We start from the raw sequence: 500,882 nt of genomic DNA, 5'->3' as shown, positions 1-500,882 counted from the left end.
AACCGACTAAAATCAACAGATGATTTTGCTGGTAGTCTGATTCACAGATTTTTCTCTAATAACATATTAGAAAATATCCTTAATTGCTCTACAGTGAATTTCATCATACATACTTTCTCTTGAGAGCGATTTGGATGGTAGTCTCGTCTGAAATAATACAAAGAGATTGATTTTATTACTTATGGTTAATCATTTATGTAAGTTTCCTCCAAATTCCTAATCATTGAATCAAATTACCTGTTTTGTGCTTGGGAGTTTTATTTTCTCCCCAGCAATTCACAAAGAAGAATAAGTTTTATTTTTTTTTTTATCTAATCCCCCAATTTATCCTCTTATTTAGATATTGGCCCGAGCATAGGACATGCTCTACTACCCAGAAGAATTATAATGCAGAATAATTGCGGCATAAACAGTAGAATAATAGGTGCTGTATAAACTAACACTTGATATTGCCACTCTTGATCCACCTTAGCCATGCTTGTTCCTAGTGAGTTGAGAAGAGCATGGGGTTGGAAAGACAGGGGATGGGCTAGTTCTTTCCACCTGCCCTGCTTGATCAGAGCTTTCTGATAATTCACTTTCTACTCACCCCCTCAAAATTCCTAATCTCCTCTCCTCACCCCACAGTAGCAAATCTATGTATGATTACTGACAATGACATTAAAATAATCGGTTTCAGATGACATGCAAAGCCAAATTAGATGGAGCCCCTTTTTAGGTATCACAATATTCTCTTCTATGTTCTAATCAGGATTATTTATTCTGATCTACTACATGGAACCAAAATTATATTTTATTAAATTGTAGCAAGAGAACAACAAAATCATGTAGATTATAGAATAACAACAAAAAGTTTAAAAAAAAACAAAAGCCTAAGTCTGATTTACTTTCATATTTTACTGCCTCCATGGACCCCTTGCCATAACCTCTTGACCCTCTCAAAGGAAACATGGTGCTCTATTTTCATTTTTACTTGGCCTGCCCTTATGTTATCAAATTTACTCTTTTCTACCAAGGCCTAACAATCCAATTTTGAGACATACAGTCAGACTGTGAAATGACAACTTTAACACTAGTAGGAAAAGGTCTCAGCTAGGGTTAGGCAGCAACAGCCCATCCTAGGATTAATACCTTTTTGCAGTATGGAACCTAGAACATGAATGCTCACCATCAGTGACATAGTTCCTATCCTTTGGCTTCATTAATTTTTCTGAGACCCAGTTTCCAAGGCCATCTCCAGCACAATTTCCTTTTTGTAGATCCTCTGCAATCTAACGCACCCAGATTCTTTTTTGTTTCCTGCTCTCCCTAACCTCATACCATAGGCAGCAAGTGGAGTCCTATGTATGTTTCTACCTGTCTTCACAGACTTTCTGTCCCAAAGGCATACTTGAGATAAAAGGAAACAGCACAGACCTAAGAACAAAACTAACCATATAGATTAAAAAAAAAAAAAACACCTTATATAAGACCACTAGAAATTAGTTGTAATATTGGATACAAATCTGGAGTTTGCCACAAATCATCAGTTTCTCATTGGAGTCAACTGAGCAGAAACATGCAAATAAACTCATTGTTAGGTGGGAAAGTTCCACCACAAGTCTAGGAGTGCCATGATATTACATCCACTTTTCTCTAGTCTTCAGTGGTTTTCCCTGATAGGTTGATACTACTAAAGTGTCAAAGGTTTAGGTTCGTTTGTACTGCCAACTTTTTACTTCTTAAAGAGGGCAGTGATATTAATGACAATTAGTTTAGAAGCCCCAAAGATAAGGCCCAGTTTTTCACAGTTTAATTTGCCATATTATAAAACTATAAACATAACCTTTCTGTTCCTAACCTTTTCCTCCATACCACCTTACTTTAGTCCAGAAAATAACTGGCCAATCACCCCTTGAAGATTAATGTAACAAGACTACATTTTAGTCCGTCTGCCTAATCCTTCTGAATATCTAAGTTTTAATCTAATTGGTGATCCTCTATTGGTACCTCAGGCCCCTAGCTTGGGGTGATGCCTGATACCTCCTTATCATACATACATGTGGTCCATTCTATCACCAAATCTGTTTAATTATTACTAGTGTTTACCCCATCACTATCTTATCACATTGGCATCCTCTTGTCCTGATTATTTTGGTTCCTAATTCTATTTTATTAAGCTCACCTGACCTGCCTCTTGAGAAACCTGTATGCAGGTCAGGAAGCAACAGTTAGAACTGGACATGGAACAACAGATTGGTTCCAAATAGGAAAAGGAGTATGTCAAGGCTGTATATTGTCACCCTGCTTATTTAACTTATATGCAGAATACATCATGCAAAATGCCAGGCTGGGTGAAGCACAAGCTGAAATCAAGATTGCCGGGAGAAACATCAATAACCTCAGATATGCAGATGACACCACCCTTATGGCAGAAAGTGAAGAGCCTCTTGATGAAAGTGAAAGAGGAGAGTGAAAAAGTTGGCTTAAAGCTCAACATTCAGAAAATGAAGATCATAGCATCCGGTCCCATCACTTCATGGGAAATAGATGGGGAAAACAGTGGAAACAATGACAGACTTTATTTTGGGGGGCTCCAAAATCACTGAGATGGTGGCTGCAGCCATGAAATTAAAAGACACTTGCTCCTTGGGAGGGAAAGTTATGACCAACCTAGACAGCATATTAAAAAGCAGAGATACTACTTTTTCAACAAAGGTCCATCTAGTCAAGGCTATGGTTTTTCCAGTGGTCATGTATGGATGTGAGAGTTGGACTGTGAAGAAAGCTGAGCACCGAAGAATTGATGCTTTTGAACTGTGGTGTTGGAGAAGACTCTTGAGAGTCCCTTGGACTGCAAGGAGATCCAACCAGTCCATCCTAAAGGAGATTAGTCCTGGCTGTTCACTGGAAGGACTGATGTTGAAGCTGAAACTCCAATACTTTGGCCACCTGATGCGAGGAGCTGACTCATTTGAAAAGACCCTGATGTTGGGAAAGACTGAGGGCAGGAGGAGAAGGGGATGACAGAGGAGAGATGGTTGGATGGCATCACCGACTTGATGGACATGGGTTTGGGTGGACTCTGGGAGTTGGTGGTGGACAGGGAGGCCTGGCGTGCTGCGGTCCATGGGGTTGCAAAGAGTTGGACACGACTGAGTGACTGAACTGAACTGAACTGAAGTTTACAGTGTATGTCTTTTATGCTAGCATTAGAAAAAACAGAGAACTAAGGAGGTGGAGGAAGAGAAGAGAGAGGAGGTAAGTGATGGAATAGACATAATGCACCCACACTTGAGTCTCAGGGAGCAAGGAGCTGCATCAGATCAAGAGGACTAAGCCAAAAGCCTTGAACCTGTGTTCTTTCCTGTAAGGTAAAGAGGTGTGGCATGGGTGCAATGGGCAGAGCCATACCAGATGGTATTCTAGCTGTGTTTTCTTGTGTTCTGGCTTGGAATTGTCCTAGGCTCAGCTAAAGGTATCTTAACTTGTGTATTTGTGAGGAATGAGAGAGCAGCTCTGGGTCATGTGCATAGCTCTTCATCTTAGCTGATTTTAATAATAAAGGGCTATCCAGAACATTTGCTGTTGAAAAGACTCAAGTGATTCTGTAGTTCTGTAGTCTAGGATGATAGTGGGGAGAGGAAGAAGAGGCAGGCAGGAATTAACACTCTATAATGCACACATTCTTCACCTTTCTTTTTTTTTTGCATCTCAATTATCTTTTATTTTCACACCTTTATTTCTTGAAACTACCTTGATACTGAGCTAGTCAGTTTCCTCCCTTCAGCATCCTTGTACCCCATGAGCTCTCCATAAATCAAACTGACTGCAATTACTCCTACCTCAGAATCCTTTTCTAAGAAGCCTGGTCTGAACATCAACACCATTTACCACCATACACTACTTCCCTTTACCTAACCAATTCATCAGAGTTTGGGATTTATAAAAATTATCCTGAACCTAATTTGGTTTGTTGAGGGTTTATAAAAGATGATAGTATTAGGTATGCATGTTCCATCAGGTATGTATGTAAACATCAGTTTATATGCATGAACTATTATTCAAGTTTGAGGGGAATAGGACATCAGCAGAATGGGTGGCCACCAATGTTTGAGAGCTGAAAGGCCCCAGGCCAAAAGAAAACTTCTCCACTGACCTTTATTTTAGATCATGAGAGATTGATTTACTTTGGATGAAAATGCAGATATCCTCAGGGAGTAACAGATTACATCATTAATACTATATGGTAAACTAATTTAGCATCATTTGAAAACCAATAACCTCAAATGGTACAAGTAATGCATTTTTGAGTGGGGACAGGGGAAAAGAACAGATCCACATCCCAGAAGTAGTAGTGCTACGTGAACGGGGAGTCAAAGTATTGCCTATGAGGAGAGCCCAGGACTAAAGTGAGATCAGAGAAGGAACTGGAAGAGCATGAATGATTAACTTTGCCTACTTTACAGTTTTAGCTTAGTCCTGAGAGGTTGCAAAAGGTGAGAGTTTTACTACAGACAAGTAAAACTACAAGAGTAGAGGATTCAAGCAGCACTCTTGTGTAATTATTTAAATATTAATTTAAAATAACACATTCCTTTATTAGCTTTCTTAGATACTTACCTAATTGGTGAGTCGTGAATAAAGGAGACTCCAGGAGCTGCAGATGAATTTTCAGAGAGAAAAAGAAAATTATTATTCGTTGGTATCCTTCACAGGCTACTTGTAAAATTATAATTAACATATCATAATAGGTCTTCTTTTAAAAAAATACTTTTATTTATTTATTTGGCTGTGCTGGGTCTTAGTTGCAGCCTCAGGATCATCCATCTTTGTTGTGGCATATGGGACTTTTTTGTTACAGCATGTGGGATCTCATTCCCTGATCAGGGATTGAACCTGGACCTCCTGTATTAGGAGCTCAGAGTTTTACCCACTAGACCACCAGGGAAGTCCCTTAATAGGTCTTTCATTCCCTGCTGTCAACACGCTTTAAATCCTCCAGGGACTACCAGACAGGCATCAAATACCTTAAGATCTGGGGTGACTGCCTACCTCATCAGCCTCATCTATGGTCACCATTCTACATATATTCTCTGCTCCAGAAGTACTGAACAACACACAGTTCCTCTGCCTTCACTATTTCCCTTGTAACTCGTGTCCCTTTTTAAAACTTCTCATCCTTTAGGATTTATTCAGCTTGTGTCACCTTCTTCAGAGAGCCTTCCTTTATATCTGCCCAGACAGACAGGCGTTCTCTCTCAAGCTCTTGAAGAGCCCTATACATCCCTCTGTTATAGGACTTACTATGAACTGAACCAAACTGATGCTGTATTGTACTAGTTTACAGTGCCTGGCATATAGTAAGCACTCAAGAACATTTATTTGTTCAATTAATTCTTTAACATATGTGTTGGCTCAGTGTTTGTTCATTAGTCTTCCTGTCATTAATCTCTTCCCACTTAAATACTAACATGCTTTGTATGCCATCTAGCAAAGTTCCATAAGTGGATTTTAGTAACTATTTCTGGATAATGATACTAAAGCAAGTCTTCACGTAGAATATGTCCATAGGAATACTGGGATGGTATATGTCAGTTATGCATGTGTGTGCCTGCTAAGTTGCTTCGGTCGTGTCCAACTCTGTGCAACCCCATGGACTGTAGCCCACCAGGCTCCTCTGTCCATGGGATTCTCCAGGCAAGAATACTGGAGTGGGTTGCCATGCCCTTCTCCAGGGGATCTTCCCAATTCAAGGATTGAACCTGTGTCCCCTGCATTACAGGCTGATTCTTTACCTCTGAGCCATTGAGGAAGGCCATCAGTCATGCACATACATGACTAAACAGTCTTAGACAAACAGAATACTTTGAATAATAAAAAGTAATGTTACCAATTAAGTCAGTTCAAAGTCAAGGTGAATAGCTATTGTTCTCCCAATAAATATAACATGTATTTTGAATATTCAATGAATTCCAATGATCTGCATCAAAGTTAACTTCAATTCTGTGTACTTTCTTAAGTTTCTTTGTGTGTGAGTGTATGTTTGAGTGTGTACAGTTTTGAAAGGATGGAGCTGGAATTAATAGTGCACATACTTGAAAAAATAAGTGTGAAGATAATACTGTTGTGGTGTACGTCTACAAATTCTTTGATAATACTCTCTCCAAGTGGTGGGGGTTAATTCTTTTCCCCCTTGAGTGTGGGTTGTACTTAGGGATTTGATTCCAATGAATAGAGTGGAAGTGAGAGTGTGCTGAGACTAGGTTATAAAATATAGCGTGGCTTCAGCCCCTCTCTCTTGGACCACCCACTCTGGGAGAAGCCAGATGCCATATCATGAGGATACTCAGAGATGTATGCAGATGCCCACATGGTGAGGAACTGAGACCTCCTGCCAACAGCCATGTGAGTAAGCCACCTTGGAAGTGACTTCTTCAGTCCCAGTCAAGACTTTAGATGACTGAAGCAGCCCTGGGTGACATCTTGACTGTAACCTCATGAGAGCCCCTGAATCAGAACCATCCAGCTAAGTTGTTTCTGTATCCCTAACCACAGAAACTGTGAGATAATGTTTTTTTAAGCTGCCAGGTTTTAGGGTGATTTGTTATTCAGCAAATAGTAGACTAAAAAATCAGTAAAGACATATAACATTTGAATAATATAATCAATAAATAGAATTTAAAATTCATTTAGAGCCTTACAGCCTTTAAATAGAGAATATATATTTTTTGTATGTCTATGAACACTTTCAAAATATCAATCACATATTTGGCCACAAAGAAAATGTCAACAACTTCAATGTGTCAAATATTTACAGGCTACATTCTCTGAATCAACTTTAAAAATGTGACTGAAAATATGAATTTCTTGATAATTTAGAAACATACTTAAGGATAACTCTTAGATCAAAGATGGAATAAAGAGGAGAAAGTATAACCTACCTTAAAAAGAACATTTATATCAAACCTATGGGAACAGCTTTTATTATTTCCCATAGGGTTTGACATAAGGCGTTCCTTTCATTTCTTCTCCCATGCATCCCAGACAAATACCTATAACTGCCCCCTTGACTGCTCCACTTAGATGTCCCACTTAGATGCCCTCAGGCAACTCAAACTCAATATATTCAAAGCTGAACTAAATATCTGTCTTCCAAACTTGTTCATCTTTCTGTATTGCCTATCTATTGAATGGCACCACAATCCATTAAGTTGCCTGTACTAGAAATATGGGCGTTGTCTTCAATTCATTCTTCTCCCATATTCAATCAGTAGCCAGATCTTATCCATTTGCCTTTCTTAGTCTGAGTCAAATCTGTGCCCAGCTCTTCATCTTTACTGCCACTGACTTTGTTCAGGACTCATTTCTGGCTTTGACTCTTATAATAGCCTCTTAATTGTAATAAGGGGCAGTGTGGTATTGTGGTTAGGATTGGTTGAGTAAGATAGACCTGGCTTTGCCACATGTTATGTGAAATCTTGGGCATGATAATTTACAATTCTGAGACTTAGTTTATTCACATGTAAAATGGTAGGTAAAATAGTTTTGTTGTTCAGAGGGTTAAATGAGAGAATACAGTTTAGCATCGTACCTGGTACATAGTAAGTGTTCAATATGCTATTATTTTTATTGTCTCATTGTCTCAAGTCTCCTCACCTCTAATCCTGCTTTCCTTTTTTAGAAAAGGCAAATTCTTTCTTTTTTGGGTCATTTTTTGAAGTATAATTAATTTACAATGTTGTGTTTATCTCAGGTGTACAACAAAATAATTCAGTTATATATACATCCCTTTTCAGATTCTTTTCCATTATAGGTTATTACAAGATATTGAATACAGTTCCCCATGCTATGCAGTAGGTCCTTGTTGTATATCTACTTCATATATAGTAGTGCATACCTGTTAATTCCAAACTCCTAATTTATTCATCCCCCCAACCTACTTTCCCCGTTGGTAACCAGAAGTTCATTTTCTATCTCTGTGGGTAGAAAAGGCAAATTCTGACCATATTAGGTTCCTGTCAATATTCTTCGATAGTTGTACTTTGATAATAGGATAAAAGGTAGATCTCCTGGCACAGCTTACCAGAATCTTAATGATCAACAGATATCCACCAGTCAAGTTTCATCTTCTGTAATTCTCTGCCTTGAACTTTTAGCTAAAACAATTCTGAAAAAAAATCTGCATTTCCACAAGCCCACAGGCTCTAATGTATATATCTTGGTAAATGTATTCCTTTCTCCTGGAAGTTCTCTTTCCATTTGTCTGCTTAGAAAATTCTTTCTCATCCTTCATGTCTGAGCTCAATTGTGGCATCTTCTGTAAAAGCTTCCTTGTCTCCCCTATGCTTCCAGCAGACTTTGTATTTACCTCCTTTATTACACTTATTATATTGTGTTGTGATTACTGGCATGACTGTTCTATACTACACTGTAAAATCCAGGGTAGGAACCATGGCTTTTCTACTTTGTTCAATAATTAGTATAGTGCATGGTGTGTAGCAAAAGCTTAGTAAATGTTAGTTGAATGTATTAATGGATTGCAGGATTTCCTTAATAGCTGTTGATAATGTTTACCTGGCTCATAGTTTAAGCTTGATTTCTTGGCCTTTTCCCCATTCAAATCAGCACATGTCACCTATACGTGCCACAAGAAAAATGAAAACAAAAAAAAATCCTTAAAGAAGTTTTCAAACAATTTGAACATCACCTATGTCTCACAGAAATGTAATAAAGTGATTTTAAAAGTCTATTTATCATAAATATACATGTTTTATTTGGTTTCCATTACTTACATGATTCAAAGGCTTACAGAATTCCTAATATGCTAAAATTAGTTAACTGAAGAGTGCTCTGACCAGCATGGAAGGTAATCAGTTGAATAGCTAAAAAGAATATGTGTGGGTTTTAAAGAAAGTTAAGTACAGGGGGAATGCTGTGAGGGAGCTGGAAGGCAGAGAGAAGCTTTTCTGCATACGTGGGATATGGATCTCTCAGTTGGCCAAGAGCTCTACCTGCTTAGGTAATCATACAGGAAGAGAAATCCAACAGAGTAGACTTTGTTTTTTCCTAGGCTTGAGAACTGAACACAAGCTACCAGAAGTACATTTCTTGACACTGATGGGATGGCTGAAATAAGCTGGAAAATAGCATTGGATTTTGTTGTGATAAAAGTGGTCATCCTATTTCTCAAACCGAATTAGGTATTTGTGATAATTTGACTTACTCATATTGTCCAATGCATTTTAAAGCCTTAAAAAACAGATGGTCTAAATTTGTTTATTGCTTATTTTGGGGATAACATATGTACTGATAGTATTAAGTTTGCCATCTATACTACACTCAGAAAATACTTTTTTTTCTGACTCTATAGTGAGGCATGGAGAAGGAAGTGGCAACCCACTCCAGTATTCTTGCCCAGAGAATCCTGTATACAGAGGAGCCTGGTGGGCTGCTGTCCATAGGGTTGCATAGAGTTGGACACGACTGAAGCGACTTAGCATACGTGCATAGTGAGGCAAGTGAAAAAAGTTATTAACTCCTGATGTGCAACTAATATACTGTCTTAAGGTAGTTACGATTCTTTCTTCAGATACTGAGAATACAGATTATGGATGTTAATACAGTAGCATAGCACCCTGGACATAGCAGGTGTTTCATAAATATTTGTTTATATAGAAAAGCATATTGTGGCTAACATGTTACATTTGAATAGTTATATATAATTGAGTCTGTCACTTACTATGCATTTAACATAGGATATAGGAAAATGTGTTAACTTTTTAGAACAGGTGAGTCATTTAATACAGTGCTAACGGAGCCAAGGGTGTGGGTTTGAGTCTGAAAGTGAATCACCAATTGGTGACCCACAGAGATGACAGATGCTGTGACCAGAGGCTGTGCCCTAAATGTTTGTTGTCAATTTCCCACCATTGACTGAGTGATCATTGACCACAAAGGGGAGAGGGTGAGGCCGTATGGCTGTTACTGTACAACCCATCAGCATGAGAAGAGAAACGATTCACCAAAGTCCAATATGTTGCTTCCTGTGTGAATGGACTTGAAGCTCATCTTTTAAGAAGCCTACATACCTAAGAGCTAAGTGAGAACACTCACATTGTTTCTGGTAATTTCTATTAAGAATTGAGACAAGTATTCAAATTTTGGATCTATTTAACACATTTAAAATATCAGGCTCACCAGTTTTCTTTGTTAGCTTACTAGTTGTTATTGATATGTCCCTACACTTAGAGTATGGCAACACTAACACAACAGATAGCCATAAGCACTGGAAGTCTGAAGTGACAGGATTATTACGGTGGATTCGCATTTCAATTTTTTAAAATAAAATCTTACTATAGGATGGTTAATTTCAGGGAAGAAGACTGTTCTGAATTGTCATTTAATGAATGAAATTGTGTTATGTCAATCTTGATCCTCATTTTATACATCATTGTTTCTGTGTGTATCTGGGACAAAAGAAAAGTTACTTACCTGTTGTTTTGAAGTATCCTGTAGAGAGTATCTACAGATACTTGGTGTTTTCACAGAAACACCAGGACTCTGAAGTATAGTAATTTCTAGGGAAAAGAAGAGGTAACTTTAAATATGAAAAAATCATACAGTTCTCCTTGCTGGGCTGCCATAAAGTCTAAAATTACCATAATCAAGAATGTATTTATTTATGGAAGTTAAGGCAGTATCTCCAAGTATAAGATGCCTTTTTGTGAAGTCCCCTGCTTACCAGCTTCCAGGGGCCCACTGCTGCCATTAGGGACAAGCCTGCTTTGGCTCTAATTTACTTTGCCAGCTAAACTTCCCACCACTCCCCTGCCCTAGAACAAACTGTTCTGCACTTCATTCAGTAAGCAAAGGGGAACCACAGAGGACTTTGGGTAGAGGAATTATATGTCCAAAGCTGTATTTCAGGAAGGTTACATTCACAGCAAAATGTAGGACAGATCAACAAGAATAAGAGATTGGAGACTAATTATTACAGTGCTTAATGCCACAGGAAGCATGAATGGAAAGGAAGGGAAAGTTACGAGAATTTAAGGAGGCAGACTGGACTGGAGCAAATAGCAAAGAGTCAAAAATGACTCAGGTTTTGTGCCTGAGTAAAGTTAGGAGGAACAGAACGGTGGTTTGGGGATGAATTTGGTTTTGCACATATTGGATCTGAGGTACTCATGGGCCGCCCAGGTGAAGATGTCCCAGCGCTTTTAATAAGTGTGGAGGTTATGCGTGGGAATCTTTTACAGAGACGAACAGAGACTTAGCTAATCTCTAGTCCAGCCCTGGGAGATAGGAAACAGGATGGATTTTTATGTCTGGGGAGAAAAGATGGTAAAAGAGACCTTCCTGAGGAGAATTCTCTTCACTGGGACTCTCTAATGGCCGCATTGTCAGGAACTTACAGAGGCAGTCACAGCAGAGACTCTAACTTCCTCACACCTTGTCGATTCCACAAGGCCTATTTTCCCACCAATCACTTAAAAATGTGATGCTTATATTTACAACCATGAATAATTCTTCTATCTTCCTTTATAAAATTAATTATGCATTTTATAATCAGAAGAAAAAGCATAACTTGGAAGACTATATGACAAAATGAATTATTTAACCAAAATATATCAGAGCAATTATAAATATTGTGCATTTTCTTACCTCCATCATTTGAAGGACATGATGTCCTAATTGTTTCTCTATCTTTCTGTATGGTTTAACATTCAAGAAAAAAATTAATTAGTAATTATTCTTCTAAAAGACACTTTTGCTGATTCTAAAGCAATCAGAATAATACAGTATCTTATCTCCCCCTTCCCCTCATCTCTACCTCTCTACTAGGTGCTGGTCTCAATGCTAATACATATTATTAACCTCTTACTGGATATCTTTTACAGGTACCTCATTTTAACTAGTTTAAAATGAAGCTTATATTGTACCCAGGTATGCTATCTTTTCCTATCTTTTCAAACTTACTACTTGTCTGTCTTCCACATTTTGGTTATAGGTATAATAATCCTATAACCAATAATAATAATCCAGTGCTCCATTCCAAAAAGCATAGAATTGTTCTGTTTATTTCAGATAAGGCTAGTTTAATCTAGTCTAATGTTTATTGAGTACACTGCCTGGAACTAAGATACGTAATTCCTGACCTCAAGAAGTTTATCACCCAGTAGAAAAGACAGACAAATATGATGGAGGATAATGAGTTCTGAGATAGAAGTAGGCCTCAGCACTATGAGAGCATACAAAACCTGCACACAAAAATTAAATCATCACCATCGTTGTCATCTCCTTTTCTCTGGGTCCACACATCTGTTGAGTCACCAAATCCTGACATACTCTGACTCTGAAATATCTTAAATCTGTGGCCTCTGGTTCACCCTCATTGTCACAGCCTTAGTTCAGGCCTTTATCATTTTTATCTGGACTATCCCAGTAGACTCAAAAACGATCTTGCCTCTAATCTCCAGTATCTTTTAAAACCCTAATCATTCTTATCTCACATCCTACTCAAAAACCAGCAATGGCTTTCTACTACTGAGAGAATGAATTCCTACTTCAGCAAGGGATGCAAAGTTCTGGCTTCAGCAGCCATGTCAGTCTCTTCTGTTCCACTGCTCTGGTTTTGCTGGCTTGAACTTTCATGCTTTCACTTAACACTGTAAGCCGGTCTGCAATACTGCCTCACTACATCCTCACATCTACTCATCTGAAAACTTCCCACTCAGGTTTCAAGACCTAATTCAATGAAGCCCTCCTTTTATAAAGCTTTTTTAGATTTCTCTAGGCAGGGTTATTTCTCCACACTTTCTGTGCTTCATATTTTATACAAAGCAAAAGTCTCCTCTCATTTGACTGTAAGGACTTTTGTTTATGGGTCTGATCCCTGGACAGCGCATCCCCAAGAGCAGTGATGTCTTTTCTATCTTTGTATCCTATGTCACCTACTTTCCCCCTTTTCCCTTCCTTCTACCTTTCCCTACCTTCTACTAGGACCTGGCCCACAGCAGGTTGTCAATAAACATTAGCTATCGTCATCATCATCATCAAATATTTGTTAGTTTCTGCTCAACTACATGGTACATTTAGCATGAAGCTGACTCAGAACCTTCTCTACCAGGAAGAGGGTTCAGATCTGTGTAGAACTCCATTATTTCTAGCCAATCAGTACCATGCCCAGTGAATGGGGATATCCCCTAGAAAGAAAAATTAACCAGATAAATGAGTGGCCAATACAAAGCACCTGAGACATATAGCTTTCTACCTTTTGTTCTGTTGTGTTACTCTGTACATCATGTGGAGAATGCAATAAGGTTGCTCTTCTTTCAGGAGTCTTTACAGAACTATACAAATGCTGGGATGGTCCTATAGGCAAATGAAAGAGAAATCATTTAATTTTTAAACTTGATTGAACTATAACTGAAGTAAAATAAACTGAACATATTTAAAATGTACCATTTGGCTTTGGCATATATATATGTGTGTGTGTGTGTGTGTGTATATATATACCCTTGAAACCATCACCACAATCAAGGTAAACATTTACATCTTCCCTAAAAGTTTCCTTGTGCCCCCTTATAGTTCATCCCTCTCTCTTCTCCTATCTCCCAGGCAATCACTGATCTGCTTTATTATAAATTAGTTTGCATTCTCTAGAGTTTGCTATAAATGGAATCAAACAGGGGTTATACTACCCTTTTTTTTATCGGGGGGAGGGTGGTGATCTGGCTTCCTTCATTCAGCATATTTTGATATTCATCAATATTGTTGCCTGTATTAATGCTTTATTCCTTTTTATTCTGAGTAGTATCCCATGGTATGGATACACTAGTTTATCCATTTGCCTGCTGAAGGGCATTTAGGTTGTTTCCAATTTGACTATAATGTGCTATGGACATTGATGTACAAGTCTTTATCTGAACATATATTTTCATATCTTGTGGGCACCTAACTAGGAGTGAAATGACTGAATCACATGGCAGATGTAGTTTAACTTGAGCTGCCAAAATGTTTTCCACAGTGGTTGTACCATTTTACATTCCACCTGCAATGTCAGACTGTTCTAGTTGCTTCAAGTCCTTGCAAATACTTAGTATGGTCAGTTACTTAAATTCTACTAGACATTCTACTGGGTGTGTAGTGGTATCTCATTGTGGTTTGATTTGTATTTCCCTAAGGAATAATGATATTAAACAGTGTTTTGTGTGCTTATTTGTCATCTGTGTATCTTCAGTAAAATGTTTGTTCATGCCTTTTGCCCGAGTTTATTACATTGTCACATTACATATATTACATATTTTTCTATATTTTACACTTTTTTTACGGTGATCATGCCTTCTAGATGTAGGTCTGGAGACCACCTGTTGTTGTCCTCACTTTTGGGGCTTGAGAAATGAGAAACAGCCATTATGTAACAGGGCTATTATTAAAATTTTATATTACTTTTTCATTTTTGACTAAGTACAAGATCTCTACCCTCATCTTTCATAGGCTTTCACTTACCTGGGGGTAGAGCTAGGGAAGGAAGGAGAGGTTAGAATTTTTAACAGGACAAATGCCATGATGAACACCCAGGTAGTATTCAGTATCTGTCATCCCCCCAAATGATGACACAACCAAGACATTATGCCTTGCAAGCTATGCAGTTGTCTCAAGAATTTCCTTAAATTTTATCTTCCTTTTTGTGTAGAAACATCCTAGAATACTCAGTTGAGGAAATTCTTCATAGTGTCCTGGAGATACCCTTAGCTTACCAAATAAGAGTTATCTGGGCTCAGGAAGAAAAAGGATATGACTTTAGGAAAGTTAGGGGAGAAATGTCCACTCCTTTAGCAGCTCAGAGATGGTGGGAAATGGGAAGGTGGTGAGAGTGACTGGAGACCAAAGAAATCAGACAGGGCTTCACATTTTGCTTACTTTGGGCCTTGGTGCTTCAGATAACTGAGGTTAATGGAGAGAAAAGAAGAACTATTGCTCAGCTCTCTGTTTAAGACTCTAGAAAGAGATTTCCTTGGCTACCCCTACTCTCACTCTTCCTCCTCACCAGGGTCATGGACCCCAAACTTTGTAATACAGTGTGGTCAGGCAGAGCAAGCCTCTCGCTGAGGTTTTGCTTTCTTTTTCTTTCAGTTTTAAAACATTTCAGCTTTACTGACATTATATATAATGGACACATAAAATTGTAAGATAGCTAAAGTGTACATTGTGGTGATTTGATACATATGTATACTGTGAAAGGATTTCTCCCCCCTCACCCATTTAGTTAATGAACACATCCATCACCTCACATATTTATCATGTTGTTGTTCTTAGTAAATTTCAATTATACAATACAGTGTTTTCAACTATAGTCACCATGCTATACATCAGATCCTCAGATCTTATTCATCTTACAGCTGAAAATGTGTACCATTTGACCAACCTCTCCCTATTTCCCCTTGAGGTTTTGCTTTCTTAAGCCACTCTTGGTTCCCATGTGGTATACACATGGCCCAGAAAGGGCTGAGGGTCTAGCTGGGACGCTCCTCAAGGGGAGTCACTAGGCTGGGGGTAAGAGGGCTCCTCCCAGAGTGTTATGGAGCAGGCTGTCAGGACTCAGGTAGAGTGGGAAATCCAGAGGGTTCTACTAAGCCCAGCGAGACCAGACAATGAGTCATTGCAGGGATGGCCAATTTAACTAAGAATGATGACAGGCCAAGCACTATCTCAGTGAAGATAAGGGCATATCTCTGAAGACCAGAGGAGGCAGAGGACAAATAGTCATCCAAGCACCCTTACTTTATTCTGCCTCCACAGGGCTATGGAAGCCAGTGTTCCCCAAAAGTCAATGTGCGTGCCATGCACTGGGGTCTTGTGAAAATGCAGGTTCTGATTCAGTAGTGGGGCAGTGCCTGAGACTGTGCTTTTATAATAAGTGCCTCAGTGATGCCCATACTGCTGACACTTAGAGGAGTAAGAACTTAAGCCACACCTCTTGCCCCAGACAACACCTTTGTGAAAGAAGCACAAACGACTATTTTAGTATTTCTAATTATTTCAATTACTTTTTTGTCCTTGGTGTGACTTCTGGTGACCGGCAGTGACACTCACTTTCTTGATCTTTGGATAAGAAGCTTAAAATAAAAAAAAAAATTTAATAGTGATGATGACAAAGTTATTCAAGATAGATTCTATTTATCCTTTTATGCTCTCTAGGGGGAGAACCATATCCTAATCTGTATATGGGGAGAAACTGGAGAGGGTATGTAGTAGGTCTCAATGGGAGGCAAATTTGTATCCCAGAGAACAATGGAACTGGGACATGTCTGGAGACATTTTTGGTTGTTACAAATCAGGGAGAGGGATTTCTCCTGGCATCTAGTGGACAGGGGCCACGTATGATGCTACACATACAATGCACGTGATAGTCCCCATAATAATTATCCAGTGCAACATGCCAATAGTGGCAAGGTTAAGAAACCTTAGGATAGATGTGATGGGGAGGCAGGACAATCACTTTTATAATATTATCTTGTATAGTTAAAGCTCTACTGGGTGGGGGGCAGAACTGTCTTCTGGCAAAAGGGGAAAAACTCTGTTCCTCTGTCCTGCTCAAGAAGACCATGGCTTTTTCTTTGTGTGGGGATGCAGACCAGCATAATACCTGTGCTAGAGATCCCGGAGGCCATGTGCTGGAGACCCCACAATGTATAGTTAAAGCTCTACTGGGCGGGGGGCAGAACTGTCTTCTGGCAAAAGGGGAAAAACTCTGTTCCTCTGTCCTGCTCAAGAAGACCATGGCTTTTTCTTTGTGTGGGGATGCAGACCAGCATCATACCTGTGCTAGAGACCCTGCAGGCCATGTGCTGGAGACCCCACAATGTATAGTTAAAGCTCTACTGGGTGGGGGGCAGAACTGTCTTCTGGCAAAAGGGGAAAAACTCTGTTCCTCTGTCCTGCTCAAGAAGACCATGGCTTTTTCTTTGTGTGGGGATGCAGACCAGCATCATACCTGTGCTAGAGACCCTGCAGGCCATGTGCTGGAGACCCCACAATGTATAGTTAAAGCTCTACTGGGCGGGGGGCAGAACTGTCTTCTGGCAAAAGGGGAAAAACTCTGTTCCTCTGTCCTGCTCAAGAAGACCATGGCTTTTTCTTTGTGTGGGGATGCAGACCAGCATCATACCTGTGCTAGAGACCCCGGAGGCCATGTGCTGGAGACCCCACAATGTATAGTTAAAGCTCTACTGGGCGGGGGGCAGAACTGTCTTCTGGCAAAAGGGGAAAAACTCTGTTCCTCTGTCCTGCTCAAGAAGACCATGGCTTTTTGTTTGTGTGGGGATGCAGACCAGCATCATACCTGTGCTAGAGACCCCGGAGGCCATGTGCTGGAGACCCCACAATGTATAGTTAAAGCTCTACTGGGCGGGGGGCAGAACTGTCTTCTGGCAAAAGGGGAAAAACTCTGTCCCTCTGTCCTGCTCAAGAAGACCATGGCTTTTTGTTTGTGTGGGGATGCAGACCAGCATCATACCTGTGCTAGAGACCCCGGAGGCCATGTGCTGGAGACCCCACAATGGCCATGACAATTCTTGGTTGTGCCTCAAAAATCTGGCTGAGGCAACCATACATATATAGACCTGATTTGTGAAAAAGGTGACTGCCGTTCCTGTTTCTAATCATTTAGAAATAGACAAAAGGATTCTAAACTATATGTGTGCTAACTGGGTTTTCATTAGAGTTACGTGTATTCCTTGGTGTCGACATGGTAGAACATGATGTCTTTGTTACAATGATAAGTCAGTTTCATATGTGAAATGGACATCTTCATTCTCTCACCTCTGAAATACTGTGAACATCAAGTTCTTTTATGTTTTCTTTTTCAAAAAGCATTTGAGGTGGGCACTGTTTAAGATGCCTACCTGAAACTTTCCTCCTACTGGAAGAGGAAGTTAACAGTTGAAGATGGAGGGAGAAAGCTGGCTGCTAAAGTGATGTACTGTCTCAGAGGCAGAAGGTTACACCCTCATCTCACTGAACTGAACCGTGAGCTTTTGTTACTGACTTCCTTCACAAACTTCCTCCCTCTCACATTGTGTTGACTGACTGGTCCTTTTTAAAAGTTCTCTTGAACCCATTCTCTGCTCATTTCTTTAAAAGTGAAGTCTTTTCTGCTTTCCCTTAAAACTTCTTATCTGGTTCTTTTCCCTTCTCTTTTGTCCCCCCCTCATACATCTTGTCTCCTGTCCTCTCTTTTCTCTTTCTTTTTACTATTTAGCGATCCACAAAAAGTTTTTCATTTCTTCTCAACTCTCTACCTTTCACATACTGACTTTTCACTGGTTTCTTTTCCAAATCAGTTCTATGTGTGTATGTATGTCTGCATGGATGTATGTACGTATGTTTCTACCTATCATCTGTCTACCTATCTGCCGTACCTACCTGTCCCTCTACCTACCTAGCCATCTAGCCATCTATATTGTATTCTCTTTTTTTAAAAACTGACTTCTACTTTTTAAACCCATAAATAAAATAAATTTTTATTTATTTTTGGTTGCGCTGGATCTTTGTTTCTGCTTGCAGGTTTTCTCTAGTTGCAGCAAACAGGGCAATTGTACTTGTTTTTTTTTGTTCTCCCCCTCATTCTCACATTGTCTTTTTCTGCTATTTCTCAGTTTCCCCTACTGACTCATCATTTATAAACCTCTTTTCTTTATTCATTATTTCTTACTTCTGTTCCATCATCCTTGCTTCCTATCTTCCTTCCTTCTTTATCTTTACCCTTCCCACCCTCCTGTCTTCCTTCCTCCTATCCTCCTTTTACTCTCTTTCTGCTGACTCCCCTTTTATTTTTTCCTTCCTGCTCTAACTCTCTCATTCTCTTTTTCATGCATTCCTCCTTACTGGCTTCCACTTTTAAAAGTATATACCTACTTAACTATCATCTGTATAACTGCCTACCTACCTATTCAGCTTTCAACCATTTTCTTTATTTTTGTTTTTGCTTTCCTGACTCCTACTTTTACAATCTGTCCCCCACCACACAACTGTTTTAGGTTTTTTGTAGGAAAATGGTTCCTACATTTTCACTCTTAGATTCTCTTCCCTTCTTTAGCTGTCTTCCCTACTGACTCATCCTTTATTTTAAAATTTTATTTATTTTTGGTTGTGCTGGATCTTTGTTTCTGCTTGCAGGTTTTCTCTAGTTGCAGCAAACAGGGCCTACTCTCTAGTTGCGGTGGGCAGGCTTCTCACTGCAGAGCCAGACTCTAGGGCATGAGAGCTTCAATAATTGCAGCTCACAGGCTCTAGAGTGTGGGCTCAGTAGTTGTGGCACATGAGCTTGGTTGCTCCACGGCATGTGGGATCTTCCTGGACCAGGGATCGAACCTGTGTCCCCTGCATTGGCAGGTGGATTCTTATCCACTGAGCCACCATGCAAGTCCCACCCTTTGTAAACTTACTGCCTGCCTGTCTTCCTCCTTCCCTCCCTATCTCCCCTACTTCCTGCCTTCCTGACCTCCTTCTTCCTTTCCTTCCTTCTCCTTTACTTCCTTCCCCCTCTCTTCCTCTTATATCCATTTTTTGGGTTTCCTCTTTTAAACCTGTTTGTCTTCTTCACTTATCTTTTTAATATTGACTTTTAAAAACTAGATCTTCCACATGAAAAGCCCGTCTACTTACCCATCTGTCCATCAACCTACCAAACTACCTAGCTGTTCTCCATTCATCTTTGTTTTTAGCTGAGTTCCTTTTTTGGAGCTTTCTCTCCTCGCTCCCTACACCCTCCCTTTCTTCTTCCCTCCTTCCTGCCTCCTCTGTCTCCTCTTTCTTTGTCTTCTCCTCACTCCATTTCTTTCATGGCCTCTCTCTCTTCTTTCCCCGCCTGCATGCATGTCTTCCCCCTCCCCTCCCTCGCTTCATCCCTTCTTCCCCTCTTACTGTCCACTGCCCCTTCACCCTTTCCTCATGTCTTTCTTCCTTGCCCCCGCCTCCTCCTTTCCTTTCTCCATCCATTCACCCATGCTTGCTCGCTCATCCTCTTTTGTTTGCTTCTCTCTTCTTCTGTCCATTCCTGTCTCCTTCCTCTCCCCCCTCTCTCCCATTTCCTTCTTTCTTCCCTTCCTCCTTCCTTCCATTCTTCTTTTGCTTTGTTTATACTACTCCTTTTGCAAAACATTTTATTTGTTTCCTTCTCCCTTTCTTTATACATTTTGCTATTATCTTTACTACTGGTTTCTCCTTTAAAAATCTGTTCTACCTATCTACCTACCTAGCTGGCTGGCTCTATATCCAGCTGTCAATCACTCTTAAATTGGCTCCTACTTTTAAAACTTTTCGGCCAGTGAGACATTCTTCCTTTCTTTCTGTCTCTGACTCTCCTTTTTTCTTTCCTTTCTGTCTCTCATTCTCAGATTTTTCTCTATTTTACATTTTCTTGTAATTTATTCCATTTGAAGCCTCTCCTCTTTTTTGCTTTCATATATCTTCCTTTCTTCCTTCATTCTTTCCTTCTGTTATTTGATTTCTGTTCATCATTTTCTTGTTCCCTTTCTGTATTTCTTTCTTCTCTGTGCCTGTCCGCATGCAGCCTCCCTGCCTTCCTGTTTCCCTTTCCTACTTTACCCTATCCTATCCTGTCCTGTCCATCTTCCCTTTTTCTTTTATTCTCTGTGTACTGGCCCCTTTGAAAATATTTTTAAACTTCTTTCCTTTTCTCTTTTTCTATCTTTTATGTACTGACTTTTTTTAAATATAAATTTATTTTCAGTTCAGTTCAGTCACTCAGTCGTGTCCAACTCTTTGCGACCCCATGAATCGCAGCACACCAGGCCTCCCTGTCCATCACCAACTCCCGGAGTTCACTCAGATTCACGTCCATTGAGTCAGTGATGCCATCCAGCCATCTTTAATTGGAGGCTAATTACTTTACAATATTGTATTGGTTTTGCCATACATCAACATGAATCTGCCACAGGTATACACGTGTTCCCCATCCTGCACCCCCCTCCCACCTCCCTCCTCGTACCATCCCTCTGGGTCATCCCAGTGCACCAGCCCCGAGAGCATCCTGTATCATGCATGGAACCTGGACTGACGATTCATTTCACATATGATAATATACATGTTTCAATGCCATTCTCCCAAATCATCCTACCCTCTCCCTCTCCCACAGAGTCCAAAAGACTGTTCTATACATCTGTGTCTCTTTTGATGTTTCGCATACAGAGTTATCATTACCATCTTTCTAAATTCCATATATATGCGTTAGTATACTGTATTGGTGTTTTTCTTTCTGGCTTACTTCACTCTGTATAACAATACTGACTTTTAGAAACTGGGTTCTCTTTTTTAAAAATAAGACCTATCTATCCATCCAACCATCCATCATCTATCAATCACCTATCTATGGTTCTATCTATTTATATTTTATATACTTTCCTACTTACCAACCTACCCTCCTGTCAATTCATCCATGAATCTTACTGAAATATTTTAACTGGCTTCTTTTTAGATTTCTTTCCCCACTGTCCATAATTGTGCTTGGTTTTCTTATTAATGCATCCTTTTCAAGCCTTTCACACTGTTTCATTTCTTTTATATTTTACACTTTCTACAGGCTTATCATTTTAAACTTCTCTTTTCTCCGACTTCCTTTTGATCTTGCCTCTTCTTTTTGTCCTTCTTTAAAAGCTTTTTTCTGTCCCTTCTAGCTCTGCTTCATTCATTGTCCTTTTCTCTTTGTCTTTCTTCCTCTATTTTTATCTCTCCCTTCTGTCATCCCTTTTCTCTCCTCTTTCCTTCTGTTCCTTCCCTATTTCCCTCTTTCCACTCTTCTTCCATTCTTTTTCCATTGTTTCCTATTTTTAAATGTTTTTCTTTTCATCACTATTTCTCTTTAAAGTTAAATTAATTTTATTATTATTATTATTAAAATATTTGTGTATTTGGTTAGGTCTTAGTTATGGTATGTGGAATCTAGTTCCCTGACCAGGGATCAAACCCAGGCCCCCTGCCATTGGCAGTGCAGAGTCTTCACCATTGGACCATCAGGGAGTCCCTCTTCTTCCTTCTTAAGCTTTTATACTGGCTTCTTTTGAAAGTTCTCTTTCTCCCCGCCCCCAGAACCCCCATTCTTCTCTCCTTTCTTTACACTGTCTTAACTGGATTGTCCTTTTAAAGTTCTACCTACCTAGAGGGATGGAACCCAGGCCCCCTGCATTGGGAGCTCAGAGTCTTAGCCACTGGACCACTAGGGAAGCCCCTCCTCTCTCTTTCCTTCCTGTCCCTCCTCCCTTTCCTCGTGTCTTATTTCTTCCTCCTACCTCCTTTCATCATCCACGCTACCACCCTTCCCCCCTTTTGTCCTCCTTCATTTGTTTTCCCTCCTTCCCCTTTCCTTCCTCCCCACTCCCTTCTTCTATTACTACTCTTAAAACTTTTTTCTTTCCTTTCCTTTCTCTTTCTTTATACATTCTTGTCCTTACAACTGCCTTCTCCTATAAAAACTTTTTTCTACCTAAATTTCCTACCTATCTAGCTGGCTATCTACATAGGTATCAGTCATTTAGCTTTATGTTACGTTTATTGCCTTCTACTTTTAACTATTCACACCTCACACAGTTGTACTTGGTTTTCCTACTGATCCTCTGTCACACTCTTACATCCCTTCTCCTTCTGTATGCCATTCTTTCCCCTGACTCATCCTTTACAGAATTTGATTCTTCCTTTCTTCTTCTACTGTCTTCTTTGAAAAAAACTTTTTCTTCTCTCATTTTCTGTATTATTTGTCCTGTCTTACTACTACTGGTTTCTCCTTTATGAATATCTGTCAACCTGTCATCTGATTGTCATCAATGTATCAGTATTTTACCATTTTAAACTGATTTCTTTCAGATCTCTTTCTCTCCATGCCTTCAATTATACTTAATTTTATCAATATATCTTTTTCATCTCCTCAGCATCTCTCACTCACATTTTGTTTTTTATTTCATATTTTTTCCTAGCCTCATCCCTTTTAAAAAGATTTTATGTATTGGAATAGGGTTGATTTACAATGTTGTGTTAGTGTCAACTGTACAGCAAAGTGAATCAGTTATACATATATCCACTCTTTTTTTGTGTGTGAAATTTGAACAAAGTCTATATTTAATAACTGTATCACATGTTAATTTTCTGGGTTTTTTTTCTTTTACAATGTAGTATTTCTTTATATTCTCAGAACTGGACTAGAAGTTTCAAGCCTCATTCAGTTTTTTTTAAAAAATCACTAAGGTGATAAACTTTCTAGACTTTTAGCAGGAATACCAGATGCAAAATACATGGAAATATATCAAACTTCTGAGTGAATGTATAAATTAGAAATCTAGCATTCTATTCATACTAAGTCAAACAAGTGGAATGCCATAAATGTCATAAATTTTTTAGCTAGGCAAAAATTCATAAGCCTTCTAAAATATATATATATATATTATCCATTATATATATCTATTATATATATATAAGCTTTCCTACTATACTTGATAAAGGCTTGAGAAAGAACATCAAAAAATAAGAGAAATTGGAAAACATAAACTAAATGACATGGGCGCACTAAACATGAAACAAAAAGTGAAACAAATTAGATAAAAGTAAAAGATCATCATATAGTCCAGTTGCTTTCAAAAATAGCTGCTCATTAGAAACACATCTGGAGCTCTGGAGAAAAAAAGCAATACCTGGGCATTTGTATTTTTCAAAAAATTCCAAGATAATTCTGATATGCATCTGGATTTTAAAAAGTGATTACAGGTTTTTCTATTAAATGGTATTTTTAGTGATGTAGAACTTTATTATTTTCTGTTGACCAATCATGATACATTGGTATTAAGTGAATAACAGTTAGGTAACCAAGAAGCACAAGCTGGAATCAAGATTGCCGGGAGAAATATCAATAACCTCAGATATGCAGATGACACCACCCTTACGGCAGAAAGTGAAGAGGAACTAAAAAGCCTCTTGATCAAAGTGAAAGAGGAGAGTGAAAAAGTTGGCTTAAAGCTCAACATTCAGAAAACGAAGATCATGGCATCTGGTCCCATCACTTCATGGGAAGTAGAAGGGGAAACAGTGGAAACAGTGTCAGACTTTCTTTTGGGGGGCTCCAAAATCACTGTAGATGGTGACTGCAGCCATGAAATTAAAAGACACTTACTCCTTGGAAGAAAAGTTATGACCAACCTAGATAGCATATTAAAAAGCAGAGATATTACTTTGCCAACAAAGGTTCATCTAGTCAAGGCTATGGTTTTTCCAGTGGTCATGTATGGATGTGAGAGTTGGACTGTGAAGAAAGCTGAGCGCTGAAGAATTTATGCTTTTGAATTGTGGTGCTGGAGAAGACTCTTGAGAGTCCCCTGGACTGCAAGCAGATCCAACCAGACCATCCTAAAGGAGACCAGTCCTGGGTGTTCACTGGAAGGACTGATGCTGAGGCTGAAACTCCAATACTTTGGCCACCTCATGCAAAGAGTTGACTCATTGGGAAATACCCTGACGCTGGGAGGGATTGGGGGCAGGAGGAGAAGGGGATGACAGAGGAGAGATGGCTGGATGGCATCACCAACTCGATGCACGTGAGTTTGGGTGAACTCTGGGAGTTGGTGATGGACAGGGATTCATGGGGTTGCAAAGAGTTGGACACAACTCAGCGACTAAACTGAACCACAATAGTAAAAGATGTTCATCAGTTTCCACAATCAATAGACAAAAAATAAAAGATAATTACAATTGCAAGCCATAATGGAAACATGATTGTCTTAGCAATATAAAATAATTACATACAATTTGGGGGGTTAAGTAGAGTGATATGGTAAGTAGAAGTGTATATATGCATATGTTCTCATCCACCCAGCCAGTCTATGTCTTTTGTTTGGTGTACTTAATCCATTTACATTTAAAGTAATTATCAGTATATATGATACTATTGCCATTTCCTTAATTGTTTGGGGTTTATTTCATGTAGGTCTTTTCCTTCTTGTGTGTTTCCTGCCTAGAGAAGTTCCTTTAGCATTTCTTGTAAAGCTGGTTTGGTGGTGCTGAATTCTCTTAACTTTGCTTGTCTGGACAGCTTTTGATTTCTCCATCAAATCTGAAGGAGAGTCTTGCTGGGTAGAGTTTTGGTTGTAGGTTCTTCCCTTTCATCACTTTAACATCATGCTGTTCCCTTCTGGCTTGTAGAGTTTCTGCTGAGAAATCAGTTGATAATGTTATGGGAGTTCCCTTGTTTATTTGTCGTTTTTCCCTTGTTACTTTTAATATTTTATCTGTCTTTAATTTTTGTCAGTTTCATTATTATGTCTTGGTGTGTTCCTCTTTGTGTTTATCCTCCCTGGGACTCTGTGTGCTTCCTGGACTTGGTTGACTATTTCCTTTCCCACGTTTGAGGAGCTTTCAGCTATTATCTCTTCAAATATTTTCTCAGGTCCTTTCCATCTGTCTTCTTCTGGGACCCCTACAATGTGAATGTTGGTGTGTTTAATGTTGTTCCAGAGGTCTCTTAGGCTGGTTTTTTTTTTTCATTCTTTTTTTCTATATTCTGTTTTGTGGCAGTGATTTCTACCATTCTGTCTTCCAGGTTACTTATCCATTCTGCCTCAATTATTCTGTTACTGATTGCTTCTACTGTATTGTTCATCTGTTTTTGTTGTTGTTGTTGTTCTTTAGTTCTTCTATGTCTTTGATAAACATTTCTTGCATCTTCTCCATTCTTTTTCTGAATTCCTGGATCATCTTCACTATCATTAGTCTGAATCCTTTATGTGGGAGGTTGCCTATCTCCACTTCAGCTTTTATCTTGTCCCTTCATCTGGGACATAACTCTCTGCATTTTTATTTTGATTAACTTCTGTGATGTGGTTTTCATTCTGACAGCTGCAGGATTGTTCTCTTCTTACTTCTTCTGTCTTCTGGTGGATGAGGCTAGGGGAGTTGTGTAAGTTTCCTGATGGGAGGGACTGGCAGTGGGAAAAACGGTCTTGCTCTGGTGGGCCATGTTCAGTAAAGCTTTAATCCAATTATCTGCCGATGGATGGAGTTGCACTCCCTCCCTCCCTAGGGGTTCCCAGGTGGCCCTAGTGGTAAAGATCCTGCCTGCCAATGCAGCAGACATAAGAGATACAGGTTCAGTCCCTGGGTCAGGAAGAGCCCCTAGAGGAGAGCATGGCAACCCACTTAGGTATTCTTGCCTAGAGAATCTCATGGACAGAGGAGTCTGCTAGGCTACAATCCATAGGGTCTCAAAGAGTTGGACACGACTGAAGTGACTTAGCATGCAAGACCCAGCCCTGGGGTCTACAGGCTCTATGGCAGGGTTAATGGCGACCTGCAAGAAGACTTACGCCAAGGGGCACCTTCCAGGACTGCTGCTGCTAGTACAGCAGTGAACCACTGCTGGCCCATGCCTCCACAGGAGACTCTCAATACTAGCAGGCAGGTCTGGTTCAGTCTCCTGTGGGATCACTGTTCCTTTCTCCTGGGTCTTGGCGTGTGCAAGATTTTGTTCATGTCCTCCTAGAGTGGAGTCTCTGTTTCCCCCAGTCCTGTGGAAGTACTGTAATCAAATCCCACTGGCCTTCAAGGTTAGATTCCCTGGGGAGTCTCAGTCCCTTTGAGGGATCCCCAGGCTAGGAAGCCTTATATGCGGCTCAGAACCTTCACAACAGTGGGAGAACTTCTTTGGTATTATTGTTCTCCAGTCTGTGGGCTGCCCACTTGGCGGGTATGGGATTTGATTTTATCATGATTGCGCCCCTCCTACCATGTCATTGCAGTTTCTTCTTGTCTTTGGAAGTAGGGTATCTTTTTCTGATGGGTTCCAGCATCCTCCTGTCAATGGTTGTTCAACAGCTAGTTGTAATTTTGGTGCTCTTGCAGGAGGAGATGAGCGCATGTCCTCTACTCTGCCATCTTGAACTGGAAGCTCCCTCATCCTTTCAAAAGTCTTAATTTTCTTTTCTCCCTCTTTCCCTCCATTCTCTTTACTTCCATTATATTTTATTCTGTCATTCTTGTTCTATGCATTCTTTATTGGTTCCTCCTTTTAGAACTTATTTTATTTTCTCTCTCTTAAATTTTTTGTAATGATATTTCTTATTTTCCTTTTTAAACAACTTCTTTCTCTCTCTTCCCTTCTTTTCTTCTCTCTCTTCAAAAAAAATTTATGTATTTATTTTTGGTTGTGCTGGGTCTTCACTGCTGTGTGGGCTTTTCTCTAGTTGTGGCAAGTGAAGGCTACCATCTAGTTGTGGTGTACAGGCTTCTCATTGTGGTGGCTTCTCTTATTGTAGAGCACGAGCTCTTGGGCATGCGGGCTTCAGCAGCTGCAGCTCGTGGGCTCTAGATCACAGGCTCAGTAGTTGTGGCAAACAGGCTTAGTTGCTCCACAGCATGTGGGATCCTCCCAGATCAGGCGTTGAACCCATGAATCACTCTCATCTCACACTCACATTTTTTCTCTTTTGATTTTACTCTTTTCCCTAGGGACTCCATAACCTCTGTTTCTTTCCTGCCTCGGTCTTCTTTTTATCTGCCCCCTTCCCTTCTTTTGGAGAAGGCAATGGCACCCCACTCCAGTACTCTTGCCTGGAGAATTCCATGGATGGAGGAGCCTGGTAGGCGGCAGTCCATGGGGTCACTAAGTTGGACATGACTGAGTGACTTCACTTTCACCTTTCACTTTCATGCACTGGGGAAGGAAATGGCAACCCACTCCAGTGTTCTTGCCTGGAGAGTCCCAGGGATGGGGTTGGGGGGGGGGCGCCTAATAGGCTGCCGTCTATGGGGTCACACAGAGTCAGACATGACTGAAGTGACTTAGCAACTTCCCTTCTTTGATTCTTTCTTCCCTCCCCACTCTCTTGCGCCCTTCATATTTCCTTTCTTCTCTCATTTCTTTCTTATTCAATAACGTTCTTTTCCCATCCTCTCCGTTCGTGCTTCACCCTCTACCTTCCTTAATTCCTTCTTTACTCTTTCCTCCTTCTTTCCTTTCCTCCTCTGTCTCTAACTTTTCCCCTTCCATTCTCCTTTTATTCTCTTTTAGTATCCTCTTTTTAAATCATTCTTTCCATCCATTTCTAAGTTTTTCTTTTTTTTATTGGCTTCTGCCTATTAATGTCCTTTCTATATGTGTGCATGTTTAGATGAATCTATCTGTCTTTTCTATCAATCATATATTTATCTTCCTTTGTACATACCTACATACCTAGCTGTCCATCTAGCTATCAATCATCTATGTATGTTTACTGTCTCTTTACTGACTTGTACTTATAAGGTCTCTCCCATACCACACACAATTGTACTTGATATTCTTACTCACACAGTCTCTTTTTTAAGACTTTGCATATATTATGACAGTCATTAGTGATACAAGTTGTAAAATATTTTTCCATACTTTTGAGCTTTGCATGTGATGATTCTTCATCAGTCACTGTGGATAAATTACATGAGCTTTGTTTTTTTTTTTAACATGCATTCAACTAGATATGCTTCAGAAGAGATTAATACTCCCTTTGTTTAATTACAGATAGCTAAAAAATTGCCTGATAGCCCACCAAACAGGATTTGCTTTAAGACCAACCCACAGAGTCAGTTGGAGACTGAGTGCGCTGGGACCTGCTGGGTCAGCCATAGTAGTGTTTAGCTAATTGTCTAGAGCATTAACCCCTGGAGAAGCGAATGGCAACCCACTCCAGTATTCTTACTTGGAGAATCCCATGGACAGAGGAGCCTGGTCGGCTACAGTCCATGGGGCTGCAAAGAGTCGGACACGACTGAGTGACTAAGCATACACTAGCGCATAAAGAACAAAGTCCTGGTTGGAGACACGAGGCCTGCAGCACCAGCTGTGGAACCTCCATGATGTGACTACACAGCTCTATCTGCAAATGTTTGTGGGGTGACCACTGAGGGGGCACATAGCTGTAGGCAGGCATTCTTGGGGCTGCATACATTGGCACAGTGGTGGGTTGGGGGGGTGACAGGAGTTGGGGAGTGGGCAGTTAGCAGGGTACCTGTTTGGAAGGTAAGATGTGCTTCCAGGATATATGTTGAGGGAAAAGGCTGGAGCTGCTGCTGTATAGCCCATGGGGAACCAGCTAGATAACCAATTCCTTTGTAATTTGCATAGGGAACCCCAGAAGAACCCAGGCTATAAAGAGGATTGGTGACTTCAGGCCCCTGAGCTGGCACTTGGGCTTGGTAAGGTCCTGCCATGGAGGCCTGCTCCCATGAGAGGCTGAGTCACAAGGCCTATGCCCTGCCTTGCCTGGGCTCCCCGCCCACTCTCTCTCTTTCACTTTTTCTTGCAGTCTCATCTCTAAACCTTTGCTTTTATCCCTCCTCTCCCTCCCTCCCCTCTTATACTTTTTAATTTTTATTTATTTATGCTTTATTGCATATAGTTGTTAAGAATGTTAATAATGTTGTATTAGTTTTAGGTGTACAGTAAAGTGATTCAGTTTCTATGAATCACACTTTTCAGATTCTTTTCCCTTATATGTTACCACAAAATATTGAGTATAGTTCTCTGTGCTATACAGTAGGTCCTTGTTGGTTATCTATTTTAATTTCTTATACTTTTTAAGTGACTCCTCTTAAAATTTCTTCTTCTGTTTTCTGCACCTCTTTTATACTGCCATTCTTATTGGCTTCTATTTTTAAAATCTGTTTCTTATCTATCTATCCAATCTTCCTATCTATTTTAATGTATTTTTAGATCTCTCTGTCCATGACTTTATTTTCTCACTTGTTTCTCCTTTTCAGCATTCTCTTGCTGCCTCTCAGGATCACACTCTTTATGTTAGCCCTTTTCCCAGAGATTCTTCCCTTATAAACTTTCTTTCCTGCCCCTTTCTTCCTTTTATTCATCCCTCCCTCCTTCCATTCCTACCTCTTCCCCTTTCTTCTCTCTTTTTATATCCATACACCTACCTACATACATAAATACCTACTTACCTAGCTATCTATCCAGCTATTAATGATCTATGTTCATTGTACTCTTTCTGTATTGACTTCTACCTTTTAGAACTCTCCCCCACCCTGCACAGTTATACTTAATTTTTTTTACTGTATCCTCCTCTCATTCTCTCTACTTATTCATGTAATTATCTTCTGAAACATCCTTTCTAAACTGATTTCCTTCCTCCCTCCCTGCTTCCCCTCCCTGCCTTCCTTATTTCCTTCCCTGCTTCTCTCCCTTCTTCCATTTTTTAAAATAATGTTTTGACTTATTTATTTGGCTGCACTGGATCCTAGTTGTGGCATGTGGGATCTAGTTCCTTGACCAGGGATCAAACCCAGGAGTGCAGAGTCTTAGCCCCTGGACCACCAGGAAAGTCCCTTTTCTTCCTTCTTCAAGTTTTTACTGGCTCCTTTTTAAACTTCTCTTTCTCCCCTACCCCGCCGCCTTCTCTCCTTCCTTTATGCTGTCTTTACTGGATTGTCCTTTTAAAGTTCCAGCTACCTAAACCTGTGCACTTATCTTCCTTGCTATGTACCTATCAATCATCCTCATTTTACTGTATTTTTATTGACTTAAAAAATGTCATTCTCCCCTTTCCCAACTGTACCTGAGTCTCTTCCTTTTAAACCTCTTCTTTCCTAATTCCTTTCCTTCTTCTATTCCTGGCTGTGTCTCTCTAGCTCTCCCTTTCACTGTGTCTCTATTCTTTGTCTGCTGGCTGCCTGCATCCCTCCTTTCCTTTTTGTCTCCCTCCCTGACCATACATCCCTCCCTTACCCCTTCTTCTCTCCTTCCTCCCTCCCTCTCTCCTTCCTTCTGCTTTTCCTGTTTTCTGACTTGCTTTTTTAATTTTAAAAATGTCTATAATAATCTCTGTATATACATGTTTACTTAATTTTCTTTTGTGACTGACTTCTTTTTAAATTCCCCTTCCCCACCTAGTGTGCTAATTTTCTCACTGGGTCCTCTTTTTCAATCTCCTCTCCCTATTTCAATCATTCTTTTGTTCTCTTTGTCTCCTTTATTTTCTTCTTCTTTTCTAACTCACTCCTAGCATCTTAACTTCTTTCTTTTCTTTTGTCCCCTCCCTTCTTTCTTTCTTTTATTTCCCATGTCTCTTTCTCATTCCCTTCCTTTCACACTCTGTATTTGTTTCCTTTGCCTCTGTGTATGGATGCATTCTTTTCTTTTCTTTTTGCTTGATCTTACTGTATTTTCACAGGGACCTGTTTTTACACTTTTTTGTTTTCTTCTCATCTTTCTCTTTTCAATACTATCTTTCTTTATTATCTTTCTTACTTGGCTTCTTTTAAAATTATACTCTATTTTCTATCTGTTTATCTTCTTTTACTGTCTTCTTCAACAACTTCTCTTTAAATCTCTCATCCCTATAGTCCTACTTGAGTTTCTTACTGACTCCATCTTTTCAAGCTTCTCTCACTTTCAAACTTTTTCTCCTTTTACTTTCTCCTACGAACTCATTCTATTTCAAGTTGCCTGCCTGCTCTCCTTCCCTCCATCCCTTCTTCTCACCTTCTTTTACTCCATTTTTCTTCCTGCCTGCTGCTTTTCATTTTTTGCTCAGTTTTTCTTTTTTTTATACCTTTTTTTTTTTTTTAAAACTGGTACTTCCTATTTATACTCTGTTCTGTCCATCTGACTGTCTGCTACCATACTATAAATCATCTATTTTTCCATCTATATATTAGGGTCTTTAAAAAATTATTCCTTCTCGTCTTTGAATCTCTTTCACTTGTACAGACCGTTATACTTGATTTTTTTTTTCCTACTGGCTACTCCTTTTCAAACATTTTCATGCTCATCTTTAATCTCTTACCTTTTCCTTTTTGAATGACTTGTCCTTTTCTTATTTTTCCTCACATTCATCCTCTTCTCCTTCCATTTTCCATCCTTTCCTCCCCCTCCCTTTCCTTCCTTCCTTTCCTCCTCTCTCTCTCCATTCATTCTTTCCTTTCTGTGTATCTATTGCTCCCTTTTTTCACTGTATCTTTCTTCTCTTTTCCTGTCTTCATTCCCTCCCCACCCCCCTTCTCTATGTCTCTTGATGACTTTCTCTCACTCTCTCTGGCTTTTCTGTCTTCTTTGCCTGCTGGCCTGCAAGCCTCTTTTCTCCCTCCTTCCTGCTCCTTCCTCTTTGCTTTTCCCACTGCTTCTCTCCTCCTCTTTCTTCCTATATTCTTCTCACTTTCCCACCACCCTCTTTTCCTTTGTCCTTCATTACTTTTCTCCTTCTTATCTTTCTCCCATAACAGTCTGTTCCCTCTGTCATAGCAGCCTTCTGAAAGTGAAGTCACTCAGTCATGTCTGACTCTTTGCGACCGCATGGACTGTAGCCCACCAGGCTCCTCTGTCCATGGGATTCTCCAGGCAAGAATACTGGAGTGGGTTGCCATTTCCTTCTCCAGGGGATCTTCCCAACCCAGGGATCAAACCTGGGTCTCCTGCATGGCAGGCAGACGCTTTATCCTCTGAGCCACCAGGGAAGCCCTCTACTCCTTCTCTTTCTTCCTTCTCTCAGTGTCTCCAGTGTTTAAACACTCTTCTTTACTTCTTCTCTCTTTTCTTTTCTGTATTGTCTTTTTTTATTGGCTTCTTTTTAAAGTCCTACCTATACCTATGTGTTTATCTAGGTATCAAATCATCTATCTTCATTTTACTGTATTTTTTATTGGTTTTTATATTTTAGCTGTACCTCAGCAACACACCACATAGAATTTTACTTGATTTTCTTACTGCTTCATTTAAAAAACTGTTCTCTCTTCTCTTCCGCCCCCCCCCCCCCCCGCCCAAACATTCCTTCTATTCTTTTTGCACTGTGGCTCAGATCATGAACTCCTTATTGCCAAATTCAGACTTAAATTGAAGATACTAGAGAAAACCACTAGACCATTCAGGTATAACCTAAATCAAATCACTTACGATTATACAGTGGAAGTGAGAAATAGATTTAAAGGACTAGATCTGATAGACAGAGTGCCTGATGAACTATGGAATGAGGTTCGTGACATTGTACAGGAGGCAGTGATCAAGACCATCTCCAAGAAAAAGTGCCAAAAAGCAAAATGGCTGTCTGAGGAGGCCTTACAAATAGCTATGAAAAGAAGAGAAGCCAAAAGAAAAGGAGGAAAGGAAAGATAAACCCATTTGAATACAGAGTTCCAAAGAATAGCAAGGAGAGATAAGAAAGCCTTCCTCAGTGATCAATGCAAAGAAATAGAGGAAAACAATAGAATGGGAAAGACTAGAGATCTCAAGAAAATTAGAGATGCCAAGGGAACATTTCATGCAAAGATGGGCTCAAAAAAGGACAGAAATGGTATGGACCTAACAGAAGCAGAAGATATTAAGAAGAGGTGGCAAGACAGAACTATACAAAAAAGATCTTCATGACCCAGATAACCACAATGGTGTGATTGCACACCTAGAGCCAGACACCCTGGAATGTGAAGTCAAGCGGGCCTTAGGAAGCATCACTATGAACAAGCTAGTGGAGGTGATGGAATTCCAGCTGAGCTATTTCAAATTCTACAAGATGCTGCTGTGAAAGTGCTGCATTCAATATGCCAGCAAATTTGGAAAACTCAGCAGTGGCCACAGGACTGGAAAAGGTCAGTTTTCATTCCAATCCCAAAGAAAGGCAATGCCAAAGAATGCCCAAACTGCTGCACAGTTGCACTCATCTCACACACTAGTAAAGTAATGCTCAAAATTCTCCAAGCCAGGCTTCAACAGTACATGAACCGTGAACTTCCAGATGTTCAAGCTGGATTTAGAAAAGGCAGAGGAACCAGAGATCAAATTGACAACATGTGCTGGATCATCGAAAAAGCGAAAGAGTTCCAGAAAAACATCTATTTCTGCTTTATTGACTATGCCAAAGCCTTTGACTGTGTGGATCACAACAAAATGTGGAACATTCTTAATGAGATGGGAATACCAGACCAGCTGACCTGCATCTTGAGAAACCTGTATGCAGGTCAGGAAGCAACAGTTAGAACTGGACATGGAACAACAGACTGGTTCCAAATAGGAAAAGGAGTACATTAATGCTGTATACTGTCATCCTGCTTATTTAACTTAAATGCAGAGTACATCATGAGAAACGCTGGGCTGGAAAAACACAAGCTGGAATCAAGACTGCTGGGAGAAATATCAATAACCTCAGATATTCAGATGACACCACCCTTATGGCAGAAAGTGAAGAAGAACTAAAGAGCCTCTTGATGAAAGTGAAAGAGGACTGTGAACAGTTGCCTTAATGCTCAACATTCAAAAAACTAAGATCAAGGCATCTGGTCCCATCACTTCATGGCAAATAGATGGGGAAACAGTGGAAACAGTGGCTGACTTTATTTTTCTGGGCTCCAAAATCACTGCAGATGGTGACTGCAGCCATGAAATTAAAAGACGCTTACTCCTTGGAAGAAAAGTTATGACCAACATAGACAGCACATTAAAAAGCAGAGACATCACTTTGTCAATAAAGGTGTGTCTAGTCAAGACTATGGTTTTTCCAGTGGTCATGTATGGATGTGAGAGTTGGACTATAAAGAAAGCTGAGAACCCAAGAGTTGATGCTTTTGAACTGCGGTGTTGGAAAAGACTCTTGAGAGTCCCTTGGACTGCAAGGAGATCCAACCAGTCCATCCTAAAGGAAATCAGTCCTGAGTTGAGTGTTCATTGGAAGGACTGATGTTGAAAATGAAACTCCAATACTTTGGCCACCTGATGGGAAGAACTGACTCATTTCAAAAGATCCTGATGCTGGGAAAGATTGAAGGCAGGTGGAAAAGGGGACAACAGAGGATGAGATGGTTAGATGACATCACTGACTCAATGGAGATGAGTTTGAGTAGACTCCAGGAGTTGGTGATAGACAGGGAGGCCTGGCATGCTGTGGTTCATGGGGTTACGAAGTCAGACATGACTGAGTGACTGAACTGAACTGACTGTCATTTTTAGTCCATGTCTATCTATCAATCATCTACCTTTTTTTTTAATTTTATTTTATTTTATTTATTTATTTATTTTTTTAATTTTAAAATCTTTAATTCTTACATGCGTTCCCAAACATGACCCCCCCTCCCACCTCCCTCCCCACAACATCTCTCTGGGTCATCCCCATGCACCAGCCCCAAGCATGCTGCACCCTACGTCAGACATGGACTGGCGATTCAATTCTTACATGATAGTATACATGTTAGAATTCCCATTCTCCCAAATCATCCCACCCTCTCCCTCTCCCTCTGAGACCAAAAGTCCGTTATACACATCTGTGTCTTTTTTCCTGACTTGCATACAGGGTCGTCATTGCCATCTTCCTAAATTCCATATATATGTGTTAGTATACTGTATTGGTGTTTTTCTTTCTGACTTACTTCACTCTGTATAATTGGCTCCAGTTTCATCCATCTTATCAGAACTGATTCAAATGAATTCTTTTTAACGGCTGAGTAATACTCCATTGTGTATATGTACCACAGCTTTCTTATCCATTCATCTGCTGATGGACATCTAGGTTGTTTCCATGTCCTGGCTATTATAAACAGTGCTGCGATGAACATTGGGGTACATGTGTCTCTTTCAATTCTGGTTTCCTCGGTGTGTATGCCCAGAAGTGGGATTGCTGGGTCATAAGGGAGTTCTATTTGCAATTTTTTAAGGAATCTCCACACTGTTCTCCATAGTGGCTGTACTAGTTTGCATTCCCACCAACAGTGTAGGAGGGTTCCCTTTTCTCCACACCCTCTCCAGCATTTATTGCTTGCAGATTTTTTCAATCATCTACCTTTATTTTACTATATTTTTAAACTGATTTGCATGTGTTACCCTCTTCCCCATTTATACTTTGATTACTTACTCTCTAAGCTTTTTTCTCTCTTCTTCCATCTCTCTTTTCTGTCCTAACTTTTTCACTGGCTTTTCCTCTTTAGAGTCTTATCTGTATATCTACTATCTAGATTTCAGTCATCCTCATCTCTCGTTTTCAGTGACATTTCAAAACTTCCCCCACCCACATTGCACTTGATTTTCTTACTTGCTCCTTTTTCAATTCTTTCTCTTCTTATTTTACTTTTTCTGTCCCATTTACTCTTTTACTGTCCTATTCATTTTAAACTTGTTTTTTTTCCTTCTCCTTCTTTTTGTTTTCATTCCTTTTGTCTGTTTTTACTTGCTCATTCACTGTGTCTCTGTTTTGTTGCCTTCCATCCCTCCCACCCCTCTCTCTAGCTTCTCTTCCTCACTTCCTTTGTCTCTCCTTCCTCCCTCCTGCCTTCTTTTTTTTTAACTTTCTTTTAATGGACACTTCTTAAACTTTTGTCTTTTACCTCTCACCCATCCTGTTTAGTCAACAGTCTTTTTCCCCTCCGAGTGCTAAATCACTTCAGTGGTATCTGACTCTTTATGACCCCATGAACTATAGGCTGCCAGGCTCCTCTGTATGTGAGATTCTCCAGGCCAGAATACTGGATGAGTTGCCATGCCCTTCTCCAGGGTATCTTCCCCACCCAGGGATTGAACTCAAGTCTCCTATGGATCTGGCATTGCAAGCAGATTCTTTATTGCTAAAACAAAGCAAACCAAAAACAATACCCAGTTGTGGATGTGACTGGTGATGGAAGTAAAGTCCGGTGTTGTAAAGAGCAGTATTGCATAGCAACACGGAATGTTAGGTTCATGAATCAAGGCAAATTATAAGTGTCAAATGGGAAATGGCAAGAGTGAACATCAACATTTTAGGAATCACCAAACTAAAATGGACTGGAATGGGTGAATTTAACTCAGATGACCATTATATCTACTGCTGCAGGCAAGAATCCCTTAAAAGAAATGGAGTAGCCATCAGAGACAACAAGAGAGCCTGAAATGCAGTACTTGGATGCAATCTCAAAAACGACAGAATGATCTCTGTTCGTTTCCAAGGCAAACCATTCAAACACAATAATCCAAGTCTATGCCCCAACCAGTAGTGCTGAAGAAGCTGAAGTTGAACGGTTCTATGAAGACCTACAAGACCTTCTAGAACTAACACCCCCAAAAGATGTCCATCTCACTATAGCGGACTGGGATTCAAAAGTAGGAAGTCAAGAAACACCTGGAGTAACAGGCAAATTTGACCTTGGAGTACAAAATTAAACAGGGCAAAGGCTAATAGAGTTTTGCCAAGAGAACGCACTGGTCATAGCAAACACCCTCTTCCAACAACACAAGAGAAGACTCTACACGTGGACATCACCAGATGGTCAATACTGAAATCAGATTGATTATATTCTTTGCAGCCAAAGATGGAGAAGCTCTATACAGTCAGCAAAAACGAGACTGGGAGCTGACTGTAGCTCAGATCATGAACTCATTATTGCCAAATTCAGACTTAAATTGAAGAAAGTAGGGAAAATCACTAGAGAAGGCAATGGCATCCCACTCCAGTACTCTTGCCTGGCAAATCCCATGGACGGAGGAGCCTGGTAGGCTGCAGTCCATGGGGTCACTAGGAGTCGGACATGACTGAGTGACTTCACTTTGACTTTTCACTTTCATGCATTGGAGAAGGAAATGGCAACCCACCCCAGTGTTCTTGCCTGGAGAATCCCAGGGACGGGGGAGCCTGGTGGGCTGCCGTCTCTGGGGTCATACACAGTCGGACACGACTGAAGCGACTTAACAGCAGCAGCAGCAGGGAAAACCACTAGACCATTCAAGTATGACCTAAATCAAATCCCTACAAGTGAGAAATAGCTTCAAGGGATTAGGTCTGATAGAGTGCCTGAAGAACTATGGACAGAAGTTCGTGACATTGTACAGGAGACAAGGATCAAGACCATCACCAAGAAAAAGAAATGCAAAAAGGAAAAATGGTTGTCTGAGCAGGCCTTACAAATAGCTATGAAAAGAAGAGAAGTGAAAGGCAAAGGAAAAATGAAAAGATATACCCATTTGAATGCAGAGTTCCAAAGAATAGCAAAGAGAGAGAAGAAAGCCTTCTTCAGTGATCAATGCAAAGAGGAAAACAATAGAATGGGAAAGACTAGAGATCTCTTCAAGAAAATAAGAGATACCAAGGGAACATTTCATGCAAAGATGGGCTCAAAAAAGGACAGAAATGGTATGGACCTAACAGAAGCAGAAGATATTAAGATGAAGTGGTAAGAATACACAGAACTATATAAAAAAGGTCTTCATGACCCAGATAACAATGGTAGTGTGACTGCTCACCTAGAGCCAGACACCCTGGAGTGCGAAGTCAAGTGGGCCTTAGGATGCATTACTACGAACAAAGCTAGTGGAGGTGATGGAATTCCAGTTGAGCTATTTCAAATCCTACAAGATGCTGCTGTGAAAGTGCTGCATTCAATATGCCAGCAAATTTGGAAAACTCAGCAGTGGCCACAGGACTGGAAAAGGTCAGTTTTCATTCCAATCCCAAAGAAAGGCAATGCCAAAGAATGCCCAAACTGCTGCACAATTGCACTCATCTCACATGCTAGCAAAGTAATGCTCAAAATTCTCCAAGCCAGGCTTCAACATACGTGAACTGTGAACTTCCAGATGTTCAAGGTGAATTTAGAAAAGGCAGAGGAACCAGAGACTAAATTGCCAACATGCACTGGATTATTGAAAAAGCAAGAGAGTTCCAGAAAAACATCTATTTCTGCTTTATTGACTATGCCAAAGCCTTTGACTGTGTGGATCACAACAAACTGCGGAACATCCTTAAAGAGATGCTAATACCAGACCACCTTACCTGCCTCCTGAGAAACCTGTATGCAGGTCAGGAAGGAACAGTTAGAACTGGACATGGAACAACAGACTGGTTCCAAATAGGAAAAGGAGTACGTTAAGGCTGTATATTGTCACCCTGCTTATTTAACTCATATGCAGAATACATCATGAGAAACACTGGACTGGATGAAGCACAAGCTAGAATTAAGATTGCTGGGAGAAATATCAATAACCTCAGATATTCAGATGACACCACCCTTATGGCAGAAAGTGAAGAAGAACTAAAGAGCCTCTTGATGGAAAGTGAAAGAGGAGAGTGAAAAAGTTGGCTTACAAGTCAACATTCAGAAAACTAAGATCATGGCATCTGGTCCTATCACTACATGGCTAATAGATGGCGAAACAGTTGAAACAGTGACAGACTTTATTTTTCTGGGCTCCAAAATCACTGCAGATGTTGAGTGTAGCCATGAAATTAAAAGACACTTGCTTCTTGGAAGAAAAGTTATGACCAACCTAGATAGCATATTAAAAAGCAGACATTACTTCGCCAACAAAGGTCTGTCTAATCAAAACTATGGTTTTTCCAGTAGTCATGTATGGATGTGAGAGCTGGACTCTAAAGAAAGATGAGTGCTGAAGAATTGTTCCTTTTGAACTGTGGTGTTGCAAAAGATTCTTGAGAGTCCTTTGGACTGCAAAGAGATCCAACCAGTCCATCCTAAAGGAAATCAGTCCTGTATTCATTGGATGGACTGAATTTGAAGCTGAAACTCCAATACTTTGGACACCTGATGCGAGGAACTGACTCATTGGAAAAAACCCTGATGCTGGGAAAGATTGAAGGCAGGAGAAGAAGGGGACGACAAATGATAAGATGGTTGGATGGCATCCCCCACTCAATGGACATGAGTTTGAGTAAACTCTGGGAGTCAGTGATGGACAGTGAGGCCTGGTGTGCTGCATTCCATGGGGTCCCAAAGAGCTGGACACGACTGAGCAACTGAACTGAACTGAAGCCACCAGGGAAGCCCCCTCGGAAGTCTCCTTTTTAAACAGCCCTCTTCCCCAAATAGTACTTGAATTTTTTTACTTACTCTTTCTTTTCAAGCTTCTTATACAATCACATTCCCTCTTTTTATTTTACTGTTTCCTACTGTTCCATCCTTTAAACATTTACCTTCTTTTTCTTTCTTTGTTTCCTGATTTAATTCTCTGTCTTTTACTTGCTGCCTTTCATCCTTTTGCTTTACATTTTTTGTCTTCCCTCCTCCCTCCTTCACCCTCCCCTGGCACTTTCCCCATCCCTCTCGCTCCTTTTAAACCCACTTTTAAGGGCTCCTCTTCTGAAACGTTTCTTTCTCTCATCTGCTATCTTGTTTTGTACTTTCATTTGTTTCTGGGTTACTCTTTTTAAAACTATTTATTTATTTGGCTGTAGCAGATCTTGGTTGTAGCATGTGGCATCTTTGGTCTTTGTTGCGGCGTGTGAGATCTTTAGTTGTGGTATGCAAACTCTTAGTTGTGGCACGTACATCTACTTCCCTGACCAGGGATTGAACCGGGCCCCTTGTATTTGAAGCACAGAGTTCTAACCATTGGACCACCAGGAAAGCCCTCTGGGTTATTCTTTTAAAAGTTGGTTCTACCTATCTATTACCTATCATGTTTTACAGGTTTTTTTTTAAATTCCTCTGACTCCTTTTGAAGTCTCTCTCTCACACAGTCACATTCTCTCTTCATTTTATTTTTTCCTATAACTTATTCATTAATTTTTTTTCTTTCCTTCCTTCCTTTTCTCCTTTATTCCCGTTTTTAATAGCTCCTTCTCATGCCTTTTCTTTTGCTTTCTCTTTTCTTTATCTGCCTGCATGCCTGCCTTCTTCCCTTTCTTTCTTCCTATTTTATTCTCTTTTTACAGGCTTCTCTTTTCAAACTGCTTTCCTTCTCCCTTTCTCTCTTCCTTCCTTTTATTTATTTATTTTTTGTCCTGCCTTTTTTACTGGCTCCTATTTTATAAACTCACCCTATTTACCTCTTTTCTGTATTTCTTTCCTCTCTCTTTCTCTATCCCTTCTCTCTTTCTTCCATGGATTCTCTATGTTCCTGTACTGCTTTTCTTACTGGCTACTGGCTCTTCCTTTTTGAAGTATGTTCATATTTTCTGCCTTCCATCTATCCATCTTCCCTCCCCTTCCATCTTCCCCTCCCCCCTTATTTAATGCTAGTCTTCTGTAACTTTTGAAATCCTTCTCTTTCCTTATTGTACTATACTTTTTCTCTCCCTTTTGTTCTGTGTCTCTGTTTCTACTCTGCATTTCATTCTTTGCCTTTTTTATCTTTTCATTTTTTGTTTTATTTTCTTTTACTGACTTTTTAACTTCCTCCTTCTTAATATTAATATTTTCCTTTTCTCCTATTCTCCCTCTCCTACTGGATCCTTTTATTCCATTCAGTCTATCTTCAATGAACTGCTTTTTCATATTGGCATCTCTTTTTTAAGTCTCTCTCTTTTTCTTTTACTAACTTCTCATTTTTTCCCCTATTACTCCCTTCCCAAATTGTATAGATTTTCCTACTGGCTTCTTTTCAAATTTCTCACTCTCACATTCTGCTTTTATTTTAAAGAACTTCTTTATTCTCTCTCTTCCTCCTACTCCTTTGTTTCTCTATTTGTGTCTGTATGTCTTTCTTGCTCCCTTTCTTTCATTCTCTGTTTTCTTTGTTTGCTTTTCTTCCTCATACTCCTTCTTTTTCTCTTGTTTCTTTGCCTTTGTCTCCTTCCACTCCCTCATGGAGTGTGTGTGTGTGTGTGTGTGTGTGCGCGTGCATGCATGCATGTTTATTTTCTTACTAGCTTCTTCTGCTCAATATTCTTCTTATTCATTCATTCACTTTCCTCCTCTTTATATCTCCATTTCATTCTTTCTTTTCGTATCATATTTTCTCCTTTTTAACCTTCTTGTTCTTTCTATTTCTATTTCTTGCTTAGGATATTTTAAATGTCTCTTCTTCTTTTCTACTTAAATTTTTTTTCTCTTTCTCTTTCTAGCTTACTGTTTTGTATAATCTCTTCTTAGTGGACCTCAGTTAAAATTTTCCTTCATTGTCTCCCTCTTTGTTCCAGTCTGTTTTGGGCTTAATGTTTTGTCTTACTGGCTCATTTTCTCTATCTATATATAACTGTCTCTTTCCCTTTTTGTTGTTGTTCTGTCTCCTCTACTGGCTCCTTTCTAAACTCCTGGTAAAGGCAGTCTTGTCTGCTGAGCCACTTTACAGAAGTGTGTAATTTGTTATAATGTCTGTAACATAACAATATTGTGTGAATGTGTGTGGGTGTCTGTACATTTTCTACAACTTGACCTGTGCCTGTAAGTGTAAGCTTCCAGAATTTCTCTTTGCAAGGGCTTTGTCACCTCACTATATTAGCACATAGAGGGGTTTTTACAAAGCCACTTATAATTAATAAATATTTATGCATATTCTACTTACCTTTGTCTTTTATTGTTTCTCTCTCACCTTCTGTTTCATCTTGACTTTTGTTTTCAAATACATTTTCTTCTGATCCTTCTCTCTGAAGGTCATTCCTTTGCATTTTTTGTAAATAATAAGTTATTTTTTTCTCGAGTTGTGCTTTTTTCTAAATATTAAAAAATATATATATATTCAATGTTTAAAATTTAATATCAACTTGCCACTGGAAATGCATAACAGATACTTCAAATATGATGGTACACTTGAAGGAAGCCCTCATTCTTGAGATTTCTAAAATCAGAGTACAGAGCTAGGAAGGTAATAAAGGTAAGCCTCCTTCTGCTGTCCAGTTTGAAGAACGTATTTTAATAACTAGGTCCAACTGAACTCATTGCCTACTTTCTGGACACTGGTCCCATTTTAGACCAGCCCTTAAAGTCCAGGTTCAGACCAGACTGGCTCTTTCCATCAATAGCTATCCTTGTGAATTTGAGTCACTTCTGAAAATCCACACTTTAAAATATCAAAATTAGCAAAATCCTTTCCTCAAAACAGCCCAAGTTATTGTTCAAAGTCACTCTACCTTATGGTGAGCATCTTCTTTGACTTTTTTATGTTGTTTTTCAAATCGTGCTTCCCTTTTTACTTCTTCTCCAATCTTTGACAGAAGTAAGATTTCTTTTGTTTTCCATTTCTAAGGAGCACAATGTCATGGTAGTCAGCAGAGTTTCTCTTTTATAATCTTGTTTGTTTGTTTGTTTGTTTGTTTGGTGAATAAGCAAATTAGGTCAAATTAAGGCCCTTATAGGAACTTGGACAACCATAATGAAAATCTTACATTGGCTTTAGAATGGGCTTATACTTCAAAGGTAGATCTAAAAAGATTCTGGAAAGGTGATTTTCTCTTATAGATTTGAGGAATTATCATATGCAATATGTTGCCCTTAAATGTATTCTGACAGAGCCTGAACAAATAGCCTTGTCTGAGCGTTGAGGAGTGAGAATACAGACATGATTATTTTTCACTAGAGTTAAATTCTAAAACTTTAAGAGCAGATGAAGTGTGTCTATACTATTATGGGTATGTAATTTGTGGTATCAGTCTCACTATGTTAAGTAAAAGCTTGTCTGTTATAATGGTGATACAAGATTAATAGCAGTTTATTATTTTAAAATAATTATGATTTTTTAAGCAGTGGTTTATTTCTTAGACCTGAAATAACTTCAGGTAATATGGTGGGATTGCTAAAAATGTTTATAAATAAAATAATCACACATAATTTCCCCATCAATATTTATAATTTGGTGTTTCTCACCTCTTCAATTTGTCTCCAGAGACCAAGTTTTCCTCTAATGTGATCCCGATGTCGTCTTTCTTCTTCCTTTATCCAGAGTACATTCTGCTTTTCTGCCATGTGTTCAAGCTTGTTTAATTCCAAGCTAATCATATCTAAATATCTAAGTAAAAGTGAAAATTTAAGGGAAGATAAACTGGGTGTTTCCCTTATGATGGTATTATCTACTCTGATATTCCCAAACCACTTTCTGGGTTGCTTTTTATTTCTTAAACTACAGGAATGTAGAGTTCTTTAAGCTAGCCTGATCCACCAACTCACCATGATGTACTCATCAGACTGTTACTGTGGTTGGGGCAATGGCAAAATGTAGAACAGACTGATTTAAAGCATTTTATACAGAGATTAGTCATAATTCAGGAGCTCTGTAACATGAGTTTCCAAGGACGGCTAAAGTCAACTTAAGGACTAACTTCCAAAAACAAGTATATTTGAATCTTCTTTAAAAAAAAAAGTGGCTATTGGCCTCTCTGTCATTGTCAAGTCCTTGAACAATCTCTCATGTATAGACAGGTCTGCAGACTACCAGTCTGCCACTTTGGTGAACCAGTATATATTCTGGCATATCATGACATGAATCCATGGAATATAAGAGCTAGGTGATGGGGAACTGGCCCTCACCTCTGATAAAGAAAAAAGAGAAGGAACTATAACTCATCCCTTTACCTCCTGGGGCATGGGCTCAGCTGCTGAATGATAAGATTGACTGTGTGTGAATAATAGCTAAATGGTTGGTTGGGGGGTAACACCTGTTTATATTAGCATCAGATGAAGTTATAGCAACTCCCTCTGTTTTATCTGGCAGTAATTTCCTTAAACTTAAGTTTGAAATGTGCTAATGACACCTTTCCCTCTACTACTATGAACTTGGGTTTCCCAAGCTCAGGGAGCTGTACCTCGGAATTGTTCTTCAAATATCAGTTTGTCTTACCTCTTGGGTTTCTCATGACTCCACTTTCTCAGGTAGAAACTCTTTCCTAGCTATGGTATCAAAGTTTCCAATCCTTGCTATCTCTTAATCTCCTTTCTTTTCAGTCCACATTGAAGACTATAGGAAGTTAAATTGTGTCTAATACTTTTTAAATTCTGCTTTCAATTATTTCTAGTATTTTTGCAGTTTTCTGGAGTCCACAATATGTCCACCAAAATATGCATTAACTTTAGCCATACCTTTGCTTTATCAACAGTTCTTGGTCTGGAGTTGTTTGTTTATTTTCTTGTAACAGCCATTCTTGGAACTGTGTATTGCCATGACTGTCACAGGCTCTCTTGGTTTCATACAATTTATTTACTTGTTTTTCAATCATTTTCTGGGAGGGGGAAAAAAAGAATTACAGTGTTTGTATTGGCCAGAAATAACCTTGTCCTTTGATATGACTTCTCATGTTTTGGGCTTGGTAAACGTCCTGTAAACGTCCTGTAGTTTACAAATGGTTAATTAACCTGAATTTAAGTCTTTCTTCCACAACCTACATAAAAACTTTCTTACAGGCCTCAAATAAAACAAATTCAAGTATTTAACTTACTTGTTCTCTTACATAGTTTCTTTCAAAGTCTAATTTCAAACTGGTGAGATACTGCCTGTACTTATTCAATTCCTTCAAGGTGCATACAACTTATAAAAACAAATATACAGGGGGAGTGGCTAAGATGGCCAGAGGAATAGGATGGGGAGACCACTTTCTCCCCAACAAATTCATCAAAAGAACATTTAAATGCTGAGTAAATGCCACAAAACAACTTCTGAATGCCAGCAGAGGACATCAGGCACCAAGAAAAGCAGTCCGTTGTCTTTGAAAAGAGGTAGGAAAAAATATAAACGACTAAAAAGGGGACAAAAGAGGTAGGGATGGAGCTCTGTCCCGGGAAGGGAGTCCTAAAAAGAAATAAGTTTCCAAACACCAGTAAACACTCTCATGGCTGAGTCTGTGGTGAGCCTTGGAAGCACAGAGGACAACATAACAGGGAGGAAAAATAAATAAATTATTAAAACCCACAGAGTACGAGCCCAATGGTAACTCCCCAAGAGGAGAAGCAGTGCAGACTCCTGCATCCGCCACTAGCAAGCGGGGGCTGGGCAGAGAGGCACGGGCTGCATTGCTTAGAGTAAGGACCGGGCCCGAATGCCCCGAGTGTAATCACAGCAAACTAACTTGGGCTAGCAAACCAGACTGTGGGATAGCTACCATGCAAAAAGCTCTAACACAAGACACCGCCAAGACAGCGCACAGAACAAAGGACGAAACAGAATTAGCCGGCTGCAGACCATCCCCCTCGGTGACAGGCAGCCAGAGTCGGAAGGGCCTGAAGGGAGCAATCGCAACCCCAGAGAAGCATTATCTACCAAACGGAAAGCAGGCTCCTTTGCTAACTAAGACTTCTTGGGGTTCTGGACAGTCATCATCTGCCTGAGAAGGTGCGCCAGTTGTATACCCAGAAAACTGAGCAGCAGAGACGGGAGAGGCGATAAGTTGCAGCGTGCGCGCTCGCCAAACACCTGAGCTACCTGGACCTGGGAAGGGCACAAAATGCAGGCCCAACTGAGTCTGCGCCTCTGAGGACTACCTGAATGCCTAAACCTGAGTGGCTTAAACATGGGAGGTGCATGCAGCCCAGGGCCGGCCTTGGATGGTTCCTGGTAGAGCAACCTAGAGCCTGAGCACAGTGGACAGGGAGGGTACACGTGCAGTGAGCGGGGGCAGGGCCAGTGAGGCTAAGACACTGTGAGCACACGCCAGTGTTAGTTGTTTGCAGCGTCCCTCCCTCCCCACAGCACGACTGAACAAGTGAGCCTAAAAAGAGTGTCCACCACTGCCCCCCTTGTGTCAGGGCGGAAATCAGACACTGAAGAGACTAGCAAACAGAAGAAGCTAAAACAGAAGTAACCACCTTGGAAGTGACAGGTGCAATAGATGAAAACCCTGTCATTGGTACGGACTACATAGGAAGGGGCCTGTAGATCTTGAGAAATATAAGGCGGGCCAAGGAACTATCCAAAAATGAACTGACCCCACACTGCCCACAACAACACCAGAGAAATTCCTAGATATACCTTTACTATTTTTACAATCATTTTTTTCTTCTTTTTCTTAACTTAAAAAATTTTTAAGTCCTCTATTGCTCCTTTAATTTTCATTTTTATAACCTATTACTTTTCAAAAAAAGACACTATTTTTAAAGCAAACTTCATATATATATATTTTAATAATTTTTGTGACTTTTTTTTCTTCTTCTTTTCTTTAATATTGTATTTTTGAAAATCCAACCTCTTCAAGATTTTTAATCTTTGCTTTTTGGTAGTTATCAATTTTGTACCTTTAAAAACCCAATCTTCATTACCCATTTTTACTTGGGAGCGAGATTACTGGCTTGACTCCTCTCTCCTCCTTTGGACTCTCCTTTTTCTCCACCAGGTAGCCTCTGTCTCCTCCCTCCCCCTTCTCTTCTCTACCTAACTCTGTGAGTCTCTGTGTGTTCCAGATGGTGGAGAACATTTAGGGAACTGATTACTGGCTGGATCTGTCTCTCTCCTTTTCATTTCCCCCTTTTATCCTCCTGGCCTCCTCTGTCTCCTTCTTCCCTCTTCTCTTCTAACTCTGTGAACATCTCTGAGTGGTCCAAACTGTGGAGTGCACATAAGGAAATGATTACTGGCTAGCTTGCCCTCTCCTCTTTTGATTCCACCTCATTTCATTTGGGTCACCTCTAACTCCCTCCTCCCTCTTCTCTTCTCCATGTAATTCTGTGAACCTCTCTGGGTGTCCCTCACTGTGGAGAAACTTTTTATCTTTAACCTAGATGTTTTATCAACAGTGCTGTATAGAAGGAGAAGTCTTGAGACTACTGTAAAAATAAGACTGAAAACCAGAAGCAGGAGGCTTAAGTCCAAATCTTGAGAACATCAGAGAACTCCTGACTCCAGGGAACACTAATCAATAGGAGCTCATCAAACGCCTCCATACCTACACTGAAACCAAGCACCACCCAAGGGCTAACAAGTTCCAGAGCAAGACATACCACACAAATTCTCCAGCCAAACAGAAACACAGCCCTGAGCTTTAATACACAGGCTGCCCAAAGTTACCCCAAACCACTGGCATCTCATAACTCATTACTGGATACTTCACTGGACTCCAGAGAAAAGAAATCCAGCTCCACCCACCAGAACACTGACACAAGCTTCCCTAACCAAGAAACCTTGACAAGCCACTGATACAACCCCACCCACAGCAAGGAAATCCACAATAAAGAGAACTCCACAAACTGCCAGAATACAGAAAGGCCACCCCAAATGCAGCAATATAAACAAGATGAAGAGACAGAGGAATACCCAACAGGTAAAGGAACAGGATAAATGCACACCAAACCAGACAAACGAGGAAGAGATAAGGAATCTACCTGATAAAAGAATTCCAAATAATGATAGTGAAAATGATCCAAAATCTTAAAATCAAAATGGAATCAGAGATAAATAGCCTGGAGACAAGGATTGAGAAGATGCAAGAAAGATTTAACAAGGATCTAGAAGAAATAAAAAAGAGTCAATATATAATGAATAATGCAATAAATGAGATCAAAAACACTCTGGAGGCAACGAATAGTAGAATAACGGAGGCAGAAGATAGGATTAGTGAAGTAGAAGATAAAATGGTAGAAATAAATGAATCACAGAGGAAAAAAGAAAAACGAATTAAAAGAAATGAGAATCTCAGAGACCTCCAGGACAATATTAAACACTGCAATATTCAAATCATAGGAGTCCCAGAAGAAGACAAAAAGAAAGACCGTGAGAAAATACTTGAGGAGATAATAGTTGAAAACTTCCCTAAAATGGGGAAGGAAATTATCACCCAAGTCCAAGAAACCGAGAGAGTCCCAAACAGGATAAACCCAAGGCGAAACACCCCAAGACACATATTAATCAAGTTAACAAAGATCAAACACAAAGAACAAATATTAAAAGCAGCAAGGGAAAAACAACAAATAACACACAAGGGGATTCCCATAAGGATAACAGATGATCTTTCAACAGAAACTCTTCAGGCCAGGAGGGAATGGCAAGACATACTTAAAGTGATGAAAGATAATAACCTACAGCCCAGATTACTGTACCCAGCAAGGATCTCATTCAAATATGAAAGTGAAAGTGAAGTTGCTCAGTCCTGTCCAACTCTTTGCGACCCCATGGACTGTAGCTCTCCAGGCTCCTCTGTCCATGGGATTCTCCAGGCAAGAATACTGGAGTGGGTTGCCATTTCCTTCTCCAAGGGAATCTTCCCAACCCAGGGATCTAACCCAGGTCTCTTGCATTGCAGGCAGACGCTTGAACCTCTGTCAAAAGCTTTAGAGACAAGCAAAAGCTGAGAGAATTCAGCACCACCAAACCAGCTCTCCAACAAATGCTAAAGGATACTCTCTAGACAGGAAACACAAAAAGGATGTATAAACTCAAACCCAAAACAATAAAGTAAATGGCAACAGGATCGTACGTATTAATAATTACCTTAAATGTAAATGGGTTGAATGCCCCAAGCAAAAGACAAAGACTGGCTGAATGGATAAAAAACAAGACCCCTTTATATGTTGTCTACAAGAGACCCACCTCAAAACAAGGGTCACATACAGACTGAAAGTGAAGGGCTGGAAAAAGATATTCCATGCAAATAGAGACAAAAAGAAAGCAGGAGTAGCAATACTCGTATCAGATAAAATAGACTTTAAAACAAAGGCTGTGAAAAGAGACAAAGAAGGACACTACATAATGATGAAAAGATCAATCCAAGAAGAAGATATAACAATTATAAATATATATGCACCCAACATAGGAGCACCACAATATGTAAGACAAATGCTAACAAGTATGAAAGGGAAAATTAACAATAACACAATAATAGCAGGAGACTTTAATACCCCACTCACACCTATGGGTAGATCAACTAAACAGAAAATTAACAAAGAAACACAAACTTTAAATGATACAATAGACCAGTTAGACCTAATTGATATCAATAGGACATTTCACCCCAAAACAATGAATTTCACCTTTTTCTCAAGTGCACACGGAACCTTCTCCAGGATAGATCACATCCTTGGCCATAAATCTAGCCTTGGTAAATTCAAAAAAATTTAAATCATTCCAAGCATCTTTTCTGACCATAATGCAGTAAGATTAGATCTCAATTACAGAAGAAAAACTATTAAAAATTCCAACATATGGAGGCTGAACAACATGCTTCTGAATAACCAACAAATCACATAAGAAATCAAAAAAGAAATAAAAATATGCATAGAAATGAATGAAAATGAAAACACAAAACCGGTGGAACACTGTAAAAGCAGTGCTAAGAGGAAAGTTCATAGCATACAGGCATACCTCAAGAAACAAGAAAAAAGTCAAATAAATAACCTAACTCTACACCTAAAGCAACAGAAAAGGAAGAAATGAAGAACCCCAGAGTTAGTAGAAGGAAAGAAATCTTAAAAATGAGGGCAGAAATCAATGCAAAAGAAACAAAAGAGACCATAGCAAAAATCAACAAAACCAACAACTGGTTCTTTGAAAGGATAAATAAAATTGACAAACCATTAGCCAGACTCATCAAGAAACAAAGGGAGAAAAATCAAATCAATAAAATTACAAATGAAAATGGAGAGATCCCAACAGACAACACAGAAATACAAAGGATCATAAGAGACTACTACCAGCAATTATATGTCAATAAAATGGACAACGTGGAAGAAATGGACAAATTCTTAGAAAAGTACAACTTTCCAAAACTGAACCAGGAAGAAATAGAAAATCTTAACAGACCTATCACAAGCACGGAAATTGAAACTGTAATCAGAAATCTTCCAGCAAACAAAAGCCCATGTCCAGACGGCTTCACAGCTGAATTCTACAAAAAATTTAGAGAAGAGCTAACACCTATCCTACTCAAACTCGTCCAGAAAATTGTAGAGGAAGGTAAACTTCCAAACTCATTCTATGAGGCCACCTTCACCCTAATACCAAAACCTGACAAAGATGCCACAAAAAAAGAAAACTACAGGCCAATATCACTGATCAACATAGATGCAAAAATCCTTAACAAAATTCTAGCAATCAGAATCCAACAGCACATTAAAAAGATCATACACCATGACCAAGTGGGTTTTATCCCAGGGATGCAAGGATTCTTCAATATCCACAAATCAATCAATGTAATACACCACATTAACAAATTGAAAAATAAAAGCCATATGATTATCTCAATAGATGCAGAGAAAGCCTTTGACAAGTTTCAACATCCATTTATGATAAAAAAAAAAACTCTCCAGAAAGCAGGAATAGAAGGAACATACCTCAACATAATAAAAGCTATATATGACAAACCCACAGCAAACATTATCCTCAGTGGTGAAAAATTGAAAGCATTTCCCCTAAAGTCAGGAACAAGACAAGGCTGCCATTCTCACCACTACTATTCAACATAGTTCTGGAAGTTTTGGCCACAGCAATCAGAGCAGAAAAAGAAATCCAGATTGGAAAAGAAGAAGTAAAACTCTCATGGTTTGCAGATGACGTGATCCTCTACATAGAAAACCCTAAAGACTCCACCAGAAAATTACTAGAGCTAATCAATGAATATAGTAAAGTTGCAGGATATAAAATCAACACACAGAAATCCCTTGCATTCCTATACACTAATAATGAGAAAATAGAAAAAGAAATTAAGGAAATAATTCTATTCACCATTGCAATGAAAAGAATAAAATACTTAGGAATATACCTACCTAAAGAAACTAAAGACCTATATATAGAAAACTATAAAACACTGGTGAAAGAAATCAAAGAGGACACTAATAGATGGAGAAATATACCATGTTCATGGATGGGAAGAATCAGTATAGTGAAAATGAGTATACTACCCAAAGCAATCTATAGATTCAATGCAATGCCTGTCAAGCTACCAACGGTATTTTTCACAGAGCTAGAACAAATAATTTCACAATTTGTATGGAAATACAGAAAACCTCGAATAGCCAAAGCAATCTTGAGAAAGAAGAATGGAACTGGAGGAATCAACCTGCCTGACTTCAGGCTCTACTACAAAGCCACAGTCATCAAGACAGTATGGTAGTGGCACAAAGACAGAAATATAGATCAATGGAACAAAATAGAAAGCCCAGAGATAAATCCACACACCTATGGACACCTTATCTTTGATAAAGGAGGCAAGAATATACAATGGAGAAAAGACAATCTTTTTAACAAGTGGTGCTGGGAAAACTGGTCAACCACTTGTAAAAGAATGAAACTAGAACACTTTCTAACACCATACACAAAAATAAACTCAAAATAGATTAAAGATCTCAATGTAAGACCAGAAACTATAAAACTCCTAGAGGAAAACAGTCAAAACACTCTCTGACATAAATCACAGGAGTATCCTCTATGACCTACCTCTCAGAATAATGGAAATAAAAGCAAAAATAAACAAATGGGACCTAATTAAACTTAAAAGCTTTTGCACAATGAAGGAAACTGTAAGCAAGGTGAAAAGCCAGCCTTCAGAATGGGAGAAAATAATAGCAAACCAAACAACTGACAAAGAATTAATGTCAAAAATATACAAGCAATTCCTGCAGCTCAATTCCAGAAAAAGAAACGACCTGATCAAAAAAATATGCCAAAGAACTAAGCAGACATTTCTCCAAAGAAGACATACAGATGGCTGACAAACACATGAAAAGATGTTCAACATCACTCATTATCAGAGAAATGCAAATCAAAACCACAGTGAGGTACCATTTCACGCTGATCAGAATGGCTACTGTCAAAAAGTCTACAAGCAATAAATGCTGGAGAGGGTGCAGAGAAAAAGGAACCCTCTTACACTGTTGGTGGGAATGCACACTAGTACAGCCACTATGGAGAACAGTGTGGAGATTCCTTAAAACACTGGAAATAGAACTGCCTTATGACCCAGCAATCCCACTACTGGCCATACACACCGAGGAAACCAGAACTGAAAGAGACACATGTACCCCAATGTTCATCGCAGCACTGTTTATAATAGCCAAGACATGGAAGCAACCTAGATGTCCATCAGCAGATGAATGGATAAGAAAGCTGTGGTACATATACACAGTGGAGTATTACTCAGCCATTAAAAAGAATGCATTTGAATCAGTTCTAGTGAGGTGGATGAAACTGGAGCCAATTATACAGAGTGAAGTGAGTCAGAATGAAAAACACCGCTTTAACCTCTGAGCCACCAGGGAAGCCCCAATATATTATACTAATGCATATATATGGAATTTAGAAAGATGGTAACAATAACCCTGTATGCGAGACACAAAGGAGACACAGATGTATAGAACAGTCTTTTGGACTCTGTGGGAGAGGGAGAGGGTGGGATGATTTAGGAGAATGGCATTGAGACATGTATATTATGTAAGAAACGAATCGCCAGTCTAGGTTTGATGCAGGGTGCAGGATGCTTGGGGCTGGTGCACTGGGATGACCCGGAGGGATGGTGTGTGGGGGGCGAGGTGGGGGTGGGGTTTCGGGATTGGGAACATGTGTACACCCGTGGCGGATTCATGTTGATGTGTGGCAAAACCGATACAATATTGTAAAGTAAAATAATAATAATAATAAATTAAAAAAAAAACAAATATATAAATAGAAAGTTGTAAGAATCATGAAACTTTCCAGAGAAAAGGGTCAAAAGAACATTATTTTAGTAACAATTTTGGGATCAAGGGTAGTGATAGCACATTTTGGTAATAATTTAGAAGGCAGTATCTCTCTACAGTGGCTGTATCATCAGGAAATGTCTACCTAAATAATATTATTTCAATAATATGGTTCACACAAAATAAATATTAAAATATCAGTATAATAATTATGTTTAACTTTCAGAAGAATTTATTCTATCAAGCTGTATTCTGTTATGTTTCCATTTTGTTTCTAGTCTTCTCAAAGGGTACTGGAAATATCCCTTAATGGGTATACAGTGCCATTAATATTTTTAGAGCCAAAGGAAAGGCACTAATAATACAGCTGAGAGAAAATGCATAAATAAATGTGTATGCATATGTCTTTACATATTCAAATCATTTGGTGTTTATCTTTTGCTTTTATTAAAGAAAAATGATCAAGTGGGAACAATTTTATTTAGAAATAGCCACCTGATTTCTCTTTACTCAAATATTGAGTAATTCATTGAGTTTTCTGTCTGCTGCTGCTACTGCTAAGTCGCTTCAGTCATGTCCGACTTTGTGAGACCCCCGTAGATGGCAGCCCACTGGGCTCCCCCATCCCTAGGATTCCCCAGGCAAGAACACTGGAGTGGGTTGCCATTTCCTTCTCCAGTGCATGAAAATGAAAAGTGAAAGAGAAGTCACTCAGTCATGTCCGACTCTTCGAGACCCCATGGACTGCAGCCTACCAGGCTCCTCCGTCCATGGGATTTTCCAGGCAAGAGTACTGGAGTGGGGTGTCATTGCCTTCTCCGGAGTTTTCTGTCAGGTATTCTTTATTGCTCAATTAAAAGTTGACACAGGTTTCCAGTGAAGTACAGAAGCAAGCTTCTATCAAGACCATGGGTTTATGCTGGTAAACTGGAAGCAAGCTTCAACCCACCTTATTATTGCTGGTGACATAGCCATCTTTCTTTAATCTCCTCAGGACATCTTTTCGCCTACAGTATGATTTTAAATGTGGATTGTGCAGGCTTTTATAGCTGGTTTGCAAAAGCCAACAATAAGGATCAGACAGGTTAAAGTCATAAGAAGGTTGATAAAGCTGCAAACATATAGATTAAAAGGTGTTATATATGTAAAATGAATGAAATCACACTTTTAAACTTCAATTTGTTAAGGTGATTAGGCTGTTCACTGAAAATAAAACATGCAAGAACAATCTGAAGTGAGAGAATACTGACAATGAGCTGATCTGAAAAGAAGACAGTAGAATACTGTAATTTTCCTTCCACTTGCATTTAAATCAATATGAAAGACCTTTAAATTCCATTTCCGTGGTATTCTGCTAGTGATTTGTAGTTCACAAAGCAGCAAGGTCAGGTGAAGAAGCATGACCTAAGAAATTGGGAGACTGTGGTTCTAGTCTAAACTCTGCTACCATCATCTACCTGTCATGGCTTCTCCTTACAAGGTGGTCAAGGGTGCTGCTACTGCTGCTAAGTCACTTCAGTCGTGTCTGACTCTGTGCGACCCCATAGACAGCAGCCCACCAGGCTCCCCTGTCCCTGGGATTCTCCAGGCAAGAACACTGGAGTGGGTTGCCATTTCCTTCTCCAATGCATGAAAGTGAAAAGTGACAGTGAAGTCGCTCAGTCATGTCCTACTCTTAGCGACCCCATGGACTGCAGCCTACTAGGCTCCTCCATCCATGGGATTTTCCAGGCAAGAGTACTGGAGTGGGGTGCCATTGCCTTCTCCAGGTTAAGGGTAGAGTTAAAAAAAAAAAAAAACAACTAAATGTGCAAAATATAGTGTTACTTCCTTGAGGAAATATTGCTAAAAGATAAAGAAGGATCCCACTAAGTTAGTGTTTAGGGTAGTTGAATATAGTACCTGATCATAATTAAATACATGTGTTTGAGGGGAATCAATATAATAAAGTATAGACCAAATCAGTATAAGTATGGGGAAAAAAATCAGGAAATAAGTAGCTAACAAGTGAATAAAAGGGTAATACAATGTAAATATGGGAAATAGAAGATAGTGGAGCAAGAAACCAATGAAGAGGGCTACATTTACAAACTGAAGAGGAGTGTTATCACTTGTAGTCAAATAGGCTTTGAGTATGTTTTAGGAATGCTAATTTGTGGGGAAGGGGTAGAATGTACTGGTTTTGAAAAGAGAAATTATATTGCTTTCCAGCAATAAAACTTAAAAAAAATCATATGCAAAGCCCCCTATGCATCCTTGATGACACCCTAGAGAGGATGGTAAGGAAATAAGCAAAATCAGGAAATAAGTAGAAATAATGTGATGAAAGCACACACTCAGAGAGTTCCGAACCTCCTTCAGGCTTGGCCTAAAGCTAAGGACAGGGTGGGGAGTGTTAGGCAGAGGACATAAACAGTGCCTGCGGCACTCTGAACCAGAAACAGTACTTTGGTGCTGAGTGAGAGGATGCAGACCAAGGGCAATGTAAATTCTAAGGAAAGATGAAACCGTTGGGGTTTGGGACACTGGGGAAAGGCTTCATATAGTAGCTCTTGAAAGATGGCTCAAATTGAAGGTCAGGAAGGAGAGGAGAGCATGCCAGGTTTCAGGACCCAGATAGACAAAGGCACAGAAGTAGAAATTATCATACTATGTGTGGACAGGGAGAAAAGACCTGGACCTTTCGGAGCTGAGGTCTGGGTCGGAGATAAGGCTGAATTGGGTGGTGGAGGCCTATCACGAGGCCTTCTATCTTTAAAGTGAGGTTCAGACACTGAATACTTGAACTCATTTTAACTCACTTGGTGTGTGAAACTGAAGGTGACTCAAAGCAAAATAGCAGTGTTTCAAGTTTAATAGCAAGCAGAAAACAGTCAAGAAAATCACTTAAACACTATTAAAAGTTAGTTTACCTTTTCACTTAAATTTGTAGTATAGAATACATTATTACTTTCTGGAACAACTGGAAGCTTGTCGGCAAGAGGAAGATCCAATAGATTAGCGGCTCCGACCTCTGGGATGGGGTCTTTTTGTGAGCTCTGTCAGATATAAGTAGAAACCTTGTTTTTCGTTTCTAGTACTATTATTTTAGTTTAGACCAATCTACTAAAACTTCAATGGGCTAATAGGCTAATACCTCCAAATAAACCAAAGACACACACTCAGGGTTGAAAGAAACCGCCCTGTTGATAACCTGAAGGCCTCCCAGTTTACCCCTGTTACCAACCCAATCTCTGAGCTCCATCCAAAGCTAATCTCGGCCAGAGGGAGCTCTAATCACTGCAGAGGGTCTGGGAGCCGACCCTCCCAAGACCCAGCCCTGGAGCCAGAAAGAGGAGGAAGATGACCGACTGGCCCCAACTCACGGAGTCATACTGCTCCCTGTTGGCAATTAGGCTGCTGGCGGCCGCCTTAGAGCTGGCAGCCCGAGCAGCCTTGTAGCAGTTATTGAGGTACCGGTCCATGGCCACCCATCAGCCCCCGCTGGAGGCTGGGGTGCCACAAGCCGTCTCGGTTTCTTCTCTTCGCGCACACCTTTCCCTCTCTATGCCCACAGGTAGTCTGGGCAACCCAGACAGTGGTCACGAGGGTAACGGCTCCTCCAGGCCACGCCCCTCACAATGCTGGGTTCCAGGCTGCCAGGCTGACGTCCTAAAAGGGCGCCTCCCCAAAAGGCGTCGCCCTGAAGTGAGGGAATGGGGCGTTGTGACCACACTTGCTGCCACCTGGGGCCTCTGGTGCATGCGCAGAGCCCAAGCCTCAAGGGCCAAGCGAGATGGGGAAGCGGTCCAAAAGATTTGGTGTAGCAGGACCACAGTTGACATTACCTTTCAACCTGAAACCAATAGCCCTAATTTAAATTAAACCTGAAATGTATCAGTTTTTTTTCAGTGTACTGTTCTTGTTTATTCATTAAATCGTGTCTGACTCTTTTGACCGTAGCCCACCAGGGTCCTCTGTCTGTGGGATTTCCCAGGCAGGAATACTGGCGTGGGTTGCCATTTCCTTCTCCAGGGGATCTTTCCGACTCAGGGATCGAACTCACATCTCCTGCATTGGCAGGCGGATTCTTTACCACTGAGCCACTAGGAAAGCCCTTGTCTCTGGATAGCTGCCTGTAATTCTTCTAATTCTTCCTGACCCCCAAAGAGCTATGATTCTGTTCAACACATGCCTCTGAGTAATTGTGTAGTTTGCACTAAGACCAGAGGACTGGCTTAGAAACCCAGCTTCCAGGCCCCACCCCACTCTGCTGAGTCCTCCCCCATAGTCTTTCGTCTGCCCACTCTCCTACCCTCCCAAGACCCAGCCCTGGAGCCAGAAAGAGGAGGAAGATGACCGACTGGCCCCAACTCACGGAGTCATACTGCTCCCTGTTGGCAGTTAGGCTGCTGGCGGCCGCCTTAGAGCTGGCAGCCCGAGCAGCCTTGTAGCAGTTATTGAGGTACCAGTCCATAGCCACCCATCAGCCCCCGCTGGGGGCTGGGGGCTGGGGGCTGGGGTGCCACAAGCCGTCTCGGTTTCTTCTCTTCGCGCACACCTTTCCCTCTCTATGCCCACAGCTAGTCTGGGCAACCCAGACAGCGGTCACGAGGGTAACGGCTCCTCCAGGCCACGCCCCTCACAATGCTGGGTTACAGGCTGCCGGGCTGACGTCCTAAAAGGGCGCCTCCCCAAAGGGCGTCGCCCTGAAGTGAGGGGATGGGGCGTTGTGACCACACTTGCTGCCACCTGGGGCCTCTGGCGCATGCGCAGAGCCCAAGCCTCAAGGGCCAAGCGAGATGGGGAAGCGGTCCAAAAGATTTGGTGTAGGAGGACCACAGTTGACATTACCTTTCAACCTGAAACCAATAGCCCTAATTTAAATTAAACCTGAAATGTATCAGTTTTTTTCAGTGTATTGTTCTTGTTTATTCGTTAAATTGTGTCTGACTCTTTTGACCGTAGCCCACCAGGGTCCTCTGTCTGTGGGATTTCCCAGGCAGGAATACTGGCGTGGGTTGCCATTTCCTTCTCCAGGGGATCTTTCCGACTCAGGGATCGAACTCACATCTCCTGCATTGGCAGGCGGATTCTTTACCACTGAGCCACTAGGAAAGCCCTTGTCTCTGGATAGCTGCCTGTAATTCTTCTAATTCTTCCTGACCCCCAAAGAGCTATGATTCTGTTCAACACATGCCTCTGAGTAATTGTGTAGTTTGCACTAAGACCAGAGGACTGGCTTAGAAACCCAGCTTCCAGGCCCCACCCCACTCTGCTGAGTCCTCCCCCATAGTCTTTCGTCTGCCCACTCTCCTACCCTCCCAAGACCCAGCCCTGGAGCCAGAAAGAGGAGGAAGATGACCGACTGGCCCCAACTCACGGAGTCATACTGCTCCCTGTTGGCAGTTAGGCTGCTGGCGGCCGCCTTAGAGCTGGCAGCCCGAGCAGCCTTGTAGCAGTTATTGAGGTACCAGTCCATAGCCACCCATCAGCCCCCGCTGGGGGCTGGGGGCTGGGGGCTGGGGTGCCACAAGCCGTCTCGGTTTCTTCTCTTCGCGCACACCTTTCCCTCTCTATGCCCACAGCTAGTCTGGGCAACCCAGACAGCGGTCACGAGGGTAACGGCTCCTCCAGGCCACGCCCCCCACAATGCTGGGTTACAGGCTGCCGGGCTGACGTCCTAAAAGGGCGCCTCCCCAAAGGGTGTCGCCCTGAAGTGAGGGGATGGGGCGTTGTGACCACACTCGCTGCCACCTGGGGCCTCTGGTGCATGCGCAGAGCCCAAGCCTCAAGGGCCAAGCGAGATGGGGAAGCGGTCCAAAAGATTTGGTGTAGCAGGACCACAGTTGACATTACCTTTCAACCTGAAACCAATAGCCCTAATTTAAACCAGAAATGTATCAGTTTTTGTCAGTGTATTGTTCTTATTTATTCGTTAAATTGTGTCTGACTCTTGACCGTAGCCCACCAGGGTCCTCTGTCCGTGGGATTTCCCAGGCAGGAATACTGGCGTGGGTTGCCATTTCCTTCTCCAGGGGATCTTTCCGACTCAGGGATCGAACTCACATCTCCTGCATTGGCAGGCAGATTCTTTACCACTGAGCCACTAGGAAAGCCCTTGTCTCTGGATAGCTGCCTGTAATTTTTCTAATTCTTCCTGACCCCCAAAGAGCTATGATTCTGTTCAACACATGCCTCTGAGTAATTGTGTAGTTTGCACTAAGACCAGAGGACTGGCTTTATACATCTGCCCACTTTATAGATCCTGTGACCGACCACTTCCGCTAGGCTTATCCTTCCCCTAGTCTTCTCATTTAGAACATACTGGTTTTTCCAGGACTCAATGCTTTCTTTCCTGTCTTGGGCTCTTGTTCTCTCTACACTCCTTGTCCTCCCTTTCTCGCTCTTCTATTTCTTTCTATCTTATGGTTTCTACTTTATCAGTGCTTCCCAGGTGCCGCTAGTGGTAAAGAACCCACCTGCCAATACAGGATACATACCCCAGGTGGCGCTAGTGGTATAGAACCCACCTGCCAATACAGGATATATACTGCAGGTGGCACTAGTGGTAAAGAACCCGCCTGCCAATGTAGGAGACAGGAGGCGTGGGTTCGATCCTGGGTGGGGAAGATGCCCTGGAGGAGGGAATGGCAACCCATTCCAGTATTCTTGCCTGGAAAATCCCATGGACAGGGGAGCCTGGCAGGCTATACAGTCCATGGGGTCGCAAAGAGTCAGACAGGACTGATGCGACTTAGCACATAGGCACCTTACATTAGATTAGCCAACACTTATTGAGTACCTGTGAAAAACTGACGCTTTTGAACTGTGTGTTGGAGAAGACTCTTGAGAGTCCCTTGGACTGCAAGGAGATCCAACCAGTGCATTCTGAAGAAGATCAGCCCTGGGATTTCTTTGGAAGGAATGATGCTAAAGCTGAAACTCCAATACTTTGGCCACTTCGGGTGAAGTGTTGACTCACTGGAAAAGACTCTGATGCTGGGAGGGATTGGGGGCAGGAGGAGAAGGGGACGACCGAGGATGAGATGGCTGGATGGCATCACTGACTCGATGGACATGAGTCTGAGTGAACTCTGGGAGTTGGTGATGGACAGGGAGGCCTGGTGTGCTGCAATTCATGGGGTCGCAAAGAGTCAGACACGACTGAGCGACTGAACTGAACTGAACTGATTGAGTGCCTGCTCTGCCAGACACTGTGCTGGGTGCTGAGGATACAACAGTGAGTAGAGCATAGTTCTTGCTGCCGAGGAACTCACTAGACGGTAAATATATTAATACCTGAGACAGCACTTGGTTTGTCGGGAATCTGTACTTTTGTCTCCATGTTCTTTCATGAATCTTTCTATTGTGCTAAAAAATGTATAACATAAAATTTACCACCTTAACCATTTTTAAGTGTACAGTTCAATAATGTTACATATATTCAAGTTGTTATGTAACAGATCTCCAGAAATTTTTCATTTTGCAAAACTCTGTACCCATTAAATAATTCTCCTTTCTTCCCTTGTCCCAGTTCCTGGTGAACTACCATTTTGCTTTCTGTTTCTAGGAATTGGACTACTTCAGATACCTTATATAAGTGATATAAGTGAAATCAAGGAATATTTGTTTTTTGTGATTGGCTTAATTCACTTAGCATGATAACTTCAAAGTTCATATGTGTAGAAGCATGTGGTATGATTTCTTCCCTTTTAAAGGGTGAATAACAGTCTGTTAAATGTATCTATCTCTATCACATTCTCTTTATCCATTCAATCATTAGTGGACATTTAGGTTGCTTCCACTTCTTCAGTTCAGTTCAGTCCCTCTGTCATGTCTGACTCTTTGTGACCCCATGGACTGCAGCACACCAGGCTTCGCTGTCCATCACCAACTCCCAGAGCTTGCTCAAACTCATGTCCATCGAATCGGTGATGCCATCCAACCATCTCAAGTTCTGTCGTCCCCTTCTGCTGCTGCTGCTGCTGCTAAGTCGCTTCAGTCGTGTCCGACTCTGTGCGACCCCATAGATGGCAGCCCACCAGGCTCCCCCGTCCCTGGGATTCTCCAGGCAAGAACACTGGAGTGGGTTGCCATTTCCTTCTCCAATACATGAAAGTGAAGTCGGTCAGTTGTGTCTGACTCTGCGACCCGGTGGACTGCAGCCTACCAGGCTCCTCTGTCCATGGGATTTTCCAGGCAAGCGTACTGGAGTGGGGTGCCATTGTTTTCTCCACTTCTCCTGCCTTCAATCTTTTCCCAGCATCAGGGTCTTTTCAAATGAGTCAGCTCTTTGCATCAGGTGTTTCAGATTCAGCATCAGTCTTTCCAGGACATCAATTCTCCAGCACACAGCTTTCTTTATAGTCCAGCTCTCATATCCATACATGACTACTGGAGAAACCATAGCTTTGACTAGATGGACCTTTGTTAGCAAAGTAATGTCTCTGCTTTTGAATATGCTATCTAAGTTGGTCATAACTTTCCTTCCAAGGAGTAAGCGTCTTAATTTCATGGCTGCAGTCAACATCTGCAGTGATTTTGGAGCCCCCCAAAAATAAAGTCTGACACTGTTTCCACTGTTTCCCCATCTATTTCCCATGAAGTGATGCCAAAACTAAGACCAGATGCCATGATCTTCGTTTTCTGAATGTTGAGCTTTAAGCCAACTTTTTCACTCTCCTCTTTCCCTTTCATCAAGAGGCTTTTTAGTTCCTCTTCACTTTCTGCCATAAGGGTGATGTCATCTGCATATCTGAGGTTATTGATATTTCTTCTGGCAATCTTGATTCCAACTTGTGCTTCTTCCAGTCCAGCATTTCTCATGATGTACTCTGCATAGAAGTTAAATAAGCAGGGTGACAATATACAGCCTTGATGTACTTCTTTTCCTATTTGGAACCAGTCTGTTATTCCATGTCCAGTTCTAACTGTTGCTTCCTGACCTGCATATAGGTTTCTCAAGAGGCAAGTCAGGTGGTCTGGTATTCCCATCTCTTTCAGAATTTCCACAGTTTATTGTGATCCACACAGTCAAAGGCTTTGTCATAGTCAATAAAGCAGAAAATAGATGTTTTTCTGGAACTCTCTTGCTTTTACAATGATCCAGCAAATGTTGGCAATTTGATCTCTGGTTCCTCTGCCTTTTCTAAATCCAGCTTGAACATCTGGAAGTTCATGGTTCATGTACTGTTGAAGCCTGGCTTGGAGAATTTTGAGCATTACTTTACTAGCGTGTGAGATGAGTGCAATTGTGCAGTAGTTTGAGCATTCTTTTGCATTGCCTTTCTTTGGGATTGGAATGAAAACTGACCTTTTCTAGTCCTGTGGCCACTGCTGAGTTTTCCAAATGTGCTGGCATATTGAGTGCAGCACTTTCACAGCATCATCTTTCAGGATTTGAAATAGCTCAACTGGAATTCCAGCACCTCCACTAGCTTTGTTCTTAGTGGGCTTTCTAAGGCCCACTTGACTTCACATTCCAGGATGTCTGGCTCTAGGTGAGTGATTACACCATCATGATTATCTGGGTCGTGAAGATCTTTTTTGTACAGTTCTTCTGTGTATTCTTGCCACCTCTTGTTAATATCTTCTGCTTCTGTTAGGTCCATACCATTTCTGTCCTTTATCGAGCCCATCTTTGCATGAAATATCCCCTTGGTATCTCTAATTTTCTTGAAGAGATCTCTGGTCTTTCCCTTCTGTTGTTATTTTAACTAATTATATCCAGAATGACTCTATTTCCATATAAGGTCACATCCTGAGACACTGGGGGTGAAGACTTCAATATATCCTTTCCTGGGGACACAGTCCAACCAATAACAATCTGCCCTTTGCCTTCCCCCCAAATTCATGTCTTCTCCACATGAAAAATACATTTATCACATTCTGCTGCTGCTGCTGCTGCTGCTAGGTCGCTTCAGTCGTGTCTGACTCTGTGCGACCCCATAGACGGCAGCCCACCAGGCTCTGCCATCCCTGGGATTCTCCAGGCAGAACTCTGGAGTGGGTTGCCATTTCCTTCTCCAATGCATGAAAATTAAAAGTGAAAGTGAAGTCTCTCAGTCATGTCCGACTCTTTGTGACCCCATGGACTGCAGCCCACCAGGCTCCTCCATCCGTGGGATTTTCCAGGCAAATCGGCTCCAAAGTCTTAACGCATTTTATGATCAACTCAAGTCCAAAATCACATCTAAATATCATCTAAATGAGGTATGGGTCGATCCTGGGGTAAAGTTTCTCTCCAGCTGTGAATCTGTGAAACCTAGAAAACAGTTACCTGCTTTCAAGATATAACAATGGGACAGGCATAGGACAAACATTTCCATTCCAAAATGGGGAAACTGGAAGGAAAAAAAAGCTGTCGCTGCTTTAAAACAGTTTGTAACACAACAGGGCAAATTCCACTAGGAATAACGGGTTTAGAATAATTCTCTGTGGTTCTATCCACTGGCCCACCTCAGCTCTAGGTGGCAGCCCACCATCTGGAAAGAAGAGGTGGCCAGGCCCCCTGGCTCTCGGTGGTGTCCCCAAGCCCTGCGTGGAGGTTCTGCCGCTCAGACCTGAGCAGCTATGCTGCCCTCTGCTGCTGAGGACTTAGCCTCACCCTCTGTAACTGGGAGGAGGCCCTGCCCTCAGGAAAGGAGGAAGTCTGAACCTCCTAGCCCTGTGCAGAGACTCCAACTGCTGGACCCAGGAGGGAGCCCCACTCTCTGGAACCCAGAACATGGACAGTCCCCGGTGGTTACCTGCCTCCATCATGGGCAGGAGCCCTGCCCTCTGCAACTGAGGGAGCAGCTCTGCCTTCAGAGAAACAGGAGGCAGCCTGGCCCTCTGCACCCTGGGTGGTAACTTTGCCCTCTGATTTTTGTGCAGTGACCCCCCCACTGTCTGATCTCTGGGCAGTGACACATCCTCTGATCTTTAGACAGAGATCCCACAATATCAGGCCTGGACAGTGACCCCACCCTCTGATCATTAGGCAGTGACCTCACCCTCTGTTCTCTTTGGAGTGACCACACTCTCAGGCCTGGAATGTGGCCTCACCTTTTGATCTCTGGGCAATGACCCTACCTTCTGATCTTTGGGCAGTGACTCTACCCTCTCAGGCCTGGGCAGTGACCCCAACTCTGATTATTGGGTGGTGGCACCACACTTCAGGCCTGGGGAGTGACACTACCCTGTTATCTCTGGACAGTGACCTCACCTTCTGATCTCTGGGCAGTGACCCTGCCCTCTGTTCTCTTTGGAGTGACCACACTCTCAGGCCTGGACTGTAACCATACCCTCTGATCTCTGGGCACAGACCCCACCCTCTGATCTCTGGACATTGACCGCATCCTTTCAGGCCTGGACCAGCCCCACTATCTGATCTTTCAGGAGTGACCCAAACTCTCAGGCTTGGACCGTGAACCCACTCTCTGATCTGTGTGCGGTGACCCCACCTTCTCAGGCCTGCCCAGTGACCTCACCCTCTCTCTCTGGTTAGTAACACGTCCCCTTTGGCCTGGAGACTGACCACACCCTCTGATCTTTGGGAAGTGACCTTACCCTCTCATATCAAGGTACTGACCTTACCCTGTTGTCTCTGGGCAGTGACCCCACCCTCTGATCTCAGGGCAATGACCTCACCCTCTGATCTCTGGGCAGAGATCCCATTCTCTGATCTCTGGATAGTGACATCATCCTCTGATCTCTGGGCAGTGACTTCACCCAATGATTTCTGGGCAGAGACTGATCTCTGGGCAGATATCACACCCTCTGATCCCTGGATATTGACAACACCGTCTGATCTCTGGCAGTGACCTCACCATCTGAGGCCTGAAAATGACCCACGTACTTGGGCCAGAGCAGTGACCCCATCTCTTATCTCTGGTTAGTGACGGTACCCTCTCAGGACTGGAGAGTGACCACACCCTCTGATCTCTGGGTACTGACCTCACGTTCTGATCTCTGGACAGTGACCAACCCTCTATTCTCTGGTCAATGATCCCATCCTCTGATGTCTGGATGGTGACCCCACCCTCCGATCTCTGGGCAATGACCTCACCCTCTGATCATTGGGCAGTTTCCTCACCCTCTCAAGGCACACCCTCTCAAGGCTGGACATGACCTACCCTGTGATCTCTGGGCACTGACCTCAGTCTCTCAGTCCTGGAAGTGACCCCACTGCCTCAGACCTGTGAAGATGACCTCACCTTCTGATCTGTGTGCAGAGAACCCACCCTGTGATCTCTGTACAGTGATGCTGCCCTCTCAGACCTGGACACTGACCCCACCTTCTGATCTCTGGGCAGAGATCCCACCCTCTAATCTCTGGACAGTGACCCCACCCTCTCAGACCTGGACAGTGACCTCATACTCTGATCTCTGGACAGTGACCCTCCCTCTGATCTCTGGGGAAAGATCCCACCCTCTGATCTCTGGGCAGTAACCCCACCCTCTCAGGTCTGTGCAGTGACCTTACCCTCTGACTTTGGTTAGCAACTCCTGCACTGCATGCCTGGAGAGTGACCACATCCTCTAATATCAAGGCACTGACCCCACCCTCTGATCTCTGGGCAATGACCTCACCCTCTGGTCTCTGTGCACTGACCCCCCCAACGCTGATCTCTGGGCAGAGATCCCACCCTCTGATCTCTGGGTATTGACATCACCATCTGATCTCCGGGTAGTGACTCCACAATTTCAGGCCTGGACAATGACCCCACCTACTCAGGCCAGAGCATTGACCCCATCTCTGATTCTCATTAGTGACCCCACCCTCTCAGTCCTGTGCAGTGATCACACCCTCTGATTTCTGGGTAGTAATCCCACCCTCTGGTCTCTGGGCAGTGACCCCACCCTCTGATCTCTGGTCAGTGATCCCACCCACTAATCTCTGGACAATGATGACTCTCTGATCTCTGGGCAGAGATCCTAACCTCTGATCTGTAGACAGTGACCCCACCCTCTCAGGCCTGGCCAGGGACCGGACCCTCTCAGGCCACGACAGTGACCCCATGTCTGATCTCTGGGGAGTAACCCCACCCTCTCAGGCCTGTATAGTGACAACACCCTCTGATTTCTGGGCAGGAATCCCACCCTCTGCTCTCTGGGCAGTGACACTACACTCTGAACTCTGGGCAGTGACCCCACTTTCTGATCTCTGGGCAGTGACCTTAGACTCTGATCTCTGGGCTCTGACCCTAGCCTCTGATCTATGGACAGTGACATTACCAGCTGATCTCTGGACAGTAACTCTACCCTCGGATCTCCGGGCAGATTCCACCTCTGATCTCTGGGCAGTGACCTCACTCTATGATATCTGCACAGTGACCCCACCCTCTGGTTGCAGGGCAGTGATACCCCCCTCTGATCTCTGGACAGTGACCTCATATTCAGAACTCTGAGTAGTGACCCCACCCTCTCATCTTTGGCTAGTGACCTCACCCTCAGACATGAACAATGGCCTTACTCTCCACTGTTTTAACAGTGATCCCACACTCTTGGGACAAGACAGTGATGCAACCCTCTGATCCCTGGATAGTGACATCATGCTCTGAACTCTGTGCAGTGACCCCGCCCTCTAAGACATGGACAGTGATCCCACAATCCTAGGCCTGGACAGTGACCCCAGCAGTGACCTCACCCTTTTTTTCTGGTTAGTGACCCCTCCCCTCTGGCTTGGAGAGTGACCACACCCTCTGATCTTTGGGAAGTGACTTCACCCTCTCATATCAAGGCACTGACCTTACCCAGTGGTCTCTGGGCAGTGACCCCACCCTCTGATCTCTGGGCAATGACCTTAGCCTCTGATCTGAGCATTGACCCCACCCTCTCATCTAAGGATAGTGACCTCACCCTCTGATCTTTGGATAGTGACATAACCCTCTGATCTCTTGATATTGACCCAACCATCTGATCTCTGGGCAATGAACTCACCCTCTGATCTCTGGGCAGCTACCTCACCCTCTCAAGGCTGGACATGACTTCACCCTGTAATTTCTGGGCACTGACCTCAGTCTCTCAGTCCTGGAAGTGACCCCACCCCCTCAGGCCTGTGTAGTGACCTCACCATCTGATCTGTGTGCATAGATGCCACCCTCTGATCTCTGGCAGTGACCCTACCATCTGAACTCTGGGCAGTGACCCTAGCCTCTGATCTCTGGGCAGATCCCACCTCTGTACTCTGGAGAGTGAACCTATGCTCTGATCTCTGGATACTGACATCACCCTGTGATCTCTGGGCAGTGACCTCACCCTATGATTTCTGGGCAGTCAATCCCCCTCCGGTCTCTGGGCAATGACCCCCACTCTGATCTCTGGGCAGAGATCCCACCCTTTGATCTCTGGATATTGACATCACTGTCTGATTTGCAGGTAGTGACTCCACCATCTCATGCCTAGACAGCAACCCCACCTACTCAGGCCAGGGCAGTGACCCCATCTCTGATCACTCATTAGTGACCGCACCCTCTCAGGACTAGAGAGTGACCATACCTTCTGATCACTGGACAGTGACCCTACCCTCTGATCTCTGGTCAGTGATCCCACCCTCTAATCTCGGGCCAGTGATGACCCTCTGATCTCTGAGCAGAGATCCCACCCTCTGATCTCTGGTCAGTGATCCCAGCCTCTCAGGACTGGACAGTGTCCTCACCCTCTGATGTTTTAGCAGTGACCCATACTCTCAGGACTAGACTGTGACCCCACCCTCTGATCTTTGGGCAGACACCTTACCCTCTGATCTCTAGACGGTGACCCCGCACTCTGAACTCTGAACAGTGACCCCCGCCTCTGATCTCTGGGCACAGATCCCACCCTCTGATCTATGGACAGTGACTCCACCCTCTTAGGCCAGGACAGTGACCCCAGCAGTGACCTTACCCTTTGTCTCTGCTTAGTGACCTCTCCTCTGGCTTGGAGAGTGACCACACACTGTGATCTTTGGGAAGTGACCTCACCCTCTCACATCAAGGCACTGACCTTACCCTGTGGTCTGGGGCAGTGACACCACCCTCTGATCTCTGGGCAATGACCTCAGCCTCTGATCTCTGGGCAGTTACCTCACCCTCTCCCGGCTGGACTTGACTTGACCCTCTGGTCTCTTATCAGTGACCTCAGTCACTCAGGTCTGGCAATGACCCCACCCTCTGATCTCTTGACAGTGACATCACCCTTTGATCTCTTGATAGTGACATCACCTTCTGATCTCTTGATAGTGACATCACCCTCCGATCTCTGAACAGTGACATTGCCCGATGATTTCTGGGCAGAGACAGATCTCTGGGCAGATATCCAGCCCTCTGATCTCTGGATAATGACACATCATCTGATTTCAAGGCAGTGACTTCACCAACTCAGGCCTGGACAATAAGCCACCTACTTGGTCCAGGGAGGTGACCCAATCTCTGATCTGTGGGCAATGACCCTACTCTGTTATCTTTGGGCACTGACCCACCCTCTGATCTGTGAACAGTGACATCACCTTCTGATCTCTGGACAGTGACTCTACCCTCTGATCTCTGGGCAGATCCCACCTCTGATCTCTGGGCAGTGACCCCACCCTCTGAACTCTGGGAAATGACCTCATCCTCTGATCTCTGAGTATTGACCCCACCCAGAGATCAGAGGGTGACAGTGACTTCACCCGATGATTTCTGGGCAGAGACACATCTTTGGGCAGATATCCTGCCGTCTGATCTCTGGATAATGACACACCATCTGATCTCAAGGCAGTGACCTCACCAATTCAGGCCTGGACAATAAGCTACCTACTCGGGCCAGGGAGGTGACCCGGTCTCTGATCTCTGGGCAGTAACCCCACCCTCTCAGGCCAGGACAGTGACCCTACCTCTTATCTCTGGTTAGTGAATGCACCCTCTCAGGACTGGAGAGTGACCACACCCTCTGATCTCTGGGCACTGACCTCACCTTCTCATCTCTGGCCAGTGACCCCATACTCTGATCTCTGGGCGCTGACCTCAGTCTCTCAGTCCTGGAAGTGACCTCACCCCCTCAGGCCTGTGCAGTGACCTCACCTTCTGATCTGTATGCAGAGATCCCACGCTCTGATCTCTGGACAGTGACCCTGCCCTCTCAGACCTGGACAGTGACCCCACCTTCTCATCTCTGGGCAGAGATCCCACCCTCTCACGGCTGGACGTGACTTCACCCTCACTCTCTCAGATCTGGCCATGATCCCACCCCCTTAGGCCTGTGCAGTAACCTCACTCTCTGATCTCTGGGGAAAAATCCCACCCTCTGATCTCTGGACAGTGACTGCATCCTCTCAGGCCTGGACTAAGCCCCCACACTCTGATCTTTCCGACATGACCCTGAACTCTCAGGCTTGAACTGTGACCCCACCCTCTGATCTCTGGGCAGAGATCATACCCTCTGTTCTCTGGATAGTTACCCTGCCCTCTAGGCCTGGGCTATGACTCCACCCTCTGATCTTTGGGCAGAGACTGATTTCTGGGCAGTGACCCCTCCCTCTCAGACCTGGACAGCGACCCCAGCCTCTGATCTCTGGGGAGTCACCTCAGTCTCTGATCTCTGGGCACAGATCCCACCCTCTGATCTCTGCACAGTGACCCCACACTCTCAGGCCAGGGCAGTGACCCCATCTCTGATCTCTGGGCAGTAACCCCACACTCTCCGGCCTGTGCAGTGACCTCACCCTCTGACTTTGGTTAGCAACCCCCCACCCCATGCGTGGAGAGTACCACACCCTCTAGTCTTTGGGAAGTGACCTCACCCTCTGATATCTAGGCACTGACCTTACCCTCTGATCTCTGGGCAGAGATCCCATCCTCTGATCTCTGGATATTGACATCATGGTCTGTTCTCTGGGCAGTGACTCCACCATCTCAGGCCTGGACAATGACCCCACCTACTTGGGCCAGGGCAGTGACCCCAATCTCTGATCTCTCATTAGTGACTGCACTCTCTTAGGACTGGATAGTGACCCTACCCTCTGATCTCTAGGCAATGACCTCACCCTCTGATCTCTGGGCAGTTACCTCACCCTCTAAAGGCTGGACATGACTTCACCCTGTGATCTCTGGGCACTGACCTCAGTCTCTCAGTCCTGGAAGTGACCTATCCCCTCAGGCCTGTGCAGTGACCTCACCCTCTGATCTCTGGGGAAAGATCCCACCCTCTGGTATCTGGACAGTGACCACATCCTCTCAGGCCTGGACTATGCCCCCACACTCTGGTCTTTTGGAAGTCACCCTGAACTCTCAGGCTTGAACAGTGATCCCACCCTCTGATATCTGTGCAGGTATCTCACCCACTGATATCCAGATAGTGACATCATTCTGTGATCTGGGCTCTGACCTCACCCTCTCAGGCCTGGAGAGTGACCTCACTCTCTGATATCTAGGCACTGACCTTAGCCTCTGATCTCTGGGCAGTGACCTCACCCAGTGATCTCTGGGTAGAGATCCCACGCTCTCAGGCCTGGGAAGTGACCCTGTTCTGAATGCCTGATGCCTGCCCCAGTCTCATGGACTCTGGTGGTGGCCCCATCCACTAGCCCTGACTAGCAGCCCCATACCCTCCTTCACTAACCTCGAGCCCCCTGCTCGTGCCTGGTCAGTGGCACCGCCCACTGAGACCACGTCTTTGGCTCTGGTGTCTGCATCCATGGCTCTTCCAGTTATTCTTCCTTCATGTGGTCCTCTCTATTCCTTCGAGGCCAGACTGAGTCGTAAAATTCTCAAAAACTCTGTCAGCCTCTCTGCAATTCACAGAAGTCCATGCCATCGGTAAAGAGGTTTATCCACAGAGCGCAACTGGATAACTACATCTCTATTCCTAGCTTCTGCTGGTGTGGTTGATTGGATCCTAAAGTCGTACTCATAACCTCTTATGAAAGATTGTCCAGCCACACCTTTGTTGTTCTCTTCAGAGTGACCTTTCTCATTTTTCGCAATGTGGTTAGACTGAGAATATTTCAAATCTTCAAATTCTGATTCCTTTTTGCTTAACAGTTTGTTCCTTAATTTATCTCTTTCCTCTCTTTTTATAAGCATTAAGGAGAAACTATACACCTTTTACACGTTGTGAGGAAATTTTCTTAGCTAACTAAATTTCATCACTTACAAGTTCTACTTACCAACAGCATAAGATAATTCAGCCAAGTACTTTGCTATGTTTTAATAAGGATCATCTTTCTTGTAGTGTCCAACAATTTGTTTCTCATTTCCATCTGTTAGTTACTTTAATCAGAGAAGGCAATGGCACCCCACTCCAGTACTCTTGCCTGGAAAATCCCATGGATGGAGGAGCCTGGTAGGCTGCAGTCCATGGGGTTGCGAAGAGTTGGACATGACTGAGTGACTTCCCTTTCACTTTTCACTTTCATGCATTGGAGAAGGAAATGGCAACCCACTCCAGTGTTCTTGCCTGGAGAATCCCAGGGACGGGGGAGCCTGGTGGGCTGCGTCTATGGAGTCACACAGAGTTGGACACGACTGAAGCAACTTAGCAGCTGCAGCAGCAGCAGTCACTTTAGTGACTCTTGGTGACCCTGTGGACTGTAGCCCGCCAGGCTCCTTTGTCCACGGGATTCTCCAGGAAAGAATACTGGAGTGGGTTGCCATCCCCTTCTGCAGGGGATCTTCCTGATCCAGGGATTGAACTTGGGTATCTTATATTGCAGATTGTTTACCATCTGAGCCACCAGGGAAGAACCTCTCAAAAAGCACCTTTAATATTAATATTTCAAGCAAAATTCTCTTTGAGGCAATCTAGGCTTCTTCTACCACGAACCTCAAAATTCTTCTAGCATCTACCGATTGGTGTTTGTGGTCAGTCGCTAAGTGATGTCCAACTCTTTGTGACCCCATGAATTGCAGTCTACCAGGCTCCTCTGTCCGTAGAGTTTTCCAGGCAATAATACTGGATAAGTTTGTGCCATTTCTTCTTCCAGGGGATAAAGGAATGGCAAACCACTTCAGTATTCTTGCCTTGAGAACCCTATGAACAGTATGAAAAGGCAAAAAGATAGGACACTGAAAGATGAACTCCCCAAGTTGGTAGGTGCCCAATATATAACAGGAGATCAGTGGAGAAAGAAATCCAGAAAGAATGAAGAGATGGAGCCAAAGCAAAAACAACAGCCAGATGTGGATGTGACTGGTGATGGAAGTAAAGTCCGATGCTGTAAAGAGCAATATTGCATAGGAACCTGGAATGTTAGGTCCATGAATCAAGGAAAATTGGAAGTGATCAAACAGGAGATGGCATGAGTGAACATTGACATTTTAGGAATCAGCAAACTAAAATGGACCGGAATGGGTGAATTTAACTCAGATGACCATTATATCTACTACTGCAGGCAGGAATCCCTTAGAAGAAATGGAGTAGCCATCATGGTCAACAAAGAGTCTGAAATGCAGTACTTGGATGCAATCTCAAAAACGACAGAATGATCTCTGTTCGTTTCCAAGGCAAACCATTCAATATCACAGTAATCCAAGTCTATGCCCCAACCAATAATGCTGAAGAAGTTGAAGTTGAATGATTCTATGAAGATCTATAAGAACTTCCAGAACTAATACCGAAAAAAGATGTCCATTTCATTATAGGGGACTGGAATGCAAAAGTAGGAAGTCAAGAAACACCTGGAGTAACAGGCAAATTTGGCCTTGGAGTCCAGAATGAAGCAGGGCAAAAGCTAATTGAGTTTTGCCAAGAGAACGCACTGGTCATAGCAAACACCCTCTTCCAACAACACAAAAGAAGACTCTACACATGGACATCACCAGATGGTCAATACCAAAATCAGATTGATTATATTCTTTGCAGCCAAAGATGGAGAAGCTCAATACAGTCAGAAAAAACAAGACTGGGAGCTGACTGTGGCTCAGATCATGAACTCTTTGTTGCCACATTCAGACTTAAATTGAAGAAAGTAGGGAAAACCACCAGAACATTCAGTTATGACCTAAATCAAATCCCTTATGATTATACAGTGGAAGTGACAAATAGATTCAAGGGACTAGATCTGATAGACAGAGTGCCTGATGAACTATGGACAGAGGTTCATGACATTGTACAGGGTGCAGTGATCAAGCCCATCACCGAGGAAAAGAAATGCAAAAAGGAAAAATGGCTGTCTGAGGAGGCCTTACAAGTAGCTGTGAAAAGAAGAGAAGTGAAAGACAAAGGAGAAAAGGAAGGATGCATCCATTTGAATGCAGAGTTCTAAAGAATAGCAAAGAGAGATAAGAAAGTATTCCTCATTGATCAGTGCAAAGAAATAGAGGAAAACAACAGAATGGGAAAGACTAAAGATCTCTTCAAGGAAATCAGAGATACCAAGGGGACATTTCTTGAATAGATGGGCACAATAAAGGACAAATATGGTATGGACCTAATAGAAGCAGAAGATTTTAAGAAGACATGGCAAGAATACACAGAAGAAGTATACAAAAAAATCTTATGACCCAGATAACCACGATGGTGTGATCACTCACCTAGTGCCAGACATCCTGGAATGTGAAGTCAAGTAGGCCTTAGAAAGCACCACTACGAACAAAGCTAGTGGAGGTGATGGAATTCCAGTTGAGCTATTTCAAATCCTGAAAGATGATGCTGTGAAAGTGCTGCACTCAATATGCCAGCACATTTGGAAAACTCAGCAGTGGCCACAGGACTGGAAAAGGTCAGTTTTCATTCCAGTCCCAAAGAAAGGCAATGCCAAAGAATGTTCAAACTGCTGCACAATTGCACTCATCTCACACGCTAGTAAAGTAATGCTCAAAATTCTCCAAGCCAGGCTTCAGCAATATGTGAACCATGAACTTCCAGATGTTCAAGCTGGTTTTAGAAAAGGCAGAGGAACCAGAGATCAAATTGCCAACATCTGCTGGATCACGGAAAAAGCAAGAGAGTTCCAGAAAAACATCTATTTCTGCTTTATTGACTATGTCAAAGCCTTTGACTGTGTAGATCATAATAAACTGTGGAAAATTCTGAAAGAGATGGGAATACCAGAGCACCTGACCTGCCTCTTGAGAAATCTATATGCAGGTCAGGAAGCAACAGTTAGAACTGGACATGGAACAACAGACTGGTTCCAAATAGGAAAAGGAGTACGTCAAGGCTCTATATTGTCACCCTGCTTATTTAACTTCTATGCAGAATACATCATGAGAAACACTGGGCTGGAAGAAGCACAAGCTGGAATCAAGATTGCCAGGAGAAATATCAATAACCTCAGATATGCAGATGACATCACCCTTATGGCAGAAAGTGAAGAGGAACTAAAAAGCCTCTTGATGAAAGTGAAAGAGGAGAGTGAAAAAGTTGGCTTAAAGCTCAACATTCAGAAAACGAAGATCATGGCATCTGGTCCCATCACTTCATGGGAGATAGATGGGGAAACAGTGGAAACAGTGTCAGACTTTATTTTGGGGGGGCTCCAAAAGCACTGCAGATGTTGATAGCAGCCATGAAATTAAAAGACACTTACTCCTTGGAAGGAAAGTTATGACCAACCTAGATAGCATATTCAAAAGCAGAGACATTACTTTGCCCACAAAGGTCCGTCTAGTCAAGGCTATGGTTTTTCCAGTGGTCATGTATGGATGTGAGAGTTGGACTGTGAAGAAAGCTGAGCGCCAAAGAATTGATGCTTTTGAACTGTGTTGTTGGAGAAGACTCTTGAGAGTCCCTGGGACTGCAAGGAGATCCAACCAGTCCGTTCTAACGGAGATAAGCCCTGGCTGTTCTTTGGAGGGAATGATGCTAAAGCTGAAACTCCAGTACTTTGGCCACTTCGTGTGAGGAGTTGACTCATTGGAAAAGACTGATGCTGGGAGGGATTGGGGGCAGGAGGAGAAGGGGACGACAGAGGATGAGATGGCTGGATGGCATCACCGACTCGATGGACGTCAGTCTGAGTGAATTCTGGGAGTTGGTAATGGACAGGGAGGCCTGGCGTACTGCAATTCATGGGGTCGCAAAGAGTCGGACACGACTGAGCGACTGAACTGAACTGAGCTGAACTAGGTGCCTTTTCACTTGCACGTCATTGCTGCAGTCACTAGAGGGCGCACTCCTACCAAAGACCACAAAGCTCTGAAAACAATATTGTCACATTTTCTGAAATCTTAAAATAAAATCAAATATATTTTCAACCATTTTTAAACACCACCATGATATCCTGGTATCGTTTTCATTTATCTTATGTCTGCCTACTTTACTTTTAGAATTAGAAGATGTCTCTGTCATGACTGTCAAAATAATGGCTTTTTAATTTACGACTAATTTTGCCTCTTTGCCCTAGGTAGTAGTGTGAACCCTCTGAGGGTCTGTAGTTTCTCACTACAATTTTCTCACACTTCCACCGAGGTGAGATTGTCACAACTACCTTGTCAGTGGTCCTGTCATGCTCTCTTTGGAGTTTTGAGACCTGCTTTTGTTTTTATAGATTAAAAATTTTGTGAGTTTGATGGCTTTGAGAGAAAAGCAAAGGATTTTTTCCCCTTGTTTGAAGGCCAAATAAATCCTGATATTGGAGTGTTTGGGGAGCAGGAACTGGGTTTATTTGAGGAGGCGTTTGGAGGTGGCAGTACTTGCTAGGGGAACTTTTGTCATGAAGCAAGCCCATTGCCAAACTCAAGACCGTGTCGGTTCACTGTTGCTATGAGGCATACAACACTGAGACACAGAGTATTAGTGTGAGAGAGACCTAAACAAACAACGTCATTTCCTGACTGCATTTGGTGAAATCCTAGGGCTGTACAAATGTGTGATGTGAAGTCTGTTAAGAAGTTTTAAAGCCCAAATTTGTACTAAAGGAAAGTTTGTCCACTCAAATACCAGGCTACCTTCTGGGTTATACCTCAAAATAATTACTCTCGGAATCTCAGTACTTAAACTTCTTTTACACTTCATTGATTAATAATAATAATGTCTGATATTTACTAAATGCTTGCTATGTAGCAAGCACCTTGCACGCATCATATGATTCAGTAACGTGGTTGATATGGTTATTTTCACACTTTGCAGATGAGAAAACAGAGGCCTGGGCAGGGGATGAAGAGTGATTTTTTAAAATCAGATTGGTCATTTTTCTTTCTTTACCTTTAAGTGGTTCGATCACTTAACTTAGGTCTTTCGGACTCTGATAAGTCTTATTCACGTAACCATAAATTATATGGCCTTCCCATATAGGTAGTCTGTGACACTATGCTTCCCTCCCCCCCTTTTTAAAATATAAACAGTTTGTATGCATCTGTTTGTATAAAGTGGTATAAACAAGTAAACCAAAAGGCACATATGAGCCACCCTCAGCGTAAAGCCATGGAAGGTTTTGGGAACTTGCACTGGGTGTGAGCTCTCAACGCAATAGAGAACACTGAGTGAAAACACTTGATGGAGGCCTATATGGAAGTTTGAGTGGCAGCAAAGTAGGGCCCATGTGGCTTAAGTCAGTGCATGAAAGTGAAAGTGAAAGTGAAAATGAAGTCGCTCAGTTGTGTCTGACTCTTTGCGACCCCGTGGACTGTAGCCTACCAGGCTCCTCTGTCCATGAGATTCTCCAGGCAAGAATACTGGGGACCAGATTAATAGAAGGGGGCCAGATTTTAAAGGGACTTGCAGACCTTTTACTTACAGGCTTTTACCCTGAATTAAAAGTGCAGCCATTGCAGAGTTCTGAGACATGATCTGACTCCCAGGTTTAGCAGGATTGTTATAGCTGCCAGGTTGAAATTAGACAGCTGCTAGTTTTATGCTGAGTGTGGCCCATATGCGCCTCTCTTTTTAATATAAATTTATTTGTTTTAATTGGAGGCTAATTACTTTACAATATTGTAGTGATTTTGCCATACATTGACATGAATCCGCCACAGTGTACACGTGTTCCCCATCCTGAACCCCGCTCCCACCTCCCTCCCCATCCCATCCCTCTGGGTCATCCCAGTGCACCAGCCCTGAGCACCTTGTCTCATGCATCGAACCTGAACTAGCGATCTGTTTCACATATGATAATATACATGTTTCAATGCCATTCTCCCAAATCACCCCACCCTCACCCTCTCCCACAGAGTCCAAATGACTGTTCTATACATCTGTGTCTCTTTTGTTGTCTTGCATATAGGGTCATCATTACCATCATTCTAAATTCCATATATATATGTTAGTATACTGTATTGGTGTTTTTTTTTTTTTTCTGGCTTACTTAACTCTGTATAATAGGCTCCAGTTTCATCCGCCTCATTAGAACTGATACAAATGTATTCTTTTTAACAGCTGAGTAATTTTCCATTATGTATATGTACCACAGCTTTCTTATCCATTCATCTGCTGATGGACATCTAGGTTGCTTCCATGTCCTGGCTATTATAAACAGTGTTGCGATGAACGTTGGGGTATATGTGTCTCTTTCAATTCTGGTTTCTTCTGTGTGTATGCCCAGCAGTAGGCAGTTCTATTTCCAGTGTTTTAAGGAATCTCCACACTGTTCTCCATAGTGGCTGTACTAGTGTGCATTCCCATCAACAGTGTAAGAGGGTTCCTTTTTCTCCATACCCTCTCCAGCATTTATTGCTTGTAGACTTTTTGACAGCAGCCATTCTGATCAGCGTGAAATGGTACCTCATTGTGGTTTTGATTTGCATTTCTCTGATAATGAGTGATGTTGAGCATCTTTTCATGTGTTTGTTAGCCATCTGTATGTCTTCTTTGGAGAAATGTCTGTCTAGTTCTTTGGCATATTTTTTTGATCGGGTCGTTTGTTTTTCTGGAATTGAGCTGCAGGAGTTGCTTGTATATTTTTGAGATTAAGTCTTTGTCAGTTGTTTGGTTTGCTATTATTTTCTCCCATTCTGAAGGCTGGCTTTTCACCTTGCTTATAGTTTCCTTCATTGTGCAAAAGCTTTTAAGTTTAATTAGGTCCCATTTGTTTATTTTTGCTTTTATTTCCATTATTCTGGGAGGTAGGTCATAAAGGATACTCCTGTGATTTATGTCAGAGAGTGTTTTGCCTGTTTTCCTCTAGGAGTTTTATAGTTTCTGGTCTTACATTTAGATCTTTAATCTATTTTGAGTTTATTTTTGTGTATGGTGTTAGAAAGTGTTCTACTTTCATTTTTTTACACGTGGTTGACCAGTTTTCCCAGCACTACTTGTTAAAGAGATTGTCTTTACTCCATTGTATATTCTTGCCTCCTTTATCAAAGATAAGGTGTTCATAGGTGCGTGGATTTATCTCTGGGCTTTCTATTTTGTTCCATTGATCTATATTTCTGTCTTTGTGCCAGTACCATACTATCTTGATGACAGTGGCTTTGCAGTAGAGCCTGAAGTCAGGCAGATTGGTTCTTCCAGGTCCATTTTTCTTTCTCACGATTGCTTTGGCTATTCGAGGTTTTTTGTATTTCCATACAAATTGTGAAGTTATTTGTTCTAGTTCTGTGAAAAATACTGTTGGTAGCTTGATAGGCATTGCATTGAATCTGTAGATTGCTTTGGGTAGTATACTCATTTTCACTATATTGACTCTTTTAATCCATGAACATGGTATATTTCTCCATCTATTAGTGTCCTCTTTGATTTCTTTCAAAATCAAAGTGTTTTATAGTTTTCTCTATATAGGCCTTTTGTTTCTTTAGGTAGATATATTCCTAAGCATTTTATTATTTTCGTTGCTATGGTGAATGGAATTCTTTCCTTAATTTCTCTTTCTGTTTTCTCATTGTTAGTGTATAGGAATGCAAGGGATTTCTATATATTAATTTTATATCCTGCAACTTGACTATATTCATTGATTAGCTCTAGTAATTTTCTGGTGGAGCCTTTAGGGTTTTCTATGTAGATGATGGGGCATGTCATCTGCAAAGAGTGAGAGTTTTACTTGTTTTTTTCCAATCTGGATTCCTTTTATTTCTTTTTCTTCTCTGATTGCTGTAGCCAAAACTTCCAAAACTATGTTGAATAGTAGTGGTGAGAGTCGGCACCCTTGTCTTGTTCCTGACTTTAGGGGAAATGCTTTCAATTTTTCACCATTGAGGATAATGCTTGCTGTGGGTTTGTCATATATGGCTTTTATTATGTTGAAGTATGTTCCTTCTATTCCTGCTTTCTGGAAAGTTTTATCATAAATGGATGTTGAATTTTGCCAAAGGCTTTCTCTGTATCTGTTTAGATAATCATATGGTTTTTAATCTTTCAATTTGTTAATGTGGTGAATTACATTGATTGATTTGTGGATATTGAAGAATCCTTGCATCCCTGAGATAAAACCCACTTGGTCATGATGTATGATCTTTTTAATGTGCTGTTGGATTCTGATTGCTAGAATTTTGTTAAGGATTTTTGCATCTGTGTTCATCAGTGATATCGGCCTCTAGTTTTCTTTTTTTGTGGCATCTTTGTCAGGTTTTGGTATTAGGATGATGGTAGCCTCATAGAATGAGTTTGGAAGTTTACCTTGCTCTGCAATTTTCTGGAAGAATTTGAGTAGGATAGATGTTAGCTCTTCTCGAAATTTTTGGTAGAATTCAGCTGTGAAGCTATCTGGTCCTGGGTTTTTGTTTGCTGGAAGATTTCTGATTACAGTTACAATTTCTGTGCTTGTGATGGGTCTGTTAAGATTTTCTATTTCTTCCTGGTTCAGTTTTGGAAAATTGTACTTTTCTAAGAATTTGTCCATTTATTCCACATTGTCCATTTTATTGATATATAGTTGCCGATAGTAGTCTCTTATGATCCTTCGTATTTCTGTATTGTCTGTTGTGAGCTCTCTATTTTCATTTCTAATTTTGTTGATTTTATTCTTCTCCCTTTGTTTCTTGATGAGTCTGGCTAATGGTTTGTCAATTTTATTTATCTTCTCAAAGAACCAGCTTTTGGCTTTGTTGTTTTTGCTATGGTCTCTTTTTTTCTTTTATATTTATTTCTGCCCTAATTTTTAATGTTTCTTTCCTTCTATTAACCCTGGGGTTCTTCATTTCTTCCTTTTCTAGTTGCTTTAGGTGTAGAGTTAGGTTATTTGACTTTATTCTTGTTTCCTGAGGTAAGCCTGTATTGCTATGAACCTTCCCCTTAGCACTGCTTTTACAGTGTCCCACAGGTTTTGGGTTGTTGTGTTTTCATTTTCATTCATTTTTATGCATATTTTGCTTTCTTTTTTTATTTCTTCTGTGATTTGTTGGTTATTCAGCAGTGTGTTGTTCAGCCTCCATATGTTGGGATTTTTAACAGTTTTTCTCCTGTAATTGAGATCTAATCTTGCTGCATTGAGTTCAGAAAGATGCATGGAATGATTTCAGTTTTTTGAATTTACCAAGGCTAGATTTATGCCTCCATTATTCTACTGTTGGTTCCCTCCAGAGTGTTTTTTATCTCATTTATTGCATTATTCATTATATATTGACTCTTTTTAAATTTCTTCTTGGTCCTTGTTAAACCTTTCTTGCATCTTCTCAATGCTTGTCTCCAGGCTATTTATCTGTAACTCCATTTTGTTTTCAAGATTTTGGATCATTTTCACTATCATTATTCAGAATTCTTTATCAGGTAGATTCCCTATCTCTTCCTCTTTGGTTTGGTTTGGTGGGCATTTATCCTGTTCCTTTACCTGCTGAGTATTTCTCTGCCTTTTCATCTTGTTTATATTGCTGTGTTTGGGGTGGCCTTTCTGTATTCTGGCAGTTTGTGGTTCCTCTTTATTGTGGAGGTTCCTTCCTTGGGTGGTGTTGGATGGGTGGCTTGCCATGGTTTCATGGCTAGGGAAGCTGTGTCTGTGTTCTGGTGGGTGGAACTGGATTTTTTCTCTCTGGAGTGCAATGAAGTGTCCAGTGGTGAATTTTGAGATGTCAGTGGGTTTGGTGTGACTTTGGGCAGTCTGTATGTTGAAGCTCAGGGCTATGTTCCTGTGTTGCTAGAGAATCTGCATGGTATGTCTTGCTCTGGAACTTGTTGGCCCTTGGGTGGTGCTTGGTTTCAGTGTTAGGTATGGAGCCTTTTGATGAGCTCCTATCAATTAATGTTCCCTGGAGTCAGGAGTTCTCTGGTGTTCTCAGGTTTTAGATTAAGCCTCCTGCCTCTGGTTTTCAGTCTTATTCTTACAGTAGCCTCAAAACTTCTCCATCTATAGAGCACTGATGATAAAACATCTAGGTTAATGATGAAAAGCTTCTCCACAGTGAGGGACTCCTGGGGAGGTTCATAGAGTTATATGGAGAAGAGAAGAGGGAGGAGGGAGATAGAGGTCATCAAGAGGAGAAGAGGGTGAATCAAAAGGGGAGACAGCAAGCTAGCCAGTAATCACTTCCCTATGTGCTTTCCACAGTTTGGACCCCTCAGAGATATTCACGGAGATACACAGAGAAGAGAAGAGGGAGGAAGGAGATAGAGGTGGCCAGGAGGATAAAAGGCGGAATCAAAAGGAGAGAGACAGATCCAGCCAGTAATCTGTTCCCTAAGTGTACTCCACAGCCCGGAACACACAAAGAGATTCACAGAGTTGGGTAGAGAAGAGATGGGGGAGGGAGGAGATAGAGGTGACCTGGTGGGGAAAAAGGAGAGTCAAAAGGGATAGAGAGCAATCAAGCCAGTTATCTCACTCCCAAGTAAAAATTGGTACTGAAGACTGTGTTCTCAAAATTGATAACAAATACCAAAAAGCAAAAATTAAAAATCTAGAGTAGAGGTTAGATTCTCAAAAACGTAATATTAAACAAACAAAACAAAGTCACAAAAATTATAAAATATATTAAGTTTGCTTTAAAAGTAGGGTCTTTTTTGGCAAGGTTATCAGTGCAGTTCAGTCACTCAGTTGTGTCCGACTCTTTGCAACCCCATGAATCGCAGCACACCAGGCCTCCCTGTCCATCACCAACTCCTGGAGTTCACTCAGACTCACGTCCATCAAGTCGGTGATGCCATCCAGCCATCTCATCCTCTGTTGTCCCCTTCTCCTCCTGCCCCCAATCCCTCCCAGCATCAGAGTCTTTTCCAATGAGTCAACTCCTCACACGAAGTGGCCAAAGTACTGGAGTTTCAACTTCAGCATCATTCCTTCCATAGAAATCCCAGGGCTGATCTCCTTCAGAATGGACTCATTGGATCTCCTAGCAGTCCAAGGGACCCTCAAGAGTCTTGTCCAACACCACAGTTCAAAAGCATCAATTCTTCGGCGCTTAGCTTTCTTCACAGTCCAACTCTCACATCCATATATGACTATTGGAAAAACCATAGCCTTGACTAGACAGACCTTTGTGGGCAAAGTAATGTCTCTGTTTTTCAATATGCTATCTAGGTTGGTCATAACTTTCCTTCCAAGGAGTAAGTGTCTTTTAATTTCATGGCTGCAGTCACCATCTGCAGTGATTTTGGAGCCAAAAAAAATGAAGTCTGACACTGTTTCTGCTGTTTCCCCATCTATTTCCCATGGAGTGATGAGACTGGATGCCATGATCTTGGTTTTCTGAATGTGGAGTTTTAAGCCAACTTTTTCACTCTCCTCTTTCACTTTCATCAAGAGGCTTTTTAGTTCCTCTTCACTTTCTGCCATAAGAGTGGTGTCATCTGCATATCTGAGGTTATTGATATTTCTCCCGGCAATCTTGATTTCAGCTTGTGCTTCTTCCAGCCCAGTGTTTCTCATGATGTGCTCTGCATAGAAGTTAAATAAGCAATACTCCTTTTCCTATTTGGAACCAGTCTGTTGTTCCATGTCCAGTTCTAACTGTTGCTTCCTGACCTGCATATAGGTTTCTCAAGAGGCAGGTCAGGTGCTCTGGTATTTCCATCTCTTTCAGAATTTTCCACAGTTTATTGTGATCCTCACAGTCAAAGGCTTTGGCATAGTCAAGAAAGCAGAAATAGACATTTTTTCTGGCACTCTTTTGCTTTTTCCATGATCCAGCAGATGTTGGCAATTTGATCTCTGGTTCCTCTGCCTTTTCTAAAACCAGCTTAAACATCTGGAAGTTCACAGTTCACATATTGCTGAAGCCTGGCTTGGAGAATTTTGAGCATTACTTTACCAGTGTGTGAGATGAGGTGGCAAGAACACAGAAGAACTGTACAAAAAAAGATCTTCACGACCAAGATAATCATGATGGTGTGATCACTCACCTAGATCCAGGCATCCTGGAATGTGAAGTCAACTGGGCCTTAGAAAGCATCTCTACGAACAAAGTTAGTGGAGGTGATGGAATTCCAGTTGAGGTCTTTCAAATCCTGAAAGATGATGCTGTGAAATTGCTACACTAAATATGCCAGCAAATTTGGAAAACTCAGTAGTGGCCCCAGGACTGGAAAAGTTCAGTTTTCATTCCAATCCCTAAGAAAGGCAATGCCAAAGAATGCTCAAACTACTGCACAGTTGCACTCATCTCACACGCTAGTAAAGTAATGCTCAAAATTCTCCAAGCCAGGCAAGGTAATAGTAGGTTATAAAAATGAGAATTAAAGGAGTGATAAAGGACTCAAATTTTTTTTTAATTTAAAAAATAAAAAAATGATAATAGTAAAACTATATCTAGGACTTTCTCTGAAGCTGTTGCAGACAGTGTGGGGTCAGTTCATTTTCAGATAGTTCCTTGATTAAGCTTATACTTCTCAAGATCTTTGTGGTCAGTGCTAACTACAGGGTTTTAATCTGTTGCACCTGTCACTTCCAAAGCAGTTCCCTCTGTTTAGCTGCTTCTGTTTGCTGGTCTCTTCAGTGTCTAATTTCTGCCCTGACACAAGGGGGCGATGGTGGTCACTTTTTTAGGCTCACTTGTTCACTCGTGCTGTGGGGAGGGAGGAACACTGCAAACAAATATCACTGGCATGTGTGGAGAGTGCTTGCAGTGTTTCAGCCGCAATGGGTTTGCCCCTGCTCACGGTGTGTGTGCTGTCCCTGTCTACACTGCTCAGGCTCTAGGCTGCTCTGCCGGGGAACTGTCTGAGGCAGGCCCTGGGTTGCATGCAATTCCCAGGTCTAAGCCACTGAGGTTCAGGTTCTCAGGTACTCCACAAAGGTGCAGATTCAGTTGGGCCTGTGCTTTGTGCCCTTCCCAGGTCCAAGCAGCTCAGGTGCTCGGCGAGCGCAGTCACCCCCAGTTGGAGGCTGTGTCTTATCACCTCCCCTGTCCCAGTCACTCGGTTTTCTGGGTGTACAATGGGTGCACCTTCTCAGGTGTGCCATGTGTTTCTTCTGGGGAGCTGATCTCTGGCTGCAACCCTCCGTGCGGATGTCAACTGTCCAGAATTGTAAGAAGTCTTGGTTAGCAACGAAGCTTGCTTGCAGTTTGGTAGAGGATGCCTCTCTGGGCCGTAATTGCCCTCTTCCAGTTCTGGCTGCCCCTGCCTGCCTGTCTCTGGTGGGGGATGTGCAGGTCCACAGCCAGCTAGCTCTGCTCAGCACTTTGTTCTGTGAGCAGGCCTGGTGGTGTCTTAGGTTAGGGCTTTTCACGGGATAGTTCTCTCTTTCTCTCTCTCCCTGGCTATCCCACAGTCTGGGTTGCTATCTCAAGTTAGTTCCCTCAGATTGCCCTCAGGGCATTCAGGCCTGGTCCTTACCCTAAGCAATACAGCCCGCGCCTCCCTGTTCAGCCCCTGCTTGCTAGTGGTGGATGCAAGGGTCTGGGCTGCTTCTCCACTGGGAGTTGCCCTTGGGCACGTGATCTGTGGGTTTTAATTAATTAATTATTTATTTTTCCTCCCGGTTCTGCTGCCCGCTGAGATCCCAAGACTTGCCACAGACCCACTGGGGAGAGTGTTTCCTGGCGTTTGGAAATTCTCTCTTTTTTAAGACTCCCTTCCCGGGATGGATCTCTGTCCCTACCTCTTTTGTCTCTCTTTTTATCATTTATATTTTTTCCTATCTCCTTCTGAAGACAATGGGCTGTCTTTCTGGGTGTCTGTGTCCTCTGCCAGCATTCAGAAATTGTTTTGTGGAATTTGCTCAGCATTCAAATGTTCTTTCAATGAATTTGTGGGGGAGAAAGTGGTCACCTCGTCCTATTCCTCTGCCATCTTAGGAGCGCCCCTCCCAATATGTGCCTTTTGGCTTACTTGTTTATACCACTTTATACAAACAGGTGCATACAGGTTGTTTATATAAAACAAAAGAGGGGGAGGGAAGCATAGTATTGCATACTACCTATATGGGAAGGCCATGTAATTTATGGTTAAGTGTATAAGACTTATTAGAGTCTGACAGACCTAAGTTAAGTGATCTCTTAACTGAAAGAGGAGAGTGGGCATAGGTGGCTGACCGACCTACCAATATAGGAGACGTAAGAGATGCAGGTTCGATCCCTGGGTCAGGAAGACCCCCTGGAGAAGGAAATGGCAACCCATTCCATATTCTTGCCTGGGTATTCCCATGGACAGAGGAGCCTGGTAGGCTACAGTCCATAGCATTGCAAAGATTTGGATATGACTGAAGCAACTTAGCACACATCGGTGGCTGGGACTGATAAGAGGACAAGATCTTTGAGCAGAAGTCAAGCAAGTAAGGGGCCAGAGTATTACATGGATTATTTATAATGTAGAAAATATATGCATATAGACTCCACATAGATATTGAAATCTCCAAGAATGATGACATGAGTGGTTGTCAGAAAGACAGTGAATCATGAGCTAAAATCAACAATGAATAAGGCGACTTGAATGGGAGGAGGGTCAGTTCAGTTCAGTTACTCAGTCGTATCTGACTCTTTGTGACTCCATGGACTGCAGCATACCAGGCTTCCCTGTCCATCACCAACTCCTGGAGCTTATTCATACTCATGTCCATACAGTTGGTGATGCCATCCACCCATCTCTTCCTCTGTCATCCCCGTCTCCTCCTGCCTTCAATCTTTCCCAGCATCAGGATCTTTTCAAATGAGTCAGCTCTTCACATCAGGTGGCCAAAGTACTGGAATTTCAGCTTCAACATCAGTCCTTCCAATGAACACTCAGGATTGATCTCCTTTAGGATGGACTGGTTGGATTGCCTTGCAGTCCAAGGGACTCCCACGAGTCTTCTTCAACACCACGGTCCAAAAGCATCAATTTTCAGCACTCAGCTTTCTTTATAGTCCAACTCTCACATCCATACATGACTACTGGAAAAACCATAGCTTTGACTAGATGGACCTTTGTTGACAAAGTAATGTCTCTTCTTTTTAATATGCTATGTAGGTTGGTCATAGTTTTTCTTCCAAGGAGCAAGTGTCTTTTAATTTCATGGCTACAGTCACCATCTGCAGTGATTTTGGAGCCCCCAAAATAAAGCCTGTCACTGTTTCCATTGCTTCCCCATCTATTTGCCATGGAGTGATGAGACTGGATGCCATGATCTTCGTTTTCTGAATGTGGAGTTTTAAGCCAACTTTTTCACTCTCCTCTTTCACTTTCATCAAGAGGCTTTTTAGTTCCTCTTCACTTTCTGCCATAAGGGTGGTGTCATCTGCATATCTGAGGTTATTGATATTTTTCCCGGCAATCTTGATTTCAGCTTGTGCTTCTTCCAGCCCAGTGTTTCTCATTATGTACTCTGCATAGAAGTTAAATAAGCAGGGTGACAATATAGAGCCTTGACGTACTCCTTTTCCTATTTGGAACCAGTCTGTTGTTCCATGTCCAGTTCTAACTGTTGCTTCCTGACCTGCATACAGATTTCTCAGGAGGCAGCTGGTGGTCTGGGATTCCCATCTCTTTAAGAATGTTCCACAGTTTGTTGTGATCCACAAAGTCAGAGGCTTTGGCATAGTCAACAAAGTAGATGTTTTTCTGGAACTCTCTCGCTTTTTCAATGATCCAGCGGATGTTGGCAATATGATCTCTGGTTCCTCTGCCTTTTCTAAAACCAGCTTAACCATCTGGAAGTTCATGGGTGAAGCCTGACTTGGAGAATTTTGAGCATTACTTTGCTAGCATGTGAGATGAATACAATTGTGCGGTAGTTTGAGCATTTTTTGGTATTGCCTTTCTTAGGGATTGAAGTGAAAACTGACCTTTTCCAGTCCTGCAGCCACTGCTAAGTTTTCCAAATTTTCTGGCAGATAACTGCAATAAGGAGGTGTGGTAGGCAATATAGTCTGATAGCAAACTGATTGAAAGGAGCTAGGCCAGGGGGTTTAGGGGGGAAACCACGGACAGAAAGTGCCAAGGTAGAGCAAGGATACATACCCTACCTGTGTGTTCAGTGGTCTGTTGGACATGAGAAAAAATGGCCACCACTTGAGAAGACTTTACAGGAAGCAAGATCCACAGAGGCGAGCCAAGTTTTTGATACAGCAGAAAGTTCAAGCGAGGTTTTGAAGAAGTTGAAGGTTTTGGGGATTTTGCAAAGAGCAGGAGAAAAGGGTTTGGGAGTGTGGGGAGGGGTGGTAGATGGAGCCAGATTAGGAAGTGTAGGGATTCATTTCCATGTGAGAAAGAACGTTAGGGATCAGGTATAGTGAACAGACTTGTGGTTGCCAAGGGGGAAGGGGGTGGGGGAGGGATGGATTGGGAGTTGGGATTAGCAGATACAAAGTATTATATATAGGATGGATAAACCACAAGGTCCTATTGTATAACACAGGGCACATTCAATATTGTGTGCTAAGCCATAACAGAGAAGACTATATATATATGTGTGTATTATACATGTATATACATACATATATATTCATGCATATTCATATATACACATATATATGTATGTATATATGTGTATATATGAATATATATGTACACACTTCTTTTTCATATTACATTGTATTATATATACACACACTTTGCTGTACAGCAGAAACTATCACAACCTTGTAAATCAACTATGCTTCAATAGAAGAAATTTTAAAATATTTTAAAAAGAATGTGAGTAATAATGGATGATGTAGGTGGTTAGAACTTTTTGTGGTGATTGATGTGGATAGGCATTTAGAGCATGATATGTCCCTCTGAGCTCTTAGCTAGGGACAAATGGGCAGATTTTAAATGTAGTCTCTTCTTGAGAATGGTCTTATGTAGTGCATAGTGGTTGATAATGGAGAGGATAGGGGGAGGTGGAGTGGTGGTCTCACCAGGAGCATGGAGAACACTTTGATCTTTTCCAGACAGGTGCCAAGTCTGGAGGAGGCTTGTTCTTACCATGAGGGATTGTAACCGTCGGGGTCTCCCTTTTTATCCTGTTTGGCTAATTTCAATGCTTCATTTACTTATTTATTTATTTTATCACTTTAAAATAGCACAGTGATGTTTGCTTTTATAAAAACTATACATGATTATTATAAAATGTTCAAGTAATTGAGGAAAATGAAGCAAAAAAATTCTCCGTAAGTAACCATCATTAACACTAGGTGTACATCATCTCAGACAACTGTATGAATTTTTACATTTGTAATTATTTTACATCTTCTTGGATTTCTTTTAAATAATATGGGATCATTGTTATAAACAATTTGAATACTATAAGTTGACCCTAATCCTCTTGCTTTACAAATGAGGACTTTGAGTCCTAGAGAGAGGAAAAGACCTGTCCAAAGTCAGTTAGATCTAATTGTCAATTAGATCCAGCTCCCTTGGCTCCCCAGTACAATTTTTTCCACTTTTAAACCATATTCGTCTTTTCTTCTCTTACCATCTACATGGCATAATCCCTGCTCTTTCACCATATAGATCTCTGAAGGGCTCCCTTTGTCTTTTGATTGAAACATTTATTCATCTAGTCATTCAGCAAATATTCATTGAATACCTACTATAGGCCAGGCAAAAGTGATAGCTGTTGGGGATGTGGTGGTGAACAAAACAGACAAGGTCTTTGACCTTGTGATGGTTATATTTTACAAAATGCACAGAAAGTTTATGCTTCCCTTCTCAATTTTCTCCAATCAAACAGAGACCTGTAATTATGATTAATTTATATCCCCAGATCCTTCAATGATGATGGGAAAACAAAATGGAAGTTAGTATGATATAAAGAGTGAAAGCTCCTCAATTGTCACCTTTTATCCCAGTCTTAGTGGGTAACCATTAACATATTAATGTACATTTGCTGTGCATATTTTCAGATCTTTTTCTATGCACTTAGAAACAAATGTGTGTATACATATGTGTATGCACGCACACGCACACACACACACACACACACACGCAGATAAGAAGGACCCTTAAAGTTTTTTATTTTAAGCCAGCAGTGGTTCTTAAAGTTCACTAGTTGAGAGTGCATTTCTGTGTTTTCATTTTCTACAAGTAGAACAATGCAGCCGTATGCCAGTCCGTCTCTGGATTTAGTACTTGATGCTTGGAATTTGAGCAGATGCTGAAAGCTATTAATGAAGCCGTTGAAGGGAAGCCCATTCGTGTATGTTGTAGACATAGGCCAAAGTTGAATGTAGTAGCCAACTGAGCAGCTGGCAAGGGGGTAGGAAAATGAAGAACATGCCAACATTGGTTGCAATTTGATGGGCCATGGGAGCCACATCATCTGGTCTGTGTCCCATAATTCCTATAATTTTGGAAATGGAAGCAGTACTTAGAGCCTCATGGTCTTTTAACCTCGATTGTTAAATAAGTGAGTGTTTTGCAAAACAAACAAACAAAAATACCCTGATGTGGTCTGAATAAGACTGATTTGTATCATGCCTAAAATCGAAAAATTCTTTAAGATTTTCAGCTTTTAAATTTCTTAGATGTAAAGAAGAAGCCTCAGTAATGTATGTTTGATTAATATCAGCCAGCTCTTTAAATTATTTACTGTTAACTCACTACTCTTCTTTGCCTAACACCACATGTGCTCTTCTTTCAGTTTAGGCATACTGACCCAGCTGCAGAAGACACAGAGGTGGTCTCTGTCATGCCAACCATCAGATATTTGCCTTCTAATCAGATTTCACAAGAAGCCTCAATGAAGTCGTTATAACCAGACATGAACTAATTAACCTTTTCTAATTTAAAAAGCCTAACAGGTAACGGTCTCTGTGACAGGTGTAAAATTCCATTCCTTCCAGAAAATTACTTGTCCAACAGATGTTCCTTCTGACTGAAAAAGAAATTTCATTTTAAGAAAAGTTTCACCATTTATCGTGAATATTCCACAGGCACAATGTATGACGGCAGGTTTTCCATGTAGCAGTTCATGACCTTGGTATTCTGGTGACTAATATGCTTTGTTCACATACTGATTAGAAATATCCACTTGTTTCCATGCTCCATCAGTGTGCTTGAATCCTAGTGCTTAGAATCTCTGGAAGGCTTATCACGTATCATAGTATCACTTTCTCAGAGAGAAGTAAAGTAGGTTAGTGCATCAAAGACTTGAACTGAAAATAGAGATTGTCTGGGGAAAATAATTCTATTTCTGCTGTCACAGAGAAGAATTAAGAACAAAGAGAAACTATGTTTATACCATAGTACAAATATAAGAAACCTCTGACCCATCACTTGGGTGTGACCTCGGGCTTTATTTTTTAACACAACCTGAAGCAATTTACTGAGTTCTTACCTTTCTCCTCCTACACTGAGCCATACACACATACCGACAACTTCTTCAAGTCGAGTTCAACATGAATGTTGCATGAATTCAAAAGAGACCTCAGGGGAGTTGAAAGGCCAGCCTCAGGGCCCTGAGATAGCCTTTGAGAGGGAGAGAGGCTTTGTGCAGACACTTAATCTCCAGGAGGAGGAGTTGGGAGGATGAGAGCAATGGGAGAAGGGATGGAGTCTATACCACCTTTGAATTGATTGAGATTAAGTTTGAGAGGAAGTTAGTGAAGCAAGTTGCTGATCTTCATGTGTCTGGCTTGCTGAGTGCCAACTGGAGATGACGGGAAGGTGGTGAAGCTGGAGAGGGTATAGTGGTAAAGGCTTCTGAAAACAGCAGCTGAGAAGTGGTCAGGCAGAGCACGCTGGCTGTTTTCATTTGTTTCTCTTTCTTCTCAGTTTCTCTCCTCTCTCTGGCTTGATTTTGTTCTTTCTCCCTCTTCTTCCCAAGGTAAGAGTGCCAAGGATGGGCTTCAGAGAGGCTATGAGCTCAATGAAATTTCGCTGAAGGGAAGGATGGATAGGGCTCTACAGGGCTCTGCATCTGTAGAACCCTCTTCTTTGAAAGTTCCCATTTCCTTGAGTCTACTTTCTCTTAGTTCTTCTATCATTTGTGTTGGCATAAAATGCTAGCAAAGTTTTCTTTATTCACGTTTATTTATTGAACAGAGTTTTACCTTTTATTGTGAAAGCAAGTCAATTGGATTTCTTATATTTCTTTCCCATAAAACCTCACCTATTTAGTGGGGCTCCCTTGGTGGCTCAGTAGTAAAGAATCCACCTGCAATGCTGAGACATAAGAGATGCCAGTTCGATCCCTGGGTCAGGAAGATCCTATGGAGAACGGAATGGCAACCCACTCTAATATTCTTGCCTGGAGAATCACCATCAACAGAGGAGCCTGGTGGGCTACAGTCCATGAGGTCGCACAGAGTTGGACACGATTGAAGGGACTGAGCATGCATGCATGCATTGGGATAGTTACTCTTAATATAAACAAGATTGCCCATCCCTTCTGTGAGTGCTTTGCATTCTGCAGACCTACTGAGAAGTAATATTCAGAGTAAGAACCAGCAGTTATTGAGCTTACTCTGTGCCAGGGACTTAACATTCATTATCTTATTGAATAATAGTACCCACACCACAGAGTCATTATAAAGATTAAATAAGCTCATGCATATGAAGTGTTTAGTGCAATGCCTGATGCATAGCAAGCCATCAATAAAAGTGAGCTATTATTTCTGTTATTGTCACTACTACTACTACTATTGAGTTACTAGGATAAGACACAACCAGCGGCCTTGAAAAAGCAAAGTTCAGGGTCTACTAACCAAAATTCTTGCTAGATTCATCAAGACAGCTAGGAATAGAATAGTTTTCTTGAGAGATATGGCAGAGGAACAATGGTCTGGAAGCAAAGGATAGTCTGCGAACTGCCCCAGTTTCCAGCCCTGGGGATGGGTGTGCCAACTTTTGGAGATGGTTTCTAGCAAGGCTGACTGTTGTAGTGAATAAGATAACATCCTGATTTGAATTTCAGTCCTAGCTGTGTCATCCATTAGTGGTATGATTTTGGGTAAATCACTTAACCATTCAGAGCCCCAGTTTCCTCATCTGCAAAATGGGGGAGCTAGTAGCACTTAGTTCAGAGGGTTGTGTGATAACACAGGTGAGATAATAATATATGTGAGGTAAGCTTATAGTGCCCGCCTCCTAGTAAATGCTGTTCTTATTATCCTTTGCCTTCAAACCACCCTGCTAATTAGGTATGATGACCCCTGTTTTACAATTGAGAAGACTGAGACTCACAGGACTTATTAGCTTGTCCAAGGTACAGTTAGTAAGCACAAGGCTAGAATTTGAACTGAAATTGATCTGCCCCAAAGCCTGTGATCTTTCTACAGCTCCATGATGTTTCCCAGAAGCACTGTTCCCATTCCAGAAATGAGAGGCACACGGTCAGCTATCACCTTAAAATAATAACAGTAGCAAACCCCAAACATGCTCCTTTGCCCTTGAGGTACCCTAGCTACTTATTTCGCTCGCTTTCAACTCTAGGGAAAAGGAGCTGTTTGTTATCTACGTTTTGGTGGAGCAATTTTTTTTTTCTTCTCTAAAGCCTGCTTCCCCTTTTCACTAAATTAGTGTTATTTCCACGAAACAAAGGTGTTTCTGATGTTTCAGCCTTTTCATCTCCTGCTAAACAGCCACTTACTGGCAGTTTTTTATTTTTCAGGTAGATTACTGCTGCCCCAAATACAAGGGCCTCAGATCTAAGGATTTTTCTAGATCCTCAGTATCTTTGTGAGGATGATGCTAGCGCCAGGCTTCTACATAGGGGATTCTAGGTACATTTTCAGAAGATCCACATGCTTTCCTCATCCCCTAAACCATACTGCACTCGCACCTTTGCCTTCAGTGTTTGGCACATGGCATTGCTGGCATCTGATCATCTCTGCAGCTTTGGTGTTGGTACTTTTTTTTTTTTAAATAACATGCCCTTTTAAGGTATCACTCACATATGTCTTGTTTAGTATTGCTAGCATATAGCGTTTCTAATGCCTCACTATTCTTACCCCGTAGAGGGGTGAATAGGAGCACATTTGTCTTGCTGAATCTGGGGAGAGCAAGGATTCAGTAGGATTAATGTCTCAGAGAAATTATTGGAATTGTGAGTGGGAATCATTATTAATTGCATGGCCTGAATTTATTTGACAGAAAATTATTGAAAGTGTATTCTGAAGATGTACTGTGCTGAGATACTGCAGGATTACGAAGACATGGTCTCTGTCCTTACAGAGCATATGGGTTAACTGTGGGTTAAAACAATCTTTCAGGTCTTTGTAGAGTGTGAATTTCTACAAGGAAAACACAGAAAAGGAAAAAAAAATTCTGTGGGGATTCACTGTCTGTACGACCAGATAAAACTTCACAAAGGAAGTGATGTTTGATCTAGCTCTGGCACAAAACAGGCGCTCAAGAAACATTTATTAAATTGTGGTTAGAGAGACATAATGTGAGAAAGGGCATTATAAATGGAGGGGATTGTATGAGCAATGTTGTGCAGTCAAAAATAGTCATGACTATTATAGAAAAAAAAACCACCAAAAGGCACAACCAGTGTTGGTGAGAATGTGGAGAAAAGGGACCACTCGTGCACTGTTGGTGGGAATGCAAAATGGTACAGCCATTGTGGAAAACAGTATGGAGGTTCCTCAGAAAGTTAAAAATAGAACTGCCATATGATCCAGCAAGCTCACCTCTGTGTGTTGATCTAAAAGAATGGTAATCAAGATCTCAAAGAGATATCTGCACCCACATGTTCATTGCAGCATTAGTCACCATAGCCAAGAAATTGAAACAACTTAAATGTCTATTAACAGATAAAGAAAATGTGATACATACATGAATGAAATACTATTCAGTCCTTGAAAAGAAAATTTCACAATGTGACAACATGGATGAACCTTAAAGACATTATGCTGAGTGTAATAAGCCAATCACAGAAGACAAATAGTGCATGATGAGGTATCTAAAGTCATAGAATCAAAGAATGGAAGGGTGGTTGTCAGGGCTCGGGGGAAGGGGAATGGAAAGATGATGGTTAAAGGGTACAAACATTTTTATGCAAGATAAATAAGTCCTGGAGATCTGTACAAGATTGCATCTAGAGTAAAAAACGTGTATGCTGTGTGCTGTCACTTCAGTCATGTCCAACTATCTGTGACCCTACAGAGTATAGCCTGCCAGGCTCCTCTGTCCATAGGATTCTCCAGGATATTGGAGTGGATTGCCATGCCCTCCTCCAAACACACTGTATATACACTTAAAAGTTGTTAAGAGTGTAGATCTCATGTTAAGTGTTCTTATCAAAATAAGATAGGATGGTCACAATGTGTCCTAGAAACAGGAAGTGGTTTAGGCTAGAGTAAAAGATATATGCCAGGGAGGAGTGGGGAGTGAGGGATGGGAAAGAAGATTATGGGCTGAAATGCCAGACTAAGGAATTTGCTCTTTATTCAGTATGCATTATGGAGACACTGAAGATTGAGATGCACCAGAATAATAACATAGATTTATTTCCTTAGATAGCTCTGATGATCAAATTGGTAGCCAATTTTTTTTTTGTCTCCTCCACTCTCTTTTTTAAAATGTATTTTTTAATTGAAGGATAACTGCTTTACAATGTTGTGTTAGTTTCTGCTGTTCGACGACGTGAATCAGCTATATGTATACATATATTCCCTCCCTCTTGAGCCTTTCTCCCATTCCCCCTTTCCGCCCCTCTAAGTCATCAGCCCCAAGCTGAGCTCCCTGTGCTATAAAGCTGCTTCCCACTAGCTAGCTATTTTACACATGGCGGTGTATATATGTCAATGGGTGGCCAATTCTTTTAAACAATTGGAGAAAGGTCAAGTGAATAAGCATGAAGAAAATATCCATTATATTGTTGATTTTGATGCATTCAATACCTCCCTACATAATACTTTTGGTAAAATGGTGGGAGCAAAAGCTGGATCTCAAAGATACACAAGGGTGAGTGTGGCAATGGAGGGAAGATGAATGAGCCTCAGCAACTAGAGGGCCCAGGGGCCTGAAGGGTGGATTCTGGAGGCAGCATCTTTGAAGCCAGAGAGGAAGGGGCCTGTGGAGAGGGAAACTCTGGAAATGTGGGAGAGACTGGCTAATTCATACAAAGAATTCACAGAGGAAGAGGGTTGCGATGGGAATTGGTGGAAGAGTTTTCCTTGGAAAGGAGCATTTTCTTTTTCAGATGTGGGATGAAAGGAAGAGCGCTTGAAAGGAAATATTTTGAGGAAGAGCCATGAGTAAAGGAAAGAGTAACAGAAGTTTGTTCAGGCCTGCATACAGAGCCTACTCTCCTGGCAGAATCCTCAGAACACATTTCTCAAAGCCTGTCCATCATCCAGGCTTCTTTCAAAAGATTTATGGCCTGACTGACTCTCTTCAGCTTCAGTCAGAGACAACTTGGCAGCGGCGGTCGGCTCAGCCCCTCTTGTGGTGCGTTGACACCATTTCTGGTGGGCTTCAAAGACAATATAAATGGCTTTCCCCTGAGAGAAGGCTACACTCGGTGCCTAGGCAGCCTCATCACACAGCCAATTAAACTGCCATCACTTGAAAGGAATGGATGGCAGTTCAAGGTCTGCTTGAGTAGACTTTGCATTTCCACGTTCACGATTATTGCAATCTTACAGTCGAGGCGCCCCCAACCACTGCAAGGGGAAGATGTAAACATGACCTTAGAAACAGTAGATTCTCCCACTTTCTCTAAGGGGAAAGATCTTACTCATTACCTGGTAAGCAGGATCCCTTTAATCTTTCTGAAGAGGAAGGAGTCCAGGCTGTTCTTTACACCGTGGGAAACTCACGCTTTTTGCTCTGCTGCACCACCTGGGGGACACAGGTGTGTCTGTTCCAGCCTCTGGCTGTCTTGGGGATTCTTAAGTGAGGTCCTTGGGTGTTGAGCTCAGTAAGCCAAAGTCTGGGTTTTCCCCATAGAAAGACTACCACCCTCTTGAAAATATATCTTTCAGAAACCAGTTTAGCTGGTTCCATTGAGATGAATGGGGAAACAACCCAATGGAAGGACTGAAGTGGGGGCAGAGGGGTGTGTGACAGTTATATTACTGCATCAGGAGCGGCTACACTGGACTTTTTGCTTTTCACAGGAGAATGTTGACTTACTGAATGCAACACACTTTCCCATCTACTTAACTGTGCTATTTAAATAAATTGCTTTGCTCTTGAGGGACCTTGTACTCTTTGGCTCAGTGATAAGCTGGTAGATTGGAGTCAGAAGGAGCTGTCAATGTAGAATCTAATAGAGTTTCAGTGTGGGAATATTAGGGGTCAGGCACAAGCTCAGATTAGTTATCGCATCTTGTCATTAGATGACATGGATATGACTATAAAGAGTGAATCTGTGTGGAGCATGAAGATGAAAGCGATAAATTGGCTAGAAGTAGGAGCTTTCAGTATGAAAGCAAGTACTTCTATTCAAGATGTGAACACCAAACCACTCTGCGGACTGCTCAGACTTCCAGCTTTGCTCTGACCTCATATCACTTTTTTACTCTTTGAGATCCTGTTAAGTTTGGATTAGTCATTGGTTCTTTTAAAACAAGGTCAGGCCTTCTTCTGTAGTGGCCCCAGCAGACATGAGTTCAGCACTAGCAGAGTCGTTTTAATGCCGATCTAAACAAACTTAATTAGGGAGGCTGTTCTGCTGCCAAAAATCATGAACTGCCTTCCAAAGCCAAACCTAAAGGGCTTGGAGAGTTTTTGTTATTTTGCATCATCTGTACTACTGCTTTCCTTCTTTCTTGCAGGGCAAGGCATACAGGAGCTTATTACTATCGTGACTCCCCCACTGACTGGCTGTGTGACCTTGGTTGAATTATTCCTCTGAACCTTAGTGTCTCCTGTGTAAGATGGAGAAGATCATGGGACTTACCTCTGAGAACTGTTGAGAGTGTTCAGTGAGGTCACGCATTTGGAATCATTGACACAGTGCCTGACACACAGTACGCACTAAGTAGGTTATAGTCTAATGAAAGCAATAACAGTCATTTAAAGCAAATATGCAATGAATTGGGTGTGTGTGTGCTTTGGGGGTTGATTCATTTCGTTTGATCAGATTAAAGGTGTTTTGAAAAGGACAAAAAATTGTGAGGACAGATGAATAAGTAATATATACTCATGTGTCTGTTTTCTTTGTATCTGAGGGTTTCATAATTAATATTTTAAACTAAGTTAAGTGAGAAAGTAAAAGTTACTCAGTTGTGTCCAACTCTTTGCGACCCCATAGACTGTAGCCCACCAGGCTCTTCTATCCATGGGATTCTCTGGGCAAGAATACTGGAGTGGATTGCCCTGCCCCCCTCCAGGGGATCTCCCCCACCCAGGGATTGAACCCAGGTCCCCCGTATTGCAGGCAGACTCTTTACCATCTGAGCCCCCAGGGAAGGTGCCAGGGAAGCCACCAGGCAATTTGCCCTTGCTAGGATTTGCAAAACTCAAGAGAAGTCTGCAAAAAACTTCTGTTTTGTCACCCATAACTTATAATATCACTCTAACTATTGGTAACAATATATATGTTTTTAAAATATATCAAGTGATGGGACCTAGGGGTCCATACTTTGTGTTAGCTGAGCTATGCAGCATCTCATTGCTCTCTGATCCATCATTTTTTTAGTGGGCACATGAGAAGAACTGGCACTTGCACATCCTGTCCAAATTCAGTCTCTTGGGCCTCCATCCTTAGAGGCTGAGGCTCAGAAGGATTGGAATGGGGCCCAGGAATCAGAAGCACCACGGGTGGTTGAGATGCCAGGTTCCAGAAGTCAGACTTTGGAAACCATGGGCAAGTGGGTTCTCTTCTTTCCCTACCTCCCATGGCACCCCTGGCCATTCCATGCTGCCATCTGAGATCCTCTTGTATTCTTTAATTTGCATGACTTTAGAATTCCATTTCACCGCTCGGGTCTCCTGTAGAGTAGACATGAGTCCTTGAGCGAGGTTTGCCCTCTTCTCCTGATATGAGCTCCCTCCTCCACCCCACATCATTACCATAATCGTCTCCCGACTTCTGATTAGATATAAACATGACACTAGCAATCATGTTTCATCTTCAACTTGTAATTGGATGCAATATGGTGATTATGCATCCTGATCGAAGGTCATTTCCATAGGATAATAAGTGCTCACAATAACAGTCTCCTTGGGATGTTTTTGCTTTTGCCTTATAGCTGCATGTCCTATTTCAACTTCCCTTCCCGCAAAGGGAGAGCATGACTTCAGCATCTGCTGCTGATTTTGTCTTGATTTTCCCATCTCATTCTCCCTCTCTCTCTCTCTCTCTCTCTCTCTCTCTCACACACACACACACACACACAGACACACACACACGCACACACACACACACAATCTCATTTGGTGCATCTGTTGTTAATTGGCAGATTCTCATGGCTAGTTCTCCTTCTTGGGCCCACTCCTTCCTCCGATAATCCCTCTAATCCTCGTGGTCACTTAGAATAGGATTGATAAAAATGATCTGTGAATCACTTCAATAGAAGATGGGTTTGTTTTCCTGTGTTAGTACATAGCATCTCTTTCCCTTCATTTTGTCCTTCTCATTGTCTCTTCTACAGAGAAGAATTAACAGAATCAGGTCCGTGATGTTCCTCTCTCTTTTTGTCTCTCCCTCTCACCCCGTCTCTTCTCATCTGTAAATAGGGAATTAGCATGGTACAGTTACAGGGAGACTAGGCTTAGATGTCACATAGTCCAGTTCTGCCATTTATTGTGTGAAGCTGAGCAAATTATCTCACTTCTCTGAACCTAAAGTTCTTTGTCTATAAGAAGAGAATTGTTGCACTTACAGCATTTTGTACTTTGCAGTACTGTTTGCAGGAATAAATTATGCATATGAAAGTACCAGGCTCAGATGAGCTCATGATAAATGCTGGATATTGTTTTAATACCTACCACACAAGGTTTTTTAAAAAATGAGATAATGTGTATAAACAGCTTAGAACAGAGAGCCTAGGTAGTTGTAAAATAATTAATTGCTCCCTTGTCAGTTGATTTTTTGGAAAATAGGATCCAGAATGGAGAGGAAGAAGAAATGTCATTGGATCCCAAACCAAAGATTTAAGGATTCTTCATAGTCAGGGCATGTTGTACTAATGTGATCAAATGGTCAAATGTTTCCACTGTTACCTGACCTAACCAGTGCAATAGACCTCATTTCCCCTTACTTCTTAGAATGCTCTCTGTCTTCCTCACCATGTGGCATAGGCCTTCTTCTGGGAACACTTATATTGTATTCTGCATCACCATCTGTGTGGGCAGATACAAAGGTTATCTTTAGAAATCATTTTAAAATGTATTTATTGAGGTATAGTTGAGTTGCAATGTTGCATTATTTTCAGATGTACAACATAGTGATTAAAAATTTTTATAGATTATACTCCAAAGTTATAAAATATTGGCTCTATTCCCTGTGCTGAACAATATATTCTTGTAGCTTACTTATTTCACACATAGTAGTCCATGCCTCTTAATCCCCTATCCCTATCTTGCCTCTTCCTGCTCCCCTCTTCTCACTGGCAAGCAGCAGTTTGTGCTCTATGAGTCCATTTATTTTAAAATTATATTACCTGTTTTTTTTTATATTTTAAAATTCCACATATAGGTGATAACATACAGTATTTATCTTTCTCTGACATCTCACTAAGCATAATCCTTTTCAAATCCATCAGTGTTGCTGCAAGTGCCAAAATTTCATTCTTTTTTATGGCTGAGTAGTATTCCATTGTAGTAGAAGGCAATGGCACCCCTCTCCAGTACCCTTGCCTGGAAAATCTCATGGACGGAGGAGCCTGGTGGGCTGTAGTCCATGGGGTCGCTAAGAGTCGGACACGACTGAGTGACTTCACTTTCACTTTTCACTTTCATGCATTGGAGAAGGAAATGGCAACCCACTCCAGTGTTCTTGCCTGGAGAATCCCAGGGACGGGGGAGCCTGGTGGGCTGCCATCTCTGGGGTCACATAGAGTCGGACACGACTGAAGCGACTTAGCAGCAGCAGCAGCAGCAGTAGCAGTATTCCATTGTATGGATATACCACTTCTTTAACCATTCATCTGTTGATGGACTCTTAGGTTGCCTCCATATCTTGGCTGTTCTAAATAATTCTAACTTTTAATACTCTTGATGGTGTTTTCCCAAGGCTGTGTTTGTAGTGCTGTGGAGACTTAGATGGTTACTAGTGTGCTGTGAAGACTGTACTGAGGTCAAGGAGATGAAAGAGGGGTTATCTATACTTGACTAAAATAATCAATGATGAGAATTCATATAACTGTACAGAGGGCATTAATAATAGAGTAGTCTGAGGCAGAATGATAACAGCAAGGACTTTGGCATCACCCAGTCTTAGGTTTGAATTCTGCATGATTTTGAAAATATGACCTAAATTTACTGAGTCTCAGATTTCTAAAAAGTACAAAAAAACTCAAAACATAAAACATTCCAAAGGTAAAAAAGAATAAAATAGCAAATGTAAATGCACTCATCACCAAGTTTTAATATATAGAACAATTTTATTTACAAATACAATTGTAGACTCATGTATATCATTCCCCAAGCACATTCCCCTCCCTGCTCTCCAACCCTGCCATTCTCCGGAATCCCACCACACACACACACTAAAAGAAATTAATGCTAAAAAACTCAAAAAGACTCTGACATATAGAAAGGAAAATTACTTCTGAAATGGCAGGGGTTGGTAGAGATTCTCTTATTGAAGAGTTAATTAATATATTAAGCAAAAGATTAGCAAAAGGGTTTTCATAGGGAGGTTATGGATAGCATTTCTACTTTAAAAATGTTCATTGGACTCTGCCAGGGAAATATTAGATTTCTAATAGGCAGCATGGTTTTCTGAACATGAACGGATTAGTTAGTCCCTATAATGAGTTCTCAAATATATGTTACCAAATACACATTGGCTCTATGTGGGTAATGGATAAGTTTCTCTATCAGCTTGATTGGGTCACAATGCCAAGATACTTGGTCAAGCATTCTGGATGTTTCTGTGAAGGCGTTTTTGGATGAGGTTAGCATTTAAATTGGTGGGCCTTGAGTAAAGCAGATTACTCTCCATAATGTGGGTGGGCCTCATCTGATCAGTTGAAGGCCTTATGAAAACAAAGATTTGGCTCCCCTGAAAAAGAAGAAAGTCTGCCTTCAGGCTGCCCTTGTACTAGAGCTGCAACATCAACTCTTTCTGGATCTCCAGCTTTCTAGTTTACCCTGCAGATTTTGGACTTAAACCAAACTTCTGGAATCACTTAAGCCAATTCCTTATAATCTCTCTCTTTCTCTCCCTACACACACACACACACACACACACACACACACACACACACACACACACACACTTTTGATTCTGTTTCTCTGGAGAATCCTGAGTAATGCAGTTGGTTAGGCAGCCCATCTTTTGTTTCCCAAAGGGTAAAATCGTGGTGCTTTCTAATCATCCTATTTATTGGTTCCTGTTTCAAATATATATACACAGCTGTACATGCATTATATATCATGTCACTCCTTAGTGCAAAAACTCTCCATGACTACCTCTGTTTACCAGGTTAAGTAAAAAATGCCTCAGCTTAGCATCCCAAGCTGTCCACAGTTTCCCTGTTCACTATACCTTTATGCTCCTATACTCCAAAGAAACTGTATCAAATACTTATGTTATGTGACTCTTGCTAAACTTGGGTAATATTCATTCTATACCCTGCATATCTTAAACCCAAGTTCAAACATATCCTACCATGTTTCAGATTTTCTTTTAGAAGCTGAAGATTTGTGGGAACAAGATAGATTTGATCCCTTTTCTCATGGAGTTGGAAAGAGGCAGAAAAGGTATCCTGGAAAAAGTGACATTTGGGTTGAGAGCTGGAGCACAGGTAGGAGTTAGACAAAAAAATGGGGGTGCACAAGGAGAGAACATTCTAGGGAGAAGGAGTGGTTTGTATGAACATTCAGAGGCCAAAAAGGGGAGATAGGGCAAGACTTTTTGGGAAATGAAAAGAGCTCATTAAATTGAAAGTTAAATATGAGCATGGAAAGATAAATGATGAAACTGGAGAATTAAATCAGGTCAGATCATAAAGGACTTTGTAAGTTCTACTACTAAGGTTGTAGTGATGAGATGGGCTTTGTTATCATTATCTTCCTTCCACGTGTAAGGAGACTGAGTCTCAGAGGAGGTAAATAATTTGCTCACTAATATTGCTTGTGTTTTTCCTTCTGCTCACAGAGGAGAATTATACTATTTTCCTCTCTTGAAGTTAGATGTGGCCATATGAGCTATGTTGCTTCTAAGTAGAAGCATTTAATCGTTGGTTCTCCACTCTCCAGTGCTATTTTCCTCTGCATTGTCAAACAGGGAAGCACCCATTGATAACAGAAATGCAATACTGAGCCATCAAGTAGAGGACAGCTACCCTAAAAAGTCACCCCGACCAGCAGTGGACTGTTTAGGAGAGAAAGAAACTCATGCTGTTTTAACCTACTGAGATCTTTAAATTGTTTACTATTGCGGCATAACATGACCTACCTTGATTTATATGCCCCAGAAAGTAAAATCAAAGTGTCCCTTAATTTAATGCCTAGTAGTATCTTTGAGGACACAGTGTGAAAAGTGAAGATAAAGTTAATGTGACTGATTTTTAACAACTTTCCAGAATTTACAGTCCTCCAAATTAATGTTCTTGCCTTCAAAGTAGTCACTGTGGGATTATATAATAACTTAAATGATGTTAAAAACAGTTATGAAATTACTTTTACAACTCAGCCTCAAAATTGATTAATTTAGTCATTTACTATGTGCTGGGCACTGGGGAGACAAAGATGAAAAGACATGTTCTTTCCCCTTCAGGAGCTCATAGTGTTGTAGCAGGAAATATGTTCTAAACTGTTCTAAAGTGTTGCAATGCATGGTGGGGCCATAGATGAAGAAATGATCAGTTATACCAGAGAAATTCAGGGAAGGCTTCATAAATTAGAGATGAATAAGTTTTCATTAGATGGATACACTGGGGTGGGGACAAGGCTATTTCAGGAAGAGGGACAATGGGAGCAAAGGCACAAAGGTTTGAAGTAACTCAGCACATTTTGGTAAGTGCAAATGCTTCTGTATATCTGGAGCCTAGTGCAAGAAAGGGATGCTGGAAGGCATGAGTCTGGAGAACAGATAGGGGGCAGATATGGGGGGCCATCCATTGTGCTAGCAAGGATTGTAGCACAGGCAGAGTGGTTCTGAAGCCAGTGGTTCAAAATTCTCTTCTGCAGAAACAAAGAGAATGGCACCAGTGCTGGTTTAGCAGAATATTGATGATGGCTTCCAAATGCATCTAGGTTTCTGAAAAACATTACCTTGATATTTGTCTCCTTAGGTTTCTGATAAGTAAGTACAAGTCTCACTACTTCCTTAATGGCCTCTGTTCTGCTTTCATGTTTTAGTCCTCCCCTTTTTTTGCATTATGTTTAATCTTAAAACCCATTTCAAATTATTCGAGAAGTAGGTATAAATCCCAAATCAGGATATCATAGAAACATTGATGTCTAGAGGTACATGAGGCTTTGGCATTTAACTGAGGGCAACGTGTATGGACATCAGTAGAGCCCACTTGTACAGATGGGACTTTGTCTTCAGGTTCTCCTGAATATTCTCTTGTGCTTAATGTATGTGAGAAGATGAGGTAAGGGAAGCCTTGGAAGTAGAATGGGTGAGCAAAAATTTTACAATGTCTGTTGCTGGTACATGCTGTTTATAAATCAGTGTCTAAAAGTTCAAGAGTCATGTGGTGGGAAAAGGACAATACCCTATTAAATGCCTCACTGTGGTCCAGTGGTTAAGACTCAACATTCCCAATACATGGGGCCTGGTTCAATCCCTGGTCAGGGAACTAGACCTTGCATGCTGCAACTAAGAGCTCACAGGCAGCAACAAAGACTTGGCCCAGCTAAATAAATTAAAAAGAAAACCTCATTGCAAAGATGAAATGTTAAAAGTAAATTCTTATCTTCAGAATTAGACTGAATTAATAAATAAACTATAAAACTTTAAATAAGGAATATGCTGTTCTCAGTGATGTCAGTGCAGTATTCTTTATAATTTAAAAAAATTTGGAATGAAGCTAAATGACATACCATAGGAGATTTAAGTAATGCCTAGTGTAATGATAGAATGAAATATTATATAGCTATGGTTGGGATCTTTGGGAGGTGATTAGGTCATGAATGGAATTAGTGCCCTTATAAAAGGAACTGCAGAGAGCTCTCTCACTTCTGCTATGTGGGACCACAGAAAGAAGACAGTCATCTGAACAGGAGGCGGATCTTCACCAGACACAGAATCTGCCAGCACTTTGATCTTAGACTGCTCAGCCTCCAGACTTGTGAGAAATGGATGTTCATTATTGAGGCCTACGGTATTTTTGTTATAGCAGCCTGAATGGACTAAGACAGAAGTTGATACTGAGAAGTGCTGTGCTGCTGTAATAAATACCTAAAAATGTGGAAGCAGTTTTGGAATTGGGTAATGGGTAGAGGCTGAAAGGGTTTTGAGATGCATGTGAGGGAAAAGCCTACAATTTTGTGAACAGAATTTTAAAGGCAATTCTGGTGAGAGTTTAGCACCCATATCTGATTTAGGTGGTACTTAGATGAGACCTTGAACTTAGACTTTAGAGTTAACTCTGGATCCAGTTAAGACTTCTGGAGCTATTGGGATGAAATGAATGTATTTTGTGTGTGAGAAGGACATGAAGTTTCAGGGGCCAAAATGTTATTAACGGAATGTTTGTGTCCCCTACCAAATTCATATGTTGAAATCTTAACCCCAATGTGATGTTATGAGGAGATGGGGCCTTTGGGAGGTGATGAGGTCATGAGAGTGGAGCCCTCATGAATGGGATTAGAGCGCTTGTAAAAGTGACCCCAGAGAGCTCTCTAGCCCCTTCCACTGTGTAAGGAGACAGTGAGAAGAAAACTGTGTATGAACCAGGAAGCAGGTTCTCTCCAGACACCAAATCTGCCAGCACCTTGATCTTGGACTTTCCAGCCTCCTGACTGTGAGAAATAAATATTTGTATTCTAAGTCACCCAAGATATGGTATTTTTTTTAACAGTAGTCTGATTGGGCTAATATAGTCACTTGATGTGGAGAAGGCAATGGCACCCCACTCCAGTACTCTTGCCTGGAAAATCCCATGGACGGAGGAGCCTGGTAGGCTGGAATCCATGGGGTCGCGAAGAGTCAGGCACGACTGGGAGACTTCACTTTCACTTTTCACTTTCATGCATTGGAGAAGGAAATGGCAACCCACTCCAGTGTTTTTGCCTGGAGAATCCCAGGGACGGGGGAGCCTGGTGGGCTGCCATCTCTGGGGTCGCACAGAGTCAGACACGACTGAAGCGACTTAGCAGCAGCAGCAGCAGCAGTCACTTTATGTGATGTAATATGAAGTACACAATACTACCAGTGAAGTTTCCTTGCCCAAAATGTTTAACCTGAATTTACTCAAGCTTCTACCAATGTTGTCCAAAAGAGATATGACGCAAGCCACAAGTGTCATATTAAATTTCTAGTAACTACATTAAAAGTACAAATAGATGATACTAATATTAATAATATATTTCACTTAACCAAATATAGCAAAAGTATTATTTCAGCATGGAATCAATATAAAATTATTAATAAGATAGTTTACATTCTTTTTAAACAATGTCTTCAAATTCTATTGTATATCTTATACTTACAGTGCATTTCATTTTAATTTTAGTCTAACCACATTGCAAACATATGGCTAGTTACTAATGTATTGGACAGCATAGCTCTATCTCTAACTTTGAGTTTATAAGAAATTTAGGGGATAGAGGGATAAGTTAAAACCACCAGAAGAAAACAATCAGTTAAATCCAGAATGTGGGACATTCTGTAAGAAAATGGGCCTGGATTCCACCAAACACAAATGTTATGGAGAAAAAGGTAAAGGACGTGTTCTTGGTTAAAAGAAACTAAAGAGGTACAAATTACTATGTATAAAATAAATAATCTACAAGGATATATTCCAATATTTTATAATAACTATAAATGGAATACAACTTTTAAAGTTGTGATTGCTATGTTGTTCACCTGAAACTTACCTAATATTGTACCTCAACTATACTCAACAAAAAAGAAAGAGACAAAAGAGACATCAAAACCAAATGTATGGAATCTCCTTGGCACTCCAGTGGTTCAGACTCTGTGCTTCCAATGCAGCGGCATGAGAGCAATCCCTAATCTGAGAACTAAGATCCCACATGCCATGTGGCCAAAAACCAAGATTCATTTCACAAACTTTGATTGTACTATGTTTTTATAAAAACTATAAATATTTTGGGGACACAGGGAAATTTTAGTATGAATCAAATATTAGATGTTACTAGGGAATTATTGTTAATTGTCTTGGGTATGATAATATTGTGGTTCTGTAGAATGTCTTTATTCTTAGGAGATGCATGCTAAAAAATTCACGGGTAAACTCTCATGACCCCTGCAATTTTCAAATGGTTCAGCAAAAAATAAAAGGTGTTCATCTACTATTTATCTACATAAATCAAATAAGGCAAAATACTAAAAAAAATAGAGGGTATATAGCTATACACTTTCCAATTCTGTCAACCTTTTGAATTCTTCTTAACTGTGGAAAAATTGTTCTACAGAAAAACTTCTGGACTAGATGGCTCCACTAGGGTTCTACCACATATTCAAAGAACCTAATTGTTTATGTAGAGCAAATCATCTTCCAAGTAACCTTTGAACATAGTATTTTGTAAATATTCAGTGAGACATATTCTGAGAAAAAATAACTTGAGACATCTTAGTTTTCTTCTTTAGGTTCATTGTTAATACTACTTGAATTCTGAAACAATTGAATGTGTATCACAAGATAAAGCAAATAAGTATGCTAATGTTTTAGGGGCTGAGATTTTCACTGTGAAGGAATCAGAAATATGTAATATTGATGGGAGCTACCCAGTGGTTCTTGAGGTTCACAGAGATTTCTAGGTGAGCTCTTATCACTTGCGTTGGTGCTGCAGGCTGAAAACTCTGCCAGCACCTTCCCTGAACTTTGTTCCCCTAGCCTTTCCAACAGAAATGTAAGTCTCTGTTTCCTTGTATTAAAAATCTTACACAACTTTGTAAATCAACACTACTACTGTAGAAATCTTAAAAAAAACAAAAAGCTCCTCGTACTTGGTACACAGGGTGACTTCTGTTTTCCTGACCGAGTCCTGATTGATATAGGGGAGCTACTTTTATTTATTTATTCATTTTAACTTAACATCTTTTCCCTCTTTTATTTTTTAAACTTTTTATTTTATATTGCAGTATAGTGCATTAACAATGCTGTGATGGTTTTGAGTAAATAGCGAAGAGACTCAGCCATACATATACATGTATCCTTCTTAGGGGAGCTCTTTTAGTTGTGGTTTGTCTGTACCCTGACTTAGAGCCCTTTAGAGTATCAGGTTCACATGTGTTGGATCTCCTTTAAGACTCCTTACCTTACTTAGGTCTGATAGACAGAGTGCCTGATGAATTATGGACGGAGGTTTGTGACATCGTACAGGAGACAGGGATCAAGACCATCCCCAAGAAAAAGAAACCCAAAAAAGCAAAATGGCTGACTGAGGAGGTCTTACAAATAGCTTGGAAAAGAAGAGGAGTGAAAAGCAAAGGAGAAAAGGAAAGATGCACCCATTTGAAAGCAGAGTTCCAAAGAATAGCAAGGAGAGATAAGAAAGCCTTCCTCAGTGATCAATGCAAAGAAATAGAGGAAAATAATAGAATGGGAAAGACTAGAGATTTCTAGTCTTTCTTCCACTGGGCTGGAAGCAGCACAAGCTGGAATCAAGATTGCCAGGAGAAATATCAATAACCTCAGATAGGCAGATGACACCACCCTTATGGCAGAAAGTGAAGAAGAACTAAAGAGCCTCTTGATGAAAGTGAAAGAAGAGAGTGAAAAAGTTGGCTTAAAGCTCAACATTCAGAAAACTAAGATCATGGCATCTGGTCCCATCAGTTCATGGGAAATAGATGGGGAAACAGTAGAAACAGTGGCTGAGTTTATTTTCTTAGGCTCCAAAATCACTGCAGATGGTGACTGCAGTCGTGAAATTAAAAGACGCTTGCTCCCTGGAAGGAAAGTTATGACTAACCTGGACAACATATTCAAAAGCAGAGACATTACTTTGCCGACTAAGATCCGTCTAGTCAAGGCTATGGTTTTTCCAGTAGTCATGTATGGATGTGAGAGTTGGACTATAAAGAAAGCTGAGTGCCAAAGAATTATGCTTTTGAAGTGTGGTGTTGGAGAAGACTCTTGAGAGTCCCTTGGACTGCAAGGAGATCCAACCAGTCCATTCTAAAGGAGATCAGTCCTGGGTGTTCATTGGAAGGACTAATGTTCAAACTGAAACTCCAATACTTTGGCCACCTGATGTGAAGAGCTGACTCCTTTGAAAAGACCCTGATGCTGAGAAAGATTGAAGGCGGGAGAAGAAGGGGATGACAGAGGATGAGATGGTTGGATGGCATCACAGACTCAAGGGACATGAGTCTGAGTAAACTCCTGGAGTTGGTGATGGGTAGGGAGGCCTGGTGTGCTGCAATTCATGGGGTCGCAAATAGTCGGACATGACTGAGTGACTGAACTGAACTGAACTGAACCTTACTTAGTTCGACCCTGGGCCTTGCCACCTCTGTACTTAGCCCCTTGAGACAGCGGAACTGATGCTCAAAGTGTTTATATCAGCAAATGCTCTCTCAGGGTAAAGTGATTTTGATGTGTTCTGATACCCAGTTTACTTCTCAGGGATCAGGCTTTCTTCTGAAAACATGACCTGACAGCTCTCACACTATCTTTTAATCATGTAAATATTTTTAAGGAAATGCTTTTGTATATTATGCAGCATTTCTCTTGTTCTTGGCAAGAGGAAACTAAAGTCTCTAAAAGCTTTTGAATGTCATCAAAGGAGATCCCAGGGCTTTGTTGATGGAAAGAATTTTGGGCACCCTGGTAAACCAATGGAAAGGATGTATTTAAGGCAAATGGCCTTTCAGTCTCACCACTTAAACTATTTATTCAATCCAGGTTGCTGGTCCTCTTCATTAGGCCTTTAAAAATCCAGTAAGGTTTCAGTTTTTTGTACTTAAAAACTGTATCAATGGTAGATGTAAAATCACATCTTTGAGAGAAGTGTCTGCCTTTGGGTATGGTGTCTTTTAGAAATCTGGGGAAAGCACAAACACACAAAACTGACCATACAGTTTTAGTGGGTTCATGGAATTCCTGAGGCCCACCAGAAGGTCCTGGGTCAAAAGTCACTACATAGGAAGTATCTAGGCCACTCAACTCTGGAAAGCATCCAGCCTATGGAAAGGGGACTGAAAGAAACCAGCTTTGGTGTTTTATAAACGCGTTAGGCCACTAGGAGCATTGAAGCACATGCTGCTCAGGTTCTTGCAGTGTTGGATTGAATAAAGGGGCCTCTCCCTGCTGCATCAACACTTGAAAAACACCAAGTAAACTGACGTGCTGCTGCTACTGCTGCTGCTAAGTCGCTTCAGTCGTGTCTGACTCAGTGCGACCCCATAGACAGCAGCCCACCAGGCTCCTCTGTCCACAGGATTCTCTGGGCAAGAATACTGGAGTGGGTTGCCATGTGGCACTAGCCTAAAAGACCTGTTTCCCGTTGAATTTGTTTTCTTGGATATTGAAGATGAGAAGAACAGTGTGAATTGAGCTTGTTCACATGAACAGTTCCTAAAATTCCAAGTGGGTTGGGAGTTAATTCTCCAGGTGGAGAATTCTCTCTTTGTATCCTTCCTATTTCCTTTAACAAGGTGATGAGTACATCATGAGAAGCGCTGGGCTGGAAGAAGCACAAGCTGGAATCAAGATTGCCGGGAGAAATATCAATAACCTCAGATATGCAGGTGATACCACCCTTTTGGCAGAAAGTATAGAGGAACTAAAAAGCCTCTTGATGAAAGTGAAAGAGGAGAGTGAAAAAGTTGGCTTAAAGCTCAACATTCAGAAAACGAAGATCATAGCATCTGGTCCCATCACTTCATGGGAAATAGATGGGGAAACAGTGGAAACAGTGTCAGACTTCATTTTCTGGGGCTCCAAAATCACTGCGATCACTGATTGCAGCCATGAAATTAAAAGACGCTTACTCCTTGGAAGGAAAGTTATGACCAACCTAGATAGCATATTGAATAGCAGAGATAGTACTTTGCCCACAAAGGTCCGTCTAGTCAAGGCTATGGTTTTTCCAGTGGTCATGGATGGATGTGAGAGTTGGACTATAAGGAAAGCCGAGCACTGAAGAATTGATGCTTTTGAATTGTGGTGTTGGAGAAGACTCTTGAGAGTCCCTTGGACTGCAAGGAGATCAGTCCTGGGTGTTCATTGGAAGGACTGATGCTGAAGCTGAATCTCCAATACTTTGGCCACTTGATGCGAAGAGTTGACTCATTGGAAAAGACCCTGATACTGGGAGGGATTGGGGGCAGGAGGAGAAGGGGATGACAGAGGATGAGATGGCTGGATGGACATGAGTCTGAGTGAACTCTGGGAGTTGGTGATGGACAGGGAGGCCTGGCTTGCTGTGATTCATGCGGTCGCAAAGAGTCGGACACCGCTGAGCGACTGAACTGAACTGAACTGAACTGATCATTCCTATTTCTTTTAAAAAGCGGATGAGTTGAAATTCAGAAATTTTATTTCTGAATAAGATGAATGAGTTCAGTTCAGTTCAGTCTCTCAGTTGTGTCCAACTCTTTGCTACCCCATGAATCGCAGCACGCCAGGCCTCCCTGTCCATCACCAACTCCCGGAGTTCACTCAGACTCATGTCCATCGAGTCAGTGATGCCATCCAGCCATCTCATCCTCTGTCGTCCCCTTCTCCTCCTGCCCCCAATACCTCCCAGTATCAGAGTCTTTTCCAATGAGTCAACTCTTTGCATGAGGTGGCCAAAGTACTGGAGTTTCAGCTTTAGCATCATTCCTTCCAAAGAAATCCCAGGGCTGATCTCCTTCAGAATGGATTGGGTGGACCTCCTTGCAGTCCCAGGGACTCTCAAGAGTCTTCTCCAACACCACAGTTCAAAAGCATCAATTCTTCGGCGCTCAGCCTTCTTCACAGTCCAACTCTCACATCCATACATGACCACTGGAAAAACCATAGCCTTGACTAGACGGACCTTTGTTGGCAAAGTAATGTCTCTGCTTTTGAATATGCTATCTAGGTTGGTCATAACTTTTCTTCCAAGGAGTAAGCATCTTTTAATTTCATGACTGCAGTCACCATCTGCAGTGATTTTGGAGCCCAGAAAAATGAAGTCTGACACTGTTTCCACTGTTTTCCCATCTATTTCCCATGAAGTGATGGGACCAGATGCTATGATCTTCGTTTTCTGAATGTTGAGCTTTAAGCCAACCTTTTCACTCTCCACTTTCACTTTCATCAAGAGGCTTTTTAGTTCCTCTCCACTTTCTGCCATAAAGGTGGTGTCATCTGCATATCTGAGGTTATTGATATTTCTCCTGGCAATCTTGATTTCAGCTTGTGCTTCTTCCAGCCCAGCGTTTCTCATGATGTACCCTGCATAGAAGTTAAAAGAGCAGGGTGACAATATACAGCCTTGACAGACTCCTTTTCCTATTTGGAACCAGTCTGTTGTTCCATGTCCAGTTCTAACTGTTGTTTCCTGACCTGCATATAGGTTTCTCAAGAGCCAGGTTAGGTGGTCTGGTATTCCCATCTCTTTCAGAATTTTCCACAGTTTATTGTGATCCACACAGTCAAAGGCTTTGGCATAGTCAATAAAGCACTTACTGTGTCCTTATACACTGTCTCTTTTAATCCTCAAAACAACCTGAGATTATATAGGGCAATAATTATGATATTGTATTGCTGGGCTTAAAATATACAGAGATGTAATACATATGTCAGTAATAGCACAATGGTGGGAGAAGTAAATTGAATTATATCAGAGCAAAGTTTATTTTATCAGAATTTAGTATTAATTTGAAATATGATAAATTAGTAGATTATGATAAATATTGTAATCCCTAGAGTACCCAGGCATAAAACATCAAAAACTGTAGTAACAAAAATTAGTAGAGAGATTAAATGGTACACTTAAAATATTTAACACAATAGAAGGAAGTAAATGAAAAAGCAATGATAGGAGTCATATAGAAAACAAATTGAGAATGGCAAATGAAATTAAACTATAATAAGAATTAAATCTGAATAGTGTAAATACCCTAAATAAATGGTAGAGATCAGTCAGACAGGATTTTTAAAAAAAATGATTCCACCTCATGCTATATTTAAAAACACAAATATGTTGAAAGTAAAAGAATGGAAAAAATATATTCCATTATAACAGTAACCATAGGAGAGCTAGAGCGGCTATATTAATATCATAAGATCATGGCATCTGGTCCCATCACTTCATAGCATATAGATAGGGAAGCAATGGAAACAGCGACAGCTTTTATTTTGGGGGGCTCCAAAATCACTGCAGGTGGTGACTGCAGCCACGAAATTAAAAGATGCTTGCTCCTTGAAAGAAATTTATGATCAACTTAGACAGCATATTAAAAAACAGAGACATTACTTTGCCAATAAAGATCTGTCTAGTCAAAGCTATGGTTTTTCCAGTAGTCATGTATGGATGTGAGAGTTGGACTATAAAGAAAGCTGAGCACTGAAGAATTGATGCTTTTGAAGTGTGGTGTTGGAGAAGACTCTTGAGAGTCCCTGGGACTGCAAGGAGATCCACCCAATCCATTCTGAAGGAGATCAGCCCTGGGATTTCTTTGGAAGGAATGATGCTGAAGCTGAAACTCCAGTACTTTGGCCATCTCATGCAAAGAGTTGACTCATTGGAAAAGACTCTGATGCTGGGAGGGATTGGGAGCAAGAGGAGAAGGGGACGACAGAGGATGAGATGGCTGGATGGCATCACTGACTTAATGAACGTGAATCTGAGTGAACTCTGGGAGTTGGTGATGGACAGCGAGGCCTGGCGTGCTTTGATTCATGGGGTCACAAAGAGTCAGACTCGACTGAGCAACTGAACCGAATTGAACTGAAGCAGAAGTAAATAATATGATTATGAGGGAAACCATGAAAGAGAAAACAAAAAATAAATGAATTAATTAAAATTGTTAAAGACAGAAGTTATTCCTTGAAAAGATTATCATTAACAAACTTTTAACTAGACTGACTAACAACAGAAAAATAGGAAAGACAGAAATTATCGAAGTCAGGAATGAAAAAGAAAACTCTACTGACCCTGCAAAACTTAAAAGGACTTTAAGGAAGTGTGTTCATTTCCTTAGGACTGCTGTAACAAATTACCACAAACTTGGTAGTTTAAAACAACACAAATTTATTCTCTCACAATTCTGGAGACTAGAAGTCTGAAATTAAGGTGTTGGTAGAGCCACACTCCCTCCAAAAGCTTTAGGAGAGAACTTTCCCTTGCCTCTTCCAGCCTTTGGTGGTTGCTGGCAATCCTTGGCATTCCAGAGGTTGTGGCTTCATATGTGTGTGTCTACTCTGCGTCTTCAGGTAACCATAAGAGGACACATATTTAGAGTCCACTTTAATCCAGGATGCTACTGCTGCAAAGTCACTTCAGTCGTGTCCGACTCTGTGAGACGCCATAGATGGCAGCCCACCAGGCTCCCCCGTCCCTGGGATTCTCCAGGCAAGAACACTGGAGTGGGTTACCATTTCCTTCTCCAATGCATGAAAGTGAAAAGTGAAAGTGAAGTCTCTCAGTTGTGTCCGACTCTTCGCTACCCCATGGACTCCAGCCTACCAGGCTCCTCTGTCCATGGGATTTTCCAGGCAAGAGTACTGGAGTGGGGTGTCATTGCCTTCTCCTTAATCCAGGATGATCTCATCCTAACTAATTGCGTCTGCAAAGACCCTATTTCCAAACAAGGTCACATTCTGAGGTTCTGGGTGGACATGAATTTTGCAAGGAGACAATATTGTTGTACATGGGGTGTATTATGAACAACTTTTGTGTCAATGAATTGAAAAACTTATATGAAATTGACAAACTTCTAGGATGAGACAAATTAATGAAACTGATGCTGGAAGAAATAGAAAATCTGAACTGAGCTATAACAAGCAAAGAAAATGAAATAATAAAAATTTTAAAAGTCCACGCTCAGAGTGTTACCTGATACCAAAGTTAGATCCAAATATCCCAGTGAAAGACAAGTACAAACCAATATCCCTCATGAACATAGATGCAAATGCCCTTAAGAAAATATTAGTGTGATAGAATTCAGTCTTGTGAGACATTGAGCAGATAACTCAGTCATGACATGCTAAACCTCTGACCTACAGGACTGTGAGCTAATAAGTGGGTGTTGTTTTAAGCTGCCGAGTTTGTGATCATTTGTTACGCAGTAAAGAAAACTAATAAAATTAGCAAATCGAATTCAGCAACATATAAAAAGGATTATACACCATGACACAAATGAGATTTAGTGTAGTAATGCTAAATTGGTTTAATATCTGAAAATCAATTAATGTAATCTATCAATATTATATTAATAGAATAAAGGGAGAAAAAAACATGATCATCTCAAGAGAAACACAAACAGAATGTGACAAAAGCTAGCAGTCATGATGCAACAAACCAGAAATAAAAGAGAATTTCCTCAACCTAATAAACAGTGCTTACCAAAAAAATCCACAATTTACATCATACTTTTGGTGAAAACTGTATGCTTCCCATAAGTTCAGGAACGGGGCAAGGATTTCTGCTTTCACCACTTCCTTCAGCACTGCACTGAAATAAGGCAAAAACAAATATAAATAAATGATGAATAAATATATAATACACATCAAGTTTGGAATGAAAGATTTAAAACTGCTATTATTTGCAGATTGCATGATGTAGAAGAAGAATCCACAAAACACTTACTAGAACTAATAAATGACTCTAGTAAGGTTGCATGATACAAGATCAATGTACAAAATTCAATTGTATTGTTTCATACTAGCAATAAACCATCAAATCTTGATATTAATAAAACAATTCCATTCATAATAGCATCAAAAAGAATAAAATGCTTAGGAGTACATTTACCAAAATATGTAAAAGATTTGTATAATAACAACTGCAAACATTGTGTGAGAAATTAAAGAGGATCTAAATAAATGGAAAGACATTTCATTTTCATGGATTGGAGTATTCAATATTGTAAAGATGGCCATTTTCACAAAATTGATCTATAAATCATTGCAATCCCTATTAAAATCCTAGCATCCTTTTCTTGGTAGAAACTAATAAATAGACCCTCAATGTATATGGACATGCAAAGACCTAGAAGAACCAAAAAAAAAAAAGATAAAATTTGAGGCAATATGTTACTAGATTTCAAAATTTACTATAAAGCCACAGTTAACAAGCCAGTATAGTGATGGCACAAGGATAGACATATAGATCAATAGAACAGAATTGAGGGTCCAGAAATAAGTCTTCACACTTATGATCAACTGATTTTCCACAAAGGTGTCAGAGAAATTCAATTATAATATAGTCTTTTTAACAAATGATGCAGGGATGATTGGATATCTACTTGCAAAATGAATGAATTCGGGGATATATATATATAAATACACTCAAAATAGGTAATCAAGCTAAATGTAAGAGCTACAACTGTAAAACTGATAGAAGAAAACATAGGAGAAAATCTTCATGACCCTGGGAACTCATGACCTTGAGTTCTTACATACAGCATCAAAAGTACAATCCATGAAAAGCTGATAAGTGGACTTAAAATTAAAAGCACTTGTATTTCATAGGACATTCTTAAGAAATTGCACTCTTGGTCATTTTCCCCAAAGAAATAAAAATTTATGTTCATACAAAAACCTACACACAAATGTTCATAGCAGCTTTATTTTTAATGGCCACAAAATGTAACAACCCAGATATTCTTCAATAGATGGGTGGTTAAACAAACGTACATGCATCCACATCATGGAATACTACTCGGGAATGAAAAGTAATGAACTATTACTTTATGCATCTATATGGATGAGTCTGCAAGGAATTATATTGAGTGAAAAAACTCAGTACAAGAAGATTCCAGACCAAGATGGTAACATAAGAGGATCCTGAATTTCCCTCCTCTCATGGACACACTGAATGTACAGCTACACATGGAGCAATTTCCTCTGAGAGAAATCCAGAAACTAGCTGAGTGACTCTTAAACATCAAGTGACTGAGGAAATACCATCATTGAACAGATAGGAAAGACTGAGACACTAGCCATAAACCCCACCCCTAGCACAGTACCATACAAATAGGAATGAATTTCAAACTCCTAGCTTCTCCCTGAGGAAGAAAAGATTTGGACCACACATCTACTGCGCCAAGTTTTAAGACTCTCCCTGAGAGATGGGCCCCCAAAACACCTAGCTCTGAAAGCCAATGGGGCTTGCATTCCTGAGTCCCACAGGACTATGGCAAACAAAGAACCAGCTCAGTAACAGGCATGCAAGCACTCAACTGTGGCTGGCCTCCAGGGCTCAGTGCAGAGGGAACACACAAACATGCTCATCTCCCAATCTTTCCCATAAAAGAGTTTGACTGCATATTTTACAACTGCTGCCTGAGGGTCAAGGTTTTAATTAGCATGCAGCTGATTACTGCGTTCCTTCCTGGAGCCCCCAAATCTGGTGGGCACTTTCCTCAATTTCCCCCTTTTGTTCTCTCCAACAATAAAACCAATTTGCCAGTACTTCCCTTGAAGGAGCTTATCCACATATCTAGTGCCTTAACTTTTATGGCTGCCACCTGAGTATCAGGCTCCCAAATCACCTAGCTCTGGAAGCCAACATAGCTAGCATTCATGAGTTCCATAGGACTAAAGCAAACAATGACATGCAGTGGGAGCAGGCAAAAACCATGCATCTCCCAGTTTCTCCCTGGTAGGAGTTTGACTACTTCCCAGCTGCTGCTAGAGGGTACAGGTTCTAATCAGCCTGTATAACTCTGATACCAAAGCCAGTCAAGGACAGTGCAAGAAAAGAAAATTACAGGCCAATATCCCTGATGAATACAGATTCAAAAATTCTCAACAAACTGAGTTCAGCAATACATTAAAAGGATCATACACCATGATCAAATGGGATTTATTTCTGGGATACAAGGACAGTTCAGTATATGCAAATCAATCAGTGTGATAGTCCACATTAACAAAATAAAAAATAAAAGTCATATATCATTTCAACAGACGCAAAAAAATCATTTTATAAATGTCAACATCCATTCATGATAAAAACTGTCAACAGATTGAGTATAGAAGGAATGTACACCAACATAAAAAAGCCATATATGACAAGCCCACAGCTAACATCATACTTAATAATGGGGGGGGGAACACTTTTCTTCTAAAATAAAGAAGAAGACAAGAATACCCATTCTCACTACTTTTATTTGATACTACTCTAAGTCAAGCCAGAGCAATTAGACAAGAAACAGAAATAAAAGGCATCCAAGTTGGAAAGGAAGAAGTAAAATTGTCTGTTTTCAGATGACATTGTATTATATTGATATTTAGAAAACTCTAAAAAATCCACCAAATAACTGTTAGAACCAGTAAATTCAACAAAGTTGCATGATTCAAAATCAGTTGTGTTTCTATACACCAAAAATGAACTATCAGAAAGAGAAAGTAAAAAAAAATGCCATGTACAATAACTTCAAAATAATAAAATACTTAGGAATAAATTTAACCAAGGAGGTAAAAGACCTGTACACTGAAAACTATAAGACATCAATAAAAGAAATTGAAGATGATACAAACAAACAGAAATATTTGCCACACTCATGGATTGGAAGAATATTGTTAAAATGTCCTTAATATCCAAAGAATTCTGCAGATTTAATGTAAACCCTATCAAAGTTTCAAAGGCATTTTCACAGAAATAGAAAAAACAATTCTAAAATTCATATGCAACCATGAAAGACCTTGGATAGGTAAGCAATCTTGAGAAAGAACAACAAAGTTGGAAGCATCACACTTCCTCATTTCAAACTATATTGTAAAACTATATATAGTCATCAAGCTGTATGGTATTGACATGCAAACTGACACATATAGCAGTGAAACATAATCGATAGCCCAGAAATAAACCCATATATAAAAAGGCCAATTAATTTTTGACAAACTAGCTAAGAATATGCAATGAAGAAAGAATAATTTCTCAAAAAAAATAGTGCTGGGAAAACTAGATATCCACATGGAAAAAAATGAAACTAAACCCCTAACCTACACAAACACAAAATAACCTCAAAATGAATTAAAGACTTGAATTTGAGATCCGCTAAAAACAAAACAAAACATACAGGTTATGCTCCTTGACATTGGCCTTGGCATTGTTTTTTTTGTAATTTATACCAAAACCAAAGGCAACAAAATAAAATATAAACAAATGAGACTATTTCAAATTAAAAAGATTATGCACAGTAAAGAAAACCATAAACAAAATGAAGAAGAGACAACATATGGAATGGGAGAAAATATTTGCAAACCACATATCTAACAAGAGGTTAATATCTAACATACACAAAGAACCACACATCTCCAAAGCAAAAAATGGACAATTCAAAGATGGACAAAGGACATGAACAGACATCTTGTAAGAAGATACACAAATTGCCAATGGGTACATGAAAAGGTGTTCAACATCGCTAATCATCAGAGAAATGCAAATCAAAACCACAGGGAGATGTCACCTAACACCTGGTAAGATGTCTATTATCAAAAAAACAATAAATAAATGCTGGTGAGGTTGCAGAGAAAAGAATCCTTGTACACTGTTGGCAAGAATGTAATCTGGTGTAGCCATTATGAAAAACAGTATGAAGATTCCAAAATAATTTGAAAATGGAAATACCATAGTGTGATATAAAATAACTATCTTGAGGAGATAGCTGTTGGAGAAGGCAATGGCACCCCACTTTAGTACTCTTGCCTAGAAAATCCCATGGACAGAGGAGCCTGGTGGGCTGCAGTCCATGGGATTGCTAAGAGTCAGACACGACTGAGCGACTTCACTTTCACTTTTCACTTTCATGCATTGGAGAAGGAAATGGCAACCCACTCCAGTGTTCTTGCCTGGAGAATCCCAGGGATGGGGGAGCCTGGTGGGCTGCCGTCTATGGGGTCGCACAGAGTCAGACATGACTGCAGCGACTTAGCAGCAGCAGCAGAGATAGCTATATATTCATTGTATCGTTATTCACAACAGCCAAGGTATGAAAACAACCTAAGTATCCGTTGACAGATGAATGGATAAGAATAATGTGTTATATACACACAAAGGAATATTATTTAGCCTTTAAAAGGAAGGAAATACTGCTATTTGCAATACTGCTATTTTCAACATGTATGAACCTGGAGAGTATTTTACTAAATAAAGTAAACCAACAGAGGAAAACAAATACAGCATGGTATCACTTATATGTGGAACTTTAAAAAGCGTTAAACTCATAGAAATAGAGTACAGAATGGTATTGGCCAGAACTGGGGTGTAGGGGAAATAGAGTAATAGGGTACAAACCTTCAGTTATAAGATGAATAAGATCTGAGGATCTAATGTATAACATGGTGGCTATAGTAGATCCCCTGGAGAAGGGAAATGCTACCCACTCCAGTATTCTGGCGTAGAGAATTCCATGACTGTATAGTCCATGGGGTCACAAAGAGATGGACATGACTGAGTGACTTTCACACACACACACACATTTGAAAATTTGTATTGGATAATGGACATTTGCCAAGAGAATAGAACTTAAGTTCTCACCAAAAAAACCCAAAAAAGGTAAATATGCGAGTGATGTGTTAATTAACTTGATGACAGTAATCTTTTTACAATGTATATGTATAACAAATCATCACATTGTGCCCTTTAAATATATTATAATTTTAATTTGTTAACTATTAATATACTGCCAATAAAGTTGAGAAAAAGAAAACAATCTGCCCCAAGAGACTATACTGTATGACTCAATTTATATAACATTCTTAAAGGGAAAAACTTGACATGGAGAACAGATTAGCATTTGCCAGAGTTAAGGATGAGGGAGGGGATTGGGAGGGAATTGGGTATAGTTACAAAAGAGCAACATGAAAGATCTTTATGGAGAAGGAACTGTTCTGTATCTTGGTCATATCAATGTCAATACCCCAGTTATGATACTCTATAGTTTTGCAAGGTGCTACCAGTGGGAGAAAGTGATTGAAGGGTACATAGTATCTCTGTATTCTTCCTTACAACATCATGTGAGCATACATTTATCTCAAAATTAAAAGTTTAATTTAAAAAGATACCATTAAATAAATGAAAAATATAAGCCATAGGCTGGGAGATTTTTGCAAATAATATATTTGATAAAGAGTTTATATTAAAAAATTTAAAGAACACTTACAACTCAATAATAAGAGACAAGTAACTCAAATTTTTGGAGAAGGCAATGACACCCCACTCCAGTACTCTTGCCTGGAAAATCCCATGGACGGAGGAGCCTAGTAGGCTGCAGTCCATGGGGTCACTAAGAGTCGGACACGACTGAATGACTTCACTTTCCCTTTTCACTTTCATGCATCGGAGAAGGAAATGGCAACCCACTCCAGTGTTCTTGCCTGGAGAATCCCAGGGACGGGGAAGCCTAGTGGGCTGCCATCTATGGGGTTGCACAGAGTGGGACACGACTGAAGCAACCTAGCAGCAGCAGCAGCAGCAACTCAAATTTTAAAAATTGTCGTTTGTTAAGAGACATTGCTCCAATGAAGATACATGAATGGGTAATAAGCACATAAAAATATACTGAACATCATTAATCATTAGGAAAATGCAAATTAAAACTTCAGTGAGATGCCGCAACACCCACTAGATTGCCTGTAATAAAAAAGGCAGACACTGCTACATAGGAAACTGGAGCTAGTGGGAATATAAAATAGTACAGTTACTGAGAATTTCTTAAAAAGTTAAACACAAATACTAAATGACTCAGCAGACCCAAGAGAAATGCAAATATTTGTTCATATATGTAAACAGGCACTTACATATATGAATGCCCATGACGTTAATCACAATAGTGAAAAACAGAATCCAAATTGCACATTAACCAGAAAATGGAGATAAAAAGTTCTTCCATATAATGAAATACCATTAAGCCATTCAGTTCAGTCACTCAGTCTTGTCCGACTCTTTGCGACCCCATGAATCACAGCACACCAGGCCTCCCTGTCCATGACCAACTCCCAGAGTTCACTCAGATTCACGTCCATCGAGTCAGTGATGCCATCCAGCCATCTCATCCTCTGTCGTCCCCTTCTCCTCCTGCCCCCAATCCCTCCCAGCATCAAAGTCTTTTCCAATGAGTCAACTCTTCGCATGAGGTAGCCAAAGTACTGGAGTTTCAGCTTCAGCATCATTCCTTCCAAAGAAATCCCAGGGCTGATCTTCAGAATGGACTGGTTGGATCTCCTTGCAGTCCCAGGGACTCTCAAGAGTCTTCTCCAACACCACACTTCAAAAGCATCAATTCTTCGGTGCTCAGCTTTCTTTATAGTCCAACTCTCACATCCATACATGACTACTGGAAAAACCATAGCCTTGACTAGACGGACCTTAGTTGGCAAAGTAATGTCTCTGCTTTTCAATATGCTATCTAGGTTGATCATAGCTTTCCTTCCAAGGAGTAAGCGTCTTTTAATTTCATGGCTGCAATCACCATCTGCAGTGATTTTGGAGCCCCCCAAAATAGTCTGCCACTGTTTCCACTGTTTCCCCATCTATTTCCCATGAAGTGATGGGACCGGATGCCATGATCTTCGTTTTCCGAATGTTGAGCTTTAAGCGTCCGAAGTCAGGGGCTGCAGCCAATAGGAGCTACCCTGTGTCCGAGGCCAGGGACGGTGGCCATTAAAGGGGACAAATTGTAGATACAGGTTATGCCATGAATGAACCTCAACATTTTATACTAAATGAAAGGAGATGGACACAAAAAACTGCATATTAAGTGAGTCCATTTATATGAAATTTCCAGATAAGGCAAGTTTACAGAGACAGAATTAAACAAAGCTTTTTTTAGCATTGGATATCTCTATTTATTACCTCCATAGATATTCTTTACTTTTCATCCAAGCTTCTCCAGAGAACTGCCTACATTCACCCTATTCATTTTCTTACTTCCCACTTACTCTTTAATCCACAATCACCAAGCTTCTTCTTTCCTGACCCTCACTGCTCTGAGTTAAGGTCATGCATGCGTGCGGGATCAGTCGCTTCAGTCATGTCTGACTCTTTGTGACCCTATGGACTGTAGTCCGTCACAACTCTGTAAATGTTTACAATATTTACTACTATGATTTTAGAACATTTTTATCACCTATTCTGCAAACTGAAACATCTTAGCCAACACTCCCCAGCCATCACTATCACCACCACTTGTTGTTGTTCAGTTGCTCAGTAGTGTCTGACTCTTGTGACCCCATGGACTGCAGCACGCCAGGCTTCCCTGTCCTTCGCCATCTCCCGGAGCTTGCTCAAACTCATGTCCATTGAGTCAGTGATGACATCCAACCATCTCATCTTCTGTCATCCCCTTTGCCTCTTGCCTTCAACGTTTCCCAGCATCAGGGTTTTTTCTAATGAGTCGGCTCTTCACATCAGATGGCTGAAGTATTGGAGTTTCAGCTTCAGCATCAGTCCTTCCAGTGAATATTGAGGACTGACTTCCTTTAGGATTAAGTTGTTTGATCTCCTTGCAGTCCAAGGGACTCTCAAGAGTCTTCTCCAGCACCACAGTTCAAAGGCATCAATTCTTCGGCAGTCTTTTTTATTGTCCAACTGTCACATCCATACATGACTACTGGAAAAACCATAGCTTTGACTATATCACCACCACCTAGGCAACCACAACTCTGTCTGTGGATTTGTCTACTCTGGACATCCCATATGAGTGAAATCATATGAATGGGATGTGACCTTTTGTATGTCTTCTTTCACCAGCTCCATCCATGTTGTACATATATCAATACTTTGTTTTTTTATTGTTAAATAATGCTCCAATGTATGCATATGACAGATTTATTTATCCATTCATCATTTTATGGACATGTCGGTTGTTTTTACCTTTTGTTATTACAAATAATGCTGACATGAATGTTTGTGTGAACATATGCTTTCAACTGTCTTGGGTATACACCTAGGAATGGAATTGCTGAGTCCTATGGTAGCTCTTTTCATACTGTTCATGGGGTTCTCAAGGCAAGAATACTGAAGTAGTTTGCCATTCCCTTCTCAAGTGGACCACATTCTGTCAGACCTCTCCACCATGACCCGTCTGTCCTGGGTGACCCCACATGGCATGGCTTAGTTTCACTGAGTTAGACAGACTGTGGTCCGTGTGATCAGATTGGCTAGTTTTATGTGATTATGGTTTCAGTGTGTCTGCCCTCTGATGCCCTCTTGCAACACCTATCCTCTTACTTGGGTTTCTCTTACCTTGGTTGTGGGATATCTCTTCACGGCTGCTCCAGCAAAGCGCAGCCGCTGCTCCATACCTTGGACGAGGGGTATCTCCTCAGGGCCACTCCTCCTGACCTTAAACGTGGAGTAGCTCCTCTCGGCCCTCCTGCACCCACGCAGCCGCCGCTCCTTGGACGTGGCATTGCTCCTTGGACGTGGCATTGCTCCTCTTGCTGCCTCCCCTGACCTTGGGCGTGGGGTAGCTGGTCTCAGCCGCTGCCCCTGACTTTGGATGTGGGGTTGCTCCTCTTGGCTGCTCCTGCACCGTCACAGCCTGGCGCTCTCAGTTGCCGCCCCTGACCTTGGGCGAGGGGTAGCTCCTCTCCGCCACGCTTCTGCGTAGTCTGTCACAGCCAGTGTGCTTCTGCACGGTCCAAAGAGGTGGCAAGAATACACAGAACTGTACAAAAAAGATCTTCATGACCCAGATAATCACGATGGTGTGATCACTCACCTAGAGCCAGGCATCCTGGAATGTGAAGTCAAGTGGGCCTTAGAAAGCATCACTATGAACAAAGCTAGTGGAGGTGATGGAATTCCAGTTGAGCTATTTCAAATCCTGAAAGATGATGCTGTGAAAGTGCTGCACTCAATATGTCAGCAAATTTGGAAAACTCAGCAGTGGCTACAGGACTGGAAAAGGTCAGTTTTCATTCCAATCCCAAAGAAAGGCAATGCCAAAGAGTGCTCAAACTACCACACAACTGTACTCATCTCACACGCTAGTAAAGTAATGCTCAAAATTCTCCAAGCCAGGTTTCAGCAATATGTGAACTGTGAACTTCCAGATATTCAAGCTGGTTTTAGAAAAGGCAGAGGAACCAGAGATCAAATTGCCAACATCTGCTGGATCATTGAAAAAGCAAGAGAGTTCTAGAACAACATCTATTTCTGTTTTATTGACTATGCCAAAGCCTTTGACTCTGTGAATCACAATAAACTGTGGAAAATTCTGAAAGAGATGGGAATACAGGACCACCTGACCTGCCTCTTGAGAAACCTATATGCAGGTCAGGAAGCAACAGTTAGAAGTGGACATGGAACAACAGACTGGTTCCAAATAGGAAAAGGAGTATGTCAAGGCTGTATATTGTCACCCTGCTTATTTAACTTGTATGCAATTGCACCCCACTCTAGTACTCTTGCCTGGAAAATCCCATGGACAGAGGAGCCTGGTAGGCTGCAGTCCATGGGGTTGCTGAGGGTTGGACACGACTGAGCGACTTCACTTTCACTTTTCACTTTCATGCATTGGAGAAGGAAATGGCAACCCACTCCAGTGTTCTTGCCTGGAGAATCCCAGGGACGGGGGAGCCTGGTAGGCTGGCATCTATGGGGTCGCACAGATTTAGACACGACTGAAGTGACTTAGCAGCAGCAGCAGAGTACATAGCACACGGGCTTAGTTGTTCTGTAGCATGTGAGATATTCTCAGACCAGGGATTGAACCTGTGTCCCTTGCATTGGCAGGCAGAGTCTTAACCACAGGACCACCCAGAAATTTCTTATTCTTCACTCATGTGGCAGTTAACATTTACTGTCAAGTGTTGTTAGTAATTTTTGGAGGGAGGAATAATTTATTTTCTTAACTAGACAGGGAACTCTGATGTAAGGGGCTGTGTCTCATACCTACTTTTTCCCCCGCACTATGACTAGTGGTTAAAATGCCACTACTACTTAGATCTACCATTTATTAAATGCTTGATATGTGCTCTGTGCTGTGCCAAGCACTTTACATGTATTATCTGCTCAATACAACAACTCTATGGGATTGTTAAGATCTCCATTCTATAGATGAGGAAATTGAGTCAGAGGGAGGTTGAGTCATCTGTTAAAGATCATACAGTCAGTGATTGGCAGAGAGGGGACTCAAAGCTAAGTCTAAGTCCTTAGCATGTTCTTTTAACCATTAAAACTCACAATAAATATTTCTGAGTCATTAGCCTATAAATATGGGTAAATCCTGCTTTTTTTTAATAAAACGTTCCCTGTGGGAATTCTTGAAAAATCCCAAGTGTGTGATATTTTTGTAACCTTTGCTTAAGGGTTGTGCAAATGAGTGAACATGAAGGTGGGAATGCTGACATCCTCAAGTTGACAGTCTCATAACGCTATCTCCAAGTACCATATGGAAAGATTTTAACCTTTCTTAAAGAATACACTTTTCTTGGAACAATAAAATCTGGAGTTGAGTTCTACAGAAGTTAGCCTCAATGTTGACCGTTATGCTACCTTGATGAAAAGAGCCTAAGATTCTTCTACAAGTTATTGGCGGCTTTTCCCCCACTTGTAAAACTTCTATCAACAATATCCCTCTCATCTCCACTTCCCTACCTTTTCCCAAGTGCAGCTCAGCCTACCTGACATCTAACCATGCTAATAGCCTTTCAGTTGCCATGGGGTTCTTTGGAACAAGTCAAGCTGTTGGAAGATTTCTCTGGGCAAGGTGTGTAGCTGACATCTAAAGGAACTATTCCCTGAGCCCGGGCACTCATCCCAACAGAAAAAGAGGAGCTGCCAAGCCTGGAGGCCGTGCTCAGCGACATGTTTTCATAGTTTGCTGAATCTCGAATAGAAAATGTGACCATGTGCACAAAGAAAGGTGATTTAGTGTTCTGATTACTTCTCCCCCTCCCCTAATGCCATCTGCAACAAAAATGCAGTAGATCTCCCCCTTTCTATTAAAAAGAAGATTATTGTCTCACTCTGGAGCCTCATGTTTGATCCCAGGATGCTGTGTGTTCCCCACCCAAGGCAAGTACAGGAAAGAGTAGAAGCAAGGTACAAAATGCTTAGCAAGCACGTTTATATTCAGGAAAATGTGCCGAGACAGAAGAGAGCTGTAAGTGAATCTGCTAGGGGTAGATAAGAGCTGCACATCACCAGCACCACATGTGACCTGCTTGTGATAGAAGCCTTGTGCTTTCTGCCATAATTCTTGTTTAACAAGGAAATAAAGTGGGGATGGGGGTGGTGGTAGACAAAAAAGTCCTTCTCCGTGAGTGTATTTTGGTCACGTCCTCTATACTTTTGTCTTCATAAATCTGGCACGACTGGGTTAGTTGACTGGAAGTTTCGTGCATTGTTTGACTTATGCGTGCACAGGGCCCAGGCTCTGTCTCATGCTCATGTTAGCACAAATGACTGCATGTGAAGTTCTGTCACACAGAGAGGGACGAAGGAAAGAGAATATGTCCCAGGGAAGGGAAAATGAAGCTAAGTGTCTACACCTTTTTCCCACCTCATGAAATAGTATAAACCTTGATGAAAAATTGTCTTGCATTAAAACATTTAAAAAAGACTTTTCTTGTGTATAAGCCTCTGGAGTCAGATAATCTTAAATTCATGTTTCAGCTCTGCCACTTACCACCTCTGTGACCTTGGGCAAGTTACTTAACCTCTCTGAGCACTGGTTTCTTCTGTAAAATGTTAGTCTGACTCATAAACCTACACTAAATATTGACAACAGAGTATTGGATTTTGTGGTTAGCATTAAATTTAAAATGTTGTATGAAAAACAGCAAAGTGCTTGGCACATTCTAAGTATTTTTTGAAAAGCTTTGGTTGTTGTTCCTGTGGATGCCAATACCTTGAGAGAGTATATGGACTGTGTTGGGGGTAATTTGGTGGATAGGGAAGGGGCACTACAGTTGAGAGGTAAATACCATTATTATTTTTTAATTTTAATTTTTACTTTATTTTGCTTTACAACACTGTATTGGTTTTGCCATACATTGACATGAATCCGCCATGGGTGTGCATGAGTTCCCAATCCTGAACCCCCCTCCCACCTCCCACCCCATATCATCTCTCTGGATCATCCCCATGCACCAGCCCCAAGCATCCTGTATTCTGTATCGAACATAGACTGTGATACCTTCATCTCTTACTAGCTGTGTGATTTTGGGTAGTCACAACCTCAGTTTTGAGCCTCGATTTTCTCATCAATAAAATGGAGCTAAAATAATACCAATTTCACAGTGTTGTCATGAGGACTAAATGACATATAAAATTAAAAAATCCACTGAGTACAGTGCTTAACATAGACCAAATCCCTGGTAAATACTAGCTGCTGTTTTTTAAAAATTATTTCTCCTTTTGAAATTTGATGTTCCAAGTAGAAGCACAATGACTAGCTTAATGGCAGGATATTGAGTTGTAGAATATAGTATCTACCCTGTTCTGTTAGGGCTCTGCAGATTTTGATGAGCTTGGAGAGGAAGGGGCCTAACTGAGATTCACTGGCCCCAGCTCATCAGTGCCTATATTCAACATGTTTTGTAGGACATCAAAATAACTTTTGATGACTGTGGGACCTATGATCGATGCATGCCATATTGGATAGCATTTGGCAGGTCTGAGCCTATTTACAACCACTGTTTATTCATAAAATCCAGCCATTTGGAAAGCCTCTCGAATCACAGAAAATCAAACCCAAGGCCTTTGTAAAACAGGCAGAGGCTTAATCATTTTTCTTGATTTACCAGGCCAACCATTTTACTAAGAGCTCTAAATATGTTGGGCCATGGGCTGATGAAAGCCATGGGCCTTCCTCTCAAAACAATGTGCATGAGCTCTAATCTGCCACACCCACACACACAAATTTAGTATACAATTTTGGGGAGTGCAAAGACTTCCAGAAATCTGCTATGAACCTTGTAGAGGTTCATATAGACCCCAGGATAGGAATCCCTGGAACAGGACTTTTTATTTAAAGGCAATATTTATTGTTTCTATCCTTGATTACAGAAGCAATATAGTTATTGCAGAAAATTTAGGAAAGCATACAGAAAAATCAGTTATAATCTCTCCATGCAGACAATGATTGTTGTTAATACTTTATATTAATATGAATATAAACAAGACCCTTGGAGGAGGGCACAGCAACCCACTCCGCATGGACAGAGGAGTCTGGCAGGCTACAATCCATAGGGTTGCAAAGAGCTGGACACAGCTGAAGTGACTTAGCACACACAGACTTGATTTAGCTAACAAGATCTTGGTCTTCAAACCTGAACTTGATGTCAAAATGGACTGAGATTTCTGGAGGCCTTGGGAGGGAGTGGGTATATTTTGCATGAATGAGAAATTTAAATAATTTATGGTTAGAGGGAGAAATGTGGTAGGTTTCAAATGGCTGCAAATTAGCTGTCACTTCTCCCATTCAATCTGAGCAGTCTTCAGGGACTTGCTTGACTAATGGTATACAATGTGACATTCTAAGATTCTACTAACAAGATCAGAAGAAACCTTGATCTTCTGCCTGAGACTTTTTGAAATTCATCTACCATGCTGTGAGAAAATCTGAGCAGCCACATGGAGAGTAACATGTAGAGAAGAACTGAGGTCCCCAGCCAACAGTGCTGTCTGAGTGCCCACCTGAAAACCCAACACCAATTTGCCGAGAATGAGAAGGATCTATTTTGCAAGTGAATGCTCCAGGTTCAGTAGAGCCATTCAGGTGATACTGTGTGGAGTAGAGATGAGCCATTGCCACCCAAATTGCAGATTCACAAGCAAAAGTACATGATAGTTACTGTTTTACATAGTTACTGTTTTAAACCACTAACTTTTAAGGTGATTTGTTATGTAGCATAAATAATCAAACATTCTTCTCTTCAGCAAGTCCACATCTATGTGTCTACCCTGATAAACTCTTGTGTGTGTTAGTCACTCAGTCATGCCCAGCTCTTTGAGATCTTGTGGACTGTAACCCACCAGGCTTCTCTGTCCATGAAATTCTCCAAGCAAGAACAGTGGAGTGGGTTTCCATTTCCTTCTCCAGGTGATCTTCTCCACCCAGGGATTGAACCCAGGTATCTTGCATTGCAGGCGGATTCTTTACTGTCTGAGCCACCAGGGAAGCCCATGTACATAAACTCCTGTACATGTGAGTAAAAAACATATATGGGGATGTTTATTGAATTACTCTATATAAAAGTGGAAAATTTGAAATAATGTACCATTCCTCAGTTGGAGAACCACTAAATAAACTATGCCTTTTTTCACACAGAGGTTAAAATAAATGAACTATATCTATCTGTATCCATGTGCATAATCTAAAAATTAATGTTGAAGATGGCAGAGGAGTTGGGTGGGGAGACCACTTTCTCCCCCACAAATTCATCGAAAAAAACATTTGAATGCTGAGCAAATTCCACAAAACAACTTCTGAATGCTGGCAGAGGACATCAGGCACCCAGAAAGGCAGCCCATTGTCTTCAAAAGGAGGTAGGACAAAATATAAAAGATAAAAGAGAGAAAACAGGTAGGGATGGAGATCTGTCCAGGGAAGGGAGTCTTAAAAAAGAGAGAATTTACCAAACACCAGGAAACACTCTCACCAGTGGGTCTGTAGCGAGCCTTGGAATCTCAGAGGGCAACATAACTGGGAAGAAAAATAATTAATTAATTTAAACCCACAGATTACATGCCTAAAGGCAACTCCTAGTGGAGAAGCATCCCAGACCCTTGCATCCGCCACTAGCAAGCAGGGGCTGGACAGGGAGGCTCGGGCTGCATTGCTTAGGGTAAGGACCAGGCTTGAATGACCTGAGGGCAATCTGAGGGAACTAACTTGAGATAGCAAACCAGACTATGGGATAGTTATCCCGCAAAAAGCCCTAACCTAAGACACCACCAGGCCCTCTCACAGAACAAAGGACAGAGCAGAGCTAGCCAGCTGCAGACTGGCACATCCCCTGCCAGAGACAGGCAGGCGAGGACAGCCAGAGCCAGAAGGGGGCAATTGCGGCCCCAGAGAGGGACCCTCTACCAAACCGCAAGCAGGCTTCATTGCTAACCAAGACTTGTTGGGATTCTGGACAGTTGACATCCGCCGGGAGGGTTGCAGCCAGAGATCAGCTCCCCGGAAGAGACACACGGCACACCTGAGAAGGCGCGCCCATTGTACACCCAGAAAACCGAGCAGTTGGGACGGGGGAGGCGATAAGATGCAGCCTCCAACTGGGGGTGACTGTGCTCGCCAAGCACCTGGTCACCTGAGCTGCTTGGACCTGGGAAGGGCACAAAACGCAGGCCCAACCAAGTCTGCGCCTTTGTGGACTACCCGAGAAGCTGAACCAGAGCGGCTTAGACCTGGGAAGTACACACAACCCAGGGTCTGCCTCAGACAGTTCCCAGCAGAGCAACCTAGAGCCTGAACAGTGTAGACTGGGAAAGCTCACACACCGTGAGCGGGGGCAAACCCAATGTGGCTGAGACACTGCGAGCACTCCCCACACATGCGAGTGATATTTGTTTGCAGTGTTCCTCCCTCCCCACAGAACGACTGAACAAGTGAGCCTAAATAAATGACCACCTTTGCCCGCTTGTGTCACAGCGGAAATTAAACACTGAAGAGACCAGCAAACAGAAGAAGCTAAAATAAACAGAGGGAACTGCTTTGGAAGTGACAGGTGCAACAGATTAAAACCCTGTACTTAGCACCGACTACATAGGAAGGGCGGAGAAGGCAAAGGCCCCCCACTCCAGTACTCTTGCCTGGAGAATCCCAGGGATGGGGGAGCCTGGTGGGCTGCCGTCTATGGGGTCACACAGAGTCAGCAGCAGCAGCACATAGGAAGGGGCCTGTAGATCTTGAGAAGTATAAGCTGGATCAAGGAACTATCTGAAAATGAATTGACCCCACACTGTCCACAACAGCTCAAGAGAAAGTCCTAGATATATTTTTACTATTATCATTTTTTAAATTAAAATTTTTTTATTTTCACATCCTTTATTACTCCTTTAATTTTCATTTTTATAACCTATTACCTTGCAAAAAAGACTCTATTTTAAAAGCAAACTTAATATATATATATATTATAATTTTTATGACTTTTTTTAATGAATAAATGTCTGAAGGAAGACTGATATGCAGACATACTTCTTTGTAGAACATCTGGATAACTTAAGTGTGCACAGGATTTGTTTTTATATTACACTCTTTTAAAAAATTTTTTATTTTTACTCTATTTTACTTTACAATACTGTATTGGTTTTGCCATACATTGACATGAATCCACCATGGGTGTACATGAGTTCCCAAACATGAACCCCCCTCCCACCTCCCACCCCATATCATCTCTCTGGATCATCCCCGTGCACCAGCCCCAAGCATCCTGTATCCTGCATCGAACATAGACTGGCGATTCGTTTCTTATATTGTGTTTTTGAGAATCTAACCTCTACTCTAGATTTTTAATCTTTGCTTTTTGGTATTTGTTATCAATTTTGTACCTTTAAGAACTCAATCTTTAGTACCTATTTTTACTTGGGAGCGAGATTACTGGCCTGATTGCTCTCTCCCCCTTTTGACTCTCCTTTTTCTCCACCAGGTCACCTCTATCTCCTCCCTCTCCCTTCTCTTCTCTACCCAACTCTATGAATCTCTTTGTGTGTTCCGGGCTGTGGAGAACACTTAGGGAACAGATTACTGGCTGGATCTGTCTCTCTCCTTTTGATTCCGCCTTTTATCCTCCTGGCCACCTCTGTCTCCTTCCTCCCTCTTCTCTTCTCTGTGTATCTCCGTGAATATCTCTGAGGGGTCCAAACTGTGGAAAGCACATAGGGAAGTGATTACTGGCTAGCTGGCTCTCTCTTCTTTTGATTCCCCCTCTTCTCCTCTTGATGACCTCTATCTCCCTCCTGACCTCTTCTTTTCTCCATGTAACTCTGTGAACCTCTCCAGGAGTCCCTCACTGTGGAGAAACTTTTCATCTTTAACCTAGATGTTTTATTATCGGTGCTCTATAGATGGAGAAGTCTTGAGGCTACTGTAAGAATAAGACTGAAAACCAGAGGCAGGAGGCTTAAGTCCAAATTCTGAGAACACCAGAGAACTCCTGACTCCAGGGAACATTAATTGATAAGAGCTCATCAAAAGCCTCCATACCTAACACTGAAACCAAGCACCACCCAAGGGCCAACATGTTCCAGAGCAAGACATACCATGCAAATTCTCCAGCAACACAGGAACATAGCCCTGAGCTTCAACATACAGACTGCCCAAAGTCACACCAAACCCACTGACATCTCAAAATTCACTACTGGACACTTCATTGCACTCCAGAGAGAAGAAATCCAGCTGCACCCACCAGAACACCGACACAAGCTTCCCTAACCAGGAAACCTTGACAAGCCATCCGTCCAACCCCACGCACAGCGAGGAACCTCCACAATAAAGAGGAACCACAAACTGCCAGAATACAGAAAGGCCACCCCAAACACAGCAATATAAACAAGATGAAAAGGCAGAAAAATACTCAGCAGGTAAAGGAATGGGATAAATGCCCACCAAACCAAACAAAAGAGGAAGAGATAGGGAATCTACCTGATAAAGAATTCTGAATAATGATAGTGAAAATGATCCAAAATCTTGAAAACAAAATGGAGTTACAGATAAATAGCCTGGAGACAAAGATTGAGAAGATGCAAGAAAGGTTTAACAAGGACCTAGAAGAAATAAAAGAGTCAATACATAATGAATAATTCAATAAATGAGATAAAAAAACACTCTGGAGGGAACCAACAGTAGAATAATGGAGGTAGAAGATAGGATAAGTGAGGTAGAAGATAGAATGGTAGAAATAAATGAAGCAGAGAGGAAAAAAGTAAAAAGAATTAAAAGAAATGAGGACAACCTCAAAGACCTCTGGGACAATGTTAAATGCCCCAACATTCGAATCATAGGAGTCCCAGAAGAAGAAGACAAAAAGAAAGACCATGAGAAAATACTTGAAAACTTCCCTAAAATGGGGAAGGAAATAGTCACCCAAGTCCAAGAAACCCAGAGAGCCCCAAACAAGATAAATCCGGGGAAACACCCCAAGACACATATTAATCAAATTAACAAAGATTAAACACAAAGAACACATATTAAAAGCAGCTAGGGAAAAGCAACAAATAACACATAAGGGGATTCCCATAAGGATAACAGCTGATCTTTCAATAGAAACTCTTTAGGCCAGAAGGGAATGGTAGGACATACTTAAAGTGATGAAAGAGAAAAACCTATAGCCCAGATTAATGTACCCAGCAAGGATCTCATTCAAATATGAAGGAGAAATCAAACGGTTTAGAGACAAGCAAAAGCTGAGAGAATTCAGCACCACCAAACCAGCTCTCCAACAAATGCTAAAGGATCTTTAGACAGGAAACACAGAAAGGGTGTATAAACTTGAACTTAAAACAGCAAAGTAAATGGCAATGGAACCACACTTATCGATAATTACCTTAAATGTAAATGGGTTGAATGCCCCAACCAAAATACAAAGACTGGCTGAATGGATGCAAAAACAAGACCCCTTTATATGTTGTCTACAAGAGACCCACCTCAAAACAAGGGACACATACAGACTGAAAGTGAAGGGCTCGAAAAAGATATTCCACACAAATAGCGATCAAAAGAAAGCAGGAGTAGCAATACTCATATCAGATAAAATAGACTTTAAAATAAAGGCTGTGAGAAGAGACAAAGAAGGCCACTACATAATGATCAAAGGATCAATCCAAGAAGAAGATATAACAATTATAAATATATATGCACCCAACATAGGAGCACCACAGTATGTAAGACAAATGCTAACAAGTATGAAAAGGGAAATTAACAATAACACAATAATAGTAGGAGACTTTAATACCCCACTCACACCTATGGATAGATCAACTAAACAGAAAATTAATAAGGAAACACAAACTTTAAATGATACAATAGACCAGTTAGACCTAATTGATATCTATAGGACATTTCACCACAAAACAATGAATTTCACCTTTTTCTCACGTGCACATGGAACCTTCTCCAGGATAGAGGACATTCTGGGCCATAAATCTAGCCTTGGTAAATTCAAAAAAATTGAAATCATCCCAAGCATCTTTTCTGACACAATTCAGTAAGATTAGCTCTCAGTTACAGGAGAAAAACTATTAAAAATCCCAACATATGGAGGCTGAACAACACGCTGCTGAATAACCAACAAATCACAGAAGAAATCACAGAAGAAATTAAAAAAATGCATAAAAATGAATGAAAATGAAACAACAACCCAAAACCTATGTGACACTATAAAAGCAGTGCTAAGGGAAAAGTTCATAGCAATACAGTCATACCTCAAGAAACAAGAAAAAAGTTAAATAAATAACCTAACTCTACACCTAAAGCAACTAGAAAGGGAAGAACTGAAGAACCCCAGGGTTAGTAGAAGGAAAGAAATCTTAAAAATGAGGGCAGATAGGGTCGTTTATTTTTTTTTTATGTCTGACGCAGGATGCAGCATGCTTGGGGCTGGTGCATGGGGATGACCCAGAAAGATGTTATGGGGAGGGAGGTGGGAGGGGGGTTCATGTTTGGGAATGTATGTAAGAATTAAAGATTTTAAAATTTAAAAAATAAAAAACTAAAAAAAAAAAAAATGAGGGCAGAAATCAATGCAAAAGAAACAAAAGGGACCATAGCAAAAATCAACAAAGCCAAAAGCTGTCTCCATAAGACAAACTATTTACATCTTTTTTAAAATCTTAGTGGCAGGCATGAAGGTGTCTGTTACATTATTTTCTGTAATTTGTAGGCTTGAATTTGTTCATATTTTATAATTTTTTAAGAAGAAGGGAGGAAAGTATTAGATATGTGTTCATTATCACTATGACATACTATATCCACATGGGGGAGAATTATCAACAATACAGATTTAAACATTTTTACAAACAATAAAATGCACCCTTTTGAACTGTACAATTTTTACACAAGCACGCACATACACACACCTATGACACCATCACCACAATCAAAATGTAGAACATGTCTGTCATTTCAAAAGATCGGTCATGTACCTTTGAGGTCAATCCCACCATCTCTGGCCCCAGGCAACTACTGATCTGCCTTATGACCTATGGATTAGTTTTACCTTTTATAGTAATTGATATAAGTGAAATCATATAGTAGGTTTGCTTTTGTGGCTGGCTTCTTTGGTTTGGCATGAGGATTTTGAGATTCATACATGTAGTAACTGTATCAGTAGTATGTCCCTTTATATTGCTGACTAGTATTTTATTGTATGAATACACACTGTTGATTTATTCTTCTGATGTTCAACATTTAAACTGTTTCCTGCTTCTTGCCATTATAAATAAAGCTACTATGAACATTCATGTGTAAAATCTCTTTTTGTGAACATAGGTTTCCATTTCTCTTGGGTAAATAGCCGTGAGTGGGACTTCTGAGACATATGGTAAGTGTATGCTTAACTTTACAAGATGCTAACAAACTGTTTTTCAAAGTGCTTGTACCATTTTTTTAAGCTAGAGATGATTTTATTCCCAGCAGCAACGTATGAGAGTTTCAGTTGATTTACATTCTCATGAACACTTTGTATTATGGATCTTTTAAAATTTAGCCATTCAAATGGGTGTGTAGTGGTATCTCATTGAGGTCTAGTTTGCACTTTGCAGATGACTAATGTTACTGAGCATCTTTTACATGCCTATCAACCATTCTTATAGATTATTTGTGTGAAATATTTGTTTAAATCCATTGTCCATTTAAAAATTAGATTTTTTGCTTTCTTATTATTGCATTTCAAGAGTTCTTTATTTCTGTACAGAAGTCCTATGTCAGGTACTTGGGTTGTAGATATCATTTGAGTTACTTCTTTTGTATATGGCATGAAGTATAGGTTTAGGTTCACTTTACATCATTGATAGCCAGTTGTTCCAGAACTTTATTGGACTGTGCTTGGAATCTGCTCTACTTCTGGACTTCCTATTATGTGAAGTAATAAATAATCAATGTCATTAATTTAAGCCAAAAAAGTATCTATGTATTAATTCCTTTGACCACCTCCTGTTTTCCCTCTAACATTTACACTCAGAATAGCAGAAGGCATAGGGGAGATTACCTAAGTGTGTAATATACACACACAGAAGAGAGAGAGAGAGATGCATTCCTGTTTACTGCAGAACAATGACATACAGCATCATCATAGTTACACAACATCAGTGACAAAATTAGCTCAAATTGAAATTGTTTAGCCTTTCTCCCTTCATCTTTTGGGCTTCCCAGGTGGCGCTAATTATAAGGAAACTGCCCACCAATGCAGGAGACACACGTGACTTGGGTTTGATCCCTGGGTGGGGAAGATTCTCTGGAGAAGGGAATGGCAACCCACTCCAATATTCTTCTCTGGAGAATCCCATGGACAAAGGAGCCCGGTGGGCTACAGTCCATGGGGTCACAAAGAGTCAGACATGACTGAAGCGACTTAGCATGCACGACCTTCTTTTAGCTCTGGCCCATTTGACCCTGCTAACTCCAGATCTCTTTCCAATTCTGTAACCTAAGCCCTCATTATCTTCTGCTGGGTACTCTATAACCACCTCCTTTCTGGCTGTTTCTCTACTGAGTCCATCCTACCTGACTACCTTTTTTTGGTAGTGCTGCTTTCCCTAAATTATTCCTAAAGTCAGACCTTCACAGTGCCCTGTTCTCTTAGCTCCATCAGGTCCCTACTCTTCTGTTGGTCTCCTTGCCTTTGCATGGACAGCCTCTATTAACCCCCTACTTGACTTTTTGTCCCCGCAGTTCTCTTCATCTTTCCTCATGTGCTACCCATTGATTTATTAATCACTTCTTTATATTGTGAATTCCTATCATGACACGCTCCACTCAGCCTCTGTATTTTCTTATATTGTTTCTATTACTGAATGTGTGTCTTGTCTCCTTGGCTGGAATAGTGGCTGTGTGAGCATGAAAATGATCTCCTTCTGCTCTCACAATGCAAAGCACATAGATGATTCCTTCCCTTATTTTACCATTTTTCACTCATTAGAGTGTCAATTTAAAGTTGCAAAGATACTTTTTACTTTTAGAATTGCCTTTTTTCTGTTGCCTTTGTTCTCCTCCACAGAGGAAGGACATCTATGGAAAGACTGCTATGGCAACTCCACCCAAATGTTTGATTCTCTCCACAGATTGGAGGCCAATAGGAAGCCAGTATTCTCTAATTCCAGGCCAAAAGTGATCCGAAAAGTAAGAGTCAGGGAAAGGCAAGAAACGAGCCCCCTAATTTAATCTTGGGTTATCCTGACAGAGACAAAGACCACTTTCTTGAAATGATTTTCTCCTAGTTTCAGTGGCTGCTGTTTCCTAACTTTAACAAAGTGAGGAGAGAAACTTAATTGGGAAAATGCTTTTTAAAATTATTATGCTTAAAATGCATGTAGAGAATACATGAGGGAAAAGGCATGCAAGGAAGCACACTACTACTTCACTTTTTCTATCTGCATCGTCAACGCAAGAGGCTGTCAGTGCTCCCTCAGCTCCCAGTGGAGCTTAGTGATTGCACACTTCAGGGGGCCCACGCCTCCCTGTGGAACTGGTGAAAAAGTGGTATTTAGTTCCACACACTTGGCCCCGTACATACGCACACAGAATCAGTCTCCTTAGCCCTGTCTTTCCCTGTCCTTGTTCATACAAATTCCTATCTGATGTCATCAGTGATTATTTGCCAGGTCCATCTCAGAGGACTGACCCTTGGGTTCCAGCCTTGCTGGTGAGGTATTGTAGTTGTTTACTGGCATAACAGGTATGCTGGAGGGACCACGAATCACCTGTAATTTTCCACACTCATTACACCAAACTTTCAATGGCATTAAATTAAGTTTTTACATAGGTGGAGTCTCTCCCTGTGAAGAAAAAAAAAAAGGCGGTGAATGCAATGCTTTCAAACGAAAGTAGTGATTAGTATTTGACTGTCATCCACTTTGTTTTGCTGCCTGGATTACTTCAGCTAGAATTTCTGGTACTGTAGAAAACCAGTTGAGAAAATAACAATCCTTTACGAGCAATTTTCGGTTTTCTAACCTTTTTGCAATCCTCTGCTTTAATTTGTTTTCCATTAGTATACGCTCAAATGTAGTGAAAAGAAAGAGTACTGAGCTGTGAGTGGGAGACGGAGATTATTCCAGTTCTGGATTCTCCCACATTGAGATCATGGTCAGGCCGTTTTCCCTCTGTGCGCCTCAGTTTCCTCACTTGTCAAAAGACAGACTTGGATGAGATCATCTTTAAGGGTCCCTCCAGCTTTGATATGTTGCAATTCCAATCAAATATGGTATTTTCATGGATTTTTTTTAGATTCAAAACCAAATTCCTAACACTGGCATTAGCAGGTTTTTTTTCCCTCAATAATAAGCCTCAGAGGTGGGATTTCAAAATTAGAATTTCCCACGGATTGCAGCCATAATGACAGAACCATCACAGGAGTAGTATTAGAGTTAATATTCTTATCTGTAGATGTCTGGAGAAGCAAATAATGTTTGAAGATCGTTTTGCTCTTTCTTTGTGTGTTCTTATCCAGATGTGACTGTATAATGAGTGGATCTTAGTGCTAAGAAAAGTGGCAATGTAATGAGCAAAGGAAAATAAAGCCCTCTCCTTTTATCTTTGCCCCAACCTGTCTTTGTGATTGTGTTTTCAGTGAAATCACCGGTTTTGCTGCCTGGAGAGATCAGGTATGTTCCAGCGCTCATTCACTGCTAATAGGGGCTGCTAATAGTGTTCCCGTCTCCTGTCAGGGCTGTCACGGTTGATTTTTTTTACATTTCTGTGAGTTCCATCAAGTTTAACAGCTGAAAATCAAGCTCATTAAGAAACTCCCTAAGTATTTCAGAGGGAGCTGATTTTCCAAGGCTGGACTTGGGCACAGAATCTGGTGAAAAGGAATCTAGGTATGAATCCAGTAAGAACCAGGGACTTTATTCTCAGAACTTTGAGGGGAAAGAGGGATCTGATGCCCCTCAGCGGGATGCTCCAAATGATGGCTTTTGTGTTTAATTTGGCAAAATTGCCCAATGACCTCGAGTATTCCAGCAACATCCATGTAGCTACTGAATACATTTGCATGTGCCTGAAAGCAGCTCTATCACTTGGTGCACTTGTGTCCTAGGGGCCCTGTCATGAATCACCACAAACAGTAGCTTACAGCAGCATAAACTTATGGTCACGGGGCTGTAAGCCAGAAGGCTGAAATGGAGGTATCAACAGGGGTGATCCCTTTTGGAGGCTCCAAGGTAGAATCCATCCCTTGCTCCCAGTGACTGTGGGTGCTGCGTGGTATCCTTGGCTTGTGGCTTGCAGGACTTGAATCCCTGCCTCTGTCTTTTTTGTTTGTTTGTTTTTAAATTATTTATTTTGGGGGTTATTTATATGTCCATTTTATTGGGCCACAGAGTGCCCAGATATTTGGTTAAACATTAATTCTGGATGTGTCTGTGAGAGTGTTTCTGAATGAGATTAACATTTGAATTAGCAGACTGAGTCAAGCAGATTACCCTCCCTAACATGAATGGGGCCCATCTAATCAGTTAAAGGTTTGAACAGAAAAAAAGGCTGACTCTCCTGCAAGTAAGAGACAATTGATCCTGCCTGACTGCCTTTGAACTGGGACATTGGATTTTTCCTCCTGACTTTGGACTCAGATGGAAGCATTAGCTCTTTCTGGGTCTTAAGCCTGTTAGTTTTCAGACTGGAACTACACTACCAGCTCCCTTGGCTCTCCAGCTTGCTGACCACAGACTGTGGGACTTCTCAGCCTCCATGGTTACATGAACTAATTCCTTATAATAAATCTCTTTATATCTCCTCTTAGTTCTGCTTCTCTGGAGACCCCTGAATAATATTTTGTATGTATTCTTATAATGACTGTGCAATCCCTCATTCTCTCTACGTTTCTCAACATTCTTTCATAACCAATGGGACAAGATATGGAAGAAATTATCAAGTGTGAGAGGCTAGGTATGCAATTCTTGGTAATTTTCAAAGTATATATTTTCATTCTTGTTTACTTGAGACTAATGACACAACAGCCAATGTTAAACTTTGTTTAAATCTATATTATCTAGTATTTCTCCTTTCTTTCAGCTCTGATGAACTTTTAGATTAGTAATCACCTTCTCATTTTTGAAACATTCTCTTGCACTTTTCTTTTAGAACACTAAGTTATACTGAAAAGCATAACTAAGTTATACTTCTGAGACCACTTTTTCATTTACTGTTTTTGTGGACTATCTCTCAAATCTTTCTCTTTTTCTCAGTCCTGTTTCTATAACTCTATCCCAAGCCCTGATCTCCTTATGCCTGGCAAACTTTAATAGCCTGCTTGACTCCATGGCTCCCAGCTGGTCTTTCTCTGTGATTCTGTGATGCATTGGCATTCTAATGATCTTGCATCTTGGCAAGACTGTGATTTTAGAATTTTGGGGGCTCAAGCAAGTAACAGAGACTGCCTAAGTTAGGGAGGTCAGGAAAGGAGTGCAGAACACACATCAACTTCAGTTGGGTGGAAATAGCCATCAGTCCTCAGGTGGATTGTCTGGCTGAAATGTAGTGGCTTAGGATATGAGTGGGGGTCCAGTAGCCAGGCTGCAACTTATCAAGGATGTGACTAGCATGCAGGCCTCCTGGCGACTCCCTATAATGGGAGGTTCATTGCTTCTAACACCCAGGTTGCAGTGTTTATCAGAGAACCCTCTGCTTATTAGTAGAATCTGCATGGGGAATCCTCATATGTTCCCTGTGCTCACCTTTCTTTGATGGTAGCATTAAGGGGAAATATGGGGAGAGGAGGGTATGGCAATTATTGCTCTAACTGACTAGCACTTTCCTTTTCCATATTCTCCAGTTTCTCTCCCTTCACCAGCTCTCCAGCCACCTTCAATTCTCTTTGGCACTGAGCAAGATTCCAATCCATTTTCATGGTTCCCTGAGGAGTGTCCGTTTTATTACATGACTCTAGTCCCATGGCTGCCTGGTCTGGGCACTTGAATCAAGTTGGCCATTGAGTCCTTTCTACAGAGTTTCTGTATTTAAGATCAGAGAGTAGTTCAGTTATCCCTCTTCTGGGTAGCTGGCTTTGTTAAAATGTGATGCTCTGGCGTCACTGGGGATAGTAGTGAGAGGAAAGAATGAAGTCATGCTGCAGATAGGAGTAGAGAGAGGGGACATGCAGATGAAAGGCTAATCCTATGGCTCAAGTTCAGTTGTTTCTAATGCCCAGGGGGATTCCTGGCCTTTATTCCCTGAGAGAGTGATGATGATAGTTCACATGTACATCATGCTCCAAGCACTAGAAGTAATTTATTTGAGCCTTATAAAAACCCTGTGAGGAAGATGAGGAAGATCCCCATTTTACAGATGAAGAAATTAAGGCATGGGGAAATTGGATAGATTTTTAAAATTTTTTATTGGAGTACAGTTGCTTTGCAAGGTTGTGTTAGTTTCTGCTGTACAGCAGTGAATCAGCCATACGTATAACTATGCAGATAGTTTTCAGATTTCCTTCCCATTCACATCACCACAGAGCACTAAGTAGAGTTCCCTGAGCTATATAGTTTTTCATTAGTTATCTATTTTGTATATAGTATCAATAATGTATATATGCCCATCTCAGTCTCCCAATTCATCCCATCCTCCCTTCCCTCCCTTGGTGTCCATACGTTTGTTCTCTACGTCTATTTCTGCTTTGCAAGTAAAATCATCTATACAGTTTTTCTAGATTCCACATATATCTGTTAATATTTGTTTTTAGTAGATTCAATAGCTTGCCCAAGGTCACGAAGTTAGGACTTGTACCCTTGCAGTCAGATTCCATGCTCTTGATATTATAACATAAATCCTTGTAGCATTTCTCTAAATCTCCTTTGCCTAAGCCAGTTCAAGTGCCCTACAGTCACCCCCAAGCAAGATAAAGAGGCTGATGGACACGATTACCTTTTTCTACAACCAACTTTAAAAGTTTAATTCTCTCTGGCTCTCACTTTTGCTGCCTCCCTTCTCCTTTTCTCTTTTCATTTCTTCCTTCCTTCTCTCTAGTTTACCTTGTACCTTTTGCAAGCTCATTTATTGACCATTCCCCTATCTTCTTGATTATTCTCAGCAGCAGCAGGCAATAGTATTGTCAGCTTTCTATCTTTAAAAATCCTCTCTTGACTTGAATTTTCCCTTCAGTTTCAGCCCCATCTTTTCATTCTTTCCTAAACCCCCTTCAGTCAGGCTTTTGTACCCATGCCTATTGAAACTGCAAGGTCACTGGTGCCCTTCCCATTGCTAGATCCAATGGTCAGTTCTCATATTACTTGACTCCTCAGCAGTGTTTTGAAGCATTCACTCTTTCTTCATTCATATGCTTTCTTCACTTGGCTTCTAGGGTGCTACACTCTCTTGGTTTTCAATGCTCCTTTTCAGTATCACTTGCTGACTTTTTTTTTAATATTCCTGACCTTTTAACCTTAGAGTTCTCTTGGGCTTGGTCATTTCATTGGTGATCTCATTTAATTTCAAGACTTTAAATGCCATCTAAAAGCTGGTGACAATTTCGATTGTATATCCTCATCTTGAACTTCTTCTGACCTTCAGGTTCCTTTGTCCAGCTGCCTTCTTGAGATCTCTACCTTAAAGAGAGAAAGGCATCTCAAAGTAAACACATCCAAATCTGATCTTCCTTCTCAAATCTACTCCTCCACAATCTCCCTCGTTGCAGTAAATTCCAGTTGCTTACCCCAAGAAGCTTAATTCCTTATTCCTCTCTTTCCATTATGTCCTATATTCATTTATTTTATATCTTTAAAATATACCTGGAATCTTTCCATTTCACATTACTTCCAGTTCTACTACATGGTTCAAAACTACCTTTGTTTGTTTCTCACCAGGATAACTGCAATAGCCTCCACCTGGTCTCCCTATTTCCTCCCTTACTACTTACACTGTACTCTCCACTTAGCATCCAGAGTGAGTCTTTGAAAATGTTAGTTATGTTTCTCCTCTGCTCAAAATCCTGTGATGGTTCCATTTTTCACTCAGAATGAACTATATTGGCCTACAGGTTCTGGGCCCTGTTATCTTTCTCAGCTCATCTTTCCTCTCACCTTCACTCCTGATATAGTGTGTTCCTTGCTGCTCCTTGACTACTTCAGGTAAGCTCTTGCCTCAGGATCCTTGCACTTGCATAAAAAAGTTATCAGATTATACAGTAACACAAGTTCTAAGTCTAAATTGTAGGATTTCCATCATCAACATAGTAGCAGTCATCCACATAACTCATTTCCTTATCTTTAAGAGAAGTCTTTGCTTGAATGATGTTTTCTCAAGTGTTCATTCTATTTAAAGTTTAATACCCCCACCAATATTCCCTATTCTCTTTCCCTTCTTTACCTTTCCCCCTAGCACTTAGTACCTTCTTGTATACTATATAATTTACTTACTTCCTGCTATGGGCTTAATTGTATCTGTGAAAATACATATGTTGAAGCCCTAACCCCCACGTGATAGTATTTGGCAATGAGAACTTTGGGAAGTGATTAGGCTTAGCTGAGGTCATGAGGGTGGGGTCCTCGTGATGGATTAGTCTCCTTACAAGAATAGACACCAAAGAGTCTGATTCTCCCCACCTCCTCTCCTGTTCTCCCGTGTGGGGACACAGTCAGATGGTTGATATCTGCAAGCCAGGAAGAAACTCCTCACTGGGGAAATGAATCAATCAGCACCTAGATCTTGCACTTTCCAACCTTCAGAACTGTGAGAAATATATTTCTATTGGTTAAGCCACCCAGTCTATGGTATCTTATCAATATTATGGCAACCTGAACTGCCCAACTAGGGCTGACCTGACCAACCTGGGCTTCCCTGATAGCTCAGTTGGTAAAGAATCTGCTTGCAATGCAGGAGACCCCAGTTTGATTCCTGGGTTGGGAATATCCACTGGAAAAGGGATAGGCTACCCACTCCAGTATTCTTGGGCTTCCCTTGTGGCTCAGCTGGTAAGGAATCCACCTGCAATGTGGGAGACCTGGGTTGGGAAGATCCCTTGGAGAAGGGAAAGGCTATCCACTCCAGTATTCTGGCCTGGAAGATTCCATGGACTGTATAATCCATGGGGTCACAAAGAGTCAGACACAAGTGAGTGACTTTCACTCACGACCTGACTAAGAGAAACCCCCTCACTAAAAAAACAAACTCAATAAGGTCAAGGAATATTCTCTGATTGTTTACTCTTGCATCATCCATGCCTGGGATAGTTGTGAGCATGTAGTAGTGGCTCCATAAATATTTGCTGAGTGAATGGGTGAATGAATCAGATGTGGTCCTCATACAGAGGATGAGAGGTACATGGTCATACTACAAGGTCAGTTCAGTTCAGTCACTCAGTCGTGTCTGACTCTTTGCGACCCCATGAATCTCAGAATGCCAGGCCTTGCTGTCCATCACCAACTCTTGGAGTTCACTCAGACTCAAATCCATCAAGTCGGTGATGCCATCCAGCTGTCTCATCCTCTGTCGTCCCCTTCTCCTCCTGCCCCCAATCCTTCCCAGCATCAGAGTCTTTTCCAATGAGTCAACTCTTCATATGAGGTGGCAAGAGTACTGGAGTTTCAGCTTTAGCATCATTCCTTCCAAAGAACACCCAGGACTGATCTCCTTTAGAATAGACTGGTTGGATCTCCTTGCAGTCCAAGGGACTCTCAAGACTCTTCTCCAACACCACAGTTCAAAAGAATCAATTCTCCAGCACTCGCTTTCTTCACAATCCAACTCTCACATCCATCCATGACCACTGGAAAAACCATAGCCTTGACTAGACAGACATTTGTTGGCAAAGTAATGTCTCTGCTTTTGAATATGCTATCTAGGTTGGTCATAACTTTTCTTCCAAGGAGTAAGCGTCTTTTAATTTCATGGCTGCAGTCACCATCTGCAGTGATTTTGGAGCCCCCAAAAGTAAAGTCTGACACTGTTTCCATTGCTTCCCTATCTATATGCTATGAAGTGATGGGACCAGATGCCATGATCTTTGTTTTCTGAATGTTGAGCTTTAAGCCAACTTTTTCACTCTCCTCTTTCACTTTTGTAAAGAGGCTTTTTAGTTCATCTTCACGTTCTGCCATAAGGGTGGTGTCATCTGCATATCTGAGGTTATTGATATTTCTCCCAGCAATCTTGATTCCAGCCTGTGCTTCTTCCAGCCCAGCATTTCTCATGATGTACTCTGCATAGAAGTTAAAAGAGCAGGGTGACAATATAGAGCCTTGACGTACTCCTTTTCCTATTTGGAACCAGTCTTTTGTTCCATGTCCAGTTCTAACTGTTGCTTCCTGACCTGCATACAGATTTCTCAAGAGGCTGGTCAGGTGGTCTGGTATTCCCATTTCTTTCAGTACTTTCTACAGTTTATTGTGATCCACATAGTCAAAGGCTTTGGCATAGTCAAGAAAGCAGAAATAGATGTTTTTCTGGAACTCTCTTGCTCTTTCCATGATCCAGCAGATGTTGGCAATTTGATCTTTGGTTCCTCTGCCTTTTCTAAAACCAGCTTGAACATTTGGAATTTCACGGTTCATGAATTGCTGAAGCCTGGCTTGGAGAATTTTGAGCATTACTTTACTAGCATGTGAGATGAGTGCAATTGTGTGGTAGTTTGAGCATTCTTTGGCATTGCCTTTCTTTGGGATTGGAATGAAAACTGACCTTTTCCAGTCCTGTAGCCACTGCTGAGTTTTCCAAATTTGCTGACATATTGAGTGCAGCACTTTCACAGCTTCATCTTTCAGGATTTGAAACAACTCAACTGGAATTCCATCACCTCCACTAGCTTTGTTTATAGTGATGCTTTCTAAGGCCCACTTGACTTCACATTCCAGCATGTCTGGCTCTAGGTGAGTGATCACACCATCGTGATTATCTGGGTCTTGAAGATCTTTTTGTACAGTTCTTCTGTGTATTCCTGCCACCTCTTCTTAATATCTTCTGCTTCTGTTAGGTCCATACCATTTCTGTCCATTATCGAGCCCGTCTTTGCATGAAATGTTCCCTTGGTAGCTCTAATTTTCTTGAAGAGATCTCTAGTCTTTCCCATTCTATTGTTTTCCTCTATTTCTTTGCATTGATTGCTGAGGAAGGCTTTCTTATCTCTTCTTGCTATTCTTTGGAACTCTGCATTCAGATGCATATATCTTTCCTTTTCTCCTTTGCTTTTCACTTTTCTTCTTTTCAAAGCTATTTGTAAGGCCTCCCCAGACAGCCATTTTGCTTTTTTGCATTTCTTTTCCATGGGGATGATCTTGATCCCTGTCTGCTGTACAATGTCACAAACCTCCGTCCATAGTTCATCAGGCACTCTGTCTATCAGATCTAGTCCCTTAAATCTATTTCTCACTTCCACTGTATAGTCATAAGGGATTTGATTTAGGTCATACCTGAATGGTCTAGTGGTTTTCCCTACTTTCTTCAATTTAAGTCTGAATTTGGCAATAAGGAGTTCATGATCTGAGCCACAGTCATCTCCCGGTCTTGTTTTTGCTGACTGTATAGCGCTTCTCCATCTTTGGCTGCAAAGAATATAATCAATCTGATTTTGGTGTTGACAATCTGGTGATGTCCATGTGTAGAGTCTTCTCTTGTGTTGTTGGAAGAGGGTGTTTTCTATGACCAGTGTATTTTCTTGGCGAAACTCTATTAGTCTTTGCCCTGCTTCATTCTGTATTCCAAGGCCAAATTTGCCTGTTACTCCAGGTGTTTCTTGACTTCCTACTTTTGCATTCCAGCCCCCTATAATGAAAAGGACATCTTTTGGGTGTTAGTTGTAAAAGGTCTTGTAGGTCTTCACAGAACCGTTCAACTTCAGCTTCTTCAATATTACCGGTTGGGGGATAGACTTGGATAACTGTGATATTGAATGGTTTGCCTTGGAAATGAACAGAGACCATTCTGTCATTTTGTAGACAGTGCTTAAGTCTCACTTTGGAGGTGAAGATAAAGGGTTATTGGGAGCTCAAAGAAGGGAGAGGTTATTCACCTGTGGGAAGGGAGTGAGAGCAATCCAGGAGGGATTAGTGGAGGAGATAGCATTTTAGCCAGGACTTGAAGAATGGGTAGTATTTGGGTTTATGGATGTAGAAGGAAGCACATGGAGTTCAGTTAGGCTTACGTAGGGTGTGTGACGTGTGGTGGAAGTGAGAAAGATTAGAAATGAGGTCTTTGGCTAAAATATGAAGATCTCTGAATGCCAGGTTAAAGTTTTTGCCTTTTTTTAAGGTATGATATGAAATTGAGTGGATATGAAGGTTACAGAATTGGGTGTAAAAATTTGAGTCATAAATCAGTGATTTTCTCTGATTTAACTTTCAGGTCTTACTCAATTGTTTCTTATTTTACGTTGTTTATAGGCTTAATGATATCGTTCCTAACCTACCACAGATAAGAAGAAAACAGGAAAAAGAGGGAGGAGACGTTTAATCTGAAAACAGGTACATCCAGGGAGAGAAGGGCTAGATGGTTGCTACAAGGTTGAAGATGGAAACCCTACAATTTAGACTTAGAACCTGTTATACTGTACAATCTGATAACTTTTTTTGCTTCCATATTTAAATATTCTTTTAATAACTTCTTTCTGATTACAGAAGTAATGCATATTCAACATAAGACATTTGGAAAACAGAACACCGCAGAAAAATTCCCTCTGTGTCTACCATCTGGAAACAGCCATTGCTAACAGTGTGGCATCAGTCCTTTCTTTGCATGTGTTCACAGATGTATATATATATTAACATATTTTAAACAAAACTTATAGTATGCTGTGCAGATATGAAGCAGACTACTTTCCTCACTTATCAATAAACATATCATGAATACTTCCCATATTGACATAGGTTTTCATTGCTATATGGTATTCTCTTAGCCCTAATTTTGCCCATCTGGATTGTTTCTAATTATTTGTTTTTAAATATCCTTGTGACATTCATCTTAGCACTTTTCTCTGCTATTTTTAAGGGATAGATTTCTAGAAGTGAAATAGAGTAATATATGATTGCAGTTATAAAGGCTTCTCCCTTCTGAAAGGTTTTACTGTCCACACTTGCACCAGAAGAGAGGGTGTGCCTATTCCTTTATGCTCAGGATAGCATGAAGAATTTTTTTTAATTTTAATTTTTACTTTATTTTGCTTTACAATACTGTATTGGTTTTGCCATACATTGACTTGACTACCACGGGTGTACATGCGTTCCTAATCCTGAAACCCCTCCCACCTCCTACCCCATATCATCTCTCTGGATTATCCCCGTGCACCAGCCCCAAGCATCCTGTATCCTGTATTGAACATAGACTGGCGATTTGTTTCTTACCTGACAATATGCATGTTTCAATGCCATTCTCCCAAATCATCCCACTCTCTCCCTCTCCCACAGAGTCTAAAAGTCCATTCTATACATCTGTGTCTCTTTTGCTGTCTCGCATACACGGTTATCATTACCATCTTTCTAAATTCCATATATATGGGTTAGTATACTGTATTGGTGTTTTTCTTTCTGGCGTACTTCACTCTGTATAAGAGGCTCCAGTTTCATCCACCTCATTAGAACTGATTCAAATGTATTCTTTTTAACGGCTGAGTAATACTCCATTGTGTATATGTACCACAGCTTTCTTATCCATTCATCTGCTGATGGACATCTAGGTTGCTTCCATGTCCTGGCTATTATAAACAGTGCTGCAATGAACATTGGGGTACACGTGTCTCTTTCAGTTCTGGTTTCCTTGGTGTGTATGCCCAGAAGTGGGATTGCTGGGTCATAAGGCAGTTCTATTTGCAATTTTTTAAGGAATCTCCACACTGTTCTCCATAGTGGCTGTACTAGTTTGCATTCCCACCAACAGTGTAAGAGGGTTCCCTTTTCTCCATACCCACTCCAGCATTTATTGCTTGTAGACTTTTGGATCACTGCCATTCTGACTGGTGTCAACTGGTACCTCATTGTGGTTTTGATTTGCATTTCTCTGATAATGAGTGATGTTGAGCATCTTTTCATGTGTTTGTTAGCCATCTGTATGTCTTCTCTGGAGAAATGTCTGTTTAGTTCTTTGGCCCATTTTTTGATTGGGTCATATATTTTTCTGGACTTGAGCTGCATAAGTTGCTTGTATATTTTTGAGATTAGTTGTTTGTCAGTTGCTTCATTTGCTATTATTTTCTCCCATTCAGAAGGCTGTCTTTTCACCTTGCTTATAGTTTCCTTTGTTGTGCAGAAGCTTTTAATTTTAATTAGATCCCATTTGTTTATTTTTCCTTTTATTTCCAGTATTCTGGGAGGTGGATCATAGAGGATCCTGCTGTGATTTATGTCTGAGAGTGTTTTGCCTATGTTCTCCTCTAGGAGTTTTATAGTTTCTGGTCTTACATTGAGATCTTTAATCCATTTTGAGTTTTTTTTTTTTTTTTGGTATGGTGTTAGAAAGTGATCTAGTTTCATTCTTTTACAAGTGGTTGACCAGTTTTCCCAGCACCATTTGTTAAAGAGATTGTCTTTAATCCATTGTATATTCTTGCCTCCTTTGTCAAAGATAAGGTGTCCATAGGTGTGCGGATTTATCTCTGGGCTTTCTATTTTGTTCCATTGATCTATATGTCTGTCTTTGTGCCACTACCATACTGTCTTGATGACTGTGGCTTTGTAGTAGAGCCTGAAGTCAGGCAGATTGATTCCTCCAGTTCCATTCTTCTTTCTCAAGATTGCTTTGGCTATTCGAGGTTTTTTGTTTTTCCATACAAATTGTGAAATTATTTGTTCTAGTTCTGTGAAAAATACCATTGGTAGCTTGATAGGGCTTGCATTGAATCTGTAGATTGCTTTTGGTAGTATACTCATTTTTACTATATTGATTCTTCCAATCCATGAACATGGTATATTTCTCCATCTATTTGTGTCCTCTTTGATTTCTTTCATCAGAGTTTTATAGTTTTCTATATATAGGTCTTTAGTTTCTTTAGGTAGGTATATTCCTAAGTATTTTATTGTTTTTGTTGCAATGGTGAATGGAATTGTTTCCTTAATTTCTTTTTCTACTTTCTCATTATTCGTGTATAGGAATGCAAGGGATTTCTGTGTGTTGATTTTATATCCTGCAACTTTACTATATTCATTGATTAGCTCTAGTAATTTTCTGGTGGAGTCTTTAGGGTTTTCTATGTAGAGGATCATGTCATCTGCAAACAGTAAGAGTTTTGCTTCTTCTTTTCCAATTTGGATTCCTTTTATTTCTTTTTCTGCTCTGATTGCTGTGGCTAAAACTTCCACACTATGTTGAATAGTAGCAGTGAAAGTGGGCACCCTTGTCTTGTTCCTGACTTTAGGGGAAATGTTTTCAATTTCTCACCATTGAGGATAATGTTTGCTGTGGGTTTGCATATATAGCTTTTATTATGTTGAGGTATGTTCCTTCTATTCCTGCTTTCTGGAGAGTTTTTATCATAAATGGATGTTGAATTTTGTCAAAGGACTTCTCTGCATCTATTGAGATAATCATATGGCTTTTATTTTTCAATTTGTTAATGTGGTGTATTACATTGATTGATTTGTGGATATTGAAGAATCCTTGCATCCCTGGGATAAAGCCCGCTTGGTCATGGTGTATGATCTTTTTAATGTGTTGTTGGATTCTGATTGCTAGGATTTTGTTAAGGATTTTTGCATCTATGTTCATCAGTGATATTGGCCTGTAGTTTTCTTTTTTGTGGCATCTTTGTCAGGTTTTGGTATTAGGGTGATGGTGGCCTCATAGAATGAGTTTGGAAGTTTACCTTCCTCTGCAATTTTCTGGAAGAGTTTGAGTAGGATAGGTGTTAGCTCTTCTCGAAATTTTTGGTAGAATTCAGCTGTGAAGCCATCTGGACATGGGCTTTTGTTTGCTGGAAGACTTCTGATTACATTTTCAAGTTCCATGCTTGTGATTGGTCTGTTAAGATTTTCTATTTCTTCTTGCTTCAGTTTTGGAAAGTTGTACTTTTCTAAGAATTTGTCCATTTCTTCCACGTTGTCCATTTTATTGGCATATAATTGCTGATAGTAGTCTCTTATGATCCTTTCTATTTCTGTGTTGTCTGTTGTGATCTCTCCATTTACATTTCTAATTTTATTGATTTGATTTTTCTCCCTTTGTTTCTTGATGAGTCTGGCTAATGGTTTGTCAATTTTATTTATCCTTTCAAAAAACCAGCTTTTGGCTTTGTTGATTTTTGCTATGGTCTCTTTTGTTTCTTTTGCATTTATTTCTGCCCTAATTTTTAAGATTTCTTTCCTTCTACTAACCCTGGGGTTCTCCATTTCTTCCTTTTCTAGTTGCTTTAGGTGTAGAGTTAGGTTATTTATTTGACTTTTTTCTTGTTTCTTGAGGTATGCCTGTATTGCTATGAACTTTCCTCTTAGCACTGCTTTTATAGTGTCCCACAGGTTTTGGGTAGTTGTGTTTTCATTTTCATTCGATTCTATGCATATTTTGATTTCTTTTTTGATTTCTTCTGTGATTTGTTGGTTATTCAGCAGCATGTTGTTCAGCCTCCATATGTTGGAATTTTTAATAGTTTTTCTCCTGTAATTGAGATCTAATCTTACTGAATTGTGGTCATATAAGATGCTTGGAATGATTTCAAGTTTTTTGAATTTACCAAGGCTAGATTTATGGCCCAGGATGTTATCTATCCTGGAGAAAGTTCCGTGAGCACTTGAGAAAAAGGTGAAATTCATTGTTTTGTGGTGAAATGTCCTATAGATATCAATTAGGTCTAACTGGTCTATTGTATCATTTAAAGTTTGCATTTCTTTGTTAATTTTCTGTTTAGTTGATCTGTTGATAGGTGTGAGTGGGGTATTAAAGTCTTCCACTATTATTGTGTTATTGTTAATTTTCCCTTTCATACTTGTTAGCATTTGTCTTACATATTGTGGTGCTCCTATGTTGGGTGCATATATATTTATAATTGTTATATCTTCTTCTTGGATTGATCCTTTGATCATTATGTAGTGGCCTTGTCTCATTTCACAGCTTTTGTTTTAAAGTCTAGTTTATCTGATATGAGTATTGCTACTCCTGCTTTCTTTTGGTCTCTATTTGAGTGGAATATCTTTTTTGAGCCCTTCACTTTCAGTCTGTATGTGTCCCTTGTTTTGAGGTGGGTCTCTTGTAGGCAGCATATATAGGGGTCTTGTTTTTGCATCCATTCAGCCAGTCTTTGTCTTTTGCTTGGGGCATTCAACCCATTTACATTTAAGGTAATTATTGATAAGTATGATCCTGTTGCCATTTACTTTATTGTTTTGGGTTTGGGTTTATACACCCTTTTTGTGTTTCCTGTCTAGAGAATATCCTTTAGTATTTGTTGGAGAGCTGGTTTGGTGGTGCTGAATTCTCTCAGCTTTGCTTGTCTGTAAAGCTTTTGATTTATCCTTCATATTTGAATGAGATCCTTGCTGGGTACAGTAATCTGGGCTGTAGGTTATTTTCTTTCATCACTTTAAGTATGTCTTTCCATTCCCTCCTGGCCTGAAGTGTTTCTATTGAAAGATCTGCAGTTATCCTTATGGGAATCCCCTTGTGTGTTATTTGTTGTTTTTCCCTTGCTGCTTTTAATATTTGTTCTTTGTGTTTGATCTTTGTTAATTTGATTAATACGTATCTTGGGGTGTTTTGCCTTGGGTTTATCCTGTTTGGAACTCTCTGGGGTTCTTGGACTTGGGTGATAATTTCTTTCTCTATTTTAGGGAAAATTTCAACTATTATCTCCTCAAGGATTTTCTCATGGTCTTTCTTTTTGTCTTCTTCTGGGACTCCTATAATTCGAATGTTGGAGCGTTTCATATTGTCCTGGAGGTCTCTGAGATTGTGCTCATTTCTTTTAATTCGTTTTTCTTTTTTCCTCTCTGATTCATTTATTTCTACCATTCTATCTTCTATTTCACTAATCCTATCTTCTGCCCCCAATATTCTTCTATTTGTTGCCTCCAAATTGTTTCTGATCTTATTTATTGCATTATTCATTATATATTAAGTCTTTTTTATTTCTTCTAGGTCCTTGTTAAACCTTTCTTTCATCTTCTCAATCCTTGTCTCCAGGCTATTTATGTGTGATTCCATTTTGATTTCAAGATTTTGGATCATTTTCACTATCATTATTTGGAATCCTTTATCAGATAGACTCCCTGCTTCTTCCTGTTTTGTTTGGTTTGCTGGGCATTTCTCCTATTCCTTTACCTGCTGGGTATTCCTCTGTCTCTTCAACTTGGTTATATTGCTGCGTTTGGGGTGGCCTTTCTATATTCTGGGAATTTGTGGAGTTCTCTTTATTATGGAGTTTCCTCACTGTGGGTGGGGTTGTATCAGTGGCTTGTCAAGGTTTCTTGGTTAGGGAAGCTTGTGTCGGAGTTCTGGTGGGTAGAGCTGGATTTCTTCTCTCTGGAGTGCAATAAAGTGTCCAGTAATGGGTTATGAGACGTCTATGGTTTTGGAGTAACTTGAGCTGCCTGTATATTGAAGCTCAGGGGTGTGTGTTCCTGTGTTGCTGGAGAATTTGCATGGTATGTCTTGCTCTGGAACTTGCTGTCCCTTGGGTGGTGCTTGGTTTCAGTATAGGTATGGAAGCTTTTGATGAGCTCCTATCAATTAATGTTCCCTGGAGTCAGAAGTTCTCTGATGTTCTCAGGATTTGGACTTAAGCCTCCTGCTTCTGGTTTTCAATTTTATTTTTACAGTAGCCTCAAGACTTCTCTATCTATACAGCACTGATGATAAAACATCTAGGTTAATGATGAAAAGTTTGTCCACATTGAGAGACACCCAGAGAGGTTCACTGAGTTACAAGGAGAAGAGAAGAGGGAGGGGGTAGTTAGAGGTGACTGGAATGAGATGAGGTGGTATCAAAAGAGGAGAGAGCAAGCTAGCCAGTAATCACTTCCTTATGTGCGCTCCTCAGTCTGGACCGCTCAGAGATGTTCATGGAGTTATACAGGGAAGAGGAGAGGGAGGAAGTAGACAGAGGTGGCCAGGAGGATAAAAGAGGGAAATGAAAAGGAGAGAGACAGATCCAGCCAGTAACCAGTTCTCTAAGTATTCTCCATCGTCTGGAACACACAGAGATTCACAGAGTTGGGTAGAGAAGAGAAGGGGGAGTGAGGAGACAGAGAAAACCTGGTGGAGAAAAAGGAGAGTCCAAAGGAGGAGAGAGTGGTCAAGCCAGTAATCTCAGTCTCAGGTAAAATTGGGTACTGAAGATTGGGTTTTTAAACGTACAAAATTGACAACAAATACCAAAAAGCAAAGATTAAAAATCTAAAGTAGAGGTTGGATTTTCAAAAATACAATATAAAGAAAAGAAGAAGAACAAGAAGAAAAAAAACCAAAGTCACGAGAATTATTAAAAAACAACAAACACACACACACACACACACACACATATATATATATATATATATATATATATATATATATGGCATTTGCTTTATTTTATTTTTTTTAAGTTTATTTATTTATTTATTTTTTTAAAATCTTTAATTCTTACATGCATTCCCAAACATGAACCCCCCTCCCACCTCCCTCCCCATAACATCTTTCTGGGTCATCCCCATGCACCAGCCCCAAGCATGCTGCATCCTGCGTCAGACATAGACTGGCGATTCAATTCACATGATAGTATACATGTTAGAATGTCATTCTCCCAAATCATCCCACCCTCTCCCTCTCCCTCTGAGTCCAAAAGTCCGTTATACACATCTGTGTCTCTTTCCCTGTCTTGCATACAGGGTCGTCATTGCCATCTTCCTAAATTCCATATATATGTGTTAGTATACTGTATTGGTGTTTTTCTTTCTGGCTTACTCCACTCTGTATAATCGGCTCCAGTTTCATCCATCTCATCAGAACTGATTCAAATGAATTCTTTTTAACGGCTGAGTAATACTCCATTGTGTATATGTACCACAGCTTTCTTATCCATTCATCTGCTGATGGACATCTAGGTTGTTTCCATGTCCTGGCTATTATAAACAGTGCTGCGATGAACATTGGGGTACATGTGTCTCTTTCAATTCTGGTTTCCTCGGTGTGTATGCCCAGAAGTGGGATTGCTGGGTCATAAGGTAGTTCTATTTGCAATTTTTTAAGGAATCTCCACACCGTTCTCCATAGTGGCTGTACTAGTTTGCATTCCCACCAACAGTGTAGGAGGGTTCCCTTTTCTCCACACCCTCTCCAGCATTTATTGCTTGCAGATTTTTGGATCGCAGCCATTCTGACTGGTGTGAAGTGGTACCTCATTGTGGTTTTGATTTGCATTTCTCTAATAATGAGTGATGTTGAGCATCTTTTCATGTGTTTGTTAGCCATCCGTATGTCTTCTTTGGAGAAATGTCTATTTAGTTCTTTGGCCCATTTTCTGATAGGGTCGTTTATTTTTCTGGAGTTGAGCTGCATACGTTGCTTGTATATTTTTGAGATTAGTTGTTTGTCAGTTGCTTCATTTGCTATTATTTTCTCCCATTCAGAAGGCTGTCTTTTCACCTTGCTTATATTTTCCTTTGTTGTGCAGAAGCTTTTAATTTTAATTAGATCCCATTTGTTTATTTTTGCTTTTATTTCCAGCATTCTGGGAGGTGGATCATAGAGGATCCTGCTGTGATTTATGTCTGAGAGTGTTTTGCCTATGTTCTCCTCTAGGAGTTTTATAGTTTCTGATCTTACATTTAGATCTTTAATCCATTTTGAGTTTATTTTTGTGTGCGGTGTTAGAAAGTGATCTAGTTTCATTCTTTTACAAGTGGTTGACCAGTTTTCCCAGCACCACTTGTTAAAGAGATTGTCTTTACTCCATTGTATATTCTTGCCTCCTTTGTCAAAGATAAGGTGTCCATATGTGTGTGGATTTATCTCTGGGCTTTCTATTTTGTTCCATTGATCTATATGTCTGTCTTTGTGCCAGTACCATACTGTCTTGATGACTGTGGCTTTGTAGTAGAGCCTGAAGTCAGGCAAGTTGATTCCTCCAGTTCCATTCTTCTTTCTCAAGATTGCTTTGGCTATTCGAGGTTTTTTGTATTTCCATACAAATCTTGAAATGATTTGTTCTAGTTCTGTGAAAAAATGTGGCTGGTAGCTTGATAGGGATTGCATTGAATTTGTAAATTGCTTTGGGTAGTATACTCATTTTCACTATATTGATTCTTCCAATCCATGAACATGGTATATTTCTCCATCTATTAGTGTCCTCTTTGATTTCTTTCATCAGTGTTTTATAGTTTTCTATATATAGGTCTTTAGTTTCTTTAGGTAGATATATTCCTAAGTATTTTATTCTTTTCGTTGCAATGGTGAATGGGATTTTTTCCTTAATTTCTTTTTCTACTTTCTCATTATTCGTGTATAGGAATGCAAGGGATTTCTGTGTGTTGATTTTATACCCTGCAACTTTACTATATTCATTGATTAGCTCTAGTAATTTTCTGGTGGAGTCTTTAGGGTTTTCCATGTAGAGGATTATGTCATCTGCAAACAGTGAGAGTTTTACTTCTTCTTTTCCAATTTGGATTCCTTTTATTTCTTTTTCTGCTCTGATTGCTGTGGCCAAAACTTCCAGAACTATGTTGAAGAGTAGCGGTGAAAGTGGACACCCTTGTCTTGTTCCTGACTTTAGGGGAAATGCTTTCAATTTTTCACCATTGAGGATAATGTTTGCTGTGGGTTTGTCATAGATAGCTTTTATTATGTTGAGGTATGTTCCTTCTATTCCTGCTTTCTGGAGAGTTGTTATCATAAATGGATGTTGAATTTTGTCAAAGGCCTTCTCTGCATCTATTGAGATAATCATATGGCTTTTATTTTTCAATTTGTTAATGTGGTGAATTACATTGATTGATTTGCGGATATTGAAGAATCCTTGCATCCCTGGGATAAAGCCCACTTGGTCATGGTGTATGATCTTTTTAATGTGTTGTTGGATTCTGATTGCTAGAATTTTGTTGAGGATTTTTGCATCTATGTTCATCAGAGATATTGGCCTGTAGTTTTCTTTTTTTGTGACATCTTTGTCAGGTTTTGGTATTAGGGTGATGGTGGCCTCATAGAATGAGTTTGGAAGTTTACCTTCCTCTGCAATTTTCTGGAAGAGTTTGAGTAGGATAGGTGTTAGCTCTTCTCGAAATTTTTGGTAGAATTCAGCTGTGAAGCCATCTGGACCTGGGCTTTTGTTTGCTGGAAGATTTCTGATTACAGTATCAATTTCCGTGCTTGTGATGGGTCTGTTAAGATTTTCTATTTCTTCCTGGTTCAGTTTTGGAAAATCGTACTTTTCTAAGAATTTGTCCATTTCTTCCACGTTGTCCATTTTATTGGCATACAACTGCTGATAGTAGTCTCTTATGATCCTTTGTATTTCTGTGTTGTCTGTTGTGATCTCTCCATTTACATTTCTAATTTTATTGATTTGTTTTTTCTCTCTTTGCTTCTTGATGAGTCTGGCTAATGGTTTGTCAATTTTATTTATCCTTTCAAAGAACCAGCTTTTGGCTTTGTTGATTTTTGCTATGGTCTCTTTTGTTTCTTTTGCATTTATTTCTGCCCTAATTTTTAAGATTTCTTTCCTTCTACTAACTCTGGGGTTCTCCAACTCTTCCTTTTCTAGTTGCTTTAGTTGTAGAGTTAGGTTGTTTATTTGACTTTTTTCTTGTTTCTTGAGGTATGCCTGTATTGCTATGAACTTTCCTCTTAGCACTGCTTTTATAGTGTCCCACAGGTTTTGGGTTGTTGTGTTTTCATTTTCATTCGTTTCTATGCATATTTTGATTTCTTTTTTGATTTCTTCTGTGATTTGTTGGTTATTCAGAAGTGTGTTGTTCAACCTCCATATGTTGGAATTTTTAATAGTTTTTCTCCTTTAATTGAGATCTAATCTTAATGCATTATGGTCAGAAAAGATGCTTGGAATGATTTCGATTTTTTTGAATTTATCAAGTTTAGATTTATGGCCCAGGATGTGATCTATCCTGGAGAAGGTTCCATGAGCACTTGAAAAAAAGGTGAAATTCGTTGTTTTGGGGTGAAATGTCCTATAGATATCAATTAGGTCTAACTGATCTAATGTATCATTTAAAGTTTGCGTTTCTTTGTTAATTTTCTGTTTAGTTGATCTGTCCATAGGTGTGAGTGGGGTATTAAAGTCTCCCACTATTATTGTGTTATTGTTGATTTCCCCTTTCATACTTGTTAGCATTTGTCTTACATATTGTGGTGCTCCTATATTGGGTGCATATATATTTATAATTGTTATATCTTCTTCTTGGATTGTTCCTTTGATCATTATGTAGTGGCCTTCTTTGTCTCTTTTCACAGCCTTTGTTTTAAAGTCTATTTTATCGGATATGAGTATTGCCACTCCTGCTTTCTTTTGGTCTCTATTCGCGTGGTATATCTTTTTCCAGCCCTTCACTTTCAGTCTGTATGTGTCCCTTGTTTTGAGGTGGGTCTCTTGTAAGCAGCATATAGAGGGGTCTTGTTTTTGTATCCATTCGGCCAGTCTTTGTCTTTTGGTTGGGGCGTTCAACCCATTTACGTTTAAGGTAATTATTGATAAGTATGTTCCCGTTGCCATTTACTTTATTGTTTTGGGTTCAGGTTTATACACCCTTTTCGTGTTTCCTGTCTAGAGGATATCCTTTAGAATTTGTTGGAGAGCTGGTTTGGTGGTGCTGAATTCTCTCAGCTTTTGCTTGTCTGTAAAGCTTTTGATTTCTCCTTCGTATTTGAATGAGATCCTTGCTGGGTACAGTAATCTGGGCTGTAGGTTATTGTCTTTCATCACTTTAAGTATGTCTTGCCATTCCCTCCTGGCCTGAAGAGTTTCTATTGACAGATCAGCTGTTATCCTTATGGGAATCCCCTTGTGTGTTATTTGTTGTTTTTCCCTTGCTGCTTTTAATATTTGTTCTTTGTGTTTGATCTTTGTTAATTTGATTAATATGTGTCTTGGGGTGTTTCGCCTTGGGTTTATCTTATTTGGGACTCTCTGTGTTTCTTGGACTTGAGTGATTATTTCCTTCCCCATTTTAGGGAAGTTTTCAACTATTATCTCCTCAAGGATTTTCTCATGATCTTTCTTTCTGTCTTCTTCTTCTGGGACTCCTATAATTCGAATGTTGGAGCGTTTCATATCGTCCTGGAGGTCTCTGAGATTGTCCTCGTTTATTTTAATTCGTTTTTCTTGTTTCCTCTCTGATTCATTTATTTCTACCATTCTATCTTCTATTTCACTAATCCTATCTTCTGCCTCCGTTATTCTACTATTTGTTGCCTCCAGAGTGTTTCTGATCTCATTTATTGTGTTATTCATTATATTTTGACTCTTTTTTATTTCCTCTAGGTCCTTGTTAAACCTTTCTTGCATCTTCTCAATCCTTGTCTCTAGGCTATTTATCTGTGTTTCCATTTTGATTTCAAGATTTTGGATCATTTTCACTATCAATATTCGGAATTCCTTCTCCGGTAGATTCCCTACTTCTTCCTCTTTTGTTTGGTTTGGTGGGCAACTCTCCTGTTCCTTTACCTGCTGCGTATTCCTCTGTCTCTTCATCTTGGTTATATTGCTGCGTTTGGGGTGGCCTTTTTATATTCTGATAATTTGTGGAGTTCTCTTTATTATGGAGCTTCCTCACTTTGGGTGGGGTTCTATCAGTGGCTTGTCAAGGTTTCCTGGTTAGGGAGGCTTGTGTTGGAGTTTTGGTGGGTGGAGCTGGGTTTCTTCTCTCTGGAGTGCAGTGGAGTGACCCGTAATGGGGTATGAGACATCAAAGGTTTTGGGATAATTTTGAGCTGCCTGTATATTGAGGCTCAGGGGAGTGTTCCTGTGTTGCTGGAGAATTTGGGTGGTATGTCTTGTTTTGCAACTTGTTGGCCCTTGGGTGGAGCTTGGTTTCAGTGTAGGTATGAAGGCATTTGATGAGCTCCTATTGCTTAATGTTCCCTGAATTCAAGAGTTCTCTAATGTTTTCAGGCTTTGGGTTTAAGCTTCCTGCTTTTGGTTTTCAGTTTTATTTTTACAGTAGCCTCTAGACTTCTCCATCTATACAGCACCGATGATAAAACATCTAGGTTAAAGATGAAAAGTTTCTCCACCTTGAGGGACACTCAGAGAGGTTCACTGAGTTACAAGGAGAAGAGAAGATGGAGGGGGTAGTTAGAGGTAACTGGAATGAGATGCGGTGAGATCAAGAGAGGAGAGAGCAAGCTAGCCAGTAGTCACTTCCTTATGTGCGCTCCATAGTCTGGACCGCTCAGAGGTATTTACAGAGTTATACAGGGGAAGAGGAGAGGGAGGAAGTAGACAGAGGTGACCAGGAGGATAAGAGAGAGGAATGAGTAGGAGAGAGACAAATCCTGCCAGTAACCAGTTCCTTAGGTGTTCTCTACCGTCTGGAACATACAGAGATTCACAGAGTTGGATAGAGAAGAGATGGGGGAGAAAAGAGACAGAGGCCACCTGGTGGAGAAAAAGGAGAGGCCAGAGGAGGAGAGAGTGGACAAGCCAGTAATCTCGCTCTCAGGTAAACTTGGGTAGTGAAGTTTGGGTTTTTAAATGTACAAAATTGACAACGAAGATTAAAAATCTGGAGTAGAGGTTGGATTTTCAAAGATACAATATTAAAGAAAAGCAGAAGGAAAAAGGAAGAAAGAAAAAAAAAGAATTATTAAAAAACAAACAAACAAAAAAAACAAAACACCAACAACCATCCAAAGAGTATATATGGTGTTTGCCTTAAAAAAAAAAAAAGTCTTTTTTTTAAAAAAAAAAATAGTAATACTAGGTTATAGAAATAAAAATTAGAGGAGAAATAGAAGACTTAACAATTAAAAAAAAGCTCGGAAAAAAAAGAAAAAAAAAGCAAAAGGCAAAAAAAAAAAAGAATGATTTTAAAAATATTAAAAAATTAAAAATATATCTGGCTCTTCTCTGATGTTATGGGCCGTGTGGGCTCACTTCCAAGGTGGTTCCCTCTGTTTAACTTCTTCTGTTTGCTGGTTTTTAGGCTCACTAGTTCAGTCGCGCTGTGGGGAGGGGGGATGCTGCAAACAAATAGCACTGTCGTGTGTACACAGTATCTCTGCCCCGCTTGACCTGTCCTTTCTCGCAGCGCACAAACCGCTCCGGCTCTACGATGCTCAGCCGGGAACCGTCTGGGGCCGGCCCTAGACTGCGTGCACTTCCCCGGTCCAAGCCGCTCAGGTTCGGCCCTCAGGCAGCCCTCAGAGGCACAAATGCAGCTGGGACTGCGCTTTGTGCCCTTCCCAGGTCCGAGTAGCTCAGGAGTTTGGCGAGCGTAATCGCCGCGGCTTGTCACCTTTTCCGCCGCTGCTGCTCAGCTTTCTGGGTGGACCGCTGGCGCACCCCGTGAGGCAGACTGTGACTGTCCAGCACCCCCAGAAGTCTTAGCAAAGGAGCCTGCTTGCAGTTAGGTAAGTAAAGTCTCTCCGGGTCTGCAATTGCCCCTTTCCCGTCCTTACGGCTCTGGCTGCCTGTACCCGGCGGGGAATGGTCTGCAGCCGGCTTTTTCCGCTCCGTCCTTTGTTCTGTGCTCAGTCCTGGCGGTGTCTTATGTTCGAGCTTTTCGCGTGGTAGCTATCCCACAGTCTGGTTTGCTAGCCCAAGTTAGATCGTTCTGGTTGCGCGTGGGGCGTTCCTGCCCGATTCTTACAAAGCTCTGCAGCCCGCGCCTCCCGCGCGTCCCTGCCCTGCCCCCACTTCCCAATGGCGGATGCAGGCGTCTGTGCTGCTTTTCCGCTGGGGGAGTTACTGGTGGGCTTGTAATCTGTTGGTTTTAATTATTTATCTATTTTTCCTTCCTGTTATGTTGCCCTCAGTGTTTCCAAGGCTCGCCACAGACTCGGCAGGGAGAGTGTTTCCTGGTGTTTGGAAACCTCTCTTCTTAAAATTCCCTTCCCGGGACGGGCTTCCCTTCCCGGGACGGAGCTCCCTCCCCACCTCCTTTGTCTCCTTTTTCGTCTTTTATATTTTTTCCTACCTGTTTTTGAAGACAATGGTCTGCTTTTCTGGTTGCCTGATGTCCTCTGCCAGCCTACAGAAGTTGTTTTGTGGAGTTTGCTCGGCGTTGAAATGTTCTTTTGAGGAATTTGTGAGGGAGAACGTGATCTTCCCGTCCTATTCCTCCGCCATCTTTCCCTCCCCTCTGGCATTTGCTTTAAAAATAGGGTCTTTTTTTTGGAAAAGTGATAGTAGGTTATAAAAATTAAAATTAAAGGAGAAATAGAGGTCTTAAAAATTTTTTAAAGTTAAAAAAAAGGAGAAGAAAAAGAAAAGAAGAAAAAACAATGAAACAACAACATCAACAAAAAAAAAGAGAAAGAGAATGGTTGTAAAAATAGTAAAGATATTTCTGGGACTTTCTCTGGTGTTGTGGGCAGTGTGGGGTCACTTCCAAGGTGGTTCCCTCTGTTTAGCTTCTTCTATTTGCTGGCCTCTTCAGTGTCTGATTTCTGCCCTGACACTAGGGGGGCGGTGGTGGACACTTTTTTTTTTTTTTTAGGTTCACTTACTCAGTCGCGCTGTGGGGAGGGAGGGATGCTGCAAACAAATAACACTGGCGTGTGCTCACAGTATCTCAGCCACGCTGGGCATGCCCCTGCACGTGGCGCACACTGCTCAGGCTCTACGTTGCTCCGCCAGGGAACCGTCAGAGGCCGGCCCTAGGCTACATGCACCTCCCCGGTCTAAGCCGCTCAAGCTTGTCACTCAGGTAACCCTCAGAGGCACAGATTCAGTTGCACCTGCGTTTTGTGCCCTTCCCAGGACCGAGTAGCTCAGGTGTTTGGCGAGTGCGGTTGCTGCGATTTATCACCTTTCCCTGCTGCTCAGTTTTCTGGGTGTACAGCAGGTGCCCCTTGTCAGACAGATGGTGACTGTCCAGAACCCCAAGAAGTCTTAGTTAGCAAAGAAGCTTGCTTGCAGTTTGGTAGGTAAAGTCTCTCCGGGGCTGCGATTGCCCCCTTTTAGCCCTTACGGCTCTGGCTGCCTGTCACCGGCGGGGGATGGTCTGCAGCCGGCTATTTCTGTTCTGTCCTTTGGTCTGTGCATGGTCCTGGTGGTGTCTTATGTTAGAGCTTTTTGCGTGGTAGCTATCCCACAGTCTGGTTTGCTAGCCCAAGTTAGTTCGCTCTGGTTACATTCAGGGCATTCCGGCCTGATTCTTAAAAAGCACTGCAGCCCGTGCCTCCCTGCCCAGCCCCCACTTGCTAGTGGCGGATGTGGGCGTCTGCGTTGCTTCTTCGCTGGGGGAGTTACCGTTGGGCTCATAATCTGTTGGTTTTAATTAATTATTTATTTTTCTTCCCTGTTATGTTGCCCTCTGTGCTTCCAAGGCTCGCCACAGACTCAGCAGTGAGAGTGTTTCCTGGTGTTTGGAAACTTCTCTCTTTTTAAGACTCCCTTCCCAGGATGGAGCTCCCTCCCTACCTCCTTTGTCTCTTTTTTCGTCTTTTATATTTTTCCTACCTGTTTTTGAAGACAATGATCTGCTTTTCTGGGTGCCTGATGTCCTCTGCCAGCATTCAGAAGTTGTTTTGTAGAATTTACTCAGCGTTGAAATGTTCTTTTGATGAATTTGTGGCAGAGAAAGTGGTTTACCCATCCTATTCCTCTTCCATCTTAGGACCACCTGCATTGAAGAATTTTTTTTAAATGAGACCTTCTTCTATTTAATTAAGAAGTTCATATCTAAGTCCTCAACTCTTATATTTCCTACATTGTATTTAAAGACATACTGGGTGAAATATAGTTACATTTAGATTATTTAATTCTAAATATATGTTAAGATATTTTATATAATTATTATCACAACACACAGAAGTAGTGTAGAGTGTCATTCAGTCTTGTCTGACTCTTTGCGACCCCACAGACTATAGCCCACCAGGCTTCTCTGTCCTTGGGATTCTCTAGGCAAGAATACTGGAGTGGATTGCCATTCCCTTCTCCAGAGGATCTCCCTGAGCCAGGGATCAAACCAAGATCTACTGCTTTTCAGGCAGTTTCTTTACCGTATGAGCTACAAGGAAGACACAACTCTAACCTTAAGGTGGTCAAACATCTCATTTTGCCTGGAAAGTCCAAGTCCAAGCCTTGTGTCTCATCAGAGTTAACAGTGGCAACACTGCCATCCTTCAGACTTTCTTAGTTTTGAGTGATATATTTTATGGGCTCCATTAAATTTTTTTTCAATATAATTTATATACTGGAAAGGTTACTCTCCATTTACAGTTATTGCAAGATAATGGCTATATTCTCCATGTTGTACAATACATCATTGAGCCTTTGTTATATCCAACAGTTTGTACCCCCCACTCCCCCACCCCTATACTGTTTTTCCCCTCACTCCCTACTGGTAACCACTATTTTGTTCTAATTTCACTTCTTTTTGGTTATATTAACTAGTTTATTGTGTTTTCTAGATTCCACATATAAGTGATATCATATAATGTTTGTCTTTGTCTGACATTTCATTTAGCATAATACTGCCCAAGTCCATCTATGTTGCTGCAAATGGCAAATTTTCATTCCTTTTCATGGCTGAGTAGTACTTCATTGTGTATGTATGTACATGCGTGTGTGTGTCTTTTAGTCATTCATGTGTTGATAGATGCTTAAGTTGTCTCCATGTCTTGGCAATTGTAGCTAAGGCTGCTACGAACACTGGGGGATAGCATAAACTATTTGTTTTGGCCACATAGCATGTGGGACCTTAGTTCCTTGACCAGGGATTAATCCTGTGCTCTTTGCAGTGGAAGTGTGGAGTCTTAACCACTGCACAGCCAAAGAAGTCTAGTAGCATAGATTTTTGAATTCATTTTCATTTTGGCTTAGCTTTTGCCTTTTGGGGGGAGTTTTAAAGGAACTTTCAGAACCAGGGGACTCAGGCAATCCTGTCTGCTCTGAGGTTCCTGGTTGAGACCTTGGCATTCTCTTGTCTCCTGAGCAGAGTGGTACCTTGAGGATGACTTTGCTTGACAATAGCAAATGCTGAAGCCCTAGGGACAGTGGGAAGTACAACATGATTGCCCTGTGCCAATATGCCAGGTCATCCCCAAGAACCATGAGCCAGCTGCCTGCATCTAACTAAAATTAGTTGAGTCTCAGACCTGGGGTGAGCAAGGCACACCCTCAGTGCAGTGCTGCTTCCTGGACAGGGAAGGAAGGTTCTTAGGGCTAAGAAGGGCAAGAGCCCGTGGGACAGGCTGTTAAAGCTGACATGTATACTAGTCAGTCAGCAACCAACTGGATAGGTAAAAGATGGGAGCAGTACTTAGAAGGCATTTGTATTTCTTGGGATCAGTAATATGTACATTCAGGGTAACATCTATTAGGAACAAATATGCATGTTGATGCCACATAAGCCAGTCCTGATATTTCACAGAGAAATGAAGAACCAGAGGGGCCACTCCATACTGCTCCAAGTGTCCACTTCTGGACCCATAGCCTTTATGTGAGTGAGACATACCTGCTTCCCTGTGAACGTGAGCTGGGATACTTCCATTGCAGACCACTGTCGCTACAGTGAGTTGCATGAGAATAGCCTGTTTTGGGAGTCACACAGACTCAACAGGCTTCCTTACTCCACTGCAGAGGACAGCCTGAAGCATGAGAACCAGCTGAAGCAGCTGCTGCTAGAGGCTCTGACTGCCTTGCTGGACACAGCAGAGTTATGTTCAGGTGACCATAGAAAGTCTGATTCCAGACTGGCCTTGGGGCTTGGTGTCTGCAGTAGGTATGATTTTATTCTGTCCCGGTGCCTTTCCGAGTGAAGGAGGAGGGAATCATGGGCTAACTGGGGGCAGAAGGGAGTAAATACAGTCACCAGAGGATTCACATGGGAGAGGAGGGCAGCAAAATATCTCTACCTGTGCCTCCCTCCACCTTTGTCCCTCAGAACTCTCATGTGCTATGAGCCCTGAGCTGACACTGGCTTGCCAAGTTGGGAACAGTGCAGATTCACTTTCTGAACACTGGCCAGAGCACAAGCTCATCAACCTGGGCCGCTACAGGCTGAGGGACTCTGTCATGGCCCTACTCGGTTCTATTAGTTGAGCGAGAAAGAAAAGCTTAGCCAGCAATGCAAGCATCATCTCTCCCATCCGCTCATGGGACCCAGAGACTGAGTGACTTGCCTAAGGGCTCGGGGCCAGACACAGAATCAAGGAGTCCAATTTGCTTCAGTTAGCTGTCTGATAAACCAAATTGTCATTTCATGGTAGTATTTCTCACTAGCATATTTGGGCAGAGGTTGGTGAATCTGGCTGATTCCACTGATATACATCCTTTCTCATTAAGTGGCTAAAAGCAGCCTCCAGCAGCACTACCTACCTATGCTAACACAGGCTCATCATTCTAGAAATGCTGGGGCTAAGAGCTGCCTGTGGGACCACTAGATACAGATTACTCAGAATCTCTACTGTCTGAAGGGCTAAAAGTGCCTGCCCCTCTCTGCAGCATTTCTAGAATATTCTTTTCTCAGCAGTTTTCTCATAACTAATGTTTTTAGTTAATAGTTATGATGATTCAATATGGTGCCATCACAGTAAGGTCAGGACAGGTCCAGCATCCTCTAACAGTATGGATTGGATATAAAACATCTTAGAAATGTTTTCACTTAAAATGATTTTTTAAATAAAAATTGATATTGGAAGGATGTTTCATGTTTCAGTTATCTTGTAAACTCAAATACTTCAATGTCTTCTGTTGCTGAATAAATAAAGCATGATTGTAATACTGGTGGTGCCAAGTGCTACACACACGTGTGTCTGTATGTGTGTGTGTGTAAGACAGAGGTGGAAGGAGAGGGAGCAGGAGAGGGGAGGGTAAAGGAACTTATTATGTGAAAAATACTGAATTCAACATTCCAGGTTTTTCTCTTGGTCTATATGGTTCTGGTCCATACAGTAGAACATATTTTGTTATTGAAACCCAGCAGTCTTCATTCTTAGAACTCCTCTTCAAACTCAAGGGTAGGTACCCTGTCATATTCATCTTTGCATTCCCTACTGGCTGGCGAAGTGTCTTGGACAAAATGACTTGAGCAACATTTGAAGTGAAATGTTGAATTTCATGTCTGGAGGCCCAGCCACATGGAAACACACTGTTGTACTGATGGGGCTATGAAACTTTTTTCAAAAAATGAGAATAAGATGATGTCTTATATTTTGTTTCTATTTTTTAACATGTTTAGAATTTGTTGTCTTTTTATGATTCCAACCACACACTGGACAGGTGTCTTTAGGGACTTCTCTCCCAACGATTCTCAGCTCCCTTTCCTGGGCCGCAACTGACAGTTTGGAGACTGACATCTTGTGAATAGCATTTGGCTCACTGTTTCCTAAATGCCGTACTTTGTGTTTGCTCACATGGAAGCTCATCTGTCACTTCTTCACCCAGAAATACAGGCTGCGGGACCCTTCTGCCAGCTTTGCATTGACTTAGAATTTCACCATTTCAAAAAAAAAATCAGTATTTCTATCATTTATAAAATTTACTGGTGCTATGTGATGGGCACTAATGTATTTAATGAAATTAATCCTGGTCCCACTTTGGGGGCTCTCAATTTACATTTAATCAACCTCCTCTATGAGGAGTTTTTTTTTTTTTTTTTTTTAACCTAGAGACTGTGGAAAGAACTTAGGAAGCATGTGAATTTGGATGGAAAAAATATGTTTAGATTTCCACTGACCTCTAACTGAGACTTGGCATTTTCTTCCATTATAAATGCAGGCAAACAAAATGTGGAGGTATTAGCAGTACCTGTGATTTTTCCACAAGTATGATATTATCATATCACAAGTTATTGCATATTTTTGGAAATATTTATGTTCATGTACTTCAAAATTATAATAGTTATTAGAGCCATCATTACTCATTGTTATTTAATATGTTACAGGAGCACACATATTACTATGTCACACGTGTGTTTTGATAGTGGTATTATTTCAATACAGTTGGTTCCTTTCTATTTCATGTATTTAAAAGTATTTAATAGAAAAAAGTATTTCATGTATTTAAAAGTATTTAATAGAAAACATCTATTTCTGTTTTATTGACTATGCCAAAGCCTTTGACTGTGTGGATCACAATAAACTATGGAAAATTCTTCAAGAGATGGGAATACCAGACTGCCTCTTGAGAAACCTATATGCAGGTCAGGAAGCAACAGTTAGAACTGGACATGGAACAACAGACTGGCTCCAAATAGGAAAAGGAGTACATCAAGGCTGTATATTATCACCCTGCTTTTTTAACTTATATGCAGAGCACATCATGAGAAACGCTGGGCTGGAAGAAACACAAGCTGGAATCAAGATTGCCGGGAGAAATATCAATGACCTCTGATATGCAGATGACACCGCCCTTATGGCAGAAAGTGAAGAACTAAAAAGCCTCTTGATGAAAGTGAAAGAGGAGAGTGAAAAAGTTGGCTTAAAGCTCAACATTCAGAAAACTAAGATCATGGCATCATGGGAAATAGATGGGGAAACAGTGGAAACAGTGTCAGACTTTATTTTTGGAGGCTCCAAAATCACTGCAGATGGTGACTGCAGCCATGAAATTAAAAGACGCTTACTCCTTGGAAGGAAAGTTATGACCAACCTACGTAGCATATTAGCATATTAAAAAGCAGAGACATTACTTTGCCGACTAAGGTCTGTCTAGTCAAGGGTATGGTTTTTCCACTGGTCATGTATGGATGTGAGAATTGGACTGTGAAGAAAGCTGAGCACCGAAGAATTGATGCTTTTGAACTGTGGTGTTGGAGAAGACTCTTGAGAGTCCCTTGGACTGCAAGGAGATCCAACCAGTCCATTCTAAAGGAGATCAGTCCTGGGTGTTCTTTGGAAAGAATGATGCTAAAGCTGAAGCTCCAGTACTTTGGCCACCTCATGCGAAGAGTTGACTCATTGGAAAAAGACTCTGATGCTGGGAGAGGATTGGGGACAGGAGGAGAAGGGGACGATCGAGGATGAGATGGCTGGATGGCATCACCTACTCGATGGACGTGAGTTTGAGTGAACTCCGGGAGTTGGTGATGGACAGGGAGGCCTGGCGTGCTGCAATTCATGGAGTCGCAAAGAGCTGGACATGGCTGAGCGACTGAACTGAACTGAGCCGAAAGGTGCTATTTTGATAGAGGGTTCATAGGCTTCAGTAGATTTCCCAAGGGATACATGGCACCAAAACTTAAGAACCTCTCCTTTACATTTTCTCAGCCATACTAGGCAGTGGCTGGAGCTGAATGGAGTGGAAATTGGGAGGGCTCAGGAGTCCTGCATTCTCAGCCCAGCTGCACCATCCATGTAGCTGTGTGATCTACGGCATGGCTCTTCTTCCAAGACGTGTTTTCCTTCATGGCAATAATGGGAAGGGAACCATTTGCCTCTGAGAGTGTTGTGAAGATCAGATAACACAATGTCTACGTAGAGAATTTGCTTTGAAAACACTTTGAAGCACAATATTAGGTATTCGTTGGGGAATATTAATCAGTTAAGGTGGCAGAGGTCCAAAGGACTATTAATTTTATGGCAATCTAATATTCAAACAAGACATGGAGTGAACACAGGTAGAGAGCAGTCTTTCTGCTCTCTGCCCTACATCCCATTTTCCACCCAAATCTGAGATCATCTCCAGAAGGTCCTATAGCCTTGAGTGCTCATGTGTGCACGCATGCCAAGTTGCTTCAGTCATGTCTGACTCTGCGAGAATAAACGGAACCAGGCAGATTTGGGTTCAAATCCTGGACTTTGTTACTGACTAGCTACGTATCTTGGGCAAATAATTGAACGTTTCTGAGCCTGTTTTCTCCTGTTACCATACTTCACGCTTCCAGACATTTGTGAAGCCTTTCTTGATGTCCCTTCTGCAGCACCTTGTACATAATTGTGTCCTTTAGCATCCCCACCAGAGTGTCCACTTTTGAAGGAAGAGATTGTATTTTGTTCCCATTTGAATTTCCAGGACCAAGGCTCGTACATGTCACATTCTCTATAAGGGCATGTGAATGTATGTACAATGTAGGGCTTATCACTACTTCTTACCAATTAGATTGATATGAAGGTTAAATAAGATATTGGGTCAATAGAAAGTTTTGAGTTTTCATTTAGACAGACCAAGATTCAAATCTCATCTCTGCCTTTTAGGGACTTTTCATCTCAGAGTCTTAGTTGAAACAGTGAAGTACAACTTACATCTCACAGTTTTACCAAGGATGAAGGATTTAAGCTCAGTGTGTTAAAGCCTACCTTTCTAGCTCCCTTGAGGGCAAGGGCCAGCCATACTCCTTTTGCATACCACAGTGTCTGGCAGAGTGCCTGGGACTGAGTCAGTGTTCTGAATGTGTTTCAACAGCTGAATTTCCTTTCTCAAGGCTCAGTAACCACAATTCTTGGTGTGAACCCAAAAACATTTTCCTAAAATGAGAGCAAGGTCATGACTCGGAATTACTTTTGACTGAACCATAATCATAAAATCATAAGTCTATTGGGAACACACTCTGGGCTAGGCACTGGCTGAGCGTTCACAGACACTATCTTATTGAATCTTTACCACATCTCTCTAGGGAGGTACTGTTTCTCCTTTATTTTAAAAATGGACTCTTCCATCGTGTCCATGTAACTGGCCTGAAGACACACAGTGACTTTACGCAGCATAATAGATGCTCAGTAGATGGTAGTAGTTGTGGTGAAAAGTGAATCCAGGTCTTTTTGATAGACTGTCCAAGACACCTAAGAATCCCCAGGCTCACCCAGTCCTACCAGGTGAGTCAAAAGGTCTTGCACATCTATGCTGTCTTTTCAAGTAACACAGTTTATTCTGCATTATATGAAAAGCATACATTTGGGGGCACAATTAAATATGAAACACTGTATAACTTGAATATAGATACGTGTCCAGTTTTCTCTGAAAACTAACTTTTCCATTTGCATGAGAGACATTTAATAAGCCACTTGGTAATATTTAAAAAAAACAGAACTGGCAATGTCACAGGACTAGGAAGAGAGATGAAACAGCCATTTGCAAAATAAAAGAATGCTTCTATTCACTTTTATCTGGAAAAATCTAACTCCTATATCTCCTCAAAATAACAAAACAGTAAAATTTCAAAATTCAGGAGGAACAACAGAACAATAAATAGCACTGGGCAGTTGTTAAGGGGAAAAGTAGCTTCTTTAATAGATTTCTATGATGAATGAAAAAGATTGTGAGAGATGGTATGTGCTGCAATTTGATTACGTACAATAATACAAACATGTTCTATTTTTATACGTTTTAACAACTCTGGACTGCTGCATTAGGATTCTCCAAAAAACAGAACCAATAGGATGTATATATACATATGTGTGTGTGTGTGTGTGTATGTATATATATATTAAATAGGAGTTGGCTGATGTGATTGTGGGTATTGGCAAGTTTGATATTTTGTAGGACTGGCTAACGGTCTAGAAATTCTGACTGCTGTTAATGCTGCAGTTTTGAGTCCAAAGAAATCTGGAGACACAATTCTTTTCTCCTTGGAGGTTTTCAGTCTTTCACACCTCACTGGACGAGGCCCACCCACATTATGGAGGGTAAGATATGCTACTCAAAGTTTACTGGTTTAAATGTTAATCACATCTCAGAAATACCTTAACAGCGACATCTAGACTGGTGTTGGACCAAGCAACTGGGCACTACAGTGTAGCAAACTTGAGACACAAAATTTACCATTGCAAGTAGTATATTCAAGCAGGTTGGGTGCAGTACACCTGGACTAAATTGGCAGGAATAATAGAAAAAGAGCATTTATACAAGTGGATCAAGGGAAGGAGAACAAGCGGCCTGGGTGTTGCTTTAAATGCATTTTATTTAACTTTTTTAAATAAGAAATAATTGATAAGTGGCAAATTTCCCCTGATTTCATAGATGTTATTAAAACAAGGCATTCCAGGACCCCTGAGACTGATGAATCAAAGCTTTCTGTAGCGTTGATGACAGAGATGCTTCAGTGAGGAAGCTAGTGTAAAAATAACCTTCGCTTCCTGCTGGTGCCACAGCTGGGTACTTAGGGGGAAGCCAGCTTTCAGCCTGAATGGGCTGCTGTGGAATCCTATTTCTAGCTGTCAAAGCAGAAGGTTTAGCATCTTCTTCCAATATTCTGGTAACTCAAAGGAGGAAATCGAGATGATTTACTAAAGGATTACTTAGCAAAAAATTCAAAACAGGACACCAAACTGAGGTATAAAAAGGAATATTTATCTTTTAAAAATACAACTTTGAACACTACTGACATCTGATTTACAAAGTATTTTCCTGAAATACTCTTCATTGGCCTTGCTTACTTAGTACATTCTCTTCTTTTCAATCAAGACTCAAGGGAGGGCATGCTGATGTTATTATAAGCACCACCACCACCACAGAAGAAAAGACCACCTCTGCCTCAGGATATAAGCCCCCAGTCCTCATCTTTTCCCTTTCTTTCCCATCAAGCAGGACTTCTGACTGGTCCACGCACAACTGGACTTGTCCTCAGCACTCAGCACTCCAGGTGGAGCTGACCTATTTGCACGAAGCTTCACACACCCTAGCCCATTATTTATTCATTATCAAGAATTCTCTATTAATACTCCTATCAATTGTTTGCAAACACTCAGCATGAAGTAAACATAGTATTTACAGCAGTACATGGTTTGCAATTCAACACACTGACAGTAAAAGAAAAGGGACCACCAGACGTTGTCAGAAGGCTGGAGGAGAAAGCATATTAAAATAGACTCCTTCTGCCAATGTGTATGTGTGTGTTTTTGTGAAGGTGAGCACACAGGTGTGTTTTAATACATAGAAAACATGCCCTCCTTTAAAAGCAAACTATTTACAAGGTGATTCTGAATACCACATACACATGCCAGTCATACTGGACACTTGCTTTCCGTGAATACATTGTGTTTTTTTTTTTAATTTTGAAATAAACCTGTTATCTGACATGTTAGAGAAAATAACTCAGAAACATTTGTCAACGTTTGGTTCACAGTAATTTTGCAAAAAGCCACAAACCATGCTTTGTCTTTTAAAAGGTGAACCTGGTCAAGCACCTTCTAGAAGACACTGATGCGTTATTCACTCACTGGCCTACTGGGAATTGGAAAGACAACGTCAGTTATGGAGTCGCTAGAGCTCCTGTCATTCCTCTCACCAGTAGCAACATTAATGTAAAGAGAAGTTCTGAAACACAAATCACGTACAAATCATCAAAACATTTCAGTTAACAGTGTTTAAAAAATACCAAAGTCTACAACAGTAGTACAGACACTGAAAACACCCTAAATACGCATTAGCCTCAGGCCTTTTTAATACTAATAATAAAATAGACAACCAATTGACAGAAAGAGAGGAAGTTACAGCACTTGAGGTTTAAGTCGACTTCTTTATAGGGCCTGTAGCTCGGAGTGCTGTTCTAGGATCCTTATTTTAACTCAAAAGAGATTCCAGGAATGAACTGACAAATTTAAAGCAATTTCCACTTGAAAAGCATTGAAAATACAAATCACTTTCTAAAAGCTTGTCCAACACACATGTATTTTCAGGATCCCAGGTTGTTAAGCAAAGGGATTCAGGTCAGTTTCAAGCCCTCAAAGCCACAGAATTTCCATCTCTTCTCCAGACTGGCTCCCACTCCAGTCATTTCCTGCTTGAAGGTGTGCTGGAGTCGGCTCATGAGACATTCCACATCACTGGTACAGATCTGTGGGAGAGAGAGGACATCTCCATTCAAAACCAGCCCCACCTTCCTAACCTGGCTTTCCCCCTAGTACTGCTTTAGAAAGCTGATGTGCACATGTGTGTGCTGGGTGTGGGGTTGACCCTCCCCTCCCTGTGCATGTGTGGCTGGTTGAATGGATTCCAGATGGAAGCCTTCTTCTGCTATGATCAGCTGAGTCCACTGAGCTTTCTGTTTGCTTCTGTATTTCATAGCTGCTTTATTTAGGTATAACTTATATACAGTAAATTCACCTACTGTATATGTACACATTGATGAATCTTAGTAAAGTCATACAATTATGCAACTGTCACCACAATTCAGTTTTAGAACATCCCACCAAAGTCCCTTTGTGTCACTTTGTGTTCCTTTGTGTCCTTACTCCCCAACCCAGACTCAGGTTTTTTCACTGTGGCTTTACATTCTGGGGGGAAATTTCATACATGTGCAATCGTACAATCTATAGCCTTTTGTGACAGTTTCTTTCACTTAGAAGGATGTTTTTGAGATTGATCGCCACCGAGCTTTCTCTGGGAAAGAGCTGGCGTCAGTCGTGTGGAGAGCCTTGAGTCTGCAGCCAGCTGAATGATGGCTTATCAGTGCTGGTGATGTTATGTTCAGGTCCACTGAAGCTGCAAACCCTTTGGGGAGGGGAGGGAGGCAGAAATGGCTGCCACCAAAGCAGAAGTCTTCACACATGTCTTAGTTTTCAAAGGAAAAGTGACAGGAATAAATAGCTCTGTGTTCCCACCTCTCTCTCTCTCTCACACACACATATCAATACAAAACCCAAAACAAATCTGTGGACCCTTAGGGCTTGCTTCATGTGGTCATCTTTATGTTAGTAGCAGCTTTCCAACTGTGAACTTGGGCACTAGGACCTGACTGAAGAGCACGAGGGGATCTGCAAAGAAACCCCAAGTTGCTGCCACCCTGAACATTCCTAAAGCTGGTAGGAGGGCCCCCCAGATTCCACTGGTACCACTGCAGACTCGCTTTGGGAGGCCCTGGCACTACCCTGGCAGGAAGCTGCTCAGGAGGAACTGGCACTACACTGGGAGTCAGATCATGCTTTGTCCCCAGTGCTAGCGGTGGGCTGTATCCAGTCAAGTAAAAGGAGCACACTGCAGAGTATCATGTAGAATTGAATCCTCACTGCAAAAAACATAAATCTATACTGTTTATAGAAATATACATACAATATAGATACAGCAGATATATACAAAAGAGTCTGAATAAGATATGCCAAACCACCAATGATGGTTACCCTTAAGAGGTGGCATTGCGGGGAACTGTCCATTTGCCTTTACTCTGGTTCTATATTGCTTACATTTAAAAGATAATATGTTTGCATTATTTTTGCAATTAAAAAAAGATTGTTTTTATTAACACAGAGTTCAATTTCAAATCACTTCAACAGATCCCTTGTTCCTGGTGCTCACATTCCATCCCTCTTTTCACTGTCAAATGGGCCAGCCACTTAACTGCAGAATAGCATCTCTTCCCAGAGATAAATGACAGGGGAGTGCTAGCTAGAACTAAAACAAATGCCACGAGGAGGATGAATCACCTTCTGGATTTCCATATGGGCCAGTGCCTCTATTAAGAGGACATATTCTTAAATGGCTTAACACTTTGGACAGCTGACTATCAGGAATCTGTATTCCAATGGCACTTGTCGAAAGGCCCAGAACCTGTGAAATAGTGAGTACAATCCATGAGCAGCTTTAACTGAATTCTGCTTCTGAAAAAAGATCTATCAGGACTTTATTTATTCTGAGGAGTCACATGCCCCCTCCTGCCTATATGAGGCATGCATCCTTGGCTTTCTAGGTAACTGGCACTTACCCTTGCTCCCGAGGCTTTGTGAGTTCCCTACAGGTGGCATCCAGGGAAGAAACTGGTCCATGAGATCAGCTGTGAGCAAACATTCAGTCTGTATTACAGACTCATTGTTCCAACTTCTTGTGTCCCTGCCTGGATTGTGTCATTTTAGATAACGGCAGTGGTGATATGAATAGTCTGGGAGGTGGTTGGAGTAAGACTTCCAATTGAAAATTTAGATTTGCTAATGTCTAAAGGCCCAGGGCAGAAGTTTGATTGGTGAGAAATAATGCTTAATTAGGATTTGCTATGTAAATTAAGAGGAAGGAAGAAAATTCTTCTAAGATGTATCTTGGAAGTAGGGTGGCCAATTAATTTAGATTGGCCCAGGACTTCCCCAGTATCAGCACTGGAAGTCCCAAGTCCCAGGAAACCCCTCAGCCCCAGGCAAACAAGGACAGATGGCCGCCCTACTTGCAAGAGAGAAACTTGATGCTGAATCACAGTGAGAGAATAGGTGAAGGAATTTTCCTTACAGTGATTACTAGTGACTTATTTGTGCTTGAGAAGAGTGAGGCCACCTGTTCACAAAGAACCCTACATCGTATTGCATGCCCATCTCAGGACCCCACATACCTTATTATCAAGACGGTGCAAGTAGGAGCAGATATATTCAATGCTTGCTCCAAATGGGTGGACATGAAGGAATGTGGAGATAATTCCTATATAGACAACAGCATGGAGGTTACACTTGAGCATTGTATTCGCTGAGATGCCATATGATAGTGGCTAGCAAGAGTCAGTCCATATGTACACCATATTACATATTAGGTACTCTTCTAAGTTTGCATATATTTATATATACACACACAGATATACACTCATTACACACACACACACACACACACACACACACACACACACTCATTTAATCTTCACAACAACCCTGTGAGGTAGGTATTACCATTCCCCTTTCACAGATGAGGAGACATTGAGGCACAGAATGTTTAAGTAACCCCCTAAGTCACACAGCTGGTAAGTGGCAGGTATTTGAACCCAAACAGTCACTCTCAACCACTCTCTGGACTGCCTCTCACTACCCTATACCACCTGGAGAAAAACTGGCATTTGAGGAGTCACTCCCATCATCCTGATGGCTAAACGCCATTTGAGTTCTACATTTTACAATGAATTTAAAATTTTACAATGAATTTCAATTGTGCTGGGTTTTTTGCAGTTCTTCTGCATTGTCTTACATTGGATTTTAGCCCCTTATGCATTTAATCATGTCTTGCTGTTGTGGCAAGAGTACAAATCGTGTACTTTGCCCGATTAAACTTGTGCTTCTCACAAGAGAATCTGTTGATTGTATTTGGGTTTTATCCTGTGAGTAGCTCTGTAAAGAAAAGACAAACATTTGATTCACTCAGGTGATGACTAGCATTCTGCTTGTCCTCAGAGACCTGAATCTCTTCCAGTATCAGAATTCTTATAGCAATTTACAGCCTCCAGAAATGTGCATAACTCCTACTCAGCATAACTCTGGGGTGATCGGCAGCTACATAGATTGCCTTGATTATTTTGGCCATCAGGTTACTTGTGCTAATATTACTTTCTCTGGCAACAGATAGAATATAAATTGTTCAAAAGTCTACTATTTTTTTCTTTTTTTAAAAAAATTCATCTCCTTTCCTAAAATCTTAGGTTTATCACATGGATTCAGAATTGAGCTTACTGAAAACTGGCAAGAAATAAAAGGTAATTTCAGTTTGGTTTATAAAACTACAACTTGTCTATCCCTTTAAGCAATTGACAAAGTGTATTACAAGTTTAAATAGTAGGTTGAAGTGCAAATAAGTTCTTTGCAAAAATCCTCCAAATATTAGATGGCAAGTGGGTGGGTTGGAGGATCCAGGAAGAATTGATGGTAGGATTCGAAACTCTACCCAAAATGGATACTATTGCTTATAACACTACTTTCCTCTTAAATGACTTGGTAAATTGAATTTCCGAACACTGACTCAAGCTGAGAAACATAAATTCTGAAGAATACAGTCCATGCTCAAAGGAATTCTAGATGCTATGACCAAGAAAGGCTGTCAAACGCCAAGAAATAACTCCAGAGGTTTCAAAACATGAAGTAGTTTTTGTGGGTTCACACCCAAATAGCCAATTTTAAAAAAAATAGATCTTCCGTTCGGCCAGCTCAAGACTTCTTTCTTTAAAAATACAAAGCAAAACATGAAACACTTATCTTAAGAATCTATGTTTCTAGAACTATCCATTTTCAGAGGCTTCCTCCTACTCATGGCTCTCCTCTGACAGGTCTCCCTGTTGCCATGCCAATTTGTTAAAGAACTTTGAGTTGGAAAACGGAAATAAGTTGTCACTCTTCTTGAAGACATACTGGCAGATCCCCTGTGCATCTTTATTATCATATCAAAGTGTTAGATCTGAATATAATATCCATTACTGAAGGAGGCAGATATATCTTCAAAATATGCAGAAGCTAATTAGTGTGGAGAACTTTCGAGATTGGGGTGGGACTACTGTGCGGCTCAGATTCCTAGAAGGCAGCTGGGATTATCTGCTGAGGCCCAAGATCAGCCCTTTTAAAATGACTGAATATTTTCAGACCTCCATCTGCCACTGTTTTCCAAACAGAATGTAAAGTCAACAAGCATTTGTGAATAGTGCCATTAAATGCAAAATGGTTCTCATTCATTGAGGGCTTGCTATGGGCTGGACACTGTGTTAAGTGATTTAGATGAATTGTTGTATTTAATACCTACAGCTGCTTTGAGATAGCTAATATTATTCCCATTTTGAAGATGGAGGAACTGAAGCTCAGTGATGGAAATGGAGAGGTCAAGACAGGAAGCCAGTTCTGTCTGATTCCTTAACCACTTATGCTATCTTGCCTCTGTCAATCAATTTCTATGTAGTGAGAGCAATTCTAGCATTTATCTTATCAGAGCCTATCAGTGTTCAAATACCCCACAGACAGCCTCCTGGGTTGCCTGCCAGTAACCTGGGAAGATTTAAGAGGCTCATCTGGGGAAGCTCTCTGCCAAACAATGTCTGCACTGCCCCTTGAAAGGGAGTGAGAGGGCTTACCTAACTTTTAAAAATCTACCACGTGTTTCTCTGGCAGACCCCCTCTTAGCATAGTGTTTATAGTGACACACTTGATGTGGCAGTGGCCACCAGGAGCTTGAAGAGGGCTGGGAGATGCTGTTACCATTTTGACTGAAATCTGTACTTGTCCTTATCCTGTCATCTTCAGGACTCTGGGTTCTTGCACTGGAATGCCTCATGAACGCTTGGCGTGTGCTCACTCATCCTAGGTTACTTCTTTCCCCCACTCCACTGCACTTTATACGTTGAATGTGTTCACTTCCTTACCCACTAGCAGGGCTTCGCGTTCAGATTTGACAGGACAGCTGTTCAGAGTCTTCTCCAGAGGGTAATCACTATCCTGGCTCGATGCACACAGTCTAGAGGCACAGCTTTCCTGTGGGAATAATATGTCTTCTAGGTTAGTGCACCTTATATGGTAACAGTGCGTGCGTGCGTACTAAGTTGCTTCAGTCGTGTCCAACTCTTTGCAACCCTATGGACTGTAGCCCGCCAGGCTCCTCTGTCCATGGGATTCTCCAGGCAAGAATACTGGAGTGGGTTGCCATCTCCTCCTCCAGGGGATCTTCCCAACCCAGGGATCAAACCCATGTCTCCTGCATCTCCTGCATTGGCAGGCAGATTCTTTACCACTGAGCCACCTGGGAAGCTCTCCAATTATGTTGTTGTGCTCAGTTGCATCCGACTCTGTGAGACCCCATGGACTATAGCCCCACAGGCTCCTCTGCCCATGGGATTCTCCAGGCAAAAGAATACTGGAGTGAGTTGCCATTTCCTACTCCAGGGGATCTTCCCAACCCAGGGATCGAACCCAGGTCTCCTGCATTGACAGGTGGATTCTTTACCACTGAGCCACCAGGGACGCCCCATATGGTAACAGACTTGGTTCCAATTATACAACAGGGAACTTCTTAACAGTACCTCAAAAGCAACACTGTGCAATTTTGATTATTGAATGGAAGAGAAAATAGCATAAACTATAAAAGCATCACTGATAATCCAAAGCTTACTTATAAGGCTTCAAAACACACACACAAATTTAGACATATATTTTCACTAGTTCTTTTTTCCTTCTGCCTTCATCATTCTTGACTTGGGAACCAGACCAAGTCTGGTACCCTACCCAGCATTAATTGTCTGTGAGATGCCAGGAACTGGCAGGTAAGTTTTATCTCCATTCTACAGGTGAGGAAAGTGAGGCTCAGATAAATTAGGTAACTTGCCTAAGATCGCATTGCTAGAAAATGATAGAGCCAGGATTTCATCCCAGGCCACCCAATGTGAAAAGGACCATTCTTTTTTATTTTAGGTTCCACACTCTGCTAAAGGTCAGTCCCATATTTGAATGGAGAATCTACAATAGCTGATCCACTCATGGGTAATCAACTGTTGGCTCTTGAACTGAAAACTAGAGTCTTTATTTATTGACTATCAGCTCTCTTTCTCTCTCTCTTCTCTCTGATAAGGGCATCATCAGTTAGGATATTTATGACTTTAAAGCAAGAAATGACTGCTGCCAAAACTATCAGTAATCAGTGGCCTTCCTTGTTGTTGAAAGTTTTCTCTTTCTGAGCACAGTGGATATAGTTCACAAGAGGGCACAGGTGAAATCCATGACCAACAACCAAACTGAAAAAGCCTCCAGACCTCTCTTGGATCTTTCTTTCTCTCTCTGGGTACTGAGAACATCTTTTCTGTATTATGACTGTGAAGGAAGAGTCTTCAGAAGAAGGAATGAAAGAAATCCCTGCTTCAGTATCACTGCTATTGTAAAAGAGAGTGCAGGGGAAATGGCCTGCAAGGGGAGTGGATCATGGTTGACTCAAATGTTTTGTCACTTCTTTCCTTCCACAAGCTCTCAGCAGGGACAGGCTTCCTTCTTTTTTTCCTTTAAAGATGCATTCAAAGCTTCCAGGATGCTGTCCCTGAATGAAACTAATGGTCTTTGCTGCAAGACATGTTGTTTTGTGGATTTACAGGCTTCCAGGCTGTAGTCAGAAGGGAAATCTTTCTTGATGACCTACTCAATCTTTGGCCTTTGGAATCTAATCTGGTCAGTAACCATCATGCCAAGTTTGATTTAAACTGCTGGCTCACTTCTAAGCCACAGGCTGTACATCTGCTTCTAACCCCCTTAAAACATTACATGATCCAATAAGACATTTCTTAAGTGTGAGAGTTTAACAGATTGGGGTTGATTTAAGATATGAAGACATTCTGAGAAGTTTTAGCTATCTTGAATCAAAATGCAGCCTGACTGAAACCTGACTTCAATTTTATTACAGCTGGCATTTAAAAACATTAGAAGGTATATTGAAGGGCTGCTTATCACCTTGCATTTTACTAGCAGATTCAAAGAGCTAGTTCTTTCTGCAGGAAGACGGACATAAGTCACATTGTTATATTGCAAAACACTGACGATAACTCACACTGTGGTTTACTGTCAAGAAACCCAAACAAAAAGAAAAAAGATCCCTCCTCACCAAAACTTATTGCTTTCCTTTCAACCTGAAATTATTTTTCCAGTCTAATGTGATGGTACTTTGCTTTCTAACCTAATTGTGTCAGTTTGAAATATGTGGTCACAAATCAGCTTCCCAGAGAAGATCAGTTTATAACGAACTCTCATGACTTTCTCTGAAGGAAGCCTCCCTTAAAATAACAGGACAAAAACATATTCTGACTCACATGTTTCTCATTATCAGTTGCATCTCTCCTTCTGTCCTCTTTCGCTGCCACTCCATGGCTTCCCTGGTGGCTCAGAGGTTAAAGCGTCTGCCTGCAATGAGGGAGACCCAGGTTTGCTCCCTGGGTCAAGAAGAGTCCCTGGAGAAGGAAATGGCAACCCACTCCAGTATTCTCGCCTGGAGAATCCCATGGATGGAGGAGCCTGGTAGGCTATAGTCCACAGGGTCGCAAAGAGTCGGACATGACTGAGCGACTTCACTTTCTTTCATGGTATATGCAGTTTCAAAATGGGAAACACTTAGACTTAGTTCTAAAACTGCAAGATTCTTCTGTACCATTTGACCCTTCGCTTCTTTAAATGAAATACTTTACAAAGCAGAGAGCTGATTACACTTGATGTCCTCAAGTCAATTAGTGATGTCAATCCTGAAGAGTGATTTTAAGCTTAATGTCATTAGTGTAACCCCCTGTTTATCTATAGCCTTCTGGCTACACAACACATTCCATTTTATGCATGAAGTGAAACAGAGCTAAGTAGAAGCTCTGGGACATTTTAGAAGCTCTGCTTGTATGAGGCAAGTCCTGCTAAATAGAGCAGCTTTGGCACTTTTCAATTAAATGCTTGATAAATGAATTTGACTGGAATTATGCTGGTTTCTTTAATAGCACCCACAAAACGGGAAAGTGAGTTGGTTTTATGAAGTGGAAGAATTAAAAGCATATTGCAAATGGCCTCTGGAAAACACTTTCCATCATTTGTTTCAAATACATCAAGGTTGCCAGTTCTTAATGGCACTCCAGGGGAGTCAGTAGGCTCACAAACACACCCAGGGCCTGTATGCATTGCATCTTTCTGAGCTGAGCACAGAAGAGAAAGGGCACAAGTTCTTGTGGAACTGCAGAACTGTGGAATTGATTTCTGGTTCTTGGTCTAAGCTTCTAATCTTCTCATCCTTCTGAGACATTAAAGTCAGGCAGCTCTGGTCAATGGGCCTTTCTTTTCAGAGAATAACTTCACTTGGTTCAGGCATAAAGGAGGTTAGAGAGGTGTGACACAGAGATGCCACCAGTTGACTTTATGCACCTTAAATAGACTGGACACCCGATGCATGGTTGCGATACATTAATTCATCCAGAAATTTAGTAGACTTTCTCTGAGGTCCTTGTTGGCGGTTCTTATGGCTGTGGACTCTCATTAGGCAGAATCCCATTTTGTCTTCCCTGTTACTATTATCTAGCTTTAGCATAATGTGTCTCCTTGTGTGCTTTCCAGTCCCCCCCACCCGCCATCCCCCCCACTTTTGGTTTTGGCCATTTCAACCTACAGCAGCTCATTATTATACTAGATGGAGTGTCTGCAAAGAAATGTCAATGTTCAATGTTCTAGTTGTACTTGAGTTTCTTCATTTAATGAAATGCTTAATTAAAAATATTTTCTGTCACACGGACTTTGACTGAAGGAAGCAGTGATGAGGTATATACTCTGATCGTTTCCAAGAAGGAAGACTGAGGAATATTATGGATGGACGGACATTTTATTCATTGAAAAGTACACTTTCCTGAACCTTCAGAACTACCAAGGACTCATATCTAAATGCTGAGCTCTTGATTCAAGAATTAGCCTGGAGAGGAGGCTTTTAATCTCCATTCAACCAAAGATTCCACATTTGACACCTTTTGGTAGGAACTTCCAGGGCATTTTCATTGTCACTGAAAAGCATGAAAGGAACAAGGCAAAAGGAACATTTAGGATTCATGTACCTTTTCTTTGAGATTTTCCAGCATTTTTTCCACCTGTAACTTGTCATCTTTGATTTTTTCCAGTTCAGCTTCTTTCCTTTTGTATTCCTCTTGGACTTTCAGTAGATGCTACAAGAAAGACCAAAGATAATCAAGTCCTAAGAAGCCATACTTCACTCAAAAACCCTGGCTGAAGTTAGATATTAGGCAGGCCTGCCTCACTTTCCCCCAGCACACACACTCATTTCTCCATGCAAAGATACTAAAGGGAAAATCAAGACATTTTTCACTTGAAATTATTTTATCTGACTCTTATAAGTCTTTTGGATTTGTTCATATTTTAGAAACACTCTGAGAAACTAATTGGTCTAATCACTTAATTTTCCTATTCCAGCCAGATGTAAGGCTGTTGTTGTTGTTGAGTTGTTAAGTCATGTCCGACTCTCTGACCGCATGGACTGTAGCCCGCCAGGCTCCTCTGTCCATGATATTTCCCAGGCAAGAATACTGGAGTGGTTTGCCATTTCCTTCTCCTGGGGATTTTCCTGACTGAGGGACTAAACCTGGGTCTCCTGCATTGGCATGGGGATTCTTAATCCCTGAACCACCAAGGAAGTGATGTAAGTGTAGGGTGCAGTTAATACTATGTGGACAATATCTTGATTTTGGCATAGAACTGAGCTTAATGTTGTAAAGCATTCTTGCAAATTGCCATTTTCCTAGCCAAGCTCAATTTCTGTGAGGAAAGTAGTAAAGAATCCAGTTTCACAAATGTTAGTTCCCTTATCAGTAGGCAAGGAACTGGATTCATCATTAATGATTATTACAAATTCTATGTATTTAGTATCTAACATGTGCCAAGTATTATGCAAAGGGTTTCACATGCATGATCTCATTTAAGCCTCACAATAATCCTATGATACATAAGCCTGAAGATTAGAGAGGTTTAGTGGTTTGCCTAAGGCTATTCAGATAGTCAATGCCAGAGCTGGAATTTCAGTTCAGGGTGAGTCAACCCCACAGCCAGCATTCCTAACCAACATATTAGACTATACATCTATTGGGGATAAGATGGCAGAAATTTTACCATGGTTTACACGGCTACTTTCCAATAAAAGGTAATCAAAATAAGTAAAATTAATTTTTCAGGAGGTAGAGACCTAATTGTCTCACTGAGGTTTTTGAAGCGATGGAATGAAAACAAAAAGTTCATTAGTTTTCAACTGAACTGCTCCATTCTTAGGTTGGAGTGGTTTCAAAATCAAGGAAAGAGGGGAAAACCACAATGGGAAAATGTTTTGCTTTTCAGAGGCTTGCAAAAGACAGTTGAGAAGGATAAAAGACACAGTACAATGTACATTGTCAAAATTCTTTGATGTCTAGCTGAGGAGATGTATTTTTTTGGTGGAAAGATCTCTGATGTAACTTACATGTTCTAATTAAACTCCATGGTGACAGTAAAAGGAAGGTAACCATTACTTCACACATTTTGTTAATAGGAAAGGTAAAATATTAATGTGATCTTGCTTGTCACATAGGAAGACAACGATAGCAGAAGCAATAGGAACATGGGGCTCTTAGTGCCAGAAGAGATTCCATGTTCACAATCTGTGATTTCTAACCATCAATAAGCTTCACCCTAGATAATTCTGAGGCACACAACTAAAAAATTATTGCACAATTTAAGTTGTAAGGAAAATGGCTAGTAGTCTGGCAATACAGAAGAGGATAGTACCCTTACTGAGAAGTAGTACTCCTTTGCTCTAATGGGAACAGATGCTGTATCTTTAAATAGTAGGCTTGTTGGGGTGATAACCATGTAAAACTTCTAGACATTGAGCATCTATTACACAGTGTTGTTTTTGAATGCAATTACAGTTGGATGCACTTATTTACTTTACTTTTTACACTTGGGATAATGTGCAGGTAAACTCATTCACACAAACAACTGTGAAAACAAAACAAAAGCAAATTGGTATTATGTACCCCAAAGCACTGATACTTAAAAGCCTATAACATCCTTCCTTCCACCCAAATCAAGGGTAGGATTCCGGTCATTTCTTCTTAAAGACTGTATTATTTAGCATTGTATCAACTAGATACTTATTCACCAGTACTTATGCTTACCTAAGTAATTAAGGTTCTTCATAATGACCTTGAGACTCTGTTCAAATCCTAAAGTATATTTGGTAGCATAAAGAAAAGATTAGGTTATGCTCAGTGTAGTTTTATTGCTAAGTATGTTTTACTGAACACACAATCTTTGGAAACTGGTGATCCATTGTTTTCTCTATATTTACCAAAGATTACATGAACTACAATATGTAATCCCTTGCTCAGCCATGCCAGAAAACAGAATATCAAGAAGAAGAGGTTTACTATCCTATTTGCTTCTGGGGGCCCTTTTACAGGTGAGGAGCTGATTACTAGCCTTCCAAAAAGCTCAGAAAACCAAAATGCCTTTACCTGTTGCATTCCTTGCAGGGCTTGCTGCAGGAGTTTCAGCTGCTGTTCCTTGTTTGGGTCATCTTCTCTGTGGGCTTTGCCTTGTTCTTGCTTGAGCAGTTCTACCTCATTCCGGTAGGCATCTAGCTGCCAACGGAGGCTGTCATTTTCTTCTTTCAGAGCTTCTGCCTGTGATACTAAAGCTAAACAATTAATATAAAGTAGGAAAAACCATATATCCAGGTTCTGTTGTGGTTCACCTTAGCCCCATGAAGACTTGGTGTTTTAAACTGACATGTATGAAAAGTCTCTCAATGAGAAACTCTAGGTCTGAGTTGGCTATCATAGCAAGAGATGGATACAAAAGGACAAAGACATTTTTGTAAACAAACACAGAATTCCAACACACAAAAGTCCCCATCATGTTTCAATTCTTCTCTCTAAACATCACTAAAGTATTTCTAGGTAACATCAGTTACTTTTACTTGAAATGCAGCAAATGATGAGTCCGTAATAATAAAATAGAAGGCTAATTGTCTTGAACTGATGACTGTCCACTCAATAACTTTGCTTACAGTTGTTTTTTAAAAAATGCAGTTTTTAAATGCAGCTTCCTCTGGTCCTATAGAGGAAAGGTAAATGTAAAACTTAAGACACAAGACTTCCTGGGGAATTCCCTGGTGGTCCAATGGTTAGGACTCTGTGCTTTCATTGTTGAGGGCCCAGATTTGATCCCTGGTTAGGGAACTGAGATCCTATAAGCCATGTGGTGAGGCATTAAAAAAAAAAGACTTCCAGTTTATGGTCTAGCATGTAAGGAGCTTAGAAGTCACCATTCTATCCTAACAACAAGTAAAAAGCTGAACTAACTGAAAAAAATCAACAACTTTTCTTTGATACAACAGAGAAATGAAGCAACAATGCAAACTCATACACCTCCAATTGGAAAGACAACAGGTGAATACAGAGGATCACAACTTACCAGACCAGAAAGCCATCAGCAGATGTCACAGGAAACAGTAACAAGGTAGGAAAACCTAAACTATACTTGGCAATTTGCTGGAGGCTCAGTGTAGACAAGTCTGAGAGTTAAAAAGTCCAGGGAGACCCAGTCATAGCTTGGTTCCTACGCTTTTGTGAGTCTCATGTACAGAAGCTCCACCTGGTCCTCAGAGTGAACACTGGAGAAAAATTCCTATGTGCCTCCAGCAGGGGAGGGGAGAAAGAAACCCTTTTGAAATATGCCAGAGCATCATGTTCTTCTGTAAAAGAATTGCCTTCAGAAGAAATTATTTAACCAGAACCTAACCTACCGGAGTAGTACTAGAGCCTAACCAACCTGGGGAACCAACCAGCTCCAGCTCCCTCTAGCCATTCTGTCCTGCCTAAGTGGGGAGAAAAAACTGAGGACCACTTATGAAGTTCAGAGGTACAGGCTCACTAAAAGACTGAGACCTAATCATAGGACTATAAAATGATTCTCTTCTCACCATGACTTACCACCATACCAAAAAAGTCCTATTTAACAGAGCTCCTTTCACCTAGTACATCATGTCCGGATTTCAGCAAAATTTACAAAGCATACTAAAAAGTAAAAAACATAGTTTGCAGAGACTGAGCAAGGATCAGAAACAGTCAGATATGGCAGAAATGTTGGAGTTATCAGAGTAGGGATTTAAAACAACTATTACTGGTAATTTCCTGATGGTCTAGTGGTCAGGACCCCATGCTTTCAATAAATTCTCTCAATTGAGTCTGTGAGGGCCCAGCTTCAATCCTTAGTTGGAGAACTAAGATCCTACAAGCCACAAGGTATGGCCAAAAATGAAAATGAAACAACTATTATTAACATGCTACAGGTTTTAATACAAGAAGTTGACAACATGGGAGAATAGATGGATATTGTATGCAGAGAGATGGAAATTGAAAGAATCAAATAGAAATGCTAGAAATTAAATACATGAACAGAAATAAAAAGTCCCCTTAATGGACTTACTAAGTAGACTGAGCATGACTGGGGAAAGAATTTTTGAGTTGGAAGAGTTGACAATAGAAACATCCTAACTGAAACACAAAAAGAAAAAAAAAATCAACCCCCCCAAAGAAAAGAAAATGTAAGAACTGTAAGACAACTACAAAAGATGTATACATAATGAGAATGTCAGGAGGAAAAAGAGAAACAGAAGCAATATGTAAAAGAATAATGACTGAGAATATGTCTAAATTAATACTAGATACAAAACCACAAATCCAGGAAGTTCAGAGAGCATCAAGTAGGATAAATGCCAAAACACGTAATATTTAAATTTCAGAAAATTAAAGAGAAAAAACAATCTTGAAAGAAACCAGAGGGAAAAAACCACCTTACCTATAGAGAAGCAAAGATAAGAATTATATCCTACTTTTCCTCAGAAACCATGTAGGCAAGAATAGAATGAAGAGAATACTCAAAGTGCTGAGAGAAAAATAATCCACCAACTTGGAATTCTGTACCTTGTGAAATTATTCTTCAAAAGTAAAGAAGAAATACCTTCTTAGATGAAGAAAAATTGAGAGAATTTGTTGTTATTAGGCCTGCCTTGCAAGAAATGTTAAAAGAAGTTCTTAAGACAGAGGAAAATGACATAAGTCAGACACTTGGATCTACATTAAGAAAGGAAGAGCATCAAAGAAGGAGTAAGTGAAGGTAAAATAAAAACTTTAATTTTTCTTATTCTTACTTGATCTAACAGATAATAGTTTGCTTGAAGTAACAGTGACAACACATTCAATTATGTATGCTTGTGTGTGTGCTTATGTATAAGTGAAATTAATGACAGCAATGATACAAGGAATAGGAGGAAGGAGGGATTATATTATGATAACATATTTGCACTGGCCACAAATTGGTATAGGGTTATTTGAAAGTGGACTTATTAGTTGTGAATGTAAATTGCAAACTCTAGGGCAACTACTAAAAAAGTAAAAAAAAGAAGTATAACCAATATGCTAAGAAAGAAGTAAAAAGAAATCATATAAAATGCTCAGTTAAAACCACAAGGAACTAGAAATGTGTAGAAGGCAAAAAAAAAAAAAACAACAACAAAGAACAAGAGCAACAAATAAAAAATAGTAACAAATATGGTGGATGTTAATCCAACTACATCAATAATTATTGTAAACATCAATTGTCTAAATACAACAATTAAAATTCAGATATTGTCAGAGTAAGAAAAAAACAAGAGACAACTATAATGGTATCTTTAAGAAACATTTAAAATATAAAAATACATATAGATTAAAAGTAAAAGAATGTTAAACAATACACTATGCTAACACTAGTAAAAAAAAAAAAAAGTAAGAGTAGCTATACTAATTTCAGGCGGAGTTGACTTCAGACCAAGGAAAATTATCAGGGCTAAAGAAGGGCATTACATAGGGATATAGGCATTAGTATTCCACGAAGACATAACAAGCAATGTGTGTGAGCCTAACAATAGAGTATCAAAATAAGTGAAACAAAATCTGATAGAACTGCAACAAAAAAAATAAATGAATCCACTATTATAGAGACTTTATACCCCTCTATCAAAAGTGGAATGATCCAGTAGGCAGAATATGAGTAATGACACAGTTGAACCCACAGCACCATCAATTAACTGGATATAATTGACATGTATAGACTATTTCATTTAACAGCAGATTATACATTCTTCTCAAGCATAGATGCAACATTCACCAAGACAGATTACATTCTTCACCATAAAACACATCTAAACACATTAGAAGAATGCAAATCACAATGGGTATGCTGTCCAACCATGACGAAATTAAACTAGAAATCAATAACAGAAAGATAGATGGAAAATTCCAAAATACTTGGAGATCAAACAACACACTTTTAAAAAATACATCAGTCAAAGAAGAAATCACAAGAGAAATTTAAAAATATTTGAACTAAATGGAAATAAAAAACACAACTTCTCAAAATTTGTGAGATGCAGTGAAAGCCATGCTTAGAGGGAAATTTGTAGCATTGAATACATATATTAGAAGGGAAGAAAGATCTTAAATCGATCATCTGAGCTTCCACCTTAGGAAACTAGAAAAAGAAGAGCAAATTAAATCTAAAGTAAGCAGAAGAAAATATATAGTAAAAATAGATCAGAAATCAATTAAATAGAAAACAAGAACTCAATAGAAAAAAAATCTGTGAAAACAAAAGCTGGTTCTCTGTAAAGATCAATAAAATTGAGAAGCCTCTAGTCAGGCTAACTAAGAAAAAAAATAGAGAAAACACAAATTACTAATGTCCAAAATTAAAGAGAGGATATCACTATAGGTCCTATGGACATTAAAAGGATAATAAAGGAATATTATGGACATGAGTTTGAGCAAGCTTTGGGAGAGCCTGGCGTGCTGTAGTCCATGGGGTTACAAAGAGTCGGACACGACTGAGCAACTGAACTGAACTAGTCCATAGTTCAGTACATAGTACATAGTCCACACATTTGATAACCTAGATGAAATGGGCCTTGAAATCTGTTAAAATGCACACACAAGAAGTAGATACTCTGAATAGGCCTCTATCACTTTAAAAAATTGGATCAGTAATTAATAATTGAGAAACTTGAGAAACCTGTATGCAGGTCAGGAAGCAACAGTTAGAACTGGACATGGAACAACAGACTGGTTACAAATAGCAAAAGGAGTACATCAAGGGTGTATACTGTCACCCTGCTTATTTAACTTATATGCAGAGTACATCATGAGAAACACTGGACTGGAAGAAACACAAGCTGGAATCAAGATTGCTGGGAGAAATATCAATGACCTCTGACATGCAGATGACACCACCCTTATGGCAGAAAGTGAAGAGGAACTAAAAAGCCTCTTGATGAAAGTAAAAGAGGAGAGTGAAAAAGTTGGCTTAAAGTTCAACATTCAGAAAACGAAGATCATGTCATCTGGTCCCATCACTTCATGGCAAATAGATAGGGAAACCGGTGGAAACTGTCAGACTTTATTTTTTGGGGCTCCAAAATCACTGCAGATGGTGATTGCAGCCATGAAATTAAAAGACGCTTACTCCTTTGAAGGAAAGTTATGACCAACCTACATAGCATATTGAAAAGCAGAGATATTACTTTGCTAACAAAGGTCCGTCTAGTCAAGGCTATGGTTTTTCCAGTGGTCATGGATGGATGTGAGAGTTGGACTGTGAAGAAGGCTGAGCGCCAAAGAATTGATGCTTTTGAACTGTGGTGTTGGAGAAGACTCTTGAGAGTCCCTTGGACTGCAAGGAGATCCAACCAGTCCATCCTAAAGGAGATCAGTCCTGGGCGTTCATTGGAAGGACTGATGCTGAAGCTGAAACTCCAGTACTTTGGCCACCTCATGCGAAGAGTTGACTCATTGGAAAAGACCCTGATGCTGGGAGGGATTGGGGGCAGGAGGAGAAGGGGACAACAGAGGATGAGATGGCTGGATGGCATCACTGACTTGATGGACATGAGTTTGAGTGAACTCTGGGAGTTGGTGATGGACAGGGAGGCCTGGCATGCTGGGATTCATGGGGTCGCAAAGAGTCAGACACGACTGAGAGACTAAACTGAATTGAAAGTAGAAAATATTAGGCCCACATAAATTTACTGTTGAATTATTTACAGAAGAAAATAATACAAAATTTCTACAGTCTCTTCCAGAAGATAGAAACAGAGAACATTTCCTAACTCATTATATGAAGTTGGCATTTTCCTAATACCAAAACCATATGAAGACATACAAGAAAAGAAAGTACAGACTGCTATCTCTCATGAACACAGATGTAAAAATTCTCAACAAAATACTAGTAAATCAAGTGCAAGAATGTATAGGAAGAAATATACCACAATCAAGTGGAATTCATCTTGGGTATGCAAGGCTGGTTCAACCTTTGAAAATCAATTAATGTAATTCATTATGTTAACAAGTTAAAGAGGTTAAAGTTGCATGATAGTATCAATAGATGCAGAAAAGGTATTTCACAGAATCCAACACCCATCCATGATTTTAAAATCTCAGTAAACTAGGAATAGAGAACTTCCTCAATATGATAATAAACATCTACAAAAAATATACAGCTAACATCATATATCATAGAGAGAAACTTGAATCACTCCCATTAAGAACAAGGCAAGGATGCCACCACTTATCACTGCTTTTTTCAACATTGTACTGGAAGTCCCAGATAATTCAATCAGACAAGAAAAGGAGATAATTTCCCAGTATAGACTATTTTTAAAATGTGTTATTTTTATAGTCTAATGCCCTTGATCATTTTAAAATGAAAATATATAATGGCAACCCACTCCAGTATTCTTCCCTGGAGAATTCCATGGACAGAGGAGCCTGGTGGGCTACAGACTGTGGGGCTGCAAAGAGTCGGACATGACTGAGTGACTAACACACTATTTACATTAGCACATCAAAAATGAAATACTTAAGTAGAGATGTAACAAAATACATACCAGATCTATATGAAGAACACTACAAAACTCAGGTTGAAAATGAGTGGAAATCATTCAATTCACATTGAATTCAAGTGAAAAAATGAATGAAATAAAAAAAAAACTAAGTAAATGGAGAGATTTTATGTTTATGGATAGGATGGCAATATCATAAAGATATCAGTTGTTTCTAACTTGATCTGTGGATTCAATACAATCCCAATCAAAATCCAAGCAAGTTATTTTGTGGATATTGACAAACTGATTCTAAAGTTTATAAAGAGAGGCAAAAGACCCAGAATGGCCAACTCAACATTGAAAGAGTAGAATAAAGTTGGAAGACCAATGCTACCTGGTTTCAAGGCTTAACAGAAAGTTATAGTAACTAAGACAGTGTGGTGTTGGTGAAAGAAAAGACAAATAGATCCATTAAATAGATTAGAGAGTCCAGAAAGAGATCCCCATAAATAGAGTCAACTGATTTTTGCCAAAGGAGCAAAGGCAATACAATGGAGCAAAAATAGACTCTTTAACAAACATGCTGGAACAACTGGACATCACAAAGATTAAGTCAAAATGGATTATAGACCTAAGTGAAAAATCCTAAACTATAAACCTCCTAGAAGATAACATAAGAGAAAAATGTAGCTGACCTTGAGTATGGTGATAAGTTTTTAGACACAACACCAAATGGATGATCCATGAAAGAAATAACTGATAACCTGGACTTAATTAAAATAGAAGCTTCTCTGTGAAAGACAATATCAAGAAGAAAAGCCATAGACTGAGGAGAAAATATTTGCAAAGGACACAGCTGATAAAGGACTGTTATCCAAAATATACAGTGAACTCTCAAAACTCAACAATAAGAAAACAAACAACCCATTTGGGCTACAAATCTGAACAGACACCTTGCCAAAGATATACTAATGACAAGTAAGCATATGAAATTATTTCAACACCATATGTCATTAGTGAATTGAAAATTAAAACAGGAGTGTGATATCACTAGAAACATATCAGAATTGCCAAAATCCAAAACAATGACACCACCAAGGACTGGTGAGGATGTGGTGCAAATAAGAACTCTCCTTCATTGCTGGTGAGAATGCAAAATGGTACAGTCACTTTGGGAGACAGTTTGGCAGTTTCTTACAAAACTAAACAGACTTTAATGATATGGTCCAGCAATCATGTTCCTTGGTATTTACCCAAATGAGCTAAAAACTATGTTCACACAAAAATCTGCACGTACATATTTACAACAGCTTTATTCATAACTGCCAAAACTTGGAAGCAACCACAATGTTCTTTAGTAGTTATCTAACCACTGATACACTGTGATATGTCCAGAAAATTGAATAATAAGTGGCACTAAAAAGAAATGAGATACAAAGACACGAAAAGACATGCAGGGAATGTAACTGCATATTACTATGTGAAAGTAGTCAATTTGTAAAGACTACATACTATATGTTCCCAACTATATGCCAGTCTGGAAAGGGAAAAACTATCGAGTCAGTAAAAAAATCAGTGGTTACCAGGTGTTTGGGTGGAGGGAAGAATGAAAAGGTTTAGCACAGAAGATTTTATGGTCCCTGAAACTATTCTGTATGATACTACAATTGTGTACACACATACATTTTGTATGGGTGATGAGGATGTATTTGGCTACTGTAATACATATACCTCTGGGGTGCAGGATGTAGATAGTGGGGGACTGTATGTATATGGGGACTGGAGGTATTTGGGAACTCTGTACTTCCTGCTCAATTTTGCTATGAACCTAAAACTGATCTAAAAATTAAAGTTTATTAATTGAAAAATAAGACACATGGGGAAACCAAGATTAAACTTATTTATGGTTATGGCATTTTTTCAAGATCAAAAATCATAAAAACTACTTCAAAATATTTAATGAGAAGATTTTCATTCATTCAACAAACATTTATTGAATTCCTTCCAAGTTCCAGGCTTATGACTATGGTAAAAAATGAGATTCCACTCATCTCTATTGTTTACACTCCAAATTCATGGACATATTTGTAGTTTATTCCCTTTTTGATTCCTAACAGAATACAGAGTTCAGAAAAGAGGTATCATCAAAATGGGTCAAAATTACAAATCTGTACATTGAATGTATAAGAATGTTACAAGATAATTTGGGACTTCCTTGGTGGTGCAGTGGATAAGAATCCAGCTACTAATTCAGGGGACATGGGTTTGATCCCTGGTCCCGGAAGATTCCAGATGCAGTAGAGCAACAAAGCCCATGCATAACAACTACTGAGCTTGCGTGCCACAACTACTGAAGCCTGCACAACTACTGAGCCCACAAGCCACGGCCACTGAGCCTGCGTGCCGCAACTGCTGAAGCCTGCGTGCCCTAGAACCTGTGCTCCGCAAGCGGGGAAGCCACTGCAGTGAGAAGCCTGTGCACTACAACAAACAGTAGCCCTTGCTCGCTGCAACTACAGAAAGCCTGTGCACAGCAACGAAGATCCAGCGCGGCCAAAAAAGACATGAAATAAATAAATGAAATGAATAAAGAATTAAATAATGTCATACAGTTTGACAAAGGTGTGAATTTTCTCAGCTACCTATGGGAAGTAACTTTTGGTAGAAGGTAGTAAAAAAAAGTAATTGAAATCAAATCTTTGAGATTATTAGCTATAAATGGTGGAAGAATAGTTTTCTAAGGGGGTTGCAAAGACAAGATTCACCCTGTACATAATGAACAAAAAGAAGTTGTGCTTTATAAAGATGAAGTATATAGAAGAAAACTATATTTCAAGGGTGAAAACATTTCCTATTCCTGAAAAAAAAGCTGCCTATAGGAAAGTGCTGGGTTTAATTCAATGCCTTGAATCTGAGGGTTATCCTAAAATAATTAGTTATTGATGAAGGCTGATGTGATCAAATGAAGTGGGTAACAGAGCGATGAGATGGCTGGATGGCATCATCGACTCAATGGACATGAGTTTGAGCAAACTTCAGGAGATAGTAAAGGATAGGGAAGCCTGGCGTGCTGCAGTCCATAGGGTCGCAAAGAGTGGGACATGACTTAGCTACTGAACAACAACAACAACAATCCAAAGAAGAGAGTGACAATGTGATAGGCAGAATCTGGTGAGAAATGCCTTCTCACCAGAGTAGTGTTGAGACATGTTCTCAGTGTCCACGTTTGTTTTCTGTGAATGGCCATGTAATTATCTTGATATAGCAGTTTCAAACCTCGCATTTTTGCTTAAAAACTTATAAGAGATCTTTGGCACAATACATTCATTTTATGTTTGGTTTTATTACTGATTTTAGTTGTTGCCATAATCACACAGATTTTGCATCTTTGAAGTGAAAGTTGGATTCACAGCACGGCAAATAATATCTATCCTTGCCATCTTCCCAGTGGCTGGGATAGTTGGTCTCAGACAGGCAGTGTTCTTAATAATCACAACACCAAAGTGTCAGTCACTCAGTCATGTCCGACTCTTGACGACCCCATAGACTAGCCTGCTTAGCCTCCTCTATCCATGGAATTCTCCAGGTAAGAATACTGAACCATTTCCTTAGAAGATACTAAAGATGAAGATGACTATATATTTGGAACAGGATGCAAAAAGAGACATTGACTATCTGCCAAACAGGGGAAGAAATATTTGATTTGCTTCGCTGGGTCAGTACCAGTGATAGCATCTTGAACTGGAGTAAGGCTGAACAGCACAGAGGTTACTCTGCAAATCCAGTGGCTGCTTCAGATGGACAGTGAGGTATTTCTGCTTCGGTATGCATGTCTGTCCACTGGCAAGCCACACAGCTCAATACAAAATAGTGATATTTCATCTTTCTCTTTTTGTTTCTTCTTGTACTGCAGGCCAGTAATTGTGTTCATGTCCTACAAGTCATGTAGAGAAACATGGCAGAGAAGAGGATAGAGGTCTAGGAGAATGGTTAGAGGCATCTTCTCCAGTTGAAATATGAAAATATTTTCCCTCTGAGAAAATGAGGAGGCAAGACTGCTTTCCCCCTCTGGGAGAAAGGGCATCCTGATAAGCAGAGATGGACTGTTGCAGCTAAGCGGGAGCAGATAATAATCTCTTCAGTTTGGACCTGTCACTAAGCAAAAGAAAATGGGGGCCCTCACTTACAAAATATATTTCCCACTCTTTAAAGTGAAGGTTTTTGTCATTTTAATGAGGACACCAAGCCTTTACTTTCACAGACTTAGTATTAATTGGGCCTATTTCAGAAGTTGGAGTTCTTTGTACATTGCCAGAACATTGAAAAGTTCAATATTCCCTTTTAATAATATGTTTGAGTAGGTGAATCCATCAGTCCTAATACTAAAGAGTATAGTACAGTGAATTTATTCTTTTCCTGCCATCATTAGTTCCCAGCTTCTCCTTTTTGACGATTTCCTATATAGGAAAAAATTTCTCTTTATGGGGATTGCTCTTCAGATCTGAAGGCTGCCAGTTCATCACGGCAGATATGAAAGTATGAAGGCAGCTGTGAATGCCTCCTTTTAGAGGAGCCACTTGGAGCAAAATCACAGACATGTTTTTCTACAACAAAAGATCTGAAAGGACTTTGTGCTTTTAGGTATGAAAAAAATTATACCTAGGTTTCTTCAATGGTACAAAAAGCACAAACAAACAAAAATTAATGGAAGTAAATTTAGAGAGTCAGCCACCCTTACAAAGCTGCATTACAAGTGATGACCTAGAAGGGTAAGATGGGAGTGGGGGTCAGAGGGAGGCTCGAGGCTCAAGAGGGAGGGGATATATGTATATGTATAACTGATTCACTTTGTTGTACAGCAGAAACTAACACGACATTGTAAAGCAACTATACTCTAATAAAAAATCATAAAAAAGGAGATGCTAAAAATGTTACCATATTTTAGAAGAAAGATGCTAAAAAGTGTTACCAAAATATAGAAGGAAAAATGAGCAACACTCCTCTCAAGGTTCAAAAAGAAGCTCGAGCTGGAGTGATTCACAAAGAGAAAAAAGCAAAACAAAGAGTGGGAAGAAAAAGTGGGAGATATGAACAATACCCATGAAGGCCAGTTCAGACAAAATCTCAAGTGAGTCCCTTGACTTCAAAAAGCCTTGCTTTTTTTTTCTCTGCAGGTCAGTACTTCAGTCAGACTTTTGCCAGCATGGACACACTTGGGATTTCACTGTTTCTCCTCTGAGATCTCTACACTCCCCTCTTAAACACAGTGTGTTCATCCATCAGTTATTGTCACGGTCCCTCATCACCCTGAGACTCTGATCTTTTTCCTTGCTGGGATCTTTATGCCCTGGAGTGGCCAACTTCACCCAGTCTACTCTTTGCTTTCTGCTGCATACTCCTCAGGAATTCTTATTCCTTCACGTACCTGAAAACCTTTGATCAGGTTTACCATGCCAATTCCTAACTCATGGTCACTTGACTCAACTTGCTCTGCTAGTCATCCTGAGCTGCAGAGGACTTTTATGCGAAGTTGCAGAGCTGGGCAGTTCTAGTCCATAGAGACTCATGCTGGCCCTTGCTGATGGATCGCTCATCTCTCACTGATTTCTTCCTTCCATACTGCTCAGAGTATTTATTACAGATCTGCTCCTCTCTCCTCATGGTCTCTGTTCCAAGTCATTTCTCTTATCCACAGATGACCAATCTCTTGTTATATGGGCTGCATATATACTTTTAGCTTCATTTCTCTTATCTTAGAGGAAGAGGGTTCTCCCCTCTCTAAAGCAAACTTCATTTGAATTCAGATCACTTCACATTACTCTTCTCTAGGATTTCACTTCCATAATTATCCATAAGTACTCTTTCATTCACAAGCATCTTCAACCTCACACTCTCCATGGCCTCCTTCTCTTCTCCTGAATGACAAACAACAACTTAACTTTAACTTTGTCATCACTTATAGTTCCCATTTAAAAAGCCTGTATTTGCTTTTGCTCAATACCCAACTTCGTGGGCTTTCCTGGTGACACAGTTGTGAAGAATCTGCCTGCAAAGCAGGAGACCTGGATTCAATCCCTGGGTCAGGAAGATCCCCTAGAGGAGCTCATGGTAACCCACTCCAATATTCTTGCCTTCAGAATCTCATGGACAGAAGTGCCTGGTGGGCTATAGTCCACGGGGTCACAAGAGTCGGACATAACTTAGTGACTACACCACCACCATCACCAACTTTGGGACCTGTGGTCTTTGTCTACTTTCTCTCCTTATTTGTCATATGTTCTGGCCCTTACCTCTATCACTCTACTAAAATAGCTCTTGCTCAACAGTGTTACCCTTTCTTCTTCATAACATCTGCTAATGTTATTTACTCCCTACTTCTATAAATTCTTCTTGTGGCTTCTATAATCCAAAGCTTTTCTAGTTTTCTTCCAGCTTCTCAGACTGTTCTTTTTCTAAGTCTTCTGCAAACTCCTCTTCCTTTCCTTCTTCCTTGCTGTGGGTAGTTCTCGAAGTTCTGTATTCAGTCCTTTGCTCTTCTTTCTCACTTGTCTTTCACATTCATTTATTTATATCCTCCAGACTTCAGCCAACACCTTTGTACTATCAATACTATCTTCTCTTCCTTCTACTTTCTTCAACCCTGATTTGTATACAAATCATTTATATTTATCTTCTAACTACCTCCTGGGCTTCCCTGGTGGCTCAGACAGTAAAAAATCTGCCTGAAATGCAGGAAACTCGGGTTCAATCCCTGGGTCGGGAAGAACCTCTGGAGAAGGGAATGGCAACCCACTCCAATCTTCTTGCCTGGAGAATTCCATAGACAGAGGAACCTGGCAGGCTATAGTTCATGGGGAACTGATGCTGAAGCTCTAGTACTTTGGCCACCTGATGCAAAGAACTGACTCATTGGAAAAGACCCTGATGCTGGGAAAGATTGAAGGCAGGAGGAGAAGGGGGTGGCAGAGTATGAGATGATTGAACGGAATCACCAACTCAATGGACATGAGTTTGAGCAAACTCTGGGAGATGGTGAAGGACAGGGAAGCCAGCTGTGCTGCAGTCCATGGGGTTGCAAAGATGTACTGGCTCAGCAGTAAAGAATCCACCTGCAATGCAGGAGACATAAGAGACGTGGGTTAGATCCCTGGGTTGGGAAGATCTCCTAGAAGAGGGCATGGAAACCCACTTCAGTATTCTTGCCTGAAAAATCCCATGGACAGAGGAGCTTGGTGGGCTACAGTCTGTGGGGTCACAAAAGGATTGGACAAGACTTAGCGACTGAGCACAGCATGGCAACAACCTACTATCTGAAGCTGATCTCATTATATTCTGCAAAGAAGTCCCATCCATCAGTCCATTTCTATCGGTTCTGCTGTTATGCATTGAATCTGTTCTCCTAAAAAAGATATGTTGCAGCCCTCAGAATGTGACCTTATTTGGAAACAGGATCTTTACAGAAGTAATCAAGTTAAAATGAGGTCATTAGGTCAGGCTTATAGATTTATATGACTGGTGTCTTTATGGAAAGAGGAAATTTGGGCACAGAGACAGACATGCACACAGGGGAAATACCATGTGAACAGGAAGAGATTGAGCTGATGCATCTTCAAGCCAAGGAATACTGAAGATGGCCAGCAAACCATCAGAAGCTGGAGAAGTATGGAACAGATTTTTCTCAGAGGTCTCAGAAGAAATCATCCCTGCTAGAGCCTTTATCTCAGATTTCTAGGCTCCAGAAATGTGAGACAATAAATTTCTGTTGTTTAAGCCACTTGGTTTGTGGTACTTGTTATAGCAGCTCTAGCGAACTAATACAGTCACCAACCTTCTATTCTCTCAGGTTAGAAAACCTAGGCTCACTCTGAGTTCTCTTCTTTCTTCATCATCTACATCCAATCTGGCACCCAAGATTTTAGTTTATTTCCCCCCAAATGACTCTTGGCACCTTTAATCTCATACTCTCTGTTATATTTTTTTCTTCTACCATTTTCTCAGTTCCTGTTGCCTTCACTATTCCCAATTTTTATCATTTTATATCTCAATTCCTATAAAAGTCTCTGGTTTATCTTTCTCAATCCAAAATTATCTCCTAAAATATATAATTCATGTTGGTTTTATCATACAAATGCCATGATTGAGAGACATGCTTATAGTGACATATTGCCTACTATTCTAAGCTTGGCATTCATGGTCCCCCATGGTTTAGACCTATCTTGCCCACTCAATCTTTTATACCCTTATTACACATCATCTTTATTTCCCTCTTTAAGCTCTACTCCTTTGCCTTTTCCCTCTCTGCATCAAGATGCTTTCTTACTTTTTTTGCCTTTCATCCAAACTTGTTCACTTTCAAGGCCTTAATCAGTTTTCACTGATGGTGACTAATCTGGCCCACACTAATATCTCTTGCCCTTGCTGCATTCTAATCAGTATCTTCCAGGTCAGCACCAAGTGGTATTTCTTACATTTTATGTGTATTTACATATATTACATCTTTATACCTATCAGGTTTTATGACATAATGCTTGTTAACTAATTGATCAACTCCTAAAGTGAGAATAATGGGATATAGGAGGAGAAAAGGAAGGAGATTGGATATCAACTGAAGAGAAACCTTTGGCTAGAACAATGGAGAATTAGTCTAAGTCAATGTTTTCTGAATGAACTTCCTGGACCATGATCATAGAAATCATTTAGGATGCTTGATAAAATTTAGATTCCCAAACTCTATTACAGACCTATTGAATCAGACTCTGCAGCCCAGAAGTCTGAATTTTAAAAGGTAGCCCAATGATTTATATATGTATGTGTGTATACACACACCAAAATATATATATATATATATGTATACACACACACACCAAATCTGAAAACCACCAGTTTAAGTGAAGAAAGCAGAAGATACATACCGAAAGGGAATAGCTATTATGTTTACTGAGTACATGTACTTTCCATCATGGCTAACAATAGAATGAAATAGTTTCACACTATCATGATTTGCTTTGATGTGATTCTCCCTCTTCAACACATTGCTCTGAGCACAGCAGTCCTTTCTTCCGTGGCAAGAGTATTTCCAGTTCTGAATCACAAATAGAGGTTAGCTAGCATAGAGAATCTCACAGAATAGAAATTTCGTGGCACTTCAAGTAAAGGTGACAGACTGCTAGCTTTGATGCATACTTTCATTGGGAAATAATTGTAACTAAAAGCATGCTATAGGCTCCTGAAATTCAAGTTTGGTAGCATGGAGAGGGAGGGGAAAAAAAGCCTTTGAGATCTAGTTGTTTAAGCTTTTAATTGGAGCCAAGCAATAACTAAAACATACAGCTGATTGAGATAAAAATGGAGGCCCTGCTCATTGGCTCATACTGAGCAGGATTTCTGCAGTTGAGTACTATAGACATGTGATAACAAAATTAGGTACGATCGAGGGGAAGAAAAATGCACAAAAGTCCTTGAATTAAAATGAATTGAAACCTTCTGGGAGAAAAGCTATTTGGTAAGCTCCATTAAGTCTATTGTAGATAGCTTTATTTGACAAAGCAGCATCCTGGCATGTGGAACAGGAAGGAAAATAGCTATAAGATGATCTGTCAGGGAGTTTCCAGTCTCTAAACGAATAAGATTCTGTGCAGTAGCCAATACAGCTTTTAACTCAAAAGAGATACAGAGCAAAATGCAATTATATAACCCTAGTAAGTACATTCAATCTGAATCTCCCATATACCCCTCTCCTCTCCAAATAACTCCTCAAACTCAGCAATTTATCAAGTGGATGCTCAAACTTATCGCTGCATTCATTTCAGGGTAACAGTGGATTAACACTGTATACAATACTGCACACATTGAGGTGGAGGCAATCCTACAAGTCAAAGATTAATCAGCTATAAAATATCTCAGTTAAACACTTAGATCATTTGAGTAGTTCAATTATTATTACATTTTTTTGGTTTATTCTGGCTATAAGTTTATAGTATGTGTTTGCAGTTATTAGTTCCCTGTTCTGAAAATGTTACTTATCCACTGATTGTGAAGGGTTTATTTGATATATATGGACACTTATATGTTTAGGGATCTAACATATGGCAAAAATAAAGGAGATTCAGATATAACAGCTAATGAATGCTTTAAAAACAGTCTGAATGGTGCTTTTTCTTTTCCTTACGAGTGAAGATTCTGGGTTAGGGCAAGTGGCTAAAGCTGCTCACTTCAATATGCAAACACCAATAAATTCTAATTTGCATTGTAATCTATCTGTTTTCTGTCTCTCACACAGACACACAGACATACACACAGTAGGGGCGGTATACTACCATATCCCCAATGTCTAGCACAGTTCTTGGAATGTAATGGCTAATAAAGGAATGAAGGAATTCACTTAACCATTACAAAATCTATATTAAGATGTTTTTTATAATGTATTTCTTATAAACATGGAAGCTGAGGCTCACTGAGGAAGAAGGCCTTCCTAGGTCAAGAAAGGCAGAGCTGGGGTTAGAACTCTCTGTGTTCTAACTTTAGTCCAGTGTCCTGTCTGATGTGCCTATGGACTGCTAGGATTATCTAGAATGGTTTACCTGAAGACGCTGGTCTTATAGCTGAGATTTTCGTTTCTCCCATAGCAATCCCCTTTCCAAGACGGTTTGTTATGGAATTGAAGGGTGCTCTTGCTATACTGTTCACCAGGTTTGCCACTTGAGTTCCTCTGGGGACTTATCCCACGGCCATCACCTTGCAGTGAGGGCCTGACTAGGTTAGGTAACAGCAAAAACCTTTACCCAGACAGCTGTTTGTAGACCCTTGTTTGGTTCCTGATAAGCCTCAAAGTAACCACAATGGAAAGCAGTGGATAGGCAGACTCATATATTGTAGATATTTCTGCTTAGTTTGTAGATTGTTTCTTTAACTCTGTGATTTTTAAACAGAAATATTTAACTTTTATGCAGATACATTTATCAAAAATATATTTTATGATTTCTATCTTTGGAGATCTTCAACCCAAATTATATAACCAACTCCTACATTTTCCAAAATCTCTTTTGCTACATATAGATTTTGTCATTTGAATCTTCAATCCACTTGTTATTAATTTTGGTGTAAAGTATAAGTGATATAGATATCTAGTTATTTTTCCTAAAAGTTCGGCTATTTATACATAAACCATTTTCTGGTTTCTACTGTAGAACATATAAATCAAGGTCAAATATAGAACAAAGATGCCTAAATATCCAGTGCTCCTAGGATAAAAAGTCTACTTTTAATGATGGAAAATGGGAGTAAATTAAGACTATAAAAAGTCCTGTAGCCACATAGTTGACATTCAGCCAGTGTGTACTTATGTGGTCTCACAGGTTGTTTTTAGCTGGCTCCAGTCTGATGGGTTTGTGCCTATGCCTTCCCAGTGGTTAATGGTTTTAAGCATCGTCCCTCTCAGTAGGTGTTAGTTACATAAAGCAAAGCAGGATTTTCTTTACCTGATTCTTCAGTTTCTTTTCTTTCTGTTGTTTCTTCGATTTCATCATCAGACATCTCCATTTCTTCTTCTCGCCTGATTCCCATTAATTCATCATTATGTATGTTGCGAATTTCCTAAGGTTAAAAGGCATGCTTTTTAGGTGGGAAAGTCTTGAAAATGTTGAGGAAATAAACAGAATTAAGGACAAGGGAAAGCAGGGTCTTTTTAAATGGGTAACAAAACTTTGGAGTGGTCTTAAGGCAGAGGCAAAGGGGCATGTTGAGGCTGAGGACAGTCTCAATAGACAAAGCAAACTTTGTGCACTCTGCCCTGCATAGGCTCTCCTTCTATAACCAGAGCTCTAGCAGCTGACGATTCTTGAATCCCTCCCATTTTAGACAGAACTGTTGACCACAAAACAACTTCCATCTCTAACTCACATGGATTTCTGGACTTTCCCTTAAGGTTCTGCCATGTTCACCTTCCCATGTCAAATCCTTTGATTTCACTGCCTTCCATCCTCTTTCCTCTCCCCTTATAGTCTTACTCAACACAACTTTTAATAAAACATTTGCAGGTTTAGTAGTTGAGTGACAAATGAGCTGTTAGGACTGAACTCCTACCAGATCAACCCTTCCCTGGATAATAACAACAACAAAAAACCAAACCAATTCCCTAACTACTTGATGGCATTAGAGGATGAACAAAAGCAGGTACGTTCTGAAGAAGAGTTGACTCTTGGAAGAAGCATGTGGGTCTTCCAGTTTTAAAGGGACTTCTATTTTGAGAGCAGACTACAGCTAGAACCTCACAACGTGGCTAAATTTAAATAGAATATCCACGGGCTTTATATCCTAAAGAAATAGAGAGAGTTCAGGGCACCACTGGACAGCCACTGGAAAGTGAGGAGGGGATCCCAGAAAGTAGTCAGCCAAAGAGAGAGGAATCCAAATTCTGTGTATAAAAACTGTTCAAATTCTTCATGATCCCTGAACCATGAAAGCACAGAGCAGATTCCAAACTACACAGCCTAGGTGAAAAACTCAGCTGAGATTTGAGTTGCCATCAAAGAGACAATTTCTAGCTTATGTTCAATGAAGTAAACTGACCACTAAAACAAAATCAACAATCTTTAAAAGAATATAAGAGAATCCAAAGACTTAAAAGCAAAATATTCACGATCAGCAGGTAAAACCCTTAATTAATTGACATACCCGCAAGAACTTTCTTTCAGAAACAGTAAAAGCCAGAAGTTAGGGAAACAAGTCTTAAAAGTGCAAAGCACAGGAAGAAATAAAAAATATCTATTTATTCAGAATTCTACATTCAGAGAAAGATTCTTTCAAGAATAGAGATGACATTTAATATATTTTCAGACAAATATAAATGTATATGTCACCCAAAGACTTGCACTAGAAGAAAAGTTGAAGAAAGTTCTTCAGGCTGAAGGGATGTGTTACTGGATATAAACAGATCCGGTATGAAGAACAATGGAAATGATTGAGATATTATTGGAAAAGTCACTTTTTCAAAAAATTCATGTATGAGAACTCTATTTTTGAACAGCTTGCAATCATTTAGAGGCCACTTGATGCCTGTCAGGGGCTCCTCCACACTGAGCTGAGAAATCTTTGCCTAGGTTAGCCCTAATTGGGCCATAATACAGGAAATGTCCAAAGCTGTCTGGTGAAAATTGCCTCCATTTAGGGAGATTATAAATATTTCAAATGGATTTCTTAATAATTAATGCTACAGTTAATCACTACTTCAACTAATATTCTCCTTTCTCCCTTTTCATTCCTTTTATCAGGAAAAAATTTCTATATCAAGGTAAGTTTACACTAAATATAAATAAAAGAACCTATTAAAAAGTGAGCTATTCAGTATTATCACTGATAGCTAAGAGGTAATGGGGAAAAACAGAAAAAAATAGAAATACTAACATAGGATCCTCCATGTGCTGCAGGGGCATTACCTAAAATAGAAGAAAATAATGACTTGCTTGAGAAAAAATGAACTTTAGAGGACTGTGTCAAGAGAGAGATTTACTATGTCTTATTCAAACTCATTGCACAGAGAACAGTAACGAAATTGCTCATTTCTAAGAATTCATTCTATCTCAGGAGTCTGGATTTCAGTTATCAAAGAGCTGTTACTGGAAAGGTGATCACAATGAGGTTTGACACTGGCAAATTCGAATATTGTACAACTTACTTCATCAGGAAAAGTCGTGGCTCTCCTAGGTGCCTAACAAAAATGTAGACTGTCAGAGGGTATAAGCAGAGACTAACTTTCAATTCACAGACATGTTGTCTAACTCTGGGGAAGTTATTGTGCTTCTCTGAAGAGTAAATTGTACTCTTTCTAGGGCAATGTCCCAGGGCTGGAAGATCTGATAGCTAAAACATGCCCTGCAGCTGCTCAGCATCTGCAAAGCATCTTTTCTGCTTACAGCTGGGCAAGAAAGTGTAATCTCTTCTTAGAAGTATAAACTGTTCAATAGCTAAGTGATACAGCTTATCTAGAGAACTTTCCCAGCTTCAAAAAATCCCTAGAAAAATAATGGACCTAAGGGCAAATTTTACCTCAATGCCTCAAAATACTTCAAAAACAAGAATTACTAGTTCCTTTGGCTGATAATGAAAGGGGAAGAAAAATTAAGGAGAAGCTTGCTCTCAGATAGATATTCAGCCAGACAGGCAAAGTGGCAAAGCGTAGCACCCTCTAACCACTAGCCAATCCTTCTTAGCTACATAGAAACTAAGGCCCATATCATTACTTTTCTATAAATATAAATAAGCAAAGAGAACAATAGCAGTTATAGGGCACCAGATGACAGTAAACATAGGGATGGCATTCAGTAAATGACACCACCTGTAAGTAAAGTAAATGAGATTTTAACACTTTGAAAACCCTACCATTAAAGCACTTGATATCTAAGATGCCTATTTTCTATATTCTGTGATAGATCAAAAAAGCTCTACTTTTGGAATCAAGCCCTAACGAATACCTTCAGAGTGAAGAACTGAAAGGTGGCATTTACCTAAGGAAGGCACTCTACCTAGTGTGGACACAGGAGCAGGCAGCAGGAGGACTTTGAGTCCCTGAAGTGTAGGCAGCAAGAGAAATAGCTGCCTCTTAGATCTGCCCCTTTTCCCATCCTGACTGTTGAATCACTGAAGCCAAATGAGTGGCCAATCCAAGGAATTTACACTTTCTCTAGTGAGTGAAAGTTGCTCAGTCACGCCCAGCTCTTTGCGACACCATGCACTGTAGCCCACCAGGCTCCTCTGTCCCTGGAATTCTCCAGGCAAGAATATTGGAGTGGTTCGCCATTCCCTTCTCCAGGGGATCTCCCCTACCCAGGGTATCAAACTCAGGTCTCCTGCATTGCAGGCAGATTCTTTACCATCTGAGCCACCAGGGAAGCAAAATGAGTGGCAATGGCATGCAAAAACATTTTCCAGAAATTTTCATTTGTAAATCTCTACCTGAAATTGACTGGGTCACGTCACTGATCGAGTACACCAAAAAAGGTAAGACAGCCCTCCTAAGGTTTTTACACCACTTTGTTGCCCATAGTAGACCTGCGATATTTTTATTTAAACAGTGAACTGTTAGTGGCTTTTCAAAATGCATCATGATGCCTTTGAGTCTATTCTGTGCTCAGTCGCTCAACTGTGGCCAACTCTTTGTGACCCCATGGACTGTAGCCGACCAGGCTCCTCTGTCCATGGAATTTTCCAGGCAAGGATCCTGGAGTGGGTTGCCATTTCCTTCTCCATGTGGTAACTTTTTGTGAAGCTTAGATATTCACATACTGTTCCACAATGAAGGACAAAGCATTTTCAACATAGAATAAAACAAAAAACCTAGACAGAGGAAAATGCATGAAAAGAATCATCTCGGTTCCAGCTGACATTTTTGATTTATCATAAAGTAGGCAAATCATAAATCATTGAACATTAATTATCTAACTATATAGTTTCCAAGAAATTTATGTGGACTTAAATTCATCTTACTCATGTTTTTTGACAGGAATGTAACTATAAGAAAAGCAAAGTTCCTTATGAATTGCATTACAAAATTGTACTTACCCAGACTTTGAACATTAACAGTAGTGGCAAAAGGGCAGATGAGAGGGAGATAACTCCTATGCATATGTAGAAATTTGATTTTGAGATATCGTTCAAGCCAATCAACCAAAGCACAAACACAGGCACTTAATCAATGTCTATTGTATGCTACATAATGGAAATACAAATTTGGTTGATCCAAATTTTGTTGGTATGTGGTTTGATGGCTGAAAGCAAAAGCTAGTGTTAGTGCAAATGGGTCCTAAAATGAGGGTATGCAGATGACTTGAACATTTATCTGCAGCCAGGTCTTCAGAGTTTGGAATGATTTTAGCAATCACAGTATTTCACTTCACGAGCATGCTATTAATAGTATGTAATCACCATGTCCCTTTTCTCTGGTCCAATGATATAAAATCTCACATCAGGGACAATGCAAGGGAGTATCTTCCAGTACCTACCACTATGGCTCTAGATTCTTATATATTAATACCACCTAACTTGAAATGTAGGCCAAGATCTCAGTAAGAGAAATACACAGGTTTTCAATGATTTCATAGAAAAAGGGTTCCCATAACACTCAGAACTGTCAGTAAAGTCACTGAAGATGCTAACTCTTATTAAGGGGAGGGACTTCAGCCTTCTCTTTTTTATTATCCTTTCAAATTATATCAGCATAAGCCTCACACACATAAATCAGGAAAGTAAACCAGTGAAAAAGACTCATTATCAAACTAGTCTGCCTGGTAGATGCTGCCAGAGAGAGTGCCCTTAGCTCCCTGAAAGTGGGGACTTTTTCTTCTTACTCTGTACCTTCTCTCACCAGAGACAGTGTTGGCTGCTGTAAGGAGGATGATAATGAGACAAAGAACAGGTACTCTGTGACATGAGGAGGTCACCAGCTGGTTTATTCCCCAAGGCAACTAGTAGAAAAGGTTCAGTGTCAGACTCTTCTACCTTGATGAAACCCCTAGCTTAGGAGTTGTAGCTTTGATGCCTACATCAAGAAAAAGCCAGTTTAGTTGATTAAGTCACTGAGATGCTCTGATTCTCTGTGGGGTTCTAAGAGGCAGCCCCGATTTAAGAGGACAGTTCTGTCACTTTCTATAGGATACCGCCTTCTAGTCCTCAGTGTTGCCTGTCATCAAGTGAAAGTACACAGAGGTAAAAACAAATTTAATGCCATGATTTAAAAAGGCACCAATATAAAGCAGAAGAAATCTTTTACGTTTAGGGAATACCATGCTAGAGCAAGGCCATGAGCTATGTTCCACTGTCAGTAGTTTTACTTATAAAGATTGCAGTATTCAAGGTAGACCTTAATTTAGTCCAATCCAAGAGGCAGGAAGCATTTTCCTAGGTTTTTACAAAGTCCACAAGGCACATCACCAAACATGTAGTAAATCATGCTGGCCATGTCCTTATCACTGTGTCAAGCAAGCTCTGCTGCAATACTAGGTGACAGGGTGTGTAACTCAGCTCTCCACAGCTGCAGAGAAATGGCCAGCTCACTAGCATAGCTAAGTTTATTGAGGAGGTAACTAAACTCAAGCATATGGCCACCAGGGGCTTCCCAGGTGGCTCAGTGGTAAAGATTCTGCCTGCCAATGCAGGAAACATAAGAGATGAGGGTTCAATCCCTTAGTCAGGAAGATCCCCTGGAGAAGGAAACGGCAACCCACTCCAATATTCTTGTCTGGAAAATTCCATGGACAGAGGAGCCTGGCAGGCTATGGTTCATGGGGTCACAAAGAGTCAGACATGACTGAGAGACTGCGCATACATGCATGCATATAGCCACCAGATATGTGGGCTTGCTATAACTACAGAGAGCCTTGATGAATAGTATTAATGGAGACCATTTTTGCAAATTTGTTTACAAAAGGGTTGTGGGCTAGGTGAGTCAGTGCTCCAACAAGAGGCACCACTCCTATGAAAAAGGAAATAGTGTATAGGGTAGGGTTTTCTGTAATGGGCGGAGCACTTCAGACAGCCTGTTCCAGCCCCTAAAAAGGATACGCAGGTATGTGTTTCGAAAGGCAAGAGAGACTAGTATGGCTTTTCTACAATGGGAAGGCATACTGAGCATTTTTCTCTCAACTTTTATTTTTCTGAATTATTTCAACTAAAGATTTTGGCTACTTGAAATTTAGGTGCTAAACTCCAACCCTCCCCTTGATCACTTTTTAAAAACTTTTTAGCTCACTGAGGACAAAGACCACCTCATTCTGCATTGCCCGTCATAATACCTGAGACAGAGAATGTGCTCAGTACACATTTGAATTGAAATGCTGAATTTTGTTTGTTGGGCTCCACAACATGAGGCAGCTCTAGCATTCTAAAACCACTTTGTGCTACAGTAAGACAATCACTTCCTTTTTTGACCCTAATTATCATTTTTTAAACAATTACAAACTTTCTGGATTTGTATGACTCTACCCTCTACTGGGTTGATATTATCAAGGATTTCTCTGCAGTGACTCCCTGATCTCTTGGCTGAGCCAGAACTGATGGCTCAGACTGTCAGTTCATGAACAGGGGTGGGTTTATCTTCCTGTAAATGCTATTCATAGTTCTCAAATTGTTGCCACACAGACTATGTCACGTATTTTCATGAAGGACAGAAGAGATAGATCATTATCTTCATTTGATAGGTTAGGAAACTGAGGTTCACAAAGACTAAATGACCGGCTCAAGACCACCAGGCAGTTTATACCAGAGTGCAGAGTGAACAATGTCCAGTCCTGGACTGACCACTTATGAGCTGTGTCATTTTGTGTACATGACTTAACATTTCCAGGTCTCAGTTTTCTCACATGTAAAACACAGACACTCTACTTACTTATTATTCCTTATGGAGTTGTTAATGATCAATTGAAATAATACTATTTCTCATTGATATAGTATTTGCATTTTCACACCGTCTATATAGTTCATCTCATTGAATCCAGGTGAAGAAATAGGGACTAAGAAAGGCTGACCAGCTTGCTGAAAATCACACAGCTATAATAAGTCAGAGTTGAGATTTGAATTCACGTCTGCTCCAAGTCCCGGGTTCTTTCCACTGCACCACATTTACTGGGAGGCTCATGTAGGTGAGATAACCAGTGTGAAAGTGTTTTATAATATGTAGTGAGTGAGTGAGTGAGTGAAAGTCACTCAGTCGGGTCCGACTCTTTGTGACACCATAAACTATACAGTCTATGGAATCCTCCAGGCCAGAATACTGGAGTGGGTAGCCTTTCCCTTCTCCAGGGGATCTTCCCAACCCAGGGATTGAACCCAGGTCTCCTGCATTGCAGGCGGATTCTTTACCAGTTGAGCCACCAGGGAAGCCCATTATTTATTTATAATATGTAAATTCCCTACAAATGCTATTTAAATATTAAGGAATATGACAACCTACACTGATAGATACAATGGGATTACAACTAGACTGGCAAACAGGACTCAGAAACGAAGCTGAAAAAGCTGCTGCATACATAGATTGAAGGCATCAGGGCTGGCTGGGTAAGGAAGCTACTGCTGCTGCTGCTGCTGCTAAGTCGCTTCAGTCGTGTCCGACTCTGTGCGACCCCATAGACGGCAGCCCGCCAGGCTCTCCCGTCCCTGGGATTCTCCAGGCAAGAACACTGGCGTGGGTTGCCATTTCCTTCTCCAATGCATGAAAGTGAAAAGTGAAAGTGAAGTCGCTCAGTCGTATCCGACTCTTAGCTACCCCATGGACTGCAGCCCACCAGGCTCCTCCATCCATTGGATTTTCCAGGCAAGAGTACTGGAGTGGGGTGCCATTGCCAAAAGAAGAACTCGAGGCCTGTGTCACATTCCAAAGGCATATCAGTGTAAACAAACCTCCCATCTCAGTTTTTAATCTTGGATTTAGAATCAAAACCTAATCCCATCAGATACATTCTAGTGTTATACTAAAAATGTCACTTGAGCACAAGCAGAGAGGTATGTGTCCATCTTAATTTGAAATCAGAGTCCTCTGTTACCTTTAAAGCTGCCACCTATAATGATGGCTGAGCAGGTTTGATAAAAGAAGCTCAGAAATTTCAGTGCTCCAATGTACCACCAGGCAGCTTTTAGCTTTAATTGTCAAGATGCTCTAATAAATGTAAGTCAGCCCTAATATCACTACCACTAGAGACACAGGTCAGTAATTATTGTTGTACCCAAGACTAGCTAGCTTAGAGGAGTAAACTTTTAATTATCGCAGCTACATTTTCACTACTAAGGTTTCCATCCAGCAGAATGCATTCAAGACAACACGTGCACATTTATTACCTTTTGGCAGCAGGCGGTCAGGACACAGCGACAGGCTATAGAACTTGTCTCAGTATTTCATTAGGGGCTTGTTGTGGCCGGGGGAGCTTGGCACTATTTAATTCTAGCTAAACTCCAAATCAATAACTTGTTAAAGAAAGAAACTGTCCCCCTGAGGGGCTACCAGAGTAAAAAGTTACTAACCTCAGCTTGTTTGCACCAAACGCTGATGTTTTTACGCTGGGCTTTTGTGAAGTGGTCCCAAGCCTTTTGTTTGGAGGCGGAATGGTAGACGGCTACTATCTGCTCAACTGCAGCGTCAGATCAACAGTTGAACCAGCCAGAGTATCACCCAGGGATGGCAAAAGAGAGGAGAAAAGAAATAAGAGAAGCATCAGCTCAGTGCATCTCCGACGACACTACTTGACTGGAGTTGTGCTTAAAAAAGAAAAAAAGGATACGTGTGTTGGGGTACCATGAGTTTAAAGAGGATTCAAAGGCAAAGATATCAGTATACATAAAGAAAAAATGAACTCTAGAAGATTTGGGGTGAAATGGTGAATAAAGCTTTAATATAGGCAGTGTGTCTTCATTCAGGCAGAAGTCATGGTGAATGTGGTTTAGTGCTATTGACCCAGTACAGCATGACAGCAAGCAGTGAACTATACCAGCTCCTTGTGACCATTGGTTTTTTTCATAAACTAGCCCTTCAGAATGAGCCTGAATGCTTCATTTCAATGGAATCTATCCTCTTACTATTGTGAGGTATGTCTAACCAGAAGTAACAGATCAAAACCTAAAGTGGATTGGACCTATTTTAAGTCTACTTAGATAGGCTTGTTGGCTGGAGAAATACAAGTATTATGCAAGAATACCGTGTAAGTGCAGTCCTACAAAGTATTTTTCTGGGTCGCTTAAAATGTCAAATGAGGAAATGTGTACAAATATTCCAGGGCTTTATTGCAATTGGTTCAAGAGAGGGAAAACAGTCATGACTATTTTTCTGGGAAAAGAGAAGGACAAGATCCTCTGCCTGGCTGGGTGTTCACAGTAAGAAAATTCAGAGGTGTTATTTCTTTCTTTGCAGCCCTATTGGTAGCATGTTTACTGATGATTTAAGGATTTATATTCCCATGAGGCTTGCTACTCTCTTTTCCCATTTATTCTGAAGTCTTAAAAAACATATGCTTTCTCCTCCCAGATTCTATGACCATATGACTTTCAGAATAAAAATGAAAAATGAAACAACTCCTCCTTAATCCTGTTTATGTGTAAGTCAAGTATGGGAAGTCAAATATGAGAAGACTAGGCTATGATTGTTTAAAACCAAAGTCATAAAACCGTACCCTCATTCCTAATGTGAATACAGTTTTTCAGTCAAAAGAGAAGAGTGCATAGTTTTATAATATGGGCAACTAAAAACTAAAACCATTATTTGAGAGTTTTTCTGCCCTGTCTCATTTAAGAGACCTTAGATAGGTTTGGTGTAGTACTAATTTTTGAAAATGGCTATTTCAGTGGCTTCCCGTGCCCTCCCAGGATCTACTGACATCAGTAAAGGGAATGTCAAAGGAAACTAAAGATAAAAGGTAGAAGTAGCAAATTTGGCTTTTATTCAATTACCTTAGAAAATATAATTACAATTTATCCCTAAAATGGAGTACCTGAAAAGCATATTACACAATAATAATGAGGCAAATCTGAAGCTAAGAAGCTTACAAATCCTGATGCTACATCTTAACTTTAGCAGTGAAATTCTGAGTTTTCCACTGGAGCCTGAGGCTGCTTGTAACTGACTTTGAGAACCAAGGAAAGTAAAAGCACAGGCCTATTGTCTAAGTGTCAGTGTTTCTAAGGAGCTGAAGTAGATACTCCAGAGAAAATGAACACGGGAAGTGCATACATGATTCCTGTGAAACTGGAGCTTGGCCATTTGGCAGTATAAGGCAAGCACAAGGCAGTGCTGAAGAGGGCGGTGCTTCTTGACACAGGATGGCTCTGAAGGCCTGGTTCCTGTCTAGAGAGAGTAATGACTAAGTGAAGTGCCCTCTCATCCTTCCAGCAGAACTATGACTTCCACTCACATTGAATGAGAATTCCAGAAAGGGCCTGCTTGAACTTCTCCTTTGCTTCCTCCATGTCTTTCTCATGGGCAGCTTTCTCGTTCACCAGGCGACGGACGTGGCTGTTGGCCGACTGGATCATGGAGTAGAAGTTGTTGGCACTGCGACGGTTCACCTCTCCTCGCTCAATCCAGGTGAGCAAGGTCTGCACAGCTTCTGAGAATTTGGAATCATCTGGAAAAAGAGGATTTATTTTCAGAGACATCGAATGTAACTAAATCTCCATCTATTTTCCCAACACGCTGGCAAGGAGGCCACCATGGCTTTTTGGCGACAGTTGTAAAATGAGTTGCTGAGGGCAAGGAGCCACGTGTACACATGCGTGAACACACAGGCAGCCCGCAGGCAGACATACTGACAGAATGAAAGATTCCAAAAGTAGGAAGATCGGTTGTAGTCTAGTCTATGAAGAGTTTTCAGAACAAGAGTGTCTCTTCTTTCCTTAAACAAAGATTTCTTCATTGATATAGTTTTCACATATTGCAGTTTTTAATGCCTCTGTATGTGTGTCTGTAATGTATAAATTAGTGGTGAGAGAACTTCAGCATTCCACAATCTTATTTTTTAAGAAGCATAAGAAAACTTGAGTCTTGAGTTTAACTTGAATTTGATGGTAACTTTATCCTGGATCCATGGAATCGATTGGGAGGAGGCTTAAGAAAGAGTTAAATGGCTATTCTTTAGGTATAAACACTTATGTCTGACCTTTTTTAACAGCACTCCAGCATCCAATCCACAGCCCCAGGCCTTCTACTCAGTCCCAGTCACAATCTATTTTGATGTAATTTGTTCTATTTCAACATTTCTGCATATCCTGTTTCTCTTGCCTGAGGATACGCCCAAGTGGATTTCTACAGCTAGTTAAGAGTCACTCTCTGATGTTAAAATAGTAACACTCCTCTTCCAAAGCCTCTGATTCAGCTTTCTGAGGTACCACTTACACATTCTGCTGTTAAAGGCTCCCGATAGGGAGAGTCCATTAGCATCCCATTGAAAGCCCACTACATAGCTCTCTACCCAGGAACCCTTACATTCAGAGGTACCATCTCTTACCGTAATGTGAACTTCTTGCCACTTGCATTTTTTAGTGCAGATATGTAATGGGAAGTCAGCCTCACCATTAGAGCAGCTTTTCATTTCATTACTTACATACCAGTCTTTATGTTGATGCTCAGTTTTTAAAAAACAATTGACATATACTTGATGCATCAGTGCTCACTTTTTGCATGAGGTCCACACAATGAGCAAATTCATTTTGTTAAGAAAAGTTCAAAGTGAGCTGTTTGGTCTTATGGACGTAGGTAAATCTTGGACCTGGTGTCTGCTTTCAGCCTTTCCAGCTTTTCTAACCATCCCGTTACTTCCGTGCCTCTACTTTGGACTCTATGTTTTCTGCTTTTCTCTTACAGGAAGACAAATCAGTCCAAACAAAGGATTTCTGTAATGTGTGGAGCCCTTAGGCTAAATGGTGCAAACAAATTTCGTGAATGAGACCTATTTGCAAAGTGGAATTAGCAGCATCTTGCTAAGCCTAGAGCACAAGAAGCAAGGAAAATTCATATGGTTAGAGCAGTGCTGGTGTCATCAGTAAGATCAATGGGACACTAGCCCTCATCCAATAAAATCAACCATATGAAAAAACTGGATTTGAGCTAACACAAGAGACTAGGCAATTAAGATTAAATTAGCAAAATGGCTCTGAGAGTCAAGCAACGGGAACAGGAATCAAAATTAAAGGGAAAGCAGTCTGATTTAGCAATGTCTAAAAGTCTCTATAGTTACTGTGTGAAATAAATTGACCATTTTGTGATTCAAGAAATTCTCTTTTAGTTGGTGGTAGCTAAGTCTTTGAGTAATCTAAGGACATACACTGTAAGTTCTGGCCATCCAATTTTCATCTATAAGATGGAATTTTATCAGAGTTTCCTGAGGTCACAACAGGTTCTACCATCTTGATTTATTCTGATTTAGAATTCAAAGCTAACTTGCTATCCACAATGAAAGGGGGTGGGGGTGTTTACAGGTCTCCAGTCATGGATCACAGCTAAAATTCTCTGATGTGGAAACGTGGGAAAAACCTGTTTCTTCCTAATCACCTGATGTATGGAGAGGAAAAGTAACATCACTTGAGACAGTGAAGGATCAGAGACACATGTGGGAGGGACAGATTCTTTGGCTCTTGAATTACTGGGTACACCTCTCTATCTGCAAGGCTTCAACACAAGAAATGCCTGGAATCCCTCAGTGGGAAATTTGAGGATAACTGCCAACAATACATTTATTAAATTTCTCCAAAGAAGAGGGCTAATAGCCAAGCTCAAATGTTTCATTTACCTTTTAGTTTTTCAGCAACAACGCTGCATTCATGGTCGGAATAGTGGACCACTGGAGGTGGGGATGGTGGGCGCAACCTTTCTTCTTCCATCCTTCTGCGGTGGCGTTCCTCTCTTGCTAGCATCCGTTGTTTGCATTCCCACTCATACAGATCATCTCGAGCCTGTGCAAAATCAACGTGAAGCCGGCCTGTGTCTTTTTTGTCAGTGCTAGAGCCCAGGCGAATGCGGTAACCTAAGTGCACAAGAGGGAGAGAGAGGAGCACAAGAGCAGCCCATGAGTGAGTGGCTGCAAGTTGCTTTCCAAGTTGCATCCTTCAAATGCAGTTGCAGTGGTTTCAGTTGGCCACATAACTCCAAATTCTCTTCCCACTACTGCAAGGGGAACATTACAGGCTTGGATTATACTCTCTGTCTCTGATAAAAGTTTATTATTCCATAGTTGGCGTCTGTGCTCAGTCGTGTCTCTTTTCAAGTCTATTGACCATAGCCCGCCAGGTTCCTCTGTCCATGAGATTTCCCAGGCAAGAATACTGGAGTGGGTTGCCATATTCTCCTCCAAGCTCTTCCTGACCCAGGGATCGAACCCGGGTCTCCTGCATTGCAGGCAGATTCTTTACCCATGGAGCCACCTGGGAAGCCACATAAAATATAATGTAGTCCAAGATTCCTTCATCTGCCTCCTTACCTGTGACAGAGGGAGGCTCCATGGGTAACAGTATCAAGAATAAGCCTTATATGGTACCATGGGCTGGGAAGAATGAAAAAGCTGGCTTTAAACTCTACTGTCTTTGGATAACTTCAACAGTGTCAGTCATACCACCAAAAAAACTTGATAAAATTTCAATGTATCAGATTGACATTTCAATCCCCCATATTGTTTCCTAGACATAGTTCGTGATTCATAACCATTTGAGGGGGTGGGGTGGGAGGGTGTGGAATAGAGATGATAGAAAGTGGTATGTAATCCAGCTGACATATAATTTGGAATCCTTACCAAAAAAAGAGGTAGTGTGTTTATACTGGGCTTCTCTGGTGGCTCAGCAGTAAAGAATCTGCCTGCAGTGCAGGAGACCGGGTTCAATCCCTGGGTCAGGAAGACCCTCTGGAGGAGAAAATGGCAACCCACTCTATATTCTTGCCTGGGAAATCCCATGGACAGACAACCCTGGAGAGCTACAGACCATAGGGTCACAAAGAGTCAGACACGACTGAAGCGACTTAGCATGTGCATGCTTATAGTATACTGGTATGGGACTGGGATTCATAAAACCAGGATTCAAGTCCCCACCTCCATTTTTGGTCGCAGCTTTAGCACCCGAGTTAAATCTCTTAATAAAAAACTTTTTTAAATTACTGTTTTTATTAGCCTTTTAAGTTTCAAAAGCTTAGCTAGGTGCTTCCACACACATTTATCTCATTTCATTCTCAGCACAAGCTTGCAGAGTAACTCCTGCCTTAAACTACTAAAAATATGGACAAAATATATGAAACAATGGTTTTTAAGACTCTGGCCATTAGGTATTGAAGACAGAGATCACTAAGAGACAAGAACCAAATGAAGTGATCACTGTGATTTCCCCAGCATATTGCCTGGAGACAGAGGGGAATGCTCCAGCCCCTTTTCTAAGGGATTTTTGTTTGTCTAAATCTCTTTCTTTTACAATGTGGGAGAACAGCCATCCAATTCAGGAGTTTTCTAACACTTTTAAACTTTCAAAGAGCAGGTTCAAATTTAAAGGGAAAAATTAGTTGTTTTCACATCGCTGATTGCAATCTTCTTTCCTTTGGCAGCCATGAGAATGTTTCCAGGTGGCTGTTACCAGAGAGCTGATTTCAATGTTTAGATGGATGCCTCCTGAGCAGCATGTCGTCTTTTATGTACAACTGTTCAGGGCTTTTCAAGACCTTTAAGTTCTTATTAAAATAGTCTATTGTGGAATGCTCTGTTATCATTGCTAAGTGCTAGTAAATCTTCAGGAGTTGGATTTTACAGCACTTAGCAAATGTAAAAAGAGCATTCTACATCTGCCTCCTCACTTCTCCCGTGTTACCAGCCTACTTTTTCCAACACTCATTACTTTTTCTTTGGCCTATTGCAATAGGTATCTAACTGGTGCTCAATGATTCTTTGATAAATGAATGTAAGACTTCACGCTAACCTTAGATTCATTAAGGGGAAGAACTAGGTTTTACCTGTTTTCTACCATGCACAACATTTAGTACAATAGCTTACACAAAGAGACATTCTGTAAAATGTCTAGCACTTGGACCCAATTCTTCCAAACTGTTACCCCTTAGGCAAGGAGGTAGCTAATGGTTCTATGACCTTTCCAATTACTCCATCTTCTGACTTCAGTTTTATCTGTCCACTGCCCCATAATGAATAATAATTCAAGTTAAGTAAAAGATTGACCATGAAACTTTATCTTGAAACCACCCTAAAAGGCAAAGGGCTTCATTTTATAATATTTAAGAGTTGTTGCTCAGTTGTGTCCAACTCTTTGCCACCCCATGGACTACAGCCCACCAGGCTACCCTGTCCTTCACTATCTCCCAGAGTTTGCTCAGATTCATGTCCACTGAGTCGGTGATGCTATCCAGCCATCTTATCCTCTGTCATACCCTTCTCTTCTTGCCTTCAATCTTTCCTAGCATCAGGGTCTTTTCCAGTGAGTTGGCTCTTCACATTAGGTGACTAAAGTATTGGAGCTTCTAGTTCCAATCACCTCAGTCTCCTCACCAGAAACAAGTGACTTTATGCAGAGTAGTTCTTACTATCTCCACTCCAACTACCATAGTCTATAAGCCACTATCAGTTCTGGATTAGACTGATACTATAGTTAGCTATCTAACCACCAGTCACCAGCATTCTCCATACCCTTCAGTCCATCCTTTACATTAATCTATCACTTTAGAAGTGATATTTCTAAAATGTATACTAGATCATGTCACTCTATCCTTAAAATCCTTCAATGGCTTCCTGTTGTACCCAGAATAATAAACTCTTTACTACAGGCATACCTTGGAGATATTTTAGGTTCAGTTACAGGCTACCACCATGAAGTGAATATCACAATAAAGTGAGTGATACATAATTTTTGATTTCCCAGTGCATATAGAAGTTATGCTTATACTGCACTGTAGTCTATGAAGTGTGCAATAGTATTATGCCTAAAAATGTAAATAATTTAATTAGAATACTATATTGCTTAAAAATGCCTACCATCATCTGAGCCTTCTGTGAGTTGTAATCTTTTTTGCTGGTGGAGGGTTTCGCCTTGGCGTTGATGGCTGCTGACTGATCAAGGTGGTGGTTTCTGAAGGTTGAGGTGGCTGTGGCAATTTCTTAAAATTTAAGACAATAATGACGTTTGCATGCAGTGCTGTCTGATAGAATTTTACTCACAGTAGAACTTCTTTCAAAATTGGAGCCAATCCTCTCAAACCCTGCCGCTGGTTTAAAGTTTGTGTAATATTCTAAATCTTCTGTTGTCATTTCAACTGTCTCCATAGCATCTTTACCAGGAGTAGATTCCATGTCACGAAACCACTTTCTGTGCACATCTCTAAGAAGCAACTCCCCACCCATTACAGTTTTATCATTAAGATTACAGTAATTCAGTCACATCTTCTGGCTCCAGTTCTAATTCTAGTTCTCTTGCTATTTCCACCACATCTTCAGTTACTTCTTCCATCAAAGTCTTGAGCCCCTTAGAGTCATCCATGAGGGTTAGAATCAACTTCTTCCCAACTCCTGGGAATGTTGGTATTTTGACCTCTTCCCATGAATCACAAATGTTCTTAATGGCATCTAGAATGGTGAATCTTTTCTAGAAGGTTTTCAATTGACTGTTCCCAGATCCATCAGAGGAATCACTATCTATGGTAGCTATAACCTTATTCATTGTATTTCTTAAATAATAAGTGGAAAATTGAAATGACTCTGATCCATGGGCTACAGAGAATGGTTGCTGTGTTAGCAGGCATGAAAACATTAACAGCCATCAGAGCTCTTGCATGAACAGATGCATTGTCAATGAGCAGTAACATTTTGAAAGGAATCTTTTCTTTTTCTCTGACCAGTCAGTCTGAGTAGTGGGCTTAAACTATCCAGTAAACCATGTTGTTAAACAGATGTGCTGTCATCTAGGCTTTGCTGTTCCATTTATAGAGCACAGGAAGAGTAGAATTAGCGTAATTCTTAAGGGACCTAGGAGTTTTAGAATGGTAAATGAGAATTTGCTTCACTTGAAAGTTGCCAGCTGCATTAGCCCATAACAAGAGAGCCAGTCTGTCCTTTGAAGCTTTGAACACAGGCACTGAGTTCTCCTCTCTAGCTGTGAAATTCCTACATGTCATCTTCTTCCAATAGAAGGCTGTTTTATCTCCATTGAAAATCTGTTGTTTACTGTAGTCACCTTCATTAATGATTTTTGCTCGATCTTCTGGATAACTTGCTATAGCTTGTACATCAGCCCTTGCTGCTTCTCTGTGCACTTTTATGTGATGGAGATGGCTCCTTTCTTTAAACCTTATGAACCAACCTCTTCTGGCTTCAAGTTTTTCTTCTATAGCTTCCTCACTTCTCTCCACCTCCACAGGATTGAAGAGAATTAAGACCTTGCTCTGGGCTAGGCATTGGCTTAAGGGAATGTCACAGCTGGTCTGATCTATCCAGACAAAACTCTCTTCATATCAGCAACAAATCTGTTTCACTTTCTTATCACTTGTGTGTTCACTGAAGTAGTACTTTCAATTTCCTTTAAGAACTTTACCTTTCATACACAACTTGGCTGTTTAGGATGAGTTTAGCTTTTCACCTATCTCAGTTTTCAACATGCATTCCTCACTAAGCTTAATCACTTCTAACTCTTGATTTAAAGTGAGAGACTCTTCCTTTCACTTGAACACATAGAGGCCATTGTAGGGTTATTAACTGGTCTAATTTCAATATTGTTGTATCTCAAGAAATAGGGAGGCCCAAGGAGAGGGAGAGAGATTGAAGAACAACCAGTCAGAACACACACATTTATCAGTTAGCTTCGCCATCTTACTGGGGTACATCTTATATGCGGCACCCAAAAACAATGACAATAATAATATCAAAGATTACAGATTACCAAAACAAATAATGAAAAAGTTTTAAATTTTCCAAGAATTAAAAAAATGCAACACAGAGACACGAAATGACCAAATGCTGTTGGGAAAATGGCTTTGATAGACTTGCTCAATGCAGGGTTACCACAAAACTTCAATTTGTAAAAAACACAGTGCATAGCACAATAATACAAAGTGTGATAAAATGAGGTATGCTGGTAAAGATTAAAGGCCCAACACAGTTTCCTTGTGTTTACCTCTCAGACTTCATTTCCTGTCCCTGCTTCTCCTTCATTTAATGGGCTCCAATCGTGCTTACCTTCTCTCCTCTGCTTGTACACACCAAGTCCATTTTCATCTCAGGGTCTTTGACTTGCTCTTCCTTATTTTGGAATGCTCTTCCCACAGGTGTTTGCATGGCAATCTCCTTCATATTGTTCAAATCCCAATTCAAATGTCAGAGAATGCTTGTTTTCCTAGCAACCCCAGGTGTGTGAGCTGTTTTATCTTCTTCATAGCATTTATTGGTACCTGATATGTTTTGTTTACATATGTATCATATTTTGCCATCTTCAGAGTGTAATATTCTTGATGGCAAGATGTGCCTCGATCTTTGCCATCTCCTCGGCCACCTAGCATTCTCTCAGCCAATTAATATTTGATAACTAGCTGACTTCCATAGTTATTGTTGAGCATCTACTTTGGTACCAGGGTTATGTGCTAGATGCTGGGGTTTTAAAGTTATGGAAGACATAGTCTTTCCCCTAAAGAGTTCATGGTCTGTTTCAGGAGACAGAAGTGGAGAGAGAAAGTTCTCATGCGGTATTACAGGTGTCTGTCAGGAGGAAGCTCCAGGTGCGGGGGAAGCTCTGAGGAAGGGGTGCCCAAACCAGCCTGGCGCAGAGTGGGGAGAGAGGTCAGGGAAGGCTTTCCAGAAGAGGTTGTGATTGAGCTGGAGCTCTGGACTATAAAGATCTATGTACGGTGAGTGGGGTGGGAAAGGTCATTCTAGTCAGAGGACAAGGCAAAAAACACCATTCTGGGAACTAGAATTAGTTTAGTGTGGTTAGGACATGGTATGGAAAGGAAGGATTAGGAGGTAATGGTGACAGGGAAAACAGATAATCAAGGCTGTTAATACTACGAGTAAAGAGTTTTGGAGTTGTCCCATGGCAACTGGAGCTTCCCCAGTGGCTCAGTGATAAAGAATCTACCTGCAATGCAGGAGACACAGGAGATGGGGGTTCGATCCCCAGGTTGGGAAGATGTCCTGGAGGATGGCATGGTTACCCACTCCAGTATTCTTGCCTGGAGAAATCCCATGGACAGAGGAGTCTGGCAGGCTATAGTCCATGGGGTCCCAAAGAGTTGGACCTGACTGAAGTGACTGAACATGGCAACTGGCACTACATGGGAACTTTCAAGGAACACGTTGGGTTGTAACATACATTTTTCATCTATGAAGGTGAGAGGTTGCCATTAAGCCCAATCACCTGGGTTCGATCCCTGAGTTGGGAAGATCCCCTGGAGAAGCAAAAGGCTACCCACTCCAGTATTCCAGCCTGGAGAATTCCATGGATTATATAGTCCATGGAGTCACAAAGAGTTGGACACGACTGAGCAACTGTCACTTTCACTTTTTCACTTTAGCTGCCACAGATGCAAACACACTGATCCCCAGTCTCTGTGTCATACCTGGTGGGCACAGTCTTCATGACCAAACACCTACCAGAAAGATAAAGGGCTTTATCCACCATGTACTCCTCAGCAAAGCGAATGTGACAGAAGTTTTTTTTGCTCTTCCGAATAGCAATGATCTCTCCACACTGCTCAAATACCTCCACGATGATCTGCTCTGTCCCATTTTCAGGCAGGCCGCCCACAAATACTGTTTTGCATCCTGGTGGTCGTTCTCGGGTTGCAGGAGGTGGAAGATCTAAGTGTAAGTGCAAAAGCATTTGAAATTAAAATGTTTGCTCGGGACAGACCTCTTAGAAACTTAACATGTCCCAGAGATAACCCTACTGTCCCCATCACGCTTTTGCTTTCGAGTCCCAGGAGCATGTGGCCTCTAAGATGCTCATCTCAGTTTCATAGCAAATTGGTTGCATGAACCTGAGATTTATTTTATTCAATGATTTGGTGACTGTGATATATATATATATATATAGGATAAAGACTCAGACCCATCAGCACCATCAAATGTTCTTTGATTTTGTTCTTTACTTTTTTGTGACAACCCAGTCCATTTCAGTCATTTTCCTAAAGAAGACAGTTAGTGCAAAGATATCCCACTGGGTTTAAACTCTTATTTTAGGAAATTCTTAGAACCTGGGTCCTTGCAAGAAGGATTTGTTTGTAGAGTTTGTGGTCATTGTATTCTCTCTGTTCATGTTTACTGAAAGAACTGTTTTGGGGTGAATTTGACAGTGAAGACGTGAACAGTTACAAAAATATTTCAAGCCATCGGAATAATTTGCTTGACAGAGTCAGCCAGCGTACAGACCACCCTTTTCAGGTTTTTTGTTTTCTGATTCCAGTGAACTCTTCCTCTGATTCTTTGCTGGAGAGGTGAAGTCCAATCATGAGCATTTAGAGGAAAAGTAAGCTTGTCTGGGAAATCATTAAATAAAATGAGATAAATTTGGCTGTAGAGAGTTATTAAAAATCTACTTAATGAGACGATTCTCAGCCTGCTTTAAAAGTGTGCTTTCTACTCACTTATCTTATACATAAAGCCTTTTGTATCTGCCAGCTCCATGTTGCTATTTATATGTTTCAAAGCATTTTCCAAGCAAAACTCTACAGTTCATAGCCCAACAAAGCATGATGGTCAATGGTTTTCTAGTGTTGGTTTTGTATCTGCAAGGATTTATTTTGTGTTATCCGTTCTTCCCATTCAGCTTTTAACAATAATTCTCCCAGCTCAAGATTTGGAGAGCTCAACGAATGATTACAGTTCAAATGCAAAAATAAATGAGTCTCACTTGTGGACTAGCCAAGGCCCCACTTGACTCTTATCCAAGTTGGCAAGCAGATGATTTGAGAGCTGCCTCAGTTATTAGCATCTTAAACTTCCTCATTTTGCTACCACTGTCTGTCCTCTTAGTGTGGGTCAGAATAATCAAATTCTCATGGTGCCTTTTCCCCTTCTATTTAGTCAATAAAAGGGGTGGAGGTATTCTGAGAACCTACAAAATTTCTCTTAAATTTTTAAATGTCTGTAATTTCAAGAACCCACTACTTTTTTTGTTGTTCCATAGGAGAAGTTTAAAGGGAAAAGGAAGATAATTAAGTGAGAAGGAATCCGAAATGTCTTAGTCATCTACACTGGAGAGGTTACAGTTTTAGTCAAAAAGGAAAATGTCCAGAATCTCTTGAGACTTTAACCTCTGAGTTTTTAGTAATTGGAAAAGATTCTAGACATCACTGTCAGTGATTTTCAACTCTGGCAGCACATTAGAATCAATCTGGGAGTCAAACAAACAATGCCTAGGTTTCACTCAGATGACTCTGATTTAGTGAATCTGGCGTGCAGCCTGTGCATTATTATTTTTTTTTTACAGCTCCTCAGGCAACTCTGATGTATATCTCTAGTTGAAAACCACTGACTTGGCCTAAGCTTCTAATATTACAGGGAAAAAACCTTAGCTGAGTGAGGTTGGGTGACTTACTCAAGGTCACCAAGTCAGACAGAAAGAGAAGGAACATGAATTTGGAGCAGTTAAACCTGGATTTAAACCTAAATTATGATTAAGATGTATCAAACTATTGTATGATCTTGGGAAAATTATATAACCTATGAGAACTTTGTTTTTTCACCTTAAAATAGGGATACTGTCCCCTACTTTACAAGGGATATTGTAGGATAATCGATAATCTACTGCCTCTACTGCAATGTGGTACAATGCCTAGTACTAGATAGGTTCAGAATAAATTATAGTTATTATACGGTTATCGTTATTTACTACTGTAGAACCCAGATTTCCTAATTACCAATCTGAGTCTTTCTAAAGTCCTACCACAAGTCTTGAAGGTGGAGTAGCTCTTCGCGGCCCTCCTGCACCCTCACAGCCGCAGCTCCTTGGATGTGGGGCAGCTCGTCTTGGCCGCTGCCCCTGACCTTGGGTGAGGGGTAGGTCCTCTCGGCCATGCTTTTGTGTGGTGCGTAGCAGCCAGCGTGCTTCTGTGCGGTGCATGGCAGCTGGTGCACTTCTGCATGGTGCGTGGGAGCTGGCGTGCTTCTGCACGGTCTGTTGCAGCCGTTCAATGTCAGGAGGGGTGGCCCTGATGAGATACCCCTCATCCAAGATAAGGAGCAGCAGCTGTGCTTTGCTGGAGCAGCAGTGAAGAGATACCCCATGACCAAGGTAAGACAAACCGAAGTAAGAGGGTAGGTGTTGTGAGAGGGCATCAGAGGGCAGACACACTGAAACCATAATCACAGAAAACTAGCAAATCTGATCACATGGACCACAGCCTCGTCTAACTCAATGAAACTAAGCCATGCCATGTGGGGGCCACCCAAGACGGGAAGGTCACGGTGGAGAGGTCTGACAGAATGTGGTCCACTGGAGAAGGGAATGGCAAACCACTTCAGTATTCTTGCCTTGAGAACCCCATGAACAGTATGAAAAGGAAAAATGATAGGATACTGAAGGAGGAACTCCCCAGGTCGGTAAGTGCCCAATATGCTACTGGAGATCAGTGGAGAAATAACTCCAGAAAGAATGAAGGGATGGAGCCAAAGCAAAAACAATACCGAGTTGTGGATATGACTGGTGATAGAAGCAAGGTCTGATGCTGTAAAGAGCAATATTGCATAGGAACCTGGAATGTTAGGTCCATGAATCAAGGAAAATTGGAAGTGGTCAAACAGGAGAAGGCAAGAGTGAACGTCGACATTCTAGGAATCACTGAACTAAAATGGAGTGGAATCGGTGAACTTAACTCAGATGACCATTATATCTACTACTGCGGGCAGGAATCCCTTAGAAGAAGTGGAGTAGCCATTATGATCAACAAAAGAGTCTGAAATGCAGTACTTGGATGCAATCTCAAAAATGACAGAATGATCTCTGTTCATTTCCAAGGCAAACCATTCAATGTCACAGTAATCCAAGTCTATGCCCCAACCATTAACACTGAAGAAGCTGAAGTTGAACGGTTCTATGAAGACCTACAAGACCTTTTAGAACTAACACCCAAAAAAGATGTCCTTTTCATTACAGGGACTGGAATGCAAAGGTAGGAAGTCAAGAAACACCTGGAGTAACAGGCAAATTTGGCCTTGGAGTACAGAATGAAGCAGGCCAAAGGCTAATAGAGTTTTGCCAAGAGAATGCACTGGTCATAGCAAACACCCTCCTCCAACAACACAAGAGAAGACTCTACACATGGACATCACCAGATGGTCAACACCAAAATCAGATTAATTATATTCTTTGCAGCCAAAGATGGAGAAGCTCTATACAGTCAGCAAAAACAAGACTGGGAGCTGACTGTGGCTCAGATCATGAACTCCTTATTGCCAAATTCAGACTTAAATTGAAGAAAAGTAGGGAAAACCACTAGACCATTCAGGTATGACCTAAATCAAATCCCTTATGATTATACAGTGGAAGTGAGAAATAGATTTAAGGGACTAGATCTGATAGACAGAGTGCCTGATGAACTATGGACAGAGGTTTGTGACATTGTACAGGAGAAGGGGATCAAGACCATCCCCAAGAAAAAGAAATGCAAAAAAGCAAAATGGCTCTCTGGGAAGGCCTTACAAATAGCTGTGAAAAAAAGAGAAGTGAAAAGCAAAGGAGAAAAGGAAAGATACACCCATCTGAATGCAGAGTTCCAAAGAATAGCAAGGAGAGATAAGAAAGGCTTCCTCAGTGATCAGTGCAAAGACACAGAGGAAAACAACAGAATGGGAAAGACTAGAGATCTCTTCAAGAAAATCAGAGATACCAAGGGAACATTTCATGCAAAGATGGGCTCGATAAAGGACAGAAATAGTATGGACCTAACAGAAGCAGAAGATATTAACAAGAGGTGGCAAGAGTACACAGAAGAACTACACAAGAAAGATCTTCACGACCCAGATCATCATGATGGTGTGATCACTCACCTAGAGCCAGACATCCTGGAATGTGAAGTCAAGTGGACCTTAGAAAGCATCACTACGAACAAAGCTAGTGGAGGTGAAGGAATTCCAGTTGAGCTATTTCAAATCTTGAAAGATGATGCTGTCAAAGTGCTGCACTCAATATGCCAGCAAATCTGGAAAACTCAGCAGTGGCCACAGGACTGGAAATGGTCAGTTTTCATTCCAATTCCAAAGAAAGGCACTTCCAAAGAATGCCCAAACTACCGCACAATTGCACTCATCTCACATGCTAGTACAGTAATGCTCAAAATTATCCAAGCAATACGTGAACCGTGAACTTCCAGATGTTCAAGCTGGTTTTGGAAAAGGCAGAGGAACCAGAGATCAAATTGCCAACATCCGCTGGATCACGGAAAAAGCAAGAGAGTTCCAGAAAAACATCTATTTCTGCTTTATTGATTATGCCAAAGCCTTTGTATGTGGATCACAATAAACTGAGGAAAATTCTTCAAGAGATGGGAATACCAGACCACCTGACCTGCCTCTTGAGAAACCTATATGCAGGTCAGGAAGCAACAGTTAGAACTGGACTTGGAACAACAGACTGGTTCCAAATAGGAAAAGGAGTACATCAAGGCTGTATATCATCACCCTGTTTATTTAACTTATATGCAGAGTACATCATGAGAAACGCTGGGCTGCAAGAAGCACAAGCTGGAATCAAGATTGCCATGAGAAATATCAATAACCTCAGATATGCAGATGAAGAGGAACTAAAGAGCCTCTTGATAAAAGTGAAAGAGGAGAGTGAAAAAGTTGGCCTAAAGCTCAACATTCGGAAAATGAAGATCATGGCATCTGGTCCCATCACTTCATGGGAAATACGTGGGGAAACAGTAGAAACAGTGTCAGACTTTATTTTGGGGGGCTCCAAAAGCACTGCAGATGTTGATAGCAGCCATGAAATTAAAAGATGCTTACTCCTTGGAAGGAAAGTTATGTCCAACCTAGATAGCATATTCGGAGAAGGTGATGGCACCCTACTCCAGTACTCTTGCCTGGAAAATCCCATGGATGGAGGTGCCTGGTGGGCTGCAGTCCATGGGGTTGTGAAGAGTTGGACACAACTGAGAGACTTCACTTTCACTTTTCAGTTTCATGCATTGCAGAAGGAAATGGCAACCCACTCCAGTGTTCTTGCCTGAAGAATCCCAGGGACGGGGGAGCCTGGTGGGCTGCTGTCTATGGGGTCGCACAGAGTTGGACATGACTGAAGTGACTTAGCAGCAGCAGCAGCAGCAGATAGCATATTAAAAAGTGGAGACATTACTTTGCCAACAAAGGTCTGTCTAGTCAAGGCTCTGGTTTTTCCAGTGGTCATGGATGGATGTGAGAGTTGGACTGTGAAGAAAGCTGAGCACCGAATAATTGATGCTTTTGAACTGTGGTGTTGGAGAAGACTCTTGAGAGTCCCTTGGACTGCAAGGAGATCCAACCAGTCCATCCTAAAGGAGATCAGTTCTGGGTGTTCATTGGAAGGACTGATGCTGAAGCTGAAACTCCAATACTTTGGCCACCTCATGGAAGAGTTGGCTCATTGGAAAAGACCCTGATGCTGGGAGGGATTGGGGGCAGGAGGAGAAGAAGATGACAGAGGATGAAACGGCTGGACGGCATCACTGACTTGATGGACATGAGTTTAAGTAAACTCCGGAATTGGTGATGGACAGGGAGGCCTGGCATGCTGTGATTCATGGGGTCACAAAGAGTCGGACACGACTGAGTGACTGAACTGAACTGAAGTGAACCACAAGTCTGGAATGGAGTGAGAACTAACACCTGGACTTCCAAACTCTCAGTTCCTTGCCTTATTCAGATCTTTAAATAAGGCAGGGTGTAGGAAGGGATCACTCTTAGTGCTAGAGAAAGCATTACTGAACTGAACTTGGGTCAGCTCCTCTACCGCCTACCAGCTCCGGCAGTAAAGCCAATCTCCCAAAACCCAGGGTGTGCTGGAGGAAAGTGAATGTGTGAGTGTTAGTTGCTCAGTTGTGTCTGACTCTGTGACCTCATGGACTCTTGCCCATCAGGATCTTTTGTCCATGGAATTCTCCAGGCAAGAATACTGGAGTGGGCTGCCATTTCCTTCTCCAGGGGATCTTCTCGACTCAGGGATTGAACCCTGGTCTCACCCATTGCAGGCGGATTCTTTACCATCTGAGCCACCAGGGAAGTACAGCAATTATTGAAGGGACCAAGCAAGGGATGCTCAAAAGACCTGAACTCCCCAATGGCTTTCATGGAAGGGTTTTTAAAGGCCACATTTGAGGTGAGGGCTGCCGGGAGCATGACTTTCTTCTGACTGGTTGGTGGGGAGGTAACAGGGTGGTGTTTGGGGAGTCTTAATCATCAACCTTCTGGTTACAACCAGTCTGGGGTCTACATGTGGTGAGCAGGTAGTCACCATCTTCTACCTCAGATGAGGGGCGGGTCAGGGAGAAGGGGGTGTCAGCTTTTGCATAACAGCTCAAAGATCTGTGTCAGATTGTTATGCAGATCCCTTGAGGAGGAATTAGCACTCTGCTTTATTGCTTAATTATTATTGTTCAACCTGTCTTTCTTAACTGCTTTTCCTTTCTTTCTGTATGCTATCACTTCTACAATTATTAATTATAACTGCTTGTACCTGCTCTTTGGCACTCACGGAAGGCCTAGGAGACCAAAACCTTTTCCTGCAAACAAGAAATAGGGGACATGGAGGGACTTTTGTAGCCTGTAGGGCCCCAAAGGGCTCTACTCAGTCTAGAAAACATCTAGAGTCATGTTTTCAAATCTAAGGCTTTAGAACAGAATCCTGTTGTTGAATCCTTCTGAAGTTTACTATTAAATGAATTCAATGGTAAATAATCTTCTTGTGAAGCAAATAATCACCTTTTTATATAATGTGAGTTAAATCTAGTTAGGTCTACCTTTAAGTCCATTGAGAGACTCTAAAGAGTGTAGTTCCATGGAATACCGACAATACAAAGGCTCTTTCCCTTAACTACATCTGTGGGATTGAAAAATTCTGTGATAAATCACCATCCTGTTTAGATGCTGTGATTATTCTGTGGTGATTGTCTGCTAAGTAAAGGAGCATAAAAGCCACCAAGAGTAGTGTCAAGAATGCCGGGGTTTATTTATTTTCCTTAGGTAAATGTAGCATTTGCTGAGATTTAGGTGTATTGCCACCAGCAAGGCAATGGGCTGTACTATCTTCCTTAATGGATAGTACTTGTTCCTTAATTGGCAGCTCAAAGCACTTTGCTGTCTGGGCCTGATCTTCCAATCCCACAGAAATACAGTGATCTGGGCACAGCAATGGTAACTCCATGGGAGAGCAAATTCAAAGTCCACCTATTAATCAGGTAATGTGCTAAGCTCCTGTAACACCCCAATCACCACTCCTGGATGGAGAAGAAGAAACTTCCACGTAAAAAGATTTAAGATAACTGGGAATAAAAAGCACTCTAATCTCTGGTAATGGAAAAGGAGGAGCTTTTGGTAATTCTAATTACAACTAAGCAGCCGCTCTGGGGAGCTGTGTTGGGACAATCAGCATTCAGATCAAAGTCACTGCTGATCTTGGAGAAGTGAGGCAGGGAGCAGCACATCAAATAAACCACTTCCACCAATAAACCACTTGCACCCTGTTTTTCAAAGGGGCATCACAGACCACTCAACTGGTTTGCCAGAATTTGCATACTGCAAAATCGTTGAGTTGATTTCATCAGACAGCCCAAGATTGAAGGTGCCCTAGACAATCAGCAGGGGTCGGGTATATTTTAATGTAATCCCAACTGATTGGAAGTAATCAGAAGGCCAGTGAATCTATTAATTTATCCACTTTCTCTAATTTTCTTTATAGAGTCCAGCCCTAAGAGCCAAATAAGTTCAGCGGGTTTTGAGATGGTAAAATGAAATGATTGCTCTTTTTCTGGCTCCTGGGTGCTTCCCCACATGCCTGCACACAAATATCAGATGATATCCACCATTTACTCCACACTCACTGTTATTTCACAGTAGATGAAAAATGTAACCTCTCCACACAGAAGGTCTATTAGCTGAAGTGAAAAATCACAGAATTGACTTCTCTGGAGAGAGGGTGTTGTTTCTCTTCTTACACCAACTGAGGACTGTTAATTGGGAATGCAGTAAATCTCTGATAGCCACCTTGTGACAAAAATGTACCTGTGTTCCAGAGAGCTTTCTTTTGCCATATCTCTGACTCTTAGGCTGCCCTGGTGGCTCAGATGGTAAAGAAACTGCTTGCAATGCAGGAGACACAGGTTCGATCCTTGGGTCAAGAAGATTACCCATGAGGAGGGCATAGCAACCTACTCCAGTATTCTTGCCTGGAAAATTCCATGGACAGAGGAGCCTGGTAGGCTACAGTCCATGGGGTCACAAAGAGTCGGACACGACTGAGCGACTAACACTTTCACTGACTCCTAGGCATGCACAGTCTAGTTGGGTCCATTGGATTTTTAGACCAGAACTGATTTTGCTGGGTCTAGATCAGAGAGGTTAAGCTACTTACCCCGGATTTCATGGCTATTTAGTGACAGAGATCTGGGATATGACAACAGGCCTATGTTGCTTTGGGGTTCTTAATTATTATACCCATACTGCCTGTTTCATTAAAGGCACAAAACTCTACTCATTTGCTCTTGCTTTTCCTAATATACATTTTTAGGGACTTTTGCCTAGGTGAACAATTATTCTGGTAGCTCCATTTTTAATGTCAAGAATCATGTTTTTGGAAATGGATGAAACCTTGTAAGTATCTAGGCTAAGCTAACCTGATAGCCTCACTTACAGACAAGGAAATAGACCCAGGAAGGTCATGTGACTAGCCCAAGACTCCCTCAGGTGATAGAGCTAGGGTAAAACACAGTTACCTTGATTTTAACCTGGTACTTTGCTCACTATTAATACTGCAGTACTGTTGTTGCACATTTGATGTACATCCACCTAGAAAAGTCTAGTGGTCAGTTGGCTGTATGTGTCTGAGCTCAGAAGAGAGCCATGGACCGAAAAAATAGATTAGGAAGTGGTCAGCATATGGTGTTACCTCATGTTCTCTTGACTTCTAGACCTCTGACTTCTCCCGTATTCATTCAACATCCATCCATCCCTCTACCATTTGTAAATATTTATTGAACGTGCACTATATGTCATATACTTTTCTCAGTGCTGGGGATATATTAGTGAACCAAACTGACAAAATTCCTCCTTTTGTGGAGTTTGTGTGTTCATGCACGTGTGTTCAATCATGTTCAATTCTTTGAGACTCCACGGACTGTAGCCCACCAGGCTCCTCTGTCCATGGGATTCTCCAGGCAGGAATACTGGAGTGGGTTGCTGTTTCCTACTCCAGGTGATCTTCCTGACCCAGGGATCAAACCTGGGTCTCTTAGGTCTCCTGCATTGGCAGGCAGGTTCTTTACCACTAGCACCACCTGGGAAGCCCCTTTGCGGTGTTTACATTCTATAAATTGCTTGTTAAAAGGTAGTATTAAGTGAAAAATAGAGAGGTAAATACAACTGTGAATGTGGCAGCGAGGACTGAACTTTTAAATAGGTTGTTAGGGTTACTGAGGAAGAGACATTTGAGCAAAGACTTGAAGGAAGCGGGTGAGTTAGCCAGGCAAATATTTAGGGGAAGAGTATTCCAGGCAGAGAAAAGAGCCAATACGAAGGCCCTGTGATGGAAGAGTGCCTAGAATGTTCATGGAACTTCATGGAGGCCCATATAACGGGAATAATGGGTGTTGCAAAGGAGAGTTGTAAGAGACAATGTCAAAGAGACAGTATGAGAAAGGGAGGCCTTTCTGTGCCTTTAAACAGACTTTGGCCTTTATTTTGAGTAAAATAGGGAGTCATTAATGGGTTTTAAGTAGAGGAGGGACATGATCTGACTTAGGTTTTAAAAAGGATCACTCTTGTCTGCTCTCTTGAGAAGACATTGTAGGGGGTAAGGGTGAAAGAGGAAGCACAATTAGAAGAATATTGCGATAGTTCAGAAAACGTATTATGGTGGGTATAAACTGGGTCATGGCAGTAATTATCATGAAAACGGTAGAATTCTAGTTATATATTTTAAGGTAGATTTGACAGAGTTTTCTAACAGATTAAATATGGTGTGTGAGGGAAAGAGAGTAGGTTAAGGATTACTCTTAAGTTTTGGTTGATTAATCGAAAGGATTCAGTTGCCATTATCTGAGATGGAGAAGGATATTAGTGGAGGAGGTTTGGGGACAAATATTAGGGGTTTTGTTTTGAACATATTAAATATGAGATGTCTATTTGATATCTAAGTAGAGATATCAAATAAGTGGTGGGATATGAGTTCAGGGTTCAGAAACAGGCTCTGAGGTAGAAATGTAATTTGGAGTATCAATGGCATGGGGCTTCCCAGATGGCTAGTGGTAAAGAACCACCTGCCAATTCAGATGTCAGTTCGAGCCCCAGGTTGGTGAGATCCCCTGGAAAAGGAAATGGCAACTCACTCCAGTATTCTTGCCTGGAAAGTCCCATGGACACAGGAGCCTGGCAGGTTATGGTTCATGGGGTTACAAAAGAGTCAGACACAACTTAGTGAGTGACTGAAACAACAACAAACAACAATCACTGGCATACTTTTTTTCAGTATGAGTACAGACAGAGAAGAGGGCCAAGGACTGAGTCACATGACTCTCCAATAATAAGAAGTCAGTGAGAACAGAAGGTTATCAGCAAAGCAGATTGAGAAGGAACTACCAGTGTGGGGAGCAAAACCAATAAATAGTGTAGTGTCCTGGAAGTCAAGTGAAGACAGTATATCAATGAGTAAGGAGTAGTCAACTGTGTCATTCAGAGCTCTTAGGTCAATCAGGAAAAGACTTGAGACTTGACCATTGGATTTAGTATTGTGAAATCATTAGTGTTCTTTTTTTTAAAGGTATGAAAAAAGTTTATAGCAACTAGTGCCATAAAATAAATACATATGATAATGTAGTGTCATTGTTATCTATTAATTTATCAAATATTTTAAAAGTATATTGTATAAATGTCACTGTCATGATCCTTATAAATGACTGGTTTCCAGGCATGAATGAGAATGCTTGTCTAACTTTATGAGTGCTGAATACATTCGTGTTATTAATCAAGGAACATTGTGATAGAGGGGTGGGACAAAAGCCCAAGTGAAGAAGATTTAGGAGAGAAGAAGAGAAAGACTGGAAACGGTAAAGATGAAGTCTTTTGAGGACTTTTGCTGCTAAGGAGTGTACAGAAATTTTTCTCTCTTAACTCTTGAAACATAAGAATTCCTTAGGGTGTCCTGTTTGGTTATCCTCCTCTTGATCTATACAAATCTCTCTGGTGGTCATTCTAGCAGCTTCAAATGACCTAATGTTTCAAGAAGGATGAAGGTTTCAAGCAGCTCTAAATATAGTAGAGAAATAAAATAATATACGGACTAAAAAGTATCCATTGGATTTAGCCCCCAATATTTTAGTGAAAATGTATTAGAATGATAAATGATTAACTACTGTTTTAATTTTAGTACCTATCTCATGGAAGTGTTTGGGAGATGGTAGGCTTAGAGATAGGTTGGAGAAGGGAGTGAGATTAAATGAGTTGAACTTGACTGAACTGTGGGCAAGTAGAAATGATATGTTTAAGATGGTCACATGATGCTGTGGAGGAAATTTAGGAAATTAGGATCACTAAGACAAAGTGTGTTGATCACCACCCAGTTCTACAAGGGTTAAGTCATAACCCACTGCATTTGCTGACCAACAATGTATCCTGAGAGGAATTTAGGATGAAAAGCAGGATGAGGCATTCTGTGATTTGGACAAGCAGGCCCTAAGGCTAGTTCAGTATATATTTCAAGAAGAATTTTAATGACCCTACATTCTTGAAGCCTCCCATCCACAGCAAAGCACTAATGTCATTCACTTGAGATATCTGTTCTTGGTGATTAGCAGTGATCATTTATGCAGATATATGCTCAACTGTATATATTTCATAGCCAAAAATCATAGATAAGCTGAGCTCTCTTCTGCCTGTTTGGAGTAGTTTTACTCAGAGCAAACTGATTTGCTGTCTGCTAGGCTGTAGTCCTCACCAAGACCCTGAATAAAATTTAAACTCACAACTCTTATGTTGCGGGTCTTTCTTTAAGTTGGCAAAGCAGACCAGTGAAAGGCTTTTGAAGTCCAGAATTTGGACTTTGAATCTGTGAGCAATGGGAACTCTGAGACTTTTAGGGTTCTGTATATGTGACAAGGACCTGGAGGAAATGTTAGATGAGAGAAAGGGGAAGGAATCAATGGTAAAGATACTCTCTAATGAAGAAACAAAAGAGAAGCAGATCATACTGGTGCATCAGGAGACTGTGAGAGCCCCTAAATCACCTGATCTTATTGCTGAGAGGCCACTGGGTGTAAGAGACAGGCAGGAATAACTACTGGGGTTTATGATCAAGGCCTTTCAGACATGGTTGGTGGGGGCTGGAGAAGATAAGTCAGTCATACCAGATTCCTACTCTTCCCATTGCCCCTGCTCTTTCCATTCACCTTTAAAAATCTTGGGGCTGTTAACAAAAATGGTACTTTTGCCATACTCTCAGCAGAGAACTAAGGGAGGCTTCTCTATTCATGTTTTCCCCACTCAAATAACCTGAGCCCCTTTTCAACAACATTCAATCCTAAAAAGGAACTAGAATGCCAGTTGACTTTAAGCTGTGTTAAGAGTTTTAAATTTTGAATTCAATTCCAAAGCTAGGTTCCCTCCCAGAAGCTACCACTTCATAGGCACTAATTGCCTTGTCAGGACTCTTAATACCAAAATGAATAACTAAAGGATTGATACACCAAAACATTTGACTTGTGTGGAGAAAAAGCAGAGTATTACTTGGATTTGGAGGGAAGAGTGTGCAGCTTTTACAGTGAATGATCTCTTTTACTACTGGCATATCTGGTGGAATTGGAGGAGGTACTATTCCTAGGCCAGGCATCATTGGAGTTATTGGTGGAATTCCAGTCATCATTCCAAGAGCAGGATCAAAATCTAAAAAAAAGGAGAGGAAATAGAGAATAATCAGTTATACCAGGCAAGATCAAGTAGAGGTAGACTGTTACCTTATAAGCTTCAAACCAAAGGTCTTTCTAAGACAGAGGCAAAATATTTAAGAAAACACATTATTAGCATTACAGGACCTTAAATATTATAATTGTGCATTTTCTTTAGGGCTGTTTCTGTTTGGCCAGTGATTATTTGTCTCTATATCTCATTTTGACATCCAAGGCCTTTTGTATTGAATAATATGCTGTGCCTTGTCCATTGATCTTGCCTTCCACTAGTTCCCAACACACACTCTGTGCTGCATTCAGACCAGACTTCACATTGTCCCTTGTAACACTTCCTGTCTTTTTGCACTATAGCATGGTATTAAAAGCGTACAGTTTTGGGGTTTAGGCAGACCTGGGTCCTAGTTCTACTATTTGATTGGGAGATGAATCTTTTGTACCTCCATTCCATCATTTGCAAAATGGGGTTAATTCCACCTACTTTTATAGGAATTTGTGAGGAATAAACAAGATGATGAATGAAATGTGCCTAACATAATGCATAGCACAAAAATGCTCAATAAATAACTATTTTCTGTGCCTTTGTTCCTATTGTTCTCCCTGCCTGCCTGGAATCATTTAAGCCTCCCCAAATTCTCCCCCATGGTTCAAGGCCTAGCTCAAAGTCCCACGCCCCCTGAAGAACACTTTCCAGGTAATTCTAGTTCATTTTTATTTCTGTGTCAAAAACTGTTCTATACCTGTTGCCACTGAATTTTATTTTGCATCATCTTTTATTAATATTTCTTTCAGGTTTGCTTCTAGGGTGTGTGGGAGCCTCCAAACAAATATGTTTATGGGGCTTGTCTAGATACACAATTTGACTCACCCCAAATCAGCACCAATGCTATTCTGGTAGCCCATGTGATACCATGAAAGAAATACCATATCAGCCAGCTGGAGTGGTTTACTTGCCAGGATACTCTCCTGGAACCAAGACCCTGGGAGGACTCTACAGGCATGAGTTCAGAAGCTCCTTGGGGTATCTAGTTCAATCCACATGTGGTATAAAGGATTGCAGAGTGCAAAGGGGAAAAATGGGGACTGAGGTCCACACAGGTTCAATTTGAGATTGGGGCCCCTTGCTTAGATGATACTGCAAGCCTTGGTCAATGCCAGAATCTGGAGAAGAACCTAGAAAATTTTGAGAAAGATGCTTCTTGCCATCAAGACCCACATAGGACCTGCTCTGGACTGGGGCATCTATCCTGATGGTACCACCTACCTGGCCAGTCCTTGGCTCTGGAAAGGGACTTACAAAATACTGAGATAGTCATTCCAAAGCACGAGGTCCCCTGATGTGAGGGCCCTTGGCAGGGGCCCCACTTGCCTGGGTCTAAAGGCAGTACTTATTTCATTGTTTAAAATTTGTGTCTATAACAAGATGCACGTTTTTGAGAGGAGGGAGTGCATTGTACTTCATTTCCTCACCTCTCATTCCTGTCCTCTGTTAAGAAAGGCACAGTGTACTGTAAACGAAGAGAGTGTTGCATAAGGAGTTCTGATAATTTAGGGGTACTCATGGTAGCAGTGGTAGGTCCTAGTCCTCAAAACTTTACCCTGCTTACCACTCAGGCCCAAGGGACAGTGCCTTACTGTCTCCTTAAGGTGGCTCTGAGCCTCCCTGGTTGGCTCTCTAAGATGTTGAAAAAGTATATCTAAACAGTGGGAAGAATCTGTGGTTCACACAGAAGCAAAACTCCAGGTACAGTTAAGCCCAGAAGGAGGGAGTCTTATGACTGGGCAGATAAGCAGGTGGGTGGCACACAAGCAATACCCGCTGCAAGCCAGCCTAAGAGAGCTAGGACATTCCCCATCCTCCCATGTGCCTGTCATGCAGAGATGCCAAGACCCTGAACATGTCTGGGAAGAAAACATTTTCTTCTAAGAGGAAATTTTATTTTTCTGAAAACAAATTGACTTTTAACCCTCATATGTTATCTCACCCAACACACAAGTATCCACTTGTACCTGAATGTGTGTGCTCACACACATGCACGCACACACACGCATGCTCCTTTCTTTCCTCCCTGTGATTCTCATCTCTACTTTCCTCCATATGCTAGTTGTATGACCATGGGGGATATTTCTTAATATCTGTGTGCCTCCATCTCCTTTTTGGTAAAAGTAGGGACAAATAATGACATTTAGCTCAAGGAATGAAAGGACAGAACAGATATAAAAAGCTCTGGCCTGATAGATGGTGGTCCTGATAGGTAAATTTCCTTTCTTCCATTCCAGACATGTGTCTACACACTAATAAATTCATTTGTTCAGGCACTCACTTCCACATCCCACGAACACTTGTGATAGCCTCCTATCTGTCAGACTCTAGACAGCGGGGCAGGGAGTCCAAGACTTTTTTCCCATCTTGGAGAACTTAGGGCTCCTGACACTCTGTGTTCCTATGCTGTAGAATAAGAGCACTGTGGTTAAGAATGCTATTATGTCTTTGGAACATTTGATCTCTTGTGTATAAGATTTTGGAAAAATTGTTAACATTATTTCCCCCACTTACAAACTGTTAATTTTCAGTAGGAGAAGATCAGAATAGATTGTGTGCCAACTAAACAATCCCATCTATTTCTCCCTCCTACTGAAATGTTTGTCTTCCTTTTATTGTTCTGCCTGCCTCCTCATTGTTATTCATACAGTTCTGTCACTCACAACTCCACCTTACCACAGATTACAGAAACATCAGTTCATTAAACAAGTTTTGCCACTTCAGCTGAGAATGAAATGCCTGTCTCCATGTACTGTCTACTAATAAATGGAGACAAACAAAAAACAAATAAGCAGGATAAATATAACTCTTGACTGATGTACTCACCACTGTGCTGTTCAGTATGATTACATTAATATTTTATGAAATTCATTTAAAAGCAAGTATATTCATGACATATGGCTAAAGCCAGAGTAGATAAACTCCCTTTCTTCTTTGGATTCAATATGCCAAGAGTTCCATAGGCTACACTGCCTAGCAGGGCTTGCTGGAGGGCAGGTTGTACATTGCACATGACATTTCAAGGGCTCCTATCACACTCATTATTTCTTTTGTTTATCTTCAACCATGAAGCCCAAAGTAGACTTGAATTTCTAATACCAACATAGAAAAATAACTGTTTGAAATCATGGGTCTTACAGAAGTATTGCAGAACCTGAAAAAGAAGTCCAATAATTTAAAATACATTGGGAACAGAATACCAGAAAAGTTCTCTTCCTTTTCCAGATCCTACTCTGACTTGAGGGAATACAGCCAATATGTAGATAGTATTAGCACTTTACATTAGGAATTCAAACTTCTGAAGATTTGAAATTATTTTGTAAAAGGGTTGTGGAATAGGCCAAGGTATCCCCCCAAAGTACTTTTACAATAAATGCCCTGTTCTGTTTTGCTTTTACCATATCTTCTTCTAAAACCTTTTCCCTACTGCCTTCTTGATTCTTGACATAGCCATTAGTGGAAGTGTCATAAGATGTTGGTTTGTATTCCCTCTTCTGATTCATGTATTTTCCAAACTTCAGCTTAATGGAAATGCTGCAAATGTTGTTTTGTAGTTGGGCCAGCTTGATCCTCTGAGTTGCAGCTCTATTACATCTCTATTACATGATTTTTAAGTAATGTTTCAGTGTAGCCTTAAGTTTTCCTGCTGCCTAGCAACTTGCACTTAACTCAGCCTAGAGTAGTTATCCAGCAATATTACTGTCCCCTATTCTCTGTGCCTATCTGAGCCAGGGAGCTGCAATGGAGGCATATGTCATTTCTCTGCTGCCGTCCAATCTTCCACATGTCTATCCACTCGTGTGTCCTTAAATATTTCGATGCCAGCCCCTCTGCAGGTGTTGAGGTTGAAGGAATGAGTAAGACAAAATCATCAACCTCATAGTTCAGTTTGGGAAAAGCCATGCAAAGAGTTACAATGCTTTATCATCAATTATTATTATCAGCACTATCATTGCTTATTGGGTGCTTCCATTGTGCTAGGGACTGTGCTAATATAATCTCATTCTAAATGACCTGTGGGCTAGGTACTATTATTACCTTTCCTTTCTTAGATAAATAAGCTGGGGCTCAGAGGGTTTAGTCACTTGCCCAATGTTACACAGCCAGTAACCGTGACAAGACCTAGGATTCAAATCCAGATCGGTTTAACTCTAATGCTCTTAACCACTACACCACCTCTCAGTGTACTATGGCAACTATTTTCATGTATTAGTTTAATTACAGGTATAAGGTGAAACAGGTATGCTTAAAAACATGGTAGATGAATAACAAAGTGTTTCTGTATAATTCTTTTTTCCAAGCATGGTGGATTGAAGGTGGATACAAAATTCTTTGATTCCCCTTCTGTCAAGAGGTAAGGGCTATGCCCCATCCCCTTGAGGATCTGGATGGGTTCTAGAACTGCTTTGACCAACAGAATATGGCAGAAGGGATGTGGTGCACGTTTTCAGGGCCAGGCCTCAAGAGACAGAAAATGTTTACTTGTCTCTGGGAATGCTTGCTATGAGAGCTTCAGTCACAATGTAACAAGTCCGACTACCATGCTGGAGAGACCATGTGGAGAGGGCCCTAGTGTAAATGGAAAGGAAGGATCCACCTGAGCCTAGTGTTTTATCTGTCCCTGCCAAGGTGCCATGCTTCCCAGGTGGCTCAGCTGTAAAGAATCCACTGGCCAATGCAGGACACAATGGAGATGTGACTTTGATCCCTGGGTCAGGAAGATCCCCTGGAGGAAGAAATGGCAACACACAGTATTCTCATCTGGAAAATTCCATGGACAGAGGAGCCTGGCAGGTTACCATCCATGGGGTCATAAAGAGTTGGACAAACATTAGTCTACTCTGCTTTTCACAAAGTCCATGGGTCCGCAGGAAGAAAACAATACTTTTTGTCAGAATAAACTGTTTTCTACCTATCCAACTTGTAGAGTCCTTCAAATATTCCTGTGCAAAAGGCTTTCTTAAAGTTGCTTATCTCCACAGCCAAAATTTCCTGTTGACATATTCAGTATATGTATTGTCACAATGTTAGATGATTTAGAGGCCTTTGTTCTACATCCAAAGTCTCAACTGACTTTCACTACGGTAATGATTTGGGGAAAGAAAGTAGCATTTTTGAGAGCTGTATTTCAAACACAATGCTGGATGGTTTCTGAAACAGAATTATCTCATTTAATCCCCACAATTTAGGGGGATAAACTGGAGGCCAGAGAGAGGTGACTGGCCCAAGGTGGCATCCTTAGACGGCTCAAGGGAAGGGTTCAGCCCTGGGTCTGGCCCATTCTTTCTCTAAGCGCCATCCTGTATGCTCTATAACCAGAGAGACTTGAGATGGACTGGAGGGGGCTATCTTACAGCAACAAAGCTAATTAAGGCCAGAAAACACAACTCTGTGTAGGGAAGTTGAGATTATCTTAAGAGAATACTGAAGGAACCAACAAAAAATAAATAAATCCAAAGTCTCAATTTTGACTTATAGGTGAAGTTGGAATTGTGGCAATGTATGAACTAGAGATAGGCAAATATAGGAGCTGAGGTATTTACTACCCTGCTTGCTTTTTCAGAACTGGACCCTGGTTCTGGCTGGCTGGAGGCCTCTCTCTGCCCTCAGAAAGGTGACTTCTCCCCACTCAAGTCCCCCTAGATCCATTAAAGGCATTTCTAATCTTTTAGGTATTCCAGAGACCCTTGATCACAAGGAGGTAGTCTGTATGCACAATAAAACCACTGAAATGCAACTATGGATTAGTCTAAAATGAGTGTTCCAAATAGGATCTAATTATATATGCATAATTAAGCTATTTTATAGAAAATTATGATTCCAATTCAGGTATACATTTATGGTACATTATTGCTATCTCTTTAGACTTCCTACAAAATTCATTAGAAAATGAAGAATTACACTTGGGTACTGAGAAATTTTAACTCACTACAGTCCTGACTGCCTCCTCTCTACACAGATCCTTGAAAAAATCTTACAGGCAGACAACCTGAAGAGGGAACACAGATTTCTAAGCACAGCTTGGCTAAGTTGTGAGAAGATCTTGACCTTACAACAAGCCATCTTGGACATTTCTAAGTTTTTGCACAGGGACTCTCAAATTCTACCAAAAATCTGTCCTGCTTCTCCAGAAAATCACCAAAACCCCTGCTTCAGGCTAGTTGGAAAGCTGAGGCAGGGCCTACAATGACAAATGAGGCAGTAAGCTGGGCTTGGGTGGGTTATGTGGTATAATTTCAGCTCATAAAGACTCTCCTTAATAAATATCAACTTTGTTCCCAAATTTCAGCCAATGAAGCTTTATTTCTTTAGTATAAGTTTTTGCAATTATCTATCTTTATAGCCCACCTTCCCCCTATTCCTTCCTATTTTGTTCTTTGTGTTCTTGTTAGAACATTTGGCAGATTCAGGGATGCTGTGAACACCTTTGGGAAGGCATTAGGGAGGACATTTCACACCTCATCTTTGGTTCCTAGATTTCTGGATTTTAGAGATGAATAAAATAAAAGCATATACATCTATATATTTAAGGTTGCCAACCTCTTAATTTGCCAAGAAAAGACATGGAAAAAAATAACAAAAGCTAACCATGTACCATTTTGCAATTCATAAAAGACAGAACATTTAAAACCAAAAATATAGGAAATCTATAATCTCTGAATAAAAAACAGTCCTTTCAATTGAGCAAATACAGCTTCATAAAAAATACACTATATTCTTAGCTTCTACACTTTGCATCAGACTAAGGAATGCAGAATCAACTGGTCCTGGGTTACATCCCAGTGTTTGGGCTTTGGAGATGGCTCAACTATCTTAGTGTGCACCACTATATATGAAGATTTCTATGAAAAAATCCTTTCAGAACTATAGTGTCAAACACAGATACGCATGTGTTAAGTGCCATGACTTCTGAGGATTGATATATTTTTTTCTACAGGGAAAATGCAAATTATATAACTGATCAGGTTTCCCTTCTGTTTTGGCTGCTGCTGCTGCTTCTGCTAAGTCGCTTCAGTCGTGCCTGACTCTGTGCGACCCCATAGACGGCAGCCCACCAGGCTGCCCCGTCCCTGGGATTCTCCAGGCAAGAACACTGGAGTGGGTTGCCATTTACTTCTCCAATGCATGAAAGTGAAAAGTGAAAGGGAAGTCGTTCAGTCGTGTCCGACTCCTAGCGACCCCATGGACTGCAGCCCACCAGGCTCCTCCGTCCACGGGATTTTCCAGGCAAGAATACTGGAGTGGGATGCCATTGCCTTTGTTTTGGCTACCTGGTCACGAGTGCAGCTCCCCTTTAGAAACTGAGTGGGATTCTATGACCTATACATCTGAATTCTAATTAAGTTCTCCCTACATGGCCTTCACCTTCTATTCTCGTTTATATTTTCCCAGATGATGGTTTATTTTACTTGTAATTTTTCTCTTTAACTGTAATCTTTTTTATAAGCTGCCTCAAATGTTTCAGTGGAATGGGGTGATGGAAATCAATTCAGGATTTAACAATTGTTCCCATACTGTATAATCTTGCATACCTTGCAGTCATTGGTGTCCCATTTCCTCTGCCTGGACTGTTGTTAGTTCCTTGTCTTTTTCACCTGACATTTAACTATATATCCCTGAACACTGAGCTCAAATGTTGTCCCTTCTATGAAACTTCCCTGATCACCACTACCCACCTAACACCTCCTCCATTCCACCCTGGATGAAACAAAACTTTTCCATATCTATCTACTATGACACTTGCATCATTGTAGCGCAGTGATACAGACTTTGCTGCCTCTGCCACTGGATTCTGAGCTGAAAGGCAATGATCGAAGAATTGGTGCTTTTGAACTGTGGTGTTGGAGAAGATTCTTGAGAGTCCCTTGGACTGCAAGGAGATCCAACCAGTCCACCCTAAAGGAAATCAGTCCTCAATATTCATTGGAAGGACTGATGCTAAAGCTGAAACTCTGATACTTTGGCCACCTGATGTGAAGAACTGACTCATTTGAAAAGACCCGGATGCTGGGAAAGATTGAAGGCAGGAGGAAAAGGGGACGACAGAGAATGAGGTGGTTGGATGGTATCACTGACTCAATGGACATGAGTTTGAGTGAACTCTGGGAGTTGGTGATGCACAAGGAGGCCTGGCATGCTGCAGTCCATGGGGTCACAAAGAGTCAGACATGACTGAGTGACTGAACTGAACTGAAGTGAGGGCTTCTCACATACAGCAGGCCTCAATAAATACTTCTTGTATGAATGAATAAATAAACCATCACACTCTACTAGATTCCTCATAATAGTTTCCTTGGGAAGTCTTGAGAGTACCATCACTTGGTAGGATTCAAGATTGTTTCTGAGAGACATTGGTTCTGTTTGGTACATTGGCTTATATATTATTGGCTCTTGGTGAAGTGTCCACCATGATGATGAATAGTGCTCTCCTTTCTCAGAATCTCAACCTTATCTGCCACTGAAGGCACATTCTATTTGTGGAAAATATTAAAATAATAGAAACCCAAGTCTGGGCCTCCTTGAGGAGCTTGGAGCACAGTGAGCTATCATGTGTCACACATCTTCATTCTTTCTTTCTGTTCTCATCAGAGTTTGCCTGCTATGTCCAGTGAGAACTTCTTAAGAATGACAGTTTTCATAGATGGGCTGGGTCTTGCTCTGGGAATAAGGTCCATGAGTCCATATTTTCCAACATCTCTCATTATGGAGGAGGCATAGTCAATACAGTGGAGCCACCATAATGAGGAACACTTCTTCTTTGGGACTTCACAGGCTCCATTTGCTTGCTAAGGATATTTCAATTTAGGAGAAAATAAAGGAAGCAACACACAGTATTCAGCAAGTGCCCTTTAACTGGTCCATTCTTGGATTCATCTGGGATGACAGGCAGAACAATGTTCCTTAAAAAGGCAGCTTGACTCTTTTTGGTGGCTCCCTTCATGTGAAAAGTAACATTAATCTTATTTGACCAGCTTGGAAAAGCAAATACTCTTGCAGGAAAGACAGGAGCTGGCCAGAGGGGACCTTCTAATCTGCCATCATTGTGGATTAACTTTATTGAACAGCAATTGTCCAAAAAACACCATGTTAGATGAAAGGGAGCTCCATAACAACCCCCAGAGATGGCCTGTCTCTGTTTCCCATCCAATGAATATATTAAGCTAGACATTGCCCTGATGATAGATATGTGTCCAAGAGACTCAGCATCCATGACAGTGTGCATTTGAACTCTCTGGGGGACGTCAAGAAAGCTTATGTATCATTTGTTTTTCATCATTGACAAAGCCTTTTCTATTGTCAGAGATAGGCCAGATGAGACAGTTCTGTATGGCTCATTTGCTGCCTTTTCCAATGTAAGGAATTTGGGGCAGTAGGAAGAGGAGTAGGGGGATGTTTTATTCTATTTAGTTAAAATATTATATAAAAATATGGCAGCCCCCCTATTTCCCAGACTCTAGCAAGAAGATGGGTAGGCAGCATTGGAGTGTAGTGCCCACCTTCTACTTCTCTGGATGACAGGGAGCAGTCATCAGCACTGTCAGACACATACTGCTCTCTTTACCTGCCACTGTCCAGTGCTTTTCCAGGGACAAATGTGCCCCTGCATTCATTATACTTTGTTGTTGTTAAGAACAGAAATAAGTCATAATTCAACATTTTTTGTGAGTCATCTATCAGATGTGAACTTGAAATAATAATAATAATCATAGCTGACTTCACTGAGGAATTACTGTGAGTCAGGCATCATTCTAAGACTTTACATTACATGTATTAACTCAGTAATCCTCATGACAATGCTGAGTCATAGATGCTATTATTATTCTGTTTGACAAATGGAGAAACTGACTCAGAGAGAGGTTAGGTAAATTGTTGAAGGTTACACAGTTACTTAATGGCAAAGCAGGGATTTATGTGAACCTAGGCTTAAAGCTCAACATTCAGAAAACAAAGATCATGGCATCTGGTCCCATCACTTCATGGGAAATAGATGGGGAAACAGTGGAAACAGTGTCAGACTTTATTTTTTTGGGCTCCAAAATCACTGCAGATGTTGATTGCAGCCATGAAATTAAAAAACACTTACTCCCTGGAAGAAAAGTTATGACCAACCTAGATAGCATATTCAAAAGCAGAGACATTGCCCACGAAGGTCCGTCTAGTCAAGGCTATGGTTTTCCCAGTGGTCATGTATGGATGTGAGAGTTGGACTGTGAAGAAAGCTGAGCACTGAAGAATTGATGCTTTTGAACTGTGGTGTTGGAGAAGACTCTTGAGAGTCCCTGGGGCTGCAAGGAGATCCAACCAGTCCATTCTGAAGGAGATAAGCCTGGGGATTTCTTTGGAGAGAATGATGCTGAAGCTGAAACTCCAGTACTTTGGCCACCTGATGCGAAGAGTTGACTCATTGGAAAAGACTCTGATGCTGAGAGGGCAGGAGGAGAAGGGGAGGACAGAGGATGAGATGGCTGGATGGCATCACTGACTCGATGGACGTGAGTCTGAGCGAACTCCGGGAGTTGGTGATGGACAGGGAGGCCTGGCATGCTGCTATTCATGGGGTCGCAAAGAGTCGGACACGACTGACAGACTGAACTGAACTGAACTGAGGAAGTCTATATCCAGGGCCCACATTCTAATCTCAATGATTAAACCACTTTCCTAAAATAATACAGAAAAGAGAAAAAAAATCACATATAACTGAACAGATTTTATACATAGCTTTACAAAGTGTGTCAGTTTAGCACTATTGCCCCATATACATTTAAGAGAGGGGCACTACTGAACTAAATGTCAGTATTTCTAAGACAGTTTTCCAAAACTTTCCGACCATAGCAAAATGATCACTGAATCACAAGGTTGAAGGGGACCCTAAGAAGCCATTTTTTTATAGTCCTTAAGAAAACAAGAGGAGGGCAAAGGAGCTTGAAGTAGAAATTAAAATCACTCTTGAGGTTACAAATGTCTAGTTGGGGTAGATGTGAGGAACACTCAGTAGAGCCAACACTGGCTCCCTAGCAGCCAAGTACTTTCAATGTAAATGGCAGCTTAGTAGCCATCTGAAGGAAGTATGTTAGTATTTCCTTTATCTTAAATAACATGTAAAATGACTAATAGCATAATAATGACACTAGTTAAACCTTCATTGAGTGCTTATTACATACCAAACGTTGTGCTGAGTATATTATTTAACCTTCACAGCAATCCTATGAGGTACATACTATAATCACCTCCATTTTATAGATGAGAAAACTGAGATACTGCCAGTAGTGCCTAATGTGGCTCCCATGCCCTGTCAAAAAAAGTGCATACTGCACTGTTTTTCTGACAGAATGTGGTGCACTGGAGAAGGGAATGGCAAGCCACTTCAGTATTCTTGCCTTGAGAACCCCATAAACAGTATGAAAAGGCAAAATGATAGGATACCAAAAGAGGAACTCCCCAGGTCATTAGGTGCCCAATATGCTACTGGAGAACAGTGGAGAAATAACTCCAGAAAGAATGAAGGGATGGAGCCAAAGCAAAAACAGTACCCAGTTGTGGATGTGACTGGTGATAGAAGCAAGATCCGATGCTGTAAAGAGCAATATTGCATAGGAACCTGGAATGTTAGGTCCATGAATCAAGGCAAATTGGAAGTGGTCAAACAAGAGATGGCAAGGGTGAACGTCGACATTCTAGGAATCAGTGAACTAAAATGGACTGGAATGGGTGAATTTAACTCAGATGACCATTACATCTACTACTGCGGGCAGGAATCCCCCAGAAGAAATGGAGTAGCTATCATGGTCAATGAAAGAGTCTGAAATGCAGTACTTGGATGCAATCTCAACAACGACAGAACAATCTCTGTTCATCTCCAAGGCAAACCATTCAATATCACAGTTATCCAAGTCTATGCCTGAACCAGTAATGCTGAAGAAACTGAAGTTGAATGGTTTTATGAAGACCTACAAGATCTTTTAGAACTAACACCCAAAAAAGATGTCCTTTTCATTATAGGGGACTGGAATGCAAAAACAGGAAGTCAGGAAACACCTAGAATAACAGGCAAATTTGGCCTTGGAATGCGGAATGAAGCAGGGCAAAGACTAATAGAGTTTTGCCAAGAAAATGCACTGGTCATAGCAAACACCCTCTTCCAACAACACAAGAGAAGACTCTACACATGGACATCACCAGATGGTCAACACCAAAATCAGACTGATTATATTCTTTGCAGCCAAAGATGGAGAAGCTCTATACAGTCAGCAAAAACAAGACCAGGAGCTGACTGTGGCTCAGATCATGAACTCCTTATTGCCAAATTCAGACTTAAATTGAAGAAAGTAGGGAAAACCACTAGACCATTCAGGTATGACCTAAATCAAATCCCTTATGATTATACAGTGGAAGTGAGAAATAGATTTAAGGGTCTAGATCTGATGGATAGAGTGCCTGATGAACTATGGAATGACGTTCGTGACATTGTACAGGAGACAGGGATCAAGACTATCCCCATGGAGAAATGCAAGAAAGCAAAATGGCTGTCTGGGGAGGCCTTACAAATAGCTGTGAAAAGAAGAGAGGTGAAAAGCAAAGGAGAAAAGGAAAGACATAAGCATGTGAATGCAGAGTTCCAAAGAATAGCAACAATAGATAAGAAAGACTTCTTCAGTGATCACTGCAAAGAAATGGAGGAAAACAACAGAATGGGAAAGACTAGAGATCTCTTCAAGAAAATTAGAGATACCAAGGGAACATTTCATGCAAAGATGGGCTCAATAAAGGACAGAAATGGTCTGGACCTAACAGAAGCAGAAGATATTAAGAAGAGGTGGAGAGAATACATGGAAGAACTATACAAAAAGATCTTCACGACCCAGATAATCATGATGATGTGATCACTAATCTAGAGCCACATATCTTGGAATGTGAAGTCAAGTGGGCCTTAGAAAGCATCACTATGAACAAAGCTAGTGGAGGTGATGGAATTCCAGTTGAGCTGTTTCAAATCCTGAAAGATGATGCTGTGAAAGTGCTACACTCAATATGCCAGCAAATTTGGAAAACTCAGCAGTGGCCACAGGACTGGAAAAGGTGTTTTCATTCCAATCCCAAAGAAAGGCACTGCCAAAGAATGCTCAAACTACCACACAATTACACTCATCTCACATGCTAGTAAAGTAATGCTCAAAATTCTCCAAGCCAGGCTTCAGCAATACGTGAACCATGAACTCCCTGATGTTCAAGCTGGTTTTAGAAAAGGCAGAGGAACCAGAGATCAAATAGCCAACATCTGCTGGATCATGGAAAAAGCAAGAGAGTTCCAGAAAAACATCTATTTCTGCTTTATTGACTATGCCAAAGCCTTTGACTGTGTGGATCACAATAAACTGTGGCAAATTCTTCAAGAGATGGGAATACCAGACCACCTAACCTGCTTCTTGAGAAATCTGTATGCAGGTCAGGAAGCAACAGTTAGAACTGGACATGGAACAACAGACTGGTTCCAAATAGGAAAAGGAGTACGTCAAGGCTGTACACCCTGCTTATTAACTTCTATGCAGAGTACATCATGAGAAACGCTGGACTGGAAGAAACACAAGCTGGAAAAAAGATTGCTGGGAGACATATTAATAAACTCAGATATGCAGATGACACCACCCTTACGGCAGAAAGTGAAGAGGAACTAAAAAGCCACTTGATGAAAGTGAAAGAGGAGAGTGAAAAAGTTGGCTTAAAGCTCAACATTCAGAAAATGAAGATCACGGCATCTGGTCCCATCACTTCATGGGAAATAGATGGGAAAACAGTGGAATCAGTGTCAGACTTTAGTTTTTTGGGCTCCAAAATCACTGCAGATGGTGACTGCAGCCATGAAATTAAAAGACGCTTTCTCCTTGGAAGAAAAGTTATGACCAACCTAGATAGTATATTCAAAAGCAGAGACATTACTTTGCTGAGTAAGGTCCGCCTAGTCAAGGCTATGGTTTTTCCTGTGGTCATGTATGGATGTGAGAGTTGGACTGTGAAGAAGGCTGAGTGCCGAAGAATTGATGCATTTGAACTGTGGTGTTGGAGAAGACTCTTGAGAGTCCCTTGGACTGCCAGGAGATCCAACCAGTCCATTCTGAAGGAGATCAACCCTGGGATTTCTTTGGAAGGAATGATGCTAAAGCTGAAGCTCCAGTACTTTGGCCACCTCATGCAAAGAGTTGACTCATTGGAAAAGACTCTGATGCTGGGAGAGATTGGGGGCAGGAGGAGAAGGGGACAACCCAGGATGAGATGGCTGGATGGCATCATGGACTCGATGGACGTGAGTCTGAGTGAACTCTGGGAGATGGTGATGGACAGGGAAGCCTGGCATGCTGCGATTCATGGGGTCGCAAAGAGTCAGACACGACTGAGCGACTGAACTGAACTGCACTGTTTGTCAATCAGCTGTCCAAAAATGTCTCTGTAGTTCTTACTACACAGGAAATTATGGATAGGGAAATAGAAAATAAGGTCAATGCCTTAGAAGAAGCAGAAGAATCAGTCCTGCTTACAGGGCAAGATATTACAGATTTAAAAATTAAGCTGTCTTTAAGGTGCCATGCTGAATTTAAATGGATGTGCGTTACCCTTCTACAAGTGAATGATTTCATACATTCTTGGGAACACATTAGGAATCACATTTTAGGCGTCTGGAATCATTCAGATTTTAGTATCAATATTTTTAAGTTATATCAGGATATTCAGAGTATGAAGCAGGCAGAGTTTGATTTTTCCTCTCAATGACTTTCTAATTCCCCTTTTGATAATCTGGAGGCATATCTTTCCCATGGATCCTTTTTTACAGTGATGATTAATGTGGCCATGTGCTTGTGCCTGTTGGTTCTGATTTGTGTAACAGCCCTGTGCCTTTTCAGAATACTCAACCGAAGTGTTTCTGCTTTATCTACTGAGTTTCATACTTATGCTCTAAAAAATAAGAAAGAGGGAGATGTCGGGAGCCATGTTAGGCATTACTGACAAAATGGAGGCACGGCCCCAGCCCCCTCTCCTCATTCCGCAGGCATGGACCCAGGATGAAGGAGTTAGCTCTTGTGATTCTGACTTGTTCTTCCTTTCTTCAGTTGAGTTGGCTGGAAAGAATGTTAAGGTGCTTATTGTTCTTGAGAGAAGCATGAGAAAGCACAAAGCCTTCTCCAGTTGTGCCCAGAAAATAATCTATAAAGTAAGCATTGACATTTGTTCAAGGATTTTTACAAAGAATGCCCCAGGATGAACACGTAGGCTGCAGCTTGAGGCCATGGGAAGGATTGTTATCTGAGACCTGTTTGTGAGGGAAATGTTTATGGCAGAGGAAGTTTGCTGAGTTTAGGGTTTAGGAATAATTAAGAATAGTTAGAAGCCTTTTTAGGAGATAGTGAGCTTAGGATACTAGGCGCAAGCAGGATTTAGAAAGACAAGAAATAAACTGAGGAATATGGTATGCAGCCCAGACATAAGCATGAGTTACAATGTAATCACAAGTAAACAGGATTCTGAGAGAATCACTGAAGCAGGAACTCTGTTTGAAGGGCAACAATGAGACAATTATCTGGGTGAGGGGGAACTGAAAATGTCAAACCTCTGACCTAATGCTTTTGAAAAAATATAAAAGAGAACCTGATGCTTGAAATAAATATGTAGTCCTGTACCTCGAGTCAGAGCCTACATCATTTCCCGCCGACACTGCTCATCCCTTCAAGCTGATCTGCTGGCTGCTGGAGTTGGACTCCAGCAAAATACAAATAGGTCAAATAACTTGCTCAAGGTCATGTAGCTAGAAAGTGGCAAAGCCAGAAATTAACACAAGCTGTTTGTCCTTGCAACCTGTGTTATTAAATACTAAGCAAGGTACTGTTTCTGCAGAAATAGCCATCTGAGCTACTGTTATGAAAACCATCCCAATTTTCTAGGCTTAACATTAACCCAAGCACAAGCATTGGGACTGTAACAATGGTTAGGATGACCTTTTTACTCTCAAAGCTAGGCCTTTTTTGTTGTTCCACATTTTAGATGGCTGGCTAAACACTGAAGATTACTTTGTGAGCACAGATTTATGTTTAGATGTGGTAATTTACAAATAATCTGATATAAGCTAATGTTTAGTTCCCTTGATATCAGAGAAGATCTGGCCTCAAGATATTTTTGAAGATATATACCCATACAGCTCAGACTTCCATGAATTGGTAATATTTAAGCCAAATCAGATAATCTAGTTGCCCTAGACTATGAGATTGTGATTCAGAACCACTGTATATAAAGCTATAATATATGAGATTTTAGTTTAAATTCTATTATAATGAAATAAGAAAGAAAAACGAAACAGAAAACCCATTACTCCTTTCAGAAATGTTTATGAGAAGTATATTAATTTTGATTTTCAAATGGCCAACATTTTGGAGCACTGACTATGTGTCAGGCATTGTTGAAGTACGATTTAATTCTCACAACAACCCTACATGCATCACTCTAGATTTGTTTCTCAACTTTAATGAGCTTATGAATTACGTGGGGATCATGGGAAAATTCAGCTTTGATTCAGTAGGTCTGGGCTGTGGCCTAAGATTCTGGAATTCTTAACAGCTTCCAGGTTATCTGGACCACACTTTGAGTAGCAAGTAGCGTAGACTGGCCTTAAGTGAATTTGGAAGATTAATGTTTAGGATGTTTTAAAAGTACTCCAGGATTCATGATATGGTGATTCTCTAATGTCTTCACAAACTCATTTTAAAAATCAAATTTATATTTCATATATCATTTATAATCATTCAAGAATTTACATTTGCATATTTGCCTACTTGCTAACATTTCTTTGTGACCCTCCAAATCAATATTCGCAGTACTTTCATGGTCATTTAAGGTCATATGCAGAGGTAATACAAGATTTGAGTTGCCCAAGGCACATTAATTAATTAAAAGACGCTTACTCCTTGGAAGAAAAGTTATGACCAACCCAGATAGTATATTTAAAAGCAGAGACATTACTTTGCCGACTAAGGTCTGTCTAGTCAAGGCTATGGTTTTTCCTGTGGTCATGTATGGATATGAGAGTTGGACTGTGAAGAAGGCTGAGCGCTGAAGAATTGATGCTTTTTGAACTGTGGTGTTGGAGAAGACTCTTGAGAGTCCCTGGGACTGCCAGGAGATCCAACCAGTCCATTCTGAAGGAGATCAACCCTGGGATTTCTTTGGAAGGGATGATGCTAAAGCTGAAGCTCCAGTACTTTGGCCACCTCATGCGAAGAGTTGACTCATTGGAAAAGACTGTGATGCTGGGAGGGATTGGGGGCAGGAGGAGAAGGGGACGACTGAGGATGAGATGGCTGGATGGCATCACGGACTCGATGGACGTGAGTCTGAGTGAACTCCGGGAGTTGGTGATGGACAGGGAGGCCTGGCATGCTGCGATTCATGGGGTTGCAAAGAGTCGAACACGACTGAGTGACTGAACTGAACTGAACTGAACTGAAGGCACATTAACAAACCCATTTTAATGGTTAATTGCTCTGACATTTCAGGAAGTTTTTTGTGTCTAAACAAAACCCTTCAGATGATATGGCATTTTTATTCTGACTTTTATCTTTAGTGGAGATGGAGTTAGTACACAGTGCCCATTCTCTTACAGGTTACTTTATTTTAAATATTCGAACAGTTATTCAATGTTAACAATAGTCTTTGGGTTATTTTTCACCATCTCCTGTCTTTTCCTTTAGGAACCTAAGATTTTTGGGATGTCTAAGTTCTCATTTTAGCTCCATGTTTATTTGCTTCACTTAAGAAACGTATAAAATTAGACAAACCGTAATTCCTTGCTGAATTCTCTTGTACTTTTATTTCAATGAACTACTTAAATGTTCAGTGACCATATCCTGCATCTGATATACCCCTAGCTTGACCATAGTGCAATAGGGAGTATACTAGTAACTACAGGCCACCCTGTAATTCATGAGTTATAAAGCTCATATTACAAAAATGCACACTCTAGGCAGAATCTAGTAAATGTCAACTTCAAAATAAGTTGTGTCATACTGTTATATTTATGTTCACATGGTCAATAAAAAGAAACACTTGTGAGGTGATTAAAAATAGCATACCAGGTAAAATTGGTTGTCCAGCAATTCCCAGTGGTGCCATTCCAAGATTATTCATTGCTGTGGCCCATGCAGTTGGATCAGACATAGGTAGAGTCATTGCAGTTGAATCCACATTCAGAGTTCTACTATTATCAGCTAGAAAGAAATGACAAGCAAAATAATTTGTTGTATTTAGGTTTCAGTATCCGGTTCACTTATCATTGTGAATCTGCCAAACTCTTTACAGAAATGGACTGATGGACAAGTGCTGGATACAGCCTTAATTTCAGCTCTTTACAAGGGTTAAAACAATACAGCTTGAACTGGCAGGAAGTCATAGAATTTGAACACAGTTTATCAGATAGCATTTTAGTGTTTCTTTCTCTCTTTCTCTCTCCCTCTACTCTTCCCCTCCTTTCTTCCCTCACTCCTTCCTACCTGTTTTAAAGCCAAAGAAAACTTTTTTTTAGAGCAGTTTTAGGTTCACAGTGAAAGTGAGGGAAAAGTACAGAGATTACACATATACTTCCACCCCCACACATGCACTGCCTCTCCCATTATCAATATTCCTCACGAGAGTGGTTCATTTGTTACAATGGGCAAATGTATATTGATGTATCATAATCACTCAAAAGCCATAGTTTACATTAGGCTTCAGTTTGGTGTTTTACATTCTATAGGCTTTGAAAAATTTATAACATACAGCCGTATCACACATGGTAATTTCACTGCCCTAAAATTCCTTTGTGCTCTGCTTATTCATCCTTGTCCCCTCCCCCAACTCCAGCAATCACTGATCTTTTACCATCTCAACAGTTTTGCTTTTTCTAGAATGTTATATACTTGGAATCATACAGTATGTAGCCTTTTCACATTGGCTTTTTTCACTTAGTCTTATGTATTTAAGTTTACGCCAAGTCTTTTCATGGCTCCATAGCTCATTTATCTTTAGTGCTGAATAATATTTCATTGTCTGAATATACCAGCATTTATCTTTTTACCTACTGAAGGACATTATGGTTACTTCAAAGTTTTGGCAATTATGAATAAAACAGCTATAAACATTTTTGTACACATTTTGCATGAACATAAGTTTTCAACTCCTTTGGGTAAACAGTAAAGGAATGCAATCACTGGACCCTATGGTAAGAACATATGTGGTTTTATAAGAAGTCGTCAATGCATGTGTACCCCAATGTTCATCACAACACTGTTTACAATAGCTAGGACATGGAAGCAACCTAGATGTCCATTGGCAGATGAATGGATAAAAAAGTGTGGTACATATACACAATGGAATATTACTCAGCCATTAAAAAGAATGCGTTTGAGTCAGTTCTAATGAGGTGGATGAAACTGGGGCCTAATATACAGAATGAAGTAAGTTAGAAAGAAAAACACAAATACTGTATATTAATGCATATATATGGAATTTAGAAAGATGGTAACGATGACCTTATATGCGAGACAGCAAAAGAGACACAGATATAAAGAATAGACTTTTGGACTCTGTGGGAGAAGGCAAGGGTGGGATGATCTGAGAGAATAGCATTGAAACATGTATATTAACACATGTGAAAGAGATGACCAGTCCAAGTTCAATGCATGAAACAAGGCACTCAAAGCCGGTGCACTGGGACAACCCAGAGGGATGGGATGGGGAAGGAGGTGGGGGGCGGGGGTTGGGACAGGGGGGGACACATATACACCTGTGGCTGATTCATGTCAATGTATGGCAAAACCCACAAAAATATTGTAAAGTAATTAGCCTCCAATTAAAATAAATTAATTAATTTTTAAAAAACGAGGTCATTAATGCTTCTTCCAGAGTACTTGTACCATTTTGCATCCCCACCTCCAGTAAATGAGAGTTCCTATTGATCCACAACATCATCAGTATTCAGTGTTAACAGTATTCTAGATTTTGGCCATTCTAATAGGTTTGTAGTGGTATTTTATTGTTGTTTTAATTTGCATTGCCCTGATGACATATGATGGAAAGCAGCTTTTCAATATCCTTATTTACCATCCATATATTTTCTTTGATGAGGTGGAGGTGGAGCTTCCCTTGTAGCTCAGTTGGTAAAGAATCTGCCTGCAGTGCAGGAGACCTGGGTTCAATCCCTGGGTTGGGAAGATCCCCTGGAGAAGGAAATGGCAACCCATTCCAGTATCCTTGCCTGGAAAATATAATGGACAGAGGAGCCTGGTGGGCTGCAGTCCATGGGGTCGCAAAGAGTCGGGCACGACTGAGCGACTAACACTTACTATATGAGTCATTGGTCTATTTTTCAATCAGGCTGTTTGTTTTACTATTGTTGAATTTTAAGAGTTCCTTGTATATTTTAGATAATAGTCCTTTATCAGGTATGTATTTTGTAAATACTTTCTTCAAGTCTATGCCTTGTTTTCTCAATCTCTTGACATTGTCTTTCACAAAGCTTTTAATTTTAATGAAGTTTAGGTGACCAAAATTTTCTTTCATGGATCATATTTTTGGTATTATAGTTAAATAGTTATACCCATATCCAAGGTGTCATCTAGGTTTTCTCTTATGTTGTCTTCTAGGAGTTTTATAGTTTTGCTTGTTACATTTTGGTCTATGATCCATTTTGAGTTAGTTTTGTGATGGGTATAAGATTTGTATGTAGATTCATTTTTTTGCATGTGGATGTACAGTTGTTTTAGCACATTTGTTGAAGAGACTACCTTTGCTCCATTCATCAAAGATCTGTTGATTCTATTCATGTGGGTCTATTTCTGGGCTCTCTATTCTGTTTCATTGATCTATTTGTCTATTTTTCACCAATGCCACACTTTCTTGATTACTGTAGCTTTATAGCAAGTCTATGGAGAAGGCAATGGCACCCCACTCCAGTACTCTTGCCTGGAAAATCCTATGGATGGAGGAGCCTGGTGGGCTGCAGTCCATGGGGTCGCTAAGAGTCGGACACGACTGAGCGACTTCACTTTCACTTTTCGCTTTCATACACTGGAGAAGGAAATGGCAACCCACTCCAGTATTCTTGCCTGGAGAATCCCAGGGATGGTGGAGCCTGGCGGGCTGCCGTCTATGGGGTCGCACAGAGTCGGACACGACTGAAGCGACTTAGCAGTAGCAGCAGCATAGTAAGTCTTAAAGTTGTATAGCATTCTTCTTCAACATTTTGTTGGCTATTCTGATCAGGTCTTTTACCTCTCCATAAACTTTAGAATCAATTTTTTTTTTCATATCCACAAAATAACTTGCTTGGGTTTTGATTGAAATTGCACTGAATCAAGTTGGGAAAAACCGACATCTTGACAGTATTGAGTCTTCCTATCTATGTAGTGCTGGAGAAGATTCTTGAGAGCCCCTTGGACTGCAAGGAAATCAAACCAGTCAATTCTAAAGGAATTCAACCCTGAATATTCATTGGAATGACTGATGCACCAATACTTTGGCCACCTGATGCACAGAGCTGACTCACTGGAAAAGACCTTGATGCTGGGAAAGATTGAAGGTGGGAGGAGAAGGGGATGACAAAGGATGCGATGGTTGGATGACATCACCAACTCGATGCACATGAGTTTGAGCAAGCTCTGGGAGTTGGTGATGGACAGGGAAGCCTGGTGTGCTGCAGTCCATGGGGTCTCAAAGAGTCAGACATGACTGAGTGACTGAACTGAACAAGACACTTAGTATCATTTTTAATAATATTATACTATACTAATTATTACTATTATTATTATTAAGGGAAGATATGAGAGAGGATTGCACTGCCTATATTAATATTATAATTCTGCATGTCTTCTTCCAGCATGGAATGAATGGTCTATAGGGAAAGATACTGGATAGCTTCTTTCCCTCTAAAGCTTCAGAGCATTGCTTTCTATTATTTTAATGAACTCAAATAGCAGACACACTCACATTCAAAGGTTAGTACTTAGCGACTGAACAACAACAGAATCCATGAACATGAAATATCTATTTCTTCTTTGATTTTTGAACCAGCATTTTTTAGTTTTCTGAGTTTTTCTTTTCAAGTGTACACACCACAGGAGCTTGGAATAATTAAGACATTTCCCATTCTTCTCATAGTCTAGTTGCAAATGATTACTTCACCAGCTTCCATCCAAACTACTCATGCTTGCAAACCAAGAAATATCACCCAAGGGCTTCTATAGTACCATGGAAAGAAAAAAATATATTCCTAATGGAATTTCACATCTTTGAGGCAGTACTATTGAGTTGGACACACCATTAACAAACATAAACTTAGCCAATTGAGTATTTCGGGTGTTAGGATAGCAGAGTACAAGTAGATAGGAGGCAGTCCCTGCCCTTAAAGGTGATACAATCTAACTGAAGAGACTGATGATGATGGTGTTGATTACTACTATTATCACTATTATTACTATCATCACCACCTCTATCCATTACTGGACTTCCCTGGTGGCCTTGATGGTAAAGCGTCTGTCTACAATGCGGGAGACCCGGGTTCAAGCCCTGGGTTGGGAAGATCCCCTGGAGAAAGATATGGCAATCCACTCCAGCACTATTGCCTGGAAAATCCCATGGACAGAGGAGCCTGGTAGGCTACAGTCTACTGGGTCACAAAGAGTCGGACACAACTGAGTGACTTCACTTCACTTCACTTCACTTTATCCATTGCTGCCACCATCAAACACTTGCCATATGTTAGGTAAAGCTCTTGGCATGCAGCATTTTCATTTAACTTTCAAAACAACCCGATGAGATAAGGGCTCTTTATAACTCCATTTAATAGATGAGAGGCTTTGAAGACTTACATATGTAGTTCAAGGTCACACAGGATGTATACTTTTAGGCACCATGCTTTGGTATCTCCAAGTAAACAATTAGGAAACAATGAAAGACTCAAATGGTATAGACTAGGAATGTTACTGAAGTTTAAGGAACACTTTTAGGAGAAGACAGGATTTGAAACAATGGGCAAGATTTCTATCAAATATGTCTTGAGTTACGGGTAGTTATTAAATAGGTAAAGAAGAGGGGGTAAGACATTCCAGAGCAGGGATGACAAGTAAGCAAAGATGTTGAAGTGGATGATACATGCATATGCATGTATATATTGCACAGTTGGGAGAGATATAGTTGTAAGTCACCTGAGCACAAAAAGTCTTTTATTTTGGTAAATTTCCCTCTGACTACTGATATGCATTAAAAAAGAAACCTTTCCATTGCTTTCCTCCTATCTTCCAGTATGCACTCCTGCCAATTATACACCGGAAGGCAACTCTTTCCTAACAGTAGCTTTCTAACATTCGTCCATCACATCCTTCCAAACTGGCAATATGAGGGGTGAATCATGACTGTGTTATTTACACAAGTGTTATTTTGGACAATGATTGGTCATTAGAAGTAAATGCATGTGGCCAATTTCTGAAATGCTAGTTTTTATTATTCTTCTAGACAGACTGCCTATGCTTCCCCTCCATAAACCACTCCCTGCCCCCAAGAGTGATTGATGGCCCTAAGCATTTGTTACTGCCGTCAGAAGTTACATTTCAGAACTGGTGGTTTCTTCATCTGTAGGAGCTCTAGTCCTCACACCCAGCTTTCAGTGTTCTCCTTGAAGGCATACAAGGCTGGAAATAGCCTCCTTGTAAATAAGATCAAGAAAACAAACATGGGCATCAAATATCCTTTGGGCCAAGAGTTTATATAATGATCATTAGGTTCATCTTGACTCTCAATTGCCAACTAGACGGGCAAGTTTTTAGAGAATGTCATAGCTGGAAGGGACCTTTAGACATTACTGAGTCTACACTTTGATTTTCTCCGCTGGCTGCGGAACAACTTAGAGGAAACAGCTAGGTTTAAAAGGACTGAACCTTAATGTGAAAAATATTTTCTTTTGCAGCAGTTTGGGAAATGTATAAGAGAATTAGGAATTATTCTCAATATAGAATTTTGAGATTAAAAAAGAGTTTACAATGTACCTAGCCAAGCCCTGGACTAATTTGGTGGGGGTGGAGGGAGAATGAACTAAATTATCAGTTTTTTTAAAAGGACAATACTATCCCACTCTTTTCAAAATATACATTAATTCACAGTGCATGTTAAAATGTTAGCAAGTAGAGTTCCTGTTAGGCTTGTTTACAGTGAACAGATAAGGATGATGCATAATTAACAGCATTATTTTGCTACAGTGAGCTCAGTTCTTAAATCCTCAAGGAGTTCTGCTTTAAATGCCCTTCTCATCTCCCTCCCTTCCCCCAACACCCATCTCCACCTGTCAAATCCTACTCATTTCTCAAGGATCTTCTCAAATGCCACTGTCTGTGAAGCCACCTCACTGGAATTAATCACTTCTTCCTATATTTTCTCATAATATTTTATCTAGAATTTGATTTTCATATATTTGCTTATTCTCCACTTCTTCCCAAACCAAACCAAGCTTTTATTGAGTCTTAGTATATGCCATGTTCTGTGTTAGTGACTAGGCATACAGAGATGAACAAAAGTCATTTATTATTCTGGAAGAACTCACCATACCATGAGAGGCATGACATATAAACAACCAAATACAAATCATTATAATCAGTGCTGTAACAAACTATGAGTAAAGTGCTGTAGGAACAAAGATGGAGTAATGAAACCTGCTGGAATGGGTTTGGACATATGTGTTCAGGGTTGAGAGGTGGAGGAGATGAGAAATAGTCAGGGAAGCCTTCACTGGCAAAGAATCATTTGAAAAAAGTCTTTAAAAGGGATAGGGTTTTCTCCTAGGTGGCGAATAGAGGATTAGGCTTGAGAAGCATTCCAGGAAGCAAGAACAATGAACATTTACCTCTGCCTTGAATTACAGTTATTGGATACACATTTGTCTTCTGTTAGCCCGCATACTCTGTTAGGTCAAGGACTGGGTTTGGGGCATCTTTGTTTCCCCATTTCTTATGTTAATGTTTAGTATGGGGTAGGTATTCCAGAAATACTTGAATGAATGAATAAAGAAAATCTAACTTATATTGATTTGGGGCACAATAAGCAATCTATGCAATGGCACTCATTTATTATTTGTATACCTTTCCAGAATGATAAATTGCCTTAAAATGGATGGCATAATTGCTAAACTGATTCTCTATCCAGGACAACTGAATTTATATGTAGGAATTTACTTAAGAGTTATAACCAGGGATAGATACCAATTAATAATTAATAATTCACTTTGATCTTATTGGCTATAATCTTTTCCCCGTATAGGCACAGCCATATATATAAGCAAGCTTGTAAGTTTTTACTTTCAAAGAGAAATCCAGATGATCATTTCTGGCAGCAATCTGGATTTAAGGTGTGCATTAACAAAACATGCTGTGCTAAACATCTGTTATGAATCATCACTTAATGGTTGAAAAGTTAAGTCTTGATTAACTTATCAGACTACAAATGGACATCTAACAATTTTTTTAGGTAGTTCCATGTCACTAAAGGAAGAGATTGCTCATTTTCTTATGAGTCCCACACTCATGGGCAGGAGCCAAGAATATTCAGAAGGTTAAGTGCTAGGGTTGTCAAATGGTCTTCAAAATGTCTCACCCAAGTCTGTAGATCATGTCCTGCTAGGCTGGTTCTCTTGTTCTGCTTGTGTGGCAACTCCTCAAGACATCATAAGCTGTAGAGTGGCTATAAATAAGTGTGCCCTAGGTAAGCTGATTGAAGATTAGCACTTTGGAACAAGAGTTCATTAGCACCAAAAAAATGTAAAAGACTGGGAAGTGAACACCTACTTTAAGCTGGTATCACCACATAACTATCAAATCACTACTGCCATCTGTTTATTTTTGCATTGTTTATGCTTCACTGATTAAGTACTCAAGTACTGTCAAAGTTATTTGATCTTGAAGACAATGCACACACACACACACACACACACACACATATTCTGTGATAACCTCATCCTGTAGTAGATTTAATTATTTCCAATATTTCCTTTGAAACAATTTTAGTATATTGCTGCCATTTTGCCAGATATATTTTATTAAGACATAAGCTCTTCTCTGATAATTTACTCGCCTACAATTTTCTTTCTTTTGTTCAGGTTTACATCCATTGTTTTTTTATGCTTGCTATAACTTGATTACACAGTACTGTACAAAGTTGAGGAGAGAATTTTGTCAACAAACATCTATTGAAAGTCTCTCAAGGGTAGGAAGTAATCTTGCCTAGGGATCAAGAGCACGGGTAAGGGAGTCAGATGGGTCTGGACCAGTCAGCTCTGCTACTTAGTAACTGTAATGTGATCATTAATTCTCTTTTCTTTTCTTCTCTTTTTGACAGCCTGCCTTCCAATATTCCTTTCATATTTTAGTGTATGTTCACTGAGTATCTTCTATGTGTTGGCATTATTCTAGATATTGAAGATATAATGGTGAGCCAAGCAGGCCTTATCCTTGGTTTTATGAAGCTAACACTACAGTGAAGGAGGGGGATATAAAATAATTACATATTATGATAAGTGCTCTGAATAAAGAACTGCATTTGATGAGAAAAATGTCAAGCAACAAAATTAGGAAAATAATAGTATCTACCTTAAAAGTTTATTGAAGATTAAATTAGATAATGTGGGTGAAGAACTTAGCATGGCTTCTGGGTCATATTGAGCACTTGCTAAGGTAGTAATCATAACACGGTAATAATTAAGATGATGATGTAGAAGTAGTCCTAGCCTTCAAGGGTTCAAAGTCTACTGAGAGACAGCATATATTTGAGTTATTGCACTACACTATACCGGAGAAGAAGGCAATGGCACCCCACTCCAGTACTCTTGCCTGGAAAATCCCATGGACGGAGGAGCCTGGTAGGCTGCAGTCCATGGGGTCACTAAGAGTCGGACACGACTGAGTGACTTCACTTTCACTTTTCACTTTCATGCATTGGAGAAGGAAATGGCAACCCATTCCAGTGTTCTTGCCTGGAGAATCCCAGGGACGGTGGAGCCTGGTGGGCTGCCGCCTCTGGGGTCGCACAGAGTCGGACACGACTGAAGCGACTTAGCAGTAGTAGCAGCAACTACACTATACAGATAACAAAACTGAGGCATGGAGAGTTTAGGTCATCAGCTCAATATCACACAGCTAATAAGTGGTAGAACAGAAATACCAGCCCAGACAGCTCTAATGCCAATGACCAGAGACTTATCCATCCTACTAAACCCCCTCCAAAAGAGCCCCTTTATTGACTGTGTTCCCCTAGATCATTAAAAACATTACTATCACAGCTCTTACTACATTATATTTTCATCAGCTTTTTCTGTGGTTGTCTCTCCTCCTAGGCTCTGGAATCCCTTATTCCTCCTCGTTATTCCTAATGCCTAGATACTGTGTCTGACATAGAGAACATGTTCAGTAAATAATTTTAAACAAATTAATAAGGAAATCTATGAGTATATATAAGGGAGGCCTGCACAGACATTGTTCTTCCCAGAAGCAGATGCCAAACTATTTAAAATGGGATACTATTCTGTTGTTGTATTAAGATGAAATCTATTTTAGTGAGTTTCTTATGAATATTTTAGATGGAGAGAGAGCAGATAAAATGGTATTATAGTCCAAACATGCTGATAATGTAAGAGAATCACAATTACAGAAATACTAACTTTAACAATGATAGGTTTGGAGATAGGGAGATAATTGTCATCAGAGAAATTCTTTATGGGTAAGAAAGAACTGACTGGAATTTCTTGAGAATTTAAAGTTATTAAACTTACTAAAATAAATGTGTGTGTAGCAGCCATATTTGTTAATACCTTGAGGGTAGGGAATATAAACCTCATTTACTTTTGTATATTCTACAGTGACTAGCTCAAAGTAGGTGCCAATAAATAGGCTTTTAAATAAATTAACTCTGCAAGGACTCAGTAATTGTCCAAGTGGGGCTTACCTGCAATGCCTATTTCATAGAGCCATACCCATATAAGATGGCATTGTGTGATCCAGAACAGAACTTAGCTCCTAGTTATTTCTGCAGAAGGAAAATGGTGGTTCAAAGCTGGGTAAGACATCAAACCTCTGGAACATATCAGGATTTAGATAAATGGTGAATGATAGTAATTATAAGACCAATAATAGTTAACACTTTTAAAATTCTTATTATGTGCTAAGCATTGTTCTAGGCACTTTATATACATTAATTTGAAACTCAAAGCCCTATAAAGTAGGACCTCTCATTATCCCTATTTTACTAATGAGGGTAACAGAACCAGAAAAGTTAAGTGACCTATACAAGCTAACCTCATACATTAGTTTGCAGTGGAGCTGGGATTCAAACCCAGGCAGTCTTGCTCCACTGATCCACAGTTCATGCTTTTAGCCACTGTACTATATATAAACCCAGTGGTTCAGTGGCAAAGAATCCACCTGCCAATGCAGGAGATGCAAGAGGGGGGTTTGGGCCCTGGGTCAGGAAGATCCCCTGAAGTAGGAAATGGCAACCCACTCCAATATTTTTGCCTGGAGAAATCTAGGTACAGAGGAGCCTGGCAGGCTACCATCCAGCAGGTCACAAACAGTTGGACATGACTGAGTTAGCATGCATGTACCTGGAAATAACACTAGGAATACCAAGACAAAGGAAAAGAGAGGAAGTTAAGAAAATGCTTGCATGGAACATGGCAGAAAACATCTCTAGCATATTACACAGGACCTTGCATGCAGTAGGTTTGCAAGGTCTATGTTGTGGAAGATTATGGCACAAGGGCAGGGTGGGGTGTCTTAGAACTCATTAACATTGTATTTTCTGTTCTGCAGCTAAGGGAAAGGAAGCAGCAGGATAAATCATGTTTGGGGTCTACATTAAGCCTAGGGCTCAAGAGTTTATCTTCTGTTTGGTATTTGTTGCTCAGGAAGCAATATTGTGCATTGTACGTGTTATTTTAAATCCCTCTTCATATTCTTTGAAAATTAACAATCCGTCATTGTTTGTGAACAATGCACTGACACCCCAGGCACACCCTCATTCTCTGTCTGATCACAGACGTCACCAGTGATGCCACAGCTTGCATCATGGCCATGCAGGGTCAGAGAATTGATGGGGGCTTTAAGACAAGGCTCCCCAGAGGCTTGAGAGAGATGATGCTACTAGGCAAGCGAGGGTTTTACCTCTTTATGAGTATTACCAAGGATGGATCAAGGAACCACTCAAAGGGATCAGGATATCACAACATATTCTTTCTTGGGGAAGGGGGAGAGGAGGAAGGGAGGGAAAAGAAAAAAAATAAAGGGAAAGGGAAAGGTTTTTATGCTGGCTTACATAGTAAGTAAGTATTCTCACGAGCTGTGAGTGTGGTGGGGCAGAGCTAGATCCTCAGGGTCTGCGGATGAGAACCTCAGGATACAGGGTGTTTCACAAAGTAACCTTCATGCTGGAAGACTCATTGTTCTAATCGATAAGCTGAAGAGTCCTGGAGAGAGCCACCTCCATACTGGAGCAGTAATAGGAATGTTAAAGGTTTTAAACTAGATATATAAGAAGCTAGGGTGCCAAGCTAGCCCTCCAGATGGCAGTTGCAGTGGGGTTGGGGTGTAGTGACAAAGAAGGTCAAACATTTTGGCATATGCCTCTCCAAGGAACTCACAGCGTTTACTCTACATTTATGAAGGGATCAGGGTACAGTGGGAGGAGTACAGATGTGGGGCCCAGATCTCAGATCAAGTCTTGGCTCTGTTATTTACTAGCTGTGTGACTTTAGGCAAGTTTCGAAAACTCTTTAGCCTGTTTATTCACCTGCAGTTAGAAATAATGGTATCTATCTTTCAGGTACTAAGCTAATGATAATAATGTTGATTCCTAATATCGATTAAATGCTTGCTTGTGTGAATGCATGCTTAGTTGCTTCAGTCGTGTCTGACTCTTTGCAACCCCATGGACTGCAGCCCGCTAGGCTCCTCTGTCCATGGGATTCTCTAGGCAAGAATACTACAGCGGGGTGCCATGCTCTCCTCCAGAGGATCTTCCCAAGCCAGGGATGGAACCCGAGTCTCCTGTGTCTCCTACATTGCAGGCAGATTCTTTACTGCTGAGCCACCAGAGAAGCTGATTAAATGCTTATTATATGCCAAACACTGTTTTAAGGCTTTATATGAGATATTTCATCTAATCTGTATAACAATCCTATGAGATAGGTAAGATTTATCATTAGATCCATTTTACAGATAAGCAAAATGGAACACAAAGAAGTTAGGAAGTTACCCAGGGTCCCAGATGGAGTTAATGCTGGAGGTGAAATTCAGATTCAGGAAGTGTGGCGCCAGATCCCACACTTTTAGCCACTGAGCTATATCCTATCACCACACTATAAAGAATGCAGAACCTGAGATCTGACACAGACCAAGTACTTAGTTGTGATTTAACCCCACTTCCCTTATCATTCCCTTTCTTTTTTTCTGTTTAAGAAAGAAACTATTTGGCTGCTGTGTGGGGGTCTCTTCTCCCACTTCCCTAAGTTGAAGCAGGGGCCTCCTTAGTTATTTCAGGGTGATCTGGCATGAGTGAGTTGAAGAATCTCAGAGATAGTCCTTGTCAATTCAATGTGATGAGCTGAATGTGAGCCAGGAAAACAGGTTGAAGTCAGAGGCAGGGGTGGTGGAGTCCCAGCAGGCTCTACGATGGGAACCTTGGAGGGCTTCCTCTGTCAGTAAGAGCAGAGACGAGCTGTCCTAGAGAGGCTGTCTTGGGCTTTGCTGAGGTCCGTAATTCCCCACTCTTGGCTTCTTGGGCTTCTGAGATACCAGTGAACTCATATTACGCTGGTCAAGGGTGAATGGTTGACCGTGGTTCTCTCGTCCCTAGGATTGCATCATCACATGCCGCGTATTCCCTCATCTAACACTTACAGAAAGAAAACCAGAAAGAAGCATGACTGGGCCACAAAAATGCTACTAGACACCAGCTCCTTTAACATCTCTCCTAATTGCCGGATAAGCCACACATTTCGTTTCCTGGTTTTGAGACAGACACATGACTATTACTGTCTGATCCCAGATAGTGTAACTACTGGCTTTCAACTGGAAATCTTACTATTTAATAAACTAATTGCATTTCAGGTACTGAACCTGCTCTTTAGGTTAATGGCATGGTTGGTGGTGGAGGGGTGTGAGTGGAGAAAGAACAAAATAGAAGCATAAAACTCTGAAAGTTCCTAAAGCTCTCTGGTCAATGCTTTTCTGAGGCAAGTTGCGTAAGAGATGACTTGGCAACCCCGCAGCTATGCTGTTGGAAGTCTGGCAAGATCTCTTGGAGGAAAAACAAATAAACAGCCCAGAGGTTAATCCACAAGCCGTTCTGCTTTAGCCCTTGTCGCTGAAAATCTTTCCAACATGTTTCAGTCCACTTCTGGCCATAGGAGATAGAGTAAAACAAAGATAAATATAGCCTGGGCTAGATCTGGAATTAGGAGGGCTGAGTTTGAGCTCTGGCTCCACTGTTTACTTGTGGTGCAGCAATCACTTACACCCGTGTTTGTCCAAGTGCATTCCAATCATGTGCATCAGAATCACCTGGAGTGCTGTCTAAACAGCCAAGTTCCAGGGTCCACGGCTGAGGTTTTCATCTGAGTGGTGCCAAGAATCTGCCTGTTGAACAAGCAACCTAGATGACTCTTATGCCCACTACACATTTGCGAAACACAGAGTTTCAGTTTTCTCATCTGTAAATAAGAATGGTGAAAACAACACATGTGGTCAACCCGAATCTTTGAGTGAGGTTATGGCAGAGCTTCAGGATACATTCTGAATATTAATTTAACAACCATGTTAAATCCATGTAGCATTTGATGGTCCCAAGGTGAAAAATCCATGTTTCTCTGCTCTTTGAGGGGTTCATAGAGTAATGGGAGAGACAAATGTGAAAACAAAATTATTGTTTGATAATGGCTAAATGGGTGTGAGGAAAAGGGAGGTAGCTACTCTGCTAGTACGAGAGGAGGTGGTGGAGGTGGGAGAGGAGCATAGAGGAAGTGATGCTAAGCGGGAGAAGATTATTTTAAAGTGAGTTTTGAGAGAGAAGTCAGTTACAGGTACTGTGGGTATCTTAAAAGTGTAGCAGATAAGGCTGTATTTGTGCTAAGTCTAAAACCTATAATAGAAAGTGTTCTTGTTTGGGGGGATGGGTATGAGTGGAGAGTATTTTCTATATCAGTTTACTTATTACTCCTGGCTCCTAGAAGTAGAGTGTTAAAAAACTGGAGTCATTTTGTGTTCCCTAGTGTGTGGGACTCTGAGAGGATGGGTATTCAACTATGTTGTTGACTTGCTCTGCAAGTCACTAACTGGAAGGCCATGGTCTAAGTTAGGGGGTGGGACACTGGCTATGAGCACTATAAACAAGTCAAGTGTTAAATCCTACTGATAATGGGAACTCTGGCTTGAGAACTAGCTGCCTCAGCAGAGAGATCCTCGACTAGTAAGGGCAATGCTATATATACACATGGAGCCGCAGCAGCCAGTGACTAATGGCTCTGCTTTGGGCCAGCAACCTTGGCCCCGATCTGGCTTCTTTACCTCTACAGTCCAGCCCAACTTGGGTTTTTAAACTCCACCTCAATTTGAAAATAACAAAAGCCTTTACTATACAGAACGTCACACTGTCCCCACTTCCCTTCATGTTTCAAAATGACTGAGGTTTTCTGGAAACCTGAAACACACTTTCAACAACTCCCTTCATGCCTTTGCCGAGACCAAGGATAATAAACTCTCAACCCTTAATGCTGTATGACCTCAAGCAAAGAAAAAATGAAGTTGTAACAATGATTAAGATCGTGGTTTTGGATTACATCTGAGTTCTAATCTTGGCCTGCAGCTTATTAGCTGCATGATTCTAATGAAGTGACTCTGTTCTTCATTTTCCACATTTGAAAAATGAGGATAACAACAAGTACCTATCTCATAGGGTTCTGGTAAGGATTAAAAGAGAAAATACGTTGGAAGAAAAGCCCCACTGCAATGCCTAGCTTAATAAGTAGTAGTAGAATACTAGTAATCATTATTAATACATTAACCATACTGGGCATTACCTCTGATACCTTTTGGTAAACAGGGGCTATTTCGGGTGAGGAGAGAGGGGAGTGTTATGATTACTTCAGGCGAAAAGAACAGGAAAGTACCAGTATAGGAACCAGCCATTAATAATAGTGGGGAATGTATTTAAACGAAGAAGAATAAGATGGCTTCTCTTTAACCAATTCTTTACCAACAGCACTGCCAGAAAGAACAGCAGGACTAACGTATATGCCTCTTATTTGATTGATGCATTTTCTAAAAGCGGTACTGCTAATAAAATCCTCAGAAGATTTTCCAGTGTTGCCTTCCTCCAAACCCACCAGACCTGCTGCCAAAACCCACTTGCTTTTTTTTCTCCAAAAGCATTAATGGCATTTGTATCCAGGCTCTCCTCTCGTGATCACCTCATCTATGGTGGAGGAAAACCACAATAAGTTAGTGTCACATCTCAATTATCCATGACCAGGATAGGGGGCAGTGGGCAGTGCTCTTCATGGCCAGCTTTCCAGGAAGACAAAGGAAGGTTAGAAAGGGAGGTCACAGCATGGACCTCTGTGACAGCTGGGCAGAGGACACCCACTGTATGTATCAGCCTACTCTAGGAGTAATTCGTATGCAAGTGATTTGGTCAGCAGTTTGTGATTCTGGAACACTATTCATAAAAGTGCCTTTCCTGGAATCTATCTTATATATGACGTATTTTTCCCCATTTAATTCAATAGTCCTCCTGAATATTTTAATACAGCAATAGTAGTCCAAATAGCAAACACATGTGAGTTATTGACTTTCTTTCCTTTTATCCATTTCTGCTGTAACTGAAATTTTCTTCCTGAGTGAATCTCCAGGCCACTAGTGACATTACCTTTAATCCATTCGTGTTTCTTTTTCTTCTTTATTTCTTTTTTAAGTTGGTATTAACATGGAAGAGACATAAGCAGTTAAAAAATAAAAGACGTCTAGGTTGGTGACGATCTCCAGAGCAAAGCTTACAGGGACTGGTAGAGCAAATTTGATTTGAAAATGATTACACAAGGTGAATTCTGTGTAAATAATGAATTGGAAAGAAAATCAGGCTGGGAGTATTTGCTTATCCACTTATTTCCACATGGAAGAAAAGCCATAATTCCTGTCAGCCTGTGCTTACAGCATGCCTAGATTGGCCAGAGAGAAACCAACCAGTGATGGAAATAAATACACAAGCCCACTCATCCACTGCGTTCTCTGTCAGGTGCGACACCAAGGAAAGCCATAAAGATAATATGTCTTTGGGTAACAACCCATAAATCCATGGTTACAGTTCAAGCACTTAGCTTCAAATTCCCAAATGACCATGCCACTGTTCTTTCCTCTTCCAGAAGCTAGAAGTTCACTGTCAAAAAGGAGGGGAGGGGAGGGGAGGGGCAAGGCAGCTAAAATGCTCAGCGACCCTAGCAAAATTCTGGGAAGGCTTGCCCTCCTCACAAATCACATCTTGAGAAACTAACTGGTATGTCGCTGGAAGACACTGTCAGAGCTAGCTGAGGATTTTATCAAAGTGCAGCTAAAACAAAACAAAGCAAAGAACAAAGTGTGCCTAGCTTTCAAGAGCAGTGTTCCTTATAATGTACAGCTGATTTCTGCATATCAAGTCTTATTTTTCCACTGACTCACACTTTTTTCTATTTTTAAAAATTAAATATTGAGTAGTTATAAAGAGGAATTTATAAGAGACAAATGTGAAGTATAAAAAACAATGATTCATGGCTCAAGAGGGAGGGGATATTATATACTTAGGGCTAATTCATGTTTTTTGTATGGCAGAAACCACCCCAACATTGTAAAGCAATTATCCTCCAATTTAAAAAAAGAGAGAACAAAAAGCCCCCCAAAAAACGGTGCACTTAAAATTGTATATACAACAGGCAGTTGAAGAAAAAGAACATAACTATTACTTTTAAGGGTTTCCCAGGTGGCGCAGTGGTTAAGAATCTGCCTGCCAATGAAGGAGATGCAAGAAATGTGGGTTCCATCCTTGGCTCAGGAAGATCCCCTGGAGAAAGAAATGGGAACCCACTCCAGTATTCTTGCCTGGAGAATCCCATGGACAGAGGAGTCTGGTGGTCTACTGTCCAGGGGGTCATAGAGAGACACGACTGTGTGAGCACGCATGCATGCAGGAACTTTAAAGGCCACCATGTGCCCCTCCCCTAATTCTTTCCATCTCCCCTCAGAGATAACCACTATTCTGAATTTTGTGTTAATTATTCCTTGCTTATCTTTATAGTACTACTATGCATAATGACTGTCTCTTCAGAATGTTTTATCTGATTTTCAGAAGGATTCTTCAGTCTCCAGGAGCTTTAACTTGTGCTGTTCTTCACATTCCAATGAGCTCCCTGGCTTCCCCCATCCACCTCCAGGTTGCCCAGTAACTGGTAATCTATGAACAAAGGTAACATTTAGTAGTGAATTCATATAGAAAGTCAGGCTTCCCAGGTGGTGCTCATGGTAAACAACCTGCCTGCCCATGCAGGAGATGGAAGAGACCTGGGTTCAATCCCTGGGTCAGGAAGATCCTCTGGAGGAGGGCATGGCAACCCACTCCAGTATTCTTGCCTGGAAAATTCCATGGACAGAGGAGCCAGGCGGGCTACAGTCCAAGGGGAAGAACCAGACACAACTGAAGCGACTTAGCATGCACACATATGGAAAGTCATTAATTCTTTTGTAAGAAGGCTACTTTTGTTTTTCAAGTGAATTTCTGCATGGGTCTTAATTTGTTTACCCAGAGTTTTGGGGACATGGTGGTGGCAGTGGGCTAGCAAGCAGGGGGACAGGGCTGTGTGTATTGCCTGTACCTCAGGGTTTGGAGTTAGAAGACTTTTATCAATTTGCTGGTTATGTGATTTTGGGCCAGTCATTTAATATGACTTGGTTCCCTCATCTCAAAAACACAGACAACAACAATAACACTGATTTTACAGGGTTGGTGAGATGGTTAAACAAGAGATATTAATTGTGAGAGTATTTTGAAGGGTAGAGGATACTCTGTCAAGGATACTCATTAATGTTGCTGTTGTCGACTCTATAACATCATTCCTGTTAAAGTCAAGGTAAAGGGCTAAACGGTTATGAATTTTTGAGAGTCTGGAGCTAATCCACAGATTTATCCTTGCCAGCTGTCTGGCAAAGCTGGCACAGCACAGACAAAATTAAAATTTCCTTTCCAACTCCGTACTACTGGTCTATGTGGAATCTTTCCACCTTTGAACATTTTCCTCAAGTCCCACTGAACCAGCCCAAGCTGCATGTGTGGGAGTCATGTTTGCTCTGGCCTAGTGCAGAAGCCTAGGGCAGAAAGTGGTCACACATTAGAGGTACCCAACATTTTCTCTTCTGAGCTATTTCTTATAGGATGGTGCTGGCTAGTGACTCAAACAACAATCTGTACACGATGTGTTCATCACCTGGTCAGTTTGTGCCTGAGGAACCTCCTGAAGGTCTTGACTTTTGCCTGTGTGGTATTAACATAACCATGTGCACGTCCTTACCATTTTGTTTTTAAAAGGGTCTTCTCTCCTTGAAGATCTATGAGAATGAGAATAAGCAGTGGAAAGCCACGTTTCCATTCTGCAAATGATATAATCAAATCTGTAAATGGGCAAAAATACACACAAGAGATGCTCCATAAAACTGTTGGCAATTATTTCAGTGAACAGACACAAGTTGTGTAGAGTCCCCACAGCTGCCGCAGGTGTGTAAAGAAGAAACTCACAAAACAAAGGGGAAATATCGATCATCTTCTGAATATGGTGCTGGGCTACCTGCTTGGGTGCCCAGGAGGGGGTGAGGGAGGAAAAGTGCTGGTAATATTCCCACACATGGTTCCCAGCCTTGAGGCTGGACAGCCACATACCCTTCTGCTGCTAAGGAAAAAAAAAAAAAAGACAGGGCGTAGACACATGGGACAGGCTGTTTGACCTCTGAGGTCATGAAGCTCTTGCCCTTCGCCTAACAGCTGACGCCTGGAATAAGCAGGCCAGCCCAGCATGGCCTCTGCAGGGGCTAGCAAGAGGGCTCCAGCTGAGGGGTGGCTGCAGCTATGGCAACAGATGCCCAGGAATGAGTTAACACCAGCCAAAGGGGTTAATGGGAGAGGCGAGGGCTTTTAAATTAATGCACTAGGAAAAGAAATGCAATACAGCAGGAAGGAGGTCCATTAATAAAGCTGAGTGATAAAATCCACCACCATTCTTAAACTGGACTTGGCTACTTAAACTGCTTTTCCAAATCTGTGCCCGGTATTTTAGCTGTCCATCGAGACACTAGCTTATTTAAAGAATAACAGCAATACTATATTATAAAGTGTAAAAGGAGAAAATAGAATAGGCAGAAGGGTATAAAATTAGACTTGCAAACAAAGGAAGAAAGGAAAACAAGAGATGTCTACACCTATGTTATGTTCTGAATATGTTCAAACAGCTTGTAATTACTAACAATCACCACCTGACAATAAATTACCCCCCTATATGTGGATTATAAGCTGTATTATTATGATGCATTAGAATCAATCTGAGTACCAATGATAATGGGTGGTTGGGTGGCTAAACATGGCCCCCAATTACTGCTGACTGCCCTCTCTTTCTCTGGCCACAAAACAACTGTCATCAATATTCTCTCAGAGAATGTTTTCTTATCAGCAGTATGTCCTCAAAATATCCCTGGAAGGCAGGTTGATATGGATGGGCTTTTTTGAAGAAAACAGGGAGGCATGGAGAGGTTAAGTGAAAATTAGCGGAGGCAGCATGACCATTGCATGACAGAATTTGGGTTAGAAAGAGAGGCGAGGAATAGAGGCAAAGTGCCTTGGGCAGCTCCTTCAAAGCTGGCAGGACCTACTGAATGTAGTGGGTCAGAGTTTTCAGCTACTCTCAGCTACTGTGAGGAGTGTAGATGCCTCAAGCCACTATGAATGGGATATATGGTTGTAGCTCAAAGCACAGAACCACAGAGTACATTTTTACTTCTGGCAGAGTACAATACAACATCAGAGTAAAATTTCCCTTCTGAGAAGAAGAAGGAAAAACAAAAAAAGAGTACCCTGGAATCCAGAAACCAGCAAAGTTCATTTGAATAGTTTCATGAATGAACGAGTGGTACTTAGTGTTTTGCTTAGTCTGAGAGGGTCACAAGAGAAACAAGATAGTTACTTCCCTCAGAGAGTTTATAATCCACGTGGGGGTAGGGGTGGGCAAATTCACACATGAAATGGAGACCAACAAGACTCTGCAATAGAAGCCCTAAGAATAAAGTGACAATCTTCCTTGTCCTACTAGCTAGAGGAAAAGAATGAGAAAATCTGAACGGTGAGATGTTGGTAAGTTCCGCCATGAATGTCACCAGGAGAACTTATGCTAACAAGTGTATTAGCTATTCCCATCAGAAGTGAACATACTCACAGAAGGGGTGCACACAGGAGGTGAACAGGAGAGAGCACGAGGTACACAAGAAAGACAGATGAGGTTCTAGGGAACCAGGACAGATGTGTTTGACATTATTTTAATATGATCATGTCATTTCTGAACCAAACCGCATTGATGATAGGGTCTGCTTCCCTGGAGACAGCACTTCTTGGGCCAGCACATCTGCTTGGTCTGTACTGATATACAGCTACAGGGCAGATAATTCAAGATGGAGTGCTCTGGTGAGCACATGGAAGGCAGGCAGATCGTCTGTTGTGGGCTGAAGAGAAATCCACATGTTTTAGCTATTAGACATAAAAATGGGCCAAGCTGTCATTCTGTTTCAGAAATTAAGGTGTTTGACTTGTGTGCCTGTCCAGATGGAATGTTAGGCCCCTCATAGGGTATCTGCAAAGAGGGATTGAATTTTCCTGAGGGGGAAAAAAAAAAAGCATTCTGGATCTGTTTTAGTGACTTAGTTGGTCTTCATTATTATTCCAGATGATGCCTTCCTGAGCCACTTCAATTCCTGCTTTCTCTGCTCCACAGCCTCAGGCTATATAACTCAACTTTCTTACAAACACCACTGGCTCTAGGAGACTTGTGCAAGGGGTAAGGATTACTAAAAAAACAATAAAAACCCAACCACTGAACACACATGTCCTGCACACAGTGGGTCAGCAGTATGACTGTCACAGGTGAAACTTGAACATTGTGAAGAACAGGCTATAGAGCTTCCCTAGGTCTACTTGCAAATTTCTCATTGAGAAGAATTAAATTCAGAATTGCAATCTGACTATAACCCCCTCTGGGGCTTCCCAGGTGGCTCAGTAATAAAGAATCCACCTGCCAATGTAGGAGAAGCAGGTTCAATCCCGGGGTCGGGAAGATCCCTTGGAGTAGGAGATGGCAACCTGCTCCAATATTTTTGCCTGGAAAATCCCACGGACAGAGGAATAAGGAGGGCTACAGTCCATGGGATTGCAAAGAGTCGGACATGACTAAACGATGGAGCATTCACCCACATAACTCTCTCTATTGGGCCTATTTTCTGGAATAGAAAATTGACGGTTGCTGTCTCTTTTAAGGAAATTTGAAAGAGACCACAATTATGCCCAAAGGAATTATCATACTCTAAGAAGTCTGTGACCCCATTCCCTTTAGCCTCAAGGTATAGCTTTGACAATAGCCTGGATGTGACTTGATAGCCTCAGAGACCATCTTTGGATTTTTCTAGGAATATAAATGGCAAGTTATTATTACATGAATGTTACTTGTAGAACTTGAACTGATGAGTATATTAGACACATGCATCAGGAATACATGAACTCACAACAGGGTTGGCCAAGAGAGGTAAGCTGGAAAGAGAGAGCTATCAGGTACCAACTGAGCTATAAGGGAAGCCCCTGGAAAGAGAGAACAATTAGGAAATTAGGGAGATGAAGGTTAAATGGAACCAGGATGGAGGTATCTGCCATTATCTGAATATGATTATGTGTCTTTTTTTCCTTTTTTTTTTTTTTTTTTTTAAGCCAAACTCCACTGATAAGTCCGGCTTCCTTAGGAACAGCATTTCTCAGGCAAACAAGTTTAGAAGTCATTTGGGAAGAAATATTTCTTTCCTCTGACATGAGCGGCTAGGTGGAAAAGATAAGTAGACATTTGCTTTGGGAGCAAGAGGTTCTGAGCTTAATGCCTACCATCTCTTAGAGATGATGGTGTATATATCCATAAAATCACTGTAGCTGCTTGCTTTTTCCAGGGGGTCAGAGTACACACTCTTTATCTTCAAATGTCTGTTTTTCAGTCTGGCTATATCTTGAAATCTGTTTTGAATACAGCTCAGATAGGAAGGTTTTTGTCAAGCACGCAGTGACTCACCTTCAAGCACAACAGAACACCAGGAGAGCAGCCTGACCTTTGTAGTAAAATTAATTTGATGCTTATAATCTAACTTAGAGTCCATAGCTTTTATTTATATGACAGAGTCACAAGACAAATTAGCAGGGATTATTAAATTCCACTTAAGCTCATCAGAGGGGAGAATTGAAGTTGATGAATTTCAGGATACTGGTGAGTTGGCCAAAACATGTGGGAAAGGAAAGGAATATAGACTTCTAGGAATAAAGTGAAAGAGGCTACCCTTAGAGCACAGTAGCCACTCAGTGAGAACTGATACAGTGAATGAGGCAAGGGTAAGACAAATGTGATGTCTGACACCCAGGAAGCCCCTTCCCTACCTCCCACTGATGCAACTTCAATCCCTATGAGCTTCTCACACAGGGAAGCCATTTGGCAAGTGCCAGAGCCCCCAGCATGAAGCTGGAAGGTGAGTGGGTTAATGATGGTATCAGACATGTCAGCCTGTATTCCCCTTCCCATTTGAGCTGGTGGTAGGATGTCTGGAGTAGAAGACTGCTAATGAGAAAGGAAGAGAGTCAAATGGATACCAACAAACTAAGAAGATGGCTAAGAGATGGCTGAGAACTTCAAAGAGGAGAATTTCTAATGGGTTTCCAGAAAGTTTCTCCAACAGCAGTCCCAACTCCAGCAGGACCCAGGAGGAGTAAGTGTTTCTGTCAACTGTACTTTAAACAAGTGTGTTATGCACAAACCTTTGACTGTTTGCTGTGGGAAATTCTAGTTGCTTTTATTTAGGCAATATAATAATGTAGCTTTCTGAATCTGATGGTCCTTTTCTGAACATTCATGATAATGATTCATCTCTGTTCTTCTTTCTTTACCAATGATACTTGCATTCTATTAGCAAATATAATTTTGTAGAGAATGATAAGGGAATCAAAATTATCCAATTTGTTTCCATCACAGGAGCAGAAAGAATCCTTCAATGGTCTGTTTTGCATCATCAGACTGATTTCAATAAGTTTTTCTTTAGTAGTCAGAGTTTGTAGCATTAAATATTACTCATCATTGTAGAGTCAGTACTAATTTAATACTACAGAGATAGCCTGGCTTTGTCTAAGTGAACCCCCTCTTATTTTTCTCACAGGAACTGAACATTTTCCAGTCTGGAGGTTCTCCTGTACAACAGGAAGTATGATGACACTGTACCTTTCCAAGACATATTTAGTGCTAGTATGATTCTCTAAATGGTTATCAGTACTTATATGAATAATTAACTGGGTACCTGCGATATATCCTCTGCTGGGTTGTAAGAACTTTGAGGGCACGGTGCTGCTGCTGCTGCTAAGTCGCTTCAGTCATGTCTGACTCTGTGTGACCCCATAGACAGCAGCCCACCAGGCTCCCCCGTCCCTGGGATTCTCCAGGCAAGAACACCGGAGTGGGTGGTACCTTATATACTGTTAACTATGCTCTGGAATATGGCCTAGTGAATGAACAAGCAGTGGAGTTTTATTTCCTTCAATTTGCTGACAGCACTGTAATGCCTGACAATAATTGTGGCTCATGCTATTTACTGGTTATTTTTTTAAAGTAAAAATGCTTTCCCCAATTTTTAAACAAATTTTCATGTTCATCTTGCTAATATTTTCTAAATTAATTTCTTCTTTCACTAACTGAACTTAGCCTACATAAGAGCATTAAACTCTAATGGGGGTTCTCTGGTTAGCCAGTTGGTTCTGCCTATAAAAACAGTCTCAAGTCACGGGAATAAGACCAGGGGAACTAGGGATGATACGCAAAGTATTCAAACACCAGTATGGCATGAGTAACTAAATAGAACCTCACCACTGGAATAGGGCCCAGGAAATCCCTTGTTGTGCCAGAGGTCAACCTATTATTGCTAGACTGTGGGAAGCCTGGAGGATTCTAGAAGGGTCAGGCAGTCATTTAGGAAGTATCTGAACAGTGATTATCTATTAGCAGGAATGGCTGGTGATCACTTACAGGGCACCTGACAATACCTATTTACCAACTGGAACAGAAGTTTTTGAATATTTTAAAACTAGTATGCCCAGCTAGTGCACACGGGCTGAATATCAGGCGGGAGGTTATGGACCTACCTTCACTTGGGCATGCAGCATAATAAGCAGAGAATCCTACCCACAGCTGCAGTTTTCTTAAGTAATCTGTTTTAATGTTCTAGGAAACCATTGTGATAAAAGTTATTCCTTATGTTAAGCCCCAATACAAAAAAAAAAAAAAACAAACAAAACAAAAAAAACAAACCCTTTCTATAGAAATATTCATCTATGTCCTCTTATTTTGTTTTATGGACTTCTAAGCACTTTTTATGTGTTAAACATGCTTTTTTCTTCTAAAGAAATTATTATTTAAAAATGCCTCTCAGTGATGTGTTGAGCTTAAAAAGAGAAAAGATGCCAACATGTATAGTTTTTCCACCCCATGCAATGGAAGGTAAACCATGGAGGGGTAACTGAGAAGCAGAGACATGGAGTAGGAGACTGAGTAGCTGGGCTTGCTGTCTCCTGCTTGAGCAGAGAAAGCAAAAAAAAAAAAAAAAAAAATTAATGGCACCAGCTGGACAACAGGGAGTTCTTTGTGCAAAACATTAGAAGCAATGGAAATAAAAGTGCCATGTTTTTGTGCCCTTTAAAACCCTTTGTTGTGCTAGTCCAATATCCAGGTCTCTGGCTGGAAGATCTACTCCACTTCAACACGCAGTAGCTGCTTAGGCACCTCACTGTCATCTACCCCTACCTGCACATTTCCACTCACTGTGTCACAATGAGTAGCAATTGCTTCTCTGTGGGGATTGGCTGGATTCCAAGGCCTCAGTTTGGGTAGACTTGTCTTTACCATTTAGCATTAATTTTACTTCCTGGCATGCTAATGAAATTGCTCAGAAACTTGGATAGGATGTGTGGGAAACTGGCAAGGAGACTGATTCCTATTTCTCTTGAGGTGATGGCTGCAGCTCTACTAGATATCGTGAGTAGAAGCCAGTGGCAAATTTCCTTAGGTATAGGCTGGGTAAATGGATGAGTCAGAATCACAATTTCTGCCTGGAAGGAACATGTTCAGCATAGCCTAGTTGCAGGGGTATCAAAATTCTTGCTTAGTCATAAAATCAAATGAGTAGGAATACATAAAAATACAAACCAACAAAATAGGAATTCTCACAAATGTATGTTTAAAACAAAAGCTCAAGGGCCTTCCCTGGAGATCCAATGGCTAAGACTCCATGCTCCTAGTGCACAGCACTCAGGTTTGATCCCTGGTCAGGGAACTAGATCCCACATGCTCCTGCGTGCTACAACTAAGACCTGGTACAGCCAAATAAAAAAGCAAATAAATAATTTTTTTTTTAAAGAAGAGAAAAGCTCAGGAATATCATGTATACTTTACTTTCTGGGACACCTCTCAGATTGCAAGTTAGATATACAAAGGAACTTGGAGTGCACACTAATGAATAGTTTCAAATGGCATGTTGCATAGTAGCCTGGAGGCAGAGGACTTGCTACAAGTGTTTTTAAGTACCTACGAAATATCTCAGAAATAACCCCTTCACTCCTCATCAACTGTACTATAAAGAGATCTCCAACAAAACAAAGCCCTTACCCTTATGTATGGGATTTCTTTGTGAATCAGTGGTTCCTTTGGGTTGGACTGATGGCTACAGAATATACATTGAAAATAATGGCTTGAGGTCCATAGATTTGAAAAGTTCTAACAAGCATGCCCCGGAGAAGGCAATGGCACCCCACTCCAGTACTCTTGCCTGGAAAATCTCATGGACGGAGGAGCCTGGTAGGCTGCAGTCCATGGGGTCGCGAAGAGTCGGACATGACTGAGCAACTTCCCTTTCACTTTTCACTTTCATGCATTGGAGAAGGAAATGGCAACACACTCCAATGTTCTTGCCTGGAGAATCCCAGGGACGGGGGAGCCTGGTGGGCTGCTGTCTCTGGGGTCGCACAGAGTCGGACACGACTGAAGCGACTTAGCACAGCATAGCATAACAAGCATGCCCAGTGGGAGAGACTGATTAGACAGTCACAGACTTCTCCAATTTTTACATGTATCCCTGCCTGCTCTAAAGTTGCATGAGCTTCCAACTTACCCAGGGATATCACTTGTGTAATAAACCAAATATTCATACATGAGTATCAATGGCTCCTTATGAAACACCTGACATTTTTTCAATAAAGAAGGAGTTTTGTATGTGTCACTTGGTCTGTGCTCTGCTGAGGGCATATTGCTCTGACAGTAGAAAAACGTGCTCTTTCCAACAAGATTTAGTCTCATTTCCTTTTTCTTCCCAGTCTCTCTCTAATGACTGGAAGTAGAATGAGACTTCGATTTTAGGATGATTTAGAGGTCTGTGAGTTGGCTCTTTCTTCCCTTGGTGTGTAACCAACTTCAAAGAAGCAATTGTATAACTACTAAGGAAATTAGTTCTTTTGCCAAGGGATAGAGACCTTTTGTCATAAGCCAGAATGAATAACTAAGCCCTTCTGTCTCCATCTCAAGAGGGCCTCGGGCTGAAGAGGAGCTGGTGGTCTAGGTTTGCTCATGAGAGCAGCAGGCAGTCAGCTGGTCAAGAATATTGTTTCTGTCTGTAGGCAGAAGCACTGAAGTAGGGAGGTGAGAGTGAGTGTGGGGAAGACAAAGGGGAAATAAGGCAGTAAACAAATGAAAGAATGTAAATATACAGCACAATGCCTGATGGGTACATCTCTATGTAGAGCTACCACTTATTGCTCAATTATCTTCCTGTGTAACTTGCTGCATTAAGCATTGTATATGTATTTTATACTTACAACCACCTTATGAGGCAGGTATTATTATGATTCTCATTTTATGAAAATGTTGGGAAAGACTGAAGGCAGGAGGAGAAGGGGACGACAGAGGATGAGATGGTTGGATGGCATCACCGACTCAATGGACATGAGTTTGAGCAAGTTCTAGGAGATGGTGAAGAACAGGGAAACCTGGCGTGCTGCAGTCCATGGGGTCGCAAAGAGTCAGACACGACTGAGCAACTGAACCACAACAATAGGTGTTAGGCATTATATTTGGCACATTACTTTTTCGGCCCATCCAATATTTGGTGCATTACTTATGCCTAATCCTCACAACACTCCTGAGTTGCAGGTAGGATTATCTCCATTTACAGTTGAAGAGATGGTGGTTTAAAAAAGTTAAGCAACTTGCCCAAGATCACACAGGGAGTAAAGGGCAGAGTGAGGATTCTAATCCACACTTGACTACCAAGCCCATGCTTTTTTTTTTTTTTTTAATAAGTAAATTCCCTAGTGATGCTGAGGCTGCTGGTACATGGAACTCATTTTATTTTATTTATTTTTTGGCTGTGCTGGGTCTTTGTTGTTACATGTGGGCTTTCTCTAGATGTGGCGAGTAGGCTCTACTCTTCATTGCGGTGTGTGGGTTCAGTAGTTGCGGCTCCTGGGCTCTAGAGCAAGGGCTCAGTAGTTGCAGGGAATGGGCCTGGTTGCTCTGCAGCAGGTGGGATCTTCCCACAGCAGGGATTGAATCTGCATTGGCAGGCGGATTCCTATCTACTGCGCCACCAGGGAAGTCCAAAAGCCCATACTTTTAAGCACTGAACTCTGCCACCTCTACTGCAATCTGCTATATGTTAGACATTAAGTAAATGTTTGTCCCCATCCCAGATGGGACAGTGAAGGTAGGTGGAGAACAAAGAGTTGAAGGTAACCTGAATTTAGCAATCAGAGAAGGAGAGACTGAGCAGTAGAAATAGAGCTATAGCTGCTATTTTCCTGTGGTGTTACACAAGATGTGGGGAGAGGTGATAAAGGGGAGACAAAAGGTAACTGATTTCTTTTTTTTGAATCCAATTTTATTTTATTTTTTGCCATTTTTAAAATTTATTTTAATTGGAGGCTAATTACTTTACAATATTGTGGTGGTTTTTGCCATACATTCACATGAATCAGCCATGGGTGTACATGTGTTCCCCATCCTGACCCTCCCTCCCAACTCCCTCCCCATCCCATCCCTCGGGGTCATTCCAGCGCACCAGCCCTGAGCACCCTGTCTCATGCATTGAACCTGGACTGGTGATCTATTTCACATATGATAATATACATGTTTCAATGCTGTTCTCTCAAATCATCCCACCCTCGCCTTCTCCCACAGAGTCCAAAAGTCTGTTCTTTACATCTGTGTCTCTTTTGTTGTCTCCCATATAGGGTCATTGTTATCATCTTTCTAAATTCCATATATATGCGTTAACATATCCAGTGTTCTTGCCTGGAGAATCCCAGGGACAGGGAAGCCTGGTGGGCTGCTGTCTATGGGGTCGCACAGAGTTGAACACGACTGAAGTGACTTAGCAGCAGCAGCAGCAGCAGCATACTGTATTGGTGTTTTTCTTTCTGGCTTACTTCACTCTGTATAAGAGCCTCCAGTTTCATCCACCTCATTAGAACTGATTCAAATGCATTCTTTTTAACGGCTGAGTAATATTCCATTGTGTATATGTACCACGGCTTTCTTATCCATTCATCTGTCGATGGACATCTAGGTTGCTTCCATGTCCTGGCTATTGTAAACAGTGCTGTGATGAACATGGGGTACACGTGTCTCTTTCAATTCTGGTGTCCTCGGTGGATATGCCCAGCCATGGGATTGCTGGGTTGTATGGCAGTTCTATTTCGTTTTTTAAGGAATCTCCACACTGTTCTCCATAGTGGCTGAACTAGTTTGCATTCCCACCAACAGTGTAAGAGGATTCCTTTTTCTCCACACCCTCTCCAGCATTTATTGTTTGTAGACTTTTTGATAGCAGCCATTCTGACCGGCATGAGAAGGTAACTGATTTCTATCTCCTCACCCCAAAATGTAAGAAGAAGAGAGACCACTCAACATAGGAACTGGGGCTAGGAACTAACAATGTAAGAGAGTTACTACTATCTGAGCTAAGTTGGTGTGCCAGTTATTGATTCATTGCCTCTTAGCTTCAAATTCACCCTTTATGGCTTGCTTCATGTAAAGAGTTCTGGGCCCTTTATATATTTTACCTTTGCCAGCTGGCACAGTGTTAAGCTTTGTCAGTAGGGGGCACAGAAGAGACATTTTGGCAGGAAGGAGCCTTCTGTCCTGGCTGCAGGGTGCTGGTGTGCTCACTTGGCAGGCTTCTGCATTGTAGCAACCCAGCATCCCCAGTGCCTGTCTCTAGCAGCACATGCAACTTTCCTAGCACTACATTTCCAGTCTGTAGCTTTCCAGCATGTAGTTTCTGTAGTTAGTAGTAGTTAGTAGTTTGTTGCTCAGTCATGTCCAACTCTTTGCGACCCCATGGACTGTAGCCTACCAGGCTCCTTCCTCCATGGGATTCTCCAGGCAAGAGTACTGGAGTGGGTTGCCATTTCCTCCTCCAGGGGATCTTTCCAACCCAGGGATCGAACCTAGGTCTCCCGCATTGCAGGCAGATGCTTTAACCTCTGAGCCACCAGGGAAGCCTGTAGTACATGCTAATCAGCAGCACCCAGCAACTTGGCCCAGTACCCCTCCCTCAGGCAGTTTTGTAGTGAAGTGCCTATTTGGAGATACCTTTCTGTGAACAGCACTCCCTGGCACTGTAGAGGGTAGATTTTCCAAAAGTTCCACTGGGCAGATTTCTAGAAAGTTCTAGGAGTCAGAATTCCACCAAGTTCTGCTACCATAGCCCCACAGCCCTTCTCTCCTATCCACTGAACCACAACTGTGCCTTCTCCTGCAAGGTCTGGATCTATCCCTTTGGAAAGGGTTTTCCCTTGGGTGCTCTAATTCAGTCATAGGGTGTAGTGGCTGCTCCTAATATCTGCTACTCCTACATTCTTACTAGCCAATCCCCTATGATTGTTAACACTTAAAGTAAACCTCCTCTTTTTAAATTACTGTGTGGTTTCTCTCTTCTAATTTTTCCCAGACTGATACAGTTCACTCCCTCTCCCCAGATATCAAAGATGATTCCTTGGGCAAGGGATGCTTCTAGGAGGGAAGTGAAGATAGAGAGGATGACTTTTTCCCTCAGAGACAAACTTCTAAAGAGAAAAGTATATCAGGAGGCAGGAGATGACTTCTCAGTCTTGCTTTCCAGTACAAGAAAATGAATTAGAATGCCTGTGGCCTCTCAACTGCTAGAATTCTCTCAAAGAGGAGGAAAGAATCTGCCAGATAGAAAAGGCAATTGGAATCTTGAAGACTGCTTAGGCAATGAGACTCAAAGGGTTTAGGATCATTCCTAGTTCAAACTGTAGTTGAAGGTCTATAGCTCAGGGATAAGGAGGTATTTGTAACGACAGCCTCAGACTGACCACCTTCTTTAAGAAAACAATGAATATTAAGCTCAAAATCTCTATCATTGCCCACAGAACCCTTCTTCAAAGCTCAAGGTTGTCTTCTGGAGATAAAATATTTTCCTTTTTTGCCCCCTGGCTCTCCCATGGATACATTTATAGCCATTTTCAGATAGCTTAAAATGTCATTAATTTGGGAAAAACTTCTGAAACCAGGATAGAAATTAGGTGTTTGGGGTTGGTGTGCAGGATATTTTCCAAGAGCCATGAGAAGGAATGGTCTTCACCAGTGACAGAACACCATCATAATTTTTATATTACTCATGGATTTGTGCAGCCGAGTTCTTTCTGAATTTTAATAAAGCATTTTCCAAAACATGTGTTGTTAATTAATGACTACCTTTCTCTACTGTTGTTCTCTTTATGCCTTTGTGCTTCCCCACTCCTCCAAATAGCTCAAACTGCAATATTGCTTCCCCAAAGCTCAATGAATGCAAAATGGAAAGCAACTAGGAGAGAATAAGGAAATGTGAATTTCAAGGTCTGATAATCAACAAAAAAGTTCCCTTTACATGATACAAGGTCATCTTTGGAGAATTTAGAAAGTGCTGGCCAAGATCAAATTTAGAGACACTAAAAGCATCCTAGCTTTTAGACACTAAAAGCATCCTAGCTAAACAGCCAGCCTACTTAATTGCTAGAAAGTTTTCCATACACACTTCCCATGTGTTTGAGGCCTCATAACAATTAAAACTGCATTTGGAGCCATAGCAGCTTTCAATAAAGATTGTTTAGCCAGAGTGGTCACTGAGGGGGTTCCAGGCGGTCTTCTTGATCATCCAGGGCACCAATAGGTTCATGTTTGGATGAAGATCCCAAGCAACATGGGTGAAAGAGGAAAGTTTGAGTAATTTTACATAGTACGATTCTCCTGCTAGTAAACTAACAAATGGAAGTTTCAGAAAATCAGTCCAACTCTAGTCTCTACTTCCCTTCCTCTGTTTGCTCTCTCTAATCTTGACCCTGGCCCAAGTCCCTGCAAATCTTCACTAGCCTTTCCTCTTTACCCCCACATGTACAACACACTCATACAGACAGAGGGATCGTACAGCCAAGATGGAATAGAGAAAGGAGCATTGTCTCAGAGGAGTTTGATGGTTTATATTGTAGCAGCTGATAAGGACAGGTGGAATTGGTGAGATGTAGGGGTTGTTGCCCCAGTTAGAATTTCTTCCTCAAGAATGAGAAGGTCATTTATATAAACCAGGGGTTACTATAAACCAGTACAAACTTATCATCACTTTCCAAACAGTAATAAGACCTTTTCTGTTCTCATTATAGTGATTATAGATTAAAGTATTGGTTCTTACCCAGGGTGGTTGGATGGTCTGCCACATAAAGAATTGGTATCCAGAGAAGGGATAGCCTAGTTGTTTAAGACAGGCTTTAGAATCAAAACCTGGTTTGACTCTCAGATTCACCACTAACCATGAGTAAGGTACTTAACTTCTCTGAATTTCTTCTCTGAAGAACTTCTCTGAAGCTCTCTGAGTTTTCTCATCAGCAAAATGGTAATAATAGTATGTGCATTATAGGATGTTGTGAGGAATAAATAAAATAAGGTATGTAAAGATTCTGGCACATAGGGAACACTCCATGTATATTAGCTACTATGGTTTTTATAGTACTATTTACTAAAAAGCACATTTACTTAACATTCTTGGCTGGCTTGTTCTGTAATCACTTTTGCAGATGAGGATAGAGGTAACATTGTCACAGGTAAAAAAGATGTGTCCCACACAAATATTCATAATTTATTTTTGAAAAAAGTACAAAACCAATTCAACGATTTTCAACAAATGCTGTTCATGCAATTGGATACCTGAAGGCAAAAAGAAAGGAAGAGAGAGAGAAAGAAAGGAAAGAAGGAAGGAAGAAACTTGGTCTAAGTCATACATCTTATACAAAAATTAACTCAAGATGAAACATAGACTTAAACATTAAATGTAAAACTTTAGGAGAAAAACAGGGAAATCTTTGGGATCTAGTGATAGACAAAGAGCTCTTAACCTTGACACCAAATAAACTAGATTTCACCAAAACTAAAACTTTATCTGTGAAAGACCCTGTTAAGAAGATGAAAGGCATGTTGAGGGGTGGTAGAAAATATCTGCAAACCACAGATTTAACAAAGGACAGGTATCCAGAGTATATTAAAAGCTGTTAAAACTCAATAGAAAAAGAAAAACAAAATGATACAATCAGAAACTAGGCAAAAGGTATGAAGAGATATAAGTAGCAAATATCCACAGGAAAAGATGTTCAAGGTCCTTAACCACTAGTGGTGGTGGTTGGTGGTTTACTCGCTAAGTCGTGTCCAACTCTCTGCAACTCCATGGACTGTAGCCCACCAGGCTCCTCTGTCCATGAGATTCTCCAGGCAAGAATACTGGAGTGGGTTGCCATTTCCTTCTCCAGGGGATCTTCCTGACCCAGGGATTGAACTTGCATCTCCTGCGTTGCAGGAGGATTATTTATCCACTGAGCCACCAGGGAAGCAAATTAACCATTAACCACTAGGGAAATGCAAATTGAAATCACAATGAGAGACTACTACACACCTTCAGAATGGGGAAAAGAATAAAAAATTGGCTACGTCAAATGCTGGTGAGGACGTAAAGAGAGCAAATCACTCATATGTTGCTGGTGGTAATGTTAAAATGGTATAGTCATTTTGGAAAAGTTTGTCGTTTTCTTTAAAAAATTAAATATTCACCTAGCAAATGACTCAGCAATTGTACTATAGACATTCATCCCTGAGAAATGAAGACATGTTCACACAAAATCATGTAATAAATGTGTATAGTAGCTTCATTCATAATAACAAAAACAACTGGAAAAATAAAATGTTGTCAACCGGTCAATGTTAAGCTCTGGCACATCCATACACTGGAATACTACACAATCAACTACTGATACATACCCTTATTTGAATGATTTTCAAGGGAATTATGCTGAGTGAAAAAAAAGCCAATTCAGAAAGATTAGACACTGTACACTTCCATTTATATGGTATTCTTGAAATGCCAAAAATTATAGAAATGGAAACATATTAGTGGTGGCTGTGGCAGGAGGGAGGTAGGGTAACATGAAGGATCATGTGGTGATGGAACTGTTCTGCATTTTTATTGAACCAATGTCAATATCCTGATTGTGCTACAGTATTACAAAATGTTACTGGGTGAAGGTTGTATAGGATCTCTGTATTATTTCTTACAAATAGCATGTGAATGTTCAATCATCACAAAATAAAAAAGTTTAAATTTTTAAAAAAGGAAGGAAGAAGAGATGTGGATAGAAGAAGCAGAGTAGATAGACCATGTTGTTTCTAATACTGTTCAGATATGCATCCCAGATTATAGAAGGGTTTCCAGCTTGGCAGGCTTATCCAAGGTACTGCCACTGCCGACATCTCCTCAGTGTAGGAAGGCAAGGCAGGCTTTTCAGGCATACATGGTACTTGCTCCTCTCACTGGGATATTAGTTATTGTTCTCACAACTAATGAAGGTTAGAAAGCTCTGGGTTAGAATCAGTAAAGTTCCTGAAAGCCCTCCAAACAGCTCTGTTACTGGTACCCAGACTGCTACTGAAGAAGCCTCCTTTGAGATCTCACAGGAAACAGTATACTTTTGGCTGGCCTCTAAAGAAAAAAGACAAGGGAAGGCAGTCATAGGACAGCTCTCTTCTTGAAGACAATGTACAGAAAAGACTGAGGATCACAGACCTGACAAGGAAAAAAGCAGAACTTTCTCTGCCTCCCTGTGTCTGGGTAATTGGACATGTCTTTACCTATCATGGGTGGCACATAGTACTTCAGGTAACCTGGAAGAAAAGTGTTGGGTAAAGACCAACTGAAGGTTGACATCTCATTTGTAAAGGCTAACTGTTTACACTTGAGTGATTGTGCAGAATATTAAAGCCCAGTCATCTTTTCCGTCTGGATGACGGACCACTACAGGCAGAATGCATTTCTACCACTGACTATTTTCAAATAGACACAGTAGTCTTTCTTGCTGCTTTCTTCTTTTCTGTGATGTCATTAAACTATTCAATTTGATTAACACTGACTTTTATGCTTCCCTACACACTGGTTCCCTGTTTACCAAATCCCCTGAAAAATGCCCAGCCCAGGTGGTCTATGTATAATCAGCAGAGTTCCTCAGACATGTCTCCAAGAAGTCTGAATTAAGGCATTTGAAGGTGAACGAAGAACCCCATTCATGTGAATGCCTGCTGTGGCAATTGGGATGTGCTTGTCTCATAGGAGCTGGCCAGGGATAGTGCCACCTCTGCGCCCATTTCTCGTCTCCCTGAATCATGCTCTAGGGGCACAAAGGAGCTTCTTGGGCCTCTGAGCGCATTGCATGTTCAGCCCATTTCCTCAGGGCATAGTGCCTTCCTGCCTTTCTCACCTTCTCTTCTTACTGCCAGCTCTATTATCTCCATCAGAAATCTGATCCTGCTACAAGTGCTGTGGGGCTTTTTTTGGTCAATTTTTTTTTGTTGTTTTAAATAGAGCCTTCCAGTTTCCTTTGGGCCATTATGTTCTCCTGAAGCAATGCTTTGCCCTCAGTCATTAATATTTAATGTGACTAGAAGCTTTCACAAAAACCTATTGAGATGCACATGTTTTAAGTGGCAAAGCTGTTATTTAATGATCTCAGGTGGGTACACTAATTCAACCTACCCGTGAGGGAAGGTGACCTCCTAGTCCCTCTGGCTCTGTGTCTACATTAATATAATTGAAATCTCTTGCCATTTAGGAAACATCCATTCACCCTAGAAGGGGCTGTAGGATTTTTTTTCAGACATCATAAAGGTAACTTATGATGTCTGAAAAATTGGAAAAGAATATAAAAAAATACAAGTATGAAAAGATGTACATATGATGAATGTCTGTTACAGCATTGCTATAAGAAGAAAATAAATTAGGAATAACCCAACTGTCCAATAGCAGAGGATTGGTTAAATAAATTAAATGATATCTTTATAAATGGAATACTCTGTAGCCAGTAGGAATAATGATGTAGATCTGTTTACTGACATGAAAAGATATCAAGATATGCTAATAGGTGAAAATAATCAGGCTACAAAACAGTATATACAATATGTTTCCATTGTTTTTATTAAGAAAACTGACACACTGGCCGTAAAGCCAGAAAAGGTATATGCCAAAATGTTAATAGGTGTTCTCTCTGAGTGTTGTGATTTTCAATTCTTTACTGTCTGAACTTTTCAAAAGCATACACAGCAAAATCATTTTGTTTAAAAAGTATTATGGGATTGTAGCTATACAACTTACAAATTGTTTTCACTTGACATTGTAATCCAAGCAACTTTTATATTTCCATTCAAGCCCCAGTTTTTAATCTAGAGCAGAGGCTGGCAAGCTTCTCTAAAGGGTCAGATCATAAGTATTTTAGGTTTTGTGGCCCACGTAGCCTCTTCCATACTACTCCACTCTGCACCTGCTGTGCTAAAGCAGTCAGAGACAATATATAAACAACTGGCATGGCTATGTTCCCACAAAATTCTATTTAAGAAACATGCAGTTGGCTGGATTTCACCTACAGACTAGAGTTTACTGAACTCTACTCTGTTGTGCAGAATAGAGGAGGCTCAAGTCCCATGTGCCTTGAGAATTAATCTTATTTCCTCTGTTCTCCTGGGTCAATGCAGGTTATACTACTAGTTGCTGCTCTCCGAAGTTGAGACTAGGGTAGCTTGGAGACATCACTGGAACTTCCTATTTTTTGCTTCTTGGTTTGAGAAATTTCCCACTCCATACTTGGGGCATGCTTTATATAGAGCCACCAGCTCACCAAAGTGAACATTAGACCTGCCACAGATAAAGCCATGGCTACAGAAGTCCCTTAAGTGATTCAAAAGGGTTGACGAATTCACAACTGCCGAGTGACTTTACCTAGACCCAGAAAGCCCTAGAGAATCAGTGCTTCCTATAGCTCGTCAGTATTAACACACTCCATAAAGTAGTTTTCTGAGGAGATGGGTTATCATAGTCTGTCAACAGGAAAGCTTTTAAAGAGTCTTCAAATGTTCAACAACACCCTAATTTAGGAGACTAAAAGACTTACATAGCTGAGGCAAAATACACATGGGAAAAAAGGGAAGTTTTAGCTAGAGATAGGCAGCCATTCCTAGTTACAGACAGCATCCTGATTCTCAGAAGAACAGTGGACCAAGGTTAACTATGTGGATTTAGTTCACATATTTGCCGTAACTTACAATCAGTGTTGCAGATTCCTATAGCAGTTTCCTTGACATATCAAACCTATAAAGAATATTTTCTACTTCTTTTCTTTTCCAAGTAAGAGGGATTAGATTATTGCTTACACACACACACACACACACACACACACACACCCATGAAATGCCTTCAAATTACATAGCCTTCAGATCACCCCAATCCTGTTACCTAAAATATTATTCAATTACACTTACTGGTTTGACCACTCAAAAGAGGTCACCCAGGAATAGAAAGTATTAGGTACAGGATCCAGGGAACCAGAGCCAGACACTCAGGATTCAGGGTTACAGCAGACCTAGACATCTTGAATTCCTCATCTGGGAAAATCTGACACATAGCACCAAATATTAAAGACAGAATCTCCGTAGGCAGCCCAGAACACTTGTCAAGCAGCCCCGTACAACACTCAGAAGAGTGGCCAGTTGGCTAAGGTGGGCAATGGGAAAGGGAAGCTGGAAAATGTCTTCAAGACAACCAAGAAAATTGATGGAGAGCATTTCAAAAGTTTAGAAGGAAGTAGGAGATGGAGTCAAGGTGTGTGATCTAAGGGCAAAGGGCAGACCAGAGAGGGAGCATGCTGCTAGTGCTGTGGTTTCCATTTGACAGAAGCAGGTTAAGTGACTTGTTCAAGGTCCCCAACAATTATCTTGAAATTAAATTCACTCTTTCAATTTCTGTTCTGATTTCTATCCCACCATATCACCCAGATGCTCATGAAGCTGGGGCCTATTCATCTGTCTGAAGATTTAAACAACTTAGAAATAATGTGTAGTATGTAGATGGGAAATAGTTGCTTGACTCCTCTGTGGAGATGACAGAAATTTTAAGGCATGGAAAATGATTTCCCTAAAAATGGTAAGTGCCTGATTTGGAACAAATTGGGATGGGGTATTCCAGCTATTCCTGGCTAATAGACTAGAAGCAGCTTTTCCAATTGAGAGAATGACACTAAAATTGCTATCAGGGTTTAAAAAGTTGCTCAAGTTTAATTTAAATAAATGGGGATGTAGCAGAAAGTACGGTGAACAAGAAGTATGATGACTTGGAAAAACTTGGCTCCTACTGTCATCTGTCACTGTTTACTCTGTGATCTTGAATAAGTTACTTCCTCTCTCTGGATGTTAGTTTCCTTACCTGTGAAATGAGGCAGTTGGACTCCACAATCCCTAAAGGGTCTTCCACCTCTCACATTTTATGATCCTGTAATTCCTGGTGGATTTTCTCTCCTGACATTTATTTGCAAGGGCTATTCTGCCATCCACACAATTTAAGTTTTTGGTAAATCACAGATGGTCTTAAATAAAATCTCCCCCTTGAAGAGGGGAAAAGAACAGGATGTTTGTGCTGAAATGGCTCATGTCAAATATGACCTTTTTAATTCAGAGCAGCTCTCTAGTGGTTCATTAACTCACGCCATGGGCAGCACAGCAAGCAAATACTGTTTCAAAAGGCCCCAGTGGTGCAGCCAGAGAGAGCTGCCCCATTACCTAGCGAAAACAAAGTAGTTTCTTCTCTATGCCCACACTGGTCAATTTTTAGATCAAGAACATATGATTTTATCACTGAAGGAATCCTGGCCAACTCACAGAAACCCTGTGCCAACTCTGATACTTGCTTTGAGGACTAAGCTGGAGTCCTTTCCACAGGAAGTAATGGAATTACTTCTAAATAATTGATAACTGTGGCTCTCTTTCCCAGATAATTAAAAATGCATAGAAAATATAATATTCTAACAGCCTCGTTCTCATTTACTTTTTCTTAACAACCCACTAAGGTGGGGGAAAATATTAGTAAGCATTATTAACCCCAGTTACTAGATAAGGAAACTAGGGCTCAGAGAAGTTAAGGACATGCCCCTGGTCACATAGTGTCAGAGCTGACAGTAAAACCTACATGTTAACTGGTTCAGTTAACTCACCAATACACTTTTTCAACTGTCCTGTTATACTAATTGTAAGGTGTTGTCAGGAGTACAAGTTAAAGATAAGAGATTTCAGTACTGTGTCTAGATACTGCAAAGTACTTTAACCCTCATTTGAAGACTTGTGGCATAGGTTTCATTTCTCATAATGGGAAGAGGGCTAGGAGAACTCTTGAGAAAATACATATTACACAATGATCATTACAATGATCAGATATATATATAATTCAATTGATCATATATATCTACTAGAGCCAAAGCAAATATTTTTTGGACATCTATAAAACTGACCCTTGTGCAAGATGATATGGAGATACATAAACATATAAAACATGATTCCTGACCTCAAAGAGAGTCATAAACACTTAATAGTGTATAATAAAACACTAAACGTTGGAGTTGCAATGAGGGTTGTAGGGGTATGGGGAGGGGAGGGGTAGGCTGTAGCGGAGAATTTGGTGAGGTAAAGCTTCATGGAAGAAATGGAATTTAAACAATGGGTACAGTTTCATTGGCAGAGATGAGGAAGAAGTAAAAAGGCAAGCGAAGTGTGTGGGAAGGGAACAACATGAGCTAAATCAAAGGGGTAGGCAACCATGAGATTGGAGATCTGTGAGGATACTGATGGGAGTGGAGAGCAGTGGGGCAGTCTCTGGTAAATCTACAACTCATCCTAAGTGTTTGGGCAGAGGGTTGTTCACCTTTCACAGCATTCAATTCACTCATGAATAAAATGGTACTGAAGACAGTGGCAGGTATAATGACAGAACGGCAGGTAGACACAATGATGGTTAAGAGCATTAGTTCTGAAGTCAGACAGACTTGGGTTTGAGTCCCAGAATTAGCACTAACTTCCCTGTATTACTTTGGGTTAATTAATTAACCTCTTGGAGCTTAGCTTCCTTCTCTGTCGAATGGGGCTGCAATGTAGAGCCTATGACATAACACTCATCAAGCACTCAGCTAAGTGCTGGCGCATGGTAAGCACTGTTAAATGGGAGCTATAATAAAGGTGGTGTATTGGACGAGACTTCATTTTTATACCTTTGTTAAGTTTTTTCATATGGTTAAATTAAAAATTACAAAGTGTTTTTGGCCCAAACACTTGTTTAGTTTTTTATTCAAATTTTAATTTAAAAACCACGATGACCATGGTGGTGGGAACAGAGTGGGAGATGGTGATGAGCAGGAAAGTTAAGGTCAGATCCTCTAGGAACTCCATGGTTGGTTTGAAAAGATTGCCCTGTGAGGAATACGTATGCCTTCTAAGGAGAAGGAATCAGAGGAATCAGGGCAAGGGCACTTAGCCAACTGCTGGCAAGAGTGTTCCAAGCTTGCAAACTGCTCGTCCTTATCTCCATTCAATACTCAGTGGAGTCCAACTCTTTGCAACCCCAGGGGCAGTAACCCACCAGGCTCCTCTGTCCATGGGATTCTCCAGGCAAGAATACAGGAGTGGGTTGCCATTTCCTACTCCAGGGAGTCTTCCTGAGTCAGGGACCAAACCCACATCTCCTTCTTGGCAGGCCGGTACTTTAACACTGAGCTACCTGTGAAGCCTTGAGAGACTTTAGTGAAGTAAATTCCTGGCTTGAGTCAAGCAGGAGGAAATAACAGGTGCCAACAACGATAAGCAATAGAATTCCAGAAAAGAGCAACTGTTACCTGAGCCTGGAAGGTCATGAATGAGGAGCATATTTTCAAAATAGGAGCCCAGGGACATTGTTGTAATTACCAACCAATGAGCCTCCCCTTAGTACCAGGAAAACAGATGGATACTAATTAAAGGGGGATAGAGAGGGAGAGACAGAGAACAATATAATATTCAAATATGAGGAACTCAAGAGAGTCAAGCTAGTTCTGTTTCTGAAAAAGAAAATCAGGCTTTTAACTCCAAGTAGCTTTAACCATGGCCCCCTCTCCTGCAGAAACCTAAGCTAAATGTTTTCAAATAATCTTCATATATAATTTTCCTTGGTCCAGGGTGTACTGCAGTGTTGGTTTTGAAGTAAAAGAAAGCTTGGGAAGCCACCCTTGTGACCTCATGTAGCATCTTTCTTATGTTTTTCTCCCTTTTCTTTCTCAAAGGGAGGGGAAGCATAACATGTTTTGAAATGACAGCTTGCTGAGCTTGTTGGCTATCATCGTTAAAGAATGGTTTATTAAACAGATGATGTACAAGAACTTAGGAAAGTAATGGTGACCAGAGAATCCAGTGTGAGAACATGTCTGGTTAAGTAAAGATGCGTTTTTTTTCTTTGAATAGGATACTAGAATGACAGCTTTACAGCAAATCCTTATAAAAAAAAAGATGAATACATATGGATCAGATGATAATTTAGTTATAGCTTTATTCCTAGCTGGTTGAAGAGCTGTGCTCAAAAAGTCATGATGAATAGATTGCCAACAATTTGGAGGGAGATCTCTAACAGTTGCTAAAGGGCTCTCTACTTGCCCATGTCCTGCTCAATATTTTAACATACGACTTTTTGATGAAGTTGTAACAGGCTTGCTTGTTACAACTGCAAATAAGACAAAACTGGAGAATAAACCTACTTGATGACAGAACTGTGTTTCAAAAACAATTGTCACCACTATTTATTGAGTATCTTCTATGGCCACCCACTCCAGTATTCTTGCCTGGAAAATCCCATGGACAGAGGAGGCTGATGGGCCACATTCCATGGGGTTGCAGAGTCGGACACAGTGGAAGTGACTTAGCATGTATGCAGGCACTACTGTATACAAGCTATCTTGTTAAAATCTTAAAGCCACAGAAAACTAAGGCTTAGAGATGTTTTCAGTAGCTTGTCTAAAGCTGCACAGTTAGTAAGTGGCATTGCTAGGATTTAAACCCTAATTGTCTGCTATTAAAGCTCATGCTCTTTCTCATACACTATACTGCCAGCCACTACCCTACATTGTCTTGACAAGCTAGAGGAGAATATGATTTTTCCTGAAGATAGGACAGTACTGAGCAGAGGCTGGAAGCTCTGGTAAACAAGAAAGAATCAGACCATGTGACTCACTGTGGCTTTCATGAAGGATCAGAGTGGTGCTAAGGTGATGGTGAAAACCAGCACTTGAGCTAATAAATTCCTGAGAAATATTCTGAGCTAGAAGACAGTGAATATCACCACTTCCTGGCTTTGCTATATCTTTCTTTATGTGAGGAAAAGTGGCTGGAATGATAAACCCCAAATTATGAAAGTTGAATGTAATATAGGAAAAAATGGAGGGTAGTCATAGAAGAACAGAACAGAGGAAATATGACTTCATTGTAACCCATGTTACAAAGATCTAGGGGATTAGTTTTCAACTTGAATATGAGATAACAATATGATGTAGCTTCCAGAAAAGCAGATATAACTCAGCCTGTATTAATAGAAGCCTAATTAAGTGACTCTAGAGTCTGAGAAATAACAGGCACACTGTCTTCTGCTCTGGTCACTGTGTTCTGTTGGGATGAGCAGGCAATAAGAGCATTATTGGAAACATCACTGAAGGGAAGTGACTGGAGTGAAGCGTTTGGAAACCGTTTCTTATGAAGTGCATTTTGAAGTAACTAGAATATTTAACTTAGGGAGGAGAAAACTTGAGAGTATTGAGCTGTATGTACACCCGTGGCGGATTCATGTTGATGTGTGGTAAAACCAATACAATATTGTAAAGTAAAAAATAATAATATTAATAAAAAATTTAAAAATTAAAAAAACCCCCAAATACTTAGAGGACCATCATGTGGAAAAAAGATTACATGTGGTCTCATAGGTTTTATAGTGCAAAGATAGGACCCAAGAGTCAGCTTAAGGTTCGCTATAAGAAATATATTTCTAATCTTAAGAGTGGTCCCACTACAAAGTGATAATAATAGGTAACATTTAAGTAACCAGCACTGTGGTCTCCCGCTGACATATCACCTCATGGGATCCCCATAAGAACCCATGAGGTCCATGGAGAAGGGACTGGCTACATTGTAAAGCAGTGATCTTAATATTATTTGGAATATTTAAACACAAACTAGATGAATGTGTGTCAGGAATGTGTCATACGTAGTTCTGGATTGAGGTAGTAGGGTAGGGAGTAAGAGCTGAATTAGATGACTGTGTGAGGCTTTGTCTAATCGAAGACAGTAAATTTCCCACTTTACCTGTTTTCAAGTTAATAACATTAAGCATTGTAATCTAGCAGTCCAAATATAGCACTTTGAATTCTTCATAAGATTGTTGCCATGTGTCTGTGTCTATATGAACACACACACACATACACTTGTATACATTTTTTAAAAAATCACATACACATCAGGCTTTAGGGAGAAAGATAGGCATACCATCTGAATATGTGAAGGCTTCAAATAATTTGGAATCTTAACAGTACTCAGTCTATTAATTAAGCCCATGCAATAAAGTGAGAAAACAATATGCTGCATTTATGATGGGTAGGAATTGAAATATACATCACACTTTCAAAAACAGACACTGAGAAAAATTAAGAAAGTGTAGATTTCAAAAGGATTTCATCCCAATCACTGCATCACAGGATGATTCTCTTACTTGTCTTTGTGGAACACAGACATAATAATAATTTACAGACCCCTAACTTTGATTTTGTGTCCATCACTGTGCTAGAGGATTTCAGTGTATTACCTTATTTAATCTTTAGAACAACCTTACAAGGTTGGAATGGAGATACTATTTCTGTTTTAAAGCAGAGGAAATGAGAATCTCAAAGAGAAGCAAATAATCCAAGATCACACAGTTAGGACATACTAGTGTCAGGATTTGAAGCCAGGTATTTTTAACTTCATATTGTTTATTATGCTAAATTAGTACTTCCTTCTCTTTTCTTTCCTCTGTTAATTTGGAGCTCTTAAAATACATAAAGTATAGCACAAATGGTAACAACTATCATGGATAAACAACTATAACATCCAACGTCTAGATTCAGATGATTCCTGTCTTGAAAAAAATTACATTAAGACAGAAACCTTGGTACTTTAGCACAAATGGGGAGCATTCTGGGGACTCCTGGCTTGTTCTATAAGCTTGATATAAAGATCAGAAGAATGTACTGGAACTGTTAGAGAAAGATGACATAGTAAAACGTGCTCCTCTATTTTCTGCGATCTAGATTCTAAATTGCTGAGAGATGAGAGACATAGGAGGCCAAACAGTCCATGTGATATCACTTATTGTTTATTCACTATATGCAGAACGCTGCACTGGCTGCTGTATGAAGATTGAGAGGAAGAAGAAGGACCAAGTTTCCTCCATGGGTGAGCTCCCAGTTGAAAGGTGCCATTAATGAAGCTTTAAAGCAATGCAGTGAATTTCTTGATAAGATCTACTGTTGCCAAAGTAGTCATCTTCTCTATGGAGCTTCATGCTCACCCTCTTTCCTGAATTAGTATAAATGAATTCAGTTTCGAGAAAGTCCTGAGTTCAACTGGATCGTAAGTAAGGATTTAAAGACTAGAGAAAAAAAGATGACAATGAAGTACTGAAGAATGCCAGGAAAGAAGATTTGGTTGGCCTGCTCCAACTTTAAGCCCCTTTCCAGAATCTGTCATTTGTTCTCCACAGCTTGTGATGAATTATAACCCCTGAATCAAACAGATCACATGTTCTCACTTCCGAGAAGGCATCAGTGGTGTGAAGAGAAATTGCTACTGTGACAATTCAAGCAATTGGTGAAAGTCCAGTGCATTTCCCAGCTTACATATTCCTCTTAAGCTTCCCGTTAATGAGAGTCAATGGGCTTGCCATCAGACGCTGTTTGTACTCACCATTTTTCCCATCCAGACAGGACACTGCAGGAACAATCACAAAATCATGAACTTAAGCCATATTCATAGCCTGACATAGCTTTATTTCCCTAGTGGACTAAAGTGTAACTGCTTCACTGCCAACACAAGAGTTCTCATAAACTCACAACCTCATGTTTCTTTATATTGGGAGCTTGCTTTTGTTTTCTTTTTTTAAACTTTTAATTTTATATTTGCATATAGCCGATTAACAATGTTGTGATAGTTTCAGGTAGACAGCAACAGGACTCAGCATACATATACATGTATCCATTCTCCCCCAAACTTTCCTCCCATCCAGGCTTCCATATAATGTTGAGCAGAGTTTTGGGATCTTGCTTTTTGTTTAATGTTTTGTTAAGATGCCCTCCATGTTTTAGGTACTGAGGACAGTAATGTAACAGCTGCAAACTAGTTCTTTGTGTTTACCAGAGGCCAGATTTATTCCTGCCTTGATTAGCACTGCTTGTAATAGCTCCACCATCATTTCCAACTTGATGTGAATCTGAGATCCCTATTTCCCTCCAAGAAGGATTTCCCATTGCCAAAACCGCCTACCATAAGGGAGAGAAGAATCAAGCTGGTCTCCAAGCACAAAGAAACCCCATTTCCAACTAGCTGATGAGTTTGAAAGCAAGCCTAGGGTCTATTCAAGGGAGAATGGGGAAGATGATTACATTCTGTCTCTTATCCTCAGTGTCAAACTGGGTGTTTGTGTCCATAAGGGGCAGGCAGGCACTGGTGCAACCAGAATGAAGGTTCCTATGAGGGTCTACTCTCTTCATCACAATGGGGCAGCTGTGTGCAAGCCAGAGATGGGGCAAACATTCGGAGGCTAGGAAGCCAGTTAAAAGGCTATTCAAATGTGACATAGGCTGGTGACAGAAAATATGTAGCAAGAATGCTACACGTATTTATCTCCCACTCTTAAATATTAACTGGAATATGAAGGAGACTGGTGCCATGGGGTCAATCAAAGTTATTTGATGATGGCAGCAAGTACCATCAGACATGATGGAGCACATTCAGGATAGTATGGCTGTAGATAACTAGTACCATCAAACTCAAGCTTTTAAGTTTGGGTGGAAGGGTGATTTGAGGTATTTTACTTGGCTTAGGGAGACAGCAAAGTCAAGTTATCAAAAATATCCATGAATCACAATTTAAAAAAGTATTCTAAATGAAGGCCTTGTAAGTTACATGTGGGCTTAGATTGTACTTTCCTAGCAGACGGGAGACAAGTCTATAAAGTTTCTATTTTATTCCAATACACCTAAGACAGCAATTAGCACTTAGCAGAAAGTTTGAATTCCCCTAAACCTATTTATATAGGCAATGGCCATTCAAATGAAAAAGGCTGAACCTTAAAAGAAACTGGAATCAATTCTCGGCTTAATACCAAGAGATTCAACTTATTTTCAGAATTTAATTCCTCTGTTCAACTTTGTAATAGTCCATACAGATAAAAAGAGCCCAAGTGCCCCCTGGTTTCAGCAGAATATTGATCACTATCTCCATGAATTTACTTTGGAGTTTCACCCCTCAGGTGACTCCAGATATTGTGCAGAGATGACCTGTTTTGAGACACAAAGCAGCTCTGAGCTGTGGGCCTAGTGGCCCTGAAGCAGGGCTTTTCAAAGAGCTTCTCTGCTGAGCCAGCTCTTTGCACACTGCAATTAGGCTCAACCAGCAGACGAATGGTTCCCCATCCTACGTGTCTTCCAATAATAGAGATCTGCAGCAGTGTGTATCAGACTTGGAGTATTACTCAGATCTACCAAGTCCCCAATCTGGGGATGTGGTTCTGATTGAGTTTTGGATCTTCAGTGTCTTTGGACAGATGTATTCATTCAACGTGTGGAGGCTTGTGGACAATTCAGATTCTAACTCAGGCTGTAGCCTCTGTTTAAGAAGGCCTATAGACAATAACCAAAGATTAGAAGCAAATGTGAAGTGATGTAGTTAGAGAAAAATGCTCATTAGGCTCTTGTTTCCCCTAAAGTTGTGAAAATTCAGAATAACACCAACAAAGGGCACAGTTGGTGCTGCAAAGGCAGAGTGCATATTAAGTACATTGATACACATCTGGTGGGCACTCTGTACATTTCAGTTTTCAAAGAAAACTGGACCAGGAATCAAAAGGCCAGAATTCTACTGAGTCACTTCCTTCTGAGTTAATAATAGGAACTAACATATTAAACATCTGTTATGTGCCAGATGCTTCCCTGGTAGCTCAGATGATAATATGCCTGAAATGCAGGAGACCCAGGTTCGATCCCTGGGTCAGGAAGATACTCTGGAGAAGGGAATGACAACTCACTCCAGTATTCTTGTCTGGCAAATCCCATGGACAGAGGAGCCTGGTGGGCTACAGTCCATGGGGGAGCAAAAGAGTTGGACACAACCGAGTGACTAAGCACACACAGAGGCATGTGCCAGATAGTGTGGGAAGCACATTACTTCTTACTTACATTATGTCGTTTATTTCTTCATAACCACCCTATAAGTCTATCATCTTTGCCACTTTTCATGAAACACAGAGACATCAAACATTTGCTGTATATAACAGGATACACAAAGCCCAGGTTTGTGTATGTCTTACCTCTTTGTTGACTGCCTATCTTTGATCCTAAACTCCCTGGTGGCTCAGACAGTAAAGCATCTGCCTACAATGCAGGAGACCTGGGTTCAATCCCTGGGTCAGGAAGATCTCCTGGAGAAGGAAATGGCAACCCACTCCAGTTACCACTCTTCCTTCATTTCCTTGATTGTAAGTGGGACTTATGGACTGCATGATCTTGTGTGCATGTGCACTAAATAACTTCAGTCATGTCTGACTCTTTGTGACCCTATGGACTGTAGCCCGCCAGGCTCCTCTGTCCATGGGATTCTCCAGGCAAGAATACTGGACTGGGTTGCCATTTCCTCCTCCAGGGGATCTTCCCAACCCAGGGATCAAACCTGTGTCTCTTGCATCTTCTGCACTGGCAGGTGGATTCTTTACCACTGCACCACCTGGGAAGCCCCTGCATGATCTTAGAGTCTGCTTAATTCTAAAAATCCAGTAATTACATAAAGAATGAGAGGAAAAAACCTATCTTTTCCCCAGGTAAATGTGGATACAGTTACACTAGACAATATTCTGACTTGGATCTTAATCACATGCTGTGTGACATTTTTCTACTGCAAACAGGTGCTCGATGCCCAGGAGGATGGACTTTCCTGTTCATCTCTCTATAGGGTGAGTGGCTAGGGAGCTTTCCAGTGGACTAGACCATTTCTGTCCCCTGTACTCCATCTTAGCAAAGCACCAACCATGCAGACACCCTCCCACTCTTACTCTCTAGTTTCCTCAGGCCAACTGACAAATGTCCAGGGGTTTTAGGAGGAAGGCTAAGCTGGTTCTTAGCATTTTGCTCACTTTCCATAGCTTTCAGCTTCTGGGCAGGCCCTGGGGTGACTAAAATCACCTGAGATTTAGGAGCAACAAAAAGCCCACTTATGGAATCCACCTTATTTATCTGCACATTGTTTAGACAGTTAGGGGCAGCAAATATCAGATACCAGTCATAATTAAGAAAAAGCCAGAAGTCCTTTGAAGACACTTAAGGTGAAATGCTTACAGGAAGAAGAGAAGCTTCCCCTAGATTCTCCATTAAAAAAAAAAAAAAGAAAATAATGTTAAACTCCTTGGTGCTGCAACTGAATATTAAATAGAAACATCTTAAAGAAACTTGCCTGTGAGCTATATGAATTCTAAACTATGAAAACAAGACACTCAATAGAAAACTGTAAAGAGAAAAGTGATAAGTTTGCTTTATCAAAGAAACAAAGCATTTTCCTCCAGGGAAGAAGGAAGCATGATGGGAAATCTGCAAACAATGGACTTCTGAGAGATTTTATGTATTTGCTTAAAAACAAAAATAACAACAACCCAAACCCTACCGTATTGACAAAGAACAAATGCTCACGGTATTGACATGGGACAAGTATTCTCCTACCTAACAGCACATGGGCCCTGAGATATTTCCAAAGGCAAAGAAGTTCAGACTCCATCTCCTTCCAAGTATGATTTGGACCTTCCCACAAATCTCTGCCATGTTCCAGGTACCTTGTGAAAATTCCTCCCTGTTGTCCGCTATCTAAGGCTAAACAATGAAAGGTGTCTAGTGGTGATGGTGGGGAGTGTTGGGTGAGGTGCGAAAGGGTGCCTCTGTTTATTCTGCAATTTGCTTTTTATGCCTGTATTTTTGTCTGTCTCTTGTCTGTTTTTCTGTTTTTTGGTTGTAGTTCTGTCTCTGTCTCCCTGGCTGTTTCTCTGTTAGTCTCCCAGTCTCTCCTTATCTCTTTTTCTCTTCCTGTCCATCCCTGTGTCTTGGTGCTCTGTCCACCTTCTTGCTTCCTCTCTGTATGTCTCTCCCTCAGGTTCTGTCTGTCTGTTGATATGTCTTTAGACTGTATGCCTTTAGCTATGTCTTTAGACAGCCTGCAGTTCTAACTGTCGGTCTCCATCCTGCATTCTTTCTCTCAGTCTCTCTCCTCTTGCTCTCTCTCCAGCCTTCCCTCTCTGTGCCTGTCTGCATCTCACTTTGTCCCTCGCCTGGTCTATTTCTGGGTTTGTCAGCCTACCTTCTATTCTGCCTCTGTCTCTTTCCAGTGACCCTGACCCTCTCTTTCTGTTTCTCTTTTTGTTTGAGTATCTGTCTCTGTTTAATTGCTCGTTTCTGGTCCTCAGTCTGTCCCTCTGTCCTTTGGTGTGACTATGGTGCTGTATGGCTTCCTGTTTCTTAGTTTCTCAGCCACTCGGTGCCTCTTTCTTGCCATTCATTCGCTTTTTTGTCTCTGTCAATTCTTCATCATTCTATCTCTGTCTATGTCTCCTTCTATTTCTCTTTGTCAGTGTCTTTCTATACCTGTCTGTCTCTCTGTCTGTGCTGTCTGTGCTCTGGCTATCTATGCAGTCTATCAGCCTGTCTCTCCATTAGCTTGCTTCTCCCTGCTTGTTGTTTTGTCTGCATGTATTCATATCAGTTTCAACTTCTGTTTGTCAAACTGACTGTCTTGATCTCTTTTTCTCTCATTCTCTCTTCCTCCCTCTGTATCTGACTCTCCGCCCCTTTTTGCTGCCGTTTTTCTCTCAGTTCCTTCATTTCTTGTCTTTTGATCTGATACACTGTCTCCGCCTGTCTCTGTCTGTCTGTCTCTCTGTCAGTCTGTTCTCTGTCTCTGCTTGTCTGTCACTCTCTCTCCCTTCCTAATAGTCTTTCTGCCCCATAATCTGTCTCTTGCTTTATTCTTTCCCTGTCTGTCTCCATTCGTTTTCTTTTCTCTCCCTCTTGCTCTCAGTGCCCATGTCCCTCTGACTGTGTCCTGTGCTTTGCGTCGCTTCACATTAGTCCCCTCTGCATCCTCTTCCCCCGTGTCTACCTGTACTGTCTTTTTATCTCTCAGTCTTTAGACTCTACTTATGCCTCTCTGTTTCTGTTATCATCTCACTCCATCTGTCCATCTCCTTCTCTCTGCCTGCCTTCCTGTCTGTGTATTTGTCTATCTGTTATCTGATTATCTGCCTGTGTCTACCTTTCCCTCTAGCAGTCTGTCTGTCTGCCTGGTTCTCTCTTATGCTATCTTCCATCTCTCTGTCACCTTGTCTATCATTGTCTGTCTTTCTCTCTGTGTCTCCTCTTTCTAAGTCTCATTTTTTCTTCTCTCTCTATCTCTTTCTCTCTCTCTCTTTCCTGTGGTGAGATTCACATAACATAAAAATTAACCATTTTTTAAGCAAACAGTTCAGTAGCATTTAATACATTCATAATGTTGTACAATCACCACCTCTATCTAGTCCCCAAATATCTGCATTATCCCTAAAGGAGAGCTAGGACTCATTAAGCAGTTGCTCCCCATTTCTCCTTCCCTAGCCCCTTGGCAACCACCAATCTACTTTCTGTCTCTTTAGATTTATTCTGGATATGACATATAAATGGAATCATATAATCTGTGAAATTGTGAGTCTAGCTTTTTACATGCAGCATAATGTTTTTGAGGTTCATCATTTTGTAGCATGTATCAGTATTTCATTTATTTTTCCCCTTCTTTTTCCCTTTTCATTTAAAAAAATTAATTTATTTATTTTAATTGGAGGCTAATTACTTTACAATATTGCAGTGGTTTTACCATACATTGATTGACATGAATCAGTGATGAGTGTACATGTGTTCCCCATCCTGAACCTCCCTCCTACCTCCCTCCCCATCCCATTCCTCAGGGTCATCCCAGTGCACCAGCCCTGAGCACCCTGTATCAAACCTGGACTGGAAATCTATTTCACATTAAAATTGAAAAATTTTTTAGACAACTTTAAGGTTCACAGCAAAACTGACAGGAAGATAGAGAGACCTCCACATAGTCCCTATGTTCATACATGTATAGCCTCCCCCATTATCAACATCCCCTATCAAAATTGTATAATCAGAGTGGTTTGATTTGTTACAATTGATGACCCTACATTGACACATTACAATCATCCAAAGTATACGTTAGAGTTCACTCTTGGTGTTGTACATTCTATTGTAGAAATGTAGAATGACATGTTTCCGTCATTACGATGTCACACAGAGAATTGCCTTTGCCCTAAAAATCTCTGTGCTCTGCCTATTTATCTCTCCTTCCCAACTCCAGGGAACCGCTCTTTTTACCATCATGGTTTTGCCTTTTTCTGGAATGTCTATAGTTGGCATCATACAGTATGTCGCTTTTTCTGATTTGCTTCTTTCACTTAGTAACATGTGTTTAACGTTCCCCTATGTCTTTTCATGGCTTGATAACCCATTTCTTTTTGGTGTTGAATAATATCCCACTGTCTGGATGTACCACAGTTTATTTATCCATTCATCTCACGAAGGACATTGTGGTTGCTTTCAAGTTTTGGCAACTATGAATAAAACTGATATAAACATCTAATTTGTTATTAGGACTGATTATTAAATTCTAAGCTCCTTAGACGCAGAACTGGACACTGAAGTCCTATTTCATTTCTTTTTTATGGCTGAATAATATTTCATTGTAGAGATATATCACAATTTATCCACTCATCTACTGATGGACGTTTGGGCTGTTTCTGTTGATTATTGTGAACATCAGTGTTTTGAACATGCATGCACAGATATTTTCTTGAATGCCTGTTTTCAGTTCTTTTGAGTATATATATTTGAAGTATATACTTAGGATATATACTTGGGTATATACTTATGATTAAAAGTATTGTTAGGTCATATGGTAACTATGTTTAGATTTTTGAGGAACCACTAATCTTTTCTACAGCAGCTGAACCATTTTACATCCTCATAAGCAACTAGGAATAGGAGGGTCTTTAATTCCCACATCCTCAAAAACAGTTGATATTTTCTGTTTCTTAGATTCTAGACATCCTTCCAGAAGAGAAGTAGTGTCTTGTAGTTTGGATTTGCATTTCCCTAATGACTAATGATGTTGAATTTTCTTTCACTTGCTTAGTGGCCATTTGTACATCTTCTTTGAAGAAATGTCTATTCAACTCTTTAACCCATTTTTTTTTTGAGTTGTCTTTTTGTTGCTGAGTTGTAATAATTCTTTACATGTTTTACATACCTACACTCTCACCAAATATCTGCTTTGCAAATTCTGCAAACCTTTTCTCCCAGTCTGTTTCTCTGTTTCTTTCTCTCTCTCTTTTGATTTTCATAGTTTTCCAATTGGGAAATAATTAACATTATAACACTAAATTTGTTTCAGGTGTAAGATATAATGATTCGCTGTTTGTATATATTGTGAAACGATCACTGCAATAAGTCTAGTTAACATCCATCTCTTTTTTTCTCTCTTTTTTATTTCTCTCTGACTCCTGACAGATTGAGTCTTTTTGTCCAATTGCTCATTTCTGACAACTTTTCTGTTGGCCTACTCTTATCAGTCTGTCTCTGTCATTTCTCTATTTGTTTGTGATTTCTCCCCCTCCCTCCCCCTCCCTCCCCCTCCCTTTCTGCTTCCTCTCCCTTTCTTCCCCCTTCTCTCTCTTTTTCAGTTTCTCTCTGGATCTGTCCTCCTACCAGTCTCTATATCTGTCACTGACTCCCTCTTTCTCACCTTTTTCTTTGCTCCTCAGGCATCTCTCAGTCTAACTGTCTCTCTGCCTGTGCATCTCATTGGCTCTCTTTTCTCTCTCTCTCTCCACTTTTCATCTGACTCCATGTCTTTCTGATCTCTGCTCGTTTGTCTCGGTCAGTTGGTTGATCACTTTCTCTTTCCCTGTCACTTCTGGTGTGTCTCTCTCCCTCTGCTTTCTCTCTCTGTGTTGGACTTTCTGCCACTGTCTCCCTGAATGTGTGTGTCCCAGTATGTCTCTCAGTCAGTCTCTCTCTGCCTCTGTTTCAGGCACATTGTTTCTAGCTCTGCGGACTCCTTTTTTCTTTCTGAATCTGCCTCTCCATTTCTCTGTAACAGTATCTTTTGATCTTTTTCTGTTTCTCTCTCCTTGCCTGCTTTTGATCTCTCTGCCTGTCAGCCTCTGAGTCTGTCTCTCAGTCTCTCCATCTAACTCCCCATCTCTTGTTCACTCTCTCTCTCCCCTGCTTCTCCAACATATTTCTGTCTGACTGACTCTTTCACTGTCTCTCTGTTTCTCTCTCTCATTACCGTTCTGTCTGCTTTTTGTCTTCCTCTCTCGTAGTGTCTTTCTCTCTCTATGTTCATCTCTCTCTGGCTCTGTGTGCCCCTCCCTCTTTTCTTTCTCTCCCCTTGCTCCTTCACTCACTCTGTATGTTCTCTTTGCTTCTATGTCTTCCTGTCTTTAGCTCTACTTCCCTTTTTCTCTACAACTCTTCCTCCCTACTATTATGTCAGACTCTTCAGCTTTCTCTTTTTTAAATGAGAGTGACCCTTTCTCTCTCTGTGTCCGTTTCATTGTCTTTTTTCTTTGCGACTCTCTTCCTCCTTCAGTTTCGGTCTCTCTTTCCATCTTCCTCTAGTTCCTTAGCTTTCTCTGTTTCTAAGTCTTTATCGCTGTCCCCTTTTCTCTTTCAGACTCTCCCCCTTATTCTTTCTTTTCCGTTTGTCTCAGTCTATCTCCGTTTCTTGCTCCCTGTTCCTCACTGCTATCTTTGTTCTCCTTTCCTTTCTTTTGCTGGCTCCCTATCTTGTCTTCCAGTTTGCCTGCTTTTCCTCGTGTCTGCTTCTGTGTCTGTCTATCCATCTCTCTTGATATGCCTCCGTTGCTCTATATTTGTCTGTTGATTGCTATCCCTTTATTTATCTGTGTTTCCCTCTGTCTCTATTTTTTTCCATCTGTCTGTCTCTGTCTTTTTCTCTTGGTCTGTTCTTCCCTATCTGCCATTCTGCCTCTGTCCAACTCTGTCCATTCCTATTTCTATCTCTCCCTGGCCATCTATCCGTTCATCTCTGCCTCTCTTTTGAAACTGCTATGGAGATTGATGCTAATGGCACTAGTCTTTTATGAAAGCCGAACTGTAAATATCTTCCTAGCCTCTGCCAGTTTAACACATGCATCTCAGTCTCTGGCTTGCCAAAAATGCATGGATTACACTGAATTCCTGAAATATAAGTCGAATATGTCAACTGGGTACCTTTAAAACACAAGTATATGCTAACTGTGATGGTATTCAAGCATTGCTACTTATTTGTTCATTATTGAAAAATACAACAAAATCTACATGCTGAAAGCACATCTTGTCACCCTTTCACTGGGCTCATATTTTAAGTAAACTTCCAGAAGTCAAGGAGGTTAAGAAACTGTATTATAATGGGAATAGGAATTAAGGAACAGACCACATAAAATATAGAGCCTCAACAGATTGTCCTTGAAAAATATTTTTTCACTGAAACATAGAGCAACCCAGAATTTGGCAGACTGTATTACATCAGAACAACCACTTGATTTTTGCCTGATAATCTAGTTTGGTAATCTTATGATCTAAGCCCCAGTAATAAGGAAATATTTTGAGGCATTATGGAACAATGTCATTAAACCTTTGCATCTCACTGTCTTTGTCAATAAATGGGGCTTATAATAATAAATGATCTCAGAGGGTTGTTATGAGGAATTAATTAGTAATCCATGTAAAGGTCTTAGGACAGTGGCTGACAAAGTAGGAGCTCAAAAAATATTAGCTATTATTACTTCTATTATTGTTATTATTGCAATTGTTGTCACTTAAATCATTATATAAACATCTAAACAGCAGGTCTGTTCTTTAGGCAGTTTCCTTATCTAAAAAAATGAAGCTGTAATTCTAAGATTATATATGGTTCTATGTTTCTTGAATTTCATGTATCTCTGAGTACTAAGCATATGGGGTCATATTAATATTAGGCTGCATGAGATAATTTTCACCCTCAAAATTTTGTCATATCTGTAAGTTACAAAGGAAAGAAGAAAGCCATGAGGATAAACTGTTGATTTTGAAACATTTCTAAATCCAATCTGATAGCTGCAAACCTCTGCTTTCTAATTGACTTATTTACCTCTCATAGGATCACAATAGAAAACACAAATTCAGGAACAATGTTCTTTCTCAATCTTTCTCCAGTGCTGCCTATATCAGACATTTGGGGGTAGTTGCCATTCCCATAAACAGAAGAGGACTTGGATTCCTTATTAGCTAGAATGCCATACTTTCCATTAGAGATGTGTACTTTGCTTCAAATTGTTATCTGCGGATGCTGTACTTTTCCTGGGAATGGTGTTCATGGATGCGGTATCTTTCTTAAGAATGTTATCTATGCATGTTCTGCTTTCCCTAGGAATGCTGTTCATGAATGTTGTACTTTTCCTTGTAATAATGTCCATGGATAGTGTACTTGACTTTGGATGCTATTTGTGGCTAAGTCACCTCCTAGGCTGAGGGACTCTCGAACATCGTTCAACCTTCAGTTCCTCTTTGAAGCTCTTTGTCCTGTGCAGCTTCTGAAGAAGAACTGAATTAGTGTGTAACATGTTTTACATTTCTGGCATTTTGAGTTTGTAACTTTATTGGCAAGCTCATTAATACTTTCTCCAGACTGACTGGATCTCATGCTTAACTGTGTTCAATAAATACAATTTGGCCTACTATTCCCATTTTCTGGATGGAGAGCTGGGGATGGGGACCTATGGGGGGAAAATGAGGAACATCAATCAGCAAATTGACTTCAGACCTGAGAAAACAGCCCACGGCATACAATTTCTAACTTATTAGCTAGGCAAAGCAATTGGCTATGGTTACCCTCTGAAAAAGATGAAAACTGTGGAAGCACAAAGCATATTTATTCAGGCAAAAGCCATTACTTCCAAATATCTTGGCATAATATACCCTGCCCTGTGGTAAATGAATCTTTACTTTTAGAATCACAATGCTACATATTTTTTCAGAATATTTCTTATAACTGAAGCATAACATTTCCATACATTCTACAATAATTCTCAAGCCTTATTTACCCACTCTTCTATTTTCTTCATCTTCAAGATTTGTCTTGGAATGAAAATGTCAAATTCCCTGTAGGTATGTAGCAACATTCATCTATCCTTAACACCTGTCTTGTCCCTGCTCCCTTAATCATGCCAGCTTTAGCATACCTATGCTCATTCATACACATGCTTGCTCCCTTACAAACTCATGCTCCTCACCTCTACAGTCATACAGAATTCATTTTGTCCAAGCTGTACAGGTGAAAGAACAAGGTCATGTACTAAGGAATATTGACCTTCGGGGGAAAATCCATATAATTATACACAGAATATTTCCAAGAACCATCCTGTTTAGTTCCTATACCTTCACTTTCTCTGCAACAAGGTTAGACAGGCAGTAAAAAATAACTTGTCATAGATGAATTGTTTGTAGATGCTTTAAGATGGCCAGAGAGGAAAGGGTGAATAGGTCACCAATGCAAAAACAGATTGTTTCAATTTTTTTACCACAGCTTTTCAGAATGAGAATTCACCTGTACTTAAGCATCCTGAACCTTGGTTGGCCATTCATTTGCCTTATTTTTTCCTTTTCAATTAAACTTTTAATTAGAGATAACTGTAGATTCACTTGCAGATATAAGAAACAAGAGGCCTCCTTTACCCAGTTGCTCTCAATGGTAGTATCTTGCAAAACTACACTATAAGAAAACAACCAGGGTATTGACATTGATATGGCCAAGATACAGAATATTTCCATCACAAGGATCCCTCATGTTTCCCTTTTATAGTCATGCCCTCTTCTCTTTCTTATGACCTCCTTTGTTGACACCTAGCAACCACCAATCTGTTCTCCATTTTGATAATTTTGTAGTCTCAAGAATGCTATATAAGTGGAATCATATAGTATGTAATCTTTCAGAATTGGCTTTTGTTCAGTTCAGTTCAGTCGCTCAGTCATGTCCGACCCTTTGCAACCCCATGGACTGCAGCACGCCAGGCTTCCCTGTCCATCACCAACTCCTGGAGTATACTCAAACTCATGTCCATGATGCCATCCAACCATCTCATTACCTTCAATCTTTCCCAGAATCAAGGTCTATTCCAATGAGTCACTTCTTCACATCAGGTGGCCAAAGTATTAGAGTTTCAGCTTCAGCATCAGTCCTTCCAATGAATATTCAGGACTGATTTCCTTTAGGATAGACTGGTTGGATCTCCTGGCAGTAAGAGGGACTCTCAAGAATCTTCTCCAACATCACAGTTCAAATGCATCAGTTCTTTGGTGCTCAGTTTCCTGCATAGTCCAATTCTCACATCCATACATAACTACTGGAAAAACCATACCCTTGACTAGAGGGACCTTTGTTGGCAAAGGAATGCCTCTGCTTTTTAATATGCTGTCTAGGTTAGTCATAGCTTTTCTTCCAAGGAGCAAGAGTCTTTTAATCTCATGGCTGCAGTCACCATCTGCAGTGATTTTGGAGCCCCCGAAAAATAAAATCTGTCACTGTTTTCATTGCTTCTCCATCTATTTGTCATGAAGTGATGGGACTGGATGCCATGACCTTAGTTTTCTGAATGTGGAGTTTTAAGCCAGCTTTTCACACTCCTCTTTCACTTTCATCAAGAGGCTCTTTAGTTCTTCGCTTTCTGCCATGAGAGTGGTTTCATCTGCATATCTGAGGTTATTGATATTTCTCCTGGCAATCTTGATTCCACCTTGTGCTTCATCCAGCCCAGCATTTCTCATGATGTACTCTGCATAGAAGTTAAATAAGCAGGGTGACAATATTCAGCCTTGACTTGGAACCAGTCTGTAGTTCCATGTCTGGTTTTAACTGCTGCTTCTTGACTTGCATACAGGTTTCTCAGGAAGCAGGTCAGGTGGTCTGGTATTCCCATCTCTTTCAGAATTTTCCAGTTTGTTGTGATCCACCCAGTCAAAGGCTTTGGCATAGTCAAAAAAGCAGAAGTAGATGATTTTCTGGAACTCTCTTGCTTTTTTGATGGTCCAGTGGATGTTGGCAATTTGATCTCTGGTTTCTTTGCCTTTTCTAAATCCAGCTTGAACATCTGGAAGTTCATGGTTCACATACTGCTGAAGCCTGCCTGGCTTGCAGAATTTTGAACATTATTTTGCTAGCCTGTGAGATGAGTGCAATTGTATGGTAGTTTGAACATTCTTTGGCATTGTCTTTCTTTGGGATTGGAATGAAGACAGACAGACCTTTTCCAGTCCTGTGGCCACTGCTGAGTTTTCCAAATTTGCTGGCATATTGAGTGTAGCACTTTCACAGCATCATCTTTTAGGATTTGAAATAGCTCAGCTGGAATTTCATCAGCTCCACTAGCTTTGCTCATAGTGATGCTTCCTAAGGCCAACTTGACTTTGCTTTCCAGGATGTGTGGCTCTAGGTGAGTGATCACAGCATTGTGGTTATCTGGGTCATGAAGATCTTTTTTGTACAGTTCTTCTGTGTATTCTTGCCACCTCTTCTTAATGTCTTCTGCTTCTGTTAGGTCCATACATTTCTGTCATTTGTTGTGCTCATCTTTGCTTGAAATGTTCCCTTGGTATCTCTGATTTTCTTGAAGAGATCTCTAGTCTTTCCCATTCTATTGTTTTCCTCTATTTCTTTGCACTGAACACTGAGGAAGGCTTTCTTATCTCTCCTTCTTATTCTTTGGAACTCTGCATTCAAATGGTTATATCTTTGTTTTTCTCCTTTGCCTTTTGCATCTTTTTTTTCTCAGCTATTTGTAAGGCCTCCTCAGGTAACCATTTTGCTTTTTTGGGTGGCCCTATATGGCATGGCTCATAGTTTCATTGGGTTAGACAAGGCTGTGTTCCATGTGATCAGACTGGCTAGTTTCCTGTGATTGCCATTTTCATTCTGGCTTTTTTTCTCCACTCAGCAAAACTCTGGAGATTTATCCATGTTGTTGAATGTATTAACACTTTGATTCTCTCTATTGCTGATTAGTATTCCATGGTATGGCTACACCACAGTTTGTTTAACTATTCACCCACTGCAGAACATTTGTTTTTTTTTTGTAGTTTTTGGTTATTACAAATAAAGTTGCTATAAACATTCATGTATGGGTTTTTGTATCTCAGGGGTCAGTTCCCAAGAGTGCAATTGCTGGGTTGTGTGGTAGTTGCAGGTTTAGCTTTTTAAAGAAAAAAAACACATGTTCCCACAGTGGCTATACCATGTTATATTCCTACCAGCAATGTATAAGTGATTCAGTTTCTCCACATCCTGGCTAGAATTTGGTGATGTCATTATTTTCAACTGTAGCTTATTCTGATATGTGATATCTTGTTGTGATTTTAATTTGCATTTCCTTAATAGTTACTGATATTGAGCATCTTTTCAAGTACTTGCCATTTGTATATACTTGTCAATGAAACATCCATGCATGGCTTTTGTACATTTTATAATTAGGTTATTTCACTTTTTAATTTCTGAATTTGGGAATTCATTATATATCCCTAGGTAGTAATCCTTTGTTGGATTTATGGTTTGCAAATGTTTTCTCCTAGTCTGTAGCTTGTGTTTTCATCCTATCAATAAGGTCTTTCACAGAATTAAACTGTATTTTAATGAGGTAGAATTTGTCAATTTATACTTTTATGGATTGTGCTTTTTGGTCTTATCTAAGTAAACTGGTGTTGTCTAGGTAAACTTTTTGCCTAGCCTCAGGTCCCAAAGATTTTCTCCTATTTTTTTCCCTAAAAGTTTTATAATTTTACATTTTAAAATTAAGTCCATCATTCATTTTGAGTCAATTTTTTTGTATAAGGACTGAGATTTAGATCGAGGTTTTTTTTCCCTCCCACATAGATGTCTAATTGCTCTAGCACCCCAAGGATGTCTAATTGCTCCTGCACCCTCCTTTCACTGAATTCTTTGCACCTTTTAAAAATTAATTTGATACATTTGTGTGGGTCGATTTCTCTGTTTTCTATTTTGTTTCATTGGTCTATGTATCTATCTATCACTCCACCAATACCACACAGTCTTGATTATTGTGGGAATATAGCAAGACAATATTGGGTAGATTGATTCCTCTGAATATATTCTCTTTTCAAGATTGAATTAGCTCTTGGTCTTCTGCCTTTCCATATAAATGTTAAAATAAACTTGTCTGTGTTTCTAAAAATCCCTTGATGGAATTTTTATAGAAATTGCATTGACCTTAAAGATCAATTTGGATAATACTGACACTTTTGCCTCCTGATACATGAACATAGTATGTTTATCCATTTATTTAGGTTTTATTTGATTTCATTAGTGCTTTGTAAATTTCAGCATATAGATCCTGTACATATTTTGGTTAATTTATACCTAAGTATTTCATTCTATTTGGAAAGTTTTAAATGGTTATACTTTTAATTTTAGTGTCTGAGAATTCATTGTTAATATACAGAAATACAGTTGAGTTTTGTACATTATTCTTGAATCCTACAACTTTCCTGTACTCATATATTAGTGTCAGGAGGTTTTTTGTTGTTGTTATTATATTCTTTGGGATTTTCCATGTAGATGACCATATCATCTGCAATCGTTCTGATCTGCATGTCTTTTACTTCCTTTCCCTCCCTTATTTCAATGGCTAAAATTACTGACACTATGTTGAATAAAGGTGGTGAGAGTGGACATCCTTGCCTTTTTGCTAGTCTTATGGGGAAAGCAAATTAACTCTTTCATCAGAAAGCACAATGTTAGCTACTGGTTCTTACTGTATGTTCTTTATCAAATTGAGGAAATTACTCTTTATTCCTATTTTTTCTGAAAGTTTTTTATGATGCATGTTGTTTAATTTTTAAATTCTTTGTGTGCACTGATTGGTATGATTTTGTGATTTTTCATCTTTAGCTTTTTAATGTAATGATTACATTGCCTTCTTTTCAGATATTAAACCACCCTTGCAGCCCTTGGTCACTGTGTATAATTCCTTTTATATATTACTGAATTTGGTTTGCTAATATTTTTTTTCTTTTTTATTATTATTATTATTATTTTTACTTTACAATATTGTATTGGTTTTGCCACACATCAACATGAATCTGCCATGGGTGTACACGTGTTCCCAATCCTGAACCTCCCTCCCACCTCGCCCCACCAACACCATCCCTCCGGGTCATCCCAGTACTCAGCCATTAAAAAGAATACATTTGAATCAGTTCTAATGAGGTGGATGAAACTGGAGCTGATTATACAGAGTGAAGTAAGCCAGAAAGAAAAACACCAATACAGTATGCTGCTGCTGCTGCTAAGTCACTTCAGTCGTGTCCAACTCTGTGTAACCCCATAGACCGCAGCCCACCAGGCTCCCCTGTCCCTGGGATTCTCCAGGCAAGAACACTGGAGTGGGTTGTCATTTCCTTCTCCATGCATGAAAGTGAAAAGTGAAAGTGAAGTCGCTCAGTCGTGTCGGACTCTTTGCGACCCCATGGACTGCAGCCCACCAGGCTCCTCCGTCCATGGGATTTTCCAGGCAAGAGTACTGTACTAATGCATATATATGGAATTTAGAAAGATGGTAATGATAACCCTGTATGCGAGACAGCAAAAGAGACACAGATGTATAGAACAGTCTTTTGGACTCTGTGGTTTACTAATATTTTGTTGAGGATTTTACAACTATATTCATGAGGGATATTGGGAATATAGTTTTCTGTCTTGTATTGTCATTGTCTTATGTTGATAGTAGGGGAATAATTGCTTCATAAAATCAATTGGATATTACTCTGTCCTATTCTATTTCTTGGAAGAGATTGTATAGAATTGGTGTGAATTTTTCTTTAGGTTTTTGATAGAATTGTCTGGGGAAACCATTTGGCAACAGAAATTTGATTCCGGGAGATTTTAAATTATGAATTCAATTTCCTTAATAGGTATATGAGTGTTCAAATTACCTATTTCACTTACAGTTTACGTTTTTTGGGGAAGTGGTCTATTTCATATATGTTGTCAACTGGCATATACTGGGTATATTACTGGGTATACCAAGATGGCAGTGTAGGAGACCCCAGCCTCTATCCCTCCACAAAGATCAACAATTATATAGCTATCCATGATGAAAAACAGTTCCAGGAGTGCTCTGGAGTCCACTTAAGAAACTTCAGCAACACACTGAGACAAACAAACAAAAAACTGAGAAAAACTTCACAAAAAGGGAAGGAAGAGTAGCTTCATTTTGCCTGCATCATCTCATCTCCCAGGCCATCACTGCTTGGTACTAAGAGGAAATGCTCCAGCTAGAAAGAGTTCCAGATGCTGGGAAAGAAAAGTGAGATGAGCAACCAGCTTCCCCAGTCTTTTGGGTCACTACAAGAAGAACTCGCTTTGGCTTCACACCATCCAGAGACTGGCAAAACTGAGATAGACAGAGATCACTAGGAATAAGGAGGAAAAGCAGGGACTGCCAATATTAGTCACAGGACAAGAAAGACTGGTTTCCAGTGACCTGCTCTGCAGATGACCCAACAGCTTCTGCCACTGAAGAAACCAATGACCAGCACAGCTGCCATGGATTCCTGGAGATTATACCACTTTTTATCCCATGGATATTCACATTTGCCTTTGCCAGCTGCCTGAGTATCTTTCTGTCTCCCTGGCCAGAGGCTAGGAACTGCACCAATTGCCAGCCTCAGCCTTTGTAGCTGCATGAGAGCAAGACTCTAGCTTAGACCCTCCACAGCTGAGTTAAGGCCCCTGCAACTGCTTACGGGTCAGGATTCAGCCCTAGATCCGGTTGCTGGCCTGTAACAGCAGTCTCGTCTGCAATTAGCCCCCTTAACTATGTTCCTGCATGCCTTCCATCTGAACTGCATCACTACATCTATGGCTTTGTGCATGTCTGTCAGGAGACCGTACAGCCACAGCAGTGGACATTGAAGCTGCTTGTGAGCCCAGTTCTGGTCCTGTCTCTTGTCACTGGCCTGTGCCACTGGGCTTACCTGCAACTACGCACCTCCACAACTCCTGGCTTCCAACGCAGCTTTCACTGCTGTGTGCCTGTGGTGAGACCCAGCAGCATACTAGTAGTAGTACACACCAACAGCCAGGGCCCAGTTGTTCCCAGCCAGCTCCTTTTCCTGGCTCCCACCATTGTGTGTCTGTAACTGGTCCATACCTCAACAGAGTCATGAGTAGCTGCTTCCTACAGCTGAATGTGTGCACACCACTGACTCTGGCCATCACTGCCGCCTGCCATGGTCCCTAACTGATGGACCTGGGAAGCCACTGATGAGCTCAACAGTCCTTGTAGCTCCTATGGACTCATTCAGCACTTGCCAAAGCCAACATAGTGTTGTGGACTCCAGCAAACTAAGCTTATGAGTTACTGTGATTCACTGGACTTTGAGCTACCACATGCCCCCTGCACATGATTCCCTGCACTATTAGACTTGGGGTAACAGTATACGCCAGCATGCTACCATATGCATGTAAAGGTCTTTCCTTATTGAAGGCAGTCCAGTAAATGTGTGGCATATTTTCATATTCACAGCAGCCAAAACATGGAAACAACAGAAATGTGCCTTTACAAATGAATGGATAAAGAAGAAGTGGTACATGTATACAATGGAATACTACTCAGCCATAAAAAGAATGAAATAATGTCATTTGCAGCAACACGGATGCAAGCAGAGATTATCATACTAAGTGAAGTAAGTCAGAAAGAGAAAGATAAATACCATATGATAAGAAAGCTGTGGTACATATACACAATGGAGTATTACTCAGCCATTAAAAAGAATACATTTGAATCGGTTCCAATGAGATGGATGAAACTGGAGCCTATTATACAGAGTGAAGTAAGCCAGAAAGAAAAACACCAATACGGTATACTAACACATATATATGGAATTTAGAAAGATGGTAATGATAACCCTGTATGCGAGACAGCGAAAGAGACACAGATGTATAGAATGGACTTTTGGACTCTGAGGGAGAGGGAGAGGGTGGGATGATTTGGGAGAATGGCACTGAAACATGTATACTATCATGTAAGAAACAAATCGCTAGTCTGTTTGATACAGGATACAGGATGCTTGGGGCTGGTGCATGGGGATGATCCAGAGAGATGATATGTATGGGGTGAGAGGTGGGAGGGGGGTTCAGGATGGGGAACTCATGTACACCCATGGCGGATTCATGTCAATACATGGCAAAACCAATACTTTTTGTAAAGAAAAATAAAAATATTATTTAAAAAAAATAATAAAATAAAATCACTCCAGTATGTCTACTAAAACTTAGCAGAACTTTTATATACTGTTTTATCAATTTTTAACTTTCCTAAATTAGAAAGTAAACATTTGCAGTAAAATTCACAACCCATTCAGAGAATTCCCTGATTACATAAATCAGTGATCAAACAAACACATACCTGTTACAAGTACTGTGTTTTGTTTTTTGGCTTTTTAACTGATTAAATTAAAAATATGTTGCAATAAAAAAATAAAATAAAATATGACACAAATGAATCTATCTGCAAAACAGAAACAGAATCACAGAAATAGAGAACAAACTTGTGGTTGCTAAGGGAGGGGGAAGACTGGGAGTTTGGGGTTCAGTTCAGTTCAGTTCAGTTGCTCAGTCCTGTCTGACTCTTTGTGACCCCATGAATTGCAGCACGCCAGGCCTTCCTGTCCATCACCATCTCCCAGAGTTCACTCAGATTCACATCCTTCGAGTCAGTGATGCCATCTAGCCATCTCATCCTCTGTCGTCCTCTTCTCCTCCTGCCCCCAATCCCTCCCAGCATCAAAGTCTTTTCCAGTGAGTCAACTCTTCGCATGAGGTGGCCAAAGTACTGGAGTTTCAGCTTTAGCATCATTCCTTCCAAAGAAATCCCAGGGCTGATCTCCTTCAGAATGGACTGGTTGGATCTCCTTGCAGTCCAAGGGACTCTCAAGAGTCTTCTCCAATGCCACAGTTCAAAAGCATCAATTCTTCAGCACTCAGCTTTTTAACTGCTACATATAGGATGGATAAACAAGGTCCTACTATATAGCACAAGGAACTATATTCAATATCTTGTGATAAACCATATGGAAAAGAATACTAAAAAAAGAAATGCTGAAATGAGTTCTTCAAGCTGAAATGAAAGTATGCTACCTAGTAACATGAAAACATATGAAAATATACCACATATTTATAAAGGTAAATATATAGTCAGATTCAAAATATTCTAATACTGTAGTATGGCAATGTGTAACCACTTAACTCAAGTATGAAGGTTTAAGGACAAAAGTATTAAAATTTCTATGTTTAAAAGAACTACAATAATTTTTAATGGTTACATAATACAAAAACATGTAAATTGTGACAGAAACAAAATATTGGTAGGGGGAAGTAAAGGGAAGTAAAGGAAGTTTTACTGTGAGGGCAAGGTTAAGTTGTGGTGATTTTAAAATAGACTTATATCTGTAAGATGTTTGAAGTAATCCTCAGGGTAACCACAAAACAAAAACCTATAGTAGATACAAAGATGAGAGAAGAATCAAAATGTACTATTAGCAAAAATCATTGATTCACAAAGAAAGTAAGAGAGGAAGGAACAAAGAAACCCAAAACAGCCAGAAAACAATTCAGTTCAGTCGCTCAGTTGTGTCCAACTCTTTGCAACTCCATAAACTGAAGCACGCCAGGCCTCCTTGTCCATCACCAACTCCCGGAGTTTGCTCAAACTCATGTCCATCGAGTTGGTGAGGCCATCCAACCATCTCATCCTCTGTCCTTCCCTTCTCTTCCTGCTTTCAATCTTTCCCAGCATTAAAGTCTTTTCCAATGAGTCAGTTATTTCCATCAGGTGGCCAAAATATTGGAGTTTCAGCTTCAGCATCAGTCCTTCCAATGAATATTCAGGACTGATTTCCTTTAGGATTGAACCACAGCCTTGTCTTACTCAATGAAACTATGAGCCATGCCGCGTAGGGACACCCAAGACGGACAGGTCATGGTGGAGAGTTCTGACAAAACATAGTCTACTGGAGAAGGGAATGGCAAACCACTTCAGTATTCTTGCCTTGAGAACCCCATGAACAGTAGCAAAATAAAAAAAATTAATAAGATGCAATAGTAAGTCCTTACCTACCAACAATCACTTTAAATGTAAATATAGTAAATTATCTAATAAAAAGGCATACTCTGGCTGAATGGATTAAAAACCAAGACCCAGCTATACACTACCTACAAGAGATTTGCTTCAGCTTCTAGGAATCATATAGGTTCAGAGTGAAGGGATGAAAAAAGATATCCCACATAATTGAAACCTAAAGAGAACAGAGGTAGCTATACTTAATATCAGGTAAAATAGACTTTAAGCCAGAAACTGTGACAAGGGACAAAAAAGGTCATTATATAATGATAAAGGATTCAATTCATCAAGGTAATATAAAAATTATAAATATATCTATCTATCTATATATATATATATGCACTCAACATTGAAGCACTGAAGTACATTAAGCAAATACTAATAGATTTGATGAGAGTAATAGACAGCCATACAATACTAGTAAGGGACTTCTCTACCACACTCTCAACAATGGACAGATCATCCAGACAGAAAATCAACAAGGAAACATTGGATTTGAACTATACTTTAGGCCAATTGCCCTTAACAGATGTATACAGAACATTCCATCCAACAGCACCCAAATACAATCCTTTTCAAATGCACATGAAACATTCTCCAGGAGAGAACGTATGTCAGGTCACAAAACAAGTATCCAGGCAAGAATACTAGAGTGGGTAGCCATTCCCTTCTCTAGGGGATCTTCTTGATTCAGGGATCAAATCTGGGTCTCCTGCATTGCAGGCAGATTCTTTATCTTTACTATTCTTTACCACCAGGGAAGCCCCAAATTTTAAAAGACTAAAAGCATACCAAGTATCTTTTCCAACCACAATGCTGTGAAAGTAGAAATCAATAACAAAAGAAAAACAAAAACGATTCACAAATATATCGAAACTAAACAACACATTTTCAAACAACCAATGGGTCAAAAGTGAAATCAAAGGGGAAATGCAAAAATATCCTGAAATGAAGAAATATGGAAACTCAACATACCAAAACTTGTGAGATGGAGTGAAAGCAGTATGAAGAGGACAGTTTTATAGGGATGCATGTCTACATTAAGAAAACAGGCCTCAAATAAACATCCTAAGTTACACTTCAAGAACTAGAAAAACAAGAACAAACTAAGATCAAAGTCAGCAGAAAGTAAGTAGATAGCAAGATCAGAGCAGAAATAAATATAGAATAGAAAAACAATAGAGAAGATCAACGAAACTAAGAGTAGGGTTTTTGAGAAGATAAACCAAATTGACAAACCTTTCAGCTACAGTAAGTAAAAGAGGACTCAAATAAATAAAGATAATGAAAGAGGAGACATTACAAGTGATACCATAGAAATATAAAGGATCATAAGAGACTATTATGAACAGTTAAATGCCAGCAAATTGGACAACTTATAAGAAATGAATAAATTCCTGGAAATGTACAACCTACTAAGACTGAATCATGAAATAACAGAAAATCAGAACAGACCAGTAACAAATATGGGGATTGAATCAGTAATCAAAAACTCTCCTCAGTGAAAAGTCCAAGACTAGATGGCTTCACAGGTGAATTCTACCAAACATTTATATAAGAATTAATGCTAATTATTCTCAAACTCTTCCAAAAAGTAGGATAAGAGGGCACACTCCCAGATTCATTTTAAAAGGTTAGCATTACCCTGATGTGTGTGTTAGTCGCTCAGTCATGTCTGACTCTTTGTGACCCCATGGACTGTAGCCTGCCAGGCTCCTTTGTAGCTTGATAAAGATACTACAAGAAAAGAAAACTACAGGCAAATATTCCTGGTGAATGTAGAGGCAAAAATTCTCAACAAAATACTAGAATACTGAATTCAACAGGACATTAAAGGGATCATGCACCATGACCATGGGATATTTATCCCTAGGATGCAATGATGATATACTAATCAAAAAATGTGATACACCACATTAATAGAATGAAAGACAAAAACCACATGATCATCTCAACAGATACAGAAATCTCATTTAACAAAATCCAACATCTTTCATTATAGAAACTCTCAAAAATTGAGTATAAAAGGAACATACTTCAACATAATAGAAGTCATATACAACAAGCCCACAGCTAAGAACATACTCAACAGTGAAAGGATGAAAGCTTTCCCTCTAAGACCAGGAACAGGACAATGGTGTCTACTCTCACCACTCCTATTCGATATACCACTAGAAGTCCTAGCCAGGGCAAATAGGAAAAAAGGCATCCAAATCAGAAAGGAAGAAAGAAAACTGTTTCTACTTGTTTATGACACGAACTTATATATAGAAAATCCTAAAAATTCCACCAAAGCACTGTTAGAACTAATATATGAATTCAGTAAAGTTGCAGGATACAAAATCAACAGACAAAAATCAGTTGTATTTGTATAAAATAATGATGAAATATCTGAAAAAAGAAATAAAGAAAACCATCCTATTTATAATAGTATCAAAAGTAAGAAAATACTTAGGAATAAACTGAACCAATGAAATGAAAGATCTAGCTACCAAAAAAACTGTAAGACTTTGGGAAAGAAATTGAAGAAAACACAAATGGAAAGCTACCCTCTGTTCATGGATCATAAGAGTTAATATTTTCTTAAATGTCCAGACTTCCTAAAGCCATCTATAGATTCAATGCAATCCCTATCAAAATTTCAGTAGCATTTTTTTATAGAAATAGAAAAAACCACCATAAAATTCGTATGGGGAAGCACCATAGAACTAGAAAAACCAAAGCAATCCTGAGAAAGAAGAACAAAGCTGGAGGCATTACATTTCCTGATTTTAAACTATAATACAAAGCTATAGTAATCAAAACAGCATGGTGTTGGCATAAAAGCAGACACATAGACTAATGGAACAGAATCTAGAGCTCAGAACTATATCCCTGCATCTATGGTCAACTAAGGTTTGACCAAGTAGCCAATAATATTCAATGAGGAAAAAATAGGCTCTTCAATAAGTGATGTTGGGAAAACTGGACATGCAAAAAATGAAACTGGATCCCTATCTTACATCTTTCACAAAATTTAATTAAAATGGATTAAAAATGGAAATCCATGACCTGAAACTATTAAAGTACTAGAAAAAATATAGGCAAAGCAAGGATGATTCAACACCAGAAAATCAATCAACATAACTTACTGCATCAATAGATTGAAGGAGAATAGCTATACAATTATTATAACAGAACCAGAAAAAGCACTGGTAAAATGCAATAACTACGTGTGATTGAAAATAAGAATTCTTAGAAAATAAAATATAAAATATAGGGAAATAACTCCTTAATGTTGGTCTTGGTCACAAATTTTTGGTTATGACACTAAAAGCATAAACAACAAAGGCAAAAATAACTGAGATTACATCAAACTAGAATTCTTCTGCACAGAAAAAAGAAACAATCAGCAAAATGAAACAGACAACCTATAGAATGCGAGAAACTACTTGGAAACCATCTGACAAACATGTTAATAATTTCTCATTGAAAGATTTTTATCACACCTGCTTTGAAATCTTTATCAGATAATTCTAACATCTCTGTTGTCTCAGTGTTTGCATTTATTGATAGTGGTTTTTCATTCAGTTTGAAATCTGCATGGTTCTTGGTATGAGTGACTTTTAATTAAAATCTATAAATTTTGCATATTATGTTATGAGACTTTGGATCTTATTTAAACTTTCTGTTTTAGTTGGCATTGTTTAACATCATTCTAGCAGGGGTAAGGAGGTATGGCCTCATTACGGCCAGGAAGTAGAAGACCAGGTTCCCCATTTAGCCTTCACTGACATCTGAGGGAGGTGGTCTCCTCATTATTGATGGGCAGGGGTCTTAGTTTCAGCTTCCCATGTAGTTTCCACTGACACCTGCTGGGGGTGACCTTGTTACTCCTGGGTGATGGTGACAGTCATGAATCTCCATCACGTCCTCTGATGCCACAACAGTGAGGAGGAGCATTCTTTTCACTTTCAATTGTCAGAAAGGAGTAGAAGTCCAAGCTCCCCAGATGGTCTACTGTAAAAATGTTGGGTGGGGGGAGTAGTTTACTGCTGGCCAGTGGTAATGAAAATTCCAGCTAGGTGCCTTGTCTTTGCTGACACTATCCTGGCAGGAGTCCCTGGCAAAGGCATTGGAGTGCCTCATTAGAGCCTTGTGGCAGATGGAAATCTAGGTTCCCCTCTTGGCTGGGAGTGGGTGGGAATAGGGCCACAGTTTTTTCTGTGCTGTTTGGCTAGAGTAGAGCACTTAGCTATATTATCTATAAGTTTTCCATCTTACTAGACTGCTCTTTCCTGGTCCTTTGGCTAGAGACAGCAGGTTTTTGTTTGGACTTTTCTGGGTCTATACCCATTGGTGTTTATGGGTTGCCAGCTTCTTCAGCCCCAAGTGTGAGATATATGAGGTAAAAAGAAAACCCATGGAACTCACCACAAGTCACTCTTCAGGTCTCAAGGTCCTTAGATAGTCTGCCTTCTCCTCTGTGCTTTTCAGTCTTATTATTAATTTTTAATATATAATATCTAGAGGTTTTAGTTGTACTTAGAGGGAGGAATAGGGAAACTGTCTAGTCCATCTTCCTGGAAGTAAAAGTCACCCTATTTGCCTTTAATTTTTAAGATGCTCATACTTGAAGGGACAAAAATAGCTTGATACCTTTACTTTGTCCCAGGAAATGAAGACAGAGAAGATAAGTAACTTGCTAAGGTCAAATAATGATATGAAGGCAAAAGCTTAGATTAAATTCGAGGTCTTCTGGATTCTATTTCTGTATTTCCCCCCTCTACTACCCTGTTTTTCTTACCCTTACCATTTTCTTTCATACATTTTCACCTTCTGCTAGTCCTTCCCTTTTCCTTTTCCTGCACTAAACTTTCCACCTAAAAAAACACACTGAGATCAGACAGCCACCTCCAAGTCATTTTTATTCCCAATGCTACATTAAAAACTTGTTGGACTCTGTGGGAGAGGGAGAGGGTGGGATGATTTGGGAGAATGGCATTGAAACATGTATAATATCATATAAGAAATGAATCCTCAGTCCAGGTTTGATGCAGGATACAGGATGCTAGGGGCTGGTGCACTGGGATGACCCAGAGGGATGGGATGGGGAGGGAGGTGGGAGTGGGGTTCAGGATGGGAAATATGTGTACACCCGTGGTGGATTCATGGTGATGTATGGCAAAACCAATACAATATTGTAAAGTAATTAGCCTCCAATTAAAATAAATAAATTTAACTTAAAAGAATACTTGTTCTCCTAAGAAGTTATAGTTCAGCTCTTTTGATAGTGGGAAAAAAGGAATGTTTTTGGCAGGGAATAAAGAGAAGGTACTATATAAAGTCTAATAAATAAATAATCATAGCTAACAGACTTACAGATTCAGGCTAAGAGCACAATTTTTTTTTTCCTAACTACCCATTCATCACATACTATAATCTTCTAGCAGAGTGCCCTAATTCAGTACCATCTGCTGCTATTATATTAAATGACTACTATGATTTTGAGTACCAAAGTCATAATATGCAAAGGTTAAAGCTTTTGGTATTGGTAACACCCTAGAAGTACATGTGTAGAGTACTTTGATAATTAGAAAAAAAAAATTCAATGAAAGAGGTCTAATGGATTTATAAAAGGTTGAAAACTCAGTCATTTGGAGAGACCTCATGTAAAGTAATGTTTCTAATTATTAATCCTCAGGCACAACATGAAAATTATGACTGCTTGACAGGAGATAAAATGAAGAGGGGTTGGAAGAAGAAGAAGAAATGCTAGCAATGACAACTGCCATTTACTTTGTATTATTTTGTACCAAAAGCACAGGGCCAAGTACTTTATTTTATGTGTGTTTATTTGAGACTCTCAGGTACATACAGTTGGATTAATCATGATACTTAGTACAGGATATACTTTCAGCACCGCTCCCTAATTTATTCAGTTATTTTTAATAATGTAACAAGTACTTGCAAACCCACAGACCCCAAATAAAAACTAAGACCTTGACAGTAATCTCCATCTAACATGACTATAAGGATTCCATTATCCCCAGCTTACATGCTCCCTCACCCTACCTCTAAGCCAGTTCAGTTCAGTTCAGTTGCTCAGTAGCATCCGACTCTTTGCAATCCCATGAACCGCAGCATGCCAGGCCTCCCTGTCCATCACCAACTCCCGGAGTTTACCCAAACTCCTGTCCATTGAGTCGGTGATGCCATCCAACCATCTCATCCTCTGTCGTCCCCTTCTCCTCCTGCCCTCAATCTTTCCCAGCACCAGGGTCTTTTCAAATGAGTCAGTTCTTCACATCAGGTGGCCAAAGTATTGGAGTTTCAGCTTCAGATAGACATTATTGTGAATCCTGCATTCATTATCTCTTTGCCTTCTAAAACTTAATTTTTTATAATTTATAATATATAATATGGTCTATATAATATTTTAGGGTTTACTTTTTTATCCATTATCATATTGCTAAGATTAGTCCATATTTTTTGTGTGTCCATAGTTCATTTGTTCTGAATATTGCATAATATTCTACTGTATGAATATACCATAGTTTACTAATCTATTATTAATAGTGATGAAATTTAGGTTGTTTCTAGATTTTTGTATTGTGAACTATGTCATTATAAACATAGCTGTGTCTCCTGTTATACATAAGTAAGGTTCTCTTAGATATGTATCTAAGGAGTAGAATTTTGGGGTCATAGGGTATATGAATGTTCAACTTCAGGAGATAATGTCAACATGCAACCCAAAGTGCTTGCAGCAATTTATATATGTATATATATAGACATGTATATATATATATATATATATATATATTCCTACTTATAATATATAAAAAATGCAACTCTGCATCTTCTCTAATACTTGCCTTTCTCAGAGCTCCTCATCTGAATCACAGAATAAGAAAACAGTCTCAGTTTTCTCAAGGACAGTACATAAATTGTATCCCTCTAGATACAAAGGAGAGGAGTTAATTCTTTACATGCAATGGATACTTTAGGGCATTAGTCCTTTATTCTCTTCAAGAACCATAGATAAGAAAGGTTCCTTGGTATTATCACCTTTTACTTTTTTGCCAACCAACTGGATATAAAACAGTATCTTTTTGTGAGTTGATTTCCTTTTCCTACTTAATATGATGTAGAATCTCCTCATAAGTTAATTGGCCTTCTGCACTGCAATTTTTTTGTGAAAAAAAGAGCATGTCTTTGTCCATGTCAGTAGTCCATGGGACTACTGGTGCTTTCTTCATGTTTATAGCTCCTTTATATATTGTTGATAGTATTTCTTTGTTAGTTGTGTTTTGTGAATATTTTCTCCCAGTTTGTAACTTGTCTTATTTCATGCTTTAAGGCATATTGTTTCTGAGCCTTTCTCTATCCCACAGTTTGGAAGATATTCACTGGCATTTTCTACTAGGAGTTTAAAATTTTGTTTTTGAAATTTATACTCAATTAATCCTGTAAATGGTATAAGATTTATTTTCATCTTTTTCCATATGAATAACTATTTTCCAGCCTCATTTATTAAACAGTCTCTACATTTCCCACTGAATTGTCATGCTTCTTCTTTTATATAACAGAACTCCGTACATACATGGGCTTATTTCTGAGCTCTCTAATTTAAAAATTTTAGATTCCTTATTCCATGCAGTCACCACAATAAGCAATTTAATATCAATGATTTCATGTAATCCACAAAGTCATCCTATAAGGTAGGTAATGTTTTCTCTGCTTTACAGATTAAGGGAACTATGGCTTAGAGAACTTAGTTACTTGTTCAAAATCATAGACTAGTTTATGGCAGCTCTAAGCCCAAGAATCCAGAGCCCATGGTTTTAAGCAGTAATCGATACTGGCTCTTGCCCTCTGATCTCATAAGGATGTTATGAAAGTCAGTAAATATCACAGACAGTGAATTATATCTTTAGCTCTGTACTAGCTACTTAGTGGTTTGAGGTAGGGTTGGGATAGTGTTGGAACGGAAAGACTAGATCTAGATGATCTATAAGGTGACCCCTCTTTCACCTCTCCATTCTTTCTTCCCAGTACCTTACTGCGTGCTCTGATTCTTTTCTTATTCCCAACTAAGCTTTCAGTATAACAGTGGATACCCCCTGCAGAAGTTGTTTGGCCCTTCTGGAGATGCCCAGGGTCACAAATTCTTGTCTTGGAAGAAAACTTACCCAGAGTGGTCAGAGAAATTTTAAAGACTTGAGCACCTGTTCCATAGGAAAGGAGATAGAATTACTGGGCTGCTGCTAACTTGCAAAAATAACTCCTGAACTCTCCTGGAAGCAAAGGCACCCTGATCCTTTCAAAGAACAGTTGTGAGAAATGGTGTGAGTATGAAGGTTGTGGGTAGGGCAGGGTGCAGAGAGATGAAATTCAAAATCACAGAGCTGTCCTCGAAGTTCTGATGCTTTAGAACTTCCCCACTGGGTTGAAAGTTCAAGGTTTAGATGGAGGTGAGAGGATAGGTTAGAGAAGACAAAAAAGGATCAGTCTGATATCCATAGTCAGTTTTTAAGCAACCTTAAGAAACTTTTAAATTGCACACACAAATGAAAATGTACCCTCAGCATGAAGCTCCATGCAGTCTAATTATCAGAGCAAATGTTTACTGAATTAATTTAAAAAGTACAATACCAAACACTATTTCATAATCGAGGGGAAGCAGTTTCTTCTCAAGCCATGTTCAGTGTACAACAGGAAGCCAATTATCACCCCTGAACACTTACCAGTGAAAAATGTGTCATTCCTTAGGACATTTAGGGCTTAAGAAGGCTTAAGGCCCCCATCTCATTGTTTTCGCTTATTGCTACCATCTAAATACCGATCAATCTAAACCAAGATTATTTTTACCATTTCATAGCCTAAAGGTGTCGATGACACTTGGAAAAAGCAAATTTTTGACAAGAGAGAAGGCATATTTTTTGCTTACTTGAATGCTCATACCAGCTTTCTCTGAAAAGAGAGTATAATAATGGGGCTCCTGAGAGGAAAACACAGGAAACAGTCACTGTTACTGAGTAAATGAGGGTGAATTCAATTTTATCGCTTTTAAGCAACATCAGTAACTCTAACTAAAAACTAACCAACACAGTCCCTTTAGAATTCCTAGAGATGTGTTTTTCATCAATGCAAGAGAATACATTCTATTTGCCAGACTGTAGGCATCTTGTGGGTGAGAGCCTTATTCACCTTTCATCTTATTCATCTTTCTGTTTCTGTTGGAAATCCGCATTTTCATCTACCCTTCCATTCAATATTACCTGACACACAGTAGGCATCCATTAAATATTTGTTGAATAAATATACTAGCATATTATTTGCTTGTAATTGTTTATTGCTGAGGATGTGTTTAAACTGGCTATATAAATAGGCTAAATTCTATCCCAACATTTCAAAGACTTTGATTATCAAAACTTTCTATTTCTTAGATGCAACAAATTTTTATAGACCTAATGAATATGGACAGGAGTTTAAGAGATCTTTTCATGCACCAGAAGAAGTTCCATTTCCCTTTATAGACACCAGACAGAATTTTTCCAGACCTCCTTCTGTGTAACCAAACACTTTCAAGTAGCAACCAAACATTCCAAAGTGCCTAAGCTGTCTGAGTGCCACAGCAGAAGACAGCTGGGACATGAAGCTGAGAATGACCAGTGTTTACACCATATTCACATTCCCTTTAGCGCATACCAGATTCCACAGCTTAAAGACAGGTGTGTCCTGCTACCCTATTTTTTCCCTCAAAGAGCACCTGGATCTTGTCTGGAAAACAGATCAAGAATTGCATTGCCAACAACCATAGGTGGGATGACTGAATTTTCTGCTTCTATAATTGAGAAAGCATGATTTGAAATATGCACTTATAGTTTTGAGGACAATGGGATTAAAACATGTAACAGTGAGGCTGCTCTAAAAAATCCAAAGTGTGTGGTTTTTCCATACTTGCAGGAATGACAAGAGAATCCACAAGAGGGATATAACTAAAAAATAGATTTGATGTGAATGAACACAGCATAAACAGTGTTAAAATAGATAGGGAAACATTCAGAATATATTTAACAGAAAAAGATTAATTTCCATGACATAAAAAGAACACTTACATGTCCAAAAAGATAAAAAAACATAGAAAAATGAGCAGAGGATATCATGAGTGATATACACAAGAAACACAAAGGATTAGAAAACATTTAAAAAAGAATCTCAAACCCACTATTTGTTAGAGAAATGCAAGTTAAAGCAATAAAGAGCTACAATTCATTGCTTGTCTAATGGGCAAAAAGTCAAATGTTTAAAGATGCCGTGTGTCAGCAAGAAGACAAAGAATGACCCTCTCAACACTGGATGCAGCACCGGATGTGTTACTTGGTGAGGCCTTTGTAGAAGCTATCAAAATGTACAAAGCCCATAACACTTCAATTCTGCAGTCCAGTTTCTTAGACTCTAGAGTAATACTTGCTCATATGTAGAAACTAGAATGCTCATGGATGTCTTTGCAGCCTTTTTGTGGCAGCCAAAAGATAGGAATAATTTAAATATCTATGAACAAGAGGATCCCAGTAGTAAATTTCCCAATCTCTAACACGGTCCACCAGGCAGTTATTATAAAGAGAGAGCGCAAGTCAGGGCAGAAATCATCCTTGGTGGGGAAGTAAGTGATTTCGAAAGGGCACCAGGGCCTTTTGGGGTGTCAGAAATGGTCTGTGCTTTGTCTTAGGTACTGGTTACATAAGTGTGCTTTTGTGGAAGTTCATTGGTTTACACAAATGATTTTGTATTTTTATGCATGTCAATAAAATGTTTTTTTTAAAAAATTAACAAACTGAAAAACAGATTTGAGAGACCTTGTGCTTTAGTGGGAAGAGTATTATACTAGGAAGAAGGAGTTCTGAGCTCCAGTTCCTTTCTGCCCAAACTAATTTAGGACTTTGGGCAAGTCACTTAGGCTAAATGGCAGAGCTTCCAAGGTGGCACAGTGGTAAAGAATCCACCTGCCAATGCAGGAGACGTGGGTTTAATCCCTGAGTTGGGAAGATCCCCTGGAGAAGGGAATGGCAATCCACTCCAGTATCCTTGCCTTTGGAATCCCAAGGACAGAGGAGCCTAGTGAGCTATAGGCCATAGGGTTGCAAAGAGTCAGACAAAGCTGAGCACTCACACAAGCATCTGTCAAGGTGGGGTTAATTATATTTTGCAGAAAGATAAAGAACCGGGCCCAATGATTTTCATCCCTTTTTCATTTCTAGATTTTATGGCTTTTTGAGCCATAACAGTTCAGGATAATTTACCTCCATTACGTTTCTTTTATCTGTCCCCTCTTCTCTATTCCTATTCCCATAACACGGATTCAGGCCCATAGTTCACTTCCCTGGGATGATTCAAAAGTCTTCAAACTTGCCTTTCTGATTCTGCCCCCTTTAAAATCTATAATAAAAACACTTTGGTTAGAGTATCTTTTGAAAGAACAGCTCAAATCACGTCATTGCCTTCTTCAGAAACCTTAGAAACCAGTGGGGCATGGTGCAAAGTGCACAGGACTCATCGGAAAATCTGGGTTTGAATAGCTTGCTGGCTGTCTCATCTTGGGCAAGCCACTGAGCCTCTGAATCTCCATTACCTCATCTGTAAATGAGACTAGTTCTGGGACCTGCTTCTATTACTATATGTTCCATTTACAAAGAACAGACTTTTACTGAAGTGTTGAGTCCCAAGACACGCTTAACATTGTCTGCTAGGGGCCCAGAGTAAAGGCAGAGAACCAAGTTTCTTAGCTACCTTTAAAGAACATGTCTCAGCAGTCAGAGCTTCAACAGAGAACTCTACAACTGACTGGCTGTTTGACAGGAGAACAAAAAATGAAAAGCACCTCCCTCCCTGCAGGCTATGCCACAGAGAGAGTGGTACCACAAAGCAAAGGACAACAGTCTTAATTGATGGAAAGCCCAGCCTGGAAGATCTATAGACCTCTCTGTACACACCTAATATTGGCTTAAAAACTGTTTAACAGAGACCTGGCACAAAATCAAAAGAAGCTAAAATCTTGTGGTTACCCTGCTGAGATAATTTAGGATGCATTAGTCAATGTTTCTCAGGCTGTTCATCCTAGATCGGGGTAATTATGGAGAGGAATAAAAAAAAAAAAAGGCCAGATTAGAAAACAGCTTGCCAGCAGAACCGCTATATTTGTATGGAATGATATTTAAATCAGCATCTGACAATAGTACGTAGTTATGACTCGTTGCCTGCTCAGACTTCATGCCAAGTTCTGAAGCAAATTCAGCACTTGGCATTCATTTCAGAGGGAAAGCCTTGTTCCTTGTTACACAAGCCTCTTAAAATCTCTATCTTGACAGATACAAAGGCCACTCATGCTGGGGATGCCCCTCACATTAGATGATTTGCATGATCTCCAGAAACTCATTTTGGGGAAAGAAGACACATTCTTCATTTGATCTCTCTTCTTCCCAGGGAACTCAATCAAGCATCTTCCAAAATTTTGCCCCCATCCCTCCAAAGCTTCCTTGATTGGCCAGAGGAATGAAGTTAACCTTCATTAACCTTACCCTGCTCTGAAATAAAATTCCATGAAAATGCCTTTACTCTTCATCCAATTATGCACTTGCACTCAATTTCTTCCTGGCTTAGTGCCCAACATATAATAGCCACTTAGTAAATGTTTGCTCTTATTTACCAAGTATTCACTATAAGCAGTCACTCTTTGATAGCACTCAGCATAATTACAAGCAATTATTTGTGTAATTATTTGCTTAATGAGTGTCTTCCTTACTAGACGGTGAACATCACAAGGCCAGGGTTGGAATTTGTCTTATTTACAGCTGTACTCTTAATACCTACCATGATGGTTCACACTTAAGACTCAATAAATATTCATTGAACAAAAGAACACCATGTACTAAGCACTGTTTCATCACCTTGTCATTTAATCCCCAAACAAAGCTGAGAGCCAAAGAATTGATGCTTTTGAAGTGAGGTGTTGGAAAAGACTCTTGAGAGTCCCTTGGACTGCAAGGAGATCCAACCAGTCCATCCTAAAGGAGATCAGTCCTGGGTGTTCATTGGAAGGACTGATGATGAAGCTGAAACTCCAATACTTTGGCCACCTCATGCAAAGAGCTGACTCATTGGAAAAGACCCTGATGCCGGGAAAGATTGAGGGCAGAAGGAGAAGGGGACAACAGAGGATGAGATGGTTGGATGGCATCATCGACTCAATGGACATGGGTTTGGGTAGACTCCAGGAGTTGGTGATGGACAGGGAGGCCTGGCGTGCTGCGGTTCGTGGGGTCGCAAACAGTCGGACACAACTGAGTGACTGAACTGAACTGAACTACTACATACTAACTGAAGCCTGAAAAAGTTTCATAAGTTTTCTAAGCCTCAGTTTTCTTATCTATAAACAAAGGAGAAAAAGGTATGTATTTTACAGATTTGTTATGAAGTTTGCTTGAATTTATATATGTAAAACACTTGGTTATAGAGGTTGGCATACAATCAATATTTCATAAAACCTGCTGCTCCTGTATTGTTATTGAATCAAATATGCAGAAGAAAGGGACTGGAGCTAGGGAATGCCACTTGCTGAAACCTGTCTCCCCTGCAAAATAGCACATTCCGTTTGAGCAGTCGGACATATCTAATGGCTTTCTGCATCACTCTCATCAACCCTCACTTACCACATCCCATAAAACAGCTTGCACATGAAAGCTGCTTTTGCTTAAAATTCTAATGTAGGAGAAGCAAAATATTCTGAAGTTAATTCGATTACAGAAGCAATTGCTCAATGGAAATACCACAGCCTGCATGGTTTAAGCTAAATAGCTCCTATTATCAAGGAAATTAAGATAGGAAAACAAAATCAAGACTGTCTCTCAATCCTTTTGAGGAAATTTCATCATCATGGACTTTTATTTCAATAGGTAGTAAAATGGATATTAGGAAATGGAGCAGAGAAAAAGAAAACTACAAATTAGGTGGTCACTTCTTTCTGTGTTGAAATACCTAGAGTGGTCAACATATACACAACTACTTTGTCACCTTCTGGTATACTGCTTCACTGTTACTTCAGTTCTTGACATAAGATGTTAGACATACTTTATCATAGAATACAGTATCCATGGTTTTGCTTTCTGTGGTTTCAGTTACCTGGAGTCAACTTTGATTGAAAAATATTCAATGGAACATTCCAGAAATAAACAATCCATAAGTTTTAAGTGGCATACTGTTCTGAGTAGCATGATGAAATCCCCCACTGTCCTGTCACACGAATCATCCTTTTGTTCAGTGTATCCCTCTTGTAAGTCACTTAGTAGCCACCTAGGTTATCGAGTCAATTGTTGCGGTATCAGTAGCATTTGTGTTCAAGTAACCCTTACTTTACTTAATAGTGGCTGCAAAGTACAAGAGTAGTTATCCTGGCAATTTGGATATTCTCCTACTGTGCCTAATTTATAAATTAAACTTTATCATAGGTATATGCATGTATAGGGAAAAAATACAGTATATGTAGGGATCGCTACTATCCCCAGTTTCCGTCATCCACTGGGGGATCTTGGAACATATCTCCATGGAAAAATGAGGACTACTGCAATACAAATGGCCACCATTCTGAACCATAGTGGCCTAAGTACACCTAGTTGCTCAGATGCAATATGGGTAGCTGAATTGGTCCTTAAGCCTGGCTGCATAATGAAATAATTTGCCATGCCTTTAAAAGAACATTGATGCCTGGCTCTTCCTTAATTTCCATTCTGACTCAATTGATTTTTGACAATAAGTTTAGAGCTATCCTGTCTGGGTTTGGGCCATATCTCCTCTACTTCTTTACTATTTGCACAAATTACTTAACTTCTCTGCATTTGTTTCTTTATCAGTAAAATGAGGATAATCATAGAGTTCCCATGAAAGTAAAATAATTTAACACATTTGAGATACTTAGAACAGCGTCTGGCACACTGGTAGTAGTAGTAATAAAGTATTTTAAGTCTTACACTCTGTTGTCATGGAAGAGAAAGGAAGGCATGTAGAATCTGCAATCACATGTGAAATGACAACATTTAAATGGCAGCAAAGGTGTCTGTGTTTGAAATTCATGAAAATGGAATCTCCTCCCTGTAAGGTACTACTCTGAGGCAAAATCAGATGATAGAAAGTTGAATTCCATCTGGAATTTGTCTTGACTTTATATACGGAGAAGTAAAAATCTAAACATAACACATGGTGCTAGAACAACCCTGTTTTTTTGTACCTTGCAATGGTTTGTCATTGCTAGTTTCCCCTGGTTAAAAAAATTCTGAAAATAGAAAAATCCAAAGTCATATTTATCTGCAAATGGTGGAGGTTCTCATCACACTTGGCATCATTCCACGGGGAGGAGAGAACATCCTTTCTACTTGTGAGAGAGGACAGACAGTACTATAGAAACTTCTCTGGGCTTTCTCTCTACCCTTGCTTGCTCTTTGGCACAGGAGGAACATCCACTTATCTGATTAGTAAGATTAGAATAAAAATAAGTGCTCATTTCTGGCTTAACCTCTTCATTCTGGCTCTTGGGTCAAAATGTCCTCAAGTTGAACATGACCCTTTCTCTCTCCTAAAGTGAGCAGCACTTAGGGCACAGGTACTGTTTTCCAGTTGGCAGGCCCAGAGGCCCATCTTGCTCTTAATTTCTAGCTTCCACTGAATTGTGACCTAGGGTATCACTTTCAAAGACAATGATAAGGTAAATGGTCTGTTCTGCTGACTCAGTCTTCCCTATCTGCTGCTGCTGCTGCTAAGTCGCTTCAGTCGTGTCCAACTCTGTGTAGCCCCATAGATGGCAGCCCACCAGGCTCCCCCATCCCTGGGATTCTCCAGGCAAGAATACTGGAGTGGGTTGCCATTTCCTTCTCCAATTCATGAAAGTGAAAAGTCAAAGTGAAGTTGCTCAGTTGTGTCTGACTCTTCACAACCCCACAGACTGCAGCCTACCAGGCTTCTCCGTCCTTGGGATTTTCCAGGCAAGAGTACTGGAGTGGGGTGCCACTGCCTTCTCCAGATCTTCCCTATTGGTGAGTATCAATGTAGAGATTTGGAGCAGGAGACGGTAGGAAGCTTCATTAGGCCTTAGGCCAAGTCATGTTCTTATAGTTTTACTTATAATAAAGTTGATACTATATTTTGTTCCTCAAGTGGCTTTTCGTGTTTGCTCTCAGTTTGACTCAGAATTGAAAGGAGCAGAGCACTCACACTCGCAAACTCGACAAGCAGCTACAGTAGTAGCAACTATACAAGTAGTATCTGATAGTTTTCAAAACACTTTTCCCATTTAACAGAAGTAGCAACTGGAAAAGGCTTCTGTGATTTTGCCTAGGTCCAAAGACTTGCAAGTGGCAAATTGAGTACTAAACTCACAGTCTTCAGTGTTCTTCATATAACATGTCTAAGTATGCTTATTTCTCTCTGAGGCCAGTGAGGCCACGGAAGCCCATATAAACCTCAAAGTCAAGAACAACACTTGCTTTGATTACTCAGCTAACAGGAGAGAAACAACCTTTCCAAATCCAAGAATCCTTTTACTATGAAATTGGATTTTACTGACCTAAAACTGATTTTTATCAGACAAGTCTTTACCCTCAAAATTGAGAAATTGAAAGAGATCCTCTAGACAAAATTATGTGACAAAGCTTAAATAACAGATAAAACATGATTATGAATTTTTTTCCTATTTGGATGTAGTGGCCGTAGGGTAGGCTGGGATGGGGGAAACAAACTGTTCCCTGCCAAGTAAGCAGGTGTCACAAAGAGCTGCTTCTGTGATTTGCTGAGCTGCTGGACTTGTAGCTCTACAAAAGCAATTTCCTCATAGGTGTTTCCCAGATTCAAACTATTTTTCTAGTTTGAGATCAAAGGGCCCTTCCCTGTGTGGCAGACAGAACAGATATGGGACCTATATACCACTGTGTTAGCTTGCTACAAATCATGCAATATTGATACTACTAGCATGGAGGAAGGCAGCTCCTCTAGTTCACAGATAAACTTGCTTCAATACAAATGAATCAATCACATGCCATAGTCCTAGCCAACTTGAAATGATTATAAAGGTCTGGTAATAAGCAGTTCTGGTTCTGCTACTATTCATAATTAATCACATGACTTTAGAAAAGTCCCTTCTCTGGCTTTCAGTTTCTTCATTTGTGAAAATGATGGAGTTAGACAAGATTGCCTTCAACTCTGAAATACTATGACTCAACACCTATATCATTAGCGTCTATATTACCAACACATGAGGCTGACTCATACTTCAGGTCTGTGAGAGAACTTAGGAGGTACAAAGAAGTCACAAAATCATTCCAAAGCTATTCAGATGGTTGGAGCAAGTTAAGAGAGGTGTGTTTGCATTTTTCTATCTTGCATCTTCTGTGCCACGCTCAATCTCCCCTCCTCCGGACAGTCCTTGAAGATGAAAAATTTCACACTGAGTTTCTATCAGAACTGAGAAAGAAGACAGCTTACTTTTTGATCCCTAGTTATCAAGATACGGCTTTATTTTTTGAAACTGTAACCAGATAAAAACATCCAAAGGACTAAAGAAATTGAGCAGGGCTATTAGTCTACTCTTTTTCTTATTTTAATTCCATCTCAAGGAACAATAGGCTCTTCTTGCCTTTGGCAATATAATAATTCAGCTGACATGCTAGAAATACCACACACCAAGATATAAAATGGTGGCATTTTCTCTCTTTAAAAACAATCAATGCTTTCATTTGTGGACTTCAAAGTACATATGAAATAAAAGTCTTAGCCTTGTGAGGCTGAGGTAAATCAAAGGGCTGAAAGTGTCATTAAAAAGTTTCCTGGTTCATTGCCCCTCTTCTAGGTAAGAAAGGAACAAAAGTACTCTCAGGCAGATGAGTGTTGATCCCATTTTTGTATTACTTTTCCAAGCAGGCTTAAACAACTTCCTCTGATAACTCATTCCAACATAGTTCCTCTTTATGTCTGACTGAACCTCTCCTTGTTAATTTAGTCTTGGCAGTGCTGGAACTGTTCACTGTCTTTTATATTGTCAAGTCTCATTGCAACTTCTAGGAATTCTAAAGGAAACCGTGAGAACTGAGTTAGGAGTCTAAGATCAAGTTTAGAAACTGTCTGGAGGTCCTTAGAATATCCTAACATTCCTGGTGATACCGCTCCATCTCAGTCAAAGTCATGTCTCCTCTCTGGTTATTAGCACCTCATCTGGAAAGTGAAATGAATATGAAAATATATTAAGAGAAAGAATCACAATATCGATGCAAATTATCATTAAACTGAAGGGTCTTCCTGGAAAACTTGTACTCTTAGGGTTCAGTCATTGCAAATGGAAAATGGTTGAAGGCCCTTCTTTTCATACTGAGCTATTCATCATTCACATGAACTTTGGCAAAATTGCTTATTTTTGCCAGTATTAGGCATCACATAATTAAACGCAAACCTATCTTTCAATACAGAACTATGAGGGAAGGCAGTAGAGGCAGGACTATGTCCACATCTGGATGATCATTCTGGTATCATAATTATCCCCAAGTTAGTTTCCCACTCTTTCAATGAGCTGGCATCTTATTAGAATGCCAGTGTACTGTGATGTTGATGCTTAAAACAGTGCATTTTATTTTAGTCATCATCTGGTTGGCCTTGCTGACTCATAGATTCTTCCACTTCAGTGGAAGTATTTGCGAAAAGGGTTGGTATTTCTGCTTCTACAAATCCAGGTGGATCTCAAACCAGGAGACAGCTAGTATCTCCTGGATAGGAACTTGGCACTACAATTTGTCAAGGGTTTAAAATGTTTCTAACTCTTTGGCCATAGAGAACCATGTGAATAAGCGGACTCACCACAATCTTAGAAAATCTGTGCAGCTGCAGCATCACCAGGAAACATTTCCATGGGGAAAAGGTGAAATTTGAGAGCAAACACACTGAAGAATTCTGAAGTCACCTTAAGAGTGCAAAGCAGCCAGATCCACATAGAAAGAGTTTATGGCCAAATACACATTAATATATAATTCAGGTTATGGATCTACTTCACAGAGGAGTTGGGACAGGACACCCAAATTCCAGCTGTCAGTTTCCCTTGGGCACACGTGAAATTTCATCCAGTTAAGAGGAAAAGATTCCATTAGGGTCAGTATCTGTTTCACAAGCACACAGATTCAATGTGTGGTTGCTCTAGGGATATAATCTCATGAATGTCTGGAGTCTGATCTTTAGGGACGAGTGAGGCAGTCACTTAATCAGCATTAGATACTGAGTGCCTAGCTTGTGCACAGGTCTGCCCTGTGAGTGACAAGAGAATAACAGAGAATATTAAGGCAAAGGGAAAGTAATTCTTCTGCCAGATATTTGATCAGTCAACAAACATTTCTTTAACATCTATTGTATGCAAGACTGTATCTCTGCCAAAAAACATATGGCACAGGGGCCCTTCCAATCAGGGGCTGATGACTGAGTTGAAAAGTTAAGATACATTAGTATGAACAAATAGCCAATAGTTCAAGGTGGTCTATAATCAGTGGCAGGTGATTCATATGAATATAATGACCAAGGAGTTTCAGAGGTATGAGTGAATAATTCTAACTAGGATGCTCCAGAAGGCTTCCTGGAGAAGGTATGACTTGTAATAGGTGCTGTCCCTTGGAAATGATTTTGACATGTGAAAGAAGAGGACAAGCATGCCAGGCAAAGTAAATGGCATGAGCAAGGTCCCGAAGTAGGCAGGCCCATTGCCTATTTGGAGCAAGGTACCAGACAATCTTGGTGGAAACAGAAAACTTGTTGGGGGAGTAGCTGAAAAGAAGGGACAATGGGATCTCCACCTTTGAAGGGATCCTAGAGATGATCAAATCCAAGTGCTGCTCACCTTACTCTCAACAAACACAGCTTTCCCTAGTGTGCCACCAATGCTTACTATGCATTTTAGTAACAGACCCAGACTCCTAACATCTACAGACACAATACTTCTGGGAAAGTAGTTAGGGAAAAGCTTTGGAGTTGCAGGTCTAGTCAAACCACTTGCTAAATGCTCATTCTTAGGAAAGTTTATTCATCCTTTATTTCTTTACCTATAAATGTGGATAATAGTGCGAGCATACTTAGTTGCTCGGTCGTGTCTGACTCTTTGCAACCCCATGGACTGTAGCCCACCAGGCTCCTCTATTCACGGGATTCTCCAAGCAAGAATACTGGAGTGGTATCTTCTCCACCCCGGGATCAAACCTGGGTCTCCTGCATTGCAGGCGGATTCTTTACCATCTGAGCCACAAGGGAAGCCTGTGGATAATAGTATACTCACTTAAAGCAGAGGCAGGAAGAAAAGGAGAAAGAATGCCTGAAAGAGTTGGAAAAGGAAGAGGGATGTGCAAAGCGTATTGCTAAGGAAAGCAGAAGTGGAAAGAATTCAAGCAAGGTGAGGTTGTTAACAGCATAAAATGAAGCAAACAGGTCAAGGTAGCTGAGACCTGTCAAAGGACCACTGACTGTGACAATTTGGAGGTTGCTGGCGACCTTTAAGAGATCAATTCTAGTGTAAAAAGGGAGAGGCAGTTTGTAGAAAAGGGTGAGGTATGAGGGGTGGGAAAGGAAGAACAGAATGCACAGTGAGGAACCAGAGCTGCAAGCATGGGACTCTCCATCATGTGTAGCGACAGAGAGGTAGAGAGAGAGTTTTGATTCAAAGAGGTCACAGGGTTGAGCAATGTAATGGCTGCATAAGTATCTCAGCTTAGAACTGAAATGGCTGGTAGCCCCTGGCTTTCCTTCTTGCTAGGATGCAGGCAATGGTGATAAAAGAAGCAGAAGTTCCTACTCACAAAATATATTCCCTCTTCCTTTTGTCTAGAACTGCATAGAAGAAAATACCCTTATAAAACAATCTGCTCATTTATAATACCATAAGATTGCCAGCTGAACAATTACGAGACTCTTTGTATAGTAAAATATCATTAATTTGGACTACACTAATTTAGAATTTGTGGTAATTTAACCTGGGCTGGAGTTACCACTGTACTATTATACTTACAAAGAAAGGGTTCACTAAGGAAATAGTGTGAAAAAGATTACAAGGGAGATAATAGAGTCTGCCAGGGGCCTAGTTCACCTATTTTTAAGAACATACTGTTTTTTAAGAGCTTACCCATATTCATTATTTGAATGCAAATTGATTCTGCTAATTATAGGTTAACATAATCTACTGCTAAAATCCTATATCTGCAACAGTTACTTTGCTCTCACTGAGTATGCTCATTAGGAATAAAACTGCGATTCTTTAAAAGTCGGTTCACAATACAGATTAATACATGCCCCTTTTCTCCACCCTCATGAGCTAACCAGTGTTCCGGAGGTATTATTCTAAACCAGCACATCACTCACCATGAACACAGTGGAAAAACGAAGTGATCAAAAAAGGCATCAGAGCAGCCAAAATAGATGTTTTAAAGTTGATGCCCTAAATCTTGTATCTCTCTCCATAGCAGGTTCTCTCACAGGTGATTTAACTCTTACTTAACATATTCATTTAACACACTGACCTGGAGATCTTTCTTGGTGTGTTTTTGTTTTTTTTTTAAGTTTGTAACTGATTAGAAGGAGAAAAGAGGCTGTTACAGAAGGGACAGTCAGAGAACTAGAGATGAGTGCAGGCTGCAGAAAGGAGACAGGACGTGGATAAAATGGGGCTGATGTGGCTGTAATAACTAAAAAGCCACTACAGTCTAGGACAGCTTAAAGTTAAAAGGTTTATATTCCTTAGTAAACCCAAAAAAGTATAATAGAGTATTGCAGCACAGTTCAGTTCAGTTCAGTCGCTCAGTCATGTCTGACTCTTTGCAACCCCATGGACTGTAGCACGCCAGGCTTCCCTGTCCATCACCAACTCCCAGAGCTTACTCAAACTCATGTCCATCACCGTACAATGACTAATGACTGGAATTTTGCATTTAAATGGTCAAGCAAAGTTTAGATTATGTTGAATATATGACTTAAAAAGACAGATGTTACACAGACACAATTTGTATTCACAATGTTAACCTAAAAATGTGAAATGTATTGATGTTTAAAACAATGAAGTTTGTAATATTATCATATAATAACAAAATAGCAACATTTATGAAGGGATTTATTAAGGGAGGAAGTGTGCGCAGATACCAAGCTAAACAATTTATCTAATTTCACTCAACTCTATTAATAATCTTAAGAGGTTTTAGTGCCATTTTTAACATTACAGTTGAAGAAATTGAAAGTCAGAGAGGTTAAGAAATCCACCAGCAGCCACAGACAGAGAGAGCTAGGATTACAACTCAAGCCATTTCCTTAGCTGTATACCATGCCTTTCCAAAAAAAAACAAAAAACATCACACTTTTCTTGAGGGCTCTGGATAGCTAATGATTTACTGTATTTTTGTCTTCCAAACTTGTATTGAACAAATATCTTGATTTATAAGCAGAAAGACCTATGATCTAAGAGTCAGGTATGATGTTGTATGTTTGTAAACATGCTCCATTTTATAAGGTGAATGTGAAAGTAACAGTAAAAAACAGAACGAAACAAAACTCCAAACCCCATGTGCATGTCTATTAGGTCTATGTTAAAATCTCAAATCAGTCTCTATGGATTACAGATACTATTTTCAAATGAATAGCCAAGTAACAAAGAGATGAAATTTTAAAAATATTTTCCCTTACTTTAATATTTATATTAATATTTTAATATTTAATCACTTAATCTTTGAAGTGATCAGTGAAGATCTGGTTCTCCCATTTCCACCCCCCTACTTGTTTTAGAGAAATATAACATGCGACTAGGCCAACAGAGCATGAACGATGGGGGTAATTGCAGGGGAGGCTAAAAATTCAGTTAGCTGTTAACAGGATTTCGAACAATCTGTTCATCAGCTGTTCTAAGAGAGCTATGAGGGCATGGAACACATGCGGGCATGGTGTGTGCTGGGGGGAACAGGGGCGGGGTGGGGAGATGCAAATATAGGCAGTTATCCACATGAGAAGTACAAGTGACGGTTCCTACTACTTGTACATACAAAGAAAAATGTACAGTGACATCATTCACTCATGTAATTCTTTCTGCATAAATCGAATGTTTTTTATTCACCTCTTCTTGTCTTAAGCCTATCCATTCAAGGGCCAGCTACAGACGCCACGTCTGCTTTGAAGTGTTCCATGATGCCCAAAGCTGATTGAAACTCGTCCCCTGTTTGTGCTCCCACAGGTTTGCTTCCCTTTTACACATTTACCACAGCAGTACTCTCGTTTATGATTGGAGTTATTTAAGTATGTGCTTTTTCCTCCCTCTATTCCACCACGAATTCCTTGAGGGCAGGGGCCTCTTTCTCATTTCTATAGCTCCTACAAAACCTAGACCAGTGCCCACCACCATACAAGGCTCTGGGACAGTGTTGACTCAGTGGCACTGGCCTAAGAGCATGGATTATTGCCTAGCTTACCTGAAGGAGCATTTGTTCTCTTTCTTTTCTTGCTTGACTCCCCTCCATTCTCAATGAGGCCTTCTGTGACCAGAGGGCCACTGGCACTACCAAACTGCAGGGGCTCGTTGTTGTTGGCAGGGTCAAAGGGCAGCTGGTTCAACCCTAAAGAAGAAAAAGAAAGCCAAAATCCAGACTCCATTAAGGACTGGGATGTCTCTAGGTTTTATTGTATGAGCCACTAGAGGGAAACTGTCTATCTTAAAAGCTTGGCAGTAACAGGTGAATTCCTTAAAGCCAATTAGTTGCCCTCTGCCATTTTTACAGATCTTGTTGATAAGCACAGAATTAAAATATAGGGTTATAAGACTCTGTCTTTTGTAAGAGCTGCAGCTCTGTCATTTGTAAGATCCTTCCTATTTCTTGGAAATTAATGTTTATGACCATAAATAACATTATGGCTATCACCTCCCTGAAAGAGAGTACTGTGTGCTAAGTTGCTTCAGTCATGTCCAACTCTTTGTGACCCTATGGACTGTAGCCCCTCCAGGCTCCTCTATCCATGGGATTCTCCAGGCAAGAATACCGGAGTGGATTGCCATTTCCTTCTCCAGGGGATCTTCCTGACCTAGAGATTGAACCCACGTCTCACATCTCCTGCACTAGGAAGCAGGTTCTTTACCACTAGCACCACCTGGGAAGCCTAAAGAGCTAGGACCCTCTTTAAATATGGCTATGGATGGACCTACTCTTTCTTTGAAAAGTTTGGTCACATATTTTTTAGATTATCTCTTGACTTTTTTTTCCTTTCTTTCATTGCAAGGACTGTTGAATTGATGCAGATATAACATTAGACTGTGTGTGTGTGTGCTTAGTCACTCAGTTGTGTCTGACTCTATGTGACCCCCTGGATTGTAGCCCACCTATCCTGGTGTTAAAGTCACTGCCAACAATAATATAAGGATTTCCAAAAAAGAAGACTATAAGCAAACCAGAAAAGGAAACAAAGATATAAAACTTGCAAGGAGTTATTTAGTAGTTGGAATGATGGGAAATTACAAGCCAGGTTTGGGTAGTATTAATCCCATTCTCTTCAAATGATCTCAGAGCATGGTCACTTTACTACTCGCTACTGCACAATATAAAGTGGCAAAAGGCATTTTTTTATTCCCAAGTCTTATATGTTTCAGTCAGGGGTGAACAGAGATAGTTTCTTACTCCTCTGGCAGCAGCACCTGGAATTTAAAGTGTTTCCATTAAAGCTTCATGAAATGTGGAATCAAGAGCTTTGTTAAAAATCCAAAGTTAGGTGATCTTTCCTAAGTCTTTTATCTACTGGTCCTCTAATCCTATCAAAAGAGGAATCAAGTTGGCTTGCTATGGCTCACTCTTTACCTCTCAATTTTTCTATAGCCCACAGCTGTACAATTTTTAAGGAAATGTTGTAAAATGTCAATGAAAATTTGGAATCCAGTCAGCTAAAGGTCAACCAAATTTCAGTAAAATGAATGTTGAGGTGCTAACAAAATGGCTTCACATTCTTGTTTTTAATGAAAAGTATCTCTATGCTGTTTTCAGCCCATGGAACAAATACCATTTGTTCTGCAATCAGATTCCACTTGGAACACCTCCATTAAAATGTCTTCCGGGACTTGTCAAACATTTTCCTTTACATCATCTGAGTAACTAAGCAAAAAAAAATAAAAACTTGCTTCTGTATCTTAACTCAACCATTCACTGCATCCTATCCATGTCCTATTAAATCCCTACCATGACCAGAACTAAAGAAACAAACACCAATTGCTATCTGGCTCAGACTGTAAAGAATCCAGCTACAGTGCAGAAGACCCAGATTCAATTCCTGGTTTGGGAAGATCACCAGGACAAAGAAGTGGCAACACACTCCAGTAGTGTTGCCTGGAGAACGCCATGGACAGAGGAGGCTGGTGGGTTACAGTCCACGGGGTCACAAAGAGTTGGACACAACTGAGCACCTAACAACACTAACACTAGAAAACATTCAGATCATGACCAAGACTATTTTCAAAGAAGATTAGTTTTTATATAATTTACAAATGAATGTATTTCTTGCACTTGAATAGTCATAGAGTCCAATATGATTAGTGTACTATTCTGAGATTTTTCTTGGTGTTTCTTTCTGCGATATCAGGCTGATCAAAACAAGTTCCATGGAAGATAGAATATTATAGTGGAAACAATATATGCTTCAAAGCCTGAGAGATTGGGGTTCAAATCCTGGCTCTATCATTTACTATCTGGGTGTGCTGTGCTTAGTTGCTCAGTAATGTCCGACTCTCGGCAACCACATGGACTGTAGCCCATCAGACTCGTCTGTCCATGGGGATTCTCCAGAATACTGGACTGGGTTGCTATGTTCTCCTCCAGGGGACCTTCCCAATTCAGGGATTGAACCCAGGTCTCCTGCATTGCAGGCAGATTCTTTACCGTCTGAGCCTCCAAGGAAGCCCATAAATACTAGAGTGGGTAGGCTATCTCTTCTCCGGGGGAATCTTCCTGACCCAGGAATCGAACCGGGGTCTCCTGCATTGCAGGCAGATTCTTTACCAGCTGAGCTACCAGGGAAGTCCTATCTGGGTAGCTTCTGGCAATTTATGTGATTGCCCTTAGTCTTACCTTCATAATGTGTAAAAGCGGAATGATAACACTTCACAGGGCTGTTGCAAAGATAAGCAAACATACATATATATATATATATATATATATATATATGTATATATATATATATATATATTCTAGGGCTTTCCTGGTGGCTCAGAGGTTAAATTAAAACAAACTTTTCCCCGGCAAGTTTGAAGTTTGAAGCTCTTCTAAGGAGGATCTGTCTCTCTTTCTCTCCTATAGCCATATCTCTAGCATCTCAGTGCTTAGCACCATGCCTGGCACATAGTGAGTGTTGAAGGAATGAATTCTCAATAGGGTGGGGTAGCTGACTCATTCTATGAACTCATATAGTTAGAATAAAGAATTAATGACACAGTTTAAAAGTTCTGATGTTGATTATGTCAATATTACTTAAAATAATTAAATTTCAAATTCATCTCCATCATTTGAATATTATATTACAGGATGGTAAAATCTTGATGCTTTTGAACTGTGGTGTTGGAGAAGACTCTTGAGAGTCCCTTGGACTGCAAGGAGATCCAACCAGTCCATTCTGAAGGAGATCAACCCTGGGATTTCTTTGGAAGGAATGATGCTAAAGCTGAACTCCAGTACTTTGGCCACCTCATGCGAAGAGTTGATTCATTGGAAAAGACTTTGATGCTGGGAGGGATTGGGGGCAGGAGGAGAAGGGGAAGACCGAGGATGAGATGGCTGGATGGCATCACTGACTTGATGGATGCGAGTCTGAGTGAACTCCGGGAGTTGGTGATGGACAGGGAGGCCTGGCGTGCTGTGATTCATGGGGTCTCAAAGAGTCGGACACGACTGAGCAACTGAACTGAACTGAACTGAAAATCTTGATTGAAAGGAATGCATGGGATTAGGAGGTTCTTATTAATAATGGTTAATCAGAAGAAGTTTTTCTTTTGCATTTGATAATTTCATAGAATAATATATTAGTCCATTTTTCTGCCTTATTAAGTAGATGACTGAGGATCTTACAGAGCTTCAGAACTATGAGCTGTAAAAGGAGGCTAATAACACTAACTCATGGGACTGTTAAAAATAAGATTATGTGACATCATGTATGTGGAACATTCTGCATCACCTCTGGCATATAGCAGATGCTCAATAAATATTAACTGCTAATTTCCATTTATAACGTCTTGAATTTTTGACATAGAATGTGAGGAGATTGGTCTAAATTTGCCCTCCAAGGATATACCTTACTTTCATCATTGAACCTTTTATTGCTGTTTGTACTGTTTTCTAAAAACTGAAGGAGTCCAAGAACAAAATCTGATGAATTAAATGTATTTAGTTGTAGACATTTGAGTGTAACTGTTCTTCCCTTTTATTTACTCCCAGATGATAACTTTAAGGACTTAAGTATTTTGTTCCCTGTACTAATGTACAGATTTTTGTTTGGCACTGAATAAGACTGAGATTTCTAGTACTTTCTGTGTATCCACCTCATAAATGATTCAAATATATGAAAATTCTGATAATGTAGCATACCATCTCAGCCTTGTTACTTATAGAAAAAGATCTCATATCAAGGAGAGACATCCCACCCAGAAGGCTCATCCATTGAATACAAATCCACATTTTACCTTATCCAAAATCCAATACAGTCTCCAAAGATTTGTAGTTCAAGAACAAGAGCTATAGACATAGCAAATTCCTATGACACTAGCGCTTCTTAGCTACTCTTATTGTACTGTTTCATTCCTCCTTTAAGTGGCATTAAATCAACCTATAAATCAGTAAGCCAATAGGAACTTTTAGGATCTTTTCTGTGTCATGTATATGTGATCTACTTTGAGTATGTGTGTTAGTCACTCAGTTGTGTCCGACCCTTTGCAACACCATGGACTGTAGCCTGCCAGGCTTCTCCATCCATGGGATTCTTCAGACAAGAATACTGGAGTGGGTAGCCAGCCATTCTCTTTTCCAGGGGATCTTCCCGACCCAGAGTCTCCTGCACTGCAGGTGGAGTCTTTACCATCTGAGCCACCAGGAAAGCCCAATCCACTTTGAGAGTGCTATTTTAAATAAAATAGCCCCGTTAAAACTATCTAAATTCTAGAAGGAAAATCACCACCACTTAATTTTTAAGAATTCTTATTGTAGAAATTTCAGTTATGGCTTCAACATAAAGTATTAGCAATTATGTTATTTTAATTCTCACCCAAACTACAGAATTTATCTTTAAATCTCTTATGGAAACTATTTCTACCATTTTTCTTCTAGACGTGATGGAACTATTAGATAAGGAAGATATTAGGAAAATATCAGATAAGGAAGAAACTTTCTTTTTCTGCACCATGCAGCCCACAGCAGCGAAAGCACAGAGTTCTAACCACTGAACCAGATTTCCTAGGAAGAAACTTTCAGGTAAGAAAGTTTTATCTTTTAAAGAAACTTTTAAGAAAGTTTTCAGGTAAGAAAGAAACTTTTATCTAGTTCATTCTTCTATGCAAAGCAGGAATCTTATCTATAGACATCCTGACAGGCCTAAATCCAGGGAGTACTTCTTAGCCTGGGGGCCATTCCTTGCTATGCTCTGAGGAATTCAGCTTGCTTTCCTTACCTTTTTAAAAGCTATCACTTATTCTGTTTGGAGGGTTCTTTTCATCTCTCCCAAACTGTGTGTGAAGTAGGATACGAGTGTGCGTGTGTGCTGAGTCACTTCAGCTGTGTCCGACTCTTTGCGACCCTATGGACCATAGTCTGCCAGGCTCCTCTGTACATGAGGATTCTCCAGGCAAGAATACTGGAGTGGGTTGCCATGCCCTTCTCCAGGGGATCTTCCCAATCCAGGAATTGAACCCGCATCTCTTATGTCTCCTGAATTGCAGGCAGGTTCTTTATCACTAGTGATACATTTTGTTCAATTGTTAACTTGCTTAATGACCCTAAAATGAGCGTATGACATGTCTAACTTTTTATGGACTCTACTGATAATCACTGAAAGAAAAACAAATGAGGGAGTCACCAACAATTAACAGAACAAAAAATGTTCTAAAGTCTTATAAATTTCTCATAGCATTTGACCTTTCATTCCTGAGGATAACGTTAGTAAAACTTTGATCCTTGCTCATTCATTTCTCCTCCCATCTTGTCTCCTCATCGCCTAAGTCTACAAAATATACAGTTTGTCTAAAAGGAAGCATGGATTGATAAAGGAAAATAGATAATAAACACCAGTGTTATAGATTTCTGCTATTTTATCTTAAGTTCACAATTAAACAAGTCCATGTGGTAATGTAATCTCATCTAAAACCAGGTTGACAGGTTTAGACAGTTGACCAGCTGTTACTTCATGTCATGTCAAAATATAGATTCTCTGACTTCATAACACATATGAGGCCACTTTAGAAAGTACACATATTGTGGAAGGGTGGGGAGGGGGTCCTTGTAGAATGACATTTATTATCCAATGGAACCAGGGGATGAAACATCTTGGAATGAAGTGTGGTTCCCAGTGAATTGTCCAGTCTGCAGGTCAAGGAGTTCACATGCAATGATGTCTGCAATACAGATGCAAATGATTTCTGGGCTTTGTGGAAAGCACTGAAGAATTTCCATGATTCTCCTCAAAGAAGATCAATGATCTCTTTGTGCCCAGCTGCTGTAATAGTCACTGCCACAATTTACTTTACAGAGCTTTCTACTATCAGGTCAAATTAGGACTAACCTTCTTGAAGCAATCTAACACTTTTAATGATTGCCCCAGGTTACAGCACCAAAATGTGACCCTGTGGGTCCCTGCCACTTCCCATTTGCAGCTGCAGCCCACAGACTTAAGGTGGTTCAACCTTAGCAAAATGAAATACAATTCTACTCTGGACTAGTTCTCTTTAAAAGAAAATGGTCAGGTCTTGAGAAATCTAGTAAATTCAATTCAAGGAGGCAATCTCCAGACAGACATCAATGTTGAAAAAACAGAATATCAGTTTTTGGCAAAAGGAGCATTATAGCTAATTTGTGCATAAAACAAATCTATGTAACCTGAGTCCTGTTTTCCAGTTGACTTCAGTTTTAAATCAGATATGGGACTCCATGGTAAAAGGGGAAAGAGGGTCTCCAAATTACTTTTTAATTTAAAATTCTTGAAGTAAGGGGGTAGAAAAATAGCCAGGCCTTTGAGATGCTGGCAGGTGCTTTTGTAGGATTTATCCATCCCTAGGAGCCTCTCCTCCTTCCTTAGTTGTGGCCTAAAAACCTCAGACTCCACATTTTAAACTCTTGCTACCCAGCAATTCCACCTGCTACTTCTGAGGGAATATTTACAATTTCTAAAAAGATTTGGACTGCAATATCACACTCCAGCCACAGGGGTTAGCAGCCAAAACAAATGAACATTTCTCAGCTCCAGGTCTTAGCTGATGTCAAACAAATGAAACCTACTTTGTCAAGTTTGAGAGTTCAATATTCTGTATAACTGGTTTAGCTGAAGCAAGGGTAGCTGTAAAAGATGAATGGGAAAGTGAAGGGAATGGAGAAGCAAGGAGAAAGAAAATGGCCAAAGTCCTCTTCTGCTAAGGAGCCTGCGTGCATGGTGGTGAGCATAAGCACTGTCAGAGCCAAAATGATGCTTAAGTCACCTTTTTCAAGGTGTGATGCAGATGACAGGTGGATTTTTAAGGACAGTGATCCTCCAAGCATGTTTTAATGACTCCCCAAACTCCTTGGTCAAGTCCTTCCTAATAAATAAGGCCCTGCCACTCTGAGCCTTGTCTCCTATGATGCCCCAGCTTGTTCTCTATTCAACACTTCCTGAACTCTAATGGTCACACATGTTCCCCAGGGATCTTGTTACAATGCAGATTTTGATTCAATAAGTCTGGGTTGTGTTCTGCTTTTCTAACAAGTTCCCAGGTGATGCTGATCCTGCTAGTGTGGGGTATCACAGTTTAGGTAGAAAAGGCTGACACTCTAGCAAAATGGGACTACGTAGCATTCACTGATGGAGAAGGCAATGGCACCCCACTCCAGTACTCTTGCCTGGAAAATCCCATGGATGAGGAGCCTGGTGGGCTGCAGTCCATGGGGTCGCTAAGAGTCGGACATGACTAAGCGACTTCACTTTCACTTTTCACTTTCATGCATTGGAGAAGGAAATGGCAACCCACTCCAGTGTTCTTGCCTGGAGAATCCCAGGGACAGGGGAGCCTGGTGGGCTGCCGTCTATGGGGTCGCACAGAGTCAGACACGACTGAAGCAACTTAGCAGCAGCAGCAGCATTCACTGAATCATTCCAGTTCTTTCCTACTTCCACAGTTTTGGCTCACAGTGCTTCTCCACCTACCTCCTGATTCCTAACCTTCAAAAGACTATCCTTCCTTTCAGGTTTATTGCAGATGCTATTTCCTTCATGATGCCTTCTCCCATCCACTTCCACCCAACCCAATACATACACAGCAATGGGGCAGAGCCACCAGGGAAACCACCATTCATTGACTGTGAAGAATGTGCAACAGCTAGGACATGGAAGCAACCTTGATGTCCATCAGCAGACAAATGGATAAGGAAGTTGTGAAACATATACGCAATGGAATATTACTCAGCTATTTAAAAAAGAACACATTTGAAGCAGTTCTAATGAGGTTGATGAAACTTGAGCCTATTATACAGAGTGAAGTAAGTCAGAAAGAGAAACACCAATACTGTATATTAATGCACATATATGAAATTTAGAAAGATGGTAATGACAACCCTATATGCAAGACAGCAAAAGAGACACGGATATAAAGAACAGACTTTTGGACTCTGTGGGAGAAGGCGAGGGTGGGATGATTTGAGAGAATAGCATTGAATCATGTATATTACCATATGTGAAACAGATGATCAGTGCAAGTTCGATGCATGAAGCAGGGCACTCAAAGCCGGTGCTCTGGGACAACCCAGAGAGGTGGGGTAGGAGGAAGGTGGGAGGGGGGTTCGGGATGGGGGGACACATGTACACCTGTGGCTGATTCATGTCAATGTGTGGCAAAAACCACCACGATATTATAAAGTAATTAGCCTCCAATTCAAATAAATTGAAATTAAAAAAAGAATGTGTCCTGCCTTATATTCTTTATCCCACGCTTCTATTTTCTAGTTATTATTCCCATTTACAACAAAGAAAGGTAAACTTACAGAACTTTAATTTCCCAAGGTGACACAGCTAATAAGCAGTATTACTAATAAACACCATTCTGACCTTCCTCAGGTCTTAATCTGCACTCTTTCTATGCATGACTTGTGTTATAGTTCTCTGAGTATTTGTCTTAGTCTCCTTTCCCTCCTGCCTTAGCACATCACCACTAAGTTGTAAACTCTGTGAGGACAGGCTTTATGCCCCAGTCATATTTTAAAATCCTCCTTATTCAAAATGCCTGGCATGGTACCTTGTACAATATTATACAGACTCCAGAAATATGTACAGAACTGAACTCAGCTACAGTTTTGGGTACAATAGTTGTGTTGCCTACCCTAGATGCCAAAGCAACTGGCTGCTAGGGCTGCTATGAAAGGAGAAAGAAATATGGTTTGGGGAGTTAATTCAGCATTCCTCATATCCCCTCTACCCAGTCCAGTACTCTTGCCTGGAAAATTCCATGGACAAGGAGCCTGGTGGGCTGCAGTCCATGGGGTCGCGAAGAGTTGGACATGACTGAGCGACTTCACATTCACTTTTCACTTTCATGCATAGAAGAAGGAAATGGCAACCCACTCCAGTGTTCTTCCCTGGAGAATCCCAGGGACAGGGGAGCCTGGTGGGCTGCCGTCTCTGGGGTCGCACAGAGTTGGACACGACTGAAGCGACTTAGCAGCAGCAGCAGCAGCATATCCCCTCTATCCTAGGATCCTTGATGACTCTTTGGGGAGTGGTGATAGACTATCTATCATACACTGTACTCCTGAATACAACTCTGCATAACTTCACTTTCCCTTTCCAAGAAGCAAAACAGTCCTTCTACCGACTAAGACCTCTTTATAAGAAAACACTATAATAGAAACCCCATATACGGATCTTCTCTTAATATTTCTATGGACAACAGGTTACAGATTCCTGCTTTACAAACTGCAGTCAAGGCAATCCCTAGAGATGTACCATCTAACACAAGAACCATTAAACAGATATAACCGTTGGAACAGAAGTTTAAGTGAATTAAAATAAAAAGCTCAGTTCCTCAGTTGCACTAGCCACATTTAAAGTGCTCAATAGCCACATGTGGCTAGTGGCTTCTGTATTGCACAGTACAGTATAAAGTATCTCCATCATCACTGAAAATCTTACATGCTGCTCTAGAGTCAGACCTGGATTCAAATCCATATTTTCTACATACTAGGTGTGCCACTTAAAGGGGTATAAAACAAGTCACTTGATTTCTCTGAGATCATTTCTATACTAGAGAATGGGGATGATAATGACTCCTCTTAGAGGGAAGTGAGGAAAATTAAAGGAAAGGATGTATGTCTAAGATCTATCACATATCAGACACTAAATAAGTATGAGCTCCCTTCTTCTAACTCAACTGGGGATTTACAGGCATTTGCCCCAAAATTTGAATAGTGTGGCTGCTTAGGCCATCACACTATATCCTATTTATGGCTTAGAAGATATTAGCTTTGCATTCATGTTATATACCTCTTTTTCAAATAATATACAGCCATCAAGGTAAAAACACTAATACATAATGCTGGGAGTAGTAGCTCAGCTGGTAAAGAATCTGCCTGCAATGCAGGAGACCCAGGTTTGATTCCTGGATAGGGAAGATCCCCTGGAAAAGGGGTAGGCTACCCATTCCAGTATTCTTGGGCTTCCCTGGTGGCTCAGTTGGTAAAGAATCTGCCTGCAATGTGGGAGACCTGGGTTGGGTCCCTGGGTTGGGAAGATCCTCTGGAGGAGGGCATGGCAACCCACTCCAGTATTGCCTGGAGAGTCCCCATGGACAGAGGAGCCTGGCAGGCTGCTAGGGTTGAAAAGAGTCAGACATGACTGAGTGACCAAGTACAACACAGTACAGTCAGTGATTGCTCTGTGCTTATCCTATTTTTAGGAAAGGAGACCATATTTGCCACCACCTTGAACTTTCCATCATGAAAGAACCATATTTTCCCCCTTACAGCTGAAATGCCTCCTCCCAAAGCTTTAATCAGTGCTCACTTTCAAGTGGTGGGTGTATTATTAGAACACTGCTAACAGTGACACCAGAGCTGGAATAGAGAAGGTCCATTTCTCTCTAAATCCATATTTTCCAATGCTTTGTGCTTTTCCTGTGAGGCTGACATCTCCCAGGCCTGGTAAAGGTGAATTATTTGTGAAAAGTCTGAACTAAATCTGTTAAGATGTTTGAATTCTGTGAGCAGGAAAGCAAAATACATATTTCTAACTTCAAGGAGAAGAAAGCTTCAGGACTCTTTTTCCCCTGTTCAAGTTAAGGCTTGGGAAACACAGCAAAATCACATTCCTCAATGAAAACAAAGTTCAAAAAATGTTGATTTGATAGAACAGTTCAAAGTGACAGATGGTAGACAGGCGATCTATCATTTTCCTTAGGATAAAGTCTGGCAGTCTTCAGAGAAACCGAGAAGAGAAAAGTCTTATTTTTCTCTAGTTTAGCCCTGGGAACTTGCAACTACCCTTCTCTCTCCATCTTTGGGAGTGGAGGATTAGAAAGGTGGTGATTCATCAGTGTCTGCTTTGAGCTGGCTCTAGGCCATGCTGCAATTCCTGTTGACCAATTTTCTTCTTGAGTGACGGGAAAAGGGCAGGTTGCTAACATACTGACCATTAGGTTATCTGTTTAATACTTGCCTGAGAGCGTGCCCAGAGGTGCTATATTATGGGTGTCTCTTTCTAAATAAAATAAATAATTGTGGATTTCAGGCCTGAGGGCAGAGAGTTGTTCTGGTATTGAAATTGGAGTCTATCTTGTCAGATCTGTAATGAGGTCTTCCCTTCAGGCTGATTGATTTTATAAAGCTGAGGTAATTATCAAAAGCAAGCACAGTTCTCTTTGCAGAAACCACTCCGCTGGTTTTGAAAACTAGCTAGTCAGCTGGATCTGATCAGGAGCCTAGGCTGAGCCAGCTTGTTCTGTAGGAACGGTTAGCACATGCGCCAATTTACTCTAATAGATTCTTAAGATGCCAGTAAAATAAGTTGTAAACAAAGTTCCACAAAACAATTTCACATGCTGTAAATGAGTGAAAATTGAAGTAGCAGTCAGATAAGTCTGCATTTCTGTGTAGGATACTTTCAAGGGGAGAATGAGAGCGAAAACTCCTTTAGTCTTTGGAGAATTAATTTTATCAATTAATACTAGAAGGATATTGGTTATCTGTTAAGACTGATGCACTGTATGAATAACATTTGTATCTTTGCCTTTCCCCAAATGTACACACTAATTTCACCAGATTTCCTTTATTCATTCATCTAGCCTTCATTAACTATTTATCCAATCACTGTGCTACAATTTTAATTACCTTCTAATTAACCAATGATGAGTTTGTGATTTAGCTTCCCTAAATATAGAACTACATAAATACAGTAAACCTTCATTTACACATTCAAAAAATATTAACACCTCTCCTTTCCCCTACACCATTAATTTTGCTATACTGTATCATTAATGTTCTGGAGTTGTGCTTTCTGTATTCCTAATATTTGATCCTCATTTGAACCAGTTTTTCAAGAATGTATGAGAAACAACCCTGTTGTTGGCTGTGAAATTAAACATATGGGAGGAAACAGAGCTTCCTGTAATATGTTAACACATCTTTATAGATCCATACCTCCTCTATAACAACTTCACCTCAGGAGCATCGGTATAGGGTGTTGACAAGTGATTAACTGCTTTAGAGAGATCCCTGGGCTGAAATCAGACCTACTACTGAGGAGAAAAGGGTTTCCCAGATGGCTCAGTGGTAAAGAATCAGCCTGCAATGCAGGAGATGCAGGTTCAATCCCTGGGTCGGGAAGATCCCCTGGAGAAGGAAATGGCAATTCACTCCAGTATTCTTGGAGAATTCCATGGACAGAGGAGCCTGGCGGGCTATAGTGCACAGGGTTGCAAAAGAGTCAGACATGACTTAGTGACTAAACAACAACAGCTGAGGAGAAAGGTAGAATCTCCCTGAGAAAACAACGTGACTGTAAAGGAAAAGCTTGCGAAAAAGAACTAATCTGTGTTTGAAACAAGTCTTCGTGTTATTGTATAAAAGAATAAGTAAGATCTTAATTTTGCTCCATTCTAGAGTCCAACTGATGTATTCAATACATGTTGGAATGAAAGAATCAATCTAACAATGTTGACAGACAGCCTCTCTCCTTATTCATCCAATGCATTCAAAGAATTTTGTGTGCTTGGCAGTATCCTAGGCCCTAGGGTTTCAGGACTTGAAAAGACACAGTTTTGTTCCTAAAAAAAAAAAAAAAAAAAAATTGCAACCAGAAAGTAGGGCAAATAAATACACAGAAAATTTGGGCCAAATTACTGCATCAGCTTCATCTCTTGCCACTTACCCCCAAGTATGCTTTAATTCATTCATACAAAACTTCTCAGATTCCTCAAACATGCTATTCCTTTTTCTGCCTCTGTACTGCTTTAAAAAAAAAAACAAACAACACTTTATTTTATTGAGGTAGTAACACTTAACACGAGCTCTACCTTCTTAACAAAATTTTAAGTGTACAATATGGTATTGTTAATTATAGGCATGATCTCTAGAATTTATTCATCTTGCATAGTTCAAACTTTTTGACTGTTGATTAGCAATTTTCCATTTCCGCTGCCACTCAGCTATGGCAGCTACCATTATACTCTCTGGTTCTATGAGTTTGACTATTTTAGATAACTCATACAGGTGGAATCATGCAATATGTGACCTTCTGTGGCTAGTTTATTTCATTTAGCATAACATCTTCAAGCTTTATCCATATTCTTGCATATTGCAGGATTTTTTTTAAAGTTGAATAATAATATTCTATTATATGTATATACCATGCTTTCTTTTTCATTCATTTGTTGGATGTTTAGGTTGTTTCCATATCTTGGCTATTGCAAATAATGCTTCACAATGTTGGAGTGCTAATATCTTTTCAGCATACCGATTTCAATTTGTTCAGATAAACACTCACAAGTGGGATTGCTGGATCATATGGTAGTTCTAATTTTTTGAGGAACCACCATACATTTTCCTAGCAGCTGCAACAGAGTACAAGGGTTCTGATCATTCCACATCCTTGCTAACACTTCTCTTTGTTTTTTATAATATCCATCCTCATAGGTATAAAATAATATCTCATAGTTTTCATTTGCATTACCCTAATGATTAGTGATGCTGAGCACCTTTTCATATACTTGTTGGCCATTTGTATACCTTCTTTGGAGAAATGTCTATTTAAGTCTTTGGTGGTGGTGGTGGTCAAAACCCTGCTCGAGTGTGACTTCTTCAGTGAAATGTTTCCTAATCCCCAAAAGCTCTCTCCACAGAAGTAGACAGAGGCTTTTTCAGAAAAAAAAAAATAGATTATTTATTTTACGATCTCAGGTTCCATTCTTGATGTTTATAGGTTTGTAGGTGTTCTGGGTGAGAGGTTGTCAATATCTGATACTTGCCTTTAGAAAGTTCATGCTTATGGCAGAATGAAGGACACACTGGAGGTGAGAAGGCACTCAAGACAGAGAGACCAATTAGAATACTAAAGTGATACAATGGAGAGAAGACAGTAGTATAACCTCAGATAGCAGTAGTGAATAGAAAGAAATGGATATCAGAGATATTCATGAAATGAAATTATCTGGATTTGGTGTTTGATTGAGTCTGGAAGTTGAAGGGAAGAGAGGAGTCCAAGGATGATCCATTTTAAAATTAAGTTTCAGTCCTAAAAATCCTGCAAGGTTTGGGAGTTCAGCACGAGAAAAAGCACAATCCATTGGAAGAATATCCACAAAGCTACAGTGAAAAAGAAAACTGCTTCCAATCTCTATTTGCCATGGCATAAAGGCTTCCAGGAAACACCATCAAAAGGCTTACACTTGACCTTTACTATGTATTCTTAGCAAAGCCTGTCAAAAGGTATCAATTCATCCTGGAAAAAAAAAGCATAATAGTCTAAGAGGCAGGATAACATAGTATTGGGCTATGGAGGGAGAATAACATTTTATTAATAGGTCTCAGACTTAGTTTATTTTGTCTGCAACATTTACTGATGAAAGTGTCTTTGAAGGTCAGAAATACTTAACAGATTCCTTCCCTTTTTCCTGTATACTTCTCCTTATTCTCCTCTCCCCAACAACTCTTCAAAATGGTCTTATGAGAAAACCTTGTATTTTAATAGCAGTTGTCTTTTGGTTATTATCATATGTTGGATTAAGCTGACAATTCTCCTTTTAACAATACTCAAAGAAAGCTTGAAAAAATTAATGCTACATTGTTTTTCTCCCTGCCAAAGAATATAGTATTGTAATTGTCTCCTGGAGAAGAAGCACTCTAATTGTCTTTAACTTTAAAGTAAATTCATTTCAGGAAGATGCTTTGAGACAAACAATTGACAGAGCAAATCAGGGCTTCTAGGAGATTGTGAAGTGATGGATTGAAGAGAATGCCATAGCCAAATTCAGTTCTGTGAACATTTTCAACTTAAGAATTTCTCTGCAACAAAATAGCACTGTTAAGTCACGTTCTGTTGTGGAAGATAGGCCTTAAACACTGAGCAGATTCTTAATACCTAATGGTTCTAGGCACCACAGAGGCAACACACATAAGCGCAATTGTTCAGATTAAACAATAGAAGAAGCTGTTATACCAGGTGAAGTCCGAGTGTGAAAGCACAGTAACTTTCCAAAATTGTGTTTAAAAAGAATCCAGGATTGGAAAAGACTTAAGAAGCCTCTTATTCCAACCGATGTCACTGGAATCTCGGACTGGTCTCAAAAGTCAAAGGTCATTCCAACTTTCACTCCCTCCCTAATCGAATCCATCTCCATCTTCCATTGTTGTCGTTTTGTTATTTTTGGAGCCCCTCCTGTTCAAGGCTTGGGGGAAATACATCATCTGGAGACAGATTTGGATTGGTACATTTACAGCCTTGGTAAATTAACAAGGTGAATTTCCTGGAAATTTGGCACGTTTCTAAGTTGACGGTGGAAAGAAAAAATGGACTAGCAATGAACTAAGGCCCCAGATACTTGACCAAGGAGCCTAGCTTTCTGGGCACATGCAAAGCGTGACCATAAAGCCATAGTACAGTAAACCGATTCTATTTAAGGATCCTTCCTTTGGGCTTCTAAAAGGCAACTGTCTTTTTGGATACACATGTGGCCCACATCCGGTTTTCTATAAAGTGAATGGTGCCAAAAGCAGTTCCTGTATTCTCTTGTTTTTCACCAGCTACTTCCTGTCTCAACTCAGTCACAAACCTTACAGACTTGTTAGGAGTATCTCCAGAAGAGAGTGAGACTTTAAGACAGTGTCTCATTGCTGGACACATATTAAAATTACCTGGGGAACTTTTTTTTTTTAATTTTTATTTTTACTTTATTTTACTTTACAATACTGTATTGGTTACCAATGCCTGTGCCCAACCCCCAGAGTTCTCATTTAATTGTTTAGGGTAGGGCCACCAGGTGATTCTAACAGGTACAGCCAGGACTGAAAAGAACTGCTCTAAAGGAAGCAAATGAGTATACACTACCCAAAGTGTTGTGTGTGTGTGTGTGTTTTTTTTTTTTAAGTTAAAACCAAATAACAGAGAATAAGTTCATTTATTCATTACCTACAATATAAAGGACACTGTATTGGTTGTGTACTATAAATAGGTTAGACATAAACTTGTCTGGTTTATGATGTTTCTATGAAAAAGATGGAAAAATAAGATTAGAAAGGTTTCTAGCAACCAAAAGAAACTCATACCAAAACCTGAAGTCTTGGAAAAAATTCAGGTAAAATATTACCACAGGATTATGTTCTTTTCCTTGGTATAGGAGATAGCAGCTAAAATGCTTCAGAAATATTATGTCTGTTTTCTTATCTCCGGAAAAAGATTCCACACTGCTTTAGAGGTTGGTTCCCAATCTCACAACCCTTCAGAGCCCAGGCCAGTCATCCATGCCCTCAAGTAGATCATTCATTTACTCCACTGCATGTACAATGTCATGAAGGATGTTGGGCAGCACTGTGTCTAAACTACAACTACACTTAATAAAATCAGGCTGCAGTGTCATTTGCTCATATTACCTGTCACCTCAGTGATTCCTCAGTGAATGTTAGGAAGGGTCTGGTAAACTGTAAAAAATGCAAAGGAAGCAGTTAAGTATAGTGGAAGAACAGGGAACAAAGACACAAGCTCTGGTCTCTGCTCTTCCATTAACTTAGCTGGAGAACCTTGGGCAAGTAATTTGTGGTCAAAGTTTCCTCATGTGAAAGATGAGTGCTGTGCTATATGGTCTCTGAGCTCTGCATTTAAGATACAACAATAAGAGATGTATATATGGAAAACATAAATAGACACCTGATATAAAACTCAGTAATGGGGTAGAAAACAAGAGAGGATGGAGACCTTGATGAATGCCTTCCTGGTACCACCTACTCACAACTTATTTCGCATGTAAGTAAATGATTTAATAGTAGTACAGTTAAGGCACCCTGAAAAAAAAAACAAGCATTTCCATCACTGCTCCCCCCCAAAAAAAAATCTCCTTAAGAATTTTGCTAATTATAGACAAGAACTTGTAAGTATAGACAAGTTTTTTTTAATAAGATGTTTAAACACCAATATATTTCTCAAGTAACTGGCTATCAAATAATGTCATTTAGAGCACAAGTATTGTGAAACTCAGAATAAAAGTTAAATGCTGAAATACTAAAAGCATGTCTAACATGTTAGGAATAAATTACTCTAATTGGCCAAAGCTTTGTTCACATATGAGACATTTCAAAATGTAATGCTGTGCTGACAAAACTACTTGTATCTCTCTGCCAAAGTTATAGGACTGCTATTAAATCCAAAGTATGGTATTTGTATATACATAAGAGCAGGCAACAATTACAATCTAGAGATATTTTAAATTTAATCTTTTTATTTATTAGTATTGTTATACAGCAATGAGCATTGAGAACAAAATGAATCCGTGTGCATTATGCAACAATCAGGCAAAATACTCTAATCCTCTGTCATTCTCTTTCCTTGGCCCCTGGGTACTCATTAAAGGTTAATTTATTTAAATCTGTCAAACATTCCTTTCAATCTACTTTAATAAACTAATGAATCTTTGGAACTTTGCCTAATCAGCTTATGTTTCCTATTTTAATACATCTATAAAATGTCTTTTTTTAGAGCTCATTCTTAATAGTTATCTTCCCTCTTGGATATAGAATTATACCTCAGTAACAACCTGATTTGAGCATTTGGTAACACATAACCTCATCCAACACACAGAGAATGCCTGTGGCTTGCCTATTGCTCTTAAACACAGTTACATTTTAGAGGATAGTGAATTGATTTATTTTTAGTAGGGATAATAATCCTCTAAATTGAAATGGTCATTTTGCAGTGTAGTGGGAGTGACAATTATATTGAAGAAAAGCTTCTAACAACTTTGGTACTTGTCAAATGTCATGAGGGCCTGTCAGTGAAACAACACTATTTTGGTCATTGCAAATCAGAGCAATGCATGGTACATGCCATGTGGACTGGCAAACATAAGAGAAGTCTTCAAAAGAGTAGTATCATCTAAATGGAGTCAAAATTTGTACCTTATAATCTGTTCAACTGCCATGTTAAATACCTTTTACTTAATGGTAACTTTAGGGAGTCTTTCATGTAATGACCATTAAGTTGAATGTTCTCAAGGTGGTGGCTGACATTTGGGAACTGCACTCCACCTTGTATACCACAACGCCAGAAACCAAAATCTTGGAGCACTTAGGACATTATTTCTAACACTTTTCTCTAACAACTGACATTATAGACTTTTACAGCTTTTCAAGTGCTTACACAACATCCTTATGATGGAAGAGGAGAAAACTGTAGCTCAGGGGAGTTTCAGTGATTTACCCAAAGTTATAACATGACTGTATGGAGGAGCGGGAACCCAGACCCTCTGGCTACAGATCCTTCCCCTGTACCATGTTGCCTTACCTGTAGGATCTCTGTTGGGGTTAATGTTTGTACTGTTGCATGGTTCACCACTGATGAAAGAAAAATTGTAAAATTTACCTCCAAGATGTTTTGGCAGTAAATAAATCAAGTTGACTAAAAATAATTGTGATAAATTATACAACATAACTGATCTTCATAATATAGTAATTCACTGAAGTGTAACTTCATATGTAAGAGCTGGAATTCTTAATTTTAAGTTTTGCTTTTATTTTACATACAGATTAGTAAAAATAATGAATATATTCCCCACCCTTGGTCTAGATTTCAAATGTTTAAATTTCTGGTGAAAGTAGATGCTTGGCTCTAAGTTAAATTGCTAAAGGTTTTCAAGTTGTCACCTTTGCTTTTTCAAACAGTAACTCCAAGGAATTACCTTTCAAAGTCCATTGTTCATTCATTTCTCGTCTGTCCACCCATTCATTTATCCAATCATCCAGATGACATTTACGGAATGCCTACTTGGAGCCAAGCAACAGGACTGACATGGACCCTACTTGAAGCTCCAAATGCTGCCTTACTTCCTCAGACTAAGAACTCCTTGAAGACAGGAATTCTGTCATTCTGCACAGAATATAGCCAGTTCTATTTGCAGAAAATCACTTAAACACTCTTTTGACAGTGAGATTTCTGACTCCCTGGCGACCTACATGCCCCTCCAGACATATGGGAGTTAGGGGAAGAAATAGCAGAGTCTGCTTATCAAGTCTGACCTTTGGATAATGACTTCAGTTCTCCCATCCGAGCTTGCTGCCACTCTGCCTTGTGGTCAACGAAGTGATTCAGCTCAAAACAGCAATATATCTGTTGCTGCTTCCCAGATATCTTCTAGCAAGCTATACTTTTTTAAATGGTTACTTCTGCCCTTCAGCACAGTGGTGAACTGCATCAGCAAATGTACTGTCTCATCTGACTTCTCAAATGTACTTCTCATCTGAGAAGTAGATGCTTATACACAAGAATGTAGATACATTTGAAAAAGCTGCCAAATCAGGAACATGACTGCTGTCACTAAATAGATACTTGATTTTCTTATATTAACATAATAACTCACATTCAGAGACTGCTATTAACTTTTCAACTCTCCATCATATCCACCTCAAAGTTACCTTGTGAGGTGACCAGAGAAGGTATGACTGATTATACAGTTAACGTTTGAAAATCTAAAGCTAAGAGAGGCTAGGTGATTTATTTCAAGTTTCACAGCAAGCCAGTGGCAGAGTTGGGTCTCCCAACTACCACTCCAGGGATCAGGCTGTTTGTGTTCCTTGTGATCAGGAGAGTTGTAATTTTAAGAATTTCTAGGAGTTGTGAAAAACCAACCAATTATCTCAGTTTGTACCATTGCCTACTTAGTTATTTAGAAATGATTTCCTAGGAATAAGAAGTGAGGAAAACCAGCATGGTAAACAGGCAATTCTGAACAGGAAACTTCCTTCAAGCAGACTGAGCCTTAATTGCAATGCTTCCAAACTGAACATTAATTAAGCCCAAAAAGGTAGGGTTTAAATAAACAAAAACATTGGTACACATATTTTCTCTGTATTAGAAATCGTTTTAGTTCTGCAAGGATGGAGTAAGTCATGCCATGATACATCTTTTACTCACAAAAATGAAGATTGTGAGGAGCTGATACCACTCACAAGGCATATTTGTGTTTTCTAGGCTTCCTCTAAAATATAAGAATATTGGCTTCACATATATTTGACATAAAACATTTTTTGTTGGACCATATATAATATTTTAAGGTCAAGAGTTTATATTTTAAAAAAACGAAGGTCTTCCTACTTCTATTATCATTTGTTATTTAATTCTTCAAAATAGATTTGCCCAACACATTGGTTTTAAAATATTTTATTAAGCAATATATATATATATACACACACACACATACACACACACACACACATATAAAACAATATATATTTTCTCCAAAGAATAGCAAGGAGAGAAAAGAAAGCCTTCCTCAGTGATCAATGCAAAGAAATAGAGGAAAACAATAGAATGGGAATGGAAAAGAAAAGAGATCTCTTCAAGAAAATCAAAGATACCAAGGGAACATTTCATACAAAGATGGGCTCAATAAAGGACAGAAATGGTCTGGACCTAACAGAAGCAGAAGACGTTAAGAAGAGGTGGCAAGAATACACAGAAGAACTATACAAAAAAAGACCTTCATGACCCAGATAACCATGATGGTGTGATCACTCAGCTAGAGCCAGACATCCTGAAATGAGAAGTCAAATGGGCCTTAGGAAGCATCACTACAAACAAAGCTAGAGGAAGTGATGGAATCCCAGTTGAGCTATTTTAAATCCTAAAAGATAATGCTGTGAAAGTGCTTCACTCAATACGCCAACCAATTTGGAAAAGTCAGCAGTGGCCACAGGACTAGAAAAGGTCAGTTTTCTTTCCAATCCCAAAGAAAGGCAATGCCACAATTAAAATAAATAAATTTATATTAAAAAATAAAATAAATTAATTTAAAAAAAGAAAGGCAATGCCAAAGAATGTTCAAACTACCACACAGTAGCAGTCATCTCACATGCTGGCAAAGTAATGTCAAAATTCTCCAAGTGAGGCTTCAATAGTACATGAACTGTGAACTTGCAGATGTTCAAGCTGGATTTAGAAAAGGTAGAGGAATCAGAGATCAAATTGCCAACATCTGCTGGCATCGAGAAAGCAAGAGAGTTCCAGAAAAATATCTATTTCTGCTTTATTAACTACATCAAAGCCTTTGACTGTGTGGATCACAACGAACTGGAAAATTCTTCAAGAGATGGGAATACCAGACCACCTGACCTGCCTCCTGAGAAATCTGTATGCAGGTCAAGAAGCAACATTTGGAATTGGACATGGAACAACAGACTGGTTCCAAATCAGGAAACGAGTACGTCAAGGCTGTATATTGTCACCTTGCTTATTTAACTTATATGCAGAGTACATCATGTGAAATGCCAGGCAGGATGAAGCACGAGCTGGAATCAAGATTGCTGGGAAAAATATCAATAACCTCAGAAATGCAGATGACACAACCCTTATGTCAGAAAGCAAAGAAGATCTAGTGAGCCTCTTGATGAAAGTAAAAGAGGAGAGTGAAAAAGCTGGCTTTAGATCAACATTCAGAAAATGAAGATCATGGCATCTGGTCCCATCACTTCACGGCAAATAGATGGGAAAACATGGAAACAGTGAGAGACGTTATTTTCTTGGGCTCCAAAATCACTGCAGATGGTGACTGTAGCCATGAAATTAAAAGACACTTGCTCCTTGAAAAGCTATGACCACCCTAGACAGCATATTAAAAAGCAGAGACGTTACTTTGCCGACAATGGTCCATCTAGTCAAAGCTACGGTTTTTTCCAGTAGTCAGGTATAGATGTGAGAGTTGGACTATAAAGAAAGTTGAGCACCAAAGAATCGATGCTTTTGAACTGTGGTGTTGGAGAAGACTCTTGAGAGTCTTCAAGGAGATCAAACCAGTCAATCCTAAAGGAAATCAGTCCTGAATATTCATTGGAAGGACTGATGCTGAAGCGGAAACTCCAATACTTTGGCCACCTGATGCGAAGAACTGACTCATTAGAAAAGACCCTGATGCTGAGAAAGATTAAAGTCAGGAGGAGAAGTGGATGACAGAGGATGAGATGGTTGGATGGCACCACCGATTTGATGAACATGAGTTTGAGGACAGGGAAGCCTCGTGTGCTGCAGTCCTTGGGGTCACAAAGTGTTGGACACAACTGAGCGACTGAACTGAATTGATCAAGCAAAATTACATTTTTTTCATCTTTCTGATCCTTTTCTTTTCGAAGATTACATAAGACTTCATAACTGTTTTTTCTAAGTCTCTGACTTCTTTCTCCCTCACCGTAGGTAAACCACAAGCTATGTTACACACATACATTTTAAAAATAAATGTCACTTTAAAGGCTTTCTGGACCACCACAAAGGATAGCCAATTTACCCATGATGAAAACCCTTTGCATTTCAAAAATATGTATTACAATAACATGATTATATCTCTAATTCATAAATAAGCCAGAAAATGACACATGTGGCTTTATTACCAACCCCAAATAATTAGTCTGGGGGCTAGGAAATGAATGAAATGGAACACAGACCAGACATCCTAGGAAAGGGGATTACAGATAGGAGCTGGGAGGTCAAACAGCTATGTTAGTGTTAATGAATACATTTGGAACAATGAAAAATGCTGACTACTACCACCACCAAAAAAACCATGACATATTATTGTAAATGTCACATTAAATTATTTAATCTACCCTTTCCCAGGGACCAACAGACATTTTGCTTGGTATAGTATATTTTTCCAGCCTAATACAGCGATAAAGGGGGTCTGAAAAACAGAACTTTCATAACTTTAAGGGTTGATTTCTTCACTTATTTTGCCCTCCCCTCCACCAAAGCTATATAATTAGTTCACCTTTTTGCAAGGGCAAGAGGTTGTGAAGAAAAATGAAATTCACATAGACATCAAACGTCTCATTTTGGCCCATGGTTTCTGTCTCCTTCCCCATCAGAATCTTTACCAGAGCATTAACAGCTAGCAAAATTTTCTGCTGAAAGTACAGTTTTTCCATTTCTTCCCTGCCCACCCTCTGGTAAAAACCAGAACTAAAGAGCAAAATGGAAAATAAAATGAGCAAGGGTATGGATAACCCACAAACCAGATAATGGGCTCCTGAGTAATCAAGATTTGACTTAAACCTCCATTATTTCTTACTTAAACTTATCAGACTATACTTTTCTTTAGCACCTTAACCACAGAATTGCAGTATATCTCTTAAGTCCTTGTTTGGAGGAATAGGAGTGGGGCATGATGGTCAAAATTTGTTAACAGCATCTCTTGACACTCCCTCTATTATTTTCCTTGTCTCTGGCAGCCAAAGGTGATGCTAACTTTGATAGGAGTGTTGAACACTATGAAAGATGGTTGGCAACTGGAGTAGTACTTCTCATGCCCGTAAGCAAGGATGAGTTGATTCATTAAAAATCAACATTCCAGGAACCTCTGTATGTTGATATATAGGCTAATTGCCTTTTAGGAATTAAGAATGAGATTTCCCTTTCAATGTGTACACCAAACTTCAGCTGTGGGGAATATGTTTCTTTGCATTTACCTACAATGCTTCTCTTTGATTCTGCTTTATAGCTTTTTCCCCCTTCTTTAACTTCATATTCCTTAATGTGGTGGGGCCTCTGCATAAAAATACTATTCATGCCCTGCCACTAAGTAGTTGATTTCATCTTGGAATTCATATCAATCTATGACAGGCTTCCTGTTAGAGCTACTCTACACAGATCCAGATTCATTTTTCAGCTCCATGTTCTCAAACCTGCTATCTTCCCTGCTACATAAATCATTACTATCTCAATTCCCAGAGATCTCACACTTTCTAGTAAAACTGCCTTTCCACTACAATGATGGTTTCAAGGTACCTTTGGACTTCAAAACTGCTTTTCCATATTCTCGAAAACATGATTTCTACAAATAATATCATCAATAAAGGGAAAACAGTAACCATGTCTTGAAGACATTTAAGCTGAATGTGGTGGAAGGGCAAGAGAAAATAGTCCAGAATTTCTTAAGTTATAAAAAGATAGCTTCCTAGGGAAGATGGCTGAGATGGCATCAGTAACTAAATATTCCTTCTGACCATACCAACACTATTAGCACCTTTTTCCTACCATGGATGTCTATTTCATGCTCTACTTGCACTCCTTTTTGTTTCATAATGGTTTCCAGGTCATGTTGTATAAGCACAGTTTCTTTCTCCTTAGTAGATGGCATCTTATCTGCTCACCATGCCCCTATCCCCTGCACCGGTATGCATATACACGCTCACACACTGTAGTATATTATACCGCACTGCATACTCCATAAACACTCAATACAGGCCTGGTGACATATTTTATAACAGTTCTCTGGATATCTGTCCCTAATAACAACTCATTCTCTTTCTACCACTCCTTGTTCTTACTTCCTTAGAGAAATGGAACGGAGGTAGACATAGTGAATGGAGTTACTTCACTTAGGGAGCAATGCCGATGTCAAAACCCAAAGCAGAGTTCTATTTTGTGATGACAGTTATTGTTCCTGCTTGTAGTTGAAGGGGGAGAGAGGAAACAAAATTGGAAATATTTATTCTCAAAGCTTTACTGTAAATAAATATGCAATTTTATCAGAAACAAGCGATCCATAATTGCCATGCCTAAACTGCAATGATATACTTAACTGGTAGAGTTCACACAGACATACTGGCATCTGTGCAATTCCTTTTATTAGAATGAGCAAGGTGCAGTTTGGGGGTGTATCATCATTTAAATGAAGGGCGCTATGGGGTATAGCAGAGAAAATCAGCAATATTCTTGCTCTAGTATACAAGGTTTGGCTCACATTTAACCTCTGCTCAGGGAAGAGGAAAAATCTACAACCTGTCATGCCAGCAGCCTATTGTCACGCTTTCTTTCTTCATTCTAACCTTCTTACTGTTATGGAACACCACCACTATTAACACTACCATTGTGTGAATGAGTAGGGAATTGCCAACTCTGATTTACCAAAAAAATATCTTCCACTTAACAGATTCAAATAAATTGAACATCATGTACAAACTAAACAAAAGTAATTAACAACACATGAATAAGGAATATATAATTGCATAAATATTTCTATAAATTCCTGTGACAATGAAGAGCAATGAGTGGTCTACAGAATGTTAAAACATTGACAATGCATCATAAGAATTTTTTAAGGAGTTTTCCCAAATCAGCAAGGGGTACCACAATGTACCTTTATCATTAGTAGAGCTTAAGTTCTGCGTCTAGAATTACCAGTGACTCACTAAGAGACTGAAAAACTCATTGAACTAGAACTCCTGTTCACGATTTTTATTCTGAAATATCCCAATGGGGTTCAAGGACTGAAAGAACTTCATTAATTAAAATCCTACACACAGAGTCCAAGAAAAAAATTACCAACAGTAAGTAGTGCTTTACAGTTTACAAAGGTGAAAAAAGTGAAAAGTGAAAGTGAAGTTGCTCAGTCGTGTCCGACTCTTTGCAACCCCATGGACTGTAGCCTACCAGGCTTCTCCATCAATGGGCTTTTCCAGGCAAGAGTACTGGAGTGGGTTGCCATTTCCTTATTTCACATCATTCCATACTGAACTTTTATAACTCTAGGGGTTGGAGTAGGTATGTTGTTGTTTAGTCACCTAGTCATGTCTCACACTTAGCAACTCCATGGACTATAGCCCACCAGTCTCCTCTGTCCATGGGATTTCCTAGGCAAGGATCCTGGAGTGGGTTGCCATTTACTTCTCCAGGAGAACTTTCTGACCAGGGATTGAACCCCGTCTCCTGCACTGGCAGGTAGATTCTTCACCACTGAACCTCTAGAGAAGCCCTGGAGTAGGTATAGCAGGTAGTATTATTACTTTAAAAAATGAGAAAACTGGGGTATAAGGAGATTAATTTGCCCAATGAAGCTTATAAGGGGTTAAACTGGTCTGAAGCCTGCAAATTTAGTATTCTAGCACCTAACACAGTGCCTGACATATGAGTACTCAATTAATATTTGTTAATTGACTGACTGAATGAATATATCACATTACCTCCCCTAACTACATTTACTCATTTGCAAATAGTCCAATAGTAACATTCCAGAGTAGTTGATGAGGCCTTTTATTTTCAAGTAGGAAGCAAAAAGCCACTGCGACAGTAACGAAGACCAGTGCAGCCAATAAATAAATAAATATGTTTTTAAGCCACCGTGAAGATTAATGCAACCATGTATTTTCATAGCATAAGGTTTGTGAGCTGAAAGAATAAGATAATCTGTGTCCAGCTACTGTGCAGTTTGGAATAGAGCTGGTGAAAACTTTGTGGAATCTTTAAAAAATGATGAATGGATTATCATTATTGTTTTGTGAGGTAGGGACTGAGTGGGAAAAGTAAACTTTGGAAAGGCACTGGAGGTCCCAATATGAAAGTAAACAATGCCTCTTACTTGTTAGGCCTTCCATTCTCTCACAGTCAGAGAAAAGAAGTTTTAAACTTGGCAGGGACTTTGGCAGTCACCTGATCTAACTCCATTCCCGTCTTCCATTTTGCTGAGAACTCGAGGGTAGCTGGAAGCATACTTCATGGCTCTTTAAGGGGAAATCCAGGACTAGACTCCAGTTTCCTTACTGACATAACTCCTCATAGGAGCATTTGGGATTCATATTCTCTCTATAGGTGACATCTAAAGAAATTTTCTATCATCTAAAGCCCTTCCCTAACTAAAGTGATCATTGTATTATCTCTACTTGGGAATATATGGTTCCCTTAGAGTACAGCCTAGGTGTCAACAGATTGTATTATAGATGAATGCTTCCCTGACCATCCCAGAAGATCAGAGTGGTGTGGTAGAAGAACAAAGGCTCTTGAGTCAAACTATCTAGCATAACAAACCTGCCTCACCACTTATTGACAATGTAAGTTTGGGTAAGATAATTAAAGCATCAGATAATTAAAACGGAGCCGATTATACAGAGTGAAGTAAGCCAGAAAGAAAAACACCAATACAGTATACTAACACATATATATGGAATGTAGAAAGATGGTAATGATAACCCTGTATGCGAGACAGCACAAGAGAGACAGATGTATAGAATGGACTTTTGGACTCTGTGGGAGAGGGAGAGGGTGGGATGATTTGGGAGAATGGCATTGAAACATGTATAATATCATGTAAGAAACGAATTGCCAGTCTAGGTTCGATACAGGATACAGGATGCTTGGGGCTGGTGCACTGGGATGACTCAGAGAGATGATATGGGGAGGGTGGTGGGAGGGGGGTTCAGGATTGGGAACTCGTGTATACCCGTGGCGGATTCATGTCAATGTATGGCAGAACCAATACAGTATTGTAAAGTAAAAAATTAAAATTAAATTAAATTAAAAAAAAGAAAACCAGAGGAAAACAAAACAAACAAACAAACAAAAAACCACGACTGCCTGAACGTCAGTTTCTTTATCTGTAAATGAAGGTATTGTCTACTTCAGAGAACTTTTGAGATAATCAAGTAAAGCATAGTCAACAGAAGATCTGATATACATCAAAACACTCAAGAAAAATGAGTACCTTTTACTCACTCTTTCTTACTTGCAGTTATCCAAAGGATCTGAGTTAACACTGGCCTCAGTGAGACTTGGATAACTTTCCTTTCATTCAATTAACAGACATTTATTGAGCAATTATTACACACTAGGCTCTGAAAATACAAGGAAGAAAACATAAAAATCCAGCCCTCATGAAGCTCACATTCTAGTAGTGGATACAGAAAATAAAATCAATAAGTAAAACATATTGTATATAAAACAGTGATAAATGCCTCATTCAAATACAGGAAGTAAATTACATTAGGTCTATTAGCAAAAGCTTCGACCTACTCATTTTCTAGAAGACACTTGGCGTTTTGTCTTCTCCACTCTTTTGAAGAACTAGGACACACACAAAAGCTAAGATTTCTTTACATAGCCCCTTCTAATCTTGAGATGTGAAGATAAATGAGATAGAAGATGGGTGAGTGAGTTGTATATGTGAACAGGTTAGAAAATATTTCTGGTTTAGTGAATTAGTAGGAGAGCAGGTTCCAATATTTAGCCATAAAGATGGAATAAATAAGCAAACAAAAATACACACAAAGCACCACCATTTGATTTTTAAAAGGGCATATGCAGTTTAGGAAAGAAATTTTAAAAGTTATAACACCTGCAAAGCTCTCAGATCTGTTACTCATTGTAACAAGAAAGCAGACCCCAAACTTTGGCAAAAATTATTTTGGTTGGATAGAAAATAGCCTAACAAGACTTGAAAAAGCCTTCTGGGAATAACCCTATAACATAAGGACCTCTCCTTAATTTGTATTATCCAAGTGCAGTTTCTATTGCTTTACTGAGCTATGGAATGTAGAACTGGAGACTAAACTAGCAATTTCCTATCTCTCTTAGTATACCATAGAATGCACATTTATGACGGGCTCCTAATTACCTTAGTGTGTGATACAAAGATCAATAGGTTTTTAGTTGTTTTTAATTATCTAAGGCTGATCAATATTTTCTTCAAAATCCTCTGACTTGGAAGTGAGTTCCTGTTAAGTTCCAACTGACCAACAAGAAATGGTGATAAAGGTGACAAAAGGAGCAAGTGATACTATTCATGAGTTTTCTTAAGTGTATTAATAAAGACGTATTGCTTTAGCTACCCAAAGATATCAGAAAATTACAATTTGTTTCATCTCTGTTGAAGCTGCACTATCTATTCCATTACAGAGGAGGAGCTGATTTATGTGCAGCTGTTGAAAACACAGTGAACCAGTCACCACAATTTTAACAAGTGTTGGTGCTGGAATACCCACTTCAGACAGCATCTATAACGCTGTCATGGAGAAAGTTTACAGTACACTACCTAAAGTAATGATGCTAGCTCCACATTTGCCAAGATTGGTGTCACTTCTATAGTACAAGGTTCCACTGGGGTGGCAATGAAAATTTGCTCTTTCATGGTCTTTTAAACAAGGCCAAGGCGTATGTCCTAGAATGCTGTTTTTTGTTCTCTTCTTATAATCTAAGCTCTATAGCAATTAGACTGGGCTGATACGAAGTTTGTTTTGGTTGTCCACAAATAAGTCACTCTTTGCATGTAGCTTCCTCTTCTCATTCTTTATATATTATAATTGTGGGTAGAACAATTTACAAGGAAGATAACAGTTACCATTAGGAAAGGGGTATATCTTTATGACAAGTGAATATAAAGTTTCCACCCACAAGGTTAGAGAATGTGTGTAGTGTTGTGTGTCTTTGTTTGGGGAACCTGCACAACAGTTGTAAACAAGTAGCCATAAAGCAATGTGCTGAGTATAAACAAAGTGCTCAAAAACACAGCGACTGATTCTTCAGTGACCTGTTTAATAAGTCAACTTTGAGCTGATTCTTAAAGAATACATAAAGCAGATGTGGGGGAGGAAAAATAGAGCAGCGTATTTTAGGCAAAAGGGATCTCTGGAGCAAGGACACAGAGATTGTGAAAGTAAATTCAAGGAGAAGTTAGTGGTCTGTGAGGCTTGAATCTAATGTAAAAGGGTGCTGAGGAGCAGAGCAGCCATGCCTGTCCTTTTATTTTGCTATGAGACTTGAATGGCATCTGATCTCCTGCATAGTTTTATTTGCATCACCTAGAAGGCCTATAGAAGAATATCACCCACACTAAGATTTTCAAATGAAACTGGGCTACTGGAAGATAGATGAAGGGGCAGGGAAAATGCAAACTGAGAGATAATCAGGAAATATAAATTGAAGAATGAAAAGTAGAGAAATGATTTAAGGATGCTCACCTCAAACACACTGGAGACAGTACTGGGGTGTGGCAGTACATCTTAGGGATATAATAGTTATTTCTGAGCCACAATTTGGGCCTACAATATTAAAAGCAAAATCACAGTTTTAAAAAGTCATCTAGTGGTGGCTTTGACTGCAAATCAGTGGGTAGTTTTCACATGGAACTGGAGTGCCAAAGGCAGTCATTTGCCAACAGAGATCAGTAGCTGTGATAAGGGTCATGTTTAAATACCAAGGGCAGTGCTTTGTAAGTCAGATTCTGCTGATGGATTCATTTGACCAAGATCCACGTTTGACCAGTTCACCTCTACATGTAGACCTTCTGTTCTTTATTAAAGCAAAAACATTTTTTCTGACTTTCAGAACACAGGACACTGATGGCTCTGGTGTTACAGAGTAGTATTGAGGGTTTCCCTCCAAATGCACCTCACTATCTTCACTCCTTCTTCCCTTCTGATCTAATACAATTTATCTTCTTTCTTAATTCTTGTCTCCTCTCTTAGCTTAGGTCTTCCAAGAACATCTACAAGAGTTGTTTTAGCACATTTGATGACCTCCTTCTCCCCACAAAGGTTCAAAAGGGAGTACAGAGATATACTAGAAGACCTCCAAGAAATACAAGTGGAGTTCTTGAAAATCTGCATCATTTGAAATTGGGAAAATTCTTAATAAACATTCAAAATCACTAGAACACATGCAAACCATTCCTTATTTCCACGTGCCATAGAATTTTAGAGCTGGAATGGGCTGGAGAGATCACATAATTCAATTTCCTCACTTTATATATGAAAAAAATTAGAGAGGTGAAATGACTTGTCCAAGGAATACAGTTATTGATAAATGAAGGAACTAACACTTAGATTTCCTGGGAAATTACTGTTTTTCAAGGCTGAAAAGACAAGTGCTGAATTATTTATTTACTTTTTAATTATGGCCAAAAAAATCCTGTGTAACATGAGATCCATACATGACCACTGGAAAAACCATAGCCTTGACTAGACAGACCTTTGTTGGCAAAGTAATGTCTCTGTTTTTCAATATGCTATCTAGGTTGGTCATAACTTTCCTTCCAAGGAGTAAGCGTCTTTTAATTTCATGGCTGCAGTCACCATCTGCAATGATTTTGGAGCCCGAAAAAATAAAGTCAGCCACTGTTTCCACTGTTTCCCCATCTATTTCCCATGAAGTGACAGGACCAGATGCCATGATCTTCGTTTTCTGAATGTTGAGCTTTAAGCCAACTTTTTCACTCTCCTCTTTCACTTTCATCAAGAGGCTTTTTACTTCCTCTTCACTTTCTGCCATAAGGGTGGTGTCATCTGCATATCTGAGGTTATTAATATTTCTCCTGGCAATCTTGATTCCAGCTTGTGCTTCTTCACTTTTCCAGTGGTCATGTATGGATGTGAGAGTTGGACTGTGAAGAAAGCTGAGGGCCGAAGAATTGAAGCTTTTGAACTGTGGTGTTGGAGAAGATGATTGAGAGTCCCTTGGACTGCTAGGAGATCCAACCAGTCCATTCTGAAGGAGATCAACCCTGGGATTTCTTTGGAAAGAATGATGCTAAAGCTGAAGCTCCAGTACTTTGGACACCTCATGCGAAGAGTTGACTCATTGGAAAAGACTCTGATGCTGGGAGGGATTGGGGCAGGAAGAGAAGGGGACAACAGAGGATGAGATGGCTGGATGGCATCACGGACTTGATGGACGTGAGTCTGAATGAACTCCGGGAGTTGGTGATGGACAGGGAGGCCTGGCGTGCTGCGATTCATGGGGTCACAAAGAGTTGGACACGACTGAGCGACTGAACTGAACTGAACTGAACATGAGATTGACCCTCGACAAATTTTCAAGTGTACACTGCAGTATTGTTATTTACTGTACAATATGCAAATCCTTATACAGCAGATCTCTAGAATTTTTTCATCTTGCATAACTTTGGTTTTTTTAATGGTCTGTTGAAGTTACATTTTTATTGATGGCAATGCCAGAGCTTCCTAGGTAACCTCTTAGGCTTATTTTATATGAAGTCATGTCAATATAATCTGGTGTCTTACTTCAAATTGGTTCATTTTAATTTAATAAGAAGGACTCCAGGTTGCATGGGAATGATACTCTGTTACACACAGTTTCATAAAGAATAGGACCTTGATACATTTTATCAAATTAAAATTTAAAAGTTCTGTTCAATGAGGCAGCATAAGCAAAGTTCCAAGACAAGCCTCAGACTGAGAGGTGATATTTACAAAGCACAAGGGATTCATATGCAGAATAGATAATCTTCTTCAAATTAGTAAGAAAAAGACTAACAACCAAATAGAATAACGGGCAGATGATATAAATAGGCAGTTCATAGAAGAAGGAACCCACGTGGCCAATAAACACACGGAAGGATATTAAACCTCAACTAGTAACAGAATGCTCAATAAAACAGTGAGACATCATTTCATATGCACAAAATTGGCAAAAATGCTTTAAATCAGACAATACTGAATGCTGGAAAATGTGAAGGAATAGGAACCCTCTTATACTACTTGGGGTAGTATAAAATACTTGTTATAGGTTGAACGTTTGTGTTTTTCCAAAATTTGTGTATTGAAGTCCTTACCCCCAATGTGTTGGTATTAGGAGGTGGAACCTTTGGGAGATAATAAAGTCATGAAGGTGGAACCCTCATGAATGGGATTGGTGTCCTTATAAAGAGACCCCAAAGAGTTCTCTAGCTCTCTTTTCTGCCATGTGAGGATACAAAAGTTGACAGTTTGTAACCTGGAAGAGGGCCCTTACCAGAACGTGACCATGCTGGCAGCCTGACAGCAGACTTCCAGTCTCTGCAACTGTGAGAAATAAATTCCTACTGTTTATAAGCCACCCAGTCTGTGATTCTTTGCTATAGCAGCCCGAGCTGTAAGATAGTGGTATCACAACTTGGAGAACAACTTGGCAATGTCTAGTAGATATGAAGATACACATGCTGTGGAACCCAGAAATGCCACTTCAAGGTAAAAAAACACAGACACAACAGACACATAAAATGATGTGCTTTGGAGTACTTTTTGTAATAGTGAAAAATGAGAAAAAAGAAAAGGTAAAAAGTCCATTGAAAAGGAAATGGATAAATATGTTGAGAAACAGTTGTTCATAAAATGAAACAGTCTATAGCTGCTAAACTGAATATGTATGTATATCAATATAGATAAGTCAGAAATATTGAGTGAAAAAAGTTGCTTAATGATATACGAAGTATGATATAAATATTATAAATATTGTTAACACAAAGCCTATGCCAACTGTGTTTCTAGATGCATACATGTTCACCTACTTCAGGAAAATAGTTCCTCTGAGGAGGAAAGAAGAAAATGTGAACACAGAGAGGTACAAAGTAAACTTCAACTGTATTCTTAAAGGATTGTTAACAAATATGGAAGAAATTTGGTAAGTCTGTATGGTGGGTATAACTATATACCAAGTTTTTCTCTATATTTGAAGCTTTTCATAATATAATACTTTCTGAAAGAATGGAGAAGTACATTTCCTTTAGAACTATTGATACTCACTTGTGAAAACTAAAGTTAGCCATATGGTATACATTAGGTCAATTCTGAACCCTGTTTTGTCACCTATCAGCTAATGCAGTTCAAATGCAGTTCAAATCGAGAGAGAGCTGGGCTTAGGGTCCCTTTTTATTTCAAATATAGTCTCACAAAGAGATAAGCATATGCAATTACACATCATAAACTTTCACCATATATATTGTCAAGTGCGCACCTGGATCACATTTTAAATCATTCATTTAACAATCATCCATATAACTTTAAACTTTAGCTGTCACCTTCCTTCCTAGACTTAAGCTCATAAGCCAAGAATCAGTCCTATTTTGATGAGTATAGTTTCCCCAGCAAAGCACAGTACCTGACACACAGTAGGAACTTGACAAATATCTGCTGAATATATTAATGAATGAATGGATGCATGCATAGCCACATATGTTAATGAGTTGATCAAATTCAACACAGTACAAAGTAACCATTTTTAAAAAGTATGTTAGATAATGGGCTTGCCAGGTGGTGCTAGTGGTAAAGAACCCGCCTGACAGTGCAGGAGACATAAGAGATACAGATTTGATCCCTGGGTGGGAAGATCCCCTGGAGAAGGGCATGGCAACCCACTCCAGTATTCTTGCCTGGAGAATCTCAAGGACAGAGGAGCCTGGTGGGCTACCGTCCATAGGGCTGCAAAGAGTCAGACATGACTGAAGCGACTGAGCATGCACACACACATATTAGATAATAACGTAACAGTTTGTGTGTATGTTTCTTTAAATGTGATGGTGATGGAGTGTATCATGTATATGTTTATGAAGAGGGAAGGACTTTCTAAAAACGCAAATACCTAAATATCTAAATAAAACACAATATGTAGATCTAAAAGATCATAATTTTTAGATTTATGTATTTATGCTCAAACTGTTTCCATCCAGGATTCATTCATTTGTACAACCTCTAAGGACAGATTATTTTTATTATTATTATTTTTTTATTATTATTATTTTCCTTAAGGGGAAATGGATTGAGAAGTGAAGTGAACTTGCCCAACTGCAAATGGTATCCCAATATCCGAGTTGATGCTGCAGCCACTAGAGCAGTGTATACTGGCAAGATTACAGTTATTATCACAGTCATCTTAGAGTGGGAGAAACAGATACAAGCAAGCATCTGAGATAGATAGAAAGCTCATAATTCATGCTCACTAATCTGCTTTGCAGGTAACTTCTGAATTCAAGTTATGTACTTAACCAGCACATACATACAAAGAGATATTAGGACTGGGAAAGAAGTTCACTTTGAGTTTTAAGTTGATAAAATTTTGCATTAACATTAGTCATTCCATTTAGTAGAAGAAATCAACAGACTGATTAGATGAAACACATTTAACGAGAATGACCAAGATTTCAGAAAGAATTAAATCTCAAATTATTATGAAATACAATTGATAAGAAAAAAGTTGAGTCTGATTAATCTTTTTAATTAATACCATGTGGAAAATCACATTGAGGTTAAAATATATTAATTGCACTCCTTTTCAAGGTTTATATGATCTAGTTAAATTACCATTACACAAAAGCACTGAAATAAGCTACTATTCTCCATGTTGCTTTCCCTTAAGAAAATCAGTAAGAATCAGTTGGGTGTTTTGAAACCCAGGAAGCAAAGTAGGTATTGCTCCCAAAGCAGTTCTGAGGGTCATCTATGAATAACATTTTATTACATTTTCAGCCTCACCTGATGCCTTTCCATCAAAGGGCTCAAGAACTTCATAGGAATGGCCGCTTCCATGGAGTTTGATCAATGGTGATCCATGGAAGTCACCTTTGTCCAGAAGTGAAAGGCAAAGGTGACCTCCTTAGACTGAGAGCAGAGGAGATCAGGCATACTCTGGTCCTGGGCTCTATTAACCCATTTTCAGTGGCAGATAATATTCAAACTCCAAAGGAAAACTTCAATGTTAAATGTATTCTATGTACTTACAACATTTATTGTAACAAATACCAATGTACACTTCTTTATTCTAACCCTTCTAGTTTCACCCCATCTCTAATGTACTTGCTTTTCCTTTTAAGTCTTCCTCTCTTAAAAGGCTACTTCTTTTTCTGTGCTCTAGGAAAATAATAAGGACAAAAGTTACTTAAACCTCAAGAGCTAATGTAAGAAGGTAAATATTAGGGCAGGGTGCCATAATTGTAATAATTCTTTTTATTAAATGCCCACTACATGCCACAGTGCCACCCTGTAGCAAAATGATGTACTTTAAATATGGTGATAGGTGGTATGCATGCCTGCAAACAGAAGAAATCCCAAGCTCTCATATCTTTTATGGCCAAAGGGATGATGTACAACTTGTTGGGATAATAATAATGGCTAACATTTATTAGGAGCACGGTATAGGCACTGTTCTAGGAGCTTCAAATGCATTGACTCATCTGATCCTTACAATAACCCTACTAAGTAAGATATGTAGTATTTTAATGCCCATTACAAGATGAAGAAACTGGAACTGAAAGGTGAAAGCATTCACTCAAGATCACACAACTGGGAAGTGGTGAGGCTAGAGTTCAAATCCAAGCAGTGGTTCTAGAATCTACATGTTTAACCACAACACTACATTAATGACAAATTGGTTGAGATTAGGAACTGTCCCAAGAGTTAAAAAAAATCACACAATTTTAGGGCTGGAATGAACCCTGAAGATTATTCAGTCCAACCTTCTTATCTTACTGATGAGAAAAGGGAGGCAGGGAAAGGTTACCCTACTGGACTACGGTCACACAGTTTGTAAGCAGCTTGAACTTGGATTACAGTGCAGGTCTTCTAAACCCTAGTCAAGTTTTCATTCAATTACATTATGCTCTCCCAAATACACTCAGATGGCAAACTACAAACAGAATTCAGTCATACTGTCTTTTCTGGGCCTGCCCCTGAGCTATTGAACAAGGCTAGAGAACATCCCCATAGCTGAGCTGACAGGCTTCACTTTCACTTAAAGGAACCATGATCACAAGCCTCAACTGAGTGCTCTTCATTGTGCAGCAATGCTACTTCTGCGTTAAGCTTGCTTTCCCACCCTTCAAAGTGACTATGATACATCTTTACCTCTCTCCTCAAACCTCCCCCATCTTCCCCACTCCTCTCTGCCCTTAGCTGATGATCTTGCCTCATATTGATGGAGAAAACAAAACTCATCAGGAAAAGCTGTCTTATGTTCCCACCACCAAATCTACAAACTGACCCACATTTTTATTTATAATCTGTCTCTGCTGTCCTTTTAAAGTAGTGTCCCTGAAGCCCATACTCTCTTGCCAGCTTATGGACTTTGCTCCTGCAGATATTCCTCTTCTGCAGTATCAGTTTTCCATTCTTACTGGAGGTCAGCTTTGATTTCTACTCTTTCAATGTCCTATATTTCTCAGCCATCGGTAAATCCTGCCTTTTGATTCTAACTTCAAAATACTTCTTGAATGTCTCCATTTCTCCTCATCTTTCTTAACATCATGTTTATCCAAGTTACCATTTCCTCTTACCTAGATTCCTGCAATTTAAAAAAAAAAGGCCTTCTAATAGGCTTTCCTGCTTCCATTCTTGCCCATCTTTAACTCATTCTCCACTGAACAGCCAAATTAGTCTTTATAAAATGTATTTTAAAATTCATGCTACTCCCACATATAGCCTTTCTATGGATTCCTACTGCTTTTAGCATAAAATCCAAAATTCTTGAGGTCTATAAACCCTGATGTGGCCCCTGTTTGCCTCTCCCAACTTCGTCTCTTGGCATGTTCCCTTTCACTCAACCACGCCAGCCCTCCCTCTGTTCCTACAACACACCCAGTTCTTTCTTGCCTCAAAGACCTGTGCTTACTGTCCTTGAGGTTCTTTATGTGACAGTTACCTTCTCATTTACCAGATCTCAGCCTGATATGTGTCTTTTCAGAGAAACTTCCCTTCCATGGTATCTATGTTGTTGTTTTTGGTTGTTTAGTCACTCCGTCATGTCCTACTCTTTTGCAACCTCACAGACTGTATATCCCACCGGGAGTGGGTTGCCATTCCCTTCTCGAGGGGATCTTCCCAACCCAGGAATTGAACCCAAGTCTCCTGCATTGCAGGCAGATTCTTTAGCATCTGAGCCACCAGGGAAGCCCTGATATCTATGTAAGTCCTGCCAATTTTTTCATTAGTAGCTGTGCTAGCACTTATCACCACCGGTAAGAATTTTACACATGTGATTCTTTGTTCACTTGTCTGGTTCAAAGCTCAATGAGGGCAGGGACCTTTGTCTATCTTTTTTTTTTCATGTTGTATTTCTAATACCTAACAGAGTATCTGGCACCAAGCAAGTGCTCAATAAATTTCTGCTGAATTATGAAATGAATGAATGAATCACTGGATCCCATTGAAAAATATCTTGGACAATGGTTGAATAGGGAGAGATACAGTACTTAGAATAAACCAAACAAAAAGAGGAAGAAGTCAATTCATGCTATCCAAAATATGGATGCTCTTCTTCAGGTCTTCTATAATCACTTATCAACACATTGCTGTCAAAGGTACTCTAACCAGAGGGAAATAACTCTGGTGTCTTTAGGGAAAGAATCTGGCTGGTTACATGATCCTAAACCTTTTGCCAAACTGTAAACAGCAGACAACCCATTCTGATCTCCTTTTGTGGTGATCTTTTACTGAACAGGAAAAAAAAGAGAGTATCTGCAAGGTTAGCTCATATACAGGACAGGACCTTGAGGATGATAATCATCTGTCAAATATGCTCCTTCTCACTACACACACTTGAACAGAAAGTGAGAGTTTTTACTTGGTTATTTTTACCTCGAGTCATTTACTCCTCTGCTAAGTAGTTTATCAATTCTTCAACATCAATTTGGAGCTGGAGTTTACAGCACTCCTGTCAGAAATCTTATAGTGCTCAAAATAAATGTCTTGCCCAAACAATACCATGTCAGTTGTCAAAGATGTAACTCAGGAAAACAAATGCACCTAAAGCTAAAAACTAAATATAGATATCCCCTCATCCACACACACTTGGGATGTGACCTTTCTAAGAACAGAAAATAAAAAACTATAACATATGAAGAATTTGGTAGTATAAGGAGTCTAATAATGAAAGTGTTAGAATTCAGTATAGCCTACTACCTCCCACTGATGTTCCACAACAGTTATTTTAGACAGGAAGCACAAGGTTGCCAAATGTTCTTGTTCTACATTTCCTGTACTAGTTTCACATCCTACACATCTAGCCCTAGTATTAAAAATATTGTCCATGATAATTTTCTTCCTGGCTTCTAGAGCGGGAGCCTCCAAGGCCTGCCTATAAACCTTTTGGCATTCAAATTCTGACTTTCACCCTGTAGAAAGCACATCTATCTGCCTACACACACCACCCTCTTCTAGCAAAAGGTTGGTTATGCTCAAATGCTTTGGGATTAGGAGTGAGGAAGTCTTGAGTTACATTTCTAAGTATAACCCACTAACTAATGGGCCAGAGTAACAGAAGAAAGATAGAAATGTTTTAACAGTGTCACCCAAGGTGTACATATTCATGTATAACGATACACACATACAGGACTAAATTTTCTTTTGACATTAGAAGGAAAGCAGGTGCTAAACATTCTTGAGTCTTAGCACTGCACATTTAAAACAACTGCTTTACATGTTGATTTGGAGTTGCAGTTCATCTAAGACACTTAGGGGATTCCCCAAAGTGCACCAGAATTTGGGCATATACGAAATTGTAATTACTTCCATTCCTTTTCTCCAATTTCCTCATAATTGCTTTTCCTGATATGGCCTTGTGTTCTTTAGGGGATTGTGGAAGGGGTTCCAACACACCAGTTGGTCTTATAAAGCTGCATGACCAGGCAGGGCCATTCTTTTAACAAATATCTATGGAGTACCTGCTAGGTGCCAGGCACTGTTCTAGAAGCTGGCATAACAAGCCCACAGAGGGGATGCACAGGTTCAAATGAGCTTAAGAGAGAAACAAGGAGAGCAGGATATCTAATTTCTATGGCTATTTCTTTTTTGTTTTTAATCAGGCAATGGAGCAGCAACTGCCATAGGCTGTCAGGAGCAGGTGAGATGTCAAACAAGGGGCCTCTTCCTCAGGGCCCCCTGACTTTGTCTTCCCTCCTTTCTAATTCCAGTATAGCACACCTCAGGATCCAGGAAAAAGAGATCTGAAGGATGAAGGCAATTTTGTGCTGAGTAACTGAGATAATCAGAATGCTCTCTAAAGCTAGCTCCCCAAACCATCCCTGCCCTGAGCCCAGTTCTCCACTGCCACTTGCTTTATATCTTGGTTTTAAGTTCCCGTTTTACGCCCCCTCATTCTACTGCAGCACATAGAGGCAGTTTCAAGTACACCATTATCTTTACTCTGGTGAGAGAAAATCTTAAATTTCTATGCAGATCATTCATTCATTCAACAAGTATTTAATGAGTACCTACTATGTGTCAGGGACTTGGGGCTGGGACCATATCAGTGAACAGACAGATATTAAGCCCTATTCTCATGGAACTTACAATTTAAATGGGTGTTGTTCAGGTAAATTACACAGAAAACTAATCAAACTGATCATATGGACTGCAGCCTTGTCTAACTCAATGAAACTATGTATGAGCCATGCTGTGTAAGGTCACCCAAGACGGACGGGTCATGGTGGAGAGGTCTGACAAAACATGGTCCACTGGAGAAGGGAATGGCTAACCACTTCAGTATTCTTGCCTTGAGAACCCCATGAACAGTATGAAAAGGCAAAAAGATAGGACACTGAAAGATCCTATCTTTCAGGTTGGTAGGTGCCCAATATGCTACTGGAGATCAGTGGAGAAATAACTCCAGAAAGAATGAAGAGATGGAGCCAAAGCAAAAACAACACTCAGATGGTGGATGTGACTGGTGACGGAAGTAAAGTCTGATGCTGTAAAGAGCAATATTGCATAGGAACCTGGAATGTTAGGTCCATGAATCAAGGTAAATTGGAAGTGGTCAAACAGGTGATGGCAAGAGGGAATAACAACATTTTAGGAATCAGCAAACTAAAATGGACTAGAATAGGTGAATTTAACTCAGATGACTTTTACATCTTCTACTGTGGGCAAGAATCCCTTTATAAGAAATGGAGTAGCCCTCATACTCAAAAGAGTCTGAAATGCAGTACTTAGATGCAACCTCAAAAATGACAAAATGATCTCTGTTTCCAAGGCAAACCATTCAATATCACAGTAATCCAAGTCTATGCCACAACCAGTAATGCTGAAAAAGCTGAAGATGAATGGTTCTATGAAGACCTACAAGACCTTCTAGAACTAACACCCCAAAAGATGTACTTTTCATTATAGGGGACTGGAATGCAAATATAGGAAGTCAAGAGATACCTAGAGTAACAGGCAAATTTGGCCTGGAGTACAAAACAAAGCACAGCAAAGACGAACAGTTTTGCCAAGAGAATGCACTGGCCATAGCAAACACCCTCTTCCAACAACACAAGAGAAAACTCTACACATGGACATCATTAAATGGTTGATACTGAAATCAGACTGATTATATTCTTTGCAGCCAAAGATGGAGAAGCACTATACAGTCAGCAAAAACAAGACTGGGAGCTGACTGTGGCTCAGATCATGAACTCCTTATTGCCAAATTCAGACTTAAATTGAAGAAAGTAGGGAAAACCACTAGACCATTCATGTATGACCTAAATCAAATCACTTATGATTATATGCTGGAAGTGACAAACAGATTCAAGGGATTAGATCTGATAGACAGAGTTCCTGAAGAACTTTGGACAGAGGTTTGTGATATTGTACAGGAGGCAGTATTCAACACCATCTCCAAGAAAAAGAAATGCAAAAAGGCAAAATGGTTGTCTGAGGAGGCCTTACAAATAGCTGAGAAAAAGGCAAAGGAGAAAACTAAAGATATACCCATTTGAATGCAGAGTTCCAAAGAATAGCAAGGAGAGAGAAGAGAGCCTTCCTTTGTGATTAATGCAGAGAAATAGAGGAAAACAATAGAATGGGAAAGACTAGAGATCTCTTCATGAAAATTAGGGAAACCAAGGGAACATTTCAATGCAAAGGTGGGCACAATAAGGGACAAAAATGGTATGCACCTAACAGAAGCAGAAGATATTAAGAAGAGGTGGCAAGAATACACAGAAGAAATATACAAAAGAGATCTTCATGACCCAGATAACTATGATGGTATGATCATTCACCTAGAGCCAGACATCCTTAAATGTGAAGTCAAGTGGGCCTTAGGAAGCATAACTATGAACAAAGCTAGTGGAGGTGATGGAATTCCAGTTGAGCTGTTTCAAATCCTGAAAGATGATGCTGTGAAAGTGCTACACTCAAATGCCAGCAAATTTGGAAAACTCAGCAGTGGCCACAGGACTGGAAAAGGTCAGTTTTCATTCCAATCCCAAAGAAACGCAATGCCAAATAATGCTCAAACTACCACACAATTGCACTCATCTCATATGCTAGTAAAGTAATGTCAAAATTCTCCAAGCCAGGCTTCAACAGTAAGTGAACCGTGAACTTCCAGATGTTTAAGCTGGATTTAGAAAAGGCAGAGGAACCAGAGATCAAGTTGCCAACATTTGTTGGATTATCGAGAAAGCAAGAGAGTTCCAGAAAAACATCTACGTCTGCTTTATTGACTATGCCAAAGCCTTTGACTGTGTGGATCACAATGAACTGGAAAATTCTTCAAGAGATGGGAATACTAGACCATCTTACCTGCCTCCTAAGATATCTGTATGCAGGTCAAGAAGCAACAGTAAGAACTGGACAAGGAACAACAGACTGGTTCCAAATACGAAAAGGAGTATGTCAAGGCTGTATATTGTCACCCTGCTTATTAACTTATATGCAGATACATCATGCAAAATGCCAGGCTGGATGAAGCACAAGCTGGAATCAAGATTGCCAGGAGAAATATCAGTAACCTCAGAAACACAGATATCACCACCCTTATAGCAGAAAGTGAAGAAGAACTAAAAAGCCTCTTGATGAAAGTGAAAGAGGAGAGTGAATAAGTTGGCTTAAAACTCAATGTTCAGAAAACGAAGATCATGGTGTCTGGTCCCATTACTTCATGGCAAATAGATGGGGAAACAATGGAAACAGTGAGAGACTTTATTTTGGGGGCTCCAAAATCACTGCAGATGGTGACTGCAGCCATGAAATTGAAAGATGTGTGTTCCTTGGAAGAAAGGCTATGACCAATCTAGACAGCATATTAAAAAGCAGAGACATTACTTTGCCAACAAAGGGCCATCTAGTCAAAGAGATGGGATGGATGTATGGATGTGAGAGTTGGACCAAAAAGAATGCTGAATTCCGAAGAATTGATGCTTTTGAACTGTGGTGTTGGAGAAGACTCTTGAGGTCACTGTGGTGTTGGAGAAGACTCTTGAGGGTCCCTTGGACTGAAAGGAGATCCAACCAGTCCATCCTAAAGGGGATCAGTCCTGAATATTCATTGGAAAGACTGATGCTAAAGCTGAAACTCCAATTCTTTGTCCATCTGATGGGAAGAACTGACTCATTGGAAAAGACCCTGATGCTAAGAAAGACTGAAGGTGGGAGGATGACATAGGATGAGGTGGTTGGATGGCATCACTGACTCTATGGACATGAGTTTGAGTACACTCCAGGACTGGGTGATGGACAGGGAAGCCTGGAGTGCTGCAGTCCACGGGGTCACAAAGAGTTGGACACAACTGAGCAACTGAACTGAACTGAGGCAATCATCAGTTGATGGACACTGTTAGGTTGTTTCTGTATCTTGGCTATTGCAAACAGGGCTTGTGGGGTGAACAATGGGGTTCATGTATCTTATTGGATTAGTACTTTCATTTTTTTTCAGATATATACCCAGTAGTGGAATTACTGCCTCATATGGTTGCTCATTTTTTAGTTTCTTTATTACATTTTTTTGGGGGGGTGCACTGCTCAGCATGCAGGATCCCAGTTCCCCAACCAGGGACTGAACTCGTGCCCTCTGCAGTGGAAGTACAAAGTCTTAACCAGTGGACTGCCAGGGAAGTCTCTATTTTTAGTTTTTTGAGGAACCTCCATATTGTTTTCCACAATGACTGCATCAGTTTACATTCCTACCAACAGTGTGCAAGGGTTCCCTTTGCTCCACATCCTTGCCAACATTTGTTATTTGTGGTTTTTGTAATAAAATGGCAATAAGTATATTCCCATCAATAATTACTTCAGGTTCTTGGTGTTTTTGACGTTTCTGTACTCTACTTCCGCTCCTAGATCTAGCCTTGATGCTCTAGGCTGCCTCTACTACTCTTTCAGGTCAGTGGGCACATCCCCTTTATTGTGATTATCCCTAAGGAATAGAGCTCTCCTTACAATGATACCCCATCTTTCTTAAGTCCTGGTGAAAGCAATTTGACCAAAAGTACCTGGGCACTGGGCTCTGGCTTCTGGTCTTGGGAATCTCTGACCAGCCTCTTAGCTGAGCGTTCAACTCCATTTACAAATCCTTACTTTCCTTAACTCTTCTCTAATCTTTTCTTTTTGTTTACTTTGTACTTCTAATTTTTTTCCTGACAGCCACTTCTCAACCAAGTTGAGAAAAGAAGATAGCTGGGAATATGAAAGAGCTGGATTCAATTTAAATAAATCTATGTTAAAAAATCTGGATTGTCAAGGATGATTTGAAAAAGAAAGCTTTGGAGGCCAGGTACCAAGTCTTCAAAAGACTTTGGTCTCATATGTATATATATAAATATATATATATATATAAATATATATATATATATAATATAGTTGCATCCTGTAAAATTTCTGCAAGCTGCTCTTTAAAATAATTGTGCTGTGTGTTTCTGGGTTCTTATGGGGTTTTAACATCTTGAAACCACAGGGGCAAACAGGAAAATATTAAAATGTGATTACTCAGTAGCCAAATAAAATGTTATAAGAAACTGCCCACTTTTCCCACTCGTCAATTTTTTATACCCAATCTGAAATAGAAAATAAGTTGAAAATATTTCAGTCCAAAGGGTAATTTTATGAAAAAGATAAGCACCTAGGAACACAGGCTTATAATGAAAGTGTCTCCTCTACCATAGAACAACACTAATGTAATTCAATAAAGTTTATAAAACTATCCCTGCCAATCAAAATCTAGAAAAGACAATTTCCTGTTTGTGGAAATAGATATGATACAGAACAGAACCAAATCAGGCTGCAATTAACTTAGGAAAAACATGACACACTAGATGCAGGTGAGCTAGAAGAATGTTGCTACATTTTAATACATTTGCATACTATAATTTTAATAAAATTAAGATTTCCAAGAGAATTCTTATCTTAGAGCATGGGAGGGTGAGTGGAATGAGTTATATAGAAAAAAAAATCTACATAGGAAAAATAGCTACCATTCACTGAGAGTTTATCAAGTGCAAGGTACTTTTAAAAGTACTTTATATATATTTTCTCATTTAATTGTCACCATAATTTTAACAGGTAGATGTTATTATGATCTCAGTTTTACAGATGAGACAACTGAAGCTCAGATTAAGTTAGATGTGTACATTCATGCAAGTAATAAGGGGTAAAATTAAAACTGAGGTCTGCTCTTAACTGCCAGGCTGTATTACCATTTATAGGATATATAAAAGTATATCTATATAATATATACTTACATATATTAATTCTCTCTCTATTAGCTAGTCATGAAGCAGCATGGCAGAGTAGAAAGAGCACTTGATTAGGAGTCCTGAGACCTGGGTTCTACTCTAAGCTCTGATGCCAATTAATTGTCCTGGTTTCTGATGAGTCATTTAACACCTCTGAACCTCAGTTTCCCCATTTATAAAACAAGAATATCAAACTAAAGGTTCTGTAACATCCCAGTTACCTCTGCTATTCTAATACTCTACTGAAATAAGTTATGTCACATGTATTACCATGAATGTTTTGCCTTTGGGGATAACATACACTAGAAGTAACGGGAGGAATAAATTCTGCTAAAAAGTGTATCTTTGACACAAGTAGATCAGCTAGAAAGAGGGAGATGATTTCGAAAGGAGAAACTTTTTGTGATAGCAATGGAGCTGCCAGCATAGTCTTTGAACTCTCCTTCACCATTAGCCAAGGAGAGGCTTCAGTTAATCTTCACTAAAAATGACAGTCTGCAAGTATTTTGGACCTCTGGGTCGAGGCTAAGTTGGCAAGAACTAAACGAAGAGAAAACCATTTTACAGGGTCACTGCTAAGCCCAGAATCATGGGATCTCTGAAGAAAGTGTTTTTGGGTGACTAAATCAAAGGCCTTGGTTAGGTCAATAAAAATAGTTCTAATAATATATGGCTCATACATTGTTTCTGAAATATGATTGGTGCTTTTAAGTTGAATTGAGAGAAAGGCTAGCTGTGAAACATAACTAGACTACATTTAGAGAAATCCCCTTCTCTAGGGGATTTTGCACCTAGGAATTTTATAAAAACTTCATGTAATGTTGACAAGACACATGGATCAGTGTACAGAGACTCTGATTTTTGATCATTTGTACAAAGCACAATGCCAAATTGATCAGTGTCTCCAGAAAGAATGAACACATTCAAAGACTCAACTGACCTTCAGTGGGGATTCCAGTCAATTTGAGAAGCAACTGATTGAAAAATCTTACACTTTTATGTTTGTATTTCTCCAGAGAAGTTCTTGACTAGCTTTTCTCCGCCCCATCGTCTTCCCAGGTCATCTTCTGCTGTCATCTTTGCCATAAGAAATAGTGATAAGTCATGCTCCTAGGTGCCTTTCCTATTCTCTCAAGACAAAGGAGGTCAATGATAGTGTCACCTCACTTCTACCACTGACAGTGATGGAATTCTAAAGAGGCTATTTTCCCCTGAAATACTTTATTTTAGAAAGGTAGCCAAAGAAAGGTAAAGAAAGGCTGAGGGAGAAGAAGAAATGGTTAGCTATTTAGCTATATCTGTGGGTTATTTTCCTCATGGTATGGTACATTTGTATTTTTCAATTAAATAAAACCCTTTGTGTTCTGGGTGAGAATGCTATATGAAACACAGATGGCTTTTGTAATTGGCCAATATTAGAAATACAAAGGTGTCTGAATGAATAGATAAGTGACATTATCACAAGATTGGAAAGGGAAGAACCATATGGCAGATTATTGCAAAAAATTATTAAGATGAAAGAGCAGGAATTTGAAAATGGGTACTAATTTCATTTGGATTATAAACTGTTGCAATTAGAAAAGAGAACTCTGGAGGCTAATCAATTTTCATTAATGGATTTCTTTTGACCTTGTCCAATGATTTATAAATTCGTTCTTGCAACAGATCCTTGGAATGGCTTCTCTCCATTTGATGGACCAGGGCATCAACTTATATTGATACTTTTCCAGAGCCAATAGCTCATCTACATAGTAACACAAGTGAAGTTGTCTACCTATGAGCTGTGAGTACCCAACTAAGTCCAGAAAGGCCTAGAAAGGACATGGCTGCTCACTAACCAGTAGATGTGTCAACTTGAGTGATATATATTTAGAGCTGAAATGGGCCTTTGAGTTTACCTTACTCTTAACCTTGCTTTCAGTGAAGAAACCTCATGCACAGCATGCCTGAAGGTAGCACCTTCTGTTGTTCAGTCGCTCAGTCATGTCTGACTCTTTGTGACCCCATGGACTGTAGCCCACCAGGCTCCTCTGTCCGTGGAATTCTCCAGGCAAGAATACTGGAGTGGGTTGCCATTCCCTTTTCCATGGGATCTTCCCAACTCAGGGATCAAACCCGGGTCTCCTACATTGCAGGCAGATTCCTTACCATCTGAGCCACCAGGGAAGCCCACCCAGACTCTGCTTAAATACATTCAAGGCTGGGAAATTTCCTGCTTCACCAGAACACCCATCCCTCTGCCAGACAGTTTGAGTAGAAAGGTCTCCCTCTTATGCTAGGCTAAAATCTGCCTTCCTAGGACAATCTGAGTTCATACTCAGGTTCCCTCGCTTATGTGATGCTGTACATTACTTAATCTGTACCTCAGTTCCCTTATGTGTAAAATGGAAGTAATAACAGTACCTTCATTTTAGGATTATTGTAGGGATTAAATATGTTAATATAAATCAAGTGCTTAGCACAGTTCCTGGCACAACATAAGTGTTCAGTAAATGTCAGCTATTGTTTTTATTGCTAATACTACTGCTACTTTTATAACAACTATTACTATCAGGACAATATCAATCCTAATCTTCTTTCTATCAGCTCTTCAAATATTTGAAAACTCTCATCTAAAGCATGAGCATTAGCTCTGTTCATCCTATCTCTACTTCTTACTAACTCTGTAATAGGTAAGTTATCTAATACCTTCAAACCACATATCTCCAAGAAAGAGAATACCTTCTGCATAGGGTGGTATGAGGATGAAAGGAAATAACATATGCAAAGTGTCTGGCACACAGTAGTTACTTAAATATACGTCAGTTCCTTTCCCCTTCTCCATGTCTAAGTTTCACCTTCCCAAGCACTAAAAGCACCAATTTCTAACCTTTCTTTATGACTGGGCTTTCCAGTCCCTGACCGTCTCTGTTGTATTCTAGCTTGTCAAGTGTCTGCCTGAAGATATAGTGCCTGGAATCGAAAGCATTCTTCCAGATCTGTGATCCAAGTATGCCATGTAGAATAGAGCGAAACTTCAGTCTTAAGATTCTTTAATCTTGGGAACATACAGTTCAGCTAAAGGCATATGTGGGCAAGGTAGGGGATAGGTTTACTCTCCTTTCACCATGATTCCTTTTGCTCATTGATTTCCTTTTTCCTGGCCCACAGGCTAATGAGTGATCGATTCCATCAAAACTTCAAGTTACTTATTGAATCAGAGCAGTTGTACTGGCCAGTTCCAGGAGCTCTTTCCTAGGAGTCTGCTTTCTTAGCAGGTTGCAATGCATACATAATCCAGCAAATCTAATTCCTCCACATATATCGAAGGGGCATTACTGCTAAATTCTCTCTTCCAATCCATTTTATGTGGTTGCTTTCCAAAGAAACTTATTGAATTAAAAAGATAACAATTTTAATCATGTTGGTTAGTACTGATTAAGCACCTCCAGGCATGTAGAGAGATAAAGTGCATGCTTTGAAAGTGTAAGGCCAAAAAAGATTTTTTTAAAAAAAAAGAATGTATAAGGCCAGAGTTCAGTTTCTACCTCTCAAATTCTCTAGAGGCAATATAGAATACTGAGAAGATCACTAAGAATCATGGAACTTGGAACCCTATCTATGCCACTAACTTGTATGATCTTGGACAAGTCATTTACCCTGTTAATATTTGGAGCATAGCGCCATCATCTTAACAATGAGGGGTTGGATCAAATACATTTTAATATGTCTTTCAGATCCAATACAGTATTGTTCTATTCTGTGGGCCTAATGACTAATTCAAGAATTATGCTTTTCCACACCATCTTTATTTTTTCAATCAGTTATTGCTGAGGAATAGTCCAAACTAAATGGGATTTTTAAACAATTTTTGTAATTTTAATAGAGAACTGAAACAGTTGAACATTTCTTCTCCCAGTCTCTTGTTTACATAATTTTAAATCAGTTAATTAAATTGTGTTTTACAAGATTATCATTATATATTGAAGCTGAAAGGAGAGTTCAACTTCTACAATTGAGATACAACAGAGAGAGAGAGCTACATAGAACAAGACCATTTATAATGTATTAACCATAGGACATGCCTCGGAACTTGACTTTGAATAAACATTATATTCCTCACAGCTCAGCTCAGTAATATGCTCTGAGAACATCTGAGAACATATATCATCCATAACCTTGAGTTAGCAATTACACAGTAAGCATATGTTTTAAGTTTTTGGTATTAATTTAAATCTTAAGGTAGTAGTTATAACTACTGTAAAGCAATGCCTTTTTGCCCTTAGTGCTTATAAAAGTATTAGTTTATAAGAGATTTCCAATATACAGGCTTATCTTTTGGATAGGCTATACTCTTTTTTATAGTCCTGTAATAAGCCAGTTATTAAAACTCTTACTCATACGAAATCTATAGTCTTAAGAATCAACATTGCTGGTGATATTTAATATTAATTTTTAAAATGTACCATACACAACACACTGACAAAACTTGTGTCTTTGTGGCTTTTCAGTCAAAAAACACCAAACTGAGTCATGGGTTATGAATTCTGGTATTTGGACCCTGACAGTAGCATCACAGGACTGTTATAGAGAAAAACATGGTCTTCTCCCTCTGTGAGCATGCTCCTGAACATTAAGAATGTTTAGTAAATAAAACACACACACACACACACACACACACAAACTCGTTCTACTATAGGAGTTCCTATAGTATTTTGTGGCATATATTCTATTTGTTATCATCTATTTCTTTATCAGGCTAAAAAGGCAGTGCATCTGAAAACAAGAAAACTATGAAGAACCTCTCTTTTCTACATTTTGGCACTCTTCAGTTAGATTCACGCAGTGGCTCAAAGATGAACCCAAAATAGTGGGGGAAGGGAAGCCTTGGCTCACCACAGCATCATTTATGCTGATATTTCAAAAGGTCAGAAGAATTTAGGTCGGGGCTAACTTCCCATCGTTAATTCACTCCAAAATGACAATTGCTTCTATGATGACGAGGTTTCCCAATAATCTTCTCTGTGGCCAGAGGGGAAGAAAGAGCAGAATTTCCAAAGGCCCATGTCATTATTCTGCTTTCCCCAGGTGGGATCCTTGCTGTTGTCCCTGAACTGTGACTGAAAGGCTACTACACAGCAGATGGTAAGAAAAGAAGACCAAAGTTTAAATTAACAACCATCAGCACCAACATTAAGCCTCCCTTTGAAACAACAGGAACTGTGAAATCTGAGTCTACGTTTCTGTTTAAGGTCAACAAAGCAGGGCCTTCTTAGAGGAGAGAGGGTTTACTGCCTTTCTTAGCATAAATACACCAAGCAAGAATACATCAAGCAGAAGATAATAATGCATCCCTAATTCAGTAATTGTCATAGGACTCTTTCCTTCTCCTCAATTAAACAGTTAACAGGGAGCTGGGATTCACACAAAGAAATTCGCTCCTCCTCCCCTCTTTCCCAGTTTGATTTATGCATAGCCCCTGGAGACGCAAATTAATGTCTTCATAGACTAAAAGCCCCAGCTGTTTTGGAAAACCTATGACAAAGCTTAACTAAGGTTCACACATGCAAACATAAAGCCTTCATAATTACTAAGCTGGGTATTACAAAGCTGGCTCTTCAATCAAGGGTCTAAAGCCAGCCTTATTGCCTCTCTCATTCCCAGCCTGTCTGGCCTGAATGCACCTATAGTGCTAATTTAGTACTGCCTGAGGCATTTGTGGATTCTGGGTAGATAGACACCTTAAGCAAAGCTGAGGAAGAGATATAGAACTGTAGGGATTTAAAACCACAATTCATCATTTATTAATATCAGAAAGAAGCATTGGAAACCTGTGAAACTCTACTCTTACCAGATCTGAATTCCTTGGTTTATTTGTTCTTTTTTTTTAATGGTAAGAAATCAGAAAATGACACAAAAATTCCAAGAGATACTCAATACCCTCAATTTGGTTATAAATGAACAAAAGACAAGCCTCCCCCTAACCCCAGGTCTGCCCCTTTGGAAACATGTGGCCTGCACTTGCTGTTCCCACTTGCTCTTCTCTCATGCACTCCTTAATCACTGCATTCTGGATTCTGTCCACAGCATTTTACTGAAGCAGCCCTTGCAAAGGTCACTGACACTCATTGTTGCTAAAGCCAGTGATCACTTTTCAGTCCTTATCTTACTCTCTCCCTGCAGCACTTAACTCTGCTGACCACTTCGGCTTCATGAAACTCTTTCCTTGCCTTCTATGACACCCATTAACTCTCTGGTTTCTTTTTCCCAGTTTCCTCCATGAACTTCTCTTTCACTACTCATTTCTTAAATGCCAGTGAAGTGAAGCTGCTCAGTCGTGTCCAACTCTTTGCGACCTCATGGATAGTACCTGCCAGACTCCTCCATCCATGGAATTTTCCAGGCAAAGATACTGGAGTGGGTTGCCATTTCCTTCTCCAGGGGATCTTCCTGACCCAGGGATCGAACCTGGGTCTCCTGCACTTCAGTCAGACTCTACCATATGAGCCACTAGGGAAGACCGAAATGCCAGTGTTTCATCTTTACACCTCTTTTCTTCCTATTCCACCACGAGAGGTTCTTCATCCAGACATCATAACAGTTTGCAGATATGCATCAAGATGTCTATGAACCTCTTAAAATTGCAGGCAGAATTGTATATGGGGAAAGGGCCCATAACTGTCAGATACATAAAGAAGTCTAAGACCAAATAAGGTCTAAGGGCAACTGATCCTCAGACTGGCTCTGGGTGATCCCATGACTTCAAATCATATTTCTATTTATGCTTATAGCTCTGATATTTATATCTTAAGCCCAGATTTTTCCCAGTATGGGCATCCGATGGATAACTCAAACTTAACACATTATCTTTACTCAACAATCTTGCCCTTTCCACCTTGTCCTCCGTGTCAAGAAATGGCACACAACCCACCTAGCTATTCAGTCCAGAAGCCTGGGAGTTATTCATATTTGTCCCTCTCCCTTGTTTTCTACATCTGGTAACCAAGTCCAATGGACTCTATGTCCTAGCTAAAATATGAACCTTTCTCTTCATCCCAACCATTACTACCTCAGTCCAAGTGGATTACTGCAATAGCCTCCTCACATGCCTTTCTATCTCCAGTTAACTCTCCAGTTGTCAATAGAGAGATCCTTCTAACAGGCAAATACAATCACATCACTGACTTTAAAACTTTTTAGTGACTTCTACATTGTTCTTAAACTGCAGAACTTCAAATTCTCTGACATGGCAAATGAGGTCCTTTATGACCTGGCTCCTTCTCATCTCCACAGTCTCATTCATACTGTACCCCCTTAACAATCCCTCCCCAACCCTTAACTACACTGTATTCTCTAATCATACTGAACTATTTCCAGTTCTTGCCTCAGGGACTGCATATGCTTTAACATCACCCTGGAACACTGTCTCACCTTGGCCTGGGAAATCTCTGCCAGGAAGCTATCCCTTGTCACCTAAAGCAGGATTAGAGGGCACCTCTCACATGCTCTGTTAGCATCCTCTGGGTGCTATGGAAACATTCTGTACTGTGATTACCTATATCTTCAGTTTTCTATTTCTCACTAGAGTTTGGTGAATAAACTTATAAGCTCCTTGAGGTCAGGGACCATATGGAGTCCTTAATACCTAGCACAACGTCTGGCACGTCATAGTTGGTCAATAAATATATGTTGATTAACTGAATGAATTAATGGACAGATGCCAAATCCAGGACTTTGATGTTTACCCTTAATCCCCACAATTTTTGCCTTCAGCGTGGTATAGGAAACAAAACAGTCCACTGATTTAGTCATTAACTCCCTGGGTCTTACTCTCCTCATGTACATAATTAAGGAAACATTCTCTATGGTCCCTTACGACCTGGAAACTGTCTATTTCATTGCTTCCTTAACACGCTTGATTTTTAAGCCACAAACCCCACTTTAGGCTCTCCATCTCCTTCCTTACATGCCCCACCTCCATCCAAATCGCACTGGGATGATTTGGTTTGACATAAGTCCAATGTGCTTGTGTGTGTGCACATGCACGTGTGTGAGAGGGAAAAGAGGAAGAGAGAAACTGAGGGAGTGAGGGGGAGGAGGAGAGGGAAAGGACAGATATTGAGTCAATTCCTGGACATCCTTCCCTTCCCATTTCTATCCTTTGTAAGGAATGTTAGTTGGTCTTGGAGGTATAATTTTAAGATGTTCACAATGTTAAATTTCTATATGGTAATTAACTTTCTAAAATTGTTTAAGAATACTCAGAACAGAGGGGGAAAAGGTAAGGAAAAAAGTTAGGGCCAAGAAGATATACGTTATCTTAAAAAGGCTAAATCTCAGTACCTTAACCCAGCTTGGTGGAATAAGGCTTAACAAAGTTGAAAAGGGGGACATCTACTTTGAAGTGAGATACAACCTGAACTTCTTTGGTCAAGAGAATAGAGGAACTATAGTTACAAAAGCATTTGAAGTTACTGCAAAGCTATGGAAATATGTAACAAAAATAATCAGCACTGAGAATACAATAATGCGAGGACCAGTCTTCTACTGGTCCCTGGGGCAGGAACCAGATGGCCTAAAAGACCAATTCCCATCTCTTAATTCCTCTGATGGATAAGGAAGGATATGTTTCCATTTAGTTCTCACAAACAATGACCCCTTTTCTCTTCTGTGGACAAAGTTGATGTACTACCACTTTTGCTCCCAGATATTAAGCTCGTATTTAATGATATGTGTGCTTGGTAATGTATGCATCCAAAAACTTTCACTGACAAAAACCGTCCTGCATTCATCTATTTGTCTTTCAGCTGCTGCACACAAATGCAGCAGAGAAGTGGGGGATTTAAATGCATGGCAGGCGGCTGATGTATTTTTCCATAAACTAGTCTACATATCACGGCAAGGGGAGAAGCAAAGAAAACCTCAGATGCATTCTTCCCCATAAAGAGGCGAATGAAGCCAAGGGGCAGAGTAGTAAGGAGGAAAATGAAAGGGTAAAATGAGATTACTAGTGCATATCCTTTTAAAAGCAAATCAAGAGAACCATTCTCCTTGCCAATATCGGAGATGGGTTAAAGTCTTTCAGTGCAAAGAACAAAGAAGAGTGTCCACTTTCTCTTCTGAACAAAGCAACCACAAATTCAATGCTGTTAAATAGATGCCATTTCACTTCAGAAGTGGTTATACCACAGTAGTGGATAGAGTTAGTATGGCATGTAAATGATTAAGAGAGAAAATGAAAATATTTAGAATAAATAGCAGCATACAGAAAAAAAAAAGAGAAAACCCTAGCAATGCACAATGTGCCTGCTGATTTTGGATGCCATGGAACATGGATAAATGCATAAATACACATGTTTATACAGTTCCTATGTATATTCTCACTGTATCACATATATAAACAAATATATAATTATATTTTTATATATTAATATATGATAGCCAAGTAGAGATCAGGGGGCAGGAAGGTACACCTGAGCCACTGGGCTAATGAAGAAGGAAGAAACCACAGGAAATCAGGTTGAGAAATCAAGGTCTAGCAAAGGGGTCATTCCTTGAAAAATTCTTTATGGGGAACCAGAGTACAGGTGTGACCTATTTGAAGAAAATCTATATCCAATCTATAAATCGGAGAAATTAAGAATGTTTACTTGCATTACAGAAGCATTCCATATAGCACTATTTTATTATCTCTTTTTATTGGAGTATAATTGCTTTACAATGTTGTGTTGGTTTCTGCTGTACAACAACATGAATCAGCTACATATATACATATATCCCCTCCCTCTTGAGCCTCCCTCGCACTCCCCTGTCTCACCCCCTCTAGGTGATCACAGCACCAAGCTGAGTTCCCTGTGATATAGCAATATTTTAAAATGCCAAGCTAACACTGAACATTTTTTTTACAAATATAGAATTTATATATTCAGTTTCTTATAAATACATTAAAAAAAAAATGAAGTGATGTATTTCTGTACCAAGCTTCAGGTGGACTTGCTTTTGATTTTTCTTTTGTAAGTTGACTACTGTCATACTGATTCTCCTTAAAGCTTAGAGTGCCTGTACATGAGGGACGAGCAGAGGTAGGAAATCCAGATTTCAAAACCAGGGCCCTGAGACTCTGTCCAGCTAGTCACTGTCCCCATTGAGGAAGCAGAGTTTCACGAAAAAGTGAACGAGAAGACATTCCCGAAACATTTTAAAGGCCTGAGGCCAAATTTAGGAGAATGTAATAAATGGGAGGAAAGGTGGGCCCTAGAAATCTCCTAAAAAGGGTGAATTGATTGTGTTTTCACCTAAGTTAAAGATGAATCTGTGTGGAGCGCTCAGAGTGAGGTAAGCACTGAGGTCTAGTTTAATGGAAGATTAAGTGTTTTTTACACTATATCTAATTATTGGTCTGACATACTTAAGATCTATGAATAAATACATATAAATAGGATTCTTTTGAGGAACCCCCAAGTCTTTTATTCATCGTCTATGGATATTAAAATACAAGCATAATTTCTGGTTGTGTGTGCAGCTGGTGGCTTCTTCCAGAATACAGTGTTTTTAGAACTGTCTCAAGTTTATAAAGATATATTCTTCTATTGCATAGAGTGCTAGATGTTCATTCCATTTATGATAAATGTCTTACTGAGTCCAATTATATAAACACAAGTTGACACATTAGCAGAGTGGTATCTATTAGGCGACCTCTAAGACAAAAAGGCCAGAAGACAGCATCTATGGAAAAAATGTCTAAAACCCAGACAGCTGCCTATTCTTTTGTTTAACCCAGACACACATCTTAAAGAAAACTTAATTTACATAGTATAAACACATGAATTAGTAGTAGAATCTTAACTCCCAAAGATGAAGGGTCATAGATAATAAATGTTTGCTGACTAACTATGATAAATGCAAACTATTGTCTTACATTATATAATGTTCAGGATATTATTGTATTGAAGATAAAAGTCACTCTAAGTAAACTTTAGGTGCACCATGATTCTAGGGTAGAAAATCAGTTTTCAGTCTGATAAACTACCCAAGTTTCTAACTAAGTCATAGACTCATCCATTCAAATCATCTAACAACCTCGGTTACAAATATTTTCTAAAAATATCTTGGCTATTCTCTATCTGGAAATGATGAAACTGATCTAGATTTCGCCGAACCTCTAGGCTATAAAATTGATAACTTCACAGTAATGATAATTAAGTATAGATAGAAGATCTTATGAGAGAAGGTAATGAAACCCCACTCCAGTACTTGTGCCTGGAAAATCCCATGGACAGAGGAGCCTGGTAGGCTGCACTCCATGGGGTCACTACGAGTCTGACACCACTGAGCAACTTCACTTTCACTTTTCACTTTCACGCATTGGAGAAGGCAATGGCAACCCACTCCAGTGTTCTTACCTGGAGAATCCCAGGGACTGCGGAGCCTGGTGGGCTGCCGGCTAGGGGGTTGCACATAATCGGACATGACTGAAGCGACTTAGCAGAATATCTTATGAATATAAAAGTCATAATTCTATTTATCAGTGTCATCAACTAACAATGAAAACCTGAAAATATTGAATTACAAACTCTTAATACATAAGATAAAAATCTATACCACAAGAGATGCACTGCTCTATGAAAATCCATCCACTTAAAAATGATCGGCAAGAATAGGATATACTTGTCACTCACTACAACAAAGTCTTTCATAAGGCAAAAAAAAGTGGGAGGCAAAAGAAAACTGTGAAAATAGCCTTAAATTAAATATTTCAAACCTAGCATGAACTTTTAAAGTCAGGGACCTATTTTTTTTTTTTTTTTTTTTACCCAATGGAGACCGAAGTTCTAACCTTGAATTCTAAATTCTTGTTATAATGCTTTTTTCTATTACTAGGGTGCTAATAAGAAAGAGGAAACAACATCCAAAAGCAAGAATAAACCGGGAAAACAAACAACACCCAATTCTGTCTAGCCACAAAGCCAGTCCACTCCGTCCCACTGCACTGGCAACAGCAATAGCAGGAGAGGCTGGTGGCAGGAGACCCTCCGTAAAGCTCTCTTAAAATCGGTCAGACAGGAAGCATTCTGATCACACTGAACCCAAAGGATCTGTCAGCAAGATGTGAAACACGTCAATCCCAAGTCATCTCCCCTTGAGGAGAGCTTAAAATCCTTGTCAGTAGTATTTCTGATTTGGACTGGAGAAGACATCCAGCTGAAAAACAGAGCAAGCAGGCAACAGGGGAAGCAAAGGTGGGGGAACCAATGAAACCCACGAAACTAGGGAAGCTAGCACAGCAAGCGCTAATACAAAACGCGCAGGTGTAGAGATCCAGTGAGAAGTCAAATGATGCTGCGACAGTACTTATACTTTGAAACAAACAAAAGCCCTAACTAAACTCTCAAAAGCATGTTTAGTACAAGTCGTGTTTTATGGTCTTTTTCTTTTTTCGAGGATTAGATGGTTAGATAGCATCACTGATTCAAAGGACATGAATTTTAGCAAACTCCAGGAGATAGTGAAGGACGGGGGAGCCTGGCGTGCTGCAGTGCATGGGGTCACAGAGTCGGACACGACTTAGCGACTAAAGTGAAAGTGAAGTCACTCAGTCGTGTCCAACTCTTTGCAACCCTGTGGACTGTAGCCCACCAGGCTCCTCCGTCCATGGGATTCTCCAGCCAAGAATACTTGGAGTGGGTTTCCATTTCCTTCTCCAAAAACAATAATTTTGTTTTCTTAATCTTGACAACAGACAACTCTTACGTGTTTCATAATTAAACATGTAAGCATTTAAGAGGGAGCTATGGTTAGAACTTCCTCTGTATGTCCCAATTCCCATATTCAGTTCATCCCAAGGACTGCAGACAGAGAATAAGAGCAACAAAGCTCTTTGAAGGGATGGGAGAGGGAAGACTATGAGAACAGATTAAAAGGATTAGACCATGTTAATCTAGAAAAATGAAACAATCAATCATGAATAATTACCACCAGTACAACCACCACCAGTAAGCACTTACTGTATGACAGTCACCGTGCTAAGGGCACAAATATGTCCAAGGAGAGATGAAGGGCTATCAAAGCAGATGTGAACATTCCTTCTTTCAGTTATGACTTCTATGTGTCAAGCACTGTGTTGGTCAAGCAACAGTTGTGAACTAGTTAAAAACAGAATGTCACAGAGAGAATCTCAGATTTGAAATCCAAATATTCAGGTTTAAGCTCTGAGAGTATTAATAACTATGTGTATGACATTGAGAAAATTACCTAAGCTTCTTGTGTGTGTGTGTGTGTGTGTGTGTGTGTGTGTGTGTGCGCACACTTGGTTGTTCAGTCGTGTCTGACTCTTTGTGACCGCATGAACTGTAGCCCACCAGGCTCTTCTGTCCATGGAATTCTCCTGGCAAGAATACTGGAGCAGGCTGCCATTTCCTTCTCCAGGTGTTCATCACAACCCAGGGATCGAACTCACGTCTCCTGCACTGCAGGCGAACTCTTTACCATCTGAGCCACCAGGGAAGCCCACCTAACCTTCTTAAGTCAGTTCAGTTCAGTCATTCAGTCGTGTCCAACTCTTTGTGACCACGTGAATCGCAGCAGGCCAGGCCTCCCTGTCCATCACCAACTCCCGGAGTTTACCCAAACTCATGTCCATTGAGTCAGGGATGCCATTCAACTATCTCATCCTTTGTCGTCCCTTTGTCCTCCTGCCTTCAATCTTTCCAACATCGGGGTCGTTTCAAATGAGTCAGTCTGTGCATCAGGTAGCCACAACATTGGAGTTTCACCTTCAACATCAGTCCTTCCAATGAACACCCCGGAATGATCTCGTTTAGGATGGACTGGTTGGATCTTGCAGGCCAAGGGATGCTCAAGAGTCTTCTCAAACAACACAGTTCAAAGGCATCAATTCTTCTGAGCTCACATTTCTTTATACTCCAACTCTCACATCCGTACATGACTACTGGAAAAACCAAACCTTGACTAGATGGACCTTGGTTGACAAAGTAATGTCTCTGCCTTTCAATACGCTGTCTAGGTTGGTCATAACTTTCTTTCCAAGGAGTAAGTGTCTTTTAATTTCATGGCTACAAGCACCATCTGCAGTGATTTTGGAGTCCAAAAAAATAAAGTCTGGCACTATTTGCAGTGCCCCCATCTATTTCCCATGAAGTGATGGGACCGGATGCCAAGATCTTAGTTTTCTGAGTGTTGAGCTTTAAGCCAAGTTTTTCACTCTCCTCTTCGACTTTCATCAAGAGGCTCTTTAGTTTGTCTTCTCTTTCTGCCATAAGGGTGGTGTCATCTGCATATCTGAGGTTTTGATATTTCTCTCAGCAATCTTGATTCCAGCTTGTGCTTCATCCAGCCCAGCATTTCTCTTGATGTACTCTGCATATAAGTTAAATAAGCAGGGTGACAATATACAGCCTTAACGCACTCCGTTTCCTATTTGGAACCAGTCTGTTGTTGCGTGTTCAGTTCTAACTGTTGCTTCCTGACCTACACAGAGGTTTCTCAAGAGGGAGTTCAGATGGTTTGGTATTCCCAACTCTTTCAGAATTTTCCACAGTTTATTGTGATCCACACAGTCAAAGGCTTTGGCATAGTCAAGAAAGCAGAAATAGATATATTTCTGGAACTCTCTTGCTTTTTTGATGATCCAGATGTTGGCAATTTGATCTCTGGTTCCTCTGCCTTTTCTAAAACCAGCTTGACCATCTGGATGTTCACGGTACATGTATTGCTGAAGCCTGGCTTGGAGAATTTTGAGCATTACTTCACTAGCGTGTGAAATGAGTGCAATTGTGCGGTAGATTGAGCATTCTTTAGCATTGCCTTTTGGAGGGACTGGAATGAAGACTGACCTTTTCCAGTCCTGTGGCCACTGCTGAGTTTTCCAAAATTGCTGTCATATTGAGTGTAGCACTTTCACAGCATCATCTTTCAGGATTTGAAATAGCTCAACTGGAATTCCATCACCTCCACTAGCTTTGTTCACAGTGATGCTTTCTAAGGCCCACTTGACTTCACATTCCAGGATGTCTGGCTCTAGGTGAGTGATCAAACTATTGTGATTCTCTGGGTCATGAAGATCTTTTTTGTATAGTTGTTCTGTGTATTCTTGCCACCTCTTCTTAATATCCTCTGCTGCTGTTACGTCCATACCGTTTCTCTCCTTTATTGAGCCCATCTTTAGATGAAATGTTCCCTTGGTATCTCTACTTTTCTTGAAGAAATCTCTAGTCTTTCCCATTCTGTTGTTTTCCTCTATTTCTTTGCACTGATCACTGAGGAAGGCTTTCTTATCTCTCCTTGCTATTCTTTGGAACTCTGCATTCAAATGGGTGTATCTTTCCTTTTCTCCTTTGCTTTTGGCTTCTCTTCTTTACACAGCTATTTGTAAGGCCTCCTCAGACAACCAGTTTGCTTTTTTGCATTTCTTTTTCTTGACAATGGTCTTGATCCCTGTCTCCTGTACAATGTCATGAACCTCCGTCCATTGTTCTTCAGGCACTCTGTCTATCAGATCTAGTCCCATACATCTATTTCTCACTTCCACTGTATAATCATAAGGGATTTGATTTAGGTCATACCTGAATGGTCTACTGGCTTTCCCCACTTTCTTCAATTTGAGTCAGAATCTGGCAATAAGGAGTTCATGATTTGAGTCACAGTCAGCTCCCGCTCTTGTTTTTCTGACTATATAGAGCTTCTCCATCTTTGGCTGCAAAGAATATAAGCAATCTGATTTCAGTGTTGACCATCTTGTGATGTCCATGGGTAATCTTCTCTTGTATTGTTGGAAGAGGGTGTTTGCTATGACCAGTGTGTTCTCTTGGCAAAACTTTATTCGCCTTTGCCCTGCTTCATTCTGTACTCCAAGGCCAAATGTGCCTGTTACTCCAGGTATTTCTTGACTTCCTACTTTTGCATTCCAGTCCCCTATAATGAAAAGGACATCTTTTGGGTGTTATTTCTAAAAGGTCTCATAGCACTTCATGAACTGTTCAACTTCAGCTTCTTCAGTGTTACTTTTCGGGACATAGACTTGGATTACCATGATATTGAATGGTTTGCCTAGGAAACGAACAGAGATTATTCTGTTGTTTTTGAGATTGTATCCAAGTACTGCATTTTGGACTCTTTTATTGACTATGATGTCTACTCCATTTCTTCTAAGGGGTTCCTGCCCACAGTAGTATATATAATGATCATCTGAGTTAAATTCACTCATTCCAGTCCAGGCCTATCTAAAAGATCTGTAAGAGGTGTTGGGCCAATTAGTTAGTAGTTTTGAGGGTTTTTTTAAGCAGCCAAATCTTTGTTCATATAAAACCTTACAGAAATGTCTTCCACGTAAAAGGGTTGAAAGTGCAAATCTTATGCTTGATGTACACTGAAGGTCATAACAGTACCACCATCCCTCCGCTGGGCTGTCCCCATTCCCTGGCTGCTGCTGCTGCTGCTGCTAAGTCGCTTCAGTCGTGTCCGACTGTGTGCGACCCCATAAACGGCAGCCCATCAGGCTCCCCCGTCCCTGGGATTCTCCAGGCAAGAACACTGGAGTGGGTTGCCATTTCCTTCTCCAATGCATGAAAGTGAAAAGTGAAAGGGAAGTCGCTCAGTCGTGTCTGACTCAGCGATCCTGTGGACTGCAGCCTACCAGGCTTCTCCGTCCATGAGATTTTCCAGGCAAGAGTATTGGAGTGGGTTGCCATTGCCTTCTCCGTCATTCCCTGGAAGCAACCCTAAAGGTATCTATACAACTACCATCTGGAGATCTATGGAATAGATTATCTTTAAGGACCCTTCTAAATCTAACATCCAATGACTAGCTCTGAAATGTTCCTCACCTACATCTTCAAAAACTTTTGTTAAATCTAGTCCATCAAGTATTTGTCGAATGTCTAGCATCATAGAAAACACCAGATAGAATTTCTGCCTTAGAGGAGCTCAACAACTTTTTGAAAACAAAATAAATAAAAGTGGGAATGCACTTCAGAGGAAAGAGGGTTTCAAGGAGTAGGCCACCATCAAGGGCCCACGGAGTAGAAGATTCACTTCTCTATCTTTTTTGTGGCTGTATCATCAATGCCTGGTAGAGTAGGTGTTGAATAAATACTGAACAAATGAACTGAACAGATGGGTGGATGGATGCATAAGGCTATTATCTTACTCATGTTGACTGAAATTCAGCCAAAAAGTCTGCACAGTTAAAAGTATTTTCAAAGGTAAGAGATTTTTTTTCTCATAAGCACAGTTTTACAAGGAAAGCAAAGTTCTTCATTATTCATTCCACTATCCACTTCCTACAATTAAAGGGTGATATTTTATTAGAATAAAAACAAAGCGAAAAAGTACACCCCATTATGTTAGCTCCCCAATTTGAGTTAGCAGACAAAATAAAGGCAAAATTCAGTGCAACCATGTGAAATGTATTTTTGTGGGAATAAATCATTAGACTAAATTTTGAATTGCCAGGAGATCTTTCTTTCAGTGAACTTATTTTTATGGAGGTCATTCATATGCTGCAAGTAAGCAAGTCACCAAAGCAGCTATATCAAGATAGAAACGAGGGCCGTTTTGGCTCTCATCTCCTCATCACCACTAGTGGTGAGAAAATGGCAGGGAGGTCAAAAAGAAGGCAGCTGCTTTTCTTTTTTCTCCCAAACTTGAATTCCGTCCCATAAGATACACTTTGTCTTTCTGGACTCAAAGTCAGCCAGCAAGCACTTAAGTAAAATTAAAGCAACTGCACCAATGGCAAAGAATTTGATGGAAAGCTTGTTGGAGACAGCTCATTTGAGTAAAAGCTTTGCCTGTTCAAGGAACAATATAATTTCTGGAGGAAATATTTCTGGGAAGGGTGGGGTGGCTCTGCAGTTTTATAGCTCAAGTGATATCAATTATCCAGGACAAGTGTTGTATATGACTAACGTTCTCAAACCTGAATTGTGTTTCCCTAGAAGGCTACTATATTTGAAAGGACATTAACATATTAATTTTCCACTATTTTTGTTTTAGCATAGCCCTAATATTTTATTATAGTATAATATATACTATTATTCTGAATTTAGATTAGGAATGGACATATTTTTAGAAATATTCTGGGAGGATGTAATACAGGTTTTTTTTCCATCTATGGCACCTGACACCTGAGCTGCTTAGAGAGACATCAAACTAAGAGATGAAATAAAAAATATCACATTGCTTTGTAATCTTTCTCCAAGGTGCAGTGATATCTTAGAGAAAATGTTGTATCCCTTCCTTTGCTGTGACAAGCAAAGAGATCCCAGTCCATGTGGGACTCCATAGGTAGCTGCAACAAAAGTCATAGAGTGAGCAGAAGTATGATGAGGTCCTGACTGCTCAGGATAGATGACCTCACTGCTTTCTTCTATTCATTTTAACTACTCACCTATAAAAACTGGATTCAATTCAAGGTCTTGAGCTTCATCAAAAGACCTGCATTTGGAATGAATACAGTTCTTCCATGGACCAAATGAGTTCTAATGCACCGGCCGCAGCTGGACAAACTGTCACTTGCTTCTGTCTTCTAAGCAAAATGTGGAAATTTCTGGTCAGGAGTCTTCAACCTTGCCATCAGAGGGCCATAACTGCCATATTTAAAAAGGCTTTGCTCCTATGCTAAAGTATTTTCATAGAACAAGAAACGTCGTTTAGATGAGAGACAAAAAGAATCAAAAAGAGAAAAAGTAAGTTTCTGCCCCTCACACATTTTTATCTAAGTTTGGTCCATGTATGTCTAATCTGGAGGCTACTGTCGTATATAAATTAGAATTCTTTCAATCAGGTGCCCTAAAGTTTCCATTCGCTTCTTCCTCTTTCACCCAAATCCCTTGTGACATATTTATTCATTCTATCAGTTAAAATATTTACTTAGAAACTGCTATGTGCCAGGACTTTTCTGAACATTGGGAATACAACAGTGAGTAAAATACAGGCCTTGTCCTAGTCTTTATATTAGAGGGATGGGGACAGTGAACAAACACACAATTATAAAATGTCAAATAGTGATAAGTGATATGAAGAAAAGAAACAGAGTAACTGTATAGGGAATGGTCATGAAAAGCCACTCTGAACAGGTGACATTTAAGCATGGTTTTGAATGAAGTGAGGATTTAGCTTAATATGTCTTTTCATTAAAGAAAAAATCTGGGCAGTTGCTAAAATGACTAAGTTCAGAGTTGGAAGTAAGAACAGCTATCAGAGTTGAGAAATTTGGGAAATACCATCAGGATATTCAAAGAAGTCATCATGGACTTGAAGATTATCTACTGAAAGTCAACTAAATGATCCAAGGGATGACAGAAGGCTGAGAGGTAACATGGTTAAAATATATAAATTCAATGATGGTTATGAACATGATGAGTGGGGTGGGTCTGTAGGCTGCTATATCCAATTCTAGAAAAACACCTTATAAATGTTAAATTAGAATAATAAAAAGTATATCTGAGCTTTTGGTTCTAGCACAAGATAAAGAGATGCACTTCTCCCTAGTTTTCCCAATAAGTACAGCTAAAATCCTATTTTATATAAAACTAACATAAGCACTCTGAAAGGTGGAGAGAGAAAGGCAGACTGGCTAAGGACTTTGGGATCCAAGGAATAACAAAGTGATGAATTTCCTGGGTGTTCTTCATTTATCCTGGACTAGGTATTGAGAAAGCCAGCAACCCAGAGAAACCAAAGAGCACAGACAAAACTAGTTTCAAGAACGCTTGCTCTCTCTAGTCAAAAGACCAAGAAAGGGGCAAACAGCAATTCAGAAAAATTTTAGATAATAAACACTTTATTCCAGCCAAACAATATAGGAAAATCATGGGCCTTACCCTCATTCCAATGAGCAAAGACTAAGTAGGGAACCTAGTGGGTAGAAGAAGGCCAAATGGATCTTTCTCTAATCCCCAGCCAATGTTAATGGAGGCCACATGGTAAGCAAAAATCAGGTGCCCCTCCCTCTCTATCAGCCAGGGTTGTATCAGCAAAGCCCTAGAAGGGAGCTTCAACTTCTAGGGCCTTAGCCTCATTCCCATGAGCAAAGCCTAAGTAGGGAACCTAGTGGGTAGGAGAAGGCCAAATGGATCTTTTGCTAATCCCCAGCCAATGTTAGTGGAGGCCACATGGTGAGCAAAAATCAGGTGCCCCTCCTTCTCTATCAGCCAGGGTGGTATCAGCAAAGCCCTAGAAGGAAGCTTCAACTTCTAGGGCTTTACCCTCATTCCCATGAGCAAAGACTAAGGGAACCTATTGGGTAGAAGAAGGCCATATGGATCATTCATCCCCAATCAATATTAGTGGAGGCCACACAGTGAGCAGAAATCAGGTGCCCCTCTCTCTATCAGTATCAGTAAAGCCCTAGAAGGGAGCTTCAATACCTAAGCCAATAAGCAGTAACAGGGTGTCCCTCTACTTCTCCAGAGTATCAATGCAGGCTTAGTGGAGAACCTGCACTTCTATTTCCACACAGTAGTAATGAGGTGGTGACCACTTCCCCCACCAGCATGATGCCAGAGTAGACCTACCAAAAGAAAAGATGTAAAAAAAGATCCAGAATCTCATAATATAATATTTACAATGTCAAGAATTTTATTTAAAAAAGTCACTGATATCAAGCAACCAGAAAATCTCAAACTAAAGAACAGATACCAATACCAAGATGATACACATGTTGGAATTATCTGGAAGTTCACGGTTCACGTATTGCTGAAGCCTGGCTTGGAGAATTTTGAGCATTACTTTGAACATGGAGTAGCTCTTCTCGGCCCACAGGCTTTTACGAAGTCTTTATTTCTTGCAAATCCTGAAGGCTGATCTGGTTGATATCAAGTCCCCGAGAGCTTCCTTCTTTTGTTGTAATATGTGGATGATTTGCTTCTTTGCTCCCCTTCTTAAGCCTCCTTACAGGAAACCAGCATCCACTTCAGAAAGCCCTTCACCTGCTACTAGACACTTGTGTGCCAGCTCTACATAGGTCTCTATGCCAAGATTAACCATCCGGGTAGTCGCGGCCTAGCGGTTAAGGCGGTGGACTAGAAATCCATTGGGGTCTCCCCGCCCAGGTTTGAATCCTGCCGACTATGGCAAGTCAACGTTTTGACACACATGGTTAGTTCTCTTTTGCAGGCGTCTCCGCAGACCATTTAAAGAATTTATGAACGGCTGGGATACGACTGGAACCCCAAGGGGGCTAGACGACGAAGACATGACAGAGCTAGGGAGTCGGGCGATTGTGGTTACAACCTGAGTCCAGGAGGAGCAGGAGACGCACAAAACCCTTCAGACAATCGCCAACAGGAAGGCCAGTAGCGCAGAAACGGACAACGCCGACTGTACAGGTCATCTAATCCAAACTCTTCCTATATCATTTCTTCTTCTTTATAAATTTATTTACTTTGGGCTGTGTCAGCTCTTAGTTGTGACACGCACAATCTTTCACTGCAGCACGCAGAATTCTCTCCAGTTGTAGCACAGGAGCTCCAGAGTGCATGGGCTCTCTTACTTTCCCCGTGGGATGTGAGATCTTACTTTCCCGACCAGGGATCAAACCCTCATCCCCTGCATTGGGAGGCAGATCCTTAACCACTGGACCACCGGGGAAGACCCTATTATTTTTCTTTTTGAGCACAAAGATATCTGTCATTCTAAAGAAGAAATAGCTACTTCATTAATGTATTCCTTTTGAAATACACATACACAAACACACATTATACATATTTCTCCTTTCTCAGTTTCTAATAGGTATCTGATTTTTTTAGGATTAATAAAGTACTTTTCTCTCTTACCTTACTCCTTTCTCTGTCTCCATAGACAAAAATAGGTTTATATCTTTTATTTGGAGTTCATGGGATACGGTTTATGAATCTACATGAATACCTACACTGTCTAGATTTAGATACAACACACCTCATGAAATTAATTCTGTTAAAAATTGAAGTTAAAGATCCGCTGCAAGGCAGCATTGTTCTGCTTTTTGCTAAACTACCGTTTTATCATTGAAATGCATATTTTTATTTTGTTATTAAAATTAAAAAAGAGCAATAGAACTAAAGAAAAGGTAAGAGATAATTCTGACATATGAACTATGAGGAAAACTACAATATCTGTTTTAGAATTCAATTTCTCACTGATTTAGTCTACTTTTTCTGCCTTCAAAGATGCACTCAAAGCAATATATGGGGGCTACATTTAACTGTTTGTATCATATTTCATATTAATTTACATTAACTGAATAATAGCATTGAAATGAAAATGGAGTTCCTATTAATGTCACACGTTTTGTGCTATATTTCTGGGTGGTTTTGTAATTGAAGAAATCATTTGAAGATAAATTTTATCTCGTCATGTTATTTTTTTTTCACTTGGCTTTTCAGTTTCTGCTCATACTCTTTCAGTGAATACAACATGTTTTTTAAAAAGTCAGATATATATATGTGTTTGTGTGTAGAAAATTATAGATCAGTTCGTATATATCTGTTTAAGCTTTAGACATTAAAAAATTCTTTATATTTTATACAGAAAGATAAATTTCCATACTTCAAAATACAGGATGCATTCCTAGTTTTATCACTAAAAAGTTGACTTTAGCTCTGTATCTTCTCTCTTTCTACAACTTCAGTTGTATTATTTAAAGGGAAACATTTGTCAACAAATCCATGATAGGAAGCTTCTGAGAAGGTCTCCAATGATCCCTGCCTCCCTCAGTACAATTCTAGGCATTTAGGCAACAATTGTTGAATGAAAAATACAATACAAAGACTCTTGTTTTCACTGAACTCAAATTATATATGAAATCTTCTATTTTCTGTAGAATTTGATGTGGCCGATTTCCAGCCTCTTGAAAATCTGTCCCCTCTTGGTTTCTGTAGTCTGGTATTATTCTGTTCTCCTCTTAGTCTTCAATTGTTTCTTCATTCTCCTTCACCGGCTCCGCCTACCATTAAGTCTTAGTTCCTGGGCTCCTGATTTATAGAATTTATTCCTCAGCAAACCTATTCATTTCCTCAAACACAATACTTATCTCTTTAAATGTAGCCTCTCAATCTTATATTTCTCATCCCACCTATTTAGTGTCTCTCTATTCATATATTATTTCTATTTGGATAATCCCACACCTTCAAGTAATGACCTAATTATCATCAACTACTTAAAATGGGTCTCCTTATGTTCTTATATTCCATCAATGACAGCACTATTCTCTCAGTCATCCAGTGTCACCATTAGTCTTCTCTTTCTAATCAATCAAGTCCTGCTCATTTTGCCTTTACAGTATCTCTTGCATCCATTCTTGACTTTCCATTACCATGACTAGGTCCTCACCACTTGATGAATGGATTGACTAAATACTATCCTAAATAATTTCTAGTCTTTCTATTCCAATCTCTCCTTTACACTACTTCTAGGCTAATTTTTATGAAATATTGCCTTCATCATGTCATCATCCTGAATCAGGAAACTTGAACAGCTTTCCATTGTCCATAAAACCTAAACTCCTCATCCTGACATTTTAAGCTCTCCAAATTTGCTCTAGCCTTTGCTTATTTATTCAAACTAATTTCCTGCTATTAACCAATGCAAACAAGTCAGGATGGTCTCCTTCAAGTTCCTAGAGCATATTAAGCTTATCTGGGCCTCTAGGATTTTGCTCATGATAGTCACTAAGCTTAGAAAGAATATTCCCCACTCTTCTGGTGTACAAAATGCTACCTATGCTTAAGTCTCTCTTGGCAACAAGTCCCTTACCACTTACACCTCTACTCTTCGTTTCTTAGTTAGTGCCTGCTGTATATGTTACTTGCTCTGCCTCTGAATCATATTTTTTCATAGTATATTTTTTCATTGTGTCAGTTTCCCTTGTAGGAGTCTAGTCTACTTAACAGTAAGACAAGGGTCATCATTTGTTCCCTCCACCACTTTTTTTTCAGCAATCCACAACAGCAGATCCGATTCTAAGTTTTAAAAAATACTTAGAATCTCAAAGAGTCTTTGATTTCTGTAGGCTATATTTAATACCAACTATACAAAAAATTGGGTGTCCCAGGTGGTGCTAATGGTAAACAACCCACCTGCCCATCAGGAGACATCAGAGACACAGGTTCAATCCCTGGGTCAGGAAGATCCCCTGGAGAAGGACATCACAACCCACTCCAGCATTCTTGCTGGAGAATCCCATGGACAGGCAGAGCCTGGTAGGCTACAGTATACAAGGTTGCAAACAGTCAGATATGACAGAAGCAACTTAGCACATACTAGGAGTTATAACTGTGACATTTTAAAAGTTTTGATTTATTTACTCTTTTACATATAACAACAAGAAGTCAAATGTTTACATTAAGTAACATGTTTATGAAAAATAACTATATTTTCCAAAACAAAATAAGAAGTAACAAGAATAGGTTTGACTAATTTGCCCATCTGTTTAATATAAGAGAGTTCATTAGAAGACAGTTGAATTCCTGTGTCTCCTTCTGCATTCAATATGCTGTGATATGTTTTTTGTGATAGGTTCTTTTAAAGTATATGAAGAAATCTGGCCTAATGTAAATATGTAACTGAAAAGTGGAAGAGTAGTTGAATAATTGTTTCAGATCAGTGTGGATATTCTTCTTTAATACTACACCAAAATTTGGCACTGGTACTTTCTTTAAGACAAATGCAGCGGGGAATCTGAATCCATATTAATGAGTGTTTTACACAGTTATATTAAAATCCACTGGTCCGCCTGGTACCTTATTATTTTGTAAAAATTACCTTGGCCACCCTGGATCTCTGTTGCAGCCTGTGGACTCTTCACTGTGGCAGGTGACTCTAGTTGTGGCTCACTGGGTCAGTTGCCCCAGGGCATGTGAGATCTTAGTTCCCTGACCAGGGATCAAACCTGTGTCTCCTGCATTGGAGAGTGTATTCTTAAGCCCTGGACCACCAGGGAAGTTCCCCAGCCTTATGCTTTAAGTGAATCTTTACCTAAGCATGATTTTATATCATGCATCGATCATTTGAAAAATAGTGTTTCACTGAGCTATGTAGATCTTCCAAATGGTGACTTATTTCATTACATAATATTTTAAAAACCACATGAGTTAACATCACTGCTGATCTTGAGAGTAACAGGCAGGAAGGCTAGGATCCCCAAGTGAGGGGATAGACTGCAAGTGTCAGAGGTTTTTTTTCCTCTCTCTTAAGAGGCAGGAGAAAACCAACTACAAGTGGTCAGATGGTTTCTTGCCCTTCTCTATACAAAATTGAAATTGTATACTATCATGTAAGAAACTAATTGCCAGTCTATGTCCGATGCAGGATACAGGATGCTTGGGGCTGGTGCACGGGGATGACCCAGAGAGATGTTATGGGGAGGGAGGTGGGAGGGGGGTTCATGTTTGAGAACACATGTACACCCGTGGTGGATTCATGTCAATGTATGGCAAAACCAATACAGTATTGTAAAGTAAAATAAAGTAAAAATAAAAAGTTTTCAAAAAGGTTAATAAACATTCGATTCAAAAGACAAAGAAAAAAAAACTGAAAGGAGGTTTCTTTTCAAATTCCATGTTGCCAGGATGACACCTGCTTCCACCTGAGCTTAACTTTTTCAAACCTTGAGCTAACCAATGCGTTTTTCTTGTGGAAATGGTTTTCTTAAGCTATGTTAATGAACTACAGATTTCCTTAGAATCTGCCTTCCTTCAAATCAGTTCTGCCTAAGACTCAGAACCCATAATGGCTCAACAAACCAGTATGTATTACCCATTTCTCTTAAGCTGTGTTAGTGAAACTATGTATTTGCTTGGAAATCGCCTTTCTTCAAGATTCATGTCAATTGTTTTATGGCCTGGGATGACTCACCTTGTGCCAATGCTATCTCAAAATGCATGTTGTGGGTGAGGAGCCTGGTGCAACTCCCTGAGTTTTGAGACATTTCCTTTCTCTAATTAGCAGCTTGCTAATAAGTATGTGACTTGTTGCTATAAACTAGCAAGGGGGTACTCTTTCTGTCCCCTTCTAATGTCTGTGTCTGAAGCTTTTTCTATCTCTATCAGACTTTAATAAAACTTTATTACACAAAAGCTCTGAGTGATCAAGCCTCTTCACTGGCCTTGGATCAAATTCCTCTCCTCTGGAGGCCAAGAATCCTGGTGTCATTCAAGGCTCATAGTGGCAAACATTCAATCTCATCAGAAAAGATGGTTAGTATTGGGAAGCTCTCAAGTTTCTGCTAGTAGATTCAAGTGTTCCAAAATTCTAATTTTCACTTAATTCTCAAATTTTTTTGTTGACAACAAATACTGTCAGTTATTTTCCTTAAAGCGACAAGCTTACTTTATTTCTGAGAAAATGGCTGCCAAATACCCAGATCTGAATAATCACTGCTTGTTAGTTGTTAGTTAGTTCTTGTTAGTTGTTCTTTCAAGTAAAATTAAAATTATGTGCAAAAATCTTGCAGTTCAGTTTACAACTCAATCATGTAAAGCACTTGCTTTACCTCCAGACACTGTCATGCTTCAGAATGTATGAGAAGTGTTTTATCCATGTTTCCCATTTTGATACATAATTAAAAAGATATGTAATCAAATTGCAAACATTAAATATGTGCAGTTCTTTGTATGTCAATTATACCTCAAGAAAGCTGTTTCAAAGGATATGTGCATAAATATCAATATTTAATTAAATTAATAATATTTACTGGTTTTTCAAGGACATTATTAAGTGAAAATGAAATTCTTTAACTGTGAGTATGTGGTGGTAAAGAATATAATTACTAACAAGTACCATTTGGTACCATTCTCTTGATTTGCGCTAAGGCTCCAGCAGTTTATTCACCATTGCTCTGCATCAATAGTGAAAATGTCAACACAAGGAAAAAGACAAATAACATTAGAATTGTGAAAACAGTTTTCACCTCTCACACTCTCTGAAAGAGTCTTGGGGAGCCCCGAGTTTCATGATTCATACATTGAGAACCAGCCAAAGTGTTTGTACACCATGAGTCTACACTTGAATCTATACTGTAAGTCTACTCTTTGAGGTCTACCCTATGCTGGGAACTCTTCCCTTCTTTAGCATTACTTCTGATTTCTTGTTGAGCTCAGTCTTCTATTAACATTCTAAATATACTCTAGTATACCTAATTTACTTATATGGTTTCAGCTATGACCTATAAACTAATGATTTCTCCAATCTATATCTCTAATGCATACTTATCTTCAGACCCTCAGATCTATGTTTCTGATTAATATCCTGTAGATGCTTCCAACTGGATATAACCAAAGCAATACTTTCTCTTTTCTCTCAAATTCTTTCATATTCCTGAATTCCTGATCTAGGCTGTTAGTACTTTTGTTCATCCAGTCACTCAATCTAGAAATCTAGAGACCATCCTTAACTGCTTCTCTCCTTCATCCATAAATGGCCAGCAGGCAACATCAATTTATGATATTGTGATAACATCAATATTGTCATACAATAGGGAGTGGTGAAGCTCAAGTCAAACTAGAGAATGCATGTTCCATCTATAGGCATTCAAATTCAAACACTGCATGGGTCAAACAGAACAGATTTGTTATTGCCATTCTGTGATACTTAGTAACTCTGAAATATATCTTGAATTTGCACCTGTCTTTCCATTTCCACTGCCAATCTTCTACTTTAGATTCTCCATCATCTCTTACTTAGACTATTGTAATACTCTTACTTAGACTACTGCAATAATCTTATAACTGATCCTCTGGCTCCACAATTTCCATAAATGCTCTGCCTTTCCTGGCCCACTGAGGTTTATCTCTCAGAAGGCAAACAGATACCTAATGTGCAAATTTGCTTACTTATTTGAAACCTCAGCTTAAAATCCCATAATTGTTCCCAATCCTGTAAAACGAAAATATACAAATGTCTTAACACAGTGAGGGCATGGCAACCCACTCCAGTATTATTGTCTGGAGAATCCCACGGACAGGGGATCCTGGTGAGTGACAGTCCACAGGGTAGCAAAGAGTTGGGCACAACTGAAGCGAGTTGGCACAATCTATAACCTGTCCCTCTGAACTTAGTACTTTAGTTTCGCTTTTCTCCAATGTCCTACCCAAATGCTAAACTTCAGCTATTAATGTCATGATAAGAGCTAAGACTTTTAAATTACTTATTACATGCCAGGAACTCCTCCATATGATACATATTAACTCTTTAGTCCTCACAACTATATAAAATAGGTTATCATTATTAAGCCCATTTTACAGATGAGCAAGCTGAAGCACAAAGCCAAATTGAATCCAAAGGAATTCATTCAAAGTTGCTTATATTGTTTTAGGATTCTGTGTCTTTGTCTTTGTATATGCTATTCTCTCTGACCAAAATGCTTTTTGTTTTCTTTTCTACTAAGTTTACCACCTTTCAAGATTCAGATCAAATATTATCGCTTTCAGCTATCTTCTGTAGCTATCTCCTTCCCCAGGTAAAGCTGATATTCCTTCCCATCTTGGGAACATAAACTACATATTACAACTCACCAAAAATTAACACCTGCCTAACACTTAACACGGCAGAACAGCAGCATACCAGTAGCAGGGAGTCACTGTGGTAAGCAGTATACTATGTCAAGAACTATAGTTTCTACGTTTTATGGAAGAGTGAGAAGAACAAAGTGAGGATGGTTCTGTTCCTATGCCCTGTTCCTAACTTTACTCCCTCACAATCACTAGCACTTCCTCACGGCAGATAGTCCTTTAGAGATGATCGAAGCACAAGCCTTCAGCAGGCTGGATAACCCCTATCTGGAGCCTTATAATCCAGGAGGCTTAAACCCACTCCATAATCCCTCAATAAGGTGATGTCTGCTTAGATAATTGGAACTGTCAAAATCAATAAGAAAAGTTTAAAAACAGTCATGACAAGCCACTCCAAAATGAAGAAGGAACTATAAGTCACTGATTACTATGATTTTTTACAGAGAAAGCTATATAGTCTTTCCTAAATTGAGCATTAAGGTATAAAAGCTCCTTATTCTCTAGCACATTTAGAGTTTGAACACATGTAATCTAGCATCTTCTACTAGGCAGGGATTTAATGAACATTTTGTGAGAACATCTGTTTGTTATTTATCTTTGTCTCATTTTACACATCAGCAAATCCTTTTTTTTTTACCACCAGGACAGAATAAAAATCACCATTTCATTACACAGCGTTCATAATTTTAAACTTCAACTGGGGGAAAGAGAAGCAACCGTCAGCACTGCATTCTACCTGATGTTACAGGGAAGAAGTACAAGGGTGAGGAAGTGCAGTGGGGAAATGATTAAATATATAAATCCCTTTAACACACACTCTGCCAATGGCTACTGTATTTTACTGTTCCAGCAACTGCTAAGGAGAATTAAAAGCTGCTCTATCTTTCTAGAAGGGTATTCTTTGTTTGCCCTCTTGAGTCTATGCCAAAGCAAAGGGATGGCTTTGCTAAACAAACTTATCCCCTCTATGTTCTCCAGAAAGAACTTTAACACAGAAACAACTATTAATATTATCAGGTCTAGATGTTTTCCCCAAATTATTGAGATATAATTGAAATAAAACATTTTGTAAGTTTAAGGTATATAATGTGATGATATATATATATGATATATATATACATACATATATATACACGTACATACATACATACATATACACATACATACATACACATATTGTATGTGTACATACATACATACACAAATATATATATACATACATACATATATACATACATACATACATATATATATATACACATACATACACATATTGTGAAATGATTACCACAATAAGGTTAGTTAACACGTTGATAATCTGGAAAATTATAGAGAGAGCTACTGTACTTTCTTTTCTTCAATGCTCCTATCCTATTTCACGAAGCTACCTAATGGCATTTCCGAGTGCTCCCACTATTCATTATGAGAAAGAGCCAGTATCAAGGCCTCAGTCATCAGGAATGGCCAGTGCCATGAGCTAAGGCTAGCACAAAGCAGGGAAAGAATGCTGCCAGCTTAGGCAGAGTAACTGAAGCAATTTCTGGAAGCATATCTATCATAGCATCCACTTGCAAATGCATGTGTTATGGTAGATAACAATTTAACATAAAACAGAAGTTACAGTTGATTTTTCCCTAGATCCAAACATACTATCCTATTTGCCATGGAAAATAATAAAGGAAGGAATAAGAAAGGCACAATTCTTGCCTTCAAGAGCTTACAGTCACTTCCTTCCAACAGTCATTTACAATACACTTACATCACTAGTCTTGTATAAAAAGAACACGTTTGCCACATATAAACTCACTAAAGAATAGGAGGAGACATATATACCTAATTGAACACTGGATTGGGTGGTATAGATAGTAAATACTGTTGCAATTCGGTGAAGGAGGAAAATCAGTGTAAGCTGGCAGGAGACGGGGAGGCTTTCCATGATGTGTAGAATCTGAGTTTGTTAAGTTGGAGAAGATTTAGAGAGGTGAAAAGGAAGACAAACTAAGAATCAAGTTAATCTAATCATGTCCCTTCATCCTGTTCCAACACTTGAGTTCTTCATCACAGAAGTGTTTTCAAAGTCTCTCCCCATAATACCATCAAACAGGTAAAGGAGGTGATAAAGAGATGCACATACCTCCCTTACACTTTCCTTTCTAAGCCACTGGGGAATAGAAACCTCAGATAGGAATTGATCAGAGTATCTGATTAAAGTAATTGATGGTAAAATATGATTGAGGTTTAATCTTTCCATGAGACATTTGTATCTTAAAAGAGGAGATAATCAACCAATACACATTCGCTAATTAGTACAATTATGTGGAAAAAGCATTTTGAAGCTGGGAGAGCCCCCCTCGCTCCCACAGTCCAGAGCATTTTTCTTCTTTTTGTCCATTTCAAACAGTGATGTTTCCTTGCTCCACATAATCTGCTAGAACTTAAGATATACAGGGTCACTACAGTATTATATGCCTTTTCCCTTATTTATAAGAACTTCTTTACCTCTTGCCCCTGGATATAGCATACTGCAAATATTGGAAACCATCTGTGAAGTGGGTTGTTGTAAGTTTCTAGTTTCTTCAGCAATATTTTTTCTGTTTTATTGTGTAAGGCAAAAACATTGATAAAGATACAGAAAGTCATTTGGGGTTGATAAAAATAAAACATTTATGAATGATACAGCAGTCATTTTTATTTATCTCGGTGATTCTTTACCAGGGTGGTATAATACTTACTGAAGATCATATCAGTACCTCCAAGAAATCTTTTTCAAGCTATGTCTCCCCAACCTCTAATATTCTGCTGTTCCCCCAAGGAAGTATATTCCCTCTCTACTTGATTTCACCATCAGCCTAGACTTACTACTTACCAACTACCTTCATTCTCAATCTACCTCTGCATGTCAGATCACCATGCTAATGAGAACAATGAAGAAAGGAAAGAAAGCAAAAGAAAGGACAGAAGAGAGTAAGGTGTTTTTTTCTTAAAGCTAGAGAAAATACACAACACAAGCTTTCTAGCTGTAAGCTTTAAAATCCTGATTGCATCCTCTTCATTCTTAAGAACTGGGTTCTATTCTCCATACTCTGAGAAGTACTGCCATGCCCTAGAATGGCAAACACTCTGTTACTGGGAAACACTTTTGGTACTACCTGAGATATGAGGTGTGAGGGAAGCAGAAAGGCTACGCAAAAAAAAAAAAAAAAAAAAACCAAGACAAAAAAACGAAAGGCTCTGTATAACAACTGGCCTCTTGATAGTAAAAGGTGGGAATAAAGGACAAAGGTCAATAAACCAGCATTGCAAGACTGGCAGCCCAGGTGATCAGAGCAATGCAGGGAGGTAGGTCAAACTATGAAAATCATATGGAGCTGTAGCTTAACAACCAAGAAGCAAATGGAGAAACTAGTTTCAAGCTACAGAATAAAGCAGAGGAAGGAAAGCAGAGAAATAAAAGACAGATTATAAACACTCTTTTCAGGTGGGACCACCAAACTCAAGTGTAACTCTGAAATCTCAATAAGCTCAGCTAAAAGGATGAAATGCCAAAAGCTTATTTAAAATACTCTATTCCATCATCAAAAGGTATTGTTGCTAGGGATCAAAAATAAAAACAAAACAGAAAAAAAAAAACACAAATACATACACATATATACATATTTGTGCACAAAGACTAAAACAGAAACATGCATAGAGTTCACATACACAGCCACTCACCATATCGACACTGACACGCGTACACATAAGTACACACACACACACACACACACACACACATATACACACCTGCACTCCAGAATGGGGCTGAATGAAATGAAATCATCTCTGAGTTAGGTAATTTTCTCCTTCAACTCTATTTCTTGGTTTCTTCACTTAGATAGGACTTGAGGTTGTTGTTGTTCAGTTGTTAAGTCAAGGCTGACTCTTTGTGACCTCACGGAGTGCAGCACACCAGGCTCCCATTTGTCACTATCTCTCGGAGTTAGCTCAAGCTCATGTCCACCGAATCAGTGATGCTATCCAACCATCTCATCCTCTGTCACCCACTTCTCCTGCCCTCAATCTTTCCCAGCATCAGGATCTTTTCAAATGAGTTGGTTCTTCATAGCAGGTGGCCCAAGTATTGGATCTTCAGCTTTAGCATCAATCTTTCCAATGAATACTCAGGGTTAATTTCCTTTACGATTGACTGTTTCGATATCCTTGTAGTCCAAGGGACTCTCAAGAGTCTTCTCCAGCACCAAAAATCGAAAGCATCAATTCTTCAGTGCTCAGCCTTAGATGGGACTAACCTCAGTCAAAAGTAAGAGATATGTTTATCACTAAACAGGGCATAGATAGATGTAAGGGCCTAGATCTGATAGATAGAGTGCCTGATGAACTAGGGACTGAGGTTTGTGACATTGTACAGGAGACAGGGATCAAGACCATTCCAGTGGAAAAGAAATGCAAAAAAGTGAAATGGCTGTCTGAGGCCTTACAAATAGCTGTGAAAAGAAAAGAAGTGAAAAGCAAAGGAGAAAAGGAAAGATATAAGCATCTGAATATAGAGTTCCAGAGTATAGCAAGAAGAGGTAAGAAAGCCTTCCTCAGCGATCAGTGCAAACAAATAGAGGAAAACAACAGAATGGGAAAGACTAGAGATCTCTTCAAGAAAATTAGAGATACCAAGGGAACATTTCATGCAAAGATGGGCTCGATAAAGGATAGAAATGGTCTGGACCTAACAGAAGCAGAAGATATTAAGAAGAGGTGGCAAGAATACACAGAAGAACTGTACAAAAAAAATCTTCATGACCCAGAAATCATGATGGTGTGATCACTCACCTAGAGCCAGACATCCTGGAATGTGAAGTCATGTGGACCTTAGAAAGCATCACTACGAACAAAGCTAGTGGAGGTGAAGGAATTCCAGTTGAGCTATTTCAAATCTTGAAAGATGATGCTGTGAAAGTGCTGCACTCAATATGCCAAAAAATTTGGAAAACTCAGCAGCGGCCACAGGACTGGAAAAGGTCAGTTTTCATTCCAATCCCAAAGAAAGGCAATGCCAAAGAATGCTCAAACTACCTCACAATTGCACTCATCTCACACGCTAGTAAGTTCAGTTCAGTTCAGTTCAGTCGTGTCCGACTCTTTGTGACCCCATGAATCGCAGCACGCTAGGCCTCCCTGTCCAACACCAACTCCCAGAGTTCACTCAGACTCACGTCCATTGAGTCAGTGATGCCATCCAGCCATCTCATCCTCTGTCGTCCCCTTCTCCTCCTGCCCCCAATCCCTCCCAGCATCAGAGTCTTTTCCAATGAGTCAACTCTTTGCATGAGGTGGCCAAAGTACTGGAGTTTCAGCTTCAGCATCATTCCCTCCAAAGAAATCCCAGGGATGATCTCCTCCAGAATGGACTGGTTAGATCTCCCTGCAGTCCAAGGGACTCTCAAGAGTCTTCTCCAACACCAACACTACAACACCAACACTACAAGTCCAACTACAACATGCTAGTAAAGTAATGCTCAAAATTCTCCAAGCCAGGCTTCAGCAATACGCGAACCGTGAACTTCCAGATGTTCAAGCTGGTTTTAGAAAAGGCAGAGGAACCAGAAATCAAATTGCCAACATCTGCTGAATCATCAAAAAAGCAAGAGCGTTCCAGAAAAACATCTATTTTTGCTTTATTGACTATGCCAAAGCCTTTGACTGTATGGATCACAATAAACTGTGGAAAATTCTGAAAGAGATGGGAATACCAGATCACCTGACCTGCCTCTTGAGAAACCTATATGCAGGTCAGGAAGCAACAGTTAGAACTGGCCATGGAGCAACAGACTGGTTCCAAATAGGAAAAGGAGTACATCAAGGCTGTATATTGTCACCCTGCTTATTTAACTTCTATGCCGAGTACATCATGAGAAATGCTGGGCTGGAAGAAACACAAGCTGGAATCAAGATTGCCAGGAGAAATATCAGTAACCTCAGATATGCAGATGAAACCACCCTTATGGCAGAAAGTGAAGAGGAACTAAAAATCCTCTTGATGAAAGTGAAAGAGGAGAGTGGAAAAGGTGGCTTAAAGCTCAACATTCAGAAAATGATCATGGCACCTGGTCCCATGACTTCATGGGAAATAGATCGGGAAACAGTGGAAACAGTGTCAGACTTCATTTTTTTTTTGGCTCCAAAATCACTGCAGATGGTGACTGCAGCCATGAAATTAAAAGACACTTACTCCTTGGAAGAAAAGTTATGACCAACCTAGATAGCATATTCAAAAGCAGAGACATTACTTTGCCAACATAGGTCCGTCTAGTCAAGGCTATGGTTTTTCCAGTAGTCATGTATGGATGTGAGAGTTGGACTGTGAAGAAAGTTGAGTGCCGAAGAATTGATGGTTTTGAACTGTGGTGTTGGAGAAGACTCTTGAGAGTCCCTTGGACTGCAAGGAGATCCAACCAGTCCATTCTGAAGGAGATCAGCCCTGGGATTTCTTTGGAAGGAATGATGCTAAAGCTGAAACTCCAGTACTTTGGCCACCTCATGTGAAGAGTTGACTCAATGGAAAAGACTCTGATGCTGGGAGGGATTGGAGGCAGGAGGAAAAGGGGATGACAGAGGATGAGATGGCTGGATGGCATCACTGACTTGATGGACGTGAGTGTGAGTGAACTCTGTGAGTGGGTGATGGACAGGGAGGCCTGGCGTGCTGCGATTCATGGGGTCACAAAGAGTCAGACACGACTGAGCAACTGAACTGAACTGAGACAGGGCATTTCATTTAGTTGTCTTGTATTACATATTTACACCATGTGGATTCTGGCTACTTGAGAAACCAAAAGTTAGTTGTGTCAATAAAAGGTATAAGCTTTATTCCTGTAGCGCTCTCACTTTATGTATAAAGCCACTCCTTATGGGGTCTCTATGTATAAAGCCACTCCTTATGGGGTCTCATTTTAAGTGAGGTTTGTGCCTTTAGAAAATCATTCACACTATGTATTCGATGCAATCCTTTTCAAAGCCCAGTTGGCTTTTTTTTTTTTAAGGAAATTGACACACAAATTCTAAAATTCATATAAAAATATAAGAGATGCAAAATAACCAAAACAATCTAAAAAAAGAAAATGAACAAAGTTTGAAGACTCTCATTTCCCAATTTCAAAAACTACTACAAAGCTACAGTAATCAGGACAGTCTGGCCTATGGACAGGCATGTAGAACAATGGAACAGAACTGAGTGTCCAAAATTAAACCCTTATGCTTACCACTAATTGATTTTTCACAAATGTGCTAAGATCATGCAATGGAAAAAGAATAGTCTTTTCAACAAAGGGCACTGGGGCAACTGGATATCCACATGCAAAAGAATAAGGCGATCCCTGACCTCACATCACACACAACAATTAACTAAAAATGGATCACAGACCTATATGTAAGGGCTGAAAAAGTAAAACTCTTAGAAGGAAACATGAGTAATCTTTTTGACCTTGAGTTAGGCAATGTTTTCTTATATGTGACAGCAAAACAGAAGTTACAAAAGAAAAAGAATAGATAAATTTGTTTCATTGGAATTGGAAATGCTATCATCATGAAAGTGAAAAGACAGTCTACAGAGTGGTAGAAAATATTTGCAAAGCCACAAGATACCACTTCTCACCTATTAGAATGGCTGCTTATTATTAGCAGACAATAAAAAACACTGACAAGATTGTGGAGAAACTGAAATCCTTATTCATTGTTGGTGGGATTTAAAAAATAGTGTGGCTACTTTGGAAAGTGATTTTGAGGGCTCTTCAAAAAGTCAGATGTAGAATTACCATATGACTTCTGGGTACATACTGAGAGAAATGAATACATATGTCCACACACACAAAAATACATGAATGCTTATAACAGCATTATTCACAAAAGCTAAAGAGTTGAAGTGATGTAAATGTCCATCAACTCATGAAAAAAACAAAATGTGTTATAGCAATACAATGGAATAGTATGTATTATAAAAGGGAAGTCATGATACATGCTATAAAATGGATGAACTTTGAAAATATTATGCTAAGCGAAAGAAACCAAATGTAAAAGGACACATGTTTCATGATTCCATTCATATGTAAATCCAGAATAGGCAAATCCATGGAGACATAGTAGATTAGTGGTTGTCTCGCACTGAGGGGAATGACAGGAAAGGGAGATAGTGGTTAACCCTTAGACTTTATTTATTTGGGGGATAATAAAAATGTTATAAAATTAAATTTTATAAAATTGGATTTTAATGATGGTTGTATAACTTTGAATATACTAAAGATCATTAAATAAAAACAGGTGAATTACATGGTATGTAAATTATACCCCAATAAAGCTGTTAATAAAAATTAGTCACTTGGGAAGCACATGATTATTTTCCAACTTTTGAATGGTTACCATATGGAAGCAGGGTAAGGTGGTTTGGTACACGCTCCAAAGGGTAAGAAGAATCAGGGCCACCATGGAATACAACTCCAGAGGACTCAATTCATGTTGTAGTTTGTACACTAGGCCTAACAATAGGAGCAATGGGTGGAGGCTGCAGGGAGAGAGATTTGGGCTTATTTATGCAGATATTCAATAACTGAAGCTATTCAAAGATCAGCATGCTGCCTCATAGTGGAAAGTGCCAAATTTTAGGAAATATCCAAGCATAAGCTGGATAATCACTTGAGAATGGAGTAGATGGTTCACACAACAGACTGCATATGTATGTACTGGAGAGGGGAGATATGACTGGATAGCCTTTAAGGTTTCTTATAAGCCTAAGGTTCTATTAAAATGCATATATTTCTAATATTCATCTGTAAACCTTTCTTCTCATTGTTGATCATTTCTACATCAGCCAGGAATAAATAAGTACTAAATATTCCCACTAGACTCATAAATCCCAATAGTGATTTCCTATGGAATTATAAAACTTGATATTGTGGGTTAGGCTATTTCTTATAGTTAGAATCATTTAGCAATCATTTAGCAATAGGCCTGTTTATTAGATTATTCTTTTTGTAGTCTACAGCTTTAAGGGTAGCGCTCTATAAATATCAGTAAGAACTGGATCCTCCATTTTACGTAATACTAATAATAATTAATACAGATTATCTGGGACTTTGTCTTTTCTCTTTTCCCAGCCTCCTCTGTTTTTTTCACCAGGTATGGAATGTGCAGTCTGCTGATTTTTAGCAGTTGCTTGCAAGGCTTCAGAATGAACCCTTTGGCTGAAGTTTTCAAATATTTTGGCCTAAGTCCACAAATGCCATAAGACACTGGCACTCCATTCTGCAATGCTTTTCTCTCTGTTCAATAACTTTAACTTGGAATCATAAAGTGGAATCATTTGTCAGGTGGTCCATTATGATCTAGATTTAAAACCACATTTTAGAGCTACTGGGAATGATTTGATACTAAAAAAGAGAAGTTCAGATACAAACAGAAAATCTGCTTATGCATCATCTGTTTCACAACAGCAAGGGGCAGTTTAATATCCTGGAAGGCGTAGCTTACCAATAGCAACGTAGGATCAAAAATGGCTGAACAGGTTCAAGTTAAGTACTTCTTGCACTGAATTTGTCAAGTATAGGTAACACATAGAGTAGGTGCTAGCTAAGCAGTGAATTATCCTGGCTCACTGACATCCTAGGCATACACAAAAACTCTATATCAAAAACCTCAAATGGAAAACATCTGTAATGAATTTGTATTTAGTGCCCAGCTAGTACACCAGAGCCTTATGATAAATCCCAACCTCAAGGTTCATGTCTTGGAACTGTGTTCTAATGTTCTAACATGGCCCTTCTGTTACTTCCAGTCAGAAATCCCCATGGAGAAGTTCCAAAAAGGGTATTGCCCTGGATCATATTCCATGTTAAAGTGAGGTTTTCTTTACAGCTTGTGCTTCATCTGAGCTTGACGTGAGGCCAGCAAAGGAAATGTTCTGGAAAGTTTCTTGTAAAGTGGGGGTTCTTTTCATTTTAAATAGCTGTAAATATTTGACAAAATAATCATGGTCTTGTCACTTTAATTCCTCCAGAACACTTCTTCCCAGATCATTTCTTTCCTTTCTCCTTAAAAGCCTCATGAGGCCCATGGGTAGGGCACTCGGGAACACTATTTGGGAGGGGGAAAGATATTACTAGAATCCCAGGTTCATTTCTCCAATGGTCATATTTCTGCCTGGGCTTATCCCTTTTCTGCCAGACTGAGCTCTTTATTGCTCACACCACTCAAAATAGCCATGAGCACCAATCTTCACCAACTACTCAAGCTGTCTTTATTGTATTTACTTTATATCCCACCCACATAAACCACTCTCCCTAGATCCCTTAAGCATTTCAATTGCTCTTTTCCACTTCAAGCATCTCAATTCCAGAGAATGGAAACTTGGGCACAGTCTTATTACCAATTAAAAAGGGATTCTCACTACTTTGCTCTAAGAAGTTATTTGCTCATATCTATGTCAGTTACTCAAAACCATATTGGCTTTTTAAATGCCATATCAATTGCACACTCTTAATTTAGTTTACTATCTCCTATCACCTGTAGACTTTAAAGAGCATGAATCAAACTTACTTTTAATGACGATCTATGTGTGTATTATTTATAACCAGGACAAAAATGTAATATGCTGCTGAAAAATTTTCCCAGAAGAGTCAGAATTTTTATTAAATATAGATTGTTATAATTATTTTATAATCTTTACACTCTTCAAAAACTTTAGGTAAACACAGACTGTACAACTTCCACTGAAGAAGCTGGGCAAGTTTCCCTGACTCAGGAAAGCATACTAGAGCTGTAGTTACTTGTAGTTCCTGCCCCACCTCCAAACCAAAAAGCAGTGTTTAGAAAAATGCCAACCATATTTAGTCTAGCATAGGGGATGGGAATGGAAATGAGTAAAGTCTATAAAGAATCTAAAAATGGTTTTCTTTACAACCTCTTCATCAGAAGCTTTAACTGGGTACATCCCAATCCCTGTTTGGTAGACAGTTAACACAGGGAGCGTTTTCTTTACCTTCTCCTACTAAAACCTTCTATACTTAAAACCTTCTCTGTGTGTATGTGTGTCTCTGTATGTATGTCTCTCTGTCTCTCTTGCTCTGTCCTCTCTCTTTCTCTCTTCTCTCACACAGAAACATACACAAAGAGAGATGGAAAAGACAACGATATTCCTAAGTATATATCTAAGTAAAAAGCAACGGACTTCAGAGTCTGGACACACAGCTGTAGAAAAGTTAGTGGTGTATATAGCCTTCGCGGGATGCGGGGTAGGGGGCTTCCTTGGTGGCTCAGTGGTAAGGAATCCACCTGCTGATGCAGGAGACATGAGTTTGATCCCAGGATCTGGAAGATCCCCCGGAGAAGAAAATGGAAACCCACTCCAGGATTCTTGCCTGGGAAATCCCATGGACAGAGAAGGTTGCTGAGCTACAGTCCATGGGGTTGCAAAAGAGTCAGACACAACTGAGCAACTAAACAACAACAATAGCCTTGGGTAAGGAGGACAACCAACATTTACTGAGAGGGCTAATGAAGATTAAATGAAATAACATTAAAAGATACTAGCAGAGTCCTATAACATACCTTTAAGATGTATTTTTCTTCTTCTCTACTCTGGTTTAAATTATGAAACATCCTGATTAGAGTGAACTTTGTCATTGAAAACTGAAATGTCTAGCTTCCTAGACCAGCGTAAAAATGTCACTGAAAATTGGAGATGTAGTTTTGGGGAAGTGAGAGGCAAGGGGTTAAAATGTTCCTTTAGTTCCCAATGGGGTTTGTCTTTATGCATTTCTCTCCAAACGGTAGCTGTGGCACTATCTCTTTAGTCCTCAAAACAAAAGAACCTATTTGCAGAGTGCTCCAGGGTGGCCCTGAGTGGCACTTTACTGCTCTAGGCAGTGCAGCCAGGCTGGATACAACAATAGATGCTGAGAATGAGTTTGAATGGTACAAAAAAAAGAGGGGTGGGGGGGTGGGGGGGCGGGGTGGTCTCCTGTCCATTGAAAACAGAAAGCACAGCTAAAGAAAGTGAAAAATGTGAAAGAAGAGAAGGGAATTTCAGGATGTGCTAAAATTTTAGCAACTGAAAAGAGTACAAAGAACTGGGATCTAGGCAACAAATGTAGGTCAAGCAGGCCTAATTATTTATCATATAGTTTCCACAGACAGCGATAGTCAAGTGCATTATTTTACCTATATTTTTTTTTCCTCAGTACTATAGATTTTGACACAGGGTTCTTTTTAGAAAGCCACCAAGTATAACTAATACACATGATGAACTTCACCCAATAACAAAACAGAGTGCCTAGATTTATGTCTGTTTATGTAGAGGCTGTAATCCATTTCTGATTCACTTCTCCCAAAGTATTAGTGCTATTTAACTAATGAAATCATCCTGAAAGGGGTACATTACTGGTTCAAAGAAGATTTGTCAGAGAAAGAAATGGAAGCTGAAAAGTAATGGGTAATGGGTGGCTAAGGGGCTGATGAACCCAGAAGAGGATATTTAAAGGGTCTAGGAGAGGTAAAATGTATAAAGAGTGTCTCTGACCTAAACACTGGAGTCAGGAGCTCTTTCTTCTGATTAACTCTACTTTCTTATCCCTAGACATCAAGGCTTAACAGTTAACTTTCAATAGTAAGCCAATGTGAATAGAAAAATAGCACTGATAGAAGTGTAGAATGTAGATCTCATTTAAGTTTAATTGAGATCATAATTTGTTAAATCACTTCTGAGGATAATCCACTTTAGGACATTAAAAATATTTAAGCAATTCATAAAAAAAGAAATGCAATGTCCCATGTGTCAAAGGAAACAATGTTGCTGTTTGATTTCTGAGCCATACAGTGATCACTGTAGCCTTTGAGACCCGTAAGAGGATTATTCCATCTAGATAGCCAAGCCTTCTGGAGCTGCACTTCCAACACTGCATCCAATAGCTACATGTAAGTATTTAAAATTTCAGTTTACCTACAGTTATGTAAAATTTAAAAATTCAACTCCTTAGTTTCAGTAGCCACACTTCAGTGCTCAATAGACACATGTGTTGGACGGTAAAGATAGAGGTTATTTCATCATCACAGAAAGCTCTATTGGACAGCACTGGGCTAGACACAACAAGGTCAAGACTTTGAGTTTAGACCAAATAATTCAAACCATTTTCAATGATAGTTTTCCCACAACTAATTAATGCTTGTATCTACAGAGAATATAGATTAGGACTGAACATTTTACTTTTGACTTTGGACAATGGTCTTCAAAATTCAGTTGTACAGAAGCATCATCTGTGGAGTTTGCTAAATGCAGATAATTCATTGAGTGATTCAATAGATCCAGAATGAGCATCTAGGAATTTGCATATTAGACACGTGTCCTAGGTAATGCTGACATGAGTAGTCCTCAAACCACATTTTGAGAAACATTGTGATTATGCATCAAAAATTCCAATGATCGGTTTACACACTCTGCTTCATTTACTTGGATGGGAAAGTATTAATATGCTTACACAGGCAAGCTCTTGTCTCTCTACAAAAGTGCAAACTGTTCCACAAAGGCAAAGGAGGAGATTTCAAGGTGTAGTAGATCCAAGCAAGGATAAATACAGAGAGAAAAATCAAGAAGACACACACTAGAAACAAATTTTTTGAACAGAATATTCTAGAATATCTATGCATGACAGAAACTATATAGCCATTCAGTTTTCTGGAACTCTCAGGCCCTGGGGAAAGCTTGGTGGTGTAATTTCTGAAGATCTAAATACTGCATGTAAATGCTAAGTATATACAAGGTACTAGACTATATGCTAAGAGATTAGTAAAATAAGATTTTTAACTTAAAGGAATTCAATTTAGGGGAGGAAGAGAGACCAAAAATAAATAAAGTAGCAGGTGTCATTTCAGCTGAATCTTAAATGTTGAGTAGCTCTGGAGTTACAGGCAAGGTAGAACAATGGCAGTTAAAATGTAGAGAACAACATGAAAAAAAGCACAGGAGCTTGAAAATCTGGAGCATACCTGGTGACCTACAAGTGATGTAGAGTGCCTACTGAGTAGGATTTAGAGAAGCTTGTGTCATGGGACGGAGAAGGCAATGGCACCCCACTCTAGTACTCTTGCCTGGAAAATCCTATGGACAGAGGAGCCTGGTAGGCTGCAGTCCAAGGGGTCATGAAGAGTTGGGCACGACTGAGCGACTTCACTTTCACTTTTCACTTTTATGCATTAGAGAAGGAAATGGCAACCCACTCCAGTGTTCTTGCCTGGAGAATCCCAGGGATGGGGGAGCCTGGTGGGCTGCTGTCTATGGGGTCACACAGAGTCAGATATGACTGAAGTGACTTAGCAGCAGCAGCAGCAGTGTAGTGGGAGATAGGGGTATAGATGCATTCTGGGTAATGGGGACAAGACCATGGATGGCACTGAATGCCTGTCTGGGAAAAAAAAAAATCCTTCAGAATATATTTGAGGAGAGTAGTGATATGATAAAATCTGCATTTAGGAAGAACACTAACAGTTGGGCATAAAATGGAGTGGGGAGAGAGTGGATGCTGGGAAGATGTGCTATGATTTGGTCATTTGGCTCCATAAAGAAAAACTGTACTTTGATTGACAATATTTCTTCTTGAAAAATGCTGGGAATCAAGAGAGAAGCAACAGAATATGAAAGAGACTTTTTAAAGCTGAAATTCTAAAGAAAGAGCATGAGTAGGGGTAGTGTTTAGACACTGTTGGGAATACAACGATTCATCATGACTTTGGCAGTAGAAAGTACCAGCAATTAGGGTCAGAAAGAAAGTATAATTCTTGCAGTCTGGTGAGCAGACAGTTCTACACCGTCTATGACTTATGAAGGTATGGACAATGGGGTACCTTCTATGGATGGCACACAAGTGAGCTTCTTCAATGAAGCGCCCTTTAAGATATACAACATATTGCATAGTAATTAAGCGTATAAGCTCTGGAGTCAGACTTCCTGTAATTGAATCTTGATTCTGCTACTTAGTAATTGTGCAATCTGTAGGCAAGTTACTTAAATTCTGTGTCCCATTTTTTCTACCCTTAAAATGGAAATAATATCACCTACCTCATAGGAATGCTGTGAAGGTTGATGAGTTCATACATATAAGGTATTTATAACATGGCCTGGCACATAGTAAGCACTCAATAAATGTTAGCTAGTATTATCCTGTGTATGTATAAGTGAAAGACACATACTTACTTGTGCTGTATTCAATGTCCAATAACCCTTGAAGGCATCAGTGTTATATCTAAGGGGTGGTGATCAGAATAGTTTAGCAGCCCGGGGGATATCTGCAGTACACTACCCTGCTGAGGCAGCAGACCTTAATATTGCTTAAAATGAGTATCTTAAGTCCTTTCTGGAAAAAGACAGATATGAGTACGTTTTTCAACTTGTAAATATTCTTAGTGCTTCCCCTTAAGTAAGCTAGTGCAAGTCAACGCCAGCATAATACTGGCTGGTATAAACTAACCTTATACGCCCATTCATAAGACCTGCCTTACACGTCCCTAAAGCACACTCAAAGGTATACTGAAGGGAAAAATCCACCAGATAACCAGCCTAAACAGCCAGAACCTAGAAATCTATTCCCTCTCTAATTTTTCTTGGCCTCAAACAGCAGGGGGGAAAATGATTATTTTGCAGATGAAAGACTTTCTTTCACCAATGAAAAAAAAAATCAATTTCTTTAAAAATCCTAATAAGGTCTTTTTCATTTATGTTTAAAGTGTACATTTCCAGAAAGTGGGATGGATTGAGGGGTGTTAGCCAGAGCTTCTGACTGCCCAGGAAATTCACCACCTGAAACCAAGTTTAACATGGTGCTTCCAGTCACATGTCTAGTTTTCCCTCTAACCTTTACCCATTACCTCAAGTTCCCTCCTGTATTTTCTTTAAGAGTCAGATTCCACTGAAGTTAAGTAATGATAAAGGAGCTTTATATTATCCTCCTTTTCTTTTTGCTACAAGGAAATCATATAGCTTGTTAGATATGTTAAAGTAGAAAGATATCTTAGATAAGGATAAATTCTAATTACATGGTAGCTGAGACAATATTTCTATTACCATCTTTCTGAAAGTCTCATAAACAGGTCATAACAATCCATGCCCTATCTCTGACTCATTTTCTTTTCTTTTTTTTCTGACTTATTTTCTTGACAACATTCTCAAATATTCATTGTCAAATGCTGAGGAAGAGTTATCTATGATGTGAGCATCCAGCCATTTCCCCAGTACATGGCACATTCTCTAATAAATTCAGGTCAAAGAATGAGTGCTTCAAGAATGTTTCCTGAAGAGGTTTTAAAGAATGTTTTACCAGAGAACTAGTATGACTACCCAAGTATCTGAGGTTTTCTGCTGAAGTGATAACACAGTTTTAAACAGTATTCCTTTCAGTGGGATAGAACCTGTGTTTTTTTCCCCTTTAAATGAATGAATTTAAAATTGAGAAACCATTTGGGAATTTTAAAAGATGAGAAAATTCATCCATTTTACATACATACATAGATGGATGGATAGATAGATAAAAATAGAAAGAAAAGTGTGAAACTGAGCCAGCTGTATATCTTTTCTATTGACCTGGATAAAATACTCATATTTTAAAAAATAAGCCCTTCATACTTGGCCAGTATATTTTAAAGTATACACATACTTTTACCAAAACAATTGTATATGTTTGTTGAGCAGAAATATTAAAAACAAATGAGCTTGTTTTAGAAGGAAAATATTCCACACTAACCTTTTCAATTGGACAACATTTTACTTCTCAATAACTTTACAAGGCTTCTACCTTCATTTATATTGATGTATAAATTAATCAAAACACTAATGTTTTTCCACATAATCTATAAAATTAATCTGGAAAGCACTCACATATTAAAATAAATGTTGGGCTACAAATAGCTCAGAAAAAAAACTCTAGAGTTCTATCAGATAACCATTTTTTTAAGTAAATGACTGAACTTAGTCTTCTTGACTAGTAGCTTAAGTCAAATTTACCCTGGATCCATCAACTGAGAGGCAGCCTAGTATAAGGGTGAGAAAAAGCACAGGTTCTTGAATCACATCAATTAACCACTGAGTCTGGGCTCTGCCACTTGTTAGATGTGACACGTCAGGCTGGTTCCTTATCCTCTAAGTCTCAGTTTTCTTACCTCTAAAATGGAGATCATTATGCCACTTGACTTCACACAGGGTGGTTATGAGAACAGATTGATCAAGTATATGTAAAATAATTGTGTAAATGTTTTACATTATATCCACCATGAATCAATAACCAACAACTATATAGTAATTATAAGTTGTTTTTTAAATATAGTAAAAAAGCATGATGAAATGAAGCAAGTATTCACTATTTTAGTATACAATTACAATTCTGTCATAAAAGCCACCTAGTTAGCTTTGATATTATTCATTAGGTCACCCTGGAATTCAGAGATGGCAAAGAGATAATGTCACTATTTTTTTAACATAAACATTTTTATAAGCATAGAGAAGTTCTTTCCAGATATAGAAATTCCAGTAACATAACATTTTCCAGCATTTTTCACTGCCTGGAATTTAAACCAGTAACACAGGTCCATGAGAAATCTCTACTTATTGAATAAAGCAGTGTTTTCCATGAAAATATATCTATTTAGTTTTGCAGTGGAGAAAACAAGATAGTCTCTGGTTTTCATCCAAAGAGAAAAACCTCAACAACTTCACACATTAAAAAGGTACAGAGACGGCTCTTCTGGAGTCAAGCATGCATTAGAGTATGGAGAAAACATCCAACAAGCACAACTCTCCAACACTTAGTGAAACAAACCAACTGCTACCCAAAGAAGAAACTGAAGCTGTAAATTCAAATAAACGGGCTGCAGGGAGACTACACAAACCTGCTGTTGCTTTAATTGCAGACAATTCAATTCAGCAGCTGTTGGTCCAGGCACTAAGGTTCACTGTATGCTCTTCAGCGTAACCTTGAAATATTGTCACTCACTCACTTCTCCACATCATCTGCATGCTGTCCAATTAATGAGGAGCGAAATCAACTGTCAAACCACGTATCAAAACAGAACATGATCTTTTAGCTCTTAAGCACAGGAGCACAATATTTTAAGGACAATAAAGCAAGAATGGAGGTGTAAGCCCTTGACAATAAATGATATTCGAACTTATCAAAGCATGTGGTTGTAGAAACTAAGCTTCTGTTCTGCTCGGCAAGAAAGTGAAACTTTCTCAACGTTTTTTTATTTGGGAGGATCCTTTCTGATTAAGTGCTATATAAGAAGCCTTTCAAACAACATTCACCAATACCTCATCCGTCCCCAAGTTCTTCGTTATTATGGACCAATATGTTTCTGAAAGCTTAAGAGAATACTTAAAGAACACTTCTGGTCCAATGATATTTTACAATACAGATGGTTTGGAGCTGGCATGTTTAGCCTTGCTCTTTTCAGCACTTTTTTTCTACCAGGAGAACAAACAACAATAATATATAATGTTTATCAATCTGAGTTAATGAAATAAAAATAAATTTACCAAACAAATGTGTTCTGGAATGCTTCCTATTTGAAATGTACTTACTCTTAACTATATCTCAAATTTAGACAACCAATTAACAAATAGAGGAGTTAATAAACTCAAGAGAAACACAACATACTAAGTGTTTTCAAAATTGCTTTTTGCTTCCAAAGCACTGTCTTCTGTGCAAACACTCTAGGCTAGATCACAGACTACCAGTTGCAGACATAAGACTTGAGAAATTCAATACAAGAATACAGCAGAGAAGCATGCACAATTAAGGGATCGGGACTACCAATTTAACAGAGAACCCAGATCTTACATAGCAATCTGCTACAAACATTATAGCTAGGGGCAGGCATATTTTATGCAGCAATTTTGTTTAGCTCATTAGAACCTTATTTGTCCTTCAGTGCAGTTGAACTGGAGGCAAAATAAGAAAGGAATGCACTTTGAAACAAAAGAAAATTTTCAGATGAAATAAAACATACTATACCTGAATATTGGACTAGGAACATCGTGACACTCTTCAGGGAACTGTTTCACGTTGTATATGCTACCGTGAGTTATTCTCCCCTTAACCTCTTCTCTTCACAAAAAGAAAAGCCAAAGCACCCCAAACCCCCACTACACACTACCCCTAATGCACCTCCCCATTGAGAAAAAAAAAAAAAAAAACCAGCTACAATTCAGCTCAGATCCGCTGCTTCTGTTTAGCTCAGCTCCAGCCGAGCAACTGAGCTCTAGCAACGGAGCATAGGGAGGTGGATTCCGATGCCAGTAGCACTTCCATCCACTTCACTTACACAAAAGCAGGCAGTGGAAAATCCAGGAGCCTTGAAGACAAGGGCTGGAACTGGCTTTTATGAATTGCTATCACTGCATGTGTCACCATCCATCTCCAATGACGGACACTTATAGGCTGAATTGGGAGGGCGGGGGGGAGTGGCGGAGGCTGGAGAGCAGGTGGAGAAGCAATTAGCAGCATGTTCATCGGAGAATTCGTTCGGGATTTCATACATCAGTGCCTAAAGAAACAGCATGCACTTGACAAATCAGAACTTTACGATTTGCATGCCTTAGAAGGAATCTTAGCTCACAGCCCAAAGAAAATAATGCCTGTCCACTCTTATAGAGCATGTTTTGAAAGTCACCCCTCTGCTTTCTTTTTCCTCCAGCCACCCTTGCACCTGAGAAATCAACACTCAGAATGAATATTTGCTAATTTTCCCTAAAGAATTGTATTTAAAAGTCTGGAAGCAAAGGAAGTATAAAGAAATTAAATTATACTGAACATGACATCTCTTAACAAAGAGGCAAGAAGCTAATTATTTTAAACCAACCATCCTTAGTCCCATTCCCCAGGTGCAGCTTTCATACCTATAATCAATGGATTACACAACTTTTGTGCATATATTTAACACTGAAAAACAATAAGGATACCTAAAAATAGTTCAGTTATATTCCAGGTGAGAAGCTAAGAGCTAGGTGCAGGAATCTCTCCACAGGTGATCTTGAAGAAGGCACCTTATAAGTGCTTTAGCTTACTCATCTGCTAAACTGAAGCACCTTTTTTTAGACTTATTTCAAAAAGAATCATGAGTAGGAAGAACAAGGAGACAGTCTCAGGAAGAAAACACGACACAACTGGAGGAATACTGGGGTTGAGTATCAGGAAACCTGTGTTCAGGTTCCAGTTCTACAACTTTCTAGCTGTGTTACCCTGGACAAGTCACTTAACTTCTTGGAGCATAAGTTCCCTTATTTTATAAATTGTACATAGTTGTACCCATTCTGCACATAGGATTGCTATGAAGAGCTAATGAAATAATAGTTATGAGAATGCTTTTGTAAACTCTAAAGGACTATAAAATTCTATGGGATTATTATTATTATACCCGGAGACAAACATTGCCTAAATGACTGAAATGAGACACCTCTATCATATAAGGAAAATAAAAAGAAAGGACCAATACACTTTCATGAAACATTATCCAATTCTTCCAGTTTTAAAGGAGAAGGAAGTAGTGTTTGCTCTTAAAATTCCACAGGAGAAAAATGTTTGAAAAGAAAAACTTTAATATCTGATATATAATACATCAAAAGTTTATTAAAGAGATAGAAGCCTTCTAATCCCTTCTTTCCTTTCTAAAAAGTCAGTCAAGTTTTGGGTAAGGTCTAGTATTATGTCCCATCTGGAATGAAAGTTACTAGACAATGAACATCTCCTTTTGTTAAATCTTCCTATTAACCTGGTACATCCTTACTGCCCAGTGTGTGGAAAAGTGTTCAGGTTGATTATCTAAATCCACAAGGTAAAACTCCAAAGTCATGCTTTATGAGGCTCCAAGCTGCTTTGATACTATATATACAGGGACCAGCTGGCTTCAGCTGGGACACAGTTTTAGTACATGAAGTTCTGGGGTGGCCAACGATCCAGGCAACGTCTAGGGGCCTATGGTTCAGCCAAATCCCACATGGCCTGATTTTTATCTGTATGGTGGTTTCCCAAGTGTGTGTCTGTCCACATGGGCCAGATCTGAAGCAGCCCAAAGAAAGGTGGGAATATAGCAGAAATATCAGATGGCAGCTCCCCTGGGCCCCCTCCAATGCCATCAGTGAACTCAAACAAGTACCTAGCCTACTTCCTGTGAGAAGAAAGAAAACTTTGTTTTTTCTAATTGTCCCCTTGAATGTCATTGCCAATACTGAAAATTTCAGTAAAATATGTGTCCAAATTCTATATTAAATCAATGGGGAAAATGGATAAGTAGAGGAGAAGAGAGGGGAGGGAAGGAGAGTGAAAGAATCTGAAGTGAGAGCTTTTTTTCCCCCTATGCAGAAAAACACTTGCTAGAATCATCCAAAACCTCACCTCCTAGAAAGTGCTTGCCTTCTGAGGTACTAGAAATGGCCCGTTTACTACCATAGCTGTAATCTTAGCCTTCCAACTGCTTAGGTAAACAGTCAAGAGCTTGAAAAAGCACTGGTAGACCTGGCACCAGAACTTTCCTTTGGCATTTGGAAAGACAGGCGGGCAGAACACAGTTCTCTAGGGGGCCTCATCATTGCAACCCTCCACCAGTGATTCTTGCCTGGACAATTCCAAGGGCAGAAGAGCCTGGTGGGCTATGGTCCATGGGGCCGCAAAGACTTGGACACAACTCAGTGACTAACACATCTGTGGCATGGCTGGTCACTAATAAAGTTGTCAGCCCAACTTCAGTTACAGCAAAGGAAGCTGGCCTGAGACTTTAAAATACACACTGGTAAGAAAGGAACAAAGGCGGTATTTCAGAACCAAGCTGATCTGCCATTGGGCACTGCAACTGAATTGTTGCACACAATGTAAGCTTGAAATTCATACTTCCCAAGTTCCTCAGAAAGGCCATTCAAAGTAAAGGGGAAAGGCCAGGAAAGATGATCTTTTGTCAAAAGGTTATACTATCAGTCATGTTATAGATAGTATGTCCCCAAAGGCAATAAACTAGGGTGGAAGGCAGCAGTTTCAACCCATATTAGCAAGAATGGAAATTAAAGCATCAGAGAATCCTGATAAAAACAAACAGATAAACATATACATCAAAAACCATTGCAATGTTTCCATCATCCTAATTTCAATCTCCAGAACATAAACACTAGTGGTTCCCTAATCCACTTGAGCTCCTTCTCAGCAACCATCACCATGCCCGACTGATCTCTTGAAATGAATTCCTGTTGCTAACCACCTTGGATACTGAGTACTTTTGTCAAAAACAAAAATTCCAGTGCAAGATTTCAAATAACAATGAAACTTGAACCAAACCATGAACCTAAGCAAGAAGAAACAACACTTGTTTTCTAAATCCCAACAAATGGAACTGTTAATAGCTTGAAAGCAGTAACAACTAGTGAATCGATTTGAACTAGACCAATGCTTCATGTTTTCTGAATCAATCAAACTTGTACCAAACCCTGAGAGTCCAATCAGTTCAAGCTCCTGCAAAGAGCACACATCAAGACTTGCTTTCACCTGCCTGAGAGCCCACAATGAACCATAATACAGCACTAAGTAGGAGTTGGGAAAGCTGCATTCTCCGATCTTTTTTTCACTGTTTGACCTTGGTCAAGTCACTTATCCTCTTTTTCACTTATCCTGCTTTCTTTGAAATGATTGGGGTAGGATTACCAATATCCCAGGCCTAATACTCTATGTGAATTGTGAAATTTAGTCTAGCAACAAAATAGATGATGTCACAATTTGGCCCTAATCTTCAGGAAGCAGAGAGATGGACCACCCCAACTCTCCTAAGAATTCATGTTTCTAGCTTTTTCTGAAACATGCTTCACATTAGAGCCGGGCAACTGTCTTTACTCACTGGGTAAATGTGCCTTGGGAACAGTCAGCCCAATATTCCTTTACAGAACGTTTCTCTTCAAAAAATGTTTCAGGAGCAGTTTGTTTTCCTCAAATGAAAGCTACAGGTAAGTGGTCTGGTCCCTAAAAGGAAGAAGGAAGGAAGTGATCTAAATTATACAAAGTACCTGCTGCATGCCAAACATGGCATGATACTTTATTGTTTAAATCAGTCCTCACGACACAACTTTATGGTAGGTAGTATCATCCTAAGTTTATAGGCAAGGAAACTGAGGCTTACTGATGTTAAGTAACTTGCTTGCAGTCACCCAACTGCCAAGCAATAGATCTGGGATTTGAACTCAAGCAATTCTAATGATTAAAGTCTGAATGACTGAATTCCTTCTTAATTCAGTGATTCAATTGGACTTTCTGAGTCAATACAGTAAATGTAAATCTCCTTACATTTATACTGGATAGACAATTTTTTTAAAAAAATGTCATCCAACAATGTGGTTAACACTACCGGGCTCTGCAGTCTGACAAACCTGAGTTTCTTGAATTCTGGCTTATGGACAAGAATCTGAGTCTCAAATTTTCTTATCTGGCAAATGGGGAAAGAAGTAGTACTTACTCACTGGGTTATTGGAAAGTGTTAATGGTGTGATAGCAACTAGCACAGTGCTTGGCACAACATAATTATTCAATAAATGCATATTAGAGCTTTTACTTGTATTCATAAGCAACAGAGCAGGAAAGGAAAGGTTATAAAGAGAAAGGAAACTAGGGTTCATTGAACTCAAGTACTCTTTGGCCTGTAGCACTGATTTAGTTTGAAAGAGGTTTTCAGTGGCCCATCCATACTCTCTAAAACTAAGCTGCGTCTTGCTGTAGATTAGCATATTCATGAAGTGACATGATTATACTAATTGGTAATGCCTAAGTAGTAGCAAGGAAACTTGTCATGTACTCTGCTGAGCAGCAATTGTCCCTAGTTTCCTGGAATCTCTCCTTCTAAAGAGAGGGTTGGAAAGCAGCAGATAAAAGTACTGCTGGAAGTACCAGGTGGTCTAAGGCCCCCATCTTCCCCCAATTCTTCAAGCTCCAGCTTCTATTTCATTCACTCATTGCCCTCTGTGCATATACACCTCTCCTCCCTCAGTTAATTCTAGTTTCATTGTGACTCTTCCCCTAGCTCTAGCTCTGTCTCTTCTCATCAGTGTCAAGTGGTGTTTATGGAATGTGTGTCTGGCACTGGACTAGGTGAAGCGGAGGGACATCATACAAAAGTGAGTCAGAGACCTATGTCCCACGGCCAAACAGATCTAAGATCCACAGGTAGACCAGAATTTTTGCAACACAGTAAACACAGGTATAATTGGAAGAACCGCTTGACTTCAGAGCACAAAATAGTTTGTTCATCTAGTTAATGATACATGTACTGAAGAACTTAGAATTATATAGCTGTCAGCAACCCGATTTGAAATGCATAAAAAGATGGACAGATGGATGAAAAGGTGATAAAGCAAATAAAGTGCTAATTCTAGAATCTGAATGGTGGCTATATGGGTGTTTATTGCGTAATTCTTTCAACTTTTCTATATATTTAATTTTTTCATCATAAAAGGTTGAGGGAAAAAGGAGAAGGGTAGGTAAAGGGTGCAGCTTTTTCAATTTCAAATGTTTCAGAACAAAATAACCATATTTATATGTCGAAGCATAAATCAGATAGGGTAAAACGTTAAAAATTGGTGAATCTGAGTGAATGATATGTGACAATCCTTATATGACTTGAAAAAATTTTTTCTTCTTCTCTTTTTCTTTTGCTATGTATCAATAATGACTTAGTCTTTAAGACAGTAACCAGGGTGTCCCTTTTCTGGGAAGCCTCCTTCAGTGCCCTCACCTGTTCTCTAAATTATATGATTCTTTTATAAATATTTTTTTATATTTAAAATTATTTCAAAATAAAAATTTTAGTTTATTGAAAACTGACCCCTTACATTTAGTGTCTCAGTTGCCATTTTTAGTAGAGAGGATATTAAGTCCACAGTAGTAAGGTCCATCTAGTCAAAGCTGTGGTTTTTCCAGTGGTCATGTATGGATGTGAGAGTTGGACCATAAAGAAGGCTGAGTGCTGAAGAACTGATGCTTTTGAACTGTGCTGTTGGAGAAGACTCTTGAGAGACCCTTGGACAGCAAAGAGATCAAACCAGTCCATCCGAAAGGAAATCAATCCTGAATATTCATTGGAAGGACTGGTTCTGAAGCCAAAGCTCCAATACTTTGGCCACCTGATGTGAAGGGCCAACTCATTAGAAAAGACCCTGATGCTAGGAAAGATTGAAGGCAAGAAGAGAAGGGGACGACAGAGGACGAGATGGCTGGATGGCATCACTGACTCAATGTACATGAGTTTGAGCAAACTCTGGGAGATGGTGAAGGACAGGGAAGCCTGGTGTGCTGCAGTCGCAGGACAGCATCACAAAGAGTTGGACACGACTGAGTGACTGAACAACAAGTAGAGAAATTGAAAAGAATGGTGGGGGTGAGGAACAATACTCAACCCACAGATATATTTGTGTGTGTGTTAAGTTGCTCAGTCGTGTCCTACTCGTTGTGACCCTAAGGATTGTAGCCCACCAGGCTCCTCTGTCCATGGGACTCTCCAGGCAAGAGTACTAGTGGGTCGCCATGCCCTCCTCCAGGGGATCTTCCTGACCCGGGAGCAAACCTGCATCTCCTGCATTGGCAGGCAGGTTTTTACCACTAGCGCCACCTGGTTGGGTGCCTACTATATGCAATACACTGTGCTAGGCACTGCGGCAGACTCAAAGTTAGAAACCTAGTCACCACCCTGAGAGGGCTCACAGTGTAGATGAGGGAAAGCCAAAGCAGTGTCTGAGAGGGTAACTGGCTGGCCAGATAAGTTCTGTTAAGACAGAAGTATGAAGATGGGAAAGGCAGGTTGGAGCCAAACAGCAGAAAGTACTGAATGCCAGGCTAAAGAGTTTGGACCTCATCCTATGGATGATGGGAAGCCATTTATAGTATCTGAGTCAGAGAAATAATATGCTCCAAAACTAATTGGCTAGATAGGACCCTTTGGGCACAGTTCTCTTCGTCGTGCATTTATTTTATACTCATGTACTTCTGGCCTTATATCTTCTACTTCCCTTATTTCAATGTGGCCTTTAGGGATTTCCAAGTGTGCTGCCCATTTTTTGTCTGTGTGTAACTAGAAGTTCTCAAATTATTTATTTTTCAACTCAAGTAAAGACAACTAGGCCACTGCAGTCATTTCTTCATCTGTGTTACTTGCTGCCCGTTTTTTAAACAGCCACCTCTTCACCCTCTGTCCTTTTCTCTCCCTCAGACCCACTGACTCAGTAAGCAATAAATAAGCCTCAGACGGTTTTTTAAACAGGCAGCTATGCTTTGAAATTCTGATTTCCTTCATGAGTATCAAGCCCCAATTACTACTGGCAGCACTGGTTTGAGTTGTAAAGAATGACTATTCAGCTAAACAACACGTGAAGGTGTGCAGGAAGCTCTGTCCTGCGTGTAGAAGGAAATGATTTTTCACAGTGATCCTTGTATAGTGAACAACCTAGTGGAGACGGCATTCCTCAACAGGGGCAAGTGATTAGAGCAGGTCTCTCAGACTGCCTTCCCTAATCACTTCCCAAGTCAAAAGGGTGGACTTTGTCTCCAGTTTTTTCCCCATAAAGCCCATCCCCCAATCGAATCACGTTATGCCTCCATTTAAAACCCTGTGCTGGCTCATCCCCACTTAGAGGATAAAGGTCAAGCTCCTTAAAAACAGACTTCCTTCACCAACTGGCCACAAGAAACCTTCCCAGATCCTTATCCTGTGCCCTCTTCTACACTCCCAGGGACTCATACACAATATCTCACCTTTTTCTGAACAATTCATTTTTACACAAGTGACTGTTTTGCATGTGGTGTGTTCCTTCTTTCTGGAATTTTTTCCCACCACCCCTTTGTCCACCAAGATTCTAGGCAATGCCCACTCATCTTGTGATTCAGCACAGTTAGACTCTGGTCTGTAAGGAGCCCACCCCTAGCAGTAATTTCCTCCATCATGTTCCCAAGACACCTTATAACATAGCTCTTTCTCTGAGCACCTTTGTTATTGTAATAAAATGATTGATTTGCTTGTCTGTCTTCCCAATTTGACTGTGAGCTCCTTAAGGGCAGGCAGGGACAACTTCTAATTCATCACTGAATTCCTAGCACTTGGCAAAAGGTCTGGTCCTGTATATGTGCTTAAATGTCTATTGAATAAATAAGCTTCAATATCAAGTGCTCCTTGAATTCGAACTAAGCATCTCTTGAAAGGTGAAAATTAGAATATTATGTGACCAAAGTAATCCTAGTGAAGTGTGTTCGAGGACTTGCCTGAAGAAGAAATGGTAGAAGAGCATATGATGGGGCCTTACTGTGGGACAGTTTTAACCCCAGGAAGCTCTTATTGGCAGTTGTTGCTGGCTAAGAAGAGCAGCTGGAGTGGATGAGAAGGGCCCTGACTAGGGATTTCCCCAAAGTTGTCTTCACAGTTCACCACTGAAGCCATGTTGTTTATGTAATATTCTCTACACAGTGTTTCAACTGTTCTGAATTACAGCCAGACCTGTATTTGTGCTCTCTCTGCCTGATATATTTGGACCAGCCTTATTAAAGGAGTCATGGAAAGTTCTCCAGTTCCTAGTCTCACCTATCACTATCGTGCTTAAGGGACCATTGAAAAACTGAGAACCAAAAAGGGGGACAGGGAGGAGCTAACAAAAGCCATCTTTTATTTTTCTCCTAGATTGCCAATATCTGTCCCCAGACCTCCCATCCTACAGCCCTTCTACTATGTATCAGTAAAGGCGAAAAAACTACAATGAGGATTATAGCAAAACTTGAGACTTTGCAGGCAAGAGAAAGAGGATGCAACACTGGGTCCTGGCATATAAATCTTTAGACATATGATCAGTTGCCACTTCTAGAAAGTAAACATTTCAGCTGTTTCAAACAAACAGCAAAAGCAATTAGCCCTTTCTGTAGACTAAACTGAGGTGTGTGCTGAACTTTTTTAAAAAACAGAGTCTGTTTTGATCTTCAAAAATGTCAAACTGGTAAACACTTCGCTTTTTTTTTGGTACATATAAATCTAAAAGCCAAGTCTATCTTGAGCAAGATTTAAGAGACATAAAATTTGTCTGAGGTGTCTGCCAAATCTCCGCAGTAGAGACAGAAACCCTGGAAAAGCTGACACAGTCATAACTCTCACAACATCCCCAGCAGGTTTGTGCAGGGCTGGACATACAGAAAGTCCCTGTTTATTCCCTCAAACAGTTTGTAAATAGAGAAGTAGATCATTTGCTTATCAGCTATCTGGGAGCTCATTTTTTGCCTATATATCCCACAGAGGAAAAAGACAGAGGGAGAAAAAAAGAAAAGAATAAATCCCCACTGGCAGGTATCCCGATTTTCAGTGTAGTAAATTTTCATTTATATGATGGGTCTGCTTGTTGAAAGCTTCTCTTTCTTTCCTTTGCTCTTTCACACTAATTATTGTATGTACACTAGATCTGTCTGTCTGGAAGGCTTGAAAAGGGGATATTTATAAGTATCTAGGGCAGTGCCTAGCAGAGTGCTTTGGACATAGTAAGCTCACAATAAATCATCAAATGAAACTCTACTTGCAATTTCAACTTATTTGATCATGGAGCAGAACTATGCATTCTTTTTACTGGAGTGTACTGGTGAGAATTCCTTACAAGGCAGTATCATTTTATTCTGACAATTCATGCTTAGGACCTCTATCCTTTAAAGAGCATCCATTTTTGCATAATGGGTATTATTTGTAAGAAAAATGAAGGAAAGACCACATGGCAGGATCCTGAGTGACAATATGAACACTGATATATTTTTGTAGAGAAAATCAGATATCTCATACTCACCTGATTGTGCGTCATTATGGTAATCCACTACATACGTCAAAGATCACTTAACAATGCAAGAATATAGTGCATGCATGAGCTGCATTCTGTAAATAGGATTAACAGTTGAATTCAAGCAAGGTCTTCCCTGGGGACAGATTGCTGGAAAATACATCTACATGACATTTTAAAAAAATAAATTAACCAATGACACTGGCTCCCATGAGACACGTTGTTTCTAGTACATTCAATTCTATCACAGTTTTCTGTAGCTCTTTGCTGACATCCCCATCCCAAAAGACATAGAATTTCAAAACAGAAAGAAAAACAGAGCAATTGGAGCTCTTCTGTCTCTCCTGCATGAAGTGTTGTATACACAAAGGAAGGATTTCTGTACATTAACACAATGTGAATAGTGATGTAGTGAGGTCATGTCAGTCTGGACTGTTCTTGTTATACTGTGGTCACATATAACTTGCCCAGGGGAATGAACTAAGTCTGGATGCATACTGACAAAGACTGGCAGGGGCCACAAAAAAATGAAAGCTGTATTATGACAGAGGAGTTTGATTTTTTCTGAAAAAAAATCTTTTTTATTATGATTACTTTCTTACCACTTTTATTTAATTAGTTGGACTCATCTGTAAAAAGGGATAACTATTGTGTGTATTTAACGTTTTTACTCTGAGGATGAAATCAAATACTGCCAACTTGCCTGGCACAATAGTTAACCCATACAATGAACACCAATATTTGGTTAGCATTAGCTAAACACCTATTAGGCATCAGGTACTGGCCTAAGTCTCCAAGAAAAGTTAGCTGTGGCAGGAAAAAGTGACGCTGGAAACAAAAGCAGGGGACTGATTTTCAAAGGCTTTATAAACAGTCTATGAAATTTAGATTTTTATCTAGAGGACAATGGGCAGCCTTTGAACTATTTTATACAGAGCTGGATAGCTATAGACTTGTGATTTAGAAACATCATTCATTCTGTCAGCATTGGTGGAGAAAGGATTAGAAGGGAGGTAGGCTGGAGGCAGTAGTAACTCTGGGTAGAAGTCATATGTGTGTTGCAGGGTAGGAGGGGGCAGTATGCCCAAAAACTAAGGCAATGGCAATAGTGGTAGACATGGGGAAAGCATTTTTTAATAACTTTTAAAAAAAGTACAAATCTATTATTATAGAGGATTAGCAAAAATATGGAAAAGGCTAAAAATAGAACTCATGTAACTTTTCTATCTACAGGAAAACTCCATTAATAATTTTTAATGTATTTAACATTCTGAGACTTTTCCTATGTATATGAACACTGATTTGGGGGGTGAGCATACATGCGTGACGTGTATGTGTGTGTGTGTATGTGTGTGTGCAAACAGATCTATCAGCTTTATAATTTAAATTTTATTTTAGTATATCATAAACAACTTTCTACATCATTAAATATTCTTTGGGAACATCAATTTATATGGTTATTTAGTAATCCGTAGATGCACCATCATAGATTTAATTCAAACCTCTAGTATTAGACATCTAAAATGTAATTTTTTTCTTTTTCTTTCCATCTTTCTTTTTTCTTTTTCTATTATAAACAATTCTGGGCTAGACATCCTGGGAGCTAAATTTTTAGAAACTTCACATTGATTTCCTTAGCATAGAGCCCTAGAAGTTGAAAGCTATGTTCCATTTGAAGATTTTTGATTGATATTGACATATTCTTTCCAGAAAGGCAGGATCAAATTACAGCCCCATTAGTAGTCTCTATGAGTAGGAGGAGACCCCTTTCAGAGTGATTTCAAGGATGAAATCAACTGGATTGGGTGGGTAGAGAGGAGGGGTAGATCCTTGGCAGAGTATTGGGGCAGGAGCAATGTGAACTCTGTTAAGAGGAGCGAAGCAATGGCCCAGCCTAAGGAACAGCAGGATGGGTGGATAAACGTGAGAAAGAAAAAAAAAAAAGATAAGGGAAACCACAGGAGAGTGGGAGAAAATGAAAAGAAAAAGAAACCTCTAGTGAAGTTAGTCAGGAGAAAAGGAAAGATATTCCCATTTGAATGCAGAGTTCCAAAGAATAGCAAGGAGAGATAAGAAAGCCTTCCTCAGAGATCAATGCAAAGACATAGAGGAAAACAATAGAATGGGAAAGACTAGAGATCTCTTCAAGAAAAGTAGAGATACCAAGGGAACATTTCATGCAAAGATGGGTTCGATAAAGGACAGAAACGGTACGGACCTAACAGAAGCAGAAGATATTAACAAGAGACGGCAAGAATACACAGGAGAACTGTACAAAAAAGATCTTCATGACCCAGATAATCACCATGGTGTGATCACTCACCTAGAGCCAGACATCCTGGAATGTGAAGTCAAGTGGGCCTTAGAAAGCATCACTACATCTATAAGACTAGTATAGAAAAAGTAATGTACATGGTAGTGAGTTGGGATAGTAAATTTTGAAGGATAGATCTATGTTTTGCTTGTATAAATGGTAGTTAAGGTAACAAGCATGGTGTTCATTTGTTCAACCAGTATTTATTGAATTCCTACAAAACAAAACCTTAATTTTTAAACTAGATAAAGATTGAGGAAAGAGTTAATTTATTTACATATTCTTCCCTGCTAAATGTGGGAGCTTAAAGGAAAAATAAGGCAGACACAGGCCCTGCGCTTCTAAGTGTATAGTATAATGAACGGTCAAGACCAAGATAATCATGATGGTGTGAACACTCACCTAGAGCCAGACATCCTGGAATGAGAAGTCAAATGGGCCTTAGAAAGCATCACTATGAACAAAGCTAGTGGAGGTGATGGAATTCCACTTGAGCTATTTCAAATCCTGAAAGACGATGCTGTGAAAGTGCTGCACTCAATATGCCAGCAAATTTGGAAAACTCAGCAGTGGCCACAGGACTGGAAAAGGTCAGTTTTCATTCCAATCCCAAAGAAAGGCAATGTAAAAGAATGCTCAAACTACCGCACAACTGCCCTCATCTCACACGCTAGTAAAGTAATGCTCAAAATTCTCCAAGCCAGGTTTCAGCAATACGTGAACTGTGAACTTCCAGATGTTCAAGCTGGTTTTAGGAAAGGCAGAGGAACCAGAGATCAAATTGCCAACATCCACTGGATCATCAAAAAAGCAAGAGTTCCAGAAAAACATCTATTTCTGCTTTATTGACTATGCCAAAGCCTTTGACTGTGTGGATCACAATAAACTGTGGAAAATTCTGAAAGAGATGGGAATACCAGACCACCTGACCTGCCTCTTGAGAAACCTATATGCAGGTCAGGAAGCAACAGTTAGAACTGGACATGGAACAACAGACTGGTTCCAAATAGGAAAAGGAGTAAGACAAGGCTGTATATTGTCACCCTGCTTATTTAACTTCTATGCAGAGTATATCATGAGAAACACTGGGGTGGAAGAAGCACAAGCTGGAATCAAGACTGCCAGGAGAAATATCAGTAATCTCAGATATGCAGATGACACCACCCTTATGGCAGAAAGTGAAGAGGAACTAAAAAGCCTCTTGATGAAAGTGAAAGAAGAGAGTGAAAAAGTTGGTTTAAAGCTCAACATTCAGAAAACGAAGATCATGGCATCTGGTCCCATGACTTCATGGGAAATAGATGGGGAAACAGTGGAAACAGTGGCAGACTTTATTTTTTGGGACTTCAAAATCAGTGCAGATGGTGACTGCAGCCACAAAATTAAAAGATGCTTACTCCTTGGAAGTTATGATCAACCTAGATAGCATATTAAAAAGCAGAGATATTACTTTGCCAACAAAGGTCCGTCTAGGCAAGGTTATGGTTTTTCCAGTGGTCATGTATGGATGTGAGAGTTGGACTGTAAAGTAAGCTGAGCACCGAAGAATTGATGCTTTTCAAGTGTGGTGTTGGAGAAGACTCTTGAGAGTCCCTTGGCCTGCAAGGAGATCCAACCAGTCCATTCTAAAGACCAGTCCTGGGTGTTCACTGGAAGGACTGATGCTGAGGCTGAAACTCCAATACTTTGGCCACCTCAGGCGAGGAGTTGACTCATTGGAAAAGACCCTGATGCTGGGAGGGATTGGGGGCAGGAGGAGAAGGGGACGACAGAGGATGAGATGGCTGGATGGCATCACCGACTCGATGCACATGAATTTCAGTGAACTCCGGGAGTTGGTGATGGACAGGGAGGCCTGGCGTGCTGTGATTCATGGGGTCACAAAGAGTCGGACACGACTGAGCGACTGAACTGAACTGAGTGAAGTTGTATACCCAAGTCACTTTAACTTACTACTTCATTCTGCAAAAGCAGCAAAGGCAGCAAACAGCTAATCTTTTTATGGTATTTGGCACTCTGTGGGACCAAGGTCCAGAGTTATATTCATGTAAATATGTTGATCCATTCTTCTCACCCAATCACCATTTATAAGGTATCTCCCATGCACCAAGTGGACTTCCCTGGTGGCTCAAATGGTAAAGCATCTGCCTGCAATGTGGGAGACCCGGGTTTAATCCCTGGGTCAGGAACATCCCCTGGAGAAGGCAACGGCAATCCACTCCAGCTCTCTTGCCTGGAAAATCCCATGGATGGAGGAGCCTGATAGGCTACAGTCCATGGGGTCACAAAGAGTCAGACACGACTGAGCGACTTCACTTCATGTACCAAGTAGTATTCTGGATGCTTTCGGTGTGGAGATACATAAGAGCTGGTCCCTGCCCTCAAGGAGCTCACAGTCTAGGGAAGAGAGAGACACATCCACAGACTAGCACACTATGGTATGGTACAGGACAGAGGAGAGAGGTTAAGTGCAGGGTGCTGTGAAGCCAGGAGCCTACTCTTGCTTCATGTGTGCATGCGTGAGTGTGTGTGTGTGTGTGTGTGTGTGTGTGTGTGTGTGTGTGTGGTGGAGGGAGGGTGAATTACAGGAAAGGCTTCACAGGGGTGCTGATATTTGAGCTGAGTCTTGAAGGAGTTTCTCATATGGCTAAGGATCACAGATCACACTCATACTCCTTGTATAACTCTTTGTATCTTGTATCTCTCAAGGATACTCGGTAAGACAGTGAGGATGCTTGTGTATAATCTAAACCCCCTCATGACAACAGCCTCCACTGTTACCTTCATGGATATATATGTACATAGCCTGATCTAGGCAATATATGCTCATGTTAGCATAAAAAGGATAACAGGCACATGGCCTACAAGCTTTTAAAATAGTTCAGATGACACTGATAAATGCGTGTGTGTGTGCTTAGTCGCTTGAGTCACATCCAACTCTTTGTGACCCTGTAGACTGTAGCCCACCAGGCTCCTCTGTCCATGGGATTCTTTGGGCAACATTACTGAGGGGGTTGCCATTTCCTCCTCCAGGGGATCTTCCTGACCCAGGGATTGAACCCGCGTCTCCTATGTTTCCTGCATTGCCAGGTGGGTTCTTGAGCAGTAGCACCACCTTGGAAACTGATAAAATAATAATATTCAAACCTACAAAGTCCTACAGATTCCACCTCTTAAGTGTCTCTCAACTCTGCTCCCTCCTCCTGTGTGTTGCTCCCTGGGTCCTTACCGGCTCTCTTTGGAACAGACTGCCAGCCTCCTAACTGATCACATCTCCTTCCAGCACATCCTAAAGCGAAAACCTGACCATGACATTCCTCATCTAAAATATTTCCATGTTTTTCTTTTTATTGCCAACAAGCACTATTTCCCAAGTTTCAGTCATTGGAATATTACCTGCTCATTTTCCCATATTCACAAACCATGTGTACGATTATTTACTTATTTCTTTTTAAATCAACTTAAAACTGGTTACTCTCTATGTTCACTAAGGTGTATCTTAAGTCACCCTAGATTTGATGATGTAATTTGGTGTTATTTTTTTATAAGCCACATCAGAATATATAAAATTTGTAAATGTTTGTGGGAGTACAACGTAACTACCAGTGGTAGATGCCCTACATTTTGAGAAACATAGGCCTATGTGAGCCTATGTTACCCTGTTAGCCTCCCATCCAAACTTCTCATCATTGAGTTCAGAGTTCTTCACAAATCAGCCCTGACGTATCTTTCCAGACTCTTCTACCATTATACCTTCCTTTCCCCAAACAATCTGCACCCCAGCCAAGGTGAATCCCTCAATATTGGACACACCTTTGCTCTTGTAAAAATACCATATCTTTCACAGACTGCTCCCTCTATCTGCAAGGCCTCTCTTCCACTCTTCCCTGCCTAGTAAATTCCTTACCCTTCAAGACCTATCTGACAAGTCACCTCCTCACAGAAGCCTTCTTCCTGACTCTCCCTGACAGTCACACCTTCCTTCATCCTCTGGTAGCACTTTGCACCTGTCTCTGTTATACTACATACTATATTATCTCAGAATGACGAGTCTCTATCTCCCCAACTAAACCTAGAGAGCTCACATGTCATACTCTGTTGCATCTCCAATGCTTCATGTGGGGCAAAGGTCAGGGAGGAGACCCAGTGTCCCAGAAGGTCACTTAAAGCCTAAAATATAATAAAAGGCAAAATTCTGTCCAGGCCCAAATAGCTTAGAGGGATGACAAGTTTTATAAAGAGAAGCATCTAAATCAGAGATAGTAATACTGACTACAGTTTTGGCAGACACAATTAGCCACGCTGCAGTAGCAGTTAAGCTAACTTGGTTTTGGCAGCTACTTTATGGCAGATACATACTGACAGAGAAGCTCAAAGTGCATCACTTGTGTTTTTGCCAAGATGTATCTCACAATAACCTCTCCTTACCACAAATGGAAAGTCAAGAACAAAAGTGAACATTGGGACCAGCAAACCATGATGGACAGACCATGGACTCTGGAGTCAGAAATCTGACTTCCAAACCCCAGCTCAACTCCTTACAAACAATGTGACTTTAGGCAGTTGCTTAAGTTCTTGACATATTAGTTTCTTCTAGAAAAATTGTACCTACACCATAAGACTCTTAATATTATGCAACAAAGTGCTTATGATAGTGCCTGGAACATTCATGGGCTCAATAAATAGCAATCACTGTTGTCTGCCCAGTGAATTGACTACAATTCAGGTAATATGATGCACAAGGACAGCAAATGCATTTCTTAAGAAAATAAATTTACATCACCAGGCTTTAAAATGACAACTATAGATTGTAGCTAAGAATAGCCACAAACAAAACAGGCTATAAGACAAAGTTCTTCTTGGTTTTAAATTAAACTCACACCTGGAACATACCACCACACTTCTTTGTGTTCTCCAAGAATTGATCTCAAATCAGGTTCCCCTAGGATGAAAAAACAAAAATCACCCAATCTTAATTTTTTGCTTTCAGTTTTATTTGATATAGAATAATATCCAAACTACAAGGATTTTTTAAAGTAGCCTATGATCCCGAGCTTTTCAACACTATTTCTTTCCCAATCTATCCCTGCTGACACATTTTACTGGAGTTCAGGGAATCTCACCTGTTATATCTGGAGAATGCAATGGCACCCCACTCCAGTACTCTTGCCTGGCAAATCCCAAGGACGGAGGAGCCTGGTAGGCTGCAGTCCATGGGGTCGCTATGAGTCGGACACGACTGAGCGACTTCACTTTGACTTTTCACTTTCATGCACTGGAGAAGGAAATGGCAACCCACTTCAGTGTCCTTGCCTGGAGAATCCCAGGGACAGGGGAGCCTGGTGGGCCGCCATCTCTGGGGTCGCGCAGAGTCGGACATGACTGAAGCGACTCAGCAGCAGCAGCGCCTGTTATATCTACCTCTTCTATCATTCTCCAATTCCAACCCCAGTATCAGGAAGCAGTTTCTCTCTCCTCTTAGCCCATTTCAAGTCTTCTTTACTCTTTTGGAGCCCAAATTAAAATTCATCTCCTTTCCAAAGCCGACAAGGATTGGTCTGGAAGCAGATGAATTTCAAGCCTTCAGCTCTTCCACCCTTAGGCTAGACTTCCCATGGATCAACCTTCCCACCTCATCAGTATCCCCTTCCACTACCTCCTCAGCATTTTTTGCACGCGTTTTTAATAATAAAATAATACAGTGTCGTTTTGCACAGTCTACTTTATTCCGCAGTTGGTGCGCCCCCTAAATATCTGTCAACATCAACGCTTGCTGGAAAGCCCTCAAGTGCTCGTTTAAAAAAAAAAAAATCTAACTTGCCTTTTATTCTCATCAGAACACTGCACTGAACCTTAAACACCTATTTCTCAAAAGCGAGATTCCTTCCCTCATCTGCTGCCCATCCCTTATGAAAATTGAGGGGAAACCCTTTCCGCTACAAAGACCCGATCAGGCAAGGGGCAAGCGGTTGTAGGGCCAATAAAGAGATGGCGACGATCACGATCTCACCATCAGAGGTAGAAACTGAAAAGTTGACAAAAAGTCACTCCCAGGGCGTGTCAAGGAACTCCCACCCCGCAAGGGAAAGGGGTGTGCGTGTGGGGGAGAGGTGTGTGCCCAAACCCTAAGTGCGAATTGAAAGAGAGGAAAAAGAGATCGCCCAACTCCTGCAAGCAGTAAGGAGAGTCCAGACGCCGCCTAGGGAAGACCCTGGTGGAGAACCCTAACTTCAGACGTCTGAGGAGGCACAAGGCCGGGGTGGGGGACACGGGATGGCGTTGTAGAGGAAAAAGATACAGGGCAGAGTTGAGGAAAAAGAGAAAAGAGGGTACGCTCCCGAGGCTCCAGAGGAACGCGCGCGGAGACCTCAAAAGCCCACCGCACCTCCCTGCCCGAAGCCCCCTCCCGCTCGGAGGCGGAACTGGGTGGAGTCAGGGCTGAAGCCCGCGGACCCGGAAGCACCATCCTCCCTAGGCCCCCTCAGTCCCACAGTCCCCAGCCTCAGCGGCTCAGGCTTTCTGCCTCTCTGACCTCCAGCTCCCCGGCTACCGAAGCGCGACTCCTTATAGAGCCGCGGAAAATCGGGAGGTGCCGCAGCTTCCGAGCAGGCAGTGCCCTTGCGGCGCACGGCGCCGGGCGACAGTCTTCTGAACTCCCCGCCTGGCGCTGCCGGCTTAGGCCCGGCTCCCAGGCCCAGGTTGGACTCTCACCCACTCTGCAGCCGCTGAGGTGTCTCCTATTGGCTACTGGTCACCGGGGGAGCTTCAGGCCCGAGCCCTTGTCCTCCTGGGAAATGTAGTTTGAGGTCGTTGGAGGCTGTTCTTCCTGGTAGAGGGGGTGGAATCCAATACTGACATTGGCGGAGAGACTCTAGTGAAGACAGGATTGTGGGAGATGAAGTCGAGACCTTTCATTTTTTGTACCCAGAGTTCCTCCCCTCCGCCAGCCCCCTCCCCCGGTTCCTATTGTCCCCAGAGTTTCGTGTTGAGGACAGTGTTCCGGATGTTGTAGTTTGAAATGTGCTGTCTTACAGAATCGCCCTTCTTGGGGTATGGGGTTGTGCTTGTGGGTCAGCTGAAGGTTCTAGATTGATTTTACTGTTGGTTGAGCTACTGGCATGTGGGGGGAGGGGGGCAAACACTTCATCGCAATTTGAAATTCTCATTAAGTTTTGATTCGGGGGTTTTTGCAAAATGTTATTTATACTCTGATAAGCTAAGAATTTTGACTCGTCCTTTTAAATTGTCAAAATGTGTTCTGTGTGAACCATCATTAGTATCACTTTAAAGTTTCTGGAAATGTATATTTGTTTCTAATTGGGAGCTATATTTTTTCCCTTGGAAAAATATGGTGCCACAGCAGGCATAGAAATGTAACTGTGTTAACGAGTCCAAGCTTTCTCTACTACCTGGGGGACGGGCTGATGAATCAGAGATGAGGTGTTGAAGCAAGGTTTGGACAGTTGGCTGACCAAGGATATGGCAGAGCAATGTCTCAAATAACCATATTATCTGGGTCTGGATATCAGGTTCTGTTATAGAACAGAGCTGGGGGAAGTGAGGAGACAAAGTAAAAAGGCTTTTAATTTTGCAAATATCTCCTAGAATGGCAAGGGAATTTGTTAATTTCTTCCTGCCTGCCATCTACAGGTGGACAGGGGTCTGAACAAAGACGCTTTAGTAACAGTCAGGCAGAGGGGCAGGATTCTCTGAGATAGGCCAGTATGTATGATTATAATAACAAAAGCAACCAAAATCAGGTCAAAGAAACACTTCGAACATGCAGTCAGAATTGGCTTTTTCCTGCAATAATTGAAGCCAGGCAAGACTGCTGGAGTGGATTGTCAATTCCTTCTCCAGGGGATCTTCCTGACCCAGAAGTCGAACTGGGGTCTCTGCCATTGCAGGCAGACTTTTTACCATCTGAGCCACTAATAACCTCAAAGCCAGCCATAAGAAACCTGTTTAACCTATAATGAAGTCACGCTGTGAAAAACAGAAGCCACATCCATCGGTGTAATGCAACAGTTGAGAGCAAATATACAACTTGAATAATAAAAAATAGCTGTATATTTCTTTACGAAATTATCTTTTTACTAAAAAAAAAAAATAGGCTAAAGGAGGTAGATAAAGGAATACAAGGGGAAACCTAAACACTTTCAAGTGATTAAAAGGTTGGAGAAAATGGTTTCAGTTAGTCAGTTCAGTTCAGTCGCTCAGTTGTGTCCTACTTTTTGCAACCCCATGGACTGCAGCATGCCAGGCCTCCCTGTCCATCACCAACTCCCTGAGTTTACTCAAACTCATGTCCATAGAGTCGGTGATGCCATCCAACCATCTTATCCTCTGTCGTCCCCTTCTCCTGCTTTCGATCTTTTCCAGCATCAGGGTCTTTTCCAATGACAGGTGGCCAAAGTATTGGAGTTTCAGCATCAACATCAGTCCTTCCAATGAATATTCAGGACTGGTCTCCCTTAGGATGGACTGGTTGGATCTCCTTGCAGTCCAAGGGACACTCAAGAGTCTTCTCTAACACCACGGTTCAAAAGCATCAATTCTCCGGCACTCAGCTTTCTTTATAGTCCAACTTTCATATCCATACATGACTACTGAAAAAACCATAGCTTTCATTAGGCAGACCTTTGTTGGCAAAGTAATGTCTCTGCTTTTTAATATGCTGTCTACGTTAGTCATAGCTTTTCTTCCAAGGAGTAAGCGTCTTTTAATTTCATGGCTGGAGTGATTTTGGAGCCCCCCCCCCCAAGAAGAAAATAAATTCTTCAAGACAATAAAGAATATTCTCGAAGAATTTGTGGAAAATTCTTTAAGAGAGGGGAATACCAGACCATCTGACCTGCCTCTTGAGAAATCTGTATGCAGGTCAGGAAGCAACAGAACTGGACATGGAACAGACTGGTTTCAAATAGGGAAAAGAGTACGTCAAGGCTGTATATTGTCACCCTGCTTATTTAACTTATATGCAGAGTACATCAGAAGAAAATGGTCTATTACATTAATTTCACTCCTCACTTTTTACTTCTGCTTTCTTTGTTAGAGATGAATCCTTGTAGCTGAATGGATCATTAGGATTGGGTTACTACCATTTTACTGATGATAACTTTTTGACTCACAAATGGAATGAAAGAAAAGAAAGAGGAATTTCATTTTGCTCAGATACTTGCCTAAAATTTTTTAATGTGACATGAAGGAAGAAGATGATTTAATAGATTCTAAAATGTATTCAGCAAAGTGCTTTGTGCAAGGCCCTGGACTGGCCCAATTGCTACAGAATTGGAAAATAGTCCTTCCTCTGAAGTAGCTCATGATCTAAGAAGGGAGATAGACTATACAATGTACAGAATGCTCTAAAAGGTTCTATATAGGGTTCTGTAGGACCATAGAAGAGGAAGAACTTATTCCATTTCTGGAGAAAGTAATGCTTGAATGATGAGCCTTGGAGAACTGGTAAGATATTTGTCAGCTTTGGGGCAAGGAGGTTAATCATATTCCATACACAGGAATAAGGATGTGAGAGAGTGCCAAAAAAAAAAAAAAAAGGAAATTTCGATACAGCAAGAACTAGATGGGGCAGGAATAGAGGGCCATTCTAATGAGTTCACAATATAACCTGAAAGCACTAAAGAACCATCAAAGGATTTTAAGCAAGGAAAATGATATGATCAGTTGGATTTGGTGATGATTTGAATATGAAATTTCAAGAATTTGGAGAAGGAAATGGCAATCCACTCCAGTATTCTTGCCTGGAGAATCCTGTGGACAGAGGAGCTTGGTGGGCTGCTGTCCATAGGGTCGCATAGAGTCGGACAGGACTGAAGCGACTTAGCATGCATGCATGAATATGAAAAGGGAGGAAAAGGAAGGCATCTATTATGACTCTCGGGTTCTGATGTGAAAGAGTGAACCTACCATTCATTGAGATAGGGACCCCAGAAAGAGTTGCCAGTTTTGTGGGGTATAGGACCTTTAAAAATTTGAGGAATCGCTGGAATATTTGTGTAGAGATGCCTCATAGGCTGTACGGAAATGTAGATCTGAAGCACAGGAGAGAGGTCTGAGTTAGAACTAGACATTTGGGAGACATCAATAATAGATGGTAATTAAATACATAAATATGAATTGAATTTCATGGTGTGCTTAGAATGGTAATTTTTAAAAGGACAAAGATTAAGTATGACTGCTACTGCTAAGTCACTTCAGTCATTTCCGACTCTGTGCGACCCCAGAGACGGCAGCCCACCAGGCTCCCCCGACCCTGGGATTCTCCAGGCAAGAACACTGGAGTGGGTTGCCATTTCCTTCTCCAATGCATGAAAGTGAAAAGTGACAGTGAACTCACTCAGTCGTGTCCAACCCTCAGCGACGCCATGGACTGCAGCCTTCCAGGCTCCTCTGTCCATGGGATTTTCCAGCAAGAGTACTGGAGTGGGGTGCCATTGCCTTCTCCAAGATTAAGTATGGAACCCTAGAAAATAACCATATTCAAGTAGTAGGTAGAGGAAGATGTGCCTTCAAAAGAAGCTCAGAAGGAATGGCCTGATAGTGGAACCAACAGAAAACAAAGTAGAAGCACTGGAATATTGTACAGAGGTTAAATAAGAGGACAGAAGAGTAACAAGGAACTATTCATTCATCCATTCTACAAATATTTATTGAGTACTTACAACATTCCAGGAACAATTCTAGATGTTGGAAATAGAGGAATGGGGGTGGGGGGAAAAGCCAGACAATATCCCTTCCCTTTGGAACTTACATTCTAATAGGGGGAAACTATCAATAAATAAGACTAATAATTTAAATAAATAGCAGTGAAATTCCCTGGCGGTCCAGTAGTTAAGACTGCACTTCTGCACTCTCATTGCTGGGGCCCCAAGTACAATCCCTGGTCAGGGAACTAAGATCCTACAAGCTAAAGGGTGCAGCCAAGAAAGAAAAAAGGAGTGACAGTTAATATTTTTACAGTGCTAATTGTAATGTGTGTGTATGTGTGTTTACACATACAAAGGTGGGACTCTTCTTGACCTATTGTTCATAGAATGTATGCTTGAAAATGTACCCAGGAAAAAATGCTTGGGTATAGAAAGTGAAAATGAAGTCACTAAGTCGTGTCCGACTCTTTGCAACCCCATGGACTATAGACTACCAGGCTCCTCGGTCCATGGAATTTTCCAGGCAACAGTACTGGAGTGGGTTGCCATTTCCTTCTCCAAGGGATCTTCCCAACCCAGGGATTGAACCCCAGTCTCCCACGTTGCAGGCAGACACTTTACCATCTGAGCCACCAGGGAAGATGGTAAAGGATCTGCCTGCAGTGGGAATGACCCGGCTTTGATCCTTGGGGAGATCCCCTGAAGAAGGGAATGGCAATCCACTCCACTATTCTTGCCTGAATTCTGGGGACAGAGGAACCTGGTGGGTTACAGTCCATAGAGTCACAAAGAGTTGGACACAACTGAGTGACTAACATACACACACACAGAAGAAGATGAATTTGTGAAATAGTGACCCTTTGTAAATCAGTCTGGCTGGATTTATAGACCAATTGGTAGGCCAAGGTTAAGGCATAAGAGCCAGTGTACAGTTGAAGTCATGGCCAGGGTTCAGGTTTATAATGTGGAATGTGTTTGGCGTCAATCTTCGGCTTAGGTGAAGGCTTAGTTGATCTGTTGCTGTCTTAACCAGTCAGTGTGGATCCATGGTTAGAGGACCATGGAAGCAAGTTTAGGGCTCAGCCTCTTATCATCATTAGGCTCCAGTGTTATAGCCATGGTTCTATCTGTGACAAAGATCAGAACGTATTTCTGACTGGCATGAAAGCTCAGTGTGAGGCTGTCTTTAGTCCAGTGTGGCCTGGATTATACTCATTGTGAAGACAAGGTACACTATTTGGGTTCAAATTTTAGCCAGTATTAGGGTGTAGTTTATATGAGAGGTCTTATTCTAAGGTTAGTATTCGGGCTCAGTCTGTGGCTTAACCTTAGACAGATCACATCCACGGTTAGGGCTCAGCTCAAGGTTTCATTTTAGTTTTTAGTCAGTATTGGAATCACTGTTATTTCTAGGTTTGGAAATCGGTAAAGGCCATATCATAGCTTTGTCAGGGGTTACAGTTCCTGTCAATTGTATTGCCTGGGGAAGAGCTAATAAGAATTTGAACAGGATTTATGTTCAGTCTTTCATCAGGTAAAGCTCCAACTAGAGTTTAGTTTTGGCCCAGCTTTAGGCCTCAGTCTGCGGCCGTTGTTAATACACAGGCAGTGTCTTAGTTTTATACTATCTGTTGCCGTGTTAGGATATTAACTTTGATGAGCCCTAGTTTTGTCTCAGACCAAAGTTAGCATTTCGTCTATGGACAGTATTAGAGTGTAGTTTGTGGCCAGATGTCAGCTATGAATGTGAGCAGGATTGGGGATGCATATTTGGCCAAAGTAGTTCAAGGTGCAGTTTCTGGCTTTAGCCAGTGTCAAGGTTCTGTCTTTGCTCATGTTGGAATGGTCTGTGGAGCTAAGTCACAGTGGTCAGTGTTGTACCTCATTCTGCAGCCTGAGCCTGGTTCAGTAGGTGGCTTGCATTAGCCTTTCAATTTGGCCTGTGTCAGAGTTCATCTTTCAGTGTCATATCTTTTTGCCTTTTCATACTGTCCATGGGATTCTCAAGGCAAGACTACCAAGTGGTTTGCCATTCCCTTCTCCAGCCATCTGATACGAAGAGCTGACTCACTAGAAAAGACCCTGATGCTGGGAAAGATTGAAGGCAGAAGGAGAAGGGGATGACAGAGGATGAGATGGCTGGATGGCATCACCGACTCAATGGACATGAGTTTGAGCAAGCTCGGGGAGTTGGTGATGGGAAGTCTGTTGTGCTGTGGTCCATGGGGTCACAAAGAGTTGGACACGACTGAGCTGAACTGAACTGTGTCAGAGTTGATTCTGCTGGTAATCGTCCCATTTTGACTTTGTGTAGAGTTTCTGTTTACTGAGTGCTGAGTGTTAATGTTATCTAGTAACATTCTGGTTTATATAATTCCAGTGTTGTTCCATACATGATACACTTATTTTTGCTTATTTATACACTTGAAGGAAGCTTATAATTATTAGTAGCTGGATTGGGTGTTGAGACAGTAATTTGTCAAACAATTTTGGATAACAGAGAGCTCCTGCTGTGGCACATACTAATAATTGGTTAACCCCAAACCTTGAAAGCACGCCTTTCCTTTATCATTATCAAAAGATAGACTAGACGCTAACAGTACTTTTCTCGGGTGCTTTTTCATCAGTGAGACATAAAAAGGAATATGCTTTGACTTATGGAAAATTTTATTTTCATGATTATAGGGACAAAAATCGTGGGCAATGTCCCTTCTGTTTCTTTTGAAAAAGCTTTATTTATGCATAACTAATATACAAAAATTCCATGTATTCAGTGTATACATTTTGATGCGTTTGAACACATGCATATAGCCATGACACCATCACCATAGGCAAGGCAGTGAATGTATGTATCACCTCCAAAAATCTCCTTCTCTTCTCTTGTGGATTTTCTCTTTTAGGGAGTGGTAACAATATTTAACGTGAAATCTGTCCTCTTAACATATCTTAAAGTGCACAATACTGTATTTTTAGCGATAGGCACTATGTTGTAAATAAGTCTAGAACTTACTCATCTTGTAAAACGAAAACCTTATACTCACTGAGCACAAGCTCCCCATTTGCTCCTCTCCCCAGCCCCTGGCAGCCACCATTCTTTTCTCTGTATGAGTTTGGCTATTTTAGTTATCTCATATAAGTGGAGTTATGAATATTTGTCCACCTCTATTTGGCTTTTTCCACTTAGTATAATGTATTCTATGTTCATCTATGTTGTCACAAATGCTAAGATTTCCTTCTTTTTAAGGCTAAATAATATTTTACATATATAAGTGTATCACATCACACACACAAATGTCAGTGACATGTCTAATTTTAATTTTTGGCAGAACCTCCATACTTTTTTCCATGGTGACTGCACCATTCTCTATTTCTACCAACAGTGTATTCCAATTTCTCCACATCCTCACTGATACCTTTTTAAACTGATTTTTTTCCTTCCAGTTTTATTGAGATATAATTGACACACAGCTCTGTATAAGTTTGAGGTGTATAGAATCATGATGCTATGCATCATGAAACAATAACCACAATAAGTTTAGTGAACATCCATCATCTCATACAGATACAAAATTAAAGAAATAGAAAACAATTTTTTTTCCTTGTGATGAGAACTCTTAGGAAGTACTCTCTCTGTTTCTCTCTCTCTCTCTTTTGCTTAAAACAAATGAGTTGATTATTTTCTTTCTTTCTTGAAGTATGCCTGATTTACAATGTTGCGTTACTTTCAGGTGTTCAACAAAGTGATTTAGTTTTTTTTTTTTTTTCAGATTATACTGCATTATCCTGGAAGAGGGCATGGCAGCCCACTCCAGGATTCTCGCCTGGAGAATCCCATGAACAGAGGAGCCTGGTGGACTACAGTCCATGGGGTTGCAAAGAGTCGGACACAGTGGAAGTGACATCATACATGCATGCACACTACATTATAGATTATTACAAGTCATAGATTATAATTCCTGTGCTATACAGTATATCCTTACTGTTTATCTTTTATATGTAGTAGTTCGTATCAGTTAATCCCATACTCCCAATTTGTTCTTCCCTCCCTCTCAATTTGACATCATTGTATGTGGAATCTAAAAATGATACAAATGAATCTATACACAAAAACAGACTCACAGATGGGTAGAAAACAAATTTATTGTTACCAAAGAGGAGAGGATTTAGTCTCTTAACAACTTTCATACCTAACATAGAGCAGTATTAATTATATTGATCATAGTGGGCATTACATCCCTAGTAGCAATACTTATTTATCTTATAACTAACAGCTTGTACCTTTTAACCACCTTTATCCAATTTCTTCTGCCCACCCACCCCCCTGCTTCTGGTAACCACAAATCTGATCTAATTTTCTATGAGTTTGTTTTTGAAGTGTAATTGATCTACAATGCTATGTTAATTTCTGGTACACATATACCACAAATTCTGTATCTCTGCTGTTACTGCTAAGTCACTTCAGTCATGTCCGACTCTGTGCGACCCCATAGACGGCAGCCCACCGGGCTCCCCCGTCCCTGGGATTCTCCAGGCAAGAACACTGGAGTGGGTTGCCATTTCCTTCTCCAATGCATGCAAGTGAAAAGTGAAAGTGAAGTTGCTCAGTCATATCCGACTCTTAGCGACCCCATGGACTGCAGCCCACCAGGCTCCTCCGTCCATGGGAGTTTCCAGGCAAGAGTACTGGGTATCTCTATACATTTCTAAATGATCACCACAATATGTCTCATTACCATCTGTCACCATACAAGGGCACAATATTGACTATATTCCCCACATAGTACATTTCATATCCTTGAATCATTTATTTTGTAACTGGAAGTTTGTACCTCTTAATCTCCCTCATCTGTTTCTCTCCTTGTCCTATCTCTTTCCCCTCTGACAACCACCTATTTGTTGTCTGTATCTATACCTCTGTTTCTGTTTTGTTATGCTCCTTCATTTGTTTTTTTTTTTTTTAGATTTCACATATATGTTAAATCATATAATATTTGTCTTTCTCTGCTTGATTTATTTCACTTAGCATAATGCCCTCTAGGTCCATCCATGTTGTCACAGATGGCAACATTTTGTTCTTTTTTATGGCTGAGAAATATTCCACCGTATAAATATATACCACATCTTCTTTATTCATTCATCTATTGATCTATTGGTGGACACTTAGTTCGCGTCTATACCTTGGCTATTGTAAACAGTGCTGCAGTGAGCATAGGGGCTCATACATAGTTTTGAATTAGTGTTTTCATTTTCTTTGGATAAACACCCAGGAGTGGAATTGCTGGATAGTATGATAATTCTGTTTTTAATTTTTTGAAAAACCTCCATACCACTTTTCATTGTGGCTGCACTAATTTACATTCCCACCAACAGTGCACAAAGGTTCCCTTTTCTCCACATCCTTGCTGGCACTTGTGATTTGTTGTCTTTTTTGATAATAGCGATTTTGACAATTGTGAGATGATATCTCATTGTGGGTTTTATTTGCATTTTCCTGATGATTAGTGATATTGAACATCTTTTCATGTGTCTGTTGGCATCTGTATGTTTTCTTTGGAGAAATGTCTATTTATGTCCTCTGCCCATTTTTAAAATCAGATTATTTGTTTTTTTTTAATGTCGAGTTCCATGATTTCTTTGTATATTTTGGATATTAAGCCCTTATTGGATATATTTTTGCAAATACCTTGTCCCATTCAGAAGGCAGCCTTTTCATTTTGTTGATAGCTTCCTTCACTGTGCAAAAACTAGTTTGATATAGTCGCACTTGTTATCTCTTGCCTTTTTGGTAATAGCCATCCTAACAGGTGTGGGGTGATAGCTCACTTGCATTTCCCTAGTGATTGATGACCTTGAGCATCTTTTCATAAACCTGTTGGCCATTTTTATGTCTTATTTGGAAAACTATTCGGTTCCATATTAATTTTATGGTTGTTTTTTCTTTTTCTGTTTAAAATGCCATTGGTATTTTGATAGGTTTTGGGTTGGATCTATGGACCACTTTGGGTAGTATGGACATTTTGACAATATTAAGTCTTCAATCTACGAACAAGGGCTGTCTTTCCATTAATTTGCATCTGCTTTAATTTCTGTCATTAGTATTTTATGGTTTCCATTGTACAAGCCTTTCATCTCCTTGTGCATGCATGCTTGGTGGCTTCAGTCATGTCTGACTCTTTGCAACCCTGTGAACTGTCGCCCACCAGGCTCCTCTGTCCATGGGATTCTGCAGGCAAGACTACTGGAGTGGGTTGCCATTTCCTTCTCCATTCACCTCCTTAGTTAAGTTTATTCCTATATATTTTGTTATTTTGATGCTATCATAAATGATATGTTTTCTTAAGTTTCAGAGAGATTGTTGTTAATGTATAGAAATGCAACTGATTTTTGTATCTGATTAAGCTTTTACCAGGCTTCCCTGGTGGCTCAGCAGTAAAGAATCCACCTGCCAGTGCAGGAGACATGGGTTTGCAGGTTTGCTCCCTTAGTCAAGAAGATCCCCTGGAGAAGGAAATGGCAACCTACTCCAGTATTCTTGCCTGGGAAATCCCACGGACAGAGGAGCCTGGCGGGCTACGGTCCATGGGGTCACAAAAAGACTCAGACATGACAGTGCTTAACAATGACAACAAGCTTTTATTTAATACCAGAGTTTGGGGATTACCGATGGCCAGGTTAAGACTTACTATGAAGAAGTTTTTAGGGCTAAGATAAGAGTGTAAACATGTTTCTCAGGTTGGCTGCCCACATTACACGTCAGTCTACAAATCACAGTCAGTGTGAGAATGGACAACATATAGGATCCAGCTTGTGTTTAAAGTTAGAGTCTCAGGCTGCAATCAGGGTTTGGGGCTCAGGCTGTTGCCAGGGTTTGAGTTCAGAATGTTCATGTCCTGTTGTCAATTTGGTCCTTAGACTCTGGCTAGTATGGCAGGCAATCTGGTATCAGTCGTAGAGTTCAGTCTGTGCTAATTTTTAGTGCCCCTACCCTGCCCAGTGTCATGCGTACATCTTTCCCCAATTTAGGGCTCAGATTGTGGCCAGACTGATTGCTCAATCTCAAGCTAGTGCTAGGACTCAGTTTGTGGCCAGTAAAGTAGTGAACTTTGTTTATGGGATTAAGAAGCATTCTGTGACAAAGGTTAGTACTCAGTCTTAGCCTGTTGTTAGTTCTAATAATATGAGGAGGGTTTTGATATAACCTTGTAGTGTTAGGAATCATTCTTTAGCCAGGCTTAGGGTTTAGTCTTTGAGTCTCAGATTCTGGGCAGGATTTACAGTCTTTGTCCCAGGGTGGTGCTCAGAACATACCCAGGAATAGAGCTCCCATGGTGCACCCTTGGCCATGGTGAGTTGCATCTGGGCTCAGGGTACAAATTAATCTCTTGTTAGATTTTAGGCAAAGACTATGAAAAGTATTTGTTTTGTTTTGTCCTTAATTCACATTCAGAATGTGGGTTCAGTCTTTGCCCACTTTTAGTGAACAATTCAGTTTCTGGTCTTGGCAACGTCTGTGGCTGGAATTAAGGTTAAAGCTGTGGTCAGAGTTGAGATTCAATCTGGGGCTAGCATTTAGCCAGAGATAGGGTTCAATTTGCCTCAAATATTCAAGATCAGTCATTAGCCATCTTGAAAGTGTAAGTTTTATTTTCAGGGTGAAAGCTCAGGCTGGAGGTTAGTCTTAAGGGCTCAGGCTGTGATGAGAGTTAAGAATTCAGTCTGTGACTAAAAACTGAGTTTGTAAGCAGTTAGAGGCTATACGATTTAGGAGCAAAATCAGTGGCCAGTGATGGAGCCCAGGTTCAGTGAACTATTCCACGGTCAGACGTATGAACTCAATCTCTGGCCAGATTTAGAACTTGAGCTTTGAACAGAGTTAAGTCTCAGGCTGTGGCTGTATTCAGGGTCCTATCTGTGAACAGGATTAGGGCATATGATGTGGTCAGAATATATCCTCCAGTTTTGAAGAAGATTTGGTTTCACTTCTTGGCCAGGGTTAAGGCACAGTCTTCAGCCAAGTTTAGAGTTCAGTCTCCGTACGTGTTTTTGTTTCTGTACGAAGCCAAGTTTAGCAGTCATTCTGTTGCCAATGTTGGGGTCATTTTCTGGTTAGTGCTAAGTCGGTGGAAATTGTAGCTGGGTAGGTTTCCAAGATCAGATCTCATGCAGTGACAGAGTTAGAGCCTCCGTTTGTGGTCAGGGTGAGAGTTCAGTCAGTGTGTATGCTGAGCATTCATTTTGTGGTCTGTGGAGGATATTAAGTATATTCCACAGTTAGGTCACAGTCTGTAGCTTCAGCTTGAGACTCAGCCTGGGACAGGTGCAGAGGCTAGGTCTGATCATATGTTGGATCTCTGTATCACAAATCAAGGGTTTATCAGTGGCCATAGTTAGGGTTCAACAGGAGATCAGGGTTAGAGTCTCAGTCTGGAACTGGTCATAACTACTTAGTCTTGGACCAGATATAGGCAGTGAATATATGACTAGATCTAGAGACTCAGTTTAATCAGAGTTAAGGTATGGAGTATGGCCAGAAAGAGGCTCAGCTGATGGATAGAATTGAGGTTCCCATCTCAGGGACCAGCATTAAGGGCTCAGTCTGAAATTCGGGTTAAGTCCAGAGTTAGGTACTCAGGCTATGTCTTAGGTTAGACATTTGGTTGGAGCCCAGGGTTCAACCGAAGAACTGTGTTCAGTGTTAGCAGCTTGGTCTCTGCCCAGACTTAAGAGACCTGCTCCTTAGCTTGTGGTCAGTGATATTGGTTTCTTAATAATATCTGAATAAAGTTGTCATGAAAAGGTTTAGAAAAAGAAGAGGATTCCCACAAACAAACTAGCAGGCATGATGCAGGAAAGGAACCATGGAAAGAGGCTGACTACTGAATCAGGGTTTTATGCTTTGGAGGGGCAGGGCAAGCGCAGGAGTCTGAGGAGAAAGGAAGGAACTGGTCAAGGGGGAGGAAGTGGAGGAAGTACCCCGAGGAAGTGGATACGTGCTTCTCAAAGGAGAGAACCTTTTACAAGATGTCTGGATGGAAGTAGTGCAAGTTTGAAAAATTTGCAAAGAATGGAAACTCCCGTTTGCCAAGTGCTTCCATCACCTTCTTAGTGTCTGTAATAGGCTTTCCTGAGCACTTGTTCTAAAGTACTCCGCCACCTTTCCCCATACTGCACTGTGCGGGGAAACCATACCATACTCCCACATGCTCCAGAAGTATGTATGGAATGCATGCACACATGTTTGTCTTCACTTACATTCTCCCATTGAATCTTCATGACCGTTATTTATGATCAGTGTTCTTGTCACCATTTTACCGATGAGGAACCCAGTTAAGCTAATTAAGAGACTAGCAAGGTCATACAGCTGGTAAATGCAGAGCCCAGTTTCGAATCCAGGTTTATCTCACTCCATGCTGTGCTCTTTGCACGCCACCACTTGGCCTGTAAGTTTGTAAGTTGTAAGATTTACATCTCACCTTCAACCCTTGACTTCATAAACTTCGTTTCATTTAATTCTCACAACTCTGTAGAGTGGTTCGCATTATTATTATCCCTTTTAACAGTTGAGGACATGTGTTCAGAGAGGGTAAGTGATTTTTCTCAAAGTCACCCAGCTAATAAGTGGCAGAGGTGCTATTAGAACCTAAACATGTCCAACCGTCAGCTGAAGTTTCTCCTGGTTTATCATGCTGCCTCAGAATACCTCAGCCTCCAGAAATGATATCTGATGGACATTGTGGACTTTGCTGCAGGCTGATGTTGGGAAGGATTTAGTGATAGGAATATAGTAGGCTTCCACTATGCCATTCATTCCAGTGATTTGAACCTGTGAGAGACTGAGAGCACACAGAAGGAGGCACAGCATAAGGTCCGTGGGCGTAGATGTGCTGTAGGGCACCCCCTTCATGAGAACCCCTCAGTGTAAAGTGAGAGTTAATGATAGTGTATTATGCATATGACGAGTGCAGGAGTGGAGAAAGGTAGACGGTCACTGAAGTAGGCTATACCTAAGGACCAGCCCTGCCAACTCTTTGCCTATGAAACTCAGCCAAGTTTCCATCATTTCCACAGTCTGCTCATGACTTGGCTTATCTCCATTAGATCAGGCATCCACATATTCCCCTAGGAAGTTTATATGCTGAGGTTAAGAGGAATTGATTATACTTCTGCCTTCAGAACGGCTGAGCAAGCTCCTACCGGAACTATGGGAGACCATCAAGACCAACATATCACAACAGGAGTCCTAGAAGAGAAAAGAGAGGAAGGGTTAGAAAGAATATTAGGGGCAATAATGGCCTAAACGTCCCTAATTTGATGAAATGCACAAATATATATCTCTCTAAACTCCAAATAGAATAAAATTAAACCACCTTTTTTCCCAGCTTTTTTGAGGTAGGACTGACAGATAAAATTATAAGATATTTAAGGTGTTCCACATGGTGGTTAGATATGTGAGTTAACGCATCAGTCACCTCATGTATTTACCCATCCTCTCCCCCTCCTTCCTTTCCTCCCTCCCTCAGCCCCGCTCTCTTTTTCTTTCTTAAATGTAATGAGAACATTTAAGTTCTACTCTCAGCAAATTTCAATGAAACAATCCAATGTACTTTTCAATGCTACGGTGACAGATATTCTTTGGCAATTGTTTAGTACCCTTTCTCCAGGTAAAATCTTGTGCATGAATTTAATACATTGAAAGAGCTGCTCTGCTCTAGTCCTTCCTGATGCCACCCCTGGTCAGCACTTGGCCGTGGTGTACGCAGTGCTTCTATCCTAAGGTCATATTCTCTGCGTGTGTAGTGGGCGTAACTTTGCCCTAAGGGATCCGCAACCCTGCACCCAAAGTATTGTGCACTGTGGGGGCTTCAGACTAGAGGCCGAGTGCTGTCTCTGGCTGGAAAAAGTGAAGAATGGGCCTCTAACCCACAACTGAGGAGCTTCAACATGGCCTCTTTCGTGGGTCTTACTGTTTTTCTTGTTCTCCTCGACTGACATGACCATGGACCAAGATCCATTAGCTATAATTCCAAAATTCAGTAACCTCCAAAAACCAAAAGTTTTCATAAATTTGGCACCAAAACTCATTAGGCAGCAAAACTTGACCCCAATTGATACAAGGCTTTGTATAGTCTTTATGTTAGTTGCTCAACTGTGTCTGACTCTTTGCAACCCTATGGACTGCAGCCCGCCAGGCTCCTTTGTCCATGGGATTCTCCAGGCAAGAATACTAGAGTGCATAACCAGTCCCTTCTCCAGGGGATCTTCCTGAACCAGGGATCAATCCCAGGTCTCCTGCATAGTAGGCAGATTCTTTACCATCTGAGCCACCAGGAGAGATTGTGAAGGACAGGGAAGCCTGGCGTACTGTAGTCCGTGGGGTCATAAAGAATTGGACACGACTTAGTGACTGAACAACAACATAGTCTTTACGTATAAATTGTTTATGTGACTGTCCATTTCACTATGAAATACTAATGTGTTTATAACACCTACCAGGAGTATTATATAAGATACCATATATTCACATATTACCAGTCCAAAATACCCCAAGTTCTGAATTTCAGGAATCATCGAACCCTAAAGGTTTTCTATGAAGAATTTCGGACATCTATATTCTTTCCTCCTTGCTGTCTTGTTTCGATGTTACCTTCCTCACTTTATCTAACATCTGGCAACATCTGCCAAGGCCAGGGAATGGAAACACTGATTTTTCCCTTTACTTTTACTCTATATGGGTCTATATGGGTCTTTGTATTTAAAAGTAGGCTTCTTGTAGAAGACATAATTGTGTCTGGCTTTTTTATTCCATGTGAAAAATCTGTGTCTTTTAAGTGGTATATTTAGACAACTTGCACTTACTGTATTTTCTGATATAGTTTGGTTGAAATGTACCACCAATGCTTGCTGTTTTCTATTTATTCCATTTCTTCTTTGACTTTTCAATGTTTACAGCTTTTAAACATTGAGCATTTTTATTCCATTTTACCTTGACTACTGGCTTTTAATTTGTACCTCTTTTTGAAAATTGAGTGGTTCCCTAGAGTTTACAATATGCATCTTTAGTTAATTGGGATCTGGAATAGAAATAAAATGAAATTTTTCCTAGAAACGAATTTAGCAGAAAATGTGAAACATTTTTACAAAGTAGTTGCCTAGACCAGAAAAACGGAATGCGATAACTGGAAACAGTGTCCATACCTAGACCTAATGTAGCGTGGGCCACTCTTAATAATTTATAAGTACGTAAAGTTGACAGTGATGCAGACCTTACCCAAATGAGGGTCCCTTACTCCTTTTCTGACTACTCTACATACCACCTTGGCTTGTATATATGAGACTTGACTTGAAAGTGAAAAGTTCAGCTGTCAGGACACTGAATATTTTTTTGTAGTAGAGCTGCATATCATTAAATAAATAATAATTAATTACCATGACAGGAGAGGAAGCGCTAAGCAAAATCATATCTGTATTTTCTCTTCCACCCCAGTTTCATATACAAAAACATATTCTTCCACGCCATACTGGCAAGCTCTCCAGGGTCCTCCACCTAAAGACCCACTTGTAATCCAGCTGGAAACAGGGTCTGGATGCTAAGCTCCAAACCTGACAATATTACTACTGTACAAACATCAGGGGTGACTCGTCAAGCTCTTGTTGTAAGACAGACGCCAAGCTCTTTAAACGCACTGGGTCATTTAACCTTCATAACAGTTTTATGAAATGGCTCCTGTTGTTATCATCTTAATCTTATAGATGAAAAGAATGAAGGAAGAGAAATTAAGCAACTTATTCAGGTTCATAGTGAAGAATTACCGAAGCAAAGATTTTGATATAACTTGTGTCTCCTTTGCATCTTCACTTTCTTTTGAAATTGGCGTATGGCATAACCTAATAAACAGACTCATAGGCATTGTGTGGGAGGAGCGGGTAGGGTGGGCTGAGTCTGGGCATCCACCCACCCACCCTCCACTGCCAAGATCCAGCAAGGCCAAGATATTTTTATACCCGTTTTTCATATAGAGGCAGGAATATGAAATTCACTATGCAGATTTATTAATATGATTATTTGACTGGAAAAGCAGACTCTATGGATACTTTCCCTCACTGATCCCTAAGGACCACTCTGATACAAAATATTATGTGTTTATGGGTATGTGTTTATGGGTATGCATGCATGAGTATGTATTTATATGCATGATTCTGTGGCAGTTAACACACATGTGTTTAGTATATTGGTTCTGAAACTTTAGTCTAATATCAATTACCTGGGTAAAATCTCAATTATCTCTGGAGCCTATCCTCAGTGATTCTGAGCTTAGCTGGCATGGGGTACAACAGTTTGTGGTATGCACCTGAAGTGATTCGAATGAAGGTTGTTTATGCAGACCACATTTTGAGAAGCAATAAAATAATGGTTTAGTGTGAACTCTGGAGCCAGGCTGTTAGTGAGTGGTTTTAGGTGTAAGCAGATCAACTTGCCTCTCTTAACCTGTTTTCTTGTCTGTGAAAAATGAATAATAGTACCTGCCTCACAAGGTTGCTGTGAGGATTGAATGGCATATATGATTTCAAGCATGTCTCATTTGATGTGCTTGACCCATCATAAGTTCTCAATAAACAGTAGCTCTTAGTATTTCTGTAAAACTATTTATATTAATCACTACGCTAGGAGGGATCTAAGACATAGTCGCTACCCTATAATACTTACAATTAAGAAGATGTGGGACTTCCCTGGAGGTCCCTTGTTTAGGAATCTGTCTGCCAACGCAGAGGACATGGGTTTGACCCCTGGTCCAGGAAGATCCCACATGCTTCAGGGCAACTAAACTTGTGTGGCCAACTACTGAGCCCATGTGCTACAGCTACTGAAGCCTGCACGCTCTGGGGCCACAACCTGAAACCTGTGCACTGCAGCTAGGGAGTAGCCCCCCGTCACCGCAACTAGAGAAAGTACATCAAAGACCCAGCACAGCTATAAATAAATCAATACGCGAACAGGATAGAAAGGAGACTGCAGCACATGAAGAACCTAGAGGACGTGTAGACGTGTTCCACTGTGAGATGCTGACTTTAAGGGTGGGTAGCAGATAGGAATCTCGAGACTGAAGTGAGCGCTAAGAAAGGTATAGCACCTTATCTGGAGGGCTTCATTGTGACCAAGAACTGCAACGCAAAGATAAGTGTAGTACTACAGTTGCAGGCATACCTAGATTGATTGCGTTTCACTTCACTGTGCTTCACAGATACTGCACTGAGCAAGTCTGTTGGTACCAGTTTTCAACAGTGTCATATCTCTGTGTCACATTTTGGTAATTCTTGCAATATTTCAAACATTTTCATTATTATAACATTTGTTATGATGATCTGTGTTCTTTCACATTACTATTGTAATTACTTTGGAATTTTTAACAATAAAATATTTTAAAATTAAGGTATGTAGATTTTTCAGACAAATACTATGCATATTGCACCCTCAGAAGTTATAGTGTAAATGTAACTTTTATATGTACTGGGAAGCAAACAAACAAACACACAAAATCACGTGGCTTCCTTTATCGCAATACTTGCTTTAGTGTGGTGGTCTGGACCTTAACCTGCAAGGTTTGCTGTATATAAATTAGCATAGCACTTTTCACATGTCAGGTGTTCATAGGAGGAAGATGGCAACTGGAGCTAGAGAAATCAGAAAACTCTTCATGAAGCAGTTAGAAGTCAAGCAGGTCCTCAGTGGATGGGGAGGGTTTGAGAGGGTGGAGAGGAGAGGACTAGCACATTCAAAGCAAAGGAAATGGCCTGTGTTGGGCATGGAGATGGGAATAGAGGCAGCAGCAGCAGGTACCAGTCACCTTGTATTCCTGGCGTTGTGCACCAGAGGGCGCTAGTCACCTAGCCCACAAGGATAATGGCAACCATCCAGGCTCTCACCGCCCCTCAGCCCAGAATTGTCCAGTGCTATTCCCCTCAGCACGGAGAAGGAAATGGCAACCCATTCCAGTGTTCTTGCCTAGAGAGTCCCGTGGACAGAGGAGCCTGGTGGGCTGCTGTCCATGGGGTCACACAGAGTCAGACAACTGAAGCGCCTTAGCATGCATACATGCATTGGAGAAGGAAATGGCAACCCACTCCAGTATTCTTGCCTGGAAAATCCCACGGATGGAGGAGCCTGGTGGGCTGCCGTCTATGGGGTCACACAGAGTGAGACATGACTGAAGCGACTTAGCAGCAGCAGCAGCAGTTGCCCTTCAGTGCATGCTAGTAAACAGTGAACAAGTGGGGAGGGGCCAATTACTGGGGGGCTACTGTGACCAGGAATTTTGGTCATAGCTGATAACCTCACTCCCTGAGAAGGATTTAAAGAACCTGGAAAGCTGGAAAGGTGGAGGGGTTGCAGACAATGTGAGTGGAAATCAAGGTAGATTTGGGACCTTAGGTCCTGTGTCTCAGGAAAACTAGGGGTGGGAGCTGCTCTTGTACTGCTTTCCCAAGATAGGAGAGGGAGATTCAATTATCTAAGCCTGGCCACCTTATCTACTGAACTCTGCTGGTGGCCCTATGACAGGAGAAGCTTTCATTTAAGCATGATTTGGTATTTTCTTTATGCCTAGCTCAGACCTATTACGTGTCTCAGTTTGGCTGACACTTCATAAATTAGAAATAACTTCTGTGCCCAATCTCTCAACTTTGTCCTGACCACACTGTAAAGAAGTTCTTGTTCAGCCGCTAAGTCATGTCTCTTTGTGACCCCATGGATGGCAGCACATCAGTCTTCCCTGTCATTCACTGTTTTCCAGAGTATGTTCAAACTCATGTCCATTGAGTTGGTGATGCTATCTAACCACCTCATCCTCTGTCGTCCCCTTCTCCTCCTGCCTTCAATCGTTCCCAGCATCAGATCTTTTCCAGTGAGTCAGCTCTTCACATCAGGTGGCCAAAGTATTGGAGCTTCAGCTTCAGCATCAGTCCTTCCAATGAGTATTCAGGGTAGATTTCCTTTAGGGTTGACTAGTTTGATCTTCTTGCAGTCCAAGGGACTCCCTGGTGGCTCAGATGGTAAAGAATCCGACTGCAATACAAGAGACATGGATTCCATCCCTGGGTCAGGAAGATCCCCTGGAGAAGGGAAAGGCTACCCACTCCAGTATTCTTACCTGGAGAATTCCATGAACAGAGGAGCCTGATGGGCTACAGTCCATGGAGTCACAAAGAGTTGGACACGACTGAGCAACTGTGAATTACAGAGATAATTATTAATAACACCATTTCACAGAGGGGAAACAAAGTCTAAGGAGTATGTCAACTCAACTTAGATCATGCAGTTAGTAAGTGATGTTTCCTCAAAACCCAAGTCGTCTTACTCTAAGATGATTTGTAATTTATATCATTAGCTCTCTACCATATTAGATGCTATGTAGAGAGAAATACTAATTAAGTAGAAACCATGGTCCCTACCCTCAAGAAGCCTAAATTTTGGAAAGAAATAGACATGCTAGCATTGTGACTTTAAGCAAGTTCACTCCTATTTCTGGGTTGAAGCTTGGTCTATAAAATAATGGTTTGCACTATATGATCTCAAACATTTCATGTTTTGCATCCTCCTAGAAATAAACAGCCTGGGGAGAGAGGTGGGAGGGGGGTTCAGGATTGGGAACACGTGTACACCCGTGAAGCAACGCAGCAGCAGCAGCAGCAGGAGGAGCCTGATAGGCTGTGGTCCATGGGGTCGCTGAGTCGGACACGACTGAGCGTCTTCAGTTTCACTTTTCACTTTCATGCATTGGAGAAGGAAATGGTAACCCACTCCTGTGTTCTTGCCTGGAGAATGCCAGGAACGGGGGAGCCTGGTGGGCTCTACAGTCCATGGGGTCGCTAAGAGTCAGACATGACTGAGCGACTTCACTTTCACTTTTCACTTTCATGCATTGGAGAAGGAAATGGCAACCCACTCCAGTGTTCTTGCCTGGAGAATCCCAGGGATGGGGGAGCCTGGTGGGCTGCCGTCTCTGGGGTCGCACACAGTCGAACATGACTGAAGCAACTTAGCAGCAGCAGCAGCACACCCATGGCGGATTCATGTTGATGTATGGCAAAACCAATACAATATTGTAAAGTAAAAAAAAAATAAATAAAATAAAATAAAATAAAATGATGTTAAAACACATAAAAGAAGAAACCATTTCATAGGTAAAGATATAATTTGATATTTAATAAAATTCATGGAGTTAATTTTAAGAGATAAAGATGTGGAAATAGTAAGGATATCGGAATTTAAGGAAAAGATATTCAACAAGCATTCTGGCTGAAAATAGTAAATAAAAAACACCTTTCTTGAAAAAAAAAAACAAGAAATAAACAACCATCGAATCACACACACACAAAAGGTGCATGATGACATAGTGTGGTTGGGTGAGGAAATAATCACTCAGGCCAACTTGGGAAGCAGCTACAGAGTGCAATGGCTAGAGTTCCCATGAGGAAAGAAGGGAGAAATGGAACTAGGGAAAAAGCCCTAGCTCTCTTGTTGGTGCTTACTCCGCTTACTCCAATCGATATCCACCAGTGTGCTGGTCCCACAAATAGGCTGTAGGTTGGCTATTTGAAACACTTCTGTACTCATTCATCACCAGCCTCCTTGCTGCTCACTGATTTTAGGTAAAAGTAGGGGTTAATCAACACAGACATCCTAGAGAAGAATATCACAGATCCTGTGATGTGTCAGAAAGAATTCAGGATAGTAGGAATCGGGAGTCACTGAAGTGACTGAGAACCAGAAAAGGGTTAGCCTCCTAAGGTGCCCATCTGGAAGGCTTCAGTGTGATGAAGGACTGGTAATAATAAGATAATTGCAGTACTATTTTATATATTAAAGATAGCACTTTCGACCTGCCAGGTACTTTCACAAGTGTTTTACAAGAAATAATTCTCACTCTTTATGAGAACCTTCAGTTCAGTTCAGTCGCTCAGTCGTGTCTGACTCTTTGCGACCCCATGAATTGCAGCACGCCAGGCCTGGTGGGCTGCCGTCTATGGGGTCGCACAGAGTCAGACACGACTGAAGCGACTTAGCAGCAGCAGCAGCAGCAGCAGGCCTCCCTGTCCATCACCAACTCCCGGAGTTCACTCAAACTGACATCCATTTATGTGATAGCAATTATTATTTCCCCCGTTTTACAATTGTGGAAACTGATGTATATTATGCAGCATCTACCCACCTGTCTTCCTCAGAGCACTTTTCTTAAATTCTCTCCCTGCACCTTGAACCTCACTATTTATCTGCCTTATCTTTGAATAACATTTTATTCCAATACTGTACTATTGTATAAAATAAAAGGCTCAAAGTCTAGAATTTTGAGGATTCCAGAGTCAAGGCGCCTTGTAAATCTTGCCAGCTATCCCTAACTAATCCTTCCTCTGCCCTCCCAACCTCATAGGAATGTCTTCAATGGGACATCATCTTCCAGGAAGTACCAGTGACTGGGGAAATGGCAAGAGGTTAGAAATCAGGCGGAGAGGGTGTCTCCCAGCCAAAGGGATGAAGAAGATTTAAAGAACGTTTGAAAATGTGTCCGGAGGACACTTTGTCTTTAAAGAAAGTCCTCCTGGCCCAAATGTTTGACAGGAAGGGTGAGGGGAGGTAGAAATACATGGATGAATTGTATGCGCATGGCTGTAACCTGACTTATGGGCTAAGATGGTCCACGTAGTGTGCTTGGGGGAAGGCTTTAAACAAACAAAAAACAAAATCTCTCCTCCCTTAAGAAACTCTTCTTTGGTTCTTCAGGTAACCCCCTCAGAATTCAGAAGCCTTTATACAGTTTTGCTTGGAGCGTATGGGCTCCTCGCATTCTCTGCTGCCACCTGGTGGACAACAGGAGGTAATGAATAACCAGTCAATCCTAAAGGAAAACAACACTGAATATTCATTGGAAGGTCTGATGCTGAAGCTGAAACTCCAATACGTTGGCCACCTAATGCGAAGAACTGACTCATTTGAAAAGACCCTGATGCCGGGAAAGATTGAAGGCGGGAGGAGAAGGGGACGACAGAGGATGAGATGGTTGGATGGCATCACCGACTCAATGAACGTGAGTTTGAGTAGTCTCTGGAAGTTGGTGATGGACAGGGAGGCATGGTGTGCCTCCCTGTCCATGGGCACGCAAAGGGTCGGACACGACTGAGAGACTGAACTGATAGGAAATTGGGCTGTTGAATTTGGAGAGGGAGAGGAGAAATGAGGCTGGAGGCGGGTAACGCTGTGGTGGGCAAGCACTGTGGGAGTCCAGGGCACCCTAAGGATAATCAGGTGCTTTCTGAGGCTAGTGAAACAAGGAAAGGGGCCCGAGGGGCATGGAATGTTAGAGATAATATGTGTAATGCCTCTGGCCTACAGATGCAACTGCACCAAAAGTTACTACAGAGTTCTCACCACGTTCGAGGACAGAGCTAAGAATTTAAATGTAGTTTTAATTTTGATCCTGACAGCCACCTTTTTCAGCACCTTCATTTTTCAGACAAGTAAAGTGAGACTCAGAAAGGTTAAGTAACTCACAGAGCTAGTTAGTGGCAGAGACAGTGTTTAAATTTTTGATCATGATGTCATACATTGTGACAACTTCCAATGGTAAACAGTTGACAACATGGGAGCTGGGGCCCTGACCCTCCATATAGTCGAAAATCTGTCTATAACTTTACAGATACCTCTGTATCTGTGATTCCGCAGCCGTGGATTCAGCCATCCACGGATCGTGTAGTACATTAAATCCGTGTGTAAGTGGACCCATGCGGTTCAAATTTGTGTTGTTCAAGGGTCGACTGTATATGATGTGAAATCTGACTAAGAAGGAGTCTTAAGTACTTCTAATTTGGGGCAAGGAGGCTCTGGGGGAAGGGGAGGAGTAGTATACATACCACTGCTTCTAACAAGTCCCATTTCAAGTATGAAGAAACCAAACAGGCTAATCCAGAGCTCACCGCACCCCCACTCCCTCAGTCAGTAAGAACACTCTAAGCACTGACTCCAGGGCATTGTGGCATTTTTCCTAGGAGCACTGGTATGCCAATGTTACTCATTTCTCCCTTCTGCCATCTTCCTCCTCCACACACACACACCCCCACACATACACTCTAGGTCTTCTAAAACTCTCAGGGTAAGGAATGTGTCAACGTGTTTCTTCAAAAATGCTGTCCCATGGGGAACAAAAGAGCAAAAGCAGATGTCATCTATGTTGATCAGGACATTAGTCAATTACTTGGTTAGAAAAAAAAAGGAGGTGCTAAAAGAATCAGCAAGCCCTGAACACCTGCTATATGGTGAGTGCTTAACTGCAGAATCTTATCTAATCCTCCCAGCTTCTGTGAGGCACGTTCTGTAAGCATCTCCGTTTAAAAATGAGGACAACTGAGGTTCAGAGCAGAGGGTAAAGCGTCTGCCTGCAATGCAGGAGACCTGGGTTTGATCCCTGGGTCAGGAAGATCCCCTGGAGAAGGAAATGGCAACCCACTCCAGTACTCTTGCCTGGAAAATCCCATGGACAGAGAGGCTAGGCAACTTTTCTGTTGCTTTTCCAGACATTTGTTTTGTATATACTTCCTTCTAATCTGTGCTTTGCCATTTAAGTTTCTTTTTGGTATTTTTCAAAGAGGAAATAATTTACTTTTGATATAGTTCAACTTATTGTACTATGACCATTATATGTTTATTATTCCTAGTACACATCTGTACTTTTTTCATATAGATTGTAATTGTCAATCCTAAACTCAGTTCATCCTGATAGAAACTTTTTTTTTCCAAAAGAGAAAATAAGGTTCAAAAGTGTTAAGTGACTTGCCTGAGGCTGCCCTACTACTAGGTGCCAGAGTTGGAATTCAAATGCCATCCAACTGGCCCCAGAGCCAGAGTTTCTTGAATTACTCCACACTGCCCCCTGTCATCTCCATCCTTTGGCCATCAGCTCTATGACAGCTGAAACCAGAAAGCAAAGCCTCATGTTGCTCAATCTCAGCTGGGAGCATGTACTTTGGGCAACTCAAATTTTTCACCCCACTACATATGTTAGATAAATTAGACTTTAAAGCAAAAAAAAAATTTCCCAGAGAGGGATATTATATAATGATAAAATGATCAATCCACCAAGAAGACAAATCCACATGAAATGTGCAAACACTGGACAATGCAGCTGCAAATTACATGAAGAAAAAATAATAGAACTGAAAGAAGAAGCAGACAAGTCCACAATTATATTTAAAGAATTAAACACCACTCTTTCAATAATTATAGAACAATTAGAATATCCACAAGGATATAGAAGAATTCAAGAACACCATCAACCCACAGAATCTAATCCACATTTATAGAACATTGCACCCAATGGTAAAAAATACACATTTATATCAAGTGTCCACAGAACATATGCTAAGATAGACAATATTTTATATCATAAAACTTAACCTCAACAAATTTTAAGAGTTGAAATCATACAGATATTGTCTTCCAACTACAATGGAAAAAAACTTTGAAATCATTAAAGAAAAATAACAGGAAAAATCTCGAAACACGTGGAGAGTAATCAACGCTCTTATAAATAAGCCATGCATCAAAGAGAACGTTGCAAGCAAAATTTAAAATAAAAATATGAAATACACAAAAATACATTAAACTGAATAAAAATGAAAATAAAACATATGAAAAAATTGTGGAACACAAAACAAGACTGAGAGTGAAATTTATAGTGCTAAAAGTTTACATTAGAAAAGAGGTATTTAAAATCAACAATCTAAATGGCCACCTCAAGAAAGTAGAAAAAAGGATGTAGCCAAAATTGTGAGTAGGAATACACAGAGCCCACCTTCTTCCATAGACACACCAAAATTACACCTATTTACAGAGCGATTATCTGTGAGAATTACCTGAGTAGTAGCAGAAAAGATTTTCGACAACTGAAGGTATAAAGAAAGAATCACAAGACAGATGGGAGGGGCAGAGACATGATATACTCAAGGGCCATATCCCTGGGTAGGCAGTGCACAGTCAGGAGGATGTTACAATTATAGACATTCTCCCCATGGACTGAGGGGTCTGAACTCACAGGCTCCAAAGCCTGTGTGTCCTGCACCAGAAAGATGAGCCCCCAGAACATCTGGCTTTGAGGCCACCAGGGCTTGAGTATGGGAGAGCCAGAGGACTTTAGGAAATACAAATTTCACACTCTCTGAGACAGAGGCAGTGATTTGAAAGGATCCTGAGTCTGACCCACTTGCTGATCTTGGAGAACCTCACAGACAGGCAGGAGAGAACTGGGACGTCCTCGGGGGATACAGTCAGTGGCAGCACCCATCTTTGGGAGCTTATTCTATCATGAGGACACGGGTGCTGGCAAGAGCATTTTTGGAATCCTTTCCTTATTCTATTAGCTCTGGGAGCTTACCCGCCCACCAACGGGCCAATACTAGTCCCAGAGACACTGACTCTACAGCCAGGTGCCCTAGGACTCAGCCCTGCCCATCAGGGCAACCACATCAGTTGGATCTGCCACAACAGAAGGGCCCATGCCGCCTGCATACGGGCACACTAGAGCATTTAGCCCTGGTGAACAGAGGGGAAGATACTGCTGGGTCCCATGGGACTTCTCCTAAATAAAGCGACATCTTCAAGATTAGAAAACACAACCAGCCTACCTAATACATAGAAATAAACACAGAGAATCAAGCAAAATGACAGAGGAATATGTTCCAATTGAAGTAACATGAATAAAAAATGAGAACGAAGCAAAATGGAGATAAGCAATTTATCTGATAAAAAGTTCAAACTAATGATTATAAAGATGTTCAGTGAACTCAGGAGAAGAATGGATGAACACAGTGAAAAGATTAACAAAGAGTTAGGAAATATAAAGAACCAAACAGAGATGACTACAATAACTAAATGAAAAATACATTAGAATTTTTCACAAGATTTCACAAAATACACAAGAATCAATAGTAGATTTAATAGTACAGAGGAATGGACCAGCATATTGGAAAACCAAGTAGTGGAAATCACCCAAGCTGAACAGAAAACAGAAAAAAAAATATTAATTTAGGATAGTTTACAGGACCTCCAGGAAAACATCAAGTACAGGGTCCCAAAAGGAGAAGAGAGAAAGAGGATGAGAATTTATTTGAAGAAATGATAGCTGAAAACTTCCACAACCTGGGAGAGGAAATAGACATCCAGGTCCCAAAAGCACAGAATCCCAAATAAGATGAACCCAAGACACATAATTAAAATGGCAAGGGATAAAGATGAAGAGAGAATCTTGAAAGCAGCAAGAGACAACCAATTAGTTGTGTATAAGGGAACTCCCATAAGTATCAGCTGACTTTTCAGGCAAGAGGGGAGTGGCAGGATATTTTCAACAGAGATAAAAATAAAAAACCCTGCAACCAAGAATAGTCTACCAGTAAGGCTATCGTTCAGATTTGAAGGATTGATACAGAATTTTACAAAAAACAAAAACTAAAAGAGTTCAACACCATGAGGCTGCTTTAAAATAAACTTTAAAGGAAGTTCTCTAGGCAAAAAGAAAAGACCACAACTGAAAATCTGAAAATTATGAAAAAAATCTCATTGAAAAATGCAAACATACAGTAAAGAGTAGACAAACCATTTACAAGCCTAGTAAGAAGGTTAAAAGACAAAGTATTAATAGTAAAATCACCTATATCCACAATAAGTAGTTAAGAGATACACCAAAAAAGATATAGACTATGATGAATGCATTAAAAATTGATGGGAGAGGTAAAAATGTAGAATTGTTAGAATGCATTCAAACATAAGAAATCAACTTAAAATAATCATATATATATAGTTATATATGAACCTCATGGCAAACACAAAACAAAAATCTGTAATAGATACACACACACACACACACACACACACGACAGGGTGGAGGGAGAAAGGAATCAAAATATAACACTAAAGATAGTCATCAAATCACAAGCAAAGAGAACAAAAGAAGAAAGGGGGAAAACAAACTACAAAAATAAACAGGAAGCAACAATTTGGCAGTAAGTACATGCACCATTAATAATTACTTTAAATGTAAATGAACTAAATGTTCCAATCGAAAGACATAAGGTACCTGATACCTAAAATCACAAGATCCATAGATATGCTGCCTATGAGAGACTCATGTAAGACCTAAGGACACACATAGGCCAGTTCAGTCCTTGAAAAGTAATCAATATAACCCACCATCAGGTTGGAGAAGAAAAATTATAGATCATATCAATCATTGCAGAAAAATGATTTAACAAATTTCAACTCATTAATCGTAAAAACTCTCAGAAAAATAGAAATAGACGATAATTTCCTCAACTTGATAAAAAGCATCTACAAAAAACCTACCATTAACATTATGCATGAAAAATATATTCAACATCATTAGTCATTAAAACTACAAAGAGGTATCTCTATGAATAGAACAGCTAAAATAAAAAATAATGACAATACCAAATGCTGTCAGGAATGTGGGAAAACAATCTCATACATTGCCAGTGTGGAATAGGCTGTCAATCTGGGAAAAAGCTTGATGTTTTCTTTAAAAACTACCCATATAGTTACTATATAACCAGCAATCGTACTCCTGAACATTTTTTCCAAAGAAATAAAAGCTTACGTTGTAAAGCAACTATACTCCAATAAAATTTTTTTAAAAGTTTATGCCCACACAAAAATGTGTACACCAATATTTTTTTTTAAAAACACACATTTTTACTTTTTATTTTTATTTATCATATATCAGAATTTGTAGTATAATCATACTATTTTCATCAACTCTGTTCTACTAACTATTGAAATGTTTAATCAACTACTTCTAGATTGAGTAATTCTTGCAGATATAAGACATTATAGCAACTTTGAGACAGCTCAAGATTGGAAACAACCCAGTTCATTCAACTTCATTCATTCAACTTCAGTGAATTAATATTTAAACTGCTGTGTGTGCATGCAACAAAAAAGAACAAACTATGATGCAATAACCTGCATGAATGTTCAGTGAATTATGCTGAGAAAAAGAAAAAAATCCCCCAAAGTTACATGTTGTGTGACTCTCTTTATGTAACATTCAAACAGATTAGTGGTTGCCAAGGGTTAAGAAGGGAATGGGGAGGGGTTAGAAAGAAAGTGGATGTGACTAAGGACAGCATAAGTGATCATTTCGGTGATGGAAATATTTTATATCTTGACAACATCTATATCAATATCCCACATGTGCTTTTTCAAGATGTTACCATTGAGGGTTTACAGGATCTCTCTATCATTCAACTGAATGATACAAATTCAACTGAATCTACAATTATCTCAAAATAAAAATTTAATTTGAAAATGTTCCTGAATCACAGAAGGAAGTCTCAGTAAGTAACGTCTTCTGGGGGAAAAAGGCAAATTGGAAAGGAAGCATCCCATGGAGGCTTGATAATGAAGGGAAGAAGGAAAGGGATAATTTTAAAAAAGAATGACAATGAAAAAACACTCCACAGTCATAACCACCATCACCACCACCAACAACAAAACAAAACAAAAAAACCCCACTCTTTTATATCTCAGAAAAAGGGACTCTTGAATCAAAATGCCTAATTAATTTCTACATTCTAATGCAATTGTTATTGCTGTTGAAGGAAATATATTGTTTTAAAATGAACACAAACAAAAAGTTAATATGAACAAAATCAAAATTAAAATAAACATATTTCAGTGATGAAAATTTCTCCCCAAATCAAGCATGAGGAAAAGAAAATTTTAATATATCACAAAACAGTAAAAATAATACTTTAAATTAGAAATTCATCTAAAATTTTTATACAGTTTTTCATGCTATTTATTTAAAAATAGTTTTAGTTTTACACTAGTTATCAGAAATGCAAATCAAAACTACAGTGAGGTATCACCTCACAGACTGATCAGAATGGCCATCATCAAAAAGTCTAGGGAAATAAATTCTGGAGAGCGTGAAGAAAAGGGAACCCTCCTACACTTTTGGTACAACTGTTATGGAGAACAGTATGGAGATTCCTTAAAAAACTAAATATTGAACTACCATATGATCCAGCAATTGCACTCCTGGGCATATATCCAGAGGCCTCTAATTCCAAAAGATACCTGCAACTCAGTGTTCATAGCAGCACTATTTACAATGGACAAGACATGGAAGAAACCTAAACGTTCATCAGCAGATGAATAAATAAAGATGTGGTATTTATATACAATCAAATATTACTCAGCCATGAAAAGAATCAAATAATGCCATTTGCAGCAATATGGATGGACCTAGAGGTTATCATACTAAGTGAAGTAAGTCAGCCAGAGAAAGACAAATATCATATGATATTACTTATATGTGGAATCTAAAAAATGATACATATGAACTTATTTGCAAAACAGAGTCACAGATGTAGAAAACAAACTTACAGTTACTGGAGGATAAGGGGGGATAAATTGGGAGATTGGGATTGACATATACACACTATTATATATAACACAGATGACTAAAATAGATAGCTAGTAAGGACCTACTGTATAGCACAGGGAACTCTGCTCAATACTCTGTAATGACCTATGTGGAAAGGGCATCTCAAAAAGAGGGGATATTATGTATATATATAACTGATTCACTTTGCTCTACAACAAAAACTAACACAACATTGTAAATCAACTATACTCCAATAAAAATTTTTGACTTTTATTTTTAAAGTATATTTACTTAAAATATTTTAACAAAAAATAAAAATAAAAAAAATAAAATAAAATATTTTAACAGCTTTATCGAGGTGTAATTGATATGCAGAAAATCAATACATATCAAGTAGACATAAAAACAGAGAGATGTGAAATAACTTGACTAAATTCAGGAAAGTAATCGAAGATATCATCATGGAAATGATGATTCAATTATAATTAAAAATCACCATAGAAATGCTGATTAAATTGTCACTGGTAATTGAAGGACAGCTTGTGCATGTGCTCAGTTGTGTCTGACTCTTTGCAACCCTATGGACTGTAGCCCACCAGGCTTCTCTGTCCATGGAATTTTCCAGGGAAGACTCCTGGAGTGAGTTGCCATTTTCCTCCTCCAGAAGGACAGGTTGGCCAGATGTAAAATCCTTAGTTCATACTGTATTTCTTTGCATTTCTTGAAAATGCTGCTGTGTTTTTGTCTTGCTTTCCATGTGGCTATAGAGAAGTTTGATGCTAAGCTGACTTTTATTCATCTTAAGTTACTTCACTTTTTGCCAGGAGGCTCTGAGGATTATTTCTTTACCTTTAGTGTATAATAGTTGCGCTCGGATTTTTCCTGTTGTTAACTGGGTCAGTTTTCCCAGGTACATGATGAGCCATATCAGTGTGAAGATCCAGGTCTCATTTTATTTATGGATTTTTCTCTTTAAACTATACCTTTAAAGATTAGATCTGTTTTATTGTTACATAGGGAATATGTGGATATAGAAGGATATCAAATAAAGGTTAAATCAGATAACCCAGGCAGTAGAGGGAGAATAGTTATTATAAAAAATAATAGTTTAAAGGTAACCACTGGAATGCACCTACAAATTTACCTAAATACAAAGAAAAAGAGAGAGACCACATAGAAAAACAGCTCATGTGATAACATACAGCATGATTGCGATGTGTCCACTCAGCTGGGGTACAGCTCCTGGTTATTTAAAAACTAATTTAAGTGTTGCTGTTAAAACAAAAATATTGCAGATGTAATTAAAGGCCCTAAACCATTGACTTTAGGGGAGATTATCCGGATAATCTGAATGGACCTGACTGATTCAATTGAGAGGTCCTCAAAGCAAGGCTGAGTCTTCTCCAAAAGACTAAGAAATTTTGCCTGTGAACAATAGCCTTGGCCTGTGTCTGTGGAGTCTGAGCCTGAAGGTGATCTGGTGATCTTGTGATCTTCCCTTTATCACTTCCTGCCCTATGGATTTAAGGCTTGGTTAGCCACTCCCACAACTGAGTAAACCAATTCCTATTAGAAATCTCCCTACACACACACACTTAAACACACACGCATGCGTGGATGAGCACACACGCACGTACACACACATCCTAAACTTTAGGTGCACCATGATTCTAGGGTAGAAAATCAGTTTTCAGTCTGATAAACTACCCAAGTTTCTAACTAAGTCATAGTCTCATGCATTCAAATCATCTAATAACCTCGGTTACAAATATTTTCTAAAACTATCTTGGCTATTCTCTATCTGGAAATGATGAAACTGATCTAGATTTCTCCAAACTTCTAGGCTATAAAATCGATAACTTCACAGTAATGATAATTAAGTATAGATAGAAGATCTTATGAATATGAAAGTCATAGTTCTATTTATCAATGTCATCAACTAAAAATGAAAACCTGAAAATATTGAATTATAAACTCTCAATACATAAGATAAAAATCTATACCACTACAGACACACTGCTCTATGAACATCCATCTGCTTAAAATGATCGGCAAGGTTAGGATATACTTGTCACTCACTATAACAAAGTTATTCATAAAGCAAAAAAAAAAAAAAAAAAAGTGGGAGGCAAAAGAAAACTGTGAGAATAGCCTTAAATTAAACATTTCAAACCTAGCATGAACTTTTAAAGTCGGGGTCCTATTTTTTTTTTTGTACCCAATGGAGACCAAAGTTCTAATCTTGAATTCTAAATTCTTGTTATAATGCTTTTTTCTATTACTAGAGTGCTAATAAGAAAGAGGAAACAGCATCCAAAAGCAAGAATAAACTGGGAAAACAAACAACACCCAATTCTGTCTAGCCACAAAGCCAATCCCCTCCGTCCCACTGCACTGGCAACAGCAATAGTAGTAGAGGCTGGTGGCAGAAGACCCTCCGTAAAGCTCTCTTAAAATCGGTCAGACAGGAAGCATTCTGATCACACTAAACCTAAAGGATCTGTCAGCAAGATGTGAAACATGGCAATCCGAAGTCACCTCCCCTTGAGGAGAGCTTAAAATCCTTGTCAGTAGTATTTCTGATTTGGACTGGAGAAGACATCCAGCTGAAAAACAGAGCAAGCAGGCAACAGGGGAAGCAAAGGTGGGGGAACCAATGAAACCCACGAAACTAGGGAAGCTAGCACAGCAAGTGCTAATATAAAACGCGCAGGTGTAGAGATCCAGTGAGAAGTCAAATGATGCTGCAACAGTACTTATACTTTGAAACAAACAAAAGCCCTAACTAAACTCTCAAAAGCATTTTTAGTACAAGTCGTGTTTTATGGTCGTTTTCTTTTTTCGAGGATTAGATGGTTAGATAGCATCGCTAACTCAACAGACATGAATTTGAGCAAACTCCAGGAGATAGTGAAGGACGGGGGAGCCTGGCGTGCTGCAGTGCATGGGGTCACAAAGAGTCGGACACAACTTAGCGACTAGACAACAATTTTATTTTCTTAATCTTGACAACAGACAACTTTTACGTGTTTCATAATTAAACATGTAAGCATTTAAGAGGGAGCTATGGTTAGAACTTCCTCTGTATGTCCCAATTCCCATATCCAGTTCATCCCAAGGACTGCAGACAGAGAATAAGAGCAACAAAGCTCTTTGAAGGGATGGGAGAGGGAAGACTATGAGAACAGATTAAAAGGATTAGAGTGCATTAATCTGGAAAGATGAAACAATCAATCATGAACAATTACCACCAGTACAACGACCACCATTAAGAACTTACTGTATGACAGTCACCTTGCTAAGGGCACAGATATGTCCAAGAAGAGATGAAGGGCTATCAAGGCATATTTGAACATTTCTTCCTTCAGTTATGACGTCTATGTGTCAAGCAGTGTGTTGGCCAAGCAACAGTTGTGAACTAGTTAAAAACAGAATGTCACAGAGAGAATCTCAGATTTGAAGTCCAAATATTCAGGTTTAAGCTCTAAGAGTATTAATAACTATATGTATGACCTTGAGAAAATTACCTAACCTTCTTGTGTGTGTGTGTGTGCGTGCGTGCACATACTTGGTTGTTCAGTCGTGTCTAACTCTTTGTGACCCCATGAACTGTAGCCCACCAGGCTCCTCTGTCCATGGAATTCTCCAGGCAAGAACACTGGAGCGGGCTTCCATTTCCTTCTCCAGGGGATTTTCTCAACCCAGGGATTGAATCCAGGTCTCCTGCACTAGATGAACTCTTTACCATCTGAGCCACCAGGGAAGCCCACCTAACCTTCTTCAGTCAGTTCAGTTCAATCGCTCAGTTGTGTCCAACTCTTTGCGACCCCATGAACTGCAACAGGCCAGGCCTCTCTGTCCATCACCAACTCCCGGAGTTTACCCAAACTCATGTCCATTGAGTCAGGGATGCCATCCAACCATCTCATCTTTGTCATCCCCTTGTCCTCCTGCCTTCAATCTTTCCAACATCAGGGTCTTTTCAAATGAGTCAGTCTGTGCACCAGGTAGCCAAAATATTGGAGTTTCAGCTTCAACATCAGTCCTTCCAATGAACACCCAGGACTGATCTCCTTTAGGATGGACTGGTTGAATCTCCTTGCAGGCCAAGGGACCCTCAAGACTCTTCTCCAACACCACAGTTGAAAAGCATCAATTCTTCTGAGCTCAACTTTCTTTATAGTCCAACTCTCAAATCCATACATGACTACTGGAAAAACAAAAGCCTTGACTAGACGGACCTTTGTTGACAAAGTAATGTCTCTGCTTTGTAATATGTTGTCTAAGTTGGTCATAACTTTCCTTCCAAGGAGTAAGCATCTTTTAATTTCATGGCTGCAGTCACCATCGGCAGTGATTTTGGAGCCCAGAAAAATAAAGTCTGACATTGTTTCCACTGTTTCCCCATCTATTTCCCATGAAGTCATGGGGACCAGATGCCATGGTCTTCGTTTTCTGAATGTTGAGCTTTAAGCCAACTTTTTCACTCTCCTCTTTCACTTTCATCAAGAGGTTATTTAGTTCTTCTTCACTTTCTGCCACAAGGGTGGTGTCATCTGCATATCTGAGGTTATTGATATTTCTCGCAGCAATCTTGATTCCAGGTTGTGAGTCATCTAGCCCAGCATTTCTCATGATGTACTCTGCATATAAGTTAAATAAGCCTTGATGTTCAATACATATAATGTATTGATGTACTCCTTTTCCTATTTGGAACCAGTCTGTTGTTGCATGTCCAGTTCTAACTGTTGCTCCCTGACCTGCATACAGGTTTCTCAAGAGGCAGGTCAGGTGGTCTGGTATTCCCATCTCTTTCAGAATTTTCTGCAGTTTATTGTGATCCACACATTCAAAGGCTTTGGCATAGCCAATAAAGCAGAAATAGATATATTTCTGGAACTCTCTTGCTTTTTTGATGATCCAGCAGATGTTGGCAATTTGATTTCTGGTTCCTCTGCCTTTTCTAAAACCAGCTTGACCATCTGGACGTTTATGGTTCATGTATTGCTGAAGCCTGGCTTGGAGAATTTTGAGCATAATTTTACCAGCGTGTGAGATGAGTGCAATTGTCCATTCTTTGGCATTGCCTTTCTTTGGGATTGGAATGAAAAGTGACCTTTTCCAGTCCTGTGGCCATTCCTGAGTTTTCCAAATTGTCTGACATATTTCGTGGAGTACTTTCACAGCACCATCTTTTAGGATTTGAAATAGCTCCACTGGAATTCCATCACCTCCACTAGCTTTGTTTGTAGTGATGCTTCCTAAGGCCCACTTGACTTCACATTCCAGGATGTCTGGCTCTAGGTGAGTGATCACACCATCGTGATTATCTGGGTTGTGAAGATCTTTTTTGTATAGTTCTTCTGTGTATTCTTGCCACTTCTTCTTAATATCTTCTGCTTCTGTTAAGTCCATACCATTTCTGCCCTTTATCGAGCCCATCTTTGCATGAAATGCCCCCTTGTTATCTCTAATTTTGTTGCAGAGATCTCTAGTCTTTTCTATTCTATTGTTTTCCTCTATTTCTTTGCACTGATCACTGAGGAAGCCTTTCTTATCTTTCCTTGCTATTCTTTGGAACTCTGCATTCAAATGCAGTATCTTTCCTTTTCTCCTTTGCTTTTGGCTTCTCTTCTTTTCACAGCTATTTGTAAGGCTTCCTCAGACAACCAGTTTGCTTTTTTGCATTTCTTTTTCTCAGGGATCTTCTTGATTCCTGTCTTGTATACAATGTCACGAACCTCCGTCTATAGTTCTTCAGGCACTCTATCAGATCTAGTGCCTTACATCTATTTGTCACTTCCACTGTATAATCATAAGGGATTTGATTTAGGTCATACCTGAATGGTCTAGTGGTTTTAAGTACTTTCTTCAATTTAAGTCTGAATTTGGCAATAAGGAGTTCATGATCTGAGCCACAGTCAGCTCCCAGTCTTGTTTTTGCTGACTGTATAGAGCTTCTCCATCTTTGGCTGCAAAGAATATAAGCAATCTGATTTCAGTGTTGACCATCTGGTGATGTCCATGGGTAGAGTCTTCTCTTGTGTTGTTGGAAGAGGGTGTTTGCTATGACCAGTGTGTCCTCTTGGTAAAACTCTATTAGCCTTTGCCCTGCTTCATTCTGTACTCCAAGGCCAAATTTGCCTACTACTCCGGGTATTTCTTGACTTCCTACTTTTGCATTCCAGTCCCCTATAATGAAAAAGATATCTTTTGGGTGTTAGTTCTAAAAGGTCTTGTAGGTATTCAATGAACCATTCAACTTCAGCTTAAACAGTGTTACTTGTCGGGGCATAGACTTGGATTACCATGATATTGAATTCTTTGCCTTGCAAATGAACAGAGATCATTCTGTCATTTTTGAGATTGTATCCAAGTACTGCATTTCGAACTCTTTTGTTGACTATGATGGCTATACCATTTCTTCTAAGGGGTTCCTGCCCACAGTAGTAGATATAATGATCATATGAGTTAAATTCACCCATTCCAGTCCAGCCCTATCTAAAAGATCTGTAAGAGGTGTTGGACCAATTAGTAGTTTTGAGTTGTTTTTTTTTTTTAAAGCAGCCAAATTTTGTTCATATAAAACCTTACAGAAATGTTTTCCATGTAAAAGGGTTGAAAGTGCAGATCTTATGCTTGATGTACACTGAAGATCATGACAGTACCACCATCCCTCTGCTGAGCTGTCCCCATTCCCTGGAAGCAACCCTAAAGGTATCTATACAACTATCCTCTGGAGAGCTATGGAATAGATTATCTTTAAGGACCCTTCTAAATCTAATATCCTATGACTAGCTCTGAAATATTCCTCACCTACATCTTCAAATACTTTCGTTAAATCTAGTCCATCAAGTATTTGTAGAATGTCTAGCATCATAGAAAACACAAGATAGAATTTCTGCCTTGGAGGAGCTCAACAACTTTTTGGAAAACAAAATAAATAAACTGAGGATGCACTTCAGAGGAAAGAGGGTTTCAAGGAGTAGGCCACCATCAAGGGCCCACGGAGTAGAAGATTCACTTCTCTATCTTTTTCGTGGCTGTATCATCAATGCCTGGTAGAGTAGGTGTTCAATAAATATTGAACAAATGAACTGAACAGATGGGTGGATGGATGCATGAGGCTATTATCTTACTCATGTTGACTGAAATTCAGCCAAAAAGTCTGCACAGTTAAAAGTATTTTTAAAGGTGAGAGATTTTTTTTTCTCATAAGCACAGTTTTACAAGGAAAGCAAATTTCTTCATTATTCATTCCACTATCCACTTCCTACAATTAAAGGGTGATATTTTATTAGAATAAAAACAAAGCAAAAAGTATACCCCATTATGTTAGCTCCCCAATTTGAGTCAGCAGACAAAATAAAGGCAAAATTCAGTGCAACCATGTGAAATGTATTTTTGTGGGAGTAAATCATTGGACCAAATTTTGAATTGCCAGGAGATCTTTCTTTCAGTGAACTTATTTTTATGGAGGTCATTCACATGCTGCAAGTAAGCAAGTCACCGAAGCAGGTATATCAAGATAGAAACAAGGGCCGTTTTGGCTCTCATCTCCTCATCACCACTAGTGGTGAGAAAATGGCAGGGAGGTCAAAAAGAAGGCAGCTGCTTTTCTTTTTCCTCCCAAGCTTGAATTCCGTCCCATAAGACACACTTTGTCTTTCTGGACTCAAAGTCAGCCAGCAAGCACTTAAGAATAATTAAGGCAACTGCACCAATGGCAAAGAATTTGATGGAAAGCTTGTTGGAGACAGCTCATTTGAGTAAAAGCTTTGCCTGTTCAAGGAACAATATAATTTCTGGAGAAATATTTCTGGGAAGGGTGGGGTGGCTCTGCAGTTTTATAGCTCAGGTGATATCAATTATCCAGGACAAGTGTTGTATATGACTAACGTTCTCAAACCTGAATTGTGTTTCCCTAGAAGGCTACTATATTTGAAAGGACATTAACGTATTAATTTTCCACTTTTTTTTTTGTTTTAGCATAGCCCTAATATTTTATTTATGAGAAATATTGGGCTGGAAGAAGCACAAGCTGGAATCAAGATTGCTGGGAGAAATATCAATAACCTCAGATATGCAGATGACACCACCCTTATGGCAGAAAGTGAAGAGGAACTAAAAAGCCTCTTGATGAAACTGAAAGAGGAGAGGGAAATAGTTACCTTAAAGCTCAACATTCAGAAGACTAAGATCATGGCATCTGGTTCCATCACTTCACAGGAAATAGATGGGGAAACAGTGGAAACAGTGTCAGACTTCATTTTTTGGGGCTCCAAAATCACTGCAGATGGTGATTGCAGCCATGGCAAAACCAATACAGTATTGTAAAGTAAAATAAAGTAAAATTAAATAAATAAATAAAAAGAATAATTAAAAAAAAAGAAAAATGCTTACTCCTTAGAAGGAAAGTTATGACTAACCTAAACAGCATATTCCAAAGCAGAGACATTACTTTGCCAACAAAGGTCTGTCTAGTCAAGGCTATGGTTTTTCCTGTGGTCATGTATGGATGTGAGAGTTGGACTGTGATGAAAGCTGAGTGCCGAAGAATTGATGCTTTTGAACTGTGGTGTTGGAGAAGACTCTTGAGCATCCCTTGGCCTGCAGGGAGATTCAGCCAGTCCATCCTAAAGGAGATCAGTCCTGGGTGTTCTTTGGAAGGACTGATGCTAAAGCTGAAACTCCAATACTTTGGCCACATCATGCAAAGAGTTGACTCATTGGAAAAGACTCTGATGCTGGGAGGGATTGTGGGCAGGAGTAGAAGGGGACAGCAGAGGATGAGATGGGTGGATGGCATCACCGACTCTATGGACGTTAGTTTGAGTGAACTCCGGGAGTTGGTGATGGACAGGGAGGCCTGGTGTGCTGAGATTCATGGGGTCGCAAAGAGTCGGACATGACTGAGCGATTGAACTGAACTCAATATTTTATTATAGTATAATATATACTACTATTCTGAATATAGATTAAGAATGGACATATTTTTAGAAACATTCTGGGTGGGTGTAATACAGGTTTTTTTTTTTCATCTATGGCACCTGAAACCTGAGCTGCTTAGAGAGACATCAATACCGGGAGCCAGCATGGGAGATCCCACCCATGACAAGGTCATGCAGGACTCGAGGGACTCCCTGGGCCATCCCACCCATGACAAGGTCATGTGGAAGAGTCCTGATAAGCAAGGCCTCAGGACTCGACGGACCCCCTGGACCTGCTCGAGCATCTACCCCAAAACCAGAATCTGTCTGTCTTACTATTTTATGTCTTTCACCAACTCTTCTGACATTAACAGGGTGCTGTCCCCAACCACCTTTCTCTGGTAAGAGTTAACTTAGGGCTTTAGTTAATAAATCTCCTGGGCATGAAAGGAGTGTTTCAAACCCCCTATTAGCATTCTAGCTTACTTGGCAGGTTTATCCAGACTCTTGCAACATTGTTGAGCCAATGCTTGCTGCCAAGTTCTCACATCCCTTATCCATTGTGTTCCTGGGAGTTCATATAGTTAAGATATAAAAATTACAAGCAGTAGCTTTAACATTAGCAACATTAGACTTTGAGTTAATAGGTTCTTTCTTTGCTGTAACCCGCTGAATCTTTGCTCCATAAAAATGTAACTCTGTACTTTAAGGGTGATGCAGGCTAGAAATTTAAGAAAAAACACTTTAAGGAAAAATTATTGTTCTGGCTGACCAACCTTTATCAAAAAGAGGTCATAAAATGTCAATAGGCCTCACTCACTGAAGCTTGGTCACCCCGTGTCATTCTTTCCTTATCTCTTTCTCTATCTTTCTTCATTCGCCAACGTCATCCATCCTGAGGATATCCCTGGACTCTACTGAGGCTGGACCTCGACACATCAAACTAAGAGATGAAATAAAAAATATCACATTGCTTTGTAATCTTCCTCCAAGGTGCAGTGATATCTTAGAGAAAACATAGTATCCCTTCCTTTGCTGTGACAAGCAAAGAGATCCCAGTCCATGTGGGACTCCATAGGTAGCTGCAACAAAAGTCATAGGGTGAGTAGAAATATGATGAGGTCCTGACTGCTCAGGATAGATGACCTCACTGCTTTCTTCTATTCATTTTAACTACTCACCTGTAAAAACTGGATTCAACTCAAGGTCTTGAGCTTCATCAAAAGACCTGCATTTGGAATGAATACAGTTCTTCCATGGACCACATGGGTTCTAATGCACCGGCCGCAGCTGGCCAAACTGTCACTTGCTTCTGTCTTCTAAGCAAAATGTGGAAATTTCTGGTCAGGAGTCTTCAACCTTGCCATCAGAGAGCCATAACTGCCATATTTAAAAAGGCTTTGCTCCTATGCTAAAGTATTTTCATAGAACAAGAAATGTGGTATAGATGAGAGAGAAAAAAGAACCAAAAAGAGAAAAAGTAATTTTCTGCCCCTCACACATTTTTATCTAAGTTTGGTCCATGTATGTCTAATCTGGAGGCTGCTGTCCTATATAAATTAGAATTCTTTCAATCAGGTGCCCTGAACTTTCCATTCTCTTCTTCCTCTTTCACCCAAATCGCTTGTGACATGTTTATTCATTCTATCAGTTAAAATATTTACTTAGAAACTGCTATGTGCCAGGACTTTTCTGAGCATTGGGAATACAACAGTGAATAAAATACAGGCCTTGTCCTAGTCTTTATATTAGAGGGATGGGGACAATGAACAAACACATAATTATAAAATGTCAAATAGTGATAAGTGATATGAAGAAAAGAAACAGAGTAACTGTATAGGGAATGGTCATGAAAAGCCACTCTGAACAGGTGACATTTAAGCATGATTTTGAATGAAGTGAGGATTCAGCTTAATTTTTCTTTTCATTGAAGAAAAAATCTGGGCAGTTGCTAAAATGACTAAGTTCAGAGTTGGAAGTAAGAACAGGTATCAGAGTTGAGAAATTTGGGAAATACCATCAGGATGTTCAAAGAAGTCATCATGGACTTGAAGATTATCTACTGAAAGTCAACTAAATGATCCAAGGGATGACAGAAGGCTGAGAGGTAACATGGTTAAAATATATAAATTCAATGGAAAGATGGCGGAGGAATAGGACGGGAAGATCACGTTCTCCCTCACAAATTCCTCAAAAGAACATTTCAACGCCGAGCAAACTCCACAAAACAACTTCTGTAGGCTGGCAGAGGACATCAGGCAACCAGAAAAGCAGACCATTCTCTTCAAAACAGGTAGGAAAAAATATAAACGACGAAAAAGGAGACAAAGGAGGTGGGGAGGGAGCTCCGTCCCGGGAAGGGAAGCCCGTCCCGGGAAGGGAATTTTAAGAAGAGAGGTTTCCAAACACCAGGAAACACTCTCCCTGCCGAGTCTGTGGCGAGCCTTGGAAACACAGAGGGCAACATAACAGGAAGGAAAAATAGATAAATAATTAAAACCAAGAGATTACAAGCCCACCAGTAACTCCCCCAGCAGAAAAGCAGCACAGACGCCTGCATCCGCCATTGGGAAGTGGGGGCAGGGCAGGGGCGCGCGGGAGGCGCGGGCTGCAGAGCTTTGTAAGAATCGGGCAGGAACGCCCCACGCGCAACCAGAACGATCTAACCTGGGCTAGCAAACCAGACTGTGGGATAGCTACCACGCGAAAAGCTCGAACATAAGACACCGCCAGGACTGAGCACAGAACAAAGGACGGAGCGGAAAAAGCCGGCTGCAGACCATTCCCCGCCGGGGACAGGCAGCCAGAGCCGTAAGGACTGGAAAGGGGCAATTGCAGACCCGGAGAGACTTTACGTACCTAACTGCAAGCAGGCTCCTTTGCTAAGACTTCTGGGGGTGCTGGACAGTCACAGTCTGCTTCACGGGGTGCGCCAGCGGTCCACCCAGAAAGCTGAGCAGCAGCAGCAGAAAAGGTGACAAGCCGCGGCGATTGCGCTCGCCAAACTCCTGAGCTACTCGGACCTGGGAAGGGCACAAAGCGCAGTCCCAGCCGCATTTGTGCCTCTGAGGGCTGCCTGAGGGCCGAACCTGAGCGGCTTGGACCGGGGAAGTGCACGCAGCCTAGGGCCGGCCCCAGACGGTTCCCGGCTGAGCATCGTAGAGCCGGAGCGGTTTGTGCGCTGCGAGAAAGGACAGGTCAAGCGGGGCAGAGATACTGTGTACACACGACAGTGCTATTTGTTTGCAGCATCCCCCCTCCCCACAGCGCGACTGAACTAGTGAGCCTAAAAACCAGCAAACAGAAGAAGTTAAACAGAGGAAACCACCTTGGAAGTGAGCCCACACGGCCCATAACATCAGAGAAGAGCCAGATATATTTTTAATTTTTTAATATTTTTAAAATCATTCTTTTTTTTTTTTGCCTTTTGCTTTTTTTTTCTTTTTTCCGAGCTTTTTTTTAATTGTTAAGTCTTCTATTTCTCCTCTAATTTTTATTTCTATAACCTAGTATTACTATTTTTTTTAAAAAAAAAAGACTTTTTTTTTTTTTTTAAGGCAAACACCATATATACTCTTTGGATGGTTGTTGGTGTTTTGGTCTTTTTTGTTTGTTTGTTTGTTTGTTTTTTAATAATTCTTTTTTTTTCTTTCTTCCTTTTTCCTTCTGCTTTTCTTTAATATTGTATCTTTGAAAATCCAACCTCTACTCCAGATTTTTAATCTTTGTTGTCAATTTTGTACATTTAAAAACCCAAACTTCACTACCCAAGTTTACCTGAGAGCGAGATTACTGGCTTGTCCACTCTCTCCTCCTCTGGCCTCTCCTTTTTCTCCACCAGGTGGTCTCTGTCTCTTTTCTCCCCCATCTCTTCTCTATCCAACTCTGTGAATCTCTGTGTGTTCCAGACGGTAGAGAACACCTAAGGAACTGGTTACTGGCAGGATTTGTCTCTCTCCTACTCATTCCTCTCTCTTATCCTCCTGGTCACCTCTGTCTACTTCCTCCCTCTCCTCTTCCCCGTATAACTCTGTAAATACCTCTGAGCAGTCCAGACTATAGAGCGCACATAAGGAAGAGACTACTGGCTAGCTTGCTCTCTCCTCTCTTGATCTCACCGCATCTCATTCCAGTTACCTCTAACTACCCCCTCCATCTTCTCTTCTCCTTGTAACTCAGTGAACCTCTCTGAGTGTCCCTCAAGGTGGAGAAACTTTTCATCTTTAACCTAGATGTTTTATCATCGGTGCTGTATAGATGGAGAAGTCTAGAGGCTACTGTGAAAATAAAACTGAAAACCAGAAGCAGGAAGCTTAAACCCAAAGCCTGAAAACATTAGAGAACTCTTGAATTCAGGGAACATTAAGCAATAGGAGCTCATCAAATGCCTTCATACCTACACTGAAACCAAGCTCCACCCAAGGGCCAACAAGTTCCAAAACAAGACATACCACGCAAATTCTCCAGCAACACAGGAAC

The 500,882-nt window shown here is 40.3% G+C and overlaps 1 protein-coding gene and 3 non-coding genes across 47 annotated transcripts; 1 reads left to right on the top strand and 3 right to left on the bottom strand.

The window, feature by feature from the left end:
- Window positions 1–21,952: 21,952 nt before the first annotated feature.
- On the bottom strand, window positions 21,953–22,026 carry TRNAG-GCC (transfer RNA glycine (anticodon GCC)). Its single transcript has one exon. It is a non-coding gene; the product is annotated as a tRNA-Gly (tRNA).
- Window positions 22,027–32,403: 10,377 nt separating this feature from the next.
- Window positions 32,404–32,475, bottom strand: TRNAG-GCC (transfer RNA glycine (anticodon GCC)). The gene has a single exon. It is a non-coding gene; the product is annotated as a tRNA-Gly (tRNA).
- Window positions 32,476–173,027: 140,552 nt separating this feature from the next.
- Window positions 173,028–457,281, bottom strand: ENOX2 (ecto-NOX disulfide-thiol exchanger 2). 44 transcript variants are annotated; one of them, XM_070292046.1, is made up of 18 exons: window positions 456,892–457,042; window positions 455,242–455,301; window positions 364,054–364,103; window positions 358,435–358,514; window positions 345,288–345,431; window positions 255,541–255,675; window positions 237,212–237,367; window positions 223,895–224,101; window positions 217,067–217,300; window positions 214,694–214,906; window positions 212,814–212,920; window positions 204,287–204,401; window positions 186,406–186,581; window positions 183,961–184,068; window positions 179,779–179,887; window positions 177,010–177,095; window positions 176,398–176,466; window positions 173,028–174,534 (listed from the first exon to the last, which is right to left on the bottom strand). In XM_070292046.1, exons 6-17 carry the CDS (start codon window positions 255,635–255,637, stop codon window positions 176,425–176,427), a joined length of 1,650 nt encoding a protein of 549 aa, XP_070148147.1. In that variant the 5' UTR covers window positions 255,638–255,675; window positions 345,288–345,431; window positions 358,435–358,514; window positions 364,054–364,103; window positions 455,242–455,301; window positions 456,892–457,042; the 3' UTR covers window positions 173,028–174,534; window positions 176,398–176,424. The 44 variants fall into 44 exon arrangements, with proteins under 44 accessions (XP_070148147.1, XP_070148140.1, XP_070148129.1 ...); XM_070292039.1 differs by having other exon boundaries at window positions 186,406–186,587; window positions 358,435–358,511; window positions 456,892–457,041; XM_070292028.1 differs by lacking the exon at window positions 176,398–176,466 and having other exon boundaries at window positions 456,892–457,097.
- TRNAS-AGA (transfer RNA serine (anticodon AGA)) lies at window positions 411,714–411,795 on the top strand. The gene has a single exon. It is a non-coding gene; the product is annotated as a tRNA-Ser (tRNA).
- Window positions 457,282–500,882: the final 43,601 nt, after the last annotated feature.

The sequence above is a fragment of the Ovis canadensis genome, chromosome X (genome assembly GCF_042477335.2).
Source record: "Ovis canadensis isolate MfBH-ARS-UI-01 breed Bighorn chromosome X, ARS-UI_OviCan_v2, whole genome shotgun sequence".
Taxonomy (NCBI): Eukaryota; Metazoa; Chordata; class Mammalia; order Artiodactyla; family Bovidae; genus Ovis; species Ovis canadensis.
The sequence above is the reverse complement of the archived record's forward strand: the minus strand, read 5'-3'. Positions and strand labels throughout refer to the sequence as shown.

Bases quoted from the DNA above. Each gene is read 5' to 3' on its own strand.
- ENOX2 (XM_070292006.1), bottom strand. From the start codon at position 438,264: ATGTTCCTAGTCCAATATTCAG. The intron at 217,301-223,894 runs GTAGGTGTTTGG...TTGTGCACTTAG, and splicing joins TAAAGCCCTTTATCTTTCTG to GTTACCGCATTCGCCTGGGC. The intron at 179,888-183,960 runs GTACATGAATCC...TTATTCCCACAG, and splicing joins TGGAAAATCTCAAAGAAAAG to GAAAGCTGTGCCTCTAGACT.